This window comes from Ambystoma mexicanum, chromosome 3q, assembly GCF_040938575.1.
Source record: "Ambystoma mexicanum isolate Mex_15411 chromosome 3q, UKY_AmexF1_1, whole genome shotgun sequence".
Classification (NCBI taxonomy): Eukaryota; Metazoa; Chordata; class Amphibia; order Caudata; family Ambystomatidae; genus Ambystoma; species Ambystoma mexicanum.
Window position 1 is genome coordinate 352,388,334 of NC_090926.1, and position 576,716 is coordinate 352,965,049.

Here is a 576,716-nt window from a genome sequence, read left to right on the forward strand (position 1 = left end):
GCCTCAGACGGAGGATGACACAGATGATGGGTCAGGCAACAGCAAATCTCAAGGCCAGCCAGGAATTGAATAAGTACTGGCATGACCTTAAAGCCTCGCAAGTGGATTGGACTCCGGGACAGGAAATCCTTGTGATGGAGCCTACCAAGCCTAGAGCTTTGGCAGACAAGTGGACTGGACCCTTCAGGATCATCTCCAAGATGGGCGAAGTCAATTATCTGGTTGACATGGGAGCCTCTGGGGTAGCCCCTCAGATATTCCATGTCAACAGGCTCAAGCCTTTCCACCGGCGAGCAGAAGTCTCATGTCTCTTGCTAGCTTCAGGGCAAGAAGAGGATGAGGGTGAGCCCCTTCCTGATTTGCTGCATAGCAACCCTCAGGATGGCTCAGTGGAGGGAGTACATCTCTCTCCGGATTTGACAACAGAGCAACAGAGGGCCTGCAGGGCTTTGCTCCAACAGTATGCCTCTCTGTTTTCACTGAAGCCAGGCCTTACACCGTGGTGTAGGCATGAAATTGACACTGGTGACAGTGTGCCTGTCAAAAGCAGGTGCTACCGTATGTCAGATACCGTCAAGAACCACATCCAGGCTGAGGTCGCCAAGATGTTGGATCTGGGTGTTATTGAACCCTCAACCAGTCCCTGGTCCAGTCCAGTGGTCCTTGTCCCCAAGGCAAGTTCCCAGGCGGGTACCAAGGATTGGAGGTTCTGTGTGGGCTACCGAGGAGTCAATGCCGTCACCAAAACTGACGCGCACCCATTGCCCAGGGCTGATGAGCTCGTGGACACCATAGGTGCTGCCAAATTTGTGAGCACCTTTGACCTTACCTCAGGCTATTGGCAAATAGCTCTGACGGACCATGCCAAGGAAAAGACGGCCTTCTCAACACCTGAGGGACTCTACCAGTTTAGGGTCATGCCTTTTGGGTTGAAGAATGCCCCTGCCACCTTCCAGAGATTGGTCAACCATGCGCTCAGTGGGCTGGAAGCCTTTTGTGTGGCTTACTTAGACGACATTGCCGTCTACAGTTCCACCTGGGAAGAGCATTTGACACATCTGGATAAGGTGTTGCAGGCCTTGAAAAGGGCTAACCCCACTATCAAGGCCACCAAGTGCCAGATAGCTCAGGGGAAAGTTACCTATCTTGGTCATGAGGTAGGAGGGGGTCAAATCCAACCTCTCTCCAGTGAAGTACAGGATGTACAGAACTGGGAGACTCCCAATACTCAAACCCAGGTGAGAGCCTTTTTGGGCCTCACTGGGTACTATCGCAATTTCATGGCAGACTATGGAACCATAGCTGCACCCCTGACAGCTCTAACTTCACCCAAACAGCCTAGGAAGGTTAATTGGACCGAAGACTGTCAGCGGGCCTTTGATGGCTTGAAAGAAAGTCTGTGTAGGGCACCTGTGTTGTGTGCGCCTGACTACAGCCGACCCTTTATCGTCCAGACGGATGCCTGCGACACCGGAATTGGAGCTGTCTTGTCCCAGTTAGATGACAAAGGGAGGGAACATCCTATCATATTCATCAGTAGACAACTCAAGGGTAGAGAACGTAGGTGGGCTACTGTTGAAAAGGAGTGTTTTAGCATAGTTTGGAGCCTTAGGCATTTTAGGCCCTACCTTACGGGGTCTACTTTCAAGGTCCAAAAAGATCATAAGCCCCTGAAGTGGCTTATGCAGATGAAGGGTGAGAATCCGAAATTGCTCAGGTGGTCCATTAGCCTGCAAGGGCTAGACTTCACCATAGAGCACAGACCAGGGAAGAGTCACGATAATGCAGATGGCCTTTCCAGAAGGTATGTTGACCGTCTGGATGAGGGTGTCTATCCCGTGGGAGATTAGACACCCTCCACCTCAGTCTGGGGGGGGGCGACTGTGATGCTGGAAATGCATCAGAGGGACAGGGCCTCTGAATCCTTGTCCTTTACTGCTTTTTATCGTGTGTTCTGTCATGTTTTCTGACCAGGAGTCCATGTGGGACTCCTGGCAGTGCAGCTCTCTCTTTTGGTTTGGTGAACAGACCCATGGGATACCCTTATGGCACCCATGGGTAGGGGTACAACCCTGTGCCCCTAGTGTATGTTTCTGGGCACCTGTGGGTGGCCCACAGAGCAGGGTATGGGCTGGTGGCAGCTCCATGCTGAATTTAACAGGTGCTCTGGGTGTCCTCCATTTGGGATACCCAGGCCCTGCCATTGGGATCAGTTGATCCCTGATAGGAAACAAGATGGCCCCTGTGGCCTCTTGCTTTCTATTGCCTGTTACCTTGTTTCCCAAAGTCCTGGGAAGCCCTGACTCTGTCCCTTCCCCCTGACTGGCTGTTGGGTGGAAGTTCCATATATGGTGTTGTTGTGAAGGCCCAGCTAGACTGACTGGAGCCTTCCCAGTGACTGTATGTTGTGGGTACCTCATGTAGGTGGGACCTGGGTGAATGGAGTGTGTGACCAATATACACTCCTTGTTGTGGTTGTCTGGTTTCTGGCATGAGAGACAAAGACTGAGACAGCCCTGCCCGAAACTGGCCTGAATGCAGTGTGTAGTGTTGAATGGCTGGGTACTTGTCCCAATCCACATTCCTTGTTGTGAGTGTCTGAAAGGGAGGAGTGTGGCCTGAATGCACTGTGTGCCTGATTGGCTGACTGACTGCATGAATGCCCTTCTGTGTGATTGGCTGCTGAGTGTGTGCCAGCAGTGTGGATGAGAGACAGAATAGTATATCTGGGGACTCTCACCACTGGTAGTTGTTCAGAAGCGTTCTGGAGCTGAGTCTCCACTCTAAGAGTAACTGGAACTGCTGATCCTCGACGTCCAGCTGGAAGAAGAAGACTTGCTGTGGCATTTGCTTCGACCGATCCGAAGGCTGCCGGAATCGTCGAAGACTGACCAGAGAGAGGACCTGGTAAGGCGCCCTCTTCCCGTGCTCCGAGGGACCATCGAGCACCGCTCCATCTTCGCCGAAGCGCCCTGGAAGTCAGACCCTCGAAAGGCTGCCGACCCGAGACGGGACCGCCGAGGAGATCGAAGTGAAGCACCCGGACATCGCCGCCGTCGAAGTCCATTGCCGTCGACCAGGGTTCGCAGGTTTGTGTAACAGCTGGAGGCCCGTCGAAGTTGTGTTGCCCAGCCGTGGGAACCACTTGACGCCCTGCCGCCGACGACCGGAGCCGTCCGCTCCTTGCCTAAGAACATTTGAATCGAAGGACTCCCTCGTCCGCACCGTCGACCGCTTTATCCTGCCGGAGAAAGTCGAGGACGACCAACGCGCTGAGGAGAAACCGCCGATGGGTTTCCCGCCACCCGAAGACCACAAAGACTCGAACGACTCAACGCCTTTGCTGGGCCTCCGTCTCCACAATCTTTGCGGTCCAGAACTATTGTCACCGAGGTGCCCCGCACGCCTCTGCCTTGCAGGACGCCGACGCTCCGACGTCGACGAGCACCGCTCGGACGAAGCTGCCGCCTCATCGACGCCGTACTACCCTGTTTGTCGACGGACGTTCGACGCCCTGTGTCTCCCGCTTGAAAGGGAAGGCATTCAAGAAGGGCCGTTGATTCCCCGCCGCCGAACGCTGAGTTCCTCGACGCTTCTTGACGCCTCTCGACGATCCGTGACTCCCGCTAGAAAGGGGGTCGCTCAAGAAGGATCTGTCGACGCCTCTTCGAAGAACTCGACTCCACCAGGTACATTGGGGGGGTAAAAACATTATAGGAGGGAATAAGACTTGCAGAACAATATATGGACTGGGCTTGTGCTATATCTTTATTTTACAGGTTGCCCAGGTGGGAGGATCTCCACACAGAACTGTGCCTAGTGGTAGGGGCCAGTATTCTGCCTATTGCTCAACCATCTTATTTTCTCTCCTCTCTCTATTGCTGGTTTCACTCTATTGATCTGTGTGACATTGTTACAGTATTGTTGATGCACTTTAATAAGATCTAATACAAAGGGTGGTACCACTTTAGAATTGTATATATTTGCCATTGTTGATTTTCCTAAGTACAAAGTGAGTTATTATGATAAGTGTACATAACCTTGAATATTGATTATATAAAGACTGTGTTCTAACCAATACAGTGTGTGGACATTCCTTTGTGGGGGCTTGGGGACTACACTGTACTTAAGAACCAGCCTGCATCACCTCCTGAGAAGCTAGGCCTTGATTGCTCGTCCATTGCTACCGTAATAGAGAATCTTGGCTGGGGTCTTCTGTTCCTCTCTTCTACCATATAGAGAGCAGAAGTACAGACACCCCCCACCGGTCCTTTACACTGACTGCATGGTTCTGTATTGTGTTGGGCTGGGTGTGGCCCTTTTGTAGGCTCCCAGTGGGCTGCTGGGTCCAGCTGGGCTGATTTGGTGCACATGTGCCCTGATTCAGTTCAGCAGACACTGTTTAACGTCATGTTCGCGGTGGCGGCGGTGGTACCGCCACCGTGATCACGGTTTTAACGCCCTTTTTCAGACAGTGTTTCCATATCTGCGCTAGTTGTGATGCTCGCAGTGTTTCATATAGCCGGTAACGGAGGGGTTTCCGTGCAGGCGGACTTTACGGGACCCTTATCTTTGCGGTGGCGGTTTGGGGTGGTGCTATTTCCGGGGGGCCGCAGATCATGATTGGGCGGACGCGGAAACGGTGCCGGTATGGTTATACCGGCGGCGTTAAGTCTGGACCGATGTACTTGTAATGAGGCCCAAAAACTCCCCTCAAATAAATTAAACAGTCACTGAAAATACACTTGTTGAGGTGTGTTCATTGTATCATATACATAAAAAATAAATCGAACATAAATGATACCAGTAATCAAATTCGCCTTTTTCCCCACTAAAAAGTGGGGGCCAGAGGGAAGAATTTTATTTTATAAAAAATGAAACACCTAAATATAATGACTAACTAACTAGACAAGTCTAGCTGGTGTATATTGCTTTTATATGGAAATTCTTCAGGGGTTTAATAGCGTTGGTGGTCTTGGTTGGTATGGCACTTCATAACAATTATTCGGTGGCAGAGTCATGCTCCTTGAATTCACCTACACATAGAGATGCACATTATTACTGAACTAGTATCATTCATAGTTCAAGCTACTAGACGTGGCACTGGTAACAAAGAGACATCAGCATAAACACACAGCTACACGCCATGTTTTGAGACATCAGGGAAGGAAACGAGCATAACTCCTTGCATGATCCCACCGTTACAAGATATCTTGGCAGCACAGAGCCATACACAGGGCCGAGGCTCTGGCAGAGAACGGAAGCACCGCAACATCCGCCATCGTGGATGACTGATGGAGTGATCCCCAAAAACCACTCGGTCCTGAAGAAGATGACCCAAATCTAAGAGGTCATCGAAACCGGTCGACCCAAGGGTTATGATTCACCTCATGACAATGTTGATGTGTTAACTAGCCACGTAACACGCAAGCACAATTACTAGTCCCGAGTAGAGTCTACTACCACTAGGGGTCCCACGTTCTAGAGGCATTGAAGTCATTTTTTATCTAATCCAGTGCACGTTATGCTTTGAGGGAGGCTTCTCCTACATTGGTGAATAAAGTTCAGAGTGAAATTACTTTAAGAAGTATCCTCCCACACAACTATTGAGAAATACCCAAAAAGAGATATTGGGCCTCATTACAACCCAGGCGGTAAGTTCCCTACTTTACCACCATGGTGTAAACTCTGTTTACACCATGGTGGATGGCGGCTTTACCGCCCCATTCCAAGGTGAGTGGGGCGGTAAATCCCCATTCCCCATTTACCCTTCCCCATTCCCATTTTTGCCCCATAGGGCATAATGGGAGTGGGGAAGGCGCTAATTACGGCACAGTAAATTACGGTGCCGTAATTAGCACCAAGGCGGGTTAGCGCCTTGCATTTTAACGCCTGCTAAAAGCAGGCGTTAAAATGGTAATAAGCGTTAAGGGTTAACGGCACCAACGGCGCCGTTAAACCCTTAACGCCTGGGTTGTAATGAGGCCCATTATCTAAAGTGACTAATCTCTATCAATACTTACACTAGAGTTGTAACTGATGTTCCTCGATAGTACAGTTTTTAGACCAGGGAAAGATCTCTTGCTATCCGTACAAGACAGGCGGTACACCATTGTATCCCTAGGCAGAGCTCACCCAATCAGGGTCAGGGTGTCCTTTCCGATTAGGAACAATCTTTCAGGTGTTTTTGATAATAATCCTCTGAGCTAACCATAGTACAGATTTGTACTCCAATATCCGTTCAGCAGGGTTTATGCACCGCAATGCAGGTCTGCAGGAGGAGTTTCATTTCGCTCCTATTTCTGAACCAGAATTACTTAAGGTTATTATGAAGCTGAAGAACTCTAAATGTAGTGGGGATCCCAGCTCTTCAATGATTATTAAAACATGCCCAGCTCCACTCTTATCAGCTATATATATATATTTTTTAATTTTTATATTAAAATGTTTTCACATTTACAAAATAATCTTACATCCTTCATGTAAACACAAAAGAAATAGGCACATTCCTAATCTGGATCCTAAGAGAGGACAGGAAAGGAGATAAAGGAGGAGAAAGAATTGAGGTAAGAACAGGATACAATGATCAGTTTAAAGCTTTCGTAAAGTCAATGTTCTGCAGGAATTGAGTTACCGCAATACACTCATGCGTTCTCTCTCCCTCCATTAGACGGTTTCACCAGACCTCCTCGGCATAGTGAAATATGTCTTTAAACAAATGTAGCATGTAAGTCAGTCTCTCTTTCTCCAAGCCTATGCAGTCCAAGAGGAGATGTCTGATGGTTTCATTTTGTTCCTTTTTGTCACAGAACCGACATAGGTGAGAGGTCGAGATCCCTCTAATGGCTCGGACTTCGTTGGTAGCGAAGATGTTCAAGCGCGCTCTCATAAGTGTTTGCCAGGACTGATGGTTCGCAAGTGATCTGAGATAAGGTCTTGTGTCATTCAGTTTCCTACTTGCCAGTAAGAGGTGTGAGACTGACTTATACTCTGAAGCAGACTCTTGGGTTTTCATCCAGTCCCATTTTTCCAGTTTCATGATCACTTTTGTTGGGTTGTTTATGAGTTCAAGTTCTGTAGATCCTATATCGATCAGGGTATGCCTGGCTTTCTGGGCCCTTGATTTTAAGAGGCTGGAATTCGGGTCATGCAATATGTAATGAATGATGTTGAGGATTTCTGGGCAATTAGGACTTATCAATTTTCTGAAGAGACTTAGATGGTTTCTGTCTCTGATGGCACTTAAAGATGAAATGCAGAGTTCCCTTCAGATTAGGACCATTGGGGTTGATGATGGAAGATTCAGTACACTCCTCCAAAAAGGACTTTCAAGTTTCTGCCACAAAACATCTGGGAGGGTTAAGAAGGCCTCTGTTCCGTATAAAATCGCAGGAACAACTTTTGTTCTGTAGAATTGAATAATCGGTTGTAAAGAAAATTTACTAAATTTTCTTTCAATGCTCTTAGCCTGGGAGAGTAAGCGCTTCATCTTCTCCCACAGTTTGTGTTGCATGTTCTTGTCTGTGGGGTTATTATTTAAAGTAACCCCCAAGTACTTTAATTCACACCCTCCAGAAGCCAAGTAAAGTTGACCTTTGCTTTGGATGATTTTTGAAATGTCATAATCTGAGTTTTTGATGTATTCATTTCCAAATTGTTGTTTCTTATGTAGGCACTCAGATTGTCCAACTGCCTCTGAAGGCCTATAGGATTCTGGTCTAAGATGATTAAGTCGTCCTCGTAGAGAAGACGCAAAATCTTAGATCCACCCAATTTCGGCAGAAAGGATCTGACCTGAGCCTCTGTGTCTTTAAAGTCCCATAGATACGCACAAAACAGGGTCGGCGCCAAGGGGCAGCCCTGTTTAACACCTCTCGACGTGGAGATCGATTTAGAAATGCTTCCTTGTTGATCTAATCTGACAGATATTGATGTTTCTGTGTGAAGTGCTTGAATTTGTTCCAAGATAGAGTCTGGACATTTGTTTCTTTTTAGTTTTTCCCAGATAAGCTCCCTGTTGACCTGGTTAAAGGCCTGGACCAGGTCAACGAAGGCCACATAGATTGGAGGACCTCTGTTTTTTGTTTTCTCCTTTAGGGTGTTAATTAGGAGGATGTTTACCAGTGTTTCCGAGGTTTTTAACAAAACCTGATTGGAATGGGTCAGTGAAATTTGCTTCTGCAGCCCAAGATTGAAAGAGTATATAAGGGTTGTGTTACTCTTACTAATATCATGCGCCCTTGTCGTAACGTTGTAAGAAAGGATCAATCAATGCTTCTTATACTCCAAGTTTAGGGATTTAACCCATGACCATTGAAATTAAGCATTCAACTTATGGATTTTGAAAGAAACAGATTAGGTAAGAAATAAGAGTGAGCGATACACTCAATGATGAACATATAAAACAATTATGAAGCGATCTTTTATCAATCAATTTCTAACAAAAATTTTCTTTCTCATTGTGTTTTGTCAAATATTTCTGTTTCTTCATTTTGAAAAATGTTTTTCTCATTCCTAACAATCCCACCCTACCCCCTCCCTCAAAATGGCCATTCATCAATGTTGTTTAATTTTTGATTGGGTGCATTTTTGAATTTTTAAAAAAATGTTAATTTTTGTTATGTATTGTGTGACTAGCCCTGATTTGAAAAAGACATAGAATGTCGAAACACGTGTAATCATATAGGGCATTTTTCTAAGAACCAAAGGAGAAATAAAAGATCAATAACTTGACTTGGAGTATAAGAAGCATTGATTGATCCTTTCTTACAACGTTACGACAAGGGCGCATGATATTAGTAAGAGTAACACAACCCTTATATACATTTTCGAACGGAGCAAGGGGGCCAGGAAGACTCCGTTGTTACCCAGGCATGCGACCGGAATTGGTGAATAATTAACTATTATCAAAAGGGCGCTGAGGTCCACTTGAGGAGGTACCCAATAAAAAAGGCTCCCCACATTTTCAACAAGATTGAAAGAGGTCCAGTAGCGAGGATCCATAGAGCTTGCCTACAACGTCTAACAAGGCTATCGTCTGTAGTTCTTAGGATTGTCTCTAGGACCTGCTTTGTAGATTGGCACTATGGTTGCTTTTTTCCATGAGAGAGGTATTGATTTTGTTTTTATAATTCTATCAAAGACCGCTCGGATGAACAACGCCCATAGTTCTGGGGCTTGTTTCAGATGTACGTTTGTTAAATCATCCGGGCCTCGTGCTCTTGAATTTTTCAGTTTATGACTTTTCGTTTCGATAGATCGTCCAAGCCACTTCTGGATTAGATTGAGGATGTTGATACTCTGGATTAGGATTTTTGAAAAGTTCTATAAAGTGATATATCCATTTTTGTTCACCTACACAGTTGTGTAGAGAATTTGCCATACCATTTCTGTGAGATTTTATTATTAATCGCCAGAAGTCCCTTGAGTGGCGGCCGTTTAACAAACAAAATAGCGCTTCGGCATCTGCTTGGTACATTACCGCTTTATGTGCTATTAACCAGTTCTTATAGGTCTTTTTCACCGTGACTGCCGACTGAATATCAGTTATGAACTTTGTTTTCTTCGCCAGATGAGGGATTTTCCTCAGTTTCTTCCTCTCGTCAACTAAAGCTTTGTCATATGTGTGGCTGCAGCCAATCAAGTTAGATTTTGAGTTCTAAACCGTGTGCCTGTACAGGTTTAGATGTTGAACAAAGTCCGGAGCAGAGTGAGTTTGATTTATGTCAGCCCCAGTGTATGTTTCAATCAGGTCACCCACTTCACTGGCTTTGATTTTAAGTTTTATTCTATCCCCGGATTCTTCGATTGCAGACTGCATCTGCCTTCTCAGCTCCTGAAACGAAGTCCACGTGAATTCCAACAGGTTATGATCACTATTTATGGTGGAAACAACTTGAAAATTAGTGATGTGGCCAAGGAACTCACGGTTGACAAAGATATGGTCTAATGTTGCCTTTGTGTTACCTTTTTCCCACGTTGGAGTGTGGTCGTCGTTCTTTCCTCTTAAGGAATGGAGGTTTAAGATGTCATAGATCTTCATTGTTTTTGCCAACTTAATTCCTCTTTTAGTTGCCGCAGTTTTCAGGTGGCACGTTGTTGTTTCTTCTATGACGTCTGTGAATTATAACTTAAAGTCACCATATATTATCAGATGGGCCGAGACGTGTTCCACCGAAATTTTCTGAAGAATAAGGTTCGCTTTGTGTAAAAATTGTTCATCACTTTGGGCCACAGGATTCCAGTAAGAGTTAAGTATTATGATCTCCATTGCAGTGGGACGGGCCTAGTAATAAGAGCTCCCTTCCCACTTTAATTGGAGCACTTAAAAAAATAAAGATGATTCGATCACCTTTGTAACTTGCAGTTCGATATGTGACCTAATCAGGGTCAAAAGGCCTGACGATGGACGGCCAAAAAGGCCCTTTGATGCTGGGGCCAGATAAGTTTCAAATCCGTCCATGTGTGGTTTGTCCCTAAGCCATGTCTCTTGGAGACATAGTATGTCGTAGTCACCCAAGTGGACGTCCGAGGGCCTCAATAAATGATCAAAGCCTCTAGTATTCCACAAGCCAAATTTCAACATAGTGATCCTTCTGTTGAAAGACACAGGTAGATCATCTATGACAGGCCCTTCCTGGCATGGCTAACTTCGGTTTCCAGAGTCAAGGGCTCTCGAAACCCAGGTCCATTGCTTCCCTTCCTTAGCCACCACTACTTCGTTTTCTCTATGCAGTTTGACGATTTCACCCCGGCTCTGCTCTTCTGGTGCAAAAGTTACTGTCAATTTCTTCAGGGGGCCTTTGGGTATTCGGTCCGCGTTCAGGGGGCCAACATGTGATTTGATAGCCTCAGTTTCAGAAGATTTGTGAGTTCCTGACATGGTCTGGTCAGGCGGAGCACATTCCCCTTCCTTGTTGACGACTGAAACAAAGTTGTTTCAGTCGTCAACAAGGAAGGGGAATGTGCTCCTCCTGACCAGACCATGTCAGGAACTCACAAATCTTCTGAAACTGAGGCTATCAAATCACATGTTGGCCCCCTTTCTCTTGATTTGCCCGTGGTCCCTAATGACTGGTTCATTCCTGTCGGTTCTTCTTATGCTGGAACAAGACGTTATTTTATGTTTGCTGTACGAGTGCTCTAAGGAGGCTGTCTTCGATTTAGAGGTCGACTTGTAATCCAGAAGCCTCTCTTTGGTGCCACATTCGGTTAGATCATAGCCCAAAATGATGAAGCTTTCCACTGCTTGCAAAATTAGGATGCGCACCACCAGAGAAGGAACATGTAAATATACGTGGTCCAGTTTGCCTTCGAAACCAAACTCCACAATGTTTATGTCCTCTGTTCTAATTACTCTTAGTGAGGGAATACACTGGAGCAGATCCATGATGTTCCTTCTATTTAGGATCACTTTGTCCGATTTTTCTATTGCCTTCAGGAGAAAATTTCTTTCACTTTTTATTTTTTCCTTGTAGGTGATGCCTTTCCACCTTATTTGCTCCTTTTCTTGAGTTTGAACTTCTGAGGTCTTTCTGGTCCCTTCTTTTTCTGTTGTTTTGTAAATGTTTTGCGTCGTGGGTATACGACCTGTTCCTTCCAGCTCTGGTGGGTGAAGCCCTATGCTTCTTGCTCCATTTGGTGTCTACATGGCCATCAGTGGGTTACTGATTGGTACTATCCTGGCTCCTTGAATTACAAAGGACCAGTTCTTCTGATGGATTATGTGTGTCGGGCTCCCTTGGTGCAGAAAAAAATGCATTTTCCCTCCTTTCAGCGAGAGACATGAATGGTGGTGAGTGAGAACTCTGTTCAGCATTGATAGACTCTTTGGGTGGCTCTTGTGAAAGTTTGCTGGCCGCCCCCTGGCAGTGGAGATCAGACTCCAGATCTTCGTATCGATGAACCGATAGGTTCGTCAGGTCCACAGAGTCATTGCCTGCGTTTTCCGTCATTTGGGATCCTGGTGTTTTGATTTGAGTTAAATGGACGTGAGTGGTTTCTAACATAGATGTTGTAGGCAGGTTTTTTTTGTTCACTTGTTTGTGCTAAGACTGAAAGCGCCCTTTCATCTTCGCTTTCATTGTTCTGATCAACAACTAAGGTATCAGGTGTCGAATTCACCGCAAAAGTTACACTCCTTACTGCTAATCCTTTAGCATTCGTTAAAGGCCTAAATGCCGGATATGTAATATCTTTGGGAACGGTCTGATTCTGTAGTGGGTGAGGGGGCGCTTGCCCAATCTCAGCTATGTTGGACTCCCCAGTCAACTTCAATACAACACATCTGTTTGGCCTTGTTCTTTTTGAGTTTTGCTTCATTAGATTTGCGTCTTTGTCATCAGTTTTCCGTTTTTCACTGGTGTTGATAGGTGACAATATTTGGGGTGTGCTTTTCTTAATGTTTTTCACGTTACATTTGCTTGGTGGAGCCAAATCTGACGTTGAAGTGACGTTTGATGCTGATGTTTCCGTCAATTTCGTCTCCTTCAATGGTAGTGTTTGAGATGATTTGATGATTGGGTCAGGTTTTCAGTTTCGGTACTTTAATCCTTTTTTGTTAGCTTTGATTAGTTCTCTAATGTACGACGCTTTATTGTGTTCAAGTTCTTTTTCGTTTACGTATGCCCTGATGTAACCTTCGAGGTATGTCATTTTTGTATGTGTCATTGCAATAAGTGTGGAGTGATCTTTCAGAGTGTCATTAATCCCTTCGTAAAGTTTTGTGAAAGGCACCAATGCAATAGTAATTGTTGACATCAGAGCCATCAAGTCCGGTTTCTTTGAAGCAGAGTCCTTCTCTGACAGATCTGACAGTCTTGATCTTGATGAGGGAAGCGTTCTTGATGATAGATGTGATGATATATTGACGTAATTCGAACTGCTGCCTGTTCTAGGCAGATGGTCGTTACGCTCACTTTCCGGGGGCCACGTTGCATCTTTAGTTGCAGGTATATTCGAGTGGGCTAGATCTTTCAAGGCGGCGTCCTTTGTTGGCTCCACTAAAGGGACTATCACCTGAGGATTCTCCGTGGCTACTGGGGGTAGTTGTATGTCTTTCGCACTGTTCTTTTTGACCATGAGAGCCTCACCAGGGCTTTGGTTCGTTGGAGGAATACTAGAGCTAATGCTAGTTATGTCACATTGCGGCAGTAAAGACAAAGATTGCTTTTGTGAGGTCGATTTATCCACAATAAGTTCTTTAATCGTGGGATCCCAGGCCACCTCTTTGCCTTTTGTCACATTGGCCCATGTGTCGTTCAGATGTGGATTCACACTATTGTTTTCCCGACAGGACTCCGTTAAGTTTATCGGTTCTTGACTCTGTTGAGAGCACAAATGCTCGTTAAACAGCTCTTGATGGTTATTCCTTTCCGAGTTTGTGCTCCCCAGGAAAAGAATTGAGGGACCACCTGATTCCAAGTAGGAGTCAGTTCTGCTCTTGTAATATTTCCACGTCCGATAGTTCACCAGGAGCGAGGCGCTCATCATGTTTCTTTTTAAAAAAGAAGTGGAGGAGCGCTGAGTCTTCCGGTACATTCTTTGGCCTAAGATACATTTTTTGTAGATTCTTGATGATTTGTCGTCTTTCTCTGTGGATCTAAGAAGTGACTCCATTTTCTTCAGGATTACTGACAGTGCTCCACATGATTTCCCTTTATTAATCGTTGGTTTACCTATCTTCTTTGTCTTTAGGAGGTTATTTCCTGATGTCTGTGGTAGTTTTCTTGGTTGTTTTTCGATTTGTTTGCGAGATGTCCACATCTGTCGAGTTTAAACAGTTACCAGATTCCGTGATGGCATCAAGGAGTTCAGTATGTTCGAAGACGTTGTTTAAAGAGTTCGAGTTCTCTTTAGACGATTCTGAGGTGTAAATGAGGTCAACATAGTTTGAGCCCACCTCTGGTAAACTTGACACAGTGCTCCTGATTTCCGTTGTGTTGGGGGGTGCGTGGATATCAATTGACACATGTATTTTATTAAAGTACTGAGGGTCCGAAGCCAATGGCAGTGATGGATCGCCCAACCCACGGACCCACAGTGTCCAAGGCAACATGTGAGCTTGATGACACTAGCTCAGCACACAACCCATGGGGTCAACTACTGATGCCTTGAGTTCTAGTCAATTTCCCCGTGGGGACTCCTCGATAGTTGCAGCTTTGGAGGGAGGGGTCAGCACTGGGTCCCCTACTATGGAGGCCAGAGCTTGTACAGACAGGGCCGTCTGGGACAACGGATGCGCACCATACGGCTCCCCCCGGCCATGTCCCGGACCCCCTCCCCACCCACCTCCCTGCTGGTTTCTATGATTTCATCAGAATCACAGGGGTGAGCAGAAGAGTCACAGTGTCTAAGGACCGGCTCACTCCCCGAGGACTCCACCAGGCTCAGATCTCGCATGGGACCCACAAACCGAGGTAAGGGGGGGACATACACTCACGAAACTAGGGGGTCTGAAGATTCCATCACTGAATTTGAAGATACGTTATTTAACAGAATATTCGTTTTAGGAATGTTTGAGGGTTTTACTGTTGTTGTCTTACCTCCGATTAAGAGGGAGGCTGGTTTCAAGGGACTTCGGTGCTCCAGACCATTGTTTAATTCCCCTCGTGGACGCTGGCTCCTCAGTCGCCTCCCCTCTTCTTCCATACCCCTTCGCATCTCTGTTGCGCGCCGAAGACTCTAGTGTCAAGAGCTCTCCAGGTACTGGCTGCTTGAGGAATTTAGTGCCTCCCTCAATGATAGTGGGCTGTTCCTCTTTCCGCAACCAGCTGCAAACAGCAGAAAACAGCAGCGCCCTTTACACCAGCGCGGGCTTCACCTATATGTTAACAGATCCTTTACTGAAAACCTTGTTCCTAACAGCATAAAAAAGGCGTGGATTTTACTGTTGTTAAATAAAAAAACAGGTTTATGTCCGTTGACAGCTACTAATTATAGGCCTATTTCTAAAACCCTCTTCTTGCTAAAGATTCTAGACAGGGTTGCCCAAACTCAGATTGCTCAATATTTAGACCAACATCAGATTCTGAATAATTATCTGTCTGGATTTAGATAGCATCATGGTACTGAAACTGCTTTGCTTGATTTGAAAGCAAGGCTATTGGAGACCATGGACAGGGGCCAAGCATCCTTTCTTATGATCGTGAATCCCTCTGCAGCCTTCGACCTGGTGAATCATTCCATACTGTCCACCAGGTTGAGGGATGTGGCTAATTTCTCCAAGGATGCAGCACTTTGGATTTCCTCTTTTTTGAGCAATAGGCAATGCAGGGTAGTGGATGGAGATGACAAAGCTAAACCCTTTACCTTACTATTTGGGGTACCGCAGGGAGTATGCGTCTCCCCCTCATTATACAATCTCTTTATGACCCCGTTTTTGTATACTTTAGAAATATTACTTTCACTAACTATGCGGATGACACGCAGTGTCCCATCCCGCTTACAGGAATACACGAGTCTGAGCGCAAAGTCAACCTAGTATATGATCAAATACAAACGTGGATGCTTCAAAATGGGTTGCCGCTAAATAAAGATAAAACAGAACTAATGGTTGTTGGTTCACCAAACAAAATTTAAAAGTTAGGCCAACTATATAATGACTTCTCCATCGCAGGCTGCAATATTATAGTTCCGAGTAAAGTTAAAACTCTGGGCAGTACTCCTGACCGAAACCTGAATATGAGATCACAGATTAGTAGTTTCGTTTCTACTTCCACCTTTTACATTAAACTACTGTTAGGCAGAATCCTGTGCAGTGCCCTTAGGGACCACTACACACAATTAAGACTACAGGTGACAATACAAGTTTTACCTTTGGTACAAGCCCGTACTACTATGTTAAAGTGGTAGCAGTAGCGGAACAGCCAGGCTTATCTCAAGAGTATATGAGCAGTAGCAGAGATTACACAAAGGGACCACAATTACTGAGACTCAAGCAAACACTGACTCAAGGTTTCAGGTAAAAAATATAAGTACATTTATTTTTAAACCATTTGTTGTAAACACGGCACTTCCATTAATTAAAAAAACACACGTAAAATACACTACAACTAACCAATTCACTTTGTACGGTATACTTCAAGGTAAGTACCCTGTGTTTTAGCGGACCGGTGTTATGAAACAAAAGACGTTACCGGGAATACACTTGCGATCACTTTTTGACAGTAATGAAAGTCCAGTCTTACTAAAGAAACGCGTATCCGCGGCAAGAAATGTTACCGGGGCAAAAACACACTTAGAACCTGAGTTACCCAAAGAGAGTTGGGGACAAAAATCATAGGCAATACTTTTGTCAAGGCAGACAGAATCAGAGAACACTCTTAGACAGAAATTCAAAAGTCAATAGGCCGGATCCAGTGTCAATTGGAACCGGGTTCCTGTTGTCGAGGATCACACAGTCAGTTCATGATTCAACGTAGCCAGAAGTACTTAGATATTGTCAACAGCGGAAGCAAAAGTTATATGAAGGAGGGAAGACAAGGGCAAGCCTTGGAGGCGAAGAAAAGGGATTCACCCTAATTCTTCGAGCAGAACACAGTACCTTATTCAAGGAAGAAGCTGGTGCCACGGCAGTTGTTCCTGGTAGTTTCCTGCAGACCCACGGTTCCTGGAGCTTCGATATGAAGGAGGACGTCTGGAGGGGTCTGCACCACACAGGGATGAAGCTGGCAGCAGCGACGGTGAATAAAAGGTGCGCTCCTTAAAAACAGGAGAGGCACTTCAGATGGCTATCCGGACCACTACAGCAGTGTGCAGCGATTTCGACCAGGAAGAGGATCCGCTGTAGAAGATGAGCTGGTTATCCCCACCAAGCTCAAGGGAGGAAGACTCCGGACTGGATCTTCTCTGGTCGTCGAAGGGTAGATAGCTCAGGACTGCAGCAGGGCTTCACTGGGACAGGATAGTTGCAGCAGTCGACTTCTTCTCCGCTTCTATTCGGTTCCTTGTAGTTCCAGTGGCGACTCTGACTTCCAGCCCAAGAGACCTGCCTTTTATGCGAAAATCCCCCATTCACACTGCCTGGCTGTCAATCACGCAGCAGGGGGTTGTCCGGCCCGGACAACCACCTCAGCCAATCATGGCAAAGTGCGACTTGGGTTTCCTAGGATACCCTGTGCAGGGGGTGACTACACCTTTCCCTCACATTCAGCCCACCTAGACACCCAGGCGCCTAAAGGAGTGCTTGTGGGCAGAAGCCTGCCAAAAGACAGTGAACAAAGGAGGCAAACCTGGTTTGCCGCGCAAAGTAAAACTCAAGAAGGACTTTAACAAAAGGAAATGGTGAATAAACCCGACCGGGGCCAAAAGAAAAAGTATTTGGTCAAGTGGGTTTAAGTTGGAGGCTAATATAATAGCCTAAAACAATACCACGTTTATTTAGTATAATCGCGGTAGAAAGGTTAGGGTAGATACCACTGCCACCAGCCAAGTCTAAATGTTAAAAGAGCGAAACAATGCTCTAGGAGGTACAGATAGAAAGGGCTAAGAATTAACCCTTTCCAGTACTCCATGTAAGATTGGGTGTACTGGATCTGTGGTTAAATGACTAAGTAAAGTTAATGGCAACTTTGCCCTTTTCTGGGGGACAGTAGTCAGCCTCAGAAATGGAGTCGGTGGGAAGTCTAAAAGACAACCCTGTGTCACTGCACAGCACTGAAGGTGCTGTGTAACACACAAAAGAAGGGGCTACTGAAGTGCTGTACTCCAGAGTCCACAATCACAAAAACAGATGAAATACCATGGCAAAACACAGGTAAGAGTGGGGGAAAGGGGGAAAGGGTACACTCTTACCAAGTGAAAAAAGAAACTCCAGAAATCCAGCAAAGCTGCTGAGGGACTCACTAGGTAAGGGAAATTATCCATAGAATGAGAATTCTCCCTAACAACTACTCACTTCAATTCGGCCTGGCATCTCGCAAAAGAATGCCAAGACAATTGCCCATGCTATTTCGATTACTGTTGCAGTCTGCTAATTGGCAGCCCTCAAGCAGAGCTCAGCCGACTTCAGGTGATACAAAACAGTGCCGTAAGGGCGGTTACTGGGCTGAAATGGAGTGACCATATTTCAGAGGCAAGGCGAGGCCTGCACTGGTTGCCAATAAGGGCTAGAATCCAGTTTTGGCTTTTATTGATCACACAAAAATGCTAACTGGAACTCTTGTCGTCCCATCTAAGAGATCGGCTGGTGAGGAAACATAATGCAAAAGCTCTAAGATCTAACAATTTAAATCTATTAGAGACTCTGCGATGCAACTCTAACAAATCTCTGAAGTGCTCATTTGTCAATGCTGCCCCTAGAGCTTGGAATGCTCTCCCTGATGATATTAGAGATATAAAGTCTATCGAATCATTTAAGAAGAAACTTAAAACACTTTATTTTTTGCTAAACCAGCTCCCTTAGCATCTAGCTTCATCGAAAAATGTTCTTACTGAAATTACTTGAATTCACTTTCCCCTTTTGTTTTGGTTTAGTTCTTTTGTGTACGTCTCTGTCGGCGCCCGTAAGCCTTCGGGTCATTGGTGCGCATTAGAAATAGATATGCAATGCAATACAATACAAATGTAACACACGCGTATTAAAGAAAAGGCTTCTTGCTCGCGTAGGAAGCCTACGCTGTTACTGCCTGTCGTTCCTTTAATGAAAGACTTTTAATGTTCAAGGAATGGTCGTGTGTCCCTAGTTAAGAAAAGGGAACGCTGTGAAGACTGTTGCAGAACACTGTGAGAAACCTTGGGGTATTCTCCCATGTAAACCCAGAGAACCCTCTATTCAGGTGGCCTGGGGAGTCTGGGATTGTATTTTTGGGGCTGACTCAGGCGAGACACGGTATACCCACAGGACAATAAGAGAGCAGGAAGAAGTCTCAGAAGCCTTTATGGGGTATTCTGACTCGCTGAGCCCTGATCTAGGTCTCATTACTCCAAATTCAAAGCTCATTATTCATGGTCCAAGTAAGAGGAGTAAAACAGTTAAGTACAGCACGGCTAGAGAATGTTCCTATCTCTGCTGTCGATCTCCTAACATTATTCTGGTACATAGAAATGACCACCAATCCCAATTCAATTCCCCCTCTCCCCATTTTCCATCAGAAACTCCTTCCTCGGCCTTCATGGGATATTTTCAAGCCCATTCCATCTCCCCCTTCCCATTTCTGACCAAATACTGGGAAGTAGAAGCAACCAAGAGTAGTGAGGATTACCTGCACAGAACACTTTGAGAAACAAAAGGAAGACTGCCACTTACTACCATTAGGTTGTCCCATTAATAGCATCAGGCAGGGTCAGGCATTTCACACTGACTACTCACACCTGCCTCCACTTGACTCTTGTTTTAAGTATGGTAGCATCTATTTGCAAGGACGAAGGAGCAATAGTGACAAAAATGTGTACTATTTGCCAGGACGAAGGGTAAATAGTGCAGAATTTCTACTATTTGCCAGGATGAAGGGTAAATAAATAGTGCACATTTCTACTATTTGCAAGGACAATGGGTAAACGGGGTAGAATTTCTACTATTTCGAAAGGCAATGAGATGAAGGGTAAATAGTGCAGAATTTCTACTATTTGCCAGGGCGAAGGGTAAATAGTGAGGAATTTCTACTATTTGCAAGGACGATGGAATGGAAGGTAAAAAGTGCTGAATTTCAGCTATTTGCAAGGAGGATGGGATTATGGGTAAATAGTTCAGAAGTTCTACTATTTGCCAGTACAATGGGTAGATAGTGCAACATTTCTACTATTTGCAAGGACAAAGAGTAAACAGGGTAGAATTACTACTATTTCCAAGGACAATGTGTTGCAGGATAAATAGTGCAGAATTCCTACTATTTGCAAAGAGGATGGGATGAAGGGTAAATCGTGCAGAAGTTCTACTATTTGCCAGAACAAAGGGTAAATAATACTAAATGTGTACTATTTGCCAGGAAGAAGGGTAAGGAAGATGGGTAAATAGTGCATAATTTCAGATGTTTGCGAGGAGATAAGGTAAATAGTACAAAATGTGTACTATTGATCAGAATGAAGGGAATATAGAGCAGAATGGCTACTATTTGCCAGGACTGAGGGTAAATAAAACAGAATTTTACTATTTACCAGGATGAAGGCCAAACATTGCAAATGTTTTATTATTTACCAGGGGACCATTAACGCAGCTCGGAGATGGCATCAGCAGTGCCTATTGTCCTGTTAAATAATGTAGTTTTGCTACAATTTAGAGGGACAAATGGTAAACAGTGCACATTCTCTATTATTTACGTGGACACCATGGAAACAGCCCAGAGAGGGTTTAAATAAAGAGCTCATCACCAGCACCACTATCCTGATAAAAAGTGTACTTTCTTTTTTAAATTTCCCAGGGTGAGGGGTAAATTGAGCAAATTCTCAACTATTTAGAAGGGCGTTATAAAAGGAGTCAAATGAGAGTATTAAGTGGTTTTAAAGTTTGATGTTGATGGACAGTTTGATAGCGTAGGTGAAATGTATTTAAGAAACACATTATGTCGTCACCTTATAAGTACAGACACGTGTTCAGATGTGTTTTACTTTGCAGGACAGCGTCAATACTTTGCAATAAAAGTGTGTCAAAATTTTCACAGAACATTGCATTAGAAATGTGCAATGTAATTTCATGAAACACTCATCTCAGTGTGCTAGTGCTTCTGTTGCCACTCCTGATTATTGCAATATTTTATCTTATTTTATCAATGGAACGACAGATGTAACTTAACATTTTCGAGGCAACATACAGTATTAAACAGGGATCAAAATTAAGATTGGATATGCAAGAGCTAAAAGTGGTTGCTGCGCACCCAGCATTAACAAGGGACTAGGAGCTACCCATGGAAAACAAGGAGCTAGCACATAGCGTTCCGCAAATCTAACTTTAACATAAAATGCAAACATATACTTGTGACCAATTTTTTGTTGTGCCCTTATGGTTTAAATGTCGTATAGGTGTGTTCCAATGTTTATTTATAGATTGTTCCAAATGCACAGCATTAAATTCACATAGGTTTGTTTGTTCAGCATCAGTTGGTCTGGGTAGCCAAAAGTAGCTCCTGGTAGCTGTTGGTGTCAAGCTAACAAGGCTCTTCCAGGCTAAACGCAGGAGATAAATGGCTCCCAGCTCCCCTCACTTTAGAACCCTGGTTTTAGGAGCCATTGTATACATTATATTACACCACTGCACCACTGAGTTTAAAAGAATGTACGTTTTACAAGTAATCTTTCACACAGATTGTTGGTGCCACTTTGAGCAGCCTTCCCACTATTTTGTGATTCGTTCAAAATCCCAAGTAGAAAGCATGTACCATACTTAAGTTTGTTGAAATCCTAATACATTTCTCTACTACTACTTTGTTAAAATGAATAAGTAAAACATGATTATGTTCCAGTTCATTAATTAGGCTTCACATGGTTCATTTACCTAGAGGTGTTTGTGATCTAAAATTCTTGTTTATGAAACAAATATTGCTAAGAACATTAAATCAGACCTATCTGATTACTAAAGTACCTTCAAAATGTGAGGAACAGATTAAAAAATGTGATGTGGCAAATATTTGAATGCAATGGATATTCTGGATTGCCTCCATACAGACCACAGAATGTTTAACATACCAATAAACATGCTACCCTATAATCCACTAAAAACTGTAGGACAACTTTATTTTCTAACAATAGTTGTACAAGCTAGGTGCATCCGTGTTACAGCTGTCAGAAGCCTTGCAGAGTTGCTGAATGCACTGTGCTGGACGTTTACTAGGTCGGACGTTGAGATCGCGGTTGTGAGGTTTTCTCCGAGTGAGTCTGTGGTGGAGGCTCTGGAAGGAGCAGTAGGGTGTCTGTTGGCTTGAATTGCCTCCAGTGAGGGAGATATTTGTGGTGGAAAAGCAGCTATGCATCTGCCAGTCTCTGGGAGGAGTGCTGGCTAAGCAAGTCCCATAACCAGTAAAGAAATCAGTGGTTTAGGTTTTTGCACAACCTCCAGGCAAGATCTAGGTAAGAGAAGAGCCACTTCCGTTGGTCTGCTACGTACCTCAGCATGACAATTAGTAATAGACTGCAGAATGCAGTCCTTGGGATGTCTTCCAGAATTAGGCCATGGCAGACAGTACAAGTGAAGGCAAGCTTAGTGTTTGAAGGATCCCTCCCAGCCAGGTAAATCACGGGAAAATATTCCCTCGCCAGTGTACTATCGAAATTAATGTTTTCTTAATTACCTTCTTATCACCATTGAATGCTTATAAGTCATGTGTAACTCAACTTATTCATGTGGGGTTTGAAGAGAGAGAGAACAGACAGGCAAAGAAGCACAAAGTGTTCATAAAGGCCATGTTTTCTACATCTAAACAAGTCAACCAGAGTGAAAGTCATCAGCTGACGGCATGAGCCCTGGAACAATGTGTCACCACTGTCACTTTCTTCGCTCAAGCTAGGCAAAACGCTTCCTTTCTCGCCTGTGTCTCCTAAACTGGTGTTGGGCTCCTTCTTCCTTCCCTTCTTTCTCCCTATAGTTCTCTTCTTTTTGTAGAGATATGGCATGGCAGTGAACACCCCCAGAGAAAGATAGAATTGGGATGCCAGGAAGAGGGAAAAGGGAGAGAGAGATTAATGGTCAAGGGCTCAGCAGCGGGAACCGGAGAAGTACAGCACAGCAAGGACTCCGGAGCTGGAACCGGAGAAGTAAAGCAGCTACTGTATTCAACGCCTCACTAGACCTTATCCGACCTAAACCCATACTCATGGCCCCGCCACTGCCTATGAGAAGTAAAAAAGACATCACAGCAGAACCACTCCTACCCCATCTCCTCCCTACTCTCAATAATCTAGATAACATCACAGACCCTTCGTCGTTGGTGGAAGCCTTCAACAGTACAATGAATAAGGCACTTGACTTGATTGCCCCCACCAAGCTACGCAAAAGTAAACAACTTTGTCACCTTAATAATTGGTTCACGCCACACCTGAAAGACCTTAGAATCCAAAAAAGAAAGTTGCAGTCTATCTGGCAACACTCACCTACTGAGGAGAACAAAACGAAATTAGCTACCATTACCAAACAGTATAAAAAGGAAATTATAAAAACCAAAAAAAACACCTTTAATGACAGAATCTCCAAAGCCAAATCAGACACCAAGGAGCTATTCTCCATCCTCCGCGAAATGGAATCACCCATAACCCCTCCAGACAATACTCCTAAAAATAAGCCTTGGTGCACCAACATACAAAATGCCCTGGCGGATAAAATTAGCCGGCTCCAAATTAAAATTGCTAACAAAAAAGCCTCCTTGCCGTCGCAAACAGAGTCTATACCGCAACCTCAGCCCCTCCTTAACCAAGCTAACACCCCTCACCCATTCAGCTTTAGAAAAGTATCTACACTAGAGACAGAAAAAATTATACTATCTCTAAAGCCTTCCAATTGCAAAGGAGACAACTGCCCGGCCCAAATAATAAAAGATGCAGCTCGAGACCTAGCACCCTTCATTTCAAAACTTATCAATGCATCCTTTAAGTCTAATCTAGTACCCAATAACCTCAAACAATCCTGGGTACTTCCCTTGCTAAAAAAACAAACTCTTGACCCTGCAATACCAACTAACTATAGACCCATCACTACCGTCCCATTACTTCTTAAAATCATTGACAGAGTAGCATACCTGCAAATTCAGGACTACCTAGAAACCAACAATTTACTAGGCACACGGCAATCTGGCTTCCGCCCCCTTCATGGTACTGAAACAGCCCTGATTTGACCTTAAGACACAAATTGACGAGTTGAAGGATAATGGTAAATCAGCTATGCTACTCCTCCTTGACCTATCGGCGGCATTCGACTTGGTAGATCATGTAGTTTTATGCAATCACCTAAGCTCGGCCGCACATTTCTCAAGTAATGCCATAACCTGGGTACAATCCTTCCTTGCAAACCGGACAATGAGAGTCTTCTCCCCGTTAGCAGCCGCTGACCCCATACAAGTCTCATGCGGTGTTCCCCAAGGACCATGTGTTTCTCCGACGATGTACAACATCTTTACTAAACCCTTGTTTGACAAGTTGGACAGACTAGGTGTTGTCTACACTAACTATGCAGACGACACTCATATTCTAATCCCCCTTTCAGGTAACTTCTTGGAAGACACGGCCTTAGTAAATAAGATATATCTCCTCATTCAGGCTTGGATGGCATCACACGGCCTCTGCCTGAACGACGACAAGACTGAGCTACTGATCCTTGGCTCAGCATTGACCATCAAAAAACTTGACCCCAACTATGCCTCATTCAACATTGACAATAACATCATTAAAGTGATGCCTGCCGTCAAGACCCTTGGGGTTTATCTTGACTCAGCGCTTACCTTCAAAAAACAAACGAACTATCTAGCATCTTCCACTGCATATACTTGCAAATTGATCCGAGCATGCAGACCATTTCTAACTGAAACTAGCTGCATTATATTAGCCAATGCCCTCATCATATCTAAGCTAGATTATTGCAATGCCCTCTATGCAGGTTCCAACAAGTATATCCTAGACAAACTACAAACTCTCCAAAACAACGCTATCAGAGTAGCTTAAATATTCCTAACAGACGTCACATCTCCGCCTTTAGGAAAAATATCCACTGGCTAAAAATCAAAGACAGGATCGCCCTCAAAATACTTTCCCTTACATCCAAATGTCTTAACAACATAGCCCCTCCCTACCTGGCAAACAGAATCCACAAGAGAACCTCAAACCGTCCTACCAGATTGACCAACGCATTCACCTTAGTGATGCCTAGATACAAAAAGTGTACAGCTGGCGGCTCTAGTTTCCCCGTCATAGCTGCGCAAACATGGAACAAACTCCCTCTGGATCTTAGAATGGACCAACCCTACCTCGGCTTCAGGCGAAAAGTCCTCACTTGGATTCGCACCAATGACACTTAGTATGACCTCCCACCACATAGATACTAGACAACCGTAATGACATCTGCATGACAAACGACACCTGTAACCAGATGAATGACATCTGGTCAATTAGACTGATCTGTATTTTATTTATTTATTTATTTTTTTTCCCTTTTTTTCTGCTCTTTGTATACCTACCTCTGCTTTAATTGTGAACTGCATAACTGTATGCTTCCTGTAACTAAGTCTTCAAGTAACCTTGTACTGCTCTGCGCCCAGCTACCCTTGCGGGTTTGGTTCCACGCTATATCAAATAAACAAACAAACAAACAAACATACGGTGGGCGGAGTAGAAAGAAGGCACCGTCGCAGCAAGCAGAGAAGGTAAACCAAAGGGATAAGCGGCCAGGCCTAGAGCCAAGTGAGATAAGAAGAAACGCCCAAGAGGAGCGAAGAAAGGGCATGTGGTGCTGAATGACAGTCTGTTTCGAGTGGGGAAGCGTGAGTCGAGGGACTGTGCGGTGTGTGGGGTGCCTGAGACTGTGGGACATTTTTTGCTTGCGTGTGAGAGGCATGTTGAGGAGAGAGAGTTGATGAGGGTTCGGTTGTCTGCGCTGGGAGTGGCTGAACTGAGTGGGAAGGCTTTGCTGGGAGGAATCGGGGTGAGAGGCAGGGAGAGGAGCAGTGTGCTGCTAGATTTTGTGGGGCAGACGGGGCGGTGGGAGGAGTTATGAGAATGTGAGGGCTGTGTGTAACATTGGTGGGGTAGGTGTACATCATCCTTTTGGATGGAGAAGCGCCTGCGTGGGTCCGCCCACGCATTCGATAATTTGAAAGAAAGAAAGAAAGGAGCGAAGAAACCTACTGACAGAGTCTCACCCGTAAGGCAAGCGTGAGGGTTGCAACACGCCTGCTGCCGGGTCTGGAAAGCATATGTAGGAAGTGGTGGCGGCCATCTTGGAATAGACTAGACAGGCACATCATGTTGCAAAATAACAAGATGTGCAGGTCAATGTTGGCGGAGAGACCATTGCTTCCATAAGCGCCAAGAGCCACCGCGGGTGACACAATGGTCCCCACCTCTTTGGTCGTGAGTAAAAACATCCGTTTTTGCACCTACTGTTTTTACTGCAAATAGGTAGTTGGGGGGTTGTGGTTAGGTATATATAAAGAGGGGATATGGGGTAAGTGAGGGTGGGTGGTCTGCCCTGGAATTTGCAGTTAAGAAAATCTGTAAAAAAAAATGCAATGTTTTTATCCACGATCAAAACAATCCAGTGTTCTAACATAGAACTGGAACAACCAGCACAGCATATGGACACTGAACAGGGCACACAACCAAGGGATTATGAAAGGGCATGTTTAAACCTGGAAAACACAGAAAGAAGGCCAGTGCCAGAACAAAAGGACTGATGGTTGGGACATAGAACATGTGCGAGGGAAGTACACTTAGGTGCTTGGCTGCAAATGTGTGCCTGGACCCATTCATTTTCATTATCTAAATGCTGCTTTGCACCATGCTCTAGTCCACTTTCTGAGAACAACATACCACAACTATGGAGCAAAGGGGTCAGGACACAGAGGTTCACACACTATGGGACCTTAAGACTTGAACGTGTGGGAATTTGGGGTAATCTGCCTTTCAAAACCACAATAGGTCTATTGTCCCTTTCATCCAGCAACTGATGAGCGTAAAATATCCACACTAGTGATTAAGGTACTCCTCATTTAATTTCTTTGTACAAGTATATTTTGTTTCTGCTATGGCAATAGAGGCAAGCATCGGCTGCTAAGAAATGTAAAACTAGTTATGGTGCACAGACAGATTCTAATGATCAGACGTGTCTGAATGGCATCTAGCAAAACATGAAGCCCCTGCCAGAGGCTCACACTTTTGAATGGGACAGGGACTGAGTCTACTGATCACCAGTGGTGGATTGACCTCTAGCAGAACGGGAAGGCCCTGTCAGAGGCTAATACCTTGAATGGGCAGAGACAGATACTTTTAAAGTGTTTTTTGCTAATGAGGCAATCGCTCTTCTGTGACACAATTTCCATTAAATCATTATTTAAATGTCTTGTTAAGGGACAGAAAATGTCAAAACACTAGGCCCTCATTATGAGTTGGCTAGGTGCAGACTTCACGTGCAGGTATTACCTACGAACTAGCCTATTACTGTAAAGGCATTGCCCGCACACTTACTTTGTGCTCAATTTGAACTAGCCTATTACTGTAAATACATTGCCCGCAACTTTAACTCCTGCTCAATTTGAACTAGCCTATTAATGTAAATGCATTGCCGCACCCTTACTTCCTGCTCAACTTGAACTTGCCTATAGCTATGTTAGGTTGGTTACTTATTACCATGTTCCCATACTGCAGTGTCCCAGACAGCACTCCTTGTACGGATAACCACCTAGTGGCTTTCAGAAATGGTCTTTCGAGACTGGCCTTCCCTAGACACTACCCCATACCTTGCCCAACACCCTTCCTTCCAACAACATCACCCTTTCCAATTAGCCCAGATTATGTCCACAGTCCCAATGTTACCACCAGGATCCCCATTAGAGAACTTGCATCCTTAAATCATATAACAGACCACTCGCTTACCCCCAAGATCCCAGTAGACATCAAAACCAACCCCATCATTGGCAGCAACAGGACGCTTCGTCTTAGATCACGCACTAAACTAATCCACATACATCACTTCCCCACCTCTAGGACGCCCAAATTAACCAAGGCCAATGACATCCTTCAAAATAAAAAACACAAGCCACCCACTGCCTTGACCATCAGTAGAACCCTCATCGATCCTCAACCGTCGGTGCACAGCTATTACAGTGGAACCCAAACCACCAACCAGCCTAAAATCTTCCCTCATTAACGCCCGGTCACCAGGGACCCATGCCATTGAAATCCCAGATCTAATCACTGAACAAAATCTGGACCTACTGATAATCACAGAATCCTGGCTCCACCAAGCTTCAGGACCTCTTCTAGCCCTGGCCATTCCGCCCGACTATAACATTCTCAGAACTGATAGAACACACACCTCAGGAGGTGGTGTAGCTATCATAGCTAGGAGCACTCTACAACTTAGATCATGTCCCACTGAAGATATCTTAGGGTATGAACTTCTGCTAGCTAAACTCGCCTTGAATGAGAAAATCACAATCAATTTTGTAGTGATATACAGAACTCCCAGTTCCATTAGCCATCCCTAAACAGATATACCATTACTTCTTACTCCTATTATCAAACCTAATACAAAATAAATAATAATAAAAAAAATAATAATAATACAAAATGTATTATCCTTGGGTTCAACGATGACCAAGACCATAAGGCAGCAACCCTACACTCAGCACTTAAGGACATGAACGTTACCCAGCTGGTAAATGCTCCCACTCATGTCAAGGGCAGAATCCTGGACTGGATACTGTCACTTAACACTAACCTAACCATAGATTCAATCACCCCCCTTGATTGGACTGACCACTTCTGCATAAAATTCACACTTATGAATGATGAACCCTGTCCACCTAAGACTATAACAATTGACACTTACGAAGGCAGAAATCCCTGTAAACTCAGAGTAGAGAACTTCAACCCTATTCTCAACAAAACTCTTAAAACTAACCTAGTCACCAGCAACGACCCAAGAATCATTTGCAGACTATTACCATAAATGCCTATCCCTTACCATCGAAGAAGTAGCACCTATGTCAACCAAAACACGCTGAACCAACAAAAAGAACCACTTCTGGTTCAACGAAGAGCTAGTAACCCTAAGAAGAATAAAACGCTCTCTTGAACATGCCATCTCAAACATCCTACCCCCGATTCCGCCAAATCCTTCAAGGATGCTAACAAAACTTATAAAACAGCAATTATCTCCCATAAGGCTAACGCATACAACACGCGTATCAGTAACGCAGCATCGGACTCCAAAGAACTCTTCTCTATACTTAGAGAATTAAAAAATGAGAAAATCCCATTCCAACCAGGACCTACACCAACGCCAGCAAAGAATGGTGCACCACCATTCAAGATGCACTATCCGCTAAAATTGCCCTGCTTCAAAACAAAATTTCCACCAAAAGACTGCTACTAGCAGATAAAAACGCTTCCATCACCAACCTCCCTCCCACCTCTGCTGAAACCCCGAATTCCCTATTCTACTTCGCCCCGGTCACCCAAGAACTGGTACTGCCCACTAAGCCAAAGGGAGAAAGGCACACAAGAAGCTGGATCACAAAGAGTCCTGCAGACAAGAAAGGATAGGCAACAGAGGCTGTGAACAAAAAGGGACAGGAAATACAAAGATAACAAACACGTTGGGTTCCCTCTTGGGGTGTATGCAGAATGGGGAAAGTGTGTTCCACAGAACTTGGGAAACTCCAGCCTTCTGAACAGATTGCTATTACAGGGGCCCACTCTGAGTGCTCATGGCTAGGATCAACAACAGTGGGTGTCTGTATCTGAACCCTAAGGCACGAACAAGGTAACAGTACTCACAAAACTGAAGCCTGTACAGGTCCAGCAGGAACCGAACAATGACTGCTTCCTGAAACAGGAACCAGTACACTGCAAACAATGACACGAAGTACAACACTGAAACGCGACAAGGGAAGGGGCAGAGATTGCCTGCTGGAAATCCAGCAGTCAAACTCTGTACATAGGAATGACATAAAACACAAGTGAAGACAAGAACAGAAATATCCAGGGAAAAGGAAGTTAAATAGAGCAAGGTTGGGAGACGGCCACCAGGGGGCGCAGAAATCAGCATGCTCTCTCTGTGAGCTCTGTAACCAGCACCCCGGAAGATGGAATGAGACCCCGTCTTTTGGAACCCCCCGCTGAACAAATACAGGATTTCGCTGTGTGAACGTCCCTCCCACCCCGAGGAAAAATCCCGATGAAAATCGGCCTTACACGGCCTCAGAAAACGCAGGAGAAAATCGGGGCCTCCGAGGCACATGGAAATCAAAACCAACTGCGTGTGTCACACCGTTGGAAATCCCGGAAGGCGTGTGTTCGGCGCCCGGAGTGCAACACCCTCACACGAGGACGTGGGGTCAGCCGACCGACCCGGTGACCGCGAATAAGTGCTGCAAGAAGGAGTGAATTGCGGATCGCGAACATACCAATTTGTGACGGAGTGACGTTGGGGAAGACTGCCGAGTTGTGCCCTCACAGATCTGCGACTTCCCGAGTGAACCAAACGGCGAAGTTGTCCAGGCCAAAAAAAGGTGCACAAACTCCACCAGAGATGGAATTCATAATCGGAACCGACAGGGGACAGTGCCTACCGCCCCTCGGAGCCGACTACCCAGCACGACTCCCCACCTGCCCACGACACCACCCCAGGCCCACACAAGAACTTACGCCGCCCCATCCGCAAACTACCCGCAATGCAACTCGAGGGAGTAGGCCGTCATCATCCACCTAGATCGAGTGAGGTGTGGATTATTACAGCGCACGCAGCTTCTACCCAGGCCCATCATCGGTGATCTGTATGAGTACTAAGCATAAACTAGCTCACTTTGCCTACATCCCCACCTTGCTTACAACCGCTGGCGCCAAGATGGCGAACTGCGCCACTACAGGAGACGACCTGGCTGCAGCTACGAAAGGAGACATAGTCGCCCTACTGGGGGAGATTAAGAACCTGGGGACAAATATAGGTGACAAAATAGATAGGATCAATCACTCAATGGCTTGATAGCATGGAGGACAGACTTGAGGGAGTTGAAAACAATCAGGCCTCCATTGACACACTGGAAGGGCAACTTAAGCTCAATGATTTGGAGAACAGAGAAAGGAGGAATAATATACAAATGTTTGGTATTCCGGAGAGAGAGTGTTATGAATCGCTGGGTGCGTCCCTTTTGGGCCTCATGGTCCTTGTCACAACGGACTTAAACAACTAATACTTCCAATATGGCCGTCCAACGCATTCCCTTCTCGCTCCATGCGTTGGACGTAACCCTTCTCTATTTCTAGACCACGCCTTCCGCGGCTCCGCGCGTCTCAATGCTATAGCGATTAGCGACCAGACGTGTGCTCCGTAGCTCGCGGTTCTTCTCCTTTCTACTCCGCTGTCCCTTCCTTGAAACCCCCCCTTCTTCTTCCTTCTGCATTCTAGTTCTAGCGAACTTACCTTGCCTCCTGGATTCCTGGATTCGACCTCCTGGAAAACTGAAAGCATTCTGGATTCGGCAGAGACACGGGCCTCCTTCTTCAAAACCCGATCCATCCGAAAGAAGGCAGCCTCCAAGAACACTAGTAAAGAACGGATTCAGGTGAGAAGGGGGGAACTCCTTGACAGAGAGGGGGAAACGGAAGCGGACCTGAAGGAGACACTTCACAACATCATCAAACTTCTGACAACGGATGATGAGGTGGATCAACCGGTAACCAAACAAATTCATAGGGCAGGAGGCCTCGCCCGATTTCACCGATTCAGGGACAAAGCTAGAATTCTTGAGAAAGCCAGAATGAGCAAGAAGATTACGCTATGCGGAGCACAAATCTCCACATACCAAGATCTCTCCTCCTTGACCCTAGCCCTCAGAAAAATGTGCGGACCTCTAACAAAGATGCTCAAGGAAAAGAACGTTCGATATAGATGGGGTTATCCCTTCTCCCTCACGTTCCAATACGAGGGGACCAGATTCAGACTGCGATCGGAGAATGAGATAAAATCGTGAATATCTGACCTCTTATGGTCACAAGGAGAAGAGGCGAGTCAAGAAGCGACAAATAAGGAAGGAAGAGAATGGCGACTCCAAGGCCCCCGGAGAAAGAGAGTAAAGGGGTCGTGAAAATTCAGGAGGGGCAATCTCTCCCCAGAAACGGACAACTGACACCAGATGATACCGGTAAGACAATTCCGATCAAAGTATGTAAATGGTGTGATATGGATGCACAAACGCACACACATTCCCTGGACTCTAATGAAGATAATTAGGGGGGAACCACCAGGGGGTTCACTCTGGAGTACGATGACTTATTCTGGTCAAGGAGCGTGAAGTAACGACCCCCGGAAGTGGTCTGATGTCGACCTGGGACAACCGACTCGGATCAATCGGACGCCATCAATTAGGAAGGAGGAAGGAGAGGGTAGAGGGGGAGGGAAAAGTAAAGGAAACAAAAAAGGTCAGAGCAGAAAACATAATGAACCACAACAGCCAAATCAGCGTGCGGCTCGTGAGCATAGAGCATCGCCGAGTGTATACAAAGAGACAACTCCCAGTGAGAAAGAACTATGGCTATGAACGTTAATATAAGGGAACCGGTCTCCTTAAGAGTTGGAACACTCAATGTTAAAGGGCTCAACTCACTGACGAAATGGTCCCTTGTAGCCAGAGAATTTCATAGAAGCGGACTAGATATTCTTCTACTCCAGGAAACAAAATACATAAAAGGAGATGAACGACGGATTCTTGGGAAATGAGTGGGAACTGAATTTTGGGGCTCGGGCCCACTCAGAAAGGGAGGGGTGGGAATCCTCATTAGGAAAGGCATAGATTTTGTGATGACCAAGGCATGGTCAGACGTTGAAGGACGAGCAATGCTAGTAAATGGGCAACTAGGTAATCTGAACGTCACAATTGCCACCTTGTATGCGCCGAACACAGGCCAGTCTAGATTTCTCTCCAGAACAATCCCTAAGATACTACTTGAAGCCACCGGGCACATCATCTTGGGGGGGGGGATTTTAACCAATGGGCGAACTCGGCCACAGACCGGAATCCTGGGAACCCTACCACGACTCATCAGAATAGACCTGAACCGACTGAGCTAGCTAATATGATGGAACTGTACAACATGGTAGACACATGGAGAGCTCTTCATCCGGAAAAAACAAGGCTACACTTTCTATTCCGCTCCCCATAATACGTACAACCGTATAGATTACATGTATCTCTCCAGAGAGCTCTCTGAAGTAACGTCACAGGCAAAGATAACCCCGATTACTTGGTCCGACCACGACATGGTCCCCACAGACATCCAGTGGGTTGACCTACCTAAAAATAGTGGGAAATGGCGCTGCAACGAGAGCCTTTGGAGGGATGTCGTTTTCAGAACTGAAATGGAGACAGAAATCTCCAAATTCTTTAAAACAAACGACAATGGAGAGGTACCCAAACAAACAGTGTGGGAGGCCAGGAAGGCCACCTGGAGAGGGATCTTGATAAGGGAAGGCTCATCAAAGAAGAGAGAACGTAATCTTATTGAACAAAGGTTCTGAACTGAAATCTCCCAATTAGAACGCACACCCAAAATAGGCGAAGAAGTGGATACTCAGAAGATGAACGAAGCCAGAGAGAAAAGAAACTAACTGAAACTATTGGAGCATGAACAGGTCGTGCGTAAACGAAGATTTTTAAAACAAAAATTCTACGAGAAGGGCAATAAGGCCGACGCACTTCTCGCTGCCAGGCTGCGAGAACAAAGAGCAGAGCGAAGAGTATTAGAAATTAAAGGCGATACCTCCCCCACATCACACGCCCGCACCACCATCCCAGAACATTTTGCCGACTTTTATGAAACTTTATATTCTTCTGAGGTAGACCATGAACGATCACAGACAGAGTCCTATCTGTCCTCAATAGATGTACCCCTTATTCCTGACTTAGAGGTAGAATCATTAGAATCCCCTATTATGGAACTAGAGGTCCAAGCCGCCATAAAAAGATTAACATTGGGCAAGTCCCCGGGTGAAGACAGCTACACCGCCGGATTTTATAAAACTTTCATCACCGCGCTGGCCCCCTTCCTAACACTCCTCTTCAATGAAATAATGGACACAGGGAAACCCCCAGACTCTTTTACCAAGGCATTGATCAATGTTATCCCCAGGGCTGGGAGGGATCCTACGAAATGTTCCTCATACCGCCCCATCTCTCTACTCAACCTTGACGCAAAGAATCTTGGCAGCGAGACTCGAAACCCTCATCCCTCAACTTATACACTCCGATCAGGTTGGGTTCATACTGGGCAGACAAGGGGCAGACACAATCCGCAAAACCTTACACCTGATCCACGCATCCCAGACCATGGAGAATGACCGATGCAGAAAAGGCCTTTGATAGGGTAGAATGGGGGTTCCTTGAGGCAGTACTCCAAAAGGTGGGAATGGGCACTAGATTTAGGAGAGCGATACACGCAGTTTATACAGACCCCATGGCATCTATATTTGTGAACGGGGAATACTCACGATGGTTCAACCTGCAGCGTGGAACCCGACAAGGATGCCCCCTCTCAGCGATTCTCTTTGCCCTCTCCTTAGAACCCCTGGCAATCGCAATAAGGGCAGACCCTACACTAAAAGGTATTCGACTAGGGACAACAGAATACAAAATTGCCCTCTACGCAGATGACATCCTCCTCCACATCACAAACCCCTCTGTCTCCATCCCCCGGGCTCTCTGCATGATAGAAGAATATGGTAAACTCTCTGGGTTCAAAATAAATAAAACAAAGTCCACACTCTTTCTCCTCCAAGGTCAAAAAGACGAGAATACCATCAGATTCTCCCCATTCGGTCTCAATATCGAACACTCACAACTACAACACCTGGGGATACAACTAACAAAGAATCTAAGTGACTTATTTGAAGCAAACTTCCCTCCCCTATTGAAACAATTTAGGTTAGACTTGACAAGATGGGATAAGCTCACAATATCCTGGCTAGGCCGGCTTAATGCAATTAATATGATATCCCTGCCCCGGTTCCTATATCCTTTTCAAGCGATACCCATTAGGATTCCCAAAAACTTTTTTACTGAGATCAAAAGGGCCATGCTCCAATTCCTATTGCAAGGGAAACAAGCAAGAATTCCATATAAGACCCTAACACTCCCAAAAGATAAAGGTGGAGTTGGGCTTCCCAATTTTCAAAAATATTACGAGGCCGCCCAAATTAAGGTATTGATTCCACACCTCCGTAACCAAACAGACACCCAGTGGGTCAATATGGACAACCATTACTTTACACCAGCCACAGTATCTGAATGGTTAAGGGCACCTAAAAAAAGAATCTGTAGAAAACTCAAAGACAACCCGATACTAGCGACCATTTGGGACATCTGGACACATGGCAAAAACATGCAAAACATTACTACCTGGCCGGCTCCCCTCAGCCACTTATGGTCCCCAGGAATCAACGACCACATCGCAGGAGTCAAAAGGTTCCAATCATGGTATGAGGCTGGATTAGAGAGAGTAGGGCAACTGCAACGGAAAGACTCCTTCATTTCTCTCCCTGAACTAACCGAAGCCCTCGGAATAGGCCCATTATCCATCTTTCAATACTTGCAGATAAAAGGGGTTTTGACAAGAGCCATGTGGAAACCCAAATTAATGAGAGAACTCACCCCTTTTGAGAAAATACTGGACTCAAGAACTGTAATGAAAGGCCTAATCTCCGATATGTACATAACATTGATAGAAGGGGAGGTGGTGAACACGGACTCATTGAAAAGCAGATGGGAAACAGATTTCTCCGAACAGTTCACTCCAGACCTATGGGATACCATATGCCAGGCAGCCATACTAATATCCATTTCAAATCAATACAAACTCCATGCAATCAAATTATTACATAGATGGCAATATGATTCAGTCCGATTATCTAAAATGTTTCAGACTACGAGCCCGGATTGCTGGCGTGGATGCGGAAACAGAGCAGACTACTGGCACATGTGGTGGGGATGTCCCAAAATACAAGTGTTCTGGTCGGAGGTCCTGGGCTGGATCAAAGAAGTCGATGGTATTGACAGAACACCTACTCCCTACCTCATATTGTTTGGCCTCGAGAAAGATGAGGATGACTGGGTCAAGATCAAGGATCTAGCACCACAATTGCTATTAGCCGCTAGAGCAATACTAGTAATGAGGTGGAAAGCGCCCACAACTCCCACGAAAAATTAATGGATCCATGTTTCCAATAATATATGCATATTGGAACATATAACAGCGTCGCTACATGGAAAACTACCTCAGACTGAAATCTTATGGGTGGAATATAAAAGTATATACCTGCCCACCAGCTTATCTCATAACGATGCCCCTGCCACAACGATGGAGGCACAAGAATTGACCTAGGTAACGTATGAGTTGAACTCTCCAACTGACACTCTCATAACCAACGCAATTTCGGCATTGAACACTGACACTGCTCGCTGCACGATGAACGCTGCTCGACCTGAAATACAGGTTCTGATCAGGGGGGAGGGGGGCGGGAAAAGGGAGGGGGGCAAGGTCATGTTTGTGCACGAACCCTATGTATGAAGAAGGTGTTTGCAGAACAGACATTAAATACGCCAAATTTTAAGGGTTCGCTTCCCCATTTCGAGATAATTAATTGTGTACTTAAATGTATCTTTTCTTTGCATGACTTGTATCTGTAAAAACTAATAAAACCAAATTTACAACAAAGAAAAAGAGAGCAAGGTTCAGAACAGAGAACCTGAAGAAAGGAAGGGCAGAAACCTAGTATCTAAATGCAGGGAATGGCGACGGGAAACTGTACACGGGAATCAAAAACAGTAACTCAGGGCTGGAAGACAAGAGAAAGCTAGCAGAGCGAAATTAAGGAAACAGTATAACTGAAGTGGATAAACAAAGGGGAGGCCTGAAGACTCAAGGAAGTCAAGGGCTGGAATCATGAACAGAGGGCTGCAGGCAGGGAAGCAGGGCTGCATAATGGGAAGCACAGAGGTGCAGGCAAAAGCTACGGGAGAGAAGGCTGAGAAGCCGGGCTGCAAGGCAGGAAGCACAGGGCTCAGGAACAAGAGCAGGAACTGGAAACCAAAGGACACAGCAAATTTCCAAGGAATAAGGCAACAAAGGGCTGGTAGAAGGCTCAATGCAAGAGGCCTGTGCTCCTGCAGGCAGCTGTTTAAATACTGAGCTGCCCTGTGCTGAAGTAGGCTAATTAGCAACACCTGGAGCTGCACACCTGAATGTAATTGGCCTCCGCCCTCTCTAGTCCTGGGAAAGCGAAAGCTGCACTGTTCTCAAAGGCTTCTGGGGATTGTAGTGCTAGAACTGCTGTATAGGAATAGCCAGGAAATGGTAACTGCCACAAGGTGCATTATGGGACATGTAGTTTGTAAAAGTAAATAAGAAAATTCCAAAGCCTTGCAAATGGAAAGTAAAGACAATAATATGAATAGGTGTTGTGCAGGGAGTATTACGGAAACAAATGAGCCCCAAATAGTCCACGATAGGTGCCAATTGGTGCACCAGTGGCACAATCGTGACACCCAGCCTCGCCCCATCATTACCAACTTTGTCAATTCCTCCTTCAACACAAACTCAGTACCAGCCAATATCAAAGAAGCCTGGGTCACTTCACTTCTAAAAAACCCAACATTGGACCCCACAGTACCCACTAATTACTGGCCAATAACATCGGTCCGCTTCCTACTTAAACTCATAGACAAAATAGCTTACACACAAATTCAAGTACATCTCGAACAGAACCAGCTCCTAGGAACCAGACAATCTGGATTCAGGCCAAATCATAGCCTGGATCTCTAAATCCACATGGACGCTATGGGAGATTTAGGGAAACTCTGTATACTATTGCTTTTAGACCTCTCCGCAGCATTTGATTTCGTGGATCACGACAAATTGTGCACATCACTAACCAATGATTTCAATTTCTCTAATGATGCTACCAGGTGGGTGAAATCCTTTCTTTCCAATCATACATCTGAAGTGGCCATAGGCAAGGAAGCTGCTGATCCTATACCAGTACCCATAGAAGTACCTCACGGCTCAGGCCTCTCCCCTACACTCTACAATGCATACACTAAGCTCTTCTTCTCTGCTCTTGATGATATGGGTGCCATCTACACTAACTTTACAGGTGACACTCAAATTCTCATACCTATCACAGGGAACTACGACCAGGACACCCTTAACATCAACAAAATATATTCCATCATCCAAAACTGGATGGCACTGAATAGCCTCTGTCTTAATGATGAGAAGACAGAAGTTCTCATTGTGGGATCACCTACTAAAATAGCGGCCCTGCACTCAGATTACACACCCATTAACATTGACGGCACTCTGATCCCTGTTCTCAAGCAAGTTTAAACATTAGGTATATACTTAGATGCCAACCTCATCATGACCAAACATATCAGCACGCTCTCCTCATCTACGACTTACACATCCAAACCTATCGCACTGAGTCGACAATTCCTGACCCCTACTAATTGCCTCACCTTAGCTAGAGCCCTGGTATTATCCAAGTTGGACTATTACAACGCGCTGCTACTAGGAACCTCCAACACAAACCTCAGCAAATTGCATCTTTTGCAAAATAAACCTCTAAGGGCAGCACTAGGGATAAAAAAGCGGGATCACATTTCCAAGATCAGGAAGGATGCCCATTGGCTACCTATCAAAGCTAGAATTATCTTTAAAATTCTTTGCATAACACATAAATGTAAAAAAGCCAAATGCCAAAAAAGCCCCAATCTAACTTAACAATGCCATTCAGAAAAAAGAAAACTTCAGAACACTTAGATCAAATGACAATCAAAATCTGGTGACACCCCGCTACAACAATACCAGAGCAGGGGGTAGCAGCTTTCACGTCCTAGCCCCTAAACATTGGAACACCCTCCCAATCAACATCAAACAAGAGATCTCTTTCTCTGGTTTCAAAAAACAGCTGAAAACCTGGTTGTTTAACCAATACTAGTGCTTTGCGTCTCCGTATTAGAGCAACCTATTTCTGCCCAACCTCCAATTATTTATTGTTGATTCTGTATGATCTGCTGACTGTAAATGACTCTGTATGCTTCTATTATTTTTTTGTCTTTTTTTAAAAATGTATGAACAATTACCAAGCTATCTGTAACCACGCCGTGATACCCAGGGTCTGGGCGCGTAACAAATGTAAAAATAAATAAATAAAAATAAATAAGTATGCATCTTAGCTGCTCAAAAATGTTTGCTAGGTCCCTTTCTTTTGGAATGTAAAGGCTCATACGTAGTGGGAAGGATAATTGGGTCATACAGAGGGAGGTGGACTATGGAATATGATTGGTTCTATGGTGAATTGCTTGTACTTGCACATATGCCCATTCCTCATCACTCAATGATAAGATGACAATCTTAGACGGCTGAAAGATGGTAAGGAGGAAATACAGCAGCAACATGAGAACCTGCCAGAAAGTCTATGCAGACAGCAGATTCAGTAAAGCTTCAACAAACTAGGCATTCAACAATGACTTCATGTGCACCTAATGAAGCGTAACGAAAGTAAGTATCAGTCTGTGGGGCAACCTTGCTGCTAAAACCCAGGGACACAAGGCAGGTGACCAATCAGAGGAGGGATCTGCAAACTTTGATTCTTCAGATGTTTTGGAAAACTCCCATCAGATCCAGACAACATAACCAATGGTGAGAATTGTAAGGAAGGAATGGTATCAAGAATAAACAGACACAAGTAATCACAGTCCAAGGGTGTTTATTAAACTGTATAGGTAGGGTGGAAAAACACCTAATCTAAACTTAAATCTAAGATGGGAGCAAGTTACGAGCATCAGATGAAAAATAGGGCAGTCCTAGTGGCATCTTGTCAAATAAATAAACAGTGCTCTTCACCTGAAACACGCCACTATCTACAGCCATAATCTACCTGTTCACCGCATAAATGTGACTCCACATAGATGTTACTCACCTATCTTCATATGCATATTATATGTATCCTAATGTATACTTGCTCTTTTTGCTCAATGTACAACTGCTTCTCCCCATGTGCCCTCTCCCTGTAACTAAGCTCCTCTCAAGTAACATTGCCTCAATGCCCAAGGGTTGATGTGCGCTATACAAATGTAATAAATAAATAAAATAAATAAATAAAAAGGGAGTATACTAAGAAAACCGTATTGTCAGTCCTTACTACTAATACAAAGGCTGTGGGATAAGATTTACAAGAAAGAAAGAAGTGTTCACCATAATAAGTCAGGATGTGGTAGACTGGGGTCTCCCTTCCTCACGTTTTGAGCACGGGACAAGGCGGGACTCCTTAGCACAGCACACGCTTGAGCTTTCCAAGCATGAGTCAACAGTTCCAGCTTCAGCTATCAGGACCTTTGGTGGTTACGTGTCTTTTCTACTAAAGTCTCTTGCCTCTGAAGACCGGATGGGCTCCAAGAATAACAAACAAATGTTTTTTTCAAAGGTACGATGGGTGATGACTTTTCCCCCTTGAATCCTCCTCTTCCAGGCTTAGACCCACAAACAATTCCTTTCAATATAAGGACCTTCAGTGGTTGACTTTCTTGCTTCTGAGGGCCTGATAGGTTCAAATATTACAAACAAAAAAAGTTCCTTTCGGACTACACTTGAGGTGAGGAATCTCCACCCCTGGATCCTCCTGTTCCGGGCTCGAACCCCTTCAAACATTTGCCTCCCTCTGTCTGGGTCACTACGGCCTTTTGCAAAGATATTTTCACCTTGGTGTTCACAAATCTTAAATGTCCTTTTACACAGTTCACCGTGGACATCCCTCTGCCGGGATCACTTTTGTCAACGCATTGTTCGTTGGTACTTTAGACTTCGCCCCTCTTTATTGGAATCCATCGCTCAGGTTCACTCTTGCCATTTCACAATTCCTTTTGATTTCTCTTGCTTTGGGAGTCACTTCCCTTGTGTTTCTCAATGGTTTTTTGGTCAAAGACTTTCGACTGTACAGGGATTTTGTCAGACCCCTGTATGACAACTTTGACCTTTCTTGGCAGCTCTTTGTTACGCTCACCTGGTATCCACGGGGATGCCACCCAGCCCTGGTTGGATGATTTGCACTCTCAAACCCTCTCCCGGTCCCTTGGTAAGGCCTCTGTTTAAAGATGGGTCTGCAATATAGGGGAGCTGGATTCAATACCAGATTGTCTTTATGTTTTCCCACCTCCCTTGGCCTCAACTCCTTCCTCCCTCTTGGGCCCTCTCTTCATCTTAATATTGTAAAAGGTGGATTCTCTGTTCTGCTCCTCGTGGCAAGGGTGCGTAGATGTGGGGGGCGAGCAGCGACCAAGTTACTTCGCTGGTGCAAGCCCCCCTGTGGGAATCCAGGCCTGCTGCGACTCTGTAGGTTTGCTGCTTTACAGACTTTATATGCAGTTCTTATGTTCCTCTTAGTTCGAATAATAATGTCTTGTTTCTTTCCTTTTAGGTATGGAAAGGTATTTTGGTGTTGTCATGCAGTTTGAAGATGAGCATGGGCCAATAGGTGAAAGCGCGGTGTGCGCGATGCTGTCTGGTGAGTAATGAGAAATGTGCGATGCGCGGCGCTGTTTCGCCTTTTATATTGCTAACCTGTGTCTTTTGTCTCATTGCATGTTGCGATGTTCCTCGCCGAGTGCTGTAATATTCCAGCAATGATACTGACCAGGAGATGACTACCCAGGTAAGAATTGTGTGGCTTTCTTCATTCGGGAGGAAACGTGAGTAAACTCTTACTAATGCGGTCTTTCTTTCTCTTCTTTCCAGGCTATGGTATTCCAGGATGCATGCGGTGCCGGATGATGGAGTTCATACCTTCAGGTGAGTGGAACTGAAGTCGGCAACGGATTGAAGAGAGGATACTGTTCCAGGTAAGTTTCGTAAGGTGTTCTTTCTCTCTCTGCAGGTCCTTGGTTTCAGGTAAGCTGGCATCAAAGAACTGGATACGGTGAGCGTTACGCTGCCCACAACAGAGTAACGCAAAGCATGTTCTGCTGTTTGGGTGCGGTTTCAATAGTCTCAGGTAAAGTAGTCCAGGTGAAATAGTCCCAGGCCTGCCACACCCAAAGTAGTCCAGGTAAAGTAGTCCCAGCCCTGCCACACCCAAAAGACTAGACCGCATAGCTCAGTTCATTGTAACTGAGCTAAGCGTGTGCCTCCATGTTGGCTGAACGCCCCCAAGTTAAATAGTCCCAAGTAAATAGTCCCATTCTAATGTTGGTTTTCATGATGGTTATGAGCCTGGCGCCAAAGGTGCCAGGACTGACTCAAAGAGAGTCTTGAATTAGGTTTTAAGGCCTTTGACCTGTCCCTAACTGGAAGGCTGACTTGCCAGTGAGGGCCAGGGGCAAGGGTCATGACAGCACTCCCCCCCAAGGCCCCTCTCACGGTGGCACTTCTGCCTGGTCCTGGTTTGGCTGGGTAATTCTGATGGAACTTTTTAATTAAGCGAGGTGCATGGATGTATTCACTAGGCTCCCATGATCTGTCTTGAGGGCCGTATCCCTTCAAATCAACTAAGTAGTATAGTTTGGATCTGGGGTGTTTTGAGTCTAGGATATCCTTTACTTCAAACTCTGGTTCTCCGTCAACTAATACTGGTTTTGGTGGTGTTGTAACCAGAGTACCGGGTTGTACCGGTTTCAGGAGTGATACGTGAAACACAGGATGAATCTGCATAGTGGGTGGTAGGGGTAATTATATCAGGGACGAAAGGTCCGAGTCCCTTTTATGGGCACATATTTTGATGCTAACCAGACCTTGTCTCCAATTTGATAGTCGGGGGCTTTACGACTATGTTGGTCAGCAAATTTCTTTTGTCTGTTGTTGGCTTGGAGTAAATGTTCTGCTGCTTCTTTGAAGGCCTGGGAAATAGTTTTTTGTAGGGTTTTAACTGCTGGCATTTGCAAAGGGATTGGGAGATTAAATTCTGGAGTATGTGGATGTCTACCATATATAGTGTAGAATTGTCCGGCGCTGGTGTGTAATGAATTATTATAGGCATATTCAGCTATCCATAACAAGTCCTTCCAATTTCTTTCCACTTGATGTAACATGCAACGTAAGTATTGCTCGAGGGTTTGGTTTGTTCTTGTGGATAGTCGAATGTCAATTTGGGCCATTGAACAGCATTTCCTCCAGAAGTTGGATACGAACTGACTACCTCGATCTGAGATCAAGACCGATGGAAAGCCATGTAGCCGTACCATTTTCTCCAGGAATACTTTTGCTAAATTGGATGCATTTGGAAGACCCTTAAAAGGAATAAAGTGTGCCATTATAGAGAACAAGTCTACAACTACTAAGATGGTTGTGAATCCTTGACTGGGAGGTAGATCTGGAATGAAATCAAGGGACAGTGTGTGCCATGGTGCGCAAGGAATTTCCAGTGGTTGGGGAAGACCAGGTGGTTTCTGCTTTTGGGACTTGTTTTGTGCACACCCACCACAGGATTGGATAAATTGTATGATGTCTGTACGCCATGTGGGCCACCAATAGTTTCGTTTTACTTTAGCTAGAGTTTTGGCAATTCCAGGATGACCATCAATCAGGGAATCGTGATAAACCGAAATAACCTGCTGTTGTAAATCTTTACGTGGCAAGCATAGACGGTTCCTAAAATATGGTAACTGGTCTTTAATGGTGTAATGTTCTCCTTGAGTACACCACTCTTGTGAGAAAGTGGGATCCATTAAGAGTTGAATCAGGTTTTGGAGTTCTTGTTGTAAGACCCAGGAGTTTGTCTTCTGGAATGATGGCTTTTGGATCTGGAGTTATGTATACCTTTTCATCAACACCCATGCAGGACAAGGCGTTAGCCTTTCCATTTAGGACTCCAGGCCAGTAGGTGATCACATAGTCATATTCAGCGAAGAAAAGAGCCCACCGCAGTTGATGGGATGATTGAGCCTTTGCTGTTTTTAGGTATTCCAGGTGTCGATGATCAGTTATGACCGTGACAGTATGTCTAGCACCAAGGAGATAGTGTCGCCATGCCTTGAAAGCTGATTTTATAGCCAAGAGTTCTTTGTCTGTGATAGCATAGGTGAGTTCGGGAGGTGAGAATTTTCGTGACCAGAAGGCCACAGGGTGTAACTGGCCAGTTCCTGGGTCCCTTTGTGAGAGAACAGCTCCCATAGCCATGCTAGAGGCATCTGTTTCAACTATATAAGGGAGGTCTGGGCGAGGATGCCATAGAACTGGAGCAGAAGTTAAGTTTTTCTTAAGTTCTTGAAAGGCCTTCTCTGCTTCTTCGGTCCAATGGAACTTTTTATTGTTTTTTCTCAATAGTGATCTAATTGGATGTACTATTTGGGAAAAATCTGGGCAGTAAAAGTTTGCAAAGCCCAACATACTCTGGATTCCTTTAAATGAAGTTGGTGAAGGCCAGTTAAGAATGGCATCTACCTTGTGCCTATCCATTCTGATATCTTTTGCTGTGAGGATAAAACCGAGGAACTCCACTTCGGTGACATGAAAAGAGCATTTTTCAAGTTTAGCATACAGTTTATGTTGGCGGAGTTTAGTAAGGACGTAGCGGACATGCCTGACATAGTCTTTTGTTGTACCAGAATACACTAAGATGTCATCAATGTAAACCAGGGTGCAAACGTCGATTAACTCCTGCAAAATATCATTCATAAAGTACTGGAATGCAGCAGGAGCGTTGCAAAGTCCAAAAGGCATTACCTGGTATTCATACAAGCCGTATTTGTTACAAAAGGCGGTTTTCCATTCGTCTCCTTTCTTCACTCGAACAAGATGGTACGCCCCTCTAAGGTCCAGTTTGGTATAGATTTGGGCAGTCTTTGACTTGATCAAATAATTCAGGAATAAGGGGCAGTGGATAACGTTTTTTTACTGTGATCTGGTTTAATGCACGATAGTCGATGCAAGTCCTCAAATCTCCTTCCTTCTTTGGTACGAAGAATAATGGACTGGCTGCCGGTGATTTAGATGGGCGGATAAATTCATTTGCCAGGTACTGATCAAGATAAGATTTCAAATGGAGGTTTTCTGGTTCAGTAAGTGCATAGATTCGACCACAAGGAATTTGCGCACCAGGTACGAGGTTGATCTGACAATCGTAGGGCCTGTGCGGTGGTAGAGTATTGGCTTGTTCTTTCTGGAACATGTCTTGAAAATCTTGGTATTCATTTGGTAGAGTACTAGTCACACCTAGTACAATCGCCGCCATACTGGGAGTAGCAGATGTACATAAGTCTGTTTTCCCCTTTTCTTGGTAATAACAGGTGCAAGCACAATCATCTGAAAAGGCCAACTTCTTGGCACGCCAATCTATTAGAGGGTTGTAAGCTACCAACCATGGCATCCCTAAGATTAGTCGAAACTGAGGAGCTTTGATGAGATCGAATGCAATAGATTCTCTGTGTCCATCCTGGCACAGTAGGGTTAGTGCTGCTGTGCATTGGGTTACTGGTCCGGAAGCTATTTCTGTCCCATCAACAGTATTTACTTTTTCAGTAGTCAGAGCATAAGGGAAGCCCCATCTCTGCTGCCAGATCTTGGTCTACATAATTCCCAACTGCTCCGCTGTCTATGTATCCTTCGAAGGCATGCATCCAAGACGGTTGTTGGTGATTTGATCAAAATTACTGGTAATGCAAAGTGTGAGGTCTGTGTCTCATCCTTCTTGCTCGACAAGCGGACCTCTGCGCTTGCCGGGATTGGTAGTTTTCCGACTCCTTGTTATTATCTTCCTTCTCTGTGGCTCCAACAGTTCTCATTGGTGGTTTCACTGGACATTCTTTGAGGAAGTGGCCTGATTTTCCGTAATATAAGCATAATTGCTGTTGCCTTCTCTTGTCTCTTTCAGTTTTAGCTAAAGGGGGCCGTACACCTCCGATTTGCATGGGTTCTACTGTTTTTTCCAATGTATGTGGAATGTTATCCTTTGACCGGACATACACAGCTCGAGTGTCTAACGTTATCCGGTCCGCTTTTCGGTCTTGTAATCTGTGATCTAATTGCACCACAAGGTTGATGAATTTTCCACAGTCTCTAGGTGGGTTAACCACTTGAGCAAGGACATCCTTTAGTTCCCCTCGTAGACCCCGATGAAATAGTGTGGTCTTTTTTTCCTCAGGCTACCCAGATTCAATGACTAGTCTGTTAAATGTTGCTATATATGTAAGCAAGTCTTGACTTCCTTGATGGAGTGACAAAAGTTTGTTGTCTAATGCTTGGCCTTGGGTATGACGAGCAAAGAGTTTTTCCATTTCCATCTGGAAACCCCCAAAGTTATGTAACAACAGGTTATTCTGACTTACCCATGGTACCGACCAATCCACAGCACTGCCACTCAGATATGACAAGACAAAAGCAACCCGTGCTTGGTCATTAGGAAAAGCTCCAGGTCAGCAAAGGAAATAAAGACGACACTGGTTCATGAATGTTGCATACTTCTTGGGGTCCCTTGTAAATCGTTCAGGTGGAGCTAAAGGAACTGCCCAGGAAGGGATATTTGTACTGGATTGGTGGAAGAAGTTGGTACAGGTGCTGGCGGAATGTTACCAGGCAATGGGGTCTGTCCTGCCTGTGATTGGAGCAATTGTCTACTTATTTAGTCGGTACGATCCTTAGTAACAATCAAATCCCTTCTAATAGCGTTGGTTTCTTGCCTGGCTGAATGTACTTCAGCGCATAATTGTCCCAACAACTGAACTAACTGGTCAGTCTCTGAAGTCTCCATGACGCCCAGGTGGATAATATTATTGAGGCTTTGCGTTCTCTTACGCTCACCTGGTATCCACTGGGCGCCACCCAGCCCTGGTTGGATGATTTGCACTCTTGAACCCTCTCCAGGTCCCTTTGTAAGGCCTCTGGTTAAAGATGGGTCTTCAATATAGGAGAGCTGGATTCAATACCAGATTCCTCTCCTCACCTTAATATTGTAAAAGGTGGATTCTCCGTCCTGCTTCTTGTGGCAGGGGTGCGTAGATGTGGGGGGCAAGCAGCGACCAAGTTACTTCACTGGTGCAAGCCCCCCTGTGGGAATCCAGGCCTGCTGCGACTCGGTAGGTTTGCTGCTTTACAGTTTTTATATGCAGTTCTTATGTGCCTCTTAGTTCGAATAATAATGTTGTCAAACTAGAAATTATATCGTGCCTCCTATTGCTATGAATATATGTATATTGGCCTATGCTAAGCTGCTAACAAGCTGCTTATAAACTACATGTGAATAAACTCGCATTGCAAGGTCCTGACCTTAGAAACCATGTAAACTGTCATTTTGGGTCAAGCCGCCATTTTAGGTTTTCTTGCTCTATAAAGTCACCATGTTAGCTAAAATGGTAGCCTATGTTATTCAGAACAGAACTTGATTGTCATGACCTCTGTACAGCTAATGTATACCTTGCCTGCAGGCCACTTGTTAGGGTCATAAGCTGAGACCTTGTCCTTCTGCTGACCTGTGTGCAATGGATTACCTGTATCACCAAAACTGATCTATAATTGAATGAGAACACCTGCTTAACTATATTGTATAAATTAAGTCCTGCATTGTAATGTTAGGCCTAGAGCATACATTATTACCATTTCTTCTTGTTAATGTATAAACCTAAGATGAACTAGATTTGACCTTGCAAGGGACCCTAGAGCAGTAACTTATTTATGGAATGGTTAACCTGCAGAAAGGCTGGACAACAGGCTGGAGAAATGTATAAAAGCCTGACTGTTTCAATGAATATTTGCACTCACTGAGCACACCGAAACACGCCGGAGTTTGCTGTGTTGTACTGAGGGTCGATAGCTATCTGAATTTTGTTCTGTTCTTTTGTAACTGGATTCAGTATAAAATAAAGTGCTTTGTATGTTCCTTTGTAACCTGTGTTTGGTGTGTTTCCTTTTTGGTTACCCTGCCTCATATTATTTCCTTGTTTTCACAATGTCCTGCTTCTTTCCTTTTAGGTATGGAAAGGTATTTTGGTGTTGTCATGCAGTTTGAAGATGAGCGCGGGCCAGTAGGTGAAAGCGCGGTGTGCGCAATGCTGTCCGGTGAGTAATGCGCAATGCGCGGCTCTGTTTCGCCTTTTATATTGCTAACCTGTGTCTTTTGTCTCCTTGCCGGTTGCGATGTTCCTCCCCGAGCGCCGTAATGTTCCAGCAATGATACTGACCAGGAGATAACTACCCAGGTAAGAATTGTGTGGCTTTCTTCATTCGGGAGGAAACGTGAGTAAACGCTTACTAATACTGTCTTTCTTTCTCCTCTTTCCAGGTTATGGTATTCCAGGATGCATGCAGTGTCGGATGATGGAGTTCGTACCTTCAGGTGAGTGGAACTGAAGTTGGCGATGGATTGAAGGCAGGATACTGTTCCAGGTAAGTTTCGTAGTGTTCTTTATCTCTCTGCGGGTCCTTGGTTTCAGGTAAACTGGCATCAAAGAACTGGACACGGTGAGCGTTACGCTGCCCACAGCAGAATAATGCAAAGCATGTTCTGCTGTTTGGGTGCGGTTTAAATAGTCTCAGGTAAAGTAGTCCAGGTAAAATAGTCCCAGGCCTGCCACACCCAAAGTAGTCTAGGTAAAGTAGTCCCAGGCCTGCCACACCCAAAAGACTAGACCGTATAGTTCAGTTCCTTGTAACTGAGCTATGTGTGTGCCTCCATGTTGGCTGAACCCCCCCAAGTTAAATAGTCCCAAGTACATAGTCCCATTCTAATGTTGGTTTTCATGATGATTATGAGCCTGGCGCCAAAGGCGCCAGGACTGACTCCAAGAGAGTCTTGGATGAGGTTTTAAGACCTTTGACCTGGCCCTAACTGGAAGGCTGACTTGCCAATGAGGGCCAGGGACAAGGGCCATGACACTCTCCTACATCCTTCTGGTATAGGTAGTTTCATTCAAACACGGGATCAACCAGAGTCTCTCGAGTGAGCACCCACGTGGTGCCACAACCCTCTGTAGCTGGTCTTCCCTAAACAATGTATAGTTCTTTGAACTTTCCTCAATGTGCCACTTTGTGACTTTCATTCAACACGGTTTGGTTTCTTTATCGGTTCTATCCTTGACTCCCTGGCTGTGATGAGCTGCTTGGCTTTCTTCGTATCGGGAGTCAAGGTCGGTACCACAGTAGAAGGAGTCTCCCTCTGTCCTGCTTATCAGCATATACATGCTCTGTGTACCAATGACATCTGCTGCAAAACACTTGGACTATTGTTTGCGGTCTTACAATTCCTTCTGTGGAGGTTTCACGTGCCTGGCTTGGAAAGGGCAAGGTTGCGTCTCTCCTTGTCACCCTCTAGGTTCGTGCTGTCTTTCTCCTCCTCTTGAACTGCTGTGCTGAGTTAGCTCTCTTGTCATGCTGTCTGCCTTGCCTGTCTTGTGCTCTGGCGCTCAACCTTTTATCCCTTTGGGGAAGGGAAAGAGCCGTCAGGTGTGTGTGATTCTGATCAATTGCCTGACTTTGCCTGACCTGTGTATTGGGACATGTCAGGTAAATGGCTCTGGTGTTAGTCTGTTGTCTTTCGTGGTGTGCAAAAGTATTTGTGTGCAAAAAGGGGGGGTAGTGTTTCTGAATGTCCTATGTGGGGGGATTGGGGAAAAGGTGTTGGAAGAAGGGATAACACATCTCAGCAATCGGTGCCCCACTTGCCCTCCCTGAGGACACCCCATCCAGGTGATCCTCCCCCACTAGTCCACCCCCAGGAACTGGATCCAGTAGCGATGGCCGTGTCCTGGCCACCTGGATGACATACCCCCGGGGACACACCTTTAGGTTTCTCAAAGAATCCATGGGAATCAGAGTCCAAGACATCTGAATAGCTACATGCTGCATCAGTTGTTTTTTTTAAAACATCTTTTTATTGACATTTTAAACTAGAATGACAGTATAATTCAAAGAAGACAAGGGTGCGAACACACACTGTAAAATTCAAATCATAATGTACGTTTGCAGGTCGGGCTCAAGTGTCTCCACCATTCATAGTATATAGTCCATTTAAACACCCTCACCCGCGAGCTTTCCGTTCATACCCTTGATATATTCAACTGTCAACTGCAACATTTCCTGTTATAGAGTGTTAACACCCCAAAAAAAAGAAACAAAAACAAAAAGCAAACTTGCCCCCCCACCCTCCCTAACTGAGTTGCATAACAAACACAGTAACTTTGACAGGCATTAGTCGAGCGGGTAAGTTATCATCAAGTTCCACAGTCTTGTTCATGGCACTTAAGCATCACATTTAGAGATGTACTGGCAGGCATAAGAGGCAGACTATTGAAAGGCTCAGGAGTCAGACTCATCTCCGCTGTCTCGATTGCTTGTTAGGTATGCACGTAGTGGGGCCCAAATGTCCTTTGGTCTGCACACCGTCGACCCGGATCGAACATATAGTTCTTCAATCTCTTAGACGTACACTAAGGGCCTCATTACACGGTAGGAGGTAACCATGCCGCTATTAGCTGCATGGCTACTCCCTTACTGCATGCCGGGTCCGGGTAGGTGGTATGGGGACTTACCGGGTCATTCCGACCCTGGAGGACCCGGTAAGTCCCCATGCCAAATACCATCCCCATTCCCATTCGAGCCCCCATAGGGCTCAATGGGAATGGGAAAGAGATACTAACGGTACCGCAATTTGCGGTACCGTTATTAGCTCTGAAGTCCCTTAGCGGGTCCCGTCCTTAACACCTGGTCAGACCAGGCGTTCAGGACGGGACCCGCTGAGGGACCTCGTAGTAGGGTGCTAAGGGATTACTGGCACCGTTGACCTTACCGGTACCGGTAATCCCTTAGCGCCTACCGTGTAATGAGGCCCTAAGTCTTTCAGCCAGGCCTTGTGATTTGGGGCTGTTTTAGCTTTCCAGCACCGCAGAATGTTCCTCTTGGCAACTGCACTTGCAATAGCTACAAAGCGACAGATCTTGACAGATGCTTTGCCAATGTCACCCAGCAAGTACTTCAGTGGTGTTGCCAGTATAGAAAGCCCAACAATGTCACTAACCGTTTCAGCAACTTCCTCCCAGAACGCTCTGACCGGGGGACAGTTCCAGTACTTGTGAATAGAGTTCACAACGTTGGAGCTACATTTGGGACAGTTCGACTGCCGATCTGGATCAAATTTGGAAGCTTTGTGTGGTGTAATATGCAGGTGATTCAGGATCTTGAATTGTATCAATCGAAAGTTAGCATTGACTGATATGGATTTAGTGTGCTGACAATATTTAGACCATTTAGTGTCATCTATTGCGATTCCCAGGTCCCGCTCCCATTTTTGTTTCATACAGTTTTTGGAAGGGGAATGTGCCTGTGCTGCCCTGTAGAGGCTAGATATTGAACCTGTAAACATGTCTTGTGTCATGGTAGCAGTGATAAATAAATGAGGTTCTGGGGCATCTGGAAATGTGGGCCACATTTTCTTGCATGCAGCTTTAAGCCAGTAATATTGCAGAGTAATGATAAGGCCGGTCCCCAGCTTGTCCTGCGCTAGTTGTAGCATGGCAAACTTTCCCCCAGGGTATAGATCGCCAAATCTCATCTCCTTATCGGGGTCCCATCTCTTTTGGAGTGCTGTGGCGAACGAGGGTTCTAACCCAGGGTAGTGCCACAAGGAGAGAAATGGCCAAAAAGGGGTATCACATCCCACCCTAGCAAATAGGGACAACCAGGCTCTGACCGTGGAGGCCACAGGATCTACATCTGTAATGTTCCCTCTGACCGAAGAGAACAGCATCACCTGAATATTGGAAGGGGCTGCTGCAAACTTTTCGGCCCGTACATGGGCATGTGGCTCAGCCGTGGTAGCCCAGTATCGAGCATAGTGTGCCTGCGCTGCGTGATAGTATAATAAATAGTCAGGGGCCGTCAAACCGCCAGTTTCATATCTTTCACACATTTTCAGCCAATTGAGTCTGACTGCCCTTCCTCCCCACACAAATGCGGTGGAAAGTTTTTGGAGTTTTTGGTCCCTTCCCGGCCAGACGGGGACCCCACAAAACAAGTAGAGGAGTCTAGGGGCCACAACCATTTTAAGTATGACAACTCGGCATAAATAGATATTGGTAAAGCCCCCCAAATTTTTTGTTTATGTTCCATGGTATTCAAGTACGCTTTGTGATTATTTGCGAGGAGTGTTGGTCTGTGTGTAGCCATTATTATACCCAAGTAGCACGCAGTAGTGGGGGACCATTTAAACCCGACTAATGCTGGAGACTGTGTGGTGGCTGGAGTCAGCGGGATAACCTTGAACTTTGCTTGGTTTATTTTATAGCCTGAGTAAGCAGAAAAAGTGGAGATTGCATTCATAATAGAGGGTAAATGTGTCTCAGGGTTTCTCACCCAGACCATTGTATCGTCAGCGTATAGTGAAAGGAGCTGTGGGGAAACTCTTGATACGGATACCCCTCCAAGTGTGTTCATGTCTGATCTTGGCAGCCATACCTTCGATAGTGAGGGCAAAAATAAAAGGGGAGAGGGGGAAACCTTGACGAGTGCCTCTTTCCAGTGTGAAGGGGGATGACATATTGCTCTTTGTTCTTACACTTGCTGTCTGCTCCATGTACAGCACTCGGATATACCCTATAAATGCTGGACCAAACCCAAATTTGGCTAAAATCTAAAAACATATAATTCCATGAAACAGAATCAAACGCTTTTTCGGCGTCAAGGGTTATGGCAGCTGCTTTAGCTTTGGGGTCTAGTTGTGATGTAATGGCGAAGAACCTACGCAGATTCAGCGCAGTGGAGCGTGATGGGATAAAACCCAATTGGTCTGTGTGAATCAATTTGTTCATATAAGGGGTCAGGTGATTGGCTATAGCTTTGGCATAAATGTTTGTGTCCGTATTAATGAAAGATAAAGGGCGGTAGGACAAGGGATCCTGGGGAGGCTTGTGAGGTTTAAGCAGTACTGAAATCACCGCTTCCCTCATTGTGGCTGGTAGCATACCTCTCTCAAGAGTATCTTCCCAGACTGCCAGCAGCCTAGGGGCCAGTTCTTCTTTGTATGTCTTGTAAAAGTCGACTGGGATCCCGTCCGATCCCGGAGCTCTCCCAGCTCGCATGTCGGCAATAGCCTGTTCAATTTCTTCGATTGTCAGTGGAAGGTCCAGCCTTGACCTATCATCATCATCCAGCCCAGGCAGCGGGATAGAGTCAATATAGCTCCTGAGGTTCTCCAGATCGACTAAGTCAGCAATTAGCGTATAGTGAGGTGTAGAACTGTTTGAACACTTCATTGATTGCTTCCGGGGATGTTTGCACCGACCCAGTGGAGTCCAAAATGCTAGTGATTTGCCTAGCCCACATCTCTGTTTTAAAGTCGCCATGGACTTGCTGGATTTGATCCCTTCTCCATATTTTCGCGCCCGCATGGGCTGTGAGATTAAATGGAGTTCTCTGTCGGCTAGAGCTTTGAATGTTTCCATTTGGGCTTAAATTTGCAGTAGGTATTCTCTACCCTCGTTGACAGGCTGCTTGACCTCAAGTTCACGGAGCTTTCTCTCGGCTTGACTGAGTTCCCTTCTTATTTCTCTCAGGATGCCATAGGATGTTCCCATCAATTTACCTCTCAGCCATACCTTAAACGCTTCCCAGATCGACTGCAGAGACCCTTTGTTGTGACGAAAGAACTCCTCAATTTCAACTTGGAGGGGTTCTGCCACTAATTCATCTCTCAGCATGTTAGGGGGCATATGCCAAATTCTGACGGAACAAGACACATTCCTCGATGACAGCCGTAAAAGGACCGGGGAGTGGTCCGACAATGTTCTGGGAAGAATTTCATAACGCTCCACTTCAGCAATCAGCCCAGGTGAACATAGCCAATAGTAAATAATTGAACTGGAGCCGTGAGCTTTGGAATAAAACGTATACTCTCTCTGCAGTGAGTGCAATTCACGCCAGGTTTACCAGCGGTAAAGTAGCCATCGCCTGATTCAGAGTCAATGCCGCTTTCGTTTGGTGCTTACAGTGTCCCGTGGAACGATCAAGCCCCAGATCAAGAATTAGGTTCAGATCTCCTCCCCACATCACTGTTGCAGTGCCAACAGGCGACAGAAACTCCACAATCCGTAGGTAAAATGTTCGATTGTCCATAATCGGGCCATAGGTATTAACAATAATAACCTCCTGATTATTCAACTGTCCCCATAGGACCACATAGCGACCTTCTTCATCAATGACGGATCTAGTCATCTGAAAGTTCAGGCGTTTGTGAACAATAATGAGCACTCCCGTAGCCATCGTAGAGTAGTTCGTGGCTACCCTGTGGGGTCCCCAGTTGTTCGCAAACGAATCAATAATCTTTTTTGTGGCATGAGTTTCTTATAGGAGAAGAATGTCCACCTTGTGTCGATTTGCATAAGCCAAAACCTTTCTGGCCTTGATTGGGTGAGCTAGTCCCCTGATGTTCCATACAAGCAAATTTACTCCTTGTCCCTTAGTTGGCATCTGGATCGGTGTAATTGAACCCCCAAGGATTAAGCTCTATTGAACGTAGCACTGACTTGTCAATGACTCTTCTGCCCATGTCTATAACACTGGGTGTTAGTTCTTGATGTGAGTCCATCTGTGCAATACAGTACTCCATGCCACTCAGTCCGTTATGCTGTGTCATGTGGATTGCAACTCGTGGGCAACAGGCCCTCCAGTATTCTCTCCCCCCTCTCTCACTATCCCCCCAACTGGACAGTGTAATCCCTGAACTGAAGTTCAACATTTGAGAAATATATTCGGGCGGCACTGGTTGGTGGGCTCGTCTTCATTACCTTACCGACCCGACCAACCTGACAACCACTGCGCCATTATCTTCTGAATTCAGGTGACCATTTTTCAAGTGTCCAAGCCGGACTGTGCGTTCTTATTTCGCTGTGTTTGCGGGATATTTTGTTCAATGTACTTCATGGCCTCCTCCGGGGATTCAAAGAACTGTGCCCTTCCTTCATGTTGAACTTGTAATTTGGCAGGGAAGAGCATCACATATGGGATGGAACGCGCCCTCAGCGCCTTCTTTACGTGGTGAAAGGTGTGGCGTGCCGCTTGTACACTATTTGAAAAATCAGGATATATGTGAATCTTGTTTGAATCGTACAGCAATGTGCCCTTCTCACTAGAAAGTTGAAGGACCATGTCCCTGTCCAGGTAATTGAGGAACCGGGCAATAACCATGCGCGGAGGGGCCCCAGGTTTAGGAGGAGCAGTCAGGGATCGATGAGCACGTTCAATTAAGAAGTGTTGGGAGAATCGGGCCTCTGGGAAGATGGTACAAATCACCTCCTCAAGGTATACCTCCATTGGGTTGTTAATTTGCTTCTCCCCAAGCCCGACTACTCTCACATTATTGCGGCGCGACCTGGATTGAAGGTCGTCACACTTCATTTGCACCTGAGTAAGGGCCTTCTTGATGGAATCAATCTCCTTGCCATGGGCCGCCGTTACATCCTCCAGCGTGCCAACTCGGGTCTCCGCTTCAGTCATTCGTGAGCTCACTTTGTGTAAGTCTGCCTTAATAAGTGCCATCGTGGACCCCACTTCATCTAATTTGGAGTTTACAGTTGCAAAGCCATGTCTGTAGAGCTGTCATATATGGGACAGGCGTACCATCTGCCAGGCCCAAGAGCATTGTCTGACTGCAATGTGGGCTTTCCTCACTCCTGCCCTCCTGTACTGTGTTAGTAAAAGCATCCATCGGGCCTTTTTCTGTTAGCTCTGCTGCCTCTGGTCATGCCTTCAATAATGGAGCTGCGATGGTCTAATTGCAGGAATCAAGAAGTGCCCCAGTAAAGGAGAATCAGATCGTTAGTGATCCAAAGTCTAGTCAGTGCCACTTAGGGCTGGCATTGTTAGGCTGTAGTTACAGGATATATACGGTGAGTGTGCTAAGCAATCTCTTCAACTCACTGCATTCAGTGCAGCCCTCCTTAATGGTGCATACTGATGGGCGAGCACCCCACCCGACCAATGCCCACTGCAGGATAATGTATGCGTGGGTAGGGTAGACCCCCAGTCCTTCACAGCCAAGATTCCACCTATCTGGCCATCCACTTGTGTCAGGTGTAGGGGGGGAGGGCACAGCCGAGACCCAGCAGGCCTGCCGTTCGCACACAGCGCACATGGCGGCCGCTAGGAAGGGAATGTTCAATCCAACCGCAGTAAAATGGCAGGCGGGAGGTTTGTCGCTCAGGACCAAGCCACTCAGCCCCCTATTCAAGTGGCAGCCTCCAGCAGACGATCTCTGATCTCCTCTGCTACGTGATCTCCTATGGTTGGCCTCTTCTATGTAGTCTGGTGTGTGTCTGGGTGCCCTGGGCCGCCTCCTTCAAGCAGTGCGGGATCCAGCAGCGAGGCCAGCAGGCAGGAGGGGAACCTCCCGCCCCACCGCATGACAGCCCTGTTGGCCCATCAGGTGGAGCCGGGACGCCCACGTCCGCTGCGGGACCAGCGGCAGGGTGGCCCACCGCGGCGCCGGTGTTGTATGCTATCCTGTGGGCCATCGTAGATTGAGGGAGGCAGTGTTCGGCAATCTTCGGAGTCACGCCCACTTGTTGGCTACAGCCATACATACAGCTCGAAATGAAAATCTAATGTTATAGCCCGCCTTCCAACATCTCTGTTCAGGGATTGACCACTGTCCTCCAGCGTCCGTGCAGGATAGCATACAACAGTGCCCTCAGAGCTACCAGGTGGGCGTGAGCTACCAGGTGGGCGTTGTTGTGGGCGTTGTTTCAGAGCCTTCACTCTGTCATGGGAAGCCGAATATCATACTGTATGGTATAATATACAGCTTCCCATGTTTTTTTTTTTAATACTGTGCAAAGTCTGGGAGCCTAGCATTCACTCATTTGTACATTTGCGCACATTATTATTTTAAATTGTATAATCATAAGAAACGTTGTACTGTTACAGTAGATGGGGCCCTTAAACATTTTTTTATGGCATAATTAACCTATGGGGCGCTTAAACATTTTTTATGGCATAATTTAATTAATTAACCTTTTTATATTTGATTCCAACATCAAAACACGAGCAATCACTGCAGGACCCTCTCTTAAGGATAAAAGGAGAGGTGGGGCTCAGTAAGTCATACAACTCTGTCATAATGCAGGGGGGGGCACGGTAGGGTCTCCCTTCAGCATGTGTTATTGGGAAGGGCAGTCATCAGTATTTTCCGTAATTTTTGTTAAGCTCCCTGTTCACCCCCGGCTTGGTAAACTGTGCACACGATCACACACTGCTGCAAGTGACTGGTATGGGCTGCGCTATGTCATGGATACAACACCATTGGGTTAATGAGGCTCCAGGCCCCTCCCTGAAATTTTGGGCTGTTCGTATGGGGATGAAATGCAGACTAGTTAGAGTCTGCGTAATTACTTTCCTATTGTCCTCAGCAGTGCTGTCCTTTGGCATGCATTCAACCATCACGCACTACAATGGGGCATTTCCAACTGAAAGCCCCCCTTCCCCTTACAGCTACAACTATCAATTCTGTGTCTGCTTCCTGCTTCCAAGACGGATCTATGTTTTTACTGTGACCCCCCCTAAATGTTTACTTTTGTATTTCGACACCATTTTCTCCCCATATATTTGCGGGGAGAGACACCCTACATGTATTATGGTAATTCACATCCCCTGTCTCCCTGGGGTTAACTCACAATGACACAAGTGGTCATCCTGTTTTACGTTTAATCTGGTCCCTACCAATGTATCGGCACCACCTATCTCCTCCCTGGACACCGCCATACCTTTTCATTGTGGGGGTGCATGATATCATGGCCTGAACGCACCTATGGTAATTCACATACCCTGTTTTCTGGGGTTAACTCACACTGACACAGGTGGTCATCCTGTTTTATGTTTACTCTGGTCCCAAATGATGTTGAGGCACCACCTAGCCCTTCCCTAGATAACTCCATAACCTTTGATTGTGGGGGTGCAAGATATCATGGCCTGGATGCACCTATGGTAATTTGCATCCCCTATTTCTCTTGGGGTAATTCACACTAACACAAGTGGTCATCCTGTTTTATGTTTACTCTGGTCCTAACCAATGTAGAGGCATCACCTAGCCCCCCCCGGAACACCCCCATACCTTTTATTTGTGGGGGGTGCAACAAGATATCATGGCCTGAATGCACCTATGGTAGTTTGCATCCCCTATTTCTCTTGGGATAATTCACACTAACACAAGTGATCATCCTGTTTTATGTTTAATCTGGTCCCAACCAATGTAGAGGCACCATCTACCCCCTTGCCCCCCAGAACAGCCCCATACCTTTTGATTGTGGGGGGTGCAAGATATCGTGGCCTGAACACACCTATGGTAATTCGCATCCCCTACCTCCCTGGGGTTAACTCACACTAGTGCACGTGGTCATCCTGTTTTATGTTTAATCTGGTCCCAATCAATGTAGATGCACCATCTAACCCCTCCCAGGAGACCCCCATGCCTTTTGATTGTGGGGGGTGCAAGATATCATGGCCTGAATGCACCTATGGTAATTTGCATCCCCTATTTCTCTTGGGGTAATTCACACTAGCGCAAGTAGTCATCCTGTTTTATGTTTAATCTGGTCCCAATCAATGTAGATGCACCATCCAACCCCTCCCAGGAGACCCCCATGCCTTTTGATTGTGGGGGGTGCAAGATATCATGGCCTGAATGCACCTATGGTAATTTGCATCCCCTATTTCTCTTGGGGTAATTCACACTAGCGCAAGTAGTCATCCTGTTTTATGTTTACTCTGGTCCTAACCAATGTAGAGGCACCATCTAGGCCCTCCCGGGACACCCCCATACATTTTGATTGTTTATTGGTTGTTGCACCCTTAATCCTATGGGTCCATGGTCTGCGCGGTATAAATGTTAAAAGTAAAAGTAAAGTCTCTGTACTGGCTCAGGCAACCCGTGGCATAAAATGTTATAAAATTATGCCACTGTCTTTTCCCACGGCTTGTGAGTTTCAAGTTGCCATTTCTCCTGAATATCCTGAATGTAAGCAATATGGTCTTCATCTTCCTTCATCTTTCATGTCATAATTGCACCCAAACCTGTATACTAATCGAGATTCCGCTTGCTTTATCGGAAGGAACTCTTCTATCCTATCCCATCGTATTTCTGGGCTTGGCCCTCTTGGTTCCTTATGAATGAGACTGGTATCAAGACCTCGTCTCCTTTTTCATTCCATTCTTCGTCTATTTCTCTTTGCTCGTCTAATTCTTTCTTCCTCTTACCTCCGTTCTTCCCCTCTCCTTATTTCTTCCCTTCTTTCCTCTTCTTCTCTTTGTCTCTGTAATCTTTTCTCCCTTAGTCTTTGCGCTTCCTCCTCTTCTTTTCCTTTCTCTTCTATCCATATTGTCTATCGATCTGTCTACTGTCATAGGCCCTCATTAAGACCCTGGCGGTAAGTGAAAAACGATGCTGGTAAAGGATTACCGGCATCGCTTACCGCTAGGTCCGATTATGACCTGAGAAAGTGCAATCAGCGGCACCGTAGTTAACGGTGCCGCTAACAGCACCAAGGGCGCGGGCACGCGACCTCCCATGCCGTAAATACCGGCATGGCGCAAAGTGGAGAATATCACGAGTCAAGCGGACATGCTCTTAACACCCTGGCGAAGGCCGTAAAGTACCTTACCGCCATGGTGCTAATACCGCCATCGCGAAGCAACCGTAAATGGCCATGTGCAGGGTTCCCAGCTCCCACAGGTGCACACAAACAGCACAGGTGGAGGCAATACAGACTGGCCAAGTACAAAAGGAGCACCCCCCACCCCTTCCCACACCCAGTCACACTCCACAATGATTCCAATATGACTAGCAATGTTGGGGCTGGAGGACCTGATTGCAATGGAAGTGCTACAACAACAACAAAAACAACTACAACAACAGGCAGCACAGAGGAGACGCAGGAGGAGAAGGAGGGCAAGGCAGGGCCAGCAAGCCCCATCAGCACAGCCAGTGCCACCACGGAGGCAGCCCCAATCCCACGCATCAGAGCCAGTCCATTCAACCTCACCGCTGAGCAGATCCACACCCTGTACCGTTTGGACCGGGACACCATCACCACCATCGTGGACATGATACACAACGACATCGTCAGCATGATTGAAACACCTACAGCCATCCCCCCCTACTGAAGGTAGTGTCCGTGCTCCACTTCCTGGCCACAGGCCCCTACCAGCACACAGTGGGGCACTTGCATGGCATTTCCCAACCATTATTCTCACGTACGCTGATCCAAGTGCTCGATGCCCTCCTCAAGCACACAGACAACCACATTTCCTTACCACGGTCTGCCCAGGAGATCGCAAACACCAAAGTGGGTTTCCATGCACTGGCCGGCATACCTGGTTGCATTGGACTGGCCGGCATACCTGGTTGCATTGGTGCCATTGACTGCACCCAGGTGGAATTGGTGGTCCCACATGCCATGGAGGCAGCGTACCGCAACCGTAAGATATTCCACTCAATCAAAGTGCAAATGGTATGTGACTCGAACAGCATCATCACACATTGTTGTGCCCGATTCCCCGGATCAACCCATGATTCAATGGTCCTGCGTAACTCCATAGTACCACGCTACATGGAGCGACATGCAGGGCCAAGATCCTGGCTACTCGGTGAGTCTCATGTCATGGCCATGGAAATGTGAAGTGGGTAGGTGATTGACGTAAAAATGCATACTTTACTTGGCTGACATCGGCGGGGGAGAGATGCATACTTTACTTGGCTGACATGGGGGGGGAGAGATGCATACTTTACTTGGCTGACATGGGGGGGGGAGATGCATACTTTACCTGGCTGCGAGTACCAGAGGCAATGGAGCTAGCTCATACCCTAAAGCAGCCCAAACCTTAGCTGACACCTGAACACATAATGCCAGATGTAAGCAGCCCTACCATGTGAATGAAGATGTGTCCCAACCATGACACAACCATCTGCATGTGCACTGTACCAAATCAGACTGCATCCACCTCAACGAAATTCACCTACATGCAATGACTTCAGCCAATACACGGCACCAAACACCATCAACTGAAAGGCCAGTCCCCCATAACTGCGCACAAAGGAGTCACATGACGGACATAAACATCAATACACCACTACACTGACACAGAGGCCCAAATAAATTGCATAAAAACATTTGTAGTGCTCAGTGAGGTCATCATGAGGCTGACAGCAATGGTGCCATGATGAGAGCATTGATATCACTGGACATCTGCCAGATCACCAAAACAACCGCTATGGACTAACACAGTGGATGGGCACTCACAAGGTACTGGACCCCCCTTCATACACTGGTTGATGGCATGCAAAACAGTCCATAAGAGGAATACACATATAGCGGTCACATAGTGTGACTCCATTCGTGCATGTAAATGGGGTTCAAAGTAAGAGATGAATGCATGCCATGGTGTCACGTCATGATTGGAAATCTGATGTCATGACTGACACATACATTGTTGCCCACATACAGGTGATGCAGGCTATCCTTTGAAGAGGTGGCTCCTTACCCCAGTCCGGAACCCACAGAACCGGCACGGGGAGGACTTTAATCGTGCACATACACGAACCCGTGTGGTGATTGAGCAGACATTTGGCCTCTTGAAGGCACGGTTTTGCTGCCTCAGCAGGTCTGGTGGGGCACCCCTGTACCGCCATGAGAAGGTAGCAAAGATTGTCACGGCATGTGTAATGCTACACAATATGTGCATCAGACGAAATGTGCCCCTGCCCCCTGACGCTGAACTGCAACCACCTGACGATGAGGATGAGGAGGGTGGGGATGGGGCAGCACCTCAGGGAGGAAGCGATGCACAGGAGGGACGTGCCATGTGTCAGACTCCCATTAACCAATGCTTCTAGCACACATGGACGGGGAGTGTCACATGGAGATGGCACTTGGGGCACTGTGTGTGTCTGGGACATGCACACTGTGGACTGTTCAACAATAAAGCACATGTACGCAATGAGCAATGTCCACACGTGATTTGTGCACAAGCAAAAAGTGTATTGAAAATGTGATTTGAGTGAACATACCCAATACCCCCTCCCCCCTCAACTCCCCAACACACCCAATCCCCCTGCCCCCTCAACTCCCCAACACACCCAATCCCCCCTCCCCCCTCAACTCCCCAACACACCCAATCCCCCCTCCCCCCTCAACTCCCCACAAAAGTGTGTGGATGCCTGTGGTCAAGTGCATCATGTGGGATTGTTCCACTGGGCGGCCTCTATTGGCACCCCCCTCTCCCGGCACCCGGGGCACCCCTGCCTGTACTCCACAGGTTCCTGCCCGATCTGCGGACGGGGCTGGTTGGGGTAGAACTGGCAGCCGAGGAGGTACTTGGCTGCTCACAAGGAGCACGTGCCGCACCGCGGCTAGTTCTGCACAGATATCCTTGGAGGTGGATTATATGGCTGCCTTCACAGTTTCTGCACATTGTTGCATTTCCGCCCTTGCACTTCCACATTCGGCCACATGCTGAGTCAACAGTGAGGACAGTTGATGTTGGCGTGTGATGATTTGTTCCATCGACTCCTGTTTTTTTTGGACTATGGATAATGCCAGTGGCGTGTCCATTGTGCTGCTCCCCTCCTGCACATCTTCCACTGGGCATGGAGTGGCTGGCCAAGAGACATCAGGGGATTGCCCCTGTGTGCCATCATGATGCTGTCTGCATGGGGACAGGTAGGGGGAATGAAGGTGGGGAGTGGGGGGACCTACAACATCAGTATCCCCTACATCATTGTCCGAGCTAGCTGCAGTGGTAGCAGTCTCCCCAATCGTGCTGCTTCCTGCAGACCCAGTGCCTTCAGTGGGCACCAGTTGGTGGATGTTTGTCGCTGGTGGTACCGTGGTGCTTGACTTGGTGCACATCTGTGCCCTGGCCTGTGTTGTGCTCGTAGATTTTGGCTGCTGTGGGGGTTTGCTTTTTGCAGCAGAGGTGGAGGGTTGGTGTGTTGGGACTTCGGGCCTGGCCTTCTTGGCAGGTGTGGTGGCAGTGTCTTCGTCGGCACTGTCCGAATGAGAGCCTGTGGTGGACCAAAGGAGGGAAAGGGTTAGTGATGGGTCTGCGGACATTGAGCAGGCATTGTGATGACTGCATTCATTTTGATTACTAGATGGTGCACATTGGAGGCAGTGACATACAGATTGTCTCCCTTTTAGGTGGTAGAAGCATGGAGGCATGTGGGTGCCTACAGTAAGGGTGTGCATACTGCATGTGTACAAGGTGGAGGTCAAAACTGCCTGTAGGCAGTCTCCTGCTAATGTGTCGCGTTAACCCTGTTAGGCAACATTGCACTTCCCAAAATTCTGGACTTCAGTGAGTTTGGCATGGCTTGATTTAAGGCACCTACCTGCGTCACTTGATGTCGGGGCTCCTCTCTCCATTTCTCCGACCCCCTCTATGCTCTCTGTGCCAATGGTTGCGGCACATTTCTCCTCCCACGGCTGCATTTTGATCGGTGACTCTGCTCCTCCACCAGTTGCCATGCCCAGGTTTCTGTTTGCAGACTGTATACTCCTTATGCGGAGCCATAGATCGTCCCACCTTTTCCTGCACTGTTTTGCATTGCGGGGTGTTGTGCCAACTGCACTGACCCTCTGTGCTACTATGGCCCATATGGCCTTCTTTTGTGCTATCGCCGGTCTGGTCATCTCTGTCGAGAATACTACGTTGGCATGTTCTTGTAGTGTTTCAGCCAACATGTTGAGCTCCTCCTCAGAGAAGCTCTCCTGTCGCAGCCGATCTCCACTTTTTTTCACAACTTTAGGCATTCTGAGGATTGATGGATGAAGGTGAAGGTTTGTAGAGGTTGTGGGGGTCAGGTGTCCACTGGTTGAGGAGGATGCAATGGATTGTGTTTTTAAAGATGGCCGCCGTGCTCTTTCCCGTTCCTGTGCGGTGACGCAACTTCCGGATCCGCTTATTTACGTTCACCGCTAATAGCGGTTCCCGCTATTTGCGGTCACTGCTGTTAACGGTGATCGCTAATATCAATGGCTAGGGTGGCGGACGTGCTATTTGCATGGCATACGATACCGGTAAGTGGTGGTTTTTGGACGTTACCGGCATGGCGGTGATTACATTACCGGCATGGCGCAATGCTCGTGCCCTAAAAGTCGTAATGTACCGCTTTTAGCGGTATCTGGCCAGCATGGACACGTTAGTTGCGCCGTGCCGGTAATGTCTGTCACTTACCGCCAGGGTCGTAATGAGGGCCATAGTCTTTGTTCTTCTCCCTGTTCTCTTATTTCTCTTGCTCCTTCTGATATATCTGTTCTCGTCGCTCTCTACTCTTCCTTTTCTACTCGTCTGCTTTCAATCTCTTCTCTCATTCCTTGTCTTTTCTTTCTTGTTCATCCTTATCTTCTCTTTGCCTAACTTCCTAAATACTTTTCCCATCTATTTTAAGTAATAACTGCCCTCCCATCCATTCGTTCTGCACAAGCGCTATAACGTCAGCTTTATCCGTCTCTCCTTTCCATCTCTTAATCTCCCTGTCTATTTTTGTTGACAAATTCGACCGCTCACTCCTTTCTTCTTTGTCTTGTATGATCTTATAGATCACTTCTTTTCTCCTTTTCTCCTCTTGGTTATCGTCACTACTGTAAGCGTGGGGTTCATGTATCGGATAACTATTCCCCTTCGCCGCTTTAAACTCCTTTAAAGGATATAATCCTATTTCTTCCGTATTAGCACCTTTTGCTTCGGACGAGGTAAGGGGAGCTGAGGGCTCAACACCTTCCTCCTTACGCTTCAGCATCCACTCTTCAGGTGGCGGATCTTCTTTTTCTTCTTGGTACATCTTCCAGAGCTCTAGAATCGCTAATCTTTTCTCTAATTTCTTCCCAGTGTACGCATTGAGCAAGTATGGGGTCATGTGTTACCGCTTGTGACCACGGCATGAACATTTTATCTGCCGTGCCTTTCACACATTCCGCACTATACTGTTTGAGCTTGGGCATGTGCTTTGGTAATGGTTTGCATAAATGCATAAGAGGAGTGTGTCTGATAATGACAAGACTGACTTGACTGTCAATACTTACCAGACTGTTAAGTAACTTTTATACTTTTGCTTAAATCACCACCTTTTCAACATTTAAAACAACAAATATGAGCATGTTCCATCAATCGCTGCTCAAGCCTCTAATTTCAACAATTTACCTACTGTCTTATTTGATATATCTATTTCCTTGATTGGTGCCAATCACTTCACTAAGCCTCAATCACTGTTGGTCCTCAACTATTTCAAAAATAAATTCTCACAACTTCTATCGCTCTTCGATATTTTTACTCAACAACATTCAGACTAGTCGACATTACACATTTATAAACACTGTGATCACCTTATCTCTCTCGCCTTTATTGTATACCCTACACAGGGATTGAGACGTCACCTTACATAATCCTGATTACGCGATATATGTTTCTGCTTTAACCCCATTGGGATTTGAGACGTCTCCTTCTGAAACTCCCTTGAGTCAGGACTCCTAGGCGCTACCTTTTCTCTTCAAAATATTTCCTTTTACTCAAAATATTACTACAATGCCATCCCCTTTATTTGCCATTCACCTTAGTCCACTCACCATTCGTTAATTGACTCGAAGCCTTCAGTATCGACTCCTCCTTCAATCAGACCACTTTGAACGTCCGTGGCATCCGTGGAAACCGGGCAGGGATTTCATTAAAGGGGGACCAGCCCACCATTTCGGTTCTTCTTGCAAATTTATTTCTATCGGCCGCTCCCCACAGGAAACCCTGTGATCTTCTGGCTAATGGCAGAGGATGCCCGATCGTCCGAAACTCTGGAGACAAACTAGTTTGGATATTTTTCAACCATCTGCACCACTACCATGTGAGCATATGACTCTTTAGTAATGTGTATGCAATGGATGGGGTTGCAGAATAATTCTGAGTCCAAATAATCGAACCAACTCGGGAAGATGGCAAAGATACTGTTTTGTTAACAATTATCCAAAACAGGGAGGTTACAACAGACATCAACGGATGTTCGCTCTTGACGATTGTCTCATAAAAACATCCTTATATGCAAAGAATACGTCAGATGTGATGTCATACTGCATGGCAAATAATAGGAAACCTATCAAAGGCTGTGATAGGCTTAAGGGGAACAACTAAGTATACATTGCATATGGACTAGGATTGTGATTTGCTGCCCACTGTCAGGTGGACAACGTATGCCTACCTCTTAAAAAATGTAATCAGTTTATCATTGGTCTTCAAACTATAAGGCCCTTCGTTATATGGCCCTCTACAATTGGTTGGCATGCTCGTGCCATGTCTGGAACATTCGGTTCACTTAGCAGCATGTAAGCTCAAACCCAGGTGCCAGGAGGTGGACTGGACATTACCTCCCCACCCAATTAGCCCAGCATCTCTCATCACCCATGGCTTCTGCCATGAAGATTGTTTTTGAACTTGGCCTTGCAAAATATCCTTGTCTGTGGGACTATATGGGAGTGCAGGCTCTCACTATCGTTGTTCTAGGACTCCAAGCTGAACTCTATTTCCATCCTTGGCTCACGTGACAGGAGACCGCGATTTGGCCCATTTTGCAGCAAAGAAACAAAGTGATAGGTCGACTACTCCTACCTTATCCCATTATGCAGCAGCCAACTTGACCTCTGACCCTTTCAGTACAACTCACACAAATGGAACTGATGTATGTGTTATTATTGTGTTACAATGCAATAATACTATTATGTCCATGACACTAAATCATAGATATGTACTGTGAATCATTTAAAATTCCAATCCAAAGACTATGTGATTGTGCACTTCTAACAGGCAGGGGACCTGGGTAATTGTTGTGCAGGCAAATGGTGGTATGTGGGTGGGAGCATATGTATTCCCTGTCTTTGCATCAGGTGGTGTGGGTTTTCTTGACTGTATTTGTGCTTCTTTTTGTCACTTTGGTGTGGTGCATTCTGGCAAATTTAGTGATTTTAGTATTGGTGTACGGAATGGATGTTGTTACGCATGCACTGGATCATTTTCTTCAATTGAGACACACCTGTCAAGGCCTTGTACTCACGCATGCTATTACTGTGTTGCGCCTTGATTTCCCCCTCTACACTTGCATGTTCAATGCACGCACAAGCAATAGTAAGTTTGTCTCCCCTTACCTTTTTTATCATTACTTGTTGTACTATTGTAGCAATTATTGATCCTTGCTCTAATTCATGGTCTACCTTACCCTTTACCCACCCTGTCTGCCCTCTGTGCACTTTCAGGGTGTTTTGCTAATTGCATGAGCGCAGAATAGTTGAACAACAAATAAAGGAATGCATACACTGCGCACAGCCACTGCTGATCGGTGTTATACGTGCCCATAATTCAACAGTGCACATGCCCTTGTAGTTACATTCACCCAGCAGCCAGTTACGCTGTCCACTGTGACGTGCCATGTACCCAGGCAGCGTGGAGTTGTGCAGCACCATGGAGTCGGGGGTTGAACCAGGAAATCTGGCACACACCATCTGCTCGTTCAGTGAGTGATAGAGTTTTCTGTTCCGGTAGACTGCCTGCACAGCATGCCTGGCCACCAGCTCCACATGTGTTCAGTCCAATACACCTATGATATAATATGGGATTTAAAACGCGCCTATAGACATGTGTTTCAAAGGGAAGACAAAGACAATGGTCTTACTAGGTCAGGTGGCATTGAGATCGCGCAAGTGCAGGGGAGGAGGAAAGGGAAAAGTGCGGGGGAGGAGGTGGCAGTGCAATACATAGGATCAACAGTAAAAAATTAAATAAATTAAAAACCCGGGAGGCAGTGCAGGTGCATGTGTGCAACTGGCAAGAGAGGGCACCTGGGCCCGAGATCAGAGGGTGGTCAGGTGACCAGTGCAGTTTCTGTCAGGATTTCAGCAGGGAAAAGGAGGAGAGAAAGCAGAAACAAAGAGGAAGGTCTTGCGGTGCTTCCGGAACCGGAGATGGTTCTCCTCAAGTTTCAGGGAGGCTGTTCCAGAGGGAGGACCCAGCCGACGAAAGAGATCTACCACCAACTCGTTGCTTGGAGAAGCGACTGACCCTGAGGGAGTCGGAGGCAGATGAGCGAAGAGCTCGAGAAGTAAGATATTTAGGAATTGAGAGTTGAAGGTATTGAGGCCCAAAGCCTCAGAAGACCTTGTGGACAATGCAGAGGGTTTTGAACTTAATCCTCGCAGCCTCTGGGAGCCATTGCAGAGATTTCAGTCCTGGATAGATCCCTGGACTTGAGGCCAAAGACAAGTCTTGCAGTCCTGTTCTGGATGAGTTGCAGAGGGCACGGTGTAGAAGCAGTCAGATTAAGAAAGAGGCATTAGTGCAGCCTAGAGAGAACCAGAGCTCTGGAGACAGTGAACTTCTGGGGGAAGGAGAGGAAAGGAAGAATACCTCTGAGGAGGTGCAGCTGGTAGTGTGACTTCTTAGAGATGTCAGAGATGTGAAGAGAGAAGGAGAGTGTGGAGTCAAAGATGACCCAGAGGTTTTTAGCCTCACAGGTGGGAGCAGAAAGAAGGCCAAGAGAGGCTGGCCAGAGAGCGACAGGAAAGGAGGGAGCAGGTGTGCCGATGAGGAGAATCTCTGTCTTACTGGCATTAAGGCAAAGATCATAGGCGGCACACCACACCGGAATAGCGGACAGACAGTCAGAGATGAGAGAGGGAGACGAGGTGACAGAAGGGAACCTGAAATTAATGTCATCCGCATAGCACTGAAAGTTGGGGCAGAGAGCGGTAATGCGGTGGGCAAGAAGTGCCAGGTATTAATTGAACAGCCAGGGAGAGATGTTAGGCCCCTCGGGAACACCACAGGTAGAGATAGAGGAGAGCAAGGATCCAAGTTGGACCTGGGAGGGTCTATCGGAGAGGAAAGAGGTCAGCCAAGCCAGGGCCTGATCGGTGATACACAGATTATCACGGAGACGGTTGAGCAGGATGGCATGGTTGACCATGTCAAAGGCAGAAGATAGATACAGTCATGCCTGCAAGGGCATGGAAGGCAATTTTAGTGGCATTGACCTGGTCAGCAGTCCTGGGTAGGATGATGTGGTCTCCAACGTGGCGCAGGAGTGCATTGATGACCTGAAACAGGACACGTGAAAAACCGGGTTGCAATATCCCATGCAGTTCACCCACAGTGTGTTGGTATGTGCCCGTGGCTATGAAGTGTAGCACGGACACTACCTTGAGACAGTGGGGATTATGGCTGTATGGATATGGATCAGGCTGACCAAGTCGTCGTGGATCAGGTTCACTATGGAAGTTATGGTCTCCTTGTCTAGCCGGTACAGGGTGTGGATCTGGCTTTGGCTCAGGTTGAAAGGTGTGGCCCGTATGCATGGAATTGGTGGCTGCTTCAGCTTCCTGCAGCGTATTTTATTCACTTCACAGGGGGTGATTCCAAGGAGAGCAGTCCAACAGGTGCCACCAACGGATTGTGGTTGCTGCAGTCCAGTGGTAGGTGCACAAAACACAAGAATTCCCAACAAGTAAATCTGGAGAAAAGCGCTTGGGTTCTACTAGGGACTCTGTTTTTGTTATAAACTCCTTCTCCATTTGGCACAGGCTTGAAATGTATGCATGCGGAATTTCATTTGGATCACCCTGGTCTTGGTAAACTAATAAGCCCAATTTATGCGGTTCTTGCAGGTTCTCAATGTTCTCAAAAGCAAAGAAAGTAGTTATGTTTGCATACAACGCCGTCACAATTCCTGCGATTGGTATCCTGGGCCCTTATGCATCCTCTGGGCCCTGAACTCCCACAGCAATCTGCCAAGCTCCTGTCTCTCCACAGCACTTGCATCCGCACACGAGGTTCACACTTCTGCGGCTCCAGTCCGTGTAGCACTCAACATGCCTAGCACTTCATTGGTGGCTCACCCATGAGCTCGGACTCCCCAGCACTTACCCCCTCTTCCCTCTTCCTTGCTGCACTTGCAGATTCTGAATACTCACAAGGCATAGTAGGTTTGTTCTTTGTCCCTCCCCCTGCTCTTGAATACTGTGTTTTTTATTGTATTTCCCACCCTTGCTCCCTCCCTGCCCTGTGGGCGCTTTGAAACAGTATTTTGTTATTGTATAAACACCTAACAGTCAAAATATAAATAAATACATCACTGTGTAACGCTCACCTGATTCCCGTAGAGGCGCCGGTCTTGACTGGGCGTATACCGTATCCTCAAAGGTGATGTGTAACACACGGCTGGCTCTTTGGGCTGGACCTCTGTGCACTGTATGTCTGACTCGAAGGGTAAGATGCCTTAGGTAAGTGAACGCCGTGCTCTCCATCTGCCTCGAGGCAGGGTGCTGTAACCAGTTTCTTCACTGGATAAGGGGAGCAGGCCTCTTGACTTCAGAGGAATGCTGTCCGTCGTTTACTGCACGAACGGTAAGTTTCGAGTAATTCTAATGTCTTTAAAGTCTTTAGTAATGATGTCTCTTGTTTTGCAGGGTTCCGGCGATGGCGGATGACGGGCTGAAGTGAGTTGAAGATGGAGCCCGTGTGATGAATAGAAGCGCCTGGAAGCACGTAAGTAAGCGCTTGTTGCCTGCTTCACGATGCGCTCTAACTGTCTTTTTATTTTGCAGGTACAAGTTCGGAGCGGCTGCAGGGTGCCGGAATACCCACTGGGTTAGATGTGGAAAGGAGTAATGGCACGTGAGTATTAAAGTTCCCCAATGTCTTTAAACGCACCTTGTTTTGTCTTTCAGATGCGGGATGCAGCGCCGAAGGCCTCCGGAGCGTGCGAAGAGTAGGTAAGCCTTTGTCTTTCAGATGCCGGAATGCAGCGCGAGGCGTTGGTGACAGCCGATGGACCAGGTAAGTGAAGAGCTGTCACTGAAGACCGTAATGCTAACCTGTTCTTTCTTGTCTTTATAGGTGTTGCTGAAGACTGGATTCAGGATGGTAAGCCTTTTTCCTTAGGCCCAGGATCAGATGCAGAAGACACGATGAGCGTTCTGCTGCTGAGGATGCAGAATAACGCAAAGCAAGATTCATCCATCGGGTGTGGTTTAAATAGCCTCCTGTAGTGCTTAGGTGTCTCCTTCCACGGCCATGCCTAGGTAAGAAAAGAGTTCCTGCTTTCCAGAAGAGTTCCAGTGTTCTGAATCTAGGGAGTGGCTCCTGCCCCACCCAACAGGAAAAGTAGTTCCAAACAGAAGAGGATCAGAGGCTCAACTGGCAGGCAAGTAAGCAGCATGGTCTGCTGCAGGTAAGTCCACCCAAGCATTATGAGCCCGGCGCTTCCAGCGCTGGGACTGGGCATATTTATGAGCCTGGTGCCACTGGCGCCAGGACTGGGTCCAAAAGGTCCCAATTGGGACTGGTTGGCACTCGGAACCTGGGTTATGGATCTGCTTCCAAGGGAGTTGGGAAAACCCTGACCTTTTGGAAGCAGAGATCATGACACACTGTCACAGTGACAGTTAATGAGGCAAGTCTCTTAGCACGGGTAAGACAAGCCCGTTTGGCTGCCATGGCGTTACTCAGTAATTTCGGAGTCGATACTGTGAGGGGTGTGGAAAACTTGGTCTTCCCCCCCATTCCTGGGGGATTTTCTTTACAGGTGACCAGAGAAGGGCCATCACTGTTGGATCCTGACCCTGGGGGTGGACGAGCGAGGGAGGATCACGTGGGAGAAGGGTCCTTTGGGATTGGGGAGGGATTCCCCGAGGGCGAGACATTGTGCCCCCTTTTTTCCAATGGCCCCCTAACTGACATTCCCTGCTATTACATGACCACAGACTTTTCCCTTTGACAAAACTCCCCGCTCTGCTAGAACACAGCGAAAACCAACAGAGGCACTTTTTAATTTCTATCCATGTCCCATTAAGAAGGACAGGCAAGGTCAGGCACTGAATTCAGAACAAGCACACTTGAGGACTGCTAGCATACCACAGGTGTATAAAAGGAGTGAGCCAAAGAAACAGAATGAGTGAGCTCGGGCCTGAGGTACAGGAGTCTGAGTAAGAGAGCACAGGCGAACTGGGATGCCCAGAGAACCCGAGACCTGCTGAGAGAGAACTGAGGGCCGATACGGTGGGAGCCTATGGTGTCAAAGGGCTAACTAAAGCGTGGCGAGGGAGCTGGGTCTTCAAGGAGCCAGGAGGGGGGTTGAGTGCAACGCTCTTCTCCAGAGTGAAGTCTTTGATGGGTGTTCGTTATCCTGGGCCAGCTAGACCGTCTGGACCTGAAGAATACTGGGTGTTGCCAAAAGCCTCTGATACCCTAATACACCAACCTGTTGTGAACTATCAAAGTCTTGTGAATGAATGAGAAGTAGCAGACTTCCTGAGGAGAGGTGACACAGAAGAATTGTTGCCTAAATGAACTTTGAACTTGTGCGACCAGAACTGTTTTAACTTTGTAAAAGGAACTTTATGCAGTGCTTTTGAAAGTCAAAGAGCACATGCTGAATCCCAAGTGGCTCAAGACCTGGGGAAGGGAGCTGTGGACCAGCTCCAATACTATCCTGACCTTTACTTTGAAGCACTCTTTTTATTTAGTCCAATCCCATGCACATTATTGTATTAGAGTCTGGGGGCAAGCATAGGTTTAACCCAGACACTCTTTGTTTTGAGTAACATGACTGACTTTGGACTTATCTTTTAGTTGATGGTCGAGACTACTCCCATTATAGACGGAGGGCTAGTAAGCAGTCTCCAAACCCCTTTCTTTACATAATAAATGTTTTCATAGACTTGAATCTTTGTGTCTGTGTTTCTCTCATGATACCATGCCTGTCTCACAGAGGTCAGAAATTAAAACCAGGCACAACGTTTCTTTTTTAAAACAATTTTAATAAATGTTTCCAAACAAAATAACATACAGACTTAATTAATAGCTTCCGATGATATGTCACATTGTTGTCTGTTCAACCACCCCACACCCTTCCTCCCTCCCTCCCCTCCGCCTATTACACTTGCAATGTCTGTCATGGTATATAGTTGCTTGCTTGAACTTCTCTCCATATCTCTATTCCCCCCTTTGTGTGTTGGTGCGGGTGCCTGAGTCTGATTGTCTTCCTGTGCAGAGGGCATCAATTCCTTTCTCATATGTTTCCAGGCTGTTAAGTCCCTGTTCTGCTCTTCCTGACCCTGACGTGGACACCTCTTGCCACACCGTTGTTTCTGCCAGTGACCATTTCAGGAGGTCCCTCAACCACAAACTTATGACTGTGCCGCTGTGTGCTTTCCACCCCATTGCAATCCTATGCTTCGCCAAAATGTACGCTAGATCTCTCAAATTGCTGACGTGTCTTGCCTGCTTTGGTCTCTGAAACATACCCAGCAGGCACGTCCCTGGGGAAACCGAGTCGGACGATAGGCCAATCCTGGTTAAGGTCTGGGCCACTTCATCCCAAAATTAGCATATTTCCTCGCAGGCCCAGAACATATGTACCAGATCTGCGTTGATCAGGCCACATTTTGGACAAGTTTGTTCTGTTGCCTTACTACATTTTTCAATTTTCTTCGGAGTTAAATATGCCCTGTGTGTAACATATAATTGGATCAAATGTAGTTTCACATTTCTGGATACTTTCTTATGGTTCCATGGTTCTACTCCAGGCTGCGTCTGACAATGGCTCTTGCAAGTCTGCTTCCCAGCCCTGCCTAATCTGTATCGAAACCAGACACAAAGTTGTCATGTTTTTGGTTAGACTTGTATTTAAAGGAAAATGGGTTGGGAAAATGTCTCTCTGGCCCTATTCTACAGAGGAGTTTCCCTACCTTAAGACCACAAACTGTCTGTGTCAGGGTGTCAGAAACTAAAAAGCTATCCTTGTTCCCAAAACGTCATATCCTGACTCTCACACTATAAACAAAATAACAAAGTGAGAAAGGAAATGTCTTCAACCTGATATTGGCAAAAAGAGTTCATGAATGCAAATTAAAATAGCGCCAGCAAAAATGTTCTCCAAGGTGAAAAGAACTTTGATCCAGAAGGTGGTTTCCTTCCCCTGGATTCTTAAATGGGATAGCAATGTCACTTTACTGACATTTCCTTTGTGTATTTCCTTGATTAACAATACTCCTGTTGGGCAGCAAGTTCTGTAACCGACTTTCTTTAAAACAAGTTTTCTAATTTGTCTAACAAACACTGCCCTTCTTTAGCATTTCTTGTAGATTTGCAAATCACCTGGTATACTCTTTATGCACTTCCAACTGTCTGGTATACTCCCCTGCCAGGACTTCTCTTGTTTTTCAATTGCCTGGTATCCTTCCCTTGGTCAGATTGGAGACAAGCACAGATTGTTGTTTGTTCTCTATATAGAAATGGTGGGCTGGACTTAGATACAACCCCTTTCATCCCGCAGAAAATATTGATTATTATTGATCTGCGTGATTCTGGTGCCCTACATAATTCCTTAAGTCTCATTAACTAACTCTCATATATATATATAGAGGTTGGTTATAATTCAGCTTAATACAGTTTGGGGACCAATTGAGGATCTTTGCTGTTTACGGAAGTTATGCACTTTTGAATTTAAGTTAGGCACAATGCACTGATGCTTACATCTTAGGATGTTTAGTAAAATAATATGCACTTTAACTTGACATGTTGAGCATTAATTATGCGTTTTTATGCTGGTTTTAATTGTATGGTAATTGAATATGTGTTTATTAAAGATTGATTGAATATTTCTCTATGTCTCTTGACCTGATCTGTCCCTACATCTAGCTCCTTCACAATGGGCAGTATATCCCATTGATTGATTCTATGGTCTTATCCCCATGAACTCCCTCCCTCCCCCCTCGGTGGGTCTGTCTTACTTTGGTTCTCCCCTGGGTTCATGGTGTTGGGGACGCCTATCTTTGATTACATGGTATCCTTCCCTTGCCAGGATTTCTAAAGTGTTCAAGTACCTAGTATCCTTTTCTTGCCAGAACCTCCTATGGGATCTAGTGATTATTGCAGCGTGACAAATTTCGAATCCAAAAATTCTGAATTCGAAAACTGCATGTCGCAATGATCACAATGATCACCCTTGCCATCATCCCCTCTACCCACCACCCCTAAACCCCTATGTAAGGTGGGAATCACTTACCTTTTTTACTTACCTGCGTCCGTTTCTTCCCTCTGCGTGAGTTCCGCCTCCCCATTGTGGGGCGGAACTTCTGCTGCAGGGTTTTACTTTGTTTTTCCTCCTTGTTAGGGAAGCGGGGGGCACCCCCGCAATTCCCTGTCCCCTTGTTCGGCATTATGGGAATTTGTTATTTTTCCCATGCCAAATGTGCCTTAACCACGCATTCAGCATTTTCTTTCGGTATTTTTTGCCAAAAGGCTTCTTATGTGTTTTTACAGTTCCTCGGTATCACCAAAACTGCATACATCGTTCTTGATCCGTATATCTGTCTGCTTCAATGTTCATTCAAACTTTGCCTCTCATGCATTCGTATCTTATTAGGGTTTGGATCTCTACTTTGCCTTTTCTGCTTTCAAACAATATTCTTGTGGTTTCTGTATTGGCAATCTCATAACATTCAAATTGTCGTTGGTGCGGTCGCCAGAATGCCCCAAGGTCCACACTTGCTTTGGGCTGACTCACCGGTTATCTACGGCATCTCTGGTCTTGTTCACGCTTCTGCTGGTTCTCTGCAACGTCTACGGTCTTATTAGATTTTTCTGCGGCTTGGCTCCCCCACTTGCTTCCGACTCTGTGCTGTGCGGACATCCTTCCATCTTCCTTCACGGCTCCACTGTCAGACACCTGCATCCCTTCAGGTCCCAGTTAGGGACATGCTGCCTCTTTGAGCTGCCAAGCACCCAGGAACTCTCTTGCGTCTCCACGGCACATCCTGCTCGTGAACTGCGTCCCTCCTTCTGTCACACCAGTTCGTGTCTCCAGCATTCACAAGCCTCTGCGGAAGGTCTCACGCCATCTCCTGAACTGCCACACACCATTGTGCAGTTGCCATCTTTATATGTCACACACAGGTGTTTCGTTAAACTAGTATGTCCATTGAGCTTCAGGCTCCTGTTACCTTGTACCAACTCCTTCATCATCCTCGTCTCAGTACTTAGGTGATTATGGGAGTTGAAAAGAGGGGGTGGGGGAGTGAGGCCACAACCGTGCTCCAGGGCACAGATATTTCCTCCTTAGATGAGGAGGACCTGGTGTCCGTTCACACGGTCCCGAAGGACATGGGGAACAACGACGACGGGAACGCAGAGGAGGAGGACGACAGGAATGCCGCTGACGATGTGGGCGCTGGGCCCAGCAAGCCTGCACCCCTGATAACTCTGAGGGGCGCGCCGCTGGACATCCTTTCAACTCTCCACACCCTGGATGAGGGCCTTGGGCTGATGAGAAACCCAGCCTCAGCCTCGGCGAAGAGAGATAGGCTGGAGAAGTACCGGGTGCCCGAGTCCACACCCAAGTGCCTATGGTCGGAGCCCTCCCTGGACTCAGTAGTCTCGGCGGCAGATAGGAAGAAGTCTTCTAATCCCTCATCTTCAGCCTCTGTTCCCCTGGACAGCGAGGGGAAGAAGTTGGACGACACTCGTAGGAAAGTGATCAACTTGGCAGTGACGACAATCAAGGCAGCAAATGCTCTTGCAATCCTGACCAGATACGACAGGGAGCTGTGGTATAAGATGGCTCCGCCTCAGGAATTTCTACATGACAAGTGGGCTGAGGCCCTTGAGATCCTCCAGGAAGGCGAGGTGGCATCGGACCATGCCATCACTGTGGCCCTGGACATTGCGGACACAGGGTTCCGACAGATGGGGTACGGTGTCTGCCTCCGTCGTTGTTGCTGGTTGAAGGCCACCAACTGACGTCAAGAGGCCCAGACAAGGGTGCTGGACATGCCCTTCAACGAGGACAACCTCTTTGGGAAATCCGTTGACGAATCGTTGCAAGTCATTAAGACTGACACAGAGACGGCCAGTGCCCTGGGCACTCTTCAGCAGCAGCATCCATCCTTTTGTGCCTCCGGCGGAAAATCAGGCAGATCGTCGAAGGGGTTCGGTGGAGGGTCCTCCTCATACCGTCAACTCTCTCGGTCCATGACCCAAGAGGCCTACAGGGCCCGCTCCGAGGCTTTCGGTGGAGGTGGCCGACGTCATCGCACCCAAGGCGGCACGCAGGCCCTGAAGGAAGATTGAACCGGCCAGGACATCGGGCTTCCACCCATGCACCCCGGTGGGAGGCCGGCTGGCGGGCTTCGTTAGCGAGTGGGAAAAGATCTCCACCGACCGATGGGTGCTGGACGCTTCCGCCCACGGACACACTCTAGAGTTCCAGCATTAGTGTCCGCGAATACCACTGGTGGCCCGGCAGGAGCAGCAAATCCCTCTGCTCCTGCGGGAAGTACGGCCACATTAAAAGAGGGGGCAATAGTGCTGGTTCCAATGTGACTGCGGGCTCCGGAGTCTACTGCAGATACTTCTTGGTGAAGAAGAAGACTGGGGGCTGGAGGCCCATTCTAGACCTGCGGCACCTTAACAAATACCTCAAGTCCCAAAAATTCAGGATGGTCACGTTGCAGCACGTGCTTGGCCAACTGGAGGAAGGGGACATCTTGTCGTCACTGGATATGGAGGATGCATACTTCCACATCCCCATTCATGAGAAGCATCGGAAGTTCCTGTGCTTCATAGTACAGGGAAGGCACTACCAGTTCAAGGCCCTTCCCTTCTGACTGAATTCAGCGCCCAGGATGTTCACAAAGTGCCTGGCGCCAGTGGCGGCCCATCTGCTCCTACAAGGGATACATGTGTACACGTACCTTGATGACTGGCTCATCGGCGCCAAGTCCAAGGAAGTAGCAGTTGAACACACACAGAGGACCGTCCAGCTGCTGACAGATCTGGGGTTCTCCGTCAACTATCCAAAATCCTGCTCGATACCATCATAGAACGCGCTATTTCTGGGGGCCAGGCTCAACTTGGTCTCCTGCCTGACTGCCCCCTCTGCAAGGCGCAATGGCTGTTGACACTGAAGACTGCCACAGTGCGGACCATCAAGTCAAATGGGGCCTGCTTGCATTCAGTGTTCTACAAATAAAACTATAAAAATTCTCTTTGGGTATCGACCTCTTGGCCCAGCACAGGCTTTCCTGGAGAAATTAGAATTATTTCTGGCAGACATAGGGAATAAGCACGACGAGCTGTTATGTTTGGTGAACTTCAATGTATGGGCTGAGAAGGTGACATCTGGGCATGGGAGAGAATTAAGGGAGACCCTGGAAGCCCATGCTTTGGAACTTCTAGCATCATTCCCCTCACATTGCCAGGGCCATTGTCTTGATGTCCTGCTATATCGAGGGAAGATAATTCGTTATGTTGAGACAATCCCAATATCATGGACAGACCACTATGCCAGAGTATTTGAACTGATAGTGCATAAGAAAACTCTGGAAGTGCACATGGAACATTGGATGTGGCAGTTCTGCAAGCCAAAAGATGTATTGAAAATCTCAGGGCAAACTCTGAAACATGCTTTGGCACAGATTGAAGAGGCTCTTCCATGTGAGGAGTTCTTCAATAAAGGCATGGAAATCATGGCTATGTAATGAACAGGCCCCCTCCAACAAAACAAAGCCAGGAAGCCCAGTATCCCCTGTTTTTCGCATATTTGGCAAAGAAAAGGGGACAGGTGAGATTGTTAGAGAAGAAAATGGAGAAGACATCATACAGAGAGCATGTTAGAACAGGTCAAGAGCACCCGAAGAGAATATGGAAAAGCCATTTTTTAAGCCAAAGCTAAATTTATAACGGGGAAAATGTACAAAGTCATGAACAGGCCACAGGTGCTATTTCCCAGTTAGCAAATCCTGGGTGTGCGTCAGCAGCACCTGAATCATCACAAGCACAGGCGGATACTTTTAATAATTACTTTATAAATAAAATAGAGCTAATACAAGGAAAGATTATGGAAATTAAACCATTACATCCCCAAGAGGATCTGGAAGTAACAGAGGAGATTAACCCAGAATGCATATCTCATGATGAAGACACTGGGGCGGATCAGATGCTATTTATGGTTAAGGAAGTATCTGATGAAAGGGCCTGAACCTTGCTCTCAGCGTTGAAGGCTACTAATGATGTACTCTTTGTTATTCCATCTTCAGTAGCTAAACGAAAAGCTCCAGATATTACCCCAGTTATCACAAAATGTGTTAACAAATCTCTTACATCAGGGGTAGTACTGATGATTCTGAAGAAATCTGTGGTCACGCCAGTGCTAAGAAAAACTAATTTAGCCCCTAAGAATTTCCAGAATTACAGGCCAGTGGCAGGATTATCATGGCCATTGAAAATTCTGGAAAAAATTGTGACAGCTCAGCTGCAGGAACATGTGGATCAGGAGAATCTGCTGGATCCACTGCAATCCGGCTTCCGACCAGGTTTTGGGACGGAGACGGCGGTGCTGACGGTCTGGGACGATCTATTGGAGACAGCAGATCAGGGGGGCGTGTCCCTTTTGGTCATGTTGGACCTGTCCGCTGCCTTTGATACGGTGGACCGTGGGACCCTGCTGAAACATCTGAGAGAATTGGGTGAGGTAGGGAAACAAACTCTTCAATGGTTTTAATCTTTTCTCTCTAGAAGTTCGACTTGGAGATTTCCTGTCAGATTCAGTATTACAAAGCTGTGGAGTCCCGCAGGGATCGTCCCTCTCCCCACTGCTTTTTTAATTTATGTGTTAAACTACTCATGGACATTCTGAGGAAGCACGGCATACAGTTTCACTCGTACGCAGATGACACTCAGGTGTTCTTGAGGATACAGAATCTAGAGGAGACGTACGAAATAGTTGAACGGTGCCTACAAGAAATACAGGCTTGGATGTGTGCGAACCAGCAACTGCTGAATAACAGCAAAACAGAAGTGACTCTATTCGCTTCAAAGCACCATCTGCAGAGGGAGGGAGCATTTACACTCCCCATGTTTCCTAGGGACACCGCTGAATTTCTCCAAGAAAATAAAAAATGTAGGCTGTGTCTGGGATGATAACATGGGAAGTGGAGCTCAGGTTAGTGTGAAGGTGCAAGCAGCATTCCACTCACTACGCCTATTGAAACATATCCTACCATTCATTGCAAATGAGGACAGAGCGGTAGTCATTGGCACTCTGGTCAACTCGAGGCTAGACTATGGAAATGTATTGTTGTCGGGTATACCAGCCTATCAGCTGCAAAGACTGCAGGTGGCCCAAAATGCAGCGGTTAGGCTGGCGTATAGGTAAAAAATTAGCTCCAAACTCTAATTTAAGAAGAGCCCTACATTGGCTGGCAGTAAAGGAGAGAATTGAGTTTAAGGTACTCTGCTTGGTTTATAGGTGTGTTAACAAGACAGGACCAAGATAAGCGCTTTGGATTAAAGCGCTATATAAATCTAAATAAATACAAATACAAATATCTATCAGATAAAATCAGGAGGCATGTTCCTATCGACAATTGCGCTCAGCAGATCAAAATCTGCTTTATATACCCCGCACCAGGTATATGAGCAAAGGGGACCGCAGATTCTGCGTCTACGGCCCAAGAGCATGGAATAAACTACCCAGAGAAATCCGTGAGATTAATACCTTTCCGGCATTCCGGAAGGCCGTGAAGACCTATCTGTTTTGTTAGAACTCTCCTTGGCGTTAGCTGGGGTATTTCAATCTCATATGATTAAGTGGATTAAGACATGGGGGTCATTACAAGGTTAGAGGTAAACATGCTGCAAATAGTGGCATGGCTACCCCCATACCGGGTACCGGGTCCAGGTTCCTTGAATGAGGAATTACCGGGCCATTCCAACCTTGAAGGACCCGGTAATTCCTCATTCAAGGAACCCGGACCCGGTACATCCCCATTCCCATTAGAGCCCCCATAGGGCTCAATGGGAATGGGGAGGGAGCTAACAACGGGCCCGTTAATCACAAGCCCGTTGTTAGTACCCTGGTCTGCTAGCAGGACCCGCTAAGGGTGCCTGGTTTTACCAGGCACCCTTAGCGGGTCCCGCAAGCAGACGCGTAATGGGGCAGTAAGGGGTTGACGGCTCCGGCTCCTTTACCGGCGCCGTTAACCCCTTACCGCCAACCTTGTAATGACCCCCATAGTCTAGTGGCAATTGATACATCTGCGCCCAATTACGATTGAATTCGTCTGGTGCGCGTTATAAATGTAAAATAAAAAGAAAAGTTGCTGCTCAGCATGAGCTTGTTGTGTATTTACCTGATCCGACTCTGCAGATTGCGGGTTTGACCCCTTCAGGAATTCCTGGACGCTTGGTGGATCCAGGTGTCCGGAAGCTTCGCAGACAAGATTGTTCTCGACGAGGAGTTCCGTCGAGCGATAAGGTGGTGGGGCGTGCGCTCCAGCATCTCCGGGGGCACGGATTTTCAGAGCCCCCCATACCAAGAGACAGTCACCACAGATGCTTCCCTGGAGGGCTGGGGAGCCCACACCGGACGTCTCCACGCCAGAGGCCTGTGGCTACCGTAGAAGAGGGATCTCCACATCAATGTCCTGGAGCTGCGGGCAGTGTTCTAGGTCCTCAAGTCGTTCCTTCTGTCACTCAAGGGCAAGGTGGTAAGGGTCTTCACGGACAATACCACCACAATGTTCTACATCAGGAAGCAAGGAGGTACCAGATACCCGGCGCTTTCCAGAGAGGCGCAGAACTTGTGGCACTGGGCCGTCACCCAAGAGATGTTCCTCATTCCTTTTCAACCGGCTAGAGTCAAGAACACCATCGCCGACTCCCTCAGCAGGGAGCTCCGCTCTTGCCACGAGTGGGAACTTCGACATGATCAAGTGAACAGCCTCTTCCTCAAATGAGGCAGACCCCAGATTGATATGTTTGCGACAGCGATGAATTCCAAATGCCAGAGATTTGCCAGACGGTTCCAGCAGCCGAAGAGCATGGGGGACGGGTTTTCCTTTCCGTGGGAAGGCCCGTTTTGCTGGCGTTCCCCACCCTGTTGCCTCTCCTGCTGCGAGTCATCAATCAACTCAAACGGTGGCGATGCAAGATGATCCTGGTCGCCCCGGCGTGGCAGAGTCAGATTTGGTACGCGGATCTTCTCAGCCTGTCAGTGTTGCCCCCGGTCAAGCTGCCGGTGGTTGTGGATCTGCTCGCCAGAGAAGGAAGCGCAATCCTACATCACAACCCAGGATTGTTGAGCCTGAAGGCTTGGCTCCTGCAGCCTTAGAGTTTGGAGGGTACGAGCTGCTGGCAGACTGCAGGGAGGTCCTTACCTGAGCTAGAGCGTTGTCAACTCTTCGGTGCTAAGGGCGCAAGTGCAAACGTTTTGCAACATGTTGCTGGACGCAGAAGATTGACCTTCTGAGTATCTCGGCTCTGCAGATTCTTCCGTACTTGTTGTCCTTGGTCAAGGCGGGGCAGGCGCACGCCTCTATCAAGGTGCATCTGGCGGCTATCTCCCACTACACCAGGTCTCCACCGTCTAGTCAAGGAGTTCCTCAAAGGATTGTTTCGATCATTACCGCCGGTGAAGGCCCCTACCCCGGCGTGTAAACTCAACGTGGTGCTGACGAGCTCATGGGGGCTCCCTTCGAGCATATGCATCAGGCCCCTCTCAAGTGCCTTTCGTGGAAGACAGTTTTCTCGTGGCCATCACCTCTGCCAGGAGGGTAGGTGAGATCCAGGTCCTTTCCTGCGAACAGCCTTATCTGACTTTTCACAACACAACGGTGGTGCTGCGGACGCACCCCTCCTTCATGCCAAAGGTTCTATCGGAATTCCACCTCAACAAGCCTTTGGTGTTGCCTGTGTTTTTTCCAAAACCTTTGTCGCCGGCTGAAAGGACTTTGCACTCGCTGGATGTGGCTTGTGCGCTGAGGTTCTATGTGGCACGCACAAAGAGTTTCCGGAAGACATCTCAACTATTCGTGAACTTTGGTCCTGTGAACCATGGGAAGGCCTTGTCCAAGGCTTCCATCTCCAGGTGGCTCTCCGGCTGCATAACACACTGTCACCGGCTGGCAAACCAACTGTTGCCCGGCTCTCAGAGAGCCCATTCTACCATAGCAAACTCTGCGACGACGTGGTTCCTGTCTGGTGTCCCCCTGCTGGAATCTGAAGGCCTGCTACGTGGAGGTCCATGCACACCTTCACAAGAGTCTACTGCATCCACAGGGATTCCAGAGAGGAGTCCAGGGTTGGCCAAGAAGTGCTACGCAACCAGTTTGCTTGAAGGTGAGCCTGTTCTGGTGGGAAGAGTATTTCCTTCTGTTAAGCCTTGCCACCTCCTGTGGTTGTGTAAGGTTGTACTGCTATGTATTCTTTATTCATGAGCATGTGAATCCATGCCAGACCCCATGCTGTAGAAGGAACAAGTTACTTACCTGCAACTATTGTTCTCCAGCATGGGTCTGGCATGGATTCACATGCAACCCCTCCCTCCTGCCCCTCTTGTCCTTCTGCGGCTCTTTTTGGTCATACTGCCACTTTACGGGCTACCAAATCTGAAGATGGCTGCCAGAGCAGGGGCTTAGGGAGAAGGGCAGTCATTGGCTGGGGGCAGTATGACCCAGAGCTAAGTGATTGGTTTATCGGAGAAAGACAGTTTGTAAGTGAAAGTGAAACTGTTTTTTCTTTTTGATTCCTGGCCTGACGACAGGGAATATTCATGAGCATATGAATACATGCCAGACCCATTCTGGAGAACAATAGTTACAGGTAAGTAATGGGTTCCTTCTGATTCCATTTATATCAGAGGTACTCATTGCTACCCATGTACTCTAAGATCATGCAGCGGTTGAGTGTACACTTTCAGTTAATAGGTTGTACCCAGTTAGCAGGCCCCCATGGAAGCTGCACGACCCGGCCCTCTCAGATTTGGTGTTGAAGGGACTCCATAACTAAGGCAATAACTGATTTCTTTAGGGAAAATAGCACTGATACCGTTCCGACTGCCACGGTATGAGACCCTATGAAGGCAGTGATTAGATGGGAACTGATTGCTCACACGATTGCTTGCACTTACAGGAATAGAACCCTAAGGTAGGCACTTTAGGGGGAGATGCACGCTTCAGAAATGCTTCATAAGCATTTCAATTCTGTCATTGCCAGGAAGGGCCTACGGGTAGCGCGAAATAAACTAGAAGCACACTTAGCAGGACGTACGACCCAAGCGATTATTCGTGCTAAGCAATCTTATTATGCCATGGGTAATATGGTGAAAACATTTCTGGTTCATAAATTGAAGGCCATACATACAAGAAATACTATAGCAGTGCTAGTAGACTCAGACCTAAATATTCAGTATAGGAATCAGCAAAAAGGGCGGTTTCTGAACAATATTTTCCCACAGAATCTGCAGCAGCGGCCCCCCCCTCTCTGCGACTTACGCCCGACTACCAAATCAGGCTCTTGTCTACTGGTCAGGAGACCTTAGACACTCCTGTAACCACGGAAGAGGTTGCAATAGCAATAGTTTCTAATGAACACAGGACCCCTAGTCCGAATGGTTTCTCACCATCGTTTTATACGATTTTTCAACCACAACTACTCAAACCTTTGACTAACTTATTCAACTTGTTCCCGGATTTAGCGAGGGTTACTCCTTTGATGGAGTCAACTACAATTTTAATACTTAAGCTGTGGAATCCCGCACAGGACTGTCACCCATACAGGCCAATTTCTTTGAACCTGGATGCCAAGTTGTACTCTAAGGTGTTGGCCTTGAGGTTGGGGACGGTTCTACCCCAACTGATGAATCTGGATCAGGCTGGGTTTATTCCACAGCGAAGCACACAAGACAACATCAGATGAGTCTTGGATATCCTTGACCTAGCCAGGAAGGGATAGTCTTGCTATGGGAGTACTCACACTGGATGCTAGCAACTAAAGCTTTCGACAGAGTGCACTGGCCCTACCTTTGCGAGGTTCTGCTTGCTTTTGGATTTGGCCCGTTGTTCCAGTGTATGATATTGGCTAACTACCATTGACCTTTTACTCGAATAAGGGTTAATTCCCTGTTCCTATCGCTCATGGAACTAAGCAGGGTTGTCCACTGTCTCCTTTGATTTTTGCTCTCGTAATGGAGCCATTTGCGCAAAGGATCAGAGACAACTCGGAGATCACAGGGACTGAGGTAGCTTGGGTGCAACACAAAATGCCTCTTTATGCCGAGGATGTCCTGCTCATGTTAACTAATATACCAACCTCCCTTCAGGCTGTCATGTTTGAATTAAGAGGATTTGAAGTGGCTTCTCTGTTAATTACCAGGAATCCTTGCCATAAGTGTCCAATTGCCCAAGGAAGTCATTGCCGCTGCGAGATCCACCTGCCCAATTCCGTGGGCATTTGACACTATTGCGTACCTGGGGGTGAGGATTCCTGTTTCCCCACAGGATGTATATTGGGTCAACTTCCCAGGGTTGCTTAAGGATCTTGCCGAAGATCTTAAACGTTGGAGTAAGCAGGAAATATCACTGATGGGACGAATCGCTGCAGTAAAAATGCATCTTTTACCCAGATTCTTGTATCTTTGTCAAGCCTGGCTAGTTAAGATACCCAACCTTGAAGTATATGCTGCAGCGTAGGGTCCTACAATTTATCTGGGTGGGCAAAAAGCCTAGAGTTCCAAAAGCTGAGGTTTTGAGCGATGCCCGGTGGGGACGAATGGCAGCTCTGGACCTTCTCAGGTATTATGTGGCTGCTCGGGTTACGCACATTTTGTCTTGGAGGTCCCCTCACAGATGGATAGCTCTTGAGCAAGCCAACTCTTCCTGCCGGTTATCTTTCTTACCCTTTATCGACCATACTAAGCTCCCCGATCTGACACACACTTGAGCTCGACAAAGGTCTTGCTGTATTACTGGCGCATGGCTTTTATGAAGAAGGGGGGTGAATCTGGGTTTCGGACCGTGCTCTCAGAGTCTTTGGTAATGCAGAATTCTCCCCAAGATTCTTGGGGAATAGTTTTTCAAATTGGCCTAATGGGGGTCTGCATAGCTTGCATTAGCTGTACCAGGAGGGCTCTCCTCTCTCGTGTCTGAATGTAAGGCTCAATTCTCACTAGCCGAAGGCGAACGATTTAGATATGGTCATATTCGGCACTGGATTTCACAACTGTGAGGAGCCAGGTGACCCGCGAGGTGAGAGTATTGGAATGTACCCAACAGGATGGCGCAGATGGGGGTAGAATCTCATGCTTTTATAAACTTTTGGGAGGCAATTTACTAACCGCCAGATCCTCCTACATTGCCATTTGGAAAGCGGATGTGGGACACCCTGTAGAGGATTTATGGGAAGAGAACTGGGCTAGAAACCATGCCTCCTCTAGATGTGTAACCAATAGACAATGTATGCATAAACTTTGCTACAGATGGTACCGGCCTCTGATAACTTTACATAAAATGAATGCTGCTTTGAATTCGGCTTGCTGGAGCGGGTGCAGCCTCGGGAAGCTACTTTCATATGTGGTGGTCCTGCCAGGTGATCCACACTTTTTGGGTTGCTGTACTGTCTCACATTAAGGAGATAACTGCAGTGGACTTACCCCTGGCTCCACTAGTCGGCCTATCGGGTTGCTCAGTGGGAGACGTGTACCCTAAATCGGGTTGCAGAGCACAATTGGCGGTACAACTATTTTTGGCAACTAGAATATCAATAGCATGATCTTGGAAGGCTCCTATGAGGCCAGTATTGGCACAATGGTGGATTAAGGTATGGGACATCTTGGTTGATGAAAAAGTTACAGCATGTGTAAAACAATGCGCTGCCTGGGTATCTAGATTTCTGGCTCCCATTTGTTGACTATTACCAGAATTTTCCCTCCCTAACTTTTAAACCGTCTCTACTTTCAAACTATTCCCTGATGTGATGTCCTTGGTGTGGTACTTTGTTATTTTAACAGGATTATGCATTATCGCATTAGGGACTTGGTGGTGGAATGGCTTGTTGGACCCGGGAATATTGTGCATTATGCATTCAGTCATATTTTACTGTCAATGTATGTCTCGCATCCTTGTTTAAATAAAAGGTATTGGAAAAAAGTTATAGAATTTTGCTTTTATACTTAACAGATACTTCATTGTTCTGATATTGTGAAATGTGTAGGCTTAATTGAGCTGCAACAAGAATGCTGTGTGACTTAAATAGTTTATATTTGTGTATGATTTTGTATTATCTGGGGAGATGGTTTATATTTATGGGTGTATTGTTTGTCTAATTGTGCATAGGAGACTTTTAAATATTCATGTTCGTGTGTAAGGTTGCTGGAAACCAAAGCACAAATGAAAAAAAAAAAAAAAGAATGCTAATCCATGCACTGGGAGAAATTGTTAACCCTGAAGTGCAGGCCCGTTTCTTGGCCTGGGCGAGGCGGGCAGCTGCCCGGGGTGCAATCGCCAGGGGGGTACACAATTACCCCGCTCCCTGGAGCCTCTGGAGGGGATGAAATTTCCCAGTTTGTGGGGCGGCGCATTGCCATGGGGAAAGTTCTGCGGGTCAGGTGCTGCCGCTTCCGACTGTAATGTCACGGAGTACGCAAGTACTACGTGACATTACAGAAGTCATAGGCTCCCTCTGACCACTTTCGCGCCACTTGGGGTGGGGGCATAAGCACAACAATTAAAACACTTCAGGTCCCCCTGCAGCTAAAACCAGCCCCTCCCATCACAATGCAGGCAGGAAACTGCTAATGGTGGGCCATTAGTTACTGAATGGTTTCGTGCTGACATTGTGATGGGAGGGGAGGTGATGTGGGGTGTGGGCGTGCACTGTAGGCAGCTTTGCCTCTCCCAAAATAATAGTTTAAAGCGGCGCCATTTCTTTCATGCTGCTTCTTTTCCAAACTATGGGCCTCATTACGAGTTTGGAGGTAGCCATGGTGCTATTAGCGCCATGGCTGCCTCCAAAATCGTGTCCAGGTTCCCTGAATGGGGAAATACCGGGCTATTCCGACTTTGGCGGGCCCGGTATTTCCTCATTCAGGGGACCCGGTCCTTCCCCATTCCCAATCGAGCCCCCATAGGGCTCAACGGGAATGGGGAGGGAGCTAATAACGGGCCCGTTATTAGCTCCCTGTTCCCCTCGCGGAACCCCCGAAAGATGCCTGGTTTTACCAGGCGTCCTTACCGGGTCCCGCAAAGGTAACTTCGTAATAGGGTGCCCCGTAATGAACGGTGCCAGTCCTGTACCGGCACCCTTCATTACGGTAGTGCCTGGGTCGTAATGAGGCCCTATATATCAATTCCACTTTAAACCACTTCCATGGCACTGGTGATGAGTTACTTCATTATGCTGATAATAGTTTTGATCAGTGTTGTTGAGTAAATATTCTTTAAGCCATGACCCGGTTTATTTATTTATTTATGCAATGTTTGTCGGGTACATGGACACAGATAATTTATTTATTTATGCATGCAATGTTTGTCGGATACCTGTAACCGACAAACATTGCATAAATAAATAAATAAAATAAATAAATATATAGGTGTCCGACAAACATTGCATGAATAAATAAATAAATATATAACAAGTCAACAGTCAGAATTTACTGTATCAAAGCATACACTTGATTCCCATTCAAAGAATTTTAAAGTGATTGTTTATTGTGTTCGGGTGTCTCCTTGTCATTGCCCTTTTGGCTTAGGTTGCTTCCAAACCCCCTTCAGGATCTTGTGTTCTTTGTTGGTTGTACATACTGCATCCTATGCCATATTCATGGTCCCTTGGTGTGCCCAGTCCTAATTATCTCGAGCCTTAGTGCGACTGGGGCATACAAATGTCTTGGGCACCAATGAAAAAGTGGCCCACCATTGCAAATGGCAATTCATTCCTTGTGTAGCGGACTGTTTGACTTTGGGTAGGAGTCCCTTAATGGTGTAGTTTGGGAGTGGCACGGGTGCAGTGGGGTTGACGAGTGGGGTGCGGTGGGGTTGGCGCGTGGGGTGCGGTGGGATTGGCGTGTGAGCTGCGGTGTTAGTGGTGCGCTGGATGCGGTGGGAGTGGCACGTGGGATGGGATGTGGGGGGCACATTCCTAGCGTTTCGCCCTGGGCACCAAATGGATTAGGAACTGCCCTGCTGAGGTGCGTTATAATTGTTATCAAACAGGCAACATAACTATGGAAACCATGATGACCATTCTCTGTGATAAAGAGAGTGGAATTAACATGCAAGGAGGATTCATGACAACTGGGAGTCTGGCATCCATCCCGTCACAAGACAGCACTTATTTAGAGGCACGCCTGATCCAGAAAGGCGTGAAACCATTGTTCTCTAAACACTCCTTTTGCTTGGTATAATATTTCTTTACATGTATTAATGTTTTGGCGATAAAACAGTGATAAAACACACAAAAGTTATTAAATAGTTAAGTTGGCATTCATCACACAATGTTGTCCATGCTCGAAGCCCCCTAAACAGACCACCTTGAGTTAAGCATTTCCATAAAACATTCAGGGGCTTCGTTTCAGCAATATGGTGATTAGCGCTCTCTTAATATGCTTTCTTCCGCGTTGATGTGTCTACGTACATGGGGGAGTAAACAATTTTACGTTGGTGTCATGAAACAGAAAAGTCAAAATGTTTTAATTTATGTGATTTTTATTATTTTTTGATCCCACCAATTAAACCACTGTACAGGACTTTTGTAATCCTCGTAGCCTTTCAAATATTGTGCTTTCATTATGGGTTGGTGCAGAAGGATCCCTCCTTTGTTCCTGCTCAGTCCCGTGTGTGCCTTGAGCTCCTATATATCTCATGACAGCCCGCAGTGTAGAGCTCGGTTTTACTCCATGCGACTAAATCTTCAAACCCCCATGGACACGGGCACTCTAGGGCAGGGGTGGAGCTACGAAGATCACTGGCCAATCCCTGAACAGAGCTGCTGGAGGGCGGGCTATCACGGTATATTTTAATTTCACGCTGTATGTATGGCTGTAGGCATCAAGTGGGCGTGACTCCGAAGATTGCCGAACACTGCCTCCCTCAATCTACCATGGCCCGCAGGATAGCAATCAACAACGGCCCGTCAAACGCACACTGCAGGGGCTCTGCAGTGCCCCCGGGTAGGCCCGGGGAGATCACACTGTTTGGCGCCGGCAAATCCGTAAGGGAGCCCCCGCTCCGACTCTCTCCCAGGCACCCGGGTATAGCACCCCTGGGGAGAGCAGAGCCCACCACCACCACCAGCTGCGCCGAATGTCTTCACCCGCTCGGCTCACGAGGACCGCCGCCAGCGGCTGCAGCGAACTCCCCGCGGGCCAGACCTCTTCAGATGTGCTGCCAGGCCCTGGATGGGGGAGGGGACGGGAAGCACAGTATTAGCGCGCCTCCAACGCAGACAGCCCGTGGTTTCTTTCGATTGACAAACCTCCGCAGGGATCCAGATCAGGGCAGCGCAAGACGGACCAAACGGCGACCAGGGAGGTGAAGCACACAGCCCACGTTGAATTTAGTGGTCAGTCACCTAAAATTCGCAGGATATCAGCTTGGATTTTCTATCAGTAGCACAGCTGCTCAATCAGGCGGCCATATCAGTCGGCGTCCAACAGCGCCCCCCGCCATGATGCCTCAATTTAATTCTAGAATGCAGTAAGCAACCAAGCCTGCTTTCCAAACGAAAGGCCACCATATGTACAATACGGTGTCAGAGGACCAAAAGTATTTTGTACACGTAAAAAAATGAAGGGCTCTCTTAGAGTCAGTTTTATCAACGGTCCTTGATGGAATTTTTAAATGGCAGTTTAAAGAATTTAAGAAGATCAATAATCCTTTAGCCAGAAAATAAGATTTTGTCAGGAGGAATATTCTCTCTCTAGAAAAACACTGTTGGGTTGGGCACACGAAAGGTCCCACAAATTAATCTATTTAACTGGTACATGTGTAGTCAGTATCCATGTCTTACAAAAGCAACAGTACTCGTTCTTCTGATGCCATGGTCGAGTGGTAATTGATGCAGTAGCCCTTCTATGGCACTTCCGAAATTCTCCTTGTAGAAGCATCCAGCTTCTGGATTCATGTCAGCACCTTCTGGTGCTTACATTAGCCAAGTTCCTCTTGCATTGCAAATTTCAGACATCCTCTTCTTTGTTTGTGTGATTGCAGGTAGACATGTATATGTGTGTGTGTGTGTGTATATATATATATATATATATATATATATATATATATATATATATATGCACTCTATATTTGAAAAAGAAACAAAAAAGAATCATTTATATATCTAGAATAGATTTGTAAAAACTATTTTCATAATAGTACATTAAATGCATGTTTATATCAAACTGTATTTTATCTAGAACTGGTACAATATATAAACAAAATGTTTAAGAAAGCTGCCAAATCAAAAATGTTGTGACAAAGCGGTATAGACCAATGAAACTCTTCAGCTATCAAATCCTTGAGTTTATGCTAGTAATAACAGGATGAAAGATAGAAACTGAACCCAGATGAATGATTCTGAATAGTGTTTCAACTGTCCTATGCCCGCTCTAGTGACGGGTGCAGAACTCAGTATTCTAAGTGGACTACTGATGAGAGTGTGCCACTGAACACTCCCCTTCGTCTTGAGCATAAAGTGCTGCTTGTTCTCAGAGACTGTCAAGGAGTTCCCTCCTTCTCACCTGAGTCCATTCTTTACTGGTGTCCTTGGTCGATGCCTTCTTGCGGATGGACCGGGTCTTGAAGAAGGCTGCCAGATTCTCTTCCGAATCCAGAATGCGTTCAGTTTCCGGGACGCCGAATCCAGGAATCCAGGAGGCAGTGGAAGCATGCTAGCCAGGAATCCAGGAGGTAAGTAGAAGGGGGAGGACTAGGAAGGGATAGCGAGATTAGAAAAAGGAGAAGAACCGCGAGCTACAGAGCACACGTCTGGTCGCTACTTCGCAATAGCATTGAGACGCGCGGAGCCGCGGAAGGCGTGGTCTATTAGTAGAAAAGGGTACGTCCAGCACACGGAGCGAGAAGGGATTACGCTGGACGGCCATGTTGGGAGTATTAATGAGTGCAAGCCCGCTGTGACAGGGACCAAGAAGCCCAAAAGGGGCGCACTCTGTGATTCATGACAGAGACAGCTTAGTTGACCCATTCAGCTGGCCAGCTTTTTTAAATGAGTGAAATCGTGTACTCCCATAATTGTTTCAGTTTCACATGAGAATGATTTAGATCCACTAAGGAAATATTTAGCTGCTTATCAGCACGAATTAATAGTATTGACCAGACCGCTCTGAAGAAGGAAATTACTGCATTGTATAATGATTATAATGAAGCAATGTGTAACCAGGCTAGTCAACTGTTTCATAATTCATTAAAAGGAATTTTTTTGACTGCATGGTTTGTTGCCATTGTTATGAGAGTGATTATTATTGGAGTCTTGATTGAGCCTTTGTCCCGCCACCTTAAAGGTTCAGTGGGCAGTGATTAAGGCTTTCTGCTCTCTAGGTGCACGGGGGGATGTCCTGGAGCCTTATGTGCTGTGCTTTTTCTGGAACCTGGCATTTCAAAGACCTCCCAGGAAACCTATTCTTCCATCGTGGGACCTCCTACTGCTGTTGCAGCATCTACAAGTGACTCCCTTCAAATCCACAAGTCAACATACGTTACTTTGATGTAATACTTTGATCTTGGTGGCCATCACCTCATGCAGAGGGATCTGTGAGATAGGAGCTTTTTGAGTTGATCAGCCCTTCTTAAAGTTCACTCTAGAAATAAACGCACTGATCCAGTATGTTCAGATTTTCATGTCAGCCAAGAAGTGGTTCTTCCAGTCCTTCGGGGGCAAGATGGGTCCGTCGGGAGAACAGCAGCCACACTGTTTGGATGCAACAAAGATACTCTGAGCCTACATGTCCAAAATGGAAGCATTCAGATCATCTAATGTCCTGTTTGTCACATTTGGTGGAAAACCTGAGAGGGACAAGAGGTCGACAACCTTGAGTTGTTGGATCTGTCATGCCACGAGGCGGGTGGCGCTTGTGGAGCCGCTGGCGGAGCGGGAGATGATCGTCTGCCCGTCGCGCCGTGACTGTCTACCCGTCACAATCTTTCTATCACCGGACTAGTTGTTGCACGTAGGCGCGGCCCTGAGTTTTTATTCCACCTCTTCCGGGTTGCGGATGCGTCGCAACGCTTCCGGTTACTCTGCTTGTTACTATCGCTCCCTGTGTTTTCCGTCAAGCACGCCAACTTTGTTTTCAGTGCCTTTTCTCTTGTTCCTGCTTTGTTCGGTTCATCTACACTTGTTTTCCCTTATTGACCTCTCTTCCTTTCCTTTCTTCTTGCCTTACCTCTCTTCCTGTCTTTTCTCTCTGTCCTCTTCCTTTTCCTGCCTTCGCCCACGTTAGAATCTTCTTTCTACTTTTCGTGGGTTTTCTTTTCTCTGTTACTGCTCACACGTGTACCAGATCCCGGCCTGCCTATTGGATTGCATTATTCTGCACGTTCTACTTGCTGGTTGCCTGCTACCCCGTGTACTGGGTAGTACTCCAGGATCTTAACCGCCATCTCTCCTTGGATTGATTTCTCCTTGCCCTGCATTCGTCACAAGAGTGTTCTGCCTGCGCATCTCTCCAGCTGACACCAAGGTCTCTCAGGGTTTTTTTGTGCCTTTAGGCTTTTTCCCCTCTCTGCGTTCCTGGGGGGGGGGCCTTGGTCACCTCAGCTGGTGGCACGGTGGCTTCCTTCCGCGGACGTCCATATCTCCACAAAAATAGGAGAGTTCCAGAAGAAAGGGGAGGAAGGGTTCCAGGAAGGAGGACGAAAGTGAGGAGCTAGAGGAGGGAGGAGATTCGGAGTCCACTTTGTCCGACGAGGATATCACTGATTCAGGTGACAGTTTGCGACGCCAAACAGAAATTGAGATGGCCACTCCGCGACAAGTACAAGAACTTGTAGCCGCAGCACAGAGTTTGAATTTAGAAGTACAGAACCTAAAAGCAGCTAATGCCACCTTGCAGCAACGTATGACTGAGGGGGAACGACCCTCTGCAGATCTACCTCCGCTTCCTCTGGTGTCGGGAAAATTTGACGGCTCTCTGAAGAAAGTCAAGGAATTTCTGGACGCTTGCAATCTACACTTTTCATTTCGCCCCCAAACCTTTGCCTCCGATCACGCCAAGGTGGGGTTTACGATTACCCATATGACAGGTAATGCCCTGGCATGGGCCACCCCGCTAGTAAACCAGCCTGACCCGGTCTTGCAGGACAATAGCGCGTTCAAGGCCTTGATGCAGCAGACCTTCCTGCGTACCGAAAGCACTTTTATGGCATCGGAAGATCTTCTGGATATTCGACAAGGGAATTCAGATCTTCTGACATACATAACCACCTTTAAACAGGTAGCAGCTGAAGCAGGTTGGCAGGAGCAGGCTCAGTATGCCATCTTTTGACGTGGATTGAGAGAAGACCTAAAGGATGAACTGGCCAGGATCGAAAGACCTACATCCTTTGCCGATCTCCTTACTGCTACTCTCCGAATCGACTTAAGAATGACAGAACGGCGCATGGAAAAGAAAAAGACTAAGTTCAATGTACCCCCTCCATTGGAAGCTCACTCGTCCACATCGGTACCCTTCTCACGACAAACTAAGGAAGAACATATGCAAATTGGCACTACTCTAGCTCCACTCACACCTGAGGAACGCAAACGGCGTAAGGATGGCTGCCTGTGGATGTATTGCGGATCATCCTCACATTTGTTAAGGGACTGTCCGGAAGTTCCACCCAGAAGGTCGGGAAATGATCGCCCTCGGTAAGTGTTGGGACTCACTTCCGAGGGGTTCATTCAAGTCCTTATACTACTTTAACAGTATCCTCATCAGGTTCTTCTGAAGACTCACATTTGATGGTGCTCACGGTAACCCTCAAGTTAGAGAAGACTGAAGTGACAACCTTAGCTCTACTCGATTGTGGGGCAGCCGGCAACTTCATAGACACCCATTGGGCCGATCAGAAGGGTGTCAAAAGAATAGCCAAACAAGAAGATCGGAAGGTTGAAGGGGTAGACGGCGAACCTTTGAGTTCAGGTATGATCACCCACACCACCAAACAACTCACCTTGTCGATACAGCAACACTCCGAAACGATCGTCTTTGACATCATTAGAACGGCTCACTTCCCCCTTATTTTGGGAATATGTTGGCTACGCAAGCACAATCCCAACATCGATTGGACAAAGAACTTACTAAGTTTTCAGTCCTCTTTTTGTAAGTCGGAATGTCTACCTGAACCCAAATTTGAAACAGTTAAGACTGCGAGCAGTTGCAAATCTAAAGCTGTAAATTGCTTGCCACATTACCTCAAGGAGTTCACTGAGGTAGTGACAGAAAAGTCACCCATTGAGCTACCTCCACACCGACCCGAGGACTGTTGCATCGACCTGACTCCGGAAGCACTGGTGCCCTTTTGCAGGATTTTTTCACTTTCGTTGGAGGAGAAGCAATTTCTAAGAGAATATCTAGACAGCAATTTGGCTAATGGTCTCATAAGGCCTTCGAAGTCCCCCGCTGGGGCCTCCTTGTTTTTCATTCCAAAGAAGGAAACCAAATAATTAAGGCCATGTATAGATTATCGGGGCTTAAACAACAGTGAAGGATCGGTATCCCATGCCGTTGATAACTGAGATCCTACAAGCAGTTCAAGGAGCCACAGTATTTACCAAACTTGATTTGAGGAATGCTTACCATCTTCTCCGCGTGCAGGCAGGAGATGAATGGAAGACCGCCTTCAGGACTCCGTTTGGACTCTTTGAGTATCAAGTAATGCCATTTGGATTAGTTAACGCCCCTTCCATATTCCAATGTTTTATGGACAGACTATTTTCTGATCTGTTATGTCAAACCACTTTAGTGTATCTCGATGACATCCTTGTGTTCTTCCACAACCCTGAAGAACATGAAGAACACGTCAAAGAAGTTTTCCTAAGACTTAGAGATAACCATCTTTCAGTCAAACTTGCTAAATGTGTGTTTTCAGCCAAATCTATCCCCTATTTGGGGTATATCCTCTCCAAACAAGGAATCTCGATGGACCCTCACAAGGTGTCATCCATACTCGATTGGCCATCACCTACTTCTGTTAAAGAAATCCAAAAGTTCTTGGGTTTGGCAAACTTCTATCAGAGATTCATTCCGAATTTTTCTCAAAAAATCGTGCCCATAACAACTCTTCTCAAGAAGTCTTCAGAACCGTTCAAATGGTCTACACAGTTTTTGTAACCTCAAAGAGGCTTTTTGTTCGGCACCCATTTACCAACTGGCGGATCAAAGCATATCCTTTATCCTTGAAACTGACGCCTCGGCAGCCGCCATAGGAGCTGTCCTTTTACAAGAATTTCAAGGAGTAGAACATCCTGTCTCGTATTTTTCAAAAACCCTAAATGTCATCCAAAGTAACTACTCAGTCATAGAACGTGAATTACTAGCCATGCAATCTGCTTGCTTGGAGTGGCACCATCTCCTTCAGGGTGGCAAATACCCATTTACCATTCGGACCGACCACAAGAATCACATGTCAGGCCCGATAGGCTCACTTTTTCGCTCAATTTGATTTCAACATAACATACATACCTGGAAATCAAAATGTGGTGGCAGTCTTAACTTTCCCGTCGCTGCGACTATTTTCCTGAATCAGAGCCTCCTCCAGAACGGATGTTTCCCCTGACTAAAAGTATAGGAGTGGTTTCTACATTTTTGAAGCAGATAAAGGAGGCTTCGGGAGGACGTTTTGAGGTTGATAAACATCCGAAGAACCTGACTTACGATGTCAGAGACGGTCTTTACTTGGTAAAGGGTAGACTATACTTACCCACACCAGTTTTTTCGGAAGATGGCATTGACCTGGTGTCATGACTCTAAACTAGCTGGTCATAGAGGCGGATCGGGCACTCTCGAGTACCTACAAAGACATTTTTACTGGCCGGGAATGAGAGAAGATGTCGACCATTATGTTCGGTCTTGTATTGTCTGCCTTTGCAACAAATCTTCACATCAAAGATCGATTGGATTGCTGGAATCTTGTGCAGTACCTGATGGCCCTTGGAGCTCTATTTCAACTGACTTCATAGTGGATCTGCCCAAATCTCAGGGATGCACGTGTATAATGGTGGTAGTGGATTCGTTCACCAAGATGGCTCATTTCTCCCCTTTGCCTGGTGTCCCTTCTGCAGCAGAAATGGCTGAGGTGTTTCTTAAAGATGTCTTCAGGTTACACGGAATGCCAAGGAAAATAATTTCAGACAGGGGCAGTCAGAACACTTCCCGATTTTGGAAAGCCCTCTGTGAGAGACTGGGAATAGAAAAGGCCCTGACTTCTGGGTTTCACCAGCAATCCAACGGACAGACAGAACGTCTCAACGGTACCCTTGAACAGTACCTGCGATGTTTCACCAACTCCCAGCAGGACAATTGGCACTCATTATTGTCTTTGGCAGAATTCTCTTATAATAACTCGGTACACTCCGCTCTGGGTTTCAGTCCATTTTTCTGCACCTATGGTTACCATCCTGGAACTATCTTACCTGTCTCCGATCTTTCCACTATCCTGCCCTCTACAGATTCCTCAATTTCCCTCCTCAGAGAGATACACAAGAAGACTGGGGAAGGTCTTAGGGCAGCTTAAGGCGTTACAAGACTCAGGCTAATAAACACTGTCAACCAGTCCCCGGGTGGGAAGTGGGTTCAAGAGTAATGCTTTCCACAAGATATTTACCTCGATGGGCTCACCCCTCCAAGCTGTCCCCTAAGTTTCTAGGGCCCTATAGGATCACCCAGAAGATCAACCCTCTGGCCTTTCGTTTACAACTTCCAAAGTGCCTTAGCAGGGTTCATCCTGTCCTTCATGCCTCACTATTGAAGACCTTCCATGAAGACGCCTGGTCACGTCAGTCTGGGAGAGTCGCTTTATCACAGGCGCCCACTCAGGCTGAATATGAAGTAGCTCAAATCTGCGACTCTAGGTATCGTAGAGGTAAATTGGAATATTTGGTACGGTGGAAAGGTTACCCCTCTTCTGAGAACTCCTGGGAACACATCTCGTATTTTTCAGCCCCCTTTCTATTGCGCAAGTTTCATTATCTCCATCCGGGTAAGCCGGGGGGAGGAAATTTTAGGAGGGGGCATACTGTCATGCCACAAGGCGGGTGGCGCTTGTGGAGCCGCTGGTGGAGCGGGAGATGATCGTCTTCCCGTCGCGCCGTGACTGTCTACCCGTCACGATCTTTCTATCACCGGACTAGTTGTTGCACGTAGGCGTGGCCCGGAGTATTTATTCCACCTCTTCCGGGTTGCGGATGCGTCGCAACGCTTCCGGTTACTCTGCTTGTTACTATCGCTCCCTGTGTTTTCCGTCCAGCCCGCCGACTTTGTTTTCAGTGCCTTTTCTCTTGTTCCTGCTTTGTTCGGTTCATCTACACTTGTTTTCCCTTCTTGACCTCTCTTCCTTTCCTTTCTTCTTGCCTTACCTCTCTTCCTGTCTTTTCTCTCTGTCCTCTTCCTTTTCCTGCCTTCGCCCACGTTAGAATCTTCTTTCTACTTTTCGTGGGTTTTCTTTTCTCTGTTACTGCTCACACGTGTACCAGATCCCGGCCTGCCTATTGGATTGCATTATTCTGCACGTTCTACTTGTAGGTTGCCTGCTACCCCGTGTACTGGGTAGTACTCCAGGATCTTAACCGCCATCTCTCCTTGGATTGATTTCTCCTTGCCCTGCATTCGTCACAAGAGTGTTCTGCCTGCGCACCTCTCCAGCTGACACCAAGGTCTCTCAGGGTTTTTTTGTGCCTTTGGGCTTTTTCCCCTCTTGGCGTTCCTGGGGGGGGGCCTTGGTCACCTCATCTGGTGGCACGGTGGCTTCCTTCCGTGGACGTCCATATCTCCACAAAAAAGGAGAGTACCAGAAGAAAGGGGAGGAAGGGTTCCAGGAAGGAGGATGAAGGTGAGGAGCTAGGGGAGGGAGGAGATTCGGAGTCCACTTTGTCAGACGACGATATAACTGATTCAGGTGACAGGATCAGGAGTGCCATTCAGCATTGTTACAACTCAGTGAAGGTTGCCGTTTAAGGAGCAATACAAGGAAGATCTACCAGGGGGATGGCAGCATCCTGGGCAGAATGAAATGCTAGTCTTTGAGACACATGTGCAACGCAGCCACCTGGTGCTCCCCTTCCACCATTATTTGGTATTAAAGGCTATCAATGGACCATTCATTATCAGTAGAATTTGGGTGCTGCATTCACAAGACAGAGTCTCAAGCTGCTTTTCTACCATGCTGGTTCAATATAGACTGATGTGTTTGCATAACTGGAATCTGCAAATATAATTTTTAGAAACAGCCTAAAGTGATACTGCTTGTTATTTCTTCAGAAGGGTAAGGAAATGTGACACAGGGGTGAGGGGTAATGCCAGATTACATATGGCAATCATTATTACTCTCACCCACAGGTGACCACTGCATGGTGTCTGTCAAAGGGCAGGAGCCTTCAGTAACAGTAAAGAATGTGACAAGTCATGTGGGCGAGAGAAGTGATGATTACTACATATAATCTGGCATAAGCTTTTGAGCTGGGAAAATAACAACTAAAAGTTGATAGATCCAGCATGCCTACTGGTGACAGAACTAGTGAGCAGCCCGGCTGGGAAAGAGAAAGCGGACAGCTGACGTGCATCAAAGTATGCCGCACACCAGACTGGCGGATTCAGCATGCTATGTGACCCAGACCAGAGCTGCCCCAGATTCAGTGAACATGCGGAGCAACCCACACATTAGACCGGCAAAATGCTCCATGCCATAGCCACAAAAACACTTTCCTTACCTGCAAATAGGCTGCATGCTAGCGTCTTGTCACACCAGCATACCAAACGCACCGGACAAATCCCATACAAACTCAGACATTAACTGCAGTGGGCCGGCATTGCCTGAAACCTGCAGATCCACATATGAAAGTGGAGCAGGGCTTAAGAGACAATTCATGTCTTTTCTTTTAGCTATCAACCCTTCTCTGGAAGCCAGAGGTTGGCACAGAGAATCGAATGAGGAGAATCAATAGAGAGAGTGGGAAAGGATCAAAAGGGGCACAGGAAACAGGAAGGTGCAGATTGTTCAAGGGAGTTAAAAGGAGCTGGAGGTTGGACCAAGAGACCAGGCATAGGAAGGAGATAGTGTGGAGGAGGATTACCCAAGGAGTATGCAAGGTGAGATATTGGCCGATGGGAGGAAGTGGTACTTGATTGTAAGTGTTCGTGCAAGGTGTGTGAGTAGGGTTAATAGAGGAGAATAAAGGGATGACTGAGGAATGAAAAGTGGGTGAATGCAGGAGAAGGTGTGGGCGTACTATAATGGGGAGCAGTAGTGTGGCTAGAGGAGATTTGTAGTGGGTTGGAGAGGAGAGAGTAGTAGTATTATGGAAAGGGGAGAGTGGTAGTGATGTCTTGAGGGGGAGTCATTTGAACACAAAGACCATCGGAGGGATAGAAGGGAATACTGAGAGCCGGAGAGATGAAGAGGAGTGGGAGGAAGAAAAGGGAGAAGAGGAGAGGAGATGGAGAGAAAGGATAGATCATCGGGGTAAGGAGAACCAGAGCATGGAAGGAGGAGTCTTGAGCATCTGGAAGGCACCTAATCCTCAGACAAATGTATACATTGGGATCCAGATTAGGTTGCACCTAGGAATTTTCCGAGGGGTTCATAGATAGGGTGTGTGCCCTTAAGGCATCACAACCAGATAGTCAGCTACTAGACAGTAGGTGAAAGTAGGTGTTAACGATCTGTAGCGAACACCCTGGGGGTTAGGGACGGCTGGTTAAGGGTGCTGCTCACCCTGGAAAGCGCTCACCCACAGAAGAGAAGAAAGAGAGGGATGGTCCTTGCTGAGCTCCTTTATAGTTTATCTATTTAACATTTAATTGTCTTTGAGAGTTGGTATGTTCTTGGGCCATCTGTAACAAGGCATAAACTGCAAACAGTGAACAATTATCTGACCTGACCAGGTGGAATTTGGTAAAAGTCACTAGGATGTATACATCCAGTGGCTGAAGGCAATGCTACTTCACTGCAGGTAATGAGAAGTAAACGATGTCCAGAACATTAACCAGGAGAATTCATTCTTTATCGCTTACCTCAGGTATAACCTGCAGTAAACTGCTGCCTGAACTCAGAATGATGTACTGCCATTGCACCATAACGTAAGAACTTGCAGGGACAGTGTAATGAAAATAGCCGATGGGCAGGAAAAGGATCCGGTGTGAGATTGCTAAGAGGGGGTCAGCACTGAGATCCTACCTGGGATACCTCACTGCAACCCATTGTTCAAATACATATTAGACCTTGACTGGGATAATGGCAATGCAGTTTATTGGCTAAAGGCACATCTGTGTGTTGGTAGATGAGCAGGATTGCAAGAGATACTCAGCGAGATCCTCTGTGATGCAGGTTTGACAGAGTATCCGAAGTGACATGTCCAGGCATGAAAGATGGAGAAAGGCTTGCAAAGGAGAGTAGCTGATCACAGTGGGGTGACTACACAGCTGCAAGGTAAGCATACGGGCAGTGAAGGGATATAATACAACAAGAGTAACCCAGTGACATGCCTGCTCTCTACCCCACCAACCCCTACATCCCAGTATCCCATAAGAACCAACCTGCAAGAGTGGGGGAGGTGGATGTAGGGAAAAGGTGCAAGGTGGCTATTCGACCGGTAGAACATCCTGCATTGTATTGGATAGAGAATAGTGAGCTGGTATGTGGTCCTAAACCATTTGACCATAAGGACTGGTGGTGTACTGGGGAATCTGAAAAATAACAAATTCAGTAAGAGAGGCAGACAGGAAGCCAACTCACCTTCCTCTGGCACAGGAGACTAGGTGCTGGCACAAAAAACCTGACTAGGTACAGAATGGACAATGATACGAACACGAATATCTAACTCAATATGGACAAATATACCTAATCCTCCTTCCCAATGCAGCAGTCCCGGTGTGACCTATGGTCCAACAGAAAAGATGTCACACCATGGTGGTGAACATTTTGGGAACGCTCCGGGCAATAGAAGACTCTTGAGTAGCTATGGAAGCTAAGATTGATGTAAAAGGAAACGTGGTAACAGTGAACTTGTGCACTAAACCATTTCCCAGAAGCTGAAATGAGAGGGACAGATCTAGAATTAAAGATTTTGACACTCAATTAACATTTACTAGAGTGACTTAAGACCGCAAGAATGCTGGATGAGAGCAGATGTTTCAAAGGGCTACTTATAGAGGAACTCTATCTGGAAACATAAGCTACCTAAAGGAGTTGGACGGCCGAGCATGGGGCTATTCATCAAGAGATGGATGAAGAAACTCTCTGTCTAGCTAACTTCCCAAGTGATTTACCGCCGAGAAGGGACTCAGTACCAGCTACCCAATCAGCTCTGTGTGTACATCCCAAAATAGAGGAAGCAAATTCTTTCAGTTAGTAATTGTTTTATTTTGGAAATACAGCAAGAAAAACGTTTGCATTTAAGAAAAACATTAAACGTAAATTTAACATATTTAAGAATTCATTCATCATAAACTCAGTGACACATATAAAAATATGTTTAAAAAAACAGATAGAATAGCAACAGCATATTCATATACAATAAAAACAACTAACAGCAATTACAATAAATGGTTCAACATCTAGTTCCCCTCACAGCATGATTGTTCTGTGACAGCATAATTACAATTCATAAAATTGCAATTAAGAATTACTAAAATTTATTTCCTTAAAGTTTCAAAAGAACCAACCATCATTTATGATGGCTGTGCAATGTCGATAATAAAATTAATAAACCTGTTCCCATCTAGATATCCTCCATACTGAAAGACATAGCAAATGTTGGAAATCAGGCTCCTTTCATTTCGGATTAGGTATCTATTGAGTTTTCTCCCTTAGGAACCCACTTCTACAGATGTAACGGGAAGTGGCAAATACCAAGGAAAAGAGTGATTATTTGCTTTGGGTCACCACAAATTTCACACACGAATGGCAGTGTTATGACAGCAGTCCTTACACAGAAAACTACGTTGGGGTACAAGCCCCTGGTATGCTACAGTGGGAATTTGGACCCAGTTATGAGAGCTCACTTCCCGTGCTGCTGAGGCGTTCGCCATAGAGAAAGCCCATTGACATTATTTGCCAAGCACGTGTTATTTGCCATTTTAGAGAAACCAAAAGGCACATTGACATCTCAAAGAGCTTCGGCTTACGAAGTGATAATATCAAATCCAACGATTAAAATAGTTTGATGCAAAATAGTCAACCCAGCTGTGTTTATAGCAGAGCCAGTCACTGAAGGAGAGCCAATACATGATTGCGCAAACTATGAATCAAAATGATGGACTAAGATATACGTGTGCCGCTGTGATGAAGCACACAGCGAATGGGGAATTCTGAGTACTCGTTAGTGCACGGTTACCCTCCCATTACAAACTGATAGAGTGACTGAGCTTGAGATGGATGTGATAAACAATGACACACACACAATACTTGTGTTAACAAATGAGTTGAAACGCCGGAGACAGGGTCGGAAAAGTAAATCAGATAAGGGATTAATGATAGGTACTCCTACATAGATAATGGGCACATACACACCTGGTCTAGTGTCAATCACTTCTGGGAAAAAAAAACGATGAGAAGGTTAACGCCAAAAGAAAATGAGAGGAAAATGAAGGAAGCTGAACTTTTTTTTTTCATAACAACATTTTGATTTTACAAATAAGCAATACATAGATCATAACAGCAATCGCAGAACAGCATTCATTAGGTATGATAGAGCGATAGCGTCTCTCGGGAGGGCCGGAGTGAATGGAACCAGAATGTTAGATTGGACATTACTGACCATGGTCTGTCCTGTCCATAGTCGCCAAGTGGAATACGGAGTGACGGGTAGCTATAGTGTGAGGCTGTGCTTCAATAAAGCGGGCTGCTTTGGAGCCATCTGGTTAATGGAGGCCTCCTAGTGAGGGCTGGGAATTTGGCGGCATAGTCCATAAATGGGTCCCATATGTTAAGGGCTCTATTCAAAGAGCCTGTTTGGATCGCAGTGATTTTTTCGGCCACCGCTATGTCCCAACATTTCACAGAGCAAAAAGTGCCACAGAAGGGCCTTCTTTATTTTTCCACACCTGGGCCATTGCTATTTTTGCTGCTAGGAGTAGATGCGTACATAGCATGGGGATTTGGCCTGATATTGGGAATGCGCTGTCGCCTGTATTGCCTAGAAGAATGATTCCGGGATCCCATGGGATGGTGAGGGCCGAGATTTCCTTGATTACCTCTCTCCAGTATGTTTCCGCCTTCGGGCATGACCATACCTTGTGGAATAGTGAGCTGGTAGTCGGGCACCCTCGCCAGCAGGTTGCGGGAATATTTGGATTGGCCTTGTTGATTTGAGCAGGAGTTGCATAGTACCTGTAGCAAAGTTTATAGCCCCCTTCTCTGTTTGTAATGCACTGTGAACTTTTGTGCAACCTGGCCCAGATTTTTCCCCATTCTTCGACTTCAATTTCTTTTTCCAGGTCCTTTTCCCATTCGAGCATGTATCCTTCCTTTTCAGAGGGGTCTGCCCTGTCTAAGAGTGGGTAAAGGGTCGAGATCCTGCCTTTGCTTGTAGGGGTTGCTAATGCTGTTAATTCTCCTGGTTACTCTGTGGGACATCCTGTGGCGGATTTGGGCATAGTGGAATATCTTCCATTCATCTACCCTGAATTTTGCTCTGAACCTTTCAAATGAGATGGGTGCTCCTGCCTCCAGGAAATTGCTGGTCTTTTGTAAGCCACCTTCCATCCAGGGTTGGAAGCTGTGCGCCGACAGACTTGGGGAGAATTCAGGGTTATTCCAGATGGGAGTTAGGGGGCCTAGCGACCCGCGGATGTGCCATTTTCAGGCTGCTTCCTTCCAGCAGCGGACTGTCGATATTGTTGCCAGCAGGGGTCTGCTGTTTGCTTGTGGCTTTATGGGTGGGAGGGCCGACGGTGCCATCGGACACCAAGATTCTTCGAGTTGTGTTCACTTCGGTTTGTCTGTCTCTTGGGCCCATGTGAAGGCGTGGGAAAGTTGCGCTGCTAGGGTGTATCTGGCTAGATCCGGTACTCCCAGACCTCACTGTGGTATCCCCCTCATCATTATTCGTTTGGCTATACGAGGCCCCCCCCCACCCTTACAAATGCTTGGATTTGCTTTTGCAAGGCTGCCAGGGCTGGACCCGGGATATGGATTGGGAGTGCTGTGCAATGGTACAGCCATCTAGGGATCAGATTCATCTTGATGGCTGTGATTCTGCCAAACCAAGATATTTCCTGGGGCTTCCACCTTTTGAGATCCTTTTGAAGATCTTTGATCAGTTGTGGGAAGTTGCTTGAATACAAGCGCAATGGGTCATTGGGGATGTGAACCACGAGATAATCGATTGGGCCTGTCGACCATGGGATTGGCATTAGGGGGCTGAGAGTGTCTTTTTCCTGCCTAGAAATGGATTTGGACAGGTTTACCCTGAACCCTGACAGGGCCCCGAATTCTGAAACCTCCTCCCACAGGGCACCCAGGGACGATGTCAGGTTTGTTGCAGTTATTAGGACATCATCCGTGTATAGCGCTATTTTATATTCATGGCCTCCCACGGACAACCCACTTATATTAGCATTTTGCCTGATTCTTGCAGCGAAGGGCTCCATAGATAGAGCAAAGATTAGGGGTGAGAGTGGGCAACCCTGTCTAGTGCCCCTGGATATGTGGATTTTGCTGGACCTTGTGCCATTGACCCGCAGCTGTGTGGTGGGAGATTGATAGTTGGCCATTACCGATGTGATAAAGTTGGGGCCAAAGCCCAAATGCGCCAGGATTGCCCAGATATACCCCCAGTCAACCATATCAAAGGCCTTGTATGCGTCTAAAGATATGGCGGCCATTCCTACCTTTAGTTTGTGGGCACTTTCGATGATGTTGATCGTCCTTCTAATATTGTCATGGGTGCCTCTCCCAGGGATGAATCCTGTTTGGTCTTGATCAATTAGGGTTGGTAGGGTTGGTCCCAGTCTACTGACCAGTACTTTGGCAAAGATCTTCCCGTTGTTATTCAGGAGTGAGATAGGCCGGTAGGAGGCAGCTAGTTCGGGGTCTTTTCCAGGTTTGTGTAGCAGTACTGTGAGTGATTCTGCCATTGATCCGGTTATTGAATTTGAGGTAAGGAAGGAGTTAAATAGGGCCGACATCTGAGGGGCTACTATTCTGGCGTATATTTTATAGAAATTTGCGGCTAAACCGTCAGGGCCCCGAGCGGCTGATTTGAGAGATTTAATAGCTTCCATGATTTCTTGAGTAGAGATGGGCAGTTCTAGGGATTCCAACAGGGATGTGTCTCGGGAGGGTATGGGACTCAGATATTCTGGCAGATTGTCTAGTGCCGTGGGGTTCCCGGACATGATTGATTTGCGGTGATTCAATAGTTCTTCGATTTTTTCTGTCTCGGAGTAGAGCATTTCTCCATCTTCCCTTCTTAGTTTCAAAATATTGTTTCGGCTGCAGATTTTTTTCAGTTTTTGCGCTAGTACCTTGTTTGCTTTGTTCCCTTTGCTGTAATAGAATTGCTTTGTAAATGCTAAGGCTTTCGCTGTGCGATCGGCGCAATGAATTTCGAGCGCTGTTTTAGCTTTCCTTAGGACTCTCTCCGTTTTTCTGGAGTTGTGTGATTTCAGTTCGTCCTCTAATTGCCTTACTTTTCCCTCCAGCTTAGCAGCCATGATATTCAAGACTCTTCTTTGTTCTGCTCCGGCACTGATCAGTGTGCCTCTGACGACCGTTTTCATGGCATCCCAGATAATGTTGATAGGAGAATGCTCTGTCGTGTTTTCTTTGAAATAGTTGGAGATAGTTTCTTCAGTTTCCGATCGAATGCATTCATCTAATAGCAATGAGTCGTTACGTTTCCAATGCCTTTGAGCTGGATGTTTTTGGCCTGAGATGACTAGATAAGCGAATACTGGGGCGTGATCCGATATCATGCAGGTGTGGATTTCTGCATTGTTAAGACATGGGAACATGGCTCCAGATAGTAGTATGAGATCTATTCTTGAGAAGCCTTTATGCACACAGGAGTAGTGAGTGTAGTGCCTTGAGGTGCCATTGAATAGCCTCCATGCATCGACAGATTTGGTTTCTCTTAGCAATTTGGCTATTGATAGTGCTTGTGCAAAGTCTGTGTTCGTGGGGGGCAGAGTTTTATCCATTTGTGGGTTTGGCATGCAGTTGAAATCTCCACTCATGATCAGGTGGCCTTCGCGAAAGGCTAGGATGGTCGGAATTAGGTTTGTGATGAAGTTGGCTTGGGATGTGTTGGGGCCGTAAACTGAAACAATGGTGATAGGAAGTTCTTCAAACAGGCCCTTTAGAAGGAGGAAGCGGCCTCCTGGGTCTCTTTTTATGGTAATTCTTGATAGTGGGACTTTGTCGCTTAATAGAATTGCTACTCCTCTCCTCTTCTTTCCGGAGGAGGCGAAGTATGCTCTATGTTTATATCTATTGACTCTCACTTGTGTTTCGTCTTCCTGCAGTAGGTGAGTTTCTTGGAGAAGTACGATGTCTCCCGATAACTGACCCAGTCTGTGTTCCACTGACTTACATTTTCTTTTCGAGTTCAGGCCTTGGACATTCCATGTGAGTATCACTATCTCACTTGTATTGGCCATTGGTATCCATTTTAGCGTCAAATGTGTTGTGGTCCGTGTCCTCTCTCCAGGGCTGAGAGTCTGTTAGAAGAGATTGCTTGCTGTGTTGGTCTGGTGAAAGCTTAGCTGCTGATGCGTTATGCTGCAGAGATGACTGTGAGGCCAGAACCCGTGGGCTTCGGCATGCCCTTCTCCGGGCTGATCGCCATGGTAACTTATCTCTCCCCTCATCTCCCCCAACTTGACCTGGTAGTAGAACCATTGTCCTGCTGCCACTGGGGAACTGGTGGCAACAAGGTGCCTAGCATTGGCCAACTGGGCCGCTGAGCTGAAGTATGTTGGAGCTCATCCTTGCTCCCGCACTGTTGGCGTGAATGAGAGTAAATGTCTCTGAGGACTTCCTCCCTGTAAGGGGCTTGAGTCGTTGTGAGCTGTGAGATGTGCCTCATCTTTAGACCGGCTACCTGAACAGGGTGATACCCCAAGATTGGAGTGCAAGGACTCAACTGAGTTATTACCAGATTGGTCAGCCCGGAAAGTTGTCTTTCTTAGGGGGACCCCGAAGTCTGCGCCGCCTGCCGGTTTTTGACCATTCTCCTGTGGGAGGCTTTTCCCGGGGAGGGCGGGTTGGTTCTTCTGATTCCGACTCCCCGTCAGATTTTCTGAGACCCATGAATTTGTCTGCCTCTTTAGGTGTGTGAATTTGTCTCAGAGCTCCTTCCCATTCAAATTTGACTGAGGTCGGGAAGCCCCATTGATACGGGATCTTCCTTTTTCGTAAGCATTCCGTTAGAGGTTGCATGATTTTCGGCTTTTGGCGAGTAGAGGCGGCCAGGTCTTGATAGAGCGAAATTGTGGATCCCTGGAAGGTGATAGGATGCATTTGCCTCGCCTCGCGCATAATTTCCTCCTTCAGTTGAAAGAAATGGATTCTAACTAGGACGTCCGGGGGGAATGTAGACTCCCGTCTTGGGGAAGTTCTCTGTACCCAGTCCGGCTCCAAGTGCGCATTGGAAGTGTAATTATGAATCCCAGTAGGTTTGAGACATAGCTTTTTAATTTGGCGTCTGGGATGGAGGATGGGATGCCTCGTAGGCGGATGTTATTCCTCCGAGAGCGGTTCTCTGCGTCCTCCTGTTTTGCCTCTCGGAGGTTGCATCCTGCCTCTAAGGCTGCGATCCTGTCCCTGTTCTGTTCAACTTCCAATCTTTGGTCGCAGACCTTGGTTTCAAGCTCGGCCGTTCGGTGTTCTACTTCTCCCACCCGCCCATCCAGAGAGTTAATTTTCTTTGTGACCTCTTCTGTGCTTTTTCTTAATTTCTTTGGTCAGAGCTGACAGTAGGTCTTGCAAGTCGGCTTTAGTGACCGATTGGGATGGGCAGTCGGTTGATGCCGGTACCGTGGACATGGGAATGTTGGAGGGATCTTCTGGTAGGTCCCCCTTTCTGGATCTCTCAGTAGTGGTGTTCGCCAATAAGGAGACAATGTCTGCTTGCCTAGAGGCCTTGCCGCTTTTTGACATTTTGGTGCTTTTGGGTCTCTGTGGCAGAAATTAGGATTTTTGCTAATTTCCACAGGGGGAAAGTTCTGGAATCTTCTTTAGATGCCCGCTCCGACTGGTGTGGTCTAGGGAGCACGAGTGCTGAGGGGGAGTTGTGGTGTATATTCGGATACCTGTAGCAAATTGCGGTGGGCTTCGGCGTGCCATTTGAAGGATCCTGGTGATAGGGGGAGGTGCAGTGGAGTATCAGGTAGAGGAGGATTGGGGGTGTAGCCGAGGACAGGCGGGATGGACCTACAGCGTTCAGTGCTGGTATGAGTCAGGAGCCCGATATGGATAAGGCTACGGGAAGTGTCTGACTCAGGAGGGTATCCCCTGCTCCTCCCCACTCCTCACCTTAAGGATGCTGATGCTGGTCTGATGTGCTTTTCAAGGGGCACGGGGACTCCGTGATGCCCCACAAGCTTTTCGGGATTTCAGGCCCAGTAAGTTACGATCTGAGAATTCTGTGAACCGAGGCTGGGCATTCTGGTGGAGGATCCCTGTGCTCAGCGGACTGCTGGGCTGTAATCTGGATGGAATCCGGCTGCGGCGGAAAATGGTGCAGCGAAGGCGCTGTGGCGGGTTCCTCCGGCTGAGATTGGTGTTTGGTTGGGCAGGAGGGATACTGCTGCTGGAGCGGCCACCAGGGGCGAGAGGCTGAGAGCCCCAGGCAGGAGCCCACGGAGCACAACACTCTCCGCCTGCAGCCCCTGCCCGGAGGAACAGCTCCGGCCAGGCCGATCTCAGGGGGAGCAGCGAGTGGTCCCCGTGCAGGATGGGAGAGAGGAGGCGCGCTGGCAGTGGGAGAGAGAGCTGGGACTGGGAGGCCCCTCGAACCGGAGACTTGCACCAGTCACGCAGAGGACCCTGTCAGAGGTGGAGCAGTCCTTTGCTGACATGCCGCCTTCGGTGCGATGAAATTCCAGGGCTGTGCAAGATGATCGGGGTTGTCGGTGTGCGCGGCTTCAGGGCGAGATGCTGGTGAGTCACTGCGGGGTGGAGAGCTGGGAGTGCTAGGCGGCTTGGTTTGCTTTAGCTCGCCTGCCCCTCCCCCTCATGGAGGTACTCTGCTTTTGCTCCGCGGCCGCCATCTTGTCTACGAGCGGGGTCCCGTGGGAAAGAACACGTCGAAATTCTATAATTCGGCCACGGAACGGGGTCCCACTCGGCTGACAGCCGCAGCGTGGTTTCATACAAAAGGCGTTCTAATTTCGCTTCATAACGGGGTCTGGCAGCGGCAGTGGCGGTAACGGCGCGATGGGCCAAGCAGGAGCTCCTAAGAAGCCATTCCACTTGTGGCGGTTCCCGGAAGCTGAACTTTTAAGGAGACAAAAAAACTTTAGAGAATGAACAGACAGAGACAGCACTTACGAGCACATCTGATCCAGTGATGAAAGGTTGAAGCTCAAGTTCTGCAAGACAATCAAGTGTGGAAATAATTGCAGAATCCATATGGCCGTTTATAGCCATTTCCAGGAAGAGACATAGGGATAAAAAAAGGACTAAAGAGCTTTCTACTACTCAGGGAACCCGGATGGATGTTCCTATAATTCAACCAGCCAGAAGAATTTATACGGATGTGTTCAAAGATGTGGTTTTAGCAAACTACAGAAAGACGTTAAGAATTAGAAGTAGCACACAAGAAGACAACAACGAACTGAATGATTACCCGGATAGCACAGCACACTTGGGAAACATAATATGGTACCAACATATGAAGGAAGTTGGACTTCAGATGAAGAATGCTTTGTTTGTGCACGCCTACCGTACAGCATGGGGAAGTCAAAAATCTTCAAAGCTGTGGAAATAGATGTCAAAACAGCACACTGTTTAGCACATATAGCAATGTGCACGACCAGAGGCCAGTTCATGGGAAGTGATGCTTCGCTCAAATGGGTAACTGAAGCAACTGATCCAGATGAAGATGATTATGTCCAAGACATAAAGACGAGAAATAATGGCAAAACGAGGAATATAGTGATCAGATATGAGAAACCTGGAGTGAAAGGAGCAGAGATCAGAAGAGAAACAAACAGAAAATTTAACATCAAAGGAAAATCTACAGAAGACGCTCGAAGATGGAAGAACAGAGGTCAAATGCAAATTTGGGGATCAGTACTTTCTCCAGAAGGATGGGAGAAAGGAGTAGTGATCTTCAGAGCATGGATGATTATTGGATACTATATGAAGAAGCAATTGAAAATGCGCAAATGATATGCAAACCATTATGGCCGAGAATTGCAAGACTACTGACATGGGTAGAAGACAGAGGAGGACCCCTGCAGATAGTGCCCTTGGATAGTTCCAAACTATGCTTTTGAAACAATGGCACAAGAAAAATGGTAGAGAATCAGAACTGTGGACGAATCTTCAATGCTACAGGAATGATGCATGGAACTGCAGTGATCATGGATCATTATTGGGCGTGTGGATCCAAAGCATATATCAGATTGCCGAAGATGTGGGGAGGTATATGTACATTGGTGAACGTCCCTGTTCCAGCATTGGTGATTCCAAGAAGTGACCTTTATATCGACAGTTTACCAAAAGCAGATGCTCACCTAAGGAAGAAGAGATCTGTTGAACTAATGAGCTGAATAAAGAGAGAACATTACTTCTCTGCCAAATCAATAGAAGCCTTTGATGCAATCCTGTATGAACATAGGCTGTTCAGCTTAACCTCATTAGTGTTCACGACAATTCTGATTCCAAGAATTCAGGTTGGAGCAAATACTAAATGGTTGCAGATAACCAGATGGGAGTTACTGCAGACCATTAACACAACCATAAAGGGATTTAATGCAATCAAAGAAGATTTAAGAGCAATTCGACTAATGAAGCTCCAGAACAGATATGACCTAGACATGATCACAGCTATGGATGGAGGTGTCTGTGCAAAAATCAGTATGCTGACACAACTACAGAATCAGATGATAGATGAAGTTGACGAAGTAGATGATGACAGTTGGAACACTGTTTTCATGGGTTCCACAATGGATGGCAGACACATTCAAGTTCCTAGGAGCCCTGTTGGTGATGATATTGCTTGGATTCTGTGTAATCAAGCTAATAATCTCTCAGCGCCAGAAAACTGCAAAAGACGCCATAGGGATGAAAATCATGATTGATTTTGAGTCAGGATGGAAGCCCAAGGACCTGACTGACGAAGAAATAAGAGATTTTGTCAAGGCCAGCATTTATGCACCAGAAGGATCAAAGTTCCTGTATCCTAGAAAACATAGAAAATATGTGGGAAGATGGATCTATTGCAATCCAAGTGGAGAATGTCAACTAATGACATGGAACAAAGATGAGCACGCGAGAACAGCAGGATGCTTGAAGGGAGTCATAAAGATATGAACCCCAAGGAAGCATTTCTTCAGACTTAGATGTCTAGATCCAGAGGATGAAATTAAAGTGGATACAAAGAAGGAAGTGAGAGTGGTCAATGAATTTCACAGAGGGCGGAGTGAAGAGGAAGTGCCAGGTAACATCCACACTCCAGCCACCCCCTTTGTAGTATGTGATGTATGAAGAACAAATAAACCAGCAAAGAGCAGCGGTAGGGCTCTGCCCAGTGCCTATTAGAGTAACAGCACCTATTGAAGTACAAACACCTAAGAAAACCTGGACAGTAAGGTACCCATTGAGAAAACCATATCTACAGTCAAGACAAAATGACAGTTGTCAGAATGGAAAACCCGAAGAAGCCAAGAAGATAATAAAGGAAGACGAATGGTGACTTCATAAGATATCGGAAGGACACACACATAGATGATATAAGACCAGAGAATACTGATGAAAAATGAAGTCAAAAGGAGATACTATGGATAAATGACATCTTGAACCCAAGATGAAGAAGCTTATGCCATATACCGATGAAGATATTCAGTTAGTTTGAACATGTACAGATGCAAGAAACCGCAAGAAGCAAAGAAATTGTGCAGCTTGCATATGCTTAGTAGTAAAATAGATTGCGGCAAGCGCCAACACATACATATATACCTCAAAAGCAATTTGTACATAAGTATAATTCCACTACGCACATGAGCAGAATTGAACAAAGGTTACTAAAGGTCTCAAGAGGAGAGTGTTGCAGCAAACAAATCTAGAATTAAGATGGAGCGAAACTCAGCTGAAGGTAACCATGCCAAGAAGCCAAGGTTGTATCTGGTTGGAAAAGGCCGACAGTGGATACAATTAAAGAGAAAAGAACAGAGTATCCGGTTCAGAAAGGTCAAGATAAGCCACAGATTGTAGAAGACTGGCAGAATTAAATCAAATTCACGAAAATACATGAAGAAGAGGTCGGTTTCACGGTGTCCTAGTCATGTGACAAGGCAGGCCGAAAGAGTAAGACTTTCACACCTACGCATGGATCTCTGCCATACCCATACTCCCTAAAAGTTCTCAGTCCAAGAAGCAGACTTGAGGCCAAACTACAAGGCAGTAATTGACACATGACCACCTAGGTGATGATTGTACCATAATTGGAGGCAAGCTGGGGTGCAGGCGAGCTCCCTGCACCTGGCTGGTTGTTCTGCATGCTGCTAGACATAAGTGGAAAAGTATGAGTTGGGGTTGATGCCAACCCAATCATAGTGGAGCGTGTAATCTAGGGTCCTATAGAGAGTAGAGCCAATGGGACGTCATACTTTTGGTGACGTTCATAGTGGCCATTTTTAAGGAAGGGCTTAGTTGCCCCATCTGTCATTGAGTATCCAGTCCCCTCTCCCCGTTACCACATACAGATAGTACCTATGATAAAGTTACCTTCCTATAACCAATCATGTTGCCTGTTAGCTTTTTAAGATTGCACATCAATGATGATGAGTTTTTGCCATAAATACTGTGTTTTTTCTAAAATTGGGTGGAGTTGGAAGAGAGAGCGTGAAGATCGAGCGATTGCTGATGTTCGTTGTACTCCCCATTTTATGTACTTGTCATTAAACAGACTCCCTTTGCCAAACTATTGAGTTGTCCTAGTTATTTGATGCATGAGTATGAATCTGCATTCCCATCTATCTTGAGGGCACTGCTACTCATCTTAAAGGGCTGTTTGGAGATCCCCAGTCAGAGGGCTGGCTGGAGTCCATCCAGTTCAACCTTGAAAAATGTTATTCCCTTGATGGATTTGGAATGGATCCTTCCCGTGATTTTGTAATAACACCTTAACATCAGCTCCAAAGTCTGGGTCTATAACTCCAGCTAATACATCAATACCAAACCTCCATGAAAGCCCGGGTTGTGGGTCCTAGTATGATATGCATATCAGGGGGTGAAATTAGAATCAAGTCAGTGGATATCAGTCTTCTTTCACCTGGGGGAATAATCTCATCCCTACTTCTACAAATATCAAACCCAATAGAGCCCTTTGGGGATGCTGATGGGTCTGATGTTCCCCAACTTGTATTGATTGAGTCGCATCCAACTCCTGACACCATTTGTGAAGGCATCATGAAGCAGGACACAGACAACAGATTCAAAGTTCAAACAAAAATGGTCTATTAACTTAAATGTCAGGATGGTTGAAGGGCTAACTTGCCCTATGCTAAGGTGGGATTTCCCTATCTAAAGAAACTAAGGATAGTCTGAGTCAGTAAATTCAACTTTAAAGTCTGTCTGTGCCCAAAACCTATACTTGCCCTCACAACTAAAGCTAAACAATGTGTAGGGATGCCAGCAACAAAAGAAATAGTGTTGCAAATAGTTTTGAGTTTCTTCCAGCTCCTAGCTTACTTTCCAGCTCCCTTTCCCCAAGTTCAGGACAGTTCCACAAAATCTTGGGTTTCCCTTCCCCTGTCAGAAGTACCCCCATATCCTTCTGGAGAAAATGGAAGATTCACCATCCTCGTTATGCTCAATGGAATCCAAGATGGCGGCTACTCAGTTCCATCACCGTCCACTACTGTTACCAATCTAGTCTTCCAACCAAGATGGAGGAGTTAGAACCACGACTCCCTTCACTTCAATATATGCAGTGGGGAAAGACAAGTAGTTGCGTTGCTACTCCGTCTTACCCAACTTAGCATTGCTCCTGCTCTCCTTTGCGTTTGCAGTCTGCTTGGAATTCTCCTACTTCTTCTTTATTCGGAACCTTCCCGACTTTCCTTACCTTTTCTTTCCTCCGCCTGCTCTTTTGCATTCACCCTTAGCCTCTCCCTTACCTCTGGCTCCCTTTTCGCAATCTTTTCATTAAGACCGCCCATTCAGTTTTCCTTCCTTCACCGTACCTTAGCGGCTTGCCTCCTCCTCCCTTTGCTGTCTTCGCGGCCGGCCCGCCTTGTAATTCGCTGCATTCCTGCCAGCTCCTTCCTCCTCCCTTAGCTGTCCTTCCGCGGTTTTCCTTTTTTATTACTTACCATTTCTGCCTACTACTTACCGCTCTCAGCCTGCCTTCGCCGTTCTCCTGTGGCTTCCTTTTCTCCTGTCTACAGCAATTCTGCCATTTCTTACCATCTGCATATTTTACCTTTTTCCTTGCTCCCTCTCCCCGCGCTTGAAACGCTGAAGATACTAGACTGGGATTGCATTGTACCTCTGCCACCCTTCTGTTACTTTGGGGTCGCTCTGTCTATTTTTGGATTCCTGATACTAGAATTCATTTAGCTTCATCAATTCTCCTGCTCAATTGGATTGCATCTGAACTGGATCATTCTTCACCTTTTCCTACCAGACCATCTGGGTTTTATTCCACAAGAGGGTTTCCCAGGGGTGGCCCTCTGGGTTGCACAGAGCCCAGTTTTCTGGCCTCTGGACGACTGGGGGGATGTTCCCTTATTCATCTATCTTGGAAGTCAAGACCAAAGAAGACGTGTGAGTACCCTTCCGTCAATACGCCATTGCGAAGAGATTGTTAAGATCCCCAAGAAGACAACACAGTTCCAAAAGGGGACTCGAGGTTCTCTTCCTGAAGACAACAACAAAGTTCATAAGATCTCAGGTTTCCCTACCCCAAGACTTCAGATTGCCAACTTGTACAGAATCTCAGTCTCTCAATATTCAAAACCAGTTCGAGGTCAAATTTACACTCCTTCTAGTTTCTTGACAGTTCATACAGATGGCTTTCTTCTGCTTCACTTAAGCAACCTCTTTCATATATGTGGATTTGCTCTCTGTATTTTTTTGGGCATTCACATTTAGGGTACTCCCGGTGTAGGTGCAGTTGTCCGACCACACGGTCCACCCATTGCAGGTCATGAAACCAGTAACCCTTGGCTTTCTTGCCCACATAGGTTCTTTCGTAACTGCACCTGTGTCCTGTTTCACATTTACTTGGTTTTCGCCTTGTCAGCCTTTTGGCTTTGCCACAATGTGTTTTCCTATTTGCCAGTCTCTTGACTTTGCCACAATGTGCTCTCTTTCCTTCACCACATTGCTTTCACACTCTTCAGCAATATTCCACACTTGCTTTTCACTGGATTTATATGATTTGTTCTTAGTTCACAACATATTGTATGTGTACTTCACAAAAACATGTAATCATTTCATAGATTTGTCAAAGCTTTCATTTAGTTCGGTATTCAATAGTTCGGAGCTTTTACTCTGTTGCTAACAGTTAATTTTATTTGTATTATTCATCACAACCCATAGCTTTGGGATAACTGTATCTTGCACATCATCTTTCGTTCATTCTGCATTTACTTTGGCTTTCCAACAGTCCCCAGGAGTGCCCCGGTTTGAGTGCTCTCTCCTGTTCACTCACCAGTCCGTGGTGTCTCCTCCGGGCGGCTGCTTTCTCTTCTTCTGCTCCGCAGACACTTTTCCTTTGGATTACGAGCCCTGCTCGCACTTGGCTTCTCTCTGTGGGTTGTGTGAAGGCATCATGAAGCAAGACACAGGGCCTCATTACACGGATGGCGGTAAGGATTTACCGGTACCGGTAAATCCTTACCGCCTTACTACTAGGTCCCTTTGCGGGTTGGGGAATTTAACGGCTGCTTTTTGCAGGCGTTAAAAACCAACCCGCAAAGGGACCCGGGGAGCTAATTACGGTACCGCAATTTGCGGTACCGTAATTAGTGCCTTCCCCATTCCTATTATGCCCTATGGGGCAGAAATGGGAAAGGGGAAGGGCAATGGTGGAAGGGGGAATTACCGCCCCGCCAACCTTCTAATGGGGCGGTAATTCCCCTTTCCGCCAAGGCGGTGCCGACATGAACCATGGCGCTAACAGCCCCATGGTTCTCTGCCATCCGTGTAATGAGGCCCATAGACAACAGATTCAGAATTCAAAACAAACACTTTTATTAACTTTCATGTCAGGATGGAAAAAGACCTAACTTGCCCTACGCTAAGGTGGGATTTCCCTACCTAATTAAAACTACGGAAAGTCTGGGTCAAAGAGTTCAATTTAAGAATATGTCTGTGTCCAAAACTTATACTTGCCCTCACAACTAATCTATACAATGTGTAGGGATGTCAGCAACCAAAAGAAACAGTGTCCAACATAAAGTTCTGAGCCTCTACCATCTCACAGTTTCCTTTCAGATCCCTTCCCCAAGTATAAACAGTTCCAGCAAGAAGTCTCAAAATACCTCTCTTGAGTACAGGATGATACAGTTTTAACCAATACTCAGGGTTCCCTTCCCCAAGTTCCAAGTAACAGTTCCAAGCACAAAAGAACCTTGAGACTCTGGTCTCAAGTCAATAATTGTTTCAAGTCTCAGGATTCCCTTCTCCAAGACTTAATTACAGCAGCCCAAAAATATCCTTTGTCACTCTTGTGCCTTCTTTTATGGTTGATTGTTCATGTACACATTTTAACTGTGTTGGAATAGACTTCAAAGTTTTAATGAATTCTGCTTTCAATGTAATTTGCTGTTATGTGCAGCTATAGTGCAATTTGTTTCTTTGTTTCAATGTTAAAGTTCCATTGACTTTGGAATGTAGTATCTAATGGTTTTACTTGAATTCAAAGTTCTGTTTTTCTTCTGAACTTAATATGTAACAGTTCTGATCTTTTTAAAAGTTTTCACGCATTTCGACATTCAATAGACATTGGTTGTACTTGTTAAGGTTTTCATTCAGTTTGGTATTCAATAGGCATGTGTGGTGCTCAGAACACACTTTTTTTTTTTAAATATATTTTTATTTTATTTTTTAAGGTCAAACAAACACACTACAACTGTTTCAAAACATAGAAAGCATCATATTTCAACACATTTTCAAACTCCCCAACTCCCCCCTCCCCCTTTAAACTAGAGCCGGTTCTCACATATCGTTTACGGGAACATCACTGGGTGGCACACCACCCAGACAGCCATTAAAGGAGAGTTCCGGGACTTTTTTTTTATTGTCCCTACGGGTCGGCCATGTGTTTGTAAGCATAAATCGGTAGATCGTAGGAAACTTTCCTATGGACCTTACCCGACTTTTCGCCCCTTATCGCACTCGAAATCAGCCTCCATTTTGTGATAATCCTATCATTCCGCCGCATCGACCTGGCTCACCTGCCTTTGCGGCACTAAATCAAATCCCCCGCCCCTGAGCCTGACATCAGCAGACGCGTACTGCCCATTTCAAGCACGTCTCGTGTCAACAATCGCTGCGCCTCAGCTATTGACGTGTTGCCATGGAAATGGCAGGACGCCTCTTTCCCCAATAAGTATAAACAGACCGTTTCACAACATACAGCAGCAGATTTTCGATTCCATTCCTCTCTCTGTGTTACTTTGAGTATTCTGTGACTCGTTTCAGTGCTCTGGTCAGCTACCTTCGCCGCTTGTAGCCCGTGTGAACAGATACCAGTACCACCGCTATAAATTATTTTACTATCTTTACCGCACAATGGCCACAATAATGCCGTATATGTACGAGCCCGAGTACACCGAGGAAGAACTACTGGAAAGGCAAGCACGCGAAAACGATGGGGATTCGGACGGCAGTTGGGAGGACCAGTCAACGGATGAAGAGCCTGGACCATGTCGCATGGACGGCGTCTCCACCTGGTGCACGTGCAATCGGTGCGAGCTAATGCCAACTGAGGAGGAGAACTGCTGCTGCCGTGAAAATTCCGGGTGCTTGGCCTACATTTCGGAAAGCGAGCAAAGTCAGCAGGAAGGCGAGCAAAGTCCGCAATGCATCACCGAGCTGCCAGAGTTCAGGGAAGCCTGCCTCTCACGGACAGTGTTGAGGATGATGATGGTGCTTATGCACGAACTTCGTGGCACTGTTCGTCCGCGTAATCCGAGTAACGAGTAAGTATACTCTGTTTGTGATGTCAGTGATGCCACCACTATTTCATGGTCGTCTCCCACATATAAAATTACATTTACATATCATTGGAACGCATGTAAATTGGTTCCATATAGTGCATTTTCTAGATATAATTTTTTTCTAAGAAAAATGACATGTGTTACCTGAATCGACATTGATAAGAAAGTTTGGTCAGTTTAATACAGTTTGCATCTTTTTTTTTCACAGGTGGTACAGGCTGGTGGCCTATCGTTGCTTCACTTGGTGGCTTCACGGGAGGCTCGGACACCGCGTTCGGAGAGTAATACCTGCCTGTGCGGTACTTGCCATTAGACAACATTTCCCCAGTGACAGTGGACAATACCGCGGATTTTCCCTCGATGTGCTGCAACCTCAACTTTACAATGTGTAATGTTTATTATTTATGTTTAATTAAAATCTAAAATAAAGCCCAACATATATTTTAACAATGGTTGTTTTGATTTTTTAAATGAATCTAGTGTATATTCTCCTGGGAGGGTGAGGTATTTATAAACTCACCCCCCTGCCTTCCATGTAGTAGATCCTGCAGCCATCCTCTTACATTCAGTTAGATGGCCTCTCCTTGGTGAGGCCCTGCGGCAAACGGGTCTTGTCTGCACGACCACCGCCCCGATCCACCCCCCGCCCTATCAAAGGCAGTTCGCACCGGGGTACTTGAGCTGCTGGCAAGTGGAGCTGTCAGGGAGCGATAAAGGCCAAGAGGTGCCAAAGACCATGTACACTTCAAAGTGGTCTATAGAGCATGGGTTTGTTGTTCCCATGTCTACCTCCAGACCCCGTGTCTCCTGCCAAGCATCCCCCTCACGCTGGACGGCCCCCTGCAATCCACATAAGTGTGTCTCCATTCACGAGTCTTCCTGTGTCTTGTCTGCACGACCACCGCCCCGATCCACCCCCCGCCCTATCAAAGGCAGTTCGCACCGGGGTACTTGAGCTGCTGGCAAGTGGAGCTGTCAGGGAGCGATAAAGGCCAAGAGGTGCCAAAGACCATGTACACTTCAAAGTGGTCTATAGAGCATGGGTTTGTTGTTCCCATGTCTACCTCCAGACCCCGTGTCTCCTGCCAAGCATCCCCCTCACGCTGGACGGCCCCCTGCAATCCACATAAGTGTGTCTCCATTCACGAGTCTTCCTGTGTCTTGTCTGCACGACCACCGCCCCGATCCACCCCCCGCCCTATCAAAGGCAGTTCGCACCGGGGTACTTGAGCTGCTGGCAAGTGGAGCTGTCAGGGAGCGATAAAGGCCAAGAGGTGCCAAAGACCATGTACACTTCAAAGTGGTCTATAGAGCATGGGTTTGTTGTTCCCATGTCTACCTCCAGACCCCGTGTCTCCTGCCAAGCATCCCCCTCACGCTGGACGGCCCCCTGCAATCCACATAAGTGTGTCTCCATTCACGAGTCTTCCTGTGTCTTGTCTGCACGACCACCGCCCCGATCCACCCCCCGCCCTATCAAAGGCAGTTCGCACCGGGGTACTTGAGCTGCTGGCAAGTGGAGCTGTCAGGGAGCGATAAAGGCCAAGAGGTGCCAAAGACCATGTACACTTCAAAGTGGTCTATAGAGCATGGGTTTGTTGTTCCCATGTCTACCTCCAGACCCCGTGTCTCCTGCCAAGCATCCCCCTCACGCTGGACGGCCCCCTGCAATCCACATAAGTGTGTCTCCATTCACGAGTCTTCCTGTGTCTTGTCTGCACGACCACCGCCCCGATCCACCCCCCGCCCTATCAAAGGCAGTTCGCACCGGGGTACTTGAGCTGCTGGCAAGTGGAGCTGTCAGGGAGCGATAAAGGCCAAGAGGTGCCAAAGACCATGTACACTTCAAAGTGGTCTATAGAGCATGGGTTTGTTGTTCCCATGTCTACCTCCAGACCCCGTGTCTCCTGCCAAGCATCCCCCTCACGCTGGACGGCCCCCTGCAATCCACATAAGTGTGTCTCCATTCACGAGTCTTCCTGTGTCTTGTCTGCACGACCACCGCCCCGATCCACCCCCCGCCCTATCAAAGGCAGTTCGCACCGGGGTACTTGAGCTGCTGGCAAGTGGAGCTGTCAGGGAGCGATAAAGGCCAAGAGGTGCCAAAGACCATGTACACTTCAAAGTGGTCTATAGAGCATGGGTTTGTTGTTCCCATGTCTACCTCCAGACCCCGTGTCTCCTGCCAAGCATCCCCCTCACGCTGGACGGCCCCCTGCAATCCACATAATGCCACGACATATACACGTCATTCATTCACAAACACACCCCTGGTTCGAATTCTTTATAACCCACCTCATATTTCTAATGAGAACTTCTTTGCGCTTTGCTAGTCAACCCGTGAAGGTGCTGGTTATCTGCTCTTCGTCTCTGTGAACTTCCGTGACCACTTTGAGCAAACTCGTCAGTTTGCAACCTGTGAACTGCTCCCTGTTCTACGACAAGAAACTACTCTGATCCCTGCATCTAACTGTTTGTTCGTCAAGGTAAGTCCATGTACCATAATCATTTTGCGTCCAATTTTTTAATTTATATCTATTTGCTAGTAGTCATCAAATTGCATCCATGTTTTCTTTTCGTTCACGACAGTACATGCAAGGAACTAGTCACATGTTCTGAGTTTAGTCAAATTACTTTTTCTATTTTTTGAAAGTTATTGAAATACTTATCCGCATGTGAATAACGTGTATAGTTCCAAGAACCAAAACGGACCTTGCATTGAACCTTTTATGTGTCATTTACTGTTTTAACACATTGGTATTCATAGAGAATTGTTGATCTTTACTTTTCAGAACTTTCCATAATGCCTGCCTGTTCCATTGGCGGTTGCCCTTCGAAGACCCATAACAAATCTGAAGGTACTATAATGCATGTTTTCCCTAAGACAATAGATCAGATAAGAGGATGGGTCCGATATTGCGGATATCCAGCCTCTGAGCTAGAAAGTAGAGTCCTAGAAGTCTTTGCGGACAAGAGGGGTGATCGATACCGCATCTGCAGCAGGCACTTTAGCCCAGACATGTACTCCACATCATTGCTAATAAAGAAGAAAACACCGCGAGCGAGGCGAAAATTGCTCTCAACCGCTATTCCCACTCTATTCGTCCACATGCCTCCACTGGTGAGTCAAGTTTACGGATCTAGTTCTCGGCCTTGCGGTAGTGTGTAGCAGTAGCTAACAATAATTTCCCCATTTATGTATCCACTCAATATGAAGGCGGAAGATTCTCCATCCGTGTCGTTATTGCAGTCATCAGCCACTTCAAGCGCCTATCGGGTAATCTTACTTAGCTATTCTGACACTGACTTGTTTTAGGCATGTAAATCAATAGTTTTAATTGATCGTGTAATTATTTTACCTAATGGTACACCCTTGTACTCGTCCTCTAGTCTTTGTTTTCAGTTATAATTATTGTTATCCAAAATAATGCAAGTACTGTCTTTCAGGGAGATGCTGAGGAGTCCAACGCATTGACGACAACCGTAGATGTCACTCAGATGCTCGAGGTACGTTTCTTTCGTTTTTAGCCATTGATATGTCCTTCTGTCGTCGCCCTCCTATTTGTCTTCTTTTTTCAATATTGTGTTCATTACTAATGAAAGTCCTATGTTTCAGGGAGTCGATGGAGCATTAGTCCAAGTAGAAGGGGGAGCATGCAGTTACGGGTCGGCGCAACAGCTTGCAGAAGTGTGCACCGCAGTTACATCGTCCCTTGATGTTCTTATGCATTTCGAGGTATGGATACTGACAGTTCGATCAAGCGAAATCATATGACGTGATTACATCCGCTATACTTCCTTCTTTATTAACGCAAGTACTATGTTTCAGGGAGATGACGGAGCTTCTTCTACAAGAACATCACCCCTAGTAGTTGATGCAGATCTCTGGGTGGTGACACTTCCAACGATCGAGCAAATCGAATCATATTTACATATCCATTATTTATTTTAGACAACTGATCATTTGTGCAGGTCTATTTAGATGAGCCGTTGACGCCTGCTCAAAGTTTATGTTCTTTTTAACAAAATAGAAAAGCATACTAATGCAATTACTGTGTTTCAGGGAGTTGCTGAAGCGTCATCTTCAATAATATCATCAATGGAAGTCTATGCGGAGCCCGAGGTATGGATCTTGACAGTTCAATCTAACTAGATCAACAATGCGTGAACTATTGTCGTTTGAATGTTCTACACAATGCGTTCATTCGTGTTTTGCTATTGAGATGTACGTATGGGTATTGGTCCCCAAGTACATTTTGTGTTTTCAATATTATTATACATACTAATGAAAGTTCTATGTTTCAGGGAGTCGATGGAGCCTCAGTGAGTGATGGATGTGCTTATCATGAAAATATAGTCGTTGCAGCGCGAGAGGAAGTGGAGACATGCACACACGAGTCGGAGCAACAGCGTCCAGATGTTGAAGTTCGAGGCAAGAAAGTTTCAAAGAAAAGAAAGCAAAAGAAGGTTAGTGTCCTGTTCACTATATTATGTTGTCTTTCACTGTCAATAGTTCAATACTGTAAGTTGTGTTTAAACTGAACATCCCTTTTCTAATCTGTCCTCTAGTTGCGAGTGGGTGTAAGAACTAAATCTACACAGACAGTGAAGCGAACGAGAGATGTTGCTTGTCAAACCTTTTGGCAGGGACTTGAGACTGGAGATGCATCGTGCCAATGGGAAGAATATGAAGTGATTGACAACGGAGCTATACCACCACCAGCCATTGATAGTGAATGTCCTCCTGGTAGTTTGGATGCAGTCGGAGATCAATTCACAGAATCCACACCCGCAAAAAATAAGAGCGCGCGAAAGTTGAAGACATTGTTTTTTTCTCCCATCTCCGGACAAGGAACAGATGTTGCAATGGAAGAGAATGACGTGGACGACAATGAAACACCATCAATATCACTCAGCATAGCGGAAGACGATATCAGAGATTGTACCTTTCATGCGAGTGACATGTCCTCAACGTTACAGGCCGAACCAGCTGGGATGCAGAGTGAAAGTATAAGGAAAGAGGCCAAATTCATTGTATTCGATAGCTGTTTGATGGATATTATTATGATGATGAAATGTGGGCATTCGGTTGGTGGGGAAGTATGTGGGGAGCCATTGATTAATGTGACTCGTGCAATTCGAGGCACTAACCTTAAAATACATGCCACCTGTACACAATATCATCCGTTCGCATGGTCTGCACAACCCATGCTGGGGCAACTGCCAGCAGGCAATCTACTTTGTGCAGCGGCCGCACTTTTTAGTGGTTCAAGTTTTAAAAAGTTACAGTATTTCTTTCAGTTTGTGGGAATCCATTTCATTGCGAAAAGTCAGTTCTACAAATACCAAACCGATTATCTATTTCCAGCCATCAGCGAAGCTTGGAGAATGGAAAAAATGTCAATGGAAAGTACATTCGCGGGCAAACGCTTCAGGCTAGCCGGTGATGGACAGTGCGACAGCCCAGGATTTTCAGCCAAGTACTGCACCTACCACTTTCAGGACATGGAAAGTAAGAAAATTGTGAGTTCGGTGGTCGTGCAGGTGTCACAAAGTACATCCTCAGTGGCCATGGAGAAAGTTGGCTTTGTAGCATCATTGCAAGAACTACAATCGCGGGGAATGGTGATCGACCTGATAGCCACGGACAGACACGTTTCAATTGCCAAGACAATGAGAGAACAGTACAAAAATATAAATCACCAATTTGACGTTTGGCATCTTGCAAAATCAATCAATAAAAAATTGTCTGCTGCAGGTAAAAAAAAAGAATTGCAAGGTATTTCACAGTGGTCCAAGTCAATCAGCAACCATCTTTGGTGGAGCTCAAAAACATGTGAAGGGTCGTTGGAAATTCTACTGGAAAAATGGCGGTCAGTAATGTTGCACTGTAGCAACGTACATCGATGGTCGACAAATGAGCATTTCCACAAATGTGAACATGGCCATTTGTCCACAGAGGAGGCACGGAAGAAGAAGTGGTTGATTCCTTCATCACCCACTCACAAAGCCATTGAAAAGATTGTATTTGATAAAACTATAACAAAAGCTTTGAGGGGACTCACGGAATTCTGCCACACAGGAGATTTGGAGGTGTTCCACAATATGTGCCTCAAGTACAGGCCCAAAAGATTGCATTTTGGCATGGAAGGCATGATAAATCGGACTCTTTTAGCGGTCTTGGCACATAACCATAATGTTGGCCGTCAACAAAGTAGGACGACCGGAACTTTAGGGACGCTTCGCTACAATAAGGCCTTCACTAAAAGAAGTAAACAATGGGTGATCAAACCAGTGTTTGAGGATATGCAATATGAGTTTATTGAGAGACTTATCGTAGATGTCCTCGATAGGCACATACATGGAGTGGTGAACGAACCTATGCAGGGGACAACTGCATTGCCACCCAACATTGCCTCTGTTCCATGTCCACCTAAAGCAGAGCTCATTGAGAAATACACATCACGGTTTAAATGATTGTAATTTGATTGTCTGTTCTCTCGAGTCTCCTCATGTTGCAGGCCCATTGCAATTAAACCAAACAGTAATATAAATCATTTTTACAAAAATTATAGAATGTTTCCGTATTGCAAAAACATGGCCGACCCATAGGGACAATAAAAAAAAAGGCACGCAGACAAGATGTCCCTAAAACTAACTGCAGCTAACTAGAAATGTGTGCTCGCTCAAAGTGAAGGTCAGCTGCTTTGATGTTTTGCTCGGGTGGCGGAACGGCCCACGACCCAATATAAGGTTCTATTGTGATTTGACCTTGACAGGCCGGGACCATCCTGAAAGACTAAGAAAAGATAATGAATAAAATTTCAGAAACGAAACGATGAGCCACGTTCATTAGAAGAAGTAACGTCGGCAAAGAAGGAGTGGTGTTTCGGGTCTGCCCTACACAGAGACACAATGGAAAATGCAAATATAATGTAAGTAACTTTTGATGAGTTTATACCGCAATTTCATTACTATACAGTGGCTTTAAAGACGGGTTCAGTTGTACTTGTTCGTTCTATGTGGCATATTGTTTTCTACCGCGCACTATCTTGAGGAGAAACATCTGCTTTTACTGAAGCACCTCAAAACCTTCCTCTTTGCTTCTGCTTTCTCTCTCCCTCTCCCCTGCTACAACTGGTCCACTGTCTGCGACCTCAGTCCTGGGCCCTTCCACTCTCCACCTGCACTCCCCCCCCCCTCCATGCCTCGCCACGCCTTTAAACACTTGTGTACACCCAGTAGCGCTGTCCTCGCTATGAAATGAATAATTTTAATAAGGATCTGATGGTGAGACTAATTTCATTTTTTATGTTTTTAGGTACATCATTCACTACTGTCTGTGTCACGAGTACCAGACACCGGCGGACGGCTTCTACAGCCGCCAGTTGCTTCTCCGCGTGAACAACGTTACCACCCTGACCATTTTATGGGACGATCGCCAAGTACAAGTATGCCCTTACGCGGTACTAACGGTTAGATGCAACATACCTACCATTGTGGTGGCCTAGCGCCTCGTTGTTGGAACAGCCATGCGATTATCAGTGCGACAGAAGAGCTTATTTTTATCGTAAACCAACACCCTGTGTACTGCACACGAACATCGCTTCCCTCAAGACGAACTAATTTGGATCGAGAGCAAAGAAAAATGCAAATCGCTGAATATTCTCTAAACATTTGATGTCCAATAAACGTACTTTGCCAAATGTACAATCTTGCCGTTTGCTTTTAAACCACGGTTTCACATTCCGAATTGTGGTGCTGTATTGTGAGATGCTCTAAGACCCTGTGTACAGCAAAGGACCATCGCGTTCCTCAATACGAACTTTTTGGAACATGAGCAAATAAAAATGCAAATCGCTGAATATTCTCTAAACATTTGATGTCAAATAAATGTACTTTACCACATTTACAATCTTGCGGTTTGATTTCAAAGTACAGTTTCATATTCCGAATTGTGGTGCGCTGTATTGTGAGCTGATCTGTGTTGATTTCCGGGGTCTGTGTGGAGTCGCGTAGAAGACGCCTGGGCGCGTTTGCCTACGCAGCACAGTCACGTCACGGATAGAGGCGGGGAATATGAATGTTTTGATAAAGTCTGTTTCAGGGGCGGGGGATTTGATTTAGTGCCGCAAAGGCAGGTGAGCCAGGTCGATGCGGCGGAATGATAGGATTATCACAAAATGGAGGCTGATTTCGAGTGCGATAAGGGGCGAAAAGTCGGGTAAGGTCCATAGGAAAGTTTCCTACGATCTACCGATTTATGCTTACAAACACATGGCCGACCCGTAGGGACAATAAAAAAAAAGTCCCGGAACTCTCCTTTAACCGGGTCCTCTGTTTCGTTGTCACCCTGATGAGGGTTTGCCAACGAGGCCACCAATTGCCGCCAGGCCAGCAAGGGCCCTACTTCTTCTTCGCCCCCCCTGGTGACCGCTTCAAACCAGACTACAGATTCAGCTTCCGCCCACCTCAAGAGGTCTGTCCACCATAACTCCACCCTAGGTCTGTGGGCCGCCTTCCAGCCCATGGCGATCCTCGTTTGGCCAAGACATAGGCCAGGTCCTTCATCTTGCTTATGTGTTTCAAATGCCGGGGTCTAGGGAATAGTCCAAGCAAGCATGACCAGGCCGATTCCACATCCAGCACCACCCCCCCACCAGCCAGTTTTGTCTTGACCTCGTTCCAAAATCTATGCACCTCCGGGCAAGCCCAAAACATGTGTAGCAGTCCCGCGTTCACCTCCCCACACCTGGGGCATTGCTGGATAGCTGATCCCCCAAACTTTGCAATCTTCCCGGGGGTTAAATAAGCCCTGTGGGTAACATACAATTGAAGCTGTTGGAATCTCGCGTTACGGGACACCTTTTTATGGTACCTCTGGGCCCGTTCCCACTGCCCATCCATCATGGGTCCTCCCACCTCCTCCTCCCAGTCTTGTCTCAATTGGAGCAACTCCTTCCCTGTCCTTGCTCGCAGGAGCTCATATATCCTCGATATTTCGTGCCCGCCCTCCGATACATCATACATGGTTTCCAGGGAGGCATCTGGATCCTCCGCGAGCACTGTCTCCGGCCATCTTTCTCTAGTCTTTTTCACCAGCCTAGTGTAGGTTATATATTGGCCACCATGTACTCCCGTCTCTTCCTGCAGCCGCTGAAAGTCCACCGCCTCCCCTTCCTGCCATATGTCCCCGAGGGTGGCTAGGCCTACCTATTCCCAGTATCTGCGGACCAATTCAAGTAGTTGAGAGTCGCTCCCACACAGAGCCGCCAAAAGGGCCTCCTGGGAATATGGTTCCGAGTCCCCCCCCAATCTTCCATGTCCTGTGCCAGATCTCCCAGCCCAACCTCAGTAACCGCCCCTTGCCCACCAGTTTATCTCTGCCCAACCACACCGCTTCCATCAGAAAGTATGGGGCTGTATCTTCACGCAGGAGCCTGGCTTCCACCGAATCTTCAGTTGAGAGCCACCTGGCCACGTACTGCAGCTGCCCCGCCAGGTAATAGAGTTTGAAGTTAGGCAGGCCTATCCCCCCCCTGTCGCACGGGTTCTGGAGCTTCCACAGAGCCACCCTATTACTAGAACTGCCCCACACAAAACCCCTACACACGCTGTGAAGTTTCGCGAATAGGCTCCTGGGTATCAGAAACGGGACGTTTATAAAAAAGTGCAGGAGTCTAGGCAGGACCACCATCTTGAGCAAGGCCGCCCTCCCCATCATAGTCAGGGGCAGTCTGGACCAAAATACCATACTGTTCTTAATCCCCTCTATCGCCTTTTCCGTGTTGTTTTGTGTTCTGTCTCGATCTTGTGGTAAATGTTTATTCCCAAATACCTAAATGTTACGGGCTGCCATGGTATTGGCAAAACAGGCAGCCTCTGCACCAGGACATTCCTATATCTACCCAAAGGGAACAGGCTGGACTTTCCAGGGTTCACCGATATACCGGAGAGGATGGCGTACCGTTCTATCACCTCTAGGACGTACTGAAGGTTTTCTTCTGGGTAGCGTAAATAAAGGAGCATATCATCCGCATATAATGATATCAGATGCTCTCCACTGGCCGTGTTTATGCCCACCTCCCCATATTGTTGTTGCAGGCATATTGCCAGCGGCTCCAATGCCAGTATATATCGCATAGGTGACCAGGGACATCCCTGTCTGGTCACCCTGCCCAGTTGCCATGAATCTGAGACCGTGGACCCTGTCTTGACCCTCGCCATCGGGGTGCTGTAAAATAACTGTACCCATCTGAGGTATCCGGGTCCCACTCCATACCCCTTCAGGGCCGCTTTCAGCCAGGGCCATCGTACCGAGTCGAAGGCCTTGACCGCGTCTAACGACACTATAGCCAGCTCGCCCGTGTCCTCCTCAGTTTGGTCTATGACATGGTGTAGCCTCCGGTGGTTATCGGTGAGGTTCGTGCCCGGAACTTATCCCGTCTGATCTGGGTGTATCAGTTTCTTAATCACCCTCTTCAGTCTATTAGCCTGCACCGCCGTGAGTATTTTGCTGTCCTGGCTGAGCATGGACAACGGTCTGTAAAACCCGCGCTCCACGGCCGGCTTGCCTGGTTTCAGGAGTGGGATGATTACAGCCTCACGGAGGGACAACGGGAGTTCTCCCTTCTCATAGGCCTCGTTGAAAGTGGCAAGCAGTGGCTGGAGCAACTCTTGCTGGTATGTTTTGTAGAACTCGCTGGGCAGCCCATCCGAACCGGGAGCCTTGCAAGTGGCCTAGTTCCGAATCACTACCTCCAGCTCATCCGAGGTGACGGTGCGTCCAACTCAGAACGTTCTAGATCATCTAAGGTGGGCAGCTCAATGTCCCCCAATGTGTCTAATATGTCTTGGCCCATATCCTCATACAAGTGTCTGTAAAACTTAAGGAATTCCTCATTTACCTCTTTCTGGGTGTTGCATATGCTACCTCCTTTGCCCTGAATCTCACTAATCACTGAGCGGGGGGTCTCACTCTTGTACAGCCTGCTCAGAAAACACTTTCCATTCAACCCACTGTGTGAGGGTATTCTCATTCCTAGACCCCTTGGATCCTCTGTGCAGGTGGCCACGGAAAGGCCATCGCTATTGGATCCCAACCCTGGGGGCGGAGAAGCGACTAAGGATCAGCTCGGTGGAGGGTCCTTGAGGACTGGGATTGCGGTGCCCTTTTCCTGTTGCCAACTAACCCAACCCTTCCACGTCCTTCATGGTCTGCTATAAGCCAGTTTCCCTCATTTCTCCACATATGACATTTGACAATACTGGAATGAATAAGAGGCATCGTAGCAGCAGAGGCTCCTTGGAGCAGACTGAAAGGTGTGAAGGGAGCTGTGTGGACAGGCTGTCCCTTTCTTTTGTGTTCAAGATGCTCATTCCCCTGTGTTCCGAGAGTAGTGCCTGAGGGGCAGGAGTTGGACCCCTGACTTGACAAGCAGAAGGTTGTGTATTCTGCACTGCTGGGAAAGCAGTGAACGCGACCAGTGAGTTTCTAATTAGTGATAAACCCGGTGTGCGAATGTTTGAACTTTTCTAAAGGAATACTTTGTATCAGAGTGGTTGCGTGTTTGTGGAAACACCTTTTCGAAGGAATTCGAGTTAAACCCATGTCAATTGTTGAACTTTAAGTAATACTTTCTATCAGAGTAGGCGTGTGTTGAAGGAAAATACATTTTTGATCTCTGATTACGGAGTATTTTCAAACTTCAAGAATATTAAACAATGTGTAGAGCTAAAAGTGTGTTACAAGTCCAGTCTCTGCTTATTGAACACCAAACTGAATGAAAACTTTACAAATAAGCAAACTTAAAGAATATTAAACAGCAGGTTGAGTCAAAAGAGTTTTACAAGTACAACCCATGCTTATTGAACATCAAACTGAATGAAAACTTTACAAATAAGCAGAACTGTTACATATTGAGTTTAAAAGAGAAACAGTACTTTAATTTCAAGTAAAACCTATATGGTGAATTTTAAAATGAAACTTTAATAATGAACTTTAAATCTAAGCAAAACTCTTGTATGCTGAAAGTGAATGGAACTTTAACCTGGAATCAAAGAGGGGTATATTGCATACCAAATTGTGGGGAAACTACCCATAACAGAAATACACATTGAAAGTGGAATTACCCGGAACCCTGAAGTTTAATCCAACTCATTCAAGATATTTGCATGAAAACCAACCATAAAAATAAGGCACAAGTTTGACAAAGAGCCCTAAGAACACAAAGGATATGTTTTGGTATTGAAACTAAATCTTGGGGAAGGGAACCCAGAGAGTTGAACCATTTACCTCCTTGAGGATAGAGTCACAAAGTGCTTTTGTTTTTGGAACTGTGTTGCTTGGAACTTGTATTGGCTAAAACCGTGTCATCCTGATCTTAAAGGTAACTTTGAGAGTTTTTGTTGGAACTGTTTTATACCTGGGGAAGGGAGCTGAAAAGAAGCTGCGAGCTGGAAGAAGCTCAGACACTATTTATTTTGGTTGCTGTCATCCCTACACATTGTATAGATTAGTTGTGAGGGCAAGTATAGGTTTTGGACACAGACAGATTCCCAAGTTGAATCTTTGACTCAGATTTCTGTTAGTTTCATTTCAGTAGGGAAATCCCACCTTAGCAAAGGGCGGGTTAGGTCTTTTCCCTACTCCTTCCAACACTGCTCCCGGCTCCCATTGGTCTCCATGGTCACATGCTATATCTAGGCTAACCTCTGGCAAAGCTATACTTTAGTGGGTTGGGAAATCCCAGGAGGCTTTAAGAAGGGTTTTAGCCTTGCCTTCTTCTCAATCTCGATTTGCATGGTGGCAGTCATGCCCTCTGGTTGCTTATTTTCATTGTGAATTCTCCATGCACTGCTGAGTTTCATATCATTTCCAGTTGGATTTGGGGAGGGTGTATGTGTCTCTGCGGCTGTCCCTTAACACTCTCAGTTTGTTTTCTGGTGCCCCACCATTCTTCTGGAGTCTGTCTGGGGTTGGTAGGTTGGTGTTGGGTATCTCTGCTCTGTTTGGGAGGAAAGATCCCTGTCCATTTCAGTCCTGTTTTTGATTCCATTCCCCTGGTATAAGTCTGGTTGTTCTTGGCTGCTCCGAGATGCCTTTTGGGAGTTGTGGTTCTGAAAAAGACAAAAAAGAACCCCTGCCAGAAGAGTGGTTGACAGGGATTGTTGAAGAGGCGGCGGTACCAGCAATCATATACAAAGCACACTCGGTGGTGGGGCAAAGAGGGGCAAGTACTGGTTTCCTAACTAATCCTTCTTCTGGGAGCGATCCCTATTCCTCTATACAGGGTCAAGACCCTGACCCTGCCACAATAGTCATGTGGCATATCATAGCCACCTATACCAAGATCTAGAAGAAGAGTTATTTAGGAGGTGGCAGGGTACATTATTGAGGTGGTTTGAAGGAGAATGAATACCATCTACAGGGAGAAGGATTAAGGAGGTTGGAGGGAGAATTAGTACATTTGGAGGGAGAGTTATTATGGTGCTCGGAGGGAGAATTGTTATCTGAAGAAAGAATTATTGAGGAGGTTGGAAGTAGACTTGGTACTATCTGGAGAGAGATTTACTAAGGGGATTGGAAGGGGAAATGTTACCGTCTGGAGAACGTTATTGATTAGACTGGAGGTGGAAAGTTAATGTGGAGAGGAAGGCAGAACCCCCATACCATCTAGGGAGGGGAACAGAGTATATCTACAGAGGGAGATGGAGTTGCAAGACCTGAGGAGGTGGAAGAAGAGCACGCACCCATGCTAGCCAGAAAGACCAGGGCACTTCTAGCATTCCAGGGAAGCCCAGGATAGATTTCAGAGATGTGAGGAGGTACAAGGCAGTGCAATCTCACAAAGGGACAGGGAGGCTTAGGCCGGTGTAGGAAGGAAGAGAGGGTTTTGGAGACAAGGATCCTAGAACGTGGAGGTGACCAGCTGACTGTGAACTCCCAACCTGTCCCATAAACCCTCAGAGAGTGGACCAGTATTGCAAGATATCCACTATCGTCTCAGACTTCTGGAAGAAAGCTTGAGACTCTGCCAAGCCGTGACATGTTTTCCTTGGCAGACCCTTACCACAGAATCTCTAGAAGTGGGGGCAGGAGCCCTCAAACCCTGCAACCCAAAGACAAATACCAGGGTGTTCTACCAGACATTCGAGCGGTTCCAGGATGAGGCCAAACCTTGAACTTTGTAAGAGACCGTTTTATTTGCTCGCCATTCATTATTCTTGTTTTCTTGGAACTATTTGAAGACACATTTTCTTTGCCATGCCTTTTGTGTCTCATCATCTCCCTAATGAATGGTCTTCTCAGTCTGGATCTGAGGTGCCAGACACTCAAGGAAACATTGACTTTGCTGAACTGAAGCCTAACTTTAGGTAACCGTTCTCTCCCCTATCAGTTACACTTGTACTCTTCACTGCCCCTACCTGGACCACCTTATGATTTCTTTAATAAAACACTTGAGTTATTCCAAACAACTTGTCTTATGTGGTGTCCATATTCGCTGAACTCTGTGACAAGATATATCTATATATATAATAGGGCGGCAATAGCCGCCCTATAGTTAAGGTGAGTCGGAGACGCATAGGAACCCCTCAAAATTCTATTCTTAATAACCTTAGATTTGAGTAATGGAGTTGACCGGAATTTCAAAAGTGATTAAAAGTCTGCGCCACCCCCAGACAGCAAAGTTTCCTAAAGATTTGTTTAAAAATGACAAATGTTATTAAGCGTCAAATCCTTTTTTTTCTCCAAAAGTGCAGTCTACTTTCCATTCATTTTCCCATAGGCAAAAAAGGTCTAAACTGATGGACGGATTTGGACCAGGTACGAAATAACTTGGGCATGGAGCGTTGACTTGCAATCCTTTTGTGGTTTGTGGTTATTCCGTGCAGTGGGTATTTTAAAATTTGACGGAGAAGGGGGTGCCCTGTCCCCACAAACATAGTTATATCTCCCATGGTGGATTGCAGGTTCATGGTTTTCAGAAATGAAACAACCACCATCTTGTTTTTCTCTCTATGCGAGAGATATTTGCGGCTATAGCTGAGGTTATGGGAAAATGAAATGCAGTAAAAAGCTATTTGTAGGTCAAAAAACATACAAATGGTATCAGGGTAGAGGTGGGGGGATGGCCAAGGGCACTGAGTGAAATTTGGGAGTTCGAGGGGGCGTAGGGACCGAGTTTGCAGCACAAAGCTTTCCGTAGCCTCGACTACAGCCGCAAACAGCCAACATTCCGATAAAAACTGCATCACAGAAGCAGCATGTGTGTTCTGGGGTGAAAGGGAGAGGGAGAGTAGGTGAGGAGGCCGTCTGGGGGTTGGGGGGCTGGCACAGATGAAGGGGGGTATTGGTGAGTTCCTGGAAAGTATTTATTTTCCTGCTGTTTTGATAATATTCGCTGCTATATTCTAGGCTTCATCAGTTAGGTGTACTCCATCCTGCATATAGAAACTGGCCATGTAGAACTGTATGTTGTTGTTCGAAATCCGCAATTGGTTGTGGTCTCTCATGAATGCTGAAACTGCTTTATTAACATTTCTCTGGGATTTCAAGATTTTACCATTAAATCTGGTAGTCCATCTCCATTTTTGCCTCCGAGTTAGATTGGAAAAGATGAAGATGGTGTGAGGAAATAGTTCCTTTTGTTTTTCCATGTCTTGTTTCATAATTAAAGTAAGGACCACCCCTTGTACATTCCCCAAATCATTGCCCCCACAGTAAATTAGTATGACGTCTGACATCAGACTTAACAAAACGTTAAAAACGTGGAGCCAACAGGCAACTGCCACCAATTAGCCACACATTATTGAAAGCAGCCATGATATCTGCAGTATTTGTCTGTTTCCAGGAAAATTATTCCTACTTTGAATTTGGAGTAGTTGTATGAGTAAGGTATCTATGATGTGTGTGTTTTGTACTTTCTAATTGGTGGATGGTGCTATTGTTAGTGTCCGCGGCTAACGAACAGCCACCTAGCGTACAGCATTGCTAGTTATAGGTAGACACCTCCCCCATTGCAGCCGCAGCTATATAAGAGCAAGTGACACGTTGTGTGTTTGTGGATGTGTGATAGTCACGGCTATCTGAAATTTTGGGGTGGGCAGGCATGTTATATGCATTGAGTGTTTTGGGGCATTATAAGAGACTAGGGGAGTGGAGGAGCATTATGAGGAGTGGGGGGGTTGGTAGGCATGTTGGGGACAGCTTTGGGAGTTTGGTGTAGTGGAAATGCTATTTTGAATTCAACGTTTTTGCAGATAGCTGCAGTTATCAACAGACGTCTTAGAGGTGCGCTTGTATAACCGCGTCTATAAAAAAGCACGCATGTAGGCGCGTCAATACTACTCTGCATTTCATTAATTGCGGCTGAAGTATATTTAAAGCTGTGTCTATAAATATACATTTTATCTGCAATAGTCATACTTTAAAGTGGATAATACAGTACAGATTTTTATTTGTGTATGTTATTTCATGTACTTGGTTGTTCACTTATGTTGATTTGAAGGTTTGAAGGCCAATTTAGTTTGATTTGGGCCTTGCAGAAAAATGTACGTGTACCCACGGCTCCAAGTGAGCTTTGTAGCCGCGGCTACGTTTGATGCTGAGAAGGGTTTGTATATGTTTTGGTGTTTCTAATTGGGTAGTGTTAAATTTGTTAATGTGTACTTCATTGTGATAGGTTGCAGTGAACATGTTGGCCATTTGATTAGTTTTCTTATAATATAGTCCTGTTTTTGTGGTTTTGATTTTGGAAAGTATGAAACTCCCCTTTTTATCTACTTTTCTCATTTTCACTTCAGAACGCACGCTGTGCAGTTCATGCTACCTATGACAAAATATGATTTGCATTAATCAGTTGTTGGTGATTGTTGTGTTGAAAGTTTTATTTGATAATGTGTTCATAAAGGGGCTGGTGGTTTGCTGTGTTTTCTACTACATTTGTTAACAATGAAGTGCTGCTGTTGTATATGTAGAAAATCGGTGGGAATAATTATTGAAAGTTGTTTATTAGGAAAACAATTGAATTTTAGTGAGGTGCATGATATAAAATCATGAAGTATGCTTGTTGTTTTCAAAATAAAGGATTTATCACAGAGCAGTAGAAATGTGATTTTATCTACAATGCTTTTTTTTAATCACTTATGGTGTGTCTTAAACACATTTTTATATCGTCCCAAAAATCACTTTGTTTTAAAAAGATCTATTTTTGCTGGTGTGGTGTGATATTTAGTGTGCCCATAGTTAAAGGTTCTGATTACTGTGGGGGCTTCAATAAAGACTTTGGGGCAGTATCAGACGCAGGAATGCACCCTTGGCTTTGGGTTTATTGGTCTGCAAACTCCTATTTTGTACAACGTAGTATGTGTTTGGAAATGCTATTTTAGTACAGAAATTATAGATTGTAAAATGTTGGAATGGTCTATTTGAAGTTTGCACGTGCAACAGTTTTAAATAGAAACACTGTTTTTGTTTTAATATTCTTGTTGCTGTACTGTTATTTGCTACAGAAATACTGGCAGCAGTCAATGGCAGTTTACTGGGCACACAGTCCTGGACAGTCCTGTGATGTGCACGAACATCTTAGATGTTCAGGGGCATCTATGCTTATTTGTGTACTACAGGGTTGGTGAAAAGCAGTTTTTGGATGGTGTGCACCTTTGGCGCTACTCAATGAAACTGCGTGAAATTCAGGAATTTCATTCTAGACCTGATTCTGAATGGTTTTGAAAAGTGTGGTGCTGTTTTGTCAAGCGGGAACAAAATTAGAGGGGGCTCCCAATATATTGGAAAGGCTTGTAAATGTGGTGCCATTTGATGAATCTGCAGAGAAGGTTGCAAAAAGATTTTAGATCTAGATATAAATGTTTTTGCAAAGTTTGGTGAGATTTTGTGAAGCGTGGGCAAAATTCAAAGGGGGGGTCTCAACATTTTAAAATGATTTAGATCTTTTTTGCTGTTTGACGAATGTGGACAAACGTTTTCAGAAAGACTATAGACCCAACCTTGAATGTTTGTGCAAAGTCTGAATGGATTTTGTGAAGTGGGGGCTAAGTCATATGACTATTGTATGGATGTACATTTTGACACTTTTCAAAAAGTAAAACATGGGCAGATTTCCAGCAAAGTCGTGTAAGGAGCATTGGCAAGGACCTGAAAGCATGATTATTTTTTGACAAATGTCATAATGTAGGTACAAAAAATAGTGATATATCTGTGGTGATTCAGGTATAGCTTATGGCCATGGGCAGTGGCCAGATTGTCTGGGTCACGGCCATGACCACGGGGGACGACCAATGGGGTTAAAGTGGCCATGTGCACTAAGGACCGGCTAAGTGGCAAGGTTTTTAAAAATTCTGATAGCTTTGAAAGGGAAAAACAAATGTGCTCATGGGTACAGGTTGAAGTGCTGGATGGGATTGCAGCAAATATGTATGAGGGGGTCAGCAGGAACTGGAAAGCATGGTTTTGCAAATATGTCCTGTGTTTTTTTAAAGTATAAATAGTAAGTATACAACACAGTGATATATCTCTGGTGACTGGGCAATGGGCGTGGGTGTTAGCAAGGAGAAATGTGTACTGTAATTTTCTTATTGTGGCATCCACCATTGGAGGAAGCGGTAGGTTTGAATGGTGAAACACATTTAGCTTGTGGTTACAGCCCGAATTGGTGGACTACATTACAACAAACTTGTGCGATGAGCATTAGCAAGGACCTGCAGGAATGTTTTTGGATATAGGTGTTGTGTTTTATTTTTCCAAAGTGTAAGAATGTAAGTAGAAAGACTAGTGCTATAAATTTGGTGTCTGGGTAGTGGGCCTGACCCTCAGCAAACGCAAATGTCTACTCTGATTTGCTTATTGGGGAATGCGCCATGGCTGATGCCTATGCTCCATGGATTTGGAGACTTGCCATGGTTGCAAGCTATGAGCAGTGGCCATTGGTTACATTATTATGGTATAGTGGACACTGAACTAGAATGCAGGGTAGGTGCAGTGAATAATAGGGGTGGTTTGGTTCAGCTGGGTTCATGGTGGAGCCTTACACCATAGGCAATAAAATGATGATTTCCATCCCCGGCATGCACTGCTGATAACAACAGATATAAGTATGTGTTGCAAAAAATATGTTTCTTAAAGGAGCTTTATAGTTCTTTTATGTATGTGAAGAGTGGCCCATCGAATGTTCTGTTTTATAGCGTGGGAACATTAATTATGATCAATTATGTGGTGAACATTTCCTGAAATTATGTGGATGATGCGCATTGGAAATTGCATGAGCACTACAAAAAATGAAATGCTTGGGGCTCAATGGGATTTTGTTAGAGGGGGGTCTCAACATTTTTAGATGGTTTATAACTTTTTTGCCGTTTGACGAATGTGGAGAAAAGTTTTCAGAAAGATTCTAGACCCAACTTTGAATGTTTGTGCAAAGCCTGAATGGATTTTGTGAAGTGGGGGCTAGGTCATATGGCTATTGTATTTACGTACATTTTGCCAGTTTTGAAAAAATAAAACTGGCGTATTTCCAGCAAAACCGTGTAAGGAGCATTGGCAAGGACCTGAAAGCATGATTATTTTTTGCCAAGTGTCATAATGTAGGTACCAAAATTAGTGATATAGCTGTGGTGATTGAAGTATAGCCTGTTGCCATGGGAAGTTGCCAGATTTTTTGGGTCATGGCATAAGGTCATGACCCGGACAATCTGCATAATGTCCATAACCACGAGGGACAACCAATGGGGTTAAAGTGGCCATGTGCACCATGGACCGGCTATGTGTTAAGGTTTTTTGAAATTGCGATAAGTTTGAAAGAAAACAAATTGGACAAGATGGTCCATACTGGGCCGCAGCCTTTTTTTACTTATATGTTGTTTTATATATTTACTGTAGTTGTGAGCTCTGGTTCTGCAGAATCAACCTCCTCCCAATCAAAGGTGCTGTCAGCAACAGGCAGATTCTTCAAACAGGCAGCACTAGAACACTCTATTTGAAGAGTTCTTTGAAATGCTACAGTGGTTCAGAGAGGAGGCTTTTCATGAAGTGTTCACAGATGTGGTGCTCCTATCTCCAGTAGTAGCACTAGGATGAGCGAGAGGCCTTCCTAGGATCTTTTATTTCTGATGCAATCCATCTGTCGGAAGATTTTATCCACTTCATCCCAGGTACTAATAGTGTATTTATTCGGTTGAAGACACACCAGCATTTCAGAACTGAAAAAAGAAAAAAAAAGATGTGGGATGAAGATTGGGAACATCAATTATGATAAAGCATTTGTTGTGAGTCTCTTGGGATGATGTGCATTGGAAATTTCATGAGATGGTCTGGACCATACTGGGCTGCAGTTTTTTGGCTTGTATGTGGTTTTATATCTTTACTGTAGCTGTGAGCTGTGGTTGTGATCAACCTGCACCTACTAAAGGAACAGCTAGAGCTTTCAAACATGTGCAGCATTGGCACACTCTATTTGAAGAGTTATTAGAAATTCTAGAGAGGTGGCTTAATTTGTTGTGGCATTGTCTTTTCAGAGTTGTCATTTTTGTTATTTTATGTTTTGGTCACCAGGTGGACATTAGAATATATGTAACATTGCTCATGAAAACACTGAGACTTGGCCCTTCTTTTTGAAACTTTATTTATAAACACTGCTTGACAATACAACAGAGACGAACAATAGTACATTGATAATGGTAGTACATGAATGAGCACATAATCATGAAAACCAGGCTGACGGTCTCGTACGGACAAAATCTACGGCTTAAAAAGTTCAAACAAAGACATGATAAGCAATCAGCGAGCAATAAGCCGCTTAATGAGGGGAATGCACAGGAGAGCAAGAGTCAACAGTATCGTGGCCATCATCATTCGCAGAGGATAGCAAGTACGAGCGAAAGGGGGCCCAGATGTTTTGGGGTCTGTTTACCAACGGTTGTAGGGTGACCCAGCGATCTTCAGTGTCTGAAGTACAGGTAAGAGCTTGAAGCCATTTGTTGTGAGTGGGGGGTTTATGGCGTAGCCAGTGGAGTAGGATACAGTGGGTCGCAAACAGCATACACCGACCAGTCAGTCTCTTAGAGTCAAGGCCCATTCGGGGGAGTTCATGAAAGAGGGAGGCGAGGGGGGACGGGTGATAATACAGTCAATAACTTGAGAGATGGTTGCACACACTTCTGTCCAGAATAAGGAGAGACTTGGGCAGGACGAGAGCATGTGGCATAGTCTGCGTTATCTGTCCTGCACCTTGAACACTCAGATGGGTGGTCTGTTGACAAGTGATTGAGCCTGACTGGAGTGTAGTGGAACCTATGCAGGATTTTAAACTATATCAGCTTAAATTAGGAATTTACAGATACATCCCGGGGAAGGGTGCACATGAACTCCAAACATTGATCCGTTATATAGATGCCTAGGTCCTTAGCCCTTGCCGCTCTAAGTTTCTCCCACGAACGGACCATCCCATGCTGAAGAAGGCTATAGAACCTAGAGACTGGGCCTCTGGTGGCGCTCCTCAACATAACCTCTGCTAAGAATGGGTCCTCTGGGGGGGCCGTGGGGAAAACCGGCCATCTGTTTTTCAGGATCTGTCGTAAGCCGGCATACTGAAGCCAGCCGGAGGGTCTACCCCGTAAGGGATCAGGGAGGTCTGGCCATTCCGTGAAGGCCCCCATGGTGAAAACATCCCGGACTGGCAAATCCACCCCCTGCCCTGCCACGACCGTGGTAACGTCCACCCGAGGGGAGCTGGGGAGATAGTTCCATAACGGGAAGTTGCAATGAAAGGGGCGTGGATTACCAGTTTTCTTCCAAAGTTTATTCCATGCTATAATCATGGATCCAGTGGGGTCCATGGAGTCTAATTTAAGGGCTGGGGAGGGGAGAACCAAGGAGCGCACATCCAAATCACCTGCCGCCAGGCGTTGAAGCTTAACATGAGGGGGAGGTTCATCAGGGTCAAACCAGAAAGCCACAAAGTGGGCCTGTGCAGCGATCCAGTAGCCCTCGAAGTTGGTGGCACCAAACCCACCCAACGTAATAGGAGAAACCAATGTGTCTAGTTTCAGGCAAACAGCCCGGAGTGCCACAGGAAAGTGTTAACGGTTTGGGTCAGTAATTTGAAGAATTCCTGTCCTGGACAGAGTGGGACGTTCAGAAAACTGTATAAGAGTTGTGGTAAAACTATCATCTTGAGAACAGCCACCATCCCGGCTAGTGTAAGCGGTAATTTGGCCCAATTCGTCATCCTCCGGTCAAGGGAAGCGAGGTAGTTGCCGAAATTATAATCATAGAGAGGGATTCAGTGATGTGAGACCGAGATCGAAGGTAGGTGATTGCCGCCTGGGACCAGGTGAACCCACGGAGATCTCCGGGGTGTGGGGGCAGTGGCGTCTGTCAGGGAAAACATAATAGATTTAGTGCACTTTATCTTTAAACCGGAGAGTTCCCCGAAAAGGATTACATTGTCTAGGATAGGAGCCAGATTATTACCAGGGGAGCAAATATAGAGTAAGGCATCATCCGCATAAAGAGAAATGATCTTGGGAGTCCCCAAGAGTCTGAACCCCCTATGAGCATGGCATTGGCAGATCCGGTCAGCAAGTGGTTCAATGGCCAATGCAAAAATTAAGGGTGAGAATGGACAGCCCTGTCTTGCCTCTAGCTATCTCAAATAAGGTGTAACACCGGTCCTCCATACGGACCCTGACCATGGAGAAAGCATAAAGAAGTTTAAACCAGGAAATAAAACGGGGACCAAAATTGCATTTCTCAAGCACCAGCCACAAATATTGCCAGGAGACTGAGTCAAATGCTTTCTGCATATCCAAGGTGGCTGCCACAGCCTGTATGTTTGGGTCAATCAGTGCAAGGATATTAAATAAATGACTGAGATTAAGAGAGGCAGAACGCCCTGGAATAAGGCATGACTGATCCTAATTAACTATAAATGGCATGTATGGGGCCAATCAGAGAGCGAGCGCTTTAGCAAATATGTTCACGTTGCAGTTAATAAGTGACAATGGGCGGTAGGACCCACATTGTGTCGGTGGTTTACTGGGTTTCAGGAGGACCGAGTTGATCGCCTCCCTGAGGGAGGGGGGGGGAGCACACTGGTCTCACATGCTTCGTCCCAGACGGCAAGCAGGTATGGGACCAGCGAGATTTGTAAAACTCTGCGGTAAGCCCGTCTGATCTCGGCACATTGCCGGAGAAGAGAGAGTCTATTGCCTTAGAAAAATCTTCTGCCGTAATCGGTAGGTCAAGAGAGTCTCTGGTTCCCGATGATAATGTCGATAGGGGTAAGCTATCCAAAAAGGATTCAATGGCTCTGGTGGGGACAGTATCCGTATTGCTATATAGTTTTTCATAAAATAAGCGAAATTCGTAATTAATGCCCTGGGAGGAGAGTGCCAAGGAACCATCCGTCCTTTCAATGGCATGGATATAAGGCGCCCCATTTTCCTGGGTAATTAATCTAGCTAATAGGTGTCCGGGACGCTCACCTTCTCCGTAGCTCAGAGTGACCTGGGGGTCGTCGAGGAACTTGCGTTCACGTTCAGCCCGCTCGCGGAAGGTATCCAAAGCCGTGCATATCTCGCCTAGCATAGCTGAAGACGGGATGTGGCATATTGGGCCTCTAGTCCCGAAAGGAGAGATTCACTCCCCCCGATTGTCCTTCAAATCGTTTTAAGGATACTTGCTTCCTTGGAAAGTGTAATCCCCTGATATAGGCTTTAAACAACTCCCATAGCGTGGCCTGAGAATCCACAGATCCGGTATTCAGTATGAAAAAGTCATCAATAATGGATCAGATTTCTGATTCGAAGACCGGATCGAGTAAGGCATGGGGCTTCAGTCTCCACGAGCAGGTTGTGTCACGGATCTCGTCCCAATCCAGTGCTACCGTGACCGGGGAGTGGTCAGAGAAGGTTCTGGGTAGGATGGTCATTCAGTAGATCGAACTTATGAGCATGTTGGAGTCTAGCCATCTGTCAATGCGTGAGTGTGAGTCATTAGCCATGGAATAGAACGAGAAGAGACGCGAGTCGGTGTGCAACAGCCTCCATGCATCCACTACCCCCAGTTGTGATTATATGTCTAAAAGGGTCTTGGCGGCTTTAGACAGTTGGCAGGGTCTTGTGCCGGACCGGTCTAGGTCAACATCTACGATGGTATTGAAATCCCCTCCCCACATAATAGGAATAAGAGGGAATACGACCAGTAGAGAGGAAAGATGGATGAGGAAGTCGGGGTCATCCACATTGGGGCCGTAGACGTTAAGTAGAACCACTTCCTTACCCCCAAGAGAACCAAATAACAGTACATAGCGTCCCAGGGGGTCAATGGGTGACACCTTATGTATGAATTTGAGGCATTTATGAATTACTATCATGAACCCCTGGTTCTGAGTGGAGCAGGTAGTGTAGTATCTCTGGGAACCCCATGCTCTAGTGAACCCCTCGCAACCTCTGGACCGAGCGTGAGTTTCTTGTAGGAATAGGACCTTCACCTTGTGGGGTCCCACCTATAGTTGTAGTTTGCACATCTTAGCTGGGCTACCTAGCCCTCTGATGTTCCAGCTCATGCAAACAATGTGCTCATCCGCCATCCAGTTGATAGGTGAGCATACCTGGAGGCCTGCCCAAGGGGGGATACCCCGCACAAGGCCCCAGCCAGACTAGAAGTGTCAATGCGCTGATGTCGTAAATTTGAAGGTGATCTGGACCTCGAAGTCCCTGGTTGCTTGTCAAGAAGTTTTTCAAACTTATTTCCCACCCCATCCACCCACACCTCCACCCACCCACAGCTCCACCCCCACCCCACTCCCAAACCGAGGGGTGGGTGATGCCCCAAAAACCCATCAACCAACCGCAACTGTGGCAACTTTGCCTGGGGGTCTGTGCATGGGCCATTAACAGCCGTTACTCCGAACATGAGCATAACAACAATATAACATGGTGCACAATGTAAACCTTAACAGGGAAAATGAGGACCGTGGGAGCCGTCCCCACTGGTCACAGATTGTTACAGCAAAATTGGTACGTTATAGGAGGTACTCGAGCAGGTGGGCCAAGTATAAAAAATCTAGGCAATGATGCACACTCCATGGAAGACAAACACAAGTGCGACTCGCTGAGGTCTTACGAGTCGGTTTCAGCCCGGGAAGTGGTCGTCGATGAATCTAGAGGCCTCCTCTGGGATGGTGAAGAAATAAAACACGATCCGAATGTTCAATCTTCAATTTCGCTGGATGTAGCATTGAATATTTGACCCCTAGCTCCCGCAATTTTTTCTTAACAGCGAGGAAAGTCTTGCGCTCCTGCTGGATCGCTACGGAAAAGTGTGGGTACATATGTATCCTGGCTGATCCCAGCAGTAGCTCACCTTTGACCCATGCGGCGCACAGTAGGGCATCCATATCCGGTAGTTCAGCACTCTCGCTATAATGGGCGAGGGGGAGTGCCAGGCTTAGGCTTTGTTGCCAGGGAGTGATGGGCCTGTTCAATTGCAAATTGGGGCGAGAGCTTCGGGGAATCCTGTATACTAAGCAGGAGGCACTCCACGTATTCTTCCATTGGGCTATCTGAGTTGTCTTCGGGTACACCAATGATGCGCAGGTTGTTCCGCCTGGAGCGTGATTCCAAGTCATCGCTTTTCTTACTGACCATCAGGACCTGTCTGGATAGTGTAGCCACCTCCCTGCGAAGCCTTCCAATATCATCCTCAGCCAGCCCTACCCTAGTCTCCACCTATGCAACCCTGGAATTCGTTTTATCAATACGGGCTTTGATCAGGCTAATTTGACCACTCATGCCATCTAGCTTCGAGTGGAGAGCAGTGAAACCCTCCTGCATACATTCCATCCTTTTTTGGAGTTCTGTGGGCTCTGAGGGTCCCGGCATAGGGGTGTCGGCCTCAGGGGGAATTTCATTTGTTTTTGGCGACCTCTTTGTAAACATGTTTATTGAACTCTGCTTCTTGTTAGCTCCTTTAGTCATGTTCGCCCCAGAAGGGTTCTATGGGGTCCAGTATTGATACGGTATACAGGGAGATCCTCAGGTAGTCTCCCAACAACACAGCCAAAAAGGGGAATTCCTTGCAGCATTTGCAGAGTGGTCGATGCGGTGCGGGGCTGAGGGGCAGAGAGCGGCCTCAGAGGCCATTAGGGAGCACCAGCGGGGCGTGAGGGTGTCAGGTGCGTGGAATCCCGCGCCCCCAAAGAGCAGGAGGGGAGGCCAGGGGGGCAAAACCATCCAGTGCGTGGGTATTTTAAGAAGGAAAGGCATATCACAATGTAGATGGTTCCTTCAGAGTTATTCAATGCAAGCTGTGTCCATACACTATAGGAGCAGAATGGGAAGCGCCCCCAAACTGATCCCCGAGGTGTGGAGTGGGGGCCACACCTGCAAGTTGAACTCTGAATATTTTTCGCCCACCAGCTCTGGGGTCTGAGTAGCCGAGCCTGTGGTAATTGGGATGGATTGCGGCCTCCCACGTATGGTCTAAAGAGTTGTGTAGATTTGGGTGCTGACTTCGAGACACTCACTGGAAACAAAAGGCCCCTTATATATCTAGTCCAAGCATGCAATTATGCCAATGAGGGTCCCCCTCTTCAACAAGGATTTATAGGGGGGTTGTGTGGAATGTTTGTTGCCCCCACGAGGCCATTGAGCAAAAGTGGATCGGGGGCCTTATTAGGACAGTTTTTCCAAGTCCAACTAAGGGCTTAGTAAAATCATTCAAGATTCCACTCTTAGTATAAGGCTGTACGACCTGAGTTCATGGTAGCGTAGACAGAGCAGCCATGCTTATCTTAGGAGGGAGAGAGGGCTGTAGAATCAGTACAAGTGAAATTGTAATACAAATGATCCAAAGAAACACTGAAACACTATGGCCCTCATTACGACCCTGGCGGAATACGAAAAACGATGGCGGAAATGTAATACCGCCATCGAATACCGCCCGTTGCGATCATGACCCGTCACCGTAAAGTATGATGCCATTAGCGACACCGTAGCGAACGCCAACGCTAACTGCACCAAGTACGCGCACGCGCGCCCTGCAAAACCGCAATATCCGCCATGGCGCAACGGTACGCGAATGCTGACCCCAGCGGACATTCACCTAACGCCATCAAGCATGGCGGAAAGTACCATTCCGCCATGGCGAGAACTACGGCATCGCGAACCAACCGTAATGGCCCTACTGAGTGCCTATACTCCACTCCCTGGCCACATTGCACAACTCCTCGTAGGCGCAATGCAGTCACACCATGCAACCAGCGAAATGTACAAGTCACCCATGCATGCCAACGAACAAATGCATGCAGGGGCCCCAAGTGCCCTGTGAGTGGCCATCCACAATTGGCAACACACCATTGCCGTACTGATGCAGCACAGGCATCTGAAGGTGCAAGTACACCAAAACGAACAGAAAATTCCATGACACAAAACAACTACAATCCCCCATCGCTTGCCACCAGTGCAAATCAACATCCAAAGCAGTAACCTGAGGGAGACTGCACCAGCCATGTACACATGCCAGTAGTCAAACCAACCATCAGCATAAGGACGTACCACACAACTGTACCCAGAAGCCGGAACCCAATGCAGAACACCTCACAATACATCGCGCCACAAATCGGAATATGCCACATTACTAGCAAAGAATAACGCTACACGGTAAATATCTGAATATAAATTTAATGCACATCAAAATCACCAAGCCCATACAGCCATTAGAACATAAAATCACAAATGATCAGCATTACTGTGGGCTGCATCCGCAATAAATGACCAGCTTCCCCATGTGTGACGCCCTGTACCTTCATGGCACACAGGGGCTACATCAACGTCCAAAAAGGCAACATGGAAGCGCCTATGACCGCAGGGCCGTCCCATGAAGTAGGCACTAGTCCAGCTGGAAGCTAGGTATGCTGCACCTAGCCACTAGTACTGCGTAAGGGCATGTGGGCCATTGGCGATCGTCCCATAAGATCGTAATGGTGCTCCACTGATTAACTCGAAGCTGCAGGTGTCGACTGTAGAAGCCATCTGCAGGAGTGGCGTACAGATGGCAGCGGCAGAAGGGGAGGAGATACCTGTCACCCAAATGAAAAAAATGATAGTATGGGCATCCGAACTCCATATGCATTACTCACTTCATTCAACACACCAAACCTACAACCATATGCATGCCAGCCCACTCATAAGGACCAATTGCACCCAAAAATCACTTGCGAATCATTACGACACAAATCGAGGTGAATACACTATTTCAAACGAGTGTCTGTGTGCATGCGCCTGTCAGAACAGGACCCATCAGATGGGATCATCAACGTGCATAGACACAAGTGATTGAAGGCGCGTCGAGACAGGGAGGGTTCAACAAGAGCAGACAGACGATGGTCCCACTATGGCAGGCTTGCATCACATAGCGCAGGGGAAGGGGACAGATTCCAAATAGGCATGTACATGGCAGACTCCCAATTAAATCATCTTTCCATGCATCCATTCATCATTCCCTCATCCCGTAATGAAAACGCCTGAATATTCACTCACATAACATTCGAAATTTCCATAGAGTCTGTGCGTAATGCAGCCTTCAAAATCCACTGTGCTCCTGCCCGGATTCCTTGTGTAGTGAAGTCACATGTATTTGGGAACGTCCTGCCTTATCGTCCACTACGCCATGGCGCATCCCATTCAGACCATATCAATCATTGCATTCCCGTCATGGGCCCTGTCCCAAGGACATTCAACAATAGAACGTTACATTTCCAGTCACACCTGTGGGCGTCTCCACGCCGCTAGTTGAAAACCGAAAGCGCTGTCCTTCGAATTCCTCATTTGCAACATCACGTTGAAAAGGCATCTGTGAACGCTTGTATTCACAAATACATGTATGCAGTGCGGCTGTGTGTGAAAATGGTAACTGGCCTCAATCACTGATGGGACTCCCCGCCGTCGGAGGACGTCGGTACAGTGCTGCATGAGGGTCCACCGTTGATCGAGCACTACATTCCACTGACCCTTCACAAGTCTGCTCGCGAATGCAAATATAGTATGTGCAACAATGGGACCATAGCAGAATTAACATATAAACCAATATTCCACAGCAATCGGGATTAAGAACATGATTGCAAATGCAAGATGCAATGCGTCGAATTGCAGCGTCGTGTGCGGGACGTGCTCGCACGAAAGGCATTGCAGCTGACACAGGTGGAATGAATCACCACAGGTGAAGGCTATACAGCCTGAAAACACATAAATTGCATACCCAAACCCCTCCCACAACCACACCCACTCCAGAATGCTACCGGCAGGACTAGCAATGTTGGGCCTGGGGGACCTGATTGCACTGCAAGTACTCCAACTTCAAGAGGAAGACGAACGCCAACGACTGCAACAACTGGCCGCACAGAGGAGACGCAGGAGGAGGAGGAGGAGGGCAAGGCATGGCCAGCAAGCCCCACCAGCACAGCCACTACCACCACGCAGGCAGCCCGCAATCCCACGCCTCCGAGCTAATCCGTTCAACCTCACAGCTGAGCAGATCCACACCCTCTACCGTTTGGACCGGGACACCATAACCGCCATTGTCGACATGACACACGCTGACCTTGTCAGCATGATAGATAGGCCAACCGCCATCCCACCCCTAATGAAGGTGGTGTCTGTACTCCACTTCCTGGCCACAGGCACCTACCAGCACACAGTCGGACAGTTGCATGGCATTTCACAGCCACTATTCTCACGGACACTATTCCAAGTGCTTGATGCCCTCCTGAAGCACTCAGACGACTACATCACTTTACCACGCTCGGAGCAGGAGCTAACAAACACAAAAGTGGGATTCCATGCACTTGGCGGCATACCGGGTTGCATTGGTGCCATCGACTGCACCCATGTGGAATTGGTTGTCCCACATGCCATGGAGGCCCAGTACCGCAACCGGAAACAATATCATTCTATCAATGTGCAAATGGTGTGTGACTCCAACAGGATCTTTACACATTGTTCTGCCCGATTTCCGGGATCAACACATGATTCTATGGTCTTGCGGAACTCTAGTATACCACGCTACATGGAGCGACACGCAGGGCGCCGATCCTGGCTACTCGGTGAGTCTCATTTAATGCATGAGTATGTGGGGTAGGTGATGCGTGAATGACCTGGCAGGAAGGGGGGGGTGCGTACGTAGCAATGACATTCCACAAACATCCTTTCTTGTCCACATACAGGTGATTGCGGGTATCCACTGAAGAAATGGCTCCTTACACCAATCCGGAACCCACAGGACCAGCATGAGGAGGACTACAACCATGCCCACTCACGTACCCGTGTGGTCATAGAACAGGCATTCGGCCTACTGAAGGCTCGTTTCCGCTGCCTCAGCAGGTCTGGCGGGGCACTCCTGTACCGCCATGAGAGGGTGGCAAAGATGGTCATGGCATATGTCATGCTACACAACATGTGCGTACGTAGGAATGTGGCCATGCCCCCCGACGCAGAACTGCTAGCACCTGAAGATGGTCATGATGAGGGTGGGGATGTGGCAGCACCTCAAGGGGTCCGCGAGGCACAGGAGGCCCGTGAATTACGGCAGAATCTCATAGATGCATGCTTCTAGCACTCACGCCTGGTGGCTGTTACATGGACACGGGACTTGTGGCACTGTGTGTGTCTGGGACATGCACAATATGGACTGTACGCCAGGATAGGCCTCGTACACAGAGATCAATGTCCACACATCTCATAGGATGAATATGAAGATTTGTATTGCAGATGTGAGAAGACATTACACACCCAATCGACCCGCCACCCAAAGAAGCCCAACACACCCCCTCCACCCTCCTACCTCCCCCCCGAACACCAGTGTCCAATGACGCTCATTGTCAGTGGGCAGACGCTATTGCAAGCCCCCTCTCCGGGTATCAGGGGCACCCCTGCCTGTAACGCTCACCTGATTCTCGCAGAGGCGCCGGTCTTGACTGGGCGACTACCGTATCTTCAAAGGTGATGTGTAGCACCCGGTTGGCTCTTTGGGCTGGACCTCTGTGCACTGTATGCCTGACGTGTAGAGTAAGATGTCTGCAGATAGAAAATATGGGGTTAATGAACTGGGGTTATTGGGGTGTCCCTATCGCTTTCCTCTTCTCCTCTCCTGTAGACCCCAAAGGTTAACGCTCTCACCTTAGGTAAGTGAATGCCGAGCTCTCCATCTGCCTCGGGGCAGGGTGCTGTAGCCAATTTCTTCACTAGATAGGTAGCGCAGGCCTCTTGACTTCAGAGGACTGCTGTCCGTCGTTTACTGCACGAACGGTAAGTTTCGAGTCATTCAAATGTCTTTTTAAAGTCTTTAGTAATGATGTCTCTTGTTTTGCAGGGTTCCGGCGATGGCGGATGACGGGCTGAAGTGAGTTGAAGATGGAGCCCGTGTGATGAATAGAAGCGCCTGGAAGCACGTGAGTAAGCACTTGTTGCCTGCTTCACGATGCGCTCTAACTGTCTTTTTATTTTGCAGGTACGAGTTCGGAGCGGCTGCAGGGTGCCGGAATACCCACTGGATTAGATGTGGAAAGGAGTAATGGCACGTGAGTATTAAAGTTCCCCAATGTCTTTAAACGCACCTTGTTTTGTCTTTCAGATGCAGATGCAGCGCCGAAGGCCTCCGGAGCGTGCAAAGAGTTGGTAAGCTTTTGTCTTTCAGATGCCGGAATGCAGTATGAAGACCTCCGGAGCGCACGAAGAGTAGGTAAGCCTTTGCCTTTCCGATGCCGGAATGCTAACCTGTTCTTTCTTGTCTTTATAGGTGTTGCTGAAGACTGGATTCAGGATGGTAAGCCTTTGCCTTTCAGATGCCGGAATGCTAACCTGTTCTTTCTTGTCTTTATAGGTGTTGCTGAAGACTGGATTCAGGATGGTAAGCCTTTTTCCTTAGGCCCAGGACTGGATGCAGAAGACACGATGAGCGTCCTGCTGCAGAGGGTGCAGAATAACGCAAAGCAAGATTCATCCACTGGGTGTGGTTTAAATAGCCTCCTGTAGTGCTTAGGTGTCTCCTTCCACAGCCACGCCTAAGTAAGAAAAGAGTTCCTGGTAAGAAAAGAGTTCCTGCCTTCCAGAAGAGTTCCAGTGTTCTAAATCTAGGGAGTGGCTCCAGCCCCACCCAACAGGAAAAGTAGTTCCAAACAGAAGAGGATCAGAGGCTCAACTGGCAGGCAAGTAAGCAGCATGGTCTGCTGCAGGTAAGTCCACCCAAGCATTATGAGCCCGGCGCTTCCAGCGCTGGGACTGGGCATATTTATGAGCCTGGTGCCACTGGCGCCAGGACTGGGTCCAAAAGGCCCCAATTGGGACTGGTTGGCACTCGGAACCTGGGTTATGGATCTGCTTCCAAGGGAGTTGGGAAAACCCTGACCTTTTGGAAGCAGAGATCATGACAGTACCCCCCCTCAAGGCCCCTCCCAAACCGGGCTTCTCCGGGGGTTTTGGCTTGTCAGGAAATGTTCGGTGAAATCTTTTGATTAGGCGAGGAGCGTGGACATATTCAGCAGGTTCCCAGGATCTCTCTTGGGGGCCGTAGCCTTTCCAGTCAATTAGGTAGAATAGTTTAGATTTGGAGATCTTGGAGTCCAGAATGCTTTTGACTTCAAACTCGAGTTCTCCATCCACTAGGATAGGTTTTGGAGATTTGGTTAGTCGGGTTTGAGGTTGCACGGGTTTTAATAGAGAGACGTGGAAGACCGGATGTATCTTCATGTGCGGGGGCAAGTCCAACTTGACCGCTACTGGGTTTACTATGGTAGTGATGGAATAGGGACCAAGGTATCTTGGGTTGAATGTGCGTGGCCCTTTTAGAGATAGATATTTGGTGGATAACCAGACTTGATCCCCTGTTTGATAGTGAGGGGCTTCCTTCCGATGTTGATCTGCTCCTTTCTTGTATTGTTCTTTAGCCCTTTGAAGGTGAGAAACAGCTTCCTTAAAGGCTTGGGTGATTGTAGAATGCAGGTAGCCTACTGCTGGTGTTTCAAGATCTTGGAGGGGATCCAACTCTGAGGTTCGAGGGTGACTGCCGTACAAAAGAAAAAACGGGGTTTTCCCAGTTCCCGAGTGGACAGAGTTATTGTAGGCATACTCGGCTATCCAAAGGATATCTTTCCAAGTTTTTTCAGTTTGTTGCAGCATGCAGCGTAAATACTGTTCCAGAGTTTGATTGGTCCTCTCGGTTTGTCCGTCGGTCTGAGGGTGGTGACTGGTCGATAGTCTCACATCAATTTGAGCCGACCGACAGCAACTTCGCCAAAAATGAGAAATAAATTGACTACCTCGATCCGAAATTAGAACCGAAGGAAAACCGTGCAGTCGGACGATGTTTTCGAGAAATTCTCGGGCCAGAGTTGCTGCTGTTGGCAAGCCTTTGAGCGGAATGAAATGCGCCATCTTGGAGAATAAGTCCACGATTACTAGAATCGTATTGTATCCGGAGCATGGAGGTAGATCGGTGATGAAGTCCATAGAAAGCGTATGCCAAGGGCGAGGTGGGATGTCAATAGGGCGTAAGAGGCCTGCTGGTCTTTCCTTTTGACTCTTGTTTTGGGCGCATACTCCACAGGACATTATAAAGTCTCTGATATCTTTTTTCCAAGACGGCCACCAGAAGTAGCGCTTGATCTTTTCTGAGGTCTTGGCTATACCGGGATGACCTTCCATTAAAGAGTCGTGATAACAAGAGATTACTTTTTTCTGTAAATCTGTGCTGGGTAGGTATAATCGTTCTTGGAAATACAATAAGTTGTCCTTTACTGCAAAGTCCTTTCCCTGCAGATGCCAATTATGTATATCTGCTGGAGTTACAAGTTGCCTGGCTTTATCCTTAACTTCCTCTATGGATTCTGTGGCGATTACACCCAGAATTCTTTGTTCGGGAATGATTGGTACAGGTTTAGGGTTGATCAAGTGTTCTTCCACTCCCATCCGAGAAAGGGCATCGGCTTTACCGTTCTTTGTACCTGGTCGATAGGTAATTATGAAGTCAAACTCGGCAAAGAATAATGCCCAACGGAGTTGTCTAGAGGATTGGGCTTTTGCGGTTTTCAAATATTGCAGGTTTCGGTGATCCGTAATCACAGTAACGGTGTGTCGGGCCCCCAGCAGATAATGCCGCCAAGCCTTAAAGGCAGACTTGATAGCCAGAAGTTCCTTGTCAGTAATCGTGTAATTGACTTCAGGAGGCGAGAATTTGCGGGACCAAAATGCCACGGGATGCAACTGATTGGTTACCGGGTCCTTTTGTGATAGAACTGCCCCCATGGCAAGGCTTGAAGCATCAGTTTCCACGATGTAGGGGAGTTCGGGGCGAGGGTGTTTTAAGATTGGTGCAGAGATAAATTTAGTCTTCAAATCCTGGAAAGCTTGTTCTGCCTCGGTAGACCATTCAAAACGTTTGTTTTTCTTTAACAAGGCAGTGATGGGCTGGACTATTCGAGAGAACTCGGGGATAAACCTGCGGTAAAAGTTAGCGAAGCCTAACATGCTTTGCACACCTTTTACGGAGGATGGTGATGGCCATTTGAGAACTGCATCGACCTTCTTTGAATCCATACGCACCCCGCCAGGTGATAATATGAATCCCAAGAATTCAACTTCAGTCATGTTGAAAACACATTTTTCCAACTTAGCGAAAAGTTTGTGTTGACGCAATCTTTCGAGGACCATTTTCACGTGTTTCCGATGTTCAGTTTCCGATGAAGAATAAACGAGGATGTCGTCAATGTAAACAACAACACATACATCTATGAGCTCTCTGAGGACATCGTTCATAAAATATTGAAAGGCGGCCGGGGCATTGCAAAGTCCGAAGGGCATGACCTGATATTCAAATAGCCCATACTTGGTGCGGAAGGCCGTCTTCCATTCATCGCCCTCTTTTACTCGTACCAAGTGGTAAGCTCCTCTAAGATCCAGCTTTGTATATATGCATGCTTTTCTGACTTGGTCCAGGAGTTCAGGGATCAAAGGTAACGGATATCTATTCTTAACGGTGATCTGGTTCAGGGAGCGATAATCGATACAAGTTCTAAGATCTCCTTCCTTTTTTGGAACGAAGAACAAAGCTGAAGAAGCAGGGGACTTGGAAGGACGAATAAACCCATTTGCCAGGTATTGATCCAGGTATTGTCGAAGGTGAAGGTTCTCAGGCTCGGTGAGGGCATAAATTCTACTACAAGGAGGAGTAGATCCAGGTATCAGGTCTATCTGGCAGTCATAAGACCTATGAGGAGGTAGAGAGTTAGCCTGATCCTTCCGGAAAACATCTTGGTATTCTAGGTATTCGGGAGGTAACTGGGGAGTCTCTGAAGAAATTGCGGCCAGTGCAACACCAGGTGGAGGGTGACAAGTAGAGAAACATTCTGGAAACTGGACCGTTCTTGCCCGCCAATCGATCAGAGGATTGTGTTTCTCTAACCAAGGTATTCCTAGAATAATCTGAAACTGAGGGGCCTTGATCACATCGAACACGATCTTCTCATGGTGTCCATCTTGACTTACTAGCGTCACTTCTTGAGTGGTATGCGTTACTGGCCCGGAGGCTATCTCCGTACCATCCACCGTAGTAATGACGTCCTTTACAGCCTTGGGACAAAGAGTTAGATTCATCCTCAAAACCATTTCATGATCCACATAATTGCCGATGGCACCGCTGTCGACGTAAGCTTCAATTGCATGTAATCGATCCGGATTATCAGGGCTAATGAGGACCATAGGTATCACGAAATGCGAGGTCACGGAACTGGTTTTTACGCTCGGCAAGAGGACCTCTATTCTTGTCGGGCGAGGTCGTTTCCCTGCTCAGAGTTTGTAACTTTGGTAACTGCAGCTCCTACTGCCTTCTTGGCAGGTTTCACCGGACAGTCTTGAAGAAAGTGCCCTGAGTTTCCGCAATAAAGGCATAATTGCAACTGTTTCCTCCTTTCCCGCTCCCGTTGTGTTAGAGGACCTTTCAGACCCCCTATTTGCATGGATTCCCCGGAGTCTACTCCTTTGGAAGGAGTTGGCGGTTTGGAAAATACTCGAGCATCAAACTTGGAACGATCGGCCTTCCTGTTCTGCAGCCTGTGATCTATTTGAACGACCAAGTCTATGTAATCCGAACAGTCTTGTGGGGGATTCACTACTTGGGCTAAAACGTCTTTGAGCTCTCCACGTAGACCTTTATAAAACAGCGTAATCCTTTTGTCCTCAGGCCATTGAGTTTCCACTATTAGTCTATTGAAAGATGCAATATAAGCCAAAAGGTCTTGATTATCCTGTCGCAACGAAAGAAGCTCATTGTCCAAGGCCTGTCCCTGTGAATGTCTTGCGAACAGTTTTTCCATACTAAGCTGAAAGGCTTGAAAATCATGGAGAACCGGATCATCTTGATGAACTAGAGGGATCGACCAGTCTTCCGCATTGCCACTAAGGTACGAAAGTACAAAAGCTACTTTAGCTTGATCAGTTGGAAAGGCTGCTGGCCGGCATAAGAAGTGCAACCGGCACTGATTGATAAATACTGCAAACCTCTTTGGGTCACCAGAAAATCGCTCGGGCGGAGCCAGAGGTACATTCCCAGGTAGGTTGATCTGCACTGGATTCATAGAGGATGTTGAAGGAAGATTTGCCCCTGATGCGGGTAACGGGGTCTGTCCGGCTTGTGACTGTAGCACTTGTCTAGCAAGATTGTCTGTTCTCTCCTTGGAAATAATTAGTTCCCTTCTTAGAGCATTAGTTTCCTGACGAGTTGCATGCACTTCTGCCCTTAGTTCCCCAAGTAACCGGGCTAGGGGGTCAGTATCCGAGGTTTCCATAGCGCCTGGGCGAGAGTTTTGCGGTAGGCTTTGCGTTCTGTAACGCTCACCTGATTCTCGCAGAGGCGCCGGTCTTGACTGGGCGACTACCGTATCTTCAAAGGTGATGTGTAGCACCCGGTTGGCTCTTTGGGCTGGACCTCTGTGCACTGTATGCCTGACGTGTAGAGTAAGATGTCTGCAGATAGAAAATATGGGGTTAATGAACTGGGGTTATTGGGGCGTCCCTATCTCTGTCCTCTTCTCCTCTCCTCTAGACCCCAAAGGTTAACGCTCTCACCTTAGGTAAGTGAAGGCCGAGCCCTCCATCTGCCTCGGGGCAGGGTGCTGTAGCCAATTTCTTCACTAGATAGGTAGCGCAGGCCTCTTGACTTCAGAGGACTGCTGTCCGTCGTTTACTGCACGAACGGTAAGTTTCGAGTCATTCAAATGTCTTTTTAAAGTCTTTAGTAATGATGTCTCTTGTTTTGCAGGGTTCCGGCGATGGCGGATGACGGGCTGAAGTGAGTTGAAGATGGAGCCCGTGTGATGAATAGAAGCGCCTGGAAGCACGTGAGTAAGCGCTTGTTGCCTGCTTCACGATGCGCTCTAACTGTCTTTTTATTTTGCAGGTACGAGTTCGGAGCGGCTGCAGGGTGCCGGAATACCCACTGGATTAGATGTGGAAAGGAGTAATGGCACGTGAGTATTAAAGTTCCCCAATGTCTTTAAACGCACCTTGTTTTGTCTTTCAGATGCGGATGCAGCGCCGAAGGCCTCCGGAGCGTGCAAAGAGTTGGTAAGCTTTTGTCTTTCAGATGCCGGAATGCAGTATGAAGACCTCCGGAGCGCACGAAGAGTAGGTAAGCCTTTGCCTTTCCGATGCCGGAATGCTAACCTGTTCTTTCTTGTCTTTATAGGTGTTGCTGAAGACTGGATTCAGGATGGTAAGCCTTTGCCTTTCAGATGCCGGAATGCTAACCTGTTCTTTCTTGTCTTTATAGGTGTTGCTGAAGACTGGATTCAGGATGGTAAGCCTTTTTCCTTAGGCCCAGGACTGGATGCAGAAGACACGATGAGCGTCCTGCTGCAGAGGGTGCAGAATAACGCAAAGCAAGATTCATCCACTGGGTGTGGTTTAAATAGCCTCCTGTAGTGCTTAGGTGTCTCCTTCCACAGCCACGCCTAAGTAAGAAAAGAGTTCCTGGTAAGAAAAGAGTTCCTGCCTTCCAGAAGAGTTCCAGTGTTCTAAATCTAGGGAGTGGCTCCAGCCCCACCCAACAGGAAAAGTAGTTCCAAACAGAAGAGGATCAGAGCCTCAACTGGCAGGCAAGTAAGCAGCATGGTCTGCTGCAGGTAAGTCCACCCAAGCATTATGAGCCCGGCGCTTCCAGCGCTGGGACTGGGCATATTTATGAGCCTGGTGCCACTGGCGCCAGGACTGGGTCCAAAAGGCCCCAATTGGGGCTGGTTGGCACTCGGAACCTGGGTTATGGATCTGCTTCCAAGGGAGTTGGGAAAACCCTGACCTTTTGGAAGCAGAGATCATGACACTGCCTGTGGAGCGCCGGGTCCTCCCAGATCTACGTTGGGGGCTGCCCTGGACGGAACTTGCAACGGATGATGTCTCTGCCTGCTCACGTCCATGCATGTCCCTAAGGGTTTGTGAGAGCTCAGTGAGCACACGGCGCACAGCGGCAAGTTCACCACATACGTCTTTGGACGTCGCATGCAGTTCACCCCTCAGGCTCTCGGTACTTCTCTCCATTTGTGCCCTTAGTGTCTCTGTACTTCGCTCGATTTCTGCCCTAAGTGTCTCAGTAGATGTTTCAATGGCTGCCTTAGAACCCCCACATTCATCAGCATGCTCCTTGAGGAGCGTGGCCATTTGCTGCTGTTGCACTATCATCTGCTCGAGGGACTGTTGCCTCTGCTGGGCCATGCCCATTTGCGGTGGTGTCACAGAGGGGCTGGACGGCTCATGTTGCCTTGCAACAGGCCTTGTTGGGGTTGGCCAGTCGTCATCTTGTGGGTGCCCCTGCGTGGTGTCCTCATGGTGTACGGGATGAAACATACAGGGGGATTGGGACAGGTCATGGATGGATCCTACATCTACAGCACCGTTTTCTGTGTCGGAGCATGCTGGCATGAAAGCAGTTTCACCTATGGTGCTGCTGCCACCAGAAGCAGTGCCTTCTGTGGCATCCATTGGGGGGACCTGTGGTGCTGCTGTTGTGGACATGCTGGCTGCTGGGGTGCCTGTTGATGTCCCCTCCAGTGTGCTGCCACTCGATTTGTGCAGCTGCCGTGCCTTGATCCGTGCAGCTGAGGTGGAGGGTCTTTGGCCGTTGGTCTTGGCCCTCTTTGCAGGTGTGCTGGTAGGGGTGTCCTGAAGCTCGTCGTTGGAATCGGACCCTGTGGTGGAGTAAAGGAGGGCGAGCGTTATTCATGGGTCTGTGGTGATTGTAATGGCAATTGTATCACATGCATTGGGGTGGTACCTGGGGGTGATTTGGGTCAGGGCCTTGGAGGTGGTCTCATTTTTGTGTGCATTGGGGATGCAGTTATTTTGCAGTCTGCAGTTAGGGTGTGCATGCTGCACATGTAGGGTGTGTTTTTTGGTTTTTTGAATATTTAGTTGTTTGATCTGACTTTTAAGGGGCGCTGTCATGGCATTGTATGTGGTCGTTCTCCTGAACATGTGTTTCTATTGCACTATGGGGACACATGGTACTTCACATGGTTGGTAATTGGGGATTTGCCATAGTTTTATTTGGGCCACCTACCTGATTCTTCTGATGTCTGCACTCCTTTCTCCATCCCTCCGACTCCCTCTATGCTCTCCATTCCGATGGTGGAGGCACAGATTTCTTCCCAGGGGTCAACTTGATGGGTGATTCCGATCCTCCCCCGGTAGCTGTGGCAATGTTCCGGTTGGCAGAGAGTATGCTCCGGACGCGTATCCGTAGGTCGTCCCATCGCTTTCTGCATTGCTGTGGGTTGCGGGGTGCGGTCCCCACCGCACTTACCCGCTGTGCCACCAGCGCCCATATGGCCTTCTTGTTCGCAAGTGCCGTCCTGGTCATTTGCGTGGAGAAGACGACGGCAGCGTTCTCCTGGAGGGTCTCTGTGAGCACGGTGAGTTCCTCGTGGGAGAAGTGGACCTGCCGCTTGCGGTCGCACGCTTTTTTAGCAACTTTTCCCATATTTATTTTTTTAACTGGGGTGGCTAACGGGTTGGGATGTGTCTCAGGGTCGGATTTTAATGGTTGTGTTGGGATTCTGGTTTTATAGGTGTACGGCGTGCTGTTTCCCGTTCCGGCCCCATGTTTTTACTTCCGTTTCCGTATATTTACGGTGACCGTATTTTGCGCTGACCGCTCATTACGGTGACCGGTAAAATGGGTGGCGGAATTGCACCTAGGGCGACGTACGACGGCGGTAAGGGGCGTTTTGGGGTCATTTCCGCCATCGCGGACTTTGCACTTCCGCCATGGCGTAATGCTCGTGCCCGATGGGTCAGAATTAGCCGCACTTTCCTCCATCGTGCAGTGGCGGAAACGCTATTTACGCTATGGCGGTCATGTCAGTTGATTTCCGCCAGGGTCGTAATGAGGGCCTATGTATGTAAAGATAAAGGATTTATTTAAATGCAACTTCTACTGATCTCTTCCTTTCTGCTCCTTTGAGCTCCCAGCACTGAACTCAATACCTCTCTCTATCCGCTCCACACCTACCTTTTCCTCCTTCCGTACTTCCCTGAAATCTCTCCTTCTCCATCCCCCTCCCTGATACCTTCTCCCATTACTATCTCCTTTCCCTCACATCTCCCCCTATGCACCTCACCCTAACCCCCTTTTTCCTTACCCTCCTTGCTTCTTCACCCTAATGCCCTTTTTCCCTCCTCCTTTCCCATCCTCACCCCCTCCTTCCCTCTTACCCTCACAGATTAATTGCTCGACATACTGTTTTATTGTTTGATTCATGTATTGTAAATTGCTTCTACTGTTAAAAAAATATATATGTTTATGTACCTTGTTATAATGTACAGCGCTTTGGATTAAAGCGCTATATAAACACAATAAATACAAATAAATACAATTACAATACAAACAGCCAGTTATTGCCAATAAGTTGTTAAAGAGGATAACTTTAAAAAGACACTATGGAGAGTCTTAAAAATGACACCCATAAAAAGAGTTAAAGATTATGCAAGTGTGGAAATAGGTTCCAACTCACTGAGGTTTTATGGAAAAATATCCCACTAATAAAGCAAAACATTCTGGGGTTAAGCCAGGTTAGGAAGATTTACCAGTTCAGTGCAAATATTACCTGACAATCGTCCCTCCCAGTCTTAGGAACAGGAGAAGCTAATCCTCACCTGGATGGATCTCTTGTTTCAAGTCGGTTAAACTGTTTGCTGAGTCAACTAGCAATCTTTTTGTAACCCTTGCTGTGATACTTTTTTTTAATATTAGTGATCATTTGCAAATTATATGACCTACAAGTAGTGTTGGCACTTCACTCTTGTCTAAGGTATAGTGGATCTGATTTAACAGTCCCTCAGAAGTTGTCACAACTTCTAAACCTACAATAGGCTTTTTAAAGGGGTTCTTATAAAGAAATCCATTAGACCTAGAGGGGTTTCCATGATTCCTCACCATCTCTCTCACATGAGCAGGTTGGGTCTCGGGTATCCTATTTGGAGGGGTTGTGGCAAAGCATTGTACATCCTTCCACTTCCTCCTAGATCTGTTTTTACCTTGGTTTTACCTTGGTTAGGGGTTTCCCTTCTAACACTAGGATTTACCACGGGCTCTTCAGCAGAAGGCACCACCAGTCAAGGGGTTTAGCCTTTGACATATCTTTTCTGGATTTCCAACAGTTTTGAGGTTTACCAGTCCTCAAAAGGCCTAGTTAGCTCACAACCCCGTCTACCCACCTCTTCCTCAGAAGCAGTGTGGGTCTAAGACTTTAGAATTGGAACTGAAATGGTACAGCATGGTTTGGGCTCCCATTTCCATATTAGTCTAGTTTTAGAATTGCCTTTGTTAGAGGTTTCCATGCCAACATTAGGATTTACAATAGGATTCTCTGTAGAGGACCTGTCATGATGCCTACTCCCGGGCATCCAGACCAAGTCCATCAACCCCGGAAGCAGGCATCATGTTACCTGGAGCAAACCCAGCAACCCCTGTTAGGGGCTATCTGGGTACAGTCCTGGTGCCTATGGCGCCAGGCTCATATGGGACATCAGTCCTGGCGCCGTAGGCACCAGGCTCATATGTTAAAACATACCTGATGCAGACCATGCTGCAAGGGATCCAAGCATTCAAGCCAATGTGAGGCTTGAAGGGACTATTTTATCTTAGGGACTATTTTGTTACTCAGGTGTGGCTGTGGAGGAATACTTACCTGGGACTACTTTGAAGGCTATTTAAACCACGCCCGAAGAGCAGCACATGCTTTGCGTTATTCTGCATCCAGCAGCGTAACGCTCACCGTGTCTGCAGTCAGCATCCAGCATCCTGCCACGCCGGCCTCGAGTCCAGAGCACCTAGAAAGAAGGGAAAGAAGAAGAAAGGTTAGAACAAGAACTTTACTGGATTTCTTACCTGATTTCTGATTCAGCGCATCTTCGAACCAGAAACAGACTTCATTTTAAACGCGTTGCATCGCCAGCAGCAGTGCCGCGCCATACTCACCGTTCCTCGCAGCATCTCTACGATCCGGTGCTGTCTCCATCACCTGGTTGCCGCATTCCAGCGCCTAAGGGGGACAAGAAAACAACAAGGTGAGCCAAGGGAACAAACAAGGACAATCTCTTGCCACCATATGCTTACCTGATTATACCGCCGGAGGTATTATCCACCAGCACGGCAAATCTTCCTACGCTGCACCTGCAAGCAAAGAGAAAGCAGCAAGTTAAACCTTGGCATCATTTACCAGACAGTGTTACAAAACACAGACTCTTACCTGAACGCTTTCAGCTGCCACAAGACGATCATCTTTTGGGTCTAAGCTGCAAAAGAAACAAGGAACTGGACAAGAGTGATTTATCGGACATTTTGAACTCATTACAACTATATACTTACGGCCTTTCGCCCAGAGGTTTGGAGCCAAGATTTGTCCAGAAGTCTTCCAATATCCTCAAGCCAGTGAAGTAACTGGCCATCAATGCCCCCCTGCATTCTTCGCAGGATGGAGAGCTCATCATACAAATCTATAAGGTGAGTTTTGTGAAAGGGAATGTCAGAAGTGATGTGGGGACGCAGTGAGGTGTTAATACTCAAATCCACGGGTGGCTAATTCCCTTTCCCCGTCTTTAGGAGACTACTTCTATGGGTCAAGCAGACGAAGCTAGGTGGGCCAGTCCAGTCAGTCATCTCTGCACTACGCATCACGTTGGTGGAGGCCGTGGCTGTCCAGTTCCGCTCGACACCCCTGTGGGAGCCAGGTGAGCATAACAGAACGCAAAGCCTTCCTACAAATTCTCACCCACCCGGGTGTCATGGAGACCTCAGAAACTGACCAACTGGCCACATTATTAGGGGAATTTAGGGTTGAAGTACATGCCGCTCGCCAAGAAACTAATACACTCAGGAGAGAGTTGATTGTTTCGAAGGAACGCACTGATGATCTTGCTAGACAATTACTGCAAAACCAAGCGGGGCAAACACCCCTACCAGGACTTGGGGGGATTACAAACCCTGTTTCACCAAGCAACCCTGTGCAAGTGATTTTACCAGGCAATATCCCTTTAGCCCTGCCAGAAGGCTTTGCGGGGGACCCGAAAAGATTCGCTGTGTTCATGAACCAATGCTGTTTGCACTTTTTATGCAGACCTGGAGCCTTTCCAAACGATCAAGCCAAAGTAGCCTTCGTATAATCATATCTCAGTGGCAGTGCAGCGGATTGGTCAATCCCACTAGTCAATCAGGATGACCCTATTCTTCGGGATTTTCAGGGTTTTCAAATGAGCATGGAAAGACTATTTGCCCGGCAATCTCAAGGACAGGCCCTGGATAACAAACTTATGTCCCTACGACAGGGTAACCAAGACCTTCTAACCTACATAGCAACCTTTAATAGGTTGGTGGTGGAAACTGGATGGCCCGAAGAACAACGGATTACGTTGTTTCATCGGGGACTTCGAGGAGAACTCAAAGATGTTTTGGCTCATGTTGTGAACCCACCTCAAGACTGTGCTGAATATATAGATTTAGTGGTCCAGTTAGATCACAGACTTCAGAATCGAAAGGCTGATCGAGCCAAGTTCGAGAACCGGGTGTTGGTTAAACCCAACGCTACCCCCAAAGGAACAGATGCATCAGAACCCATGCAAATCGGAGGAGTTAACGGACCCTTGACACAGAAGGAAAGAGAAAAAAGGCAGCAAATGCAATTATGTCTATACTGTGGAACCTCGGGACATTTTCTATGGGATTGCCCTGTAAAACCACCCAAGAAGGTGGTAGGAGCTGCTGATAAAAGCCATATGGAGCATGACTCGGGAAACAACCACGCCCGACAAGCGTAGAGGTCCGCTTGCCGAGCTTGAAGAAGCATACTCAGACCTTGCATTTCATCATACCAATGGTCCTTATAGATCCAAGGCAGCCATCACGTTTGCACGCAGTTAGGGCATACATTGATAGCGGGGCCATAGAAAACTATGTGGACCACGAATTGGCTTCTAGGATGAATCTACCTCTCTGCAGAAAGACCACTTCGGATGTCATCACCACAGTTGATGGAACTGAAATTGCCTCTGGGCCTGTAACTCATTCCACCGCAGAGATGATATTATTGGGTCAGAGTGGGCATCGAGAGACTATTGCGTTTGATTTAATCAAAGCCCCGCAGTTCCAAATAATACTGGGGATACCTTGGTTGGAAACACAATCCTTGTATTGATTGGCGAGAGAAGAGAATAACCTTCCCGGATTGTGCACACACTTGTTACCCAATAAAAACCTTGAACAAGGACCTGGCCACAGTCGCTACTCCAGTTGTGCAGTTACCACACGAATATCAAGAATTCCAGGATGTTTTCCAAAAAGAACAGGCAAACACCTTACCACCTCACAGATCATACAATTGTCAAATTGATCTCATACCTGGTGCACAACCTCCATGTAGTAGGATCTACGCACTTACGGAACCTGAGAACCTTCACCTACGACAATACTTGGACCAATACCTTGCCAATGGCTTCATTCGTCCATCCAAATCCCCTGCATCTTCAGCTTTGTTCTTTGTGCCAAAAAAGGAAGGTGACCTCAGAACGTGCATAGACTACCGCGCCTTAAATCAGATCACGGTTAAGAACTGATACCCATTGCCTCTGATCCCAGAATTACTAGACCAAGTAAAGGATGCTTGCATCTACACTAAATTAGATCTCTGAGGGGCATACCATCTGGTACGTGTAAAGAAAGGCGACGAATGGAAGACTGCTTTTCGCACTAAGTACGGGTTATTCGAATACCAGGTGATGCCCTTCGGGTTGTGCAATGCACCAGTAGCCTTCCAGTATTTTATGAACGATGTCCTGCGTGAACTCATTGACGTCTGTGTTGTCGTATACATAGACGATATTCTAGTGTACTCCTCTTCAGAATCTGACCATGTGAAGCACGTTTGTGCAGTCCTTGAGAAACTACGCCAGCACAAGTTATATGCAAAACTGGAAAAATGCGTTTTCCATACTACAGAAGTTGAATTTCTTGGATTTATCCTGACTCCAAAAGGAGTTCGAATGGACTCTCGAAAGGTGGACGCAATTCTCAAATGGCCATCACCCAGTTCAGTTAAAGGAGTACAAAGCATGCTCGGATTTGCTAATTTCTATCGCAGATTCATGCCGGATTTCTCGCATGTTGTACACCCTATCACAGCGCTCTTGCAAAAAAACAAATGCTTCCTGTGGACTGAAGAAGCTGAAAATGCCTTCCAAGAACTGAAAGCGAAATTCACGTCTGCACCTGTATTAAAGCATCCTCGTCCTGAACTCCCATACATAGTTGAAACCGACGCATCCAGTGTAGCCATGGGAGCTGTCCTGTCCCAGAAGGATCCTGAAACCGGTCAACTTCACCCAGTAGCATTTTGGTCCAGAATGTTCTCGGCACCCGAGCTAAACTATGCGGTTACCGATAAGGAGCTATTAGCTATCAAATCCGCCTTCAAGGCTTGGCGGCATTATCTTCTCGGTGCCAGGCATAATATTACTGTAATCACTGATCACCGGAACTTGAAGTATTTAAAGACAGCCAAAGCCCAATCATCACGCCAACTTCGATGGGCATTGTTCTTTGCCGAGTTGGATTTCGTGATCACTTATCGACCAGGCTGTAAAAATGGCAAGGCAGATGCCTTATCCCGAATAGGAATGGAAGAAGCATATGTGAACCCGGAGCCGGTGCCTATAATTTCAGAACAAAGAATTCTTGGCATAACTACTTTACAAACCCTAGAAGATATTCAGGTAAAGATACAACAACTCTTCGATCCAACAGCGCTGCAGGACTGGGTAAAGAAAGGCTCAGACTACTCTGTCATCAATGACTTACCTTATAATCAAGGGCGTCGATTTCTACCACATAAGGAACTACAAGAACTAGTCATCTCCAATTATCATGACACCCTGATGGAAGGGCACCCGGGTATCGCAAAAACTGAAGCTAAAATTAAGAGACAATTCTGGTGGCCCACCTGGCGAAAAGATGTAAAGTCATTTGTAATGTCCTGTGGCATTTGCGCCCAAAACAAAAGTCAGAAGAAAAAACCGGCTGGCCTTTTACAACCCTTGGATATTCCACCTACACCATGGCACACCTTCTTGTTAGACTTTATTACAGACCTACCTCCATGTAATGGATTTAACACCATTCTCGTTATTGTGGATCTTTTTTCGAAAATGGCCCACTTCATTCCTTTAAAGGGATTACCTTCTGCTTCAATTCTGGCCAAGGAGTTTCTCGAAAACATTGTTTGAATACACGGATTTCCCTCCGTATTGGTCTCTGACCGAGGTAGTCAATTCATTTCACATTTTTAGAAGAAATGTTGTCAATTGGCGCAAATCGACGTGAGGTTATCGACCAGTCACCATCCCCAGACCGATAGTCAAACGGAGAGGACCAACCAGACTCTTGAACAGTACCTGCGTTGTATGTTACACCAGACTGAAAGTAATTGGAAGGACATTCTCTGGATCTCCGAATATGCATACAATAACTCTTTACATTCTGGAACTGGACAAAACCCCTTTTATACCATATACGGGCACCACCCTTGAACCTCAGAACATGACTCGCCTCAACACTTAGAAATGCCCGCAGTGAACCATCTGCACGCTACTATTACACAAGCCTTTAAGGAAGCAACTGAACATTTGAAACATGCGAAAGAAAAGTACAAGAAAAACGCTGATCAGCATCGAAGTGATGCTCCACAATACCAAATTGGGGATCAAGTTTGGTTGGCCACAAAACACATATCTCTAAAAGGAAAGCAGACCTTTAACCCTAGATATTTGGGTCCTTACCTTATTAAGGCCATTATCAACCCGGTGGCCGTCAAATTGGAATTACCTGCTAGTATGCAAATTCACCCCGTCTTCCAAGTGTCACTTCTGAAGCCAGTACAACCTGGGACAAAACTAACCAAGCCACCTGACCCTGTCCTTATAGACGGGGAACCCGAATTTGAAGTGAAAAGTATCCTGGACTCCAAAATGGTTAAGTCAAGACTTTTTTATTTAATCGACTGGAAAGGTTACGGACCACAAGAACGGTCATGGGAACCTAGTGACCACGTTCATGCACCTAGGTTGGTGAGAAGATTCCACCGGAATTTCCCAGACAAATCAAGGCCAAGGGGAGGAACGTCTTTAGGAGGGGCCTTGGGGGGGGAGTGCTGTCATGATGCTATTTGGGTACAGTCCTGACGCCTATGGCGCCAGGCTTATATGGGACATCAGTCCTGGCGCCTATGGCGCCAGGCTCATATGTTAAAACTTACCTGATGCAGACCATACTGCAAGGGATCCAAGCATCCAAGCCCATGTGAGGCTTGAAGGGACTATTTTATCTTAGGGACTATTTTGGTACTCGGGTGTGGCTGTGGAGGAATACTTACCTGGGATTACTTTGAAGGCTATTTAAACCACGCCCGAAGAGCAGCACATGCTTTGCGTTATTCTGCATCCAGCAGCGTAACGCTCACCGTGTCTGCAGTCAGCATCCAGCATCCTGCCATGCCCGCCTCGAGTCCAGAGCGCCTAGAAAGAAGGGAAAGAAGAAGAAAGGTTAGAACAAGAACTTTACTGGATTTCTTACCTGATTTTGGATTCACCGCATCTTCGAACCAGAAACAGACTTCATTTTAAATGCGTTGCATCGCCAGCAGCAGTGCCGTGCCATACTCACCGTTCCTCGCAGCATCTCTACGATCCGGTGCTGTCTCCATCACCTGGTTGCCGCATTCCAGCGCCTAAGGGGGACAAGAAAACAACAAGGTGAGCCAAGGGAACAAACAAGGACAATCTCTTGCCACCATATGCTTACCTGATTTTACCGCAGGAGGTGTTATCCACCAGCACGGCAAATCTTCCTACGCTGCACCTGCAAGAAAAGAGAAAGCAGCGAGTTAAACCTTGGCATCATTTACCGGACAGTGTTACAAAACACAGACTCTTACCTGAACGCTTTCAGCTGCCACAAGACGATCATCTTTTGGGTCTAAACTGCAAAAGAAACAAGGAATTGGACAAGAGTGATTAATCGGACATTTTGAACTCATTAGAACTATATACTTACGGCCTTTTGCCCGGAGGTTTGGAGCCAAGATTTGTCCAGAACTCTTCCAATATCCTCAAGCCAGTGAAGTAACTGGCCATCAATGCGCCCCTGCATTCTTCGCAGGATGGAGAGCTCATCATACAAAACTATAAGGTGAGCTTTGTGAAAGGGAATGTCAGAAGTGATAAGTGGGGACGCAGTGAGGTGTTAATACTCAAATCCACGGGTGGCTAATTCCCTTTCCCCGTCTTTAGGAGACTACTTCTACGGGTCAAGCAGACGAAGCTTGGTGGGCAAGTCCAGTCAGTCATCTCTGCACTACGCATCACGTTGGTGGAGACCGTGGCTGTCCAGTTCCGCTCGACACCCCTGTGGGAGCCAGGTGAGCGTAACAGGACCCCACAGGTTTCGAGTGGTCTCTTGAAACAGAGGCCCTAGCCTTTTCAGAACACCTATCCATCTCTCCTGTAGGAGTAGTTGGAGTCACAGGCCCTCATTATGACCCTGGCGGTAAGTGAAAAACGATGCCGGTAAAGGATTACCGGCATCGCTTACCACTAGGGCTGATTATGACCCGAGATAGCGCTAATAGCGGCACTGTAATCAACGGTGCCGTTAAAAGCACCAAGGGCGCGGGCACGCGACTCCTATGCCGGAAATACCGCCATGGCGCTAAGGTGTGAATATCACGAGTCACGTGGACATGGAAATAACGCCCTTGTGAAGGCCGTAAAGTACCTTACCGCCATGGCGTTAATAACGCCATCGCGGACCAACCGTAAATGGCCATGTGCAGTGTTCCCAGCTGCAACAGGTGCACACAATCATCACAGGTGGAGTCAATACAGACTGGGCAAGCACAAAAGGAGCACACCCCACCCCTTCCCACACACAGTTACACTCCACAAAGATTCCAACATCACTAGCAATGCTGGGGCTGCAGGACCTGATTGCAGTGGAAGTGCCACAACAACAACTACAAGAAGTACAACAGGCAGCACGGAGGAGACGCAGGAGGAGAAGGAGGGCAAAGCGGGGCCAGCTTGCCCCACCAGCACAGCCAGTGCCACCACGCAGGCACCCCCCAATTCCAAGCATCTGTGCCAGTCCATTCAACCTAACCGCTGACCAGATCCACACCCTGTCCCCCCTGGACCGGGACACCATCACCACCATTGTGGAAATGATACATGACGACATAGTCAGCCTCATTGAAACACGCACCGCTATCCCACCCCTACTGAAGGTAGTGTCTGTGCTCCACTTCCTGGCCACAGGCACCTATCAACACACAGTCGGGCAACTGCATGGCATTTCACAACCATTACCCTCACTTACGCTGAACCAAGTGCCTGATTCCCTCCTCAAGCACACAGACAAACACATTTCCTTAACACCGTCTGCCGAGGAGATCTCAAACACCAAAGTTGGTTTCCATTCACTGGCCGGCATACCTGGTTGCATTGGCGACATTGACTGCACCCATGTTGAATTTGTGGTTCCACATGCCATGGAGGTAGCGTACCGCAACCGTAAGCTATACCACTCAATCAACGTGCAAATGGTATGTGACTCGAACAACATCATCACACAATGTTGTGCCCTATTCCCCAGATCAACCCATGATTCAATGGTCCTGCGGAACTTCATGATTCAACGCTACATGGAGTGACATGCAGGGCAGAGATCCTGGCTACTCGGTGAGTCGCATGTTAGGCTCATGGAAATGTGATGTGGGTAGGTGATTGAGGCATACATGCATACTTCACCTGGCTGAGATGGGGAGGGAGAGATGCATCCTTCACCTAGCTGCGAGTGCCAGAGTAAATGGAGCAAGCTCATACCTCAAAAGCAGCCCAGACTGGACTTGACACCTGACCACATAATGCAAGATATAAGCAGCCCTACCATGCGAATGAAGCGGTGTTCCAACCATCCCAGAGACATCTGCATGTGCACTGTACGAAATCAGACCGCATCTCCCTCAACAAAATGCAGCTACAAGCAATGACTATAGCCAATACACACCACAAAACAGCATGAACTGAAACATTGCGCATACAGGAGTCACATGAGGGTCAAATACATCAATACACCACTACACTGACACAGATGCCCAACTACATTGCATGACACCATTTGTTGTGCGTAGTGATAGCCTCATGAGGCTGCCATCACCATTGCCAGGATGAAAGCATACAAATTAGTGGACATCTGCAAGATCACAGAAATAACCGTCGTGGACTAACACAGTGCATGTGCACTCACAAGTAACTGGACCCCCCAGCACACACTAGTCGACGGCATGCAAAACAGTCCATATGAGGAATACACACATAGCACTCACATCGTGTGACTCCATCTATGCATGGAAATGGGCTTAAGATGTAGAAACAAATGCATGCCATGGTATCACTCATAAGGTTAAACATGATGAGTTAACTTACACATACATTATTGCCCACATGCAGGTGATGCAGGCTGTGCTTTGAAGCGGTGTCTCCTTACCCCCGTCTGGAACCCACAGAACAGGCTAGAGGAGGACTATAATCGTGGCCATACACGAACCCCTGTGGTGTTTGAGCAGACATCTGCCCTCTGGAAGGCACGGTTTCGCAGCCTCAGCAGGTCTGGTGGGTCACTCCTGTAACGCCATGAGAAGGTGGCAAAGATTGTCATGGCATGTGTGATGCTAAACAATATGTGCATCAGACGGAATGTGCCCCTGCCCCCTGACGCAGAACAGCAACCACCTGACGAAGAAGATGAGGAGGGTGGGGAAGGTACAGCACCCCAGGAAGTACGCGATGCACAGGAGGGACGTGACATGCGTCGGACTCTGATCAAAATAATCTGCTAGCACACAAGTATGGGGGGTGTCACATGGAGATGGCACTTAGGGCACTGGTTGTGTCTGGGACATGCACACTGTACACTGTTCACCAATTAAACAAACATACGCAATGAGGAATGTCCCCACAAGTGATTCGTGCATAACCAAAATGTGTATTGAAATAGTAAATATAAGTGAACACACCCACTCCCCACTTCCCCCTCAACTCCCCAACACACCCACTTCCCCCTCCCCCCTCAACTCCCCAACACACCCACTCCCCCCTCCCCCCTGAACTCCCCAACACACCCACTCCCCCCACCCCCTGTACTCCCCAACACACCCACTCCCCCCTCAACTCCCCATAACATGGTGTCGATGTCTGTGCTCAAGTGCATCCTGTGGCATCGGTCCACGTGGCCGCCTCTATTGGCGTCCCCCTCTCCCGGCACCCGGTGCACCCCTGTCTCTACGCCGCAGGTTCCTGCCCGATCTGCGGAAGGGACTGTTTCGGGTAGAACTGTCAGCCGAGGAGGAACTGCGCTGCTCACAGGGACGCATGTCCCTCATTGTCTGGACAAGCTCAGAAAGTACGTGCCGCACTGCGGCCAGTTCGGCACAAATGTCCTTAGAGGTGGACTCTATGGCAGCCTTTACAGTTTCAGCACATTCGCGCATTTCCCCCCTTGTGCTGGCGCATTCTGCGACATGCTGTGTCAAGAGGGAGCTTAGCTGTTGTTGCCACGTGATAATTTCATGCATCGACTCCTGGGTTTTGTGGCCTGTTGATGATGGCTCTGGCGTGTCCATTGTGCTGCTCCCCTCCTGCACATCTGCCACTGGGCATGGAGTGGCTGGCTAGGAATTTTCAGGAGATTGCTCCAGTATGCCATTGTCATGCTGCCTGCACGGGGAGAGGTAGGGGGAATGGAGGGGGCCAGTGGGGGGACCCATGACAACATCGCCATCCCTTTCATCATTGTCTGAGCTAGCTGCGGTGGCGGCAGTCTCACCAATGGTGCTGCTTCCTGCGGACCCAGTGCCTTCAGTAGACACCACTGGGCGGATGGTTGTAGTTGGTAGTGCCGTAGTGCTTGACTTGCTGCACATCAGTGCCGTGGCCTGTGATGTGCTGTGGGATTTTGGCTGCTGTGGGGGTTTGCTTTTTGCGCCACAGGTGGCGGGACGGTGTTTTGGGTCTTCAGGCCTGGGCTTCTTCGCAGGTGTAGTGCCTGTGTCCTCATCGGCACTGTCCGAATGAGAGCCTGTGGTGGACCAAAGGAGGGAAAGGGTTAGTGATGGGTCTGCGGACATTGTGGTGGCTGCATTCATTTTGATTACTAGATGGTGCACATTGGAGGCAGTGACATACAGGTTGTTTCCCTCTTAGGTGGTAGAAGCATGGAGGCATGTGGGTGGCTACAGAAAGGGTGTGCATAATGCATGTGTACAAGGTGGAGGTCAGCACTGCCTGTAGGCAGTCTTGTGCTAATGTGTCGTGTGAGCTCTGTTAGGCATCCTTGCACTTCACAAACATCTGGACTTCATTGGGTTGAGTTTTGCATAGCTGGATTTAAAGCACCTACCTGCGTTGCCTGATGTAGGGGCTCCTCTCTCCATATCTCCGACCCCCTCTATGCTCTCTGTGCCTATGGTTGCGGCACATATCTCCTCCCACGGCTGCAGTTTGATGGGCGACTCAGCTCCTCCGCCAGTCGCCATGCCCAGATTCCTATTGGCTGCCAGTATACTCCTGACGTGGAGATGTAGATCGTCCCACCTTTTTCTGCATTGTCTGGCATTGCGGGGTGTTGTGCCGACTGCACTGACCCTCTGGGCTACCATGGCCCATATGGCCTTCTTTCTCATCAGCGCCGGTCTGGTCATCTCCATTGAAAAGACTACATCGGCATGCTCTTGTAGGGTTTCAGCCAACATATTTAACTCCTCCCTAGAAAAGTGCTCCAGCCGCAGCCGATCTCCGGTCTTTTTCAAAACTTTAGGCATTATGATGTGGAATGGGTGTTGGAGAAGGTTTGTGGAGGTTGTGGGGGTCAGGTGTCCACTGGTTGAAGAGGATGGCAATGGATTGTGTTTTTAAAGATGGCCGCCGTGCTCTTTCCCGTTCCTGTGCGGTGACGCAACTTCCGGATCCGCTTATTTGCAGTCGCCGCTAAAAGCGGTTCCCGCTATTTTCGGTCACCGCTATTAGCGGTGACCGGTAATATCGATGGCTAGGGTGGCGGAGGTGCTATTTACACACCATACGATGCCGGTAAGTGGGGTTTTACGGCCTTTAGCGGCATGGCGGTGATTACATTACCGGCATGGCGCAATGCTCATGCCCGAGAAGTCGTAATGTGCCGCTTTTAGCGGTCTCTGGCCAGCACAGACACGTTAATTGCGCCATGCCGGTAATGGCCGTTCCTTACCGCCAGGGTCGTAATGAGGGCCACAGGCTTTTTATTAGAAGGCCTAGCAAGAAAGCTAATCTTAGGTTTCTTATAACTCTTTTTGGTCTTCAGTTTTTCGGGTCTGGAAGTTTCATTTTGGGCACTCTGAAATAAGGGAGAAAACTCAATTCCTACCTTGGGGTCAAGGAAACTCCTTGTCCTCCTAGGTTTGTTAAAAACACCTAAACTTTTTACATCCATCTGGATCACCTCCACTGTAATTGGGTTTTTAGGTGTACCCATGTTTTGAGTTTTAGGAACCATTTCCACTGTAAGTGGGTTTTCAAATGGTTCAGCCACTACAGGTTTAACTGAAGGGGCCTTTATTCTAAAGGACATACACCACACAGGGTGTGTGACATGAACACTAAGGTTCTTGTCAGCCCAGGGAATTGCTTCCCCAGCAGTGGGTCGAGACTCCACTGTCTGTGAGGTTTCAGAGGGACTTTCTACCTCAGGCTCACCTGAAGGCAGAGTCACATTAGAGACTTCAACAGAGTTTTACAAAGTGTTATAGATTTATATAGATAGAAGTTTTACACGTTTACAAAGTGTTATAGATTGGACAGGAACATTTAAGTTTATATCCACAGGGTGAACCACTTCCACTCTACGTGGGTTTTCAAGAGGTTCTTCCCCTCAGTGTTAACTGAAGGTGGGGTCACACCAGTGACCTGGTTAATGGTATTACACCATATTGGTACTAGGACAGAGGTTTTTAAGTTTCTGGGAACTAGTTGAACCACTTCCACTACAAGAGGCTCTATCACCTTAGCAGCAGCTAAAGGTGGGGTCACAGGAGTGACTTCTAGCTTTGTGGGCCTAGGATCTTGGTCCCGATTTGAAGTTATGGGCGCTACACCCAGGTGCCCTTCATAGGGGCAGTAAATGCCTTTTTTTATCTCTAAGGAGGGGTCTACTAAGGGGACTGCTCTTACTTCAAGGTTAAGAGCCTCAGTCTTTTTACAAAAGGGCCCAGCTGAGCCAAAGGCTACGGCTTTTCTGTTAGACTCAGTATTAACAGATTTCTTAAGGGATGAGGAGATAGCACTTTTAGACCTACCTTTATTCTCAGAGTCCCTTAATGGGTTTAGATATGGAGAAGCTTTCTTCTCATATCTATCTATGAGAGCTTCTTTTACCCTATCCCGGTTACTTCTTTTTACTTCATGCAAATCCAAGAGCTCTTGGTAGTCACTCTTGGGAAGCCTAAAAATAACCCAGGGTATTCTATCACTCTCGCATAGACCAAACCTTTTACAAGTGAGGTCAAAAGTGTTCAGCAATACAGCAATGTCACACTTCATATCATACTGACTCACCAATTCTGGGAACCTGGAAGCTGCAGACTCAGAAGACCCAGAAAAAGAAGGATACAGAAACCGGTCTTTTACAGACATGTTATACTTTTTTCACTTTCTCAGATTTTCAAATTGTATTTCCACAGGAGTGGTCTTTTATGCAGTTCCAGGGACATTTCAGGGTGCATGATAGGAAGTAAGATAGAGGCAGGAGAGGGGGGGTGAACTAACATTCTCCTTATCGGAACCCTCATATTCCTCCTCTGATGGGTTTGGACAGCTGTCTAACCCCTCATCATCCTCACTCTCAGCAATATTGTTTGAAGTGGACATAGGAAACCATGCATATGGTCCCATAACCTTTGGAATAAGTCAAGCTTACTTCCTTTACAATTGAGGCACTTCTCTTTACACATTGTGACCACATTTGTCATTGCATAAGAGTAGTCCTCAGGCCTAAAGCCGGCCATGGTGTTGGTTCTTGTGTTAAATACAATAAGTACACTTTACCTTTGCTAAACCAAACCTACTGGATGGTTTCCTTTGGACACAAAGTATACCAATAATCATTGATTTTCTGAAGTCCAGCTAAGTTTGTTTGTTTTATTATTTATAATGCTCGCCAGACCCGAGGGTATCAGGGCGCAGAGAGCTACAAGTACATTTTCAGCTTAGTAAAACCATTCCACTGAGGCAGTACAAGACTCCACTCTTAGTATAAGCGTGTACCACCTGAGTTCATGGTAGCATAGACAGAGCAGCCAGGCTTATCCTAGGAGGGAGAGAGGGCTTTAGAATCAGTACAAGTGAAATTGTAATACTAATGATCCAAAGAAACACAAACACTATGTATGTAAAAAAAAAAGTATTTATTTAAATACAGGTAGGCCGAGATAAATCTAGGGGTACGTAAACACTAAAACATTATATGAAATCACAACATAAAAACACAACACTATACTTAAATGTACACAGACCCAAGTATAGACCTTATTTGAAGTACCTAACAGTAGTTCTAGGGAAGTCAAAATCGTTTCATACACATTCAGTACAAGTCAAGCCTACTCTTGGGGAGTAAAAACCAATGGTTACTTTCACAATTACACAATTACATTCAAGTAATGCAAGGGCAGTAGACCTTTCCAGTCGTATAATGATTCAGTCAACTGGAAATATACTTTTGGAGAATAGTGAAACATTTATTCTAGGTTCAGTAAAATCCTATAATTACTTTTTGGATAATACACAGTTATACTAGGTGAGTAAAACCTAAGGATGTAATATACAATTACAGGTGCTTTTGAAATCAGGGAACCCCGGATAGAGATAAGCAGTAACTCTTGTAACTTATTTTTGGATGGCACCAGCTAACACAAGGTAAGTAAAACCCACATACTTTTTTAACCTCACAATGAAGGGGAAAGTAAAACCCAATGTCACACTTTACTGAATGATTCAAAGTTATTCTAGGTAGGCAACAACCTAATGTAGACTTATTCTGGACAGGCTAGCAGCAAGTCAGGGGAAGCAAGACCCGGTTGGGGGACACTCATATAATTATCCTCAAAGGACTAATCTGGTGATACCAATACTTTACTTTTTGGAAGAGGCACAACCTAATCACAGGACAGTAAAATACCTCCACATCTACCTTCTATTAGACATGCCAAACAGTTGCTAAGGAAGAAAAGATGTTAACCATACTTTTAAGACTAGTGTATCACACATTCAAGATCAGTAAGAACATTTGTAACTGTTCACTCTTAGAATTACAGTTATCAACCAACTCTTTACAAGTAAGTAACTTTTAAACACTTATTTTCTTTTCTAGGCAGAAGCCCCAATCCCTTGAAAGTCTTTCCCTTATTCTTGGAGCATTAGTGTTCTCAGTGGCAGAAGGGGGGTCACTAGGACTAGTGACCAACGTCCAGTGTCAGAATAGGTTCTTTATTAGCAAAAGTCAGAGTTCCTTAGGAAAACTGGGCAAACAGGTGTGTACTTCACTTTAGAGTTAGAAGAGGGTCCAGGGGCTTCGCAGAAAACACCCTAGCAGGATTCTAGCAGTGGGACTGGGTGCACTGGATGAGAGGCCTCCCTATCACATAAAACACCCCACAGCTACACAGAAATCCTAACAGGCTTAAGGTAAGTACATACCCAAGCCAACACATTACCTCAGCATTGAAGAAGATTTTGCAGCAAGAGAACTTCAGGGTCTCAGCCAAATACCCATTCAATGGATTCCTTGTCGTGGAGACTGACAACAAGGCCTCAGAAGGGACTTTTCAGCAGGGATCGATGAAGAAGGCTCTAGGCAAGGTTTCCCTCATGGCTGAATGCAGGTCTGCGGATTGGCGCCTTTTCAAGGAGCATAGAAAAAGACAGAAAATCGCGGTTGAATTCGCGTCGTTTTAAAGGTCCAGCACTCTGGTGAGGGGACTTTTCAGACTCGATTTGTGTCTCTTGAAATCCACCAGGATGCCTGCGAAGTTTCAGCAAGATTCGGAATTCGGAAGACCGTGCACCGCACAATGGCTTGAGGTCCCAGGGTATTGTGACAACCCAAGGTTGCAGCAATGCGAGGGTTGGCTCAAAATGCAGGTCTTCTGGAGTCTAGTGGGTCTCATCAGGCTCTGGGTCAGAGTCGTTTTCGGAGGCCCCAGGTCGATTGGAAGAAGGGCTACAGGAGGCCCGGGTTACACAGCAGGCTCTTCGGTCGCTGGAAATCGTTTCTGCCACTTTTCTTTCGTCTTTGGTTTAAGTTCCAGTGGTCAACATATCTTCAGCTTCCAGGTTCGCAGTATTTATCAGGAATTACAACACAACCACTGCATTCTCTCCCCGCATTTTACAAGAAGGGACGGTCTGGTTGTCCAATCAGGACAGCCAGCCCCCCCCCCCACTGGGATTTGTCCCCATTCAAGCAAGGCGTAAGACAAAGGGCTGGGGAGTTTTAGACTCCTCCCTCACTTCCTGCTCTCACAGACAGACTGGAGCCTAGGCGGGAGTCCCGAGGACTCCCGCCGAATTCAAAGATCACACAAAGTAATTTCCCACCCTGGATGTCAGGGGAAGGAATAAGAAATGACAAGAAACACTAAAATGGTAAAAAAAGAAGACAGGAGCCATTTTGGTAAAAATGGACACCATTAGGTTCCTTTAATGCAGGTGTGAACACAGCCCACGGTAAAGGTGCACCAAATTAATACAGGGTATCACTGCAACCAGTCATTGAAGGCAAGCATGTCACTGTAACAGAATTGTTATACTTTTAGTGTGAAAGGGGATACATTGTATCTCCCCAGCACTCCACATACGGTGGGGTGTGCTGGTTTCACTTAACAAAATGTAAAAGGCATCCAAAGAACCTTTCTACCCATGGGAACTGCAGTTCACTCAAGGTTAGCACAAGAAAGTTAAAAGGGGGGTCCCTAGGGCAACCCAGCAACAACAGGGACTTATTACAAATGAGTTGTTAAAGAGGATTACTTTAAAAGACACTATGGAGAGTCTTAAAAATGACACCCATAAAAAGAGTTAAAGATTATGTGAGTGTGGAAAAAGGTTCCAACTCACTGAGGTATTATGGAAAAATATCCCACTAATAGAGCAAAAGTTCTGGGGTTGACCCAGGTCAGGAAGATTTACCAGTTCTGTGAAAATCTTACCTAACAGGCCTCTGATGCGTGTGATCACGTCTTTGCTGGAGGGAGGCGCAGGGAGCCAGGCACCTGTAGTCCGGGAGTATCCCACCCACTCTCCGCGACCACCGTCCGCCTCAGAGATGTTGCGGAGGAGCACTTCATATAGGCAGCAAAGCGGGGCAGTCAAGGTGACATCGGCCCGTGTTCTCGACCACGGCTCTCCCTCCACAAGCAGCAGGGGCGCCACTGCAGTCGCGGAGTCTGGGCGGGATACTTCGTCCACAACACGCACCCCCCCCAGATCGGCTCCAGCAGTATTTGGGTCATGGAGGAACTGGGCTATCTCGTCGGTGGAGTGGTACTGCACTCCCCACTCGGTGCCCCAAAGCTCCCCAATCACAGAGATGTCGGGGGGGATATTTCACTTTTCAGTGCACCGTCTCCCCCAAAGCTCCTCCCCCTCTGGCCCTAGGAGCACCGCACTCCAGTCCTCTTGCAGCCTACTCGGCACGGATGTCAAACCCGGATCACTGTACTGGCTGGAGAATGAAGATTGTTAGGAAAGATTTCGTAATTGTAGGTAATTTTCCTTCCATGTGGCAACCCCTAAACTTTTTGCTGTTGTTTTTCACCTTGTTCTTGACTTTGCCAGAGAAGTGCAGCCTTCTGCCGCACTCCTCTGGGCTTTCGCTCCTTTCTTACGGGAAAACTGACATGCCCTTAAGACAGTCAGTACCGGGGAACGCTGTTTCCCGTAGTTTCTTTTATCATGTTGCGGCTTTCGTGCAACATGACACAAGAGGGCAATGTAAGCTAAGTTACAGCTCTCTTGGGTCTCTAGCCTTCTGCAGGCCCTAGATACTCGTTTAGGATTGTATCTGATCGGTGCAAGTGATTCAGGGACGGGAATGGTGGCAGCGATCGTTTCTTGTGTTTTGAGCTCCTTTTGGCGTTCTAAGCGCGTTTCTCGCGCTTAACCCAAAATGGTGGCCTGGCTCCCAAAATGGCCAGACCACGAGGCTCCTTTGTCCTCTCCGCTGACCGTCTTGCTCCCTTCACCTTCCCCAGGTCGAGCCGACCCGGGGCCTTCCTTATTTGGGCATGTACTTTCCCGCGAAACACGGATGCTTTCGCGGGCTTCTACATGTCTTGTGTGTGCCTCCAGGATGTGGGCTGGGATGTCTGGTCCCAATACACATCCTGGGTGCCAGAGAGTCTAGGGTGGTGTGAATGCCTGGGACCACCGTGGTCCGTGATTGGTCCACGAATGGTGTGAGTGTTGATGAGCGGATCTCCCATTGGGTCCCCTCCGTTTTGGCGCGAAGGGAACCGTGGATAAGAGGGGGCTGGAAACATCACTACCATGTCGATCTCCAGAGTTCTCACGAACAAAGGAATACAGGAGCCAAGTATCATGCAACCAAGAGGCTGGACCGAGGAATCGCTGGTGACCCGCTGAAGGACTTCTCCTCTGCACTGCTGTCGCCTTGTGAAACCCTTTTCACCTTTGATCGAACCAGAAGGCCTGTACTGGTACTTCGACCCTTGGAATAGCGGGAACAGCTATTCTCGGCATCTTCACCATCTCCTGCCAGTAAGCCTTCGGAAGCGTCTCTGGGCCATCCAGCTGACTGACCAGCTTACACGGGAGTCTTGCTCTGTAACCGCCGCCAGGTTGTGTAGTATTTCGATTCCTTGTCACTCTCACACGCTTCGTACACTTGGCGTTCCCAGGTCTGAAGTGAGTAGTGTACATTGGGCTCAAATACACACAGCCGCTCCGTTGCCCTGCTGTGGTAACAAACTGTGCGGGTTTCTTCGATTGGGACATCTTTTTACTCAACACGACGACGAGGCGTTCCCTGCTCTTCTGAACCTGCCAGCTACTGAAACGGACGCGGAGAAGCCTGGGTCTGCTTGCATCGGGGACCGGTGAGTAGTATAGCTAGGATCTGGTCGCCCTCCTGCAGGAGCCCATTGCTTTTCCCCGCTGTGTCAAACAGCACCCTTTTCCGTACTCGCGCTCTGCTTCTGCCCATTGTGAAGGCTGCGCTTGAGTCGCGGAACTTGTTCTTCTTTTGTGCACTAAACTGAACTGCCTGATTTCCCTCGAAGAGCTTCTCCTTTTGCCCGTTGGCACCAGCGCGTGCAGGTACTTTTGAGCACAAGGCTCCACTCTTTGCAGGGCTCGGACTTCCATCTAGTTAGGTGCCTCTGAAGGCGAACTGGGTCTAAGCATTATTTCGCACTGCCTGTCTTCCTTCCCTTTTAGGTGGACTACCCATTTCGTGCATCTAACGCTTGAGACTGTCGTATTTGTATATATATTGTGTTGATATGGTATGTGTTGGTTTACTATCGTTATATTGTGATTTTCTCGCTACGGTCATTGTTTTAAAGGCCTTGAAATAAATGTGTATATATTTTTAATATAACAACTGTTTGGAGTAGTTTGTAAGTGATCTTGCTTTGTGTGCTCATTGCGGGCTTTCAGTCACCCTCACCCCTCTTGAGACCTAGTCTTGACCGCCGCGATCGCTACCTTGATTGGTCTGGCTCGTCCAGAGGTTACTCTGTTCCAAGTAATTAGGTTGGCCTTCTGAACTTCTGCGCCACCAGGACAGAGTTCAGAAATCCGTCTTAACAAATTGGTGTACAGCGGTGGGATACGACTGAAGGTATCCAGTGTTGCGCACGAACTAAGGCATTTCCGGTTATACCAACCAGGACACGTAGTGAATTGTTGTAGTATAACTTTAAAAAGGCCATAGTCCTATCTAACAGTATGGAAACAAATACCTTGTTAACTTTAAATGCTTCCAAATCAGAAACATTGAAAAAGATGTGTGCGGAGAGAGGTGTTTCCTCTCAAGGCACGAAATTGGAAATGATACAAAGAATCGTGGCATGGCAAGAAGCGCAGCTTGACGCTATAACTTCTGAGGACAGTGCGGAAGGAGGTGGGGCTGCTCTCACTGGTAGAACCGACGGTTCTGCCGCTGCACTGATCCATCGCGACCACGAGGACAGGGAGGACGAGATGTCTAATGTTTCCTCTGCCAGTTCTGATGTGGAGGCTATGCTTGAATTCAAGAAGCAAGAGCTGCGGTAAAGGCAGCAGGAGCTTGAATTCAGCATAGCCAAACTAAAAATCGAACAGGCAGAAAATCAAAAAGACAGGGATCACCAGTTGGAACTGGCCAAGCTTCAGTTTGCAAATGGGTCCAAGGGTCCTGGACATAGGTCTGGGGCCTCCTCTCATCCACGGTTTCCGAAAGATCTGCTCAGTGTGTATGAGGAAAGGAATGACATTATGGACTGGCTGAATGCGTTTGAGTATGCATGCGAAGTTCAACAAGTTGACAATGCTGATAAGATTGCCTGGTTACTCAGCAGACTGCCCCATTCTGGCTGTAGTGCCATTATGGAAATGTCGAAGGCTGAGCGAGCTGATTTCGCAATGTTAAAGCAAACTCTCATTTTAAAGTTTGGGAAGACTCCGGCCCAATATTTGAAACGTTTCGGAGAGTATAAGAAAAAGGAAGGTGGTACTTGGGTATCTTATGTCACTGAGTCCTTGAAAAACTTAACTGGCTGGGTCGAAGGTTATAAGGTTTCTACCTTCGAAGGCATGCTAAATCTTGTCATGCTGGAACACATTTTTGCATTTTCTTCCCCGGAGCTTAAGCAGCATTTGGCCGATTTCGAAGGAGATAGATCCTAAGAAGCTGGCCATTGCAGCACACTTATGGGTATCACATCGAGTGTCCCATAAGGACAAAACTGATCTTGGTAAGCAGGAGGAAGGGAAAAAGTCCAAAGATAAGGAGGGTGGAGAATCTGATAAATCTTCTTCTCATAAGGGCCACAAAAAGAAAAATAAGGGTAAGACACAAGAGAACACACAGGGTAGTGGAGGTCAGCCTCCGAAACAGAACTTTGGTTACAATAAGCCTCCCTATGTAAACAGACCCAATGGATCTTGTTTTGCTTGTGGAGCAACTGACCACGTGAAGGGGGATCCCCGGTGTAAGGTTAGACCTTTGGGGGTCCACTCCGCTAATCTGGCCTTCTCCTCCTACGAGGAAGAAGAGATTACAGGAGCATCCTTCTCCTCAGACTCATTTCCCAGCGGGATAGAGGCTGAGGTAGTTTTAGTTTCCCTGGGTTCCTGGGAGCTTAAAGTCGCAGAGGCTTATGCTAGGATTCCGGATAATACCAAGCACTACTTTAAAGACATTGTGCTGATCAATGGAGTAGATACTCCAGCTCTTAGGGATAGTGGGTGCAGTCGCACTGTAGTGGATTCTACCTTGGTAGACTCAGAGGAAGTTGCCAGAGCTACTCTGATGCCCACTAAGTTGGCTGACGGCCCACTCCGTATGTTCCCAGTAATACCTGTAAATCTTACTTTAAATGGTACAGCAGTCAGGATTCCAGTGTGCATTCAGAGAAACATCCCGGGAAAGGTCTTGTTAGGTAATGATCTCAGAGCTTTAGGGCTCGTAGGAGACACTGCCGAAAGACCCTACACACGGTCTCAAGCACGGGCAGCATTGGCCAAGACCAATACGCCGCCCCAGCCGAAGGAGAAACCCAAGGCGAAAGGAGTCGACAAGTCAAGACGAGGGAAAGAGAATATTCCCCGAAGCTCGCCTACCACTGCGGTGGAGGAAGTTGGTCAATCGCCCGGGCCTGACGAGGAGGTGGCGATGCCTGAAGTATTTGACCCCAACGATCATCCTGAACTAAAAGACTTGTTAGTTGAAGGAGGTCCTGATAGGGACGAATTCAGTAAAGGCCAACGTGAGTGCCCATCTCTGGAAGGCCTAAGGAGACAGGCCTGCTCCCAGCTTGAGGGTGAACCTCCTGGGACGCATAGGATTTATTGGGAAGGTGGACTCCTGTATAGTGAGCCCACAGAGTCTACAGAAGGAGACCATAGGAGGTTGGTGTTCCCCTTGCTGTTAGGCCCTTCCTCCTGCAGTTGGCGCATGAAGTTCCCCTTGCTGGTCACCTTGGTATGAAGAGGACCAAGCAAAGGTTATCCATGCACTTCTACTGGCCCAAGATGGGGGTGCAAGTAGAAAGTCACTGCAGGAGTTGTGCCTCCTGCCAGTTGTCTGGTAAGGTTGGCGCGACAATCCAAGCTCCGTTGGTACCGCTCCCAGTTGTGGGGGTACCATTTGAAAGGGTAGGGATCAACATCGTTGGTCCCCTTGACCCGCAAACATCCTCGGGCAATAGGTTTATCCTGGTGCTGGTCGACCATGCAACCAGATATCCTGAGGCCATCCCATTGAAAACTGTAACTGCCAAGTCAGTTGCAAAAGCTTTACTTGGCATATTTACTAGGGTTGGCTTCCCTAAAGAAGTTGTGTCGGATCGTGGCAGCAACTTTATGTCGAAGTATATGTAGGCTATGTGGAAAGAATGTGGGGTCACCTACAAGTTCTCTGCTGCATACCACCCCCAGACCAATGGTCTGGTGGAACGTTTCAACAGAACGTTAAAGAGCATGATTGGGGCTCTGGAGGAACCTCAGAGAAGAAAATGGGATCTTCTTTTACCATGCTTACTGTTTGCCTACCGAGAGGTACCACAGGAGGGTGTTGGCTTCAGCCCCTTCAAACTTCTGTTCGGTCATCCCGTACGGGGACCCTTAGCCATCGTCAAAGAGGGATGGGAAATGCCTACTCCCCCTGTTACTACCAACGTAGTGGATTATGTGCTAGGGCTCAGAAAACGGATGGTACTTCTGATGGGCTTGGCTAGTGATAAATTGAAGGCAGGACAAGCGCTGGTGAAACATTGGTACGACCAGAAAGCTTCCCTCATCAACTTTACACCTGGTCAGCAAGTCCTGATCATGAATCCCATAAGGCCTCGAGCTTTACAGGACAAATGGTCAGGCCCTTACACAGTGGTGGAGCTCCTGGGTGAGGTTAACTATTTAGTGGACCTTGGAAGGCTTGGACAGGCTCCAAAAGTGTTTCACGTGAATAGGCTGAAGGCTTTCGTCCCAAGAGTCGAAATCGCAGCACTGTTACTGGCTTCAGATGTTGAGGAAGAGGAGTCTGAACCTCTCCCCGACCTGTTCCAAAGCGGTCCTTCATATAGCTCCTTTGAGGGTGTCCGAGTGGCCCCTCACCTGACTTCTGATCAGCAGGCTGAGGTGAAAAGTTTGCTTAGGCAGTTTTCCCCCCTGTTTTCACAGTCGCCTGGTTTGACACCTTGGTGCAAACATAACATAGACACGGGAGACAGTGTACCTACCAAAAGTAGGGGATACAGGATGTCAGACAAAGTACGGTCTTATATTAAGACCGAGGTCAACAAGATGTTAGACCTTGGGGTGATTGAACCCTCTAGTAGTCCTTGGTCCAGCCCTGTGGTTTTGGTTCCAAAGGCAGGCACTTCTGAATTGAGGTTCTGCGTGGATTACAGGGCTCTGAATGCTGTCACCAAGACAGATGCACACCCCTTGCCTCGAACAGATGAGCTGGTGGATACTTTGGGTGCCTCCAAGTACCTCAGCACGTTTGACCTCACTGCTGGCTATTGGCAAATAGCTTTAGCAGAACATGCCAAGGAGAAGACAGCATTTTGTACTCCAGACGGCCTTTACCAATTCCGGGTAATGCCGTTCGGGTTGAAGAATGCACCTGCCACTTTCCAGAGGCTTGTGAATCATGTGTTGAATGGGTTGGACAAATTCTGTCTTGCATATCTGGACGATATAGCAGTTTTCAGTGCCACCTGGGAAGACCATGTGAAACACCTCGGGATTGTGCTCCAGGCTCTTCAGAAAGCACACCTGACCATAAAGGCTAGTAAATGCCAGATTGGACAAGGCTCAGTGGTTTACCTTGGACATGAAGTAGGTGGAGGGAGGATACAGCCTCTTCCCAGTAAAGTACAAGCAGTACAAGACTGGCCTACCCCCACTACGCAAACCCAAGTGAGAGCCTTCTTAGGACTCATGGGGTATTACCGCAATTTTGTGGCAGACTATGGCACCATAGCTGCCCCTCTGACTGCCCTCACAACTCCGAAGAAACCCAAGAAGGTAACTTGGACCGACGAGTGTGAGAAGGCCTTCAATGGCTTAAAAGACTCCCTGTGCCAGGCCCCTGTCCTCAGGGCCCCTGATTATCAAAGACCTTTTATCGTGCAGGCGGGCGCGTCTGACACTGGGATAGGAGCTGTACTATCACAAGTAGATGAGAAGGGTAAGGAACACCCTATTGGTTTTATTAGCCGCCAGCTTAAGGACAGAGAGCTCAGATGGTCCACGGTAGAGAAAGAATGTTTCTCTGTTGTGTGGACCCTAAGGAAGCATAGGCCCTACCTCTATGGGACCCACTTCACTGTGCAAACTGACCATAAGCCCTTAAAGTGGCTAATGAACATGAAGGGGAGAATCCAAAGTTGCTTAGGTGGTCCATAAGTCTACAAGGCTTCGACTTCACTATTGAGCATAGGCCAGGTGTCCAACATAGCAATGCTGATGGGTTGTCCAGAATGTTTAACCGACCTGAACAAGAGACTCATCCAGGGGTGGATTAGTTCCCCCTGTCCATAGTCTGGGAGGGGCGAGTGTTAGGAAAGATTTCGTAATTGTAGGTAATTTTCCTTCCATGTGGCAACCCCTAAACTTTTTGCTGTTGTTTTTCACCTTGTTCTTGACTTTGCCAGAGAAGTGCAGCCTTCTGCCGCACTCCTCTGGGCTTTCGCTCCTTTCTTACAGGGAAACTGACATGCCCTTAAGACAGTCAGTACTGGAAAACGCTGTTTCCCGTAGTTTCTTTTATCATGTTGCGGCTTTCGTGCAACATGACACAAGAGGGCACTGTAAGCTAAGTTACAGCTCTCTTGGGTCTCTAGCCTTCTACAGGCCCTAGATACTCGTTTAGGATTGTATCTGATCGGTGCAAGTGATTCAGGGACGGGAATGGTGGTAGCGATCGTTTCTTGTGTTTTGAGCTCATTTTGGCATTCTAAGCGCGTTTCTCGCGCTTAACCCAAAATGGTGGCCTGGCTCCCAAAATGGCCAGACCACGAGGCTCCTTTGTCCTGTCCGCTGACCGTCTTGCTCCCTTCACCTTCCCCAGGTCGAGCCGACCCGGGGCCTTCCTTATTTGGGCATGTACTTTCCCGCGAAACACGGATGCTTTCGCGGGCTTCTACATGTCTTGTGTGTGCCTCCAGGATGTGGGCTGGGATGTCTGGTCCCAATACACATCCTGGGTGCCAGAGAGTCTAGGGTGGTGTGAATGCCTGGGACCACCGTGGTCCGTGATTGGTCCACGAATGGTGTGAGTGTTGATGAGTGGATCTCCCATTGGGTCCCCTCCGTTTTGGCGCGAAGGGAACCGTGGATAAGAGGGGGCTGGAAACACCACTACCATGTCGATCTCCTGAGTTCTCACGAACGAAGGAATACAGGAGCCAAGTATCCTGCAACCAAGAGGCTGGACCGAGGAATCGCTGGTGACCCGCTGAAGGACTTCTCCTCCGCACTGCTGTCGCCTTGTGAAACCCTTTTCACCTTTGATCGAACCAGAAGGCCTGTACTGGTACTTCGACCCTTGGAATAGCGGGAACAGCTATTCTCGGCATCTTCACCATCTCCTGCCAGTAAGCCTTCGGAAGCGTCTCTGGGCCATCCAGCTGACTGACCAGCTTATATGGGAGTCTTGCTCTGTAACCGCTGCCAGGTTGTGTAGTATTTCGAGTCCTTGTCACTCTCACACGCTTCGTACACTTGGCGTTCCCAGGTCTGAAGTGAGTAGTGTACATTGGGCTCAGATACACACGGCCGCTCCGTTGCCCTGCTGTGGTAACAAACTGTGCCGGTTTCTTCGATTGGGACGTCTTTTTACTCAACACGACGACGAGGCGTTCCCTGCTCTTCTGAACCTGCCAGCTACTGAAACGGACGCGGAGAAGCCTGGGTCTGCTTGCATCGGGGACCGGTGAGTAGCATAGCTAGGATCTGGTCGCCCTCCTGCAGGAGCCCATTGCTTTTCCCTGCTGTGTCAAACAGCACCCTTTTCCGTACTCGCGCTCTGCTTCTGCCCACTGTGGAGGCTGCGCTTGAGTCGCGGAACTTGTTCTTCTTTTGTGCACTAAACTGAACTGCCTGATTTCCCTCGAAGAGCTTCTCCTTTTGCCCGTTGGCACCAGCGCGTGCAGGTACTTTTGAGCACAAGGCTCCACTCTTTGCAGGGCTCGGACTTCCATCTAGTTAGGTGCCTCTGAAGGCGAACTGGGTCTAAGCATTATTTCACACTGCCTGTCTTCCTTCCCTTTTAGGTGGACTACCCATTTCGTGCATCTAACGCTTGAGACTGTCGTATTTGTATATATATTGTGTTGATATGGTATGTGTTGGTTTACTATCGTTATATTGTGATTTTCTCGCTACGGTCATTGTTTTAAAGGCCTTGAAATAAATGTGTATATATTTTTAATATAACAACTGTTTGGAGTAGTTTGTAAGTGATCTTGCTTTGTGTGCTCATTGCGGGCTTTCAGTCACCCTCACCCCTCTTGAGACCTAGTCTTGACCGCCGCGATCGCTACCTTGATTGGTCTGGCTCGTCCAGAGGTTACCCTGTTCCAAGTAATTAGGTTGGCCTTCTGAACTTCTGCGCCACCAGGACAGAGTTCAGAAATCCGTCTTAACAAAGATGTTCTCAGTTGCAGAGCCTCTAGAATGTTGGGCGGCGAGCCAGTATCTGCTTTGAGTTTCTAAATTGCAATCCAGCTACTCTTCATATTGCAGTGCAGCACCAACTCAGATTATTAGTTCTTCAGGATATAGCCCAGGACGGAGCTACTTGGTCAGGCGGCCATTTCTCAGCCGTGCAATAGTGCCCCTTTCTAAGACTTGGCCCTTCTAATGTTTTGTCGGAAAGCTTGGGAACATCAATCATAATAAATCATGGGGGGCGAGTCTCCTGGGATGATGTGGATGATGTGCATTGGAAATTGCACGAGATGGTCTGGCCTATGCTGGAGGGCAGTCTTTTTTGGCTTATATATGATGTTATATCTTTACTGTAGCAGTGAGCAGTGGTTCTGCTGAATCAACCTCTTCCCATTAAAGGTGCTGCCAGCCAGCAACAGGCAGGGTCTTCAAACACTGGAACACTCCATTTGAAGAGTTATTACAAAATGCTAGAGAGGTTCAGAGAGGAGGCTTTTCATGAAGTGTTTTACAGATGTGGTGCTCCTATCTCCAATAGTAGCACTTGGATGAGTGAGAGGCCTCCTAGGATATTTTCTTTCTGATGCAATGCATCTGTCGGACATTTTCATCCACTTCATCCCGGGGTACTAATAGTGTATTTATTCGGTTGAAGACACAACAGCATTTCAGAACTGAGAAAAGAAAAAGAAAAAATATGTGGGATGAAGCTTGGGAACATCAATTATGATAAAGCATTTGATGCAAGTCTCTTGGGATTATGTGCATTGGAAATTGCATAAAATGTACTGGACCATATTGGGCTGCAATCTTTTTTGGCTTTTATGTGGTCTGGTAAGTTTATTGTAGCTGTGAGCAGGGGTTGTGGAAAATCAACCTCCACTCATTAAAGGTGCTCTTAGCAACAGCCATAGTATTTAAGCACTGGTAGCACTGGAGCACTCTATTTGAAGAGTTATTAGAAATGGTAGAGACTTTCAGAGAGGAGGCTTTTCATGAAGTGTCTACAGATGTGCTGTATGTCCATCAGCACCACTAGGATGAGCGAGAGGCCTTCACGGGATCTTTTCTTTCTTATGCAATGTATCTGTCAGAAGTCTTCATCCACTTCATCCCGGGGTACTAATGTAATTTATTTCATGCAGTTTCAGTAATTCAAATCTCCCAATTGTTTGTTTCCATGGTTACACTGTTAACAGGGGCAGTAGTTTAGCTGCAAATAAAAGCTCTCCAGTCGTTGTTCGTGTTAGCTTTGCACGTAAAATCCTGCAATTCATTGGCTGATGCTGTAACTGCGGCTACAGATAATAATATTTAAACATATGCAACTTTGTGTATGGAATAACAAAACCCTTCAAATTCAAGGGAAAACTTTTGTTGCAGGGAAGTTAAGGTGAGCAATACCTTGTAACAAAACCCTTAAAATTCAAGGAAAACTGTTTAGTTGCAGGGATGTTAAGGTGAGAACTTAATGCAACAAAACCCTGAAAATTGAGCTAAAGCCACCTTAACTTCACGCCCCCAGTTGCGCAGACTATGACCACAATGATGACATCACAGATCACATCACTGATGACATCACTAATTACATGTTGTATAAGAACAATGATGACATTACAAATCACATCACTGATGCCATCACTGGTGACAACATTGATTGCATTGTATGTTACATCAATAATGGAATTAGACATAACATCCTTTATAAGTTAGCTCATGAAAACTTTGATTACCTTAATAACAATTTAGGCCGTAGACATGGCCATGACAAAGGCTGGGGTCACTGCCCAGCACCAAAGGCCATAGCTAGTAGTTGGTTAGTGTTCAAAAATACCAATGTGCATGGATAAAGGCCATGTCTAGTAGCTTGTCACTGTTTTAAAATATACAGTAGGCAACGTTGAAAGCTGTAGTCAGTGGCCATGGCTAAAGGCCATAGCTAGTGTCTACTAATATGTCAGAATATACAGTCGCACAGCCAAACGCTGTTGCCACTGGCTAGTATTGTATTGAAGACCAAGGCTAGTGGCTGGTTAGTGTTGTGTAATACACAGTGGGCACGCGCGAAGGCCATCGCTTATTGCATTTTTCTTATTTTAAAATGTACACTGGACATGGCCAAACGATGTACAGACTGCTGAAGATCAAAGGCCATGGCTAGTGGCCCATTTATATGTTAGAATATATAGTGCGCAGAGTCAAAGATTGTGGCCACTGGCCAGTATTGTGCTAAAGTCCACGGCTAGTGCCTGTTCAACGTCTATATTATACAGTGGACACTGTTGAAATCTGTATCCACTGGTAAAGGCCACAATCTATGGTTGGTAGCTTGTTAGCGTTTTAAAATATTCAGTGCACATGGGTGAAGGTTGTGACCACTGTCCATAACTGAAGGCCACGCGTGTGTCTACTCATGCACAGACACACCCATGCATATGTACGCAAAAAGACACACCTGCATTCACACATGCACATATGTATGTACACACATTCTTTAGCAGATGTAGTTAACTATATCTTTCAGCAGTGCATCATATGAGTGTTACTCTTCAGAAATATGCATTACTGGTTTGTTAATGTTGGTAAAATCTTTCTGTTACTTACCCCTGTTCTGTTACGTACCCCTCTGCATGTTCAAGAAATGGACGTTGTATAGATTTTCCACAACAAGCTGTAATAATTGTTTGATTTCCCTCACTTGATGTTATTGTCTCTATATGATGTCTGTCGAGTCTGGTTCTATTTTCATGTCCGTTTTCATTGTGGTAACTGGTACACCTCTGCTCTGGACAATCTGCTCAATATTCTACGTGGGTTTAGGTAGCTTTCAGTTCCCCGTTTTGTGTGTTCTCACGAGTGCGAAGAAAAGCGAGGTTCTCCAAATCATTGTGGATAGCAGCAAAGTCAGAGACGGTTGTATTGTCTTGCGAGACATTGCGGAGTACAGGACTAGTCAAATATATAAACGAAATAAAAAATTAATAAAAAAAAACGAAATAAAACCACATGAAACTGCCGCTTTGTGTACAATACTATTCATTACGTGTATGAAAGAAAGATTCTGCAACTTTGGCATACTTGTCTTTTTGTGTCATGCCAATAAAGCGATGATTGGTGGATTGTATATCCCCATACACTTCACCAGCTCCGCCCTTCCCCAGAGTTGGATTTAGCAATGTCACTGTAAAATATCCAGCCTGCCAGCCGTTGTCATTGCTTATGTAAAGGAGGCTGCGCGTGTTTATAGAGAGAAAGGAGGGGCTGCTTTGTTGCGTCTTCCCGGTAAAAATGCTCAGCTGAAGTCTGAAATAAACACAGCCAGGTTACCTAAGTAAAGGGGCCACCTCACATGCCACCCCACCCCCCTGCAGCTTATGAAACCAGGATCTGTTGCAGTGGCCGTTTCACAACATGGAGTGGGGAGGGGCTTCGGCTGCAACCAATGGGAGCCCTGCCCTCGAGCATCACATGGGATCACTTTATGTAATGTCTTCGAGGAAAAACAGCGAGGAGAGCTGTGGCAGACGGGCACCTGTGCTAGATTCCTGACTCACCTGCGTCTAGGCGCTACGAGCTGAAGCCGCTTCAGCAGCAGAGAAGTCTCGCGGCGCGGCGCCTTCACCCGGAACCTTTATGGGGGGACGAACAGCCTCTTTCTGAAGGGCCAATGCCACTCTGGAGGGAGGGCAGGGTCGGAAGAGGACAAGGGTGGGCGAGGACAAGTGCAAGACCAAGGGTGGCCCGAGAACACGTGGAAAGACTTATGGAGAGAGAAAGTGACCGGTTACTGGCTGCAGTCTGCACCCCTAAACACGTGAACCGCTGACTCCTCCTGCGCCATTCTCGGGCAGTGGCAGTCCGCTCAGCTGTCACATTGCCCGCTACGTCTCGCCTTTCCCGTAAGCGCCTGGAAGGCAGCGTTGCCCTTACTCTCTGAGGATCCTGCAGTCGGTGAAGCCCAATAGCCAGAGCGGGCCACAGGAGCCAAAGACAGCCAGAACTCTGGACCCTAATTTAGACCGTTATAAAAACCACATTGCTTTTAAGCTGAGCCTGTGAAAGGACCTGGTCATCGGTGGGGCATCCTTAGCGTCATCGCAGGCTTCTTCAGATCCGTTATGCGGCGGTGCTAGTCTGGAAAGCTGTGTCTGCAGCTGACAGCGCGACTATGGCTTTCCACCACTGTGGCCTTGTTGCTCGCTTACCTGCGGACTTCTGACTCGACTGTGGCCGCTTTCCGTTTCCGTCAAGCCAACGTGGCTGCTGCCATGGATCTCCTCCGCTGCCCCGCGTGCCTGGACTTCCTCTGGGACCCGGTGACCGTGTCCTGTGGCCACTCCGTGTGCAAGAGGTGCCTGGGGGGCGCGTCGCGCTGCCCAGGCTGTCGGCAGAGGCTAACCTCCCTGGGAGTTCGCGAGGCCAGGTGCAACGTGCTGCTGGGAGGCCTGCTGGACAAGTGCCTGGACGCCGCTCACAAGGTGGCATTGCTGAAGGGTGACCTGCGCGAGCTGCTCCGGAGGCACGACTATCGGGAGGCGCTGAGAGTGGCGCAGCGAGCTGTTGATCTGGGTAATTAACCAGGTTTGGGGGCTCGTGGTGCTAAGGTGGCACGGGGGTCCACCTGGGAGTCTATTTGAACGTCTTCAGTCAGGATTGATTTCGTTATTTACATGCATTTTTAAAAAGGTTCATGACTTAATTCTTGCACTGAAGGCCTTTTTTTGGTTAATTTTTGTATACATGCATTGATTGAATCCTTTATGTAATAACTTGCTCACACAGCTGTTCATTGGTTGATGTAATTATCGATCTGTGCAGTCAGTGACGGGTATACTCGGTGAGCCTGCAATATCTGTATACAAACATATAAGCAACATTCTTATGACTAGTTCATAACACTCATATCACTAATCTTATTCCAGTTGAGTTGTGACATTACAATTGCATACTTGCCAATATTTACTAATCTAGTCCAGGATTTTAATTTGCTTTCTGGGACTTCCAGTCCTTAGATTATAATGGGAAATTGAGGACTACAAGTGGCAGAATGTAAAATTAAAACGTGGACTGGATTTGTGTCCATGGAATGGATAATGTTGGCATGTATGCCATTGTGATGGCGTGACTCGACCGGAATAGGATTGGTGATATATTTGCCATTCTTTTGAGTGACTTTTTTGTCAAGTTCACAGCAGTTATTTGATAAACATGACATTTATGGCAGGCTGTTTAGTGTACTGTTGGGCTTTAACACATGAGAGCAGAAATCTTATTTTAAGGAACCATTTCTTTCAAACCACAAAGCTAGCTTTTAAATGGCATTTGTATACATCTGCTTAAAACTTAACACGCTGCAAGTCGTATATTGTTGTTTCTTCAGCTCATCGGATTCTGTTGGCCTTGCCTTAAAAATGTCATGACACAATAAGAACTATAACCAAAAAGTGATGGGTGGAAGGTTTTGAATAAATCTGAACCATTGGTAGATCCAGTGATATACAAATGAGTCAGTGGCCTTCCCCTGCCTCCCCTTAGCACTTCCCTCCACCGGGCTCCCACCAGCACTTGCCCATATCCTGCTTCATCACGATCCCCTGCACTTCTCTTCCCTGCACTTGCACGTCCGGATGCCACAAGGCCTAGTAGGACCATGGCTGTATATTTACTGTTTTTGCCGCTGTTATTTACTACCTTTGTTCCCTCCCCATTTTGCTGCGTGGCCACTCGAAACACAATTCTGTTGTATAGGCACCTAATCTTGTGACCTAGTTCCTGGCAGGATGAGCTGTGTGTGTGTCTGAGCAAGTGGAGCTTGGAATGTGGTGTGAGGCCCGGAATCTGGGGTGCATGAGAGTTCTAGGGATAAGGTTAGAGAGAGGGAGCCACAGGAGTAGAAGCTAGAGACCTGCTCTCCTGCCTAACAAATGCTCAATAATCAAATAGTGGCAGAGTTGGGAGTAGCACGGAGAGGAAGAGCATTCCGGAGTAGGGGAGCGAGACGGAGCAGAAACGAGACAGAGCACAGGGGGTTTTGAGTGGTGGCAAGTATGTGAGCTGAAGATGTTTTTAACAAGCGAGGAGGAGAGTAGGCAGTCAGATGAGCAGATGGGTAAGGTGGGTCGAGCCTATGGATAGTTTTGAAGATGAGAAGAAGTTTATACTTAGTCCTTTGTTGCATAGATGGCCAGTCAATGTGCTAACTGGCAAAGGAGGTAGAGGTAAAGCGAGAAAGGTTGAAAAGTGTGTGGGGCGCGAAGTTATGATATGATAGGTTATTTATAACGCGCTTAATACACAGAGGTTTCTAAGAGCGGACCCGGGGATCAAACCTGTGTTGCTCTGTGTTGTCTTGCTTCCAAGGCGGGCACGTCGCCGCTGAGCTATCCTCCCAAGTTGTGACTTTTGTTCAGAGGTGAAAAGGCATTCTTGGGAAGGCAATAGAGGAGACTGGCACAGTATTCGAATCTAGAAATGATTATGGAGATTAGCTGTTTATCAGTATTAAAAGGAAGAAGATGACTGACTTTTTTTTTCTTTTCTAATTTTTGAGGGCAAGTCTGGCTGTAGTGGCAGATTTGGAGAAGAGCGAGAACCTGTCTGATGGGTCAAAGATGACAAGTTTTCTGATCGGAAGCAGAGTAAGGAAGGTGGTGAGAAGGGGAGAAGAATAGATGGCCTGTATGCCTGGGAATTGGAGAACTTTAGTCTTAGTGGATCACGATGCCCACAGGCTGTTGTGCGCTTTAAAAATACAAATAAATAACTAAAGAGCATGAGCGAGTGAGATGCTACCCAATATTTGATGGCAGATCGTTTTTGACAACCGCTCATCGGATAAGGAGTGAAAGGAGAACAGAGTATCGTCAGCGAAGCGTTTATAGGAGAAAAGGAGATCGTGGTGTCAAGAGCTGAAGTATAGACAGTGGACCAAGGACGGACTCATGTGGAACTCCACAGTAAAGGGGGTGAGTGAGGAGGTAAGGCTGTTTCAGGACACCTGATAGTGTCTGGGGGCGAGGTATGCAGTAAACCACAGTGAGCGCTTTATCTACGGAGCACCACAGGTTCGATCCTCGTGTCAGCGCTTAAAAACCTCTGGTTATTAAGGGTGTTATAAATACCCTATCTTGTCATAACATATCTCCGAAGAGAGAGAGAGAGAGAGAGAGAGAAAAAAAAAATTAACACGAACACAGATCTTGGATTGGCTATTGGGAGATTTGCCTCCTACCCGGCTTTTGGATAAGAAGGGGACCCCAGCACCCATTCCAGAGAGATCCTGAAGGAGCCAAATATCCTGTTCAGCTGCAAGACGTGTAAGGAGACTGTGGACCTGTTGGAAGAAAGCCTAGCAACCAACCTCTGCTGCTGTCCTGGAAGAGCTCTGTCTTTTAGGTGATCTTTAGGAGTCCTGTGAAGGAGTTTCGGTGCTTGGAGTGGAGGGAACATCCATTCTCAACGTCATTTCGGAGTCTTGCGAAGAAGAGCCCTTGGAAGTGCTCCTGGATCACCCAGTGGCTGCCCAGCGCGGAGTCTAGGCTAACGTGCTGCAGACGTCGTTGTTCCACATTGAGGCCTGGAATATTTGGGTTTGACAGCTTGTGCTACAGTGCTCATCTCTGCCATGGTTCCAGCACCAAGGGAACCCGAGACACGAGGAGAAATATGACCAGTGTGTCCCCCTGCCTTGTCGTGCATCGGTGGCTGTTGTCCAAAACAGCTTACCTTCATCAAGTCCTGTGTTGAGAGGGACCCTGCAGCGAGTTCTTTTGCATTCTCCATTGTGAAGATCCTGCACCAGCATTTATCACCGACCGGAGAAGTGCTCAAACCTGCAACCCCTGGGCATCGAGGACCGGAGCCGAAGGTGGGAAAAGTGATCTTGGACCCTCTTCTGAAGACCTGCCCTTTTCTGAAGACCTGCCAAGTCCTAAGAAGAATCAAGAGTATGGGGGGGTGAGTTGTGACATTACTTACCTGGACCCTTATGGTGGCTGAGTTGTGACATTACTTACCTGGACCCTTATGTCCCCCTTTTAAAAGTTTGGTAACTTTCAGAACCTTTTTTTATAATGGTTTGGCTTTGCATTGATTGCTCGTGTAAGCATTCTGTAAGTGGGGGAAACTTCTATTCACTAGAACAACTTGTCCTCTACCACACCTTCATTGGACACCAGAAACCCTCCTTTAGACCTGTACATCTTGGGGTGGACTTTTAAAGTTAGTGTTGTATCTCTGTGGACCTGTGGTTCTGAATACTAATACGTACCTTCCTTTGCAGGAGTTTTGTAATGTATTTTTCCCTACTCTAGTGATTGTATATATGTATCTTCCATTTAGTTGTGTGTGATATTACATGCTAATAGTAATTTTTCATAGTGTTATGGTGTCATAAATAAGTATTTGTCTAAGTGTGGCCCTTGACTTTTCACTATGTGTACTCCATTGAGAATCCCTTACAGGGTCACCCCTCCTGAGACTTAGCCTTCACACCTCACCTAGCTACCCTGAACTGGTTTGGTTAAGCTCCCAGAGTTGTCCCCGTCAGTAAACTAGGTTGGCCTTCTAAACATCTGTCCACTAGGCCAGAGTATAGAAAATCAGTCCTAACCGTTGGAAGGATTGCGACGAAATGAGAGGGGGAGAGAGAGAGAGAGAGAGAGAGAAAAGTCACGTTTGGCGGTCACGAATAGAGGAATAGTTTTGAAGAGCATTGAGAGAGTTGGGGATCAGAGGAGTGTCCTGACCTTTGCCACCTGATTGCCTTGTCCATCAGGGATTGGTCTCTGTGATATTGTCTCTGGTGTGGCTGAGTTTCTTCCTGAGGTGTTACCAGAGGAGCATTTCATGGTCTTCGGCTGGAGATTGTGCTGAACCAAGTGTATACATTTTATACATGTGCATTCAGTAGGCTCGCTGAACTAGTGAGCAGCACCTGGTATCCTAGCTGCCTAGCTACTGCCTGCACCACACCCCCTAGACAACCACCCTGCTGCAGCATTGCCGACAGCTAGTAAAGTAGGGGAGCAGTGCCAATTTCATGCAGGACGACTTGATGTCATGACCAGCATGAGTGCTTTGCTCTGTCATCTTCCAGCTACTTGTTATTTATGAAACTGGATAATGAGCATAGCAGCTCAAGCGTGGCTCACACTGTTTAACTCGTTGTCTGATGCAGACAAATTGAAGTTGTCAAAATACCATCTCATAATTGAGACCACAGGTTCCATTGTTCAGAAATAATTCCTGGGCTTCAACCTTGGCAAACACCCCCACAAATTAAGCACTGCTGCAAATACAGTGTCTGTATAGTGTGATGATTCACATGATCTTGTGGCTTCTCCCAAAGGGGAGCCCTTCCCTGTGAGGTTAGGGATGTGAGCCATCTATGTAACATTCCCCCTATAGGTTACAGTCACTTGGACCTCACAGGGAAAGTCTCCCCTTTGGGGACAAGGACTCCCGTTCCCCACTTCCCTGTGTACCCCCTCAGACCATCACTGCGCCAGAAGACGCAACCTAAACAGACCACTTTTTGCTATTGTAATTCTTTTTAAAAAAACAATGTTTTATTGTATTTGGTTCACAAAAGGAAAAGAACATTTTTCATTTCACTAGAACCTCTACAAATGCTATTGTAATTCAACTTCCAATATTAGAAGACAACACAAACCCACTGGGCAGAAGAGTAATGCTGATGACTCCTCCATGAAAAATAGAGAATACTCCACGGAAAGAGAAGAAGGACAAAGATCTTCTGCTGGGGAGGACCCAGATCAGATATTTAAGTAGTGAAGAAGGACTTACATTAGGAGGTTGTGTTCACTGAGCAGGTGAAACTTGGGAATTTCGAACCTGGGCGAGAGAAACCTAGGCATTTTGGGAGGTCCTCTTCGAGAGGACGTGGAGAAGGAAGAAGTGCGCTGCAGGAGCCGACAGGAAGCTGACTTTGTGTGTGTTCGTGGCAAGCATTGTCAGGTGGTGGCATGGCCTTGAGGAGGTGGCCCGCGCGGTCCGACAATGACTCCGAGACCTTCCAGCAGAATTCTCCACGAAGCTGCAGTGAGCGATGCAGAGAAGAAAAGTAAGGCGCTGGAAGCGTGCATCAACACAGCGTGATCCCGAGCCCCTCCCTCCTCTCACAGGCAGAACCTGACAAGCTACAGTTAATGGGAATGGCGGGTGACCCGTCTGGGTCCACAGGCAGACGTTCAACGGCAGAGAGTATCACACCTACCAAGAGATTCATCGTACTCGTCTCATTGATTGTGACAACAGAAAAGAGTGTTACGAATACCAAGGGACTCCTCATACTCATACCAGTAGCGCTAAAAACTGCAAATTATATAATGAATACAGAGGGACTCCTCACACATGTTCCAGTGATTACAAAAGCACTAAAGATAGTAAAGAAAGTCAAAAGACTGCCAATGCCCAAAAGACTGCCAATACCTATCTCAGAGGTTGGCATGACCTAGACATAAGTAAGAAGTTATTTTAAGATAAAGTGGTAAAAGAAACTTGGGGACCCTGGTCTCTGTGAAATGTGAAACTGTGAAACAAGTACAAGTGAGTGAGAGCGATTGCTAGAAATCCAGAGGAATAGAGAACAAGACCCTCGAGTGGGGAAACCAGGAAATGTAAATAAGTCAAGATAGGGAATACCTAAGAGAAGGTGGAAGAGTCCCTTTGAGGAATTAATGGAACTGGTTAACTCCATTACAAGGAACTTTCTCAAGATGGACTATTACGGCTGAGAAGCCCTGTCCAGGAGAAGGTGAAGGGAGCCATTCTCCTAGAACCACTTTTTGTTTTGTTGGTTGATGCAACCTTTTGTGATAGGGTCATCTTAGGGTAGTTTTCTGGACGGAGGACGGACTATTTTTGATTTGGACTACATCTCCGACGACGAGCACCCCAGTACAGTTTCGTAGGGAAACCCCCAGTTTTGTACGGATAGCTAGGCCTTTTGTTTATTATTTGAATGAAATTACAGGTAGAAATGCCACCATTTGTCTGCCTCCTTCTTTTGACCTACTACAGTAGGTAATGGGCAGGGGTGTGTGGCTATAATCCTGGGCATGTTCCTTAGGAGGTGTGAAATGGTGTGTGTTTGGGAGTGGGAGGTTGCATGCTGTGGGGGACAATGACAAACTAATCGTGGTAATTTCAATGCAGTTTCTTAAATTGTGTTATTCTCAGTCTTGATAGTACTGTTGCAAAATATAGAGGGGTGGGGGGGTGGAGTATGCAGTCTGGAGGGAGGGAGGCAGGAGCAACATAGTCCCACTTTAAAAAAAAAAACGTTTTTTTCTTTTTTTACTTCGACCCCTGATTATTACTTGAGAGCAGTGCAAAGCAAACTGCTGTTAGTGGTAATATGTACTATATTCCATTTATTTCGGTCAACGTAATATTAAAGTCCCTAAGCCCCAGTACAGTGCCACATCACATCCTCCCTCGTAGGATTTCGATAGGTTCACCGTTTGAGTTTATTTTTTGAGAAGTTGAGAACTTTGGAAATTAAACTCTTATCCTTGTATGCAGTTAATTAAATAAATGTATGTATGTATGTTGCGCGTACAAATAAAATCTGTAGCATCCAGTGCTAGAAACGGAGAACAAAAATACTCTACCTCCTTCAGCCCAAGTCAAACACCCCCTCTCCCTTAAAGGAACTTAATCCTGGTGATTTGCATAAAAGCAAAAACCATTTTGGGAACCTACGAATTACCACATTTCCCATTCGAAACAGGTCTGTGATAGTGATTCAGCATGAAACTCTTCTGATCAAGTAATGTGACTTAGGCTCTCTGCCCTTTTAATTTGTCCTAATACCTCACACTACCAAAAAAGTCTGTTATCGCTAGAAACATATGCGCATTTGAACTTCATCGCCAGCGGTCCGCAGCTCTCCCGACCATCATCCTGGAACCAGTGCTCTTTCGGATCGACGGACCTGTAAAAGAGAAGAAACAAATCATTAGACATTGTACAATTAACAAACTGTGCTAAAAGGCTTACCTTGCCAGCTGCTCTTCATTCAGCATCACTACGGAAATTCCATACTCCGGCCGAGTACCGTGACCTGTGGAGAGGAAAAGATAACAGGTTAGTAAAGGCAAGGCATCTTAAGCGCAGCGCATAGCGCCTACTCACCGCATCAAGGCGCTCCAAAAACGCCCATACTTACCGGCGAAACACAGATTCCGCCTTGCCACATATTGGACTTCTGCGTATCTAGGAAGAAAAAGACATTGTTAAAAGGCATGCAAGAACAGCAATAAGACCTACCTGAAAGACTCAAGACGGGGCAGCATCAGTGAAGCAACTCGATCGCCATTGCCCACCAAGCACAATGCGCCCCTGCCAAGAAAGCAGGACGGAGAACCCGCCAACATCTAAAACAAGGTGAGGAGAAGTCCAGAAGGGTCGCAGACCTACAGGGAGGTGGGAGGCTGTTTACCCCGGTTGCCCAGTCCTGAACATAGCTTACCTGTATTCCAGGCAGAACTCTCTGCTGGTCGCATCTGGGCATCGCAAGGAGGGACATCTTAACCCCAACTGCTGGGTGGCGCCCCGTGGAACCAGATGAGCGTAACAGTACCAACATCTTTGAGCGCTCTTTCACATCTAATTTGGGCAGCCATATCATTTCTTTCAGGAAGTACGGGGCACATTCTAGTCTCAACAATCTCGATTATGAGGTTGGGACTTCTGATAACCATTTGGCCACATATTGCAGTTGACTAGCTAAGTAGTAGATCTCATAGTTTGGCAGTTTTATGCCCCCTTTATCGTGCGTGTTCTGCAACTTCCAAAGGGCGATTCTATTCCTAGTCCCGTGCCATAGAAATTCCCTGCATATGCTCTGTAGCTTGATTAAAAAAAATGTTCCCAAAATTTTTTTATAATCTCGGCAATACAACCATCTTCAGAAGCAACCCTCTTCCCATCATTGCCAAGGGGAGCTTAGTCCAGAACCGCATACTGTTTTCGATGTTCTTTGCCGCTTTCTATGTGTAATGGTGGTGTTCTGCCTCTACCATGTGATAAATGTCTATCCCCAGGTATCTGAACATGTTTGATTCCCATGGTATTTGCAGGATTGGTAATTTATCTAGTGGGACTCCTACATACCTCTCCAATGGGAATATGCATGAATTTCTGGGGCTCACTGTTATGCCAGATAGCGACGCAAATCGTTCCATCACTTCCAGGATATATTGGAGGTTTTCTTCAGGATATCGCAAGTGCAGCAGCATGTCGTCTGCATATAGTGAGACCAAATGCGGCTCCCCTTTTATGCTAATCCCTATTACCTCGTACTGCTGCCTCCGGTATATCGCCAGGGGCTCCAGTGCTAAGATGTACAGCATCGGAGACCACGGGCATCCTTGTCTAGTACCCCTACCCAGTTGCCACCTTTCCGAAATGATTGCCCCCGTTTTGACTCTGGCTAGTGGTGAACTATACAGTAGTTTGACCCATTTGAGGTACCCCAGCCCTATCCCATAGTTGGTCAGGGCTGCAGTCAGCTATGGCCATTTGACTGAGTCAAAGGCTTTTATTGCATCGAGCGATACTATTGCCATCTCACCCGAGTCCCCTTTTGTATGCTCTATAACCCGGTGAAGTCGTCTGAGGTTGTCGGATATGTTCCTGCGTGGGACATATCCTGCTTGATCAGGGTGTATTTTGTTGATGATCCGTTTCATTCTGTTTGCCAACACCGCCGTAAGCCTTTTGCTATCTTGGTTCAGCATCAATACCGGTCTAAACGATCCGCAATCCTTGCCTGGCTTATTGGGTTTGGGGAGTGGAATAATGATCGCTTCTCTCAGGGATTCTGGTAGCCGCCCTGTTTCGAATGCCTCATTTAGCATTGCTAGCAGCGGGGGAGGCACCTCATTTCTATACATTTTGTAAAACTCACTGGGAAGTCCGTCTGCCCCCGGGGTCTTACTAGTGGGAGGTTGTACTACCACATCTTCTTGTTCTTGTAGAGTGATTGGGGCGAGTGATTGGGGCATCTGTCCTCTCGCTCCTCTGCGCTTATTCGTGGCATACCTATGTCCTCCAGTATGTCCATTATCTCCCGGCTGTCGCTCCCTCCTTCATCCCCATCCAATCTTTGATAGTATTCAAGGAACTCTCGGTTTACGCCCTCTTGGGTGTCCACTAATTGCCCTTCCTCCCCCGTTATTGCTCTAATCGCAGGTCTGGGGGTCTCACTTTTATACAACCATGCCAACATCCTCCCTGGCTTGTCTCCGCCCGCATCTTGCCTCTCTACATACTTTTTATAGTTCAGATTACATAATCTTTCCCAATGTCCTGCACACTCCTGTTGCAGTTGGCTTATAGTTTCAGCATCCTCCTTCGTGCTACCTCCTCCTACCCAGGACTATTTCTAGCTTGGTTTCTGCCTTCTGCAGTTCCCTTAATTTACCTCCCTGCAGCCCTTTAGACTTGGCTATAGCTATCCCGTGCAGAGCCTGCTAACAGAGGTTCGATTCCTGGCGGGGCCAAACTCAGCCTTTCATCCTTCCGAGGTCGATAAATGAGCACCACACACCGTGGGTAATAATAAGCAGCGCTCAGATACCGGAAGGTTTGTAGCGCTATATAAGTGCCAAATTATTATTATTATTATTATTATTACCCAAGTAATCACCCCTCTGGCATACGCCGAATATGTTGCACCGATGACAGTCCCCTTCCACTTCTTCTGGATCACCTCTCATTTTTCTTTTGTGAGGTGAGTCTCCTGTATTAGAGCTATATCTATTTTCTACCTTCTTAGATGCATCATGACCTTGTTCCTTTTTAGGTAGCTATTGAGCCCCCTGACATTCCAAGACATTATCTTAAGGTCCCCCATATTCTGGCCGCGTCCCCCCCCCCTTTGTATATCTTCAACCTCTATCTGGACCGCTGACGCTCGTGTATGTAAGCTCGTTCCCCAACTTAAACTACCCCTACCCATTAACACTGCAACTTCCCCAACTTCCTCCCTTCCCTGCCCCAACCCAATTTCCAACTCCCTACTGCCACCCCCCACCCTCCATCCCCCATTCCACCATCCCAACTGACGCCCAGCTCCATCCCTTGATCTCGGGCACACCCACATCTAGCCCTTTTCTTGGCTATTGCCAGTACTCTGGGCACAGCAGGGAGATATCGCCCTACTTGCGCTTCAACTACTTACCTACTGGGGATAGGTCGTCTACATCCAGTGTCTCCGATGTTGGGCCCTAGATCGCAGCGCACTTGCTGCTCATATTTAACATGCACACTTCTATATTCCAGTCCAACAAGTCCACCTTTTGAGTGTGTCAGTTAATTAGCATTCACACTTTTTGACGTGTCCCTTGCACCCCCTTCATGTATCACTGCTGCAATTACACCCGCCCCCAACAATATCCAGCATGGCGCTGTGTCACTTATCCTGTCCATCTCGCTCCTGAACGTCTCCAGACTCTGGCCAGCCCTGGGCATCCATCCACCATGCCGCCTCCTCCAGGGTGTCGAAGAAGTGTGTTTTGCCTTTGTGTAGGACCTTGATTTTCGCAGGGTACAAAAGCATGTATTTGAATCCGGCTGTTAGCAGTATTCTTTTCACCGCCACGTAGCTGTAGCGCTGTCTCTGCACCAGCATGGTGTAATCCGGGTATGCGGTGACAGTCGCCAACGCCCGCATTATTGTTCCACCTTTCCGAAAAAAATTCCAGGATCCTTTCCCTGTCTCTGTAGTTCAATATCTTTGCTATGATTGCACGGGGAGGAGCCCCAGGTTGAGGCCTCCTTGTCTGGGCCCTGTGCGCCCGTTCAATTGCGAACCCCTGGGAAAGCTTGCTAGCACCAATTTCCTGGATTATCATGTTCTCCAAATAGTCCGCAGGGTCCAGGCTTTCTTCTCCTACCGGTAGGCCCACCACACGTATGTTATTACATCTTGGTCGCCGTTCCGCCTCCTCCGCTTGATTTTCCAGGTTGGACACTTGTTGTTTCAATATGTGGACCTCCTTGGTGGTGCTGCCATCCGTGTTGGTTTTTACGGCGCTCTCCAAGCCACTCGACCTTTCCGCCAACGTTCTTACATCCTGTCTCAGTAGGTTTACCTCTATCCCTACTGCGTCGATCTTAGTTTCCAGTGCCGCTTTCAGATCTGCCATTGCAGTCCCCCACAAGGATTTTAGTTCCGTGATGGCTGCCAGGATCAGGTGGTCGTCCCTTGGCGAGGTCGTCTCTCCCGGCATAGTGTAGTGGCCATGGCCAGTGCAGGCGTGGTTGGGGACTGCTGCAGTTTTAGTAAAAATGTCCATTGTTGGTTGCTTGCCTTTTAATTTTGCCCCCCTGGAGAGCCATTGCACTGGACGTCCCTGGCCCTGCCTGTCTACTGCGCAAGATTGCATCTCATCAGTTGTGTATTGGTTCTTGTGTCAGCCCGCGGCTCTGGTTTCGCTAGTGTGGGGCTTCCAGTGGCACTGCCTGCTGTTTACACCTATTCCATGGTGTGCAGGTCCTCCACGTATGGGATCTGCAGCTCTTACTCACTGGCCTTTTGGCCCTGCATGCACTTGATTAATCTGTGGGGTTCTCAGCACTTCCTCAGTCCAGTGTTCAAGCCCTGGCTCAGCGACCCTGGGCACCACACCTATATGTTCCCTGTGTGCCACCACTCCCCAGGTGGCGATGCAGTATTGGCTGTTTGTAGTGTACCTAGTCCCTCCTCCTGGACTAGGGTACTGCCTTGTCAGTGTAGGATGGGCCAGATGTTAGCTCAGCTAAAATCTTGGCATGTCTTGGGTGGGGGGGGGGACCCCTGTGCCATATTGTTGTCCGGTGCCCATGTTGGGCGGTCTAGTGTTCCTCACACACTTCACCGAGGATGTCTGGCTCACCGTGTGCAGGATCAGCTTCTCTCATCCACTGGCCCTCAGGGCTTGCGTGATCATGGTGCTTCTTTTGCCCAAAGTTCAATCACTGCCTCATCACCTATAGGACTCCGCTTCCATGTACTTCCATATGCGCCAAGGCTTACCGCTGGTTATGGGTCCGGTCACTTCTCCTTAGGTTCAGGTTCTAGATTAGGGTCGCAGCTTGCTGGATCATGTTGGGCTGGGTGAAGGCTCCGCCGAACTAATGGCGCTGTGCGGGGCGACCAACGCTGCACGGTAGTCCGGCAATCGTCCTGGGTGGTCCAGTGTCCTCAGTGCACTTTTATTAGGATGTCTTGCTTTCAGCCTTCTGGATTTTCTGTTTGGCCCAGTCTCTCTGTTCCCAGTTGTCCTTATGCCCACCTTGTCAGGCTCACACACCACATGGCTTTGCGCGCCCTCGTTCTCTCCATCCTTCAGTGAATATGGATAGTATTTAGCTTCCGGGTCTTCTGGGTAAACGGGGGGAGGCTGGGAGGTATCTGTGCTGTGTTTAGTCACACCTATCAAAAGGCACAACACCGTCTGCCTCTCACCTTATCCCGGAACGTCCTCTGCCGACCTACCTCCTTTGTCTGCTATTCACCTATTCACCGCCTCAAGGCTGTGGCCTTGTTCCCCTGCTCCTTACTGTAATCCAACAGAGCCCCTCTCATCCATTTCGCCACTGTTGCTCCCGTGTTATGACTTTTAGGATCCGCGTCCTAACAATGTGCAGAGGCACATCCCATCAATAATCTCGTGCTCACTTGCTTTCTATGGGAGGCAGCTTCCACGTGTCCCGGACCCCCCGCTTGCCTCATGTGCTGTCCAGCTCTCTTGCTATACGCCTCTTCTGTCGTTGCAGACACGTTTGCAACTTGTCTTTGTTTGAGGTTTCGGCCGCGCTGGATCTGGCAACTCGTCGTACAAAAGCTGCGGGGGCACCGGCCAACCCTTTGCAGTGCAGCGATGGTCTTCCAGGCTCACGGACGCTTTGCGCTCCTGTTTCCGGAACTCCTGGCCTCAACGGCGTTGTTGTCTTCACACTTCTGTCCGTAGGGGTCGTCTGCGCCACAACCGCAGGCGTACCCCGGGCCGTCTCCCACTTTGCCGGTCCCGTGGGCATTCCAGCCTGAGCTTCTCGGTCCCTCCGAGTAACTCAGCGTTCCCGCTTCGTAGATCTTGTGCGGGTCGGCTGGAGGCTTTGTTTACGAGGGGGCTGATTCTTCCGTGTTCCTGGTGCTAGTCCTCCTCTTTGTGACCCTCACCCCGACGAGGTCCTCTGTCCGAGGGCGGCTGCCATTTTGCTGCCAGCTCCGTGATGCCAGGTCATGTCTTCAAAGTTCCAGAACTCCGGTCCGCTCATCCAATCCGCCCGAAAAGACGTGCGTTAAAGTCCCTTCATGTTCCTATAGCTGGGAACGTATTCTCCTGTTGGTGCTGTAGCTCAAAGTCTGTGCGCTTGTCAGGATCAGTTTGCGGATCAACGGAGCACACAAGAAGAGCAGCCTAGTCCATGGCTGCCAAGCCATTCCCTGCCGCTTGCAACCACTTCAACACAGACCGGTCTTGCATCGTCTCTCCAACTCACCAGCTGTCTTGATCTTTTTCTTGCGCTGATTTGATATTGGAGCCAAGCATGGTACCACGGCTGCCGCTGCTCCTCTCCGACTCAGTCAGCCATGCAGGAGGGCCCCGGGCATCTCCGACACACAATGCAGGATTATTCAGTCTGGTTTCCTGGCCTTAAGCTTTCTAATCTGAAGGGTTATGGAAAGTAACGGTTTCTCGCTTAAAAAGGTTATGGGTATCTCCCTCCTTTGTGTACACTTCTCGGTTTACCCTCTTCTTTCCTTCGTTCAGCTGCTGTCGGGAATGCACTGTTCCTTTTGTATGCTTTGCCTCGCTCAGAGTGCTCTTGTGCTCTGCCTTTTATCCGTTTGGGGAAGTTTAATGGAACTCAGGTGTGAGTGATTACTGATAATTGCCTGACCATAGTAGTGGGACATGCCAGGTACGACAATGCTCGGGTGTGAGTCTGTTTTTTTCCAGAGCGGGCTGTCCGTGGGAAAATGTTTATGTAGGGGAAGGGGGGGTATTAGAGTATCTAAATATCCTATCTGGTTAGATGGGGTAAAGGTCTTACAGGGAGGGAAGGAGAGAGGGAGAAACAAATATTAGAAGGCTCTGCAGGAGTGAAGGAAGTTTTTTCCCTAAGAGGAAAAATGGTCACAGCTTTCAAACCGAGCTTAAGAAGAGCAGTCGGAAAAGGAATACATGAAGGGGGGGGTCACATTAATTTAACAAGGGAAGCAGGGAGAGGATCGGAAGGGGCAGCAGTGGGATGAGACTGTGAAATGACCATAAGAATGATCAGGTGGAAGCACTGTGGGAAGAATAGGCAGAGCAGCAGATGAGAGGATCTTCTTTTCTCTGTTTTTGAGCAAAAGAAGGTAGCAAGATCTGAAGCAGTGAGATGACCAGCATGAGGGATCGGAAGAGGGAAGGGCAGGAAGTCTGTTAGAATGCAAGGTTTTTGTCGAGGAACCTTGAGCTTGAATCAATGATCGAACATAGTATGCTTTAGCTTGTTCAAGAAGCATGAAGAAAGATTGCAAAAACTCAGAAAAGAGAAAAATTAGGAGAACAAAATTTGATTCTGTGGCGTTCAGCTCTGCGAAGCTGCATCCTCGGTAACTTCAGGGGCTCAGAGTGTGAGGAGGATGTTTCCTTTTGGTTTAAATTTAGATGGGTGACAAAGAGCATCAAGAGATGAGGTAATGGCACGATTCACATCATTGACCGCATCATCAATGCCAAGAGAGCAAGGATCAGAAGGACTAGGAAGATGAGAGGAAATGGAGTTAGTAAGAACAGAATGATAAAGATATGGGAGGTCGCAATGAAAAAAGGTAGCAGATAATGGCGGAGAAGTAGGAGACAAGGCAAAGAAATTCCAAAAGGTAAGAGGAAATCATCATCATCATCAGCAGAAGGAATATTGTGGGATGGTATCTAATTGCAGAGGAAACGATCTGCCGAGAGAAGTATGCGGTGAAGAACCCCACCCTTGACGTGCGTGGACTTGGAAGAGAGCACGTTTAAATTCTAAGCAAGAGAAGACTGGACATGAAGGTTCAACTGAAGGGACATGGATGTTAAGTCGCCAAAGGCAGTAAGTAGCGTAGCAAGATTAGAGCGTACGGAAAGGATAGAGAGTCAAAGACATCCTAAAATGAACCAAGTGGGCCTTGGGGACGGTAAATATCCAGAACAGTACCCAGAGTGGGCGCAGAAAAAGCAAGTGCATGAAATCCAAAAGAAGGGAAGAAAAAAGGAAAGGAGTAATAAGCCAGCAAGGGTGGAAGAGCAGGCCAGTCCACCCACAAGGCATGAGGGACACAAGAGTTTGTGAGAAAGAAGAAGCAGATGAAGTAAGAGCAGCAGGAGTAGTGGTATCGAAGTGACAAATCCAAGACCCGGTAATGCACACAACTTTGATTTCTTTTGTAAGTAATAGATCAATATCAATTATAGGCACCATAGAATGAGCATTGCATAGGCCACAGTGAATAGGAGAATGAGATGAAGAATGAAGGTCAGGGAGATTTAATGGTGGAGGTCCATGCAAAGGGCAATGTTGACGGGGATAACAAATGGACACTGATATTCGGAAGGAAAAACAGAATGGACAGGAAGAGAAAAAGGGGCAAGCAGGTAATATCATTTTGCACAGGTAAATGAATTCAGCATACGAACTGGAAAAAAAAATGAGAGACTTATAGCTCCTTTCACAAACGGGGGCAAACCGGGATTGCCAGCCCTCTTAGAATGACCGACCTTTGATATGGACGCCCGGGCAATAGATGCCCTGAGGTGCTTCCTTATTATGGAAAAGATCACGCGACAAGTGCACTGTAACCTGAACTAGTCTCATGCCAGTGCTAAACTATACAAGTTTGCCTCATACTCCACATATGCACACGCTACCCTCTGTCCTTCTACATGCATAATGTCTTTTCCATGTTCTTGTACAAGCCTCCCATCTTCTCCAGATCAGTGATTTTGATGTTGTTTTCATGCGTTGGTCTCTGATGTTAGTTGGTTGGCCAGTAAATATGCTTCTGTACATGGTCATTGGTTCTGCTTTGTCCCTACAGCACCAGAGGATATTTCGCTGAGGTTGTCACGAGCTGAGGTTTACAGAGCCTTAATGCAGTACCCCCAGGCACTGGAGGATTTGTGCATGGTTTGCAGAACGGAACCAGGAAGTGCTGAGGTGAGGAACCTGCTTTTCGAGAAGAAAGCATAACCCCTTTTGGGATTTGCAAACACAAGTCTATGCCTTCAGGCAAGTAGAGCAGAAGCGAGCTATGAATGTAATAACGTGTTTGGACAATGTGCGGTTCTGGGGAATCCATCAATCCACTGTCTGAAATCCTATCCCTCTTAATCTAAAAGTAACTATAAGGTGGGAACAGTAATGTCTTTTGCTTGGAAAGGTGCACATATGTTCAAGTTCAACAAAAAGGTATAAATCCAACAGAGGCTTCACATTTAAAGTGTTCACAGTCCCAGGCAATGGCTCCCTTCCCCAGGTTTCTCTCCACCAAAACAAAAGTTCCAAAAGAATAATCAAGTTCCTTGTTGTAGCCCAAGACGATAACCTCCGGGAAAGGAGTGATGAGGTCATCACTCCTTTCCCGGAGGTTATCCTGAGGTCATCAGATTCATCACACCACCCTGATGCTCTTACAGTGGCTGATGGGGGCAAGTCTCCACTCCCGTCGACAAGGAAGTGGAGGCCGCAAGTAGGAAGACTGGCGTCTTTAGGACTGATTGGGCTATTCTTGAGTTTCGGTCTTGGAAGTGTCTGATGCTTGGGTGGCAGCCCGTTCACCCCTGCTTGAGTTGTAAGAGTGCTCATGCTCTTGTTTGTCACACTTGGGAGGGAGGGGGAAACGAGGGGGAAGGAGGAAAAAGTTTGTTCTTGTGACGAAATGAAAACTTTGCATCTATGAGGTCGTAGTTGTTAAGATGTTTTGGCTTAGCGATTTGAACTTGGCTTTGCTTTGTCTGTGTAGTGGTTCAGTAGTAGGGCCGGGCTTCGCAGACTTTGACGAGGAGTTTGAATGTGGCTTTTATTCAGTGAATAGTCGGTGCACACTTTTGAGGGGCTTGTGGCCCTTTATGCTTGTTACGATGATCACAATCATCTGGCACAATCCAGTGGAGTGGAGAACATGTAGGACTTGTTGCCTACCTAAAGGGCATTGCTCCCATCTGAGAGGCCAAAGGTACTAACTAACTGGGGTCTGTCTCCACCTTGCAAGTGTTCTGGTGAGAGGACTCTCTTGTCCAAGCCTAGGAATGCAACACCACACCCCCAGTTGTTGCACTGGCTGAGTGCTCTTGTACCTTCATTGAGGAACACAGTTACCCCTCTGACCAACATACGTGGGTATCCATGACTTACAAACCCTCAGCGGCCATAGATGGTCCAGCTTTCTTGAGTTTCTTGCAAACCATGTTTGTGCATAGAGAAGAAGGGAAGGCGCAGGGGCAAAGAGTGTCATGGCTTCACATTATTTTGGGCACAACAAAGAGCTTGCATGCTTCATGCAGTAATCGTGAGGATAGCTCAGCGGCAACATGCTCGCCTTGGAAGCAAGACGACACGGAGCAACATAGGTTCGATTCCCCGGGTCCGCGCTTGGAAACCTCTGGGTATTAAGCGTGATATAAATAACCTATCATATCAATGAGTGCCCACATAGTGACAGCCCCAACCTTATTGAGTTAAGCGCAAGTCTCATGGGATTTTGGAGACTGTTGCAGTTGTCTGAATTAAACGTGGAACCTTAGGAATGTAAATGGCTGCAAGCTATTAGGTGTCTGCGTGTAGCAGAGAATATCCTGGTTAGCTTGCACCAACTACCATCAGGAGCTTTGTCCCCAGGCCACGTGGTACCATACAAACCCAACTTTGTGCTATAATCAACACTCTGTGTTTGGTGATGTGGATAGCTCACATGTTACATGGTCACCTCTGATATATGGCGAGGCTGCGTTTTGCATGGCAGAATCCTGGCTGGGCTGACTCTGTCCTTAAAATGTCTGCTGTATAATTTAACTTGGGTGATAACAGCTACTATAACAAAGATTGGAGAAAATCTGGCATAAAGCAGTGTATAAAACCTGGTATGGTTTTCATAAAGGAGCATTACAACACCGGTAAACATTTGACGATTTATAATTGTCAAAATAGTATAGCTTGCATCCAACGTGGAAGGCACATTTGCAGCATACGATTTCCAGTCACCTTGTTCCCCAGGGGTATTTCCTGCTTCATTGGGGATGGCATTTGCGCAAGGACTGCTTTTAGTGCCTGCTTATCAAATCTCTATTTTGATACCTGGATTAGGTATGTGTTCTTCTATTTGTATTAGGCTGTCAGATTGCGTTCGGCATTCCGTAATTAGAGCATTTTAACCCTGCACAAACCTGTTCTTTTGCCTAGTCCCCTGTATTGTATTGGGCGAGTTGTGTGCAATTGCCCTGTTCTTAGGTTTGTGGTTAAATGGGGGTTAATGTTTGTGGGCATCCTGGGCACTTGGCCATGAGAAGACACAAAAAAGGCAGATGTGACCAGACCACTTTATGTTCCATTGCATCACTTGTCCCAGAATGTATTGTGGAATTAGCTATGGTTTTTTAATTGTTTCTGTGCTCCACTGAGATCCTGGGTTTAGTATGTTTGTCTAGAATTGTTTGTTAAGAATTGTGCTGATCACCTGCCTCTAAATTCTTAGCACTTACATTGTGTCTATTTGGGACAGTACGTTGCACAGTTTGCAGTGCTCTAGTTGGGTAATGATTAAAAAAAAACTCTGCTGCACTGTGTGGTTTGTCTGTATTAGCAGGGAACTTGTCATCATGGGTTGAGTTGGAAGAGTGTTCCCTTTTCCCTGGTATTCACTTGCGGTTATACGGGGAGCTTCGAATAGACTAGTTTGTGTGATGAATTGCCATCTGGTAAGGGTGTGAAAGCCATGTTTTTAAATTTTTTTTATTAAATAATAAAATTATGCTGGTAATTCCATCTCTGAAAGGGAAATCTGCTAATCAGATTCCCTTCTCATAAACTCCAGGCCAAACGCAAAGTATGTATCTGTGTCCTGCTGCATCAGTATCCTGATTTGAAGCACCTGCTCTGAGATCACAGATGCCATCTTGACAGCTGCCGTGACATACAAGTGTCTGCAGTGGAGGTGCTGAATTTAGAATCTGCACCCCTTTTCCAAAAACTACATAACTCTGGAGATACTGTCCTGGTGGCATTCTAAACGGTAAAAATAAGCCATACCTGAGTTAGGGTATAGTGTCCACCATCTTTAGTGTTATCCCAGACACATCAAATTCATATGCACATGTGTCAGTATTGTGGGCCGAGTTCAGTATGTGTATTCCCCCAGACAGGCTAGACCCTGCCCTATTAGCAGGAAAGTATCCTGGCGGGATGGCTTTTTTGTTCATTTGTAAGTGCAGTTAACACCCTTGTCCCAGGGACAGCCACTCCACAGGACGTTGGCATGGGAACACGAATAGAAGGGCACACCCATTCACAAATAGGCAGGCTTTACACGAGGGGGTTGCATTTCTAAAGGCCTTTGCTCCTATTGAGAAGGAAAGGAGTTGGGGTTAGTGTAGTCAGGGAGGGATCTGTACAGTTTGGGGAGAATTCTGCCATTTTGCCTCTCTCTGCCTCTTTCTCTTTTCTGTCCCCTCCATTTCCTGTAGCACAAAGCACTGTGGGTGTGATGTCAGAAGGGCAAAGTCCACCAATTTCAAGAGCAGGGATTCACCCCCAAAAGGGGTAGCTTTAGTCCAATTGCCTAATGTCTTTCACCTTTAAAAGAAAAGTGCTGTGGGGCCCTTTCTTTTAAATTATCTTGAAACATCCTTGGATCATCACTTGAAGTTTTTGTTGGACCCTGCTGGGAGAGCTTTCCTTTCCAGAGTACTCCAGTTATGAGGTGAAGGCAAGTGTTAAAGGTCAGAGGAGAGCTACGCCCCCTAATCATCCAAAGAGACAATTAGCTGTGATCTGTTGCTCAGACAGGACCCGTCTCTCTGCCAGCCACCACTGTACGCAGGACCTTGCAGTGTTGTGGGACCACTGGAGTTGTGTGCCAGCCTCCCCTGTGTTTGAGAGCATGACAAAAGGTCTAAACTGGTACCCGATACCTGGATTGGAATTCACAGCACCCCGAGAGCCAAAACAGCCGGGATCCTAGTGTTTTCACAGTTGAACTGCTTGGACCGTGTTTCAAGAACTGTTCAACACATATGAACCAGCAGGACCCTCCATTGCTGCCTTTTGCTCTCTCCTGATCTTGGGACACCGCCTAGAAGTGTGGTTCGGTCCTGCCGAACCACCAAGAACTGCATTCAAGGTACTATTCACTGCTAACGTACCCCTTGGTCCATTTCTGTGCCCAAGAGACTGTTTAGATCACTTTGAACAATGTTTGCTCCTAAGTACATATCCTTTTTAAAGAACATTGTTGCTTTCGATTGCCTTTTTACCCATTTTTGTTTCTACCTTGAGTAGGAAGGCCAGGGGGGAGCAGGGAGTTGGGTCTCTGTCTTAATGCTTTGTTCCGGGTCACCCTGTATCCACTTTTCAGTGCCATGATACCTCTTGGTGAGGTGAATGTTTGCGCTTAAATATTGTACCATAATTCATTACCCAGAGTGCTGCATCTATCTTTGCTTATTCTGGGTTTTTCCTTTGGGGGGGATTTTTTTTTTTTTTTTAGTTGGCTATTATTGTACATGGTGTATCTGATTGAAGTATATATATTTTTTATAGAATCTTGATTGGGCATTCCTTTATTTTGGACTGTTCTATTTCGCTGTTTGGGTTGCTACTGAGCCACATTCACACACCTCCTAAAACTATAGCCTTTCCTCGGCCCACATTACCACAAAAGGTGAAGGAGGTATGTCTCTTGACTGTTTTACCTTTGATTGTGTTGGCTCTTGGTTTGTAGAAGTGCAAAGGTTTAGTGGGCATTTTAGCCTCTACTCATTCTTATAACCATGCAGAGCAGAAGTCAATTTGTCGCAGTTTGTTCCTTATTTAACCACTGAAGTCATTTATATTGAGGTTAGGTTGTTCTTTTAGGTAGGATGTCCATTTAGAAGGACCTCTTGGCTATATTTCTCCATTGTAGACGGGCCTAGTTGGGTTGAAGGCACTGTGTGATGTTGGATCACCTGTGCTATAGGCAGCTGGGATGATATCCATGGTACAATGCTAGACACCCTTCCACTAGAGTGTTTTGAGCAGGTCCAGAATATTTGACTGGGGAAATCATTTGATCATTTGATATGGTAGTTGTGTCACTGTTCTAGGAGGAGGTCTGGGTTGATGGACTTGTATGCAATCAAGAAGTGCGATTTCTGGCAGCTTGCATCTTGTCTTCCCTTTCGCTTTACCACAGGAACACCCTCTCCCAGATCTACCCTTCATTCTACGGCTTCTTTTAAGGAATGATTTGCAAACTGACTTGTACGAGATCTCTTCTATAACGTATGCATGTTGAGGGCAGCGTTTTTACACCCTCACCTATTTCACTTTTCAGAGCAAGTTGTTCTATAATGATCCCTCCAAGCTTTTGTTCTGGTCCATATTTCATCGGGCATGCTTGTTATCACAGTAGTTGGGTCGTGGTTGGGTTGGGGTTCTTTTTTGGCTTTTATTGCATATTTGATCAGAAGCTTGCGAGTGAGGTTTCTTTTGGGGCGGGTGGTGGTTGGTAAGATAATTGATCCTGCAGTGACCTCTTGGGTGCATTCATTTAGGGTGCCAGCTCCAGCAGACTTTTACACACAGAGTACAAACTATGTGATCAAATGTTGAAGCCTGCAACGGGGGTTACATTAGTTGGAATGCTATGGTTTGGCCTGGTCTCCCCGGAAAAGGAGTCTGATCTTTGGTCAGGGGACATGCGTGAAGCTTAATAGATTGCTATGTAGTGGTCTGTGAACCAGTAGTTGCTCCTGCAATCTATCTTCTGTGAGGTGGACATTGACTACTTTTTCAGCTATTCTGAGCCCAGAATTGTAATTCTAGATTAACGAAACGTTTGCCACCTCCTCTGATAGGAGCACTGTATAAGGAGTTGTCTAATTGTGGGCTTTGTTGCTTGGTTGAGGGTCACATTACATATGGTGAACAGCATTGGCTGGAGTCAGCAGTGAGGTGGTTCGATAGTTCCATGCTGCAAATGGTGGGATGGGGACATATTCACAGAGATCCATAATAGACTTGACTCGCAAACTCATTCTGCAACACTGAGGCTCAGAGATGCAAAAGATCAAGCTGTCTCGCTTAACAAACATGTCATGTATGATGTGGTGCATGTTGTGTAAATTGTCATTATCCCATCCACTTCTGATCCTGATATGTAATTTTGTTCTCCTCCATGGCGTTTTGGGGGGCCTGCAAGTCCAGTGCGTCCCATCAACTCTGAAAAGGGTACAAAAGACAGCCTCTAGATTAGAGTTTGATTTGATAGATTTCCAAATGCATCAGCCTCTATGTATTCCGCCCTGAGATACTGGGCAATAGGTTCCATGGCTAGGACATAGAGCAGTGGCGACAACGGGCAACCCTATCTTGTCCCCTTCTCCATTTCCCATGCCTCCGAAATATGTTTCCCCGTTTTAACCCTAGCAATCGGTCTAGTGTACACCAGCCATACCCACTTGATATACCTAAACCTGCGCAGAGTTGCATAAAGCCAGTCCCACCAAACAGAATAAAACGCCTTAAATGCATCTAAAGTGGCTATGGCGCACAGCGTATCCCAGGGTGCTGTGCTATCTATCACGTGATGCAATCGTCTCAAATTCCAAGACCTGCTCCGTCCTGGTTTGTAGACCATTTGGTTTGGCAACACCAAATTATGGATCACTTTTTTTCATTCGATTTGCAAGTATTGATGATTCTTGCTGTCTTGATTGAGCATTGACAGTGGCCTATAAGAGCTACACTCCTCAGGAGGCTTATGTGGCTTAAGAAGTGGTATAATGATGGATTCCCTCAAGCTCGGCGGGAGAACCCCTGCCTCATAGGAATCATTAAAGGTGCTAAGCAAGTGGGGGGGCCAATTCCTTGGCGTATTCCTTATAGAATTTGCTAGGGAGGCCACCTTATGCCGGTGTCTTACGCTTTGGCAGGGTTACAATCGTGCTTAGTATATCTTCTAGGGAGATGGGTGCTTCTAAGCTATCTTGCACCTCTTGGCTCCGTGCTGGAAGTGCTATGTCATCCAGCACGTCCTCTATAAGGGCCCTTGGTGTCCGGGTTCTCTCCTGATAAAGGTCCTGGTAAAATTCCAAAAACGTGTCATTGGCGCCCTTCTGGGTTTGACAGATCTGTGGTTAGTGTATGGGCCACTGATTATCCTCCTTTTCATACAGCGATGCCAGCAGACGGCCTGGTTTATCTTCCTCCACATGTTGCCTCTCAGTATATCTTGCAAAGTTGTGTTTACCCAAGTGTCCATGCACTTTCGTTTTAGTGCAACGATCTTTGCATCCTTGTCCAGAAGCTGCTCTTGGGATTGTTCTAATTGCCTCAAGCTTTCCTCAGCGGAGGACAAATCTCTGCTTATGCTTGCTTGGACACCATTTGACCCTGCTCTCCAGGTGTCCACCAGGGCGAAGGAGTCTAGAAGTGTCTGCAGGGTCTTAGCAGGCAGAGCCGGTCTAGTATATTTCGTGTCTGATCTGTCCAGGAGAGGGTTTAGCATACAATTAAAGACGCCCGCCAATGTAGACATCTGCCCGCATCTCGCAGAGCGCTCCTGTGTTTTCCCCGTTTGGGTCTCTAGGGTTGCAGTGCGCTCCGCCAAGTTTCACACATCCTGGCGCAGCAGGCCGACATCTACTTGCACTGCTGAAATCTGTGTGCCCAGGGAGGCTTTCAAGTCTGCTATTCCCTGCATCACCTGGTTATGCATCTCTATAGTCACACACCCTTTCCTCTTCGCTGGTTCCATATCCCCTCCAGGGGACTGTTGCTTGGCCCTGGCGAAGCCGTCTAATGTGGGCTAACTTGGTTTCAGTTTAGCTGACTTGGGAGGCATCAGACCTGCTGAGTTCCTGGTGCTCAGTCTCGTCCTCTTCCCACCCGAGCCCCTGGGCATGGATAGCCGTGTATTAGTAGTGGCTGAGCACTAACTGAGACTCCCCCTGTGTGTATTGGTTGTAGGGGTTCACCATACCTCCACTGTCGCTATTTCTGTCCCATATGCTTAAGCCACCTTCAAGCTGTGCCCAACACAAAATGTGCACACTTCTTTTGTCTTGGTCTTTTCTTGGCTCTGCGCCAAGTGTGGCTGCTGTCCACAAGTCTGTTACTCTGTCAAGGAGGGTTAAAAGGATGTTGCAGCCTGTGCTGCCATTGCCACAAATGGTATGCTGCTTATGTGCAATCCCACATTGCATGGGGATCACAAGGGCTGCCTTTCGTTTTCGCCATGCAGCCTAGGTCTTTGTGCACAATGCGCTCATCTGGCCTGTTTAGCATGCAGATTCCCCATAGCCCGGGGTTCCCCAGGATTGCTGCCTGTGGTCCAGGTTCCTTTGTGCAGGGCACACCTACGGTCCTCTGTGTCTGAGGATTTTGGAGCCCAGTCAGGAATACGATATTTCACCCCTCGGCTTGGGTCTCTGTTGTTCAGGACCTGCGCTCGGTCCTCTGCGCGTGAGGATTTCAGAGCGTGCGCATAGTAATAGTGTTTAATCCCGCGGCCCAGGTGTTTACATCGGCACGTATCCAGTCCACTTCGCGTGGGCATACCGAAGCGCAATCGGAGTCATGGCTGGAGGATCCCCACAGTAATAATCCTCACTGCGGGGCTTAATTATCTATGCGCACATCACCACTGCGCAGCCCGGTTAAGCCTGTTTATGGCCCTGCTCTCCGGTCTCCCCCCTCTACCTCCCCCTGAGGGAATTGGGGCCACTGAGGATGCAGCACGCATTTGCCTGATATCTGGTGTGGGGTCCCTCCTCTTCACCATTTCGGACACTCCAACAGTCGGGTAGCCATCCTCTTCTGTGCGTGAGCCTCGACTGCTCCCCCAGCAACCGTCTCCTCTGACCTGCTGCGGCTCCTCAGATGTGTCCTGGGCACCCCACGGCTTCCACACTGCAGCGTCGTATCCGTCTTCACTTCGTCTCCGCTGTACCATGTTTGATAATGGCGCTGTCGGCAGACCAATTTGTTGTGCCTCGCAGCCCTATTCCGATCGCCGCACTGCTCATTGTCTCTCGGCTGGGCACTCCAGTTGTATATCCCCCACACTTTTGCCAATTTTCAACGGAGTTCCTGTAGTAGCGCTTGCTATACAGACAGATCTTCTCAGGATCAGGCGCGAGCGATCAGTACAGACGACCTACTCCATTGACTGCAAGCCACCGCCCCCTTAAATTGTACAGTCTTAATAACTTCACTATGAAGCATTACACATTGCGGAACTGAACAAGTGCATTTCTTCTGTATACTTTGGATCTCACTGAAAACCTTTTCTGAGTATTGCCAGTAAACCTTAAAATACTGTCCCTGGTTCTTCGAGGCTACTCCCCATTCCCCACCACCACTTCTACCACTCTCGCTCCCCAGGACGTTTCCCACCAGAAAACTTGCAGTACAGAATGTGGCAACCCAGTTGTGGTTTAGTCATTTTGTTTAATGCATTTGTTATTACTAAATCTTGTACCACGCACTGTTGCCATTTACCTGGTCTGTTGGCACTCTGGCGGATCTGCAATGGAAGGAGGATTGGCTTTCTTAGTGGGATTGAAAGGGAGAAGAGCAAGAGCGCTTTGATGTGCTGTTGGCAGCTTCAGTTTGGAGAAACCGGTCACTGAGCTTTGGTGCGTTTTCGGTTGGTAGCCGTCACGTGGTGTTGAGGTATGGTTGTTTTGATGAATCCAGTGGAGTCATCTCTGATTCTCTGGTGGTGGCCTCCTCCCATGTGGCCAGGGAGAGACGGTTGCTATCCGATCCTAACCCTGGGGGTGGATATATGGAGGAGGATCAGATAGGAGGCGACAGCTGTCTGGGTGGAGGGGGTTATCCATCGCTGAGGCACAGTATTTTCCCCATTTAACTGACGAGGACCTTATAATACCCAAGTTCTTGATGGCTCATCCCACAAATCCCCTTATTATACAAATCAGAAACCCCTTTCGTTCTGTCCCTCTAGACAGAATTTCATCAATATCTCATCAATATCTCAAACATTCACAATACACATCAAACATCTCCTATTTCTAATGTTTCTCTACATAAAACATTTGAACAGCCTCATTTTAGAATTCCAATAACATCTATGTACTTCAGCTCCTATAAAATAAAGCCTCAAGTACTGAGATGATGATGATGAAGAGGAGGAGGAAGGAATTGATGCAGACTAAGCAAAGCCCAAAACCTAATGTGCAGACTAGTTGTTGGACTAAATCTCCATGGGACCTTTAAAAAATGACATCCCCTATCAAATGGCACCTAGAGAACCGTGCAGGAAAAAACTGATGGAGAAGATGGACAGATCCATGCGGCGGTTCGCGAACGCGCGTCGCTCATACCAGCGTGGTGTGAAGGAAGGAGAGGGGCAGCAGCCACAGCTAAAGGAAATGTGTGAGCACTGGTGGCCACTGCAGAGCTCCTGGCGATACGGTCGTGCCTGGAAGCATCGTTCTCCACAGAGGGAAACTTCTGAGTGAACGCGGAGCTGCAGGAAACGCTGGAGAAACGACTGCATCATGTGGGAAGCCATCTCAGGGAAGAAGCTTCACTGCAGAGGCACGCCATATGTCAGACCCTATGAACTACCAGTAAGTCTGCCCATAGTCATTTGGGACCTCCGGCGTACCGACACGCAAGCAATCAAGTAAATTAATTATGTGAGACTACCATTATGGACAATACTCAAAGGCAGTTTAAATACAAAGAAAACCTAATGTTAAAACATTACCCAAAAGGAAGAATGTTTGAATACCGACAAGATAAAGAAGTGCATCCACAAAACTGGAACATATAACAGTTTCTAACACAGTGGCAAGATACCTGGCAGAGGAGAATACCAGGGGATTTAAGAAGTTCATAAGGGAAGTCCTGGCAACCAAATATACCAGTCGATTGGAAACTGTACAAGAGCTTTAAAACTGTGGGAAGATGCCTGGCAGGGGAGTACACCAGGAGATCTGAAGAGCTCACAAGAGGATTCTTGGTAAAGGAATACATCGGGCAATCTTCAAAAGTGCAAGAGAAGTTAAAGAAAACTTATTGTGGAATGTATTATATGAATAAGCACTTTTCTGAATCCAATAAAAAGACCTGTTGGATATAGGGGCTCTTTTGTGATACCAAGAAACTGTTGTTCAAATTACTTTTGCCATCCTACCTAAACATCCAGGGTAAGAGATCCACCCTCTGGATCCAAGAGTTTCTCCTTGGAAAACACTTTTGTTGGAGTTATCTTTATTTTTTTTTTTAAACTTTTATTTTTGTTGACAGAGGCAAAAGGCATAACCACAAATTCGTTGCATATACAGGTGAATACAGAGCATATAGGCAAAATGATGGTAACAGCGGTTGAGTAATGACATAACTCAGAGCACCAAAAAGCCGAACAGCCATAGGGATGTTAGGGGGATTCATCCACAGAGGAAGTGTCATTAAGGCTAATAAAGTAGCTGTTGAATGCAGTCCATATGTTTCGAGGACGAGAACGTACTGGGAGCATACCCAGAAACTCCTCCTCACAGTTTCGGGACCAGGTGAGTAAATTTAACCATTTCTGGAATGCGGGGGGGCTGGGGCTCTTCCAGCTTAGTAGGACACACTTTTTAGCTATGATACAGCTTACATTTAAGAATTTAATGATGTCTCTCGCTCCCCCGGCCTGCCACACTCCAAACAGAACCCCCAATGGATCAGGGTCTACCTCAGTGTTAGTGATCTCAGACAGTGGGCCTCATCACGACTTTGGCGGTAACCCTTAAATCTGGCAGTAGCGCTATTACCGCCGGATTTAAGGGTTCGCCAAATCAGGACTTCGGTGGATTTCCCCCCAGCCCTTAGCTGGGGGGAAATCCGCCAAAGATTTGCGCTATTACCGCCGGCGGGAAATCCGCCGGCGGTAATAGCGCGAATTTTCCCCATTGAGCCCAATGGGGAATGGGGCATTCCCGAATGGGCTCAATGGGGAATGGGGACTCCCAAGTCCGCCAAAGTCGTGATCCCGCGCTATTAGCGCCGGGGGCTATGGTCGCGCTAATAGCCCCCGCGCTAATAGCGTTACCGTTACCGCCCAAGTCGTGATGAGGCCCAGTGTCTCTATGACTTTACTCCAGAATGTGGCCAGTTCCGGGCAGCTCCAAAACATGTGCAAGTGGTCAGCGCCCTCCGTGCCGCAGCGAGGGCACAGCCGAAGATCGGAGCAAGCAAACCTAGACACTCTACCTGGAGTGTAATATAGCCTATTAAGCAGTTTATATTGTATGGTGCGGTAGCGGAAGTTTAGGGACACTTTGCTAGTATGGGAACACATCTTCTGCCACTGTTGGTCAGTAAGTACCAGTTCCAGCTCGGAGGCCCAGTCATCGCGGGCCCTGGACGGAATTGGAGAGGGAGAGGTCAAGAGGAGCTTATACAATGAGGAAACCACCCCGCGGGCGCCACCAGAGTTGGCGATGTAAGCAATCGCAGGAGAGTCCAGGGGTTCGATGGGGAAGACAGGCCATAGATTTCGGAAGGCAGCGCGGAGTCTGTAGAACTGCAGGAGCTCCAGAACAGAACCCGAGTGCCCCGGCCTCCACGTCTGCGGTGTTATAAACTGTCCCTCTGGATAGAAATCGGTGAGGGCGCGGTATCCCAGGGCCTCCCAATGGCGCGCCAGGGCGGTGTCCTGCGTGGGTTCCAGCCCAGGAAACCTCCAGGCAGGGAGCCATTTGTAGTACGGACATTGCTCGTCGCAAGTTTTGAATATCTGGCCCCAAGCCTGTACCGTGGTCCGGACCGGATCAATGGGAGAGTCCAGCACATACTGCCGGGTTGAGAATCAAGGACATGACATCAGTGCCTGCCGCTGCCAGAACCTCAAGTTTGACGTGGGGACAAGGTGGGGGCCCAGGGTACCAGTAAGATGCGAACTGCGCCTGTGAAGCAGTCCAATATCACAGCAAGTCTGGGGCTGCGAAGCCCCCCCTGTCGTAAGCTAGTGACATATCCGACCACTTTTTACGCACCGCGCCAGAGTGCCACAAGAATTGGGCAAACACTTTATGCAGATTCGTAAAATGTTTCCTACCCGGCCAGACAGGAACATTACCAAATATGTACAACATCTTGGGTAGCAGGATCATTTTTACCAGCGAGAGTCTGCCGGCTAGTGATAGTGGAAGGGTACGCCAGCGCATGACTTTGGCCTCGGCTTGTTCGGCCACTGCCTGGTAGTTGTCTGCCAGGAGCGATTCTCTGGCGAGGGACACCTGGACTCCCAAGTACTTAATCCCATTCGGGCACCAACGGAGCGGGTACTCGGTGGTGGGCTGTATCGTGGAGCTAGTGAGGGGGAGGATCTCAGATTTCGTATAATTTATAGTGAACCCCGAGTATGTGCCTATGCGGGTGACGTCACGTAAAATCGGGTCCAGATGAACAGCTGGGTCTCTAATAAAGAGTAGCACATCGTCCGCATACAGCGAGATGATCTCAGGGGAGTCCTTCAACCGCACCCCCCTCCGCGCATGCCGCTCCCTGACGTAGTCGGCCATCGGCTCGATAGCCAAGGCGAAGAGGATTGGGGAAAACGGGCAGCCTTGTCGGGTACCTCTAAAGAGAGGGAACAGACCGGACGTCTGAGAGTTAACTCGCACCCTGGCTACCGGGGAAGTGTACAGTAACCTAATGTATGCTATCATATTGGGCCCTACCCCCATATTCTCCAAGACCAACCAGATGTATTTCCAAGACACCATGTCAAATGCCTTCTGGGCATCCAGTGTGACCGCAACCGCACTCGCCCCCCGGTCAATACGTGCCATGATGTTAAGCAGCCTCCTAATATTGTGGGATGTTGATCTTCCGGGTACAAAGCCTGATTGATCCTCGTGGACCATGTACGACATGACCGGGAGGAAGCGGTTGGCAATCACTTTGGCGAAGATTTTGGTGTCCAGATTCATCAGTGAGAGGGGCCTATATGATCCACACTCGTTAGTGGGTTTACCGGGTTTGAGCAGGACCGTGATGGTGGCTTCGCGCAGCGAAGGGGGAAGAGTGCCCAACCGAAGTGACTCGTTCCAAACCTCAAGCAGCCTGGGAGCCAAGATGGCCACATGCTCCTGGTAGAACTCAGCTGTCAGCCCGTCGGGACCAGGTGCTTTTCCTTTAGGGAATTTAGATATAGCCTCAACTATTTCATCCAGCAGGATGAGGGAATCCAATTGGTCCCAGGTAGCGGGGGAGACGATAGTCATGGGGATCAGCTCGAGGAGGTCGCGCATTTGGGACTCACTGTGCTCGGAGGGTTGTGTGTACAGCTCTGAATAAAAGTCTGTGAAGACCTCCAGAATATGTTGGTCCGACCACCGTTCCGACCCCAGGCTGTCCTTGATACAAGTTATCTGGGTTTGACCCCACTCGCCCCTGGCCAATGTAGCCAGTGTCCTGCCAGGTCTGTCTCCCTCTCCATATCTACGAGCCGCCTGTGGGCGACTGAAGTATTGGACTTCCCTGGTGGCTTGTTCATTGAAAAATTGGAGTTCCTTGCTGATCTGGGATAGAGTCGCGGGGTCGATAGACGTAGGATGAGCGCTCTCAAGTTCGCGTAATTTGGCTTCAGAGCGGGCGAGGGCAGCCCTAATGGCCTTGAGGGTTCCCGCCTCCCTAGATATGGACATTTCCCTGATGAAGACTTTGAAAGCTTCCCACCGGACCCCTGTAGAGGTAGATTGAGGTGTATTAAGTTCAAAGTAGGACTGGATGTCGGACAATATATCAGCCTTAAATATTATGTCCTGTAAGGCCAAAGACTTGAAACGCCAAGAGTTAATTGTAGGGGCGGGCACGCCCAGATCTATAGATAGCCGGATCGGTGAGTGGTCCGACAGGGTGCGCGCCAATATTTGAGTTTCCAACACCCTCCCCAGCAAGGAACTAGACAGGAAGAACATATCAATTCTGGAGGAGCTGTCATGCACCGAGGAATAATGAGTATATTCCCGCGTCTGCGGGTGCATTACCCGCCAGGGGTCTCGAATGTCAAGGGCAATGGTGTGTGCAAGGAGCTTGTGCGCCGCATTGGAAAGGAGTCTGGGGGCCGCGCCAGTTCTGTCAAGTGTGGTATCTAAGATAAAGTTCATGTCCCCCCCAAATGATCTGCACCCCTACATATCCCAACAATATAGAAGCAATCCGGTCAATAAAGTCGGGAGAGTCCACGTTGGGCCCATACGTATTAACCAGTAAATAGTCCCTGTTCGCTATTGCGCAGTTAGGATAATGTACCTTCCCTCTGGATCGATGTAGCTCTTGTGGAGTACAAACTTAAGTGACCTGTGGATCATTGTCAATACCCCTCTGGCGCAGGTCGAATAAGCCGTGAAGTACCTATGTGGACCCCATGCAGGTGCGATGCACCTAGCTAGCGAGCCCCCACAGTGTGTTTCTTGCAATAGTAATATCTTGCAACCATGTCTGTTGGCGTGGGCTATGATTTTGCGTGCCTTGGTGTAGTTACTCAAACCCCGGATAGTCCAGGACATCACTGTTGTGGACATTACGGGAGGCTAAGGTACATCCCACAGCCGCCGTAGAAACTTACACAGTGAATGAGGAGAGCTCCCACGAGGGCGCCCTGATGTCGTGCGCTTTGCCAAACCGCCCCTGTCATTTACAATATTGTTACCCCAAACCCCAACCATACCACCCCCCCACCCTCACTGCACACCCACAACTTGCAGTGGAAATCACCCCCACCCCCGGATGCACGCGCCAACAACTAACCCGACCATCACCAGGAAGTAAGGGTCGGTGGGCGAAATCCAACAGGGATATGCCCTTTCCAGGGCCCAACTGGGGCCAGCTAGCAGTAGCATCCAATAAAACATAAACATTGCAATTGCAGTGAGGTGCGCTGTTGCCGTGTGGACGGCTATTTAGACATTGCGTAAGACAGCCTAAACTGTTAAATAACAGGTTCCTGCGGAATACAGAGTTTTTGTAGGGTCCCAACGCTACTCTCCAACACCCAAGCCGGGCCACGGCCCGTAAGTATATGAAGGGTACCCATACCGCATGGTTGATGATAGAAAATTGCCATTGACCCATGCACATTGACGGATTACCAGTCAGGTGAAGCAGTGACAGACTAAGCTACAACTGGTCAGTCAGCACCGGCATGGTCAGGCGCCGGATTGTGGAGTGGTATGTGAGCCTCGATGAATTTTGCCGCTTCATCCGGGACAGTGAAAAAGTATAGTTTATTGTGAGTCATTTTGAGACGTGCCGGGAACAATATGGCATACGAGACATTGCGTTCTCTAAGCAGTTTCTTAACCCCAAGGAATTGGCGCCGTTCCTGCTGCACCGCAATTGAAAAGTCCAGGAAGATCCTGATGGTGTGGGACTCATGGCGCAAGTCTCCCTTCTCGCGGGCCAGCCGGAGGATAAGGTCTCTATCCTGATAATTGAGAATCCTGGCAATGATGGGTCTTGGGATATTCCCCGACTTGGGCCGCGGAGACAGGGCCCTGTGCGCACGCTCGACAGTAAAGTACGGTGAGAGACTCGGGTTGCCCAGTAGATCCTTGAGTAGAGCTTCGACGGCGTCCTCCATGCGGCCCTTAAGTGCGTTCTCAGGGACCCCGATTATACGCAGGTTGTTCCTACGGGAGCGCGATTCTAGATCGTCACACTTGGCTTTCACACTCTTCATATCGCACGACAGGGAGGCGACGGTGTTCTGCAGCACATGAATCTCGTCCTCGTTTGTGGATATCCTACTTTCGGCCTCAGTGATTCTGGTGCCTGCCTGGTCCACTCGGGTTTTAAGAGAAGCAACATTGGCGTTAATGTCGTCCAATTTTTCGTGGAACGAGGCAAAGTTCTTGGCCATGGATTCCTTAAGTGTGGTCAGATCGTCACACTTGGCTTTCACACTCTTCATATCGCACGACAGGGAGGCGACGGTGTTCTGCAGCACATGAATCTCGTCCTCGTTTGTGGATATCCTACTTTCGGCCTCAGTGATTCTGGTGCCTGCCTGGTCCACTCGGGTTTTAAGAGAAGCAACATTGGCGTTAATGTCGTCCAATTTTTCGTGGAACGAGGCAAAGTTCTTGGCCATGGATTCCTTAAGTGTGGTCAGATCGGGGGTTCTCGCCCCAGAGGGGGTGTCACTTTCCGGGTCCTCCTGCAAGGACGATGCATGTCCCATCTCCTCCCTCGGGACGGATTTGGCAAATTTGTCCATGGTTCCTCTCCCAGAGACCCCCTTGGTTTTATTGGGCATTGTAGATAGAGACACAAAGATGGCAGATGGCCGCTGGGGCAGACGACGGGTTGGAGGGACCAGTCGAGGGATCCAAACAGTGAAAAGCCCAGACTGCCACACCAGCGGCCCCCAGGAGACCCGGCTCCGCGTGGCAGAGTGTGCAGACGCAGCAGGTAGAAAAGGCAGCCCAGGCCGGTTATAGAAGCAGTAGGGCCGGGTAGGTTGCAGGAGAGTAGGAAGCCAAGGCCGTGTAGGAGTCGACAGGAAGGGCAACCAGCCCTAGCGAGCGAGCGGCTCCCTGATAATGAAGCCGGGCAGTTGTTTCATAGAGGTCCCCCTCCATTCGTGTCAAAGGATACTGAGTAGACGCCGCTTGCCAGGTGGCACCCGGTAGCCCGCGTAAGGTGCGGACTGGGCCCCCAGTATGGGAAGCAGTGCAGCAGCCTGCGGCCAGAGATCCAGGCCCTCCGGGAATGCAGGCCGCTCAGATGACACGCAGGGCAGAGTGAGAGGGCCAGGATTCACAGGAGCAGGCAGACAAGTAGATGGGGGTCCGCCTGGTGCACCCCCCCCCCCGCTCCTCACCTCCTTAGTCCAGTAATGTGAGCCACACAAGCTCAGGGTAACTAGGCTCCCGCCAGCCGCCTAGACGAGATGAGCGCTCTGGCGCTGTATGCAAAGGGAGAAGTGGCAGGCGGGGTCCCAGTCCGGTCGCCACGCCGGGACGAGCGCACCGGCGCCGACAGCAGGGGAGAGGTGGGGTCGCCCCCCAGCAGGTCGCGTGCCGTCAAGGCGGTCAGGCACCAGCGCAGCCGCTGCACAGAAACGAACGCTCCGGCGCCGACTGTGGAGGAGGAGGCGAGTGCACGCGGGTCCCGGCAGCGGACCTCCGCTCGATGGTGTCCTCAGGGGGGCCGCCGCGCCCGCGGCTGATGAAGGAGGACAGGGAGCGGGAGCCAGGCGCCCGCCAAGGCCCGGCGCGCCAACTGCCAGCAGGCCCAGAAGTCCCGTTCACAGGCTTCCCAGGGCCGATGCGGGTCGGGATTGCAGCAAGATTGCCAGAAGAGAAGGGGCAACAGCTCGACCAAAGATAAGGCGGTGCAGGCAAAAGGAACCGCAGTTGATGTCGGATTTCAGCCGGAGCCACACGGAGCTGAAGAGCTAGGCAGCCATCTTGGGCTGCTCCACAGCGCCACCATTGGAGTTATCTTTATAATTGATTATGAACACTTTTTGCTAAACGTAAGTCGGAGACCTTTCCTTGTACCTTTTGTTGTGTTTCTAGTGTTATGGTCTGGTTAGAATGCTTTGGACACAAGGACTGTTCCTAAGTTTCTAATCGCTTGACATAGACTGATCTTTAGTTTTAGTTCCCTAGGTAGGCAACCTCTTCTTTAGGATAGGGTAAGAAAGGAGTTTTTCCCACCTATTTCTGTTCAATAAAAATGTTTGACAGTGAGAATATTACTGTTTTGTGTTCCCCTCTCATTTCTGACCCCTCACATTGTGCATGGTTTGGTTTCATGTTGGGTGTAGTGAAGTGTGTGTGGTAGAGGGTATGGTTGTGTTTAGTTCAGAATTTGAAGGTGAGTATTCAGAATGGTTGAGTTTTAGTACGGTTATTCAGGAGCAGCTCATTTCCTGCCCCCAACAATCCACCCAAGTGTGATTCCCGCTCCCAACAATCGACCTAATTTTGACAAAATACATGTCTCTTAGATCCATGCATCCCAGGCCACCCTTATGGCAGGTTTTATCCTCTGTGTTTCTGGGTTGTTTTCTGAAAGTGTGCCTATGTTTAAAGTTTATATTAATTTGGTCTTTTTTTGATGAGCAGTTAGTTATCTGTGTTGTGTCCCGTCTACGACCGGACCGTTATTTTGCAATTCAACATTATTTTTTTATTACGACAAACTTTAATACACACACACACACATACTTCCAGGGTTGCCGCTGAAAGAACCGCACACTCGTTTAGCTCAGGAAATGAGCTGCATGTAATTCCAATACTTAAATGTGTAAATAAAGCTTAATTCTGTAATGGGTTATTCTCTTATGAGAAATATCACCTCATGTATGTAACGCAGTTCATTTTTAATGTCAGAAGTACATGGGTTCAAAGTCGCCTATGCATTTCGGATGTAATTCGTCTTCAGGACTGAACAGTTTACAAACACTCTTGGTTCAAACTGTTTCAACTGGTCCTGCTTGAAATTCATCTTCATCTTATTGCCTTCTCTATCTGGAGAGCCTCAGTGAAAAAACATGCTTCTATCGCGAATAGCGATAGAGAAGGTGAATTAGATGGTATCCTGACTTTCAAGCAGGACCAGTGGAAACACCGTTTGAACCAAGAGTGGTTGTAAAATGTTCAGCCCTGAAGACTAATTGCATCCAAAATGCATAGGTGACTTTGAACCCATGTATCAATACTGCCTCATTTTGACATTGAAAACGAACTGTTACATACATGATGTGATGGTTCTCATAAAACAATAACCCATTACAGAATTAAGCTACATTTAAACATTTAAGTATTGGAATTACATGCAGCTCATTTCCTGAGCCAAGCAAGAGCGCGTGGTTCTTGCAGGGGCAACCCTTGAAGTATATGTGTGTGTGTGATTGTAGCCTTGATTTACTACACATAAGGATTGGGATTCATTAACGTTGATCAGGAAATTGAGAGTAGTTATAATCTAAGAGTATTGTAAGATTAGCGGTGCCCACCTACATTTGGTTTTTAAGGTAAACTTTAATGCCATAGATTTCTAATAACCAAATGGTGTGTTGTGGTTGTGATTTACTGCGCCTCCAGGGCTTATTTTGCATTCTGAAGTTACCCATTTTCTCTCGTGTTCAACTTCTGTCTGTCCTTTGCTGTGCTGGTTGCTGACTTGGTGCTGCTTCTGTGGACTTTAATGCGTTTACCAAGGTACAATACATTAAGTAGGGTGAGGGTCTCTCGGGCTTAGCTCCAGTGCTGTCCAAAATTGTTCTGGAAACTCGGACCCGCTCGCTACCTGTCTTCCCTGCATAGTGCTATTGAATAGATGTTAAGTGAGAATTCTGCTGTTTTCCAGTAGATGTCGCTATTCCCCCAGGTTTAGAACCACATGATCAGTCTAACATTCGGAGTTAGATTATGTGTTATCGAATCCTTTGATGGCAAAATATAATGAAGAGAACATCTGATAATCTGTTGGAAAAAAAAACCCAAAAAACGGTCTTGCCATTAGAATAATTGAAACAAATGCAATTAATACATAATCTGGAATTTCCTTCAAAAGAATTGAGGGATTGGGACTTGCATTGACTAAATTACACTACTATAAAAATATGAAATCAAATTTAAAATTTGTCGTTTTTTGTATAGCACCTTTTCCCATTAGTATGGCCTCAAAGCACTGTAGGTGAACACCCACCCTCTGGGGACTGAAGTCCAGGGTATGGAAAATGAGTTGGAGTTTAGAATGACTAATATATGGTCACCTTACCCAAGTGCTTTCGGTGATGCAACTCACCCCCCCTCCACACAAACGGTATACTTCCCACCATCCCAATCCCAACTGCGCTGGAAGTTGCTCTAATATGGATCACAAGCTGCCTAACTCAAAAGATATTTCCCCCACGTACTTCTTGCCATCCTTTTGTCCGTATACCAGCTACCCCAATTACTAGGAACTTGCTCTGGACGCACAGCAGCATCTGCCAAACCGAAGCAAGGAAGACAACCTCTCCTGCCCCTACCTAAACCTAGGCCTAAGGCCCCTCCAATTGTAAATAAGGTTACTACTTCTCTAAGCCCCACCAACAACAATAATTCAACTAAAACCTCTCCTATACAACTCCAATGTGCTCTTAACGCACGTTCATTACCAGCATATGTCATTGAGATTCGTGACTTGATTACATACCTGGATCTTGCTGTGCTAGCCATCACGGAAACCTGGCTGCATGAAGCCTCGGGCCCGCCATCTGTCTCGCCCTCCCACCGGGATACAACATATTCTGCCAGGACAGAACCTCTAACAAAGGAGGGGGTGTCGCCCTCATCATCAAGGATTCCCTTGATTCTAGACAAATTAAATCTTCACTAGGTGATAATGCTGATGCCTTATCTGTTAAACTTTCCCTCTCACCTAATAATACTATCACCTTCCATATCATTTAACCCCCCTACTTGACTTCCAAGGAAATCTTTTGCACCATTGAGGAGATAACCTAAAACACACCAGGGCCATCCTTCTGGGAGACCTCAACCTTGGATTGAATGATCCAAAAGACAAGCAAGGCAAAGCCTTTGCCAAAGCACTCCTTGACATGGGCTTCATTCAGAGAGTCACCGATCCGACTCATACCAAAAGTCGCATATTAGTTTGGATAGCTGACCATAACTGTGCAGCAGACATCAGCTCTGGTACTCCACGCCTGTGGACCGACCATCACCTCTTGCACTTCCACATCCCAACTAAAACCTCATCAAACCTATCACACCAGTGCCTTCGACCCCGGCCAGATCCGCACGGCTCCTCACCAAAGACAGGATCTTACCATCCCTAGAGGCCCCATCCTTGAGGCCACCCTTCTCCAATAACCCCCTGGCTCTGTTAGAACTCTACAACACCACCCTCAAAACAAAAAAGAGCTAAAACCAAAAAACATTCTATCTTGTGGTTCACCCAAGAGTTGCTTGAATTAAGATCCCTTGAGCGCTCAGCGTTCACAAAATGGCAATCTTGCCCACTCAACACCACACTAGAGGCCTACAGAAATATTGCCAAACAATACAAAAAAGCCATCACCCTAGCAGAATCCTCAGCTTATAACTTCAGAATCTCAAACTCCAAATCTGAGTCAAGAGAGCTGTTTGCAATATTCAAGGAGCTGGCCGCACCTCCAACCAACACCCAGGAAACAGTGAAAGACGAAGCTTGTGCAACAATATCCAAAGTGAAAGGTTGAACAAACACCCTCCAGGATAAAATCAACTCTCACTATATTGCCTTGCCCAAAGCCGGCTTGCCTCGTCCCAGTCACCATTCCTGACGATAAAGACTAGAAGTCTTTTGCTTTCAGAGAAGTAACTGAAACGGAAGTCCTGGCTATCGTGAAACATATCAAGCCATCGTTCTGCAAAGGAGATATCTTCCCAGCAAATCTCATAGAAGGCTGTGCAGATACACTAGCTCCTTTTTCACAGCATTTATCAATGCCTTCTTTGCTACCGGTACCCTCCCCCCTTCCCCCCCAAGGAGTAGTGGGTTCGACCACTGCTAAAAAAACATCCTTTGACCCGGACTCGCCCAACAACTATAGACCCATAACGTCTGTTATTCCTGCTAAAAATTCTAGATAAAGCTGGATACTTACAAATCCAACACTTTCTAGAAATCAATAATATCGTGGTGAAGAGGCAATCTGGCTTCCGTCCATGTCACTGTACCGAGTCAGCACTACTTGACCTTAAGAACCAATTACAGGGAACAATGGAAATTGGCAAGCCAGCCCTCCTCCTGCTCCTCGATTTGTCTGCAGCATTCGATTTTGTTGACCACAAGACCCTCTGCAGACACCTCAGGGATGCTGCCCATTTTTCCCAGTAAGCCACATCTTGGATCACCTACTTCCTTGAAGGAAGGGTTATGAGAGTTTTCTCTGATCAGGTCTGTGCTGCCTCATCCCCCATCCCCCATCCACTGTGGAGTCCCACAGGGCTCATGTACCTCGCTGACCCTCTACAACATTTTCACCCTACCCCTCTTCAATGATTTAGTCGAGCACGGCGTAGCATTTACAAACTATGCCGACGACCCACTAATTCTTCTCGCACTCTCTGGATCCTATGAACGAGATGCAGCTACCCTCAGTAAAACGTATGCCCTCATCCAGGTCTGGATGGCGGCCAAAGGTCTTTGTCTCAATGGAGACAAAACAGAAATACTATTGGTAGGCCCGAAGGAGATTTTGAAGAAACTCGACAGTCAATACAGATTCTTCAGCATTGAGAATACCGTCATCACGGCCTCTGCTGCAGTCAAAACACTGGGAGTCTACTTTGACTTCACCCTCTCGATGAAGCGTCATGTCAATGCCAGCCATATCCTCGTCAGCAGCTCTTACAACCAAAATCATAAACGCAGTTAAACCATACCTCTCATCAAAAAATTGCCTTAACATTGCCAGAACCACATTAGGGGCCAAGCTGTTTATAGGCACCTCATCCAAAAACCTTAACAAAATGAATATCGACCAAAATAATGCAATTAGAGCGGCACTAAGTATTCCTATAAGAGAGCACATCTCTTAGGCCAGACGGGACGTTTAAAGAGCGTATACTCTTCAAGACCCTTGCTTACACGGACGGGTGCCTCTCCCTCACTGCACCTCTGTACCTTTCAGAAAGAATTCATTGTGCAATGTCAAAAAGACCCAGGCGGATCCAGCACTCCAACCAGCTCATTGTACCTACCTTTTTAAAAGAGCCAAAGCTGGAGGGGGGGATCTTTCCTGTGCTAGCACCCAAATACTGGAACGCTCTGCCTCCCCCCACCCCCTACTCTCAAGGAAGAGACCTCCTTCACAGTGTTCAGAAGAACTATGAAAACCAAGCTCTTCAACTAGACCTCCCCTCTATTAACAATCTCGGGCAGTTCCCATGTAACCTTGGAACATAACCACTTACAGCTTGTAAATGTTAAATGTCTTCACAACGGTTGTTCTGTATCTGGTATTCTGTACCATTGTATCCAAGTGAATCCTCTGTAACAGCGCCACAATGCCCCAGGGCCATTTGCACGCTGTATAAATTCAAATAAATGCGTCTGTGCATTTAAGCCAATACGAAGTTGGTTACGGGTGGCCAAGTCCCTGTTAGCAACCCATATCGAGCTGGCATGTAGATCGGTGCTGTGAGGTAGTCTGGAGAGTATGTGAGTGCAGGAGATTCATTGTGTCCAGCTGGACCAACATTTTGTTGTGGAGGATAGTTGCATTCTTATGGCAGAGGTGTTGCGCGATGTGTCTTAAAATGGTCTGATAGCCGATGGTATGGCCTCCCACCCGCAAGCATATGCTATCTTCCATAAGCATGTCGTGTGATACATACCCGTGTTTCGTAGATGTGGCATGGATTCTGTCCTGTGGTCTGCTAGAGATTTTTTCTGTCTGTCGCTCGGTATATTGCATGGCGGGTTCATTGGTGCCCCGGCCTACCTGAGAGGTGGTTAAATGACCTGAAGTGTGGCATGGGTTAATCGGGATGAGGGGTTGGGGGTGAGAGGGGTGAGAAATCCTAATGAGGAATATTCTGCTGTCTTCAGTTCAACAAAACGGTGTAAAAGTTCAAAATTGTAGGTTTTAGAAAGTACTCCTTGTGACCAGGGTTGGGCTCCTTTCCTCTGGATCGATTCAGAATACCCTTGGAAAAGTTTTGATTCAACAAAGTTCTGTTCGATTCATTACACAATGTCTTTTCCCTCCACTGCGTTCGTCCACTTGATAAAGTAAATGTCTCTTTCACAAACCCTTGTTCAAAAATCAAAGCAATTGTTGTCCTCCACAGTATCCTTCCTGGTAAGGCAAATGTCTCTCTCACAAAACACATAAACCAAGGCAATTGTTTTCCTCAGAATGCAAAGTAATTATTAGCATATCCCACTTATTCTTGAAATGGAATACTTTTCATGATAGCTCAGCAATTACCTTTGGTGATGCAACTGTTTGTCAAAATTACGTTAACGTTAATTATTTCTTGTAAGGCGCAACTCGCCCGTAGGCCTCAGTGCGCAGCAAGTAAGAGAGTACAGTAGAGGGAAGCAAAGGGTAGACCAGAGAGACCCACGGATTGAAAGGCACTAGTCATAAGTATTAAAAAGAAAATGTTTTAAGAGATTTCTAAAGGAAGAAAGCTCGGGGCAGGTGCGCAGAAGAACATGGAGAGAGTTTCAGAAACGTGGGGCAACAGAATCAAAGCTAGTGCTGCCAAAGCGGGCAATCTTATGATGAGGCTGTGTAAGGTTATTGGAGCTGTTCGATCGTGAGATGGCTGAAAAAGCTTAATCCTTTCTTTCAAGTATGATGGGCCATTGTCTGTGGGGCACTTATGAGTGAGGGAAAGTACCTTATATGCAATGCGGTACTTAACAGGAAGCCATTGTAGGGAATTACGGGCTTCAGTGACATGGCTCCTTCTGGAGATAACATTTACTGCATGAACAGCATTATTCTGAATCACCTGTAAGGAAACTAGATTGTACCGAGACATACCAGCCAAGAGGTAGTTCCTATAGTCCAGTCTGGAGTTGACCAGGGCACTGGCAAGGGTTGCGATGTTGGTGGTGGATAAGAAAGGTTTGATTTGTCTGAGGAGGCGTGTTGTATAGGCGCAGGAGGCCTTCAGCTGGCTGACCTGTTTGTTCATGTTGAGATTGTCATCTAAATAAACGCCAAGGGTCTTGACCCAGGGGTCTGTCTGAATTGTAGTTCCAGAGATGTTAAAAGCTGAATATCTGGAATCCAGTTTGGCAAGACGTTGAGGAGTACCAACAAGCATGATCTCAGTTTTATTGCCATTGAGGACAAGGGAATTTTTGATCATCCAATTCTCAATGCTAGCATAGATGGAAGTGATTTTAATGAGGTCCAACTCATAACTGCCAGTCAGTTTGATCACCAGTTTGTCATCGGCATAACTGGTATAGCTCACGCTGATGCTATCAAGAAGGTCAAAGAGAGAACGAATGTGTAAGTTAAAGAGAGTGGCAGAAAGAGATGCACCCTGAGGGACACCACATAGCAGCAATTGGATGGGAGATTTGTAGCCCCCTGGGGCAACACAAGCAGATCTGCGACCTAGCAATGAGGAGAGCCGTATTGGAGCAGTTTGTGATAGTTCCTAGTCTGTCCAGCAGCAAAGAGTGATAGAAAACATCAAATGCGGCAGAGAGATCTAGGAGCCTTAAGAGGGCAATCTATCCTGAGTCAGCAATATGGCACAGGTTAGCTTTTAAGTCAACCAGAGCGGTTTCAGTGCCATGTTTTGCGTGAAAAACTGGACTGTAATGAGCCCAGTAGATGATTATTTTCAATGCGTTGCTGTAGTTGACTGTAGGTGACTTTGTCCAACATTTTTAACAAAAAGGTAACCTTACTAATAGGGCGATAGTTGTTTGCAGAGGCAGGATCAAAAGTAGCCATTTTTCGAATCGGGGTGATACAGACATCCTTGAGAGAAGCAGGTACAGTAGAATCGGTAAAAGATGAATTAATCAGTCTAGTGACCAGAGGGGCTAGACAACTGAAAACGTCCTTAATTTTAGCAGGACGACGAATGTCGTCAGGGCAGGGGGATGGCTTAACGTGTTGGACAATATTTGATAATTCAGATTCCGAGATCTCTTTAAAATTGAACACAGTGGGATAGATGTGTCAGATATGTTGGGGACAGGGGCCTCATTAGTGATGGAACATTGAGGATTGAATAGCTTGTAGCGAGGCAATTTTATTGCAATGAAGATTGAGTTTGGCATTAAAGCCTGATTGAATATAAAGACACCACTGATTTCTTTTAGTGATGGCAGAATAGGAGTTAGCTTTGCCCTCAATCGTTTAAAATGGCAGTTATTTTTTATGCTGACTTGGAATTGCTGATGTGATTGTCATAGAAATCGTGTTTAGATACCAGGATAGCGGTTTTTTAGTCAACGGCAGCTTTGCGATACGAGGCAAGATTAGCCGCAGAAGAGTTCTTCTGCCAGGCCTGTTTCCTTTTCTTTTTTTGAGTTCTTAGGTCAAGGATTGTGTCAGAGAACCATGATTGGCGCAGTGTTTCCATCTTGATAATTTTAGTTGAGGGGGGGCAAGAGTGTCTGTGACAGAGCAGACAATATCTTTGTATTGATCATCTAGGGTGGAGGTACAGCGTGAAGGGAGCAAGTTAGCCAGCATAGGTTGGACAAGTTCACTGACAGTGGCGAGGGAAGTTTTGCGAACATTCTTAACTGTGTGTTTGACACAAGGATGGAGTTCCGTCTAACAATTTTAGACGGGAGATCCAGCGAAAAGGAAATAAGACGGTGATCAGACCAAGGGCAGGTCCTAATTTCCAAATTAGTCAAACATAAGCGATGAGACGGTACCTAATCCAGAGTGTCCATCTTTCAGTGGGCAATTTTATGTGTTGATGTAGGACCTAGGCCTCCAATTAGAGCATGAGATTGGTGGCTCCAGAGTACTGGGCATTATATACCCAATAATCAAAGGATGATGACATAGGATGTGGGTTGAATAAAGTCACCAAGAAGCATAAACAACTGTTCTTCGAACAGAGGCATGCTTACAGGTGGACGATATATGGTGATAAAACAGATGGTGGTGTTGAGTCAATGGCAATTTTGATCAGAGTATATTGGCAGTTATCAATGATGTGTGACAAATATGTGACGCCAAGGAGTCGATACTCACTTCAGTGCAGCTGCCCCAACAGGATTGGCAGTGCGTTCGAAAGATTTGATAACCATCGGGAAGGGCTGAGGCAGCAGCATGATTGGTTACGTCAGAGAGCCAAGTTTCATTGAGGCATAGAATATCAAATTTGCTCATAGCTATAAGGTCCTAAATCTCCACTGCGTGTTTGACTACAGAGCCGGTATTTAGGAACCCCTTTTTAAAGTGAGAAGGAGCAAAAGGAGTCGCTTCCACATGGTCAGGGCACACAGGGTTGGGCGCAGTAGAATTTGAAGATGTTTTGGGGGACATATGCAATGAGGTTACAGAATGAGCGGGAGTGAAATCAGTATGAGGTATGGTTAGCAAGCCACCGGGAGTGCCAGGTATATTGTATGGGAGCTGGTTCCCACCTGATGAGTCTCCCATTAGTGAAAAGCAACAGGAGCCCACAGAACAGCTGTGAGAATGGTAAACCGGAAACGGAAGGATGGAACAGCACGGACTGGCACAGACTGGCCTAACTCACGTGGCACGCTCATGCACCTGTTGTGGAATTAGAGATTTGATATATGTTATTTATAACGCGCTTAATACCCAGAGGTTTCTAAGCGCAGACTGGGGGATCGAACCTGTGGTGCTACGTGTGGTCTTGCTTCCAAGGCAAGCACTTTCCCCTTGAGCTATCCTACCAAGACTCCATGAGATTTGTAGTACTGGTGAAAAACGATCAACATGACTTTTAAAATCAGAGCTAAAATTCTTAAAAGGCTAACAGTACATACAATAGATAAAATAGAAATCGAGGTAGGAGCTAAGACAAAACTGAATAAGGAACTGATATGAAGCAGCAATTATAAAGGTTCTAGTTTAGCAGCAAGCAGTAATCGAACAAGGAAGTATTGGAGTGATAATTGAGTTTAACAAGTTCTTTCTACCACACCTTTTTGCCACAACCACATGTCTTCAAAGCATCTTCTTCTTTCCTGGTCTACTTGCCTGCCAGGAACACCTACAACTATAATTGGTCTAATAGCAACATTTGTTCCAAGGTTCTTCACACCCATATCCCATGTGAGGATGGCTGAACAATGGATGCCTCTTTTTATAGTCTCTTGACTCTTGGCAATGTGGTTTACAGGTTTTACCAAGTTGGTATTCAGTAAAAGAGGAATTGCGCCTTTGTTGCCTCTTTTACTTTATTTGTTCAATATTCAAAATTATTGGCTACTGCCAAATGTCCTGCTCTAAGCGCCCCGGGGTCACCTTTAACTTCAGGCCAACTCACTGGTCTCCTCTGGCGTCTCTGCTTCACTTTCTGCTGTTGCTGCGGACCTTCTGAGTTCTGGCCACTCCATTGCCAGCTCTGGCATAACTCCAGCAGTCTGCACGGCTCTTTTCTGGAGCTCTGCCAGCTCCGTTGGGCCTCCTCATCCTCCTGCACATGGAAGTGATACATGTCGGGATTTGAGCACATTTCCCATACGGCTGGGTTTCTCTTCCTATGGCTGTTCACAATGTCGCTTCCTGCACGCCTTCTCTTCTCGTGTTGGATTCAGCTGGCGCTCTTTCTTCTGTTTCTGCAGTGAACCGAGAACTCTGGACCGCTTCTGGCTCTACTAGTTCTTCCGCGTCTCTTCTCAACCTGTAGCTAATTCTTGGGTTTAAATGTCCCGCTCATATGCCTTGCTCTACAACATCAAGACCAACATTCTGTTCAATAGCACCTCTGATCCTTACTAAGTCCCTCGTCCCATTAACACAGGCATTATGGATCCTGAAGTCTATAGTGATTTTGGTCCTTTGACATTTAGTTAGTTTTGATTGCTTTGTGAACTGAGAGTGAGGGCAAAAGGACTGTGATTTAACATTGGGGTTAAGACCTCTGCCTAAAACAGAATCATGACGATTAGAGGATGTCCTATTTAATTCCTGAGCTCCCATGGTACAAACATTATTCTGTTTAGATGGCTTTTCATAGCATGTTCTTTGGATAGTTTCATGGGAGGGGATTGTGCAATGACATCATGCCGTTAAGTATTTGGGAATTCTAGGACTCTCGTCCTCACAAGAAGATGAATACCTCCTCCCTCCCAGAGGAGTTACCACTACCCCCCTGATGGCCATCTCCTCCATGTGATCCTCCCTCTTGATACCACCCCCAGGGTTAAGATCAGGTAGTGGCTGCATTCCCCTGACAAGATGGGAGGAGATCCTATCCTGGTGTTCAGTGTTGACTCTGGAGGATCTGTTAGTGAGGAATGAGGAAATCCCACCCTCCTGCCCCCTTAGTCTTGTGTTCCTTCAGGTGAGCGAGTGGTTGCTGTGGTCGATGGTGCCAAAGGCTCCCGAGAGATTGAGGAGAAGTGCGGCCTAGCTTCTGTGGTGCTTTTGAGGTAATCCCAGATGGAGACTAGGGACAATTCAGTTCCACAGAGAAGCCTATAGCCGGACTGGGCGGGATTGAGGAGTACATTGGATTTGGTGAAGAGGCAAAGCTGGGAGTAGGCCGTCGGTCAATAGGATTGGCTAAGAAGCAGTTGTTAGAAATGGTTGACCAGAAGGAGGGGGTCAAGGGAGGGTTTTTGATGAGGGGTTTGGTGTGCGATGTCTTGAAGGCTGTAAGGAATATGCCTAAGGTTAGGGAGGAGTTGATGATGGATCTTGCGATGTCGCCTGCACAGGTTGAAGAAAATATTTCTTTAAGGAGGGAGTGCATGCATCTCCGGGGAGCTGGATGGGCGGCTCTTGTAGTCTGATATATACAGCTGAAAATTGTATTGTATTTAACACACCTTTTTTGTAAAACGCTTGTACTTCCTTTCATCCCTGGTATGAAAGCTCTTCCGCATCTGTTAGGCCAATCCTTTAGTTCCATAGGGCACATGGCTTGGTTGCTTAGCTACGAGAAGAGTCTCTGGCAAAGCTGCCTCACTCAGTGTTTCACTCATGAAGCCCCACAGCACTCGTTTAATTTCCAATTTGAAGCACTGTCTGGGCCACTCTAGTGACATGTTTGGGGGGTTGAATTGTCCTTTTAAAGCCTGGTGGCTTCCGTTGCGTCGTGCTTATTTACAGATGTTTTTTTATATGTGGTAACCGGGCTCCCGTCTGTTCTGCACCTGTGGCCAAAGTAAGAAATGGGTCGGAAAAAAGACAGAGCTGAGCTCCCGCAAAGGTTGTCTTACTGGAGCTCTGCTACATCCCTGTGGCCAGGGCTAGTCCAGGAAACTCGCAGATATGTCCCCAAGCGGAGCTCTCGCAGCCCGTGCTTCAAAAGACTCTGCTTGGGAGACTGAATGCACAAACATCCAAAGCCTTACTTACTGTTTAGCAGCAGTCCTTCTTCTTCTTCTCAATTATCCGAGTCGCGGGCGGACCCACGCAGCCGCTTCCCCATCCTAAAGGATGATGTGCACCAGACCCACCAATCAATACTTAGCACACACAAACTCACAACTCCTCCCACCGCCCCGTCTGCCTCACAAAATCCAACATCACACTGGTCCTCCTCCTGCCTCTCACCCCGTCACCTCAATCTGGTATACATGTCTTGCAATTTGCAGACATTGTTTTTGTTAGGGTGGAGCTTATTGTGTTCAATGAAAAGAGCAGAGTCCAACTTCCATTACTTGCTCAAAAGGGTTTCTTGCTGAATCACTGTCGTACATGTTTCAAATTTGAAATTTTGGCCATTCTTCTGTTCCCATAATGCTCTTGGCTTTCATGCAAATGAATCGATTCGGGTTGTAAGTATTTGTGTTGTGTGACTTGGCCTGGGGCCAAGGAGGAGAGGGGTTCCTCCAATACATTCTTCTTTTTATTTTTTTGAATTTATATTTTTTATTTTTTCTTCTCTCCCCCATGTCCAGCACTGATAGCTGTGCTCACTTGGTGTTTCTATGTAGTGGTGTATTTCGGGAGTTTCGTCCCTTTACTTGTACACACTGTTTGAAAGAACTCGAGTTCATGCCTGTACTCTAGAATGCTGTAAGGGATGCTCCTCTTGGTTTTCTTTTGTGTTTCCTAGGCTCATTGTTTCTTGGTGGCATACAGTACAAGGATGGGCTCTTAAAGCTTTCAGCTGCACTGGTTCAGAGGCTTTGGCTATCACAATTGTGTTCTTACGCATGATTGGTGTGCAATTAAAAACATTTGTTTCCTTGTTTGCTTCTGAAGTACAGAGATTTTGGCCTCTGAGGTTTGCTATGCAGCATTCTTCAGCAATGTTGGCTTTCGCTGGAGATCTTCCTTGGTTGGACTGAAAGTATGGCCATCATCTGTGTAAAATGCACCATTTATTTATGAGCTGTTCAGCAGTGGATGCTCTGCCTTTGTTCGCAGTGGTGGGTCTTTGAGGTCTGACGAGGTTGTGTGTCTGCACCTAGTCACTGGTGGAGTTACAGAGGTAGTGCTCAGTGTGCACCCCTCTCTTCCTGTCGTGGGCCCCTAGCCATTTAGTTCCTGGGCACTTTATGAAATTAAGAACATTCGCTTCCCTGGATGATGCTTTTTTGTGTTTTTTGTTTTTCCTGCTTACCTGTTGGGACTCCTGGCACCTTCACTCGGGCCGCTGTCCAAAAAGTAGAAAAAAGACTTGTATTATTTTTGTCCCTTTTCTATAGTGATCTCCATCTTGTTTATTTTTTTTCATGGGCGATTGGGTTTGCACAATACGTGTTAGCTAGTGTGACGAATCGCAGGAATTGGTCCCGTCTCCGCAAGGCCCCCCCCCCGCCCCTGTGAAGCTATGGAGGTGAGCCTGCTCTGCAAGACCCTCCCTAGAGGTCGAGCCAAGTGGGTCCTCACCAGGAGAGATTTCCCCTTTGGGGACAAGGACTCATCCCAACAATACCTCTTTGAACATCTCTTATGGCAACATTTATGAAGAAGAAACCAATATGTACTACTTACTCAGAAACTGTAAATATGTCTTTAATGGAAAAATCTTATTCAACTTGGATGAGGAGGATGACCTAGGGAGGAGGAGAGGGACCATACAAAAGAGGAAGACCCGGACATACGCCGGGGAAGTCCCAAGGCTATGGCGTGCACGAGGAGGGAGGAGACTGGGGAAGAGAAAAGCTAGCGAGTTCCAAAATGGTTGAACTGCCTGATGCAGTGAGAGAGCTGGATGTGCGACGTCCTGTCACCAGAAAGGAACACAAAGCAGAATTACATGTGCAGCCTCTTAACTGGAGAAAAGCGAGAGAAGTGAAGTCTGACGCTGAGCGTCCTGAGAGAGGGGGAGACGGAGAAGGCAGTTGTGGTGGATCGGGGAGCTGATAAACAACGCCGAAACCACTTGGAAAATGGAGACATGGAACCTAGCGGTACAAATACTGTATGACCATCCTACACGAAGACGCAGGGAGAGAAGAGACATTGCAGAAACATGAGACCACGCTAACGAAGAACAGAACAATTCTTGAGTAAGTGGAAGCCCTGGTGACGTTATCCCCAAGACCCCAAGGTAACAGGGAAACCCGGGAGGGGAGCGGAGAATCATTACATTATTGGGCCATTCATACTTGACCCAGTCAAAGTAAAGAGACTGTGATACTTGAACCCAGAGGGGGACAATCGTTATGAGACCAATCATACTCGTCTCAGTTAAGATGAAGAAATCACAATAGTGGATGAGCATCACAACTGGAATATTCATACTCTTATCAGTAAAGGCCAAGCAAATGGAAATAAAGGAGAGCGAAAATGACCGAGAGAAAATTCTGAAGAGAAGCTGCGTCGGAATATATGTCCAGAGACCGACATCAAAAAGGATCAAACATTATGAACCATATGGAAAGAAAGAAACTATAACGAGGTTAATGCACATTGGATAAACGTACCATTGGAAGAGAGAATAATTCTTTCTAGAGAGAATAGAGGAGAATAATAATATCCTAAAAAGTAGCAAGGAAAGAGAGGAAATAAAAGCACAGTCAAGTGAAGTTAACTGATGAAAATAGTAGTCACCAGGGACTATCTGAAAATCAGCTACTGAAACTGATCTTTTCAAGGAGCAAAAACCCCAGGAGAAGCGAGTACCTCTTGTCTTCAGTTGTTGTTATAGTTGTAGGGTCAGTTAGGCTTAGTTTTGGACAGAGGACAGATTCTGTTAAGACATTCACAGACGAGCACCGTAGCTAGTTTTGTTAGGTAGGGACGCCTTATAGCAAAGGGGAAGACTGGCCTTTGTCCTTTTTCCTTTTTTCTCCTATTGAAATTCTGATGTGCCACACTAGTCTTCCTCAGAAAAATAAAATGATTTGCACCCTGGGCTATGAATTGCGATCATCCCCTTGTTTTGGGGTGGTAGGGGTGGGAGAAAGAGTACTGGGCTAGTAACAACCCCCTTACTTCACTCTGCTCAGATTGGTGGGTCATTATCAGCCCAGTACGCCCCCTGATGGGGGTGGAGGGGAGATTGCTATATTGTATATTGTCCCCTCCTTTTAGCTACAACCCGCACAATTTGGCTGTGTCCTCTTTCCAACCCTCCCACCCCCCCTGCCTCAATTTCATATCCCACTTAAAGGCCTGCTTACGAAACCATTGATAACTGTTTGCTTGTGGAACCATCCACGTACATTCAGTGCCAGAATACATGACCTTGATTCTGAGATGCTCTCCAGCCCTCCCCTCCCCCTCCCTCCCAGGCCCCCGTGTAGATCATGAGATGGTTGTGCTTTAACATCTGTCTTAGAGCCCAGGTTTTACCACAGTGGGTGTGTATATAGAACAAGGAGCATGTGTTGTCCCATGACGAGCATTTGTAACCGCTCTGTTTATTTTTCTTTGAATACTCTGCATGCTGTTTTTGCTTTTTCCTGTATAAATCGAAAGAAAAAAGGGCAGGATGCCTTACCCGGTAAGGGTCGACTTAAGATTTCTCATAAGAACTGCACACCTGAAGTTCTTGCGTTGAGGTTTGCATCTCTTAGTAATTGCAGCTATAGGATTGTTCTGCCACCTCATGCAAGTGGCACTGTTGCACGTTGAGGTTTGCATCTCTTAGTAATTGCAGCTGTAGGAGTGTTCTGCCACCTCATGCAAGTGGCACTGTTGCACGTTGAGGTTTGCATCTCTTAGTAATTGCAGCTATAGGAGTGTTCTGCCACCTCATGCAAGTGGCACTGTTGCACGTTGAGGTTTGCATCTCTTAGTAATTGCAGCTATAGGATTGTTCTGCCACCTCATGCAAGTGGCACTGTTGCACGTTGAGGTTTGCATCTCTTAGTAATTGCAGCTATAGGAGTGTTCTGCCACCTCATGCAAGTGGCACTGTTGCACGTTGAGGTTTGCATCTCTTAGTAATTGCAGCTATAGGATTGTTCTGCCACCTCATGCAAGTGGCACAGTTGCAGTTTATACTTTGCAGCCACAACTGTGTAGGCTTCCCTTTTTGGTTTTGACTCTTAGAAGTGATGTTAATCCCGAATATGAGCGAAACTAGTGGTATAGAAAATAAATATGCTAGGAGAGTGAGGGAGTCCTTTTGGTGGTCCAGAATAAACACTGATGGTGACACAGGCCTAGTGATCTGCCATAAGTCCACGGACAGTGATACAAAAGCAACACAGGCTCCCCCTGTAAGCATGGACATCCCTGTTGCATGGAGAAATGAAAGGGCTGGACCTCATAGGACCCTTAGAAGTCACGCAACCGGAACACAAATGGGTCATGGTGGCAGAGGACTACCTATCTAAATGGATGGAAGTTGTCTTTGTGCCCAATGTGTCAACATTGTAATGACCGTGCTCTCTTCATGGGAAAAGATCTTCCTAAAGAGAAAGGCATGGCCAATGGGGTCCAATTCACCTTGGTAGAAATGGAGTTGTCTGCATCACCACAACATTAAATGAAACAAAGCAGCCTTGTACCACCCCAAAACAAATCGATTGGTTGAGGGTGCCGAACGGTTCATAAAGGGTTCGATCTAGTTTGCAACCGCCTGCTCTATGAGATGACTATGGAAGCAATCACAGCTCCTAGGCCTTCTCCCGATGCTGTCATGGACCTCTCTGTTCCACTTGATGCATGATAGAAAGGCTGCGAGGAACTCCTGATGGACGCTGAGGAAACAGTTAGCTTTTCATCTCCTCGGAACTTGGAAGAGGACCTGTTGCATGCACCGGAACAAGAGACTAAGAACAGGGTGAGAGGAACACCCCTGAGCAGTGGATTCTTTAGACCCACCAGACTTAAAGAAAACACCCCTAACTATAATGATTTTTTTTGTGGACTGAAGTGTTTTTGTTCATCAGGGCAAAGAAGGTATGTGGAGAGCAGGTCTTGCTAGAGCCTTCAGACCCACAGGGTCTTATTTATTTTATTTATTTAAAGACATTTGTAGAGCACACCGAACCTTTGGGCAACTGGGCGCTGGAGATCTTTGGGGCTCCAGGTGTGTGCAGGAGCTGGAAATGCGAATATGCCAGGGAAGTGGGCATTATTGGTGTGTGTGTGTGTGCTGGAGATGTAGATTTAGGGAGGCAAGGCGCTGTTGAAATGAATGCTTTGTTCACACAAACAAAATTATGAAGTGTCCCATACACTTCAGAACTTATCATTGTCTTATTTTTAAAACTCAGGTACAATGGCAGTTGCAGCCTGCCATTTATTTTAAAGGCACTAGAAACTGGGGCCCAGAGGAAGGTTGGTTGGCTTACCACTGTAATAGCACGCTGCTGTTGGGTTACCTTTCTGGGTCACTGCCCTCTGTCATGCTAGACCCATGTTTAATTTTCCACTTGGGGGCCGGGACAGTAGGTCAGTGAAGATGCTGATCAGGGCGCTGGCCACGGACCAACAGTGGAGTGTGCGCAAGCCTTGTGGGCAATTGCTCCATCCTTTCTCATTTAGTGACAGACGTGGTGTCCCGAGACGTAGCCACGGCTGCGCAGTAGTGTTTAGTACCAATGCCTCCTGATAGGATGGGCACCCTGAGGTAATGCGTGGCCTCTTTTGATGGACAAAGACGACACCTGGTGCTCGTAGCTTCCAGTGACTGACTGGAAATATAGCGGTACCCACAGTCCATTGCTGGAGGGACCTCGCTGGCGTGCTTCCTTGAGGAGCACATGTGATCGCTGAGTGTGTGGAATGTGCGTCCTCAAGAGTCTCGACAATGCAGCTGGGCTGCTCCATTTGCATCACAACTCCTGATCAGGTTTCCCTCTACCTCCTCAAAGCCCAACGTGTTCTCCGTCAGACGCGTCACCATTCGCGGAGGGGAGAGTGGGTACAGAAGGTAGACTGTTGGGTGTGAGGGGAGGGCACCGGAAGGAGCAATGAGGTCACCTTTAGGAGCCATTGGTGCATATAAACGAACACTGGTATAAAAGGGAATGGGGAACGCATTTTAAAATGGATTACTTCAGAAATCCGGACAAGTTAAACCCAAGGCTGAAAAAAGTCACTCTGTCCAGCAAAAATGACACTGTTCAAATAAAACCTTTTTTGTTAGAAGGAGTGGGCAGAGTTTAACAATTTAATTTGAAAGAGTTCTTTATGTCCGTGGACCTTCCGATGACAAGTAGACACGAGCGGAAGTCCAGTCAGGAATAATGACGGCACAGAAATGTGCAAACACGCAGACAGCCTTACAAATTAAAACAATTGCTGTCTTCTGTATGAACAGACTAGAAACACGAAAAAGCTCCGAGCAGGAAGAGAATTCCCACAAATTGGACTCGGGCTAAAGGATTTGACGATGGCTCTTCCCCAGATTAGTCCACTGGAAAAGGACTGAAATTGGTGGTGTGGTTGATCCTGTGATGCAGCACCAAGGCTTAAATCGGCTTTATCAAGATGGGTATGGGATAAACGCCTATGGCTTCTATGGGCTTTCTCTATAACTAAAAGGAATATTTTTCTCTCAAAACAAATCGAGACAAGCTGGATTAAGCTATACTGCATCAAGGGTCTACTACATAATGGAGCAACTATTACGAACTATCTACTGTTTGCATTATTCTCATGTGACAAAGTCGCATGAAAGGTGCCTCGCAAACATCTACACTACAGCTATTCTCTGGCAGAACCCTGCATAGACACCCGGCTGCTCTATAGCCTAACCGTGACAGGGGACGTCCCATATGGAATTGAACACTTCACTTTCACTTTGCTGTAGTGGGCCTCATTATGACCCTAGCGTTAAGGGATTACCGGTACCGGTAAGGGTACCGGTAATCCCTTAACGACTGATTACGAGGTCCCTTTTGCGTTAAGGTAAGGACCTGCAAAGGGACCTTGAAGGTGACTATGGTACCGCATTTTGCGGTACCATAATTACCGCCTTCCCCATTCCCATTGAGCCCTATGGGGCAAAAATGGGAATGGGGAAGGGCCAATGGTAAATAGGGAATTACTGCCCCGCCAACCTTGGAATGGGGTGGTAATTCCCCATGTCAACATGGCGGATCCGGTAAATTACCGGCGTTAACCATGGTTAACCAATGGCTAATAGCACCATTGGTTAACGCCAGGGTCGTAATGATGAGGCCCCTTGTGTCACACCATCACAGGCATGCTTGGACCACATGAAGACGTATTTTTATTTATTACACATTTTTGTAAAAAATGCACAAGCCACAACATACACCTGAGCGCTGTACAATAAAGTCAGAAGCTTCAGTGAAAGCCTACAAATAAAATTACTAACACAGACACAACTGAAAACCACTTAAAACGGAGATTCCTAAACCGGAACATTAAGACCTTTTACTAAAAAAATGAGGATCCTCCGTAAAACCGACTTTCATAGTAAAGTGCATTTCCCAAGACATATGACTAAAAGCACTGTTAGACTAAAGTCTAAAACCAGGACCTAATCACTTTCCTACAATTTCAAGTAGGCTGGAATAGTGCTGCGTATTTCCTTTCAGGGGAAGTTCATTCTTAGAAGTAGCTAATTTTGTTGGAATTAACCAAGGCAAGCAATCTCTCAGTCGCAGTGGCCGTTAATGTTGTTTGGTTTGAAACAGTAACTTTTGTTTTCTTGTGATCTGTTTGGATACATTTTCTGTATGTCGCTTACTAACAGTGTATGCGTCACACATTTAGTTGCAATACCTCTATTGGCAACACTCCATATATGACCCACCAACAAGGACTTAGGCATGTTCCGGAGAGTCCTGCACTGAAGTGTGAGACTGAGCGAAGTTAAGGGGAGGCCGTAATAGTAGTAACCAGGGCTCCTGGTACTGGAGAAGCAACAAGGCCCGGGACACAGCAGTAGCTGTTTACAAACCACCACAGGCTCAAGGGTAGAGGGGAGACGCAGAAAAATGAGATGTTGCCGGGGACCAGCAGTCTTGGGATCGGCCCAGTGCGGCTGCTAAGTGCCACATATAGGGTCTGCCTTTCAGTGGCAACTAGACACCTGGCTTACAGCTGCTTACTGAACTAGAATGCCCCTCAGGGCTACTGTAAGTCTCGTAGCAGAGACATGGTAGAGCTACCCTAGCAGCCAGGGGTGTACATTCCCAAAAAGGACACAGACAGGCACACACACACACACCCACACATCCCCCCGCCCCCTGATGACACAGTTACATCACTGATGTCAACCTAACTACACATTGTATACGATTGATCAAATAAACAGTCATTAAGCAGGTAAAGGCTTTTGGTTGCCAATTATACATTTTACTAAGAGTCCTGCTGTGATGTTCCAGGGGTGCAGAGGCACTATCATTTTATTGACGAGTATAGCCACTGGGTCGTTGTATGCCAGCTGTAGTCTCACATACCAGGAAGTGTCGTCTTTGGCAATATAGAGCCCCATACCAAGATGCTGCCAGCAGATGTTAAGTTGAGTGTGTTATGCCGAAGTACTGGCATTTTATACCAGTTAAATCCTCACATTCCAGGTAAAGCCTTGTATACCTAGGCTCTGCCTTTATACTCTTTAAGTGCTCGCTTAAATGCCTGAATAAAAATGCTAAAGACATTTCTCAGTTTTTCACATGGCAATTCATTTAGTATTTTTACAGGGTGTACGTGGTGTCGGTAAAATGCTATTGCCCATGTTAATAATACTCTATTGACCTCAGATGATGGCTGAGTTTTCTCTGCTAGGAATCAAAGTGGTAAAGTGCAGACTTGCCCACGTAATGTGATCATTTAACCGTGAGATATATCCACCCTTAACGTCATCCTATTCTAGATAAAGCCTCTTAATTAAGATTGCAAAATACAGATGGAAATAACCAGCCCTACAGATAAGGGGTGTACCGTGCACGTTTACTCCCTAGAAATAGGCAAATCCTCCCAGAAAATAAAAATGGGGATTACAAATGCTCTCAACTAAAAATGGGAAACCGAAGCATATAACCATGTACCCCTGCTTTCACTCACACATCTCCATGGTACCACAGGAAGAAACAACTGTTATTACTAAAGAAATACATTATTACAAAAACATTTCCGTTTCCCAGTTAAAGCATATTTGTAAATAATTGCTTATAAAATGCTCCCATTGGGAATTGGACTTGCATTTGTACTCCCTAAAAAATAAATAAATATTACTCCAACTTTAAAAAATATGGAATAAAATACTGCCACTTCAAAATGCGTTCTGGACCATTGCATTTCTCTAATCACTTTCTGTATAGATTTGTAGAAACAGGATAAGACGTACATTGAACTCTCTTGCTTCTCTTTCTACGTTATCAATCCTGACTTGCGAGACAATGGCTGTTGTCACTTGTCGCACCAAGAATGCCACAACTTGGGTTGTTTCGAGCATTTGGGGTCTTTAAAGTTTGTATAAAATGGGCTGCAGATTATACAAAGAAGCGAGAAGCAGCACTTCTTCTTATGCATGAAGCAGCCTTGCATAATGGCCGCATCATGGGGGAGGGGGCGTGCCCACGGACTTCCTCAACCCGGCTGTGTCTGCCAGAGTATTAACTATTGTAGGCCCGCCTTGTCAGGGGACAGGCTTTCACACAGCACTACTATCTCACTGGGAGCGCTGGGTTTGCCAGAGGCAGGTCAGGAGGAGCAGTGGTGACCATTGGGCGCTCCTGACTCAGGGAGTGCCTGTGAGCTGGGCTGCGGTTGTGATGCAAGGCCCCGGGAGGTAGCTGTGACTGTTGGGTGCCCTTCCCTGTTGGCGACGTGCCTCACAACAAGCCTGGGCTGCGTCAGTGAGTGAAATGCATGGCAGGGGTGCGGCGCAGAGTGCCAGTCCTACCCTTCTATGTGAGGGTCGGGCTTCTTCTATTCTCATCAACGATGCTCTGGCTGCGCCATGAGCGATGGACTCTAGGCCTGCTCCAGGCAAACAGCATTGAGTAGGCTGCTGGTCACGTGACCATGCTCTGCCACTCAGTTGCTCCGCCCACCATCTATTTAATCATTCCTCCTTAGGCGGCCTCCCCGCCAGTGTCCTCTGCAAAGGACAGGCGCAGACAAGGACCTCACCTGTTTGCACCTGTTCGTGCATGATCAGACCAAGGGCCTAGCTTGCTAAACTGCATTTCACCTGCAAACAAATCGCTACTACTGCTACTCACCAAAAGACATTACATTGTGCTTCCTTCCACTACAGCCAATCTCCACTCTCACTAGGATTCGAATGGCCAAGTGCCTTACGCCTTCCCTCGAAGCTACTCTAGCGAACCTTGTCAGTATTGCCCTTCTCCCCATCCACATGCCCTCTTGTTGATCAATGCTCGCTCAGCAGTCGCTCACGCTGCGCTGATCGCTGACCTCCTCTCATACAACAACCTTGATGTCCTGGTCATCACTGAAACATGGTTTACCCCATCTTCCACACATGTTTCCGACGTCCTCCGGGTGTGGGGGGGTGGCAGGGGGTCTTTGGTGAGAGGGGGGGTTGGGGGGGACCCCCCAATAGTAAATGATACTCTTTTTGGTTATTTATTTATTGAAAAAATAAATAAATATATAATTAGAATGTGTTGAGTATGAGGGGTGGGAGGGTGGTGGTGGGGGGTGTGGGGGGGCTGGCAGGGGGGTGTTGGGTGAGTGGGGGTTGGGGGGGACCCCCCCAATAGTAAATGATACTCTTTTTGGTTATTTATTTATTGAAAAAAATAAATAAATAAATATATAATTAGAATGTGTTTAGTATGAGGGGTGGGAGGGTGGTGGTGGGGGGTGTGGGGTAGTGGCAGGGGGGTGTTGGGTGAGGTGTTGATAGTTCTAAGTGACATTTTTTTGTCGACATTTTTTTTTCTAAAAAATGACTTTTTCCATTATAAGTATAGGATGTCGACATTATTGTTTTCAAATTTTTTTTTTTCGACATTTTTGTTTCGACATTATGACTATAAACCACTCAGTTGTACATGCAAGTAAATGGCGTGCAGGACATCCTTCATCTCCACGATTATCTGTCCATCACCCATTCCTGGATGTTGACGGTCTACCTCAAACTAAACCAATCCAAGACTGAATTTGTCCTCATCAGTCCGCCTGCTAAAAAAAACAACTTGCCCAACAATGACTCAATGATCCGCGCCTAGAACGATTTGATCCACAACCCTCAGACTCGGCAAAATCCCATGGCTTCTCCACTAACAGCAGTCTGTCCTTCATGAAACCTAGCCAAGAAGGCCCAAATAGCTTGGCTCAGAATCTCTGCCATTCAAAAAATCCAACCCTTCATCCCATCGCAGGATTTACGAACCGCAGTGCAGGCCCTTGTGGTCTTGCGCATCAATGGGGGGAATGGCTCTCAGGACAGGGCTCAGCCAGATTGTGGATTGATGCACAAAATCCATCATCTGCGGGTGTGAGTTTGTAGGCATCTACGCACTATACGTTTCATTTCATTCTATGTGAAAAAACTAGTTGCAATGCATTTTTCTGCCGAGCAAAAACATTGTATGTGGAGAAATGCACATAAAATTGTCAGAAAATAAATCTGGATGAATACAGGTGGAAATGTTGAAAAAAGAAATACCATAAACTGGGAGCTTTACACACAATCCAGACCTAATCCTCTTGCGGATTAATGCTCACATACCCAGGTGTTCGCACCTTCGTATGGCTTGTGCCATCGAATATGCTCAAGTAATGCAATCCTTTACGGGGTGATGCCCCATAAACCATGTATAAATAATCCCATGCAAGGTATGACTTATGTGCTGCCAACGTATGCCATTTAAGGCTGCATATGCCAGTATGACCATCATCAGCACTATACAGTTTCATACGCTCTGGTGCAGCCAAGCATGCACCGGAGGCACTCATGTTTGCCCATGTAGACCCCTCTGCCACCACAGCAACCACCTGGTAGGTGGTGGCAGCATTTACAAGGGTATCGTCTCCCCACATAATTGGAAGCTGCACCCTTGTGCTTTAAGCATCATGTAAACTGAAAATCCAAGCACATATGCACACTCGCACAACCAAAGAAGCTGTTTACTGTGAAGTAAAGCTGGGTAAAGTCTCTATTTGTCGTTTAAACGCTGAAACCACACAATCTATGTTTTTGTGTTTCGTCAGTCGGCAAAACAATTCTTTGGATATTAATTATAGATGTTAATGTTGTAATTGGCACATACAACACATGTATACACTCCTGCAGTTCATCCAAAAAACGAAAGTGAAGGGGTTCTGAGCTAATGAAAAAATAAAGCTGTTTTATAGTGATGATCTGGTGGTTCACACACACAATTCATTTAACACCAAACCCTCGCTGCTGCCTCTAAGGCCAGGGCTAGCCTAGGAAGTGCTTTGGGTCGCAAGGGGAAGGCCAGAGGTAACCACTCTGGCAACCCTTACATGACCGTGGCCATGCTAGAAGCAAGATCGAGACGTTTCCTTGTCCTACACTGGTTGCTTTTGGATTGCAGGGTACTTCCCTGAACTACGTGACAGTCTCACAAAACATGTGACGTTTGGCATTCCTACTCCAGAGTAACCGTAAATCAAACCGTGCACGTTGGGGAGTCTCCTGAGCAATGGAGCCTATATGGGACCGTTAACATTGGCAAATTATGTAAAAGCAACTAGCAGTTTAGCATGAGTCAAGCCCTCAGCTGGGAGATACAATAGTAATACAGGGATAACCAGTTTCCTCCTGGTTGTGTGGGTTGCTTTGCTCCGTGGCTGCCTATGGAGTTGCCATTATAAGGGGTTATTATCCCTCCAACCATTCACCAGACTCAAGTCTCCTGCCGGTGATGATTTGCTCTCTGTATTCTCAAAAGGGCTGTTTCTAGTGCGCGTCCTACCCTTCTAAGAGTGCTGTGGCGCACGTCTCTGGTACAGTTGTATAGGGACTTGCTTCTTCTTGTTCCGCGAAGCTGACCGCCTGTGTTTTCATGGTTGCTTTTCCTGGTGTAAGTAGTTGGCTCTCAGGCTCTCTTTTTTTCTTGTTCGAGGAGGTTCATTTATTTTATTTATTTATTTATTTATTATTATAATTTTTTTGCAGGTGCCTTTTTCTCTCCATTTTACTTTTTTTTTGTAATGCTTTGTTTTCTGGTGCAAAGTTGTGTGTCTCGCCTGACTGTCTCCAACACAGCTATGCCCTGCATGATTGCACCTACCATGGGGTTCTGAAACCCTGCTGGACGAGAAGAATTGCTGGTGCTCTCCTTCGCAATCTGAAAGCTGCTGTGCTTCAAGAACTGACCCAGAGAGGACCTGGTAAGGCGCCCTCTTCCCGAGCTACGAGGGACCATCTTGCACAGCTGATCTTTGCCTAAGCTCCATGGTAGACAGACCTTCGACAGGCTGCCGACTCGATACGGGATTGCTGCGGAACTCCACGGTCAAGTGCCCAGACTGTTGTCCGCCACTGTCGACGACCGCCATCGCCGACTGGAGCCGCCGTGCTCCCGTTGCCTAAGAACTTCATTGATCCAAGGACGCTCTCGTCTGCATTGTCACTGCCGTATCCTGCTGGAGAAGGCCTGACCGTTGACGCGCCGAGGAGCATCCACCGGTGGGTTTCCCGCCACCCAAAGACCACAGAGACACTGACGACTCGACGCCCTTGCTGGGCCTCAGTTCGTCAACTCTTTGCGGTCCAGAACTATCGACACCGAGGTGCCCTGCACGCCTCTTCTTGGCAGGATGTTTACGCTTCCCCGTCAACGAGCACCGCTAGGAACGACGCGGCCACTTCACTGTCGTAGCTTGACCTGTTCTCCGTCGGACGTTCGACCTGTGACTCCTGCCTGAAAGGGAGGACACTCAAGAAGGGCCATCGATTCCCCGACGTGGAACGCTACAAGGCCAAGGTACTTTGGAACGTCTAGTGGGACCAATATATGGACTGGACTTGTATCTTTCTTCTACAGGTTGCCCAGGTGGGGGGGGGGATCTTCACACAGAACTGTTTAATGGTAGTGACCAGTATTCTGCCAATTGTTCAACCATCTTGCTTTCCTTCCTCTCTCTACTGTTGGTTTCCTCTTTATTCTGATCTGTGTGTCGTTCTGACCTAATGCACTTTAATGAGATCTAATAACGTTAGTGTTACCACTTTAGAAACTGTATACATTTACCATTGCTGATTTTCGGAGCACAAAGTGAGTTATCGTGATATTGTATATACCTTTTTGAACGTGAATTATATAAAGACTGTGTTGTAACCGATACAGTGTGTGGACATTCCTTTGTGGGTGCTTGGGGACTACAAGAACCAGCTCGCATCACCTCCTGAGAAGCTAGACCTTCATTGCTCGACCACGTGCCAATAATAGAGAATCTTGGCAGGGGGTCTCTGGGCCTCCCCTCTACCATATAGAAAGCGGAAGTGCAGACCCACCCCCCTGGTCTTTACACTCACCACAGCATAAGTAGTATTCAATTTTTAGATGTGGAGCTCTATGTGAAAGCAAACAAACTGGAAACTACAATCTATAACAAACCAACTGACAAACAGTTTTTTGCTCGCTTCAAGTTTTCACCCTAAACAAACAATAGAAAGTATACCCAACAGTCAATTCCTACGGCACAAGCCGATTATATCGTAGGACCAGGAGTTTGTTGCGAAATCGGAAAATCTACAAATGAAATTTGCAGTAAGGGGTTACCCCATGGAAACAATATTGGCAACTAAAGTGAAAGCAATGACCGTGATGAGATGTAGCTCTGAAACCTGTGCAGAAATTCCAAGCAGATAAATTGATATATGTAATGATCTATTCACAACAGAGTCAGAAATTAAGAGAATTATTAAAAGGAGTTGGGACGTTTTGAAAATGGGTTCTACACTTGCACAGTTATTTGAACAACCACCTACCTTTGCTTGCAGGAAGAACAAGCAAGTAAGACTATTTGATTTGAGCAGAATATACTGCACATAAACCACATGAAACCTCTTTTAAAGGGACATTGACATGTAATAATTGCCAGCATTGTCACAATGTGATAAGTCAATTTAATTAATCACCCTTACACTGGGAAAAAGATTGAACGACGACTCACAACCACATGGGATTCTTCGAATGTCCTCTATGGCATCAGATGCCCCTGTGGCATGTTTTATGTGGGACTTGCTACAAGAAAGGCTAACTTGAGGTAGACGGAACACAAATCTAATGTTCACACACAACTATCTCATTCACTAGTGGCAAAACATTTTGAGACAGCACACCACACTATAGTGCAGATTTATTTTAGAATATGTATAAACACTTTACTTCATCACAAATACCTATTTTAGATAGAGCGTCTTGATGCCTTAAATCCAAATTTTTTTGTGAAGAATATCTATTTAACATATTAATAACAGTAGAGGATAAATCACAATATATGGTGTTATTTGTCCCAACAATGATGAGTATAGTTGTAAAGTGTGAACCATTCAGAACTATCTGCATATACTACTATTGCTGTGTTTGTAACACTCTATGTGATTGTGAGTAAATGAACATCAACCAGAAGAGAGATGAAAAACTCTCATACAGAGCATTTTTCTCTGACATTAAAACTACACTTCCCAGCAGACTTTGCTGCTTTATCCTGAAAAGTCAGTGACTGCACTTCAGGGACAAGGTGGTCTTTGCCAGCCCGCGCCGGAAGTACTGTGGGCCGTGCTGTGTGTTTTGCCTTGGGGCTCCATCCGGGTACTTCTTGGTTTTTGTTTACTACTTATTGTGAGAAATCTGAAGGTGTCTTACCCACCAGTCCAGGGATCTGTCATCCAGGTGGCCTGGACGCGGCCATCACTATTGGATCCAGTTCCTGGGGGTGGACCGGTGCGGGAGGATCACCTGGGTCTTTGGGGAGTGGAAGTGGGCCACCGAAGGGTGAGACGCGGTATCCACTTCCCTGAAACACCTTTTTCTCCCATCCTACCAGGTAGGATATCTAGAAGCTCAACCCCCCACTTTCCTGACACAACCGCTTTCTCACGGACCGTTCATTGTGAGCAACAACGGACTAACGACAGAGCCGTATAGCCGACATGTCCCAACACCATGATCGGGCAAGGTCAGGCAATTACTGATCATTACACACACCAGACTCCCATCAGGTTGCCCTATACGGATAAAAGGCGGAGCGTGAAAGCACACCCTGAGCGAGGAAATGCACAAGAGGAAGCAGCAGTTCCAAGATTGCAGTTTAACACAAGAAGAAATGCAGCGAGAACGGAGAGTGTTGCAAGGGGATGGGGGGAGTGCCCTTGACCTCTAGAAACTGTTGTTTTCACGAGCCTTGGAAAGTGAGAAGCCTAACACCAGGAACTGAAGCTGAACAATCCTACACTGTGCATCAAAGGTATCCGGGACGCTGCCGTTTCGATAACCCAGGCCGGGAGGAGCAATTGCCGACATTGTACTGTCCTTGGCTCCTGCAAGAAAGCTGTGCCAGTAAAAGCAGCACAGCCGGTGAGTCGTAGAAACTGATACGAAATCAGCTTGTGTTTAAACCAAGGTTGCAAACATTCTGTGAAGAAATCCACCAAGTACTGTGTTTGAAGCGCATGTAATGAGAGGTGCAAACAAGTTGAATTTAAAGGAGTGAATGTACTTTGAAAAAGCCAAATAAGATACTGTGCACAGAGTGGTCCGGCGCCACGTGGGTGCTCATTCGAAGGTCTATGTTATGTATCCAACTGCAGTGTAAAAAAGCAACTTTGTATCAAAGTGGTCCTGGTATGGGTCAAGCTAAACCCTGTGCACATTCGAAAGTCTTTGATAAGTATAAAGTGAACTGCAATTGTTCCGAGCCCGGCTTAGGGGGACTAATTGAAAGTGGAAAAGGGATCTGAGCTCGGCTGAGGGGGATCCAGGGAAAGACACCCGAATCCCATAATTTATAACAAGACAATAACTTTCTATTTTTGTTTTGTACATCAGGCCCTGATTTTGGAGTTGGAACTGTATCCTCATGTCGAGGAAGCCAGAGTGTGTGTTTGGCTCAGGTGAACCGCCTTGCCCCATGGTGAAAACGTTGGGAAGGGAGGCCAATGGACTGAACATCCTGACTTATCATTTTGTGAACACTTCTTTCTTTTGCATGAACATTCCCCCGCACTATTTAGTAAATTAGCAGTAAGGATTGGCAATCGTTTTTTAAAAATATTTTTTTTTTTAGGCTCTTTTATTTTGGATACGATTCCACTATGACTACATTATTATTTGATGGCCGTAGCTTGCTCCCATCTGTAGATTTAGGTTTAGATAGGCGTTTTTCACCCCTTTGTGAAAGTTTTTAATAAACACCCTTTAACTGTGGTCACTTGTGTCTGTTTTACTTCAATACCATGCCTTCCTTACATTTAATGGCCGAACATTTGTTACACTTATGGTACGTTCCTTGTGCTGTTCCATTATGGGGCTGCACCTAGAACTTACTTTCTTGCTCTACAAAAAACAAGACAACAAAAAACAGAGAATGGGGGGGTGGCAGGGGGTCTTTGGTGAGAGGGGGGGTTGGGGGGGACCCCCCAATAGTAAATGATACTCTTTTTGGTTATTTATTTATTGAAAAAATAAATAAATATATAATTAGAATGTGTTGAGTATGAGGGGTGGGAGGGTGGTGGTGGGGGGTGTGGGGGGGCTGGCAGGGGGGTGTTGGGTGAGTGGGGGTTGGGGGGGACCCCCCCAATAGTAAATGATACTCTTTTTGGTTATTTATTTATTGAAAAAATAAATAAATATATAATTAGAATGTGTTTAGTATGAGGGGTGGGAGGGTGGTGGTGGGGGGTGTGGGGTAGTGGCAGGGGGGTGTTGGGTGAGGTGTTGATAGTTCTAAGTGACATTTTTTTGTCGACATTTTTTTTTCTAAAAAATGACTTTTTCCATTATAAGTATAGGATGTCGACATTATTGTTTTCGAATTTTTTTTTTCGACATTTTTGTTTCGACATTATGACTATAAACCACTCAGTTGTACATGCAAGTAAATGGCGTGCAGGACATCCTTCATCTCCACGATTATCTGTCCATCACCCATTCCTGGATGTTGACGGTCTACCTCAAACTAAACCAATCCAAGACTGAATTTGTCCTCATCAGTCCGCCTGCTAAAAAAAACAACTTGCCCAACAATGACTCAATGATCCGCGCCTAGAACGATTTGATCCACAACCCTCAGACTCGGCAAAATCCCATGGCTTCTCCACTAACAGCAGTCTGTCCTTCATGAAACCTAGCCAAGAAGGCCCAAATAGCTTGGCTCAGAATCTCTGCCATTCAAAAAATCCAACCCTTCATCCCATCGCAGGATTTACGAACCGCAGTGCAGGCCCTTGTGGTCTTGCGCATCAATGGGGGGAATGGCTCTCAGGACAGGGCTCAGCCAGATTGTGGATTGATGCACAAAATCCATCATCTGCGGGTGTGAGTTTGTAGGCATCTACGCACTATACGTTTCATTTCATTCTATGTGAAAAAACTAGTTGCAATGCATTTTTCTGCCGAGCAAAAACATTGTATGTGGAGAAATGCACATAAAATTGTCAGAAAATAAATCTGGATGAATACAGGTGGAAATGTTGAAAAAAGAAATACCATAAACTGGGAGCTTTACACACAATCCAGACCTAATCCTCTTGCGGATTAATGCTCACATACCCAGGTGTTCGCACCTTCGTATGGCTTGTGCCATCGAATATGCTCAAGTAATGCAATCCTTTACGGGGTGATGCCCCATAAACCATGTATAAATAATCCCATGCAAGGTATGACTTATGTGCTGCCAACGTATGCCATTTAAGGCTGCATATGCCAGTATGACCATCATCAGCACTATACAGTTTCATACGCTCTGGTGCAGCCAAGCATGCACCGGAGGCACTCATGTTTGCCCATGTAGACCCCTCTGCCACCACAGCAACCACCTGGTAGGTGGTGGCAGCATTTACAAGGGTATCGTCTCCCCACGTAATTGGAAGCTGCACCCTTGTGCTTTAAGCATCATGTAAACTGAAAATCCAAGCACATATGCACACTCGCACAACCAAAGAAGCTGTTTACTGTGAAGTAAAGCTGGGTAAAGTCTCTATTTGTCGTTTAAACGCTCAAACCACACAATCTATGTTTTTGTGTTTCGTCAGTCGGCAAAACAATTCTTTGGATATTAATTATAGATGTTAATGTTGTAATTGGCACATACAACACATGTATACACTCCTGCAGTTCATCCAAAAAACGAAAGTGAAGGGGTTCTGAGCTAATGAAAAAATAAAGCTGTTTTATAGTGATGATCTGGTGGTTCACACACACAATTCATTTAACACCAAACCCTCGCTGCTGCCTCTAAGGCCAGGGCTAGCCTAGGCAGTGCTTTGGGTCGCAAGGGGAAGGCCAGAGGTAACCACTCTGGCAACCCTTACATGACCGTGGCCATGCTAGAAGCAAGATCGAGACGTTTCCTTGTCCTACACTGGTTGCTTTTGGATTGCAGGGTACTTCCCTGAACTACGTGACAGTCTCACAAAACATGTGACGTTTGGCATTCCTACTCCAGAGTAACCGTAAATCAAACCGTGCACGTTGGGGAGTCTCCTGAGCAATGGAGCCTATATGGGACCGTTAACATTGGCAAATTATGTAAAAGCAACTAGCAGTTTAGCATGAGTCAAGCCCTCAGCTGGGAGATACAATAGTAATACAGGGATAACCAGTTTCCTCCTGGTTGTGTGGGTTGCTTTGCTCCGTGGCTGCCTATGGAGTTGCCATTATAAGGGGTTATTATCCCTCCAACCATTCACCAGACTCAAGTCTCCTGCCGGTGATGATTTGCTCTCTGTATTCTCAAAAGGGCTGTTTCTAGTGCGCGTCCTACCCTTCTAAGAGTGCTGTGGCGCACGTCTCTGGTACAGTTGTATAGGGACTTGCTTCTTCTTGTTCCGCGAAGCTGACCGCCTGTGTTTTCATGGTTGCTTTTCCTGGTGTAAGTAGTTGGCTCTCAGGCTCTCTTTTTTTCTTGTTCGAGGAGGTTCATTTATTTATTTTATTTATTTATTTATTATTATAATTTTTTTGCAGGTGCCTTTTTCTCTCCATTTTACTTTTTTTTTTGTAATGCTTTGTTTTCTGGTGCAAAGTTGTGTGTCTCGCCTGACTGTCTCCAACACAGCTATGCCCGGCATGATTGCACCTACCATGGGGTTCTGAAACCCTGCTGGACGAGAAGAATTGCTGGTGCTCTCCTTCGCAATCTGAAAGCTGCTGTGCTTCAAGAACTGACCCAGAGAGGACCTGGTAAGGCGCCCTCTTCCCGAGCTACGAGGGACCATCTTGCACAGCTGATCTTTGCCTAAGCTCCATGGTAGACAGACCTTCGACAGGCTGCCGACTCGATACGGGGATTGCTGCGGAACTCCACGGTCAAGTGCCCAGACTGTTGTCCGCCACTGTCGACGACCGCCATCGCCGACTGGAGCCGCCGTGCTCCCGTTGCCTAAGAACTTCATTGATCCAAGGACGCTCTCGTCTGCATTGTCACTGCCGTATCCTGCTGGAGAAGGCCTGACCGTTGACGCGCCGAGGAGCATCCACCGGTGGGTTTCCCGCCACCCAAAGACCACAGAGACACTGACGACTCGACGCCCTTGCTGGGCCTCAGTTCGTCAACTCTTTGCGGTCCAGAACTATCGACACCGAGGTGCCCTGCACGCCTCTTCTTGGCAGGATGTTTACGCTTCCCCGTCAACGAGCACCGCTAGGAACGACGCGGCCACTTCACTGTCGTAGCTTGACCTGTTCTCCGTCGGACGTTCGACCTGTGACTCCTGCCTGAAAGGGAGGACACTCAAGAAGGGCCATCGATTCCCCGACGTGGAACGCTACAAGGCCAAGGTACTTTGGAACGTCTAGTGGGACCAATATATGGACTGGACTTGTATCTTTCTTCTACAGGTTGCCCAGGTGGGGGGGGGATCTTCACACAGAACTGTTTAATGGTAGTGACCAGTATTCTGCCAATTGTTCAACCATCTTGCTTTCCTTCCTCTCTCTACTGTTGGTTTCCTCTTTATTCTGATCTGTGTGTCGTTCTGACCTAATGCACTTTAATGAGATCTAATAACGTTAGTGTTACCACTTTAGAAACTGTATACATTTACCATTGCTGATTTTCGGAGCACAAAGTGAGTTATCGTGATATTGTATATACCTTTTTGAACGTGAATTATATAAAGACTGTGTTGTAACCGATACAGTGTGTGGACATTCCTTTGTGGGTGCTTGGGGACTACAAGAACCAGCTCGCATCACCTCCTGAGAAGCTAGACCTTCATTGCTCGACCACGTGCCAATAATAGAGAATCTTGGCAGGGGGTCTCTGGGCCTCCCCTCTACCATATAGAAAGCGGAAGTGCAGACCCACCCCCCTGGTCTTTACACTCACCACAGCATAAGTAGTATTCAATTTTTAGATGTGGAGCTCTATGTGAAAGCAAACAAACTGGAAACTACAATCTATAACAAACCAACTGACAAACAGTTTTTTGCTCGCTTCAAGTTTTCACCCTAAACAAACAATAGAAAGTATACCCAACAGTCAATTCCTACGGCACAAGCCGATTATATCGTAGGACCAGGAGTTTGTTGCGAAATCGGAAAATCTACAAATGAAATTTGCAGTAAGGGGTTACCCCGTGGAAACAATATTGGCAACTAAAGTGAAAGCAATGACCGTGATGAGATGTAGCTCTGAAACCTGTGCAGAAATTCCAAGCAGATAAATTGATATATGTAATGATCTATTCACAACAGAGTCAGAAATTAAGAGAATTATTAAAAGGAGTTGGGACGTTTTGAAAATGGGTTCTACACTTGCACAGTTATTTGAACAACCACCTACCTTTGCTTGCAGGAAGAACAAGCAAGTAAGACTATTTGATTTGAGCAGAATATACTGCACATAAACCACATGAAACCTCTTTTAAAGGGACATTGACATGTAATAATTGCCAGCATTGTCACAATGTGATAAGTCAATTTAATTAATCACCCTTACACTGGGAAAAAGATTGAACGACGACTCACAACCACATGGGATTCTTCGAATGTCCTCTATGGCATCAGATGCCCCTGTGGCATGTTTTATGTGGGACTTGCTACAAGAAAGGCTAACTTGAGGTAGACGGAACACAAATCTAATGTTCACACACAACTATCTCATTCACTAGTGGCAAAACATTTTGAGACAGCACACCACACTATAGTGCAGATTTATTTTAGAATATGTATAAACACTTTACTTCATCACAAATACCTATTTTAGATAGAGCGTCTTGATGCCTTAAATCCAAATTTTTTTGTGAAGAATATCTATTTAACATATTAATAACAGTAGAGGATAAATCACAATATATGGTGTTATTTGTCCCAACAATGATGAGTATAGTTGTAAAGTGTGAACCATTCAGAACTATCTGCATATACTACTATTGCTGTGTTTGTAACACTCTATGTGATTGTGAGTAAATGAACATCAACCAGAAGAGAGATGAAAAACTCTCATACAGAGCATTTTTCTCTGACATTAAAACTACACTTCCCAGCAGACTTTGCTGCTTTATCCTGAAAAGTCAGTGACTGCACTTCAGGGACAAGGTGGTCTTTGCCAGCCCGCGCCGGAAGTACTGTGGGCCGTGCTGTGTGTTTTGCCTTGGGGCTCCATCCGGGTACTTCTTGGTTTTTGTTTACTACTTATTGTGAGAAATCTGAAGGTGTCTTACCCACCAGTCCAGGGATCTGTCATCCAGGTGGCCTGGACGCGGCCATCACTATTGGATCCAGTTCCTGGGGGTGGACCGGTGCGGGAGGATCACCTGGGTCTTTGGGGAGTGGAAGTGGGCCACCGAAGGGTGAGACGCGGTATCCACTTCCCTGAAACACCTTTTTCTCCCATCCTACCAGGTAGGATATCTAGAAGCTCAACCCCCCACTTTCCTGACACAACCGCTTTCTCACGGACCGTTCATTGTGAGCAACAACGGACTAACGACAGAGCCGTATAGCCGACATGTCCCAACACCATGATCGGGCAAGGTCAGGCAATTACTGATCATTACACACACCAGACTCCCATCAGGTTGCCCTTTACGGATAAAAGGCGGAGCGTGAAAGCACACCCTGAGCGAGGAAATGCACAAGAGGAAGCAGCAGTTCCAAGATTGCAGTTTAACACAAGAAGAAATGCAGCGAGAACGGAGAGTGTTGCAAGGGGATGGGGGGAGTGCCCTTGACCTCTAGAAACTGTTGTTTTCACGAGCCTTGGAAAGTGAGAAGCCTAACACCAGGAACTGAAGCTGAACAATCCTACACTGTGCATCAAAGGTATCCGGGACGCTGCCGTTTCGATAACCCAGGCCGGGAGGAGCAATTGCCGACATTGTACTGTCCTTGGCTCCTGCAAGAAAGCTGTGCCAGTAAAAGCAGCACAGCCGGTGAGTCGTAGAAACTGATACGAAATCAGCTTGTGTTTAAATCAAGGTTGCAAACATTCTGTGAAGAAATCCACCAAGTACTGTGTTTGAAGCGCATGTAATGAGAGGTGCAAACAAGTTGAATTTAAAGGAGTGAATGTACTTTGAAAAAGCCAAATAAGATACTGTGCACAGAGTGGTCCGGCGCCACGTGGGTGCTCATTCGAAGGTCTATGTTATGTATCCAACTGCAGTGTAAAAAAGCAACTTTGTATCAAAGTGGTCCTGGTATGGGTCAAGCTAAACCCTGTGCACATTCGAAAGTCTTTGATAAGTATAAAGTGAACTGCAATTGTTCCGAGCCCGGCTTAGGGGGACTAATTGAAAGTGGAAAAGGGATCTGAGCTCGGCTGAGGGGGATCCAGGGAAAGACACCCGAATCCCATAATTTATAACAAGACAATAACTTTCTATTTTTGTTTTGTACATCAGGCCCTGATTTTGGAGTTGGAACTGTATCCTCATGTCGAGGAAGCCAGAGTGTGTGTTTGGCTCAGGTGAACCGCCTTGCCCCATGGTGAAAACGTTGGGAAGGGAGGCCAATGGACTGAACATCCTGACTTATCATTTTGTGAACACTTCTTTCTTTTGCATGAACATTCCCCCGCACTATTTAGTAAATTAGCAGTAAGGATTGGCAATCGTTTTTTAAAAATATTTTTTTTTTTAGGCTCTTTTATTTTGGATACGATTCCACTATGACTACATTATTATTTGATGGCCGTAGCTTGCTCCCATCTGTAGATTTAGGTTTAGATAGGCGTTTTTCACCCCTTTGTGTTTAATAAACACCCTTTAACTGTGGTCACTTGTGTCTGTTTTACTTCAATACCATGCCTTCCTTACATTTAATGGCCGAACATTTGTTACACTTATGGTACGTTCCTTGTGCTGTTCCATTATGGGGCTGCACCTAGAACTTACTTTCTTGCTCTACAAAAAACAAGACAACAAAAAACAGAGAATGGGGGGGTGGCAGGGGGTCTTTGGTGAGAGGGGGGGTTGAGGGGGACCCCCCCAATAGTAAATGATACTCTTTTTGGTTATTTATTTATTGAAAAAAATAAATAAATAAATATATAATTAGAATGTGTTTAGTATGAGGGGTGGGAGGGTGGTGGTGGGGGGTGTGGGGTAGTGGCAGGGGGGTGTTGGGTGAGGTGTTGATAGTTCTAAGTGACATTTTTTTGTCGACATTTTTTTTTCTAAAAAATGACTTTTTCCATTATAAGTATAGGATGTCGACATTATTGTTTTCGAATTTTTTTTTTCGACATTTTTGTTTCGACATTATGACTATAAACCACTCAGTTGTACATGCAAGTAAATGGCGTGCAGGACATCCTTCATCTCCACGATTATCTGTCCATCACCCATTCCTGGATGTTGACGGTCTACCTCAAACTAAACCAATCCAAGACTGAATTTGTCCTCATCAGTCCGCCTGCTAAAAAAAACAACTTGCCCAACAATGACTCAATGATCCGCGCCTAGAACGATTTGATCCACAACCCTCAGACTCGGCAAAATCCCATGGCTTCTCCACTAACAGCAGTCTGTCCTTCATGAAACCTAGCCAAGAAGGCCCAAATAGCTTGGCTCAGAATCTCTGCCATTCAAAAAATCCAACCCTTCATCCCATCGCAGGATTTACGAACCGCAGTGCAGGCCCTTGTGGTCTTGCGCATCAATGGGGGGAATGGCTCTCAGGACAGGGCTCAGCCAGATTGTGGATTGATGCACAAAATCCATCATCTGCGGGTGTGAGTTTGTAGGCATCTACGCACTATACGTTTCATTTCATTCTATGTGAAAAAACTAGTTGCAATGCATTTTTCTGCCGAGCAAAAACATTGTATGTGGAGAAATGCACATAAAATTGTCAGAAAATAAATCTGGATGAATACAGGTGGAAATGTTGAAAAAAGAAATACCATAAACTGGGAGCTTTACACACAATCCAGACCTAATCCTCTTGCGGATTAATGCTCACATACCCAGGTGTTCGCACCTTCGTATGGCTTGTGCCATCGAATATGCTCAAGTAATGCAATCCTTTACGGGGTGATGCCCCATAAACCATGTATAAATAATCCCATGCAAGGTATGACTTATGTGCTGCCAACGTATGCCATTTAAGGCTGCATATGCCAGTATGACCATCATCAGCACTATACAGTTTCATACGCTCTGGTGCAGCCAAGCATGCACCGGAGGCACTCATGTTTGCCCATGTAGACCCCTCTGCCACCACAGCAACCACCTGGTAGGTGGTGGCAGCATTTACAAGGGTATCGTCTCCCCACGTAATTGGAAGCTGCACCCTTGTGCTTTAAGCATCATGTAAACTGAAAATCCAAGCACATATGCACACTCGCACAACCAAAGAAGCTGTTTACTGTGAAGTAAAGCTGGGTAAAGTCTCTATTTGTCGTTTAAACGCTCAAACCACACAATCTATGTTTTTGTGTTTCGTCAGTCGGCAAAACAATTCTTTGGATATTAATTATAGATGTTAATGTTGTAATTGGCACATACAACACATGTATACACTCCTGCAGTTCATCCAAAAAACGAAAGTGAAGGGGTTCTGAGCTAATGAAAAAATAAAGCTGTTTTATAGTGATGATCTGGTGGTTCACACACACAATTCATTTAACACCAAACCCTCGCTGCTGCCTCTAAGGCCAGGGCTAGCCTAGGCAGTGCTTTGGGTCGCAAGGGGAAGGCCAGAGGTAACCACTCTGGCAACCCTTACATGACCGTGGCCATGCTAGAAGCAAGATCGAGACGTTTCCTTGTCCTACACTGGTTGCTTTTGGATTGCAGGGTACTTCCCTGAACTACGTGACAGTCTCACAAAACATGTGACGTTTGGCATTCCTACTCCAGAGTAACCGTAAATCAAACCGTGCACGTTGGGGAGTCTCCTGAGCAATGGAGCCTATATGGGACCGTTAACATTGGCAAATTATGTAAAAGCAACTAGCAGTTTAGCATGAGTCAAGCCCTCAGCTGGGAGATACAATAGTAATACAGGGATAACCAGTTTCCTCCTGGTTGTGTGGGTTGCTTTGCTCCGTGGCTGCCTATGGAGTTGCCATTATAAGGGGTTATTATCCCTCCAACCATTCACCAGACTCAAGTCTCCTGCCGGTGATGATTTGCTCTCTGTATTCTCAAAAGGGCTGTTTCTAGTGCGCGTCCTACCCTTCTAAGAGTGCTGTGGCGCACGTCTCTGGTACAGTTGTATAGGGACTTGCTTCTTCTTGTTCCGCGAAGCTGACCGCCTGTGTTTTCATGGTTGCTTTTCCTGGTGTAAGTAGTTGGCTCTCAGGCTCTCTTTTTTTCTTGTTCGAGGAGGTTCATTTATTTTATTTATTTATTTATTTATTATTATAATTTTTTTGCAGGTGCCTTTTTCTCTCCATTTTACTTTTTTTTTGTAATGCTTTGTTTTCTGGTGCAAAGTTGTGTGTCTCGCCTGACTGTCTCCAACACAGCTATGCCCGGCATGATTGCACCTACCATGGGGTTCTGAAACCCTGCTGGACGAGAAGAATTGCTGGTGCTCTCCTTCGCAATCTGAAAGCTGCTGTGCTTCAAGAACTGACCCAGAGAGGACCTGGTAAGGCGCCCTCTTCCCGAGCTACGAGGGACCATCTTGCACAGCTGATCTTTGCCTAAGCTCCATGGTAGACAGACCTTCGACAGGCTGCCGACTCGATACGGGGATTGCTGCGGAACTCCACGGTCAAGTGCCCAGACTGTTGTCCGCCACTGTCGACGACCGCCATCGCCGACTGGAGCCGCCGTGCTCCCGTTGCCTAAGAACTTCATTGATCCAAGGACGCTCTCGTCTGCATTGTCACTGCCGTATCCTGCTGGAGAAGGCCTGACCGTTGACGCGCCGAGGAGCATCCACCGGTGGGTTTCCCGCCACCCAAAGACCACAGAGACACTGACGACTCGACGCCCTTGCTGGGCCTCAGTTCGTCAACTCTTTGCGGCCCAGAACTATCGACACCGAGGTGCCCTGCACGCCTCTTCTTGGCAGGATGTTTACGCTTCCCCGTCAACGAGCACCGCTAGGAACGACGCGGCCACTTCACTGTCGTAGCTTGACCTGTTCTCCGTCGGACGTTCGATCTGTGACTCCTGCCTGAAAGGGAGGACACTCAAGAAGGGCCATCGATTCCCCGACGTGGAACGCTACAAGGCCAAGGTACTTTGGAACGTCTAGTGGGACCAATATATGGACTGGACTTGTATCTTTCTTCTACAGGTTGCCCAGGTGGGGGGGGGATCTTCACACAGAACTGTTTAATGGTAGTGACCAGTATTCTGCCAATTGTTCAACCATCTTGCTTTCCTTCCTCTCTCTACTGTTGGTTTCCTCTTTATTCTGATCTGTGTGTCGTTCTGACCTAATGCACTTTAATGAGATCTAATAACGTTAGTGTTACCACTTTAGAAACTGTATACATTTACCATTGCTGATTTTCGGAGCACAAAGTGAGTTATCGTGATATTGTATATACCTTTTTGAACGTGAATTATATAAAGACTGTGTTGTAACCGATACAGTGTGTGGACATTCCTTTGTGGGTGCTTGGGGACTACAAGAACCAGCTCGCATCACCTCCTGAGAAGCTAGACCTTCATTGCTCGACCACGTGCCAATAATAGAGAATCTTGGCAGGGGGTCTCTGGGCCTCCCCTCTACCATATAGAAAGCGGAAGTGCAGACCCACCCCCCTGGTCTTTACACTCACCACAGCATAAGTAGTATTCAATTTTTAGATGTGGAGCTCTATGTGAAAGCAAACAAACTGGAAACTACAATCTATAACAAACCAACTGACAAACAGTTTTTTGCTCGCTTCAAGTTTTCACCCTAAACAAACAATAGAAAGTATACCCAACAGTCAATTCCTACGGCACAAGCCGATTATATCGTAGGACCAGGAGTTTGTTGCGAAATCGGAAAATCTACAAATGAAATTTGCAGTAAGGGGTTACCCCGTGGAAACAATATTGGCAACTAAAGTGAAAGCAATGACCGTGATGAGATGTAGCTCTGAAACCTGTGCAGAAATTCCAAGCAGATAAATTGATATATGTAATGATCTATTCACAACAGAGTCAGAAATTAAGAGAATTATTTAAAGGAGTTGGGACGTTTTGAAAATGGGTTCTACACTTGCACAGTTATTTGAACAACCACCTACCTTTGCTTGCAGGAAGAACAAGCAAGTAAGACTATTTGATTTGAGCAGAATATACTGCACATAAACCACATGAAACCTCTTTTAAAGGGACATTGACATGTAATAATTGCCAGCATTGTCACAATGTGATAAGTCAATTTAATTAATCACCCTTACACTGGGAAAAAGATTGAACGACGACTCACAACCACATGGGATTCTTCGAATGTCCTCTATGGCATCAGATGCCCCTGTGGCATGTTTTATGTGGGACTTGCTACAAGAAAGGCTAACTTGAGGTAGACGGAACACAAATCTAATGTTCACACACAACTATCTCATTCACTAGTGGCAAAACATTTTGAGACAGCACACCACACTATAGTGCAGATTTATTTTAGAATATGTATAAACACTTTACTTCATCACAAATACCTATTTTAGATAGAGCGTCTTGATGCCTTAAATCCAAATTTTTTTGTGAAGAATATCTATTTAACATATTAATAACAGTAGAGGATAAATCACAATATATGGTGTTATTTGTCCCAACAATGATGAGTATAGTTGTAAAGTGTGAACCATTCAGAACTATCTGCATATACTACTATTGCTGTGTTTGTAACACTCTATGTGATTGTGAGTAAATGAACATCAACCAGAAGAGAGATGAAAAACTCTCATACAGAGCATTTTTCTCTGACATTAAAACTACACTTCCCAGCAGACTTTGCTGCTTTATCCTGAAAAGTCAGTGACTGCACTTCAGGGACAAGGTGGTCTTTGCCAGCCCGCGCCGGAAGTACTGTGGGCCGTGCTGTGTGTTTTGCCTTGGGGCTCCATCCGGGTACTTCTTGGTTTTTGTTTACTACTTATTGTGAGAAATCTGAAGGTGTCTTACCCACCAGTCCAGGGATCTGTCATCCAGGTGGCCTGGACGCGGCCATCACTATTGGATCCAGTTCCTGGGGGTGGACCGGTGCGGGAGGATCACCTGGGTCTTTGGGGAGTGGAAGTGGGCCACCGAAGGGTGAGACGCGGTATCCACTTCCCTGAAACACCTTTTTCTCCCATCCTACCAGGTAGGATATCTAGAAGCTCAACCCCCCACTTTCCTGACACAACCGCTTTCTCACGGACCGTTCATTGTGAGCAACAACGGACTAACGACAGAGCCGTATAGCCGACATGTCCCAACACCATGATCGGGCAAGGTCAGGCAATTACTGATCATTACACACACCAGACTCCCATCAGGTTGCCCTATACGGATAAAAGGCGGAGCGTGAAAGCACACCCTGAGCGAGGAAATGCACAAGAGGAAGCAGCAGTTCCAAGATTGCAGTTTAACACAAGAAGAAATGCAGCGAGAACGGAGAGTGTTGCAAGGGGATGGGGGGAGTGCCCTTGACCTCTAGAAACTGTTGTTTTCACGAGCCTTGGAAAGTGAGAAGCCTAACACCAGGAACTGAAGCTGAACAATCCTACACTGTGCATCAAAGGTATCCGGGACGCTGCCGTTTCGATAACCCAGGCCGGGAGGAGCAATTGCCGACATTGTACTGTCCTTGGCTCCTGCAAGAAAGCTGTGCCAGTAAAAGCAGCACAGCCGGTGAGTCGTAGAAACTGATACGAAATCAGCTTGTGTTTAAACCAAGGTTGCAAACATTCTGTGAAGAAATCCACCAAGTACTGTGTTTGAAGCGCATGTAATGAGAGGTGCAAACAAGTTGAATTTAAAGGAGTGAATGTACTTTGAAAAAGCCAAATAAGATACTGTGCACAGAGTGGTCCGGCGCCACGTGGGTGCTCATTCGAAGGTCTATGTTATGTATCCAACTGCAGTGTAAAAAAGCAACTTTGTATCAAAGTGGTCCTGGTATGGGTCAAGCTAAACCCTGTGCACATTCGAAAGTCTTTGATAAGTATAAAGTGAACTGCAATTGTTCCGAGCCCGGCTTAGGGGGACTAATTGAAAGTGGAAAAGGGATCTGAGCTCGGCTGAGGGGGATCCAGGGAAAGACACCCGAATCCCATAATTTATAACAAGACAATAACTTTCTATTTTTGTTTTGTACATCAGGCCCTGATTTTGGAGTTGGAACTGTATCCTCATGTCGAGGAAGCCAGAGTGTGTGTTTGGCTCAGGTGAACCGCCTTGCCCCATGGTGAAAACGTTGGGAAGGGAGGCCAATGGACTGAACATCCTGACTTATCATTTTGTGAACACTTCTTTCTTTTGCATGAACATTCCCCCGCACTATTTAGTAAATTAGCAGTAAGGATTGGCAATCGTTTTTTAAAAATATTTTTTTTTTTAGGCTCTTTTATTTTGGATACGATTCCACTATGACTACATTATTATTTGATGGCCGTAGCTTGCTCCCATCTGTAGATTTAGGTTTAGATAGGCGTTTTTCACCCCTTTGTGAAAGTTTTTAATAAACACCCTTTAACTGTGGTCACTTGTGTCTGTTTTACTTCAATACCATGCCTTCCTTACATTTAATGGCCGAACATTTGTTACACTTATGGTACGTTCCTTGTGCTGTTCCATTATGGGGCTGCACCTAGAACTTACTTTCTTGCTCTACAAAAAACAAGACAACAAAAAACAGAGAATTACATATCTGAATTTTATGATAATATCCATTGTCAGCCAAACACTACTCATAGCTCGGTCCAATCAAATGAAGCTTCTCAGAGGCTGTCATCTTCCCCAGTGAACGTAGACTCAGATGTTCTCGGTTTTCTCCCTGCTAGTACAGGGCACAATTTCAGAGAACTACTGACTTCGCAAATTTCCCAAGTGCTGCAAGAAGAAGCTATAGATTCTAATGATGCACATGTTGCAAATTACACACCAGCTAATTTCCTACAACTTGCTGACGCCATAGCTCCACTAGCTACGACTGTCCAAAGGGAAACTAAAATTACTATGAATTCACAGCACCCCTTGGATGCACCCACTATGAAACTAAACTTACGTTCTCCATACGCATATATGATTACATCTTAGAAGAGAACTTGGATATTATGTGTATAAGCGTAACGTGGTTTAAAGATTTGAGTAGACCTAATATCACCTTGGCCACACTTGCAGGATTTAGTTTCTTTGGTAAAAATCGTGACCTAGGAATGGGGGGAGGAGTAGCATTCTTGGGCAGGGCTGATCTCTAGCTCTTTGAAAGTCCAATTGCCTGCCAGGGCTACGAAATTATGAATGTTGCTTCAACAACAACTGCTGTGTAAACCTTGTTTTGCTATACCGTCTCCCGGATCAGATGCCTGGCTTCATAGAGCATCTTCTTTCACGTAATGGCACCTCTTAATAAACCTAACAGTTCTACCTTTCTTCTAGGTGATTTCAACAAATGCTTTCTGAATTCGGTAGAGAAAGATGCGATTAAATTAGAGAAGCTTTTTAAAAACTTGCATTTTAACATCCCGCACACAGCTCCTACACACACACTGGTGGTAATATTTTGCATTGGTTACAGCCAGAAACATTCAAGTAGACCTCACCAGTACCGGGCCTTGTCTGGTCAGATGATCACTTTGTAGAGTGTTTGATACATCTTGCGAGCACCCCGATGAAACTCCCTACTTTACCAAAGAAAAACTTGATCTATGTATCCAGAATATAATGGAACACACGTCGAACATAGATTCACCTGAAATTCTGGCCTCAGTATATAACTGCCAGTTAAAATGCCTTCTGGATAAAGTAGCTTGTCAGAAAAAAACCATGTCAGCAACCATGGTTTTCAAATAACTTATCAATTTTGAAAAAAAGAGAAAATACAAGCTGAATGCTGTTGGGAGGGTGAGGGGTGCAACAACCGAGGATAACGAGGCTCATTGGAAAACCATTCAGAGAACATACAGAATTCCAATTCTTTAGACAAAACAGACTATAACGTAGATTGAACAAGCAGGGAACAACTCTAGGAAACTATTTGAAATCTATAGAAACCTTTAAAAACCTTTGCTACATACCACTCCATCTTGTGAGGACTGTACTAAGATAGAGGACGCTTTCTCCAAGAAAATGTCTCTGGCTCGAGCAAAACTCCCCTCTGCGACAGATGGTCACACTGAACGCTTGGCCTTACATCCTGGCAGGAACGATCTAGTCTCCCCCTTTTCATTCAATAACAATCACAGAAATTTGTATTTTTCTTAAATCCATGCGTCTAGCACATTGCTACAGTGACATTTCTCCTTCCAAACATATTCAACACAACCCAGAAGTCTTTGCTCCTTTTATTTATTTATTTAGTACATTTTAGTACATTTTGCAAACTCATTGTTTTGATCACAAAATAATCTCGGATATGATTAAAGTGGTGGCTATCACCCCTTTACTAAAAACCAGTCTCAGTCCTTCAGATCCAAATAACTTTTGTCCTATAACCAATTCCTTATTTCTTCTGAAAATCTTGGACAAAGTCGCAACAACGCAATTTCAACAGTATCTTAAAAAATATGTTACATTGCATCCTATACAATCAGGTTTTTGCTACCACCATACTATTGGATCTACATTCACACATTCTTGACTTATTGGAGAGGGGGCTGATTGGTCCTGTTATCCTCTAGGATCTATCCCCTGCATTTGACTTGTTAGACCATAATTGCTTAGTGGATGCCTTGTGTACCACTGGAAATTGTTCAGAGGAAGCTTTGCAATGGTTTCTTTCTTTCCTCAGTAACAGGAAATCTCGGGTCTGCTGGGGCAATGCTGCCTTTACCCGAATGACATCATTTACGGAGTCCCGCAAGGGGCTTGTCTATCACCTACTCTTTTCAATGTTTATATGAAACTTTTCTGCGACTTGCTCACATCTCGGGACGACACACAGCTCGTGTGCCTGAATCCATCCAAAACAGCTTATGATTTTTGGATCGCCTCAAGTAAGAGCTAAACATAGTTCAGATTACAAATGCATGAATCTAGAGGGCACCAACATTGCCATCTGTGACAAAGTTAAAACACTAAGGGTATGTTTCGAAGTCTCACTTGACTCAAAATCACAGGTTGATGCAGTGATCAACAACTCCTAATACCACCTTTAGAGTTTTAAAACAACTCAAGCCACTCTTGTCCCAGAAAAATAGAGAAACCTTGGTTCGAGGAATTATCTCCCCTCGGCTCGACTACTGGAATGCCCTCTTGTTAGAAACAAACAATATATATAAACTGCAGATCCTCCATCCTGATGCGTTTAGGATTATATGTGACATTCCAAGTAAATGGCACATATCCCAAGCAAGAAGAGACCTTCACTAGCTGCACGTGTCTGCTAGAGGGAAGTTTCGGTCCCTTTCCATATCGCATAAATGCATTTTGGGAAATGCGCCTCTCTATCTGAAGAAACCACTAACTCCTTACACGCCTTCTAGCTCCCTTAGTTCAGCTCTCGGGTTCATTTTACAGTGCCAAGATTTAAAAAAATCTAAGGGACTCATGCGTTCCTTCCCTGTTTGCTCGGCTTCTGCTTTGAATGCGCTGCCGACAAGTCTCAGATTGCAACCTTGCTTTATTAAATTCAAGAAACAACTGACAACTTGGTTGTTGCAATAATAGGCTTACTTTCTTCTCCAGTAAACTGTCTTGCTTCTTCTGGTTGTCTTATTTTCATATCTCCAGTGTGTTTATGTACTGCGCATGGATGCCTGCGGGCTTTGGCGCATTATAAATAAATAAAATTAAAACATATGGGGATCTCAATTAACATTAGGTACAATGGTATGAGGGTTTTGGTGCTATTGCTATGGAAAGCTCAGGAACAACAATGGAAACATTCTTGTTTGACATCTAGATGAGTAATCCACACCTTTCCAATATGGACGGCGCCAAGGTCATTTTGGATTATCCTGGACACGTTGGGACATTAGGCTTTACTAGTCATGGCCTGTGATGCAACTAGTTTGATTACAAATGGCTACATAATTTGAACGAGGAAGATTCATTAATATGGCTATGAAGTTGGTTGGTTTGCGAGTGTAGTTTGTTATGTTGATTGGTTCCTGTGTTGGGTCAATAATGAGAAATTCATGTTGGAGAAATGGAGTAAACTGTGACATCAGTCGTCTGGGATTGTACCCAGAGTGAGTTGCATGTGGAAGTAAGGGGTGATATTATTGAGACGGTCTCATTGTAAGATGGCCGCTGCAATAGCATGAAGCCCTGTGAGTGGTTGAAGGAGGTACACAGGACGTCAAACGTGACGTGATAGTCTTATGAGGAGTCCCTTTGAGTACAGTATGCCGACACAGGACAGGAGGCTGTTTCTGCAGCTGACTCCCATTTCCTGTATTGTGCATATTAGAGTTTGTAGGTAAGACGTGTATTCATAGAACATTGGGGTCAAAATCCAGAATATGGCCATATTGAGACGCTTGTTTGCTAAAAAGTAAACTAACAAGGCGTTATAATTCTTTAACCCATAGAACGAATACTTGGACTGAGAGTGACTGATTCATTGTTAGAGAGATCAACTACAAGTAAGTCATCATTACAACAGAGGTTTGTGCAGTGGTTTAATTGTATGGCGCATGAAGTAAGTTGGCACATCTGAATGTTTGGGTGTTTTTGTTTTCAGCACTCGCTATTTGGAAGGGACCAGAGAGGAGAAAGGTCAGTTGGCGGAATAGTTGTTTGTTTGTGGAACTGGTATTTTGATTCTGGTGTACATGGTGGTAGAAATTGTGATCATACAAGATTGCATATATGCTTTTTTGCAGCTCTCCATTTGGTCATTATTCCGGTAGTGGAAGAGCAGACAGGTTAGTGCTAAAATCACAAGAAATATTCTGGTTGGAATGGAGTATGGATCTTTAATTTGAATACAACCTCTTTCTAATTTATTAGATTTTTTGCAAAGGATAACATTCCCACCTGACGAAGGGGTTTGGGGTCCCAAAACGCCTAGTGGATATGGGAGCATTAATGAAAAAACAATCTTTGTTGATGTAAAATTGCTCTGATATAATACAGAATTGTTATCTTAGGAGACCTATGTATATGTTTTGACATGTTATTCAATCAACAACTGGCGAACATTTTGAAATGAAGACTATGCTTTCTTCTTCTTTTTTTTTAATTTTTTTAAATCAAATATTTTTTATTGATTTTGCACATTTAAAAATAAACATTACAACTTCTTAGGGGGATTGCCCGGCTGGGTCTCTGCTCCCATCCTTTAACATCCACCAATCGATGAAAAAAACGCATTAGACAAAGGGGTCACAACAGCAAAGATAGGCAACATTATTGTACATTGTCACAGTGTTCTTTTATACAGTCATTGTGCTTCCACAGCACGGGCTGAATGGGCAGGTGCAGGGCGGGCTAGCGGCAGTCTTCCCATTTTTGCCAGATTTTGTTTGCCTTTTCTGGGCAACCTCTTGTGGTGTATACTCTGCGCTCCATTGCAGCAATTATATCGATATCAGTGGCCCATTGTTCGGGGCTGGGTGGTGTTTCTGATCCACATAGTTGCGCTTACTCACTGCTGTGGCGGTTGACAGAAATAGCTTTTATATTGTGATAGTTCAATCTCGCTCCCACCCCCAGCAGTAATAACTTTGGTTCCCTGGGAACTGTTTTACCCAAGGTTCTAGACAATTTGTCACAGCATGCTCCCCAGCATTGTTGAATCTGTGTCGCATTCCCAGAGTATATGAATGAAGGTGCCCTCTTCGTGTTTGCAGCGCAGGCAGTGTGGGTCTGGTGCCCTAACCCAGCGGAAGAGAGCCACTATTGGGTAATATATTCTATGGAGGATTTTAAGTTGAATAAGTCTAAGTCTGGATGAGATGGCTATCTCGCGCGGGTACATCAGAGCAACTGTCCACTCTTCAGGCTGTATTATTCCCACGTCCCGCTCCCATTTTGCTTTCAGGCTCGCCAGTTCGGGTGTGGCGAAAGAGGTGATGGCGCTATACATCACTGAGGTGACTTTATGTTCGATTTTTTTTTTTTTTTTTTTTTTTTTTTTTTTTTTTTGGCGGAATTAGGTTGCGTTCCATAGGGGTATATTCAGGCATATTATTCACCGCATGGAGGTGAATCTGCATAGCATGACTTAGTTGAGTGTAGTGATATCGCTCCGTGGTGGGGAAGAGTGAAGCGGGTTGCTAACACCTCAAATTGGACCACGTTGCCCTCTTGTATCACATGCTCAATTTGTGTTATCCCCTCCATCGTCCAATTAGGCCATCTGGGCAGTTTCGTTTACTTCTGATAGATTCCTGTTATTCCATAACGGCTGTATAGGTGTTAGTTTATCCTCCCATCCCATGTGTTTCTGCCCGTATTCTCGTCATGTGCGATACCATGGATTGGGGAGCCACATGGGTCAGCTTCCGATATAGGTGGTCCATAGGGGTTTTTGCAGGGTCGCCCATGTCAATTGCTCTGATATGTGGTAGTGATGTGTCTCCGTGTAACCAGTCATTCACGACTGCCATTTGGCTGGCCCAATAATGTGTTTGTAGCCTGGGAAGGCCAATGCCTCCTTCCCAAATCGACCTTTGGAGTATTGCGAGTGCAATTCGTGGGTGGCCCTCGCCCATAATAGCTTCCGGAGGATGCAATCAATTTTGTGGAATTCGCGGCTTGTAATATGTAGTGGAGCGTTCTGCAGTATATATAAAAAGCGCGGTAGAGCCATCATCTTGAAGAGGCCTGCTTTGCCAAGAAGGGTGAGTGGTAGGGAGGTCCAGTGTTGCACGTCCTCAGTGAACCGTGCCGTGATCAGGTGCAGGTTTATAGCTGTGTAGTTTTTAAGGTCTTTCGTAATTTGTATGCCAAGGTACCGGAATTGTTTTAGTTCTATATGGTATGGACAGTTTGTTGGTATTGTTTTGTTTGGTTCTCCCATTGGGAAGAGTATGGACTTGGTCCAATTGACTCGTAGACCACTGAATGCCCCATACCTCTCTAGCAGTTGTGTTACAACGGGGCAGGAGTTGATCGGGTCTTTGAGGTATATTAAGAGGTCATCCGCATAGAGTGAGACCTTGTCCTCCCAGTTGTCCGCCCAGCGGAAACCACTCCAGGCTTCGGTGTCCCGCAGCAGTATCATAAAGGGTTCAATAGCTATGGAAAAATCATGGCCGATGGGAGGCAGCCCTGCCTTGTTCCCTTTCCTAATGCAAAGGAGTCACAATGCCATCCGTTCACCCTCGTCACTGCTGTTGGGAGACTGTAGAGGAGTCTGACCCATCTCATGAATTGGGGACCAAAGCCCATGCGCTGCATTATCTCCCAGATTGCTTCCCAGTGGACTGAGTCGAATGCCTTCTCAAAATCGACGGCCAATAGTGTTTTAGGGCCCCAGAGGTCATCGGCTCTTTCCAGGACTGAATGGAGTCTGTATATATTCATGCGGGTTGACCTCTGTGGCATAAAGCCACACTGATCCTGATGGATGAGGGACAGAATGACCTGTTGTAAGCGGCCAGCTAGCACTTTCGCCAGAACCTTAGCTTCACTGTTTATGAGGGAGATGGGCCTGTAGGAGGTGCATTGGTCACGGGTTTTGCCGGATTTGGGTATTATCACTATGGTGGCTTCTCTTAGGTCGGGTGGTAGGAGGCCATGGTCTCGGGCATTTTGGAACATGCGCAGCATATACGGGACTAACTCTCCTACGCCTATCTTCTTCCACAGTTCCACGGGGAGGCCATTTGGTCCCAGTGTTTTCCCTGATTGAAGACCTGATATGGCTGCTACTACCTCTTCCTCTGTGACCTCTTTTTCAAGAAGGTCTTGATCATTAACGTTTAGGGTGGGGAGAGTAATCCCTTCTAGGATAGAGATATCAGTGGGGGAGTCAGGTACCCTGTATAAGTCTGCATAGTACGCAGCAAAGCCCTCTGCTATTTCTCGATCCATCACCAGGGGGTCAGAGTCCCTTGGGTGGAGTTGTCTGACTTGTCTGTGCCCCTCGTCTCTTCATTCTAACCAGGCTAGCATTTTGCTGGCCTTGTCTCCGGTGTCGTACACCATGGCTCGCATCGCCCTGTGCGCTTGTTTAGCGTTTTCTAAGGCTACGTTTTGGAGGCGCTTTTGTGGGAGCATCAGGGCACGTTGTGTTTCTGGTTGGTCTCGTGTAAGGTGGGCTTCCTCTGCATTCTGCACCTCCCTTTCGGCTTCATGCATCATGGAGAGGTGTTCCTTTTTATGAGCAGAGGTCTAGGAAAGGATTTCGCCCCTCAACACTCTCATATGCTTCCCATAGTGTTCCCGGATTGTCGACTGTCCCTGTGTTTATTTCAAAGTATGTCTTCGTGGCAGTTTGGATACGTTCCTCTAGCTCTGGGAAACCCAGGTAGTAGTTAAGCCGCCATCTGGGGGGGGGGCCTGGGCCTGGAGGTACAAAGCTCTAACACCATGGGGGAGTGATCCGAGATCCCTCTGGGGAGCAGGGATACTTTCTGTATCTTGTGTGCCTCTACCACTGGAATAAAAAAGTAATCTATTCTTGAGAGCGAGGCATGTGCTCCTGAATAAAAGGAGTATTCTGTGTCATTGGGTGTAGGTCTCGCCAGGCGTCCCGCAGTCCCAGGGCATCGGTGAAGGTGGCCAGTTTGGGGCGGGTGTTGGGATTCCTGCCGCGCAGGTGTGTGCGATCCATCTCTACGTCCATGACTTCGTTGAAGTCGCCTCCTATGATAGTGATGTCTGCTGTGTCGTTAGTAATCGGGGGTGAAATGTCTGTGAGAAGTGGGGCTAACAGGGCCGGGCGGGCATAGGTTGCTAGCATCGTGATTGTTTGTTCCCATAGTGTTCCCGTTATACATACATATCTGCCATTCGTGTCTTGGGTGATGGTAGACAAATGAAGAGGGAGTGCCTTGTGGATTAGTATGAGTACCCCACGTGAGCCCATGGTAAATCCAGCGTGTATTGCTGTTCGATAGTTTGTGCGTCTGAAAAGGTTACATACTGTGCCCGCAAGGTGTGTTTCAGTCAGGAAGGCTACATCTGGTTTGTGTCTATTTAGAAATTGCGTTACCAGCCGTCTTTTAATACAGCTACCCAGTCCATTGAAATTCCATGTCATGAATCTAAGGGTTCTAATGATATTATTTTGTGGGACCAATGTGATCTAGAGCTGGTGTATCACATGTGTGGGTATATTTTGTAGAGTAGCTCATGTTTTCCAATTTCCGTGCCCATCTGTTGTGTGGCTGTAAGGAGGTAGGGGAATTCATTATCTGGGATGTTGCCACTGCCCATGCTGTGTTCTGTAGTATCACTGTGTCCTGATCTCCTCCGTTCTTGTGGAGCTCCATGCCTATCTGACCCTTTATTAACAAAATTAACAAAACCCTGTTGCACCCCCCAACCTACAATCCACCCAACCCGGAGCATCTGTCGCCCGAACAAAAAGTAGAGGCTGTTAACTATATGGCTTACATATATTATAACTTTTAACTTATGCTGATGCGTTTCGAACACCAGCTGTGGTGAACGAAACAGTTAAGAGTGCCACACTCAGTGGTTCCTTCGTTCTAACAAAACAAAGCGGGGGGAAGAAGTAAGATAGGGTTCTCTGACTTTGTAGCACTTACCGCTTTTCTAGTAATTCCGTGGCCCTTTCACTTTACCTGCGGTGTTGGTTGGTTCTGACCTTTCGCTCCTCATTTGCGTTGTCCGCCGGCTGGGTTGCTCACATTCACTCGGTAGGGTCTGCTGCTCGCTCCAGGATTTCTGATTCCGGGGCTACTGGTCGCCTTCCATTGGGTGCGCGGGCCGGTTTAGGCTGGGGTCTCCCGCCTCGGTCCGTTGGTCTTGCTGTCCAGTCCCCGTCAATGTGTATTTTCACCCATGTCAAGGCTTCTTTTGAATCGGTGAAGTGAACTGTTGTTCCTCTGTGGTAGATTTTAAGCATGGCTGGGAATAACAGCCCGTATTTCACGTTCATGTGTGACAATTGCCTCTTTAGCAGTTCAAAGGACTGTCTCGACCACTGCACTTCCCGTGTGTAGTCCGGAAAGAAAACGATCCGGGAGCCATTATGGGTAATTGACCCTTTGGAACGTGCCATTTGGAGCAGGGCATCCCTGTCTCGATAGTTAAGTAATTTAGATATTACTGTTCTTGGTGGTGCTCCTGGTGTGGGCCTGCTTGGAGAAGGAGTGGGGCGCAAAGATGTCAACCAGACATTGTTCCAAGAACAGCTCCATGCTGGGTCCCTCTTCTCCCTCCGGGAGTCCAAGAATGCGCACATTGTTACGGCGCGATCTACCTTCTCCCTCATCCACTCGGGTTTCCAGTGTCTTCAGGCGTTGCAGTGCTTGTGAGAGCTGTTGGTTGTTGCCTCTGATTTATCCTCGGTTCCGGAGATGCGCTGCTCTGCCTCCCCAGTGCGGGCCGTAAGTTTTTGTAAGTCGTGGCGGAGGAAGGAGACGTCCGCCGCTATGCTGTCCATTTTCATCTCCATTGAGGAGCGGGAATTGGCGATGGCTGACATCACATCTCTCAGACAGAGGGCGTCCGCATCGCCGGGGGAGGCCCCTTGTGGTGTGGGGTCCGTCGATGCCTGGGTGCTCGCAACTGCAAATTGGTCCATCTTGCTTTGTGTTGTTGCCTTTTTCGATTTATCTTTGCCCATCTTCCAGTAGGGGAGAGGGGTCTGCCACTGTGTCGACGTTATGGCGTTATTATCTAATAATGCTGCTACGACATATACAGCCGGACGCCAGTGCTCCACGTCCAGTTTTGTCTTCTGTCTGGTGCAGTGTCGGTTCAGGTTGAGGTGTGCAGGGTTTTGCCCTTTCTGCTTTTCACCCAGACTCCTACGTGTGCGCGTTGCCCCCAAGTTACTGCTGTCCAAGTGCAATCTTGAGTCTAGCAGGGGCAGCAAGTGCTCATTTTCGGTGTTGCTATTGCGTGGGGTTGTCCGCTGCTGTCTGTAGGGGGGGGTTGGGCCGTGGCCGGAGTGTCGCGGTTCTTGCCAGGCAGTTGGAGGGTTCCCAATTCTCCCCCTTTGCCTTGCTGCAGGCTTCAGTGTCTAGGAGCAGGCGGGCACCCAGACGTGGATACTGTGCGAGTGTGTAGGCATATGTCAGAGGCCCAGAAGTGCCCCCTCTCACCCGCCAGGCTTTAACAGTTTGTTAGTAATGCAGACGCCCCTCTTGGGAAGCTTGGCTCCTTAGTGTCTGTTGCGGGTGCCGATCGAGAGCCCAAGGCCACCGTGGCCGGCTGCTGCTGTTTCTCTGTATTATTCCGCTCCGTAGCGGGTCCGCCACTACACCAACACACACAATGTGGCGTCTAGGAGTGCCCCTTCCTCGTTATCCTGCACGCACCTCCAATCATGCCCGCATTTCCAGTTGGCTCGTGTAGTAGCACAGGAGGTGGGGGGATCTCCACATGGTCCCCGTGATATGGCTCCTCACTATCGGCACGCCGCCCTCCTGGCACCAGTGTTGTGTGCCATCGTCGGAGCGGGGGCCATTGACTCGTACAGTCTCGGTACAGTCTCCTTAGTTGCGGTGTACAGGGCCTCCGCAGGCCTTCCTTTAGGCTCTTCCGGCACCAGTGATCTGTGCCACTGTCGGAGCGGGGGGGTGCCAGTCTGCACAGCCCCCCCCGGTTTCAGTATGTTGCGTCTCCCGGGGCCACCGCAGGCACTCCCTCGGGTCTCGCACTGCGCCGATGTGTGCAGGCGGGGTGCGCTCTCCCCTCCCAGCTCTGCAGCCCAACAGGACCGGTATACACCCCGCTCAGGATATTCGGCTACTTCTTCCTTTGGACTGTTTCGTTGGGCGGGTGGTTGAATACGCGGGTCCTAGGCGGCGGCCATCTTGTGGGGAATGTTCGCACCAGGGAGCGCACTTTTGCCTCGGATTGTGGCCGTTCTGGGTCCCGGTTCTTTTCGCAGGCGCTTTGCCGCAGTGGAGGATGCCTTTAGCAGTTGCTGGCTGTGTTTCGTGTCGATGCACGTCCACGGAATCAGGATATTTGTGGCGGCTGCAGGAGCTCCGGTGGACTTGCGTCCTCTCCGTTCGCATGCTGGCCACGCCCCCCGCTTTCTTCTTGATTATGAGTTTTGTTTGTAGAAAATGTTTGTCAGAAATCTTTATTCATATTTTTATACAAAAGAAGTCATGATTAAATGTATTTTTCATTATTGGTTTTTTATTATGCACTAGGGAAACGTTTCCGTGTGTGCAAGACTGGCCTTGCTTGATCAGGCCAGGCATTTGGCCGTTTGGTTGTTTTTACTACCCATTGTCACACCGCCCAACAACTTGTGTTTTCCAGGGTTTCTACAGGAAAGGAGAGGTCCTGGCTCTGATGGGGGAAAAGATGGAAGCTCTGCGCCACCTCCATCGCTGTCTGACGCTCAACCCCAACTTCTGTGGAGCCCAGAAAGCTATTGAGAAGGTAACCTTCACTCGGAAGCACCAGAGCAGAGAATGAACGGGTCTGTTGAGAACCAATCCATCCAGTGGGGCTCTTGTTCTAGATGAGGGCATACAGAAACGCCCTGTGCTGGGCCACCATCGACTGGTCTGAGTTGTAGAGCCTCATCATGGACTTGTATGAGCAACATCCCTGTGGTGTACTGATATTCTGCCGCCCCCATTTTTTTCTCCCTACCTTACTTGCATGTCTTGTTGTGCCTCATCTCAATAACTTTCTCCTATCCTTTATATTTAACTTCGCCTGCCCTATTCCAATTTAAAGTATTCCACCTGAATCCCCCATGTCTTGGTTCCCCGGCCACGTTACCCCATGTGTATGTGCTCGCTCTCCCTCCCCCAGTCTCATGGGTTCCAGGTCCCCTGGCTGTGCTCTCTGGTGTCACCCAGGAGCTAGTCATTGCATGATCACGCCACTGCCCCTCATGGGAATTTGGTTCCACTGGCACTTTTCGGATTTTCCCCAGTCACGTCGCACTTGAGGAATGGGCACCGGAAAGACTTATGCAATGGGGCAGTGAAATCATTCAAACGTGTCTGTAATTGTCCTTCCTCCACCTCACGTGTCCTACTCCTATACTCTCCAGGGGGTTTCATTTCCTTTCTGCTTTGTCCTAGATGCACATTGTTGTTCTGTGCCCCACCCCTTGGGTCCCGTTGCAACTGCTCTGTCCCATATTTACATTTTCTCCGGTAGCCCACTACATGGAAATGTTGCACCCAATTCGCAAATGGCCTCTTGGTGTGCACCACTTGCATGCATGCGTACAGGCCCTCGTCCCTCTCCATCCCGCATGCACACTTGCACAGTTGTGCAATCTAGGCAATGGAGTGGGGATTTTCAAACCTTTGAGAAGTCCATCCTGATTCATGAATTTGCTATGCTGTAAAATGCGCGCAATAGGTAAGCTGCCCCTTAGCATCTGTTTGCATCAGGTGCCAGTAGATGCATTAACCATAAAGGGGTCACATTGAGACCTGGCTGTGCAGTGTCTTCGTTCTGAACTGAGGCAGGCGTGTTTGAACCCCTGTCCTTCTTGCATTTCTATCCCTCAAACCAGGAAATAAATGCTTCCCTGCCCTCTCGTAATCACCATCTCCTATTTTATGTTTTCCTTTTAACATTTATTGATGACCAACCCTTTGAAGGCCCATCCCAGTGAAGCGGGTGCTGGGAGCCTATCGTACACTAGTGTTGATCATTTCTACTTGGCAATAAGCTACTAAGAGCGGGGCAGGGCGTGGGGGTGAAGCAGCTCATCAGCATCATTTAGATTTGTGCACCACCCTTGAACAATGGGCAGGGCACCTTTACGGTAGAGGCCAAGTGCGTTTTTTTTATCTGGCCCATGCATTTCCGACATCGCCTGCCACATTGTAGGTGTCCCTCTGTCCCTCAGCCAATCTCGCATTCTTGTTCTTTCCCTTGTCGGGGCCCTATTCTCAATTTGGCGCAGTGAAGGTGCTAAACGGCATGATTCGCTGCACCAAAAGAGGACGCCCAGGCTCCACTGCTATTCTCAAGTGGGCCTGGGCCTCCTCGTAGAGCACGACCGTGATCTGTGAGGATTGCGCCTTTTTTTTTTTTTTTGTTCTAACGGGTGCAATCCAATCTCTGCAGCATTTTTTGTAAAATAACGACATATTCCTTATTTTACGAAAATGCTGCGGAGAACACAGATGAACACGTTCCTATACACCAAAGGGAGCAGCTTCAACATTGCAGGATGTTGAAGCGGCTTACTTTGGTCTATAGGAAAGTGTTCATATACACATGGTGTATGTGAACACTTTCATTTAAAGCGAGCAGCTTCAATGTTGTAGGATGTAATGTTGAAGCTGCTCGCTTTGGTTTAAATAAAAGTGTTCATATACACACGTCTGTTGTATACGTTGAACCTGCTTACTTTGGTGTACATGAAAGTGGCCATATACAACACTTGGGTGTATATGAACACTTTCATTTACACCAAACAAGGCTTCTTGTTTCACTCCTACAGTTTACCTTATATGTGCGCTAGTTTACCGCACATATTAAAGTGGCGGTAAAGTGGCGGAGTGCCACAAGAATAGGCTTCCAAAAAGCCAGTTTACGAATGTGGCGGTTGCTAGGTTGGTTTCCAACCCATCCCAGCAACCGCCACATGTATTCTGAAAGTGGCGCATTCCTTTTGACTTCAGAGGAATGCGCCACATTCAGAATAGGTCTTAAGTACCAAAAAGGTCGTTAAGCCTTTTAATGTCCTTTTCGGTACTTAACACCTGAATGAGAATAGGGCCCTCAGTCGCTGTTCTCCTGTCCTGCTTGTACTCAATTCTCTTTCCTATACTTCCCCACCCCTTGTCCTGTGTGCAAAGTTTCCCAGTTCTCGTCATCTGGCATTTCCTGCCCGTGATAGGCAGCCATTGCCGATGCGCGGATGTCCATCTCGCTTGTCTGCTGCCTGCTACTCTCCAGGGTGATTTCACTTTCCTTTTTCTGTTTGTTCGATGTCTGCTGCACACTCAGCACTGCCAGATCCTGGGCTTCGTTGGCCATAGTACTCTAGGTGTGTCTGCCAAAAAGCATGTGTACTTTCTTTGCCTCATAGGCAAGTTGACCGGGTGCCAGGGCTGTGGCGTCTGATAACCTGTTCTGCTGGCAGATAGATGCTGAGCTATGCTTGCATTAGAGGAAAAGCAAGCTCTGTTCAGGTGTGTTCTAGATCCACTTTCTGTAAGGTTGCCTTCAGCAGTACAAGTACAACTAGACTAACCTTTCGGGGCAAGTGGGGGAGGGGGGCTAACCCTTGAAATGTTGGCCGAGGGGCTAACTTCAGAGACAGAGACAGGGGCAAACTGACTTTTGTGGGCGCATCTAACCTATATACACATTCTAATGAGACTGTTCTGGTGATGCGTCCGTGTTAAAAGCAGTCTCCTTCAAGTCTGAAACCAGACATTGAACGGCTGTTGCGACACCGTCTCTAGTTCCAGTCTACCTACCCTTGAATGTCAGGGGAGTGCTTGGAAGTGCGGTGCTAACATTCCAACACGATTTCTGTACAGTTGCTTTTTGTATCCGTAATTGCTGGGCCTTTAACGGTGCTGTCCCAAGCACAGTTTACTGTCTGTGTCTGGTCCTGGCTGCTGATGACCATGTACATGAACCAGGTCAAGTCAACATTACCAAAAATGTCGGGGGTGGGGAGGCTAAAGCCCTATTTTCCCAATGGTCCTTGCACCATTGTTTGCCTTGATGTCTGGCTGATCTTAGTCTGAGACATCGGAGAGCAATGAATTCTTTGGATATATGTATTATTTGGGTTTTATATAGTGCAGAGCTAGCTATGCAGCAACGGAATGCTATCTTTTTTGTTGAGTAACATCTGAGGTACGTTTGATGGACCACTTCGGATGAAAATGTTTGCACGTTTCTTTGGACTATGGGTTTATCGGGTGGCGCAGTGGGTTTGAGCAGTGGAGTGCTGTGAAGAGAGCTTCACTCTGTCTGTGGCTGCCGAGATAGTTGATGGGCAATATTCGGTTTCGGCTTTTAGGATGACTGGCACACATTGTGAGTGCTCAAGGGCGAGGAGGTCTTCATTCTGTGTTTTACAAAAGTATTTTTCAAGTGACCGGAGGGCTTGTTGATTAGTTGCTTGTACCAGGAGGTAGAGGGTTTAAAGCTGATGCAAAATAGTTTCAAGAGGCATTTGTCAACCAGTTCCGGTATGGTTGATGGTGTGTGTGGCATTTCCAAGGGGACGTCCTAAAAGGAGCGACCAGAGGACATGGTGCCTTTTACCTCGTTGGACGGGAAGCTATGTATTGGGAGGCTGGGGATGGCAGTATGGTCTGTTTAGACAAAAGGGAAAGGGTTAAGACATTGCATCTGCAGGATGCTGAGAAGATGAGGTTGCATATGTTTCTTCTAATGTGGGTGGGGTTCAGTATGTGTTTTTATTTTTTTGTTGTTTGTTTTTTATGACCAGTGAACCCATGAGGTAGAGGAGAGCATCCCTGGTGTATTTAGTGTCTTGGGTCCCTTGCAGATTGTAGTCGCTGAGGGAGTTGTTATGTTTGGAAATATCATTGAGGAATTACCCAAACCTGAGAGGTGGGCTGTAGATTAGATGAACATGGGGCGGTCTGTATATGCAGTATTGGAAGGTGACGGCTCACAAGCTCTAGTGCGTTCATGGCTGTTTGGCACACTATGGTACAGCTCCAATCTGATATGTACATTAACTGCTATGCCTCCTCGTAACTTGCCCATGCTGTAACATGTTAGATATTGTGCCCAAATGGGATGAGGAGGTCGGATGTGGGGGTGAGGGAGAGCGAACGGCAGGCTTCTGATAAAAATGGCTGCAGTTGGCGTTAAGCGATAAGGTTGGCAGTGGTGGATTTCAGAGTGTGTATTAATAAGAATTGGGTTTGCAAGAGAGGCAGGTTAGTTTGGATGTGGGTGAGATTGGGAGGATCTGCAAAGCTTTTGTGAGCTTGTCCCCTCATGTGCGATTGGACTGTGGCTGCAATCGGACATCGCAGAAGAAGCAGGGGTTCTGGCCCTGTGCCCAATCCATGTACAGATTTGCGATGCCCTTTCTCAACGGAGGACGCCGACAATGAGGACTTCTAGAGAAAGCTGGATATTGGGAAGAGCTGGGGCAATTGCGATTTTTGTCACATTAGCCAACCGTGCTGTCCATATTTCAGGTTGCACACAGTTTTTGTTCTGGCAGATCAAGGTGTTTACAGCAGAGCTATCCCGTGTTACACAAATGTTAAATTTGCCTGTGTCAGTTTCCAAATTGTTCAGATATATATATATTTTTTTTACCCTGATCTCCACTTCCCTGGCTTTCAGCTTCTTGGGCCAGATATGTCTCTGCTACCGGATGCTGTTGCTGACCTGCTCCCGGTGCTCACTCAGTATCTGAGCGAGGCCAGCCCAGGAACAGAATTGATCATCGAGCCACTGGTAGCCACTTCTCTGGAAGAGGCTAGGAATCCGGGCAGCCAGGTAAAGAAAGTTGGTTGCGTGCTGCTGGTTGTAACTTGTAATAGGTCTCTTCATGTATTGCTGTGCATGTGCGTGCAACCGAGTTGCCAAGGTTTCTTTGTTTGAATTGTTGGCTGTAATCGTGAGTGTAATATTTCCTGAATGTTTTGGTGCATTGAGTTTGCATCACAGTCACTGCGTGCAGTTGGAATACCGCCGTTCTTTGTGTTCACTGCCAATGAAAATGTTACTTCCATTATGATAGTGGGCCATAGGTGTGGTATTTGACAGCAAAGGACTAACCAGTGTGGGTACGTTTGCAGTGCCTTTTTTATTCAACTGGTATGTCGGAGTGAGTGTGTGGGTAAATTGAGTGTGCAATATAATTTGTTAATTTTATCTGTTGCTCAAGTAAACCTAGCTAACTGATATCTGTATGTATCGAAATCTTTTAACGTTCTGCAGTGTGAGTCCAGAGAGTTGGCCGGAGGTGATGTTGGTTCTCTTCACGTAGCCTGCCAGTTGGATCCGCCTCTACAGGGCACTATGACCCGGGATACCACAAAACGCAAAGCGCCACAGCTTGTGGAAGATTCTGCAGAGGAGAGATTAAGTAAGCATTTTAAGACTGAAGGTTAGTAGTGATGATCATGACACCAAAACAAATTAAAATTTTGTACACCTGCATCCATGCACCCCACTTAGACTAGCGTTTTTAGTTAAGGGTTGTTTAGGACTAAGGTGTTCACATACTGAATTTGTTTATCAGCCCATAATTGTGCAAGGGTGCACACATGATATGATATGGCATTTATAACGCGCCTGCCCTATACACAAGTGTTTCAAGGAGCGATGAGGCAAGGGAGGGGGAACAGAGGGAATGCAGACAGCGATCCTACTAGGCCAGGTGTCTTTCAGTTTGCGCAAGTGCATGGGAAGGGGAAAGTGCAGTACAAGGGATAATAGAATAAATAACAATAAGTAAAAGTACGGCCAGCTGGTGGCAAGTGCAAGGGTAAGTGCAGACATCCGGGGTCAAGTGCTGGTGGTGGGACTGTAGGGATACAGACAGTCCCTAAATGCGGGGGTTGCCAGGAAGGCATTGCAGGTGTGCGACTGGCGGGGGAGGGGACCTGGGCCCGAGACCAGAGGGTGGCCAGGTAACCAGTGCAGTTTCAGCCAGGATTTCAGCAGGGAAGAGGAGGAGAAAAAGCAGAAGCAAAGAGAAAGGTTTTGAGGTACTTCCGGAACCGGAGATGATTCTCCTAAAGTAACAGTGAGGCTGTTCTAGAGGGAGACCCCAGACGAAGAGAGGGATCTACCACCAACTCGTTGCTTGGAGAAGCAACTGACCCTGAGGGAGTTGGAGGTGGATGAGCGAAGAGCTTGAGAAGGAAGATATTTAGGAAGGTATTGAGGCCCCAGGCCCCAGAAGGCCTTGTGGATGGTGCAGAGGGTTTTGAACTTAATCATCCCAGCCACTGGGAACCAGTGCAGAGATTTCAGTCCTGGAGGGATACGATCCCTGGGCTTGAGGCCAAGGACAAGTCTCGCAGTCCTGTTCTGAATAAGTTGCAGAGGGCAGAGAGTAGAAGCAGGCAGATTTAGAAAGAGGCTGTTGCAATAGTCCAGCCTAGAGAGAACCAGAGCTCTGGAGACAGTGAGCTTCTGGGGGAAGGAGAGGAAAGGAAGAATACTTCTGAGGAGGTGCAGCTGGTAGTGTGACTTCTTAGAGACGTCAGAGATGTGAGGAGAGAAGGAGAGTGTGGAGTCGAAGATGACCCTGAGGTTTTTACCCTCACAGGTGGACGCAGGAAGAGGGCCAAGAGAGGCCGGCCAGAGAGTGACAGAAAAGGAGGGAGCGGGTGTGCCGATGAGGAGAATCTCAGTCTTACTGGCATTAAGGCAGAGATCATTGGCAACACACCACTCCTGGATGTTGGACAGACAGTCAGAGATGGGAGAGGGAAAAGAGGTGGCTAAGGGAAGCCTAAAAATGAGCAGTGTCATCCGCATAGCACTGGAAGTTGGGGCAGAGTGCGGCAATGCAGTGGGCAAGAAGTGCCAGGTATTGGTTAAACAGCCAGGGAGAGAGGTTAGACCCCTGGGGAACACCAGAGGTACAGGTAGAGATAGAGGAGAGGGAGGACCCAAGTTGAACCTGGGAGGGTTGATCAGAGAGGAAAGAAGTCGGCCATTGAAGGGTCTGACCGGTGATGCCCAGGTTATCACAGAGACGATTGAACAAGATGACATGGTTGACCATGTCAAAGGCAGAAGAGAGATCAAGTAAGATGAGGACACAGGAGGTGTTGGAGTCAAGGTTGGAGAGCAGGTCTTCACAGATGTTCAGGAGACCAGTTTCCGTGCTTCTGGCAGCTCTGAAGCCAGATTGATGATCATGGAGACAACCAACAGATTCAGTGTGAAGATTGAGCTGGGAGATGGCTAGCTTTCCCAGGAGTTTGCCCAGGAATGGAGTGATGGAGATTGGGCCATAGTTAACCTGGCAAGACGGGTCGGCAGAGGGTTTAAGAAGAGGATGCACAAGGGAGTGCTTCAGGGGGGAAGGGAAGACTCCAGTGGCGAAGGAGTGGACGTAATACAGCTCAGTTGAAAGAAAGCAACTTGAGGTATATAGTAATGAGAACAATCAGGCCTGCAGATTTGGGCTGTTTCTGTGAGTGTTTGTTGTTCTTATATAACTCTTCCTAAAGTTGTTTTTGGTTTCTTGTTGTGCACTAAATAACAGGTTTTATTACCCATTTGTTTGTTACTGTGTTTAGTAACCTGAGCAATGAAAATGTGTGACGTGAATTTGTGCACACCTATCAACAGAGTGCTTAGTTCCCTGAGCAATCTTGCGTGGATAGCTCATGCATGAAGTGCACGCCTCCGTTAAGGGGCCTGGCGGCACTTCACAATTTCAGATCCTGTGCAGGGGTAACTCAGCCCTTCATCCTTCCAACGTGGATAAATTGAGTACTATGTAATCGACTGATAACCCTGGTTTTTACAGCATTTAGAAGCAGGAGGGGTCTGGCATGAAGCGCTATATAGGAACACAAATAATGTGTTATCCCATATGAAGGTTTATCTGCTGCCTAAATTCGTTAAGTAGGGCAGGACCGCAAGACAAAGTTCATGCATTCCAGCACATGTGTGGATTAGAAAAAATGAAATCTCTCTTCAGCCAGAGCACTATGCTGGCTTTTCTCGCAGACTTCATTAGGGTGGCCCTGGGTGGAGTGGTCGATTCAAGAGTGAGTTTAGTATATTAGGTTTGGCCTCTGTGCTAAAACCGAGAAATTGGGGATCCTATCAAAAATCCCAAATTATGTGCTGCTGGGCCAGTGACCACTACTAGGTGATGGATGGTTTCAGTTTAAGTTTTAACAGCGGAGACAGACACTAGGGGAATAGAAGATAAAGTCACCCCTAATAAATTGAACACATAACAAAAGAGACCTTTTCATGCAATTCTGTAAGGATATGTAACGCGTGCAACACCCAAAGTGACAATAATTTGCATCACCACATGAGCCGTAACAATAGTACACAATTGATTAGAACACCTCTTGCCACTCCGCTAAATATACTGGACACTAAATGGGTAGATATTATCAGATATCCCGTAATATTCATTGCCACAAAATGTTGGGACTTCCTCAGGGGAACGATGGTATATGCAAACACTTGAACCAACAGTTTTATTTGCTAATGTGGATTACGATAAAAACTCTCAAATGGTAAAAACATCCTACAGAAGAAACGGATGCATATTTTAAATTAGTCAGGTTAAGTTGCTTCTGACAGAGTTGCAAAGTCACAGATTTTTTATTTACCCTCTATTGTGACACTCGGAAGGCATTCACTTCCCTTCACAAATGGTGTGTAAATACTGTACACCAGACTGCAACTCTAATTTAAACACTGATGGGAATATGTCAACCCACACTAACACCGGCACAATTAGAGCTCAAAGAAGTACCTCTTGATATCGGGTATATAGTTCAGCAGTCAAGCTGCACTTTCATCCCTTAAAAGCCCTCCCCAGCACAATGTGCTCAATATTCATGACCTAGTTAAAAAATCAATATTGTCTCCTCCAGGTTGCCTCTTGGTGTATAGTCCAGCAAAGCATCTCTGTTATTATTGTTTGCCCTTTTGGAAGCCCTGTGTATTGGTTTTCTCGGGTAGCCCCTTAGTGCTAGCTTTTTGCTCAAGATGTCGGCCTCTTTCAGAAAGCCATCTTTTGTTGTGCTATTCCTATTCAGGTGTGTAATCTGTCCTACTGGAAGATTTTATTTTAAATGTTTAGGGTGACAGCTAGAAAAAAGTAGGTGGTGGTCCCATCTGTGGTTTTGTTATATGGTTTCACTTTTAAACCCTGGTTCTCTATATCAACCCAGATTGTTACATCCAGAAAATGCATTTTATTACTGGATTTCATAGTGCATTTCAAAAAAGGGTTTTGATAATTTATCCCCGTTACAAATTCATTCGGCTGCCTGAGCTTCAGTAAATTTCATAATCAGTGGATGATTTGGAAGTGCTTGTGAAGTCCCTAAATGAGCTTTAGCATATTTCCTTGAAAAAAGAATTGTGTGATTGTCACCACCTGAACTTGTCTGATTCCAGCGATTAAGCTTTGACCCCTGCATCCATCTGTGGTATCTAAAGAGGTTCTTTCAGATCTGTGTTGCTCCCTCCCTAGCTCTCAATTGCAAGGCGTTCCTTGTACTCTAGGTTTTAGCACACTGTAATAAATCTAGTATATTCATTGGCTCATTGAGCTATAGTCACTTCAGTCTTATACATGACCCAGCAGAATATATATATATATATATATATATATATATATATATATATACATACACACACACACACACACACACACACACACACACACACACACACACACACACACACACACACACACACACACACACACACACACACACACACACACACACACACACACACACACCCCCCCCCCCCCCCCCCCCCCCCCGAGAGTATGTGAAAATGCTAATGGTGGGAAAACAAGCAACGGTAAAGCATTATAAGGATGTGTAATGAGAAAAAGCCTGGTATAACTGTATAGATAAAACAGTGGCAATGTGCATATGAAGAAGGAGCAGGTAAGGTGTCGTTTGCGTGACCTGTAATTGGTGGACTGTTTGGCCCGACAACTGCACTTAGTAGTCCGAGTACACCCCTTTATGAAAAGCCACTTAAACCACCACAAAGAACCTTGTTATTGATTCTAAAGGGAAACCTTGTGTGATTTGAAAGTAAGGCATTTGAACTCTATGAAATTGGTGAAGGATAACCAAGACGGATAACAAAGACCGAAGAGCTGGGAAGGATCCCAAGGAATTGTTGTGTTGGAACTGTTGAAAGATATGAAAACTTGGGCAAGGGAATCCCTTGTTGTTCTGTGAACTATTTTAACATCTTGATTTGTCATTTTCAAACAAGCATATGCAAGATATTACAGTACAAAGCAAACATACAATTAAAAAACTGTTTCTTAGCTTATACAACTATTAAATGTCAATCGTGCCCCAAAATGTATTAATAAAACAATTAAAAACATACTTATTTGGACAACAATAACTCTTCTTAATAACATGATTTCAACTACAAAAGCATTGTCCATATTTCCAAACTTTTAGACAAAAACCGACAACATCAAATACTATGCCCCACCTTTGTGATTATCTGACCACTTAGATTAATGAGTTATTCATTCTAATGTTCCATTACCCTACAAATCATTAAAAGGCTTCCACAAGAGCCAATAAGCTTCCTCCTTACCCTTTCTCTGAAACATGACCAGTTCAAAATCAGATAATATCAGTATATCATTAATCCAATCCTTAACTTACGGTTTCTTCCTGGTTTTCCACACTTTCAATATCTGTTTCACTGCTATTACAAGGATTCTATATATCCAAGACCCATACAGACGAGCCGTTAAACAACGCCCATTATTTGCTAACATTAAAACATGTAACGGTCTTCTTGGGAATTTGATAGTACTGTGAACTCTTTGAACCTTGGGGAAGGGAAACCTTTTGACCAAGAGCTGGACGAAGCTCAGAACTTTTATTTGAACACTTCCGACTCTGACTATCCTTAACTTTATCTAGGTAGAGAACTCCCACCTTGGCATAGGGCAAGTTAGGACTTTTCTCAACCTTCTTTATTGTAATAAACGTGTGTAGCCCAATCTTCCAGTGGGTTATCTGTGTCTCATTCATGATGCCTTCACAACACTTGCCAAGGGCTTCCACATTTGGATAGCAAACCCTGCATTCTGGCTGCCACGCTCAGACTGGCCAATGGGACAATGCCCGAAGTTCCCGCCCGTGATTCTAGTATGGGCCAGTTTCTTTGGCCTGAAAGGGCCACTTTTTAAAGTTAGTACATTCGTTTTAACCAATGTTACTCTGCAAATATGCTTTTAAAAGCTTTATTTGCAACATATTTGACCAAAATCCCCCCTGTGGTAATAAAAGTCTGTTCTGAATAGGAACAAATTGTAATATGCGATTTTCGGCCACTTTTTCATTGGTGCCTTGGCCGATTTTATGTCCCAATCAGACCCTGCACGCTATCCTAATCTGATAATCATTAGAGTTTGAACCCACACAATCCTCTGGCAATTATTAGTGCCAAGCAGTATGACATCTATTAATAATGCAATGCACCTAGATGCAGAGTTGCTTGAGTGCAGTCGTTCTCGAAGACGGACTGTGCAAGGTCAAAGGTTCCATCTTATCCCTCTGACACGAGGCAGACATGAGACACTAAGAATTATTTTATTTTTCTCTCCATCCTGGTTTACCCAACTTTGAGTCTTCAAATGAGTACTCATCAGGTATTCAAATACTGATGGGCATCTAGAAAGACAGTTAAGTCCCTGGAGGCTAGTGTCCCTCAAGGCAAACTGTATTCTGCTGCCAGGTTTCTCACACAGCTGAATGCGTGATCCGCTGGTTGGTGTCAGCCGTTTGTAGTGGGGTAATGCCTGCTGCAACCCCGGGGAGTCTTATCCAGTACAAAGTCAAATGACCTTGTATTGCTCATATGTGAGATTGAGGGGGATTTGAATATTTACATAAAGGACCAAAGCTGCTGCCTGCCTTTGAAAGAGAGAGACAGGGCTTGCGCTAACAAAATCAGATAAAACCTGTGACTGTTGTCTGAGGTTTGAGCTGGGAACCCCACTTGAGAGGCAAAGTATGGGAGAATATTTGTGATGTAGAATGAGGCAGCCCCAAGTAATTGAATGGCACACACAAATGTGTAGAAGCACAACCAGAGGATTGGGAGCGGAGTTACTGTCACCTATCGCCCATATAGCTGGAGAGTCTGCATCCTTATTGCGTCAAATTTGTGAAGCACAAAAGTATACTCCTCCCTGACGCGGAATGTTGAGGAGGAACTGCTGGTCCCTACCAATGCTCCATCTAATTATTTTTCTGTAAGTGCGGAGATGGTTGACTTTCCTGCGCACATTATTTTTCCTGTGCCCAACTGACTAACTAGATAAACCACTTTGAGAGCATGAGTAGTTAGTGAGCTATCGTCTTAGAGTGTTTGGAATACAGCTGGGGGAGCATGGGATTTCATGGGAAGGACTGAGCCAGGGCCAAGCATGAGGGTCAGGCCTAGCTCTATGAGCCCACCACAGGCCGAGCCCATGAAATCCCTGGCTTCCCCAGAATAAGGAAAAACATTAAACACAGCCCTAGCGAGCCACCATCAGGGCTGCATTTATTTGTTTTCATATATGGGCCTTTCTTTCCATTTTGCCCACGCGGCGCAGGCAAAATGGAAAGAAATGGTCAAAGTAAAAATAAAAAATTGGCATTTCTTTAAATGGAAGGAAATGCCCATTTATAGGCTTTCATATTTTGCTATTTCTTGCCATTGGCAAAATGGAAAGAAATGAGGGCAGCCATGGTGGGGCCCGTGGCATCCGGGGGGTACCAACCCAAAAGGAGCGTCGGGCTGGAGACCCCATTGCAGCCCAGGCAGGCCCGGACCTCACCAGGCTTGCCCACCTCTAGTTTAGAAGGGAATTTTCCCTTCCCAACCACTGCAATTCTTTGCAAATCAGTGTAAAAGGTGCATCTCGCAGCACTTTTTCCAAAGATGTAGGTTAAAGTATTTTTTTATGTGATTATAAAGAGAGCACATCAACCAGTCCAAGACTTCAAGATCTACCACAGTACCTAGCACAAGTATTCATGTGCAGAGATAATTGTATACACCAATAAAGAATTGTATTCTCAGTATAAACAAAAGGTTTATTTGTGGCTATACATTTGTTGAACTTGCTCGGAGGCAATGCAGAAAGTGTTTTCTCTTTTTTCCCCAATGGTATAAATGTTGCTCATAACTGATGTGGCTTGCAGATGGAATAATACAAACGAAAAGGAATGTGTCAGTGAACATGTCAATAGTAGTTCATGTGCCATTTTAAGTGATTCAAGGCCAGGAAAACATGTACCTCATAATTGGCATAATGATGAGCAGTGCATCAGAATGACTGCACCACAGTATGATGAGCAGAATTCCAGTGCCGCGTTTTACTCTGCGACATTACATTGTCAGCTGAACAATGCTGTGACAACAAATCCACAAAACCAACCTTGCAGCCAAGAGGCATACATACAAACCACCCACTAAAAACAGGAAAATGTGCCCAACAAAAAAGGGAAAAACTAAAATATAGGAGCCTGCCCTCTGCTTCTACCCATAAAGCTCCTCTGATATTTTCGAATCAGTGACCAGCATAGTCGTGGCATAGGAAGGAACGTTGATAATATTACTGCTCTATCTCAAGTGGAAATTTAAGGGGAAAGAACATCTTTTGAATAAGCATAAAATATCCCTATTGCAAAGCTAATTACATTTTTACTCCCTGAAAAGTCACTTGATCCTAGGTACGGAATAACATCTTTTCTGAGCCCTGCTTGCAATCCTGACATAGGAAGGGAAATGAGAGGGCACATAATACAGCTTTTGGTTTTTTCCCTCCAGTCCTTGCCACACCTTGGACACAATTTAACAAGTGCCTTACTGAGGTTTCTTATGGAGCCTCAAAGTTAATCATATATATTTGCCGTTTAAGTTAATAGCTGCAAAGCTCGGAGGTACACAGGTTTGAGTGCTTTCTTCTGTAACTAGGATGCCCTCCTCTGCAATTCCCTGTTATCAGTTAAACACGATTTATGGGGATGCTAGTGGCAATAAACCCAGACACATGATTATATTGTAAAGCCCTCAGCAACTGAGCATTGAAAGAAACAGAAGGTGCAGTTTCATAGACTGTTACTAGAGTTTACTATCTTTAGCAAACCAACACATTTCCTTCACTGTACTACTGAAACGATGAGTTGGCTTCTGAAAGTTGATGATTTGTTCTTCACCTCTTCCACCCCACCCCCAAGGAGTGTTCTCCCGTGTTGTTCCCCAGTACCCATCCCCGGTTCCTGTGCACGCCTCCAAAACCAGTTGACAAGGCTCTGTAATAAGTTGGCAATTGTATCAGTAAATCACTTGCTGGGATATTTGCATACCCACAACACTTTTCAGGGAAATCATATTTAAAGCATCACTATGATATGGGAAATTTAAGAAAATGTCATGAATCTGCAGGTACACAATTCTTTTTTTTTAGTCCGTAGGAGATTTTGAAGCATACCTCATCTTAATGTTTTTAGGTAGGATTATGCAAATGCTCAGTGAAACCATGTTTGTATAGCAGGTGGTTATTATGTCATTTGTTAAGTCTATGCCCAATGAAACTCTGAAAACTTGGAAAGGATGCAGATTGTGTAAAAAGCATTCTCGCTGTTGGAATATCTGTTTTCCTGAAGCTATGTATGAGTTATACCAGGCATAGCCCATACCCAATATTCCTTGCAGGCCAAGTAAATGATATTGCAATGTTGCTCTCCACTTATAGACTAATATAAGCATGCTAAAGTAGGAGACGCTGAGCATGACCATTGCCTACTCAAGATCCTTAGAAGGCAAATTCATATTTGTAATGTGTTAACTTGCAAGGGTACTGCTTCAAAGTGCTTGTGTGACATATGTACAAAGAATGGGATGAGATTATACATCCTCTTAGCCTGCTTACCTACAGTCCGTAGTCAATATTTCAGCTGACAGTTTTATTACATAGTGTGAGTGACGCTTTTGCCAACGTACCATGAGTCGCAGAAATTGTGATGCTTGAGCGATTCATATACAATGAATGTAAAGTAGGTGGCTGTAGGTACAGTCTGGTAGCCTTTCGCAGAGTCAAGGCAGGCAGAGTCAAGGTTGTCTGGTAATATCTAGATGTGGCTTGGGGTCGGAAGTTGGTCATAAGGAATAAGTGTGATAGGTTCAAGTGTAAGAGTCATGGGTGGGAGGTAAGGTTGTTTGGTTGGCACAGGTATATTTTAGATCTTCTTTTCAGGGAAACACGTTTTCATATTTGTTTTTAACTTCTTGAGGCTGTATTCTGTTTTTTAGGATCTTAGGTTTTAAGGTCATGCTAGGCACATTAGGGTAATGTAAATGGGCTTCACCAGAATATAAGGACTAGGTAGTATAATTCAGCTTTATTAAGAGAGAAAGCAAAGGTCAGGTAACTGTGGTGGCTTGTGCCTTATTAATTCTTGAGAAGCTTGAAATTGTCTGTGAGTGCTGCTAAATCTCTTCTGAGTGGCACCCAGATGAAAGCTGGGCAAGGGCACAGCTTAGAGGGATCATTGGTCCCTATATTCTTCTAAGAACTGTTCTGGCAGTGAAGCTTTGTTCGATTAGGCTTGCAATGGGAGCTCCACACCCTAAACATGGGGATGGGATATGCATACTTAAGCTTTGTTAATTACTCCATTAAATCCTCCATTAAAGCAGTCCGACACTTTTGCAGACTTTCTTTTTCTCTCTGGCACATTCTATACTGCCAAAGTTAGGGGCCTGCCAAGCAAATCTCCTATGGTGCAAAATGCATTTAGAGAGTTGTTATAGCCATGTACTCACTGACACAAGTTATGGAAAGTGGCACTTCAGTAGATTTCAGCCATGCCCCCAATCACCCACTCTGCTTGATGCCCCCCACCTGCACTAGCAGAGTAGCTGAAGTGTGAGGAGTCAGAAATAAAAGACGGACACAAAGTTGTAGTTTTCTCAATGTTTGCCATATTTATTAAAATTAAATGAGTGAGATAAACGCCCATCTGTCCCTATCCCACCGAGAATGGTCCTACCTAGCAAACTAACGCAAGATGACCTTGTGTCCAAATGGATCTGACCCTCTCACTCACATATACAACGAAATTGCATAAGGTAAATGTATCTGGTTTCAGTTCAACAAAACTGTGCAAAAGTTCAAACTTGTAAATCTCACAAGGTTTGGTTCCCTTCCCCTGGATCAATTCAGGAAGTCCTTTGAAAAAGTTTTGATTCAACAAAGTTCTATTCAGTTCAATGCAGAATGTCTTTTCCATCCAATATGTTATTCAACTGGGTAAAGTAAATGTCTTTCAGAAAAACCTTGTTTAAAACCGAAGCAACTGTTTCTTCCACAAAGTATTCTTCCTAAGATGTAAAGCGGTTATACGAATATATCTTCTGATGGAATACTTATTTCAGGACAGCGCAGCAAATGTCATTTGTTTATATAACAGTTTGTCAGGATGATAAAGTTAATAGTTTCTTTCTACAACACTCTTTTACCATAACCACATTTCTTCAAACCACTATTTCTCTCCTGGTTTACTCGCCTGCTAGGAATAAAAGCTCCTACAACTGTAAATGATCTCTTCTGTTAGTGGCAATATTTGTTCCAAGTTTCTCCACACCAATAGCCCATGTGAGGAGGGTTGTACAATTTTTGCCTGTTGTATCCTCTTGGATGTTGGCGATGTGTGCTACAGGTTTCCCCAAGCTGATATCTCATGAAAGGAGAATTGCGCCCTTTTGTCTGTCTTGTTCGGTATTCAAAACTGATAAATGTTTTGATCAGAGTGCCCCAGGGTTACCTCTCTTAAAGCCAACTCACTGGCTTCTTTCGGCATCTCTGCATCACTCCATGATGCTGTGTGGTAGTATCGAGGAAGGCGGGACCTTGGTGAACTTTCAGACCCTCTGTGGTCCAGCCATACCATTGACGGCTCTCCTGCTACTGCTATTGCCTGCACGGCCCATCTTTAGAGTTCCACAGGCTCTGTCGGGTCCTCACTTCCTCAAGCACACCTGAACAACTCTCACCGAGTCAGGAGCATGTCTCTGCTACAGCTGGCATCTTCCACGATTCTACCTCCGGCTGCGCATACTCTGTAAAAGCGTACGCCTTCTCGTCCGGCGTCTGCTTCTGCTGGCACTTTTCACTTCTGCTTCAACTTCACCTGCTTTTCGGCCTTCAGTGGCTTTCCTGACTTCATCAGTTTCTCTCCCGATTGCTTCGGTCTCTGCTACTCCCTCTTCCACCTGTGGATTCCCACATTTAAATGTCCCGCTTTGGTGATTTGAATTGAACCAACTAGACAGCACAGTCTTCTTAGTAGCACCATTAATCATCATTAACTCTGTTATTCTTACTCATCCCAGTAACACAAGCATTATGGGTCTTATAGTCCATAATGGTTAAGTTTTCCATGTCTATTTAGTTTTGATTGATTTGTGAACTGAAGGTTATGAAGAGCTAGGATAGGTTATGTGAATGATGTGTTTTGACATTGGGGTTAAGACATCTACTTAAGACCAAGTCATGATAATTGGAAGAGGTCACATTTGATCTATGAATTCCCAAGGTGCAAAATGTATTCTGTTTAGGACTTTTCATAGAGCGTTCTTTGGGTTTTCTCATGGGAGGGACTGGTGCAGTGACCGCATTCCATTAGATATTTGGGAACTATACGATCCTCGTCCTCATCGGAAGAGTAATACTGTGTCGCTCCTAAGGGAGTCATCACTTTACCTTGATAGCCATATCCTCCTATGTGGTCCTCCCTCATGCCACCCCCAGTATCAGGTAGCGGCTGCCTCCCGCTAGTCACATGGGAGGAGATTTTAGGCTGGGGCTCAGTGATGACTCTGCAGGGTTCATCACATAAGACAGTAGGTACAGTCATAAGCATCATGTTTTTTTACTACTTTTTTTTGTTTAGTTGACAAAATAATTATGAAAACTAATTGTCCCCAAATTATTTATTTTTTTCCTATGCATAGGGGTGCTTGAATCCCACACTCCTGCCAGGGTATCGGGGACCATACAGGGCAGCACTCCAGGTTCTAGGTGACCTTTGCCACTATACAGGTCCTCTTGAACAAGTAGATTGGCAGTCTCCAGTGGGTATGCAGTCTTTATATCAAAAATATTATAGTGAAAGAAACTTATATCGAGCATTTTTATCCCGAAACCCTTTATACCAAATGCATTTTGGGGTGGGGTAAAGGGTTACATTTTTTGGGAAATGTTTAGGGGAGGGTATTTAAGGGTGGTAAACGGGGGTTTGGAGATGGAACCCCTCCAAAAAATAAGAACATGTATTTGGTATAAATGTTTTCATTATAAAATACTCAATATATGTTTCTTTGACTATAACATTTTCGATATAAAAACCTGTAACCTCTCCAGCGCAGTAGTGCTCCTGATCTAAAACATACAATGTTAAAGCAGAATTCTTAAAGCATTACCATTTGTAGTACTACTTTTGAGGTAAAACCATGCCTTTGTTTTTCTGAACCAGCACTGGTGTGCGGTTATGGTAGGCAAACGTAGTGGACCTGCAAATGCTTTTCACTCTTGGGCTAATCAAACTATCAATTGGTAACGCGATTGAGCATTAAGGCTCAGACTTGAATCAGTTAACGGCAAGGGAATGTGACTCATATGAAAGTGTCCACACACCAGCATTTAGAATTATAAAAAAAAACTAAGAACACAATTGTATTAAAGTAAACAATACAAATAAGGCAAGTTCAAATGTACATGTATACCAGCAGTGTGCGCCCCTCCCAAATGGTTTACACAGAACTTTAGGTACTGCATGAGTGTATAGTATTTGCTTAGTTAGCTATAGAAACAAATGTGAGGGGGAGAGATGTGATCACAGTGCCTTATAAATGTATATGTCCTGTAATTTGTGTGAAGGCGGCATGAATGAGACAGACAACACACTGAAATGTGGGCTACGACCCTTTATTAAAATAAAGGTTGGAAAAAGACCCATCTTGCCCTAAGCTAACGTGGGAGTTATATACCTATAAAACTAAGGATAATCTGTGTCAGGATGTCCAAAGCAAATGTCTGTCTGTGTCCAAAACCTATACTTGCCCTCAAACCTATTCGTATACAATGTGTAGGGATGCCCGCCTCAAAATGCTAAGCGTTAACATAAAAGTTTTGAGATTCGTCCAGCTCTTGGTCAAAAAGGTTTCCCTACCCCAAGGTTCAAATAGTTCACAGTTCAACCAAGGTGTTCCCTTCCACAAGCTTTTCTATCTTGGTTATTTTTCATCAGTGTCATAAAGTTCAACTTCTCACTTTCAAATCACACAGGTTTCCTTTTAGAATCAATGACCAGCTTTTTTGTTGTGCTTTAAGTGGTTTTTCCATAAAGCAGGTGAATTTATTCTAGGCGCAGTTGTTGGACCACACGGTCCACCAATTACCGATCACGCAACCAACACACCTCACTTGCTTCTGTACAGTGGTGTTTTGACTTATGCTCATAATGCTCTTTACTATTGCTTGTTTTGCCAACATTCGCTTATTGCACTTTCTCACACTCTCCTGGCCCTTGCCAATGCGTGTTCTCTAAAGTTATACCGTTCCTTTTTATTGCTCTTGCCAATGCATGTTCTCTTAAGCTGCACAGTTCTCAATTATAGCCTTGTGGCTCTTGCCAATGTTTGCACAGTTCCTTTAACTTGTGTGATTCCTCAAAATAACTTCCATTCTTAACAGTATTCAACCGTGCTTGCTTTCATGCAAATCGGCATTCAAAGTATTTGCTTTCCTGTATCTCTGTATTCAATATACTCGTTTTAATTAAATTGCTTGCTTTCATTTAAATCTGTATTCAATAACTTTCTTAGGAGTCTTACATGCTCGCCTGCCATCCCTGTGTCCCTTTTCTAGGCAGATTAACCGGTCGGCGCTTATGGCGTCCCAGTAAGGCTTCGGCCTGTCAAACTCTCTCTCTCCTTCTCTTTCATTCAGCTCCTCGCTTAATCTCTGCAGCGGCTCTGTGGCTCTGCTCCCACCAACGATGCGTCTCTCGCAGCTTGGTGCTCACTCGGCAGCTTTTCCTGCTCACGCTGGTTCCTCTTCGGTACTCTACCACCGGCCTCCAGCGTCCTTAGCTGCGCTTCCCATTGCATACACTCTGCATCTTCTCTGGTACCTGGTACAGCAGTCTCGATCCCTGCTTCCACAGCTGCCTCCATGTCATTCAATCTTCCTGCTTTTAAACCTCCCGCCAAGTTGATTGGTCACAAAACGACTAGACTGCTCATGGCTGCTGTGGGAGTTCTGTATTACTCTTGGTTGCCTCCTCCTAGTCTGAGTACCTAACTGAGGTTTGTGTGTATGTATCAATAAAGAGAGGCTGTGTGCCTAGTTGGTCTCTTCCTCATCCCAGTATATAACTGGAGGGTTTTAGGGAATGATTTGCAGGAAAAGGAAAGGGATTGACAATGGCCTATAAAGGCTTGGGGACGTTGGACTCTTGATGAAAGAGAAATGGGGGTGAGGGGATTGGATACCATGTCTCACCTAAGAGTGCCTCAACCCCACTTCCCAGGTGGTCTCCACCTAGATGATCCTCCCTTGCATATCCTCCCCCAGGGTCAGGATCCAATAGCAACAGCTTTTCCCTGGCCACCTCGGAGGAGGATATATTGGAGAAAGAAGTGAGGACGTCCTCTGATTCCACACAGCACTCGCAACACTTCGACAATTTTTTGTCAAGCCCTGTCAAATCCAGTGTCCAGGTGTTTTACGAGTAAGTAACTATAGTTGTTAGGGTATAGCTATGGAAGTTCAAGCACACACCTATGGTCCAACTGGTTCACCCATGGAACACCATTGGCTTGAAGTGTCTTAAAAGGCAGCCTTTTTGGACTCTGTTAGAACACGATTCAGATTATAAGGCAAGGATTCAAAAGCCAAGGTTCCTGTAAAGAAAGGGGAACATTAAGTCCTTTGTGTCTAAGGGGATCCCAGACAGGGATCTTGTGCTTAGGCCCCACCACCTAGGGCAAGGCAAAGGTAGCTGCAGGTGGATTTCACATTCAGCCTCTTCAGCTCAAACGTGGGCTCCCCATGAGACTTTGCAGAAGTGGGCTTCAGGTTGCAGGTTTGAGGCTCTTTCCGACAGTCTGGACTGGCACCTTCAGGTACCCCTGAATAGGGTGAAGACAGCTCAAAGTTGAATCCCATGAGGCAAGAGGACCCCTCTGGAGTATGAAATGTGAGCAAAATTAGATTCAACCACAGAAAGAGTCAGCAGGCAGCACAGCAGGCCCTTCTCTTTCAGTGAAGTTCACTTTGGGAATTTAGGACCCTTATGGGCGTCCTATTGCCTGGGTATCCTAAGCTAAGGGTAGGAGTTGTTATCTTTCTCAATCATTCTTTGCCCTTGTTATCCGCTGTTTGTCACTGGGTGCCGCAAATGACTCAACAAAGTACCCAACAATAAACCTAGCAATCAACTCGGTCACACAGTTCCACTAATGTAACAATTCACATGTGTTCTCCTCAACTGCCACTCTTGATTTGCACACACTCATGAAATAAATGTCTTTCTCATCTCATACACACCCCAGACATGCTCTTTTTCAGAGTGTCATTGCTGAAACTTCACCGCACTCTTATCCTCGCAGGCATGCTCCGCTCCCCTCCTCCCCCACACCATCTCATGAACCACAGGAACCGCCCACAAAGCAGGTGGTAGCATTGCCATTATTTACTAAGGCTCACTCACACTTGGCAGTCCCACTCACCCATCATACACATATTTTAAAGCCCTCTGTTAATCCCCTCCATCACACTCCCAACATTCATACACCTACTTTACCGTGCCCTCTGCCCCCACCTCCCAGCAGCCATGCTAACTTCCACATTGAATGGTCTGACTTTACCACTAATTACCACAGCTCTACCTGCATCCACATTTACCATTTTAACCTAGTTAGTTCCCAGCCAGACAGTAGCCCCTTACTGCTACACTTACCCCCGGTGACATCAAGCAACACATCACCTACACCAAATACATAGCAGGCAACACCCTTGACCTTCAATTTTCATGTCAAAACCCCATCTCTGTGCAAACTCTAATCTGGGTACCGTGGTCTGACCACTTTGCGTTCCCCCTTTGCTCACACTCTGCCACACAACACCCCCTGCCACACATCGCACCACACCCCAACCAGAGGTATTAAACACATTATCGACACAGCTCTCACACCACTCGTGTAACACCTACTCTTCCCCTCACTCCTCAATATTGCTCAACAATTACAACACCACTGTCACCCAGGCTATCAACAGTATCACCCTCATCAAAACACAAACTCACAACCACCACCACAAATCATAGTTCACACATGCTCTCCAACAAACAGGGAGCCAGATACCTTGAAAGAGCCTGGCCGAAGAAACCATGCCCCTCCACCAATAGAGCCCTCAACCACTGCAGCGAAAAGAATGAGATGGCCATACACAACGCAAAAGCTGCCAACTGCTTCCAAGGACTTGAATTTGCCACTATTTGCTGAAACATACTTTTCAACCGCCAAGTCACTCTCCAAACCACAATCCCACCCCTATCAGGACCCATTCTCCTATGTATGCAACTCACACATGGACAGCTTGAACTCAAAAGTACACATCAGACAAGCCCTCCCGCCTGCTGTCCTACTTCTAACCCGACTTCCAGATCTTACAACACATGGGACACAAAATCAAAGCAGTTCCTATATGACGAATGGCCACCACGGTTCAACTGCTTGACCAACATCACTCCACACTGGGTTAACATCAACTTTTGTCGCTCACATGGCACAATTCCCCTCCTCCCGCCTTCAAGACACCATTCCTTGCTCGACACTCTAATGCAAGACCATCACTATCCTGCATACCTCAGCAGAATCGTGGAATGCTTAATGAGGCAACACCAACAGCACATCACCACAACCAACCTCCTCCACCACTTCCAATCAGGCTTTTGTCCTAGCCACAGAACTGTGACCATTATAGTTCACATCCTGCATAACCTTTATAAGCTCATTGACAAAGGAGACTCTGCCATCCTTGTACTCCTGGACTTCAAGACCATCAACCAAATCATTCTCCTAAACATCCTATCCCACAGGATGAAACTCTCAGGCACTATTCTCAACTGGTCCAGTGAGTTAAGAACCTGCCTCTCCCCCTTCAAAGTTGTCTGTGTCAGACCTGAAATCAAAGGTTTAAACCCCAATGGGTCGACTCACTGATGGGACACATCTATGCCCCCTAACCATCCACTCAAAATACTGGGTTCTGCAAAGATGCCTCCTCCAATTCCCCTCTTTTTCAACCTCTGTTGAAACCTTCAGACAGAGCCTTAGCAACCAAAACGTCCAGTTGCACCACTGCACAGACAACGCGCAAATGTACTTGCAAATCTCCCCTCTACCCCCACAACTGCACACCCTGAAAATCTGTGTTTTCACTATCACCCCCTGGATGGCCACCCACTTCCTCAAATTGAACCAATCGAAAAAGGAATACCTCATCTGTCCCCAAGGCCAAAACCCTATGCCCCCCCCAATCACAGAACTCTCCACAGACCACCCACACATCCCTCACCACAACCGTCAAATCCCTAGGCTTCACCATCGACTATCCCCCCTCCCAAACAATCCTACACATGCCACATAGCTACCATCCCCAAAACCTGCAGGATACAACTACACCTCTGAAAGATGAGATGCCCTTTACAACTTCTGCACCATAGTCCAAGCACAAGTTCTATCCAAACTGGACTCCCTACCTTCCCCCACAAATCCCACCCCCCACCAGAAAAGCCATACAGACCACAATATCAACACTCTCCCGACACCTCCCTAAACACTCACCATACCGCAGAGAATTGCTTTCAAAAGACTGCATCCTTCACAACAAACAGAAAAACCTCATCACCCACACAAACGCCAGGCGTGCCAGGCATGCCAACAAAAGTCTCCTACACATTCTACTCTGCAGACTACCCTGCACACAATAATTCATGCAGTGGTCACCCAGTGTCTGGAACGCCCTACCACTGCAACCTGTCCCTTTCCGAGAAGCCCCAAAACCTACCTCTTTCCCCACATCTAATGGAGCCATACCACCTCCCCTGTCATCCTGGGTCTATCACGATCTTCCTTTCCTGAACATTCTCTACCCTGTTTTTCACCTTCTACCTTTTATTTGAACTTTGTATTGTGCTCTGAGACCCTCTGGGTAGGGCCAGCACTGGACAAAAATGCTGAAATGAAATACATAAGGACACCAGCAAAGCGAAGGGGTCTTTGCAGTGCAAGGAAGGTGCTCATTTTCCAGTGTAAGCCATTGCAGTGATGCAGTCCAGTTCCTAGGCAAAGCAGGCAGAATGCAGCCACTGACTTTTCCATGCTCCTGGGCAGGGCGGACAGCAAGCAGGACTTCAGAATGGTTTGTCCCACCAGTCGGAGCGTTTGGGTCATCTCTTTACGATTCTCGCCCTTTGTGTAGATGGAGATTTACAGTGGTTGTCTGAGCCTATGCTGATTGTAGAAGCAGTCCTCCAGCATCACTCTGATAGTGGTCCTGCAGAGGACACTGGGCTCCAGTAGTCCACATCCAGAAATGGCTTCAGTCCCTTCCCTTTTATCCTAAATTCAGGCTGGAAGGACCATAGCCTTTCAAGGAGTACCTGCACTATTCAAACTAGTTGTGGCTGTGTAATGGTGGACAGACAGCTACCTCACATCTGCCCATCAACATGACATCACTCTCCCTGGAATGTGGCTTGGGACCAGGCAGTAACAATCTGCACTTTAGGCAACCAAGCATCGACAGGAGCCTCCTTTCAAGAACCCAGCAACAGTGCACAACAATACTTGATTGTTTCTGACCTGAGATGGCAGGGTGATGATTAACAAAGTTGGGACAAAGAACAGGACTTAAAACTACGAGGAGCACTCATTTTGAATACATATTCAAAAGGCATTCTCTCAGTAAAACTAATGATGCCGTCTTAAAGCGTAAAAATCACTGCACTGCTTTGAGCCTGTTGAGTGCCCATCACAAAAGGAGCTTAGAGATGAAGAAATGGGGCTCCAACGGGTCCCTGCAGTACTCCACTTGAGCTGGTCTGTGCTGCCATGTAAAAACAAAGGAGAAGAGAACATGGGAGAAGCTCTCCCTGCGTCAGCATCTTGAAGGATTATCTAGCACACCTCAAACTGAGTTGACCAGGTGAATATTTATTACATATTTAATATCTTTACTGCATTTATACAGCGCTTTTTTCCAAAGCACTTCACAAATTAATAACGGCACATTATTAGAAAAATGACACAAAAAATGAATCACAAAAGGATGAAGGAAAGATGAAAGAGAGGTTTTTTTTTTTTTTAAGCATTTTTTTAATTGGATGTCCAGAGGTAAGCGCGCCAGAGTTTGGTAGCAAGCAATTGAAAATTACAAACGCATGAAGCAGCGCAAGGAGGAGAGGGATGAGAAAGAAGACACTGGGAGGCAGAACGAAGATTACGTGATGCATGATAAAGTGAAACCCAAGCACATGCATAAGGAGGAGCCAGCGCGTGAATAGAGATAAAGACCGAACAAGGCCATGAAATTCACAGCGCTTCCTAACTGGTAGCTGCTGAAGGTGTTCCAAAAACAGAGAAATGTGAGAAGACTGAGGGAGAAGGAAAAGAATGAGGACTGCAGAATGAAGAAGCGACCGTAATGGAAGAAGAAAGTGAGCCACAATAGTACAGACGAGGTGAAACCAAGAACCAAGGTTTGAAGTCACGTTTTGCCGGAGGAATAAGTCATCAGGGGACACATCTTCTTAATGTTGAATAAATTAAAGTGGCAAGAACGAACAGAAGAAATTTGAATCTGAAAAGAAGGAAGATTAAAAATGCGTCCTTAACCACAGCAGATTGTTGGAGGTCCTATTGAAGTCAAAGTTGCAAAAAGAAAAATCTTTCCTAACAACCATACTGTACTAACATGCGATATAAACTTTGAGATTTCCTAATCTGGAAGGGATTACAAATGGAGCAGCCTTCCAAATTACAGGTTTGTCAAAGACATCTAGACTGAACAGTCATGCTGTGTAGACGAGCACTGTGCTAGCAGAGCAGGCATGCAATCCGTCAACCGCGCCATTCTTGGGTACTTGAATCCTAAACCCTCCCTTCCACTGCTGTAGTTTGAGATGCGGCAATGAACACCACTATTGTACCCTCTGCACAGCATTTTACTCCTGATATATCGTGTTGTCAGGAATCGGAAGACTTTTTTCTTTTGCCAAACGCGCAATCGACTTTAGCAATGCCACTGTACCTCAGGCACCACTTCCAACTTTATTTATGAAGAAACACTGAAAACGGCCTGGAGGCTCTATTCAGCGCAATTCAAGAAACCTGCGCTGTTTGTGTTTAAATAATAGTAATTTGTAACTGCAGGTCCCACCAATGACCGGGGATTGAGGTTTAGGGCGAGTCTAGGAAGGGTTGAGATGATCGCTTTCACTCCCCCAACTACCATTCTATTGACATTGAAAATAATAGTAAGGTGCCTTACCCCGGAGACTGCCCCATCTTGCCCTGCTCCCACTCCCCCGTGCACCTACTCACACACCTGCAAACACCCCACTGCTTGCTTTCGTGCTCACAAAAATGAACATTACCGAATGCAGTTTTTAACTTGTCCATATTTCTTCAGAATCCCTCTGTTACATCCAGGGTCCTGTGCACAAGACCCACCATAGCATGTAGGCAGTTTGCATCAACAAGGCTTCTGGGAGGACATTGATGTTGGGATTTGAAGGAGATCACAATCTCCCGAATGAGCATGGACTGAGCATCTTGTTTGTGGCTGCTGTGAGGAATCTGAGGGCATCCTCACTTCTTTCCCCAATATATCCTCCTCCCAGGGGGGCAGGGAAAGGTCGTTGCTATCGAATCCTAACCCTGGGAGTGGATATGCAAGGGAGGATCACCTGGGTGGAGGAGACTTGGGCATTGAGAATGAGGCACCCTGTGAGCTGAAGGTGTCTTGCCCTCTTGTCCCCGTGGGCGGAGGGGTCTATCTCTCTGGTGGCCAGGGCACAACAATTTAGGGTGACCAGACGTCCTGGTTTTCCCGGGACAGTCTGGGGAAATCAGCCTCCGTCCTGGGGTCCCGGGAGTTTTTTTCATTTTAGAAACCCCGTCCGGGTTTGCATGGCTGGGTGGCTACGGTAATTAAAATTGAAAATATTTTACACAACACTTTCAGAATCTTGAAGTTGGAGGTTTGGCTCGAACCCCCAACCTTTAAGGTACAAGTCACAACACTTACTGACTGTGCTACAGAGACTGGCTTGGAAATGATTGTACTGTAAGCCCTGTTTTATCAATTAGAGAAAACACCTGTTTTGGATTAACATGCCAAGATTCACAGACAAAACTGCACAAATGAGATCATATTCAGTTTATAGAAAGGAGAAGTGCTGGAAATATGATTGGGTGGTGGTTGTGGGGGCATTTTGGTGGAGGGGCAGTAATTGGTGGGCTGCAATGGAGTAGTCCCTCTTTTATGTTGTTGGTCGTCCCGGTTTTTCCTTTTGGACATCTGGTCACCCTACAATTGCCTCTGGACACAGACTCTGGGGGTGGACCAGTGCCGGAGGATCACGTGGGTGAGGGGTCTTTGAGGAGTGGGAGACCTGATTGCGAGACGCAGGATCCCCTTCCCTGTAGCATATGTAGGAACTCCTGCCCCCTTTCCCTTCACGAACACTTTCACACGGACAGACCGTTCTGGGAAAAAACAGGCTCACACCCGAGCATTGTACCTGACATGTCCCACTACTATGGTCAGGCACTTACTAGTAACCACTCACACCTGACTTCCATTAAGCTTCCCATACGCATAAAAGGCGGTGCATGAGAGCACACTCTAAGCGAGGCAAAGCACAGAAAGTAACAGTGTTTTCCAGACGCCAGCTGAACGAGGGGAGAAAGACGGCAAACCAAGAAGGGTGCGCAAGGAGGGAGATACCCTTGATATTTCCGGCAAGAAACGGTTACTTTCCTGAATCCTTCAGATTAACACACATAAGGCCAGGAAATCAGACTGGAGAATCCTGCACTGTGTGTCGGAGATACCCGGGGCCCTCCTGCATGGATGACCGAGTTGGGGAGGAGCAGCAGCCATCGTGGTACCATCCTTGGCGCCAAGATCAAAGCAGCGCAAGAAAGAGGTCAACGCAGCCGGTGAGTTGGAGAGACGATGCAAGACCGGTCTGTGTTGTAGTCGAGGATGCAAGCAGCAACATTGTGTAAAAAGCTCAAGAACGAAGATTGGTAACGTGTGTGGTGAAAGACGCAAGTAAAGCTTAATTGCTGATGGTTGTTTGAACTGTCACAAAAAAGATACAATACCAGTGGCAACGTGGTCCGCCACCACGAAGGTGCTCAATTGAAAGTCTCTGTAAGGTATCCAGCCAAGAAGTGGCAGAAGTGAAAGTAAAGAATGAGAAGTGAAACGAATCAAAGTGGTCCTGCAACAGTTTAAGCAAAAGCCATCGCGCAATCGAGTCTTTGATTTTTGATACAAAGAGGAAAGCTTGGAAAGGGAGATTACATGGTCCGAGCCTGAATGAGGGAGACCAATTGTGAACGAAGTGTTAAAAGGGAGTCCGAACAAGAGGGATGGAGACCCATGGTGAACAGTGGACCAGAGAACTTTTGGATGTGAGAATCCTTATAAGAAGGGAACCTTGGTGCTTCTTCGTTACGTCAGGCCCTCTGCAATAAGAGACTTTTCTTTGGAAAGAGACTTTGGCACAGAAGGCCTATGCTTTGAACTGTATCCTTGTGGCAGAGAAACCATAGTGTGTGTGAAGCTAGAGTGTGCCGCCTTGTCCCATGCTGAAAACATGGGGGAGCGAAGCCAATTGCTCAACTATCCTGAAATATCATTTCTTGAACACTTTTCTTTTTGCATACATTGTTGTCCCACACTATTTGTATTTAGAAGTAAGGATTGGCAATAGGTTTACTGGTATAGCCCCTTTTATTTTGACCGAGACTCCACTGGGACTGCGTTATTATTTGATGGTCGTAGCTTGCTTCCCTCTTTATATTTAGGGTTAAATAGGCTTTCAACTAACCCAATGAAGTTCAATAAACACCCTTGAACTGTGATCACTTGGTCTGTCTTCACTGTTTGATACCATGCCTTCCTTCCACACCCTTGGGTGAGACGCGGTATTCCCCATTGATAAGGAGCCAGACATCCCCCAGGCCTTTGTAGGGTATTATCAGTCCCTTGCCTATTTTTGCAGTACACAATCGCCCAGTACTCACCAGTTAGGTATTGGGACGAAGAAGAGACAAACCACAACCATACATCCTCTCTTTATTGACTCATACACACACACACACCCAGCACTCTGGTACTGGGACGCGGAGGAGGGATGTTGAGTACCAAGACCGTTATGTAGCCGATGAACATTACCTGCACTTGAGGCCAAGGGTGAGGTAAAAATGGCCTGCTCAGGTGAGGCCAATGAGATCATCTGTGGAACGCTTGAAGGAGAGGATAGAGGTGGAACCCGAGAGACGCGTGCCTGAAATGCCTACGAACTGCAGAGTCATTGCAGCGGAAGTTAATTGTGGCGGGAGCACTTGGAAGGTCAGAGAAGAGTTTGAAAGTGCCACAAGTGAATGATGGCAATGCAAGAAGTACTTATGCTGTGAAATAAGAATAAGTCCAATACCACAGTGAGCTGAAATGCCGGCTGTGTGCCTGTGAATAGGAAGCAAGTAAGGTGTGTCGGTTGCATGACCTGTAATGGGTGGACCTTGTGGTCCGACAACTGCACCCTAACCGAGTACACCTACATAAGGAAAAGCCACTTAACTTGTGATTGAACATAAAGGAAAACTTGTATGGTTTGAAATCAAGGCACTGAACTTTATGATATTGATGAAATTGATGAAAGACGAGCAAGCCAGAGGAGCTGGGAAGTATCCCAAGGAATTGTGTTTTGAAACCTTTAGAGACTTGAAAGCTTGAATCCCGGGGAAGGGAAACCCCTTTTCCAACCATGAGCTGGAAGAAGCTCTGACCTTTTATTTGAACACTTCATTTTGATGTAGACTTCCCTGCACAGTGTATACAATTTAGATGTGAGGTCAAGTATAGGTTTTGGACACAGTCTGTGTCAGGAAGTCCAAAGCAAATGTCTATCATTAGTTTCAGTTGGGTAGGGAAATCCCACCTTAGCATAAGGCAAGTTAGGCCTTTTTTCCAACCCTTATTTTTCTTTAATAAAAGTTTATAGCCCAAACTTTATTCACTTGTCTGCTTCATGATGCCATCACACAGCACATTGGCATTTCTCCTACTCTGTTCTTGTGAGGACATTTCTCTTACTCAGTTCTTGTGAGGTATTCTGACACATCCACGGTATTCATCCCTTCTCCCCAAAGGGGAGCCACACCCTTGGAGTCTGGGGAGGTGAGCCGCTCAGCAAAACCTCCCTAGAGGTTTGGGTAAGTGGGACCTCACTGGGGGTGATGTCCCTCCAGGGGACAATGGTATTTTTGGAGTTCCCCTTTGTTACCACAAGAATCAATGAAAGCACTGAAGTGGGCAGAATAAGGAAGCAGAGCGCTTACCTGCCAGAGACACTGAAGAAAGAAAGGAACGGCAATGTCCCCTCAAACCCCACCCTACTGTAGCACCACGGAAGACCCTGAAGGTACCCGGGTTGCCCAGGGAGGAGGGAGGGGAGCCGACCAAAACCTGAAGGGGATGCTAAGAAAAGCCAGTGGAGTAAAACCATGTCTGGGCCACTCCGACCCACAGAGACTGAATACCCTGGAAGGTTACGGGATCCCTACAAATCAGAGTAATGGACGTTAGCAGAGGCTCAAGAGACAGCCCCAAGAGTCAAGAAAGTGAGGGGCCAGAGGGGTCTAGAGAGAATTGGAACGTTGCAAACTATATGTGAAAGGGAACCTGCAGGGTTCATACAACCAAAACAAGAGGTGAAACAAGGGGAACTCTGAGACTCCCTTTGTATAGAATCAGACCTAGAAAACGATCGACCCAACTGGTGGAGGCAGATTAAAGAGATCATCCCTCCTTTATAGAACTTGAAACTTTTTGTTTATTTTAAGACGTTTCTTTGACGAACTGTGAAAACAAACATTGGCATTATGACACAGACTCGGAGGAAAAGAATCCGAAGACATCTCTGGCATATATATTTTTGTTCCCCCCTGCCCCACTTAAGGTGGTAGGGCCAGGTAGTTAATAGCTTTTGTACTGAGCACTATTTTCGTTTGTACTGGAGACAAGCAACTTTAGTTTATTTGATAGGAAGGGAAATGGGACATGTAGGCGTTTTTCTTTTTAAGTTCAATAAACACCCTTGAAGTGATGCCCTTGAGTCTAAATCCTTCTGGATTGAACAGTGTGCTTTAAGCCATTGACATTTCTGACCATCCTTCCTCATGAATAAGATTGCGGTAGGGTGACAATTTGTATTTAACTTCACTTGCTCTCTATTTAATATGAATATATAATAGGATTAAATGAGTCGTACATAAAGTGGGTCAAACAAAATATGTGCAATTTTAAAAAACAGAATATTTTCTTAGCAGATTATTCTGCTGAAGGATGAGTCGACCTTGCTGAGGTTTACACCTTTGATTTCAGGTCTGATCCAGTCAGATCTCTGAAGAGGGAGAGGCAGGTTCCTAACTCATTGAACTGCCTAGATGCCTAATTTAGCCCTCTGTACACAACATGGCAGAGGCTGAAGCAAGAACTGGGTAGGTGTATCTATAACTTTCTTGTATCATCCTGTGAAGCAGGAATCTGGTGTGATCGGATAAGAAAAAGGATGTACCCACTTGTAAACTTGGGTTCTTTTATTGAGAATACTGCCTGGCTGAAAACGTGGACTGAGCCATTAAGAGTGGTGCATAGCTGCAGTTTATAGAACCTTATACCCGGTCCTGGAATTATGCCAAAGTTAAAATCCAGGTAGGCCTACCCCCAAGCCCTTCCAACGAAGGTGTAAATACTACGTATGGCCATGAGCAACTATCAGGTGGAAGGAGTATCTTTAGAAGTGGATTTAAATGTGCCAGAAAGGGTGGGCCTTCTTTTCAACAATGCATGCACATCAATTCATACTATGCCTTTGCAGACATCTATTCTGGCTTCAGCTATTTCAGAGAGCAAAGATATTTTAATCCTGTCTCTTTCCTGCCTGGTTGGGTTTTTCAAGGCAGGAGGTAAGACATTTGGACCCTTTGCGAAGAGTGAGTAGGTGTGAACTGTGGAACCCTTCATTTCCTTTCCAACGTACTGTACCGTACAATTCCACTCATGCGATCCACAACTGATGGCCCTCCTAGCTCAGAAGTCTGGCAACCATTTTGTTTAGACTCCTGCTGCCACATTGAACCAGAGATTGTCAAATGAGCGAATCCAGGATCCACACGGTCCATTGGGATGAAAGGGCAAGAATCGCTGCAGGTCAGGACGGGGGTGCAGAGTGACTACCCACACCCAAAACACCCCCCCCCCCCGATACACCCTCATCTAGGTCACAGTGATTGGGGGTTCTACATGGTGACATACCTGGCATTGTAGATAAATGCAGCCCAACCAATAAGCGGCATACCAGCTACTATTTTACCTCTAAAAGGCAACTACTGTCAACCAAGAATATTAAAAGGTAAATGCAGCGCCATGGATATGCTCGTATCAGTAATACCAGCAGAGCAGAAGGGCCTGAAAAGGAACTTTAAGGCAAAAATCACTCCCCTGACATGCAAATGCTAACCCCAATCACAATTACAATTGCCTAAAAATGTATGCATAGGGATGCAGGTGCCAACAACAGAATGCTTTACATTAGTAATGACCTGGTATTGGCCAACTGTGAAGAAAGGAGTACAGCTTATTGTTTGTGCCTGGCTCTGTAGATCAGCTAGGTCAAGTCCATATAGTTCAACATTTCAGGGGGTGGTGATCTGGCCAATGGTCGTTGCGCCACTGGTGGTGGGGGGGATATTTGCTGCCCCCCACATACAAGAGGGACCCAATCCACTTAAACCACTGATGCAGAGCATTCAGGTAGGAAGGCAGGGAAGCTAGCTCCCAGAAGGTTTGTTTTGGGGACCTTACCATTTTACAGTTTCAATTCTTATGCTGGATCACATGACCTCCGCAATGGATAGAAAATGTTCATATCCGACCCCCCCCCCCACAACTACCATGAAGACACAGCTCACCTAGCGCATGACTCGGACCATGATGAGCCTTTCATGGACCTTGGCATCAGCAAATCCCACACATCAATCCATGATCAGAAGTCGCTCGGACAGATCTACAGGAAGGCGTGCAGAGAGAGCTGATCTGCTTCTGTCCATAAGTCACGACTGTACAGTACATCGGATATCCCTCAAGCTTAGAGCATGGCCTGTCCAGCTGAGGCAAATACCATTGCAATCTACCCAGACCACCCCTTTCGGGAATCGGAAATCTTCTCCTACATCTCAGCACAGGCAGACGGGAGAGGTCTGATACCCGACTACAGCTTTGCACATTGCCAATCACTTGAGCCCGTCAGCCGTGCTACTGGCTCATTCAAAGTACATATGGCGCTTAATAAATCCCCTCCGCCCCCACCGTAGTATAATATGCAAACGTGGGTGCGGTCTTAGTCCCCAGTATCCTGTTTAAGTCTTGTTCACCATGACCATGTGCGATCTTGTGGGATGGGAATCCAGGAGGCAGGATTTCTAGTCTTGGCTTCCCCCTTGTGCAAACTGTGATCCTGCCTATTTACCAGATCACTCCCACTGTACCTCAGTTCCTGATGGGCAAATGTGTTTAAGCATGAAACCAAACCCACTTCTAAGAGCGATCTAACAACCCGGGATACTCGTTTACATAATTTGCCCATGGAGAGCAGTTTTGGCATTTATATTTATTTGGGAGTTGGAGGAGGTGGCTGGGTGAGTGTTTCTACCTGGAACACTTGAGAAAAGCAGCCACACTAAATGGTGCAATGCCATAAAGGTGGGCTTTTTAAAGTGTTGGGGTACACTGTTGTTTATGGTAAGGATAGCCATTGACGGAGGCACACGGATGAACAGAAATGTGACCATACAGATTAGCACGCTGCGCAGTGCTATTACAATAATATACCCTATCTACATATCTACAGCTTGAATCTGGGGAGGTATAGCTTTTGCTGGGTAATGGCAGGGGGGCACTTTCCAGGCCAATGGGAGGTCTCTTTAGAGCTAGTTTGAAGCCATGGGTAGTGTTGATTATATTTTTGAACCCTGGGTAGGGGGTTTCAGTGGAACCGGTGGGGGTGTCTCCCAGCTTTGTTGTCGGCGGGTAGCTGCCTCGTGAGGCGCAAAGCCTTTCTGTGGTATGCAAAAGACTTGGAAGCCAATTGATCTCTAAAGGTCTGCTTCTACGTCACCAAAGTCTTGAGACCGACTCCTCACAGGAAATTCTTAATGTTGCTCTGTATGGTGTGGTTTGCTTTGTTTGCCTGTGTCTAAATGATAGAGTACCTGGAACACTTTGCAGATACTAGGGCAGAGAAAACCCTGGATTTGGACTACACTGTCTAGGATCATTTCACCCAGGACATTAGCCTTAATGTCTTTGTCACCTTTTTTATATGATGAAAGGTGACCAAGCATTGCCCTCGTTCTCACCCTTATGGGCCAGTGAATTCTTTGATTTTCCCCAGATTTCTTTTAAGGACATTTGCTGTCCATCACACTTGACATCCCTGCCCCACGTATGGGGAATCTCTCTGGGTACATCTTTGTGAAGGGCTACTTGGTAATGCGTGCATTTTCTGGGGGTAGAGGGAGGGTCCCTGCTCCTAGCAGAACTCAGTGACATTGGTTTTGAATCCAAGCCTGTACTCTTAGATCACAGCAGAAGCACTGTGAATTCTGACTTTGTGAAAGAGTTTCTACACTGCTAAGTCACTATGTGCTAATCATGATTGACCGTCTTAGATTAGCACAATTTGTCATCCGTCCTTGCCCAAAAGCTATTGAACAGAAATTCAGCCAGTCTCTGCCCTCCCGCCCTCCCCCATTTTCACCTTGTGCTAGCTAACAGCAGTAGTTTGTGAATTTGGAATCCAAGAGGGGCCATGTGGGTGTTCTTTCCCTAGTCATCTCTGCAACTTTTTTTAATACAGCCAATCCTTGGCTTTGACACTCCTGACAAATTGGCATGCCAGTCCCAAATTTACTTCTGGAAAGACTTAATTTAAAAGCTGCTCAATTGACTGCGCAAATGTGGAGAGTAAAAGATTAAGTAATGTAGATTTACATTGTGCCCTTTAATCAATTTTCATACAACAAAAGCCATTCCATCTCTATTATATGGACAGGAGGTCTTTACAATATCTGATTGCATATATTGGAATGTAGTTGAGGCTATGATTTGGAAAAAAAGCTATGAGTCTACCAACTTCCGTACCTATGTCAGCGCTGAAATATGAGCTGGATACTACGTCCATGAGGGGCTGCTTAGATTGGAAAGGCTTGGAAAGGCTTGGCCTTTTACAAACGCATTCTAACCTCATGTCGCAACTCTGTCCAATCGTAACATTTAGCAATCAAGCTGAAATTGGTCTGTTCTGAGGAACTCTGTGATAATCCTTCTAAAACAAAAAAGGTCTGTGTTGCAAAATGATTGGATTAAGACCATTGACCTAATGCGAAAATTAAAGATTCATTTCAGTATGCCCCCTTTGGACAAACCTTTGGGTGTTAAGCTGAGATACCTAAAGACATTCCCACATTTGTATTTTAGAAATCGGTCCCTCACGTTTTCAGATGAATATCGTACTTAAGTTCAATATGTGGTGATGGGACCCGTGTCCAGACCTTGAAACACTTGCTCACAAAGTGCAAAGAAAGTTCTTTGGTAGCTTCGTAGTGAATGCAAATTATTCAGGCACTAATCTTTTATCAGGCAAGATTTGATGAAGATTAGGGCTAATCATAACTCTTGAGTCTTCTGTTCTCTTTTTTCCCCTTTCAGGGTGGATTTCTCCAGGGTACTGTCCCTTGGCATTATGTTATTTAATGTCTTAATTGTTGTTGTAATTGTGTGTGTGTGTGTGTGTGTGTGCTTATTTTAGGGTTGTCCTACGAGACGTGTAGAACAGGATATCTGGTTAAGATACCCGACCATGCATAATTAAAGTTACTAAATAGGAAATTCAGAAAAGCTCAATGGTGGATTATTTTGTGTTATATACTTGATGGAACAGAAGAAAGTCTATGGCAACTTTGAATCGGGCAGCAAATGAGGTAATCGGTCTGACTTAATCATTTAGTGACTTAACTGTTAAGGAAGGGTTCCAGGTCTCCAACCTCTCACCCTGGCTTTTCACCCTCTACGTGGCCCCTTTGGCTCACCTCATCTCTACCTTCTCCTCCAACTTCCATTGTTATGCAGATGACACTCTGCTCTCCTTCAGGCTCCCCTCTGCCTTCTCCCCTCCCTCGCTCATTCCTGACGGTCTATCCGCGATTCAGGAATGGTGAGCCTTCAATGACCTCAGCCAGCAAGACTGAGATCCTAGTCAATGGGACCTCTGCTCCCGCGTTCCCCCTTTCACTCTGGCTGCCCTCCTTGAGCCCTCTCCCTACGCCTTTCTGTGAAGCAAAAAACTTTGGGGAAATCTTCGACTCCACTCTTTCCTTCTCCCCACACGTCACAGACCTCTCCAAGAAGTCCCACTACCAGCTGCACCTCCTCAGAGGTATTCTTCCTTTTCTCACCTTCCCCCAGAAGTGCAACATCTCCAGAGCCCTGGTTCTCTCTAGGCTGGACTACTGCAACAGCCTCTTTTTCAACCTGCCTTCCTCTACTCTCCGCCCTCTGCAACTAATCTAGAACAGGACTGCGAGACTTGTCCTTGGCTTCAAGCCCCGGGATTGTATCTCTCCAGCCCTGAAGTCCCTCCACTGGCTTCCGGAGGCTGTAAGGATCAAGTTCAAGACCCTCTGCATTGTCCACAAGACTTTCTTGGGCTGGGGCCCGCACTGCATCCAACTCCCTCTTCCTAAATCTGTTCCTTCTTGAGCCCTTCGCTCAGCAACCTCCAACACTCTGATGCTCAAATACTTCTCCAGGCACAGAGTGGGAGGGAGATCTCTTTCCTCTGCCGGGGCCTCCCTCTGGAACGGCCTCCTTAGCCCTCTCAAACTTGAGCAAGACCACCTCCGTTTCCGGAAGCAGCTCAAGACCTTCCTTTTTCACTTCTGCTTTCTTTGTTCCTCTCCCTTGCTGCCCCCCCCTTTCTGCTGGCTACCTTCAGAACCCAATGGCACCAGCCTCCTCCACGACCTGTAAGCACTTGCACTGTCTCCGGGCCTCTGCGCACTTAGGGGTTGTATCTGTAACCCTACAATCCCCTGCCTCCTTGCACTACCCAGAGCCGGCTCCCCCGGCTGAACTTACTCAGAGCAATGCTGCCCTGATCGCACTTCCCCCCTAGCCCCCCTGCACTTGCACGATCTGAAGGACACAAGGCCTAGTAAGATTGTTTGTGTCGTCCTGCCTTTATCTCCCTACCTAGTCTTGTGTACCTTGTCCACCTAGAAACACTTGTGTAAAGGCGCATTATAAATGCCTCTTATCATATGCTACCAAGGCGTTGACCAGTGCAGTGTGTTAGGCAGAGATATGTGTGAATATTCTCCTGTATCCAGGATGGACAAGGCGCTTATTGTGAGCAAATGCTTTCTGCCCCTGAAAGCCCTCCGGCTTTTGCCGTTGAGGTTTATCCTGGAAGAGCAGCAATTGAGAAAAAAAGGCAGGTTTATGTTCCTCCTCCTTAGCCAACTAAGTATATGCTCTAAACCTGATGCAGATATATACAGAACTTCCATTGCATGCATGTTCTTGCTCAGAATGTCCTCGACTATTTTATCGTTCAAAGCTGCAAAGATGGCCCTGGTGAATTTGGGCTTGCAGGAGCTCTGCATAGATAAGAATGTCATCACTGCAAAGGATGGGCAAAAAATGAAGTCCTCGCTCTTGGGAAGCTGCCGCTCGCCATGTGCTGAACTGGGCAGTCTCAAGTAGGTTGTGTACAGGTTTCTTTGACGGCAGAGAAGAGCAAGGCTTTGAATCTTATCGGTCTGCTGTGAACAGCTAAAGAACAAAGTCACTTTTTCCCCCATGCTTCGATGTGGGCTATTGCCTGTAACATCCCTGCTTGTGTTTGGGTGGGGAATAGGCAGACAAATGTCTTTGCCAATGCGGAAACAAGGACGTGCATAGGAACATAATTTCACTAAAGCTCCATGGGTAGCAGAAGTGACATCACTTGTCTGTTGATCTCACTGGAAGACCTCAATTACATCATAAAGTTGTACCACATCACCTTTGACTTAAATGACATCCTAGGAAGTGACAGAACTGTTGTAAAAAGCCTCCAATAAGAGTATAGTAATATGCGTCTGCCTTTTAGAAAATATTTGTTATGTTATTTCGTTTACCAACCATAGCTTAACTAGGGTACTGCATTTATATGCCATTGTGGCATACCTAGCAGAACCATTGGTTGGGGCACTTCCTCCATGTCAGTACAGCCTCCTGGATAGGTACTCCATCTTTTACTCTGTGCTAGCTACACTCTCGCTGATCAGTCTATTGTGATCTATGTCAAAATGTGGTTTATAAAGACAGCCCCCTGCAAGGTCACTCTACTCCGCCTCCCCACGCCCTGCTGCTAATATTTCATGGTAGGGAGCAGTGGGAGTAACTTTGTTGAAAACGTTAGGGGGGGAGCATGACATCTAAAGGAAAGTGGCCCCTGCCAAATGAGGGGGACAAGATGGTGTGCCACGTAAGTTGGGTGGAGAAAAACATCCCTGCCCTCCCCTCCCCTAAACCCATGGTAGGGCGAGTTGCTACACTCCCGTTACAGATGCACAGACCCACCACAACACTTCCACAGCCATCTCTTCCCTGTGTTCCCATGCAACCCACTTCTTACTTTTAGACCCTGGCTCCATTCCCAATTGAAGTGTAGAGGAGCAGGTATATGCCTTCTCATTAGTTCCCACACCCTCGCCACCGTCGTACTGGAATAGTCTGTGAAGAGCAGAAAAAGGGATCCCCTGTATTGTTTCCATACCGCATCAAGTGTTTGAGAGACATTATGCACTCAGACAGCCAGTGTGGAAGGATGCCATATGGGGGGTGGTCAGAATGCACCTATGAATTTCATGGACGTACATTATGACGAGGACAGAGTTATATCATAAAGAAGATATGTCAATCTATGCTGCAATGATATGAATATACGTTAAGAAGTAACAATGTAACAAGCACCAAGAGAAACATGTACTTAAAGCTAACGTAATTATGAAACCAAGAAGATTAAGTAACTTACTGATCAAGAACTGTAAATGCGCAGTGAAGCAAGGTAGAAAGAAAACCTATAGAGGCTTGCTATAGTGAGTATATGAAGTGGCAAGGACGGCCATAATGGAAAAATGGATGCTGGCTCGTGTTTAACTTAACCAAGCTACCTCGGAGACAGGCCAAGGCTGTAGAATCAGGAGACGCGAAAAAACATCTCCGTGTGCATAGCCCACAATGAGTCAAGGTTGGCCCAGAATTAAGGCTGCTATTTTAAGGGATAAGCACAGAGCACACATGGAGTACATGGATAAGCTCTGAATGTAGGACATTCCTCCTAGATGGATGAAGAAAACATCTATGAGAGCCAAACTGCTGGTCGAAAAGTGTACAAAGTTCATGTGAAATAGTGAGCAAGTCTCTAGAGGCCAAGAGGAGCAACAGCAACCTGCATTATTAAATCAAATGGAAGGCTGAAATCAATGAATTTGTGGTCTCTTAACACGTGACTCAGACGTTGAAAACAAAGGCTGTTAATTAAAGCCTCAATCTAATAGTGGTGTGCTCGCACTCCCTTAAATGTTCCAGGAATGTGAACAGGCAACAAGGTGAACTACAAATGAAAGATTTTGGTTTATGGCCTACTGATGAGAGATGTACTAATTGGAAAAACATGGAGTAGTCTGACAGGATTCAAACCCCGCCATTTCGTTTCATGTACGTGCTCCTAAGGAGCCAAAAGTCCAAGGTTGGGATAGTATGCCAACCAATCGGTGGGATTGGGGGACAACCTAATGTTCAATGTAGCATAGACCAACTGTTGTTTTGTCTGCTATAATCTGTATTTAGAGGTAGTTCAAGGCATGCCCTACAGATAAGGGTTAGCCAATGATGTACTAATCCTTGTATGTTCTTTAAGTGGATATTTTCCCTTAACCAATCCCTTCCCTTGATAGGTTTTGTAATTTATTTATTCATTTGTAAAGTGCGCAAAACCCAGAGGCATCGAGGCGCTGTTGCAGGAACCAGTTACAAGTGGCCAAACGTCAATTTGTATTTACAGTCATGTGAGGCAAGCAAAAGAGAGTAAGACAGTGGATTGGTTACTCAATATGTAAACAGCCAGGTTTTGAGAGCTTTGCGGATGGTCGAGTAGGAATCTTCAGCTCTCAGGTTTTGTGGTAAGGAGTTCCATTGTTTGGCTGCAATGGAAGGGAAGCTGGAACCGCCCACTTTGGAGCGTCTAAATCTAGGTTGGACCAACCAATAGGAGTAGGGAGTTCTGGTAAGCTTGGATGTAACAGACTTAGTGATTTTCTGGGATAGGTAGGGTGTGGCAGATCTGGAGATACACCTGTGGGTGATGGAGAGAGTCTTGAACAAGATCAGTTTTTTGATTGGGAGTCAGTGAGCAGCTCCGGGCAGCCGAGATATGTTCCCTTTGGGAATGTTTAAGCCCGGTCTAAGGGCATTGTTTTGGATCATCTAGAGTTTCTTGATGTTCTGTGTAAATGTGCCTGCAACAAGCCCGTTGCAGTAATCTAGCCTATCCCCTACCACTGCCCGTGCAATTGTTAGGCAGCTCTCCCTTGATAGGAAAGGTCTGGAAGCATTTAAAAATGTGGTTGTGTATGTGCTGCTGATAAGGAGATTGCACTCACCTGGCAGGTGAGTGATAAGGTAGCATTAAGGTATACACCCAAGATTTTGACTGCTGGGGAGACCGTAATTTAGGTGCCATCGATGTTGAGTGAGGAGTACTGTGTGTCGAGCTTTTTTTTACACTGTTGAGGGACAGACGAGTAGGAGCTCTGTCTTCTCATCATTTAGACATAGGCCATGCATTGCCATCCAGGTCTTGATGGTTACATAGGCGGAGTTCAAGGTGTCCATGTCTTTGGAGTAATTCCCAGATAGTGGGAGGATAATTTGCGCATCATCGGCATAGTTGGTGTAGGCTATGCCGAGGGAGTCCAAGAGGTCGATGAGTGGTTTAGTGAAAATAGAGTAGAGCCTGGTAGAGACACACGATCCTTGCAGTAATCCACATTCAATTGGGACTGGCAGGGCACAAGCACTTTCGGAGAAAACCCTCCTAGCTCTTTGTTCTAGAAAGGAGGCTATCAAGGTCATAGCTTCAAGTGAGAATGATACAGAGGTGGCAAGGTGGTGGCATAATAGCTTATGGTCATCTAGGTCGAATGCTGCGTACAGAAGGAGAGCAGGGCAGGTTTCCCTTCATCCCAGATTGCATCAATCTGTTTTTTTAGGTCTAAGAGTTCTGATTCCGTGCCGTGACCTGGATGAAAGCCTGACTGTCGGACTCCTAGGATGTGACTAGATCCAAGGTGGTGCTGAATTTGAACATAGGCTGCTCTATCCAAAGAAATTTGAAGAAATGGGACTGTGGTGATAGGCCTATAGTTGTTGGGGAGAACAGGGTCCAAGGAAGGTTTTTTTTGCTTTGCAGGGGGAGTACCCAGGCTTCCTTGAGGCTAGCTGGGATTGAACCTTCTTTGAAGGAGCAATTGGTGAAGGCTGTGATGAAAGGGGATAAAGCTTCCATGCAGTCTTTGATGAGGCTGGTTTGAGATCCTTTTAGTATGTGTAAGGTTTCCAGTTCTGTTACTTTATGGAAGCAGAACGGTGGGATGTTGAGGCTAGTGGGATGGAGAGTGTCAGAGGTGACCTGAAGCGGCGGTTTCAGAGAGGCTTGTTTCAAGTGAATGTCAATTTATTTTAGCATGGCGGTTTGGATAATGGTACACCTTCTTTTGTGAGTGTAGAGGGAGGAGTGATAGGAGTCTCTAGTTCCTTCAGGAGGCTGAAGAGTTCTCATATGTCAGATTTTGCATTGGCAATTCTGGCGTTGAAAGTAGAGGCTTTAGCGTGAATGATGGCTAGTTTATTCAATTTGGCCGCCTTCGTGAATTCTGACCTTGTTGCATCAGAGGGCATTTATTTGCAGGTGTTTTCATTTTTTATTATTTTTTTTTATTATTATTTTTTTTTGCTTGGATATCAAGGAGGTCGGTGGTGAACCAGGAGTTGAGGTGTCCTGATGGTTTAGCTTTTTTATGTGCTGGGGGGCGATGGTGTCAACTGAGCTAATTAATGTTGAGGTATGCAGATTAGCTAGGATTTTGGGATCTGGAGAGTAGTTGTGTGCTTGTTATTAAGTAAGTCAAGGTAGGGTAGGAGGCACTCCTTGGCCAATTTGAGAGAGCTACGGGCCATAGTTGGCGGTAGTGGTATGGTCGTAGGCTTGGACTGGTGGAGAAGAGGAATGGTGAAAGTGATAACGTGGTGGTCAGACCAGAGGCAGTGAGCATTAGACCTGATGGGAATAGGGAAGTTGAGGTCTGCGGGATGGGGGTGTTGAGACGGTGGTTGAACCCAAGGGTGGTCAGTGAGTCAGCCAGTGAGGTGGCTTGGAGGTCGGCGGGGTCGTTGAGCCTCAGATTTAGATCACCAAGGAGGGTGATTCTAGATATGGGGTTGACGTTGCCAATTACTAGGTGCAGGAGGTCTCCTTCGAAGTTCAGAGTAGGGCCTGGTGGGCGGTAGCTAATGTGGAGTGTGATAGTGGTGGTGGGCGTGGTCTGTAGCTTTATGGATAGAAGGTCACAGTTCTTAATGGAGGTGTTGAGCGGCCTTATACAGAGGTGGTTTTGGGTAATAATGGCACCTCCTCCGCCTGTAGCGGTCTGTCGTTCCTAAATATGCTGTAGTATACGGGGTTAGCCAAATTGAGGGCCGGACCCGAGGCTGCATGGAGCCAGGTTTTCATGATGGCAAGAGCGTCAAGGTCATCTGAGATGAGGTCGTGGATGTCCAACACATGGGCCAGTAAGGAGCGGGCATTAATCGGGGCGAGACTGAGCGTGGGCATTGCTGGCCCAGGGCGCTTCCTAGTATTAGTGTTGGATGGTTGATTTTACTGTGAGTTGATCGGTGTCCTGGTTATCAACTGTGTGGGCAGTGGAGCTATGGTTGGTAACATGGGGCACAAGGCATACTTTAACTCTTTCGAGGCTGGGATGGTCGGTCACTGGGCTAGTGGTCAGGGTGGGAGGGCAAGCAGCAGCCTTTTGCGTGATGGTTGGAATTGCAGTTGTAAGCATAGGCATTTACTGCATTATTGAGAGGTGCGTGGCAGTCGACTGTATACAAAGTTCAGTTGTCCGTTAAAGGGCACACAAAACCGAAGGTAACATTACTCAAGTGGGTAGGGTCTATAGTCACCTTAGCGGCATTGTGGCTGGTAGCAAGGCAGGCAGAGGCTTTGGTGTCAACACAATTGGTACTAGGGGATTAGGTTGCATTAGCAGTCATTTTGTTAGGTCGTTGATCGGCAGTTACTTTGACATTGCAGTTGTAAGTTAACAGACAAGCAATGGCATCATTACAGTTACTTAAAGAGCAGATGTGCACATTTTCCGTAGTACTTCCTGGTGCAGGGCATGCAGACCACGTAGAATGATGTCATAGAGGATGCATATAGGGGTATATGACATCTATTTAATCAAGCTACTGTGTGAGTGTGCAAGCATCAGACCAATGTCTGAGTTCTTTCTAATTTATTAAATGACAATAAAGTAGTACTTTGCCATATTCCTTGTGTCTGTCCAAATATTTGGTCTGAGATCATTATTTGTAATTCCATCACAATAAGATGCCTCCAAGTGCCAGAGCACAGAAGCACAACCATTTTGTTTGTTGACCTGCGTGTGGCACTCTTTGGTGCGTCACGCTTCAGCACAGTGGCGTGGGGAGCACTATCGTATTGCCATCATATGCAGGGTACAGCCTCCTATTCTCGGGTACCGCTTCCCTTGCATGGACACTGCCGGACCTCCATCTTGAGTCCCTATTATTTGAGGAGGCTGTCCTTCAACGCCAAGTGGCCGTGGAGGGGTTTCTTAGCCAAGAATGGTCTCAAGTGCTATAATTATGGGTGTCGGTGACCAGTTTATTGATATTCGTCCTTGGGAAGATGAAGGGAAACTGCGCATTTCTCTGGACCCATGCGCATAACTTACTAAACGATTCCTCTCACTGCTATGGGAAGCTGAACGATTACCTCGAATCCCTATTTTACATGTAGCTTTGTTTTATAAGTTTAATAATTATATTGAATATGCAATTGTACCTGCTTCAAAATACCTCTTTCCTGAAACATACACTATCAAAAATATCAATATTCAGTAGGACTAAAGGCAAGACACCTTTCCTATGTTGGATGTGACTGGTTTATCCTATCACCAAACATTACAACCGTTTAGGACTTTCATGGTCAATATCAAGGCATCACATTATACAGTGTTATCTTCCGTCCTCCCCTCCCCCGCCCCACCCCCCACACCCACAAACTCGAGCCATCTTATCCGTGCCATCTGCATGAGCATTTTCAGGTTTCTTGTCAACTCATCTGAGTCTTCCGTTTTCTGATTGACCTGCTGGGGGTTAGCCTGGAGGCAACTGGTGACCTCAATGGCAATCAAGGGGCCCACTTCCTCCTCTCCCCTTCTAGTTACCACTTCATACCATACCGCAGTTTCTGCTTCTGCCCATTTCAAGAGGTCTGCCCACCACATCTCCACTCTAGGCCGATGGGCCGCTTTCCAGCACATTGCAATTCTGCGCTTGGCCAAGATATAGGCCAGGTCCTTCATCTTGCTGATATGTTTTGAATTACGTGGCCTGGGAAAACTCCCAAACATGCATGCCCAGGCAGACCTCACGTCAAGCACCATTCCCCCACTGGCCATTCTCGTCTTTATTTCTTCCCAGAGTCTCTGCACCTCTAGGCAAGCCAAGAACATGTGCAGCAGCCCTGCCTCCTCCTCCCCCCACCTGGGGCATTTCTGTATAGCAGAGCCACCAAACCTGTCTATTCTTCCGGGGGTCAGATAAGCTCTGTGGGTGACATACAGCTGGATCTGCTGGTGTCTCGCATTCCGGAACACCTTCTTATGATACCTTTGAGCTGTATCCCACTGTCCCTCTGTCATGGGTTCTTCCACCTCCTCCTCCCAGTCGAGCCTCAGTTGGAGCAGCTCCTTCCCTGCCTTCGCACTCAGGAGCTGATATATCCGAGATATTTTGTGCCCAACCTCCGAGACATCATACATCATTTCCAGGGTGGCATCAGGTTCTTCCGCTAGTACCGTTTCAGGCCACCTCTCCCTCACCCGTTTCATGAGCCTGGTATAAGTAATATATTGGCCCCTATGCACCTCTGTCTCCTCCTACAGCCTCTGAAATTCCAATGCCTCCCCCTCCTGCCATATATCTCCGAGGGTAGCTAAGCCCACCAGTTCCCAGTATCTGCGGAGCCTTTGAACAGTTGGGAGTTTTCCCCGCATAGCACCACCAGCGGGACCTGCTGAGAAAGCGTGTCTGGGTTGCCCACAGTTCTCCATGCTCTGCTCCAGACTTCCCAGCCCAACACCAATAGCCTCCCCATCCCCGCCATTTTAGTTTTATGCAGCCACACTGTCTCTCTTAGGAAGTATGGAGCTGAATCACCTTGCAAAAGCCTAGCTTCTGCCGAGTCCTCTGCAGACAACCACCTAGCCACATACAACAGCTGTCCCGCCAAGTAATACAATTCAAAGTTCGGCAGGTTTATGCCCCGCTTATCACATGTGTTCTGTAGTTTCCGCAGGGCCACCCTATTCCTGGAGTTGTGCCATATGAAGCCCCTGCACATGCCATGAACTCTCACAAAAAAGCATCTGGGGATCAAGTACGGAACATTCACAATAAAATGCAAGAGCCTGAGCAAAACCACCATTTTGAGCAGCGCTGCTCTTCCCATCATAGCAAGGGGTAATCTAGACCAGAACACCATGCTATTTTTAATTCCTTCAGTTGCTTTCTCCGTATTGTGTTTGTGCTCTGTCTCGATCCTATGGTAAATGTTTACGCCCAGATATCTGAACGTCTCGGTCTGCCAGGGTATCTGCAGGATGGGTTGCCTTTCCAATGGGATACTCTTATACCTTCACAAGGCGAACACACTAGACTTCCCGGGGTTCACTGATATGCCCGAGAGGGTGGCATAGCAATCCATCACCTCTAGCACATATTGCAGGTTCTCCTCCGGGTAGCGCAAGTAGAGGAGCATATCATCTGCATACAGTGATATCGGGTGTGTGCCTCCCGTCGTACGAATCCCTAACTCCCCTTATTGTTGCCTCAGACAAATTGCCAGCGGCTCTAATGCCAGAATATATAACATGGGCGACCAGGGGCATCCCTGTCTGGTCCCCCTACTGAGTTGCCATTTATCTGAAATTATAGTTCCTGTTTTGACTCTCGCAATTGGGGAGCTATATAACATCAGGACCCATCTGATGTATCCTGGCCCCTTCCCGTATCCTTTCAGGGTCGCCATCAACAATGGCCACCTCACTGAATCAAAGGCTTTGACCGCGTCCAACGACACGATGGCCAACTCGCCCAGGTCTTTCTCGGCTTGATCAATGATATGATGCAGCCTCCTATGGTTGTCTGTGATATTTCTACCGGGGACATAGCCTGTTTGGTCCGGGTGTATCAACTTGCCAATTACCCTCTTAAATCTGTTGGCCAGCACTGCAGTGAGTATTTTGCTATCCTGATTAAGCATAGACAAGGGCCTATAAGACCCACACTCCACGTTCGGCTTGCCCGGTTTCAGGAGCGGGATGATCACTGCCTCACGGAGGGACTCCGGCAGTTCCCCGCTGCTCGTAGGCTTCATTGAACATGGCCAGCAGTGGCTGGAGTAGCTCCTGCTTATGTTTTTATAAAACTCACTGGGTAACCCATCCAACCCTGGTGCTTTACATGCGGGCAGGTGTTGGATCACCACCTCCAGTTCCTCTGAGGTGATGGGGGGCTTCTAGATCTGCACGTTCTAAATCATCCAAGGTGGGCAGCCCTATATCATCTATTGTTTCCAGTATTTCTTGACCCATATCTTCTCCTGCGTCCTCATATATTCGTTTGTAATATTTGAGGAACTCCTCGTTTACTCCCTCCTGGGTATTACAGATTTGACCTTCCACGTCCTTGACCTCCTGATCACCAAGCGGGGGGGTCTCATTTTTGTATAACCAGGCCAGTAATCTACCCGGTTTATCCCCCCCGCATGTTGCCTCTCTGTGTATTTCTTATAATTTAGCTTGCATGATCTGTCCCAGAGTTCACTACAAGTCATCTGTAAGTCTCTTATCTTAGCGCTGTCCTCTCGGGTGGTCCCCTCACTCTGTATCAGACCCTCTAGCTCTCTTTCTATTTCCTGCAGTTCACGTTCAATACCCCCTTGGAGCCCTTTGGATTTTGATATAGCTACCCCACGCACCACCACCTTAAATGCCTCCCATACTGTTCCCATGGAGCCTACACTGCCTGTGTTGATATCAAAATATTCCTCAATGGCCTCTCTCAAATCCTCTCGAAATCCCGCATCCTGTAGAGCCTCGGCTCTAAGCCTCCACATCGGGATTCGCACTCTGGGGGGTTGATGTTGCCACTCTACGACCAAAGGCGAATGGTCTGAAAGTACCCTAGCCTTGTATTCCGCGCCCACCATTTCTCCCACTATCTCGGCGGCGGCGGCAAACACATAATCCAGCCTCGTATGCAGGTCATGTGGCGCTGCGTAATGCGAGTATTGCCTGTCCATTGGGTGCAGCCGTCTCCACACATCCTCTAGGCCGGGGTTCAGGGTTTAGCTGCCGGTGCCGGCTTTTCTGACTGGTCATCAGACCTGGCTATCCCGGGGTTCAGGGTGCAATTAAAGTCCCCTCCCCACACTATTGCGCCAGCCAACAGGGGGCTAATTGTACTATATAGGGACCTAAAATATGCCGCTGTATCATGGTTAGGGGCAAACAAATTTATAATGTTCACCTCTCTGTTCTCCAGAAGTCACACCACCACCGCCATTCTACCTTCCGGGTCTGTCGTTGATCTGAGCAGCTGAAACGGCACATGCAGTGCCACCCATGTAATCACCCCTCTTGCATATGCCGAGTATGTGGCCCCCATGACATTACCCTTCCATTTTCTCCTGACCACCTCCAACTTCTCCTTGGTGAGGTGGGTCTCCTGTAGTAGAGCTATGTCAATCATCATCCTCTTTAGGTACATCATCACTTTATTACATTTTAGATAACTATTGAGGCCCTGCACATTCCAGGTCACAACTCTGAGATTACCCGATGCCATTGTCTTGATGTTCTCCCCCCTCCCCACTCCCTCTGATGACTTCCTCGATGGCCCGTTTTTCGAATCTTAACCCCCCCAACGTCAACAACTTCTCCCCCACCCCCTTTCCCCAACCCTGCCCCAGTGCACACAACCCCTCCTCCCCCCTCCCTACCCAACAAATGCCCAGCTCCATCCCTGGATCTCGGGCACACCCGCGTCTGGTCCTGTCTCGTGAACCGAGGGCTAGGACCCCGTGGGGCATCACCGAACTAACAGTGACCTAACTAAGCGTAATGCTATGGGGTTCAAGGGTTGTCTCCCAGGAGCTCCCACTTATCTGATTAGGATTGTTTGCTTCTAGCGGAACTTGCAAGCATGTATTTTCTCCAACACATTCCCCACAGGCTTTATTTAGTACTATACTCTAGTCCCAGTGTCTTGTGGTATGTCACCAGAGATGACCCAGCTGCGTGCTACTTATCTTCTGCGGCTCCTTTCAGGATACTCAGTTCCTGGGGGCGACCCTGCATATCCAGTCATTCCATAGCATCCTCCGGCGTCTTGAAAAACAGGGTTTTGTTCTTGTGGAACACTTTCAGTTTGGCCGGATAAAGCAACATATATCTGTGGCCAGCCTCTCTCAATCGCCTTTTCACCGCCCCGAAGTTCATCCTGCTGCATTGTACGTGCAAAGTGTAGTCCGGGTATGCTGTGACTTTCGACGGCTTCCTTTCGATCGTACCTCCCTTCCAAAAGAATTTGAATATCTTCTCCCGATCCCGGTAGTTTAGAATCTTTGCAATCAGCGGCCGCGGGGTGGGAGGGGGTTCCCGGGGGCAGTCTCCTTGTCAAAGCCCTGTGCGCCCTTTCAACTGCAAACCCCTGGGTCAGTGCTCTTCCAGTTATTTCCTGCAGAAGCATGGATTCCACATATTCTGTTGGGTTAGGCCCTTCCATTCCTTCTGGCAATCCGGCAATACGAATGTTATTGCGTCTGGCGCGCCCTTCTGCCTCCTCTGCCCTGTTCTCCAGGTTGCCCACACGCTGCACAAGGGCATGGAGTTCCGATCCATGTGCGGCGCATGCCTCCGTGTTTGGGGCCATCTCCTTTTCCAAGTTTCCAGTGCGCTCTGCGAGCGTCCTCACGTCCTGTCTCAGCAAATTAACTTCTTCCTGGACCGCTCCGATCTTAAGGTCCAGTCCCACTTTTAGATCGTTCATTGCCAGGCCCAGTTTGGTCTCCCAGGCAACTTTCAGGTGTGCAATCGCTGCCAGCACCTCCTGGATCGTGCCCAGTGTCTCCGCTACTACTGTGGTAGTGTTGTCTTTGCTTTTGCCCCCTTCGGCACCTGGAGGTTTCTTGGCATAAGGGTCTGTGGTGATGATGTGTTTTATCACATTTTTTCTGAAGTGTAGGAAGGGTTGGTTAGCTCTCAAATCTTGAGGGAGAGTGTTAGCTGCCTTTACAGGGAAGCTATTGCCACCAATAGTGGTAAGCTTATGTTTAGGTATGGTCAGACAATTAGCATTACCGGCTCTGGTTAATCGTTGGACGTTTTCTCTGAAACTTAGCTGTAAGGTAGTTAGGGGCAGAGTTATTAAGGGCTTTGTGGGTCAATGAAAGTGTCTTCAATTGTATTTTTACCTGTGGATAACCATTTATGATGGCATCTGATAGGGGAAATGTGTGCTTTTGTTTATGCCTAAGGCTGCTCTTAAAGTGTTAATTTGTAAGGTTTGGCGTTTGTGGATGGTGGTTTTATTAGCACCACTGTAAAGAGCATTACAGTAGTCGATTCTGGAGAGTATTAGAGCTCTAGCCGGGATCAGGCAACTGTCGTCAGAGAGGAAGTGCTTGCCAGCTCTGAGTAGCTTGCACGTATAGGCTGTGGTGGAAGTCAGGGATTTGATCTGTTTATCAAATGACAATGTGGAGTCCAAGTAGAATCCAAGGGTTTTTAACCTCCTTGGATACTTTGATAGAGTTTCCATCAATGTTGAATGAGGCAAATTTCTGGCCTAGTTTTTTAATGTTAGCCTGAGAGCCCAAAATTATCAACTCTGTCTTATCGTTTAAGCATAGGCCATGTGTGGCCATCCATGCTTGGATGATAAGATATACTTTGTTCACTAGCCCCATGTCCCTGTTGTGATCCCCAGAAAGCGGGAAGAGAATCTGGGTATCATCTCTGTAATTAGTGTAGGTAATACCCAGACGGTCCAGATCGTCAAACAAGGGTTTGGTGAAGATATTGTATAGAGTTGAAGAGACGCAGGAGCCTTGCGGGACACCGCACAGGATGGGGGTGGGACCTGCTGCTGCCGATGGAGAGAAGACTCATCGTTCTCTCGCTCAAGAAGGACTTAATCCAGTTAATAGCTTCCGGGGAGAAGTGAGCAGCAGAATCAAGGTGTCTACAGAGGACTTTATGGTCAACCAGATCAGATTAAAAGCATTTTCCCAATTTCTATAGTGTGTATTGTCTTTAAATTGAACTGTTGCGTTGACTTAATCTGAGAAAATAAACATGCCCTGACAATTTGTTTAAAAACCAAAACCATGCTATAGTTAAAATTCACAGACATAGTCGGTCTGTCCCCATATTTAAGAAATATGTGGATGCGAGTTTCATTGAAGGGCACATATTTTTACCAAACCAGAATGTTTTCGCATTTAGCATTTCATGGAAAGGACGTGCTGGTTCTATAAAAACTGTTTTTGGAGCATGCTGTTTACTACAAACTCCTTGCCTCTGAAAAGCCACAGGTCTGTCACTGATGCAGACTTTAGTAACACCTCTGGGGGTGGTGACTAGCTGTGCTTCCTTTTGCTCCCCCCTACAACTTTTTTTAAGGACTTAGCCGGAAGTGGTCGTGCCCAATTTTCAAGGCCAACTGGAATGGGTTTTGTGTGTACTTGAACTGATCCGTTCCAATTCGGCTAAATGCTTGTGTGCAGTACCTGCCAAGTACCTGGAGTAGGAGAGCACGACTTGCTCAGGATAACAATGTATATTTATATGCAGAGCTGTTTCTAGTCCATTTGGTGCCCAGGGCGAAACAATAAATTGCACTCGTCCCCCCACCGCCTCTCCCCATGCTCGGCATGCGTGCCACTCCCAAACTCCACTCCACGGTTAAGTAACTCCTACCCAACGTCAATAAATCACTTCTATACAAATGAAACCGGTTTTATTACATTGCGATTCAAGAACTTTGCAGTAATTCCTCTGGCAAAGCAGAGCACACAAACATTAAATACTAGTCTTGGTTTTTAAAGTTTTGTGTCAACTGTTTAGTGTATGTTAAAGGCACTCCCCTCTACTTTGCTGCTGCATAATTATCAGTTGATGCAACAGTGAATTAGTTTGGTGGTATTACATTGCTGCCAAACTCATAATGAGGCTGTAAGACTTTCAGTGGGAGAGGTCCACTCCTTTTGAATGGGGGGGGGGGGTTCCACTGCATACCCATCGAATGATCATAGGTACAAAAATGGAAACCGAGAAGCTGGACCACCCGCATCCCCAGGGTCTGCTCTGCTGTTAGACCTACCTGCACCATACTCAACAAGGACACTGAGAGCCCCCAATACTTTGGTTGCCTTTATTCCTCGCCACTGCATAGTGCCAGGGCACCATGCAGCCTATTAAACAAAGTCAATTTCTGTCCAGATGACTTGTTAAAAAATACCACCTGATTTAGCTCTTTAAAAATGTGCAAACATAAGTCGGTGTATGTTTCGTTAGGTGGCATTTGTAAAGCGCTGTTAGCCATTTCCATGCCGTTTGTTCCTGGCCAAACCGATTTACCCTCACCCAAGTATTTTATTGCAGTGTTAACCAGCAGACCTAAATAAAGGGGCTTTTAAATGTGATTTAATTGTCAGTGAAACCGAATGTTCTAAGGGGTGATATTCCTTTCAATAAGCAACCCTCTGTGGTCCATCTGGACTTTGTTCAGATGTTACTCCTGTACTGTACTCAAATGCTACACCGCACCATGCTCAGATGGTACTCCCCACTATACTTGCATGCTCCACCATGATCAGATGATATTCCCTGCCATACTCATCTGCTATACTCCACCATGATGGTGCACCTCCTCAGAGGTATTATTCCTTTTCTCACTTTCCCCCAGAAGCTCACTGTCTCCAGAGCTCTGGTCCTCTCTAGGCTGCAGTACTGCAACAGCGTCTTTCTAAATCTTCCTGCCTCTACTCTTCGACTTTTACAACTTATCCAGAACAGGACTGCAGACTTGTCCTTGGCCTTAAGTCCAGAGATCATATCTCTCCATCTCTGAAATCTCTTCACTGGCTCCCTGTGGCTGCAAGGATCAACTTCAAGACCCTCTGCATTGCCCACAAGGCTTTCTTGGGCCTGGGCCTGCTCTACCTCCAACTTTCTCTTCCAAAACATCTTCCTTCTCGAGCTCTCCACTCATCCACCTCCAACTAGCTGAGGGTCAGACTCTTCTCCAAGCAGAGAGTTGGGGGCAGATCCATCTCCTTGGCTGGGGCATCCCTCTGGAACCGCCTCCCTGCTTCTCTCAAACCTGAGCAAAACCACCTCAGGTTCCGGAAGCAACTCAAGACCTTCCCTTTCGCTTCCGCTTTCTCTCTTCCTCTCCCCTGCTGATGCACCTGACTGCTCCGCGCACTGGTCACCTGGTCACCCTCTGAACTCGGGCCCAGGCTCCTGCACGGCCAGTTGTCTTTGCATGTCCTCTGGGCTCCCCAGCGCCTAAGGGTCTGTATCTGCAACCCTACAGTCCCTTCTCCGTGCACATATGAGCCACCCGCTGGCTGCATTTGTGAGTTAACTGCACTTCCCCCTTCCCCGACCCCATGGCACTTCTCCATTTCCCTCTTCAAAGCACTTGCGTGATCTGAATGACACAAGGCCAAGAAAGATCGTTATTTTGTCCTCCCTTGTTCCCCCCTCCTTGTCTTGTCGCGCCTAGAAACACTTATGTACAGGCGCGGTATAAATGCCACTTCATATCCTATCATATGATCAGATGATACTCCCTACTGTATTCCACTGCTACAACGTACCATGCTCAAATGATACTCACACTATACTCGCCTGCTACACCTTATCGTGCCCAGTTGCTATTCCCTGTTATACTCACATGCTTCAATATGCTATGCACTGATGCTAGACACTATTATGCTTGCATCCTACTTATCTACTATGATCACATGCTCTGTTCTATCATCCTCACAAGCTTCACTCCACCTTACTCACATGCAGCACCCTTCCATACTCACGTGCTACTCTCCCCACTATGTTCACATTTTTAACCTTTCCCTGCTTTACTCGCATCATACGTCCTAGAATGCTCACATGCTAAGTTGTACTGTACTCGCGTGACAATCCATACTACCATGAAATGCTAGATCCCATTGTGCACACACGCTGGATGCTATTGTACACCAAGAAGAGAGGTTATCTACTTCCATGCACCCATAGGTGAGTCCTTCGCATTTGCTATGGAACTCTGCTGCACATCAGTCTGATCTTTCACAGTAGAGAACTTTGCCTTTAGGTTCTTATCCCCATAAACTGACTCATGTAGCAGTGATCCAAACACAATCTTTATATCCTCCTTTTAATTTGCTGGTAGGCGCTCGCCATGTCTGATTTCCTCTGCCCAACTCAACAAATGCCCACAGTGCCATTGCCACATGGTTTCAAGAAGCAAGCACTGATCCTCAGATCTATCGCACTGACTTAAAAGCAGATAGAACTCTCATCCTATTTCCCTTGTGTTGCACCCCTCCCTCAGATCTGATGGGGTTCCCAACAAATGGCCCAGCATTAGTGCATTGGAGTAGGTTGGTAGAAGAGTAGCAACCCTTTCATATGTGCTTATGCTGTTGGGTTACTGATGCTCAGTACAATGGTAAACTGTACCTGGTGTTGAATTAAGGAGGGCAGGATGTGGGTAGGGGATTGCAGGGAGTAGGGAAAACGGAGATTGCCATGAGGCAGGGTATGGGAGAAATCACTAAGGAGCAGAGGCTTGGTGGGGGGAGGGGGAGCGCTCAGGGGGTCAAGAATGGGCGAGGCTGCAATATTGGTGACCGTAAAACGCAATACATCCCAGCACAAATGCACACACTATCACCAGAAATTGGAGTCTGGAGCACTAACTGTCTGCAAGCTGCCTTTCTTTCTTCCGTAGTATTTTGTGTGATAAATCCAATGGAGTCATCACAGATTCCCTGGCAGTAACCACCTCCCACGTGGCCAGGGGGCAGCAGCCGCAACCTCATCCTGACCCTGGGGGCGGCTATATGCGGGAGGATCACATGGGAGGAGACAACTACCAGGGGGATGTCATGACTTTATTGGATGAGACGTGGTATCCCCCATTTGCCCATGGAAAATAACCCCTGATACCCAATACCCAAAAGGCCTGTTACCATACATCTCTTCTGCCCCCACACCCCCTTTTCGGGAAAGTAAAGAAACCTTTTCCCAACACCCTTCAGACCAACCTCTCATTCTTGGTCGAAAAAGTAAAAGCTCCAAGAATACCTTGTTCAAATTCCCCTTCATATAGGAGTGTTACAGAGGAGCCCTCTGAAGCGCTTCATGAGATAATTAGCAAGGGGATTTAGTCGAAGAGCTTGGTTTTTAGTGCTTTGCGGAACCGTGCGTGTGAGATTTTGTTTGAGTGTTGTGGGCAGGGCATTCCATATTTTTGCCGGTAGGAAGAGGAAGCTGGAAGCCCCAGCTCTGGCTCTTTTGAAGGTAGGGATATTGAGCTGATTGGAATGATAAGACCGCCTTGGTCTTCAAGCGGCGGATCGGCCTATTCTTTCAGAAAGTTATGTAGCGGCTGTGTGAGATAGGCACTTGTGTGTAATTGCTAGGGTTTTGAAAAGTATGCACTCTTTGACTGGAAGCCAGTGGGCATCCTGTCTTTCCTGGGAGATGGGGGGAAGATGTATTCGCTTTTGGGAATACTTAAGGCAGCTCTGAGGGCATTGTTTTGAGTAATTTGTAATCTGTTGAGGTTTTTGGACGAGGGGCCCACAAACAGGATGTTACAGTAATCCAATTTGGCCCCAGTAGAAGCCCTGGCTATGGTGAGGCAGTTTTTGGATGAAAGGTTACGTTTAAGAGCATTGATGATTTTCGTAGTAAATGATGCTTCTGAGGCAATGGTGCTAACTTGGCATGTCATAGAGAGAGAGGAGTCAATGTAGACTCCCAAGGTTTTGACTGCAGGTGAAACAGCGATAAGGAGCTATATTGAGGGTCAAGTTTAATGAGAATTTCCTTTGGTCCTACCAGGAGGATTTCCTGGTAGGACCAGGACCTTCAAGGAAGGAGGTGATCCAAGATGTGGCTTCCGAGGAGAATTGGGCTGCATTCCTGAGTTGTCTTCAGAGGGTCTTGTGGTCGACAAGATCAAACGCTGCAGACAGATTGAGGAGCAGGAGCAGGAGCAGTGCAGGATTGCTTTTATCCATTATTTCACCTAGTTGGTTTTTCACATCCAATAGGGCAGACTCTGTTCCGTGGCCTATTTCCAAGGATACTGTTTACTTCAAGGATGTGTTGGATTTGTAAATACGCAGGTTTACCTAGAAGTTTTTACAGAAAAGGAACAGTGTTGATAGGTCTATAGTTATTGGGTGATTCATGGTCCATGGAAGGTTTTTTCAGCAGGGGGCAAACCCAAGCCCGTTTTAGACACAAAGGGACAAGGCCCGATGCAAACGAGGCATTAATAAAGGCTGTGAGAAATGGGGCTAGTGGGTCTGCACAATCTTTAATAAGACTGGCCAGGCAGACATCAACCTTGCAGTTTGACGGTTTAGTTTGTTTAATGATGGCTAGTACTTCCGTCTGTTACTTCTTGGAACGAGTAGAGTTTTATCTTTGGTGTTCGGATTAGTCATAGGTGAAATGGGCAAGTTGGCTTGAGGCATGGCATTATAGGAGGATTTAATTTTTTCCTGCAGGAGATATATTTTTTTTTTAGCATGGCTTTTTGGACACTGGTGCACCAAACTTGATCTTTCACGGGTTCTTGAGTGCTAGTGGCTGGTGTGATATTACAAAAAGTTCTTTCGATTCCGATTTAGCATTTGAAATTCTGGTATTGTAGGCTGTGGATTTAGCTAGAGTGATGGCTTTTTTGTATTGCGAGGCAAGTATTTTGTAGGCCTCTAGCGTGGAGTTCTGTGGATCGGCTTGCCATTTGTTGTGCGCGGTGCACTTGAGGGAGCGTATTTCTTGGAGTTCAGCCGTGAACCAAGAATTTGAATGTTTTTGCCTTTTAGCTTTCTTATTCTCTAGCGGGGCAATGGCGTCTGGCGCTGTTTTGATTGTAGAGTTAGAGTTCTATCAACGCCCGAGGGTCGTTGGAGAACAGAGTCTTGAGTGGTGGATCCTCTAGAAACTGAGTGATCCTGTCTTTGGTAAGGTGGGCGTGTTAGGTTCGGAGGTTTTAGTATTGGTCAGGATGGAGAAATTAATTGGGTGGTGGTCTGTCCATGAGCAGGGAGTGTTGGAGCTGATGTTGGCCGTGCAGTTGTGGTCCGCTACCCAGTCCAAGATACGTCCTTTGGAGTGGGTAGGGACCAAGATTCTTTGAAGAAATCCCATGTCCTGGAGTGCTTTGGCACGGGACTTGGCTTGTTTGTCTTTCGGATAATTGAAGCCAAGATTAAAGTCCCCCAATAGAATGGGTTTAGTAGTTTTATAGCTTCTCTCCTAGTAGACTGAGTACATTTCCATGAAAGTCAAGTAGTGGGCCTGGAGGGAGGTAAATGACATGGATACCAAAAGTGGAGTTTGGTGAGAGGGAGAGTTTTACAGACAGAGCGTCTGCATTGCCACCTAACTGTGAGTTTATTTGTCTGACCGAGAGGGATTCCTTGTCTGAGGGCTACTCCCCCCTCCTTTCGCAATTGGTCTGTCCTGTCGGAACAGGGTGTAACCTGGGGGGAGAGCTAGGGAGAGGGCAGGACCAGACGCTTCATGGACGCTTCATGGAGCCATGTTTCAGTAACGGCGAGAGCATCCAGTCGGTGAGCATGTCGTGTATCTGGGTGGTGTGGGCTGGGAGAGAACAAGCATTAATAAGGGCACATTGTAGTTGTGGGAGAGGACAATATTTTGTTTTTGCTTGCAGTAGGCCTAGAGGTACTGTTATACCCGTTGGAATTGGTTAGTGCAGGGGGCTTGGATGGGTGCGGGAGTGGTTCTACCAGCTTGTGTTTGGTGGAAACTTGGAGCTTGATAGGAGTGCATGCCTAGAAGTTGGGATCTAATGGTGGTAGGCCTAGGGCAGTCTGCGTGCTGGGAGGGCCTGTGCGACACCTCACCTTTTCTGGTGTATTTTCTAAAAGGTTATAATTGGAAAGGCAGGGCTTCTGGGCTGAGGGGGTTGCTGAAGAGGGAGGGCAGGAATAAGGTGGGGGGATGTCCTCTGATTTTGGCAGCATATTCTCCATGCTGGGTTGCAATGGGAGCTAGGATGGCACATGTTTTGACGCTGCTAAGGCCGTACCTTAATGGGGACGCTCAGAGGCGCAGTCTACAGTGCGGGTGCAAAGTCAGAGCTGAGAGTAGGCAGTGGAGATGCGCGTGTGCCTGGGCACGGTAATGATACCAGGAGCTATACTTGGCGTATCTCTTGTGATAACCAACCTCTAATCCAGTCCTGCAGAGGTGTTGCTAGGGGGGTGCTAAGGGGGCTATAGCCCTTGATCTTTTGGTTGTAGCCCCGGATAGAATCTCAGGAGCTGCAACCAAAAGGCTAGCTAGCCCCCGGTCCCGACAGTCCCAACATCAGCGTAGCCCCAGGTCTTTTCCAGACCTAGCAACACCCCTGCAGTCCTGGATTTAGAAGCAAAGAAGCAAAGCTGTGAATAATCTAAAGTAATGCTCCATTAGTGGTACAGTGAAGTATACTGAGTTTGCAATTCACACCGTTTAAAAACAATAAGGTCAATATGTATATGGCACCGTTGTGGAAGATCATAGGAGTATGCATAAGCATGTACTGTGCATAGACGGTGCCGTGAGGTATACTAGGTTTGCATTTTGGCTACACCCAGCAAAAAATGTGTTGTACACCAAGGTCAGTAGAAATACAGCTTAGACGTGTAAAATCATAACAGTAAGCATAATCATACAATACATGATCGGTAAAACGACACCGAGTCGGTGAGCTTTACAAGGCACAATTGCACGCCCTCAATACAGTGAGCCCAAGGGCAGCAGAGCGGCTGTATGAGAGGGAAGGTACAGGGATTTATGAACAGTAACTTTGATTCAAAAGACGAGGGGCTAGCAGCATGCGGCTAGTGTTCAAGAGGGCTATAGCCTTAGTATGAGGCTGAGCCACTAGATAAGGAGGAGCAGCTTTAGTCCAATGGAGGGTGCCGTGCTCCTGAGGGTGTCTGGTTATGTTATAACCAAATGTTACTGCAGGTTTTGCGGCAGCCTTTTAAACACGGAGAGTTGGGATGTAATAGGGTAGCGGTGTTCAAACCATCTACAGATACGGAGTACGAAATGCACTGAACTCTGTATTGTAATGTAGTGTATTGTACTTGTCACTTTTATATAGCGCCTTTTACCATTATTATAGTCTCAATGGTGCTGTGGGAACGCTCTCGTAGGACCGAATTCGCAACGGGACCAGTGCAATAAAGATGGCCAGGACTTGCAGTGCAAACACTGTCACAAACACTGTCGAGCGTGATTCAGTCGATTTAAATCAATATTTACAGCAATTTAATTTCATCCTTCTTTCCTCGGTTCCTGGTCCTTGAGCCCGGGGGCTCCTCCGGTGGTGATTTTATTCCAGAATTGGACTCTCTCTCTCACCCAGTCCAGGCTTGGCTCCTCAGTTCGGCCTCTGTAGTACCAGCTGCGGGGACAACCCATCAGCCATCTTAATGCCCACACCTCCAGTGGTCTAGGTGCTGCATCCTGCCCAGGGCCCCCTCTGCTGCTCCGCAGTCCGCCTCCAGTCATAGGCTGTGTAGTGTGGGCTCCCCTTCGCTCTTGTTCCTAGTCCCTAGTACCCAGGATAAAGAAATAATAGTACAGACAGGTTTTTTGTTCGTGGAAAAATTATAGGCCGTAGGCTTGTTTATTTTCTACAGAAAATAACACCAAACAATAATTATAACAACCAAAAATAACACCAACTCGCTTTTGGGCACTTCGTGTCCAGGGGGTGTAGATGCACAGCCTTCTCCTCGGCTAGTCTTAGTTACCCTGGGACATCCGTTCCTGGACACGTGCCGCTGCCTACGACTTTCTTCAACCGTGTACCGAAGAAAGTACTCGGCGTTCCTGTTCCTTGTTCTTTCTCCTCTCCTTGCCTTTTTTTGCTGGGTGGGTTGGGTGGCAAAACGTTTCCTTCTCCCCCTTTTCCAGGCCTTGGGAGCTTACCCGAATGAGGAGAGCTCCTTACCTGGTTGTGCCTAACCTGCTTTTCGTTGGGGTACTTATACCCCCCCTGGCCCTTTGTTGTACATCTGGGGGGCCGGACTTCCTCCTGCCCCCCTGTTGCTTTTTCCTCACACCTTTCCAACATTTGTGTTGTGCTTCCTTTGGCTGCCCCTCCCCTTGTATTTCGTGCCGTTTGTTTCCCCAACCCCGCGCCTAACCCCCCAGGCCCTCTATCGTGCCGTACTTTGTACCGCACAGGGCCTGGGGCATATGCTGAGTAGTGTGGGCTCCCCTTCACTCTTGTTCCTAGTCCCAAGTACCCAGGATAAAGAAATAATAGTAGAGAGAGGTTTTCTGTTCGTGGAAAAATTATAGGCCATAGGCTTGTTTATTTTCTACAGAAAATAACACCAAAGAATAATCATAACAACCAAAAATAACACCAACTCGCTTTTGGGCACTTCGTGTCCAGGGGGTGTAGATGCCCAGCCTTCTCCTTGCCTAGTCTTAGTTACCCTGGGGCATCCGTTCCTGGACACGTGCTGCTACACCTGAGTGGGTGTCGCCTCGGCCACTCGGGTCCCCCCAAAAAGCACCCCTATCTGCATCCTCGCTCTGCTAAGGCTCTAAAAATGTTATCTGAAAAAATTCCCATCCCTTTGCTGGATAGGTGTACACCGTCCTGGTGGAACATCTCTGGGTTGTTCTGCGACAAGCCATGCTTTATAAACTGGAGCCCCATACTCCTACAGTACCTTTCTACTGCCTTGTTGAGCTTTTTTCTTGCAGTTTCAATGGCATGCCTCCTGTGCGCCCCGTACCAGACCTTGCGGGTAATTATCTCGGACATAAAAATTTCGGTTTTCCACCAGCAGTGTGCTATAGCCCTTAGGGACTCGCACATGTTGCGCATCAGTTCGCCCCTATTTGTTTTGACCAGGTCATTACCACCAAGGTGGATTACCAGGTACTCCGGTGGGTCCCTGAACCCGATCAGGTCCGATAGCCGATCGTGAATGTCCTCCCAATGCATTCCTGGGAGGCCCCACCAGGATGTTATTGTCTTTTTAAAATGCAGACCCTCTTTGAAGTCTTCGATCCACCTGCCTGCCCGGGTCACAAAGGAATGGCTGACTAGCCATGCCGACTTGTAGGGGCTCGTATCTGCATGGATGGATGGGAGAGGAATCGTATTAAATTTTCTCTTACATATCTTTTGAAGCATTGTGACTTCCACCCCCCAATTTTCTTTACGCCTTTCGCTCCCAGGCCTCCCGCCCATGCTGACGTGGCTGCCCCTATTCTGAAAGAGTGGGTCCCAAACTCCGCTGCATCCCACCCTGCTTTTGCTATAGTTTTCTTTAGCACTGCTTGGAACTGGTATCTGCTGAGCGCTCTGCCGTCCCTGTGTATCAGTAGCTGTCCCCCGACTTGCGGCCGTATCTCGAGAAATTTTTGGGTGATGCACATGGGACAGTGCTCCCTTTCTTTAATGCAATTCAGCTCTATTGTTCTTCCCTTCCCCATTTGGTCTGTTTTTGATTTCCTCAGCAGTATCGACATGCCTTTGGACCCTATGCTGACGCCACTTCTCGCTAGACCATCCCCTGCAACTGTCTTGCGCGCTACCAGTTCCCCAATCCTAAAAGCCCCATAGTACGCTAGCGCAAAAGCCGCCCTGAACAGCATTGTCTCATAACTGTCGCTACATGTGCTATGCAATAATTGAAACAGTTTAACCACTTTCCCAAAATTCAAGGGTCTCCTGCTGTCTGTTTTCCTTCCCTCCAACTTCGCCCAACCCTTCATTGCATATTTTATCCGTGGGCTAAATGTTGGGTCTGTCACCCCGGCCACCTTAGAGGTATATGCGACCGTGGCCAAATGCGCTGCTGCCCAGCTTTTCCTTTTCCCCTGTGTAAATGCTTTCTCCAGTAAGTTACACATTTTGGAAATTGTAATCTCACCCACTTCTTGCAATTCTGTTTCTTTTAACACATTATTCACATGTTTCTTGTACTGCTTACCAGTTTAGTATGTTATAGCGTTCCTGGCCAATATTTCTATCACTTGACCTTGCTCCTGTGGTTCTTCCTCCTCTTCTGAGTCAACCTTGTAGTTAACCGTTTTTCCTCCAGTGCTTTTAGTGGGACCCATGCCTTTTTTGACGTGGGCGTCTTTATCCTTTTTGCATCCGGCCGCAGCTCTCTGAACTTGCCCCACTGGAAACAAGACAAGGCGTCAGTGACCACATTTGCTTCTCCGGCGATATGCCTCGCCATTATGCCAACATTGTTATTCAGACAACCCAATGTTATTGCCCTCATTAATTCCAAGACCAACGGGCATGATGTGCTTCCATTATTTATTACATGCACTACTGCCATGTTGTCTGACCAAACATTTAGCTCTTTGTTATTTAGCTCTGCCTCCATTCGCACAGCGCTACCCAGATAGGAAACGTCTCCAGTAATGTAATATTACTCGTCCATGCTGCCTCCTGCCATGCCTTTGGCCACTTTTCTGCGCACCATTCTGTACCCAATATCGCGCCAAAACTAAATCCCCCGGCTGCATCTGTAAACAACACCCTCTTGTTCTCCTCGTTTATGGGTGAGCGCCAGATCACGGATCCATTGAATGATTTAAGGAATTCACCCCATACCTCCAAATCTTTCTCGATTCCCCCACCAATTCTGACTCTGTGGTGCCCCTCCTTGGCCCCTCTTGTTCTCTGTTCAATCCTTCTTTGGAATATTCTGTCTTGCGGTATGACCCTACCAGCAAAGTTTAGTTTACCTGCTAGTGATTGCAATTCCTTTACAGTGGCCTTGTTGCTCCCTTTTAGGCTTTTGATTGTTCCGAGTAGGTCCGCCACTTTTTCCTCCGGGATCCTGCACACTCCCCTTTGTGAGTCAATTTCTATTCCTAAAAATTGGATTATTTGTGTTGGGCCCATTGTTTTTTCTTCCGCCAGCGGGAAGCCCCAGTCTTCTATTAATGCCATGAATTTATTCAAGGTAGCCCTACACAGCTTGGAACCCTGTGGCCCCACAAATAAGAAATCGTCCAGGTAGTGGACTACTTGTGCCTCCTCCATCTCCTTTGTGAGTGCCCATTGTAAGAATGAGCTCACTTTTTCGAAATATGCGCATGAGATAGCGCAACCCATTGGGAGGCATTTATCAACAAAATACTCGCCCTCCCAATGCATGCATAGCCACCTCTGTGATTCCCTTTTGACTGGTAGCAGGCAAAATGCTGACTTTATATCGGCCTTTGCCATCCATGCCCCCTTTTCTGCCTTCCTGACCACCTGTATTGCTTCCTGAAAATCTGAATAAGTCACTGACACTGCATCTTGTGGTATGCCATTGTTCACTGACGCCCCTGGTGGGTATGATAGGTGGTGAATCAACCTGAATTCGCCTAGCTCCTTCTTTGGGACCAGACCCAATGGTGAGCATATGTACTCCAAAAATGGAGGGGATCTGTAGGGGCCCCCTATCCTCCCCAGTTCTACTTCTTTCTTGATTTTCTTGCCCACTAACTCTCTGTTCTCTAAGGCGGATTTCAGATTTTTTTGGGGTATTCTGGGACCCTTGTCCTTCAAATGGAATATTGAAACCCTCCTGGAAACCTCTCCTGATTGTCTCTGCAACTTCCTGGCCTGGAAAAACCTGTAGCCACCTCTCCATGTTCTTAATCTTAACTGGTGTGGCCCCTTTCTCATCTCTTGTCTTAACTCCGTTTTTCCGGCACCCTGTGCGTGCTGGTTGTTGCCCTGGTGCATTTAGTGGTACTATGTTCCCCCCTACAATATTTGCATCTGTGGCTGAATTTGCATTTCTTGCCCCAGCTACATGGTATCCCATTCTCGAAGTTTCGACATTGGGCTGCCTCTGTCCTTGTTGATCCATTGCTCCCCCTACAGCCCCCTTGTGCTGTTGGTAGTATGCTGTTCTGCCAACTTCTCTGTGAGCTGTATTGCCTGCTCCGAAAGCTCTGATCCCTTGCTCTGTCAGCATTGCTCTCGTATCTTCTGTTATTATATTTGTAATCGTTTCTGTAATCGTTTTGCCAATATTGCCTCCTTTGATAACCTCCCGCACTACTCTGTTCCCTGGTGTCCCATTTTTCTTTTAGCACATTGAATATGGACAGGTTGAAATTCTCCTCATCCCAACCTATGGCTGGGAAGCAATCCATTTCTTTCCTAGATTCGTGGTCATATTCCTTCCATGCATCCCCCCCAAATGCTTTGTAAACCTTTAAGACTCTCTGCTGGTATGTTACCAGTGATACACCATCTTCTGGGTATTTTTGTAGTATGATAGTGGACATTATTTAGAAAGCCGCCGTTCAATTATCAAAATTCCTTGGTACTGGTGCCCTTTTTAGTAAGCCCTTCTCATCCTCTATGTCCTCTAATGATACATTCTGCCCTCTCTTTTGGACATCTAGTAACGAAAAGATATCTATAAATTCTTTTCTCCATATCTTCTTCACTTTTTCATTAATGTACCATGCCTGTGCCTTCATAGAACATCCTTGGGCGTCTTTTCCGACCGTGGGCCTGCCATATTTTGTCATAACTGTGGCTGGTTCTTGTACTGTTACAGTGGTAGGCCCAGCCGGTGTTACTGGACCCCGTTGCCTGCTGGACTTGGCCCTCCTGCCCCCTGACCGTCACCTGCCCCTTCTACCCTTGCATTTCTCTGTTTATCTTTACTCATTACCTCCTTCCATTTCACCCATGCCTTCAAGTGGTCCCTCTCTTTATCTTCACTACTTTCTGTTTCAGATGTTACCACCCTTTGCCTCTTCTCCTTCCCTCCACGGGTTCTGGGTGACTTACCCTGAGCCGTGATGCATGTTTTTAACATTTTTACAATCTTGTCCCCAATATTATTATCAATTTTTACAGTACCTTTTTTATTTCCTTTCTTTTGCCTCTTCCTAGGCTCCTCCGGCTGCTCCTTTGATCCTCTCTCGCCCTTTTCTGGCCTTGTGGTATTCCAGCCTCTTCTTCGCTGCCGCTGGAATCCTCTAGCAGCAAAGGCGACATTGCCCTTGCCCTTTGCTCCGTCTGCATTACATCCAGCACCCATTGTGCTCCATACTCTTTTTCCGCTTTTTTGGCCCATGCGCTGAATTCCTGCGATCTTCTTGCCCTGTCTTCTGCCATTCTGCGCACTCCGCCTTCCACTGCGTTTTAGTTTGTCGTTACAAAAAAAAAAATTGTCTCTGCTTTTTGTCGCCGCTACTGGGATTTTCAGTTGGCTCGAACCCCCACCCTTTCCGGCACTCCTCGCGACTTTTCCTGGCTGTGCCACCTATGCTGGCTTGCTGTGTCTTTTCAATTCGTGCCTTCTTTCTACTTGGCGCTGTGTGCCTGTCCCTTTAAGGCTCTCTGCCGCTTCACCCTTGCCTGCCGTGCCCCTCCCTGCTGGGCTCCGACAACTCCCAGGCAACTGTATCTGTTTTTGTAATCCCCGCGCTCGAGGCGGGTGACCCCGCCTTCCTGCAATTGCGCTTTGCGCTTATTGTCCTGAGCGGGCAGCGGTTGCCTCTTCGCGGCTCTTCCTGTACGCATGTACCTGCTTCCCCTTCCCCTTCTCCTGCTCGCCGGGCTTCGTCACGGCGTCTCTCCTTGCTGCCGACAGAGGCCTTGAAAAATGCACGCCCGCTGCTTCCGCGCTCGTCGCTGCTCTTCGGCTGCCACCGCCGGCTTCCTCCAGACCTACGGCTCCCGACACGGCCCCCGCGGCTCCTGGTAATCTTCTGCTCCTTGCTGCTCTTCAGCTGCTACTGGCGGCTTCCTCCGGCTCCCGACACGGCCCCCGCGGCTCCTGGTAATCTTCTCCACCCGAGCGGTCGTTGTCTGCTCATGGCCCCGTGAAGATGGTAAAATAGTTGTCCTGCTTGCTTACGCCGCTCTGTCTGCAGTGGGGGAGACAAAAAAGACACGAAAAGCCTGCAGAGGCAAAACGTTTCCTTCTCCCCCTTTTCCAGGCACTAGGTTGTGCCTAACCTGCTTTTCGTTGGGGTACTTATACCCCCCCTGGCCCTTTGTTGTACCTCTGGGGGGCCGGACTGCCTTCTGCCCCCCTGTTGCTTTTTCCTCACACCTTTTCGCCCATTTGTGTTGTGCTTCCTTTGGCAACGCCAAGGGTGGGGGCGCCGCTTGGCTGCCCCTCCCATTGTATTTCACGCCGTTTGTTTCCCCCACCCCGCGCCTAACCCCCCAGGCCCTCTATCGTGCCGTACTTTGTACCGCACGGGGCCTGGGGCAATTGCGGGCTCCTCATCAGTTCACCCGCAATCCTCCTGCGTGGGCTAGGTGCTGCATCCTGCACTGGGCCCCCTCTGCTGCACCGCTGCCCGCCTCCAGTCAATTGCGGGCTCCTCATCAGTTCACCCGCAATCTTCCTGCCCTGGGCCCCCTCTGCTGCACCGCAGCCCGCCTCCAGTCAATCGCAGGCTCCTCTTCAGTTCCTGGCTTGGCCGAGTGGTCTGGCCTCTTCACTTGCAATCCTCCTCTCTGCTGCGGAGCCGGCGCACCCTTCGCCTTGGACAAGGACTCCATCCGTTCTGTGGCGGGCACTGTTGTCTGCCTTGGGCAGGAATCCCAGCGTTCTGCAGCTGTCCTGTGCCGGATCCTATGGAGTGAGGCTGCTTCTTGCCACGGGCCCCCTCTGCTGCACCGCTGCCCGCCTCCACTCAATTGTGGGCTCCTCATCAGCAGTTCCTGGCTTGGCCACGTGGTCTGGCCTCTTCACCTGCAATCCTGCAGTCTGCCACGGAGCCGGTGCGCCCTTCGCCTTGACAGGGACTCCATCTGCACTGTGGCGGGCACTGTTGTCTTCCAGGGGTAAGAAGCCCATTGTTCTGCAGCTGTTCTGATTAGTTTCTGCCTCAGTCCCCTGTGACCTACGCATGCTAGCCCGCCCTCCACCTCGGACTGGAGCTTGTGCTCCCGGTGTATTGCGGTGAGTGCAGTACATCTTGCCCAGACTGTGGCTCCTGCTTGCCACGGCGGGTCTTGCCGCCTCTTCCTCGCAGCCCAGTCAGATTTCAGCGGTGAGCCACCACCAATCCTCTCCTCAAAGGTCCCATCTCGTATAATCTCAGCTGGACCCCTGCGCGACCTGCCCAGCTCCGACGCAGGCACCCCGGCCCTCAGATCCTCCACTGACTCACCAGACTTTGGCTTCACTGCCCCCCCTTCTTCATGACTGCGCGTTCTTCACTACTGTGGGCCCCTCTTTGGCAGAATCCCAGCTCAGTCCCTATTACAGCCTCTTCCTACGCAATTCCTGCATAGCACCACAGACTTCAGTGCCCTTTGGAGCCTCTCCCATCACTACCTGCCTTCTTCACGATTGTGCAATCCTTGCTACTGTGGGCCCCTCTTCGGCATAATCCCTGCTCAGCCCCTATCACAGCCTCTCCCTGCGCAGTTTCTGCGCTGGCACCCCGGACGTTAGTGCCCATCGGTCTCTTTCTGAGCTGTTCCTGCGCTGGCTTCCTGGTCCTCAGTACCCCACGGAGCCTCTTACTGCGCTGTTCCTGCCCTGGCACTCTGACTTTCGAGCCCATCAGAGCCTCTTCTTGCGCTGTACCTGTGCTGGCACTCTGACTTTAGATTCCATCAGAGCCGCTTCCTGAGCTGCTCCCGCGCCGTCTCTCTGACTTCAGCGCCCTACGGTCTCCAGTGCCTGGCCCTCCTGAGCCCAACGGAGCCTCTTCAGTGCCTCCAACTCTCCTCATCTACTGTCCCCTGACCCTCAGACTCGCAGCCCGCCCCCCTTCCTTGGGCCGCGGCGTCCTTTCCACTACGAGCCCTAAGCAGCCCCTCACCTGCTGACCCCTCCAGTCTCTCCCCGCCTCCACTACCGACAGGTCCACTCCGCAGGTGCCCCACCTCAGCTGGTCCCAACACAGCCCGTGTGACCCCCCAGACCTTTTATACCTTCCAGCCCCTCATCTACCTGCTCGGTGCCCCTCCTCAGCTGCCCATCTCATCTGCCAGCTCTGAGTGCTCCTCCTCAGCTCAACCCAACTCGAGCCCCCCCCACCCCCTGTGCGGACTCCAGACCTCTTACCCACATACCCCTCTTCTGCCAGCTCTTGACCCTCATGGTTCTGCCCACACGCAAGTCCATTCCGCAGAGTGACCCACCTCTCCCGCCACCTCTGAGTGCCCCACTTCAGCTAACCCAACTCGACCTCTCAGTGCGGCCTCCAGACTTCTTACCTACTAGCCCTCATCTGCCAGCTCTCTGGTCCTCGCTGTTCTCCCCGCCTCCCTATCCCCTGCCTCCTCTATCTCCAATCCCTCCTCTACTATCTACTTTCCTCACCACCTCTTTATCCCTCTCCATCCTCTCCCCCCCCTCGGTTATGCGTTTGGCCACATCTCCTCCCCACCGTCCTCTTCACCCTTCCCCCCACCTCGCTCTCCCTCTCCGCCTCCCCTGTCCTCTCCTACTCTACTTCTCCCTCCTCCTCATGTCCATCCCCCTGTTCAATCCTCCCCACTCTTCCTTTATTACACCTACCCTCTCTCAGCACCCTAACCTTCTCTAACCCCCCCACTGTCAACCCTCCTCTCTCATCAACATTGCTCTCTGGAACGCTAGATCCCTCTGCAATAAGACCGCAGCAGTTCTTGACATGTTCCTCAGTCTCAACCTTCATTTCCTCTGCCTTACTGAAACCTGGATCCCTCCTCACAACACTACAGTCCCTGCTTCCCTCACCACCTCTTCCTCCTCCTTCTCTCATATCTCTCGTCCTTCCCTTCCCTTCCCTTCTTTCCCCTCTTTCCAGTTTCTTTACAAATCCTTCTCCTCTCCTCACCCCATCTCCTTTCTAATCATATATCGCCCACCTGGCCCTCTCTCTACCTTCTATGATGACCTCAATTACCTCCTTTCTCTCATCTCTCCCTCTCCCTCTCCTCTTACTGTTCTCGGTGACTTTAATCTTCACTTCCCTCCTCCCCCTCACTCTTCTCCCCTTTCATCCATCTTCGGCTCCTACCTTCTTTCCCCTCTTCCTTCCTCCTCTGGCTCCACTTTTGACCTCATCTTCAACTCTTCCTACCACTCCTCTACTGTCTCTACAATTCCTCTGTACCTCTCCGATTATGCTTTACTCTCCTTCTCCCTTACCCCCCTTCCCCTTTCTTCTTCTCCTAAAACTTCCCCTTCTATATTCTCATGTCATGACCTTCGTAACTTTGATCTCTCTCTTTCTTGAAACTTGCTCTTCTCATCTCCCCTCTCTCCATGACTTCTCTTCTCTATCGGCCAATGATGCACTTTCTACTCTCTCCTCTTCTATCCTCTCCTCTCTTGACCTACTCCACCCCCTTTCCTTCTTCCGTCCAACCCGGAAACCCTCTGAACCTTGGCTCTCCCCTCAACTCCTCTCCATGCGACGCCTCCTCTGACGTCTTGAGAGACTCTGGCTCAAATCTCCTTCTCTATCCAACCAAACCTCCCACTTCTCTTATCACTCCCTCTATGACTCCTGCCTCTCCTCGGCAAAACGCTCCTTCTACTCTAACCTTCTTCACTACCAAGCCTCCCACCCCCGCCGCGTCTTCCAAACTCTCTCTCGTCTTCTCTCTCCCCAACCCCTGATCCCTCAACCTCCTCCACCCTTTCTCCCTCTGACTTTGCAATCTTCTTCTCCTCCAAGATTCTTGCCCTTCGGCAAAAAATCAATTCCTCTTCATTCCCCCCCCCTTTCTCCCGCCTCACCCTCTACCTGCATGACTGTATTCTCCCCTGTCTCCCCTTCTGACGTCTCTTCCCTCCTCCCCAAAGCCCACCCCTCGTCAGCCCTTCTGACCCTGTCCCATCCCTTCTTATTCCTAAGATCTACCCTCTTCTTATTCCCTACCTAACCTCCTTCTTAAACACTTGCATTTCCTCTGCCTCCTTCCCCTCTGCTTTCAAGCATGCTACTATCATTCCGATTCTGAAGAAACCTTCTGCTGATCCCCTGCTCACCTCTAACTTCCATCCAATCCCACTTCTCCCATTCTTCTCTAAACTTCTTGAGAGCCTCGCCTACTCGCAGTTCTCTACCTTTGTCACTAATCTCTCTCTCCTTCCCCGTCTCAATCTGGTTTTCGCCCCAAACACTCTCCTGAAACAGACCTCACTTACATCCTTAACTCCCTCCTCTCTGCCCGACACGTTAAGCAATCCTCTGTCCTTATTCTTCTTGATATCTCTGCTGTCTTCAACACTGTTGATCACCCCCTTCTTCTCAACACTCTCTCTTCCTCTCTTCCTTTGGTTTCAAAGGTTCTGTACTCAACTGGCTATCCTCTTACCTCTCCTCCAGCTCTTTTACTGTTACCTGGGGAGGCTGCTCCTCTCCCACCCACCCTCTTTAATACAGAGTACACCAAGGCTCGGTGCTTGGTCCTTTCCTATTCTCACTCTACACCTCCCTCCTTGCCCCTGTTATCTCCTCATTTGGCATCTCTCACCATTTCTATGCTGATGACACGCAGCTCTTTCTTTCCTTCTCTTCCTTCTCTCCTGCTCTCCACCTTAAACTTTCCTCCTGTCGTACCTCTATTAAGAACTAGATGTCTTCTCGCTTTTTCTCTTAACTCTGACAAAACTTAAGTAGTTTTCTTCCCTTCCAACTCCCTTCCCCCTCCCTCTCCTCCTCCTTTCATACATTTTCCTCCCTCTAATCTTTCTTTCTCCCCCCACGCTCGTAACTTAAGCTTTCACTTCGACTCTTCTCTCACTTTTTTCCACCATATCTCTCACCTCTCGTGCCTGTCGCTACCACCTCTTTAATATTATCAAAGTCCACCCCTCCCTTACTTTCCATGCTACTAAACTTTTAATCTCCTCCCTTATCTTCTCTCGCCTGTTCTACTGCTCCTCCTTACTCTTTGGTCTACCTACTTCACATCTCGCCCCCCTCAAATCCATCTACCACTCTGCCATCCGTACCCTCTGTCTCCTCTCCCCCCGAGACTCCATCTCTGCTTCTCTATCCTCCATTGGCTGGCTTCCCTTTCACTCCCAACTTAAATTTAATTTTCTCTTCCTAGTCTTCAAATCTCTCTACGATCTTGCTCCACCTTATCTCTCTTCCCTTATCTCTTTCTACACTCCCTCTCGCTCCCTTCGTTCCGCTGACCACTTCCTCCTCACTGTTCCTCCCTCCCCTTGCGCCTTCTCCCGTCTCCGCTCCTTCCAACTCCTGGCCCCACTCCACTGGAACTCCTTACCTCTATCAATCCTCTCTATCCCTACCTTTTCCTCATTCCGCACGTCCCTTAAATCTCTCCTTCTCCATTCCCCACCATGATTCCCCTCCCTCTTCTAGATCCCCCTCCCCCACCCTTCCCCCACCTCCCCTAAGCCTCTCCCTCCTATTTCCCCACCCCTTCCTCACCCCTTCCTTTCCCTCCTCCTTCCCTTCCTCCCAGCTCTCCTCCACTTCTCTCCCCTTCCCTCTGTCTAATTGCTCTAAATACTGTTTTGTTGGCTGATTAAAAATTGTAATTTTGCCTCTTATTTTGTTATGTTAAAGTATCATGTTGTTATTAATGTGCAGCGTTTTGTTGTAAAGCGCTATAGAAACCAAATAAATACAAATACAAACACGGCTTGCCTTACCCTGGCAAGAAACCCAAGCCACTACGGGCATGCTTTAACCAAACAATTGCAAGTATAGGCTCTAAACGCCCAGTTGGAAAGACCTAATCCAAGTGGCAATTTGGCTATCTGTATAATGTTTGAGATGTTATGTAGACTTCAAAGCCTTTCGACCTTTGGGTAGAGAGCCCATGCCTCCACAAGCGTGGTGTAATTTGTAAATTGTACTACAAGTCCCAGCGTTCATTTGGAAAAAACATGACTGGCCTATTGTTGCGCATGACAAATGGCAACATGGCATCTCTGTGTATGTGCCTCCACTCTACACCTCCTGCAATGTTGGTGCATAAGGAACTGTCCTATGAAAAAAGGAAGCCCCTGGCATTGTCTTGACTCCCCGGCACCAAAGCATTCGCATATAATAAACGTGTCGCTGACCAGAAAACGTATGTTTATTGGTCATATTTAGGCAATTCCCTTTAATTCATATACCGCTTTCGCTCTTCTTCCAGTCAATTATATTTACATTTAGAACATCATAATTAACTGATAGTTTGAGAATCGCAGCTATTTTAGAACATTTTCAGAAGAAGCAGGTTCTTACACAGGTTATTAAATCACTTTCTATACAAAACATTAATTAATAGGCAGAGTACCAAAACACTTGCCTGGGGTTGGTAGTGTAATGTGCAAAAGGTTCTCTATCTTTCTTTCTTGCGTATATTATGGGTACATATAATGGAATCCATTTTTTGGAGATACACTCTATCAATATTCCTATATATCAGATCACATGGACATTTTCTACATAATTAGTGCATCTCTTCATGGTCCTTTGTACACCGTTATGGTCAAAATGTTTCATCGTCTGCGACGCACATGATATTTCATAATCGGGTATGATTCATGAACATCGGAGAGTGCGTAGGAGATGCAGGTCACACAAACTCGGGTAGTGATAGTTGTTCACTTTGTGTTAAAGATACACCCAAGATGAACAATTTCTGGGAAGAGATTAATTTGCCATTAAGTTACCTCTCCTGATCATGGCTGCGTTTGGATAATTTGGGAGCAGTCTGCGGTCTAGCTCCATGTCTGGTTAAATCATTGTCTCTACCTTGATGTTTTCAATGGTATGGCCATTTCTAACCTCTGTTTAAGGATCATTATCTTGAAGGGGTTTACTATACCTGAGGTACAGGTAGGAAGTTGAGAACTGAGTAGTAATCCAGCTAATCTGATCCTCCTGTATACAAAAATATGCTTATGCTGCTGTATGTACTCGTACTATCGGTATCTTAGATGGGTCATGTTATTTATTTTGCACAATGCTTACGTTTGCATAGTATCCAGGCGCTTTGCTATTGTGGTCATGCGTGCAGACTACCCTGAGCTCGGGAGTTGGGCAAGGTGGGGAGGAGTTAGTAGGTGCTCTGTGTCAAGAGCATAGACTCTATGCTCTTGACACATAGCACCTAGTAACTAGACATTTGTGTCCGAAGGAGAGTCTTGTGTTCCAGTGTTGCTCGGATACATTAGTTCGATGCAAGGGTGTTGCTAGGTCTGGAAAACATCCAGTTACACTAATGTCGGGACTTTTGGGACTCTGGGCTAGCTAGCCTTTTGGTTATAGCCCCTGAGCTTCTTTTGGCTACAACCAAAAGACCTCTGGCTATTCTCCCCCTTCCTCCCCCCCCACCCAGAACCCTCACTAGAAACGCCTCTGGCCCGAGGTGTGGCATGCAAGTTGGTTGTAGAGTAGTAGTTCTCTAATGTTTGTATGTTGCGAAGGGGTGTTCCATTAGCATGTGTGAGGTGGCTAATTTGGTATGCATATTTTGTAGTGGAATGTTGAATTTGAGTGGATTAGTGTTCTCGCGCTCGTGTTTGTTCTCTGTTGGTTTGTGGGAGAAAATAACTTCAGAGAAGAGAAACGGCTACTTGAGATATGAAGATCCCAGGCACCTTTCAACTTCCTTAGTACGAGGTTGGGAGCCAGAGTGCTGTGTCAAACTTCCTGTAACTTGTTCAGGTGCTATGCTGTGTGGCCGACGGAACATTTTGGCTGCCGGGGGCATAGGACAGAGTTTGAATCCCTGGTTGTTTCTCATGGAAGTGTACCCCAGTGTCTCCCAGAACCTCAAACTCCCCACACAGTGAACATGGCCACAGGACGAAATGGAATCCCTGCCACTTGCCACTCCTAACCTAGTTTTGCAGCCGTTACATAACTGATTTTCAGAATGATGCTGAAACCCTGCCCGCATTTCTTCAGTGAAATCATGAGCAAGAAAGTTAAAAGGAGGAGTTTGGATACCTTAAAGTGTCACACGAAAGCTGACTGGTGCAGCTGCTGGAAGGTCGAAGAGAAGCTGACATTTTTCAGTGATGCCTCTGATTTTCATGTACTCTCAGTTAAGGATGACCTTCTAAATGTAAATATATTTGACTGGAAGAAGAGCGAAATAAATGTATGAACTGAAGGAAGGATCTATACAAGAATGTAAATATGACCAATACACCAGGGGGCAATATTTTAAGTTGCAAGATATTAACTAGGCTTAAAGTCTTTCACCACCTCAACTCTAAACATGCACACCATTTCTTACATGCCAAGATTTTGAGCCTTGCAATACACAAGAAATTCTTCGGTCCATGAAATGTGTTAAATGTACATTTCCATCAAAGAGAGTCCAAGGGATGGAAAAGGGATACTTTACTGGGTGTGTATGCAACATAAAATAATTTCTGAGGCTTGTGGAATCTGCTTAGATCACATGCTGTGCATAGGCCGACATCTAGTGGAAGCTGCAGAGTATTACAGTTTGTTTTTCGAAACTCGAAAATGGGCATCGACACAGGGCGTGGCAGTAATATTATCCCTAGTGTGACGTCCGCTGTACCCATGATCCCTCACGCGTCTAGAACCCTCAGATTGTTTCAGCCATACTTGTCGGAAGCATCCCGCGGAGTTCCCTGGCTTTTAGCCATAATTTTGCAAATAGTATAATATTTCCCCGTTTCTTCTATCCCCACGTCGAGTCACCGAATTTCGAAGTTCGACGCCGGCCCGGAGAAGAAAACAACTGTAGAGAGCTGCACGACGGACTTTGGGCCTCGGAAGGCCTCTGGCCTCGGCCCGGGCCTTGGAAGGCCTCTGGCCTCGGCCCGGGCCTTGGAAGGCCTCTGGCCTCGGCCCTACAAGTAGGGAGAGTGGGGGTTGTACATACTCTACACTCGCATATATGTATATATATTCCTACACACACTAGCCCGCTGCCACAGGATACCCCTTTCCCTTTCCAATTTTTCCCCAAGTGCAACCGCAAGTACCCTTGGGTTGACGCCACCTGTAACCTCTGCTTGCCGAGGGACCACCCCGAGGCGAACTGCAGAGGATGTAGCCGGTTCAAGGCTAAGTCTCTAAAGGACCGTTCGACCAAACGTTGGGCCCACCACGCCAGGCAATGAGAGGCCATGGAAGCGGAGGGCACCTTCAGTGTTGGCAGCAACGCCGTACTATCTGACGGCGAGGGCAACGTGGCGTCGAAAGACAGCCAAGCGCAAGTCCCCGACCTTGGAAGGTTGTCCGGCAGGGCAGCTATGGGGAACACACCCGGCGACACGAGCGCTACTCACAACACTTCCACTAAACACTCGAAGTCCAACCGAGACTTGACGAACGTGTCGAGCTCTCGGAAAGAGGCACACAAAGAACGGTCCACCGAATCAGTGTCCTCTGGGCGTTCTCGGTCAAGATCGCCGCATGACACCAGGCAACCATCCACTGTTGCCAAGAGTGCCTCACTCACCAAAGTTATGGAGGTATGATCGTCGGAAGACTAGGCCGACCTCCATCCCCAGGCCACGCTCCAGGAGTCGGCGTCAGCAGACCACTCGACGGCTGCTCCCGTATCCCAACGTCCTCTCTCTAAGGATAGGGAAACAGCAGAAGAAAAGATCTCAGCCTTCTTTTGCACCTCTGCTACATAAAGACAGTGCTAAGTCTTCTGATAAACAGCTAACCAAGACCCCTGCACAAACCTATAAATCCAGTCAGGTCATAGCAGGGAAACACTCCCAGGAAAGGGTTATCCCCAGCTCCAAAGGATGGTCCAGTGAGGATATAGACAGAGTTATGTCTAGAATGTCATCACTAGCAGACTTCTATGCCAAGAACCCAGATCACTTCCTCTCCTTTACCCCTGACAGGGCTACTCCCTCAGGGTCTAGGGACCAGCAACCCCCTGGTAAGAAACCTCAAGTTGAGACACCAATGCAAAGTCTGTCTTTTGACCCTTTCTATGTACAGCCATACTCTCAATATAGTGAGGATCCACTACAAGGTGAGGATCCAGAATTAACGCTGGACGACCAAACTGGGATGGACTACTATGGGGGTGATGAGGACCAAGAGGAGGAGGAAGATGACCCAGAAGTCTACAGAGTAGACTCCCTGGTAGGCAAAGAACGTCAAGTTATCGACTCTCCAATCGACAACCAACCTCTCCTAAATGAGGTTTTGTCTAGAGCGGCAGAACACTTCCGCATTGACACTCAGGGAGCACAGGAGGAGAGGGACTTTGCCGAAAAACTAGTAGGAGAAAAGAAACCCATTGCCCAGACCATCCTTATTCTCAAGTCTATACAAAGGAGAATTGATCCTTCCCTTCTCAATCTTACCCTCACCAGGGCAGTAAACCCCCGAATCGAAAAATTATTCAGGGCAGCCCTATCAGACCCGCTTTACATAAGGGGGCAACTGAAACTGGACTCCCTGGTAGTGACTAATACCCGGAAGAGGGCGCGAATGCCCCTATCTTCGTCTGAGGCTCCCCCCGACAAGGAGAGCAAGAAGATCTACAGGTTGGGAAGGAAGGTTGCCTCCATTTCCGCCTACCAGGCAAGGATTGCCAACTCCACCACTCTGCTGGCTAGTTACAACTGTCACCAGTGGGAGCAAGTTGCTGCACTCATCGACTCCGCACCGGAACCTTTAAAGGGCCAGTTGGCACAGGTTGCGTCGGAGGGGAGAGCCGTGTCCGGTTGCATCCTTAAGGCAACCTTTGATGCCGCGGATAACGCCGGCAGGCTGATAGCAGAGAGCACTGTCATTAAGCGGCATGCTTGGTTAAGACAGTCAGGGTTTAAACCAGAGACACAAGCATCCTTAATCGACATGCCGGTGGAGCCTAATCTAGTGTTTGGCAAGGCGGTAGAGGATGCATTAAAAAATGCCAAAGATGAGTACGAGACTCTGAAATCCTTGGGACAGGTGACCAACAAACCCCCTAATCAAAGAGGGACTGGTAATTTTCGTTGCCCATGCGGCCAAAATTCACAAAGAGGCTCCAACTATTCTCAGGGGGAGGGTACATCATGGGGCAACAACCAGCAGTCTACCCAGAGTTACAACAGGGGAAACAAAACAGTGACTCCGCAATCAGGGTCCCTTCCCACGCATCTCCAGTAGGGGGACGCATTACCAACTTCACCCAAGCTTGGGAAGGGATCACATCAGACAGATGGGTGCTGTCCACAGTGTCCGCAGGATACTGCATAGAACTGTTAGAGCATCCCCGAAACCACCCTCTACGTCAAAAAGTACATTCCTTGGACCACCAGAAGATCCTCCTCGAGGAGATTGTCAATCTTCTAGCAAAGGACGCGATAGAACTCGTCCGGGACACCAGGTAAACAAGGGTATTTATTCAACTTACTTCCTTGTGCCAAAAAAAGATTTGACAATGCGCCCAGTATTGGACTTACGCCCTGCAAACAAGTATGTCAAGCCCCAATAATTTTGCATGACTACTCTCCAAGAGGTAATCCCCCTCCTAAAAAAGGGGGATTACATGGCAACATTGGACATGAAAGATGCCTATTTGCATATTTCCATGTTCCCAGCGCACAGAAGGTTCTTGCGCTTCAAGGTGGACAGTCGGCACTACCAGTTCAAGGTGCAGCCCTTCGGTATAGCCTTGGCTCCAAGGGTATTCACCAAGGTACTGGCGGTGGCAGCGGAACACCTATGCAGGGAGGCAATCCCAGTGTACCCTTACCTGGACGACTGGCTCATCACGGGGGAGACCCCAGTAATTTGCAGATCAAACATTCAGAGAACTATCAACCTCTTCTTCGAATTGGGTTTCTCCATAAATGAGAAAAATCAAGCCTGGTGCCAAGCACCTCCAAACAGATCCTAGGAGCTGTCCTAAACACTCAGGAGGGGTTGGCCTTTCCATCAGAGGAAAGAATTCGGAATCTACTACTGCAAATCCTCTATATCAGCCCGGTCGCCAGATAACGGTGCGCAAAGCTATGCGTTTGCTATGCATGATGGCGTCATATATTTACCTGGTCCCCCAAGCGAGTCTGCGCATGCGTCCCATGCAAGAATGGTTGGCGAAACAGTGGTCTCAGGCAAGTGTTCAGTGGGACGATCTAGTGGGCGTTTCGCCAACACTTGTACAGTCTTCACTGGTGGACAAGAGAGAACCTGTCAAAGGGGAAACCCTTTTATGATCCCGAGGTACATGCTGTAGTCACACAGACTCATCCCTGTCAGGGTGGGGAGCACACCTTCTTCACCACACAGCTCAGGGTCTCTGGTCTCACACAGTGACCAAGAATCATATCAACCTGCTGGAGCTTCTGGCAGTATTCAGAGCGCTTCAAGCGTTCGAGCCCACCTGTTGAACCTGTCGGTGCAGATCTTGACAGACAGCACAACAGCATTGTTTTACCTTAACAAGCAGGGAGGGACTCGTTCGCCAAATCTGTCCAAGCTTGCCCAGAAAACTTGGATATGGGCACTCGGACAGAACATCTGCCTGTCATCTCAACATGTTCCAGGGGATCTCAATTCACTAGCGGACGCTTTGAGCAGAGATCCCCTCCCAACAGAACATGAATGGTGTCTACACATAGAAGTCGTAGAAGACATCTTCTCACAGTGGGGTTTCCCCACTACAGACCTATTTGCCACAAGCGAAAACAGGCAATGCCCAGGATTCGCCTCCAGGTTCCCTCAGCCAGACTCCAAGGGGAACGCCCTGTGGATGAACTAGTCAGGGATGTTTGCGTACATCCTCTCATGAGGAAGGTGGTCAACAAGATGCACAGGGAATCGATGACGCTCATCCTAATTGCTCCCATGTGGGCGAGGCAACCGTGGTTCCCACACTTGCGCAGACTAGCGGTGTGCGAACCCATCAGACTCCCATGCTGGTACAACCTACTGTCCCAACACCAAGGTCAAACAGTGCATCCTCAACCCAGCTCAATGAACTTGGCAGCATGGCTCCTGAGGTCATAGAGTTTGGACATCTCGATTTACCTCAGAGATGTATGGACATCCTAAAAGAATCTAGGAAGCCAAACACGAGGCACTGCTATTTTGACAAATGGAAAAGATTTGTTATCTGGTGCCAGAATAAACAAATCAACCCTGTTGATTGCACTCCTTCCACTATTGTCACCTACATGCTCCACCTGCTGGACGCAGCGTTGGTATTTAACTCACTGAAAGTACACCTGGCGGCACTGTCAGCATACACCACCTCCCATAACAAGGTGTCGTGGTGGAAAATACCAGTGGTTAAAGCCTTCATGGAAGGGGTAAAGAGACTCCACCCTCCAATTTCTAACCGACCACCAGGATGGGACCTTAATGTGGTGCTTGCTAAACTCATGGCCCCCCCCCCCCTTTGAGCCCATGCATAAAAGCAGTCTCAAACACCTGACATATAAAACTGCCTTCTTAGTAGCCATTACATCCATAAGAAGGGTCAGTGAAATGTAGGCTCTGTCAGTGCAGGATCCTTTCTTTACTGTTCATAAAGATAAACTGGTTTTACGAACACACCGTAGGTTTTCACCAAAGTTTATTTCTAAATTCCACGTTAACCAGTCCATTGAGCTTCCGGCTTTCTTCCAAGAACCCCAAAGCTCTGCTGAGGTGAAACTACACACCCTAGATGTGCGTAGGGCGGTCCTATACTATGTAGACAAGACTAGGACGCTAAGGAAAACAGACCAACTGTTTGTCTCCATAGCTACAGGCAGAGAGGAAGATCGTGTCTCTAAAGGTGCCATCTCTAAGTGGATTATAAATTGTATCCAGCTGTGTTACTCCCTTTCTGAAAAGACTCTGCCTTTCACGCCAAGAGCCCACTCTACAAGAGGCATTGGGGCCACTCTGGCTTTCATTGCAAATGTACCCCTTGACACCATTTGCAAAGCAGCTACATGGAGCTCTATTCACACTTTTACTCAGCACTACTGCATTGACACTCATTCCAAGACAGATACTCAAGTGGGACAAGCGGTTCTAAGACATTTATTTGCTCATGACCCTTCTCACCTCCCACCTCCTCCTCCTTCTAACACTGCTCGCTAATCTATGCACAGCATGTGATCTAAGCAGATTCCACAAGCTTCAGAAGGGATACATTACTCACCGTAATCATATTTCTGATGCTTGTATCTGCATAGATTCACATGCGACCCACCCTTCCTCCCCTCTGAGAGAAGGCGCATGGATGCTTGTAGTCTTATCTTTCTATCTATCTGCTTGGATAATCTGTACTCGCGCTACTCCTCATGCTACCTCATGTCAGAAAAGATACAATCTGAGGGTCCTAGACGCGTGAGGGATCATGGGTACAGTGGACGTCACACTAGGGATAGTATTACTGGGACGCCCTGTGTCGACGCCCATTTTCGAGTTTCGAAAAACAAACTGTAATACTCCACAGCTTCCACTAGATGTCGGCCTATGCACAGCATGTGAATCTAAGCAGATGCAAGCATCAGAAATACGATTACGGTGAGTAATGTATCCCATATGAGTAGCTTTCAACCCCGGGGTATAGTCCACCTTGGAGTTCGAGTAACATCCGATGCACAATGCTAGCTTTGCTCCTGTTTATCGGGTGTAACTTTACACCCCTTGATGGAATATATCCCCTTAGTTGATGGCTACTGATCTAATATTCTATATATTGTACCACAGGACTATTGGCATGTAGAGGGACCAAACAGTGTGCCAGTGTGGACACCTAATGTATTGCTGACAAATGTCTCGTGTGACTGATTATGTACCCCAGCCCAACTAGCCCTGCAGTGGCACTGGTCTGAAGGCTAGGCCTTTGATCCACTCACCCAGCCCAAGCTTTGCAGGCCTTAAGTGCCTGTTGGAGCAATGCATGTTTCACCCCGAATAGACTGTACCACAGATGGATGATTCTTTGAGTTGTGGTGGGTGGGAGACTATATCCAAGGTGGGCCGTACCTCATGCTTTTTTGTTAACTCTGCTTTTAGATGCCAATGAAGGAGACAACGTGGGATCAACTGCCTTGAACTCTGTAGCACTGAGTGACCTGCTGTCCCCTGCGGATTTCGAATGCTCGCTGTGTGTGAGGTGAGGTGGGAAGGGATCAAGTACTGGTGGTTAAGGTCCAGACCAAGAAGAATGACTCCTGCCTTTCAGGGAAGAAAAGAAAGGCAATAAGCACGGGAGAGGGGCTGGTGAGGGCCCATATGGTGTGTCTGGGGCATCACTGCTTGCTAGAAGATTTCATGAAGCCATAAGTAGTATCTTGGGAGATGTCTTGATCAAATCTTAGATTCAGGAAGTGTCTTTGGAAACAATGGGGTTCTCTGTAGCATGAAAATATTAGACTATTGTGCATAATCCTGCCATCGAGTGGTTGGTCTGGACTACTACTATGAAGTTTGGAAAAGCAAACATCTTGTAGTCATTGATTCAAAGGACCTTTCTTTACCCACACCCTCTCTGATTGGTGCAGCTGCATAATGTCCTCAGAATCGTTGCAATCTTCCTATTTTCCTTTTTCTTATTTTTTCTTCTTAGTTTGATTTTCCCTGATTCTTATGTTTCATGACAATTCTTTCTTCATCTGGTCTAGACCACATTGGGAACAAAGAGGCAGGCAGCATGGTAGAGTAGCATAGCCCAGATGAACCGTTTCTCTTCAGTGTCTGATATTTCTTTGTTGGAGTTCCAAACGTGTGATGATCAAATATGAAAATTGAGAACTACCCTGTGGTCCGTAATCTGGGACCTTCTTGACAGGAAGATGACCAACCCTACGAGATTTCCAGTTCATGAGCATAGCATTGTGGATGCAGGATGCATCGTGGAAACAGGCTGGTCTCGGGGCAGCGGGGAAGAGTAGCAACAGAGTGCCGTTGCTTAAATGGGGCCGTTGCCTCATGTTGGGATGCTGCTGGACCTCTTATCAACCCGGCAAGATGCAGACCTACAGGGGACGGGGCAAAGAATGTAATTAGACCAAATGACTAATATTAAGGTGCTGCTCAAGCATAGAAAGACTACATTGGGAAGACAATGAAAAGGAAGCAAGGAAATGGGTCTTCTAAAAGACCACAATAGAGAAGGATAGAAGAAGGCAAGGGAGCAGGCCCACCCCTTTATGGAACTAGCGGCACAAAGTGGGAGAGAGCCATGGTAATTGAAGGACTGTCTCTGAGACACAGGAAAGTGGAGGATAAGGCTTGGACGTCCTGGGCTAAATGGGCAGGCTGATCCACATTTCTGTGACTGGGTGAGTGTTACGGGAGCCGGTCAGGAATAAGTGGGCCAGGCACTAACCTGGTTGGATTGATTACAAATGGTGAACATGGCACAACATCCATCCCTGTGATTGTGATTTGAGCCAGGAAGCGGCTGGACGATATATGCATGCGACTGAATTTGCGTTGAGAACCAAATTTACATGGAGAATTCCAATCCCTTGGTCGTATAGGTGTTTCCCCAGCTCCGCTTCCCGCCTCAGGGAGAAAAACTGGAATCCTGGGGAAGGCACTTCAGACTGGAATGCGGTCTCTTTCCATGAGGAGTATAGATTTGCCTTACTAGGGACCCGGTCACTTCATTGTTTATCCCATTTTGACACTGTTAGCTCCAGATAAAATCATCTAAAGCCCTAGACCATGTAGGCAATTACCTCAAACTAACTGTGAATAAACTATTGCACTTTTTGTGTCCTGCTTTGTTGGTCTACATACAAAATATGGGCCTGGGAGAGGGTGGGCTCAAGCAGGCCTTGACCACATCCGAGAACCCTACAGTGCTTGTAGCCCACTATAGAGGATGGAAATGGGGCCTAGAATTCCTATAGTAAAAGGTATTTCGGGAGGGGAAATGGGAGAAAGTGCACCCGATAAATATTTGTGCTGCATTGCAGTGCGAGTAGGCCAAGGGTCAAATCTTTACAGGCCCAACCTTAAAACCACATGAGTGTTGGGGCTCAGAGTCCATGTGCCCATCTTCTGCATGCCCTTCACTGGTAACCTATTGCTGAATATCAAAGAGGAGGAGGCCTACAGTTCACTGGTAACCCGTTACTCCTCCTGACCGAGGTTGTACTGCTCCTAAGGATCAGTACCACAGACGTTATCTTGGACCTACCCAGTAGACCATGATCCACTGCAGGGCACTGGGAAGGCAGGGCTTCTTTGCTTTGGTTAGGAAGCAGAGTAGGCGTTGAACGGTTCAAGAGCATGCCTAGTGATGCCCCTCCCTCTGACCAGAGCAACTGGAGTGGGGGACCATTGCACATTTTTTCAACACAAGTGTGGTAATCTGTACAGATAGATGAGTGCAAGAAACAGTGAGTGTGAAGGAGGAGGCTGGGTAGGCCCGATTTTATAAAAAATAATAATAATAACGCTGAACTCATCATTTCAGAAAAAACACCCCAGTTTTTTTTCACCTACAAGAGCAGAGTTCGTGTGTGCTTTCAACTTGTTTTGTGCTTTAGAAAAAGTCAAGTTAGACCAATGCAAGCATCTTCCTTCATAGTGGGCCTCGACAGGCACAGGGAAAGTGACTGATCTCAGTACAGGTTTTCTTCAGAACTCTTTTTCAGAACAAGGTTCTGCAGCTTTAGGCTGTTATTTAGGCAAAAAGCCCCGAGCATGCAGCCATTACCGCATAAGGTGATGACCCTGGGGCCCATAGTTACAGGCCTGAGCATAGCTGGGTGGGTTGGGCAGCTTTGCTGTGTTGTCTCCGTGGAACACTTGTGACATGCTGCCAGCGATGTATTGCAGCCTAACCGAGAGAGGACTTCTCTCCAGACAACTGTATAATCGGGCCTCACCGCTGGGCCAGAAAGTGCACCATTTTCATCCAAGCAATGAACGTAGAAGAAAATAACCGAGCAGATCCAGTAAACTTACCATTCACCTTTGCGATACAAGAGCACTTCAACATGCTAAGAGTTTTTCTTCCAGTTAACCACATCATTTTGAGGGAATGTTGTTCTCTTACGCTTCGACTTAGCTTTGATCATGCTTTCCACTAATTCTGGTGATGGCTCTGGTAATATTTTAGATGCAAGATTCCACTGTGGCAATCAAGCTCCTGCATGAATCAACGATCACCAACTACCAGTCTCAACATTCATGAAAGTTCAAACTCAATTTGGGCATTGTCTAGACTCAAGGTACAACATGCCAACATTTCGATGCTGCCACAGGGCTCCCCTCCTACATGGTAGTATTATGTACAGCTGTGAATTTGACAGTCTCTCTGCAAAACCTGTAACTGGTCGCTAGTGGTTGCATACCCCATCCAGTGATGGTCATTGGAAGGAGACGGACCTCCTCTCCCCAGACTCTTCTTCACCTTTGCTCGGTTTGTCTGGTAGGCACTTTGTGAATGGGATTTGGTGGTGACCAATAAGAGCTAAGGATGCTTCTACCAAAGCAGGCCTTTGAATTGACTAGGATATTGTGTGGCTGGCTTTAATCCAAGTCTTTAGAGGGGGCTCCAGGGGGTGTTCATTGGACCAGTACCCTCTGACAGCCAACCTGGGTGTTTACCACCAACAGCTCTTAGTGTGTGCATTGCAGCGTACCGGGTAAAGGTTAGTTGTTAATATTGCTGTGCTTCCCCCGCATACTGGCGTGCATATCCCATAGTTCTGTGTTGTTTAATATTGTGGGCTGCTAGTGCCTCCTCGTGTGCAATTGTCCGATTGTCGTTTTTTTGCTTTCTTAGGTGTCCTAGGATCGCTGCTCTTTTGGGGGAATTTTTAGCCAGTTTCTTTGTCGTCCATTTATTTCTTTTTATCTTCTTTGCTAGGATGTTTTTTGAGCCGGTTACCACACCATGCGGTCACAGTTTCTGCAAAGAGTGCCTGGAACGATGCCTGGACCACAGGCCCTGCTGCCCTCTATGCAAGCAAAGCCTGAGAGAGGTGAGAAGCTGCCTTGGCCTCAGAGTGGCCTGAAGGAGCGGCACATTTGTGTGGGATGGGGTGGCGTGGACACCTATTCGCTTGACCATTGATTCAGATTTGGGGACTGATAATCAGGGGAATTGTACTATGTATGGAATTGAGGCGTCTCACTGGTTTGCAAATTGAGACTTTTCCCGACTTACTGCTTGAGTGATGCGTGTGGGATACGTTTTTGAGAAGAGTTGTGAGAAATGGTTTATTTCAAAGTACACAGGGCCACTAGATAAGTTTAAATCTATCAGCTGTACTGTGCACTAAGTCACTAAAGGGGCCCACATAGGCCCCTTTGGGCATTGCCCTTCTGCCTTATGCGTGAGTCCGAGACTGGCTCCTGAAGATTCAGCGCTAGGCATCTGAAATATTATGCGGCAATTAGAAATGTACACCGTTTAAGGGTTCGGAATTGTCCAGACCTGGGAACTATTTAGTTCCTGCCTCTTACCCTAGAAAATAATTGTTTGACAAAGTTGGCTAGAACAAGTTTTGCTCCCCAGGCCAAGTAGTGCAATACACACATACTTACGTGACGTTAACTCTGTGTGTTTGGGCATATGCATGAAGGTCTATTAGGACACCTGGACAAGTTGTATAACCAAACTTGATATGTTCTTCTACTTTCTCTGCCAACATATGTAAGATTATACTTTGAAATTGCACTTCTCAAGGTGTTTAGACAATCCGGATTGTTCCCAAGTATGTTTTAGCGGCTGTGCAAAGTTTGGAAGAATGTGCCTTCTGGGTGTACCCTTTGTGAAATGATGTCCTAATCCTTGCAGACACACATTGTTTGACAAATAAAAATGGCAAATCAAATGCACATGGCACTGTTTCCGTAGGCTATCTCGCTGTGACACTTTGAACCATGGGATGCCCTCCATAAACTGCCCTTTAATGTCACTGCATGGTGTACGGGGGAGCTACGGTCAGTAAATGTGCACTCCCACTTACAGATGGGGGTAAGCGCCATGACTAAGGCCAGCTGGGACAAACCTGGGCTGTAACCTGACCCTGCTTTCGGGTTGGAACTTGCCCAAAGCAGGGGTCGGCCATGAGCTCCACTGGCTATCCGCCTGTTGCAGAATTATTTAAAAGAAGAAAAACACATTCTGATGTGACGACTGCAGTCACTGCACGTAAGAAGCACAGCTGCCTGACTTCCTGTCCTACCCTACGTCACTCACTGATTGGCTGTGGCAGGACTGGAGCACTTTGGTTGGTTCCTGGTATGGTGCTGAACATACTGGGAAGTGAATTTGAAACCTTTTTGCTGCTTCACAACACTACTGTGGCTCTGCTCCCTTCCTCTCCCTGTGAGCCGCCTTTTCTCATAGGCCCCTCGCACGCCAGCACCACCCCCACTTTGTCTTCTCCAGTTGCCCTCCCTGCGGTATCCAAAAACACTGCTGCTGTGTTCTCTCCTGCAACCTTCTCTCTCTCTCCATTATCCCACACTGCTTTCTCTTCTAAGCCCCCCTTCCCTGTAACAAAAGAAAATCACCAGAGCTACCCTATTAATTCCCTTCCGCTGTTGTCACTTTCTCTTAATTCAACCCTATCCAAAAACAAAGGCAAATTGCTCTACGCCTGCCACTTCCAACACCACCATCCCCTTTTCTCCCCCAGCCCTAACATCCAGCACAATACCAGTAGGCATGCAAACTCTGGGAATGGCCACCGTTTCTCATGGCAGTTTTCCGGGCTGGACCAGTGTTTGACCGACTTGGATCCCGACCCTGGGGGTGGACAAGCGCGAGAGGATCACCTGAGTGGAAGGTCACAAGGGATTGGGAGTAGCATGCCCAAGGGTGAGAGATGGTACTCCTCCAGTCCCAGTTATACCCCAACCCACTCTCCCTCAGCCTTAATGGAGTACTTTCAATCTCACTCCATCTCCTCCTCCCCATTGCCAACAAATACTGAGCCGAAGAGGAGGCAACTAAGAGCAGTAAAGATTACCCATAGAAACAACATGGCGAAAGTAAGGGAAACGGGCTATAGCAGGAGCTTAAACTTTCCCACTGATAGTCTGGCAGGGTCGGGCATTTACTAATTATCACTCACACCTGACTCCACTTGACTGTTTTCACAACCTTGAGGAGTTTCAAAAGGAACTGTTATATCTCTTTTGTGGTGTTTGGAACTTGAACACGTTGAAACGTGGGGAGGGGAACTTCAAGTAACACAAAGACATTGAAGGTATTTGGGAGTATTATAAGGGCTTTGTGGAGAATATTGTATGTACAGCCCTGTTTTGGTTGAACTCATTTTTGTGAAACTTAACCATCCTACACCTGGTGAGAAGACCACCTGAAACCAAACTTGGTTTCCTATTTACTGTTGAACTACTAACTTTTTCTTTTAAGAGAATTCCTAGCACATTTTGTCAGAGTGAGGCCAAGCATAGGTTTAGACATTGATAGATTTTTACTTTGGACTTTAAGACTTCGACGGCCCTTAGAAACATCAATTATGGGAACCATCCCTTTAAAGCTAGGGGAGAGTTAGGCATTACACCAACCCAGGAGTAGGGGGTAGAACTAAAGAGGCTACGCTCCATGCTTTTTCACTCGCCAAAAAAGCAAGTGTAGCAATGGTTGTGTTGACTAGAGTGGGCCTGAGGGTCAATATATTTTCTTAAAAGGAAAGTTCAAAAACCCAAAATAACAGTTGGTTTGATGTACTGTTCTAACCCCGGACAGATACCCTTTTGGAATTCCCTTATGGCCAAACGGAAACTATTCCCAGAAGGCCCTTTACTGATAGGAGGTGAATTTAATATGGTACTCGACCCTGTGCGAGATAGGAAAACACTTAAGGACCCCGCTATCAGGGTAAGGGGAATCGTGGAGATTTGGAGGGATTATTGATGGCCTTGGATTAACTGACTCCTTGTTGACAGTTGAAACAGGGGACCCACCTGTTACATATTACTCGCATGTGCATTTTGGCGGATGGAGGGATTAAGAACCATGTCGAGGACACACCTAAAGACTCAATACCTTGTTCAGACCACAACATTGTCCTGGTCAGGATGGGAAATTGGGCTGGAGGCACCAGAAGGTGTAGATGGTTGTGCAATGATTCTCTGCACCCGAGAAAGGATCTGCCCCAGAGATTGTTGACTAATATAAAATAATGTCACCTGGAACGATAATGGAGAAGTGAGCCTCCCCATGGAATGGGAGGCGTTTAAAGCAGTTGTAAGGGCAGAACTCATTAGGTACACACAAAAAATGAGAATGTCAAAGGGAAGAAAAGAACCTTAGAAGTAAAATAGAAGCCATACAACCTAGAGGGGCTACAAACAAATACTAACTCCCCGAATAGCCAAACTGCTCCGTAGATACAAATCCCAACTCGGTACAAGACACAGAGCGGAAAAATTACTGTTCCTGAAACAGAACTATAACGAGAAGGGTGATAAAGCGGACACATTTTTGGGCCGGAAGAGAAGAATCTAAATCTAAAATGGTGGAAGCGGTCTACTCAGATCAGGGTACCTTAATGTATGATGCTGACGATATTGAGGGAAGCTTTTCGCCTGTATTTTAAACATATAAACACCTTGGAATATGCAGGGGACATTACACACATTTCCCATTACCTTGAGCAGTTAAAAACCCTGGTATTTACCAGAGAGACAGTGGATTCCTTGGATTCTCTCATCACCAATGATGAGGTAATCTGTTATGTAAAGGGAATGAAATCGGGGACCACCCATGGGATGACAGATTTTCAGACCGTTTTTATAAAATGTATGGATCCACCCTAGCCCTCCAATTTGTCAAAATGTTTAATGCAGTTCTATCAGGAGGGGACGAACCAGACCCGATGCTAGGTGCCATAATCGTTGTGATTCATAAGAACGGGAAAGACCAAAAGTCCTGCTCATCTTTCAGACCTATTTCTCTACTTAACGCAGATGTTAAAATTTTAGGGCAACACTCCCTCAAGCCTATTACCCAATATGTTTGGTCTCTAGTCCATGGTGACCAAGTAGGTTTATTGGAGGCAGACAAGTTCCGGATAACATTAGGAAAATATTTGATTGGATTCATTACACAAGGGAACAAAATGTAGAGGCGGGATTGGTCACAATGGACTCGGAAAAAGCCTTTGATAGGGTAGAATGGCAATATATGGCGAGAGTGATGGAAAGGTTTGACCCAGATCAAAAAACTTCTGTAAATGGGTTGCAGCATTATACAGAGCCCCAACGTCTAGAGTCCAGGTTAATGGAGAACTAACCTCGTAATTTCCTCTATCCAGGGGGATTAGGCAGGGATGTCCCCTCTCATAATTGCATAATGCTGGAACCCCTCCGCATTGCTATTAGAGAAAATCTGGGAATTAGAGGCCCACAATGTGGGGAGGTAGAATCTAAATTCTCGCTATTTGCAGATCACTTACTGGGTTTCCTGGGTCACATTTAGACCTCTCTACCAGAACTGCTGGCGGAGTTGGATCAGTTTGGCAATTGTTGCGGGGTTGGAAACACTAAACTATGCAAAGATATATTTAAGTGATCCTCACGTCAGTAGTAGCGCCTGGTGGATTTAATGATGGGGGGGTGGTTGTAAATATTTACCATGTAGAGCATAGAGAGGGAGCCTGAAATATCCAAGGGGATTACAGTTAGAGTATGGATGGGGCATGAGAGTAGTTAAGGGTTCAGGTAAGCACACATTGAAAACTTTTAATAATGCAAGGAAGGCAGAATGTATACCAATACTGCACCACCTCAAACACCACTCAGAGAACATGTTTTGAATAATGGGATAAAATTGTGCATAATCCAGCACACTTTTGGAGAAAAATTGGGTAAAAATCCAGACAGTTTGCAATCAGGTTTGTAGAGTAACTCATGAAAAAGTCCAAAAGATGCAAAACAGCAGACAGGAGCATTTACCAACACATGATGCTTTTTTGCACAATGTTTGGCAGCATAAATGCATTATCGTGCTGGCTGTACCCATACATGTCAATGCTGGCTGCACCAATATGTCAGTATTCCCATATACCAACATACTCCTAGTATCATTACTGCCATTATGCACAAAGCAAACGTAAGAAAGCATGTCCAGGCTGGCTCTGCCAATATAGGCCAGTTTCCTCACGTAAGAGCAGTCCTTTTGGCTTTGCAATGATACAATAAGAAAGCATGTCCAAACTGGCATCAGCAATGGTGCAGCACTTATGTTTGCTTTAGATTGCCGGTAGGATAGCTCAGGCGCAACGCGCTTGGGAGCTGGACAATGCATAGCAACAGGTTTGAATGCTGGTCTTACGCTTAGAAACGGTCCCTGGTATTAAGCACGTTATTAAAAAAAATATATTATTATAATTGACCATAGATGCCCAGTAAAAAAGTCATGCCACAGTAAGAAATGACTAGACTGGCTTCATCAAAATGCCAGTGTAGCCACATAAACCTGCTTGCTTAATTGTAGATGGGCAGTAAAAAAATCCCACGCGCTCTCCCTCTCGTGCCAAAATCAGTGCACCGGCCCAGCAAACGCAAGCGTACACACAGTAACAAATTTAATAGTTTATTCACATGGTCACACATACACTTTCTCATTTACATGCATACCCATACATCATACACTCACTCATTACACACGCATACATACACACATTAAAAGTTTAAAAATACATAATCTTTCCTTCTGTCTCGGATGCTGCTGCTCTTTACTGCCAGCACCTCACTGAAAGCCCTCCAGCACGACTAGGAACAAGGAAGCAAAGAGCTCTTCCTGGTTACTGCACATGCCCACAGCAGCTGCAGTGCCCCTAACTCTACACCCCAGGCCATCTGAATTTACGGGGAGGTGCAAAGAGTGCCCTCTATGCACACTCAGAGGTGCCGTTCCCCAGTGGGCCATGCAAGTCTGGGGAGCAAATCAACCCCAGCCATGCATGGTCCATTGGACATGCATGCTGGGGAACACAGATACTGTCAAAGGAAAACTGACAGTTTAAGTCGTGGCTTTTCGATAATGGGCAAGGGGTTTGGCGGCTCTGCTCCCCCTCACCTATTATGAACGAGCCATCTCCGCACTTCAGTAGTCCTTACTAACAGAAGTGTAGAAACCCACTACATTGTAAGGCACCAAAAACATACCTAAATAAATCAGCGGGGTAACTTATTTGAAATTAAAAGAGTAATTCAAGAAAGCCCAGGTCCAGTATTGCTTCAGGATCAATGAGGGTCATTCCGAGTTCAGAGGTAACCACGCCGCTATTTGCGGCATGGCGGCCTCCGAACTCGTCCAAACTCCGGCCTGGTGAATGGAGTAATTACCGGTCCATTCCGAGGTCGGAGGGACCGGTAATTCCCCATTCACCAGGGCCATTCCCCATTCCCAGTTGAGCCCCCATAGGGCTCAATGGGAAGGGGGAAGGCGGCAATAACGGTACCGTAAATTACGGTACCGTTATTGACCCCGGAATCCCTTTGCGGGTCCCGTCCTTAACGCCTGCTAAAAGCAGGCGATAAGGAAGGACCCGCAAAGAGAACTCATAGTCGGGCGGTAATGGTTTATCGGCACCGGTCTCGTTACCAGTGACCGTTAACCCTTAACGCCCTACTCGGAATGAGGCCCAACGTGTCCAAGTACAATGCAAGGCAATTGTTTCATAGCTTTCATTAAATCCTTTGCCTAACGGCACCAGGTTAACCAAAGCTGAACATGGCAGCTTTGTATCATTCTCTTTTCAGAGCTAGTTTGCTATACATTTTTATCAAGAATTCCAGTGACTCATTGTTCTAATTTCGAGTATGTTGGAGACCTAGTTCTGACTTGTTATGCTTTTTCTTAGCCTAACTGTTTTTCTTAGCCCAACTGTGAACCATGTATCTTTAGAGGGAACTCTGAGACTGATTCTTTTGGTCTTTTGTTCCATTTTTCTCTTCCCCCTTAGCCTTCCCTGGAATATAACTCTTCCTCCAAAGTTACTTGGTTTTACTCTCTATTTCCATATTTTTTTAAATTGCAATAATCTATTTGTATTCATTTGTATGCATTTTATTTTCTTCTAAATCTTTTTATTGCTTTTTACATCAAATTATACAGCATATTCTCCCCCCTCCCCTGGCTGTCGGAGGGAGTCCACAACATTTGACTACTGAATGGTCACCAAGGATTCACAAAATTTCCAACATTCTGATTTTGTGGGGACACCATTGCAGCATATAGTCGCTTTGTAAGTATTACAAAACCAAGCCCCAGTCCTGTCGAAAGGCTTCATGATCCCCTTGTAGCGTTTATCTGACCCATTCCATTGGCACCACATCCCATACCTTTCAAAGCCACTCCTGACACGTGGGGGTCCTGTTTCCATCTTTGAGCTATTGCCAACCATGCTGCTCTTATCAGGGTCATAATGCACTGCTTCTGGGAATTAGCATATACCCCGTGACTTCGGGTCACACATGCTGCACGTCAACACCCTCTTTTCTATTTGCTCTACCCCTTGAAACAAACCCTGCATCTGCTTTTTCACCTCTTCCCAAAAGGGTTACAACACCGGGCAATCCCACCAAATGTGCCCCAGTCCAGCACTGCACTACGGGCAATCCCACCAAATGTGCCCCAGTCCAGCACTGCACTACATCCCCTCCAGAAATTCTCTGATACTGATGGATACATAGCATGTAACTTAGCCGGTGTGCAGTGCCGTTGATGTAGGACTTTTATCCACATTTGCCTCATCTGAATGGAGCGTGTTAGTTTCCCCCCATTTTTTTAATGTAGTTCCAGTGTACTTTCTTTTACTGTTCATTAAGAAATCTGTACAGAGTGGACACCAAACTCCTTGATCCTAAATGGGTCATAACCTATTCCTCGAAAGGAGTCAGCTGTCTTTTGGCAGCCGTTCTAATCGGTCAACCAATGCTTCAGTTGCTTATATTGAAACCTATCTTTTTCTCCTATCCCCAGATTCTGAGTGCACTCCTCAAATGTGCGAAGTGTCTGGCCTTGGTACATATCCTGTATTTTTTGACATCCAGAGTATTTCCACTTCTTAAATGCCCCTCTTACCATTCCCGGTGGGAAATCTGGGTTCTCAAACAATGGGGAAAAAAGCAGGGTTAACTGTGAGTGCCCCCCGCTTAACTGCTGAGTCACACACCTCCACACCCATTTCAATTATTTCACGATTCGAACATTAGGATGTCTGTTTTTTATTTAGCTATAAGAGCCCAGATCAAGATGAACCTGCCACTGCCCTTTCCTGCCTGGCCTAGATTTTCTGTGCACTGTCTGCAAACCACTCTCGCACCACCCTTGGCTGGGCTGCCTCAAATTATCTATAAAAATGGGGAATCCCAAACCTCCTTGCTGCAGTCAAGGTAGACATTGCCACCCTCTGTGGTTTATTCCGCCCTATAAAGGTTGTCAATGTTTTAGTAAGTGAGCGAAAAAAGACATTCGAAATTCTAACGGGCAGCGCCTGAAAATAGTACAGTAATCTCAGGAGCACTAACATTTTTATTGTAGTCATTCTTCCCAGCCAGGATATATTTAATGGGTTCCATTTTATGAGGTCATTTTTAATCTTGTCCAGCAGCTAAGGGTAGCTTGCACCATATACCCTCCCCAAAGTTTTGGTGCGGGTCATTCCCAAATATAAAATTCCCTTGTCCGCAATCCTCATTTGCGTTCGGGTGCTCAACTTTGTTATTGTAACAGGGTTAACAGACAGGTTCAACATTTCTGACTTCTGTCTATTTATTTTTAGCCCAGAAACTGATGCAAACCTTTCCAGTTCTTTCAACAACGCCGACAGTGACATTTCCGGGTGCGATAGTGCTACCAGTATGTCATCAGCGAATGCTATCACCTTGCAGTGTTCTCCCTCCATGGCTATCCCTTTTACCTGGTCAGTTCCCCGGATCTTGGCTAGCACGGGGTCTAAATATATGGCATATAACATGGGAGATAAAGAACAACCTTGTTTTGTGCCCCGCCCTATATTCACCTTGTTTGTGAGAATCCCATTAACTGCTATCCAAATTGTAGGGGAGTTAGTTTGCCCTAACCATATGAATATATTTCTCCCTGAACCCCATAGCCTCCATTGTGCTGAATAAAAAGGACTATTCGACTCTATCAAATGCCTTTTCAGCATCTAATGACGCCAGTATTGCTGAATTTTGGGCCTTGGAGGATCGGTCACTCGATAGAAAAAATTCTATCGAGTGACCGATCCTCCAAGTGTTGTTGTTCGTTTGCCTCTGAGATATAAAATCCGCCTATCCTATAAGCTTCTGCAACAGATCTGTCATTCTGTTCTCTAGGATCTTTGTGTAAGATTTGGCATCTAAATTAATCTGGGCTATTGGCCTATATGCGCCCGGACATGTGGGTTCTTTGCACGGCTTAATTAGCACTATAATCTTGGCTTTGTTCATTGTCTGTGTTATATGTCCCTTTTTCTTAAATTTCTTAAACTTGTAAGCCTAGGGGCTAGTAACTCTCGATACTTTTTATAGAAGCCTTCTGTATACCCACTTGGCCCGGGAGTCTTGTTTTTTTGGAAGGGATCTGATCGCTTCTGTCCCCTCCTCTTTTGTTCTTTCTACCCGCTCTCACCCCCACGTTTCATAATTGTCCTAGAATGGGCTTTACCCCACAACTGTTTCACCAAAAGCTTATCCGCCCTAATATGGTACCATTGCTTGGTATACAATAATGCTTTCTTTATCCGTTTTGTGCGGAGAACCTCTAGTTGACCCTGGATATGCCCAGTTGTTCTCCCCAATTTTGCATTCGGCCCTTGGTTATTTCTTCTTGAGCCTCCTTTAGTTTCTCCTCTAACTCCTCCCATTTTAGTCTTGTTGTGTCCTAGCTACCTTAATTGCTATAAACTGGCCCCTCTGTACTGCCTTAAATGTGTTCCATATCTCAGGTGTAGAATCTGGGGTTTTGTTTTCTGCAAAATACTGTTCTATCTTTTCCGTGATTACCTCAACTTGTACCTGGTTACGCAACAATTCTGTTGGGAATTTCCATTTCCACAAACCCGAAGCCTCCTCTCGCCTCCCGGGAATGCCCCAATGTGATTTTCATTGACAACAGAGCGTGATCCGACAGTGATAACGATCCCACACCAACTTTTTTTAACTTTTCGCACCAGGCCTGCAATGGCCCACATATAATCTATCCTAGAGAGAGATGAGTAAACATGTGAAAAGGAAAAGTAATGAAGCCCTGTGGCTGACCTTCTACAGCATGCCATACACCTTGAAGGGCCATTGTCGTAATTTATTTCTTAAGGGCTTTGGACGGGGCCATGGTATGTTGTGTGGATTTGGTGCTCCTATCTATTTTCGGTTCCCATGCCATATTAACATTCCCTGCCAAGATGATGTCCTCTTTAGCAAATTCTTCCAGTCCAGAGCACCCCCCCTAACAAACCATCTTGCCCTGAGTTTGGGGCATATATGGAGGCCAGCGTAATGATATGAGATTCCAACATGATATTCATAAATGGAGATCTCCCCTCCTAATCCACCCGGGTCTTAAGTAAGACCCTGCCGCTCCAACCTATCGTGTAATGCTTTCAGGACTCCGGACTTCTCTCCCCAGAGTTCACCTGGTTCAACTGAGAAACCCCCCTAATCTTCAATTTGCCTTAATCGGTTTTGCATATATGCGTTTCTTGATACATTATAATATCCGGTTTCTCGTCTCACAACCACCCTTCTAGTTTTTCTCTTGACTAGGGTATTGAGTCCTCTTACATTAAACGATATTATTTTAAAGGATTTCCCCTTTGTTGTGATCACTGGGTTTCCCCTCTGCCCCTTAATCATACAGCTCTTTCTCTCTGACCCCTAATCACTCCACCCCCAACTCCCTCAACCAACTTATAAAACCCACAACTTTAACCCCATCCCCCCTCAACCTCCTCTCTGGAGGAATGCATAGGTTCCTAGGATCGCCCGGATGCATCGTCCACCGTGCCTGGCCCTCAATATTACCCAGAGAAACATTGTGGGGGATATTAAACCCCACGTCGGATTTCAAACTCCATCTCCCCTTCCTGGCCCACCGGCCCGTGTGCTTCATGTTAACGTGTTTAAGTTTTACCCCAACTCTTGGGGTTCACATGATGCCGGCTTTCCTCTTTCAAGAGTCCCCTCTGCCATGTAGTCCAGCTGCACAGGTCCGCCTCTGCTTTAAAGGCTTGCTTCCCACTTTACCTTTTTGTCAAAACTGTTTTCCACTCCCATGGTTTCTTATTCCCTCTTTCTCTTCTTGCTGTACTCCCGATGGTCTGCACCTTCTTCCTGTATGTTCAAAATCTGTTCCCCTTCCTCACAAGTCATATTCCTGTGTTGAAGACCCTCCCACGAAAAGAGCAGGCCAAAGGGGAATGTCCATTTTATATCGGATATGTTTGTGTCAAGAATTTCACTACCGTGCCCATCAGCCTCCGTTTTTGAAGTGTAGTTTGTGCAAGGTCTTGGTATAGCTGGACTTCCTCTCAGTTGATTCGCACCTTACCTGCTGTCCTAGCCTTCTTCATGATCTGTTCCTTCTGGCCATACGATTTTACTGCCACCAAGGCATCCCTCGGTCGTGAGCTCGGTTCTAATACCATCCGTGGGCCTACACGATGTATGCGGCCCAACGGAACCAGATCTTCAGAACAAATATCTGCAAAGAGCTGCTGGGCCATTCCCTTCAAGTCTTTGTCCTCCTTCGTCTCTGCAAGATTCTTTATCCCTATGTTTGATCGTTGTGAACGGTTCTCCAGGTCCTCACACTGGATCTCTAAGTTATGTGATAGAAAAATAATGAACCCCTGGAACACCTATTTCGTTTGTCTATAGTCATCTATATTTTGGACAACCTTTACCGGTATGTGTCCTGTATTCAAGCTTGGCCACATCAATTTTCAGCTCCTTCAAAGATTGTTTAATTTCCTCTTTCAAGGTTTTAAACTGTGTTTTTGAAAGGAGCCCATTCACTGGTCCTGAAATTCCTTGAACCAGCTCTGCATGTCTTCTTTACGTAGTGCCATCGGTACCATGTCATTTCATCATGGGATGTTTTTTGCATATTTTTTTACCGTGGATTATTTTATGAAAACAGATTTTTTTTTTTTGGAGGGGTTCCCCCAATCTCCCCATCCCTTTTTAATTTTTGATATATTCCCGAACACCCACACCCAATTTATATATTTTTCTAACCCCCCCAAAAAAATAGGATCCGTTTTTTTTCGACCAAGAATTTGCAGTAAAAAACCCCACGATGAAAGGACATCGTACCGTGCCATCACCCCTTCTTCTGATTCCCGGCGTCGCTGGACTTTGCATAATCCCCCTGCTTCTCGACTGCAAAGATGACTCGGAGCTCCACAGCTGTTTTTATGCTCCCCTCTTGTCTCGTCTGGGGGGTCTTCTGAGCGGTCACCGCTACCTTCTCCCTCGTTTTGGATATAAGAATGCTTCAAGGTGCTCCCTTGCTTGCAGCAAAATCCAAATGTCAGTTATTCTTTGTTGGTACTGGTAGCCGTCTCAGTGGTTTATCCCGACTTTTCTTCTCTAGCCGCCCTAGTACAATGTTCTGGGGGCTACCTCAATGTTGTCTCCCCTCTGCCCTCCTTGGTCCTCAATCTCCTGGAGGACCTGTTTATTTTGGTGGTATAGTTGAGCGTTTCGGGGGGGCGGACCTGCCCCTCTGACTATTCCAAGCTTTGAGCCCCTCTGACACCTCCTGCACCCTTGGTGTCCTCTTAGGGATTGCAGGCCTCTCCTAGCTTCCCTCTGGACCATACCTCCACTGGCTCCCAAGTGTTTCCTGGGGAGATATGTTCTGCAGCTCCTCCTCCGCCTCTCCTCCAAGCTTCCAGACTCACTGGGCTGCTTCACAGGACTGGCTCATCTCCAGTTACTTCTCCGCTTCACAACTCCAACAAACTTCATAAGAAACACATCATTTATACTAAAAACTCGTCATCACTGACGTGTAACGCTTAAAAGTTGGCATGCAATTCTTTTGGTTCTAGGAAGGTAACTTTAATATAGGTTCTATAGCTGTATATGGTAACAGAGTAAGGGGATTGGGTAAACACTGTCAGGTGGGACATCTAAGCCCTACCTTAAAAATGGCTACTGTAGACATCACTAAAAGTATGACGTACCATTGGTTCTACTAACTATAGGACCCTAGATTACTTGGCCCACTATGAATGGGTTGGCATCGGCTGGTCATGTGATTCAGACACTGTGAAATCGCCTCAGTCTTCATGTAATTTGTGTATTTGATTTTAGTTTTGCTCACCACCTGCCTTCGGTTTCTTATCTTGACCTTTCTGAGCATGATATTCTGTTCCTTGCTTCATTAATTGTAGCTACTGTTCATTTATTTTAGCTGATTTTTTTGGCACGAATCGTCTGTCCGAGTTTCGCTTCTGCCTTTTATTCTTGATTTGTTAGCTATGAAGCTCTCCTCATGTGGTCTTTAGTAACCTTTGGTTGATTCTGCCCTTATGCTTAGTGGAAGTACACTAATATACAGTGCTTATATTTAGGTAGATATGTATAGGTGGTGCTTACCGCAATCTATCTTACTACTAAGCATAGCAAGCTGTACGATTTTCTTAGCTTTCTTGCGGTTCCAAGAATATCTACATGTGTAAACTGGTTGAATATCTTCGTCATACTCATGGCATAAGCTTCTTGTATTTGACATCGTCCTTTCACTTTAGGTTCACGATGCTCCTTATCCATGGCATTCGTCTCTTTTCGTCATTCGCAGGTCGTCATCTCGTCCATAACTGAGTCAGTCCAGTTTCATGTGACGTCACCATTTGTCTTCCATTAAGACCTTTTTGGCTTCTTCAGGGACTGTACTCAGACTATCCTCATTTCGTTTCATTTGTTGATATGGCTTTCTCAATGGATACCTTACTGTCCAGGTTTTCTTAGGCATCGGTACTTCAATAGGTGCAGTTCTTCTGATAGGTACTGGACAAAGCCGCACTGCGGTGCTCTGCTTGTTTATTTGCTCATCATACGTCACATACTTCGGCGTGAACGTTCCTGGTGCTTCAAAATGGTCGGTTGAAGTGCGGGCCGTACTTGGGACCTCCTCTACAATGTACACAAGTGTATCAAGCAGACACACACAGACAGACACTCACCACCCCCACCTCCACCTCCCCCCTGCTGCCCCATGTGACCAACTAAGATGGTGGACAACCTATATGAGCAGTCCATGTCTGTTTCATAAACTGTATACACCATATGTCTAGTGCATTATCCTTGGGAGGGTAATGCAGACATTTTATCAGCCAAATTGTCTTTCACCTAAAAACACTATCGACATACATGTTGTTTACTGGCAACCAGGACTCCAGGCTGACTTCCATGGACACATCACCCATATACTCAGTAAAAACATTTTTAAAAAACTACAAAAACCCTACTTCTAGGTGACCTCAACTTAGGATTCAATGACTCCAATGATAAAGCCGCTATCTCATTCCACAAGGACCTCACAGACTTGGGGTTTCTCCCAGAAAGTTACGACCCCTACCCACTCCAAAGGCAGAATCTTGGACTGGCTGGTCAATCTCAATTGTTACTCCACCATCACCTCTAACATTGTCTACCCTTGGACAGACCATAGCTGTATACAATTCACTGTGCCTACAGCTCCTGGTACCAAAACTATTACACATAAACCTGCTACTCTAGGAAGAAGTTCTAAAAAGCTAATGGCAGATAACCTAAGACCCTATCTTGACATCCCCTGCTTAGCACCGCCTTTCTCGCTAGACCCAAACATCCTAGCAGATACATTTAAGAACACCCTTAGTCATGCAGTCCACACCATTGCCCCACTAGAAGAAAAAAAAGAAAAGAAGTCATTTATTTATTTTCAAATTTGTTTATTGGCATTTATCATAACATAACATAGTGACATATGTTAAGTCAGGCTTGTCATCCAATGTGAAATATTTGGTGTTATATAATAGGTGACAAGGACAGAAGAAAGAAAAAGAAGAAAAAAGAAGAACATTTTCAAACGTTAACATAAGAACTTTAACTGTCTCCTTATCTAGTCTTCATCATTCAATTTTTGGGTCCTCAGCAGGGCGTGATGCAGGGAAGGGGGGGATTCCTGAGTTCAGCAGTTTCATTAAGTGTTTGGGGGTCTCCCTTATGGGTTTCTATGTTCCTGTGGTTCTGCTTAGTCCAGGCCATGTTTGCTCATGGGGGTTTATCATCTGAGGGGTAGATTATAGTTCTGATTATCTCCCTCCATGCTTCCAGGGTTGTGCTTGACTCGTCGGTTGACCTGGCGACGCTATCTTCCCATGCCCTGTTTCTGCGTTAACCCATCTTATAAGTTCATTGTGCCAAGCATTATGACTGGGCCCGCTGGCTTTTTCCAGGACATGGCAATATGTCTTTTAGCCACTATGCACAGTACGCCCATTACTTTCACCCAGTGTTTAAGTGTGGCCAGTCTGGGATATGATCCCAAGAGGCATTCCTCGGGGGACCATCTGTAAGTGGATGTGCCCGCTTTCTCATATGTCTGCTTGACTTTTTCCCATAGGGATTGTACTGTGTTGCATTCCCAGAACATGTGTATGAGACCTGCCTTGTCCGCTTTGCACCATGGGCAGTTGGGGCTTGCCTGCTTGTTGAATGTCATTAGCCTGTGTGGAGTGAGGTATGTCCGGTGCACGACATTTAGTTGTATAAAGCGGAATCTGTGGTTTCTGGACACGGCCTTGGAAAATGCTAGCGCCCTGTTCCATTCTCCTTCCGACATTTCTCGCCAGGTGTCTGTCTCCCACTTGCTTTTCAGTGTGTCTCCTTTTGGGTTGGGGTTATCATTGAGGTGGCTGTATATTTGGGAGACCAATTTCTGACCCTCGCCTAAATTGTATAGTAGAGTTGTGAGAGGATCCGCCTCGGGTTCTTCTGGCCAGGTGTCCCATTTATGTTATGCTATTTCGCGTATCCGTCGATACCACAAATATTGACCAGTGGGTATCCCATCTGTGCTCTGCAATGAACTGAACTCCCTAAAGGAGCCCTCTTCGTATAGGTCTCCCCATGTGTAAACCCCTTTCTTCTCCCAGACCCTGAGGTGCAGCAAGTCCGAGTCTGTTTTACACAGGCCCCAGACCAATGGTATTTCTGGGGAGTACAAGTGTGTTGGGTGTCTTAGTGACTTCACTCTTTGCCAAATTTGTTTTCCCAGGGTGGCTATGCAGGGTATGTTTCCCAGTAAGTGATGTGGCGCCCAAATAAGCTCCTTTAGTTGCAGTGGGAAGATCAGGGACTGTAGCAGGGGCGTCTCGGATGTGGTCTCGTCGGCTAACCATTTAGATACAAAGCTGAGTTGGGCTGCTAGATAATATTTCTCAAAATTCGGGAGTTGGATTCCGCCTTGGGCATATTGTAAGACTAATGTGGAGTGCGCTATTTTGTGCCTGCCCCGTCCCCAGTTGAATTCTCAGACTATCGACTCTAGTAGGCGGAAGAACGGGTTCTTGATGTAATATTGTACGTTTTGGAATCTATACAGGAGCCTAGGGAGGACGATCATTTTAGTTATCGAAATTCTGCACATTGCTGACAGTGGGAGTTTTACCCAGAAGGTAATTGATCTGCGCAATGTGGGTGTTACTGCTTCTGTGTTTGTTGTGTTCATGCATCAGTTGCGGGGTGTGCATGATCTGGATACCTAAGTAGCGAAACTTGGTAGTCTGCCACTGTATCCCTAGCATTTGGAGCTTCTTTGCGCCCCTGTTTTTAAGGCCTGCTAGCGGGAATAGGCAGGATTTTGCCCTACTAAATTGTATGCCTGAGACTTTAGAAAAATTGTCGAACTTCCAGCATGGTTGGGACATTAAGGTGTGGGTCTCTGACATACAGCAGGACATTGTCCGCATAGAGTGAAATGATGTTATCTATCCCTCCCAGCCTTATTCTGGCATCAAAAAATTGCTTTAGAAAATAAATAGCGATGGGTTCTAGGCCTAGTATGTAAAGCATGGGAGATAGCGGGCAGCCTTGCCGGGTGCCTCTGCATATGTCCCAAACTTCTGATACGTGTCTCCCAGTTTTCACTCGTGTCCTTGGCTTGGTGTAGTGTATTCAAATCCACCTGATAAATCTTGGGCCAAATCCAAATTCCTTCAAGACTGCTAGCAGCCACTCCCAAAATATAGAATCGAACGCCTTAGTGGCATCAAGTGATAGTAGGGCATAGGGTTCGGTGCTTGTGTCTGTTTGTTTAATGACGTGTTGAAGTCTGCGTAAGTTCATGGTCGTATTCCGGCCTGGGACAAACCCGCATTGATCCACGTGCACAATATCACCCATCAGCCTGGACAGCCTCTGAGCTAGGATTGTAGTTAGCATTTTCACATCGTAATTAAGCATAGCTAGCGGACGATATGAATCAGTGTTCAGCCGGCTTATTTGGTTTAAGAACTGGGATCACTAGGGTTTCCCCTCATGCTATCAGGTAGGATACCTCGTTCATATGTTTCTTGGAAGACCTCATTTAAGAGTGGTATCAGGGAGGAGTCATAGGTTTTGTAAAATTGCGTCTTAATCGCTTCAGCAATGTCTTCTGTTGTAATGTCTGCCTCTAGGGCTTCGGTCTGTGCTGAAGAAAGCCTGGGCAACCCTATCTCTTCTAGGGTATCCGCTATCTGGTCTGCAGGTACACCAGTTTCATGAGAGTATAAGTGTGTGTAGTATTGCTTAAAGGTATCATTTATGTCTTGCTGGGTCTGGTGTGTATTACCCTGCGTGTCTTGTATCATGGTGATGGTGTGCCTGGGATGTTCCTTTCTGCAGAGCCAGGCTAAGAGCCTACTGGGTCTGTCCGCCTCTGTGTGCCCTGTTCGTTCTGGTAACGTAATCAAACTTAGCAAGCCTACTCCAGGTGTTCGAGCATTCATCTCAGAGTGTCCTAAGCCTGTCTTGGTGCCGCTGTGGATCTGTGGGATCAGTACCGAGCCTCTCAATCTCCGCTTCCCCTTGAGCTAGTTCATCACAGAGCAGTCTTCTGATGCCACCTGCTTTTGCCATAATCACACTCCTGGTCACTATCTTTAGGGCCTCCCATAATGTGCTCACATGGTCTACGCTTCCCTTATTCCGTTCTATGTAGTCATCTATCGAGTCCTGCAATTCATCCCTGAATGCTTGGTCCTTCAGGGCCTCTATCGGCATGCGCCACATGGGGATGGGGGGTCTGGGGCCGGTGTGGTTCTATTCTATCAGCAAGGGGGAGTGATCGGAGATCGTTCTCCCCAGGTATTCTGCACCTTCCATCTGGGGTAGATGTTCTCTGCCTACAAAGACGTAATCCAGCCTCATATGGAGGCCATGTGGGGATGAGAAGTACAAGTAATTTCGGGTCTGGGGGTGGAGCTCCTTCCATATATCAGCCAAGTCTAACCTGTCTATCAGCGTGTTTAGCGCGGTTGTGACAGCTGTTGTGATGGTGGGTGGTGGTAATGATCTATCTAGTGTTGGATCACGTACGCAGTTGAAATCCCCGCCCCAGAAGAACAGACTATTTCTATGTTGTGTGGTTTTAGCGTACATCGAGGCCATGTGGGCCGAGATGTTGTTGTTGGGTAAGTAAGAGTTCACTATGCATAGCTCTTGTTGCTCGATATGTCCCCACAGTATCACATGTCTGCCCTCCGGATCACTTACAAATTTAGATGGTCGGAAAGGGAGTTGGGGGGGGGAATTCAGGTATATACCCCTCTATCATACTTTGAATTGGCAGTTCCAAATCCCTGCCCGCCCCAGTGTTCCTGAAGTTTGGCCATGGATTATGCAGTACATCGTGTTTCTTGTAAAAGCACTATTCCCACCTTTTTCCTGTGCAAATATGACTTGATTCTGTTCCTTCGGAGATAAGTACCAAGGCCCCTCACGTTCCATGTCATTATTTTTATTTCCCCCGCCATGTTACTATAGGGTGGGTTTTGCTGGTTTTCGCTATCCCGGAGGGATTGTAGCCATAGTGTATCCCCCCTCCCGCCCTCGCCCCTGCTTTCATCTCGATGTATTCTGGAGACTTACCAACTTTTGTAACTTTCATTCGGGTGAATGAATAAACCGAATTGTTTAACTGCAAACTGCCCCCAGCAGTTGCTTCCAACTTGCAGCGCTCGGGGGCTCACGAGCCTTCTGGGCCGCTCCAGGCCTTTTGGTGCGGGTAGTGTGTAGGCATTTGACCTGCACTTTCCTCGCGGGGGTGGGTCAGCAATGTATTTGCTCGTGGTTCTTTGTGCTCCTGCCCGATGTTGCTGTTATCTTGATACGGTCCCTTGCGTTATTTTATTTACCATTTTATCTCCAGCGTGGGACCTTCAATTGGTGTTCGTGTTCACAGCGCCTGTTTCTCTTTTATCTGCTTTTATGTGGTTCCTCTCCGTTCTCTAAGTTATTGTGCTCAAGCCACATGTTTGCTGCAGCAGGGGTCTCTAGAAGATTGCCTTTCCTTTATACAAAACTTTGAGGCGAGATGGGTAGAGCAGCATATATTTGAGGTTGTGTTCGCAGCCTGGCTTTCACCGGTATGAAGGAATTCCTGGCTCGCTGGACCACAGGGGTGTAGTCAGGGTATTTGACTATTCTGGAGTCTTGTCTTCTAATCTCCTTGCCTTCTCTGGAATGTCGCAGTATCGCTTCTCTGTCGCGGAAATTTAGAATTTTCACTGTTATCGGACGTGGGTGTGAGCCTGGCGGGGGGCGCTTTTGGAGAGACCTGTGGATGCGTTCCAATGAAAACCCTTGCAAGAGTTTTCCCGCCCTATTTCTTGTAGGAGCAGTGTCTCTACAAAGTCCGTTGGGTCTGGGCCTTCCATGTCTTCAGGGACCCCCAAAATCCGCGCCCTCTAATCTCGCCTCACGTCTCGCTACTTTCTGCTCCAAGTTCAGTACCTTTGCTTTCAGGTCTGAGGTCTTTGCGACATTGTCCTGGAGGGTAGCTTCGTTTGTATTTACTCTGTTAGATTGCGAGCATCTTGGCGCATGAGCTACATGTCCGCCCTCATTTCTTCTATCTTGGTTTCAACAGTGCTGCAATAGCTTGGAGGACTGGTGTGTCTTTGGGGTCAGTTTCCAATTGCGGTGGCACTGCATTGGCTGTGGGGTTTTGCTGTGGTAACTGCTTAGGCCTAACCGTCGTGTAGGAGTCCATTGTCGTTAATATTTTCGCCTTGGATTTGGGTGGGGGACATCTCTGCCTTTGGGTCCAGTGTGCTGGCCCTTCCGCGTAGTAGGAGGTTTTGTGGTGCTATGCAGTGAATGCCACGTGCTGGGCAGGTCTCCCTAGTCCTCAGATGATCTGTATGCTCAGTTAGATCTTAGTCCTGGAGCCTCCTCCAGCGTCGAGCCAGGCGCGTATTGGGGTTTTTGGTGTGTTGTGCCCCGAGTTGGTGTGCCTGTGTAGGCAGGCACAGCGTTATGCAGGATCAGGGGGAACCCCAGTGAAGCTCGCGGATCTCCAGGCCTCACTCGATCTTGATAGCTCCCGGGGTCTCACACGGGGTGCACGGTCATCTCTGTATTTGGCGTCGCTGTGTGATATCCCCAGCTTGGGTAGATTCAGTAGGGCCCCCTGTGCGCGTACTTAATCTCCTGGTTGCGCCGGGGTCGGGTCTCACTTCAGGTGTATCAAATCGCCCCTGACCTGCGTTAGTCGGGGGGTCCCTATGTGCTCCTCAGGACCACGTTCTCATGCGGCGCTATGCCAGTTTATTTGGTGCGTGGGCTGTTGCTCTCAGGGCTATGCTGGACCTTAGTGCAGTGGGCCGATCTGGCGTTCCAACCCGTCTCGCACACTGGTTGATTAATCCAGCCTGCCCCCGGGTATGTTGGCGGGATGTCTGCCCGCAGGGGAAGGGCTTGTCCCGGGGACTCACCGTGGCGGGCCCCCGTGGAAATCCCAGGGCACGCCTCTCACTCTTTGCGGCTGGGCGTCTTTCCGTTCGGTTCTGACTCTTCGGGATCCTCGGGGTGTCGCTGTTAGGTTGCGTGGGGCCAGGGATGAGTCGGCACCCCACCACAGGTTGTATGAGGAAGGGACAAGCGTGTATGGTACCCCTCTGGCTCGTCCGGACCTCGCTGTTCAGGAGCGCCAGGTCCCATCGCCAGAGTGCGTAGTGGGCGCCGCCATCTTGGGAGGTCGAGGGGCGTCTCTTCCTCGATCCCGTTCAGGGCTTGCCGGCTCCGATTTCTTTCGGGAGTGGCGTCCAGTTGTAGGGGAGAGGTTCCTCTGTCTGTAGCTGTTATTTCTGTTACGAATTAGCTATTTCTAGCAGCGCGATACCACCCATTGCAGGATCTTGGGCAGGAGCTCCTCGGGTACGTGTCTTTACGGCATGCACGCTGGCCACGCCCCCCAACAAGAAAGTCATTCCACTCAAACTCCTGGTTCACAGAAGACCTCCAAGCCCTACGTAAGGACAAAAGCCAAGGGCAAAAAATTGGCAGGCCAACCCCTGTGATACTACTAAACAGCTTTTCAAAAATACTACCAAAAAGCCAAATCTCAAGCGTTTAATCACTGAATATCCAACGCTAACTCCCAATCCAAAGAACTCTTCACCATCTTTAAGGAATTCACAGAGCCTCCTATCTCCACTGACAAGATCATTAAAGATGAAACATGGTGTACTAGCATTCAAACCGCCATGCTCCAAGAAAATAGATCTTCTACAAAATAAAATTCTTGACCATTACCATGCCTTATTGAAACAGAACCAGCCTGTACAAACACTGCCCGTCAGCATTACTACCAACTTCCCTAAATTCGCCTTTAATGACATCTCAGAAATAGAAGTCAAAGACATCCTGAAACGCCTGAAGCCATCGCAATGCAAAGGCGATGTATGCCCCCCTTAAGATCATTAAGGAATGTGCTGAGCCACTTGCTCCACTCCTTACCTCATTCATCAATGCCTCCTTTAAGACGGCATTGTCCCTGACAGCCTTAAAGAGGGATGGGTGCGCCCCCTTCTAAAAAAGCCAATACTTGACCCTTCACAGCCCAACAACTACCGGCCCTATAACAACCGTCCCATTCAATTTCCAACACAAAAGATTCCACAACGCACCACTCAAACACCAAACCAATAACAAAACCACTGACTCTTCCCCCATCGAAGGTAACACACCACCCCCGGCCCCCACCTCCACCCTCAAAACTACACTCATCAATGCCCGCTCACTAGGTGCCCATGCTATAGATATCCATGACCTCATAGAAGACCAACACCTTGATATGCTGGTGGTCACTGAAACCTGGCTTCACCCAGCAGCAGGACCACTTCTAGCCCTTGCTATTCCCCCAGGATTCAGCATCCTGAGAACTGACAGGACAAATACCCAAGGAGGCGGAGTTGCCATAATAGCCAAAACCTCCCTGGAAATCAGAGAATGCCCAATAGAACAGATACAAGGTTATGAACTCCTATTAGTCAAGTATACCTCCAACCCCAAAAGCACCACCAACCTACTAGTGGTGTACAGATCACCTAACAAAAACACACACCCTGACTTGGACATCCCACTACTCCTAACGCCCCTCATCAAGCCTAAAACCAAATGCATAGTCCTCGGTGACTTTAACCTAGGATACAATGACCCCCTCGACTCAGAAGCATCTACATTTTATACAGCCATGTCAGAGATGAACTTCATACAACTGGTAGATAAACCCACCCACTCAAAAGGAAGAACCTTAGACTGGCTTCTCACTCTTAACTCTCGAGTCACCATTGACTCCATCCTCCCAATCAACTGGTCAGACCACTATGCAATCAACTTCACCATAGACAACACCAGTACCGAACACATCACCCCTAAAAAACCAGAAACTTTTGAGACTAGAAATATCAAAAAGCTCTCTTCCGACAAACTCATTCCAGCCCTGAGTGCCTCCTTTGCCCATATGGTTCTAGGCACCAACAACCCCTCCTATCTAGCAGAACAATACCAACAATGCCTCACCCAAACCATCGACCTACTTGCACCCATCACCACTAAAACCCGTAGACCTGATAAACGCTCCTGTTTTTGGTTTAATGAAGAACTTATAGCCTTAAGACGCACAAAAAGATCACTTGAACACCTCCATAAGAAAAACAACACCCCAGAATCGGCATCAGCTTTCGCCGAAGCCAACAAAATTTACAAATCAGCAATAATCACTCAAAAAGCCAATGCCTTCAACCTCCGCATTGCTAACGCGTCCTCAGACAGCAAAGAACTCTTTACCATTCTTAGAGAGCTCGAAAACCCCTGTCAAATCTCAGCACCTTCAAACGCTAGCAAAGACTGGTGCACCACCATTCAAAACGCACTCTCATCCAAAATCCTCCTACTACAAAATAAAATCGATAGTAAAAAAATACTCCTAGCTGACAAAACTCCTCCCACCATATCAACGACCACCTCAAACGCCACTACTGGTCCCCCATTCCAATTCTCACCAGTGACTAACAAAGAAGTCTTTGACACTATAACGAAACTCAAAGCCTCCAACTGCAAGGAAGACCAATTCCCATCCCATCTAGTAAAACTATGCGCCCCCACTCTCACACCTATCATCACTGAATTCATCAACGCCTCCTTCCTCACAAACACAGTCCCCACCAGTATCAAAAAAGCTTGGGTGACACCACTTCTAAAAAAACCTTCCCTGGACCCAACAATACCCACTAACTACCGACCCATCACAACGGTCCCATTTCTCCTAAAAATAATCGACAAAATAGCCTACTGCCAAATTCAGAACCACTTGGAACAACATCACCTACTAGGAGATCGCCAGTCAGGTTTCCGCCCCAACCATAGCACAGAGACAGCCCTCCTTGATCTGAAGATCCAAATGGATGCCACCAGAGAAGCAGGTAAACTCTGCCTTCTGATGCTCTTGGACCTCTCAGCGGCCTTCGATCTGGTTGACCACGACAAACTCTGTAACACTCTAGCAAACAACTTCAACCTAGCTCAGAACGCTACCAACTGGATCAAATCCTTCTTGGCTGACAGGACCTCCAGAGTATCCATCGGCAAAGAATCAGCAGACCCAGTGTCTGTCCCTGCAGGTGTGCCGCAAGGCTCCTGCCTATCCCCCACTTTGTACAATGCATACACCAAGCTATTATTTGCAGCCTTGGATACCCTGGGTGTCATCTATACTAATTTCGCCGATGACACCCAAATCCTCATTCCTCTCTCAGGCAACCATGAACAAGACTCCCTCCTGGTTAACCAAATCTACTCACTCATCCAAAACTGGATGGCTAACAACAGCCTCTGTCTCAACGACGACAAAACCGAGCTCCTCATACTAGGCTCCTCCAGCAAAATCAACACCCTTGAGCCCGCCTTTAAATCATTCACCATCGATGGAACCATTATCCCTGTTCTTAAACAAGTCAAGACCCTCGGCGTGTACTTAGATGCCACACTATCCATGTCTAAACAAGTAAACACATTAGCCTCATCCACTTCCTACACCTCTAAACTCATCTCCCTCAGCCGTAAATTCCTCTCTACCAGCAACTGTGTTACTCTAGCCAGAGCACTCATACTGTCTAAGCTAGACTATTGTAATATCCTATTCCTTGGCACCTCCAAAGCCAACATAGCTAAACTTCAACTCATGCAAAACAAAGCCCTCAGAGCAGCTCTAGGCATCAAAAAATCTGAACATATATCCAACACCAGAAGAGACCACCACTGGCTCCCCATACAAGCCAGAATACAATTTAAAACCCTGAGCATCACCCACAAATGCAGGGCTAACAAAGCGCCCAAATACCTCAACAACACAGTCATGTTGAAGCCCCAGACCAGACTCCTCAGGTCCAACAAAAACGCATTCCTTGAAACCCCCAGATACAAAAGAGAGAAAGCAGGGGGCAGCAGCTTCAAAATACTGGCCCCCAGATATTGGAATGCGCTACCTACCTACATTATGAATGAAACCTCATTCCCCAAATTCAAAAGCCTTCTGAAGACTTGGCTCTTCAACAAGTTCTAACTGAACCAGTGCACTAACCCCCTCCAATCAATTATTTCACCTGACCACTTTGTATATTAGTGTATATTGTTGATTCCTACTATTGTATATTTTTGATTGTTATACCTGTACTCCTCTATGCTCATTCTAAGATTGCATTATCCCATTGTCTGTAACTACGCCGTGATACCCCTGGGTCTGGGCGTATAACAAATGTAATAAAATAAAAATAAATAAAATAAATAAATAAATTCCTGCTCAAATTATTAGACAAGACTGCCCACAACCAGATCCAACTCTACCTAGAAACTAACACCATCCTAGAAAATAGACAATCGGGATTCCGCAAAGGCACGGAACCGAAACCGCCTTGCTGGATCTAAAAAATCAAATTACTCATATCTTAGACAAGGGCAAGCCCGCCCTCCTCCTCCTCCTAGACCTTTCAGCGGCGTTCGATCTTGTTGATCATAAAACCCTCACTGCACACCTCACACATTCAGCACACTTTTCCAGCCAAACAGCTTCCTTGATCACCTCGTTCCTGGAAGGAAGAGCAATGAAAGTCTTCTCGAACATAGCTAATGCAGCCCCCACCATCATTCACTGCAGTGTCCCACAGGGATCTTGTACTGCTCCTACGCTGTACAATCTCTTCACTAAGCCTCTTTTTGATAAACTATATGCACTTGAAATCGCATATACAAATTATGCTGACGATACCCAGGTGCTCCTTCCTTTAACAGTAGCATATCACCAAGACGCTACAGCCCTAAGGCAAATCTATGCCACCATCCAAGCGTGGATGGCCACTTACGGCTTATGCCTCAACGGGGATAAGACTGAGATTCTTATTCTTGGACAAAAGACCACTATAGCAAAGCTAGACTGTCCATACTACAACATCGACAGCTGCATCATCCCTGCTCTATCCTCTGTTAAATCCCTAGGGGTTCACGTTGATGCTACTTTGTCTATGAACAAGCAAGTCAGTGCTATTGTCTCTGCCTGCGCCTTTAGTACTAAACTCATCAACGCAATTAAACCCTTTTAACTAAGGAAAATTGTCTCTAAATAGCCAGTGCAACCATAGGTGCAAAGCTTGACTATTGCAATGCACTCTTAGCAGGCACCTCCTTAAAAAACTTAAACAGACTCCAAATCACCCAAAATAACTCACCAAGAGCAGCATTAAGCATTCCAAAAAGAGACCACATCTCACAAGCTAGACAGTCTGCTAATTGGCTCCCAGTCAAAGAATGCATCACATTCAAAATTCTCACAACCACATACAAATGCATCAACCACACAGCTCTGCCTTATCTCTCAGACACACTCTGTAGATCCACTTCAACCAGGCCTACTAGAACACGCTACTCCAACCAGCTTACTGTACCGCAAATCAACAGGGCTAAAGCAGGAGAGATAGGTTTCTCATACCTAGCCCCAAAGCTATGGAATGCGCTCCCCAATGCCCTCAGAGCTGAAACATCTCTCCTTGCCTTTAGAAAAAGCCTTAAAACTGTCTCTTTATCTAAAACGCTCGCTTTGTCATGCGTACAAACTTACCTATGCAAACTGTCAAAAATGATGATTCCTGTATGTGTTTCTTATGTGTAACTAAGTTCTGATCACTCTGTAACTTGGGCTGTTGCGCGCTATACAAATGTGAATAAATAAATATTTCCCTTTTGTGGCAGCAGATAACAGTAGGTGGATCATAGGGGGTGAAGGGGACCAACTTTAATAGGTTAATTCTTGCCTATATATTGATATAGAGGGTTGTTGGGGAGAATTCTCAGAAATTTGCTAATTCCTCTCTACCTTCGAGACCCCCAGCACTTTTGCTGGACTCTAAGACTTTTACATTTTTAACCTGGAGAGAGTGAGACATTTTTCCCACTCTTTTTTATTTTTCTGTGATTTAACACAGTTTCTTTTTTGGTTGTGGAGTCTGACAAACTCCATAGGCATCACCTTTGCATTGTGACACACAGCACCTTCAGTGCAGTGGCACAGGGAAGTCTCTTAGATTTCCCAAAGGTTTAAATACCTTCTCTTGGTGAAACTACTGTTTCCAAGAGCAGTAAAGTGAAATTGACTTCACTTATATTTTGTAACTTTCTAGACCCAGCACACACTCTTACCATAGGGTGCTGGAGGGGTTCCTTAGCATCCCCTTTGTCTAGTTTCTCCTGTAACATTTTTATGTTACCCTTCCTCCAGTTAATGGCTGGTGGCAGTGATTTAATTTTAGATACCATTGGGAGTTTTGAATGCGCCCTGCGGTCACAGCTGCAGTGAAGCACCCATGGGTGCCCATTTTGTCAACATGGCCCTGGTCTTCTTTTTTCGCCATTTCTTGCTGGAACGGTCCTTCTTGAGATTTACTCTGCGCACCATACTAGATTTCGTCCCTTTGTTTGTTTTGTCTTTGGCGGGATACGCAAGTGAAGCCTGCCTCTGGCTCCAGTATGTCTGGCAGGGGCAGGAAGTGAGGGAGGTGCCCGAAACTGCCTGTGCTTAATCCCCTTGGTTACAGGAAGGCACCCAAAGGTGATTGGCCAGCTGGCTGTCCGGCAAGGATGGCCACTCTGCTGTGTGATTGACAGGCTGGAATTAATGGGAGAAACCTGCATAAAAGGCAAGACTTTTTGGCTTGGAAGGCAGTCGACCACTGGACGGGGCAATCCGAAGAATAACATGAAGAAGACGCCTGCTGCAATGCCTGGACCGTTGGTTTGCCCGGTGAATCCCTGCTGCTGTGCTGAAGCTCAGAATTCGTTTCGGCTAGAGAAGCCCTGCAAGGACGACTTCTCCCCTTGAGTTGGTGGGACCAATCAACTCCAACGTGAACTTGTTTGGACATCCTCTCGGAGCTGGCTGTACTTCCACTGCTGCTGGAACCGAAGTGCCAGGGAGAGGAACACCAAACGGAGTGCAGCACATTTAAGATGGACCCGAGCTGCTGGAAGATCCCCCCCCTCTCCCCACTCCCCCCGACTCCCAGTAAGCAGGACTGACCAAGTCTGAGCCACCTCAGTGCCACTGAATAGAAGTTTGTCCTTTTCTGTCACCGTCCGTCCTGTTGTGTTGCAGGAGTCCCCAGAAGTCCTCCCTCTTGTCCCCAGGACTGAGGCACAGGAACAAAAGGATCTGCAGAGCCACACAGGAACAGAAGCCAGTTTGAACCATTCTTCTAACCAATGTTACTGTACAGTCTAAGAGAATGTATGGCTTGTTGTAGCCTTACTTGATCTCAGTTGAGACTTGACTTGGTTGCTTCTGTAGAGGTGCTTGCATCTTCTACCTCTCACAAGCCTCCGAGCTTGTGACCCTACTTTGATTCTACTTTTTCTACAGAGACTTCTAAAACATTGTGCAAGACTTTTACTTACCTGCAAGAAGTGCTTCAGCTCACCTATACTTTTTTGCCCAATTGACATTGGCTGGCCTGTCTCCCTGAATGACTTTTCTCTCCTCTGCTTGTGTCTTACCTTCCCTCCAGAAAAGGGTTAATTTACTTTGCATTGGGGGGGGTCTTTTTATTTTAACACTCATCTCAGTATTGCTCTAAATGTACCAGTGATATTTTTTTTTTTTAAACTTTGGTTTTATTAACATTTTCTTAGACAAACAGTGGGGCATCAAGTTTATTCTCATGGAATCAAATGACGGGCCCGAAGGCTTCTGCCCCCCCACCCCCACCACCCCAATGCAGTCCCACCCCCCTAACCCAAAAGAACAAAAACCCCACATCGGGGCTTTGAGCTGCAAGCTTTTCTAGTCTGGAGCTTAGAAGCGAGCGTGAGCGTTGACTTCTCGTATTGTTGTGGTTCGTCTGCCGATTCCCGGGCCATGGGCGCGCACACCTTTCCCAGTTCCACGTTACGGATCAATGGACATCCCATCCCCAGGTCTGTTGCACCCCGTACCAGTTCGCCTGGAAGGAGGCCGGGACATTGTTCACCATTGCCGTCAGTTTGTCCATCAAGAACATATTTTTGACCTTCTTTAGCCATTCCACCTTGGAGGGAGTTTCTGGGCTCTTCCATTTTTGGGCGAGGGCAACTCTACCCGCTCGTAGCATTGTTTCCCACATTCTTGGATACCTCAATGTGTCCGTGTCCTCTGGGGGGAGGCCCAGCAGCATGGTCAGAGGGTTCTGGGGGAGCATTTCCTCAGAGATTTCAGCGATCCAGCCGCTTACCTCCTCCCAATATGCCTGTACCTTCGGGCAGTGCCACCACATGTGTGCCCTCGAACCCTCCTGATCGCAGCCCCTTGGGCATGCTGGGGACACCCCGGGGAACATTTTTGACAACTTTGCTGGGTCTCTGTGCCATCCTTGGAGGATTTTAAAATTGTGTTCCATGTCCGCGGTAAATAAATTCCCGTGGAATGCTATTTTAAATATCCTGGACCATGCATCCTCCGAGATCTCTTCCCCTGCCAGCTCGTTCCAATAAGAGCGGAACCGCCTCCTCTCTCCCAAATTAACAGTGTTCAGAATTTTATATATCCCTGAAACCGCCCCCTTCCTGGAGGATGCTGTATCAAGGAACTTCTCAAAGGGGGACAGTTGTCTTTTCAAGTCTTGGCCCCAGGCCTGGTCACATAGGATGCCCTTCAAGCGGAGATATTCAAAAATGGATAGTGACCCCTGACCAAGGGCTTCCCTCAGTTCCTCGTATGGTAGGAATTCTCCTTCCCTGAACATCTGCCCTGCCCATTCCATTCCCAAATCGGACCAGGACTGTGCACAGCGGAACCCCCTACTGCCCAACTTGAGGGGTTGACTCCATAGAGAGGACATCGGGGACGGCCATGACGTTAAGTGTGCTGTCTGGGGGCCCTCCCGCCAGATCGCCCAGAGAACGCCTAATGTTGGGTGGGACTTTAATCTATTCGGGATAAATTTCCGCGGGGTCCATAGGAGGTCCCGGACCTTTAGTGGGTGGGCATCTATGTCCTCCAGATAGGACCAATATGTGCCCAGCCCCTCTTTCATATGTTCCAGGAGGACCCTCAACTGGGCGGCACGATAGTAGAGTTGGAAATCTGGCAGCCCGAACCCTCCCTCCTCCCTAGGTAGAGTCAGGACATTTTTTGCGGTTCTCGGTGTCCTACCCTGCCATATAAACTCACGGACCGCGTTTTGGAGGACCCTGAAGGTTTGGTCAGGGACGACCACAGGAAGCGAGGTAAAGAGATACAACAACCTTGGTAGAATGTTCATCTTGACTGCCGTCATGCGGCCATACCAGGACAAGATCATGGAGCCCCATCTCCTCAGGTCTGCCGTAATCCCCGCCATCACAGGATCGTAATTAATAGGGGCGAGTTTGGATAGGTCCCTGGGGATGAGGACACCCAGGTAACGGACAGCGGCCTTCCCCACTGCTATCCCCTCCAACCTGTCCAGGGGGTCCAGACCCGGGTCTAATGTTCTCATGGGAAGGAGGACCGATTTGGATGTGTTAATTTTGAGCCCCGAGAAGCGCCCAAATGCGGCCAACAGAGACAAGAGGGGGGGAAGCGAGCGCCGCGGGTCCACCAGGTAGGCCAGGATGTCATCTGCGAAGAGGGATAGCTTAAATTCCACCTCGCCTCTCTCGATCCCCTTGATATCTCTGTGAGCTCTGACTGCGATGGCCAGGGGTTCCATAGCTAGAACGTAGATCAGGGGGGAAAGCGGACATCCCTGCCTGGTTCCCCGCGAGAGGGAGAACGGGTCCGATAGCCTGCCATTCACCTGAACCCTCGCCTTCGGGGCCCTGTAAAGAGCGGCCACCCAGTCCCGTATCTGTGGTCCAAAGCCCATTCTCTGGAGGGTGAGTGCCATGAATCTCCATTCGACCCTGTCGAACGCCTTTTCAGAGTCCAAGGATAGGACGCTCGCGTTAAGATCAGCCCTCTGGGCATGGTGGATCAAGTCTATAGTTTTTCGGATGTTGTCTGCACCCTGACGACCTCCTATGAAACCCACTTGGTCTCCGTGGACCAGTTTCGGCAGGACCCCCTCTATTCGCCTCCCAATCACCTTAGCCAAAATCTTCACATCAGTATTCAACAGTGATATCGGGCGGTAGGAGGCACACTCCGAGGGGTCCCTACCTTCCTTGGGGAGCACCACTATGATCGCCTCCATCATGGAGTCCGGGAGAGACCCTCCCTCCAGCACTGCGTTGAACACCTTTACCAGGTACGGGGCCAGGGTGGAACGGAACCTTTTGTAGAAGGAGACTGAGTAACCATCTTCACCCGGGGAGGTACCCCCCTTCATGCCGCTAATCACTCGCTCCACCTCATCCTCGGTCACCGGGCCCTCCAACCCCTCTGCCATCTCCCTGGAAAGGGCCGGGATCTGTATAGAGTTTAGAAACCCCTCGATTTCATCCTCATCCCCATTATATTCGGATGAGTATAATTTCTCATAGTATCTGCGGAACGCCTCTCCTATGTGGGGTATATCCTGGCCTAGTTTCCCCTCCTCATTTTTAACCGCTCTCACCATTTTGCTTTTCTGGACCTCTCGCAGCTTCCAGGCCAGGATCCTGTCCGCCCTGTCCCCCTTCTCATAGTACCTCTGTCTGACCAGCTGGAGACTTCTCTCGGTTTTTTGGAGTAGGAGTTCCTTCAACTGGAGCCTATAATCGGCCAGGGCGGCCATCCTGTCACAGTCTAAGGGCTCCGCCGGGGAACCCCCTGGTTGGAATTGGGCAATTTTCTCCCTCAGGTCCCTTTCCTGGGTAGCCCTTACCCTCTTTTCCCGGGATCCTATTTTGATCAGGACTCCTCGTAAGGTGGCCTTGAAGGCGTCCCAAAGGGTGTGTAAGCCTACCTCCCCGTTGTCGTTAAACTCAAAAAATTTGGTGATGGCCTCAAGTATCTCCTGCGCTAGTACATCGTCTTTTAGAAGAAAGTCATTACACTTCCATCTCCCCCCCCCGTTCACTCAGCCCTTCCCTTGCTATAGTAATCCTGACTAGATCGTGGTCAGACCAGGGGACCGGCTCCACCCCATAGCCAGATATAAATGGGGACAAGGATTCGTCCACCAGGATGTAGTCTATCCTGGAAAACGATGTATGGATTGCTGAGTAGTACGTAAAGGAGGGGGTCTCGGCTCTGGGGGTTGGGACCGTGTCCACCAAGCCTAGTTCTGAGTTGACCCTCTGGAAGGTTCGGGCCATGATTTCATCCGCTGCCCTGAGGGTCTGGGGGCCTGTTCGCTTCCTGTCCCGGATTGGGTCCAGGACCATGTTAAAATCCCCACCCACCACCAGCGTGCCGTGAACAAAGAGTTGTATTTTTTCCCTCATCTCCTCCCAGAACTGTGCTTGGCCTTCGTTTGGACCGTAAATGACCGCTAGGGTGAGTGGGGCCCCCTGCAGGGTTCCCCGGACTAGCAGAAAGCGGCCCCCCGGGTCTTTCAATGTGGTATCTTTTTCAAAGTTGACTCCTCTAGCTAGTAGCATAGCCACTCCTCGTTTCTTTCCCCTGTGGGAGGCGCTGAAGACCTCCCCAATCCCACCACCCCGCAATTTGGGCTCCCTCCCCAGGGGCCAATGGGTCTCTTGCAAGAAGAGGATGTCGAGCTTGGCTCTTCGGAACTCCCTACTAACCAGGGATCGTTTCGTGGGGGAGTTTAAGCCCCGGACATTGAGGGAGCCCACACCCAGGGCCGGCAGACTCTCAGCCATGGTCAAAGTAATTTTCCCGCACTGTCAACGACTCTGTAATGCTCGTTCCCGAATGCTCCTTGAATTGTGCTCTGAACTCTCCTCTTCCCCCCACCCTTCCCCCCCGGATGGGCATGAAACAAAACCCCAACTGCCCCCCGACCCCAACTCCCAACTGAACCCCTTTAACTCTCGTGTACCCCCCCTCCCCCCTCCCCGGCGTCCAGCCAAATAGTTCCGCCAACACTGGCTTTTGGCCGAACCACCAGCCTGCCCCCTGTGGCCAGGCTAATCACCCTTGAAGCTGATCTTCTTGAGCCCCCCAAACCCTCCCACGGCTGCATTCCTTTTGTGAGACCCATATACTTGCTGTTCGTGGGGATGCAGATAGCGAATACACCTCCGACTCCTCCAAGTGCCATTTTGAGTCATAACGGATCGAGTCCGTTCTCAGTCCTCGGAACCGTTCCGAACACCCTCCTTCGCCGGAGATGGAGTTTTCATTTTCCTAAATTTTCGCGACCCGGTTCTCTTTCTCCTGTCTCTCGATGGGCCGGGGTCCACGGGCTCGCCCCCCCCTGGGCCCGAAGGGCCCCTCCGGGGGCTCGTGTCCACCACGTATTCCTGGATCGCACCGCGGATGTCTTCTTCTGTGATTAGGGTAGATCTTTGGCCCATGTATTCGAATGTCAGGGAGAAGGGATAGCCCCATCTATAGCGTATCCCTTTTTCCTTTAGCAGCTGCGTGAGGGGGCGGCACATTCTCCGCTTAGCCAACGTGTATGCAGAGAGGTCCTGGTATATGGAGACCTGGGCGTTATTATAAGTGATTTCTCGGGCCTTCCTGGCCTCCTCCAGCACCTTAGTTTTTTCCGAGTAGTAATGGAACCGTGCCAAGATCAAACGGGGGCCCCCCGCTCTGCCCCCCGCCCTGTGCACTCTGTCAAATGTAGGCTCTGTGGTCATCTCCTCCGCAAACAGTAGAGTGATAATGTCCCGCACCGCTCTGGTGACGTCCCTCTCCGTTTCCCCCTCCATTTCAGGCACCCCGAAAATCCTGAGGTTGTTCCTCCTCTCCCTGTTTTCGAAATCGTCCATCTGGCGGGCTCTCTCCTCGTCCCTCTTTTCCAGGGCTTCCAACCTCAGGTTGAGTTGAATCTCTTGGGGTGCCGAGGTTGTTTGCTGCATCTCGACCTGGAGCAATCTGTCCTCAATATTTTCCACCCTCTGGTCTATTTTTTCAAACTTCTGTGCGATATCCGAACGCATGTCCCTTATTTCTTGCAAAATTGAGGCGAAGCCCCTTTCCATGGCTGAGGAGGAGGGGGCTGCGTCTTCAGACTGGGCCATGGTTCTTTTCAGGCTTGTACCTTTGTCGCCTTTTTTGCCCTCCTGGAAGCGATATTCCTGCAGTGACTCCCGCCAGCTCATCAGGTGCCTTCCCGTGGTCCACTGTCTGGGCCTCAATGTTCCCAGCGGGGAGAACGCTCTCCTAGGGACGTCCGCAGGGGGGGCCCCCTAGACCGAGGGACCGACCCCTCGGGCAGACCCGTCCCGGGCCGGCACCAGCCGGGGCTGTAAAACGTTGCCGGGGGGGCGGGCACACGCCCCACCGTCACCTGGTGGGGGCCTCACACCCTGTCCAGACTCCTCGTGGTGGATCGGGGCCTCTGCTGGGTGCCCTTTGGAGGGGCGCCGGGGGCCCGATAGCCCGTGTGGTCAGTTTCGTGGGTTTCTTAGGTTCCGCTGGGGGGGAGGGGGCGATCCAGTGCCCGTCCAGCGGAGTCCCAGCCGTTCGTCCGTGGCTTGCTTTTACTGGGGGGGGGAGTGGTGGGCCACCCTGGTAACCCCCCTGTCTGATGATGCTCCTGCGTTGGGGGGGTGGGGGGGGCGGCTCTCACCTCCAGAGCGATCCGAAGGCCCGCACACCCGCGGGGAGCGGTCCCAGGGCCTCCTGAGGTTCTGCCGCCTTCTTCTTTCGTTGGGCTTATGGCAGCCCGCGTTTGAGAATTCGGGGTGGAGGGGGGGCTTCCCGCCTCGCCTCGCTCCGTCTGCCTCGTTCGGTCTTCGTGGGTGGAGGGGAAGGCACGGGTCCCCAGAGCCCGCCACGGGTCCCCGGACTCCGGGTGGGTCCCGCCGTCTCCTGTTCGAGGGAGAGTCCCCAGGCTTGTTCCGCCTGGCCGGGGCGAAGAGCGTGGGGGGGGAGGGCGTGTCTCCCAGGCCCCGGCGGTGTCCTCGGGGAAACAATGCCCGTCGTGCTCGGGGGGGGGTGGGCGCCCGGCGAATTCGTTGGGGCGGGCCCGCCAGGGGGGTTCGGGGGGGGCTCAATCCCTTGCCGAAGCCCAGTCACGGCGGGAGCTACGCACTTAGGCAGCCATTGCCTGTGCGCCCCCTGGTGGCCTCCCCTACCAGTGATATTTTAATGTCCTCAGTGTCCTAGCTATTTAAGTCACCTGAGGATGTAGGAAGTGTCTGTGTGCCATCCCAAATAGGTACTTGCTGATTTAGAGAAACTAAAAGTGTGTATTTTGGAGTGTATTTGTAAGTTACTATTATATTGCCACTTCTGAAGAAGGTTTATTCAAGCTGACTGTTAAATAAATTAATAACTGTTTAATTCAGAAACCTTGAGTGTGTTTATTTGGATACTTGTCACTGTTCATCTCTGTGTAACTCCCCTACAGCTCACATTGACCCCTCTTGAGATAAGCCTGGCTGCTGAGCCACACTACCAACCTGTGTAGTACAGACTTATACCAAAGGTTGGGCTCCTATTGCTAAGAGTCAAGGTTGTTTTAGTGCAACCAAAGGGTACTGCTCCAAATCTTGCCTAACAAGGGTAGTTTAGAATGGAAAGGGGACAAAAGGGTCCAAAATAAACTACTGATGAAAGCGAAAGTTGAGCAGTACTTAAATGGACATGGGGCAACTATTCAAAGAGGCAAGTGTTTTTTTTTGTTTTGCTTTGAAAGGTCTCTATGTTTTATGTCGTGTCCTGAACAGGGGCATGTTGCACAATGTACAATATATTGCACCTATAATATTTCCTTTATAACCGGTTCAGTAAGAGTAGCGTACGTGTGCATTCCATGTGTTATGTAATTGTCAAGAGGTTCTTTTATTGTAGGAGCACCAGATCAATCCATTTCAGGTGAGCTTCATCCCAGTGATGATGGCCTTGATCTAGTGAGGATGATGTTGAAGTGACACTCATTTTCAAGGGCTTGAAAAAGGGAGGTATATCAGGAAGTGCCACAAGATCTGTTTTGAGTGTAGGTTGGATGAAGTTGAGTGGGGAATTGTCAGCAGCGACCAATTCATACTACCTTTAATTTTGAGGTAAAGCTTGATTGACCTAGCGGATGAGGGCCACATGGGTTCAGCATGGCAAAAATAGTTCTATGGGAATAATTATCTTAGACAGATTTAACAAGGAGCTGTAGCTAATTAAGGAACTGTGTACTTTTTCTTATGAGCGGCAAGCCAGAAACTGTGTGCACAACCACTTATTTGGTAAAGATTACTGGTAAAGTGTGGTGCAAGTTAGTTTTAGAGATGATGGGTCAATTTAATGTTTTTGGTTTTGGCCTGTGTGCCTCTATGGAGTATGCGGATAGGGATAATGTGATGACTCCTAGAATTGTCCCTTTTTTGTTTTCATGTATTTGTGAGGACAGGCATACCTACACAAATAGTGATTGGTAATTGCGTGCACTTGTGGTAATCCGAAATAAAGTATTTCTTAGACGATGTTGCTAATGTGCATTGCCACACCAACCTGTATCATCCTGTATCATCCTGGTGACAATAGATAAATAGATTACACAATGAGAGCATATGGTTAGTAACGGAGAATGGGTTGGATTGGCAGAAGGTCTTAGGAAGTTGTAACTCCATAACATTTCCTGGTTTACGGTATTGTCGCCAGAAAAAGCTTTGGATGTGTGCATGCATAGTGCAATTTTAGAGACAGGAAAAAGTTGGAGTGTCAACAGGTTTGTTGAGGATGAGGTGACTAAGGGAATCACTGAAGAGGAAACTGGATTTGAGGGACTGGTTGATGGTGGACCATCTTACGCTGTTGCTTTAATTTAATAAACAATACAAGGGTGCAAGAGTGATGCATGTTTGAACCCAAAATAGCAGTTCCATGACAGATTGTTCTACCAGCACACATAACTTGCAAGTGAAATTTGTTGATCATCTCATTGGTAGAATTAGACTGGGTAGGGGGATTAAAGTTGCAACCTACTAGCCAGCCATAATAGTCACTCTTCGCCTCAATGCTAAAGATAGACCCAGCACACTGTTTCTTACTTGCCAAGAGTCAAATATCACTAGCCACAGGCAAGTGGTAATTGTGCACCCTGTGTGTCCTAAAGGCCCAGGTATGGAAAGTATATGTATGCCAGAGTGCTAGAATAACACTGGACAACCTGCCCTATTGTTTTTAAGACCTTGAGCTGTGCCCCGACCATAGTTGGTAAAGGGATGTATTCCCTTTGCACAAAACATGCTCTTTGCTTATTCCTTCGCCTGGGCATCAGAAACTGCACAATGCCATAAGTGTCGTCTGGATCTTGCAAGGAAATCAAAGTAACCCCAATGCATGAAAGCTGTTTGAAAATGAAGCCATCTGCTGATCAGAAGCACTTCACATTTAAGGATGATCAACCACCCAACCCGTCCAATACAGAAGTTGTCCAAACAAAGAAATGGCAGTGATTTACTGCGGTGTATTGGTAAACTGGGAGAACGTGCAACTCCTTTTTCTGTTCTTGTAAATCGTATTAAACGCCTGCATAAAACATTTTATGGATCTCTCATCCATGATCCAGGAATCTAGAGTTAGAGGTTACTTTTAGGAAGCTCGTCAATCGGCACCCTTAATCCATGCATCTAAAAATCCACTGCCATGTAGGCCATGAAAACTTTTGTATAATGATGCAACATAGACCCTGTTTCTTAATTGTCCTAAAAAAAAAAACCTTCCCTAAATCAAGGTAGGGTGGTCTCAGCACCGGATGTACTCTACGCAGATGAGCTGTTTGCTTGAACTGACAATACCTACTTATTAATGAAGGTGCAAAAAGTGTTCCTTTATTGTATGTAGAAATCAATTTATGCTGTAACAGGATAAACGGATCCGGAACAGAGCGGTCCATTGTCTTAAATGCTATGGCCTTGGCATGGGCCTAGCATGGGCTTGCTTCCGTATCTTCTTGAATGACCATTTTCTTTGAGGCGCTTATCATGGGTTTTGCAAATGAAAGCACTGTGACAATTCTATTGTACCCAGTTCTGGATATGAAGTACCTGATGTGTGTATTCCTTTCACTAAACTGTGGACCTGCGTTGTTCCTAAACCCATGTTTTACCGGCTCAGTGCATCTATCCCAGGACGGTAGACCAGTCCAGTCCGGTAAAGAGTGCAAAGGAGCATAGTGAATATTGGAGGATTTTGTATGTAGACCTTAAACCAGGGACCTGCAACCTTCGATTGGCAGGATTTAACTTTGGACAAAAACTCTCAGTAGTAAGGTAGCATGATGGGGAAGGTGCAAAAAAATGGGGAGAGCTGCCGCTTCCAGACCCCCTGCCTTTGAACCTTTCTTCTTTCCTCAGACTTGATGATTAACTGTTTACAATTTCTCTTGGTGTTCTTTTGTTATTTATTTTTTTAGTATCTGAAAGATGGCCAGTACACCCCCACTGCCGTTCTGCAAGAAATCATGGCTGCCACCTTCCCCACAGAGCTGTCTGAGAGGAAACAAGTCCATGAACTGGAAATGGCAGAGCTCTCAAAGTAAGCTTCTGGCTATACGTCAGCCATTCCCTTCAAAATCAACTTGGATAGGGACCTATCTATATAGAGAACAGAACCAAATGACATGCATGTTTCACATAGATTGTGCGAAATGTATATATTTTTTTAATCTTTGCATAACCAAATGTATGGTCTAAATATTCTACTTTTTAACCCACTGTTAATGATTTTAAAAAGAGTTACTATTGCTAACGTATAGCACTCACCACAAACTCAACCAATAGTGGGAGTACTTTTCTGACTTTTATAGGGATCGATGCAGTTTTGAAAAATAATTAATGACCGCAATATTGTACCCCCAAAGTGGGCCACTGTGATGTGAAGTCACACAGCCATCAAATGTACATGTACGGTGATTCCCACCTCTTTTGCTCCCACTGGTGCGATTTGTTCATTACAGACCTGTTGCTACAAATCTGATAGTTGTGTTGTCACAGATCGCATTGGTCTCCTATGCTTTTTTTTGCCAAGTTGATGGTATGGATGTTGCTGGTGAGGCCCGATCGCTGGTTGTCTCCAAGATCTACTAACCTTTTGATTGTTAGTGCAGGTGTGTAGCAGAAGGGATATGTCAGATGGTTCTTGTCTCCATACTGTGGTGATACTTTTCTGTTAGTTTAGCAGCAGCAGCAGCAAGTTGGTTGATTCTGGTTTCCATACACTGATGGCATTGGGTTGCTGCTTCACTGTTTGCTGGTACATGTGTGCGGCTGGAGAGCCTTGGTCATCTATTCTTGATTTCCATAACCTAGTCTTTCCTTGATGACCTCGCTCCTCTGACCCCTTTCCCTTACCCTCGTGCACAGCCTCACCACCGATGTCCCCATCTTTGTCTGCACCCTGGCCTTCCCTGGCATTGCTTGCCCGCTGCACATCTTTGAGCCTCGCTATCGACTGATGATGCGTCGCTGTCAGGAGACTGGCACCAAAAGGTTCGGCATGTGTATCTACGAGCGTGGTAAAAGGTGAGCATGTTGCAGTGTGCCTCAGTAATCCTGGTCCCTCCCTTCTTTGCTGCTGCCTCCCCATGCTTTCCCCTTTTGGGCGTGAATGCTGGATTTCGTGACCCGATGCTGTGAGAATGGTGGAGCGGTGAGATTGAAAACCTTCACAGGCCCAATACTTCTAGGGCAACCTCACCTTTACGAAATAGTGGACTTACTGTTTTGAAGCAGCCGTGCCTCTTCTTGCTCAGTTTTTTTTTCATCCACCTTTGCTCCAAACCCTTTTGACGTGGCTTTCAACCAAGCTCAGGCTGTCTTATCTTACTTTTTAAATCTTTATATGTTTGTGTCAATATCCAACTCCTCTCGTTCTCTGTTCTATTCTTCAATGCGCTTTCTCGCTTTGCCTGTCCCTTCTCATTCTTTTTATTTCTCCTACTCCTGTTCATTTCTCAGTCCTTAGTGAATTTTACTTTCTCTCCCAATGTTTCCACCGTAGCACCTTAGTCCTCGTTCCTCCTCCCTTGAGCTACCCCTCCATTGACCCCACTCTGATCTACCCTATATTGTTCCCAGTGCTTTAAGTGAGGTAAGAAATTGAGGGGTGGGGGAGATCCTCATTTGGCGGCGTGGCTTGCATCATGGGTGTGGCCCAGGACTTTATGGCCGTCGCCTGAAGACGGACATGTAAAAATGGTCTGGCCTACATAAATGCGTATTGCAACACATTCTGCTTGCTACATTCCTTAAAGTATCACAAATCAAAGCTCAAGGCCATAAAGGCCAGCGAGTGACCAGAAGAAGCTGGCATCAGCAGAGGACCGCTGCGACCAACATAAGGAAGGGAAAGGTCATGGGTGGGCCAGCAGGGTTTTCGAGTCTAACATAAGGAAGGGAAAGGTCATGGGTGGGCCAGCAGGGTTTTCGAGTCTGAAGCGGATTGCAAGCTTGCAATGTTGGATCCAGTCTGTGAACTGAACATGCGGCCGCTCCCCCCACAGGGTGCCCCCCATCCCATAGAACAGGCAAAAAAAATAACGTTTCCACATTCACCATCAACAACTCCATCACGAACAGTGCCGGAAAAGGAAACTTTTTACTGTGAATCTGATCCCATCACTGAGCTGGGGTGTACGGGTGAATTAATCTCACTACACCCTCCTCCCCTCAAACATTTGCCTCTCAGGAGATTAATCATTACCAACTGGAAAATAACCCAAGGTAGAGGCATTTCCCCTAATGGTCCTGCGCACCTTTTTTAACCTTAGAAGCTATATTGCAATAGTTCCTGCAGAGTAAAACCCTAATGAGTGATTTCACAGGCATCGTGTTTAGACCTTAGCTTCATATTGTGGGTAAGTGCCTTGTCCCTGTACCTAACGACCTAGCTTGGAATCCCTATTTAAAGAAGTCCAAGCACTAAACCAATGGAAAGGGAGCACATGGATTTTTCCAGATACTAGATCAGGACAGACATTTTTTTGCCTGACCCCGAATGAGGGAAAATCATCCCAATTCCAGAACTGCTTATGGATCAAGGTGAGAAGCACGGGCTATGGAAACACTGCAAATAAAGTAGGAACAGAGCATTGAAAGAGAGAGCAAAGGTCAATGAGAGCCATGAGGAGAAGCAGCTATGCATTCTTCCACCCATACATGTGTCCATATATGCTATCTGTGTATCTGTCTATATGCTGCTAGTCTTTCTGGGTCTGCAGTTCTGCCTCTGTTTCTTTAGTTCTTTTGACCTCTGCTTTCCCTCCCTCTTCTTATTGTTGTTCTGTCTAAACTCCTCCTTTACTCCCCTTTTTCTTTATAGTTTGTCTGCTAGCCTAGTCTCCTCCCTTTTTGCTGTTTCGCCCTCTCACTCGCTCCATGTCCCCTCTCTCAATCTGTAGTTATGCTAGCTAGTCTCTCTCTCCTCTCTCTCTCCCTCTCCCTCTCCTTCTCCCCCTCTCTCCCTCTCTCTATTCCTCTCTCCCTCTTTCCCCCTCTTCCCCTCTCTCTTTCCCTCTCTCCCTCTCTTTCCCGCTCTCCTTTTCCCTCTCTCCCTCTCTCTCTCTCTCTCTCTGTAGTGCTAGTCCTACTGTCTCCCGCTTTCTATCTCGTCTTCTTTGGAGTTCTCTTGGAGATTTCTATCCCTCTCTGTCTCTTGCTCGCTCTTTCCTTCTGGTTGTACTTCTGTCTGCCGGCCTCTTCCTCTCTAGCTCTTTATTTGTATTTTGTCTCCTAGTCTCACTCTCTTTTCCTTCCATACATTTTTAGGATGACTCTCGTCTGCATGTCTCTCTCTCGCTCTCCGTCCCTCCGTCTTTTCTCCAAGTCTGGTTCTCTTCTTGCTGCCTCTTCTCTTTGTTCAAATTTCTCCCCTGTCTCACAGCCCCTCCCTTCTTGCCCTCCCTCTCACTAGGTCCTGTCTAGTAGCCCCAATGTCTCTCTCTCTCCGTCTCCCTCCCACCTTCCTTCTCTTCGTAGTTGTGTTTGCTTGTCTCAATGCTTGCCCTCTCTGTGAACTAATGTGTTCTCTCTCTCTTTAGGTCCGTCTGCTAGTCTCTATGGTTCTCTCCCTCTCTGTAGCTCTGATTGTCTGACATCATCATCCCTGTAGACCATGTTGCCCATGTCAGGAATGCATGCACAGTGGGGGCAGCCATGGTTGTGTCCCCTCTTCTCTCTGCCCTCTGATCTCAATTACAGACCCAGCTCACACTCTCTTCCTGCCATTGTTAGTCAAACTTTCAACACCGTGTCGTGGTCCATGATGATTTGCAAGTGGGCTCCATAATGATCCATGGTTTACCAAATAACATCAAAGTGTAGTGCAGGATGCTTGTCACCTCCCCCCCTCTCCTCCGCACTCAAGCAACAATCGCATGTCATTCCGGTACGCAGCCAGGCATTGTGTTTCTGGAGTTGTGTAGCTTTTCAAAGGCTGTACAGATCCGCTATAGATTAAGTGGGTGTCCTCCATAGTCAGGAGTCTCATTACTTGGTTTCTAGAAGCTAGTGCCTTAAACAGATGTATTATTATTATTCACTCCAGAAACATCCTTGTTCAGCCGGCCAACAAACTGGTTTATGTGCAGTAGCTGCGGAAGGGCTGTCTGCTGCAGAAAGCTCTTGAGAAAAAGCAAGCGCCGGACAGACTCACTGCAGGACTTGCTGAAGGAAAGAGCCAGACTCCCCTTCTGCAGACGTGTGAGGTGCTCGCGGGCCTTCCTTGGTCACAGAGCTACATTTATAGTGCGCTTCTGTTACTTGCTATTTGACTTTTATAACCAAACACCAGTAGTTACTTGACCCTTAAATTACTGAATTGACAATGTCAATATAGTTTCAATATGCTTACTTCGGAAACAAAACATTTCTATCGTGCAAATGCGAGTCAGATCCGGAGGAGGGGCAGTCCCACAGAGACTAACTTGATGCGGTCGGTGTGCAGCTCCAGGCGGGACGCCTTGTGGTCGGGGAACGGCATGGCTGCAGCGTCTGGGGGAGGGGCACCTAAAGGACACAGGATTCCACAAACCCCCACCCACTACAACACAAGGGTCGCCCGGCCTTTCACGAGGATCCAGGGACTCTGGTTACTAGTCCTGTGCACTCAGCCCGGGATGCCCCACAAAAGCGTCAACCCCAGGGGAAGGGGCACATAAAGGAGACAGGATTCCACAAACGGACATGTAGTGTCCTGTAGGTGGAACTCCTCACGCTCTCATGCGTTCCCTCTCTAGAATGAGGCGGACACGAGAGCTGGGGTGCAACACGTCTTGGCTTTATTTTACATCAACCCTAACTGCCGCTCTGCGCGGTAACCCCTCCTCTTCCTGTCACGTGGGGCGCAGCCCACTCAACAACTAAAACAAAGAGAGAGGACTGTTCCTCTCTTCGATACACTGGTGACGACACCACACCCTCCCGTCACTAAACAGTCAGTTGCGTTCTCAGCCCATTTCTTCGATGAGGCGAGTGGGCATTCTCCTGGTTCTCTGTGGACGGTGATCCACGCTTGCAGAGGGTGCCACCCATTCTTCTGGTGTCACGTCATCTCCAGAATCTTCCCTGTCTCCCTCATACGGGGCGTCCCAGTGGGAGAAAGTATCACACATACTTGACTTTCTTGACTGATGAAAACCAGGCATCCTTCTAAAGTGCGAAGAGTTTCGCGTTATGGACCGGTGGTCTCCTTCAGCCGTGATGAGCGATCCTTTCTTCCTAGTGATGATGAGGGGCTCCTCATTGAACGGAGTTGCATTCTTGCGCTGTTGCTGCTGTCGGACCACAACCATGTCCCCTGGCGCCAGGTCGCTCTCTCTGGCTCTGCGCTTGCGGTCAGCCGCTTCCTTCATGTGTTCTTTCATGAGGGAGTCTCTTGTTCTCATCTCCGCGTCCTCTTCGTACTGTCCTTCATGGTCGGGTGCGTGCGGTAGTCGCGTTCTGATCATTCGTCCGAACATCACCTCCGAAGGTGACTTCCCCGTGGTGCTGTGTGGGGTGTTCCTGTAGTCACGCATAAGTTGGTACAGCATTTTTTCAACAGGTTCACCTGTAAGGCGTGCGATCTGAGTTGTGCGCTTGATGTTGCTCATGAATCTTTCCACGGTGCCATTTGCTTGAGGCCACAAAGGTGTTACTTTGCGATGACGGAATCCCATGTATTCTGCGAATCTTCGAAAGTCTTGTCCCGTGAAGGGTGGTCCGTTGTCGGACTTTACGACCTTCGGTATGCCATAGATTGCGAACATCCGATCCAGTGCCGGGATGGTGTGATGTGCAGCGGTGGATGGGATGATCTGTAGGTCTGGATATCTAGAGTACTCGTCTACGGCTACCAAGATGTACTCACCCCTTTCCATGGGCCCAAAGTGGTCGATGGCTATCTCTTCCCATGTTCCTTCTGGTAGTGCGGTCATTCTTAGGGGTTCCGGGGCTGTGTGTGGCTTTACAATGGCACAGGTGGGACAGTTTTGTAATAATTCTTCCACAGAGGTGTCAAGTTGGGGAAACCATAGCTTTTGCCTCAGCATCCTTTTGGTGGATACAATTCCCCGGTGTCCTTCATGAGCTAGCTCTAGCACCTTCTGGCGTAGGTTTCGTGGTATTACTAATTTTGTCCCTTTTAGTAGTAGTCCTTCCTCTGATTTCGCGAGTTCTTCCTTTACGGCCAAAAGGCACGTGATGTCTTGTTTGATATCCTCATTCATTGTTTCTCGAATCTGTTTTGCATGTTTCCATCGTCCTGTTTCTTGGCACCTCAAAATGGTTTGTATTCCCTGATCCGTGTTGGACTCTCTCGTTATCTGTTCCATGTCAAGTCCTTGTGGTGTGCTGCTGTGAATAACATATCTGATGTATTGATCAGCAATGGATTGTTTTGGTCCGCTCTTTTCCTTGGGGTGCCGGGAGAGGAAATCCGCGGGATTTTGTTCTTTCCCTGGTCGGTGTATGATGGTGAATCGATAGTCCTGCAACCTGAGTGCCCATCTGGCTATCCTTGGTGGCATTTTGGCTTGTGGGTTGCCGTAGATGAAAGTGAGTGCTTGGTGGTCTGTCACAACCATAAAAGGTTTCCCATATAGGAAGAGGTGAAAATGCTCGCAGGCCCAGACAACCGCCAGTCCTTCCTTTTCTGCTTGAGAATAGGCTTGTTCGGTTTTTGATAGGCTTCGACTGGCGTACGATACTATGTGTTTCCCGCCTCCATCTTTGTCATCTAGTTGCGTGAGAATGGCGCCTAGCCCAACGGGACTGGCGTCCACGACGAGTTCTGTTGTCTTCTTGGGATCAAAGTACGCCAGGTATCGGGCGTCCGAGATGCGGTCCTTGATGATCTGGAATGCTTCTTGGCATTTGGTTGACCATGCAAACTCGGTGTTTAGTTTGGTTAGAGCTCTCAGGGGTTCACTGATGGACACGAAATCACATATGTACCTCGTGCAGTAGCTTGCGAGCCCCAAGAATGATCTGAGGTCCGATGTTGTTGTTGGTGGTTCAGCTTCACGGAGCGCACTGACCTTTTCAGGGTCTGGTGTCATGCCCTTCTCTGAAAATACGTGTCCGAAGAATCTGAGCGTCTTCTTGCGGAATTCACATTTTTCTTTGTTGAGTGTTAGCTGGGCTTCCTCTAGAGCCATGCAGACTCTCATCAGAGTGTCATTGTGTTGTTCCTGAGTTTGGCCGAAGACTAGAATGTCATCGCTGTAGTTCAAGCAGTTGGGCACATGCTTGATGACATTGTGGATTTCTGCTTGAAAAATTTCGGCCGCTGAGGATACTCCAAAACTGAGTCGCTTGTAGCGGAACAAACCTAGATGGGTGGCAAAAGTTGTTATGTATCGCGAGTTCTTGATGAGCTCCAGCTGATGATAGCCTTTGTTTAGGTCTAACTTCGAGAATATTGTCGCCCCATTTAAGAGATGCACCATGTCCGTTATCCGGGGGGCTTGATGTCGTTCTCTTAGGATGGCTTCATTCGGCCTTCTCATGTCTACACATATCCTAATGTCCTGAGATTCTCTTTTAGGTACTGGTACTATAGGAGAGACCCATGGTGTGGGGCCTTCCGCGGGTTCAATGATGTCGGCTTCTAGTAGCTTAGTTAGCTCGTTTTCAACTTGCTGTTGAATGTTGATGGGGATGCCCCTGTAATGCTGGGCTACTGGAGGGATGTGGGGGTCGATGTGAAGTTCAATCTGTTTTCCTTTTAGTTTTCCTAGGCCTTTGAACAGTGCCGGGAATATTTGATCGATGCTTGCCGTTGGATCTAGGTACTTGTGCACCATGAGGCGGTATAATATGTGAATGAGTCCCATCTCTATGGCTGACCGATAGCTCAAGATGCATCCGCTCTCGGTGGCGGCTTCTAGCACGTGCATGGGGATGCTTTTCTTATGTTCCTTGTACTGGCATGATGCCATGAAAAACCCTTTGCAGGCTAGGGATGTTTTTGAGCCATAGGGATAGATGAGGGCTCGTGCTGGCTGTAGGCGAGGAGTGTTCGGTATGCTTCGGTATACTTCTTCGCTTATTACATTCACAGTTGCTCCCGTATCTATCAGGAATTCTGCAGCTGTTTGGTTTATTCGTATTCTTAGCATCGGGCTGTGCTCTTTGGCCATGTCGTTTCCAAGGGCGTATAGATATCCCTTTTTCCGCGGTGCTTCTTGTTGCATTTCCGGTCTGCGGGATCTCTCTTCTGAGGATGCGCTTGACACACTCTCTGACTGTGATTGTTCTATGAGGCATCTCACGTATCTTCTGGGTCGCCGTCTTGCTTTTGGCTGGGTGGTTTTGCTCTCCCTCCATTCTCTCCTCTCTTGTCTTCTTTCCGGTTGGTCGTCGTGAGGACGGCGCCGTCCTTGTTCCTGGAAGTGGTGTGCTGCCCTGTTGTGGTGAGAGGGTTGGTACTGTTCAGGTTCCATCGAGGGCTTCCCATTTCTGCCAGCCCCTTTCATTTTGCTGCGAAATATCAGGCATACAGACTTGTAGTGGTTGTCGCCACCACATGCGGAGCATGTCTGTCCCATGGCCGGACACGTCCCTTCGTGTGGGTATTCATGGCCGCACCTGTAGCAGAAAGGATCTTGATTGGTTCTTGTCGTACCCTCCAGCTTGTTTATGCTTTCTTGTTTGCTGTGTGTGATCTTTATGTCGTCCAGGCCTTCCACTTGCGCTGCAAGGGCAGCGTCGGATCTCGCTAGGCGCAGGATTTCTTCTAGACTTCTCGGCTGTTGTAGTAGTCGCCTCCGGAAGTCCGCGCTTTCGCACCCCACTATGATTTGCGACCTGAGGGCCTCCTCGTTCGAGTAGTTGTTGAAGTCACAGTGCTTCATTTTTGATTTTAGCCTCATGACGAACGCGTCTATGGATTCTCCTTTGTTTTGCTTGGTAGTGTGGAATACATGCCGTTCGTAGTCTACGTTTGTGTGAGGCGTGAAATACTCTGTGAGCGATGTCTTTAGCTTGATGTATGTATCTATGGTGTCTTCCGGCATTTCCTCAAGGATATCTCGTACATTGGAACCAACCGCATGATTTAGAAGGTTTAGTTTTTGTTCGTCCTCCAGTGGTCCAGCTGCCTTCAGGCATACTTCAAAGTCTCTCAACCATCTTCTCCACCTTGACCCCAGGGTGCTTGTCTCTGTGAGGTCAAAATTTGCTGGTAATTGGGCCAGCAGGCTGTCCGTCATTTTTCTGTGCGGGGACGCTGGGGCGGAGGATCCCTCCTCTTGTGCTGGTGTCACTGGGACTGTGAGTGACACCCTACGGGCTGGAGTCGCTGTGGCGGTGGGTGACTCCTCTCCTGAGCCACTCATGAGCTTGACCTGGGCTTGCCTGTTGTTTGCGAGTGCGATGGCGTCTGGCCGCCACTAGGGGGCACTGCGTTGGGGGATTTGCTCTCCTTGTGCCAAAACCGGGTGTGGATGGCTGCGTGGGGCTCTATGAGGCCTTGTAGATGTGCCTCTTGACTCGCTGCTTGCGTTGGGGTTCTTGCTTACCCTTTCATGCAGGTGCTAGAAGTGGGCACACTGTGTCCGTTGCCGTCGGCGGGAGGCCAGCGCTCCTCGACCGCCCGGTGGTGCGATGCGGGGAGTCACTGCTCCACCCGCGGCGTTGGGATACACGCCTGCCGGCGTTGATGCCGTTGGCGGGAGAGAGGTCTTCCCTTTCTCCCGCTCGGAGGGTTGTTTCGCGGGGAGCTGCGGCTCCTGCTCCACCCGTGGAGTGAGCGCTTCGGCGCCTTTCCTTACACGGGGAGCTGCGGCTCCTGCTCCACCCGTGGAGTGAGCGCTTCGGGGCCTCTTCCGGCGGAGCTCTCACGCTCCGACCCTCTATCCTCGGGGCATCGGAGGGCGAAAACTCACGGGCGTCCGAGCGCTGTGACCTGAGGCGGCGGGCACGGCGGGGCGCGTGTCCGCCTCGTCGCCAGATGTAGTGTCCTGTAGGTGGACCTCCTCACGCTCTCATGCGTTCCCTCTCTTAAGAATGAGGCGGACACGAGAGCTGGGGTGCAACACGTCTTGGCTTTATTTTACATCAACCCTAACTGCCGCTCTGCGCGGTAACCCCTCCTCTCCCTGTCACGTGGGGCGCAGCCCACTCAACAACTAAAACAAAGAGAGAGGACTGTTCCTCTCTTCGATACACTGGTGACGACACCACAGGACAAACCCCCCTCCCAATCTACAGCACGAGGACAAAAAAATGAAGTTAGTTTGGTGATCAACACATTTCCGGCTGCAGCTTTGACTGACAGAACTGCCAGCCAGCCACAGCATCATGCAAACTGCTGTGGCCAGCTGGCACTTTTGTCAGTCACAGCTGCCTGACTTGATCAGGGCGAAGGCATCTCCCGTCGCGGCTGTGGTTGGGGTAATGTGGCCTGCTGTGTATTGGTGGGACCGAGGGGCCCTGGGAAGGCCCCGGCTGAGCTCCACTTTTTGGAGACTGCCAGGGGCCGGCCCTGGCTGGCCCCCACCCACTTAAAGCACTGATTGTCCCCACTCTGTGTATCATATACACATCTCGATTCCACAGCATCCCATCTCACTAAATATCAGTACCACCCTCATCACTTGTTCTCTATCCCCTTCTCCATTGCCTGGGCTACTGCTAATCCCTGCTGCTCTGCCGCCTCGCACTGTTCTCCTGCTGCTCTGCATCCTTGCTCTGTCCTTCCTTTTGCGCTGCCTCCTCACTCCTTTCTCCCTGCCGCCCGCCTCCTTGTTTCTCTGCCCCACCACTGCTACTGCTTTTCACTTTATTGGAGATTAAGGATGCATCTGTGGACAGTCATTTTGTAACGCCCTCCCCTGCTGGCTGCAGGTCCTACTGTGCTATATTCATCCACCCCTCCCTCTCACTCCTCTTTGTCTTTCTTTTCTGGTGCTTTTTACTCTTACTCATTTGTTTTCAGTCACTAAGCCTCTCTCCTTTTCCGAGTTGACCCCTTTCTCGTATGTCCTCCAGCTTTGCAGACTTCGGTTGTATGCTGGAAATCATCCGCCTCGAGTATTTGGCCGATGGTCGCTCCCTCGTTGATACAATGGGAAGAAGGCGTTTCCGGGTGCTGAAACGGGGACACCGAGATGGGTATCACACTGCGGATGTCGAGTACTTGGAAGACAAAAAGGTTAGAGCTGAGGGTTTGTGGTTGTCTTTCCTTTTTGTTTTTTTACAAAGAGGTGGGGGGCTGCAGAGGAGTAAACTGCACACAAGTTGACAAGCTAGTGCAAAAGGTCAACATACCTGAAAATGTCTTTCACCTACTGATTTCTAGTTCAATCTGAAAGGTGGACGCAGCAGGTGCAAGTAAAATTGGTGGAACAGCGTGGGCAGTCTGTTCCAAGCTCTCTTAAAGTGAGAATTATTACGTTGAGGAACAGTAACTTCTCGTTTTGATCCTGTGAATCTAAGGCAATAAAGTGGCATATTAAAAAGTACTTTTTTAGTGGTAGTGTTTGACAGGCTAGTGAGCCTTTCGTGGACCAAGAAGTTATAGTATGAAATTATTAAGGGGATTGCAGAAATAAACATTCAAGTATTTGGGAGGCTTTAACTTTGGATCACATTGACCAGTGTGAATGAAAATGTCTCAAATATGCAGCCTTCTGACTTTTTAGTAGCTCCTCAATGGGATGAATGAAGTTAACATCGTTCCACAAAATACCATACCGTCTTCAGATTCGTGTGGAAAATATTTCCTGAGAAAATGGACTTGTGGAGTTTTAGTGTGGCCCAGTAGATGGCGACTAGCCAAACTACAAATCCTTACGTGGTTTGGTGACCATCGGCTGAGTTTTTTTCTTCTTTTTGTACAGATAAAGAATAAAGTAGGACATGGGCAATTAAATGTATTTCTTTTGTTTGATCTGCACACCACAATGACATCGAAATCTAGGAATTTTGTTGGATGCCACACTCAAACTTTTGGATCTGGTATTCTTGATCCATGGACCCAGCAATCAAAAACGTTTTGAAGGGCCATGTATCAGCAGGCAAGTGTGTGCTTCGGAGGGACAGACTATTCCCCCCTTTTAAACTAATAAAATGGAGACCACTTACTTGGACTTCTCCTTTTAAAGTTAAGCTGGCATTGGGTGCTCTGCAGGCCAAGCAGTGGCTCAGTGGACCCCAGGGTTCAAAGAGTACCCTTGGGGAACCAATTGACAACCAGTTAGCCCTGGAGAGATTGCAGGCAGGGATACTGTTTTCTGGGGACACTTTGGGCTGTGTCTTTGTGCTTGGCTGAAAGCTATCCTGTGGGCACAGTGGCCGTACTCTGTGTGCCCTGCTGGTCAGGAGGCATTGTGCCTAAATGGTACTGGAGGACTTTGGTTCTTGCCCATGCTGCTGACTCGGCCTTCCTCCAATTGGGCTCCATATGTTTGTGTCAGTTCCTGGCTTTGGTCTTTATAGTGCAGCCATCAACTTTCTCTACTTCTGAACCTTTTAATACCCCACAGCGGGTGAGAATTGTATTGGGTCGATGAGAGCCAATTGAAATGAGTGGACATTGTAGGAGGCAAGGCTGGTGAATTAATGGCTTCCAAGGTGAGTGACACCCGCCTAAAGTGTGTGAGTTGAGAGGTATGCATCCCTGGCTCAGTTGATTTATGCCCTCCTGTATCTGAGAATATTCTCGTATAATTCCTTTTAAAACAACCTTAATGTGATCTACAGCACTTTGAATGTGCCTCCCCGTTTAGTTTTGTGTGACTGATGGTTGAGCTGTCCACTGATTTATTGCACCGAAATTCTTGCTTTATAGATGTGCTTTTTTACCCTTATTGTTAGTCTGCTTCCAAAGCCAGTGAAAATCATTGTGAAAGCTAAAGGTTCTTTTCTTTGATAATTAAACCGAGAAAACTCGTATCATAATAGAACCAGTTTCCTTTATTTAATCGGCTTTACTGTTTTGGGATGAAGTCCACCTTCCAAAAGCACAGCTGTGCTAATTGACACCTTACCAAGGATAAAATATTCCGGAAAACAGAAAAAAAAACATATTAGCAGGTATGCATGTAAAACATTAGATTGTGCCACTTTAAAATGGGCATGCTTCTTCAACTTTCTAGCATGCACCACAGTGACGGAACGTTCATTTTCTTTTGCTGTTTGGTCCAAGGATTTCAAACCATTTTAGTATAGCTTTCCCAAACTTCTTTTCTTATATTCTTTTTTTTTTTGGCTTACTGAAGTGTCTTTTATCTGCTCATTTTTTTACAAGGCAATTATCTAACCTTTTTTCCATTTAGTCCGGTTTTACATTCGGGACCCTCCACTTAAGGCAGAGTTTGCGTGTGCTTCCTTCGGTGAGGGGAAAAATAAAGAAAATAGTAATCCTGCCCTCTTGCAGAAGGTGGCTGTTGGGAGAGATTTTCTTTTTTCCCCTTTTACCTCCAAAGGTTACACTGGCTGCGTGGCTCGGCACTCTTTGGATGCAGCACGATTTTCAGGACTCATTTGAAGTGAACGTGGTATTTAGCTTAATGGCACAAAATGGAACCCTATCCAATGAAAAATTGTTGCCTTTTTAAGGTGTCGGAAGAGTATTTCGGATTTCAATACCTAATGTATTTTGCTGTTATGCTTTCTGTGATGTATTTGGCAACATACAACTCACAAGTGCTTTTGGGTTTTTGATATCTAACTCCGTAATAACCAAAAAACTATGTCATCATAATGTTAGAACTTCACACTAATAAAATGTGTGCAGCTTGTACGTTCGTCTGTGTTCAGAGTGTGATTGCTCTTGTACGCTGCCTTCTCAGGTCAGGAAATGGCTTATATGGTAATTCCTTTCCCAGGGAAAGCTGGGGTTTCCGTGGGTTGTGTGTGGGTGGGGGTGGCTAGGTTGAGGGTGAGGTTTTTATGCTCTCTATTTTCGATATGGTACCAGAAAGTCTCTTGCTGGGAAGATGTGTGGTAATCAGTGGCGATCCATGTTTGGTTAACCACTGGCTGTATGAATGGTACAGTTCCTTACCACTGGTGGGCTTGTGCTTGCTCCCAGCCTGAATCTTGGATAAAAGGAGGACTTGTGTGACTGTTCTGCAGATCATTGTTGGAACCAAGACTTCTAGGAAGAAGAGCAGCCCACTGACGGCCCCTGCAGCTGACCAGAATCAACTCAGTGTTGTCCCGGTGAAGCCCTGTTCCTCTGTCTCAAGAAGACCCTCATTGGTTGTTTGACCCCAGGACAAGTGGGAACAACCGTTCTCAACCCCTGTTCGAGGATTTGTGCCTTCTGAGCCTTCGGAAGTGCCCTTGCACCAACCTGAGCTCTCTACTGGACTACCTCGCTGTAGCCATCACCATTCAGAGTAAAACCGTGAAACTTTGCAGATGTTCAGCTTGTCATGAGTCACCTGCTCCTGCATTTTCAGCCTTCTCACATGAAGGGAAGCTGTGCTAGGCCTGCTCCTGTGTTTGCTGCTGCAAAATCGCCTATTGCTGTCTGGCCATGGGGACTCCCGTTGAAACACATCTTCAAAACTGTGAGGTGTCCTGAACTGGTCTGCCTGCAAAGGTCTTCATCTCTCCCTATTTTTGGCCTTCTGCTTGAAGTTGTCTGGAACCGATTCCTATGTACCGCAACCAACCGAAACTAAATCCTGACACAGAGTGACTTTTGCACCTGCAGCCCCCTGGGCCTTCCACGACCGAATCAAGTGCAGAAGATTGTGTCCGCAATGGAGTCTCGTTCACTTAAAGTGATCTCAGAAGAATGAGTCAGTTAACATTCCTGTTTTGGTCCCCTTACCTCCATAGGGTTATGTTGGGTGTAAAGTACTGGCCCTAAACTAAGCAAGTTAAAACGTCTGTGTTAATCTGGCCACTCTCTGATGTGCCCCCAGATAGGGGTTGGGGCAGGATCCCACAGGCTTGCCAGCCTGTGAGACCAGGTAACTATCTTATAAAAGCAACTCTGGGCAGTCTCAAACCTGGTAACTCTATTTCTGGGGGGCACGCGCCAACCATGCGCTTCAGCATCCATATTGTGGCACATGCAGTCTCCACCGGAAGAGGCAACAGAATGCCGAAGAAGCCCGAACCACCAAGAAGAACATTTCAAGATGGTGCCTAATACACAGATGCTTATGAAAACTTGCAATCCCAATCTAACCACAATAGAAAGACTTAACCAATCACTGGACTTAGTGACAGAACAAAAGTAGAGATGAATAACCAATCCCAACAAGGGATACTAGAACCTTTGGGAACAAATCAATCTGAGACAGTTTTTTATAAAATAATCCATAACCTTCTGGGTAAACACGAGAATTGTGCAGATTAGTCTGTGTCTTGGACCCAGAGGAAGCAGACACATGTGCTGAGGCTCCCGTAATAAAATGGGAGATTTCTGAAGAAAGGAGTACTGGAGGAAGACTATACAAGCCTGGAGACGCTTGAAGGGGAGAGGGAGATCTGCTAATACCTGGAAACCCTGGTCGAAAGGCTGGCCACAGGAATACAAAAGCACCTCCCAAATCATTGGGGGAACTTGAGAGCCAGAATCTGAGATGTTCAACCGGCTACCTCCCTCACGAAGGTAAGTAGAGGAACCAGGCCTGTGGAAGGAGGGCAAGAGAATTGGTTGCCTGAAAAGTACTCTGAATGAGTTGGGGAGAAATGCCCAGTCAACTTAAGAAAACCCAAGGTCTATGAGGGGAATCTGCAGTGAATCCGGAGATCCCAAAGTCTAGGAGCATGACTTTTTGTGAATTCTTAAAAAGCCAAGGTCCATGAAGGACTTGTTGTGAATCCCAAGAATGCTGGGGCTCAAGGGTGACCTGAGGCAAATCCTGAGAGCCAATGTCCAGAGTGCATGTCGAGCTTTACGTCTATAAGCAGTTCCAGTAGGCAGAAAAAACTTGAAGGTGGGGAGAACTACTAGGATAATCAAGCCCTGAAAGGTTTTAAGAGAAAATGTTGGCACGCCTGGCAGAAATACTAAGAAGCGAGTTGAAAGCAGAGAGTCTGAAAAAGTCCAGACTGCACGTACATCGTGAAAGCACCATCATAGGAACATTCATTTGGTTTTAACTAGCGTAGGGATGGACATTGTGTGAATAGGATTAAGATTCTCTGGTTGGCCATACTTTTAAAAATGTTTTTATTACACTAGGTACTAAGAATAAAGAGGAACTCCATATCCACCGGGAACTAAATGGAGTAATGAAACGACTATAACAACAAGGTGTTCCCGTGAAAAAAATACTTTTGGGTAATTGGTAAGCTTAAGGCAATTACTAAGTAAATATCGTGATTGAATCACATAGTTTGTAAAAAGATGGTACCTATGAGACTATTTTCATACAAAGTACGTCATTAAGCAAGAAAAAAAACAATTAAAGAATATATGAAGCAAAAATAGATTTATTATTAAATTAACAAAGGAAAAGGGGGAAAAAAAGAATACCTCACCAAAAACCTGGCCTCCAAAAAACAGACATTGTAATTTTATTCCAAGGAGGAGCAGTGAACTTTAGAATGTTAAAGGATGGATTCATAAGCAATCAGACTGACAAAGAAACGTAAACAGTTAATTCATAAACAGAGTAACAAAATACATTAATATGTACATACACCTGTGTGGACATAAATGTACCAATGAGGAGCTGATGATTGAAAGAACGCATTCAATAGAAAAAGCAAATTATAACCAAAATAGTTTCGCTTGTCGGAATATGCATTTAACAAATATGCACATACATTTTATAGTTCAAAACTGTAGAATAAACTGAAATTGTTGAAGAGGCACCAAACAGTATCCCATCAAAAAGTATAACTCACAGTCCCTGGCTAGTTCATAGCAAATTACTTCACACCATCATGTTTCGCAGCAGACAGAAGAAATGTCTTGTGACTTAGAGACAAAAATGTCATTGGCAGAAAAAATCGATACGCCAGCCGCTTTAATGAATTAATATATGCGTGGTGGGCCCCCCGACTCTTGTTCAGGTTGTGAAGAATCATCCCCAAACTAACACAGTGGCACAGTGGGCGATTCGGTGGTAAAGAAAACAGATGCACCACCTTCGTCAGGAAAAAGGTTTTCTCTATACAGCCTCTAAGAGTCCCCTATCATTTTCCCAGTTCTGGTGATATTCTGGTTTCTGGCCTTTCGTTGTCGAGTCCTGTTTTGTTCTGGTTTTCATGAAAATGCTGATCGGTCTGTGGTGGACAGTGGCAACATGGGAACTACTAAATTATAAACATTTTATTGGAATCTCCAAATAATTTAACATTTTAATTAATGCACTTAATGAGATTGACTCATTCTGATGTTATACCTCAGAATAAGGTGGGTCTAACTCGGGAAGGGGGTCCTATCCTAAAGCTGAACAGCATCAATCTGCTGATTAATCAGAGTGGCGTGGCAATGCTGCTCAGTTATGGCAGGGACTGCTAGCCTGCCATCTCATTCAGGCAACTCCTATCCAGGATCCTACACAGATCTGCAAAAGCCCCTGGAACCCTCCTGCTCCATAGTGTGCCGCCCTCTGAGGCCTGGTCCATTCTCGTCACTGGTCCCAGGCACGGACTTCACACAAAGGCTACCAAAGAGGGGCGTGTTTACATAGTGAGGTCCATGCTAGGGGCTTGTAAACATATATTTTACCTTTTAAAACACAAAATCTTTGTCATATCTCTTGATTAGAGGCCCCTGCTTTAGCCAGAAGGGCTTGTTTGTGCCTTTCCTGCAAGGACTGGTGTGTCCATCGCCAAATCTCAAGTTTGTATTTACCGAATGTAACTTTGGGTGCTTTCAAGTCCTGTGCTCTGTAGTAGATGGTGTTTAGGGAAGCTATAATGCTGCATCCTGGGTGGCCCAGGCATTGGTTTCTTCATTTGAGAAAGTGTTTCATTGAACCCCTGGCTATACTACTAAGAGATGCAACATCATGGAAAGGTTTTCTCTGGCGAGAGGGCATGGAAGACAGGGTCTCCCTATATGCTGATGACCTTTTAGTGTATATGAGGGATCCGATTCACTCTTGTCCAGTGGTTATGGAATTATTGGACCAATATGGGTCCTTTAGTGGACTGAGAGTGAACTGGTCCAAATCCATCCTTTTCCCAGTTAACGGTGCGGAACGTATTATCCCGGTAAACTGCTCATACCGAATTGAATTGGAACACTTCTGCTAGCTAGGAATCCAGATCATGGTTAATCTCGCAGAATATGTAGTGAGAAACTTACACCCCATTACAGAGAGATGTACAAGGGATGTCCGACACTGGATACTACTCCGGCTGACACTATTGGTTAGAGCGGCGCTATTTAAAATGTTGGCCCAGCCATGCTTTCTATATGTCCTGCAGAATGCCCCACTCCATGTACCGGCCTTAGAATTTAACAAAATTGATGGCGCCCTTAGAACACTTCTAGGGGGAGGGGGACATGCACGGATAGCGCTGCAAACACTCCAACGCTCCACCTCGTAAGGCGGTATTGGGCTACCACACCTGCAAACCTTCTACTGGGCTAGACAAATGGCGGTGATCAATGATGTGCCACATGGGAATGGAGACCTACCCCATATCCGAGCAGACATTGCTGCGATGCAGGGGTTTCCCCTGCTAGGATGCCTGTACCAAAAATTCAAATACGATGACAACCCACATCGCGCTGATATGGAAAGACTCCCACAAACATATTGGCTGGGACAAAAAGATTACCCCAGTGCAGACACTATGGCGAAACGGTCATCTACCCGAATTGAGAAAACTACCGAAATGGCCGAGGTGGACATCAATGGGAATAACTAAAATTGGGGATATAATTGTGAATGGAGAAATGGCATCCTTTGAGGACCCAACTACTCGTTTTGGCCGTCCCAACTCTGAGCGTTACCGCTACCTCCGATTAAAGCATGCACTACACATACATCTCCCCCTACTGTCTAATATGCCGGAGTGCACACCAATGGAAAGGAATATAGTACCCGATAAAATAGCTAATGAAGTTACTTCCGTCCTGTATAATGCTATCGCTTCCTTTGCTACATCTGACCTTTGCAACTTGAAATTCAAATGGGAAGGGGATATTGGTCCAATACTACCTGAGGACTGGGTGACAGTGCTAATGCATCCACGGGAAACTGCAATCTCTTCTAGACGTCGATTGATACAACTGAAAGTCCTACATAGAGTGTATTATCCACGAGTAGCCCTTTATCGCTGGAACCGGGCCACCGACCCTAAATGCCTACGCTGTTTACAAGGAGAGTGTACCTTTTTTCATATACTGTGGGAATGCCCCCAGATTCAAATGTACTGGCAACGTTGTTGTGATAAACTGTCTGCAGTCCTTGGTCGCACCATCCCTAGAGACCCTATTAGGTTGCTACTGGGTATTGAGGAAGAGGGGGATACAACATGCTTTGAGAAAATGTTTCTTTCCACAACCACTGGAATAATCAAATGCAATGTAGCAAAACTATGGGGGGTCCAATATTGCTCAGCACTTCGCACAATGGGTAACAGATGTGAACATTTGTATGTTGATGGAGCAGCGCATCTATACAGCCAGAGGCTGCCCTGGGAAAGCCAAAGAAATCTGGCAGAAATGGGAAGACGCACAATAACTAAACCGACTCTGAATAAACTCTGTAGAATACTTATATGGGATGAAAGTATGCGAGACTAAGACACAATGTACTGTTGGAAGGTTCTGGATCTGTGCTCGTTTCGTTTTGGTTTGTTTGCCATGTAATATTTAATGTGTTTACTCTTCTAAGTACGCTTAAAACAAATAACATGTTTTATTTAAAAAAGAAAAAGAAAGTGAGTATTGCAGCAGTCCTATGTATTTATTTTTTACTATCTCTGAAGCAGCCAACTTTAAAGGAATGGTTCGGTCAAAAAATTGTATTGCCCCTACGGGGGTCGGCCATGTATTTTTAAGCCTAAGTCGCTCGATTTTAGAAAAATTTCCTATGGGCCTTACCAGAGTTTTCGTCCATTAAACGCACGCGAAAACGGGCACCAGGGAGCTGCCTTTTGTGATAATCCTATCATTTCCCCCATCGCCCTGGCTGACCTGCTTTTGCGGCACTAAATCATATCCCCTGCCCCTGAGCCTGACATTATCAAAACATTCATATTCCCCGTCTCTCTCCGTGACGTTACTGTGCTGCGTAGGCAAACGCGCCCAGTCGTCTTCTACGCGACTTCACACAGAACCCGGAAACCAACACAGATCAGCTCACAACACAGCGCACCACAATTCGGAATATGAAACTGTACTTTAAAATCAAACAGCAACACGGTAAATTTGGTAAAGTACATTTATTTGACATTAAATGTTTATAGAATATTCTGCAATTGCCATATGAACTCCGAAAGTCATTTATTTTCTTTTATCTCTATCCGCAAATCCTTACGATTTTATCGTTAGTCACGCGCTGTTCATTTATGGTACACAGGGTGTTGGTTTTTGTTCAAAGAGGCACTTTTGTCGCACGTTGAACCGCAAGGCTGTTCCATCAAGTAGGCACTAGGCCAGCGTAAAGGTTGATATGTTGCTTCTAGCCTCTAGTACCGCGTAAGGGCATATGGGCCCCTGGCGATCGTCCCATAAAATCGGCGATCGTCCCATAAAATCATCAGAATGGTGCAGTTGTTTACATTAAGCTGCAGCTGGCGGCTGAAGAAACCGTCTGCCGGTGTCTGAAACTGGTGGCAGGGGCAAAATGGAAGGATGTACCTATTTTGAAAACATAAAATTAATAATTAGTCTCGCCAGCCGATCTTTATTAATATTATTCATTTTATTTATTACGGCCGAGCTGAAACTATTTGCTTTCAAGGATGGTGCAATGGAGTATGTTCGGCTCTAAAATCAATGCGAAAACTAACGAAATAAATCGAGGTTTGTACACAATGAGAAACGACTTTGTCTACATGCATGTGGAATGTGGACCTGCATGCCCATGTGCCCGCTACAAGGACGATCCCACAAACCTTTTCAAAGCTCTTCATTCATTCATTTATTTATTCATGCATCCATTCATTAATTTCTTCATTCCGGTATAAAAGCGTCTAAAGAGTTACTTATATTATATTTGCAATTTCCATTGTGTCTCTGCGTAATGCAGTCCGTAAATCCCACTGTGCTCTTGACAACGGTTTTTCGTATACTGAACTAACATGAAACTCGGTCTAGTTTAAGAATTTTCTGCCTTATCGTCTCAAACGTTATTGCACCCCCTAACCCCACCTTCAAATGAAGTTCTTTCTGCATGGTCCCTGTCTCTCAAGGTCAAAAAACAATAGAACCTTATTCTGCCAGTGCGAGTTGTGAGCCTCTTCAGGGCGCGAGCTAAAAATCAAAGCCGCTGACCTTCACTAGAAATTAGCATACATTCTTTCTTTGCAACATCCCGTAGTAAAGCCATCTGTGAGAACTTGAAGTTTCGAATCCATCTATGTAGTGCGCCTCAATGTGCAAATGCAAACTGGCTTCTCTCCCATCTGCAACGGCTCGCTTGGCGCGTTGTAAGGCCCCAATTTTGTCCTCGTTGTCTGCGAGCTTTGAAGCCCCAAAGGACCATAACTATTGAGACTTTTAATTTTTTGGGGAAGGTCAGGGAAAGTATAAAGTACCCGAGGAGTTGAGTTGAAAGTGAGATTTATTGTTTGTTTGTTTTATTAATTGCAATACGCAAGCCTCCCCTCGGTTAACAGTGCCCAGCATTTATAAGAGATTGAGAAAATTAGTTACATGAACAAAAATATATACACACACATATATATATACAAGGTCAGCAATATGAGGTGAATAGAAAGAGAATTCAAAGACGAAACCCAGGTAGTTCGGCACCCAGGATGGTGAAGGTAGGGCTTAGGGTTAGCGTACTTTGTATGCACACTGTACAATAAAATGTATTTACAAAAAGACAATCGTATTACAGTTATTTAAACCTGGATTTGTACTTCACAACCAGCTCTCCTTTGGGTGGACATGGCACAGTGGCAATGTTGGGTGGCAATGGATCAGTGCTCTGCACAGAAACGTTCAAAATTCCATATCTGTGCTTCTCTAATACAGCAACAATAAGGCTTTTGACAAAGTCGAACTCCATTTCCTCATAGACTGGTTTGATCACCCATTGCTTACTTCTTTTTGAAAAGGCCTTAGTGTAGCGAGGCATCCTTACATTACCCTTAGTCCTAGATTGTTCACGGCCGAGATTCTCGTTATGGGCCAAGACGGCAAGTAGAGTCCTATGTCTCATGCCCTGTATGCTGAAATGCAAGCGCTTTGGCCTGTACTTTAGGCACATATTGTGGAACACCTCCAAACCTCCAGTGTGACAGAATTCTGTCAGTCCCCTCAAATCTCTTGATAGAGTTTTATCGAAAACAATCTTCTCAATGGCTTTGTGTGTCAGTGAAGATGGATTCAACCACTTCTTCTTCCGTGCCTCCACTGGGGATAAAGGGCCATGTTCACGTTGGTGGAAATGTAGGTTTTCTGACCAGCGGTGCACGTTGTTACAGTGGTGCATCAGTGACCGCCATTTTTCAAGTAGTATTTCCACTGACCCTTCACAAGTTTTGGAGCTCCACCAAAGATGGTTGCTGATAGACTGGGACCACTCTGAAATACTTTCCAAACCTTTTTTTTTCCCCTGCAGCCGAGATTTTCTTATTGATTGATTTAGCAAGATGCCATACGTCAAATTGATGTTTAATATGTGGGAACTGCTCTCTCATTGTCTTGGCAATTGAAACGTGTCTGTCCGTGGCTATGAGGTCGATGTGCATTCCACTCGATTGCAGATATTCCACTGATTTTATAAATCCTAGTTTCTCCATGGCCACTGAGGATGTACATTGTGTTACCTGCACGACCACCGAACTCACAATTTTCTTACTATCCATGTCCTGAAAGTGGTAGGTGCAGTACTTGGCAGAAAATCCAGGGCTGTCGCACTGTCCATCGCCGGCTAGCCTGAATCGTTTGCCTTCGAATGTACTTGCTAGAGACAATTGTTCAATTTTCCAAGCATCACTAATGGCCGGAAACAGATAATCAAGTTGGTATTTGTAGTACTGCGTTTTTGAAATGAAATGGAGTCCCACAAACTGAAAGAAAGACTTTAACTTTCTAAAACTGGAGCCACTAAAAAGTGATGCAGCTGCAAACAGTAGATTGCCTGCTGGCAGTTTCCCCAGCATCGGTTGTGCAGACCATAAGAACGTATGATGTAATCTACAGGCGGCATGTATTGTGACGTTACTGCCTTGTTTTTGACGAGTCAAATGAATCAATGGCTTCTGTCTTGATATTGGGCAAAATCTTCCTCGGGGCCAGCCCTTTGAGAGCAAAAATACCCAATTCAGCCCAAAATACAGGTTCTATTGTGCTGAGCAGTGATCTCATGCTAGTGACAAATGACACCCTCAAAGTGTTATTAGCATATTTATTCTAAGCAGTGAATTTCATATACATTTGGGATTCAAGTTACAGAATATTACAAAGCATAACACTTAGAGCAATGCAAAATATAGTGAAACATGGAACTTAGATAAACATAGAGAAACATAGAGAAATATAGAGAAACATAGAGAAATATAGAGAAACATAGAGAAACACAGTCTTACGTCCCTTAATCTCAGCCCTGGGAGACCTGGGTTTCTCATAAGCTAGCTGTAAAACAAGCCCCGCTCATAGAAAAACAAGGCTGGAGGACACCGTGAGAGCCAATTCCGGGCACCTGACTGTACACGAATCAAGTCCACAGGCGATCTCCCCCTGATCCCATGTGTGCATGGATACTTTATACTCTCTTGCTGTCAGTCACCATGACGCATAGTTCCAGAACTTTCTCTGTGAGGCTGGTTCATGGAAAAAACCCAGCTCTCTCTGAGATGCTCCCTGCTCGCTCCTACCCCCTCCCTTGTTCCCATCTGCGCTGGCTGAGGAATGTCTTATCAGTACCTTCCCAGAGAAAAGGAAGATTAGCTTGGAGCCAGGGCTAACGTTAGTGAGGCTGAATATTCTAAGGGAAGCAGGGATGTATTAACCCCATCTGCAAGCTCTAAAAGGCATGCACTCATAGCTTAGTGTTTATAGCGCTTAAGACTGGCTATCTAAGCGCTATATAGGTGCCATGATGTTCCAAACACTCCAAAAACCTATTAGCTACATGGCTAGGGGCCCTCCCTGCCTGTCTATCAACAATGTTTAATTTGACCTATCTCATACTAGGCCTGCATATTCCTTGTAGCTCACTACTGCATAATGGAAGTGCTACAACAGACTACTGTCAGCATTTTTAGCACATACTTTGAATACACTATTGGCTTTCAGCGGCTAATGCTGTCATCTAAAGCCCTGATTGGCAAGGTTGCAATTTCGTGTATCACTACATTCCACCCCTATTCAACGTTTGTGCGACAAATGCTGACTAATACCTATCAACATAGTATTTAGTGCAGTGATAAAGACCTAGGGGCTTTGCAAGAGGTTTAAGCAAACTATCTTCTAGCGGTTAGTTAGCGTGGCATGCAAGGTAAAACACTACCTAAACAAAAATGTACACAAAGTGAACAGTGACATATACCCTTGCCAGAACCTGGCCTACACAAAAATACCTACGCCAAGTGAACATGGACATTTACTCTAGCCAAAACCTGGCCTACACAAAAATACCTAAATCAATTTTGTATAACTGATTGTCAGTTAAAAAGCAGCATGCAGTTAAAATGTCAAGGCAATCCAGTGTAGTCTAATCTACAATGCACTATTGCATTTATGTATGGTTACCAATTCTAAAACCTGGCAGCCTTTCACCCTAAGGGCCTACCCTCCCCCTGATCCCAGGGCATTCAAGCGTGACTATGGGCTGTTGTGACTAGACACTTCCCCCAGGTAGGTGGAACCCAACCAGAAACCATCTAATTTCTTGAACAAGGTGAACCCATGGGCACCAGGTTGTCTAAATAAAAACAATTCTACTAATTTACATCAAAGCATGGCATGTGTTATTCATGCAATCAAAAAAGCAAGCAATTCAATCCATATGTATGCTGGTAACTGTAGCTCTGCGTGCCAGTGTGTGGAGGATGGTTGCCCCCACCCAGTAAAAAGCCAACACCTGCTGATTTAACAATGTTTGCCATACAATGCATTGTGTGTATTTAGCAGTCTTGTTGACCTGCCCTATGGCAGACAAAAATGTCTTCATGTCTAAAATTCTGTTATCTTCAATTGGCTGTCAATACTTGTAGCAGTGCTGGGCATATCAATGGGCCCCACTAGGCCAGAAGTTCTATAGCAGAGCTGGCATCAGAACCCATAGTGGCTAGCTTATTGTGCACAGTTTCTATGTCACAAGCATATAAAGCTCCTGCAATTAATGAATCTAGCTCCCTAGCTACGCGCACTCTAGTGATGGGCCATAGAAATGGACTCCATTTGTAGCAGCTTGGTAGTACTAAGGAAACATTGCCTCATGATAAATCTATGTCTAAGTGTAGCACTGTAATAATGAAGGTGTGCATTACCAGTCTACAATTTACATGTTGTCTTACTACTGGAAAATCTAACAGGTTCACAGTGTCTACCTTCTGTGACTTGGAGAATACCCTTCTTCAAGTGGGATATCTACCATATACAATAATAACTTTAGCCACAAACACCATACTACTATCCGGCAGTGGCTGTTTCATCACACCATGGAAAAAATTCATTTAGTCAAGTTATAGTTCATTAAATCTTGGCGAGAACACTCGCTGCAGTTCTTGGTCAGAAAAACATCACATTAGACAAATTAAACAAATGGTATCCATTCAGTGACAAAAGATGCCTGACAATGTGCCAGGCCAGTACTCTAGCAATTCCATGTGGATACTCATTTGCAGCGCTTTTCCAAAGAATTATTCCAAATGTTTACAATCAAAAGGTGACTCTTTGCATTAGTGTGCTGGAGACAGCTGTCCCCACAAAAACATGAAACTGGTTGGTTTAACAAAAACCGTGTCACACTCTGTGTCATAAAAATCAAACATCAAGTCAGTCATGGTTTCATTTACCTGCCTTAAGCTGGCTGTAAAAGTATCCAGTGTTTCAAAGATTACCATTTCAAATTATAGCTCATACACTTGGCAGCATTACTTCAATTAAGAATCTTAACCTACGCACAGGTGACTTCGATGTGCGCACTCATCTTATCTCAAAATTAATTACACTCCTGCTTGCATAATTCTGCTGCCCCAACAGTTCATAAATCATTCTCCTGCCTACGTGCAATGTAGAATATTTTTTTTTTCAAAAAACAAAACATCTCTGATTCATCTCAACAGTGCATTTAAAAACCATTTTTCAATGTGTTAGCATTCAATTGCTGTGTCACACAGCTGTATGTGGTGCCTGATGTTACAGTCCACAATTCATTGTCCATAGTCCTTTAAACAAGAAAGGGCAAAACATGTCATTTAAATGTGTAGCATCAAATACTTGATAATTAGCCAAGTCTGCACCGTGCCAGTTCAGCAAAAGTTATTACTCTGTTGGACACTATTCGCAGGTTACAGCATTGAGTGCGGTGCAGGGCACGTTAAAGTTGAAATAGCATGTCGCAGTGGCTCGCTTTCTCTGAGAATGCGTCTGACCCTTCTTTGATCAGTGTCACCCACAAACTGCATATTCACTCTCTATATTATGAAATGTCTTGTCGTGCTTTGCCTAGGCAAAATACAAACAGAAATGTTAGGATGTCATCAAAACTTCAATATCAGCGTTATCCACCCCTTCCCATAATACCACCCCCATCTTCAAAAAGTCTCATCAGGTAACTACACACTTTGTCATTGCTACTGCAATTATTTATCACCTTTCTGCATGTTTCTGGGGGCTTATTTACACTCAACCATACGGGGTGTAACTGCCTAATCACAAACTCATTTGTGCAATGCAATCATAGCTGGTCAATGGTACCTCAGACTGATCTGTGCTTTTACAAAGCCATATAGTAAGTACCCAGGTCGCACAATGCTTTTCTTTTTCACCAAAGCGATCACCAATGCCAGGCGCCAACTTGCTTCCAGTGTCCCATGATCTTGGTTTAGGTTGCCCTGCTGGCATCACTCCATTTTTCAAAGGTAAAGTCTTTCAGTCCAATACCGCTTACAGTTGTACAAGCAGCTTTGTTTATTTATCTTTCTTTTCTTAGCAGTGTCTTTTCAAGTCTCTGGTTTTTTCACTTGTCATTTTTTCAAAGGGCGTTTGCTGTTTTTGAACCACCCCTTTGAGTGCGATAGTCTAAGCCAGTTTCTTTTGTTGCTTCAACAAATCATTCATTCTTGCACTAAGCCGTGTGGCTTCTGGATCATGGCTAATGTGCAGTGTTCATGTTGTACTTCAAAGCCCCGCTCTGCATGTTGTCTCTTGCAAAACGGCTAAGCACTTTTTGTCAGTTTTGCTTCCATCTGGAATGCCATAATGTCTTTGTCAGTTACTCCATCCCCTGGCAATGTAGCTTGCAGTTTGCCAGATGTGTATTTTCTCTTCTCAAAGCGCCTAGAGGTTTCTTCTCCAGTGCACAGCGCTTTACTTCAGTTCACATCACATGGAGCATTGGAATGCAGCTTGCACAGCAATAGCGCTTTACTTCACTTCACATCACATCACATGGGAATGCGGTTTGCACAGTAATGTCTGTTGGAATGGGCAGCTGTCTTTTCTTGGCCCATTCACAGATGCATAGGTAAATGTTCAGATGTGATGTGCCCGTCTGCCATCCTGCATGAAGCCTTTGCTCCGTACCACAGTTTACTGGGCAAATTCTTTACTTTTTGAACAGCTCTCTGTTTTTGCTCCCCCTTCCTCAGGAATGCAGGCATGTTTATCTTTCGTGTGCACCTGGCAGCGCCATTAGCACGCAGCTTATCTCTTTTGCCTATAACTCTTATACTGTGGCGGCTTCACTCGTTTCAGACAGTTCATCCAAATTAACTCTTTCTTGTACTGTTTCTGCTTTTGTTTGCCTTCACGCACCTCGCCCAAGACAGCTTCAAGGCACAAGCTCTGCACACACAGCAAGACTCTTGTTTTCAAAAGCGGCACTTTTCTTGTCATTTTTCTACTCCATGTAATTTTGCAAAATGTCAAAGCGTCTTTTTTTCTTGTAATGTGCGATCTTTCAAGAGAACTCACAACCCATTAAATCTTTGTGCTATCTTATCACACACAGATGTTTCATTCTGTTGTACCATTGCCAAACTATAACCACTCAGTTCAGTGCATTTAAAAAATAAAAATGCCATATTTAGTGCAGCTCCCTGCACGTTTTTTTTTCTGCAAGAACAACCCACACTCTATTGCTTGTGGGCTGTTTAATGTGTCAACAACATTTTTCCCCATGTATCACAGTCAACAGGTCACTATTTCCAAAGCATACATCACTATTAAGGCAACAGCACAAATCCATGGCATAGCATGGGGACAGTCAAAAATACTCCAGGGGCAATTTAGAAAAATATAAATTGTTTTTCCCCCCAACCATTGCAAGCTGGTTCTGCAATTTCAAATCAGTACACAAAAATCGAAAATCCAAATAACATTCACTCACTTTCCTTTTAAGTGAGTCTCTCACCCAATATAAGCATGGCACAGCCTAAAATGCAATATAACCATTTTAGTGTGTTTCCTTTAAACAGAATTTGCCACCATTAGCACATGGAATTTTACAGTTGCCAAAAGAAAGAAAAAACTCTTTAGGCTCTCAGCACAGATGTTACTCATTCTCCTAAGCATGGCTCATTCCCCTTCCTCATTATTCAGGAATGCCAACCCTTCAAAAGCATATATCAAAAAAGACGAACCTTCGCCTCCGAACATTACAGCCCCCACTCGCTAGCACACTGGGGCTGAGTCAATGGTTAAATCACTATTCACAATTTGCATGTCAAATCCCTGCAATTATTATTTTTTTTTCCTGCCCTCATGACAGAATAGAGATGAGAACTCCGTCTCATTATGCATTCCAAATTACAACTTTAAACTTGGGAAACCACATGATAAAATTCTTTTTCTAATTGAGCATACATCTTTCTTAACCATTCATCGGAGTGCTTTAAACAAAGCCATTTCCCGCTCGTTTATTGCCTTGTACTCCCTGGCACCAATCCCATGCAATAAGTCAGTCACGACTGATTTACTGAAGGGAGTCTTAACCACACAAGCTATCGGCCACGGCAAACCGACACAACATTGCTGCCTTTTGAAGTCTCAGAGCTGCAGTGAGACCATCAAGGAAATGCGACAGCCTGCTCCCCACTCTACACTGTGTTCTCTCACACCATTTGTCATGTCATGGCACTGCTCTTCACAAATCCCACAAAGCTGCCACCAAATGTCTTGATATTGGGCAAAATCTTCCTCGGGGCCAGCCCTTTGAGAGCAAAAATACCCAATTCAGCCCAAAATACAGGTTCTATTGTGCTGAGCAGTGATCTCATGCTAGTGACAAATGACACCCTCAAAGTGTTATTAGCATATTTATTCTAAGCAGTGAATTTCATATACATTTGGGATTCAAGTTACAGAATATTACAAAGCATAACACTTAGAGCAATGCAAAATATAGTGAAACATGGAACTTAGATAAACATAGAGAAACATAGAGAAATATAGAGAAACATAGAGAAATATAGAGAAACATAGAGAAACACAGTCTTACGTCCCTTAATCTCAGCCCTGGGAGACCTGGGTTTCTCATAAGCTAGCTGTAAAACAAGCCCCGCTCATAGAAAAACAAGGCTGGAGGACACCGTGAGAGCCAATTCCGGGCACCTGACTGTACACGAATCAAGTCCACAGGCGATCTCCCCCTGATCCCATGTGTGCATGGATACTTTATACTCTCTTGCTGTCAGTCACCATGACGCATAGTTCCAGAACTTTCTCTGTGAGGCTGGTTCATGGAAAAAACCCAGCTCTCTCTGAGATGCTCCCTGCTCGCTCCTACCCCCTCCCTTGTTCCCATCTGCGCTGGCTGAGGAATGTCTTATCAGTACCTTCCCAGAGAAAAGGAAGATTAGCTTGGAGCCAGGGCTAACGTTAGTGAGGCTGAATATTCTAAGGGAAGCAGGGATGTATTAACCCCATCTGCAAGCTCTAAAAGGCATGCACTCATAGCTTAGTGTTTATAGCGCTTAAGACTGGCTATCTAAGCGCTATATAGGTGCCATGATGTTCCAAACACTCCAAAAACCTATTAGCTACATGGCTAGGGGCCCTCCCTGCCTGTCTATCAACAATGTTTAATTTGACCTATCTCATACTAGGCCTGCATATTCCTTGTAGCTCACTACTGCATAATGGAAGTGCTACAACAGACTACTGTCAGCATTTTTAGCACATACTTTGAATACACTATTGGCTTTCAGCGGCTAATGCTGTCATCTAAAGCCCTGATTGGCAAGGTTGCAATTTCGTGTATCACTACAGCTTCCCACATACTTTCCCTCTGACAGAATGCCCACATTTCAGCATACTTATAATATCCATCAAACAACTGTCGAATACTATGTATTTGTCCTCTTTGATTAGACTGTCATCCTGTGTCAAAGTTGTTTCGGCCTGTGACGTTGAGGACATATCACCACATTTGAAAGAAATATTGCTGCTATCAAGTTCTGATGCGTCAGTGAATGCTGCTGCTGGTTCATTCTCTGTCATTTCAACATCTGCTACTTCAACATTGATGGGAGAACACAACAATGCCGACAGCTTTTTTGGTGGCAATTTTTTGGCGGGTGTAGATTGTGTAAATTGATCTGCGACTACTTCAGAGCTATCTTCAATACATCCAGTATCATGTTGTTGCGGTGGTGCGGTCGTACTGTAGCAATGGTCCAATACAACTTTGCTGGATTCTCCGGACACATTAATTTCATTTTCTGTACATTGGACATGAGCATCCCGAGTCTCAACACGCCGCGTCTGAATTATTAGTTCCTCCATAGTGTAAATGGTCTGGCAAGCAACATCTCTCATTCGCTTCACTGTCTGTGTATGTATAGTTCGTAGACCCACGGGTAACTAGAGGACAGATTGGAAAAGGGATGTTAAGTTTAAACACAAGATAAAGTATAGTACAATTGAATTTAAAAAAACATAAAATAGTCCCCAGCACAAAAACATTTCTAAAATTATGAACTGTTTTGTAACTAACCTTATTTTTGTTTCTTTCTTTGCAACTTTTTTGACTCGACCTTCAACATCTGCACGCTGTTGCTCCGATACGTATCCGCATGTCTCCCCTTCCTCTTGCGCTGCAACGACTATATTTTCTGTATCCGCATAGACAGCACGGAATGAGGCTCCATCGACTCCCTGAAACATAGTATTTTCATTACTGTGTATCAAAATATTGTTAGCATAAAACGCACGTGAGGACGAACACACATGTACATCTCAATAGCCAAACACGATTTAAACATTGTGTGGAACAATCAAACGACAAGTATTCGAGCTCTGATGACCTAGTTCGATGGAGCTGTCAGTATCCATACCTCTGGCTCTGCATGGACTGCCACGAATGATTGTATTGAAGAGGAGGCATCAGCAACTCCCTGAAACACAGTACTTGCGTTAGTATGGTTTTCAATATCGTAAACATAACACACACTTGGGGTCGACGGCACAGGTACATATAAAGAGATAACCACAAATGTTGCATTGTCTAAAAGAATCAAGGAATATTTAAAAATGATCAGATTTAATCGACTTATTTCTCAGATTTCTTTACATCTGCATCATCTAAATGGGATCTTGTGATTGTAGTGGAAGCTCCATCATCTCCCTGAAACACAGTACTTAAGTTAATAGGTAAGAAAGTATAGCAAATGGAATCACGTTATATGATCACGCTCGATGGAGCGGTCAGTATCCATACCTTATGCTGCTGAAGAATATCTAGGGCTGTTAATGTGGTGCGCACTTCGGAAAGCTGTTGCGCCAATTCGTATCCGCATGGTCCCGCTTCCACCGGAATTACTTGAATGTCAGGCTCCGCATCAAGTGCGTGGGTTGACGATTCAACAACTGCCTGAAACATAGTATTTGCATTAGTAAGGATTACAATATTGAAAACACAACACACGCTTGGGGTCGCCCGCACAGGTATATATCAACGGCTAACCACAAATGAAACATGGTGTAGAACAATCAAACGGCAAGTGTTCCAGTCCTGATGATCACGGTCAGTTGAGCTGTCAGTATCCATACCTCGGGCTGCTGAAGAACATCTAGGGCTGTTGTCAATGTGGTGGACGCTTCAGCATCTCCCTGAAAGACAGTACTTGCATTAGTATGGATAACACTAATTATAACTGAAAACAAACACCAGGGGACGACAACTAAGGTGTATATCATTTGGAAAGGACTAACCAAACAATTGGTAAAATAATCACACGATACATACAAACTATTACTTGACATGCATAAAACAAGTCTGTAGCGGAATAGCCAAGTATGATTACCTGATACGCGCTAGAAGTGGTTGATAACTGCGAGCACGTGACGGAAGTAGAATGTTCTTGCTTCAGATTCAAGGGATAGTCAAGAAGTTGTAAAGGTAAATTATTGTTTGATAATGAAATGCCAGTATTTAAAATTGCCATGTAAGGAGACAGAATACTTGAGTAATGTGCAATATAGCACAGTTCCCTGTGCCCATATATAGATTTAGTTTGTGGGTTATGAAATCTAAAAATAATATATTGATAAATGTCATTATTCAAAAAGCTATACACTCATATCAATGTCGAAAGTATTACAAATTGGAAACACACCTAAAATATCAATGAATCCATTCGGCTACCTACACACTACCACAAGGCTTAAAGCTAAAAACGGACACTTGACTCACCAGTGGCGGATTGTGGACGAATAGAGTGGGAATAGCGTTTGTGTTGATCGCCGTTTATTCTTCTTTGTTACCCAAGATGTGGTGTACATGTTCGAGGGAAAGTGCCGGCTGCAGATGCGGTATCGATCACCCCTCTTGTCTTCAAAGACTTGTTGGACTCTACTTTCCAGCTCATCCAGTGGATATCCGCAATGTCTGGCCCATTCTCTTATTCGATCAACAATTTTCGGGAACACATGCATTGTAGTGCCTTCAGATTTAGCATGGGTCTTCGAAGGGCAACCGCTAATCGAACAGGCAGGCATTGTTGAAAATTCTGAAAAGTAAATATCAAGATTATTATAAAACCTTGATGAATAAAAATGTCATAAAAAAGTAAATGAACCATACCATGCTCAATGCAAGGTTTGTTTTGGTCGCCGGAACTATACCAGTTCATCATGTGCAAATTTTTTCAATTATGTGACTAAACTCTGAACATGTGACTCGTCCCTTGGATGTTCTGTTTTGCACGAAAAGGGACCATGCTTACATTATAGACTGGACCCCCGAAGGATGCAATTCGATGACAATTGACACAGATGAAAATAAATAGATCTATTGATAGCATAACAATTGAAACTCAATTCAAAAGCAATGAGACCAATGACCATAGCTCTATTGGGTACTGTAATAGCAAATAGATTGAAATGTAAAAATGACCGAAAAATGACTAGGATACATGGCCTTACCTTGACCAACAAACAGTTGGATTCAGCAGGCCGAGCAGTATGTTGCAGGAGAACAGGTAGATGGCCACAGGTAGCACTGACGAGTTTGCTCGAAGCGGTCACAGATAGCACGGCGACGAGCAGATTAGCATAGATCTCAGTGCTTCCCAGGTAGATGGTTCAGGAGTTGACTTGCAAAGCACAAAGATGTTCTCATGAGACATAAGTGGTTTATAAAGTATTAGAAACAGGGGTGTGTTTGTGAATGAATGACGTGTGTATGTCGTATTATTATGTTTATTGCAGGGGGGCGGCCTGCCTCAGGGGAGGCCTGCCTGGAGACACGGGGTCTGAGGAGGCCATGTGAGCGATGGCCCCTGGGCGTGGGATACCTTTTGAAGTGTACATGCTGTTTGGCACCTTGGCCGTTTGCGCCCGTCGCAGCCCCTCATGCCAGCGCTCATCCCCTGGTGCGAACCGCCTTTGATAGAGGGGGTGGGATGGATGGGCCTGGGGCGTGCAGATAAGGCACAGGAAGACTGCTGAATGGAGACACACTTATGTGGATTGCAGGGGGTGGCCTGCCTTAGGGGAGGCCTGCCTGGAGACACGGGGTCTGAGGAGGCCATGTGAGCGATGGCCCCTGGCCGTGGGATACCTTTTGAAGTGTACATGCTGTTTGGCACCTTGGCCGTGTGCGCCCGTCCCTTGCCCTTATGACATTTGCGTAGATGGGAACACTGAGCAGGACACGGGGCATCCATTTTTGTACCCTATTTCCACTCCATTTTGGTGACCAGGCCTCACTGCGATAGTACAGCGCGCAGAGCACATGGCCCACAGCCTCGTTATCACTCTGATTGGAAAACTCCAGAGGTATTTGCAACAGCTAATAAATGTAACACATCACTCTCTGAGATCACGGTCCTGCATGTGAACGGCCTGAACCAAGCACATGGCTCGTTCATCTCCACAAACGTGTCCTTGCCCACGCACCCTCGCCAGTGGAAAGTTACTGCCATTCTGACCCCGTGTCCCTGCAAGGTATTCTCTTCATGTGCCAGATGGCCACCTAGCAGATCCCCAACTAACATTAGACCCCTACTGCAGTATATCGTTGCCTATCAATAACAAATGCCACATATCGGAGATTCTTGTGAGCACGGACCCACACTTCAAACACTGTATTATAGTGGTCAAGACCCTTGACCTAAGGCCTGTATAATCCAATGTTCATTGATAGTATTGATATATGTGTGACTTTTATAGAGACATAACCGACTGAAAGACTTTGAACAAGTGTTATTTAGTGCATGCATTATTGATAATATATTATGTTAGCTTAGATAGTGACCACCCTGCTTCACAGCGACCTGAACTTCATCCATTCCGAGCACAGGTGTCTGATGTCCATCTTTGAATGGAGACACACTTGATTTAAAAAATCGAAACAACCGTTGTTAAAATATATGTGGTTTTATTTTGTTGCTTATTTTGATGACACAAAAATACAAAAGTTTACACATTGTACAGTTCAGGTTGCAGCACAGCAAGAGAAAATCCCCTGTACTGACCGCTGTCACTCGGGAAAGTTTCTCTTATGGCACGAACGGCACAGGCGGGTATCACTCACTCTTCGAACGCGGTGTCCAAGCCTCCCCTGAAGCCACCATGTAAAGGAACGATAGGCCACCAGCCTGTACCACCTGTGAAAAGGAATGAAACAAACTGTTTTTAAATGACCAAGATAAGTTTAATAAACGTTTGTTGTCAATGACAATTCTTGTAACTAATGGCAATCTGCTCGGACAAATGCTATCTAGACACTGCACACTATTGAAAGACTTTCATGCGTTACAATGATATGTAGATGTAATTTTGGATATAGTAGAAGACCATGAAATAGGAGTGGCATCACAAGCAGAGTATACTTACTCGTTACTCGGATTACGAGGACGAACAGTTGCGCGAAGTTCGTGCATAAGCACCATCATTATCCTCAACACGGCCGTGTGAGGCAGGCTGCCCTGAAGTCTGGCAGCTCGGTGATGCATTGCGGTAGTGGCTCACCTTCCGAAATGTAGGCCACGCATCCTGAGTTTTCACAGCAGCAGCAGTTCTCCTCCTCGGTCGGCATTAGCTCGCACCGATTGCATGTGCACCAGGTGGAAACACTGTCCATGCGACTAGGTCCAGTGTCTTCATCTGTTGATTCGTCCTGCCAACTGCTGTCCGAAGCCCCATCGTTTTCGTGTGTTTCCCTTTCCAGTAGTTCCTCCTTGGTATACTCGGGCTCGTACATGTAGGGCATTATTATATCCATTGTGTGTTGCACAAACTAAAATAATTGATAGCGGTGGTACTGGTATCTGTCCACACGGGCTACAAGCAACGAAGGTAGCTGACCAGAGCACAGAAACGAGTCACAGAATACTCAAAATAACACAGAGAGAGGAATGGAATCGAAAATCTGCTGCTGTGTGTTGTGAAACGGTCTGTTTATACTTATTGAGGAAAGAGGCGTCCTGCCATTTCCATGGCGACATGTCATTAGCTGAAGCGCAGCGAATGTTGACACGAGACATGCTTTGGCGTTGTGAAATGGGCGGTACGCGTCTGCTGATGACAGGCTCAGGGGCGGGGGATATGATTTAGTGCCGCAAAAGCAGGTCCAGGGCGATGGGGGAAATGATAGGATTATCACAAAATGGCAGCTCCCTGGTGCCTGTTTTCGCGTGCGTTTAATGGATGAAAACTCGGGTAAGGTCCATAGGAAATTTTTCTAAAATCGAGCGACTTAGGCTTAAAAACACATGGCCGACCCGTAGGGGCAATAAACATTTTTGACCGAACCAGTCCTTTAAGAAGCTGTGCCGCGTTTGTAAGAGACTTGGACATGAGTAGACTGCCTCCATAACAATACACCGGCTACAGCAGACAAACTGTTTTGTAGACACCGTTTTTGTTGTTGTTGTTATATTTGATTGGGGTGGTTATGAGAGTAAATGGTGTTTCAGTTATTCGTAATTTGACTAAGATTGTATTTTGTTTCTCAACAAGTGGCATAATCTACGCCTGCGCCCCTCCTTGCAATTTAGAGATTCACCTGATTGTTCGGCCATGCAACATATTGGCAAGCAGTGACACTTTCAACCGCCGTTTTGATTTAAGATTAAGGACGGAAATGCTAAATTGTTAGAAAAAGGGTAAAATCCCCCCCCCCTTTTTAGTGCATTGTGCCCGATTTCCTCAAGCATGTCGGTCTTAAACTTCAGAAAAGTCAATTGCATGAATGCTAGGATTACTGCCAGACAGTGCTTTAAGTGGAAAAGACAATAGTCTCCAAAAAATGGGCGTGCCAGAAAGATTGCGTGGAGTGGCCAAAGGAGGTTGCAGCCTGCTCCAAACAACACATCCTGAAAACCTGTATTTTGGTTCATTGGTGATCTGCATTCCTTCTGCATAGTGTAAACAAATAATCTGGCTTGAGTTGTTAATATACCGGTCTCTAAATAATTCACACTGACTATGGGCCTCATTACGACCCAGGCGGGGTCCCCATTTCCCATTTTACCCTTCCCCATTCCCATTTTTGCCCCATAGGGCACAATGGGAATGGGGAAAGGCGCTTATTACGCCACCGTAAATTACAGTGGTGTAATTAGCACCAAGGTCCCTTTGCGGCAAAAAGCAGGCGTTAAAATCACCATCCCGCAAAGGGACCTTGGAATCAGGCGTTAAGGGTCGGCGCCGTTTACGGCGCCGTAAACCCCTTAACGCCTGGGTCCTAATGAGGGCCTAAGTATTTTAATTCAATCCGTGAGTACATCTCTTTAGTTTTATAAATCCCCTAAACGAAATGGGAGGGGGGCAAATGGCACAAATGTGGGATCCTGGTAGCATTGCATGAAAATCGAAAGCATTTTATGAACCTCACAATCACACTTTTATAGTTCACAAATATGTCTGATAATGATTTATCAATTCAATCCTTCTCGCCACATAACACACATCTCACTGGGCTTGGTACTACTTTCATTTGTAACAGGACTAACCCTAACGATGAAATGGCTGTAAACAGCAAGCTATACATGCTGGGCTGGAAAGCCTCCTCTTACTGGGTGAGGCTTCAGCTGCTCTGCTTCTGAGAGTACCACGTTTAATATTGCAAAATGTATTCCTTTCAGAGTTTGTGAAACGATCATTCTCCACGAGTGCAAGACTTTCGATGTGTGCACAGGAGAAATTGTAATGGTTGCTTATTGGTGGGTCACAAGGGAGCCCCGTTAACACCCCACCTCGGGGGCAGTTTTTGTAGACTGCCTGGGCATCGCCCTGGCCTTCTTAAAGCCCTGATGGCAGAAATTATGGTTTGGGATTCTGAACTTTTTTAATGTGCAATTTACTAACTTGTCTCAAAATCCAAATGTTGTGGGATTTACTTGTTTAATTGGAGATTGTACCGTGTTTTGTGTCCACTCAGATTGACCAACCCCCGTTGCAGAGTGGATCCTATGTAGCCTCAAGGTCTGCTTCATGCCTATTACGTGTGATTCATTCCGCACTGTAGCGGCACACTATGCTGATCGGAATGTTTGCATGTTGAGCTTGTGATTCAGATATCCACCTCTCATGTCTGTGCTAGGCTAGAACCAATAAAATGGGTGTCTTTTGGCCGTTTTTAAGGCAAGGCAGGGCACCAGATTGGCCCACAAGTGGCACATCTAACCCAATTGCCAGGGGAGAGGTGAAGTTAGAAAATGTCACTTAAGTCTAGGGTGGCAAAGGTCCTAGAACTGGCCATGTTTGGGAGAGACAAATTGGTATAAAGCTATTGAATTGTTGACTGTGTGATACCGGTTAGTGAGATGAGGCCTTGAGGTCTGTGGAACAGCCACCTGGAAGGAAGCCTTTTGGGTGTTTGTTACCTTGTTCCCAGAGTCAATATTTACAGTGTCCTGGTATGACTTGCCTCCTTTCTACACACTATACCAAGATGTGCAGTCCGGACAATTTCTATGTTGCTGCCATAAGAACAAATAAAAAATGAAAGGCAAACACAGTGCGTGACTGCACTTGCGTCCTGCACCTCCTTTCTCACCCGCCGGCTTTCCTTCCTAGGTGATCCTTACTCCGTTGAAGCTGGGCATGTTTTTCTGTGGCTGGCTCATGGCGTTAGAAGGATTCTAAATTGGTATTATTAGAGTTTTTTGGGATCCTACCAGCTTATGCCCCGAGATTTGAGCTACAAAGGCTTGGCTCTAGAAGATGCAAGGACAGTCCGTCCCAGTTTTATTTAAGCTGACCTGCACTCCTGGGAATTTGTTTGCCAGGGTCCACATCGACGCTAGTCTGACTGTGCTTCCCACTCTTATTCTTAATATTATCAAGGGATTTATTGAGTGCAGATAAAATTTAGGAAGCAGTGGAGCGCTTTACAATCCTAGGGGAAGAACATAAGCAGAGAAACAACAGAGTGGGGAAGGTGGGCAATTTGCCAGCAAAGGATGTTTTTTCTTTTTTCTTTTCAGTTGCATTTAGAATCTAGAATGGAGCAACCAGGGGAGGAAACGGTGTACATCATATCACCCAGTCTCAGGTAGGGTGCAGGGTGTGTGGTCCTAGGTGTAGGGGAGGAGCCATTCCTTGAAGAGGAGGGTCTTGTGCCCCTTCCTGAACTGTAGAATCGAGGGGATGAGTCTGAGGTGGTTCCAGATTCTTGGGGCATATACAGATAAGGCCAGTCTTCTTGAACTCTGCCGGTGCAGGAAGGAGAAAACCAGTCTGTTCATGTTCTTACTTCTGGTGGATCGTAGGTCTCCAGAGATAGTTTCTCCGTGAGGTAGCTTGGGGACTTCAGGGTGACAGCCTTGTAGATGAGACTGGCTTGCAGCGGGCGCCCGTGCAATTATTTTGAGGGCTGGTTTGATGTGGTAGAATTTGTGTAGTCTTTTGAGTGGTGATGCAGCTTGCTGGACACATCTCAGTAGTAACAGGTTGCCAAAGACCTTCAAAAAGGGTATTGCCACTATCCAGGTGTGAGAGGACCAAGGCTTGGACAGCAGATCCAAAGACGTTTTCTGGGGCAAAGGGCTTGATTTGTTGCAGGAGTGAAAGTTGGCCTCACACCACTTGTGTTTTCCTTAATGTGTGTGTTTTGAAGGAGAGGTGTCTGTTGATGTTGAACCCAAGGAACTTGGGGCAGGTGGCCAGCTGCGGTGTGAAGCTCCCAAGGTGCATAGCAGAGAGCCAGTTCTGGATGGTGGGGTGTTTGGTGGTGTTGGTCAGCAGTAAAAACTCAGAGGTTGAGCCTCAGGTAAGCATTGGACATTCACAATTGGATCAATGAGAGGCAGTTCTTGGGGCTGTGGATGTCTTTGCTGGAAGATATCTAGAGGTAGAATTGCATGCTATCTGCATATTGGTGGATGTGGATGTTGCATGGAGTGGGGAGGGTTCCAAGCTATACCGTGTAAAGATTGAAGATCACTAGGGAAGATAATGGATTCTTGTGGGACTCCATAGGTGTCAATTCCCTTACCATCCACTCTCTCAATCAGGGTCTCCAGGTACGAGGAGTGCTTGAATGAGGAGGCATGCTCCAGGTCTAAGGCTCTGAATACTATGAGGCATGTAATTGAGTGGTTACAGCCAAGAGCTTGTGAGTGGTCTCTGTTGGAGATGTGTGGATTTGCCCAGATCCTCCCTGACAGACGAGAGAGATTGGGCATCCCTCTCACCCTGAATATGGTGAAACCTCTCTCCTCACTTGTGGTTTGACAAGCTCCTTGAGGTCTTCACTTACTCCTCTCCTGTAACAGTTGGTCCTTTTGGTTCCTGTGGTTGACTGACCCTTCCCCCTGGATTTCTTTTGGCACTTCCAAGAGTGGAGTGCCTACCAAGAGCGTACCAGCAGTCTGCTAAGACAAAAGCAGCAGTTGTTTGAAGAGTAGGGCCTTCAGCGCCTGTAGTTCATGATCAACTGAATTGACCCTTTTTTCGGTTAGATTTTCATTTCAACACTGAATCTCCCTCCATTGTGAGACCCCAAGCACTTTTTGCTGGACTTGTGGATTTTCCCCTCTCGCCCTTCCTTTTACTCTTTCTACGGGTGTCATTTCCCTGACTCTCCATAGTACATTTTTGAATCGATCCTTTCCTGTAACATTTTGGGCATCTGCATTATATTATTGCAACACACGCCACTTTCTGTGCAGTGTTGCTGGGTTGCCTCTTAGGCCTTTTTCTCTTGACTTACCTTACAGAACTACTGTTCTCAAGGGTAGAGAGGGAGCTTCATCTCCTTTACATTTTATATTGTGAGACCAGCACACCCCACCTTATGTGGGGTGATGGGGAGATGCATAGTATCCCCTGTCTTGCGGCTCCTGTACCATTTCTGTTACAGTGACAAGCTTACTATTCTGGCTGGTGGTAGTGGACATATTTAACTTACCTTTTTTGTGATTTTTATTTGCAGGCTGTCAAACCAACTGCGGTCATGCACAGAAGGGTCACCATTTTGCTTTTAGTTTGCTTGTCCTTCCTATGCTGTCCTGGGTGGGGAGGTCTTGGTTCTTCTTTTGTCTTCAGGGGGAACCCTTTGTGCTGATGCTCCAGTGTGTCTGAGAAGGCAGAAATGGGGGAGGAGTTTTAACTCTGCTCACCTTCGTCTTCTGGTGTGCCTGAGAGAAACCAATTCCCACTAGGTGGGCTGGCTGTCCTGATTGAACAGCCACCAACCCTTTCTGTTAACATCAGGGAGAATTTGCAGAGGTTGTTTGGGTTCCTGTGTATCTGGCCTGGATCTTGGAGCTGAAGACAAGTCAGCCACTGGAACAGAAGATCTGATGAAGAGAAGACTGCTGAAGCTTCGTCCAGTGGCCGGAGGTGCCCGCTGTGTGACTGCTGCATGTGCTGATTCCTTACGAGTCCTGAAGATGACTACTCCACACTAGATACTGTTGGTACCCTTCAGTTTCGAGATGATCTGAATTTCGAGCCATCCCACGATGAGCTGTGACTTTCCTGAGCTGTAAACCGCCAATACCCTGGCTCCTTGAGCCTGAGTGCTGTACAAACGTCTTCCGAGAAACCAATCCTGCTGAAACTCTGGTGGACTCCTGCTGGATCTCCAGAGACAGGATTCCACTCCTTGAAGTCCCCTCCCCAGAGTGCTGGACCGAGATATCAAGGTGAATATTATCGGTTACAACTTTCCTTCATCTGGTACCTTGAAAATGGCGCCAAAACCACAGAGCCACGAGAAGCACTTAAGAATCTTGTTGGGAGTCTTTTCTGTCGACTGCTGCTGCAAGTTCCCATCCAGTGTCTGTTCTTTCGTCACCACGACCAAGAATCCAGAGACCGGACCCTGTGCTGCTGCATCGTGAAGGTGTCCATCTGCAAGCTCTCCTCCACTGCTGAGTTACTGTGTGGCTGAGGGTAGTGCTTACCTAAAGTCATGTGTTGCTCCTGTGTAGCTGTGTGGTTGTTTCGTATTTGGGAGTTTGCCGCGGCCTAACGCTGGAACGCATCTAGGGAGCCTACTACAAAGTCCCTTAACACTTGGGGCCTAATTCACAAGCGTTTTATAATGGCAAAACCCCATTGGAAAACACTGTGAATTAGGCCCTTAGTCTGTACCTACTTGTTTGATGAGAAATCCTCTGGAACTCTGACTTACCTATTTAAGCCTTATCCTGACCTGCCTACTGTTGGCAACTGGACCACCTGTCCCTCTTCTGCCTCCGAGAACACTCATGCCTTTAGAATAGGGAGGGGTCTTTAAGTAGAAGGCCTCTCACTAGAAAATATAACAAGTGTTAAGGTGTTGGTGTGTAATTTTGATTCCTAGACCGAAGATGTTACAAAATGTTACTAAGCTCTTACTTACCTTTTGAGTTGCTTATTGCCCCTCTGAAAAGTATAAGAAGTTATTTACTTACCTTTGAATTGTGTTCCACTTTTCTAGAAAGGAACTGAGTTGGTATTACTTTATTATTACTGAAACTGAATAAGTGTAAAAGTTTACCAATAGGGTTTACTCACCTTGAATAGCTTACTGCCATTCTAAATGTGCAACATTAAGTTCTTACTCACCTGGAAGTGCTTACTGCTTTTCTGAAAACTCTGATGGAGTTCCTGCTTATCTTAGCATTGTGTTCGTCCTCTGAAAAGTAACATTGGGATAACTAATTATTCCTGTTAAAGAAATATAGAAAGAGTTTGACCAATAAGGTTTTACTCGCCTTGAATAGAATATTGCTATTCTACATGTGTATCTCGAGTTCTCATTTATCCAAGAAGTGCATACTGCCCCTCTGAAAAGTTATTGCTTACCTTAGAATTGTGTTCCACTATTCTGAAAAGTATTACTGGTGTAACTGTATCATTCCTGAGAGAGAAATAAGTTACATATGTTGCAAGGGACTTTTTTGTAACTGTTGGTATTACTTTATTATTCCTGAGACTGGATAAGTGTAAATGTTTACCAATAGGGTTTACTAACCTTGAATTTCATACTGTCCTTCTAAAATCTACTAATGTGGGTTTACTCCCCATGAATAGCGTACAGCCGTTCTAAATGTAACACTAGGTTTTACTCACCTCGAACTGCATCCTGCTATCCTAAATAAGGCTTATTCTTTGGTTTGCATACCACAAGGATTGTGTTGGTTTTTATAATTGTTTATGAATGATAATGGTACTTTGGAATACTTTTTGTCTGCATATATATAAAATAAACCATTATTTTTACAATACATTAGTGTATTTGTGTTTCTTTGGACCATTTGTATGCTACAAGTTCTTTGTAACTATCTACTGCCCTTTCTCCATCATAAAATAAGCCTGGCTGCTCTGTCATTGCTACCATACTATCAGGTTGTACAGGTCTATACTAAGAGTTGGGGTTTCTGTATTGCACAAGATATTGTTTTATAAAGGCCCTTTGGTGGACTTTAGAAAAACTGGCCTAAAATATTTTGCCAGTGCACGGCCCTGCATCTTCATCAAAGTGATGGTGGTTATTCCAGAGTACCTACATTGGCAGTATTTGTGTATACATCCAACTGGCTAGTGAGAGCTCCTTCCTTTAGGTGGCACAGCCATCCCTTCTGCAGGTGAATGCTGTCCATTTAACCATGGGACTCTGTCAATCTTCCAAAGTCCACTCTCGTCCCATCTCAGATTATCCCATTGATTGGCATTGCCAAGTATATGGCATGGAATCGGCCTTATTCTAGGTGTTCCACCACTTCACCACTCGCAATGTGGCTAATTTGGCTTAAGTGTGGTGGGTACAGAGTGCTCCGACTCATGGCTTCCTGCAACCATGGGACCCTCAAATGCTTGACTCTGGGTGTTCTCTATTTGCTGTCCTCCTTGTGTCTGGAGAAAGACTTCCCATTCATTTTCAGGCACTTGCATAATACCTGGTGGATAAAATATGCCAGAGCCTTGGTTGGAACCCAGTTTACCATCTTTTCATGTTTACCCACTGTGAGAAACCTGACAGTGTTCTCCCACCTACTCCCTCGTGCTTTTCCATTCAGGTGTCCAGGGAAGGCCCATCTCTTGGATCCCGACCCTGGGGGTGAACAAGCAAGGGAGGATCACCTGAGTGGAGGGTTACGAGGGATTGGGAGGCGAAGGAAGTATTCCCCAAGTCCCAATAATACCCCAACCTACTCTCCCTCAGCTTTCATGGGGTATTTTCAATATCACCCCATCTCCCCCCTGCCCATTTTCAACAAATACTTGGACGAGGAGGAGGCAACTAAGAGCAGTAAAGATTACTCATAGAAACAACATGGGAAAGTAAGATAAACCTACCATAGAAAGAACTCAAGTTGTCCCACTAATAGTCAGGCAGGGTCAGGCATTTAATAATGACCATTCACACCTGACTCCACTTGACTATTTTTTCCACTATAAAAGTTGTGGTTTCACACAAGGAAGTGAGTGAGATGGGGTTTCTGTCAAGACCCGAGAAGCCAGGAAGCGGCGAGCAGCAGGAGAAGGAGGCTGGAGAAGAATGGCATGCTGAGATGCTGGACTGATGTTTGAGAGGGGCTGCAGTGTGGCTAGGGAGCCATGCCTCCAAGGAACAGGTGGAAGACATCTGGTATCCTGCTGGTGGTGGTTCCTGAAAATGATCTTTGCCTTGGGACGTGTGCCAGTCCCAAGGGTGTCTGAGGGTCATGTGGTGAGACCCTGACCTCAACACTGTGTATCCAGTGGAACTGCTGGTCAACACGACGCTGCCTGGTGAGTGAGTGAGAGAGAGAAACTCTGGAGCGTGCGTTTGACTGAAGCGGAGCGGGAGAAAGACACAAATTTAAAGCAGCACAGAAAGGTTGGAAAGTGTGCGAAGGACAAATTATAAGAAATAAACAGAAGAGATGAAATGGAAGAAAGGAAGCTGCGCAGCAGCGCAGAAGAGAAAAGCAAAAGGAAAGGCATGTGAACAGTTTAAAGAATAAAGTATGATGTAGAGAAATGCAAATTGCACACAGTAAAGAGTGGACAATGTGTTGGGCGTGCAGGAGAAGAACGAGAAAGTACAGGAAAGTGCAAGTGTGCACAGTGAACCAAGTGCAAGAGTGTCTGGTGAAACAAAAGAAACCCGGGGAAGAAGCCAAGGAAAGCAAGAAGGGGTGCAGGAAGCACCTGAAGGTGAAAGGTTTAAAAGAAGAGTACAAATAAAGAGGGGGTTGCAGATCAGAGTGGTCACCCCTAGAAGGAGCAAAGAACCAGGCGGTTTCAAAAGTCTCTGATTGTACTCCCCCCAAGTGTAGTGTGTGTGTGTGTATGTGTGTGTGTGTGTGTGTGTGTGTGTCAGGGTGTATGTATAGCCTGAGAGGACTAGCAAAGAAAGCAAAGTGCCTTTTTGAAAAGACTGAATTTATGATGGAAGCGGAAGGGGCCTGAGCTTGGGGAAGGGAACCAGGAGAGGCCCAGCCAAGTTGGAAGGATTGAAGTTTGGGAACGGGAACCCAGCGAAGCTTTAAAAGGAACAGTGTTCTATTTCTTTTGTGGTGTTTGGAACTTGAACAAGTTGAAGCTTGGGGAAGGTAACCCCAAGGAACCCAAAGACACTGAAGGTATTTGAAACCACTGCAAGGCCTCTGTGGGGAAGGTTTGACAAACAGCCCTTTTTGATTTATCTTATTTTTGTGACATTGACCAAAATACACCTGGTGAGAGGACCACCTGAAAACAGCTTTGGTTTTCAATTTTCTGTTGAACCACTATTTACCTTTTTTTTTAAACTTCCTATCACATTTTTGTAAAGAGCGAGGGCAAGCATAGGTTTAGACACAGATTGACCTTTTTTTTGCACTATTAGACATCAACGGCCTTGAGAAACATCAGTGAAGGGAACCATCCATTTAGAGGTGGGGCCAGGCAGGCATTACACCAACCCAAGAACCTTAGTAAATAAAGGTTTTTAAATGTACACCTTTGAGTCTGTGTCTCTCTTGATGCCATGCATGCCTCACACCACCATCCACTAAATGTTCCTTGGTCTTATTATTTTGGACCTTTTCTCTTTGTCACTTTACAACGTTCCCATTCATGCTCGTGGGCTATTCTCATCTGTATTTTCTTCACATGGCTGTTAAATTCAGTGCCCCATCTCCTTTTCGGTTTTCCTCCTCAGTTAATTGATTCTTTGTGTTTCTCATTGCTTCTCCCTCCCAAATACCCTGAGTTACATCCCCTTTTTTATTTTATTTCTGATGTTTATTTCTCTGCGTGTCCCACTCTACCCTCCTTCTTTCCCAGCAACCTTGCTCTCTTCTCTGCATCTCCTTTGGTCTCTTATATCGCACTAAATATTGTATCTCCCACTCCCACTCGGTTAAGCCCTTCTTTTTGTAATGTCTTTATCTGCATGTTTGTCTCATCTTCTACTTGCCCCCTCTTTCTCCCTCATATTTCATGATTGTTTAACCCATCTTTGTTCACTTTTAATATGCCTTTGGTTTGCTCAGGTCCCTTTTCACCTGCCAATTTACACTTCCTTTTCAGGTGGAAGGGGAGGAACTGGCGGAGCTGCAGAGGTTGCATGATCTAACATACCAGCAGGTGGAGAACTGGCTGTCTGAGGACCGGGCGGACGTATCCAGACCAAGTTTTCTGCACTGTGGACCCTTGCCCAAGAAGGATGATGATATTCAGGTACTAGTTTGTCTTCCACTGGAAATATTCTCGCCCCTTCATCCTCATTATGTGGCTTAAAAGTCCTTGTATCATGTCTTTTTAAATTGTTTGCTCCATAGAGAGATAATTTAAATCCTCCACATTAACTTGTCCGATTCGCACACGCTGAGGACTTGTCAGAACCAAGAGATCTAGTAGTGATCACACGCTCAATTTTGCTACCACAATGCATGGGGCATTCTTCAGGTGCAGCTCATAGCTCATCATTTGTGGGTTGAATGATCTCAAAACATGATCGTTTTATGAAATTGGTGGGTTTTTCAAATGCTCGGTTTGCACATGGATAAGCTGGCCTATTGTCAAACTGGAGGATTTCCCAACATGCCCGTGGTTCTGAAAGTGTGGACATACTGTCACCGAGCACGTGTGCAAATCTACCAATTATAACCACAGCCCTGCATGCCTTGCTTTTATCTCCTTATAAATGTCTTCATGCCCTTTTTACCCTCTCAGTTGGCCTTGAGGACTAAAGTCTCCCAACCTCCTCTGTCTGACTTGCTCATGCTCTGGCAGCACCAGTCCTGAATCTTGTCCTTACTGAATTATGGCAAAATGGCTGCAATTGTCTATTTTATTTTTCTTGCTAACACAAAGTGACTTCCGGGGAACTGTCTAGGTTCTAAAACAGAACTGTTACCCATGGGAATGGGCAGAGTATTGAAAATGGGAGTTGCAGTAAATTTAATGTACCACTTGCTTACATTGAACGTATGTAGCTGTGTCCCTCACATAAACTCTGTGTACTTACTGTGAGGAACCCATGGTGACAACAAGTAAGACCGACACAGGTGATCACAGTTCAAGGGTATTTATTGAACAATGAATTGTGTATGCAGGTTGGAAAAATGCCTATTCTAAACCTAAATCTAAGATGAGAGCAAGCATCGACCATCAAATGAAAATGTGGTGTCCTGTCAAATCAAAAAGGCCTATACTAAGAAACCTATTGCCAAACCTCACAACTGCGTGGGATAGTTCTCAAGAACAGAAAGAAGTGTTCTCAAATAATATGTCAGGACGCGGTAGCCTGGGTCTCCCATATTCACATTTTGACCACAGGGTAGGATGATAGCTTGGAGCACAGTACAGTCTCTGGCTTCTCCAGCACGAGGAGACAGTTCGAATGGCAGCTTTCAGGGCCATCGATGAGTCTCTTGCCTTAGAGGACGTGGTGTTTTCAGCTAACAAAAACAAAAGTTCCATTTACAAATGAAAATTCCAATATTCGTTGGGTGATGGGTGACACTTCTTGACTTCACATTCACTTTACTCTCAAGTGTTACGGGGTCGCTTTTCGTGCTTTCTCTTAATGCAGGATTCACTTCCCTTGCTTTCTCTTAATTCAGGATTCCCTTCCCTTGCTTTCTCTTAATGCGGGATTCACTTCCCTGGCGTTCAAAGTGCTTGCAGATCAAAGTATGTCGATTGTACAGGGATTTTGCTCGACGCTCTTTATGAACACTTTGACCTATTTCTCCGGCTTTCCTACGGCCTTCTGTTACTTGTAGTTTCTCATATATGGGGCTCGACCAGAGTCTCTTGAGTTGGCATCCATGTGGTGCCGGTTTCCCCCTGCCGCTGGTCTCCCCTTTACACTTTCAACCGTTCATTCAAAGTTCATTTAGCTTCAGTTCAAAACATGCCACTTTGCGATTCTCACTCGTCACAGCCCGGTTCTTATCGATTTTCCCCTCGACTCAGCGGCTGTGCCGAACCGCTTGGCTTTTGGCTTTTCTTGAGTCAAGGCGGTACCACTGGCACAGGAGCTTCCCTCGCTCCTGCTTATCGCATAGGCTTGCCCCGTGTACCGTTGACCTCTGCTGCAGGACACTTGTGCTATTGTTCACGATCTTAGGGTCTCTTCCACGAAGGTTCCACAGGTCTGGGACGAAAAGGGCAAGGTCACTTCTCTTCTCGCCACCCTCTCGATTCATGCCACTTTTCTCCTTCTTTTGAACTGCCGCGTGGTAGCTGTCTCGTCGTGCTTTCTGCTTTACTCTTTGTTTGTACTGTGCTCTCTGGCTCCACATTTTATCGCTGTGGGGCAGGGAAATGGCCGTCAGGTGTGTGTGATTCTGATCAATTGCCTGACTTTGCCTGACCCTTGTATTGGGACATATCGGGTCAACGGCTCTGGTGTTTGCCCGTTCTCCTTTGTGTTGTGCGAAAGTGTTCGTGTTGGAAAAGGGTCCGGGGGGGCAGTGGTTTGGAACATCCTACAGAAAAGGATGGGGAAAAGGTGTTAAAGGAAGGAGTCTACTGTGTCTCACCCGTCGGTGTTCCACTCATCGAGGACCCCCCCCCCCCCTATCCAGGTGATCCTCCCTCACTGGTCCACCCCCAGGAACTGGATCCAATAGCGATGGCTGTGTCCTGGCAACCTGGATGACAGATCCCTAGGAACTAGCTAGGCAGACCCCTTCAGGTTTCTCACATTAATCACCACATCATACCATCTATTTTCTTCACTCTTGTCTTACCATTCTACCTCCAGGGGTAGGGGGGTGGCTTATGACCTGGCAGAGTGTCTGATTTTTGTTGAGGCTCTTGCTCTCCCTGCTTGCTGCACCCAGACGGAAGATGCACAGAAGTGGAAGAAATGTATATAGTGATAGCTAGGCTCAGTAACACATGACTTGCTATCCTGGGAAACCAAGGCCTCCATCTGCATTCGGTGACCACAATGTTCCCTGAGGCCTGGTAATGGCAGTGTGCAGCACCCCCTTGTATCCCTGCCACAGCCCTATGGTTCACATTGAAGACACTAGAAGCAGTCTTGAGAGATCACCAAGAGCAAGGGTAGAAAGTGCTGATGTGGAAGGCACAGCGGTTGTGAGGTCTAGTGTGGAGGAGATGGGCGGAGCAGCTTAGTGAGCTGTGAGCACTGCATTTCTAACAGAGGCTTCCTTTTCTGTTGTTGATGGTGCTGCAGTCCTGCGTGGCACCCTTGTGATCCACTGGGGGGCCCTCCCTCTTTGCCCTTTTCCCATCCCCTTGCACGATTGCCCACGATTCATCCAGGCACCTCTGATTGCTAATACCCACATAACCAGTGGATTTATTGAACAAATTAAAGGGTGGGCCTAGACCTGACAGTTGGTTATTTCACTGATGGGGAGAAAGGCAGGGCAACTTCATTTCAACCTGGGGCAGACTACCTTCTGGCACTTTAAACCACGATATCTTGGGGGAGGAGAGAGGGAGTGTGCTAAAACTACACGGGGTCTCTTATTATGTAAAGTACAGAAAGTGGAATCTTGGTCATGGTGGTGAGGCTTCCTTGGGCAACGTTCTGGCTTCTTTTGGGTAGTATTGCATTTCCCGGAGGATATGTCCTTATGCAACTTAAGTACTTTTGTTTTACTTTTAAATGTGGCACTGTGGCATCCCCTTGCCATACCAGTTCTTCTGCATGCTACTGGTTACCTCTGGGTGTGTTTGCTTGGGAGAGCACTCAATTGCTTCCCAGCCAGGTAGATTTGTGCTTCTAAATCCCATATATACTTGCATCTGTGTGCAAGAGATCCTCTGATAATGTGGGGTTGGTCACATTGGGGCAAGGAGGGAGCCTAGAACAAGTTATAAAAGATAGTATCTTTTTCCACCCAAGAACTAAACGATCTCCACCTCGGAACACTCTCATTCTCCTCGCCCCCTCGGAGGAACTTATTTTGGTCAGCAATGTTGACTCCCAAAATCACAAAGTCCCCCCATTGTAAAGGATATGTACTCTACCAGGCACATGAATCTCAAACGAAGCAAAGAAACTCACTCTGAATCATTATGACACCAAGGCTTTATTGCATTCACATTTTGATTGTCGATTATGCTTTGCAATTCCTCCGTTTTACACATTTCACTCTGCATCAGATGGCTGAGGGAGATCATGTTCACTTCTATGCACACCTAGTGGGGAAAGTGACCCTGGTTCCATCCTGAAGGAATCTGCTTTTGGGACGATGCCTGGATGTGGGTGATATCCTTTCTTGATGTGAGTGTACATCTTGGGGAGGTTGAAGCATCTTATCTCCAGGAACACGAATGGTTCAGCTGTATCCAAAACGTTGTGGTCAGTCTATAGCTGACTGCCCATGAGAACACACCCATCGTATAATAAGTCCTCATCTCTGTGTCATTCAATAAGTTACTTTGATCGCTAACTTGGGATCTAACTGGGACAAGATATGATGCTCTGTCATTATCCCTGACATGTAATCACAGGTCTTCCCTGGCTACCAAACACCCTCCAGTGGCTCTACCTGGACGGACTGGATCTCCAAATAATGGAGAGAGTCTCTCAGGATCCCCATTGTTATTTGCATATTTCAAGTAACTTTGGGTCTCACCCTAAATTACTATGGGAATCCAGACGTGGACCCCTTGCTCACTATTCTTAGAGAGGCACAGATCCACCCTACTGATGAGGTTTAACCAGACTGAAACGCGTGTCTGGGGATGCTGTTGGTACTCTTGTTCAGAGGAGAATTGCCTAGCAATTCAGTGCTGGACTGCCCCAGGGCAGGACAAAGACTGATATGTGTGGGATATTTCTCCTCTGTGAAAGATAGTGAGCTAAAGACTCTGGGTAAGGCTCTTGTAACCAGGACTCTTGTCTGGCAGAGAGTCTCCCAGGACCCCCCTTGTTCTTTTCATAAATGGGTTCGCCCTCCCCCTAGGTTGTATTTCTGGCAATCAAAATAGGGCAAATGTATACTTTCCATAATTTTGGTGTGGAAGCAGAGAGGGCTCTTGGAGAAATTTCTAAAGCGGAGGTCCTCTGTCCCTTAACTGGAAACGATCTTGGGGTGAACTGCTATTCTCTTTCTAAATAGCTTTTTTCTGACTCTCCCCACATCCTCTGCTTTTTCATAAATAAATAGAAAAAAGCTTTCCATAGACCTGCTCTGGTCCACTACTCCCAGATTTGAGAACTTCCTAATCGGCTCTGCCACTTTTCTCTGAACGGGCCTCTGCACTCTCCCTGCCGAATGTTGGGCCAGAGCACCTGGCGTTTGCTCTTGGCTTGCAAGCAATCCTGCCCCTCATTTGAGTTGAACTCCTGCAGTAGAAAGCATGTTTTAAAACCTTCACAGAGGGTGTAAGTGTGTTTACGCTTTGTTTCACAGTGCAGACCCTGGAGGCGAGGGCGCGGAAGCTGTACAGATTGAGTCAACGCTAACCGATTTTGCAGATTACAGCCAGGGATGCCAACTATTAGATTTTCTGGGTTTACTGGGGGTACTTATTTTCTGAATCCCTTTTCAGATTTCTTTATTAGCGTTCAAGTAAAGAGCACTTGCACATAGAATAGTATAAGTCCTTCTCCTTAACCTGAGTACATCACACTCCACAGCACATTGTCCCACGAGCAGTAATCGCAGTCCACCTGTAAACGGCCTGTGCTGAATCCCTTTTTAAGCTGGGAAGAGTGAAGGGAGTTAAATCGGCTGCTGTAGAAGTGTGTGCGTCAATTGCAGTCCATACTTTAGACTAGGCTCCGCTTGCCATCCTACTTTTGCACCGAGTACCAATTATTTGGGTAATAAGTATTATTTAATGTGATCGGGCAGCAAGTGGCAACGAATACTTTCATAACCATGAATTCTTTATCAAGCAATCCATTTGAGAAAGTTTGCCAGCAACATCCGAGTCGACTCAAATGGGGAAAGGCTTAATGCACGTTTAATCCTTAGCCTCTGTAGACGTTAAGCAAGTACCTGGGCCCATGTTCTAGATAACAGCTCACACAACTATACAGATGTTTCCATTGGCTAAACACGAATACTTTCAGCCAGCGTTGTCATTGTTTGTCAGTTTACTGTGGTACTGTGGCTAAACCATGCAGTGGCTTTGTGGTAAGCACTTCAGAAACCTGCCTGTAGGTACCTGATTGCAGCAGGCATGGTCAGACTGGAATTGAAAAGATCTGTTAATGACATTGTCACAGGTTCAAATGTTAGTGAAATATCTAACAGGGCTAATGCGCCTGTTGCAGAGATCTGTGAGCAGGCTGCTAGCGATAAGGTCCCAGTGCCTTGAAGATGGTGCCTGCTTCAGAGATGTTTGTGGCCTGCAAGTCCTGGGGTCCAGTTCCAGATGGACGATGAAGTACATTGTTGTGCCTGGTGCAGTGCTCTGCGTACACCGCCTGCTGGTCCTTCATAACGGCAAATCTCATTCTCTAGAGTAGGCCAAGCTGAATCTTTCACATCCTTCTGTTAAAGACGCATGGATTGCCTGATTCCTGCAGCTAGATTTGTGTAGCGGTTTGTCCAGGGCTTGGATTGATACTGCACTATAAACCATAACATTACTGCCTGGGGTTGCTGTATTTCTTCTGGTCCCTAATGGAAAACCATGTTAAAATAGCCCGTCAAGGAGGTCTACCTCAAGTAGGTGGTGACTAAGCTCACACTTGGACTTTTATAAATGCAAAGTTTGATCCCCTCCAATTAGGAACTCTCAAAAAAAGAGTGTTCCAGCACAGTGGGGATGGCAGCTAGTTACATTGGTGACAAAACGCATTCATGGATTTGTCAGAGCTCTCATTCTTCTTGGCTACAGACACTCACGGTCCTGAGCGATGGGAATGTAACGTCAAGTTGATTCCACCCTATGTTAACCAGAGGGGGTGCGAGTAAGGTCACTCTTCTTGGCTGGTTGAGAGGTCAAAGATGAACCATTTCACCCTCTCTGTCCTCATCACCTTCCTCGTTCATTTGAAGGCCGGCCCTCCGGCAGTTCCCTTGTACAATATGTCGCACAGTGAAAGGAATATTGCCATTGTGGCCCCTCGTGTTCATGCAAGGTCTCTTGCCTTTGGTGATTAGGGTGGCTGTGATGGCGTTGGCCACCACGGTGTGTTGTACCGGAGATTTTTCAATTTTAAGATTAATAATCTTCATACTCGGCCGTCTATTGTTTTCTCCACTGTTGCCTTTGATTAAGTGCATAACAGGAACGCACTGGAGAAAATAACATGGACAAACCAGGATCACCCTCAGCCAACAATGGTGAATCTAGGTACGACCATCGTTTACCAATAAACCTAAACATAGGATTTTACAGGGAAAAAGGCGAACACCAAGTTAGTCTTGGAAGTGACTGTTCTGTGATGCAGTGTTTGTGATTGCTACCCCTTGAGAAAGATTGTCAATTAGCAGGTCCCTGAGGATTCCAATGGCACAGAAGGGACAAAAACATGACCTAGGGAATGGGATGCTGGACGGAACATCGAAGGCCACAGTCCCCAGTACCGTTTTAGCCGCACACTGGGACAACCAATCCCACCCACTAGTAAGTAAGAAGCCCCAGCTTCAGACCCTCTCTGGTAGACCCACTCGGGGGGGGGGGGGGGGGGGGCGGTGGAGGAGGAGACCACACAGTATAAAAGCACCCTGCCCCAGTTGCTTATGTGTGCTGTTTGAGAAGGTTGTGGCGAGTGGAGGGACATGTTGGGAAGTGATGAGAGTGGTTACCAGGTGCTGGAAAAGTGAGGAAGTTGTGGTTACAAGTGATGAGGTAGTAGTTTCTGAGGAGGGGAAAGTAACAGCTGAGGAGTAGGAGATGGTAGTGTTTGAGGCGGTGGGAACAACTAATTTGGACTGACACAGTGGAAGGGATAACCTCTGAGAGGAGCAGAGAGAGCAAACCTCTAGCCAGAAAGACCAGGAAGGCACAAACAGGCAAGCTTGACCGGAGTCAGGCTGAGGAGGTACGAGAGGCATGAGGAGGAATGAGACTCTAGAACATGAATAGTTCCCATTTAGGGAACTCCCGTCCCCTGCACACTTTAAATGGCTAAGTATAAAAGCCCAACAGTTTAGAATAAATCTTGCTTATTTTTAAATCTTGGTTTTCTTTAAAAAAAAGGGTCAATGGTACATTCACATTTGGGTTATAAATAGTAGACTTTACCAATAGGTTCTGATTTAACATAAAACGATCTTTTCACTAAGGACCAAGTATTTATGCTCCAAATTTGTATATGAGGTTTTTTGGGGGTGTCTTTTGATGAACTGCATTTGTGCCGTTGATTTTCCTTTTTTGTGAGAATTTGGTTAGGGCCTTGTGGTACAGGTTTACTCATTCATTTTGCTGTATTTTGGGTTTGGCCTATTAACATTTCAACAAAACCAAAAGCTGTCCAGAGACGATGCATAAATGGTTATGCTGAACTAGAGTTCTATTCTGATGTGTGCATAGAGGTTACACGTACAGACCGCAGTCAGACATAGAGCCTGTAGACACATGAGGGAGGTTGCATGGTGCATTTCAGACCTTGCATGTGGTCTGTACTGAACGAACACCTAGGCCGGCCAATACATCAGGCCTGACCTGCAGCATCCCCTTCAGGTACTGAAGAGAGTGGGAACCAGAGCATTCAGTTCTGATCATCAGTTGTCCTTCTATTCTAGAGGTGTGACCCACATAAATATCTGCCACGGCATCTTCAGCACAAGTGCAGTTACCCACACATGCATCTGTTGATGCACATTATTTCTACCTCGAAGGACCTTGCTCTTTGTGTGGTGGGACTATGGCTGTGTATACGGATGCCTTGGCTTGTGTCTGTCGCTTTATGTTTAACCACCCTGTAGTGACAAGCATCTATACCTCTCTTCCAGGTTTCCCCAGATGGACCTGCATGGTGCTGGTGGTTGCTGTCCATCCTGCCACTGGATCCAACCTACCAGACGATGATTCTCTCCATGACTTCCCTGAAGGATCGCCTGACCCATATGAAGCATATACTGTCTGTCTTTACACAGAATCCGACCTAGGCAAGACAAGCACTTCACACCAAGAGTCCTCAAGAAAAGACTGCTGCTGTCTGGAACGTCTAATTGAGAGCCTTATTTTTGTTTTCTAATTAATAGACTGCCTTTGTTCCTTGCGCTTATTTACACTACCTCCATCACTGACTGCATTAGGCGTGGCAGCGGTACTGTTCCGTCCACTCTTCCTGTATGAGGTGTTCAAAGTCATCAGCCTAGCTCTGTCCACTTGGATACTAACTGAAGAAAAGGTCTGCCATGAGTGGGCTGGGGTGGGGTCAGAGGCAGGGAGGTGGCAACACACAGCAAATCAGTTGGCATCGCACAGGAAGTGAGAGCGGCTACTCTTCAGGATGCTTCATTTTGAAACGCTCTTGTTAAGAAGTTCTACGTTTTCTTCATCTTGCCTTTTCATTTACTTGGCTCTTGATAATTATTTTATTGTTTTTCTTCTTGTGCAGAACGTTGCCATTCCTATTTGTCTGAAGCTAAAAAATCTAGTTTGGCCATTTTGAGATTGTCTGGATGAATGGATTTTTGAGGGAAAAGGGAATATTTTGAGCCTCCTTGACTCCCAAAGGTGATGCACAGCTGAACTAAGGGGAGGTTTATTTAGGAGCGCGAAGGGGCGGGGTCACATGGCCCTTTTTAAGAGGGGTGCATTTAACTTTAGGGGGATTTAAACAAATGATTCTCCTGCCAAAGAGCCTGTGCCTGCAGCTTTCATGCTTGGGATTTGTAGGATTGGCTGTTGTTCAATACATGTTGTTGGTGCCAGGATCACAGATTTTGGTATTGGGCTGTGGCCGGGCCTCTTTGCTAACCTAGACTCCACACTGTCATAGTTGCCAACAGAGCCCATTTCTATCATTTCTATCTGTAGTTGCGTATCCTGTCCTGTTCTTTTTCTTTGCATTCTGGCACCTGCAGTCTGAGTTTTACAAAGGTAAGCTACATATCCCAGAATGCAAAGAAAAGAACAGGACTGGATAAGCATCTTCAGATTGGAATGGGTCATGTTGGCATCTATATACTGTGTAAGAGCAAGCGAGCAGGGGTGATCCTGTTTGTGGAGGCTGTTGGGGCGGCAGTTGAAATGGGAAAGCAGCAATGTGGTTAAAAAAGCAGCAGCTGGCCGATTGCAGATGAGTTGCAACAGTGAGCTGTATGGCCCCAGAAACACTGGTGCCCCCAAACGGTGCAGTTCACATCTTGTATTGTGCTGAAGCCGAGCTGTGTCTGCTTTTCCAAAATGAAGAAAAAACGTGATTTGGATAGTCACAGGTTTTATCCCATGCGCTTAGTACAAAATAAAGGGAAAACTATACACAAATACAGTTAATTGTGGTAATCAGTTCTACCATTGTACTGCAAAACTCAAAATGTGAGGGCCTTGGTGCAAGTGTGGACTACCGCTCTCAGGTGTCCAGTTAGAGGATTGTGATGCACAGCCCGCCCTAGCATTTTAGCCTGCATGACTCTGCCTTCTGTTATTTGTAGTTTCAGGTTTCCCCTTGTTATGAATTCAGGTATTCAAAAGCTAAAATGAGCGATGTGAGCTAAAGAGCCTGGACTTCTGATTAACTTGCACCTGAAGTGGACACCGAAAGGGCTCGTCTAGCCCCCAATCCTCCCTTGGACAGCATGCTAGGGCACACTGGGAAAAGCAAAGCCTTCTTCCATAGGTACTGCACCATCTGTGGGGATGCAATGTATGCAGGAGCTAAGTGCCCCCAACTGAGAGAGGCAAATATTTGTAACTACCTTCACCTGCAAGCTACACAGAGGAGTGAACCCGGACTGTGTTCCTTGATTTGTGTGTGCCTTTTGGGTATCTTGGCAAGTCATTCTCTGGCCAAAGGATATGCTGTTGGATGTGACCTTGGAACCTGGAAACCTGGGGTCTAAGTCCTGCTTTGCATCTATTGTTGTTCAATGTTTATACAGCAAGGGCTGACCACTGTAATAGTCTCAAGGCACTTAACCATGCCCTTGGTCATGTGCATTGAGTCCTGCACAGGGACCGCAGGTCCTTTGTCTACTTAGGATGCATCACTGGAAAATGGTTTACTACAAGAAGAGCGAGATGTGTAGAAGTAAAAGCGGGTGTACAGTATGAGACCGTGTATAAGGAGGTGATCGATAGGTGGCGATTGCTGCATACAAAATATATACGTAAAATCATTAGTAAAATAGCTTGAGGAATGAATCGCCCCCCCCCCCAAACTCCCCAGTGTAATATCCTCCATGCACTTGAGATACAGCACTCCCACTTTGAAGATTGCGTAACATCGGAGTGCATTGCCGGGGTAATACCATGAGCCTGTTTCAGATGATGTAGCTGCCCAACGCTGAAATGAATGTTCCCTCAAGATCCAGGCGTAATAACCTCTGTATGGCTTCGAAGCGGTAGGGCGATGGCTATAGTTCCTGATGGGCTTGTGATCCTCCAAGGCTGGCAGGGCATGAGCAGAGTCCACTGAATTCCAGAGACTGGATCTTCCCCTTCCATGCTTTGAGACCCAGGCCTGTCGGCAAAGGTCCGCATTTCCCTACATGCTGGTCTCCCTTTGGTCTTCTTGGGCACATGCCCTCTGAGATCCTGACACTGCAGTCTATTGTACTTAGGCTTGCGAGCCATGACGGCAAGTCTTTAAATGGTGTTTGCCTCAACTTGAGGGCAATGCTCTAGAAGCAAGAGAGCTGGCCCTTCTTAGCAGTTGCTGCATGATGTACTGACTGCCGTCTTCTGGAGTATATGCTAATGCTGTGCATTGCTTGCCTTTTGAAGGACCAGAAGAGCCATAGAAATGTTTATACCCGAGGCGTAAACTATGAAATGGTGCCCTCACAACAACAAAAAAGGCATAATGCATGGCCGTTTTGTTCTTCATTCATATCTTTAAATATTTTACCTAAATTCTGCCCCCCCCCCGGCCCCACCACAAAACAAAATGTAAATGCTCTAAGTGGTGGGGGGAGAAGATATTGTGAAATTGCAGCAGAAGAACGGTTCCCAGTGAAGGAGTGTGCGGGCTCTTGGAGCATTTGTGAAGCAAAGTGTAGCTTGCGCGTGGTCAGTTTGGTGCCTACAAACCTTATTGACATCAAGTCAATGCAGGGGAATAATACTTTACATTAGGATGCACACAGCAACAGTAGTTGTGTGCATCCTACTGTAAAGACCAGCAGTTGCTGGAAAATGACAGTGCTCGGCAGCAGGCTATTGCTAACCTTGTCATCCTACAGTGCCATCCGTCTCCAGTAAAAGGTTCTATTAGGAGGCTTTACTGTCTGCCCCGGTCAGGCCATAATCAATTTCGATGGCCCACTCCTGAGTTAAGGCCCCGAGGATGTGTAGCAAGGGAGAAGGGCTGAGAACACCAGTTTCCAACAACCAAGTAACTATTCAATAATAGTGGCACTGATGAAATTTAAAATCCGAAACAAGGAGGAAGGTAGTAAGATGCGATGGGACGGAAAACCAGGAGAAGAAAACAAATGGGCTGCTCGCAGCCACACTTAACATTGCGATGCGGGTGGCCAGCCAATGACAGGATACATGATGAGCGCATCAGCCATGTCGGAGAAGGGAGGCAACAAACCTGCTGTGAAGCGGCATCAGGGCTTGCACATGAAAGGCTAAAGCCTGCCCCAGGCCTCCTGTTTATTGAACAGCCAATATTCCAATGCTCTATGAGTACACAAACAGTGTGAAAACTCCGTTAGGGCAAGTCCTCTGTGAACAGTATCTTTGTGGCTTTAGTGGGTTGCTTGTTGAACACGCCTTTTCTGAAGATGTATTGGTTGGGGTTTTTGTGTAACTATGGTGCTATTCCACTATTAATGTAGTTGAGTGGTATGTATTAAAATGGCCATGACTGGCTTAGCTACAGAGCTGATCTTTTGCTGGTGACTTCCAGAGGCAAGCGGTTGTTGGCTAATCATCTTTGGTTGAATTACAGCTTTTGAAAGGAGCTTGGGCCATCTTAGTCATTGGCATGTACCACCTTTGACATATTTGTGTGGGGGGTGGGAGGAACTTGCCCATGAATGCTTCCTGATGAAATGCACATGCACACAAGTCTTTCCACAGCCCCAGCTCTTCATCTGCCCCGTCCCAATACACTTGTTCTCCCTTCATTCTGCAAATTAATTAGTAGGATTCTACCATTAACAACAAAGCCCCTCCTGTCTGCTTCTGCTGGTGCTTACGGGGGCAGTGGTAAGGACAAAAGAAGATGCTGCTTTCGTTATTGTTAGGAAAGATTTTCTTTTAGCAACTTTCCCTACATAGCTTCCTATGCAATCCCATTCTTGTTGCTATGTTTTTGATCCTATCCTGACTTTTTGAAGGGAAGCAAAGCTTTCATCGTCCCTTCTCTTGCCTTTAGCTCATCTGTTATGGGGAAACACTAGTCCTTCAGACTGCCAGTACTGGGAAACATTGTTTCCCTTTTGAATTCTTGTAGTTTTACATTGCACACAGCACCCTCCAGTGCAGTGCAATTTGGATACTTTTGTATCTCCTTAACCTTTTACACGTGGGATTTTTGGTAACCTTTATATGTGCCTAAAGACATACAGCGGTTACGTTTTCTTTACAGTTTTCGCTTACATTTTGGTGTACATATTCACGTTTACTTCATATGACTACTAAACTTGTCTAGTGCCCTAAAATGGCTGCGCCCCAAGATATTCACTTGTGTTTTTTTTCCGTATTGTTTATTTGTACTCGGCGAGAGTCAAGCAGAATGCAACACGCATTCTGATTGACTCTCGCCGGGTCCTTATCCGGCCGAGAATCCTTCGATTCTCGGTCGGGATTTCAGCCGCCTTGTCCTCGGCTGGGGGCGTGGCAGCCCCTCAGCCAATGAGGAGGCTCAAAGCGGGGCCATCCCTGCTCCAAGCCTCCCCACGGTTGAGAGGCTGCCTTCGCCCCCACTGGCGACTCATGTAAGCTTTTTTTTTTTCCCTTCCCTCCCTCCTCCCTGCCCTCCCCACCCCACTTACCTTCTATCCCTTGGTACCCGGTGGGGGACGATGGCAGCCTCCTACCGTGTGGAGACTCGGAGCGGTGCCATACCCGCTCCGAGCCTCCACACGGCTGGAGACTTCCATCGTCCCCCGCCGGGAACCCAGGCATATATATTTTTTTTCCTGTTAATTTTTTTCCAAGTCCCACCCTCCCAACCGCACTTACCACCTTTTTTTTCGGGAGCAGAAACTCTTCTGTTTCCAGTGTGTCTGCTTCCTATGGCCACCATGGAAAGGGAAAACTGACTCCGTTTTCCCTTTCCCGGCGGCCATTTTCTTTGTTGTCTTTTTTTTTTTTGTTTTTAAAGCTTTTAGTGCCCCGGTCATGCAGTTTTTGCGGGCCAGGGTACTAATAGCTATGTGCCCCTCGCGGCGGGGGCATTACTGACTGGTAATGCGATAGGGCCTTCGTTAACTATGTATACTAGAATTATGGGCCCCGGGGCATTACCTGAGTCGGTAATGCCCCTGCCACTTGGGGCAAATTGATTTATTAGCCTTCTTCCTGCCCTCCTTGGTCAGGAAATGTCTGTGGCTGTGTTTCACAGGAATGGGGCTGAAACCGACTAGTCCCTGTCCACATCACTGGTGCCAGAAAGTCTGCTACTAGGACAGATGTGAAACCAGTAGTTGTTGATTGGGAAGCCACTGGCTGTTTGGTATAGATCCTTACCATTGGTGGGCTTGGACTTGAGTTCGCTCCGATTTTGGATACGAGGATACTCCTGCAGTCATTCTTCAGATCTACGTTGGAGCCAAGTGTTGGGTAACAATTGATGTAGTAACACTGTATGAGACTACACAACCCTTGTCCTCTAGGTATTCGATAACCCACCTTTTGGTATAGGCCTGCACTACACAAGTTGGTAGTGTGACTGAGCAGCCAGACTCAAAAACATAGCAACAAGAGGGGTAAATGTGAGCTGTAGAGCTGTAGCACGGTAGCACTGAAATTCGCAAATGCAAGTAGCCAAGTAACACTTGCACTCAAATTTTCAGTTATAAATAGGTATTTATTTAACATCAGTTTTAAATAGGCGTTCGTTAAAAAGGATAAGATATGTAACAATCAAATATGTTTCAAAATACTTTTCCAGAATCAGCACAAATTTAGTATATACTCTTCAGAGATGCTTTTTACACACTTCCTACACCCGGAGGTGACTTTATTTACAAGGACAGTAATGTCCCTTTTTAAGTTTCGAAAACAACTGTAATACTCTGCAGCGTCCACTAGATGTCGGCCTATGCACAGCATGTAAATCTAAGCAGATACAAGCATCAGAAATATGATTACTGTGAGTAATGTATCCCTTATACTTTGCAGATTCTGAGGTTGCACAAAGGAAAGGTAAAAGGAAGGAAAAAGGTTAAACAGGTTCTCAGGGCATGTGAGTATACTCACATCTTCCAATGAAGTCTAGACAAGCCTTAACCAGCAAGAACAGTCTAAAAACAAGTTACCACTTATGAGGGACAGACATATCAATGTCAATGGACTAGAAGAGTCTGCAGGGAGCCAGGACAGCCAAAGTCAATAGGAGCAGAGTCACTTCTTAGATAATAAAAGTCTTGCACACATTTAGAGAGTTTTGTAGAAATCACTTGTAGGGTCATAAGCTGTTACACTTGTGAAAAACGGAGTTGAAGTCAAATCTAAGATAAGCCAATGCAAGTCTCAACTGCGAAAAGCGCAGCTCAAAAAGACACTGAGGTAAGTACCCCAACTCTAAACAGTACCTCTGGTTTGAAGAAGAGTGGTCCAGCCAGATTCTGTCCTGTTGCAGCGATGCAGATCCTGGGTTCCTGAGCCTCAGTCATGGGGACAAGAGGGAGGACGTCTGTAGGACTCCTGCGGCAGCAATTTGGAGGTCGTCGGCAGCTAAGGGCTCCTTTCAGATTAGCAGCAGTTTGCGGTTTCTGTGCGCGGTAAACAGCACCACCGTGTATCTCGGCTACTGGATGGGCTTCCTTCACTCCTTGAGTCCTGCACTCTGATGAGGTGACTCGAGCTCTGGTTGGCCTGCTTCTGGAGGGTCCTTAGACTCTTGGAGCTTCTGGCCAGATTTCAGACATTGCACTTGATTTCTCGACCCCTGGCACTTGGTTCTTGCAGCAATGAAGAAGTACAGCCAATCAGGGAAGATGGTCCAGTGGAGTTCGTCTCGGCGTTAGTTGGTTCCACTAATCCAAGGGAAGAAGTCGTCCCTTCGCAGTTTCTCTTGTTGATCAGAAAAAGAGTTTCAGCACAGCAGCAGGGCTTCACTGGGCAATTCAAAGGTCCAGGAGGATGCAGAAAGCTTCCTTCACTGCCTCTTTGTCGGGTGATTCTCCCTGTGGTCAACTTTGACTTTAGTCCCAAAACCCTCGTTTTTTAAGCAGGTTTCTCCCATCCTGCACAGCCCAGGCTGCCACTCAAACAGCAGGGACACCCAGCCAGCCAATCAGAACCTCTCTCACATCTTGCCTTTCCAGACACACTGGAGCCAGAGGGGGGGTTCAGGACTGAAGCCCATCAAAGGCAAAATAAACAAAGGGCTCAAACCTGGCTTGGCACGCAGAGTAAAACCCAAGAAAGACCTCACAAACACAAAATGGTGAAAAAAGAAGACCAGGGCCATTTTGACAAAATGGTCACCCATGGGTGCTATACTGCAGCTAAGGATTCAGCCTGCGGTAGAAAAGCACAATAGTAGGAAAATTAAACCACTGCCACCAGCCATGTAAAGTAGGTATTCCCCACCCCCACCCCCTACCCGCACTCCACATAAAATGGTGTGTGCTGGACCTATAAAGAGAAAAGGTAAGTAAAGTAAATTGTACTTTACTATTCTTGGGAACAGTTGTTCTCACAAGAAAAGGTATTCAAACCTTATGAGAAATCTAAAGGATTTTTCTGCGACACTGCATGGAAGGTGCTGTGTGTCACCATACAAAAAGTAGATGCCTATGGAGTTTGTCAGACTCAAAAAACAGAGGAAATTTATAATCCAAATCTGGTCGAAAAACACATGAGAGAGTGAGAAAAAGGTCTCACTCCAGGGGTAAAATTAAAAAGTCCTAAAGTCCAGCAAAAGAGCTGGGGGTCTCTCTCTTGAAGGGAATTGGCACATAAATTAGAATTCTCCCAAACACCAAGAATCATGCGAAGAAGAGTAGCCCGTTGATGACCAGGGGCAACTTCTGCGTCGGACCTGCAACCTCTCCAGTGTTGCTGGCCGGTGAAGCCCTGCTCCTTTGCGTGATCATCGAAGACCCTTGTCAGTGCTTCAGCCCTTGGACTTGTGGGACCAACTAGTCCCGATTTCTCAAGGGTCCAGCTCCTCAGAGCCTTCGGAAGTGTCCATGGACTGTGCGGTAGACTGACGTTCCTTCGTCGGATACCACGTCAGAATCCTCACTGTTTCGCATTCGAGCCCAGAATTTCAGTGGTCGCCAGCTTGTGTCTTAAGTCGGCCCTCTCCAGAAATGTCAGCTTCCTGTCTTTTAGGGAACCTGTCCTGGAGCAGCTTCTGCCACAGTGACTGGAAGGATTCCTGTTGTCTCCTGCAACCGGTGATCATCACTGGAACACACATTCCTCCATCCCGTGAAGGGTCCAGAAGAGGTCTGCATCATTGGAATCTGCATTTTTTCACCCACAGGGTTTGCATCTTGCAGCTGCACCCGACTGTAAGAATCCTCGCACCTGCAATCCTTTGGCACCTCTCTCTGCGACAAAGGATGTGCTCCCAGTGACCCACCCCCCACACTACTCCCAATTGACTAATCGCGATCCTTGGCAAAGTCTGAGTCAGGAGGTTAAGGAAGCATGCCTGTTCCCCCAAACCCCATTCCCCCGCTCCCTGTCCTCCATAGGATAACATTGGGAACAAAACCTCCCATCTCCCTTACTTACCTTTGGTCATGAAGCCTGGGTCAAGTACCATGCCCCTGGGTTAGCCTTGGGTCTGGAAGAGAGAGGAGAGCTTACCTGTCTTCTGGTAAATTATTGCTGAACTTTTAAATGGTTTCAAACCATTCTGAATAACCATCATTGCATCCCTTTAAAGAACCCATACCTGTGAGAAACCTTGTGTTGGAAACTGTGATATTTAGGAACTAAGCCCCATACATCCAAGGGGTTGGACTTCTAAAATATTGGGAGTTATACTTGTGAATGGTTCTCATCATTTGAACTGCATCTGCATTAATTACTTGCCTCTTTTCCATTGTTAGTTATTTTATAATGCATTGTGAATGACCATACAGGTGTTTGTATATATTTGTATTATAGTGTGTTGTGTACCTGCTAATTTGTTTCAGGTGTCCTAAATGCCTAACTGAATGACTGTATTTTGAATGACTGTATTTTTATAACTGACTGTCTTCGCTCAATTCTTGTTTTATTCTGTGTGGACTCATTGAGGGCCCGAGATCACGTCCACACTCTCCCGAGACTAAGCCTTGACTGCTCTCCACACTACCTTGATGGCATTGGGTTTTGGCTAAACTCTGTCTCTCTCCCTGTTCACAATAACTGGGGTGTCCTCCTAAAATCTGTCCACCAGGCCTGATTTTAGAAATCCATCTTGACAGCTATGGACATTCACTTACAGCTAGTTGATGGTAATAAAGCACAATGGGTTAACCACTTGCTATTGGCCTCTTTATACAGCCCGGAAATAGTGCACTTGACCTCTGGTAAATGTTTGCTGCTTCTGAAGTTGCTGAAATCCTTATTCTTTAGTTGGGATAATACTGGTTATCTGCAGTGCATTGACGATGAATGCTTGTGATGTTAAAAGACCGTATTATAGGCTTTTATACAATGTGACTACCATGCTAAGGAGTCTGTGAACTGCATGGCCCACAGGCTCTCCATCCAATGCCATACAGCCTTTAATATCAAAATATCTTTCGATTACACGTGAAACAAATATTACAGCAACCAACTAGATATATTTTGGAAAGACACCATTTTTTTTGTTTGAAGAGCCATCAAGGCAAAACAAGAAAGTTATTCCCCCCAAAGATATTTAGTTGTCATTCATAATAAATTCCAGAGCATTAAATAAAATGTATATAATTTATAATTGATTGTTCCTTATAGTTCGATGTGGTATTCACCTTTCCTGTCTGTATACATAGTTACTTTTTCCATTTCAGTTTCTCTTTTATTAATAGTTTTTGGCCATCACTCAGTCTTGTTATAATTCTGTTAAGTGACATGGTTTATGTCTGTAACCTAAGTCGTAACGTTTCTAATTCGAATATGTGGCTGTATATCCTTTCAGAATTGTTTTAGTTGGCTTAAATAATTATACTGATTTTCTTCTATATGATGAGGACATATACAATGGCACTTGCCCTTTCTTTTGCTTCATGTGTGCCTCAAAACACTTGTATTATATGAGTGATCCCACCTGTATATTTAATGCGGTACCGCTTTAGTGTTGTGTGCAGAAAAACAAAATGTTTACAATTATGAGTCGATTCAAGGCAGTGTAACACCTCTCACCTATCTGTATTGTTGGCTTTAGCGTGGCTGGGTCACCTTGGGTTAGCCGGTGATCCTGTAGGAAAATCGAGGAACCATTGTGAAGTCTGTTTAGTGGATCCATGGTTGAAAGTGAAAACCAACTCCACAATTTACATTGCAAGGACAAGCAGTTAGCCATCTTGGAATAGTTCCAGGCTCTCTAGTCTACAATTTGTTTAAGTAATGCTGCAATATATGTATGATTACCTAAATTACCTGCATTTTGTTTATAATCACACTGTTGTAAGAATGTATAATCTTTTTCTTTTCAAAAATATATTCACTCATATATGCCAACATACTTCATAGTATAATCTTACATTTTCACCATGTCTTGTTTACACACAATTGATCTAAAAACCATTAATTCATGCTTATACACATTATATTAACCTTTATTTGTTACTCATACAAGTTTCATCAGACCTTTTGTATTCTCACTGTTCTTAATATTCCACAAAAATAGTGTACACATTCGGAGAGAGTCTGGAACTATTCCAAAATGGCTGACTACTTGTTACTGAAATGCAGAATTGTGGAGTCGGTTTTCGCTTTCAAGCACGGATCCACTATATAAACAGACTTCAAAATGGTGTTGCAGTTTTCCGACAGGATCACCGGCTAACACAAGGTGACCATGCTGTGCTAAAGCCCACACTATACGTAGGTGAATGGTGTTATACAATTTTGAGTAGATACGACAAAGTGTAACTTTTTTGGTTTTTCTGCAAACAACATAAAACGGTACTGCATTAAATTTACAGGTGGGATCACTGATTTAATAGAAGTATATTGCGGCACACATGAGGCAAAAGAAAGGGTAAGCTAATTAAAACAATTTCTGAAAACAAATACAACCATATATTCGAATTATATACACTTTCTTACTTATGCTTCAGCCATAAACTGTTTTGTAACAGAATTATAGCTAGACTGTGAATGATGGCCAAAGCAACTAATGAAAGGGAAACCAAATTGGGAAAAGTAACTAACTATGTATAAATAGACTGAATATGTGAATACCACATCTAACTAGAGTACAATTAAGCAATATGACCGGAGTAGCGGGGGCATTACCGACTCGGGTAATGCCCCGGGGCCCATAGTTCTAGGCCCGAGCGAAGCACTAAAAGCATTTTTTTTTGTCCCGAAAAGCTGCGCCGTTTCGGGACAGAAAAAAAAAACACTACCAAGAAACGACCAAGAAAATGCCCGCCGGGAAAGGGAAAACGGGAGCCTGTTTTCTCTTTCCATGGCATCCTTTGGGAGCGGACGCGTGTGTTCCCAGCGCTTCTGCTCCTGGAAAAAAAAAAAGCGGCAGAAGGTAAGTGGGTTTGGGAGGGCGGGAGGGCGGGGAAGGGGGTAGAGAAAAAAAAAAAGCCTCCAGCTGTGTGGAGGCGTGGAGTCTCCACACTGCTGGAGGCTGCCATCGTCCCCCACCAGGGACGCAGGAGCAAGAAGGTAAGTGGGGTGGGGTAGGGAGGAGGGAGGGAAGGGGAAAAAAAGCTTACCTGAGTCCCCAGTCGTGGGGAGGCTCGGAGCGGGGATGGCCCTGCTTCGAGCCCCCTCATTAGCTGAGGGGCTGCCAGGCCCCCCCCCGCCGAGGCAGAAATCGGAGACCATTTGTTTAGTTCACAACCAACTATCACTTAAGTAAACCAATATACAACCTAGGTAAAAATGAACCTTACCCAACTTCATAATCATCAAAGCTCATCCAGGATCAACAAAAAGTTCACTTGCCAAAGTATCTAAAACATGGATGAGCTGCCCCTGATCTTTGTTTATCCACATCTTTGTTGCTGAATTTGAGCTCTGGTAATGTTTCAGGCATGCTTTTTGAAGGGAAGTGGCATTTGATTTCCAGTATAATTATGTGCTCTGTAACTGGTCTGGAATTAATGCTTTTATGACTTTTTCACAATCCAGTAGGCCCGTTTGCGACCAGGCACCATCATGATCTCTGTCTCCAAGAGCGAGGTGGACACTTCCCTCATTACTGCCCTTCTCATGTTACTTAAACCAAGCAATGTCAGATTTTGGGTCTCCATGGGCGATAACATATCTTTCAGAGCGCGAGTCAAAGGTACATGAGCGGTGACGGAGTCCCTGCACGTTTTTCAGAGGTCCCCCCCATTTATTTCAGTGGGCACCTTGATATGCTAATTTCTGGTGACACCACATTCAATTGGTATGAGTCCCCACACTTTTTTTTATTTTTTAGGACTTGACCCCTGATATCTTCCTGTGTTTTGGCGATTTAGCTGACCAATTGTTAAGTAGAATGGCACTGTTAATGTACAACACTCACACACTTGGGAGACACAAGGGAATATTTATCTGGACCACTCTAAACAGCCCTCTTAATTTCACAAATATCATACATCAACTATGTTTAGAGGGTCCCTTGCTTTTTCATGCACACTCCCTAATTGCTCATACTCTTTGAAGTTTTAAAATAGTCTCTAAGGCAATTGATTCCGAATTTTGTTGCCTTCACCATCAGTACAATATATAGATCATAGTCACTTGTTACAAACAATATATATCTTTATTTAATGCTGATCTGTTCTCTCTTGGCACCGTGCACCTGGCCACCCTCTGTCTTTTGGGCCCAGGTACCTGCTCATCCTGTCACCCTCCCGGCCACCCCTTGCACTGGGGTCTGTATCTGTATCCATACAGCCCCCCCCTTTTTCTTTCTGCACCTTCGGACCTACCCTGTCTGCTGCCTTAAACCTAGCACTTGCAAATTGCTGGCTGCATTACCACTGTTTGTTGCCTTTATTATTTATTTATTGTTATTTATCTGTTTCTCCTCTGCTTCGCACTTTCCACCTCCCCCCCCCTTCCATGCACTTTTCCCCTCCCCCCTCTCCCATGCACTTGTGCGTTCTCAATGTCACTGGGCCTAGTACGATCGCTGTTTTGTTCTCCCCTGTTTCCCTCCCTTGCCTTGTCGCGCTCTGAAACACTTGTGTACGAGCGCGATAGAAATAAAATATCAATCAATCAATCAACATAAAATCATTTGCATTCATTATTGCCAAAAAGCGTCTTATAATCTGTGTATTCACAAACACATTTGATGATGATGTGCAAGCCCACGATTGTAAGCCTGCACATTATCACCAATGGTGCTTGTACACCTCGCAATACCAGCTAGCACGGGTTTCACTCTGTCTCGATTGGCCACATCCGCAGGCATTGGGGTATCGGTTTGTGTGGAAACATCAGACACCTGCCGATAGGTCTGGCCTGGGGCATGCCGGCAGGTGCTTACTGGTGCAGGCATTGCAGGTGTTGGCCCAGCGGCAGGATTTGGCACAGGCACCTCCACTGCAACCTGCACTGCCTCCTGCCCCTGAGTCTGGACTGCACCAGTCACACCCACCTAGTCAACCCCGCTGATACGGCCAACTCCTCTTCTACCTCCCCTCCAACCTGGATGCCTCTTCCGCAGTGGATTGCCCCTGTGTGAGTTTACCTGTCCCCCCCCCCCCCACCCCTGCTGTCGAGGAGTCCATGTCCACCTTTGCCCTCTTGGACCTCCCCTCAGCAGCTGGGGCCACTGGATCAGACATGACCAGGGGGCGTGACTCGGCCTTGCGTCTCTGCCCGGTGGAGGCATCCCTGCTGCCTTGGTCCACAGCACCTTCTCCACCCTCTTCTTCCAAAGCCGCTGTGGATAAGGTCACAACCATCATCACCTTCCACAACACACGGGTACATGCAATGTACATTCATGCACATACATGTCTGTCCTTCACAACAGAGAATCACATCCTTGGACGTGGCACTCTCACCACCTACACATTGTGCATGCTACACACACATGCATGATGGGACATACACATGTCATGCAAACACCTCACCTGATCGTCCTGAAGCAGTGCACTGAGCTATCGTATCCGAGTCCCCTCAACGTCAATCAGGCAATAAGAGTAGTGCACATATTGAAATGCACTAGTTACATCCATCCAGGAGTGATGGCCAGTCACATCTCAGTCACATACACATGTACACCATGCCTGTTCATGATGTTGACAACACCCATGTGTCACAATTCACACGGGCACGTCTCAGACACATGTAAGAAACCACGTGCACGTTGTAATATGCTGCAATACAACACACATAGCAAAAGTAACACCGTTGGAATCACGCATGCTTCATTGAACACATGTGCAGCACTGTCTGGGACATGCACACAGACACCCGTGCAAGAGGCATACTTGCTGTAAGGCCAAGGTGCACACTCCCACCATACATCAACATGCACAGTGGAGGACTGCAACACATGGGCACGCACCTGACGACTCCAGACGGTGCTGCAAATCGCTGACCTGGGTATGCATAGCCAGGTAAAACCTCTCCAGGACCCGCATGTCGGTGGTGCTCAACTGGCCCCGGTACCCCCCTTGGTTCTCATCAGCCTGGAGGAAGCGCCGGGCCTTGTTGTGGTCCTGGACCATGCAGGTAGTCACGGGGTGCTACCCCCTCCGCGTTGATGGCACCAACAAACTGGTCCCCCATTTCATCTTCCGTCCTTCCTTGCTGTGTTGCGATGCAGGGTTGAAGGGGGCATCATAATGCCACATGACATGCTCCACCAGGATGCCAACTTCCCTGGCTGTGAAGTTGACAGCCCTCTGCCTCACTGCGGTGGGGTTGCCACTTGCCTCTGGAGATGGTTGCTCAGACATGGCAACCCGCGAGGCAGGTGTGGGTGGGCAAGGTGGTCCCGGGGCTGTGCTGTGGAGCGGTGGTGATGGTCTGGCATGTTGGGAGTCTTCTGAATCAGTGGAGGTGGTCACAGGGTTGACGACAGGAGTGCACTGGCAATGGCTTGACAGCAGGCACTCAAAATGCAGGGCAGGTGGGCAGCAGGCACACACAGTGGGCAGGCAGCAGCAGATGGCTCGTAGGAGGCAGCTCAGTGCAGTAGGAGGCAGGTAAAATGGCTCGTAGGCAGGAGCGTGTGGGTTCTTCCATGTTACTTGCATGGGCAGCCGGAAACAGAGTGATGGCTATTTCGCTTGTGCAAAATTAGTGCGTACGTGTGAAATCAGAGGAAAGAGCCTAATTGCGCAAGTTATGTGACACGCGCTGGCCGTTGGGCATTGACACGTGCTGGCCATTGGGCGTTCAGATTCAGGATAAAGGAGTGTGTAGGAGAACATCACATGCCTTGTGCGAGTTGGAGCAGACGGACGTGTAGACTTCAGAGATTTTTGGGGTGCCATGCATTTTGTTCACTACTGTGACAGTGCAAACTTCTTATTTTGGTGGGGGATTTGCCTCCACGCACATGCACGTGTATTTTTCTTATTCTGAGGCTAACGCTGAGTCGCGTATGCATTATTCATACTCTGACTGCCCCCCTGTGTATCGCTTTCCCCCATTGTTAACATCACAGTGGCTTTCGTTGGCTTTGTGTATGCTTTTTTTTGTGTTGTTGGGTGCTGCAGCATACCGCGTAATGCTTTTTCTTTTCATGTGAGCTACTGAGGGGTCGTGTACATGCTTTTTTGATATTTGGGGTGCCTGTGCGTTACGTGTCCTGTTTATTTTTTCACCAGGGGTAATATTGAGACTTGCTGGACAAATCCGAGTACGTTTTACATCACGTACCCTGCCCCCTCACGGCCCCACGACAATTGCTTGTTATGCCTTCCATAGTACTAATTCATCAGTAGCATGGTTGGGAAGGCCCCAAGAGGGAAAGGTGGCAGAGGTGGCCGAGTTGGCCAGGGGCGGGAAGGTGCCGGGGGGGCTGTGCACCACCCCAACAGGGTCAGGGAGCTGCAGGTGATGCTGCTGTCCCCAGCACCCTAGGTCAGGGAGCTGCAGGGTTATCTGTTCTCCCCTGCTCCCAGGTTGAGGCACCTGCAGGGGCATCTCCTGTCCCCAACAACCAAGGTCAGGGAGAAACTGGAATGTCTGTTGTCACACCCCCCCCCCTGCAGGGACACGGACACACAGGGGCAGATGATGCCTGTATGTCCAAGGTGAAGGGACGGCAATACAAAACAAACACCTGACCACAGTGCAGGGCCAGTAACTGACCCAACATCAGTGGGTGATGCCATGGCCCAGGCCACTAGTGGTCCATCCCATAATGCCCTGAGTAGTCCCAGCCACACACGGACTGCACCACCTTCCAAGAGGCAGAAGGGTGCAGGACAGGGAAAGGCTCAATCCCAAAGCACGGCAAAGGAGACTGCCACGTTGAGCAAGAGGAGCTTCAATGATCATGAACTCGAGTACCTCGTGGACTACGTGCGCGACCACCACTGTGACATGTGCACGGGGCCAGGAAGCACCCATACGCCTGCTCAGCGTATGACCCGCTGGCAGCGAGTCACAGATGGCATCAACGCCTTGGGGAATGAGAGGCGCACCGCTCGTGAGGTCATGAAGTGGTGCAATCACCTCCACCGTGGAACCAAAAAAAAGCTGGGTGCCAACCTTGCTTCTGCTATGGTGACTGGAGGTGGGTCACCGCAGGAGTAGGAGCTCACTCCACATGAAGAGGCCATGAGCGAGTTGATTCATGTGGATCAGATCCAAGGCATGGGCGGCCTGCCAGAATATGAGGAAACGTCCGGTGAGTGAAGAAGCATGTACATCCAGAATATGTATATGTAGATTGAATGAATTGTTATGATTGTGTGGCGCTTCTGCCTGCATTTGTATGACTGCCATGGGTGAACCATGTCATGGTCTACTGACTCGTGCTTAGTGTACTGCAGAGTGCATACAACACATGCGCTCAACATCAGTTGAACATGGCTTTGTGACAGTAGTCATCCACAACTATCAGATACTAATACACATTTCCAGCATGCCAACACAACGTGGTATCTGGCTATGTACATCTGTGAAGTTAGTGACTCAGCTATGCTAGTCAAGTGCTTGTGTCTGAAGCACGTGATATTCATCATGCACTGCATGTATTAAATGTTCCATCCACACAAGCAATAGGTGGCTTCATGATACACATACCTTCCATGCACACAGTCAGCATTGAGGACATTGTGCCATTAGTGTCCTAGAATTTTTCTACACTGTGCAAATCCCTGTCGCAGCTATGGCACTGAACCCCTTTGAAAGAAATTCGCCTGGAGTCATCGATGTTGACCTGCCACACTGGCTTCCCCCCACCCCTCCATGGGGGCATGGCCCTGTCCCTCTTGTGTGTCACTGTCCCCTCTTCCTATCTCCAAGCCCATGTCCTCATTCTCTCCACATCACACACCTGGGACACCACACATGTCTGTTGGGAATGTCTGCAGTGCTTACATGGTCAGGGACATGGGATGTGGCGGCAAGTCTGCAGACGCCATGATTTCTGGGATTCCTGTACATAGTCTATGAATGAAAATAATGACATATTAACATGCATGTGAATGTGTTGCAGGACAGCATTGTGATACCAATGCATGTAGTAGAAGCAATTAACATGATTCTTCATGTCTTTATATGGCCATGTGCAGGTGATGAGCCACCAGATTCAGTGGAGGAGGTAGAGGAGGAACGGGAGCCTGAGCCTTGACAGAGCACCAGTGGAGGACATGTTGTGGCAGGCCACGAGAATCCAGTGGTACTACAGTCCATCTGGGGCATGACTCAGTATGAGTCCACCTCCAATGACACCAGTGGCTCTGGTGGTGAGCTGGATGTTCATTGCCGTATGCTGTCGGAGGTGAGTGCATCAAGTGATGGTGCTGATGTAGCCCGTGCATGTGCAGGGGGTAACGTCCCCTCACAGGGCCAATCAGTCTTGCCACGTCTGTCTGTTGTGGTTACGGCTGCAAGGCCATGCTCCACTCTATTGGCTTCCGGTCCTGGGACGGATGACCAAGGGAGGGATGCAGTCCTGCAGCCACAGTCCGTGGCATCACATCAAGGGCCACATTCCCTTTGGTCCAGCAACCATGGGGCTCACACACATGGCGGACGTGTAGTGGCTGGGGATAATGTGTGGGAGCAGTCAATATTGCGTGTTGCATAGCAACAGGCCGCTTCCTATGAGGTGTTGTCTCGGGGCATGAATAGGGTGGCCAATTCCACGTTTTCACGAGAAACGCGGGTAGCGCGCCAGCTGCAGGCATTGCGGTCCACATGCCGCTCACACAGGCTGCACATGGTGGCCAACAACAGGAGCCGACGGGCCCTGAGGCGAAGGTTATTGGCCCTCGGAGCTTCAATGGAAGTGCGAGAGGAAGCCCGTAGTACCCAGTGCCAACAGCAGATGGAACTGTTGAGTCATACCATCTCGGAGGAACTCCGTGCATCCTGTGAGGTGTTGCATGCGGATCTCTGAGGCTTCATGTTCCAAATGCCGCTCCCTTACCACCACCTTTGTATTCTACACAGGAAGGTGGCGACAGCAACGACATCCCTTCCAATCCATGATAGCCGTGCGGTCCATGTACCCATGGAGGGAATTGTTTATTCAACTTCCACACATGTGGGTGTTGACGTGCATCCTGCCCCTCCCCAATTCTGGGTGGAACCTCCCTCACCCTCCCCCCGGTCCAAGAAGGACATTTTATTTTTATTTTTTCCAACCCCCCCTGTCCAGATGTTGATATGTCATCATATTTCGTTTTGTCCTTTCCTGGTTGTGGTCATTTTGCATTCATTGCCCTTGAGGTGTGCTATTAACTCCTCAGGGACTATGCGTGTGCAGTGGTGTACGTGCAGTCATGCCTGGTGAACTAATCTAGCATGTTTGCATGGGGGTGCACCAGGTGGCATGTGCAGGTAATCGTAGCTTTTTTTTTCCATGGCACGTGTGTGCTGTATCAATCATACTGCACAATGTCTGTTTTTATATGTTTGCCCATGTTCAAGTAATCTGTGATGTGGCGGTGACTGCTGTCCTGGCTGAGACATCCTGCACAATTCGAAGTCCACACTCCTCATGCCATCCATCAGACAATGTCGTTCCTTTATCAAATTAAGGAATACACTTACTGGTGAAGGTCATGTGGTATTTACAGCATTCAGACACCGTTATTTGGTAAGCATTTGCACTGTCTTGCATGTTGTTCATGCTTCATTGTTGGTCATCTTTGATGCATGTGTTGGTTCTCTTATGTGTCCTTTGCATGCTCACATGGCGTTGTGGTAATTTCATTGGAGCTCATATCATTGTGTAACCTACCTATGTGGATACCTGAATGGGCACACCGATGGTGCTGTGCAGCATGTCATTGTACATTGGTGAACCAGGCCATGGACTCCTTGATCTGTCATTTCCTTGTTATTCATTCTCTGTGGCACTCTCTGTCTCTCTCTCTCCCCCTCCCTCCCTCTCTCTCTCTGGTGTGGTACACTGTACTCCTGTACATATCAATGTCAATGGACATTCATCCTGTTTTTCTCCTGCACTCTGTGTTGTATGCTTACTTTCTTTCTGGTGACAAGTGTGATAATGTATGCACATGTATTTTGTACTGTTACTCTGCATTTCATTCCATGTAGGTGGAGCGTCTCACGATGGTGTGCATTGTATGCGAGGCAGGTGAGTTCCATGGACAGGTCAGTATATGACATTTGACACTTTGGTGGTGTTTGCATGGGAATAGGGCACTGTGTGTATAGCCCCCCCAACCCATGGTCGCCTGTGATGTTGTGTTTGTCCGCACCACCCCATGGTGGCCTGTGATGTGTATGCACCCCCCACCACCCATGGTCACCTGTGATGTTGTGTATGCCCCCCCCAGTCCTGGAAGCCCAACATCAATACATATCTGCACCATCACAGGTTATCAGTATAAATCAATTCTTGAAAGCCAAACAACAAATATTTCGACTGACAAGAGCTTGGAAGGTATGAGGTGACTTTATTGCAGTCTGGGCTGAAATCCCAGCTTCATCCTGTAACCAAAGTGTATGATTCTGGGCAACTCATTTAATATCACTGGGACTTATCAGACACAGTTATGAGCTCCTGAAAGTGATTCACTTTGCTATGTGTGCTGACAAAGCCAATAATTATAGCGTGTTGATATTGAAAATGTTTTGCGACTTATCCACCACACAAATAAATTAGTTATTTCCAAATGTATGCCACATTGGGGAGCTTGAGTATGGTGGTAATGTATGTTTGCTGTTTCTGATTGGTGAAAGGATTTCAGTAAATTTAAACACATTAAACCACCATGAAGTGCTCTGTAAACATCTGTCCACCGCGGCCCACTTTTTCACAGAAGCAACAGCATGGATCCAATCTTTTCCAAACAATAGATCAATGAAAGTGTTTTCACCTACGGCTGCAGCTGACCCTATACTAATAACATGTGGAGTACCGCAAGGATCGTGTTTATCGCCTACCATGTACAATGTATTTACTAAGCTGTTATTTGACGACTTAGACCTTCTGGGTGTCACCTACACTAACTATGCAGATGACACCCAGATCCTCTTACCTTTGACAGGCAACTATGACAACGACTTGGCATTAGTTAACAAAATCTATACCATCATTCAGGCTTGAATGGCCTCGCATGGGCTGTGTCTGAATGTTGACAAGACTGAGATATTATTTCTAGGTACACCAGCTAATTTGAACAAACTGAGCAATCATTACCTTTCATTCAACATAGATGGTAATAACATTAAGGTGGCTAAGGAGGTTAAAAACCTTGGGTTTCCACCTAGATTCAGCCTTGACCCTGCACAAACAAGTTAACGCTACGGCATCAGCAATAGCTTACACTTGTAAACTGATCCATGCATGCAAACCGTTTCTGTCCACAGAAAGTTGCATCATTCTGGCCAGAGCTTTAATACTTTCAAAGTTTGACTATTGTAACGCACTGTACCTTGGTGCCAGCAATTACATAGTCAAGAAACTTCAGAAAACCAGAACAATGCACTTAGAACAGCCTTGAGCATCCCCAGGAGACAACGTATCTCAGCGGTTAGACGACAACATCATTGGCTCTCAGTGTCACAATGTGCAAAAGTTCCTGCCCCCTGAGACTCCTCACCTGGTTCTTCAGCAGGGTTTGAAGACTTCGGTCTCCTTCTTCTCTCCGTTTGTAGACTTTCTCTTTCTTCACTTGACTGAATAGTCCTTCTTCCCTTCCTTCGTTCGAAGAGATAGGGGCGGTCTCCCCCCGAGGCCACCTTGCCCGCCTATAGATCTGGCAGTCAGGTGGACCCAGGGGAGTCCGCTCCTCAAACAGGGAAAAAGCCTGATAAGGCAGAAAAAACCCTGTGTTTCAATTGGGGCTCTTGATATGTCCGATGTGAAGACTGGAGAGGCTGGCGTAGTCCGGTATCAGTTGTAAATGCAAGCTCAAGGTTTGATCCTTATAGATGAGGGTTTGGCCACTCTCGGGAAGCGAAGAGAAAATCCAACCGGAGGCTAAGGAGTAGTTAGACGCAAAAGAATCCTAGACCAAGGTAAGAGAGGAAATAGAACGAGAGGCTACGAGCGTGAGAGAGTGAGAGTGTGTGAGCGCGAAAGAGAAAGAGAGGATGCGAGTGCGAGAGAGAAAGGGGAAGTGAGCGTGAGAGCGAAAGAGAGCAGTAGTGAAAGAGTAGGAGTGAAGGAGAGTGGAAAAGAGAGAGAGAGCGATAGCGAAAGAGAACGGAAGAGCGAGAGAAAGAAAGAATGAAAGAGGGATAGACAGAGAGGGAAAGCGAGCGTCAGAGAGAGAAAGAGTAATCGGCGCGGGAGTAGCACGGGTCAGCTGACACCGAACACACCGCGAAAGAAAGATAGAAAATCCAAGCAGGTACAACAGGGAGGAACGAGAGAAGAGGAATCAAGCGAGGGCTGACAGAAGTAGAGAAAAATCGGTCAAGACGCTAAGGATAGCGAAATAACAGATGAAGCAAAAGTAATAAGATTCGCTTGACGGGGCACTGCAAGCAGACGAAAGTCAGGAGACTAACAAAGCGAGTTGCAACGCAAGTTGCAGGGGGGCGTGGTCTCCTATTATACCTGCCGGTCCTAGACGACTAGACCGTCAGGCGGACCGCTGTAGAGACTCAACACCGCCTCCATCTTGCCCAGAGTTTCCACGGCCGCGGTGTGACAGTATGCCCTCTCTTCATCGACTCTCCCCCAGGTTTTCCCGGATGTAGGCGATGGAACTGTCTTAAAAGTTGTGGGGCGTGAATATGCCTTCTGGGCTCCCAAGACCGTTCTGCGATCGAATACCCCTTCCACTGCACCAGGTATTGTAGAGATCCATGTCGGTAACGTGAATCCACCAGCCTCTCCACTTCATATTCTTCCGGTTCTGGTTCTTGGAGTTTAGAAGAGGGTATATGACGGTTCATGGGATCAGGATGATAAGCCTTCAGAAGGGAAGTATGAAAAACGGGGTGAATCCTTTTCAGCCTGGATGGAAGACGTAATCGAAAAGCCACAGGGTTTACTTGAGACAAAATGGGAAAAGGGCCTATAAAGCGGGCTGAGAATTTCCCTGGATGAACCCAACGTGGGAGATATTTGGTTGACAACCAGACCTTGGTTCCCACTTCCCATTCGGGGTTTTGAGATCTCTTTTTATCCGCATATTTCTTGTATCGAGCTCTACTTGCCTCCAACTGCTGAGTAGCATCCTTCTGGATGGATCGGAGCTCAAACAGGCGTTGATCTACCGAAGGGACTGAAGTTGGAGGTATTCCAAAGAGAGGTATATGTCTCGGATGATATCCGTAGGTAAAGTAGAAAGGGCTGCAACCAGTTGCCGAATGTACAGTGTTGTTGTAGGTGAATTCTGCTAGAGTTAGAAAGGATTTCCACCTATCTTGTTCCTGATGGCAAAAACAACGGAGATATTGTTCAAGGGTGGAATTTAGGCGTTCTGTCTGTCCGTTGCTTTGGGGATGATAACCAGAGGATAAAGCTCTCTTTATTCCTAGAGTACTACATAAAGCCGACCAGAATCGGGATGTGAATTGGGAGCCCCTGTCGGACACTATGGTCCGAGGTAGACCATGCAGTCTTACTATTTCTTTGAGGAAAACTTCAGCCGTTTCGGATGCAGATGGCAGGCCAGGCAAGGGAGAAAAATGAGCCATCTTGCTCAAAGTATCCACCGTAACCATGATAGCCGTTGATCCCATTGAAAGAGGGAGATCCACGATGAAATCAGTGGAAATGTGTTCCCAGGGTTGTGATGGTAGAGGTTCTTGTTGGAGTAACCCCATGGGCCGATGAGTAATGGGTTTATTGGCCGCACAAACCGGACAAGCCTTCACGTATGTTCTGACGTCCTGGTCCATAGTCGGCCACCAGAAATATCTGGATATCAGATGGAGGGTTGCTTCTTGGCCCTTATGTCCTGCCGAAGGGAGATCATGGCACCAGAATAAGGCTTGTGTCTGAAGTTTCTCAGACGGTAAATACAGTGATCCTTGATGAAAAAATAGTTTCCCTCTCCTTTCCATACTGGTCCTATGGTCAGAAGAGACACCAGGGAAATTAGTCGAACGCTCAACTTCTTGTATGAAGGAATTGATAATTCCTAAGATTCTCTTACCAGGAAGTATCTCACCCAGGCTCTGTTCTTCCTTGGGCTCCAGACTGCGGGACAGAGCGTCAGCTAAGGTATTCTCCTTTCCTGGAAGGTAGGTTATTTCAAAGTCGAACTGGGAGAAAAAATACGCCCAGCGGGCGTGACGAGAATTACGGCATTCCATCTGTTGCAAAACCTTGAGATTCCGGTGGTCCGTGCGAACCAGAAAGGGATGGGCAGCCCCCTGCAGTAAATGTCTCCACTCTATACATGCCTGACGAATAGCCAGTAATTCTCGTTCCAGAACAGAGTAGTTCCTCTCACTCGGTGTAAGAGTTCTGGAATAGTAGGCCACCGGATGTTCTGCTCCATCCTTGCTTGCTTGTAGGAGAACAGCTCCTATGGCACCTCCGGAAGCATCCGTCTCCACCACAAAAGGAAGAGACTGATTTGGTTGCACTAGGATGGGAGCGGTGGTGAAAGTCTTCTTAAGTAAGAGAAAGGCTTGATCCGCCTCCTTATCCCAATCGAACTTCTGACCCTTCTTAAGCAAACGGGTTATTGGTAGTACAATATCCGAGAAGTTGGGAATAAACCTTCTGTAAAAGTTAGATAGTCCCAGAAATCTCTGAATATCCTTGGGATTCCTGGGAGTAGGCCATAGGAGAACTGCCTTAACCTTCTCCGAATCCATCTGTACTCCTTCCTTAGAAAGGATGAATCCTAAATAGGATACTGAAGAGGTTTCGAAAACACATTTCTCAGGTTTGACCAGTAGTTGATGTTCTCTCAGCCTTTGAAGGACCTGCGTGACGTGTCTTCGATGTTCAGAGAGGGAGGAAGAGAAAATCAAAATATCGTCTAAATAGACAACCACAGAGATGTATAACATGTCTGAGAAGATCTTGTCAACAAACCTTTGGAACACGGCAGGAGCATTCACTAGTCCGAAGGGCATTACCCGATACTCAAAGTGTCCCATGGGAGTCCTAAATGCCGTCTTCCATTCATCTCCTGCCCTTATTCTCAACAAATGATAGGCTCCTCGAAGGTCTAACTTTGTAAAGATAGAGGCTCCTTCCACAGCTTCAAGTACCTCCTTGATGAGAGGCATGGGGTACCTATCCCTGATGGTCATGCTATTCAGCCCACGGTAGTCTATACACGGCCTTAATTCAGTGGTTCCCTTCTTGGGAATGAAGAACATTGAGGCTCCTGCTGGGGAACGGGATTCTTGTATTAAACCGTTTTGCAGATTGGCATCCAAGTACTCCTTCAAGGCTCTTCTTTCCGGAAGGGACATAGGATACATACGACCAAAAGGAACAGATGACTCGGGCTTTAGGTCGATACCGCAGTCCTCTGCTCGATGTGGGGGTAAAGAACGAGGTAGCCTGTCTTCAAAGATTTCAGCATACTCCTGATAATGCGGTGGAATCGTTTGGACCACTGTAGTGCATGTCGATTGTGCTTTCCCCTTCTTCATCAAAGGAGAGGGTTGTGGTAGACATTCCTTTGAACAATACTGTGACAAAAAACAGACGGTATTTGCGGACCAATCAATCCTGGGATTATGTTTCCGTAGCCAGGGTATGCCTAGGATGATTGGGAAATGGGCTGCTCTTATAACATCAAAGACAATCCGTTCTTGGTGTTGAGACAAAGACATGTTAGCCGGAACTGTCTCCCTAATGATGGGACCGGATGAAAGGGGTACACCATCGACTCCTTCTACAGGCAAAGGGCAGGCCTTCTGACGTAGGGGTATGCCTTGTTCTTGAGCCCACTGGATGTCAATAAAGTTACCGGCCGCACCACAATCCAACATAGCTAGTACTTCAACAGATAGGGAGGATTCAAATGTTAGACGCACAGAAAACACCATAAGACTGTTGTTATCCGCAGAGGGATCCTGGTGAGTAGAATTGCAGGGATTCCTTGATCCTGCCCGGTTCCTTTCCCTGCTCAAGACCGGGGAGGCGCGTTTCCCGGACGTCTCGGGGGCACATCTGGACAGGTTCGGAGCAAATGTTTCGAAGATCCGCAGTACATGCAGAGACCCAGGTCTCTGCGTCTCTTGCGTTCCTCGGGGTTCAAAGGACCTCGGGTTGTTCCTATTTGCATAGGCTCTTCCTGTTGTGGTCTGTTAGGAGAACCTATCGAGGGATTCCCTCCTATGGGATGGAGTCTGAATCTCCTTCTTTCCAACCTTCGTTCATGCAATCTGTACTCCAGTTGCAGGGATAAAGTCACCAACTCTTGGAAGGAGGTAGGACGCGCCATTCTGGCCAGCTCATCCTTGAGTTCATCCTGTAAACCTCGGCGAAAAAGGGTCTGTTGAGCCGAATCTGGCCATCCGGAGTCTGTGGCCAGTTTGGTAAAGGTAGAGGCATAAGTCTGTACATCTTGATTGCCTTGACGGAGATCTAGGAGGGTTTCATAAGAAGAATATTGGACTTCTGGTCTCTCAAACCTGGCACACAACAGTTGAGTGAACTGAGCGTAATCCGCTAGCGCAGGGTCTGCGAGTGTTATCAGTGGGGTTGCCCAAGCCAGAGCGTTACCCGTAAGGTTGGAAACAAGAAACCCTACCTTAGTTCTATCCAATTCATATGCCCTGGGCCGAAAAGTGAAGTAAACCATACAGGCATTCAGGAATTCCTTTAGGTGTTTCGGATTACCATCGTACTTCCCAAAAGAAAAGGTCAGAGGAGGTAGATCGCCTCGGGATTCTTCTCGTGTCGCAACCTGTTGGCGTAAGTTAGCGTTCTCGGTCCGGAGATTCTGTACCTCGGCCTGAAGGCCCTGAATAGCTGTAACCATCTCCTGGAATTGTTCTAAGGAGGCCATGCCGGTAGTTGGGCGTTGCAATCTGTCACAATGTGCAAAAGTTCCTGCCCCCTGAGACTCCTCACCTGGTTCTTCAGCAGGGTTTGAAGACTTCGGTCTCCTTCTTCTCTCCGTTTGTAGACTTTCTCTTTCTTCACTTGACTGAATAGTCCTTCTTCCCTTCCTTCGTTCGAAGAGATAGGGGCGGTCTCCCCCCGAGGCCACCTTGCCCGCCTATAGATCTGGCAGTCAGGTGGACCCAGGGGAGTCCGCTCCTCAAACAGGGAAAAAGCCTGATAAGGCAGAAAAAACCCTGTGTTTCAATTGGGGCTCTTGATATGTCCGATGTGAAGACTGGAGAGGCTGGCGTAGTCCGGTATCAGTTGTAAATGCAAGCTCAAGGTTTGATCCTTATAGATGAGGGTTTGGCCACTCTCGGGAAGCGAAGAGAAAATCCAACCGGAGGCTAAGGAGTAGTTAGACGCAAAAGAATCCTAGACCAAGGTAAGAGAGGAAATAGAACGAGAGGCTACGAGCGTGAGAGAGTGAGAGTGTGTGAGCGCGAAAGAGAAAGAGAGGATGCGAGTGCGAGAGAGAAAGGGGAAGTGAGCGTGAGAGCGAAAGAGAGCAGTAGTGAAAGAGTAGGAGTGAAGGAGAGTGGAAAAGAGAGAGAGAGCGATAGCGAAAGAGAACGGAAGAGCGAGAGAAAGAAAGAATGAAAGAGGGATAGACAGAGAGGGAAAGCGAGCGTCAGAGAGAGAAAGAGTAATCGGCGCGGGAGTAGCACGGGTCAGCTGACACCGAACACACCGCGAAAGAAAGATAGAAAATCCAAGCAGGTACAACAGGGAGGAACGAGAGAAGAGGAATCAAGCGAGGGCTGACAGAAGTAGAGAAAAATCGGTCAAGACGCTAAGGATAGCGAAATAACAGATGAAGCAAAAGTAATAAGATTCGCTTGACGGGGCACTGCAAGCAGACGAAAGTCAGGAGACTAACAAAGCGAGTTGCAACGCAAGTTGCAGGGGGGCGTGGTCTCCTATTATACCTGCCGGTCCTAGACGACTAGACCGTCAGGCGGACCGCTGTAGAGACTCAACACCGCCTCCATCTTGCCCAGAGTTTCCACGGCCGCGGTGTGACACTCAGTCAAGGACAGAATACAACTTCAAACAGTCTCCCTGACTCATAAATGTCTTAATAATTCAGCACCACAATACCTCAGGGATACATTTGTCAAAAATAATTCCACACAACCCACAAGCACTTCTAACTCCTTCTGCCTTAGAGTCCCCAGATACAAACTAAAAAAAGCAGGCGGTAGCAGCTTTCCAGTGATTGCCGCCCAACTCTGGAACGCTTTTCCTTCAACTCTAAGAGCAGACCATGCCTTCTATAATTTCAGGAAAAACACTAAACGCTGGCTTACCTCCAAAGACTCACCACAATCTGAGCACTCCTAATCCAGGACCTGGTAGTCAGCATCTGGTTGTATCCTGGTAAATATTTATATTTTTGTAAATAACCTATGTATAACTATGTAACTTGTGATTTAATGTAACCTGTAAATCTATGCAATGCAACTAAGAAACTGAAATATCTTGTGATGTCATGCGCCTAGATACCTCTGGGTTTGGAGCGCTTTATAAATAAACAAATATGTTTTGTTTATTAGCACGCTATTTTCTGTTTGAAGTGAGAGCAAAGTGACCAAAACGTAGACTAGGAAGCAGCAGTAAACGGTTTTGCAGATGTAAAATATAGGAAGGTGTACATGAGATAATGCAAGTGAACATTGGTCGGAAAGTACGAAAATAAGTAGTGAATCTATGCCCCCCTGCTGGCCTGCCCTTGCTTCCCACAAACGCCATCACCACACCCCTCCCACGTGCAATCCAAACCAACACATTTGCTGTTTAAGTGAATGTTAAGTGTAGTGCACTGAAGTGCAAGTTTAAACTTCTTCCTACATTTTTTCAAAAAAGTAAACCATTCCGTAACGGTTTCTTTTTAAAATAAAAGTATAGGAACAGTAAAACTTTTTTTTTTAAATAGAGGAGCACTGCTCTCGCCCACTTCAACCACTGAAAGTGAATCATTTTCTGCAATATTGTTGTCTACCTTCTTGTGTGCACATATTGCTATTACAGTACTTCAGTTACAAGTATGGTGCCTACCTAGACTCCGACTTGTCAATGGATAGACAGGTCAATGCCATTGCCTCCTCCTCAGCCTATTACTCGAAAGTCCTCAACGCTGCCAGACCTTTCCTGTCACGCCAGAATTGCCTCACCATTGCTAGGGCAATAATTGGATCCAGGCTGGACTACTGTAATGCCCTACTCGTTGGGACCTCCAACAAGAACCTGGCCAAACTTCAGTTAGTTCAAAACAATGCACTTAGGGCGGCCACAGGTACCGCTAGAAAAGACCACATCTCAGAAGTCAGAAGACAGGCACATTGGCTCCCGGTGAAAGAGAGGATTGTCTTCAAAACACTCGCCCTCACCCACAAATGCCTCCATGAACTTGCTCCACCATACTTGACCCAAAGAATCTCCAAGCATTATGCCACCAGACCATTAAGAACGTGCTATTCCAATACGATTGTCACGCCCAAATCACGCAAGGTGCGCGCTGGCGGCGCCAGCTTTCCCACTCGGGCCGCCACCCACTGGAACGCACTGCCACCTCACATCAGAATGATTGAATCCCACCAAGCCTTCCGCAAAGCTGTTAAAACCAAGCTCTTTGTATGAAACGTACCTGAATGCTTTCTGTTACTGTAATATGAATATCATGCCTCACCGGCAACTATGCATGTAATTTTGTATCCATAAGACCTCTGGTCTCATGCATATCTGCTGAATTAAGAATCCAACACTTACTTGTAACAGCGCCTCGATGTCCATGGGCTGCAAGTGCGCTATACAAATGCGAATAAATAAATAAATAAGTATATAAAACCAGATTTTGTTTATGTTGCAATGTTTGTATTATGTTGGGGGTGGGCTGAAGTTCAGAGGGTGCATTATAGTGTTGAACTGTAAATGCATTTAGTAGCTGACACTCGCTGATGAGCACATAAGCTAATACACCCATGTATGCTTTTGGTTAAAAAAAAAAAAAAAAAAAAAAATATATATATATATATATATATATATATATATATATATATATATATATATATATATTATTTGGTGGTGCTGCAGAGATGTGAACCCAGGTCTGGGGAGTTTGAAGCCCAGCATTAATCGCATGCCCAAAGGAAACTTTCTGTATTATGCTGTGACAACTTGTCCATACCTTATGTAATTTTACCAATGCCCTTGACTGGAAGCCCTTCCTCTTTACCGTCCGTAATTATGATGTTATGCACTCCTGGCTATGAAGCAAGGGACCATGCTGCTGCTTGCTGCGGGAATTGCATTTTGGCTGCATGAGGGATCTGTAATCGGCTTTTAATAATTTGATCAACCTTGCCCACTGAGGTAAAGGAAGGGATAAGATTGTGCACAGAGGAGGCGTAGACAGTGGTTGAAGTGGGCGGGAGTGGTGCTCCTCTACTTATTTTAATTAAGTTTTATCGTTCCTATACATTTATTTTGAAAATAAACCGTTCCGGAGCGGTTTCGTTTTAAAGTGTAGGAAGAAGTTGAAACTTTCACTTTCAGTGCACCGCACACGACGTTTCCTTAAAGAGAAGACACATGTATTTTGGGTTTTTTATTGTGCATGGGAGGGGGCACGGCAATGTAGTCTGTGGGGAGCAGTGCAGGCCAGTAGGGAACATAGTTCCATTATTTCTTTTCGTACATTTCGACCACTGGGCGTAGAAAGAACAGGAGTCACAATGTCTTCAAATTAGTGACACAACTCCGTGGTGGAAAAGGCGGTTCTTTATTTCTGCTGCTTCCTCGCTATGCCACTGGATGTCACCAGAGCACTACTTAAGTGAGAAAGACATTGAACTTAGCCTGTGCAATGTTCCCTCATTACAGTGCTTCTTGGATGGAGAATCGGGCAGATTACATGGTTGCTTTTACTGCACGGTTATTGCGATGATGTGTATGTGTGTAGGGGGTTCGGGGGTTTACCCATCGCCGTGCTGAATGTGAATGCCCGGCTGAATGACATACCGCCTTTCTAGGAATATTTTGAAGGCTAGTTTGAACTGAAGCCTTGAAATGGGGTTTGGGGCTTGGGGGTGGGGGTGGGCGTAGCTAGGGAAAGGATAAGCGGCAGCAGGAATTTCAGTGAAATTGCCCCGAGTGTGTAAATGCCCTCCGCCTGGAAGTGGCCTCGAGGGTTTTGTATGTACTTAGCATAGCTCTCAACCATTTGTGTTGCAAAGGCGGGTGAAATCACCCGATTTTGTATTTGGCGGGTGAGACGCCCATTAGAATGAATGGGCGTGCAGGAGGCTTGGCGGGTGAGTCAGCCCTTTACAGGGCGGGTGACACCCGCCAAAAGCGGGTGAGTTGAGAGCTATGACTTAGAGGGCAACGAGAAGTGGGGCTGTGAAAGATTGGATTGACTTCATTTGAAAATGAGTGCTGTAGAATGGGCCGCGTAGTGTACTGTGAGCCAACGTGCATGATGTTTTTTAGTTTTCTGCTTGGGTGCACTGAACTCAAACATATCAGAGCCCTTTCTGTCCCCAGCCACGTGTCTAGCTTCGGTGATCCGGAGCGGGTGAGGTGACCCCCACACAGGAACGCGCGGCATGACCGCCGCCCCCCAGGAACCCTGTTGGGTGACCCCGACATGAGTATGGGGGCTGCCTGGTGATCCGGGGCAGCCCCCACAACAATGGCGACGAGGACGTCCAGACCCGTGTGCCACTGCGGGCTGTCGGAGGTGATAGAATGCTGGGGATGGCCCAGTGCCCTGTGTGTCCCAACGCAGGCCGCCTGGTGCCCCCGGGGAGGTGGGGCAGGCTGTCGCCCGTGAAGGAGTTGACGCCGAGGCTGCCCCTCCTCCCATCTGACGGGGGGCTGCCCGCGGCTTCGGCTGCAGTAAACAAAAGGATTGCGGCGTCGGCTGCATGAGGTGGGGAGTCTGCCCACCCCCACCACCAAGGAGGAAACTGTCTCCCCCCACCCCCATGGGGAGCGACAGTACCCCGCGGCGTCGGCCGCACGGACGAGGTGCGGCAAATATCGCTGCAAGAAACAGGAGGAGGCGGGCCCACGCCCAACTGGGCCCGCAATGGAGACGGGGATGGGCCGGCTGCCCGACCCCGTGTGAGGGAGCATCTGCAGCGCGTGGCTGCGTGAGCCGCTAGCCCCTCTCCCATCTGTGAGGGAGAAATGCACGCGGCCTCGGCTGCTACAATGGAAAGGGTGGCGTCGGCCGCAATGAGATGCACGGCGGCCCCCCTGGCCGCACCAAGGGGAGCCTGCACCCCCGAACAGAAGGCGGGCCCATGCTAATCGGGGCCCGTGATCCAGAAGGAAGTCCTCGGCAGCCCTCAAATACCCTGGGCCTGCCGCAGTGAAAAAAAAAAAAAAAAGAGGAAAAGATGTTGCCGGCCAGCGCCGCGATAGAGAGGCACTGCCCATTCCCCAGTGGGGGGAGGGTAAGGTGCGGCGTTGGGCCCTTGAGGAGGGAAGGTGTGCTCCTCCAAGAAGAGGTGGAGTGGCTGCAGCCGCTACAAGGTGAGCTGCCCCTCCCCCACCCGTAGGCCGCGAAAAGGAAGAGCGGCGACTGCCACATGGAAAAAGAAATGCTGGGTGACCAGCTGCTGTCCCTCTGGATGTGAGGAGCTGCGGTGTTCCCTCCCCCATAAGACCTGGGCCCGCCACTGAAGACATGTTCTCCGGAGCAGAGCGGGAAAAAAAAAATAATATAGACCCCGACTTGTGTGGCGACCTGAAAGAAGGGGATGGCCTCCAAGCAACGGTGTTCCTGCAGCTGTAGGACTGCATGGCCAGAGGAAGAGTGGGCCAGTTCAAGGTGTGCCTGAGCCCGCTTTGAACAGCGGGTGCCTCCATGTGGTCACCGCCCTTGTGGTGACATGTGCAGGTATCTGCCCGAGACGCAGCGGAGGGGTGAGTGCCCCATCCAGCCCTGTCTCTCTGATGGGCTGCAACAAAGGACACTGGGGCCTCTAGTGAACCCCAATACTGCTGTGGCAGGGATCGTGGCCTGCCCAGAATCTGCCAGCTGGAAGGAAAGGAAGATCAGAGTGCCCAATCCGCTCCTGGAGTAGCAAAGGGAGCGAACAGAGCGGTGGTGCCGCCGCCCAAGGACTGGCTTGGGTAACACATAGCCGTAGGTGCCCATCAGGCGCAGAGTTGCGGGGCTATACCGTCCGAGGACTCAACGCGATCTGAGGTCCAGTAAGCGGAGGGTTGCAGCTCTCAGGAGTGCTTGTGCGCCCTGTCACCCAGACACCCGACCACCAGCGTCGGGGGCTGCCCGGTGATCCAGGCAGCCCCCACAACAGGGAAGAGGGGTATCACGTTTTGGCATAGTCAACCAGCAGGTGCTAGGTGTGCCGGTGCTGGGTGCGCTCAAACAGGTGCCAAGACGTCCTAGTTTTCCTGGGACAGCCAGGCGATATCACCCTCTGTCCCGGGGTCCCGGGAGTTTTTTCATTTTAGAAACTCTGTCCAGGGTTTGCATGTTTGAGTGGCTACGGTAATTAATATTGTAATTATTTTTCACAATACTTTCAGAATTTGAAGTTGGAGGATTGGCTCGAACCCCCCAACCGTTCAGGTACAAGTCACAACACTTACTGACTGTGACACAGAAACTGACTTGGAAAGGGGTGTACAGCAAGCCTTGTTATATCAATGAGAGCAAACGCTTGTTTTGAATTAACATGCCAAGATTCACAGACAATCTGCACAAATGAGATCCTATACAGTCTTTTATGTTGTTGATCATCGCGGTATTTCGTTTTGGAAATCTGGTCAGGCCTAAATTACATCAACAACCTCTATATCAATGACCCAGCCCTCTGGCTGGAACACTTCGCCAGGAAACCTACTCCAAATCAACCGTGCTCCCTATCTCTCAGAAGCAAGAGATTAGGCGCTAGATTCCGCATACAACCTACCCGCAGTAACAGCCCTAAGCGAACACTACATACACTACGATGCTCACCCTCTCCAACCACTAATAGCAAATCTACTACTACAAAGGCTAAACCGCCTCTCATCAAGGGAGCCCTTATCAATGCCAGATCTCTTCCAGCGCACGCACTAGACATCGCAGACCTTATTACATCCTCAGACCTTGAATTTATTGCTATATCTGAAACTTGGTTACATGCCGCATCCGGCCCCTCACTGGCCCTTGCCTTACCACCCGACTACTGTATCACGCGATGTGATCGTACCACTGCCCAAGCCAGAGGTGGCGGCGTAGCCTTCATCCATAAAAACTCTCTTGATCTAAGAGTGTCAACTAATTCCCAACTTGAGTCAGCTGAACTACTTTCAGCCAAACTCTCACTGACCCCCAACCAAACAGCCACCCTCCACCTCATCTACAGGCCCCCAGGCCCTGCACCATCCTTCGTCGGCGAAATATCCACCCTCCTCCTCGACAATACTAAAACGAATTCTCAAATTATCATCCTAGGCGACCTTAATCTGGGCCTTGGTGACCGTAAAGATCCCATTGCACTGGACCTGGAAAACGCTTTAACCAACTCTGGTTTCACCTTGCACATTCAAGAACCTACTCATACGAAAGGCAGGACCCTTGACTGGTTAGCCAGCTCCAACTGCAATATTAATGTCCTTGCCAATACCCCCTGCTTATGGTCCGACCACCATATCATCAATCATCACCTTCAATATTGAAGCCACCCCCCGTGTCCCGACTCTGATAGCTCCAGCCCTCCCCACCAGAAATAAAAGGGACATAACCAAGGAGAAACTCCTCCCTCTGTTGCTCCCTTCTCTTAATGCGGCCACAGACTCTTGCAACGATCCCACCACCCTAGCAGACATCTAGAACCGTAGCATGCTCACGGCTATAGATTCTCTTGCCCCTATCAAACTCAGGAAGGCCAAACCACGTGCACATCTTAACGCCTGGTTCACACCACAGCTAAGAGTGCTCCGTAAAGCTAAATGGTGCGCCGAAAATCATTGGAAAAGTCACCCCTCAGACGTGCATAAAGACAGCTTCTTCCTTGCCTCGCTCACCTACAAGGAAGCCATTATCGCTGCGAAAAAAATACTTCTTCAATAACCGTATCCTGCAAGCTGACTCGAACACTAAGGAACTCTTTAAGATTCTAAAAGAGCTTGAAACCCCAGCCTCCCCCCCGACACCTGCATTAAAGATATTAAACGTTGTGCCAACATTCAGTCAGCCTTACTGAGCAAAATCTCTATGCTGCAATCCAAAATTAAAGTCAAACAAGATAGTCTGAAACTGGACAATCGCCCGCTCACCCCTGCATGGGCTCTCTTGCCTGATTCACCTTCTCCTAAACCTTTTGCCTTCTCACCACTCACCATTGCGGAGGTGGAAAACATCATCCTGAGGATCAAACCTTCTAATTGCCAAGGTGATCCGTGCCCCGCTCCCATCGTTAAGGAATCTGCCCACGACCTGGCCCCCTTCATTACGTCCTTTATCAACTCATCCTTTAAAACTTGTATTGTCCCTGACAACCTTAAGGACGCATGGGTGATCCCACTGCTTAAAAAACCTTCCTTAGACCCAAGCATACCTACAAATTTCAGACCCATAACCACCGTCCCGTTCCTACTCAAAATCTTGGACTGCGCAGCATACCTGCAGATCCACGAGCACCTGGAATCCAATAATCTCCTATGTCTTAGACAATCGGGATTCTGTCCTAGACACGGGACAGAGACGGCTCTGATAGACCTCAAAACACAAATGGAAGTCTTGAAGGACAAGGGCAAACTAGCCATGTTACTGCTCCTCGACCTATCTGCAGCATTTGACCTGGTCAATCACCAAATCTTATGCAGGCACCTCCACTCTGCTGCCCATTTCTCCCCGTCAACCACGGCCTGGATCAAATCCTTTCTGAGTAATAGATCTATGCGGGTCTTTTCTCAGTCTGCAGCTGCGGATCCCTCCCCAATTCACTGTGGCGTCCCTCAGGGTTCTTGTGTGTCACCTACTCTCTATAATGTCTTTACTAAACCTCTCTTTGATGTACTTGACTATCTGGGTGTCTCCTACACAAACTATGCCGATGACACCCAGATACTCATTCCCATTACTGGAGACTACTTAGTTGACACCAAGGCCCTGAATGACGTCTACCTGGTCATCCAAGCCTGGATGGCCCAACACCAGGTTTGCCTCAATGACGATAAAACTGAGCTTCTCATTCTGGGCACTACTCAACACCTCAGCAAACTTGATCCATCCTACCAGTCATTTATCATTGATGGCAACACCATCCAAGTCTCGAAAGATACAAAAACTTTAGGCTTTTACCTTGACGCTACTCTATCACCATCATGACAAACAAATGCAGTCAGATCAGCCTCTGCATACACCTGCAAATTCAATGCAGCATGCAGGCCCTTTCTGACTACTCCCAACAGTGTCACACTAGCCAGAACCCTCATTATGTCTAAGATTGACTATGGTAGTGCCCTCTACTTAGGAACTAGCCATGGGAAGCTGAATAAATTACAAATCACCCAGAATAACGCTATTAGAGCTGCCTTAAACATCCCTCGAAACCACCACATCTCTGAATCCAGAACCAACCTACAGTGGCTAGCTGTCAAACGGACAATTACTCTGAAATCACTTGCCCTCACACACAAATGCTTGGCCAACAAGGCCCCCCGCCCATACCTCTGCAGTCGGCTTTCCTGCCATGCGCCTACCCGACCTCAAAGGACTGCCCAAACCTATTGTCTATCGATCCCCAGGTTCAAACTTCAAAAAGCAGGGGGCACAAGCTTCCCTGTCCTTGCCTCAAAGCTATGGAACGCCCTCCCTATCACCATCAGATCTGAAGATTCGTTAAATGCTTTCAAGTCCAAAACAAAATCATGGCTCTTCAATCAGCATTGAAACATGCTATGCACACCACAGCCCTACTAGCTCGCCTGTTGTACATTCTGCTTAGTTGCTCTGTAAATTATGTATATGTATATTGATATACACGTTGCTTATTATGCATGTACATCCGCTTCGTGCCTATAATTATGTCTGCTTATATGCGCTGTATGTAACTTTAACCCTGCTTAAGTTGCGCCCTGATGCCTCCGGCCTGACGGTGCACGTTACAAATAAACAAAATACAAATAACCTAGTGCTAGCTAGTGTAATAGCATACAAATAGATGAAGGGGACCTGCGTAGACCAGTGGGTGCCACCAAAGTGAAGGGTTGGCATAGAGGTAGAGGGGCAGCGCGATTTGTGGTATTTTTCTGCTCGGTAGGTGGGGTTCTGCAGTAGCGCCGACCCTGTAGTGTCTTTGTCCATATTAGAATGGTGTGGCCCCATGTCTGCAAGATGGTAGGCTAGCAAGGCTTTAAGTGGGCCAGGGCTGAGCCCCTGCAGTCTCCCAAAACCTCAATCGAGCTGGGCCTCTGCCAGGGCTCACACTATCCCCAGCAGACCCTACAACCACTTTTTCCTTCTTTCCATGCGCCGCGCACTGCCGGTGACTAGCCAGAGGCATGTTGCACTGTCCTATTGGTGGTGGATTTCCTTTGTTTCATTCATAGACACCATCCTTAACACATAAAGCCTGTAACTTAACTGTGCCGTCTGTTTTATAAAACAAAAGAAATTGTGCACCTATGAAATAGAACAGCGCACTGCAACACTGGTGTTTCAGCAACAGGCCTCGGGTTTGAATCTCCAGCACAGTACAATAAAAAAAAAACTTTTTTGTTATTGCCATGTGCTTGGTATTCAAACCGAACCCTACCGATGCTAAGCCAGTGCCACATCGCACTGTGCTGTTTCGTAGGTGCTGAAATGTGAAATCCAATGCTTTCATTCAATAGACTGCTTGACAAAGTCTATTGAATGAAACAAAATAAATTGAACACCAATGAAGCAGCACAGTGCAGCTCGACACTGGCATGCCACCGGCAGGGCTTGGGTCAACACCCAGCGCGGGACAGTTAATAAAAAAAATAAATTAAAAAAAAAAAATCTTTTTTATTGTCCCGTGCTGGGGAAAATTCAAGCCACGCTCATAATTTAGGGCACACCCCCACGTTTCAGCCACCCTCTCCATTTCTCACCCCACTTACAGTACTGTGGGCTAGTTTGCTGTTCTGAAGGTTCTCCTGGGAGGCGCTGTTCATGTGGGTGGGAGCAGTCTTTGTAGAATGCCATCCTCCGGGCTTTACGTCCCTTGGAAAGGATTGTGTGTGGGTGGAGGGAGGGGTTCTCCTTCTGCAGTGCTGTGTTGTGGTGCAGGGGCTCATTTGAAGTGGAGTTGGAGAGGGCTAGGTTAGTGTAGGCAGCAGTGTAGGCTTGCAACCAAAGAGTCCCTGCGGCCAAAGGAAAAAAGTGGCCACGTTTGCAATTCTGGATTTGTTACAGTGAACTGCAGAAGTAGAATGTGGACACTGCGTCAACACTTGTCAGCAATGTGTAAATCTTCAAGCATATTGGTCGCATACATTTCGTCAAAACAACCATCTGTCAGTACACACAGTCCTCAGTCTGCTCCTCAAGACCATCCCAGAGTGTTTTGTTGGGGGTGGTCCTCTAGGCATTTCCCTACTGACCATTAGTAACATGCCCACTAGAGAACTACTAGTACCTACTGCATGGGGTGCCTGGGTCCACATAGCTGAAACTCCTACCAATTGCTGGTGGACCCCCACAGCAGGGTGGAGCACGAAAGCTATTGGGTCGCTTTGCAGTCCATGATCAGTAGTACTGGCCTATTGGGAACTGGCCATGTCAAACTACACCTTCTTATATCCATTCCTGGATGGCAGGAGAGAGGACCTTTGTTTTTTGCTGCTCCCTACTGAGGATTCAGACCTGGGCCCTGCTGGGAACACTCCAGTGTCACATCTTGCTGAGCTATCTGTCGGGCCCTGGTTTGCTTTTGTTTATTTGAATTAACTGCTTGGGGCAGAAGGCTCATTCCCGAAATGTCCCATAGCCCTGCACCGGTGTGATCAGCGTTTGTCTTCTGCAACTAAGCATGATTAACTTTAAATTGCTGCATGTATAGCTGTGTGTAAGGGTAATCGGTTGGGGGGACTGTGGTCCTCGGTATGTCACTTAATAGTTGTGAATGGTGGGTGATTGGGAAGGGGAGGGTACATAAACCTGCACGTTTACTTTCACTGTGTTTCTTTCAGTGTTGAAAGTAAAGTTGTAAAATAGCATTGGAGTGGAGGAAAGGCAGGACCCAGATGTGTGAGGTTTGTATTTGGGGGGGGGTGGTGAGGCGATGTATGGGGTCAGTGGGAGGAGTGGGGCAGAGGGGTACATAATAAGTAAACCTTTCTTTCTTTGCACACATTGACCCCCGATCATGAAAAAAACTGCAAGCATTAGTGGTGATTAGAGCAGAGCATTTGGTACACAGCTGCCCACTGAAGAGTGGGAGCTAACATGGAGCAAGTGAGGTTATAAGTGAATGTCATCCTGTCAGCTAGGCAGTTACCAAGCTTATCAGATAAGGCATTGACATGAGTGTGGTGCCTGGGGGGATAGTTCAAGGGCAACGCGCTCACTTTGGAAGCAAGACGACACGGAGCAGCACAGGTTTGATCCCCGGGTATGAAGCGCGTTATTTATGACCAATTTCAATTTCAAAAGTATGTTTAGCCGTGGCAATACTCCTGTTTGGTAGCAGTTATTGAGGGAACCTGTTTGGAAGCATTACAGACCTTCATTCAAAAACCACTTCGCGCGGGGATGCCACGGAAGTGAGGTGCAAGTGTGGTCAGCCATGGGTTGTCTGGTGGTACTTGGAGCCAATTTCTCATCTCCCCTGACGTACGAGAATTTGTGAAGGACTGGCAGCTTTTTGCTACATTCTGATAAGCTACTATTTTATTGGATGCATTGCTGTTTTTTTAGACTGATACGAGAACCCACTGTGCGCTAGCACTTTGGAGTGTCCTCTATGCGCTAAATGGAATTACCAGAAAATATGTTAGACCAAATAAGCGGACAGACCTAAGGAAGATGGTAAAATACTGCTTCCATCTCAATGAAAGAAAGCAAGGAGATATACAGCTATCAAAATAGATGCATGAGTATTCACATTCTCTCTTGTTTGTACAGAGTTTATATACTTTTTCATATGTCATTTGTGACATCATCTTATGTGGCATTTTGTAAAACCTATTCCCTGGAGGAACTGGATTAGGGGAAGACATCTACATATAGAATTATGAGTTAATATCTCATTGGCTGCCCCTTGTCTGTAGGTGCCACCCTGAGCTATTGCTACACACGTCATATACTGATTATAGCAGAGAATATGGCAGCGGACTAATAAAGGCAAGATTGTATGCACAAGTGCGTGGCAGGCTTACGACTGGTTGTCAACCCCATCTAACCTTGGATTTTCGGCTTGGCTAGCAGCACCTGAACGAAAACGAAACCTAGATGTTCGAGCTGCATCAATTTGTTCTTTGTTTTCTCAATTAGTCCATCACATTTCATTGACCTAATACTTTGCAAAGGCCTACCATTTGTAATTGACGTCGTAGTCTGCTCACAGTTCTGGATCATTTAAGGGAGCATGGGCACATAAATATATCCATCTGACTTTAATGAATAGCCCTTGTCTTCGGCTTGACCATGATTTTGTCCATTTCAGCCTCTCAATTACAGCTTTTTGATTCTGTTATGCTGGGTGTCATTGTTTCTCTTGGCCTCTAGAGACGTGCTCACTCCACCTCACATAAGCTTTTGCCTTTGTGGTTGTTCAGCACTTGGCACCTGCAAATTACCTTGCTTTTCCTAATCTTAGCTGAAATGTCTTACACGCATGGTCTGTTCCTTCGATTCCCTTTGTGCTTTGACCCATCTCTTGAAATAGCCTCCTTCATTCCAGGCCAAGGTACTCCCTTATTCTGCACACAAAACCAGCTTCTTCATCAGTTCTTCAATTTACAATCCTAGGCTCATATTTTGTGGTAGCAGGGCTGATTCTTAGCACAGGCCTTCGTCCATTTTCTTCCAATGTGTGTCCTAAACATTATGCACATACCTCTTTTAAGCAAGCTTCTATATGTGTCTTCTACCTTGCCTTACAGCGTATTTACAGTTATTGATCGGCAGGTTGCTTCACCTTCTCATATTCACAATCGCTTCAACTTTAGGTACATGTTTCTCTTAGTGCTTCAGTTACATCATCAATTTGGAGTTTTTTCATATTGTTTCAGCATAGGTTCATACATCTTCTTTATGACACAATTCTATTGTAGTCAGACTTTCCTTGGAGTTCATCCATATTACCCATAGCCGCATTTTGGCATCTTGGCAGTGGGCATCCTTCCTGATGGGAACTTTCCACTGCCTCAACGTAAGGGTATATTCTGAATGGTTGTCTGAGTGCATTTCGTCTCTCATACACTCGACGTGGTACAGGAATATTGTATGGATTCATACATGGGTTTCCAATTGTAGCTCTTGTGTGCGAGCGAGGGGCCAATGGGCCCCTCTCTGCCATCTCTTCTCAGTACAAAACTCGGTCCAAGTGCCTCTAGTGGTGGGTACGCCCCTCGCCCTTACGCGATGTTAACTTTGGGTTACATTCGCGTAGATGGGACCACCGAGCAGGACACTGGGCATCCATTTTTTGTATCCCCTTTCGACTCCACCTTGGTGACCAGGCCTCACTGCGATAGTACAAAATGCCTCTCTCCCTTTTCCCCGCCGCAGCAGCTCGGAGCACATGGCCCCCACCCTTGTTCCCACTCTGACTGGAAAACTCTGCAGCTCCATTCTCACGCTGAAGCCGGAGATGCTTGCAACAAATAATAAATGTAACACATCTCTTTTCCTCAGAGATCACTGTCCTGCATGTGAACCAGCATGAGCCAAGCTCAAAGCTCGTCCATCTCCACAAAAGTGTCCTTGCCCTCTCACCCTCGCCAGTTGAAACATATTGCCATTCTAACCCTGTGTCCCAGCAAGTTATCTCTTTCATGTGCCAGACCGCTGGCCATGCTATGAAGCCCACCCAACAGACCCCCAACTAACATTCGACTCCTGCTGCAGTATATCGTGCCCAATACTAACATATGCCACATACCTGAGATTCTTGTGAGACTAACCCTACAGTTCAATGACAGTATTATAGTGGTCAAGACTCGTAAACCTGTGAGCCGTATAACCCAAACGTGTCAGATGTTATAGATACCTGTGATTTGTATAGTGACATGATAAACTACTGAGTGTCTTTTGATCAGCCATTATTTAGTGCATGCATTATTTAGAATGTATTTTCTTAGCTTAGATGGTGACCACCATGTTTCACAGCGACCTGACCTTCACCCATCCGGAGTACAGATGTCTGACGTCAATCCTCCCACCAAGTAAGCAACCAACCCGGAGGAAGAGATGATGCCCACACCTAAGACACCAACCTGGCTGACCAATCCGGGTCCAACGTAGCATCATGTGTTAAATATGCCAATGTACTATATAATATGGTGTAACTTTGATGTGTTCAGAGTGCTCTCGGAGATCTAGATAAACTTTTCCTTGAACTGTCGCAGCCTGCTCTTTTGTGCCTTATTCCCTGTGCAGGGAGTGTCTGTTTTATTCTTTTCTACACGTATAAGTCAGGGAGGGCACAAACACTCTCTATCTGCTATTCCAATGTGGTGAGGGGGCAGATACCAGGGAAAAAGTGTCCGCCTGCTCTTCTACATTACCCCCTCTGGTCAAATTTTCAACCACACTCTTCACCTCCTCCGCAATTCCTGATCCATCTTCTACCATATCATCATATTTTCTTTTCTTTGGGACCCATACTTTTGCCCGCCACCATAGGTGACTAGCAAGTGAGGTATAAGTGCATGCCAGCCTGCCAGCCAGGCAGTTACCAAGCTTATCATGAAGGCATTGACAGGAGTGTGTTGCCAAGTGTGTTCTGCCGTGGCACTACTCCTGTTTGGTAGTAGTTCCTGAGGGATCCAGTTTGGAAGCAACACAGCCATTCATTCAAAAACCACCTCCAGCACGGAGAGTGGCGCAGAAGTGAGGTGCTAAGTGAGGTCAGCCGTGGGTCGCCAGGGCTTGACGAGCTGTTGGGTGGTACTTGGAGCCAAATCCTCCACTCCCCCTGATGTACGAGAATTTGTGAAGGACTGGTGGCTTTTTGCTCCATTCTGATAAGCTACAATTTTATAGGATTCATTGCTGTTCCTTTTTGACCAATTAAGCAAAACCATTGTGCTCTATCACTTTGAAGCATCCTCAATGCGCTAGATGGAATTGCCAGTAAATATCTTAGACCAAATAACTGGACAGACGCAAGGAAGGTGGTAAAATGCTCCTTTAATCTCAATGAAAGAAAGCAGGGAGAAATACAGCTATCAAAATAGATGCATGCGGATTCACATTCTATCTTGTTTGTTCAGAGTTTATATACTTTTTCATACATTTGTGACATCATCCTGTGTGGCATTTTGTAAAACCAATTCACAGGAGGGATTGGATTAGGGGAACCCAACTACATATAGAATTATTTGCGAGTTAATATCTCTTTGGCTGCCCCTTGTCTGTAGGACACACTCTCGGCTACTCCTACACACGTCGTACTGAAAGACAAAAGAAATATCGAGGCTTAGTACCACAAAATGAAATACACCAATCGCGGGTCGAAAGATATAAGTATCTTTTATTTCTGTACAGATTTCAAAGCACAACAGATAGCTATCTGGCTTCCATCACCTCGCATTGTGTACCAGCAGACAGAGGGGTGAGGGTGCTGGACATCTTAATGCAGGCTCTTTTATACATTATTCCAATCATCGTCCAGCCCCTCTCCAACTAATAATTTACATGCTAGGGTTTGTGCCCAGTTCACATGACAAATATGACAATATTGTTTATCATATTTAACAAGTTCAGCAAAAACACACGGTCTGAGTTTGTTCTACATTGTCTTGTTGTTTATAAGAGGATGAGGCTTGTGAGCGCAGATAACACTTAGATTGCATTTCATACGAGTCGCAAGGTTTCTTTGCACAGAACAAATATTCTGCTCTCGGCAGACTAAATTTTGATGTAACTCAAAGGTCATTCGGCTCGGTTGTAGTTGAAAACGCAGTCCACCATTTTAGGACACAAAGCAAGAGTTAAAATCAAGATGGCGGATGGTTCTTAAAATGGCGGCGAAGTTGATCAGAAATCGGAACATTTCAAACATGGTTTTCTGTGCAATGCGAATGGATTTAGGCCAATATTCATAACAGGACGGTATTATACGAATACAGATTAACAATATATATACTGATTATAGCAGCGAATATGGCAGCGGACTAATAGATGCAACACTGTATGTAAAAGTGTGTGGCAGGATTATGATTGGTTGGTAACCCCAACCAACCTTGGACGTTCAGCTAGGCTAACAGCATGTGACTGAAAATGCAACCTAGGTGTTTGAGCTCCGTCAATTTCTTTTCTAATTAGTCCATCACATTTCATCGACCTGAACCTTTGCCAAGTCCTACCATTTGTAGTCTGCTCACTGTTATGGAATATTTAAGGGCGTATGGGTACAAGACTATCTCCATCTGGCTTTAATGAATAGCCCTTGTCTTTGACTTCTGAGCCACGTGTTAGGAGACCATGATTTTTCCATTTCAGCCTCTCAATTACTGCTATTTCATTCTGTTATGCTGGGCATTGTGGCTTCTCTTTACCTCTAGAGACTTGCTTACTCCACTTCACATAAGCTTTTGTCTTCGTGGTTGTTCAGCACTTGGCGCCTGCAAATGTCCTTGCTTCTCCTAATCTTAACAAAAATATGTTTTACGCACATGGTCTATTCGTTCGACTCCCTTTGTGCCTTGCACACATCTCTTGAAAATGCTTCTTTGATTCCAGGTCAAGGTACTCCCTTTTTCTGCACACAAAACTAGCTTCTTCATCAGTTCTTGAATGTACAATCCTAGGCTATTTTGTGGTAGCAGGGTTGATTCTTAACACAGGCCTTCATCCATTTTCTTCCAATGGCCGTCCTAAACGTTACGAATATGTACTGCTTTTTAGCAAGCTTCTATATGTCTCTTCTACCTTGCATTAGAACACATTTACAGATATTGATCTGCAGGTTGCTTCACCTTCTTATATTCACAATCGCTTGATCTTTAGGTACATATTTCTTTGAATGCTTCAGTTACATTGTCAATCTTGAGTTTTTTCATATCGCTTCAGTGTATGTTCATACATCTTCTTTATGACTTCATTCTGTTGTCATCAGACTTTACTTAGAGTTCATCCATATTACCCATATCCGCATTTTGGCATCTTGGCAGTGGGCATCGTTTCCGAGAGCAGCCTTCCACTGTCTCGACATGAGGGTATATTCTGAATGGTTGTCTGAGTGCATTTTGTCTCTCATAAACTCAAAGTAGTACAGGAATATTGCATGAATTCATACATGAGTTTCCAATTGTACCTCTCGATCTGCCATTCCAATATGACGGTGGTGAGGGGTGGAGACCAGAGAACACATGTCCGCCTGCTCTTCTATATTCCCCCCTCTGGTCAAATTTCCAACTACACTTTTCATATCCTCCTCTACAATTCCTGCTTCATCTTCTACTATATCATTATATTTTCTTTCTTTGGGACCCATATCTTTGTAAGCCCACTCAGGTGACTAACATTCTTTATATGTTCATCCACATTCCAGGTCATAGGACAACAATCCCCTGCAGAATATCCATCGTCCCACATATTTCTTCTGATCTTGGGGATAGTAGAACTTTGTTCTGGGAGGTGCAAGAGAATTCCTTTTGATGTTTTCTCAAGTACTTTCTTCTATCTGCATTTTTTCATCTGTGTCACTGTTAATGTCAATCATTATCTTCATCCCAATTGCCTTCTTGGCTGTCTTCTGACATTGTCCCAAAATTATCCTTATGAGACATAATCCTAGCAACACTAACACTAGTATTGCTCTGATTAATTTGAAAGCATTCACCAACCAAGATGAAATGCATGAAAACAGAAATGAGAACCAGTCATCTCCTGCCGTCTCATCGGCTTCCTTTTCCATCTTTGTGTGCAGGGTTGTTAGCATCGTTATTGCTTCTGTCAGTGTTCCATTTTCTCAATCATGAGATGGTATGAACATACAGCAAGATGGCCTGACCTTGGCACAAATTACTCCTTTCATGGCTGTTATCAGGTCCAGAACATACTTGTTCTGAAGGGTCATCAGCCTGATGGCTTTCAATTCCTCTTTGATTGCATTGATTTATTTTACAGTTGCATTGATCGTCTGCAGAATTTCCCACCTGGTGATCTGCAACCACTTGGCATTTACTGCGGCTTGGAGTCCTGGTGTAAATATAGATGCCATTATCATGGCGGTCTTGCTAAATATTTTGTGTTCATCTGGAATATCTTCATAAGCCTTGTGAGTGAGGCATGGTAACACAAGTAGATACTGACACAAGAGTTGCAAGTTTCAAAACCTTTATTGATGGTTTAAAAGGGGTTGGAAAACTCCTATCTTGCCCTAAAACTAAGATGGGGGGCATTCTCGACCATCAAACAAAAAGAAAATCCAGTCCTAGTCAGTGCTTTGTCAAAATAAAATGGCCTATACCAATAAACCTAATGCCTACCCTCTTTCCAATATAATACATGTGTAAAGGCAATGTTTAATGCAAAAAGGAAAATCAGTGTTCAAAAGAAATGTCAGTATGGCTGAACAAACTCCCTTCCCCACATTTTGTAGCATGTGTTAAGGTGGCACACTTGGACCTTGCAACACATTTCGTGGATCAGGGCCCACATGGCCTTCCACGAAAAGTCACTAGTTTATCTGCTGGACCTCTCGGCATTCTCTCACTCCAGCCCGGGTCACCTTTTAGCTTGTAATACACTTCAACAAAAGTTTGTTTCCTTTTGATTACCACAATTCAGTACAGGTTTCCCTCTGTTGGGCTCGAGCCTCCTTTCACTTTCCTTCGGCTGTCGAAAACCTTCGAAACTGCAAGGCTTTTGCTCTTAACTTGGCATGAACACTTCGACCTTCTTTCTTCAAATGCCACTTTTTATCTCCTACACCAAGGCCTCTTCGTAAATGTAGTTTCAAGCACAGTGCTTATTTCAAAGTTCAAAAATATCTCTCACATCCAGGATTCCCTCTGCCGGGATCAAACCTAACAGTTCAAAGACATCTCTCACATCCAGGTTGAAGTGGGAGAATGGGACAAAAGACTCCCACCAATCCCCTCACGCCCCTGGCCTAGAGGATCGCGGCCCAGACACCCGCCTCAAGAGGAATTTGCCTATCTACCAGACGACCAAATACCCTGGTACAGGAACATACAGATGTGCCCACCAGCCGGCCCAGTCCAAGCTGACACCTGCGGCATGGATGAACTCGACTGAACCATCCAACAGTAAATAAACACATCGTTAGAGATGCCATGACGACCTAGCCAACGGTCAGAACACCCGTGCAACCATGCACACTAGACACTCCCACACCAATCCACACGAAGAACATATTCAGTGCTATGACGTAGGTGACAGACACACCCACTGACGCGCATCTTTATTATTTTTCACATAGGTTTTTCAAAATGCAGAAACGCAAGACGCGCAAAGAACTCATCTAAAATGCTTGCTGACGCTTCTCCTAACCCATGCATTGCGATGAGAAATGCAACGAAGACATGATACTGGAGATGAAGCAATATGATAACGTAACATAAAGTGCCGTGCATCAAACATCCCCACCTATGCACCAGGTCCAAGTAGGCCGCAACCAAGAGCCTCCACGAACATTGAACGAGCAAGAGTACAATTGCTGACCCTGCAGAATGAGCCCAGCGAGAACTGACAGCCAAGGGGGCAATGTTACAACTCGCATGCCACAAGCCGAAGCCAAGGTCACACCTGCAAACTAAGCCAGACACGCAGAGGCAAATACAATTTTAAATGTGCAGAATTCTGCCTCAACCACGGTCTCTCCTCACGTGACCAAGCCGAACCTGACAGGGTGCCAGACCCAGGAGGGAGAAGTCGCCTGGGTCCCAGGTTTTGAGACACGGGCTGCAACAATGAAATGACTGAATGGACACCTACGGCGGTGGGAATAGTCTGCTCTCAAGCATATGAGCAAATCCACGTATTGTCTGCACAAACACATAGTTACATATTGTTGCAAATGACAGGTACACCGCGAGCTGGGAACAACGATGGTCCCAGGCTGGGGGGCTCGCGAGTGGACCAATCAGAACATGGGGCACTCATCACTGACGCCATTAACATTAGCCAATCATCAGGGGTCTTTGTGTAACAATTTTCATGTATCTAATAGAAGGGACAGCCCAAGTATACCACCTGACTGACCCTTAACCACTAACAATCTCCTCTATACGTGTGCTATACTAACTCTACCACTCGAGGAACCAATCCAGAGTGGCGATAGGTTTTTTGCTAACTTTCCCAGGTGACGCAAGTAGCACGTCATACTGAGGCAAAAAGGGCCTGCGAGCCCCACGAATTTCGAGAGTCAGGATGGACGCGTACGATCCTAGACCCATCCCTGCCGTTGTTTAATAAACAGCAGAACCACCTTGCTTCTTGTGTGTGTCTCATACTCATTTTTGGGATACGCGGGAGGAGTTGGGGCCTCCCTGCCCGGAGGTCCGCGGACGGCCCAGCTGACCCCGGGAGAATTTCCCCCCGACAAGTTGGAGGCACTGCTGAGATCTGTTTAAGATCTGCTTTTATTTTATTTTTCTGAGTGCTCTCGTTGCGAGGAGGCCCGGCGGCGTGGCCCCCTCTGCCGCTGCCCCCTTTTGAGGACTACAGGACCATCGCGCAACTGCGAGAAGACCGGACAGAGCAATCCGGATATTGGCCTTCGGGAGCCGGTTGAGAAGTATCCCGCCCGCGGTTGGTGAGTGTCCAGACGTGGTCCAGACGAGGGGAGGTGGCGAGCCGCTTGGAGGAGTGCACGCAGTCGAGCGGCCCTGCATCAAGAGAACTTGGTGAGTATGCCATGCCCAACAAGCAATGTGAAATTGTGAGGGAGGTGGGGGAATAGAATACGGGAGGTGGGAGGTGTTACACAGGTGCGCGGCGAAGGTTTGATAAATTAGTGTTGACGGTGAAGTGAATGGTAGCTGGACAAGTGCGAAAGCAGTCCGCTACGTTACGAAAGAGGAGGGGGCGGAGCACGAAAACATCACGTGCGGCCGCTCGTAGACACTGATTGGCCTAGGTCGCGACCACCTGTAAGGGCATGTGTGTGTGCGGTTTCCTACGATTTGGTGATTATTGATCAATGAGTAGATGAGGATCCCTAATGATCGAGCAGGAAACTCGATAGATAGATGTTTCCCTGTAGGCGGTAGCTAAGTGGTTGCCTAATACGGAAGATAATTGGCTGGTTAAGCCCTCCTGTCAAGGGGCTTATCACACGCGAGGCGACGCAGCGTGCGCAGTCTGATTATATTGTTGATTACCTTGTTCCAGGAGTGACAAGAGGACAGCTGTGGGGTTAACGGGGGTAGATTGCAAACTTATTTCAAACTTTTAAAAATATATAAAGAACTTACCAGTAGTTTTGGAAGAGGTTGGTGACGTCACCATAGGGCTTTCATAGGATACCTCGAACACAAGGCATTTTTTGGAGAGTGGTGGGGAAGAGAATAATGGTAAGGGAGTGGAGACAAAGATAAAGGGTAACGAGTAGATCGGGGCAAGGTGAAGAGGGGGACGTGGCCGTGCACGGAGAACGCCGGCCACGACAAGTGAAGAAAGAGGAGGAGGGGTAAAATAAAGTGGGAAGGCTGTATAAGAACGTCACACAGGGCACGCAGCCGCAGGGGGCTACGTGCGCCTCGGCCGTAGGGGGCCGTAACGGTGTTCGGTGAAGGAAGAAAAGCGAGAAAAGAAGATACAAATGCAAATGCTATATTTTACTATTTTGTTTTAGCGGACAATCGCAAGTCCCCAAAATTACGGGGCCAGGTAAAGATCTGAAATTGTATAGCGTACACTATTAGCAAGATAACCGCTACCATATAGAGGGAGGATAACAATTGAAGTGCTACTATGTCATACGGGACAGGATCGGGAGTGTGGGGGAACACCCTCACTACTCCGCTACAGCATATATGTAAAACACTGTCACCCCATAGGGAGAAACTGATCAAATACAGCAGAGAATGGACACAGGGGACGGACAACAAAATGACGACACCATGGCCGCCTAATGGCAGTTTCGATCCATATGCCCAACACTCACTATTAACCCATCTGCATAACACATACAAGGGGAAGAAGTTGACACACCACGTGGAGGTGTTTAACTTATGGAAGATGTTCCAGGGGTCCCGACCAGGACCAAACGGAATGTTCACTGTGGGGGAAACAAAGGAAGAGAAGAAGATTAAGGAGGAAGAAGAGAATGGGGAAAAAGAGAGTGAAGGCACACAGAACACGGGGAACGGACAAGAGGGAGGAGAAAAGAGTAACAACATAAACGAAAAGGAAATAAAAAAGGAACCGAGCGACGACATGCCCCTAGCGAAGGTAGTGAAAAAAGAGGAAGGGGGGTTATATCCTTTAACGGAACTACGAGAAATAGTGAGAGAACAATTAAGGGTGGCTGAGGGGTACTCGAACCCGGCATATAGCCCGCCACCATATACAGCTACAGGTGGCCACACGGGAGGGGAGCAGACTAGTACGACGGGACCAACTTATACGAAGATTCCCGCAGGGGAGGGGAGGACTAGCGAAGAACAATTCGTAGCAATAGGACATGATGAGTGGGTAGCTGCGCAGGTATTATTAAAATTACGAGGTTCATTAACAGGAGAAGAGAAGGAGGTAGTAATGAAAATGGACGAGAATAATGACGGAAAGAGCAAAATGAAAGGGGAAGGGGGAAAAAGAAAGGAGGAAGAGCTGTCACGACAAAAGGAAGAGATTTTGGAGGAACGATTAGCAGAATTAAGGGATGAGCAAAATGCACTGATCAAGCAGCTCGAGAGAGAGGAAAGAGAGAGAGCACAGGAAAGAAAGTAAGAATGAGTTGGAAAAAATGAGGGAACGAACTGAGGAGCGAAAGAGAGAAGCTGAAAGGGTAAAGGCAGTAGCAGAAAGGGTATCCAGAGCAGCACTGCGTGACAAGAAAAGAGAGGAAGAAGAGAAAGAAAAAGAAATGGAAATATGGAAGAGGAGAATACTATCAGAAACGACAAAGAAATACAAAAAAGGGAGGATGATAGAGAGCATATTAGAGCGGGAAAGAGAGAGATGGGAAAGGAAGAGAGAAGAGGAACGGATATTGGAAATGAGTAGTGAAGTAATGGAGGAATTAATAAAGAAAAGAGAGGAAATTGGTAGAGAAATAGCGGAGAAAAGAGAAGGGGAAAGAGAAGATAGGAGAGGGGAGAGTGAAGTAAGGAGATATGTATGCAGAGGCACAGAAGTAGCAACAACATCAGCACAAAGGGGAGCAATTGGTAAAGAAGAAACGGGAGGAACGGATCTAATAGACTTAAAAACAGTAACGATTAGGGGGGAAAAAGACAGATTGGGGGTTGTCGCTCCTGGATGACTTTTGCAGTGAGGAAGAAGAAGGAATTGAGAAGGAAGGAAGAAATAGGGAAAGGGAAAGCCTAGATAAATTGTACATCACCCGGACAAACAGGGAATCACCATGGGCCTGCAGGAGAAAGGAAGAACTGGGGGGAAGTGAGGGGGAAAAGCAAGGAATGGCGGGAAGGCAGACACGTGCAGCTACACCCTCATCATCCCGTCCAACATGCTCCACCACCCCACACTCATCCCGTGCAACATGCCCACCTACACCCGCACCCGCCCCTCACGAACACACACCCTATGCAGGCAGGCTTAGAGACCTCCCTGGACGCAGGCAGGAAGAACGAATGCACACGCCCACATTAAATAAAGGAAATGATAAAAGAAGGGGTAGAGATGGAGGAGAAACAGTTACGAGCAAGGGAAATATGGACACAACAGACGATGTAGACGATTCGGAAGAAGAGGAGGGGTACACAGACTCGACTTTGGGGAACCCAGGGGGTCAAACAGGGCACTACCTAATGCCACTTCTGGAGAGGGGAGGGGTTAGACCACAATACGTCCCTTGGAAGCATGCAGACAAGGAAAATATAAAGTGCAGGCTCCCATCATTAAGTGGCGGTGCAGGAAAATGGATATATGAAATGGAAAAACACACCGCAGGACAGAAACTGGCAGTAGGAGATGTAAAGGGCCTCCTAATATCAATATTGGGGGATGCAGCAGATGACATCTGGAAGAGAGCAGGCTTCCCCGGAGTCACAATAACAAACACATCACACGATGGGGCACCATTCGCTAACTGCAGACATGCATTATGGCAAGCGCTGAGGGTACAGTACCCAGACACATCAGACATAGGAGCAATTACATCACGCAAGATGCGTGAGAACGAAGATCCTGTTGATTATATCTAGGAAATTCAAGAGAAGTGGCGTATGGAAACTAGAGAACAATGGGACAAAACACCAGCAATATTCTATCATATACTAATACAAGGGCTCCCAGAAGCAGTGCAGAAACAACTGAAGAAAGTAGTGGGGATGGAAGCAAAAGCATGGCCAGAAATACAACTGACGATAGTACATCATTGTAGGACATGGCAAGAAAAGATGAAACAAAAGGAAGAGGATAGAAAAGCGGAAGAGGCTAAATTGGTGCAGAAAAAAACGTACTAAATACACGATGGAAGGTGCACTAATAACTACACCTACAACAATGACCCAAAACCCCACACAAGTAGTGGCTGCACAAGATCCCTCCCAAATACAATCACCACAGATTGTAGCACAACAGCCGCTCCCACCATATACGACTAACATGGGAGGAGGATACTCAACACCAGGAGCTGGATATTATAATTATAACAGGGGAAGGGGAGGAATGATGAGAGGGAGGGGATGCGGCAATAACGCACAGCAGCAAGGGGGAGGATTCAGAAATTTCTACCCCACCGGGCAACCAGTATACTAGGACAATTCGGGGAGTTTTCCATGGCAGACCAGGGAACCACCGTTATGTTGGATTTGTGGATTACTAGGGCACATGTCACGCACATGTAGAATGCGACCCGGCACACCAGCATGGGGAGAACAGGGACAACAGGGGCCTACAAGGGAACAGCAGGGCCACCAACAACAGCAGGCACTGCTGCCGGGAAATGTGCAGCAACAACTAGCAACACAACAACAGCCACAGACATATTCACCACCACAACAACAGGTAGCAATAACACAACAACATCAAGTGCAGCAAGTACAGCAACCTGCTCAAATTCAAGACCATAAAATAACCTCTACCAATACACAGCTACAGCAAACACAACTGGGAAGGGTGACGGTCCTGGGACACAACCCTTACACCGGAAGTGGTCAATCATTATACCCACAATAGGACAGCCCACAGACGGCCTTGGTGTGTCCCATCCTGTCGGTAACACCTAATAGTGCGGAGGAACCACGCATAGAGGTAACGATAGGTGACAAAAAATTATCATTCCTTGTTGACACCGGGGCGACCCGGTCTTGCATAAGGGAAGGTAAATTTAAGATGTCAGGTGAGGCCATGAACACCCAAGGATTCTCTGGGGCTAGGGGGTTGGTTCCCTTCACTGATAACATTCCCTTATCGATAGGGGATTATGACATGTCCGTCCCGCTTTTATATTCAAGGGACTCACCAGTAAACATACTTGGGAGAGACATAATGAGCAGGTTGAATATGACAATCTCCTTTACGGAGGATGGCATAATTTGTTCCACTCCTGGAATAAACATGCTCACTGCACGGCATATTATGCAAGCATACTGTGGACAGACAGTGATTAGGGCTGAGCCAGTAGATGGCAAACTGTTCCAGTACGGAACAGACATGGCATTCGCATGGATGCCAGGAATAGAAGGAAAGATCTGGAGGAGGCCAACAGCCTATTTGTTTAGACCAGAAACACCAGCCAATGAACCAGAAGGAAAGGTGATTTCAGTGAGCATGGAGATTATTATAGCAACTGCTGATTATATCGCAGTACATGCCCAAGACAGGGAAGGGAGAGCATGGATGGAGGGCAGTGATAGCCCTAGCTGAGGGATGCAGGCTCACCCAGGTGTCAGACGAGGAGCTCTTTTCAGAAGAAAAGGAAGAGGGTGAAATGGTATTTATGATGAGTGTAGATATATGGCTAAGAGTGACATACAAACAAGTAGCACAGAAAATTGCAATGGCACTTGAAGCACCCACATCCACCCCAGTTCCCTTTTTTGAGGAGGATATGGCAAAAGTCCCAACATCATTATGGACTACTAGTCCCTATGACGTAGGGTGCATAAAAAGTATAGGGGGAGTAAGAATAAAATTGAAAAAAGAAGCAATACCCACTATCAAAAGAGGCAGATGAGGGCATATATGAAACAATAACGGCCCTTATAAATAATGGCATATTGGTACCATCAGAATCACCATGTAACACAGCCGTATATCCAGTGCGCAAAGCTAAAGGAGGGTCTTGGCGTTTCATCCAGGACCTCAGCCCCTTGAACAACATAGTGGAAGCAGAATACCCCATAGCAGCAAACCCGGCCACAATATTTTGTGGCATTCCAGCAGAGGCATCACGATTTACAGTGATTGACCTCAAAAATGCCTTTTTCTCAATACCCCTGCATCCAGATTCACAAGATCTAACAAGCTTCATGTACAGAAACACAAAATGGAAACACACCAGATTGCCACAAGGGTACTGCGAGTCACCCTCAATTTTCAACAGAGTAATACAGATGGACTTGGGAAACATTGAATTGGAAAGCACAGTATTGCAGTATGTTGACGATATAATAATTTGCAGCACAAGCGAAAAAAATGCAGGGAGGACTCATTGAAGATGCTGACAATATTGGCTGAAAAGGGTTACAAGGTAGACAAAGAAAAGTTACAGTACTGTCAGGAACAGGTACTATACATTGGTCAGCTGATATCCCAACACGGAAGAAAGATTGCACCACAAAGAGCACAGGCTATATCAAAAACGCCATTGTCACAAACAGTGAGGGAACTGCAGCAGTTCCTGGGATTGTACAACTACTGTAGAGCATGGGTATTTGATTACAGCTCATACATAGGACCCCTACTTGAAGCATTAAGAGAAGCTAACAAAGGGGAGAAAAAATTGGGGTGGACAGTGGAAATGAGAGGCCTTTGATGAACTGAAAGACGCAATATCAACTGCTCCGGTACTGGCCACCCCAGATTATGAACGACAATTCTTTATATTTTCACATTGCGACTCAGCAGTAATGAAAGCAGTGTTGGCTCAAAAAACAAGCATGGGATACAAACCAGTAGCATTTTACAGCGGTCACTTGGATCCTGTTATGTTAGGTCATTTCCCTTGCGAACAAGGTCTCGCCGCAGCTGCCTTCGGTGTAGAGAAATCATCATCTATTACAATGGGGTGCCCAACCACACTATTTGTGGAACATGCACTATTTGCAATATTGAACAAGCCTAAATCCACACTAACCACGCAGAGGGCGTCAGGTTATGAGATCATCTTATCTAGACCAGAATTATCAATTGTCAGATGCAGCACAGTTATTCCTGCAAGGTTTATAGCGGAAGTTATTGAGGAGGGCGACTATGCACATGATTGTACGCAGACTACCGAAATGTACTCATGTACTAGAAAAGTTGAAGAGAATGCGCTGAATGGATGAGAGCTCTTGTTCATTGATGGGTCATCAACAATAGACCAGAGTGATGGGATAAGGAGAACTGGGGCAGCAGTGGTAAAAATGACAGAGGAATTGGTGTGTGTGGCGGTGAAATGTGTACAATTACCACAACATTACTCTGCTCAAGCAGCAGAATTGGTTGCACTGATCTTGGCGTTGAAGGAAAGCTTTGACAAAAGAGTAACTATATATTCTGATAGCGCATATGTCACGTCTACTGTCCATTCAGGATTGATAAAATGGAGGAGAAGAGGGTTTAGGAGAGCTGACGGCACCCCAGTGCAACATGCTCTCTTATTAGCTGAATTAATTGAAGTAATAAATGATCCCCAAGAATTAGCTTTGGTCAAATGTATCGCACACACTAATGGAGAAGATCATATCTCAAAAGGAAATGCAGCAGCAGATGCACATGCAAAGTATGCTGCATATTTTGGTGCGATATGGAACCCCCCAGAGTCAGGGAGAGGGAGGGGGATAGCTAAAGAGATGTTGATGAGAGACGGGTACACCCATCTCCCAGCCACACAGATAATGGAGTTACAAGCGGCTGCACCAATGGCAGAAAAAGAAATATGGGTAAAAAGAGGATGTACAATGTCGCCAACTGATGCACTATGGCGTCAGGGTAACACTGGGAAGATGGTAATGCCATGGCACTATTGAACACCGCCCTGAGCCAACTCCAGCACCCAGCCCACACAGGCAAGGAAGTTATTGCAGCACGAATTAGGGAAGATTGGTTCTGTCCCGAGTTAAATTTCCATGTGACAAATTTTATCAGCAATTGTCTCACATGTCAACAGTTTACGGCCGGTCACACGCTGAAAGTGATAAAAGGTACTATACCCCGGCCAGAGGGACCCTTCCTGCACATCCATATTGATTACGTTGATATGATCAACGTATGTCAAGGAAATGGGTATATGATTGTAGTGGTATGCCCATTCTCCAGGTGGATTGAGGCAGGACCCTGCTCACATCCAGATGCATTTAGAGCAGCTAAATTTCTAGTGAGGGAGGTTTTCCCCAGGTGGGGAGTGTGCGAGGTACTGCGGTCGGATAACGGCCCGCATTTCGCTAATGAAATGTTCCAGCACATCACATCCTTACTGAACATCAAGCATAAATTTGCATGTGCATATCACCCGCAGGCCAACGGTATATGCGAACGCCTGAATGGCCTACTGAAGGAGGCAATTGCAAAGATACAGCAAACAACTAAGAAGAGTTGGTTGTATTGCCTTCCGCTAGCTCTATTTGAGCTGAGGAATAGACCAGGCTCCGACCACCACCTCACTCCTCACGAGGTGGTGACCGGACGTCAAATGCGCCTCCCTCTAACGCCAACATCAAGAGCATTCACAGACTATGAAAACACTGCAACTGTTCTTGGTGATGAAATGTACCAATATGTGTCTTCTTTGATTACTAGTGTAGTGTTTGTGTCTCAACAGCTCGAGCGCACGCGGGGCGGGTCTAAGAGTGATCAACAAGAAGACGCGGATAAAGAATTGGAAAAGGAAAAACTGTGCAAAATTGCTAAAGGTGACCACGTGCTACTCCGCAATTTCAATAGAAAGTGGAACAGCCCACGCTTCACTGGCCCCCACGTGGTAGAGGAGGTATCTACGAGAGCAGTAAAGTTGCAGGATAAACGTGCTTGGAATCACCTACACAACGTGAAGATCTGCAAACTCCAGACCCGCCCTAGCGTCACCGACAGGGCCATTGGAAGAACAGCGACAGCGTCACCCACGGAGAAAGAGACTTCTACCAGAGCTGACGACCTCAGTGTCTCCATACCCTGCCACCCCCCAGAATTCCAAGAGACAACTACTGAAATAGAAACTGGTAATTCCCATACCGCCCACCCCATGGTCACACGATCAAAGAGTAAAGAGACTTCCACCAGTTGAGCACCAAACCCTCTGCCCACAAACCTCCTACCCACTACAGCCATCACCCAATTGAAGGACATTGTCTTGCACATATACACATGTAAACACTTGTATGTTTTCTCTTTTTTTCGCACATGCAGGTACCGCGTATTATTGTATTGCTGAGAAAACAGATAACTAACAGCGTACATTGCCCAGAAGTAGATGGTACCCTCAGACGATAATTACCCTGAAGCCCTATCACACCAATTTGTCCATCACATAAAAAGGCCAAAGTACCTAAAAAGAAGGAGGGTACGTGTTTACTACACAGCATTTATCTTGGCCATAGAACAATCAATGCCCCATCTTCACCAACACTTGCCTGCCCTAAGAGACAGATCGCTTAGATTGGCGTGGGAACAGCTCTTCGCCTGGGCACTGAACGACTACTTGATAGGGAGAGCTTGAAAACAACAACTAACACTAATAACAAGCTTATTGAGAATTTTCAGGCGGCCAACTTTAACGTCGCAAGAATAAGCTGCCGGACTGCAGCAAGGTAAGAGCAAAATGCCGGTGAGCCTAGCTTCTGTAATAAAAATGATAGGGGTTTTGATGATCACTGGTTTTTTGGCTGCCTCTGTATGGCAGCAAAGTTATGCTATCAATATTTTGGCTGCACCCAAACCTAATGTACCCCCACCCACGGCTGCAACAGGTGTTACGTCAGGTGGTACTAGCAAGCCTCCACATAAGGGAAATAGAGTTAAACGCAGCACATACTCAGATAATAAAGGCATTGATAATTACATAACAGATTCAGCACACGTCTCGAACAACATGTGGTACCAACACATGACCCAAATAGGTAAGCAGACAACAGAAGACAGCTGCTACATCTGCTCATTGATCCCATACGCCATGAGCGCTTATCGAACGTTAGTTGCCACAGAAATAGATGAAAAGACAGCACAATGTATAATATACCTGGCACTATTCCAAACGAGAGGGCGATTCCAAGGGACGGTGGTGAGGCTGGTGTGGAAAATGCGAGACACATATCCATACGAAAACAACTTCCTGAAGACTTATTTGAGTTACCACAAGAGCAGTTTGCATGCTGAAGCATTCAGATACATGACAAGTGGTCCTGAAAAGGGAGAAACGAAGAAAGTGACACTACAATACCTACCATGTGACTGGTACGCCACTGAAGTTCCTGGTACACAAGGATGTTGGGAAAGACCACTGGTAACAATAACAGGGAGGGTGTACATGGACAACAAATGGGACATAGGAGTGATTGGCAGCAACATGGTAACAAGAGAAAATATTACAACTATTGATGAACACAATAACAGATGTTGGACGATTTGGGGCAAGTACGTACCCATGCTGACGTGGATGGAGAAGGATGAAGACCCAATGAGCATACTGCCGCTGTCTGCACCTAAAATATGCTACCAACATAGAGGAGAAGTGGACGTGGGATACAACACAACTGTGCAAGCGTGATAGAGTTACCTGAGGGGGGGGCAGGAACAGCAGTATTAATGGACCATTACTGGGCCTGTGGAAACGAGGCATACCACACACTGCCCCCTCTGTGGAATGGTATATGCACAATGGTACACATTAATGTACCATCACTAGTGGTGCCCCAGAAACATGTGAACATGGCAAACTTCCCTAAAATGGATGAAGGAAACAAGAGGAAGAAGAGATCTGTACAACCTCAGAAGGTTCGGAGAACGAAAACAACAACAACAACAATGTCCTGAATAGAAAGAAGAGACGAGGAGAATCTCTAACAGGAAATTACCTATGGGGAAGGTCGGAAACAGCACTCACTTCAATCCCACCAGAACACAGACTATTCAGCAGAGCAGCAATGTTCTTCTCGTCAATAATACATCCGGGACTACAAGCTTACGCAAACGCAAAATGGCTCCAGATAACTCGATGGGAGCTAATGATCACAATTAATTCTACAGTAAATGGATTCAACGCAATAAAAAAGGAACTGCGAGCAGTGAGGATGGTAGCACTACAGAACAAATATGTATTAGATCTCCTTACAGCAATGGAAGGAGGAGTTTGCGCAAAGATAGGACAATCATGCTGCACATTTATTCCTGCTAACGATGCTGACAATGGTACACTGACAGAAGCAGTATCACAACTGGCCCAGATGCACTCCAAAATGATGGAAGAAAGTAAAGGAGTGAAGAAGGATGACAGTTGGTTTTCAATGTTCTGGTCATGGATGCCATCATGGCTGTCGGACAGACTGAAGATTATAGTTGGATGCATAATACTGGCTGGAGCTGCACTGATCATAATTAGGTTTTGGAAGGCCCGGAAAGCACGCACTACAGACGAAATGATCGAAATGGTTGGTATGCACCCCTTGATGCCGACAGATGATGGCCAGCACACAGACACAATAATAAAAGAAAGAGAAAAACTACGCAAACAGATCATCACCAAACACCTGAACCCCCCATCCGTGAAGCTCGAAAACCCAAGAAACCCAAGGAGCTACATCGGGAAATGGGTATACTGCACACCTGGAGGAAGCTGTGTGTATATGTATTGGTCATTTGAAGACCATGTCAACCACTATGGACACCTGGGAGGAGTAACCAAAATATGGAGAGTAAGAGGAGATAAGGAAAAAGATATGTTTGTGGTCGACATGTCAACCAGAGGGGGGACTGAAGTGGGAGAATGGGACAAAAGACTCCCACCAATCCCCTCACGCCCCTGGCCTAGAGGATCGCGGGCCAGACACCCGCCACAAGAGGAATTTGCCTATCTACCAGACGACCAAATACCCTGGTATAGGAACATATGGATGTGCCCACCAGCCTGCCCACCAGCCTTCCCTGCCCAAGCCGACACCTGCGGCATGGATGAACTCGACTGAACCATCCAACAGTAAATAAACACATCGTTAGAGATGCCATGATGACCTAGCCAACGGTCAGAACACCCGTGCAACCATGCACACTGGACACTCCCACACCAATCCACACGAAGAACATATTCAGTGCTATGACGTAGGTGACGGACACACCCACTGACGCGCATCTTTATTATTTTTCACATAGGTTTTTCAAAATGCAGAAACGCAAGACACACAAAGAACTCATCTAAAATGCTTGCTGACGCTTCTCCTAACCCATGCATTGCGATGAGAAATGCAACGAAGACATGATACTGGAGATGAAGCAATATGATACTGTAACTTAAAGTGCCGTGCATCAAACATCCCCACCTATGCACTAGGCCCAAGTAGGCCGCAAGCAAGAGCCTCCACGAACATTGAACGAGCAAGAGTACAATTGCTGACCCTGCAGAATGAGCCCAGCGAGAACTGACAGCCAAGGGGGCAATGTTGCAACTCGCATGCCACAAGCCGAAGCCAAGGTCACACCTGCAAACTAAGCCAGACACGCAGAGGCAAATACAATTTTAAATGTGCAGAATTCTGCCTCAACCACGGTCTCTCCTCACGTGACCAAGCCGAACCTGACAGGGTGCCAGACCCAGGAGGGAGAAGTCGCCTGGGTCCCAAGTTTTGAGACACAGGCTGCAACAATGAAATGACTGAATGGACACCTAAGGCAGTGGGAATAGTCTGCTCTCAAGCATATGAGCAAATCCACGTATTGTCTGCACAAACACATAGTTACATATTGTTGCAAATGACAGGTACACCGCGAGCTGGGAACAACGATGGTCCCAGGCTGGGGGGCTCGCGAGTGGACCAATCAGAACATGGGGCACTCATCACTGACGCCATTAACATTAGCCAATCATCAGGGGTCTTCGTGTAACAATTTTCATGTATCTAATAGAAGGGACAACCCAAGTATACCACCTGACTGACCCTTAACCACTAACAATCTTCTCTATACGTGTGCTATACTAACTCTACCACTCGAGGAACCAATCCAGAGTGGCGATAGGTTTTTTGCTAACTTTCCCAAGTGACGCAAGTAGCGCGTCATTCTGAGGCAAAAAGGGCGTGCGAGCCCCACAAATTTCGAGAGTCAGGACGGACGCGTACGATCCTAGACCCATCCCTGCCGTTGTTTAATAAACAGCAGAACCACCTTGCTTCTTGTGTGTGTCTCATACTCATTTTTGGGATACGCGGGAGGAGTTGGGGCCTCCCTGCCCGGAGGTCCGCGGACGGCCCAGCTGACCCCGGGAGAATTTCCCCCCGACAAGTTTTTCCTCCGTTGGGATCAAACCTAACAACAGTTCAAATATTGCATCTCAGTTTCTTTCTCTTCCCGCTGTTTCTAAAGCATCAGACATTTCAGAGTCTTTTGATTGGGCAATCTTCTTTTGCCGGACCACTCTGCTACTTTCTATCTTTAATTTACAATTCTTTACTTTTTCTCGCGTCTTATTGACACACGCACAACCTTCATTTGTCGGATACTGTTGCCAACAAGTTTAATTTAACACAGATCAAACTTTCATTGCTTTCATCAACTCACCTGCTGTGTTAACTGCTTGGTTTCCTTGCTCATCCTTCAAGGCCCTTCAGAGGTAACAATCTCTTTCCGGGGTGTACAAGGTTTCTCTGTACCTCGCTTCCATCCCTTGTCCTGTTGCTCTGCTCTGCCTGGTTCGCTGTCGCCCTGGAAAAACTGTTCCTTCTCATGCATCGCCTTGCTCAGAGTGTGTCCCATGTGGGGAGATCTAATAGGTACCAGGTGTATGTAATTACGATCAAGTGCCTGAACCTGCCTGATCTTATTAGTGTGACATGTTCAATGTATTGCATGGGTGGTACTCCTTTTAGCCTCAGACCTCCTCTTCCTCGGCTCAGTGTTTGTGTAGGAAATGGGGGTGGGGATCTGGGAAGTTGGAATATCCTATAAAATAGAATGGGACAGGGGTATTTGGAAAGGGAGGTACCATGTCTCACCATCGGGCGTTCCTCCCCCACTCCCCAAGGACCCCTCAACCAGTAATCCTCCCATACTTGTCCACCTCCAGGGTCTGGATCCAAAGGCGATGGCCATGCTCTGGCCACTCGAGTAAGGGATCCCTGGGGTCTAGGCAGTGAAACACCCTCGGGTCTTTCACGGCCCTTATTGATTTTGATGGGAAATAGTTATCTCTTTTTTGTCGATGAAGATAAAATGATCTTTTCCTTCTTTGGTGTTCGCTCATTTTTGGAAACTCCTCAATATGGCGGTCGCTTTGGGTGATCACGAACGCTGGGATGTGTAAAATTACAATGGAGCACACTCCTCCCCAATCTTTAGGCAACTGCATGTAGGCTCTGGATCCGCAGGCCCAATATCGATCCATCAATACCGCAGTTCCTCCATTCATTCCTGGCACTTCAATTATTTCGGTAAAAAATATAGGGCACCTGGCGGAGTCCTGATCTACACAGGTGGGTAAACGTATAATACAAAAAGACAACTTAAAACAAGCGGAAAGACAGTCCCTGAGGAACCTCAACCAAGACACCACCATAACTATAAAACCAGCAGACAAGGGAGGGGGGGATCGTGATCATGAACACTGAAGATTATAACCAGGAGTGCCAACGACTTCTTAACAATCCCACCTCATATAAGAAGTTGAGTAGAGACCCAACACAACATCTACAAGAAGAAATCTGCAATCTCACCAAACACGCCGAAGAAGAAGGGTGGATATGCCAGGAAGAACGGGCATTCTTGAACAAAACACACCCAAGGATTCTGGCCTTCTACATTTTGCCGAAAATACATAAACCTGCTACTAAACCACCAGGCAGACCGATCGTCTCCGCATGTGACTCACTACTTGAACCCCTCTCATTATACACAGATTTTTTCATGAAGCCTTTTGTTGGAAAGATGCATCCTATTTAAAGGACAGTACAGAAACCATTAAGATCTTGGATACTATACATCTCACGACCAACTCCATATTGGTCACCATGGATGTCGAGGCGTTGTACACCTCCATCCCACAACTGGAAGGCCTACAGGCATTGGCCACCTGCCTCAAAAAAAGAACTGACATTACCACTGTACCGACCAATTTTCTACTCGAATGTATCCGCATTGCCATAGGAGAAAACTTCTTTTTATTCGGTCAACAAATGTATCAACAGATCAAGCATGGGGGCTACTTTTGCACCAGACGTCGCCAACCTGTACGTGGCCCAGTATGAAGAAGACAACATCTACCACAACGACAACCCCCACAGATCACACATCAAGGTCTGGCGTCGATACATCAACGACGCACTATTTATCTGGGAAGGCGGCAAAGACTCACTACTGGATTTCCACCAATGGCTCAACACACAGAATAACCACTGCAAGTTTACCATCGAGTGGGATTACCAAGTTATCAACTTTCTCAATTTACATATCTATCGATCTGGAGAAGTGCTGAAAACAGAACTCTTTAGGAAAGCAACTTGTAAACTTGTAAACAGGATAGAAATACCCTGCTTCATTTTACAAGTTACCATCCACAAGGGTTGAAGTACAATCTCCCCTATGGCCAATTCCTCCGCATCCGTAGGAACTGCACGGACAAAGAAAAATTCAACCTCCATGCTAAACAACTGCAAACACGCCTCGGACAAAGGGGCTATCCTAAGAAATCGATCAGGACGGCCAAAAAAAGAACAGCCAATACCGACCGCTCTTTCTGTCTAACAGCAAAAGAAAAAGATCCCATCAGCAGGACTGTCTGCGTCACCACGTACAACCCCGTCAGCAATTGCAACAAGAACACCATCAACAAACACTGGCACTTGATTAAGAACGAAGGCAGCCTAGCCAAAAAACCTTTGTTTGCATTAAAAAAAAAAAACTTAAGAGACTGTCTGGTTCACATGTATCTGGAACCCACCAAACCAGCATCAACCTTGTGGAATCTCCCACCAGTTGTAGGACATTTTAGCTGCAGACAATATGTTGCTTGTCGCTTCACCACCAACAGCAAAACCTTCACCCACAATAACTTAGTTTGGAAAATGAACAGTCACACAAACTGTGAAAGCAGATTTGTTATCTACGCCATCAAGTGTCCATGCAACCTGGTGTACATTGGAAAAACTATCAGACCCGTAAAACAAAGGATCAACGAGCATAGATCTTGCATTTAGAACCAAGTAGAAGACAAGCTGTTGGTTGAACATTTCGTCAAGAAAAAACACACCCACGAACAACTCTCCTGGACTGTGGTTCAGCAGCCGCCAGCCACGACGACGTGGAGACGACATCAATCTGGCTCTCACAAGACTTGAACAAAAATGGGTGCATAAATTGGACTCTGTGTGTAATGGTTTAAACATAACCGTCGAATGGAAACATTTTTTAGACGCATTTGCCCTCAGCTTGGTGTTTCTACTTAAGCCACCTTACAACTGGCAGTACTGCAAGACTACCATCTCGTCGCCATGTGATACTCCTTTTTTATGAACAACGGTGTGACCTCAGCATTTTATCACCCAGACACCTATCAACATGAGGTGCCCTGGACATGAGACCACACTCTTGACACCATTTAACACGTCTTGCTTTTGTACTTTGACCATAGCATGCTTTTACCTGTTCCACGATGCTGTTGTCACGTTCTACATTTTGTTGTGGCCCTGACCCTCTGAGAGGGACTGTTATTGCAATATCAGAAAAATATTATGTCACTTCTTTTTGATGTCATAAGCAGCATGATGCCACACCTTTACTTTTAGACTGGCCTCGAGCTCTAGAGACCGGATGCGTCTATTTTGAATCTTGAGGTGAACCATATTTCGCTTTATTTCAAATAACATCACGAGAGGGGCGCCTCAATCAAGCACCTGTTGCGCATTCAGGGCCACTCCCGCATGCTGCACTTCCATGCGGGTACACGTGGACTCGTCCACTGTTTCACCTCCCACAGCCCTTGCGCACCAGCTTTTGGCATATAGACACACCTATATGCATCCGCCGCTATGGGACTACCTTTCCCATAACACAGTGCGGCACCGCTAGCCTTCTGACGCCCACCGTCTGCCACTCGGTTGGGCATCACGCCTAGCCAGACGCGATTGGCTCCCGTGAGAAGCCTCATTGTCACCATGCATCCCCATTGGCTGATTCCAAGCCTCTGGGAATGTTCTTTAGACACAGCCACTACGCTATTCTGCACAGAAACCACTGCGAACAGAGGCCCCCGAGGACACAGAACTAACGAATACACTGCGGTAAGTTAAAATAGGGAGCACATTGTGTTTTTGAACTATTTCGTCACCACACGGACTGGGAAGCATTCTCGACCCACAACAAAGGCACCACGTTCCCTCCATTTTGCCTCGATTAATTTTAGGCACCGTCACTCAGCCCACGACGGCACCTGCACGCCCTGCACTGCTCTTTGACAGGCAGCGTTAACTCTCAATGGCCGCAGTCATGCTTCCTTGACTATGACCGGCAGCAACTTTTTGACCCTATGGCTTAAAATGTTCACGGAAGGACACAGCTTTTCCTATGTACCACCATGCACCCCCGTGGGGCCACCCAGCACAAAGCTGCACATAAATCCGCTACCCCGCCCCCTGAATCACGATCCTAGCACCTGTGAGGATGCACCAACACCGGTAGCGCACCTATGCTCCTCTGTCACGGCTTACAGTTATACTAGTCACCCGGTGTGAGACTGCAGTGCCTAGGACCCTCACTCCATGGGCACCCACCATCACGACCTGTGTAGAGTGCAGACAGCCACCGTTTGAGACGACTTTGGGGATTTAGCACCATGATTCCCATTTTTCTGTTCTCCTCTCAGACATGGGACCACTCCTGGCCTATTCCAGTCTTGCGGGACCCTGAGAGACGTCGGCTCTTAGGAAACGACAGCTGACCCACCCAGTGCCATTGCCGCACCGGCAATCCTGCATCTTTTGAGGATTACCAAACAGCAACTTTCTGCTACCACAGTAGTAGGTAAGCTGTTCTCCAGATACACCACGCGATGTATCACCATGGCACCACTTTGCCAGTATTGAATACTTCTTGTACTTAGTCAATCAGTTTCCGAGATCCTCACAGCTCTGTTTAACCCACAGATTCAACGGACAGCACCGCCACAGGTGCCCCTCCTGACGAAGGCCAGCACAAAGACAGGCTTCAATCAAGCCCCTTTTTTGGCCGAAACACACCCTGTGTCGATCCCCGTGACACAACTGTACCATCCCCCCTCGTGTATGTTATATGTAAATATTGTTGTGTGCACAATGTGTAAACCATGCCTTGGACCAGTTTAAGTCTCAGGCGCATATTTCCCTGCATAGTAGGGTTTTCCTACCTCATACATTTTGGGAAATGTGCATTCTAATGAAGATTTGACCTCAATAACCCCAGAGGTCGACACTCATCCGTGTTACCACTATCCACAACCAGCCTTGTCCGTTTGTACTTCCTAAACCTTCGTGCTTATCGAAAGGATTGTAAAGTAAATTGTCAAGTCATCCAAAACCTTCTGTGTTAATGCAAAATAAATACACATACACAGAATCACTTTGTTTCTTGTTGGATCTCTCCATCCTGATTATTTTTGTATTATACTTCAATTATTTCTACACAACCTTTATTCTTGCCAAAATGGACCTTGCCAACATTCTTGAAGCAGGTTGTTGCATTTTTCAATTGTAATATATGCACTAGTCCTGCTTCGTTGTCAACCCAAGTTAGTATTTATGCATGCTTGGCCCATGATTCCAGGCATTCATCATTCACCTTTGCACCTTGCAGACTGCTTCATCATTCAATAAGTGTGCAGGGCATGATATTAGTCCATCTTCCCATCCAGGACTAGTTGCTACACGCCCATACACCAACAGCTGTGTTCTTTCCCAGCATCCTGGCTCTCCTAATTTTTCAGTAATGTCTGAGCAGTTCATTCTTTTCATTTCTACAGTTTTTATTTGTTCTCCATACTGGGATGGATTCACAAGTTTTTTATTTGTCCACCCCATTCCAGTCTCCATTCTCTTTGTTTTCACATATGTGTCTTCGTATGGGAAAGTCTGTCTTGATTGCCATCTGAGAGTCGCCAATTTTTCTTCAAATTGTCCTCTGGTGGTCCATGCTGCGAGTTGATTGAGACATTTTGCATCATGTGTAGGCATTTCTCTTGCAATAATTGTTCTTGCCGCATTCATATAGTATTAAAGAACAGACATAACAACTTTCTTCTGATGCTCTCTCTCCCACCTCATTCATGTGCTGGGAGCATAGGTTATTAGCTAGATTAGCAGATATGTCTAAATATGTATTTATACTTTCATTGTCTTCTTCAGCATCTCTTTTTACTCAAGAAAAATGTCTTTTAGTATGAGAGATGAGTGGAGTTTTTGGACGCTTAATAGGGACAATGGGGGTAATGGTAGATGTCTTGTTTTCTTGTTCATCGCTGCCTATAATATGTGTGAATGACAACATAATAAGGATAGCAGTTAGCATCAAAATACCCAAAAAAGCTCCAATAACTATTTATTTCGTGGAGGTGCATTTCATACTTCTTGAAACATTTTCATCCCTCTAATTATTGTTATCAATTTTTGGTGAATCATGAATTTATAACAACTGCAAAATAATCACCAATATGATTCTTAAAACAATAGTGTTCGTTTTTGTTTTTTTGAGAAATGCCACAATATCTATGTCTTTTAATCAGAGCTGGTTAAGACTGTAGGATATAAGAAAAAACTGCAAGCAAGAATGTGTGTACAATAGGTAACATACAAAATAATCCTTTGTCTTTTTCTTCCTAGTCTAGGGAAGGTGTTCCAGGATCACTACAAGTCCATCAGTCTTCAAGGAACCCTAATCTAAAGGTTTTGCTTCTTTTTCACTTGCCTTAGCTTTTGGTTTGTATCTTGTCTGCACACACTGAAATTCTTCACTTGATTCAGTAGGGGCAGTTGCAGGAGAGGTCAGGGTTTTGTAGGGTTTGGCATCATGTAAATATATCCATGCTCTCCTTTCTTGTAATTTAAGAGCTGCAGGGCTTACTTCCTCCAATTCATGGGGGCCCACAAAGTGGTGGGAACTCCAGATATGCATGAACTTACGCACCAGCACCTGGTCCTCTGGGTACAGGCTGAGAAGCTTGAGTGTCAATTCCAAAACAATGGGCTGTTTATCCTTTTTGCTTTCCCTTGACCACTCCTATTGGTTCTGGAGCTGCTGAGACATAAAAGAAACACTTTCAGTAATTGTTTTCAAATAGTCATGCATTTCATTGCCTAAAGCCCTCGCTACACAATGGGCATCTGTTTTTCTCTTGTTGGGGGAGTCAGACGAGTTCTCATACGGCATCCAGACATCAGCTCATGAGGAGTCAAATGGATATCTGAGTTAGGCTGGTTCCGAAGAGCATATAGCGCAAGTGGTAGGCAATGGAGCCATTCATTCTTCAATGTCACTTTCAGTTTTGCTATCCTTTCCTTCAAAAGGCTATTTCATTTTTTACAAATCCCATTTGCTTAAGGATGATAAGCTGAAGCAAATGTATGTCTTAATCCTAATAATGAAACTATATTCTCAAGTAGCTCATTTGCAAAGTGCGGTCCATTAACGGATTGCAAATCCTTGCACATACCACATCTTGGAAATACCTCACGAACAAGATACATGGTGGCACACGCGGTATCAGGGTGCATACGTGGACCCGCCTCGATCCATTTAGAAAAGGGGCATGCTACAACTATCATGCAACTATAGCCGTTACAAGTCTCCAACATATCCACATAATATATATGTAGATGCTGAAATGGTTCATTAGGTCTGGGGATTACCCCTCTCACTGTTTGCAAAGTGTGTGCTACAGTATATGTTTGGCACACAATACAGTTTATAATGAACTGTGCCACATGTTCAAATAGGTTCGGTACAAACCATTCTTCTGCAATAATAGCAGTTAGACTCTCTCAAGTAACATGCACTGGTTAGTGAAGCTGCTCCAAAGCTGCCTATAATAATGGTAGAGGCATAACTGTCTTTCCAGTGCTATCCTGTCTCCAAATTGCCTCAGTAGGGGATAGAGAACATCCCTGTTTTTTCCAGAACTCTTTTTCTTCCTGCAGTGCTAGTCCTTGTATTTTGATTAACTGTATAATGCTCGTCATTTTAAATCTTTCCTTAACCAGCATGTATCGCCTGGTTGCCTGCCTTATCATTTTTACTTCACTCTCAAATGTGTTTGGATAATAAGATGCTTATTTGGCTTCTAAATCTGCGGCTTCATTTCCACAATAGATTAAATCTGTTCTCTTTGAATGGGCCGTGCATTTTACGATTGTTAAAGTCTCTGAGAAACTCAATGCTTCAATAATCCTACATGTTGCAGTAGAGTGCCGTCTGGCAGAGGAAGCACCTCCTTTTCCAACGTGACAAGCCTGCATGTACAGTTGATGTCACATAGGCGGAGTGAGAGTACCCTGTCACTTCCTCATCCTCAAAGCTCCTAAGTGCATCAATAAGCACTGCTAATTCTGTAGCCTGTGCTGAATAATTTGGGAACAATTTCCTGCTAAACATTACCTCAGATATACCCTCTCGGTTCAGTTTTACCACTGCCAATCCCGTATGTCTCATCTCAGTCTTTTGATAAATTCTTGATGACCCATCAATGAAAGCCCCCCCCCCTCCCTAGAGCATTTTCTGTAACTCGGGGGATATCATAACACTCAGTATACATTGCACAGCAATGCATATCATCATCTTCTCCCACTGGTTCAGCTATAAACATTGCTGGATTCACTGTGCTACACCTAAACATTTTGATTACAGTGTTTGAGATAATTACCTCATACCTTGATGCTCTCTGTGTGGTTGGTGTACTTTTAAGGTTCTCCAAAATTGCAAATAATGCGCTGTCATGATGCCTACCCCCGGAGCACCAGGCCAGGCCCAGCACCCCCGGGAGCAGGCATCACGCCCCTGGGTAAAAGCCCAGCAGCCCTTTATAGGGGCTCTTTGGACTCTGTCCTGGCGCCATTGGCGCCAGGCTCATGTTGGACATCAGTCCTGGCGCCATAGGCGCCAGGCTCATAAGGGGAAGTGTTTGGTGCACTTACCTGAAGCAGACCATGCTGCACACTCACCTGATGCAGACCATGCTGCATGAAGAACCAAGCCAAATGAGGTTTAGGAGGGACTATTATTCTGAAGGAACTATTTTGTTACTTGGGTGGGGCTGTGGAAGAATACTCACCTGGAACTTCTTCCAAGGCTATTTAAGCCACGCCCGGACAGCCACACGTGCTTCGTGTTGTTCTGCATCCCAGCAGCTGAACGCTCACCGTGTCTGCTCCTGCACCTGGACTCCAGCCACGCCCGCCTCGAACCTGGAACACCTGTAAGGGAATAAGAGAAGAGAAAGGTGAAAACCAAGAACTTATTCAACCTTCTTACCTGCATCCGGAATCTTCACGCCAGCATTCCTGAAGGAAGACTTCCATTTAAAAGCACTGCGTTGCTCGCTGCAGCGCCGCGCTTCACTCACCTGTTCCCGAGACGCCGCCCGGCTCCATCGTGGGTCTCAGCACCGGTCGCCACATCTCTGCACCTAGGGGAGAGAAGAAGAGACAAAAGGTGAGCAAGGGAACACAAGAGGAAAGCCAAATTTTCAGCCATATTACTTACCGGCTTTTCTTGGTGAACCCTTCCACATCTCGGGTCGGCGCTGCATCTTTGGCAGGTACGGCACCCCGGCCCCTATGGGGAAAGGACAAAAGACATTACTGGGGAATTATAAAGACATTTAGAGGGGTGGCCCTCATCACTAACTGACCTGATTTTACCACCGGCAATTTAATCCCTCAACGCATCGCCTTTGTTCTGCACCTGAAATAAAGGACAGAAAAGACAACATAAAAGGAGGCTCACACTTGAACTTTTGCATCTTCATACTTATGGCGTATCGCTCAGAAAAGTCAAGTGGATTTGCCAGCGCCATTCTGAAAACCAGTGAAGTAACTGGATGAACGTGCGCCCCTGCACCAGAAGCAGGATGGAGAGTTCATCCTTCCAAACCATAAGGTGAGCTTAAACCGGGGGTTTTGGAGGAAGTCAGAGAAGAACGAAGGGGGAAAGGGGGGAGCAAGCACACTATTCAGCAGACAGTTAATCCCCTTTCTCATCTGCAGAAGGATATTCCTACGGGCCAGACAAGCAAGATTTGGGGGTCTTGTTCAATCGGTGGTCCGAATTCTGCGCATCACCCTTGAAGAGGCCACAGCAACCCAGACCAGACCAGCGCCTCCGTGGGAGCCAGGTGAGCGTTACATGCATGTTCTATGAACAATGTTACTGAACACCCCATAGTTATACTGGAAGGCATTTCAATTGCAAATGTAGCTTCTGCCAAAGATTGCTCACACGGATAATGTCCTTTCGTGACTGGATCTAAGATCCCACTATGATATGATAGGTTATTTATAACGCGCTTAATACCCAGAGGTTTCTAAGCGCGGGCCCGGGGATCGAACCTTGGCAAGGTTATTCTCCCGAGACCATAGTAATCCAATGGTTTATAACCATGTCCTAATGTTTTTTTTTGTTTAAGCACTGCTGTCATGACTTCTCCATTTGAATGAGAAAATAAGTGAAACTCCCCACTATAATTTGGAATCCATAATACAGGAGCTGTACTGATCGCCTTTTTTAATTAATGAAATCCTTCAGTCATCTCTACTGTACATATTAATCTATTTTTAGCCATCTGTGCCTCTTTGAGTCCTTTTAAAAGTGGACAAATATATGTACTGTAATAAAAGACCCAGGCCATGCAATAATTGCAGAGACCTAAACATTGTTGCATTTGTCTCACTGTTCATGGCTATTCAGTCCTCATAAAAGCCTCTGTCCTTTCAGGTGTCACTTTTTTCCCTTCGTGTGAGATCAACTGTCCTATATACACTTCTTCTTCTTGACACTATTGTAATTTCTCCTTATCTACTTTGTACCCTTTCTATACCAAGCTAGTCATAATTTGGACATAGTCTTCTCTGCATCTTTCTTTTGTCTCACTACACACTAAAATGTCATCAACATATTGAATTATGGTGCCTTCAAGTTGAACATTACCCAAGTCCATCTGAAGGACTCGATTAAGAATTGATGGGGACTCACAGTACCCTTGGGGCAAACAAGTATGTTTCAGGCGGATCGTTTAATATGAAAAGGCAGTTAAATCTTGTGAGTCTTCATGAAGGGGAATTGAGAAAAATTAATTTTTGTAATCTACTACAGTGAAATACTTTGCTTTCGATTGAATATTGCACAATATTGTCACAGAGTTTGGAAAGGAAACTCTGCTTTCACTATATTGTTTAGGGGCCTCAAATCCTGGATAAATCTCCACAACTTAACACTGTTAACACTGTTAATACTGCTTGTATTGGTCTTGCACTAATTTTGTATACCACACATCTCCCCTCCATTGCTTTGGGGGATTTACCCGTACCTCATTCATGTTTCACCCTTCCCCTAAACAAACGCACTGCATATGCTTGATCCATTATCTATGCATGTTCCTGTGTTGCATTCACTGTTTTTAACTTACCTTGATTGCCTACTTCTGCATACTTGTGCCTTGTACACCTGCTCTGACCCTTCCACCCCTCTCCCTCTGGTCATGTCCCTCCCTCTCTCTCCCCATTCCTTAATGCTTAAGCATGCCCGCCTCTGCCGAGACTTGGTCCCGTTACGGCCTGACAATGCCATTTGCATGTCCATTTCTTGCCCCTGCCTCCGGACCTTTGTGACCTTCCTACCCCTGCTCTGCGCTGACCCTACGTACTCCCTTGAGTTGCCTACCCTGTCCTATGCACCTCAAACCCACCCTCTTCTACTTCCCACTCTACTTCCTACTCTCACTTGCCTGCCTCACCCCCTCCTCTGGGGACCTAAACACTCCTCGAGGTCTCCCCTCCTTGCACTTACTCCTATCATCTGTTCCTTGACCGATGATAGTTGCTTGTCTGTCCCCCCTCTTACCCTTTGTTCTCCTCTCCCCCTCCCCTGCTTCTAAATTATCTGATGAATTTGGCTCAGCAGTTGTCTTGTTCCCCCTCTCCCCCTCTATCCCTGCCCTCCCCTCCCAACCCTCCTCTTGTATTCCTCCTGCACTGCGTAAATTGTCGACAGACATAGTAATGTTACTGCTTGCTTTGTTCCCCTTCTCCATTCCCTCCTACCCTACTTGTTTTTTGGCACTTGCACTATCAGAAATGTCGTCAGGCCTATTATGGTAGTTATTTTCCACATTCTATATTGCTCCAGGACTTTTCTGAATGTACTGTATTTCCTATGTTCCCTCCCTCCTTGAAGCGCTTTGACACACTTCTGTGTATAGGCGCTATATAAATAAACCATCATATCATATCATAACTCTCCTGTTGGTTTTTTGACAGGGTACACAGCCAGTTTCATTATATCGGATATGTTATGTTATAGTTTTTATTATGCGCACTGTCGCCAGAAAAAGCATCATGGTGCTAAAGGACATCATAGGATGAAAGAACGGCTAAAACAAATGGGTCGTCAAGAGTTTCCAAAACTTGAGATGACTTTCAGTAGCCTGAAGGGCAAACAGGAGCGTATTCCACACTGTGGTATCCACCTCAGAAAACGAGTGGCCACCCATTCGCGCAAAGCGAACACGAGGGATAATTGGCAGACAAGCTTCGCTGGATCTAAGAGGGCGGGCCGGAACATAGGATCAGAATTTATGCTGCAGGTATTCAGCTCCCTGGCCATAGTAGGCCTGATGGACAATGCAAAAGGACTTAAAAAAAGACAAAATGCAAAAGGTAAATAGGTTGAGCTAGGAGTAGTGAGTTGCAATAGTCTAAGTGACCTAAGATAAGAGAGGAGACCAGAAACAGGTGGAGGTGCTCCGGGAGGAGGGGCAGAACCTTCCGGAGGACTCTAATTTGAAAATAGCTAGCTTTACAATTGGCACTTACCCTGGTTTCAAATATACCTTCATCCGCTTCTCTGGACATTGGATACTGTTTTGTATGTGGAAAAATTGCTCCCGGTTTGAGCTTGATTTTAACTGCTCCCACTCCTTTCAATAGGCCCATGTCATATGGACTTGTAGTCCGTAGGGTATTTGGTACTTTTTCCAAGTCTTCCTGAAAAATGTCAGTTTCTTTTTTACCAATGCGATTCTCTGTGGTATTTCTACATTCTCTCCTTTGATCCAGTAAGTAAGATTTATGAAGAATACTACCTCATCCTTTGAATAGTCGTCCCGAAATAGCTCCTCGTCTGTCAAATCTGTCAACCTATATTCTTCATTGAGGGCTATCACCGTTCTCCATCCCCTTCCCTCATCATTTGTCCCATGAATCATCCTATTTTTTTCTCTGACTATTGCTGCTTCTTGCTCTAAAAGGATGATTTGTCCTTCCTCATCATCCATAGGAATCTCTGGCCTGAACAAAAACCTGTCAGGTATTCTCAATAACTTGTCGATCAATTTAGGCAACAATGACAGTAAGACAGTCACTCCATAAAAAAACCACTTCCTCATCTAGCGGTACTCCTCGTAGAGCTTTCTTTCCAGGTTAATGCTAATGTTAATGCTAATGCTTCCTCATATTTACATAATGTATCCCTGCAGTAGAACACACTATTGCTTCATCAGTAAAAGATATTGCCATGTTATGTTTCGTCATCAAGTCATGCCCTAGTATGTTTACCATCATTTGTCTGCAGTATAATAATAGCGTAGACAGGTCATGTTCACCTATAAAAATTGGTAAATCATCTGTTAATGGAATTAAACTCATCACCCCAGAAACTCCTTGCGAATTCATGCATTGCTTGACATTGGATATTTTCCCTCACTGGCACAGGAACGAGTTGCTCCAGTGTCCATAAGAAATTAAAACATCTTGCCTCCTGTTGTCACCTTGACGCTTGGTTCCTCTTAGGGGTCCGGTGTTACAGGTGTTACTGAACACATCAGGTCCTCCTGTGGGCTGTCCTATTGTGGATATAAATCCATCCCCGTACCTGTGAAGGGATTTCCTCCCACCACAATCACACTCCCTGTTTGGGTGGGTGCAGCTACTTGCGTGGCTCCTGTATCCATATACCATTGTGATGGACCTGCCTGTTGCATTGGGATATATTGTACTTGTTGTGTCCGTGCCTGCTGTGCATGCATAGGTGCTTACTGTTGTTGCCCTTGTGGCGATTGCATCTGCATTGGGTCTTGTTGTATATGCTGTGATTACAGTGTATATGTCGGAGTTTGCATGTGATCCTGGGCATATTATCCTTGTGAATCTGTATTATACTGTGGAGCATATCCCATCCCCCCTCTTGGAGATTGCCAATTTCGTTGTTGCATGCCTCCCCGGCTTCTGCATACTCTAGCTAAATTTCCTAATTTAATACAACTCCAAGTTCTGATCTGTGGCGTATACCACATTATTCTGCTGTGGTAACTGCACTATTTGTGCTGTCAATCCCTCATTGCTGGTCAATACGGCGTATTTTGAAAAGAAATTCTACACCAGCTTTGCCTCTTCCTGTTTACTACACTCGGCTTGCTTTTTATCTTTCTCCCTTAATATTCTACAGTAATGCATAATTGCCAATTGTATATGTGGCGATGGCTTTACTTCCATTCCCAGCTATTTCTTTACCTGGCGTTGCACCGTCTCTGGCAGCCCTTGACATAAAATGTGGCTAAATAATGCTACCATTTTATCCCAGGGTTCATTCGTCTCCAAATTCCACCTATACTTGATCTCTTGAATAAAGGCAATGGGGTCTTCATCCTCTCCCATTGTCCTAGTCACTGTTGCCCCAATATCTGATGTATCAGTATATTTTACTCTGAGTGATCACCATACATCCGCTTGACAATTATTAAATGGCGCTCCATCGTGCACCTTGTTATGTGCAGTGACTTTTGGATATTCCGCTCTTTTCCAAATGTCATCGGCTCTCTCCCCTAGGATAGCTGATAATAGGCCTTTAATATCGCCTATGGCAAAGGTCGGTCCTGACGTTCTTTTCTCTAATTCAGAAATCCACTTTCATGAACCAGAAGGTAAACTTGAGAGTATGCGCTTTAGATTCTCCTTATCCATTCAGGGCTTTGGGATGTATTGTGTCGACCTACCCTCCCACCTCCCTGGTTTCTCGAATACTGGGAATTGTGAAAATCCTGGTCCATGCTCATACCCTCCCACACTCCTTGTCCTCCAAGCGGCATTGTCCTCGCCCATTCCTCTCCATCCTGGAAATGCTCTTAATCTGCTTACAAAAGGGGGGGATATATCCCCAGACTGCTTTATCGCGCTTGCGGTTGTTCAGTATATGGTGCCGGTTCTGTTTTTTTTATGCAACCTTCTAAATCTGACCATTTACCCCTTTATCAACATTTGATTCTCTTGACAAACCATATGCGCCTTTTTTCTGTGCCCTCGCATTCTCCTCCCTTTCTCTGTCTGACATCATTATGCCCCAGCTTGTGTGATTATGGTCCTCTTCCAAGTAATCAAGATCTAACTTGGTTAAAGAATTTATGATTGTTTGTTATGACGTCTCCTGACCTACCTTCAGTCCCCTTTAATCGGGAGTTTTCAGTACTCTCTTGGGTTTCATACCTTTCTTCTTCCCTCATATGTCTATATAGCTTCCCAAGCCTCTGTTATATGTCTTCTGTGTCCTGCCCACTGGCCCATACTGATTGTGGCATTCCTTGCAGCTCCCTTCTGGGCTGTTGTGGCCCTCTTTCTCCACATCTTTGAATCCCCTACTTTTATTCATTTCTTTCTCTCTTCTCCTTATTGCCCTTAACTCTTCTTCCTCTCGTCTTCTTTGCAACCTGCATACTTTCCATCTTTGAGCTTCTGCTCTTTTTGTTCTCTTCTAGCCTCTCCTTTTCTTTTCTCATCACACACTTTTTTTCCTCCCTTTGCTTACATTCTTTGTCCCTTTCGTCTTTGTATATTCTCTCTTCTTCTTTGCTTTCTCTCTCTTCTCTCACTTTTTTCTTTTCTGCCTTTCTCAAACTCCATCAGTGCCTTTGTTGTCTAGTTCAGGTAATATTTGTCCTCCCATCCATTTGTTCTGTACTATTGTCATACGTTTAGCTGTATTCTTGTTTCCCTTCTGTCTCTCTACCTCTTCCTCTATTTATGTCTGTCCTGTCTATCCTTTATCTTATCATGCTGTTTACCTTCGTTGCATGTTAATATGTATTTGCATTCTCGATTCCCGCTCTCTTCTGTGGTGTCTACACTGTTATAAGCAAGGGGCTTGTATGTTGGATTAACCTATCCTGCTGCTGCCTTTAATTCTCTTAAAGGATAAAATCTCTTCCCTTCAGTATTTCCATCTTGCTTTTCAGGAGAGACAATAGGAGCCAAAAGGGTTGCATCTTCTCCTTTGTGCTGATGAAGCATCCACTCCCTCTCAGGTGTTTCTTCTTTCTCACTATGGTACATTTTCCAGAGTTCTAAAACTACCAAACCTTTTCTCTTACTTCTTTCCTTTATAAGTGGCATGTAAGTATGTTGTCATGTGACGCAATATCTGTTGTCACATGACAACATACTTGCATGCCACTTATAAAGGAAAGAGGTTAGAGAAAAGGTTTGAACCCTCTGGAGGCCACAACATAAATGTTTTATTAGCAGTGCCCTTGATCCACTCGGAATTATACTTCCCAATTTTGGCTCTATATCCTGGCAATGCTCTACATAGATGTAAAAGAGCTGTGTCCTCCATGGTGACAAGTAAATTCAGACTGTCAATACCAATCCAATCTGTTATTCTTCTTCCTAAGTTTATTAAGTGTACTGTTTGAGCAAACGTCATCAATCGGCGGTCGTAATCCAATAATCTAAATATTTTGAAAACTCTTTGTACTACTGTTCTTCTTACTTCTTCATTTACACTTTCTATCAATTATTTTTAGATTGCTTTTGGTTTGTTAGAATCTTAAGGTTCTCTTCTTTATTTGTATATTGTTTTCTCTTCTTAATTGGTATATTATTTTAATCTAATTTTAATCCTTTGACTTCAATCCCTTGTTTAAAAAATGTACCAAAAGACTGCTTTTATGTATTTTTACTGTCGTTTTATATCTATCAATTGAAACATACAGAAAGCTTTAAGAAACATATTGTACCCCATACACATGCAAACTTTCCCTTTGTTTCCCTACGTACATCTTCTTTTACTATTCTTGGTAAATATGTCTTATCTCTTATTATTTACTCCGTCTCTGAGTTGAATACATGCCCTTCTTATTGGCTCTGTTCCTCAGGAATCCTTAACACTCCTATTTGGAGTTATTGTGTGTACTCTTTTCGTCCCTCACTGGTCCGTGAAATCGAGGTATCTCGTGTCTGCTTTATAATCCCCCAAAATCTATTCACTCTTTCTATATTTATATATACAACACACCACAATACCATCCCTCCCCCTTTTATCTTTTACCAGATTCGATGGTCTACTTACATGCGCTATTCAGTTTGAGTCCTTCGGCATCCACTCCCCCACAATCGACCAGTGCGCCTTTTGTCCACCGGACACCTGCAGGGAATGGACAGGAATTTTGTCAAAGGGGGACCTGCTAACTGAATCTTAACACACGCTCCACTCTCCGCAGGAAGCTCCACGATCATCTGGCTAATGGTAGGAGCAGGCAATCATCCGGGGCTGTATCTGGGACTAAAATGAGGTCGTTAGACCAGGACAATCCACACCGCTACCAAGTGTGCTCTAGCACTTTGAAGCATCACCTATGTGCTGGATGGAATTACCAAGAAATATCTTAGACCAAATAACCAGACAGACCCAAGGAAGATGGTAAAATATTGCTTCAATCTCAATGAAAGAAAGCAGGGAGTTATACAGCTATCAAAAAAGATGCATGTATACTCACATTCTAACTTGTTTGTACAGAGTTTATGTACGTCATTTGTGACATCATTCTATGTGGAATTTTGTAAAACCTATTCACAGGAGGGATTGCATTAGGGGAAGATGTCTACATATAGAATTATATAAGAGTTAATATCTCATTTGCCGCCCCTTGTCTGTAGGACACGCTCTGAGCTACTTCTACACATGTCATGTACTGATTATATCAGAGAATATGGCAGCACAGCTAAACGGAGTGCCTGGGGCTTACTCTAAATTCTGCCTCTTGGCAGCAAGGAAGAATTATTGGGAGAAAGTGGTGCCGACTTTAGCCTATACGATTTAGGGCCCTCTCTGAATTCTATTGAGGGAACTATTTGGAGAAGAGTGTTGGGTCTTTCCCTTTGTGTTCCGAACTCAATTATTCAACACAAATTAGGACTCATATGACGGAAATATAAAGCATCATGAAGAAAGCTGTGTTGTCTAGCAAAAATCTTTCAACCCAAGTCCTTGTCTCCTTTTGCTGATATTGGCACTAATTTAAATCATGGGAACAAGACGATCTCATTGTCTAATTATGTGTCTCAATTGTACTATTGGAGAGTATTAATAGTGACATGACGGAATTGCTTGCTAATCATGATAAAAGAAAGTTTGTTATAATGCAATGATTTGTGCATTACAGTTGACAGAATAGATTCTTATCCTTCTTACACAGAATATGGAAAAGCTATTAGGAGAAGAGGGGTTTTATCCACATATCTGGTTCTATTCCCTTGTCAGAAATGTTGCTATTTATACTTGAAGTTCAAATTCAATTTTTTACCAACTTTCGATTGTGTGGACCAGAGGTTGGGCATGCTGTGGAGATAAACTAAAATTGGAAACTTTAAAACATGTATTAATATATTGTTCCCATTTCAAAGATGAACGCACTAAGCATTTTACTGATTGCACACATATGAATTAGGAAGATGCTGGAGAAAGTCTGGAATAGAGTTATATGTGGGGATGATGTTTCACTGATTTAAAAACTTTGTAGGTTCTTAAATAATATTTTTTATATTGTATCTTAAAAATGTTTTTTAAAGTGGGTTTTTGATTGTACATAATGTGGCCTAATTGATCTCTTTTTTTGTATGGTTTTTCTAATGAACTAAAACGGATTTGTGAAAGGTTTTCTTGTATAAACCAAAATGCAAGAAAAACAAAAAAATGTTGTTCTAGTCTTGGGAGGGGCATTGCTAACCAATGATAGGCCTGTATTTTCATAGCATTGATTATTGGCTTATTGCAAGACTACTGTTCCACTTTGGGCAAAGAAAGATCTTACTGCCATCCCTGGTTGAGCACGGGCTACCCCAACAGTATTACATTAAGACCATATAATCTATGACAGTAGTTAAATTTGGACGAGCACAACCCTGTGGACCCCTGTGATGAAGGCACCATATGCAACACATCCCAGCGCGCACTTGCTGTGACTGAGAGTTCATATCCCCTTCTACTGTGCTGACTGCACTTCAAAAGGACCACCCCTTTGCACCCATGCCCTACAAAGCCCACATTTCTATTTATTGAAGCACACAGTGTTTTTATGACGGTATCCATGTACGCCACTATGTTGGCTCCACCATAGGAAGAGCACCTCCTTGAATGCCCCTGCCCAACCCGCCCATTGCATTGGCTGTACTCCATCTAACACTCCATCCCATGCTGTCAGGACTGCAGGAAACTCTACCTCCACTCTTTCCACATCCCATCCTTCACCTGTGGGAAAACAACACTCTGGAACACTACACTAGCCGCACTGTAGGGAATACTGACCCTTCACCTTTGTACTGATTCTGCAGAAGTGAACATGCACTCTTGCATTCCTATTTTGGCTGTAATGCAGTGTACATCTCCCTTGCATCCCTGTGCTAAACCGTAGGTAGAACTGTGCGGTAAAATATAGCCCCTCAATGTCAGAAATAAAAAGACCAGGCAAGTATTTTAGAATGAAGCTGACTGGTGGTACCCATTGGAAAATGAAGGCCAGTCCAAAAAATTGTTTCGGATTTAAGGCCTAAGACATGAACAGAAATGGGCCTCTTTCAACTTTGCCAAAACGAACAGGAGTTCCAGTGAAGGAAAATGTGCGTGAAAACTTAAAATTGCTAGATGTACCCAATGTATGGCAAAAGACGTGTGGCTGAAAATGCTGTTTTCATAAAATATGAAAAGCTACAATTTTACTTAAAGTGACAGATAGCAGCATGTTACATTGACTTCAACGCAGCACAATAGTGTGATACCGAAATCTAAAGTGAAGCAAAACACTTTGTATTCATCACAAATAAAAACACTTACTTTTCAACCTTAAAATGACATAATTTAGAAGACGAGGCCTACTTGTGGTAAAAGTGAACACTGGTTTCCTATGTTAACTATGGCCCATGCGTGGACAGTACTGAAGGAATACTCATGTAATTTCAACTGTAATAATAAAGAAATAAAATACACATGGACAGATTTAAAAACTGCAGCAATGCACACGGGGAAGGTAAAAAGGAGAAATAAGGCATTTGCAAATCTAGAAATAAAGTGAAGGACAGATTACATTCATCAGCAGGGAAGAGTCCTGGTTTCCTCATACACAATAACAGCATGGACAAGGCAAAGCCTATTCCGTTGGTGTAGATTTGAATACTGATCCCTGATGTAACTATGGCCTGTCTGTGGGGAATAGAGTCAACTAATTTCTATTGATATTATATAAAGAAAAGATTGGATGTATGAACATCAGGCCTAAATGTAATCTTTTATGCAACAGGTGAAACATACATTACCAAGGGGAAATGTTATTCCTTTAGGACCATGCAGGCAACTGGCCGCTGTTTGTTTTTCTCCACTGAGCTGCTGGGTATCTGGAATTGTGACCCCAACATTTGGGGGCTGGGTTCACCAAGATCACCGGCCTGTAAATTCAGTAACCTAGAAAGAGACACAAAGCTAGAGATTGAATTTGTGGGGGATTGTTGATAACACAGCCAAAAGACACAACCTTTGGGGTCAAGTTCCCTATAAAAAGTGTAATTAGCTCTGAAAAAAGACCCTTTGAAATTTGAACTCCAGGCTTTTTGGAGCTGGGCCTACCAAGAAGAATGTCTGGTGGTCAATTATTTGCTGACAACAGGTTCTGCAGAAGTAACCTTGAAGTCAAGCTTCCAATAAAACTGTACATTAAGCAATGATCCAGGCCTTGGAAGCCAAGCAGGAGAAAATGTTAAGACAAACGCGGATAAACCAGATGGCTGGTCACATGTTTTCAGGGAAATGGAAACATACCTACTGAGGCCATGTGATGCTTTGCCATTGATTAAACATTGAATACAGTTTTTTCTTAATAAGAGGAGCAGCGCATCTCTGATAGAGGCCACCCCGGGTTCAAATGAAACAAAAGAAAAAGCCCATTGTGACCCTGTAAAAATGAAATTTATATGATGTACATAGTTTAAGTTATGTGGCAAAGTATGGTTTTTGCCTTTTACATACACCTGAGCAATGGGAAAGTTGGCACCAGGGTAGATTGTGAAAATAATGTTTAAATGGGGAATTGTACCAATTTTAGCTATTTCGTATTGTCTGATGGACCGTAAAATATAGAACTCACATATATATATATATATATCATCATGGGGTTATTTGAAAGACTGAAGGAGTTATTACAGTATGAGAATTTTCAGAACAAAAGATACAGGAATCCTTGTCAATTTGAAATGAGGTATCTATTCTCCTCCCTCAGCCTAGATCATACATATCTCTCAACTGCTGGTCCCATCATCAGGCAGGGGGTGTGGTGGGGGGAGGTGAAGGGAAAACGCTAGCTAATCCTGACCACGGTAATTATGACAAGGTTGCTGTGTCACTAGCCCTAGAAAAGAGCAGGTTTGCATCAGAACTAGGTTTTTTGTGAATTATTCAAGGAGAGAGCTGCTGCTGGACTCTTGCAAGGAACAACTAGCAGACAGGCCTCTCAATCCATTCATTGAAGACAGTGACTGGGGCATAAGGAAGCCAGCTGGGATCCAAACCAGAGGAGCAGAAGGAGTCTGGGTGGAGGAGAACATCCCTGACTGAAAGCCTCCAATGTAAGTAGATATCCCAAAGCCATCAATTGTGTGTGGGGCCACCTGCCTTTATCCCTTTACATTAGTGAGCAGAGAGGGGTGAAATTGGGTAGGCTCTTCATACACATTTAATCTTATTCAAACTAATTTCACATTAGAAAACCACCCCTCTGTTGAAATTGCATTGTGTTGGGAGCAGCCAGCCATAATACTTTCCATTAAAGCATGGAGAGGAGGAAGCTGTGTAGATCCTTAGCACATTTGATTAAAGTAAATCAATTAATTCCCCTATAGAAAATCACAGGATGAGGGTTGTTAGAATTCGAAAGTGACAAAAGCTCATGCCCAGTGTTATAGCTGGTATAGCGCATAAAGACTTGGTTGACTGTTTCTGAAATCATGGACTTCCACAAAGAAAGGGGACGGGGGTGTCCATATTCCCAAAATGAAGTAATCCATAAAACACCACCTTCAGGGTCAGTGTGGAGGGTGTAAAACGAAATTCCCCATTCATTTTAAATTAGAAATACATAGTAATGTTCTTATCTGTCCTTATAGTCCTTATAGTCCTTATAGTCCTGCCTTTTATTTTCACGTGTGTTGGAAAACGATTTTTATTTAAGTTCTTTTTTCCCAACCTTCACTTTAAAATAAGAAGCCCAAAACTATTTTCCCATTGAATTCCTTTCCCAAACAGTGCCTTTTTAAATCGGCAGCAAAACTATTTTTCCATTGTACTCGCACACCTTGCACCTTGGCTTTCAATGAAGGGGGTCATATTTAATTGAGGCTTGGAGGGTGGGATTGCTGGGAGAAAAGTATTGTTTTTAAGTTATTTTGGTGGATCGTGTATGGTATTGGGAATGTTTTCTATTGGTTACATTGAAATTAAATCTGTGTAAGCTAAAATTGCATGTTTCAAAATTTCCCCTGTGTTTTTTTATATAACGAGTTATTGTGTGATCCTGGTTGTTGCCACATTGGTGACTGATGTTAGCATTGTGTAAAATATTAAATAAATAAGTAAATATATATTTTTACTATACACTGGACTGGTCCCTAGTCCATTGGTGAAACAGGGTATTTGTTGGGGTTGGGTGTGAGAAGGGTTTGAAGCCTCAACAAACTGAACCTAAAATAAAAGTGCTTTATTGTGCGCCACCTTACTTTGGGGAAAGGAACTCCCTGAGTTGAGAGTGACTGCATAATAAACCATGACAAAACTGGGGGCTTGTGCCGGGATTTGTAAAGAGTCTTCACTCTTGATAGTGTAGTAGCAGCAGATGATTCATTTGGGTATGATTACATTGCAGTGGATGGAAAGTTGTGTTGCATTGTGAAGGTGCCCTTCAGACCTGTACCCTGTATTGAAGGCTGGGGTATAGTTAAAACAGTGTTGTTTTGAGTTGTCATTGTGAGTAGAAGCTAATCAGGAACAGGGTTGAGACTTTTGCCCTTGAATGAGCACCATAGAAATCAAAATGGCCAGGAAGCACCTCCTATCCAAATTGTTTATTAAAGGTGAATGGGTAGAACAGGAGCATGGCATGTGGCAAGTTAGAATGATGCAGGAGGTTACCTCTGCAAATCTTGACATGCCAGGATAATGGTCTGTTACATCAGGCCCTGACAAACTTGTATATGACACAGACCAGCAGAGATGAGCAAATTAAAATGGCTCAGTTCACACCATATATGTACTTCCATATGATATGATATGATAGTTTATTTATATAGCGCCTATACACAATGTGTTTCAAAGCTGATGATCGTGGAAGAAAGATACCAGGATAGGTTAGCCTCTGTGCAAAACCAGTCTGAGCTTTTGGATCAAGCACAGAGATAGTTGAAACAATTAGAAGAAAAAACACAACAGAGCCAAAATTCAGAGTTCAAATTAGAAACTATTATTCAGGTGAGTACCAAAAATGTGTTGAAAACCTGAGCGCAAGTCAACACAAATTAAGTGAGCAGGTTGTTTACAATAGAGCCTGCTTAGAGAATATTTTCACATTTCAAGCACAGACTAAACAACTGAAAGCTGAAAACAGCCAGTTAGTCATTGGGCATGTCATATCTCAGGGTGAATTCGATCAGATGCACCAAGATCTGAACACTTTGAAACAAGAGAGAGCAGTTGAGGGAAGAAAATAGCAAATTCAATCATGGGAATAGTACCCTGTTTCAGGAAGTGTATCAGTTAAGGACGTAAATGGAGAAAAGTGAGTTATGTTCTCAGGAACTGACTGACATGAGGCTAGAAAATGAAAAGTTAAGGGAACACGTGAGGCAAGCAGAGGTTGACATAGAGCAGGCAACACAGGCCAAAATTGCGCAAGGGGAGGAGACTATTTTCTTGAAAAAGAAGTGGTCTGAATATGCCCAGACAATACAAGCCTTACAAAAGGAAAATGAGACGCCGTATTTGCGCAACATAAAGTGCTAGAAGCTACTCAATCACTGGTGTCAGAGTTGAAAACTCAGGCCTTTATATATCACCAAGAGATAGGGGCTGAGAAAAACAAACTTAAGAGGTTGTAAAAGGAAGTAGACCAATACAAACAGGCTTTGAGATACCCTGACCAGTCAGAGTATGAAAAGGCACCCTCCGATCATGGAGTAATTGCCTCTTTCCCAGGGACCTCAAGCCAACTCACCACCTCATATGTACAGGGTGCCGCTAACTTCATACCTGCCAGTTTTCAAGAACAGGGAAACATGAGGCAGCTGGACTCAACCAGACCTAGTCCAACTGAGCCAGAGAGCCAGTCCTTATCAGATATTGATGAATATTCATCTCTACCCAGATTTAAAAATACCCTAGCATGTACTTCTGACCAGGAGGGATCATATGATGAAAAGATCAGGGAGATAGACTGGCAGAAACTGAAGTTACAAAGGGACCACCTCGTCTTGTGAACAGACAATAACCAGAGTCGAGATCTCAAAAGAGTATTTTAAAAACCTTCACACATTCAGGGAGGTGGGGGGGAATTTTCCACCATACCTGGAAGAAGGGATGAGGAGGATGAGTACTTGCCCATGTGAAAAGGGGAGTACCAGGGAAATTACCCTAAAAGCCCACAGCACCACAGGGGAGAAGAGAGCAGACCCTGTCATTCTGGGAGGGTTTCCCAGTTTCATAGAGGTAGGGAGTGCCTAGAGTACAGGGAGTGGACCACCAACAGTAGCAGCTGTGAGTCATAGGGTGAGTGGACACAGGTGCAGCGTAAAAGAAAGTCTGCAAAACAGAAGAGAGGTCTTGTGAAATAACTAATTCAGCAGATAAATGCCATAAAGAACTTTGACTCCCTGCCATAAGAACGCCAAATACTCAGTATGGGAGAATCTAGAACTTCATGACCAAATGATGACTTCCTTTGATATCAAGAATGATAAAAATTCCATGGGTCCGTCAAATGGACATTCTTCCCGGAATACTCTAGCTTCTTTGCAGGGCTGGAAGGTCAAGATAACCAAAGATGATGGTCCACCTATAAGGAGGCTATCTTAAATCATTTCTCTATTCAGAGGAACCCTCAGGAGGCCCACAAGGTGGCCTACTACTTGCAGTGTGGGGAGGACCAAATGCCTAGAAAGTTTGTGCAAGAACTGAAGCGAGCATTTGCACAGTCCTCTGGGCAGATGAACACCAATAGCCGGAGTTCATCAACACTTCCTTCCATGCGCTCCCGAAATACATTATGACCAAACTGGTAAGGGACTTCCATGAGCGTAGAACCCTGGGTTGGGTGATAGAACAGGCCACCCAGATTTATGAAGTACAAAAGCCTTCTGAAACCAAAAACAATCCTAAAAACCCCAAACCGTCAAACGCACCCGCTGCTGCAAAGGTGGCCGAGGTGAAAAATACCCCCATATTGAACTTGGAAATGGGGGGCCTAAAAATACTCCTGCCACTAACACTAACCAGCAGAATGAGAGGCAGAGGAGACCCTCCGATGTAACCCAATCTGGTGGTAGCCAGGCAGGATATCATACGAAAGTTCCATCTGACCCTGCCACCTATGTCGGCCCCATATACAAGGGTAACAGACCTATCTTGGGGTATGCATGGAACCCCTGGCACAAGGGGGGGGAAATCAGGTAAGTACTGCCCCAGGAAACCTCCCTTAAAACTTCCCTCAGAACTTCCCTCAGGAGGGAAGAAATACTCCACCCCCCAACCTAAGTTTCTTTACCAGATACCCTTCAAACCCCAATTTCGAGAACAATCTTCCTCTCTGCCGACATTCACGACAAGAGATTCCCAAATCAGGGAGAAGGGAGACCTAGGATGGAGGGTTATCAGGGAAACTCCTAATACCCAGGCTACTCTGGGAGACTAATACCGAGGCTACTCTGGGAGACGGGACAGCTACCCTCTCCTGGAGCAGCAAAGGTATGAATCCAGACACCCCTACCAACCAGAAAGGATGTCTCAACTGGAGCGACAAGTCACTTAACCCAAAACCTGGGTCGCATGTTAAGGGCTGATAAGAGCCCACAACTGGAAATGGCTGCCCAGAAGGACTCGACACCTGGGTCTGGTACCCCGCAGCAATGATGGGAAGAAACCTCTGACAACCAACAGGTTCCAGAGGAGGAGGCCCGGGGGAAGGGAGATGCAAAGCCCTAGAGGCTATCACCAGAACAAAACCCCGGAAACCTCTGAACCTGAACACAAATCTTCTAATCCCAAAAAGATGGAACATAGGGAACAGAGGATAACTAGGAGAAATCGAGAGCAAAAGATAACCCACTTTGTGGAGGAAGTCTGCATCATCCTGTTCGAAGGGGAACAATCCCTGGAGGATTCAGGGAAGAAAATCTTCTCCTTCAGGGATGGAGGGATACCTCCCAGGAAAAATGGGTCTCCAAAGACCCTGATTTAGGCTGGGTAAGTATGGAGATTGACCCAGAGCAACACATTCTTAAAACCCGATAATGTCACTGAGATATCCTCATCTCAAACAGGTTCGGATAACTGTCTCCTGGAAAAGGGGGACAGCAAAGAATCTGGTTAAAAAGTGAACTTCCCAATCCCACAGATATCTGGGTGCAAAATATTCTTTACAGATTCCCGGACTCCGACACAGAAAACTGTCCGGGATCACACAGTGTTGGAGTTCAATATAAAAAAGTTAACTGCCAGGCTGGCACAGAGTGCACATTTTCTTTGTCCCCTTGAAGAGAGAGAACGTCAATTGTATGTCTCCATCAAGGTACAGGGTCAGTGTGCATTATCAGCACTGGTGGATATTGGATCCCAAGCCACCTTCATGTCCAAAAAGGCCTTTGACTAACTAAATTCAGGAAGGGGGAGAGTCACCAAATTCCCCTCACATCTCTTCCTGGACAACTCCAAAACTTCGATGGGAATCATCTGATTACCGCTTGTCCTGATGGCCATTAGGTCTATGCCATCTTCTGAAACAAAAATGTCTACATTTGAGCTCATGACTGGCTGAGAAATGGTGCTACCTCAGCATCTGCTCTACTGAACTCCCATGACCCATGAGTACATTCAAAATGAACAGAAACACCTTCAGCACGCTTTTGCTTACGCTCAGAGAAATTTAGAAAAGTCGTCGGAGGGGATGAAAACCCACTACGACTTAAAGACCACCAAGAAGGACTACAAAGTAGGAGACAGGGTCTACCGGTACAATTTCCAAAGGAATCGGACCAAAGAGCAGAAGTTCCTCCCCTCTTGGCACAGTGCTTTTGAAATTGTCAATAAAATCTCAACTGTCGCCTAAAAAATCTGCATCCCTAAAGGAGAACAGACGGAAGAGAAATGGGTCCATATCAATCAGTTGAAAAGCTGTCATCCCAGAGAGACTTTGCAACTGATTGAAGAATCCAGTAAGGGTAGATCCCAGGAACAATCTAAAGAATTAAAGGAAAGAATGACAACCCAGATGGAGAAAATAAGACATTGAGAGGGAGTAAAAGAACTTAAACCTATAAGGAATGTACCGAAAGTAAATCGTGTTGTGAGTTGTATATGCCAAGTGAAAAGTCATGTGTAACTTGCGTTACGCTCACCTGATATCCCCGGGGGCGTCTGGAAGGCTCTTAGATCTGGAACCCTGGATGCCCAGTGCTGAATAATGAATCTGCAATTACTGAAGGGAGGATTTGTGATAACTGTCTCTAGTGGGTGAATCTCCCACCTCCCTTCGACTGATTCCCTTCCCACTGGGTTCTTTTCTCACCTTAGTTATTTGTAGGGTGAGCTATCCGTCCTGCGTTTCTTGTGCAGTGGTGCTTGATGTTTGTTGGCGAGCTGCCCGAGTTGCTTCACTAGTGCAGTACTCTTACCTTGGGCCCAGATCTGCTGTGACCCCGAATCTGCTGGTAGGCAGGTAGGTCTGTTAATTGTAAGCCTTTGTTCTGTTTATGTGGGAATTTGTTAATGTCTTTATCTGCTTCTTTCCAGGTGCAAAGATCTTGATACTGGCGTGCCGGATGGAGAGGCACGTTTTCTAGGTAAGAGAAAGCGCAAAGCGCAGCACCTTTATTGTCTTTTAAAGCTAACCTGTGTTTTCTTCTTCTTCTCCTCACAGGCCGCTGTGGTGCTGCGAGTGGATGAGAGCGTGATAAAAACAGCCCCCCGGAATCCGTTGAGGTAAGTACAGCGCTGTGCGGTTGTTTCATATTGAAAGCAAACCTGAATATGTCTCTTTTCCTTTGCAGATGTTGCTGTGGTGCTCCGGATGGAAGCGTGACGTAGTGCGATGGAATTCAAGTAAGACTTTGGAATTCGATGTTTTGGAAATGCGCGTTCTAATATTCTTTTTCCCTTTCTCGTTATTGCAGGTCGCAATGTTCGAACAGCAGCTGTGGTAGCAGTTCGCCGGAAGTCCTTAAGCCAGTACTCAGAGGTGAGTGATGTTTCTTCTTCTCTCGGTTTCCACAGATTGCAGCCCAGTTGAGATGCTGAGTGCTGGATGGTGTTTTCTCAGGTAAGGCAGAATAATCTTGTTCTTGCAGGATTACAGGAAGATGCTGAAGACCATGAGCTGGACACGGTAAGCGTCACGCTGCGGGTTGCAGAATAACTCAAAGCGTGTTCTGAAGTCATTGTGTGGGTTATAGAGCCCAGGTAAAGTAGTACCAGGGAAAGTAGTTCCAGGCCTGCCACACCCAAAACACTAGACCGCATGGCTTGGGTCTTAGAACTAGACTGTGCGGGTGCTTCGATGTTGGATTTAAAGGCCCATGTACATAAATGGGACCTAGTTTGGACAGCCCTTCCTTCCTACATATGAGCCTGGTGCTAAAGGCACCAGGACTGGCTCCAGGAGCCCTTTTGCCTGGAATTGTGACCCTGACCTTTGGGGGCTGGGTTCACCTGTAGGTTCAGTAAAATAGAAAGAAACACAAAGTTAGGGATTGAATTTGTGGGCGATTGTTGATAACACAGCCAACAGACAAGACCTTTGAGGTCAGGCTCCCTATCAAAAGTGCAATTAGTTCTGAACAAAGACCCTTTGAAATCTGAACTCTAGGCTTTTTGGAGATGGGCCTACCAAGAAGAATGTCTGGTGTTCAATTAGTTGCTGATAACCGGTCCTGCAGAAATAACCTTTTGGTCAAGCTTCAGATTAAAACTGTACATTAAAAATGAGCCAGGCCTTTGAAGCCACGCAGGAGAAAATGTTAAGATAAACACGGATAAACCAGATGGCTGGTCACATGTTTTCAGCGAAATGGAAACCTACATAGTGAGACCATGTGATGCTTTGCCATTGATTAAACATTGAATACAGTTTTTCCTTAATTAGAGGAGCAGTGTGTGTCCGATAGAGCCTACCCTGAGTTCAAATGAAACATGAGAAAAAGACATTGTGGCCCTGTAAAAACACATTTTTTGTGATGTACATAGTTTAAGGTACGTGGAAAAGTATGATTTCTGCCATTTACATACACATGAGAAATTGGGGAGTTGGCACAGGGGTAGATCATGAAAATAATGTTTAAATGGAGAACTGTACCAATTTTAGCTATTTCGTATGGTCTGATTCACCGTAAAATATAGAACTCATATATATATCACACAGCCCGCGGTAGTGGCTGTGTAGTTATTGTTAATTTGTGAAACCCAAAGAAAGAGCACTTTTTGGGCAGCTTATAGCTTTGCTCCACCCTGGATGAATCCATGCAAAACTGCGCAACAAAAGTATATGGCCCACTTTGAATAGTTTTGCAAAGTTTGGTGAGGTTTTGTCAAGGGGGGGAAAGTTATACGGGGGGCCCACATTATTTTTTTCCATAGACTGAATGGAGAAAAACCTTGCTCACGCCTACAGCCCAAACCGCTGGACGGATTTTCATCAAATTTGGTGTCCAGTAGTTATTTTTAAAACGACCAAAAAGTAGGTCCAAAAAAATGTGTGATATCTGGGTCCGGTCCACGGACTTATTTCCCTGTTCAGTCTGTGGACCGGACTCTGATTGGCTTAGAAGGCAGCGTGCTGTCCGCAGACATCGGATGCGGCCACTGATTGGATGATGAAAAACGTGAAGTGCGTCAGATTTTTGAAACGCCGGCCATCTTGGATTCGCGGACTTCGGCCGCTGTTCGCGGACATTGCAGTAAAATCATATTAAAAAACACAACATTGCACTTGTCAAACTTATCAAATAATCTTTGGGGAGGTGAGGGGTGAGGAGGATGGTATGGGCTAAGGATGCAAGAAGCAAATGAATTGGTGTTTTTCACCGTAAACATCCGCGAACAGTCCTGTGAAGTTTGCAGACACATCTGCATTACAGGGTTGGTAAAAAGGAGTTCTTGGATGGTTTATAACTTTGGCGCCACGTAATGAAACTGCATGAAAGTCTGCAATAATATTTCTGATCCAACTCCAAATGGGTTTGCAAAGTTTGGTGGGATTCTGTCAAGAGGGGGCAAAACTAGAGGGGTGTCCCAAAACAATGTAAAGGCTTATAAATGAGGTGCCATTTGATGAATCTACACTTAATTTGGCAAACCGATAATAGATCTAGATATAAATGTCTTTGCAAAGTTTGGTGGGATTTTGTCAAGAGGGGGCAAAATTAGAGGGCGGTCCCAAAATAGTGTAACACTTATAAATGTGGTGCCATTTGACAAATCTACACAAAGGTTTGCAAAAAGATTATAGATCTAGATATAAATGTTTTTGCAAAGTTTGGTGGAATTTTGTCAAGAGGGGGCAAAATTAGAGGGTGGACTGCCCAAAATATTATAAAGGCTTATAAATGTGGTGCCATTTGACGAATCTACACAAAGGTTTGCAAAAAGATTATAGATCTCTATATACATTTTTTCATATAATCTGAATGGATTTTGAAACATTGGTGAATTTCCAGAAAACTTATGTAAGGAGCATTGGCAAGGACCTGAAAGCATGGTTTTGCAAATGTGCCCGAGTTTGATTTTTTTGTCAAGTGTCATAATGTAGGTACAAAAAATAGTGATATACCTTTGGTGACTGAGGTGTAGCCTGTGGCCCTGGCCAATGGCCAGACTGTCCGGGTCATGGAATAAGGTCATGATCTGGACAATCTGGCTTCTGGCCATGACTGCGAGGAACAACGCATGGGGTTAAAGTGGCCATGTGCACCTGGGATTGGCTTTGTGGTAAAGTTATTCGAAATTGGGATAGGTTTGAAAGGGAAGAAAAATGTGCTTGTGGTAATATGGTCATAGGGTTCTTTTTTCACCTTCTGCAGGCTGCCATGGAAGGCGAAGTGCGGCCCTGTATGGAACCCTGTCTTCCCTTTCCATGGTGGCCATCTTGGAAAAGGATTTTCTTTCCTACACCGGAATGCCAAAGGCGTCCCGGTGTAGGAAGAAAAATCCCTTTTTTATCACCCCGGGTTCCTGCTTTGGGAACCTAGGGTGCTAATGGCCTTCATCCCCCATTATAGGGTCTGGAATGGGGGGATAATGGTCCAGAGACCTCGTTATCCACCCTTGCTTCACTTGGGCTGATAGCTTGGGCTGCCGGGCCGGTATCCACCACTCCAGTCCCTGGAATGGGGGATGAATGCCACAATATTTCCATTGGCATAACACAAAATGGAAATGGAAATGTTGGAAAATCTTATTGAGTCTATGTACTTTAGTGATAAATGTAAGATGGAGTCTATCCGTTTTTTTTTAATTCTATTTTTTAACTGAAAGGTGGTTCCTAAAGGAACATTTATTTTGTTGTTTTCGGATGTATTTTTCTTTTTGACAGGAGAGCTTAGAACGAAAGGTGGGAGGGAAATGAGGGAAGAGGCACCAAACACTAATATGGAGGGGCAGGTGGACAGGGGAAATGTTGCGCGTGTGTTATTTCTAAGGTAGGGGGCAGTGTTTCTCGTGCTCCTTGATTACAGCAGTGATGTTGGCTATCGGCGAGGAGGGATGGCATTAGCTGATGCCATTTTAAGTTAAATAGCAGTTTTGCTAAAAGTATTTACTGTGTACTAGATTGTTAATGGATAATCAGTAGGAATTGGTTTAGGAGCTTTGCAAGGGAAATTCTGAAGTTTGAAAGTTCCTAGATCAGTAGAAAATGCAGTTCCAAACTGTCCGCATGTATCTTATTGTGAAGTGTGGACGGATTCTCGTCAAGCGTATGGTCATGTGGCACTGTCCGGAAGGTCCGCAATGAAGTCAGATGTTCGTAGACCTCAACAGATGCAAAACCAGTTGAAATAGTTGCAAGAAGTGTATAGACATGTTTAAAAGGATTCTGGAAGGTGGGAAATGGCAGAGTTTTATGGTGATACTTTGTAAATTGGACACAAATATTGGGTAAGTATGATATAAGTAAGATGTAGGAAAATGGCATGCACTGGTAAAAACCCATGAAATTCACTGAAAAAGCTTTGTTAAAGGGACGTTATGGTTGAGTTGCACTAATAACCTTTGAAATTCAATGAAAAAACGTTGTTCAAGGGACGTTATGGTTAAGTTACACTAATAAAAACCTATGAAATTCAATGAAAAAGCTTTGTTAAAGGGATGTTATGGTTACAAGTAAAACCGAAAACCCCCAGAAATTCGCCAGTTATGGTAAGCTAAACAAACATAACTCTCGCCACCACTGTGCACTGCTAAGACTAACACCCGGGACATCAAAGATGACATCACATATGTCATTGATGACATCACCGATGACATCACATACCTGGGCCACTTGTTTCTGTTCACTGACATATTTTAATTTTATTCACTAATGGCAGTTTTCTTAAGAAAAAAGGCTTGCCAAGATTAGAGAGGCTGGCTGACCAGTTTTGCCACACTCCTGCGGCTTGTTCACAGTTACTCCTCCCTGTGGTTGGAGCCCGAATTTAAACACACAAGATTATTTAACGAACAGTAAAGAGGTGACTTACTGGGTGTTGCAAATGCAGCCAACGGGTTCATACAACTTTCAATGTGTGCATTCAATGAATGTTAATATCACGACAATAAACAGAGCTTCATTAATATTGAATTGGAAAATTTCCCAGATGTTACTATTTGCATCCATAGTGAATTCTAAATATTACAAATATTAGGACTTAAAGCTGTTAATTTAACCACATCAAACAAGCCGTCATATAAAGTGTCAGTGCATAGTGCAAGAGAGAAAAAAGACATAACTCAATCATCATTATTTTGCTAAAAGCATATGCCTGTAGTATATGATAAAGTGCGAGTGCCTAACTTGACTATAATAGTCATATGCATAATATTCACAATCATTGATAACATCCCTGCATAATACCAATAGATCTGTGCCAGTGACACCAATATTTATAATATATGGATTAGATGACACAATATGAAGATAATATGGCGACGCATAATTGATTTTGAAGCATCATATTTGTACAGTTTAGTGCAGCATCTCCATAATCCGTATTGAAATATGAATGCTGTTAGTTAAAAAGATCAGACATTTCCATTAATATAAAAATAAATACCAATGTGTCCAATGCGGAATAAAGTGCATGTGCCTAATACATTGACAATATGAAATATTGGCTTAAGTTCTAAGATGCAGGAAAGCCTACCTAGCTGTGTCTTGATGCACTCATGATAGTAACTATTTATCATCATTTCTTGATATTATGCTTTCCATGTTGATGAATGAAACATTGAACCCTTAATCCCAAATGCTAATATCAATGTAAATCAGGTAAATATGAAAAAATAGAAAAAATGTGTCAAAAGATCAGAAACCCTGAAAGAAAGTAGTGTAAAAGAAAAATAAGAATGAAAGAGATAGAAGACAGAAATGGAATGGGTTAGAGAACAAATCAGTTAAATAATTGGAAAACAAATTTACATATTGTTTTTCTACAAGGAGCAAGCATGAGATGTCAAAACAGGGATAGAGAGATGCAATCACAGGTGAGAAAGTCTAGATTATCTAAACACCCAAAAACGTGTATAATTCCTCATCTATATTATGCCCTTTCGGGTATTTGCTTTCAAAGTCAATTATGTATTTCGTCTCTTCTCGTCTCAGTTGTTTTTCACCGTCACCTCCTCTTGGGCCAATAACAACCTTGTAGATACCAAAAAATGTAAGAGTCTTCAGGTCGCCATCGTGAAACTCAGAAAAATGTTTGGCCCTAGGATATGCATGGTCCTTGTTTGTGATAGCTCTAATATGTTGTAAAATCTGCACTTTTAGTTTACATTTTGTGCTGCCCACATACCACTTAAGGCATAGGCATGTCAGGACATATACAACTAGCTCAGACTCGCAAGTGATTTTACCCTTAATTTGCATGGGTGTTTTAAGAATAGGGTGAGTATAGCTATTACAATTAAAAGTATATTTACACACTTTGCATTTACTGCACTTACAAAAGCCCTCACATCCCCAGAAGAGCCAATTGCTGCCCTTTTTGGTGTTGTCTGAGACCATATAACTGTGTACTACAAGATTTTTGATGGATGTACTCTTTAGGAAGGTTATATCCGGGCGTTCGTGTAATATTTTGCCTAAATCGTTGTCCACCGTCAAAATTTTCCAATATTTATTGATGATGTTCCGTATGGTCGGTGAGTGGCTTCCAAAAGTTAAAATAAGTCTGATAGTACTGTCTTCTGTACTGTCCTTGAGTGCAGATTTAGATGTCATCAACAAGTCCTGTCTTTTCATATCCCGGACTTTAAGATACGATCTTTCCATTACTTTTTTCGGGTATCTTTGGTGTAAAAGGTTTTGGGCTGTGACTTGGCACGCTGTATCAAAATCTTCAATACGACTGCAATTTCTTCTTATGTGAATGAATTCGCCATATGGAATGGACCACAAAAGACTTTTGGGGTGAGCACTATTCGCATGTTACGGAACATTGGCGCCAGTGATCTTTCTGTGAAGTTCGCACCCTAGTTTTTGTTCCACAATTTTGACTTTTACATCAAGAAAAACGATATCATGTGCACTATGCTGTTGAGTGATTTGGAGATTCAAGTTGTCGAGATTAAGGAATTTAACAAATTCTTATCATGATTGTGCTGTGCCATTCCAAATGATAAATAAGTCGTCGATATAGCGTAGCCATAATATTATTTTGTCCGTGAAAGTTTCATTTACTTCCGTCCACACCACTGATTTTTCCCAGTTGCCCATCTTGAGATTAGCATACATTGGTGCAAATGTAGCGCCCATGGCGGTGCCCTGGGTTTGATGAAATAACTCATTATTTAAAAGAAAGAAATTATTCTCTAAACAAAGTCTCAACATTTCACGGATCATGGTGGTATGTTCAAGATAATTGAGAGTTCTGGTTTTCAGAAACATTTCACAAGCCCTTATGCCAAACACATGTTGTATTGATATATATAGAGACACCACATCCATGATGGCCAATAAGTATGTAGGTTCCCAAGGCAATTCATCGATTTTTTTCATCGATTTTGCATAAAAAGTCTGTGGTGACTCTAATATATGAGGGTAGCGTAGAGACAAAGGTGCAGAGGACTTCATCCACAAACCTGGACATATTTTCAAGGAGTGAGCCACATAGTGTCACTATGGGTCTCCCTGGGGGTTTAATGGGATTTTTGTGGACTTTGGGGAAGAAGTATCCAGTCGGAATTACTGAATGTTTTGTGAATAGAAATTTCACCATTTCTTCCTCCAGTATACCCACATTTTGCCATTTTATTAGGAAGTCCCAGACTTTATATTCCATTTCTTGAATGGGATTTTTAACAAGCCTTTCATAGCATTTGATATCATAAAGCTGCCTGTATGCTTCTTTCACATAGTCTTGTTTGTTCATTAAAACAATATTGCAACCCTTATCCGCTGGTTTTACTATGTACTTGTCAGTTTTGCATATGTCAGACAGAGCCTTTTGTTGTTTCCAGGAGAGATTGCTTTTAATGTGTTTTTTGTTTTTTCTTCTTTCTTGTTTAAGGTCGTCAATCACTACATTGGAAAAAGCTTCAATGTTTATATTCTGAGCACTCGATGGATTAAACTTAGATTTGCATTTAAGTTTACTTTTGGATGGCCAATCTGTACAAATACCTAAAGTTTCTAAACTATTTGTTTCTGAAATTATAGATACATCATCCAAGGCCCGGCCACTTTCATGTTGTAAGGTGACTGGAGTGGTAAGAGTATTCATATCAGCTATAATGATATCTGTCTGACCTTCCAGTGTTGTTTTAGGTTTCTTTTTGTATGTATTAGTTGCGAAGAACTTTTTCAAACGCAATTTGCGTACAAAACTGTCCAAATCCAGTCTTGTCTGCACATAATCATAACCTGCCAGTGGACAAAAGTTTAAACCCAGCTTCAAAACCTTAGTCTCTTCCGGGGGTCAGGACGTGATCGGATAAGTTGACAATGTGTTGCTCGTTAAGGCTTTGCTTAATATTTTCATTCATTTGCCAGAGTGCAATGATCTTGGCGCAGGGTTGCTGTTTCAACTTGTTGCCCCTCTGCCCCCTCCTCGTTGTTTTCTTGCTCCTATATGTATACGATGGGGTTATTTGAAAGACCAAAGGAGTTATTACAGTATGACATCTTTCAGAACAAAAGATGCAGGAATCCGTGACAATTTCAAATGAGGTATCTATTCTCCTCCCTCAGCCTACATCATACATATCTCTCAACTCCTGGTCCCATCGGCAGGCACGGGGTGTGGTGGGGGAGGTGAAGGGAACATGCTAGCCAAATCCTAAACACAGGAATTATGACAAGGTTGCCTTGTCACTAGCCATAGAAAAGGCAGGTTTGCATCAGAACTGGGTTGTTTTGTAAATTATTCCAGGAGAGAGCTGCTGGTGGACTCTTGCAGGGAACAAATAGCATAGAGGCCTCAATCTTTACATTGAAGACAGTGGCTGCGACATAGAGAAACTAGCTGGGACACAAACCAGAGGAGCAAAAGGAGTCTGGTTGTGTAACGCTCACCTGACTCCCACGGAGGCGCTGGTCTAGTCTGGGTGGCTGTGGCCTCTTCGAGCGTGATACGCAGAACTCGGAACACCGACTGAACAGGACCCTCAAATCTTGCTTGTCTGGCCCGTAGGAATATCCTTCTGCAGATGAGAAAGGGGATTAACAGTCTGCAGAATAGTGTGCTTGCTCCCCCCTTCACTCCCTTCGTTCTTCTCTAACTTCCTCTGAAATCCCCGGTTGAAGCTCACCTTATGGTTTGACAGGATGAACTCTCCATCCTGCTTCTGGTGCAGGGGCGTGTGTTTGTCCAGTTACTTCACTGGTTTTCACAATGGCGCTGGCAAAATCCACTTGACTTTTCCGAGCGGAACGCCGTAAGTATGAAGATTACAAAAGTTCAAGTGTTGAGCCTCCTTTTCTGTTGCCTTCCTAACCTGTGATCTGTCCTTTATTTCAGGTGCAGAATGAAGGCGATGCGTTGAGGGATTGAATTGCAGATTGTAAACTCAGGTGAGTTAGCGATGGGGGCGATCCCTCTTAATGTCTTTATATTCCTCCAGTAATGCCTTTTGTCCTTTCCCCATAGGGGCCGGGGTGCGGTACCTGCCAACGAAGCGGCGCCGACCCGAAATGAGGAATGATCCACCAACAGAAGACCGGTAAGTGTTATGGTGGAAAATTAGGCTTTCCTCATATGCTCCTTCTGCTCACCTTTTTGTCTCTTCTTCTCTCCCCTAGGCGCAGAGATGTGGCGACCGGTGCAGACAGTCGCGGTGGAGCCAGAAGAACTCCCGACGATAGGTGAGTGAAGCGCGGCGCTGCAGCGAGCAACGCAGTGCTTTTAAATGAAGTCTTTTCTCAGGAACGCTGGCGTGAAGGTTACGGATGCAGGTAAGAAGTTTGATAAAATTCTTGGTTTTCACCTTTCTCTTCTCTTCTTTCCTTACAGGTTTTCAAGGATCGAGGCGGGCGTGGCTGGAGACCAGATGCAGGAGCAGACACGGTGAGCGTTCAGCTGCTTGGATGCAGAACAATGCGAAGCGTGAGCTACTGTCTGGGCGTGGCTTAAATAGACCCCAAAGTAGTTCCAGGTAAGTATCCTTCCCTGGCCACGCCTGAGTGGAAAAATAGTCCCAATGGAAAAAATAGTCCCCTTCAGGTCTCAGGGAGGCCTGAATCTTGCAGCATGGTCTGCATCAGGTAAGTGCACAAAACACCTTCCTTTATGAGCCTGGCGCCTATGGCGCCAGGACTGATGTCCAACATGAGCCTGGCGCCAACGGCGCCAGGACAGAGTCCAAAGAGGCCCTATAAGAGGCCGCTGGGCTTTTACCCAGGGGCATGATGCCTGCTCCCGGGGGTGCTGGGCCTGGCCTGGTGCTCCGGGAGTAGGCATCATGACAGGTTGCAGGAGAAAATCCCTGACTGAACGGCCTTGACCAAACATGTTCTGTCCTCAGAGGAGCCCTGCTGTTTTCCCTGAACAAAGTCTCCCATATAAGTAGAGATCTCAAAGCCATCAAATGTGTGGGGATCCACCTGCCTTTATCATTACATCTTACTCAAATTTATTTCCACTTTAGAAAACCACCCCTCTGTTGAAATTGCATTGTGTTGGGAGCAGCCAGCCTTAATCCTTTCCATTAAAGCATGGGGAGGTGGCAAGCTGTGTAGATCCTTAGCACATTTGATTAAAGTAAATCAATTAATTCCCCTAAAGAAAATCACAGGGTGAGGTTTGTTAGAATTTGAAACTAACAAACGCTCATGCCCAGTGTGTTATAACTGGTATAGCACATAGAGATTTGGTTGACTGTTTCTGAAATCCTTGACATCCACAAAGAAAAGGTGGGATACATAATCCCAAAAATAAGTAATTCATAAAACACCACCTTTCAAGTCGGTGTGAAGGGTGTAAAACGAAATTCCCCATTCATTTTAAATCAGAATTACAAAGTATTGCATCTCATCTGTCTGGGGTACAAAAATGAAATTTCCCTTTTTGGTTTCCATTTTTCTCTGACCCCAACTTCTCACGTCCTGCCTTTTATTTTCAAGTGTGTTGGAAAACGATTTTCATTTGAGTTACCTTTTCCCAACCTTAACTTTTAAATAACAAGCCCAAAATGATTTTTCCCATGAATTCCTTTCCCAAACAACACCTTTTTAAATCAGAAGCAAAACGATTTTTCTATTTTGCTCACACTCCTTGCCTTTCAATGAAAGAAGTCCTATTTAACTGAGGCCCTGGAGGGTGGGGGTTGCTGGGAGAGAAGTATTGTTTCAAATTAAGTTATTTTGGTGGACCTTGAATGTATTGGGAACATTTTATATTGGTTACATTGAAATTAAATCTGTGTAAGCTATTATCGCAAGTTTCAAATGTTAACTGTGTTGTTTTTCATAACCAAGTTATTGTGTGATCTTGGGTGTTGCCACAGCATTGGTGTCTGATGTTAGTATTGTGTCAAATATTAAATAAATAAATATCTTCACTACACACCGGCCTGGTTTCTAATCTGTTGGTGACACACAGTATTTGTTGGGGTTGGATGCGAGACGGGTTGGAGGCCTCACCAAATTGAACCTAAAATAAAAGTGCTTCATTGTGCACCACCTTAATTCGGGGGAGTTCAGAGTGACCGCATAATAAACCACAACAGAACACATCCTTGCACGACTGTGGTGATGAACTGTAGGTAGAACATGCTCTTGCACCACCGTGCTGATGAACTGTAGGGCGAACATTCCCTTGCAGCACTGTGCTGATGAACTGTAGATATAACACACTTTGCAGCACTGTGCTGATGAACTGTAGGTAGAACACCCCTAACACTGCTGTGCTAATAAACTGTAGGTAGAACACGCCCTGCAGCACTGTGCTGGTGAACTGTAGGTAGAACACGCCCTTGCAGCACTGTGCTGGTGAACTGTAGGTAGAACACGCCCTAGCACCGCTGTGCTGGTGAACTGCCGGTATAACACACCTTTGTACCGCTGTGCTGATTTACTGTAGGTAGACTAAACCCTTGTATCACTGTGCTGATTAACTGTATGTACAGCATGCCCATCAAAACTGTGCTGATGAACTGTAGGTATAACACTCCCTAGCACCATTGTGCTGATGAACTGTTTGTTGGTAGAACGTGCCCTAGCACCACTGTGCTAATAAACTGTAAGTAGAAAACGCCCTTGTGCCACTGTACTGATGAACTGTAGGTAGAACACACCCTTGCAGCACTGTGCCGATGAACTGTAGGTAGAACATGCCCTAGCAGCACTGTGCTAGATGTACTACTTGGAACACAGCCACTTGCAGCCCTGTATTAGGTGTAATTCATAGAACACATCACAGTCCCTTTACACCTATGCTGCTTGCACTGCAGTAAGCGCAACCCCTTGCACCTCTGTGCTTGCACTACTGGAAGTAGCACATCGCAATACGCCCCCCAGCCCCCATGCTAGTTACACTGCAGAAAACGTCTCTCTTTGGGTCCCCGTTCTGGTGCTTCCTCAGGGACAACAACCACTTGCACTCTTGTGCTTAAAGCACGTTTGCTTGCACCCTTCTGCTGGCTGCGCTTCAGGGTTCACAGCCCAGTGGCATTAGAGGGACATCACACCCTTACTTCCACCCTTTCCAGGCCTGCATTTGCTACTCGTAAAATAGCTGTAAGGAACCCTTGTAACCGAGATATTCTCCATACATGCCAACGTGATCGATATAATAAGAGCGAAGCATATCCAGTCCTTTGCATTCTAGGGCTTTTAGTTTTGCTTTTGCCATACATGTAGCACTACAAGTCCCAGAATACTAAGAACAAAAATCAGGATAACCATCTCCCAAATGATATGGGGCATGCATGTTACTTTGCCCTGGAGATTCTTGAAGCAGAACTTTTATATGGGTTCCGAAATGCAACTGTGTAAGTTAAATAGCTGAGTGCTTGCTCTGCTTACTGATCTGAAGGAGCAGCCCTCTGGTCACAACATGGGGTGGGGAGGGGAGGAAGAGGCATGTGTGTGTCTACCTTCATCAAATGAAGCAATCACTCGATTTGACTTTAATTATTGCTAGCCACACAAAAAGGGGTCCACATTGGCAGCTGAGGTTGTCGTTCCACGGTTTGGAGGCCCAGACTACTGTGAGGCGGGTAGGTAGGCCCGTGTTTGCCCTACATGATTGGGGAAGGGGGTGGATGAATAGACGTAGGCGAGATCAGTGATTGGATAATGGGTCTGGGGGAGGACATGAGGAGAGCAGGGGTCGGCTTCAGAGAGGGATCGATGAAGGACTGCTCAGAGGGGGTCGGCTCTGGTACAGTCTGTGGTGGTAAGGAACCGCTCTGTGCAAGCTACTCGTTGGCATGGTGATACAAATCCTTGACAAAAGGACTGGCACTTGTTAACCGAGGGGTTGAAGGCACAATGCTGCTGCTTTCATACCATAAAGCAAGCACTTAGCTGTAAATGGTGGCGGGGTGAGGCAGCTCTGCGGGTAGATATTCTCCTCTGATGTGGTGGCACTGAGAGTTAACAAGTGATGGAGACCCTCCTAAGTGGGTGGAGCCCATAGAACAAGCTAAACCAACTTTTGTTGCTTCTCAGTGGGTTTTTCACAAGTCGATATCTGTAAACTCTGTGAGCTCCATATCTGTTGAACCCATATACAGCAGACGTACATTTGTTGTTGTGCGGTGTGTGCGTAATGCCTTACGGCCCTTCCCCTCCCCATGAAATAATACACCACAACAATTTGGTCAAGTGTTGGCAATAAAAGCCGTAGGTTTTTTATTGATACAGATATGGTTATGGGAACATAAACAAAACTCGTATATCATAATTATATCATCCTTTTGGGCACCCCCTCTGGCCCGTGCCGCCTTTCTTGTCCAACGACTTGTTGTGGTCACCATACGGTGTCCTGAGTTTCTTTCCATTGTTCTTCTCCCCTTTTTCTGGGGTGGGAGGGTTTTTGTGGAAAAGAAAAACAGCAGGAAGACGCCGAGTACACAGCAAACTTCCCTATACTGTTTGGGTCCCTGTGCAGGGTCGACAAACAGCTTGTGTTTTTTGGAGCTGCAAGCAGCTCATTATATAGGACCCAGAGAAGGTCTTGGGTCTTTGTAGTGGGTGGGGGGCTGTGCACCAACCCCCCCAGGCCACCTGCATCTGACTAATTGGGCCCCCTCTGCCCCTGGGGGGGATTCATTTGTACTCCCTTGCCTAGGTATCTTGGGTCTCCTGGGTGCAATGCACCCATATATTCTCATGGAAGGGTGAGGTATTTTCATTGCCTCACCCTTCCTGCGCTTTTTAATGCGCCAGACCCTGCTGACTGTCTCTCTTATCTGTGGGGCGGAGAGGGTCACTGACCCTGGAGGAGGGCTGATGCCCCTCCCCTCGCCCGGCGGCATTGCCGATCACTGATAACACAGAGAGGCCTCTGAGCAGGAGAGTGCAGCCTTCATACAGGAAGACTGCGCCGGGTTGGTCAAGATGGTAGTGCAGGTATTGGGTGATTCTTTTAGTGCCTCTTCCTTTGACAACCTCCCTCCCACTGTTCCCCTCACTGTTGCAAAGAGGACTAGTCAATCTCACTCATGCAACACTTCCTTTCCGAGTACTGGCTTTTCTATTTATTCAGCACACGAGACCTTGAGTGTGGTGAGAAAAATAAAAGGCACCACCCTTGCTTTCCTGCACACCCAGGACCTTATAAAGTGCCCAGATGCAGCGCTTCACCATAGGTGCCCTGCACACTAGTGTGCCGCAGATCCGTCAGATTTCTGGGCAATATAGCTGTCATTTGTTGAAATAGTCAACACTACTTTGCTGCTGGACGTTTCAAGTAAAGAAAGGAAAGCATAATACTTGCCACCAGGGCTGTCACAGGTTTTCTGAAAGGGCAAAATAATTGGTGGGGCTCCCTTACTATTTATAGTACTGTCCTGGTACCACCACCAGCATATGCAATGACACTCCCATTTAGTTTATGCACGGAGGAGCCTGAATTTGGTTAATTTTAACTGTGAATAAAACAAAGCCATATTTCTCTATAGAAGGAAGGTTTATTCCTAACTTAGCGTTCTACTAGACGGCCTTCGGTAACGGCCGTGTAGTCATGGTTAAGTTGCTCAACTGCTAGGAAGAGCATTTATTGGGCGGCTTATAACTTCTCTCTCCCTGGATGAATTCTCAACAAACTTTGCAAAAAAAATGTATATGGCCCACTTTAAATTATTTTGATAAGTTTGGTGAGGTTTCATCAAGGGGGGGGGGCAAAGTTATAGGGGGGTTCCAACATCTATTCTTTCTACAGACTGAATGGAAAATAACTTTGCTCATGCCTACAGCTCAAACCGCTGGATGGTTTTTCACCAAATTTGCGGCAGGAGCGGCGGCTTGGTCCCAAAAGTGTGCTTTTGTACATTTGGTGAAAATCTGTCCAGTCATTTTCTTTAAGACAGGCAAAGTGTAGGTACAAAGAAAGTTTGAGATATCTGGTTTCGCTTTGCGGACCCATTTCCCGGGTTCGTTCCATGGACCGGACCCTGATTGGCACGGAGGGTCGTGTCATGTCTGCGGACATCCAACACGCCCGCTGATTGGAGGGTGGGAAGCATGATGTGCGTCTTATTTTTCTGAAACGCCTGCCATGTTGTATCCGTGGATATTTGCAAATGGCGCAGTGGCGAACAGGGCTGGAAAACTTGTTTTGGGGAATCTGGTGTTGGGTAGAGGGGCTGGAAAGGGTGGAGGAGTGAAAGATGGTTTATATGATGTATTTGTTTAGGTGGAAGAAGACTGTGTTGTGTCCGCAGTGTCTTCGGACAACGTGGTAGTTGGCGTTAGGTCCTCAGGCCAGCAGCTTATGTTTTGACTGTAGGCAGGCGGCTTCGTTAGGGTAGGGGAGTGGAATGTAGATGATATGAGGATGTTTGTATAGGCTGTATAATGCTGTGGTGTTTGTGTCCAGCTACTAGACTTTTGGGTGCATGCCCACTGGCTGCAAGTAGTGTAATAGTATGTGGACAGGGTGTGTGGCAGCTGGCTTATTGGACTGCCCCGAGGGTTGCGGCAACCGGGCAGATTCTTGGGTGCATGGTTGTATTATGCTGTTGTAGTTGTGGCCAGCTACTGGAGTCTTGGGTGCATGGTCTAAAGAGTGTGCCCACTGGCTGCAAGTAGTGTAACAGTATGTGTGCAGAAGTAGACAGGGTGTGTGGCAGGTGGTTTATTGGACTGCCCTGAGATTCTTGGGTGTATGATAGTCTGTGCAGTGGGTGCTAGTAATGTAATAGTATGTAAAATAAAGTGGACAGTGCTTTATGTGGATGCCTTATGTGTGTGGGTTGTGGCCACTGGGCAGATTCTTGGGTACTTCACTGTATTATGCTGTAATGGTTGTGGGCTGTCAGTAGAGTGTTGGGTGCATGGCCTGCACCCAGGAATCTGTCCACTGGCTGGAAGTACTATAGCTGTATGTGAACTCAAGTGGATAGGGCCTTAGGCGGCTGTGTTATGAGAGTGGGTTGTGGTCAGGGGCCAGATGTTTGGGTGCATGGCTGTATTATGCTGTGGTTGTTGTGGCCAGGCCCTAGACTCTTGGGTGCATGGCTGGAGGCCATAGGCCATACACCAAAGAGTCTAGGGCCTTGCCACAACCACTGCAGCATAATACGGCATGCACTTAAGATTGTGACACTGGCATATGGATTGCACAAATGTGTGTATAAAATGCAATTTGCATATTACAAAGAAGCATGACACCAATAATCGTATACTCACTGTGTGTATTGTTGAGGCACTTTACAACTTTTTTAAACGCAGTGCAGAATACTGTTGAAGTAGAAATAGCAGATTTGAATATTGTAGCATGTGGAAATACGGATTAAATCTTTGTTTCATTGTCTGTGATAAAATAAACCATAACATGCTAGGGTAGGTACTTCATAATGTCGTATTGCATTCCATTGCAGACATTTGTGTACTTTGTGGACCCTCATAATTAGTACTTCACAAGTACTTTGCTTTAAACAAGTGTACTGTGCAAAGTGCTCAGTTCATGTGTTTGTTCGCATAATCATTGAGTCTGTGGGAAAAAAAATCCCTGCAGAAAAAAAACGTCTACATTAATTTGTTGTTATGTGGCACACTGTTTCATTGATGTGTGCACTACTTACAGGAATGTTTAAGGTCCATATCTATGTGGTCTTCTGGTTATAAGCAGTGTTGCAGTAAGAGGAATTGAAATGGTGTATGATTTTCATTTTGGAAGTGGTTTTACTATGGTTGTCGTTAGATACCAGTTGGTGTATTCTAACTGTTTATCTGTTTCCACTTTTTAGCAGTATTTGTGTATGCGTTTGCTTGCTGTTGGTGTTTTCTAAGTATTGTAGCATTGCAAACTAATATTGCAGGATTGTGTGGGCACTTAGATCCCTGCTGGCGTATTGTAACTGCTGCTAGTTTGAAAGTTGTTGAGGGTATGTTTATAGCACTGTGATTGCTGAAGGTTGATTTTGGCAGTTTGACCGCTGCAAGTAATACTGTAGTACTGCGGGTGCAGTGAGATACTAGTTGGTGCATTCTGGTTGTTTATACTTAATAAGAGTTGAAGGGTTTCCTTAGAAGAACTTAAATTTTTGCTGGTGGATTTCAAATTGTGTAGTAATGGGAAGTAATATTGTAGTATTATGGTTGCAGGTGGATACCAGCTGGCGTTTTCTAACTGTTTGCAGTTTCTCAGTTTTGCAGGGTATGTCTTCAAGCACGTTCCTTCTTGTTGGTGGATTTACATTTTTCACTATTGGGAAGTGCCTTAGCAGTACTATGGGTATAGTTACATGCAGTTGTGTATTTCTTGCATTGGTATGGGCATTGTTAGACAGCTGTTGCCTTATTCTACCAGTTGGTCGTTTCACAGGTCATTGAGGACAGTTTGTAGACCCTCATACTCAGTACATTTCTTTGTAAATACTATGTGGGAAACAATATTAGTGTGTCCTTTGTACAGTTGTTTCTGTGACTATAATCATTGGGTCATTGAGGGGAAAAAACTGTATAGCAGCGCAACTGATGTCTTCATGGGCCAGTTGGTGTGTGCTAAATTGTTCCAGTTTCACAGGGTAGAATGTTGTTTTTGTTTTGCAATTTCACATGGGATGGTGGGTATTGGCCAGTAGGCTATGCTACTTTTGTAGATCAGTGAGTACATTTTGGTTTCAAGAATATTAAGTAAACATTTGCAAGATTTGCTGGTAATCTCTGCTTCAGAGTAACGGAAGTATCATTGCATTCAAACCGCCCATATTTCTTTTTAATATATGCCGTATAGTGACCTGCACTGGTTGTGGCACCCGTGTGGTAGATTATGCCTACTGTTGTGATGGTTTTCTTGCCAAGATATACTTACCCGTGTGTGAAGCTAGTAAGCTTGCAGTTGTTTTTGGTACCATCTGCATTTTATGGTAAAAGCATACGTATTGGCTATGTAATTGTATCTGTAAGGTGGAACGATTGCCTGAATTGCAAGTAGTACATACTATGCCATGGTTTGCATTTTGTACCAGCTGTTGAAATGGAATGGATTCACAGTTAGGTATAGATACATACACAGAGCGCTTGTTTGGGTCTTGTTCCTGCACCTCATGGCTGCAGAGGGTGCATGTATGTTTCCACATATATGAAATCTCAGAGATTTCATTTATAGGTATGTTTTTGCTTTCCAGTACTTGCAGTAAGTACATTAGAAATTCTTGTGGATCTTCTTTTGTGTTTACAGTGATTCTCACCATTTGTGCACAGTAGTCCAATTCCTGCCTTTTTCCTGAGACACTTTAAGTGTTGTCAGAATTGTTTGTTGCATTTCTATGAAGAAGTTGCATTTGCAAACAGTACTGGTCTGCACTGTTTAGTTTAAGTAAATGTTTTCAACAATTGGTGACAATTGGAATAGAACATTGATTGCTACATTTGCATAGCAATTTGCACCAGCTGTGTTGGAAACTTTGAATGGACCAGACAGTTCTGTGTCAGAGTCATTTGATGGAAGTCCAGATGCTTTTTTTAAGAGGTAGTTCTCTTTGTTTGTGCAGTTGGGTATGCATTTTCCTTTTCAGTACATCCCTCTGTGGTTGTGGTAATTGATGGAGTACCAGCTGCTTTCAATTTCATTGTTGGTACTGTTAGGAGATCATGTATAAGTTGGGTTTGCACAAGTTTTCTTTTACAAAGTTTGCCTTTTTGAGGAACAGGGTACATTTTGAGAAGGGGTGTGTAGAGTGCGCGTAGTCTGTTGTACTCTACGATGCAAGGAATGTCAGCCTTGACTTTGTTTGCATCAAAATTGACTAGAAATAGTCCTTCAAGTATATGTAGGCATGACAGTGCTACATAACTCATGCCTTCTTTAAAGACTGTGCTGCCAATGTCAATCAATGCTTGATCTAGTGTTAGACCTTGCGATTTATGAATAGTGACTGCGTATGCAAGAGACAGAGAAAACTATTGGGCTATTGAGAATCCTATCCTTTTAACTTCTGAAAGTTTGTTAAAGTGGATGTTGACAAACTGAATGCTGTTGTCACGTGGGTATGTCTTGAAGCCAACAACTGTACCAAGTGCTCCATTAACTAAACCTTGCTCCACTTCAAGGTTACGCTTTAGCATTACTCTACAGTTTAAACACAATGTCAACATTTTCTCCAAACCAGCTGTGTTGGAGTTTTCTGTGTTGGAGTTTTCAAAGGTATTTAGTCGTGCTGTGGCATGTTGACACATAGTTACTGTTATACAGTGCATGTCCACTTTATCTGTGGAGTATATTTGCACTATTGGTTGCATTTCTTTTTTCAACATTGTTTCATTGAATTGTGCACAGCTTGCTAGGGTTGGCATTAAGGACATACAGTTTACATTTTTGTGTGCTAATTGTTCCATGACATCAGTAGCACATGTGTTATGCCCGTATAGCTCATGGATGCATCTGCTATTTAAGATAGACTGTGCTTCCTTACAAAGCACACCAATTCGAATATGCTTTACAAAATGATAGCATAGGTGAGGTCTCCAGACTGATATGTTTTCAGTTAGTTCTCTGTATTGAAAATGTTGCCAGAGATTTCCATTTCCATATGCTGCCAAGGGTTTTATGGCACAGTTTTTGTCCTAAGGTTTTAAAAATAGATTCACCTTTCACTGGTGTTAATTGAAGAAGATCTCCAAAAACAATGTGTTTTCCTCCAAAGAGTTCTTCATAGTCTGTTTTAAGGACCTCTTGCAATCTGAGGTGAATCAAAGCCAGCATTAGGTTGGAGACCATGCTCACCTCATCTATTCGGAACATTTACATTTGTTTCAAAACTCTGCGTAACTCCATACCAGCTTCTTCTGAAAGTTTGTAGTAGTTTAGTTTGTTTTGGGGTTCTACTGGAAGGAGTAGCAATAGGTGTAAAGTAACACCACCTATGTTGTAGGCAGCTAAACCTGTGGGGGCAGTTACAACAGCTGAAAGCTTGTTGTTTGTCAATTGTTGGAGGAACGTTCTGATAATTTTTATTAAGAATGTTTTGCCTTAACCAGCTTGACCACTTACATACAGGAGTACAGGTTTATAGTTTTGACATGTGCAAGTTTTACTTTTGTGATGCACACCATGTTCAATTTGTTACTTCTAGGAAGCTGCTACACTGCTCATTGTTTAGTTGTGGTTTCAGCATAGGAAAGTTTTCTTCAGATTGCTCATACTGACACATGGTGTTTTCTACTTCAGTCATGGCTAATTCTGCCTCATTTGCTATGAGTGGCTATCCAAGTGGTTCTTGGCTTCCTGTAAGAGAAGGTTGACTGCTCTCAGGAGTGTCTACATTTAGTTTTGCTTGAAATTTTTCTTCTTGTTGGTGTTCATTGTCCAGCATGTGTTTGTACTATGTAAAGTTTATATCTGTTATAGTGCTTTCACTTGGTATGGTAATGTTTATTTATATTACACCTATACACAGGCAAGTGTTTCAAAGTGCTCAAGGAGGGAAGGAACATGGGGGAAAAACAACAGTCGCTCAGATCCCTTGAATTTCTGAGACGATAACAGTCTGCATTAAGTGAATATTATACATATAACAGTTTAGATACAGCAAATTGGCCTGCCGGCGATTCTGTGTTTTTTTTCAAGTGCAAATTAAGGGGTGGAGACAAGGGAGAATAGACAGAATGATCTTCAGGCAGGTCTGTATACAGATCGTGCAAGTGCGGGAGGGCAAAGGAGGGGCAGGGTACCAAGTGCGCCAGTCAGTAGAAACTGGTGATGTGCGGAGAGAGAAGCTCTCAAGGTTTTTTATGGCAAGTGCAGAAAGGACTGGCAGGGGTGCCTGGGACCTGTGAGACTCTGAGGTACACTAGGCGGCCAGTCAATAAGCTGTGTGGAAGGAGGGAGAGAAGGAAGAGCAGAGAGCTAGGTTAGCAGGGTAGGGTGGGAGAGAAGGAAGAGGAGAAGAGGAAGGTCTTGAGGAGTTTCTGAAACTTGAGAGTTTCAGGCTTAAGACGGAGGGTGGCAGGGAGGCTGTTCCAGAGGGAGGTACCTGCTCAGGAAAAGGATCACACTCCAAATCTCTGCTTGGAGAACCTGTTCACTCGCAGAAGGTTGGAGGTAGAAGAGCAGAGGGCTCGAGATGGACAGTATTTAGGAAGGCAACGTTGAAGGTAAGTAGGTCCCAGGCCCCAGAAAGCCTTGTGGACAATTCAGAGGGTCTTGAATTTAATCCTTGCAGCCATGGGGAGCTAGTGAAGGGATTTCAGCACCTGGGAGATGCAGTCCCTGGGCTTGACGACGAGGATAAGTCTTGCGGTTCTGTTCTGGATGAGATGCAGAGGGCGCATGGCAGAAGCAGGGAGGCTGAGGAAGAGGCTGTTGCAGTAGCCCAGCCTGGAGAGAACTAGGGCTCTGGAGACAGTGAGCCATTGAGGGAAAGTGAGAAAGGTTATAGTGCCTCTAAGGCGGTGTCGTTGATAGTTAGACTTTTTTAAAATGTCAGAAATGTGAGAGGAGAAGGAGAGAGTGGAGTTCAAGATGACCTTAAGGTTTTTTGCCTCATAGGTGGGGGCAGGCGGAGGGCCAAGGGAGGCCTGCCAGAGTGAGAGGTGGAAAGCGGAGCAGGTGTTCCAATGTGAATAATCTCAGTTTTACTGGCATTGAGACAAAGGTCATTTGCAGGACACCATGACTGAATAGCGGACTACAGACAGTCAGGAATTAGTGAGGAGGGGGAGGCAGCTGAGGGTAACCTGAAGGATAGCTGCATGTCATCCGCATGACACTGGAAATTAGAGGTGAAAGTGGCAATCACACGTGCCAGAGCAGCCATGTAGATGTTGAAGAGCCAGGGGATAGGTTAGAACCCTAAGGAACTCTGCAGGTTGAGAAGGTGAGAGTTGAGAGAAAAGCACCAAGTTCGACCTGGGATGGGCATTTGCAGAGAAAGAGGTTAACCAAGCCAGAGCCTGACCTGTGATTCCCTAGGTGTCACGAAGCTGTGAGATCAGGATGTTGTGGTTAACCATGCCAAACGTCGAGGAGAGATCAAGGAGAATGAGGACAGAGGGAGTGTTAGTGTAAAGATTTGAGAGCAGATCTTCACTGGTGTTCAGAAGAGCAGTTTCCATGCCTCCGGATGCTCTAAAGACAGACTTATGGTCATGGAAACACCTGATTTCTTCCGTGTGGAGGTTTAGTTGAGAGATAGCCAGCTTCTTCAGGAGTTTGTCCAGGAAAGTAGTGATGGAGATCGGGCAGTAGTTTGATGGAATGGAACGGTCAGCAGAGTGTTTCTTGAGAAGAGAGTGCACAGGGGAGTTTTTGAGAGCAGTTGGGAAAACTCTAGTGGAAAAGGAGAGGTTGCAAAGGTCGGACAAGGCTGGTGTTAGGGAGTCAATGTTGTCCTTGATGGTTCTGGAGGGGCAGAGGTCAACTTGCTTGGATGAGGCCTTCGTAGACCGGACTTGTCTGGTGACCTCATTGGTGTGATGGAAGAGATGAGTGGAAGTGGAGGAGGGGCCAAGGGAGCCACAGGTGCTGGTATGTGCTGTGGTGTGGGGGGAAGGGAGGAGAGGATGTGTTGGCTTGTTGTGGTGAAGTGAGTCACCAGGGCCAAGCAGAGGTCCTGGTTGTGAGTGACAGAGGAGGAGGCTGCTGCAGGATTGGCCAGTTCCTTGCAGACTTTGAAAAGTTTGGCTGTGTTGTTTGATGCCGTGGAGATGCAGGCTTGAATAAAGACTTTTCTTGGAGCGGATGTAGAGTCGATATTGCCTTTGAAGGAGGCTGCAGGCCAGTTTATTTATAGGTGGTCCGCCATACGAATTCCATTTCTGCTCAGCTGCCCTGCACTTGCATTTAAGGGAAGCCAGGTCAGAGTCGTACCAAGAGCTGCACTTTTTGGAAGGCTTTAGTCGAACCCTCATAACAGGGGCAAGAAAGCATCTTCATAGGAGGCATGGGTACAATAAATCTTCTTCTTTTCTCCATGGTTTAAGAAGTTGCAGTAGGGACATGTAGTAAAGTTCTCTATGTTGAGGAGTTTTTAATGATAGCTTCATATGATTAATCAGGCTGTATTTGGTAAGTTTAACCAGGCTGCCCTCACAACTTTTGACTATGTATTTACCTTTTTTCTCATCTGGTTTAATATTATTGTTGTATGAGAAGTTTTGGGCTATGTGGTATAGGCACATGGTTTCCAAAGCAGTACTCCTGTTTGGGTAGTATTTGTCCAAGAAGTTGTTTTTCAAAATGTCATAGCTGTTGGGCTCGTTTTTTGGCTATTGTTTCTATGTCTTGGTATGATTTGAGAACTCTTTCTCTCGATGCAGCAGGACGAAGGCTTAGCCAGACTGTGTTTTCAGATTTCTCTTACAAGGCTGTGCTGGTTAAATGGCCTGCGGCTTCGTAGCAGCCACATTCTCTATGGGAGAGCATTTTTATGCCAAAGCTGTATCATTTTTGTGACAGTGTTTTGTCAGATGATATGTCATCCCAGAGGTCTTTCAGCTCTGTTTTCTCAGCTTTGGTTAAGTAGGCTAT

At 46.4% G+C, this 576,716-nt stretch overlaps 1 protein-coding gene across 4 annotated transcripts; it reads left to right on the top strand.

The window, feature by feature from the left end:
• Nucleotides 1-191,091: 191,091 nt before the first annotated feature.
• Nucleotides 191,092-463,810, top strand: LONRF1 (LON peptidase N-terminal domain and ring finger 1). Of its 4 annotated transcripts, none has more exons than XM_069653983.1 (12): nucleotides 191,092-192,151; nucleotides 208,668-208,786; nucleotides 282,922-283,044; nucleotides 287,935-288,090; nucleotides 288,535-288,682; nucleotides 364,390-364,489; nucleotides 368,204-368,318; nucleotides 406,779-406,900; nucleotides 407,728-407,886; nucleotides 417,835-417,997; nucleotides 453,509-453,658; nucleotides 462,328-463,810. In XM_069653983.1, the coding sequence occupies exons 1-12, from the start codon at nucleotides 191,851-191,853 to the stop codon at nucleotides 462,481-462,483; spliced, it is 1,812 nt and encodes a 603-aa protein (XP_069510084.1). In that variant the 5' UTR covers nucleotides 191,092-191,850; the 3' UTR covers nucleotides 462,484-463,810. The 4 variants fall into 4 exon arrangements, with proteins under 4 accessions (XP_069510084.1, XP_069510083.1, XP_069510085.1 ...); XM_069653982.1 differs by having other exon boundaries at nucleotides 191,109-192,151; nucleotides 288,535-288,703; XM_069653985.1 differs by lacking the exon at nucleotides 191,092-192,151 and adding an exon at nucleotides 195,407-195,538 and having other exon boundaries at nucleotides 288,535-288,703.
• Nucleotides 463,811-576,716: the final 112,906 nt, after the last annotated feature.

Excerpts from the sequence above, each read along its gene's own strand:
- LONRF1 (XM_069653982.1), top strand. The coding sequence starts at position 191,851 with ATGGATCTCCTCCGCTGCCCCGCGTGCCTGGACTTCCTCTGGGACCCG. Across the intron at positions 288,704-364,389 it reads TAAGCATTTTAAGACTGAAG|ATGCCAATGAAGGAGACAAC; the intron begins GTTAGTAGTGAT and ends CTCTGCTTTTAG. Across the intron at positions 417,998-453,508 it reads AGTACTTGGAAGACAAAAAG|GTGGAAGGGGAGGAACTGGC; the intron begins GTTAGAGCTGAG and ends CTTCCTTTTCAG.